The 555,801-nt window shown below is 38.1% G+C and overlaps 10 protein-coding genes and 4 long non-coding RNA genes across 42 annotated transcripts; 9 read left to right on the top strand and 5 right to left on the bottom strand.

The window, feature by feature from the left end:
• Positions 1 to 34,084: 34,084 nt before the first annotated feature.
• On the top strand, positions 34,085 to 46,075 carry APPR6 (Tetratricopeptide repeat (TPR)-like superfamily protein). Its single transcript, XM_088952898.1, has 3 exons — positions 34,085 to 34,619; positions 37,768 to 39,560; positions 45,643 to 46,075. Exon 2 carries the CDS (start codon positions 38,005 to 38,007, stop codon positions 39,445 to 39,447), a length of 1,443 nt encoding a protein of 480 aa, XP_088809024.1. The 5' UTR covers positions 34,085 to 34,619; positions 37,768 to 38,004; the 3' UTR covers positions 39,448 to 39,560; positions 45,643 to 46,075.
• An 11,685-nt stretch (positions 46,076 to 57,760) lies between these two features.
• On the bottom strand, positions 57,761 to 78,688 carry LOC148845959 (U1 snRNP-associated protein usp106-like). Of its 2 annotated transcripts, none has more exons than XM_088953630.1 (13): positions 78,320 to 78,688; positions 77,448 to 77,500; positions 73,569 to 73,737; positions 73,417 to 73,480; positions 65,356 to 65,435; positions 65,063 to 65,219; positions 63,981 to 64,042; positions 63,730 to 63,792; positions 62,752 to 62,810; positions 62,344 to 62,425; positions 61,293 to 61,339; positions 60,930 to 61,193; positions 57,761 to 58,066 (listed from the first exon to the last, which is right to left on the bottom strand). In XM_088953630.1, exons 1-13 carry the CDS (start codon positions 78,464 to 78,466, stop codon positions 58,048 to 58,050), a joined length of 1,266 nt encoding a protein of 421 aa, XP_088809756.1. In that variant the 5' UTR covers positions 78,467 to 78,688; the 3' UTR covers positions 57,761 to 58,047. The 2 variants fall into 2 exon arrangements, with proteins under 2 accessions (XP_088809756.1, XP_088809757.1); XM_088953631.1 differs by having other exon boundaries at positions 60,930 to 61,163; positions 78,320 to 78,593.
• Positions 78,689 to 79,369: 681 nt separating this feature from the next.
• LOC148845958 (RHOMBOID-like protein 13) lies at positions 79,370 to 80,866 on the top strand. Its single transcript, XM_088953254.1, has one exon. It carries the CDS (start codon positions 79,501 to 79,503, stop codon positions 80,314 to 80,316), a length of 816 nt encoding a protein of 271 aa, XP_088809380.1. The 5' UTR covers positions 79,370 to 79,500; the 3' UTR covers positions 80,317 to 80,866.
• A 27,464-nt stretch (positions 80,867 to 108,330) lies between these two features.
• On the top strand, positions 108,331 to 125,922 carry LOC148845957 (peroxisomal membrane protein 13-like). 2 transcript variants are annotated; one of them, XR_016101829.1, is made up of 6 exons: positions 108,331 to 108,751; positions 120,692 to 120,922; positions 121,002 to 121,288; positions 124,302 to 124,394; positions 124,621 to 125,038; positions 125,203 to 125,922. XR_016101829.1 is itself a non-coding variant. In XM_088953302.1 (5 exons), the coding sequence occupies exons 1-5, from the start codon at positions 108,727 to 108,729 to the stop codon at positions 124,834 to 124,836; spliced, it is 852 nt and encodes a 283-aa protein (XP_088809428.1). In that variant the 5' UTR covers positions 108,331 to 108,726; the 3' UTR covers positions 124,837 to 125,227. The 2 variants fall into 2 exon arrangements, 1 of the variants encoding a protein (XP_088809428.1); XM_088953302.1 differs by having other exon boundaries at positions 124,621 to 125,227.
• A 2,240-nt stretch (positions 125,923 to 128,162) lies between these two features.
• Positions 128,163 to 269,599, top strand: LOC148845956 (vacuolar sorting protein 39-like). Of its 2 annotated transcripts, XM_088955137.1 has the most exons (13): positions 128,163 to 128,736; positions 141,886 to 142,097; positions 164,329 to 164,460; positions 164,555 to 164,698; positions 203,091 to 203,203; positions 211,776 to 212,211; positions 226,223 to 226,552; positions 245,141 to 245,362; positions 245,769 to 246,011; positions 246,741 to 247,178; positions 267,953 to 268,051; positions 268,483 to 268,697; positions 269,223 to 269,599. In XM_088955137.1, exons 1-12 carry the CDS (start codon positions 128,295 to 128,297, stop codon positions 268,681 to 268,683), a joined length of 3,012 nt encoding a protein of 1,003 aa, XP_088811263.1. In that variant the 5' UTR covers positions 128,163 to 128,294; the 3' UTR covers positions 268,684 to 268,697; positions 269,223 to 269,599. The 2 variants fall into 2 exon arrangements, with proteins under 2 accessions (XP_088811263.1, XP_088811264.1); XM_088955138.1 differs by lacking the exon at positions 267,953 to 268,051.
• Positions 225,994 to 275,303, bottom strand: LOC148845955 (uncharacterized). Of its 2 annotated transcripts, none has more exons than XR_016102304.1 (4): positions 272,670 to 275,303; positions 245,114 to 245,339; positions 226,918 to 227,047; positions 225,994 to 226,381 (listed from the first exon to the last, which is right to left on the bottom strand). It is a non-coding gene; the product is annotated as an uncharacterized LOC148845955 (long non-coding RNA). The 2 variants fall into 2 exon arrangements; XR_016102303.1 differs by having other exon boundaries at positions 272,769 to 273,375.
• A 3,432-nt stretch (positions 275,304 to 278,735) lies between these two features.
• Positions 278,736 to 285,525, top strand: LOC148845954 (uncharacterized). Of its 2 annotated transcripts, XR_016101915.1 has the most exons (13): positions 278,782 to 279,155; positions 279,507 to 279,787; positions 279,898 to 280,202; positions 280,312 to 280,449; positions 282,693 to 282,759; positions 282,840 to 283,468; positions 283,566 to 283,662; positions 283,772 to 283,861; positions 283,942 to 284,022; positions 284,118 to 284,315; positions 284,409 to 284,560; positions 284,836 to 284,938; positions 285,031 to 285,525. XR_016101915.1 is itself a non-coding variant. In XM_088953440.1 (12 exons), the coding sequence occupies exons 2-4, from the start codon at positions 279,525 to 279,527 to the stop codon at positions 282,708 to 282,710; spliced, it is 834 nt and encodes a 277-aa protein (XP_088809566.1). In that variant the 5' UTR covers positions 278,736 to 279,155; positions 279,507 to 279,524; the 3' UTR covers positions 282,711 to 282,759; positions 282,840 to 283,468; positions 283,566 to 283,662; positions 283,772 to 283,861; positions 283,942 to 284,022; positions 284,118 to 284,315; positions 284,409 to 284,560; positions 284,836 to 284,938; positions 285,031 to 285,525. The 2 variants fall into 2 exon arrangements, 1 of the variants encoding a protein (XP_088809566.1); XM_088953440.1 differs by having other exon boundaries at positions 278,736 to 279,155; positions 279,507 to 280,202.
• A 15,409-nt stretch (positions 285,526 to 300,934) lies between these two features.
• LOC148845953 (uncharacterized) lies at positions 300,935 to 302,072 on the bottom strand. The gene is made up of 2 exons (XR_016102539.1): positions 301,888 to 302,072; positions 300,935 to 301,550 (listed from the first exon to the last, which is right to left on the bottom strand). It is a non-coding gene; the product is annotated as an uncharacterized LOC148845953 (long non-coding RNA).
• Positions 302,073 to 310,446: 8,374 nt separating this feature from the next.
• On the bottom strand, positions 310,447 to 425,697 carry LOC148845952 (C2 domain-containing protein / GRAM domain-containing protein). 2 transcript variants are annotated; one of them, XM_088956130.1, is made up of 18 exons: positions 425,080 to 425,697; positions 421,912 to 421,962; positions 421,591 to 421,688; positions 417,878 to 417,953; positions 411,915 to 412,043; positions 411,767 to 411,813; positions 411,159 to 411,282; positions 410,927 to 411,043; positions 385,527 to 385,556; positions 385,313 to 385,412; positions 351,759 to 351,865; positions 344,234 to 344,377; positions 344,056 to 344,160; positions 340,193 to 340,339; positions 339,984 to 340,037; positions 320,413 to 320,476; positions 310,935 to 310,996; positions 310,447 to 310,786 (listed from the first exon to the last, which is right to left on the bottom strand). In XM_088956130.1, exons 1-18 carry the CDS (start codon positions 425,347 to 425,349, stop codon positions 310,670 to 310,672), a joined length of 1,842 nt encoding a protein of 613 aa, XP_088812256.1. In that variant the 5' UTR covers positions 425,350 to 425,697; the 3' UTR covers positions 310,447 to 310,669. The 2 variants fall into 2 exon arrangements, with proteins under 2 accessions (XP_088812256.1, XP_088812257.1); XM_088956131.1 differs by lacking the exon at positions 320,413 to 320,476.
• A 10,043-nt stretch (positions 425,698 to 435,740) lies between these two features.
• Positions 435,741 to 444,556, top strand: LOC148845951 (uncharacterized). 18 transcript variants are annotated; one of them, XR_016102041.1, is made up of 11 exons: positions 435,741 to 436,050; positions 436,191 to 436,233; positions 436,438 to 436,509; positions 436,633 to 436,743; positions 437,140 to 437,188; positions 437,312 to 437,419; positions 438,101 to 438,185; positions 440,800 to 440,901; positions 441,802 to 441,900; positions 443,084 to 443,253; positions 443,858 to 444,556. It is a non-coding gene; the product is annotated as an uncharacterized LOC148845951 (long non-coding RNA). The 18 variants fall into 18 exon arrangements; XR_016102043.1 differs by having other exon boundaries at positions 443,068 to 443,253; XR_016102038.1 differs by having other exon boundaries at positions 435,743 to 436,050; positions 436,633 to 436,792.
• A 22,459-nt stretch (positions 444,557 to 467,015) lies between these two features.
• On the top strand, positions 467,016 to 468,603 carry LOC148845950 (uncharacterized). The gene is made up of 2 exons (XR_016102387.1): positions 467,016 to 467,543; positions 467,932 to 468,603. It is a non-coding gene; the product is annotated as an uncharacterized LOC148845950 (long non-coding RNA).
• A 40,917-nt stretch (positions 468,604 to 509,520) lies between these two features.
• Positions 509,521 to 519,998, top strand: LOC148845949 (protein IQ-DOMAIN 13-like). Of its 5 annotated transcripts, none has more exons than XM_088953449.1 (7): positions 509,521 to 509,783; positions 510,067 to 510,168; positions 511,195 to 511,273; positions 511,590 to 512,006; positions 516,972 to 517,199; positions 517,564 to 517,695; positions 519,164 to 519,998. In XM_088953449.1, exons 3-7 carry the CDS (start codon positions 511,199 to 511,201, stop codon positions 519,803 to 519,805), a joined length of 1,494 nt encoding a protein of 497 aa, XP_088809575.1. In that variant the 5' UTR covers positions 509,521 to 509,783; positions 510,067 to 510,168; positions 511,195 to 511,198; the 3' UTR covers positions 519,806 to 519,998. The 5 variants fall into 5 exon arrangements, with proteins under 5 accessions (XP_088809575.1, XP_088809577.1, XP_088809579.1 ...); XM_088953451.1 differs by having other exon boundaries at positions 509,532 to 509,783; positions 510,012 to 510,168; XM_088953453.1 differs by having other exon boundaries at positions 509,552 to 509,783; positions 510,074 to 510,168.
• A 14,314-nt stretch (positions 519,999 to 534,312) lies between these two features.
• On the top strand, positions 534,313 to 542,299 carry FAS1 (chromatin assembly factor-1 (FASCIATA1) (FAS1)). 2 transcript variants are annotated; one of them, XM_088955630.1, is made up of 14 exons: positions 534,313 to 534,442; positions 534,589 to 534,672; positions 534,778 to 535,277; positions 535,415 to 535,514; positions 536,448 to 536,595; positions 536,681 to 536,804; positions 537,608 to 537,972; positions 538,056 to 538,376; positions 538,772 to 538,853; positions 538,931 to 539,068; positions 539,527 to 539,940; positions 540,021 to 540,158; positions 541,041 to 541,086; positions 541,739 to 542,299. In XM_088955630.1, the coding sequence occupies exons 3-14, from the start codon at positions 534,807 to 534,809 to the stop codon at positions 541,894 to 541,896; spliced, it is 2,505 nt and encodes an 834-aa protein (XP_088811756.1). In that variant the 5' UTR covers positions 534,313 to 534,442; positions 534,589 to 534,672; positions 534,778 to 534,806; the 3' UTR covers positions 541,897 to 542,299. The 2 variants fall into 2 exon arrangements, with proteins under 2 accessions (XP_088811756.1, XP_088811758.1); XM_088955632.1 differs by lacking the exon at positions 534,589 to 534,672 and having other exon boundaries at positions 534,315 to 534,442.
• An 839-nt stretch (positions 542,300 to 543,138) lies between these two features.
• On the bottom strand, positions 543,139 to 554,844 carry LOC148845947 (stearoyl-[acyl-carrier-protein] 9-desaturase, chloroplastic-like). The gene is made up of 3 exons (XM_088955629.1): positions 554,333 to 554,844; positions 543,937 to 544,432; positions 543,139 to 543,851 (listed from the first exon to the last, which is right to left on the bottom strand). Exons 1-3 carry the CDS (start codon positions 554,467 to 554,469, stop codon positions 543,297 to 543,299), a joined length of 1,188 nt encoding a protein of 395 aa, XP_088811755.1. The 5' UTR covers positions 554,470 to 554,844; the 3' UTR covers positions 543,139 to 543,296.
• Between the last annotated feature and the right edge of the window lie 957 nt (positions 554,845 to 555,801).

Below are 555,801 nucleotides of genomic sequence, written 5' to 3'. Positions count from 1 at the left end.
TGTAACATGTTCAATCTGTCAATGTGAGGTGAATAGTCCCTCTTCTTTCCTTTTTTGTGGGATCGGTTGATCCCTGTAACAAACTGTGGGTCGGTGATGATCTTTATATGTAGTGACATCAGCCTTCTTGTGAAGTGTGTAGGTCGGAGATGAACTATGTAGGCTGTAATAGCAGTGCAATGGGTAATTTGTAGGTTGGTTATGATCTGTAGGTAATACAATAGTAGAGAAAAACTGTTTGATGGTGACTAAAGTACTATAGTTGATCTAGAAGGTGGTTGCCTGTGTTTTTTTCTCATTATTCTTGGTGTAGATGTTTTTCCCAAAATTAACACCATGTGTGAAAGGGAAATAAGTTCAGTTATTCAACCTCTTCTAGTGTGATCTAAACTAGCTATCATGAATAGTGACACATGTTAGGACCCTCATGGGAAACCGAAATGGGCTCAAGAATTGAGTAAGAAATAGGGGTCAAATCTGAATAAGAAGCTAAGCCAGCAAGGTCCAAGAAAATTCACTATAGTAACCATGGCCACTCAGGAGACCCAGCCTGCTACTACTACAGTTCAGACATACACAACTGGTTCTGACCCTAGGGAGGATATCATTAATTCCTACTGTGATCATTTAGAGCTTTATGGTAGGGCAATTCGCTAGATGGATGCCCCCTCCTTCAACTTCATATGCGTCTACATCATGTAATTTTTCCATAGCTCTCCATGTATCGTCTCATTCCTATAAATCTCCTTGGATAATTGATTTTGGAGAATCAAAACATATGACCGATAAGTCTACCTACTTTCATTCCTATCATCTTCTCTCTAGAAGAGACAAAGTCAGGCTAGGTGGTGGTTCATTCTCTACCATAGCTGGTCAAGGGACTATTTCTCTTCCCTTTGGTCCTACACTCTCTGATGTTTTACATGTTCCTCAATTCCCTATTAATTTGTTTTCTATTAGTAGTATAACCAATTCTTTAAACTATTCAGTAACATTCTTCCCTTCTCATTGTGTAACCCAAGATTTGGACTCGGGGAAGATGATTGGTAGAGGGCGTATGGTGGATGGTGTCTATTTGCTGGAGAATAAGGTTGGCCTTGCAGTCACAGAGTCTAAGAGTTAGTCTAGTAAGAGTCAAGCCTATTTATGGCACAATCATCTTGGTCATTTATCCTGTGATTTCTTAAAGATTGTGTTTCCAAAGCTGCTTTAAGTTAGTGTCAGTATCAGAGTTGGTATGTCAAATTTGTCAATTGAATAAATATTACAAAACTCATTTTTCTTCAACGAATAATAAATCTGAATTTCCCTTTCATATTGTTCAGTTTCGTGTTTGGGGCCTAGTCGCTCTACCATCTGAAAGTGGCTACAAGTATTTTATTGCCTTTATTGATGATTATTCCCGGTATACATGGGTATGCCCCATGCAAACTAGGGATGAAGAACCAAAAATTATCCAAGACTTCTAAAGAATGATTTTCACCCAATTTCAAACCGAAATCCAAATTTTTTAATCTGATAATGCCAAAGAATACTTCCATAATGATCTTACAGAGTTCTTTGCTTCACATGGATCACTCCACTGTAGCTCCTATGCTCGAACACTATAACAAAATGGTGTTATTGAAAGAAAGAACCGCCGTATTCTTGAAGTAGCTTGGGGACTATTGATTCATATGAATGTCCCCAAACATTTTTGGCTTGAAGATATCCTTTGTGCTGCCTATCTCATTAACCGTATGCCCTCTCGGTGGTTAGAAATCAAAGCCTCGCATCAGCTTTTGTTTCCCAAGTCTCTTCTTTTGTCTATTCGTCCATGTGTTTTTGGTTGTCGTTGCTTTGTCCAAAATCTGTCACCCACTCGTGGAAAATTAGATCCTTATGCTATTCCTTGCATATTCTTGGGATACCCTTCAAATCAGAAGAGGTATCGATGCTTTGATCTCGTTTCTTGGAAATATCATGTTTCCATGGATGTCACCTTTTTTGAGAATGAACATTTCTTTCTTGTTTCTCCTCAGGGGGAGTGTAGGCATGATGACAAACAAGTTTAGAATCCTCCTCTACCTCAAATTCAGCTCTGTCTTCTACCTGTTCCTCCTCCCTTCCATGCTTTGTACCGTCATCATACAGGCCAACCAAGTTTAAGAACTATGGAGCATCGAGAAGCTATACCACCAATGCCATCACATTCTCCAGGGACGGATCCTATCCATCTAGGTACCTTAGTTCCCATTGATATTTTTGACCCTATTGCTATTGATACCTCAAGAGCTATGGAGCATCGAGAAGTTGTACCACCAATGCCATCACATTCTCTAGGGATGGAACCTATCCATCTAGGTACCTTAGTTCCCATTGATATTTCTAACCCTATTGCTATTGATACCTCAAGTGTTGATGATCTTAATCTTCCTATTGCTCTTCGGCAAGGTGTTAGATCTTGCACCACCAAGCACCCCATTTCCAACTTTGTCTCCTATGAAAACATTTCACCTTCTTTTTGGGCATTCCTCTCTTCCATTAACAGTGTACCTATTCCTAAGAATGTGGTAGAAGCCCTCTCAGTGCCTGAATGGATAGATGCAATGAAGGAAGAGATTAATGCATTACATTAAAATGGTACATGGGAATTGGTGGATCTTCTTGAGGGAAAAGAACCAGTTGGATGTAAATGGGTATTTACAGTGAAACATAGGACTGATGGCATAGTGGAAAGGTACAAAGCTCATCCAATGGCAAAGGGTTCACTCAAGTGTATGGGATGGATTATGCAGAAACTTTTTCACCAGTTGTTAAGATGAACTCCATTAGGGTTCTCTTCTCTTTAGCTGCTAATTTCGATTGGGACCTTCACCAATTGGACATCAGGAATGCATTTCTAAATGGTGATCTAGAAGAAAAAGTGTACATGGTACAACCTCCTGGTTTCTAGGTTCAAGGTAATGAACAAAAGGTTTCCAGGTTAAAATGGTCTTTATATGGCCTGAAACAGTCACCAAGAGCCTGGTTCAACAGATTCCAAGTAGCTGTACAACAAAATGGTTATAAGCAATGCCAATCTGATCATACATTGTTTGTGAAAAGAGATGAAGGGAAAATTGCGGCCCTAAGATTGAAAGGATTTCTTGCTACTCAATTTGAGGTGAAAGATCTAGGCCCTTTGAAATACTTTCTTGGAATTGAAGTTACCCGCTCACAAAAGGGTATCTTCATTTCTCAGAGAAAGTATGTCCTAGATCTGTTACAGGATACAGGAAATTTGGGAGTGAAACCAATTGATTCTCCTATTGATCCTAATCACAAATTAAGTGATTACCCAAGCGAATCTATCAAAGATGTGAAGCAATTTCAGAGGCTTATAGGAAGATTGTTATATCTCTCCATGACTCGGTTAGGCATTGCTTATGATGTGGGTTTTCTTAGTCAATTCATGCATCCCCTTAAGACCTCCCACCTTGAAGTAGCCGAAAGAATTCTTAGATACCTTAAGAAATTCCCAGGTGTAGGTTTATTATTCCAAAAGCACGGACTTTTGAAGGTTGAAGTGTATACTGATGCAGATTGGGTAGGATCACTACACGATAGGAAGTCTACCAGTGGCTACTGTACCTTTATTGGAGGAAACCTAGTGACTTGAAGAAGCAAAAAGCAAAATGTGGTGGCTAGATCTAGTGTTGAAGCTGAATATAGAGCAATGTCTCATGGAGTGGATGAAACAATGTGGATAAAAAATCTATTGAGTGAACTGGGATTTACAGTTGATGGACCTATGACTTTATATTGCGACAACAAGGCAGCCATAAATATTGCTGCTAACCCAGTACTATATGATAGAACCAAGCATATTGAAGTAGACAAGCATTTTATCATAGAGAAGTTTGTCAAAGGGGAAGTGTGCACTCCCTATGTTAAGTCTAAAAATCAACTTGCTAACATCTTCACAAAAGGGCTGCATCATCTGCGGCACAATGATCTATGTGACAAGTTGGGCATGATTGACATCTATGTCCCAACTTGAGGGGGAGTGTTAAAAGATTGGTTAAAGAGTATTTTTTCTTATGTTTTTATTTCTGTTAGTGTCGCAAGGGTGCTATTTTAATTCCCCTTGTCTTTATGTTATGTTCAGTCGCCCTAATATAAATATTAAAAAGTTGGCGCCGCCAACATCTTTTGATGCTCTCAAATCTCTCTCCTCTCTTCTCTCTTTCTCTCCTCTATCTTCTCTTCACTTCAGTTCTAGACAAGACATTTCAACAATGGAAAGTTGGTCTCTTGGATTCTGAGTTCTATAGAGACCTATATTTTTGTTCCTATTAGAAGACTAAGGACTACATATGAAATGTATGATATTTTGAGAAGGTTTACTACCAACCAAACATGTTAAGGTAGTATCAAACTGAACCTGAATTTTTTTTCTTATTGCTAAGGGGATTGGAAAATACAAGAATACTATTTTGGATTTCAGGATTTATGGACTGAATATGAGTTAGTCCACATTAACCCCTCAGATTCAACCGAGTGTGTCAAATACCTTCAAAAACACTTTGAAAGAAAAAGGAAAATCAATTTCTAACGAGACTCAGACCTGAGTATGAAATAATTAAGTCTAACATCTTGAGTCGAGGGACTCTTCTAGACCTTGACTTAGTGATGGGTGAACTCTTTAAGAAGGATACTAGACTCTTGACTGTTGCGGGACTTGATGGAAAGTGAGATTATTTGGGGCTGATACTGCTTTCATTGCCCATGAAAATAAGAAACCAGCCAATAAAGATGCCTTAAGACTTAATGCTATGTGTGCACTTATTGCTTCACATTGTAAAAAGAAAAATGCGTGCACTTATTCTAAGCAACATTGTCATATTATTCCAGAATATCCTAGTTGACCAGCTATAAATGTTCAAAAAAAGAACCAACATCATGATTACCAAGTAACTGAGAGCCAGATTTCTGATATGACCTCTACTAAATCCGATCCTTCTGCTAAAGGTGAATCATCTACTTCTATGGATAGAGGAAATTCTGTAACTAATATCTTTTGTTATCTCTTTTGCTTTCTCTATTATTGGCTTATCTAGTTACTGTTCTTCCTCATCTCCTATTAGGATTATTGATTTTGGATCTACCAATTATGTGACTGAAGCCTACTCAAAACACTCGAATAACAACACTGAAACCTATCACAAACATATTGTTACTGCCAATGGTGAAAAATTGGACATCAATAGTAGTAATGATTTGTACCTTAGGCTTTCTCCCTCTTCTTTCCTCTCCCTTACCAAGACCTTTCTTGTTCCAAATTTCACTGCAAGCCTAATTTCAGTTGGACAACTTGTTGGTGAAGGCCATATTCTTACTTTTTCTTTTAATGATTGCTTGATTTAGGACCAGTGCACTGGGGAAGTGAAAGGGAAGGGCCATAAGCTAGGTTGACTATTTGCATTGAAGTTCAAGAAGCCACTCAAAACCAAGTTATCTACTTATTTCAACTCCTCATCTAATTCCTTTTTGGTCAAAGAAACAATGTCTATGACTTATGGCATAAGCCTTTGGGTCATCCACACTTTGAAAAATTAAAGTTTTCATTTGACTAGTTTTATAAGAAACAAAATTCCTTCTTTGCAAACTTCATGCGTTTTTTGTTGTTTGAGTAAGAGCCTTACTTTCACCTTTTCTCGTAAGTTTGAACATGTTACTTCTCCATTTGAAATTATACATATTGATGTTTGGACCTCTTCTATTACTTCTCAGTTCGAATACAAGTATTTTGTACTATTTATTGATGACTGAACCAGGTGCACATGAATTTATTTTCTTTGAAATAAATTAGAAGTATTTCAAACATTTTAGTTATTTCACACCATGGTGCGAGTTCGATTTTAGTCTTGTGTATGATTCCTCTGCTCATATTCAGGGGGAGAGTACACTAATGGATACTTCCCATCTTACTTGAAAACTAATGGGATACAAGTTCAACGAAGTTGTCTAGATACCCCCAACAAAATGGAGTGGTTGAGTGAAAGAATGGGCATGTCCTTAGTGTGGCGAGGACCTTATTACGAGAGTCGCATGCCCCCCTTCCTTTTGGGTGGAGGCATCTAGTACGACTATGTTCTTGATTAACTACATTCCTTCTTTTGTTCTTTCTAATGCCTTTCCTTTTTAGAAATTGTTTGCTTATCCACTCAACTTTTCTTCTCTTCACATGTTTGGTTGTCTATGTTTTGTACATCTTTCTTGTGAGTGCTCTAAATTATCTACTCAATCTTCTATATGGGCCTTTGTGGGCTATAGTTCTGACCATAAGGGATTTTTATGCTATGATCCATCTATCTGATGTATCTGTATCTCCCATAATGTTATTTTTTTAACATATTTCTTTCATTGTTGGTGTTGTTAAATTGCTTGCTCCTTTAATTTCTATCTTGTATGACTTTGATTCACAAGATAATTCCTCTTCGATGGTTGTTAAGGATCTTCTTGTCTTCTCTCGCAAGCGGTTGCACGCACTAGACCCTACTACTGCCCTCCTTCCTACCAGTTCAAATCATCCCTCTGTTTTGCCTGTAAGTGGTGCTCCTTTTGTTTCAGATACTCCTTTTACTTTTGTTCCTCTTTGTCACAGAAGCATTTCTAGACCTCCTAACCTATATGGTTTTCCTTCAGACCATAGTTCCTTTTCTATAGTTTTATCCTCTACAAGTATTCTTTGTACCTACCAACAAGCTAGTAACAACCCTCATTGGAAAGTAGCTATGGATGCAAAGATCAATGCCTTACATGAGAATGACACTTGGGATCTTGTTTGTGCACCCTCAAATGCTTTTGTTATTGGGAGTTGATGGGTCTATACTATCAAATTGAAATCTAATGGTTCTTTAGACCGATATAAGGATAAGGCTCACCTTGTTGTCCAGGGGTACACGCAAGAATATGGTATTGATTATGAAGAGACATTTGCCCTAGTTGCTAAGATTACTACAGTTCATGTTCTTCTAGCTCTATCAGATGTATACTCTTGGTCTATTCATCAGTTGAATGTAAAGAACGCATTTCTTCATGGCCATCTCAAGGAGATAGTGTATATGAAACCTTTCCTAGGTAATGTAGTGATCCCTCGCTTGTTTATAGATTGAAAATGTCTCTTTATGGACTGAAATAGGCTCATCGAGCTTGGTTTGAGAAGTTTTGTGATGTTGTTGTTATTGTTGGCTATAGCCAAAGTTGCTCTAATTATTCCCTATTCATTTGTATAAGATATCAAGGCATTATGATCCTCATTCTATATGTTGATAATATGTTGTTGATAGGGGATGATGATGAGGGAATTAGAGAACTTAAATCCCTACTTCATAGTTCATTCCATATAAAGGATTTGGGTGCTCTCACCTACTTGCTATTTCTTAGGACTTGAGGTTCAACAAAGTGATCGTTGATACTTCATTTGTCAACAAAAGTATGCATCTAATCTCCTTAAGTTGGCTAATCTCACTGATGACAAGCAAGTTAATACTCCCTTAGAATTGAATGTCAAGTTATTCAAAATAGAGGCTCCATTACTTCTTGATGCCACACTCTATCAACAACTTATGGGTTCTCTCATTTATCTTACTATGACTCGTCATAAGATCTCTCATGTGGTTCAAATTGTGAATCAGTTTATTTCTGCCCCTCATCAACCCCATTTAATTATTGTTCATCAGATTACTTGATATGTTCATGGCGCGTTATCCTAATACTTGTTCTTTTCATCCTCCTCTCCTATTCGGTTGTGGGCCTATGCTAATGGTGATTGGGCAGGTTGCCCTGACACCAGATGCTCTACTATAGGTTGGTACATCTTCCTAGGTGATTCCCTGATTTTCTAGAAACACAAGAATTAACAAATAGTCTCTAAGTCCTCTACGAAAACAGAGTACAGAGCTATGTCATCAGTTTGTGGTGAATTGTTTGGCTATAATCCCTCTTTGATGATCTCGGTGTTCATCTCCCTACTCCAATTCCTCTTTATGTTGACAACACTAGTCCAATTAAGATTGTCTCAAATCTTGTTTTTCATGAGAGGACTAAACACATTGAGGTAGATTGTCACTTTATCTGAGACACGTTTCTTATTGGATCTATTTCTCTTCCCCATATGGTCTCAGATATGTAAATTGCTAACATTTTTACCAAGACTATGACGAGGGCAAGACATCTATTTCTTGTGGACAAATTGATGCTTATGATTTCGCATCAGTTTGAAGGGGGAGTGTGGAGAGTATTGATGTATTCTAATATTGTAGCCCCTGATGCATTTTATCTTTTATTGCTTTATTTTTCTCTTTCATTCCCTATGAGGGATTTCTTGTAATCGTTTCAGCCTATAAGGCCCTTCTTGTAAATTCTTTAAGCCCATGTGGGCTTACTTGTAAATATTCATAATATAATAAAGGCTCTTTGGGAGTGGGGGTCAGATTCATTATTTAACACCCTTGTAACTTGGTTTTAAACTCTCTATTGTTCATCTTATTGATAGTATTAATAAAGAATATGATGAACCCATTGACCTAGTCACTATCATAGAAAGTGTTTAAGGAACATTCAGAAAGCATGGGTCTTTAGCTTCTATCTAATTGGATCTAAGTGCAAATGGATAATATATGCCTTCAAGATCCAAAAGGATATGTAAATTGATTTTATTACAAACAAAAGATACTTTCATATACAATCACATCTGTCATTAGGTGTATGTTTCTATGAATGACCATTGATTTTCATTTTAGAATTATGTTAATCATGAATAATGATAAAAAAACAATATAAACAATATGCGAACTAAAATTCTATCAACCAATGGCTAAGTTTAGGTTGTTTAATTTGACAAAATTGTGTGTTGATGGTCTAAATAGCTTAACCCAAGAAGGGGTGAGTTGGGTACGATCCAGGCAATCACCATGTTTAGCTTAGCATTAGTTTGTTTTTAAAAAAGAATCAAATATATTCTTAAAAATAAAAAAAAATAAAAAAGTTTTAGAATACAAAAAATTAAAAATTAAAATTCAAAAAAATAAGAGAATCCTAAAAACAGAAATTTTCATTCATGCATCTATTTTCAACAAAGAAGTTGAGATTTCATTATCTCTAGAAGTAAGGTTCGAGCAAAGGAATACATTGGCACTAAAGCACATTGAGAAGGATTCAGCCTATTGACATGACGAAGCTAAACTACCTACTCAAGATCAAATGAATCCTAGAATTGCTAAAGTTTATGTCTCTCTACCTAGAAAGATGACTAAACGTTGGAATCATAGCAAGAACTAAAGCACATCATCATCAATCACCATCAGCACATCCATCATCTTATCAACACTTGGCATATCATCAATCATCATTCTAGTCTACAGCATAGCAAGTCACTAGCATGACAAGGCACCTTGATCTACATCATGACAAGATATATGATCAGAATGACAGATCAACATCGTGTGATTCTCAACATGACAAGTCAGCCTATCAACTCTTAGTGCAACTCCTCAATAGATCACAACAGGGCCATATCCAATAAGTGTCAAGCATGTCATCAATTCAAGTATTAATGGACTTCTAAATCTCTAACTGCCTAGAAAATTGGGGAAAAAAAAAGAAAAAATGAGCAAAAAAAAATGGAAGATGTCCTTTCCATCTCTTCCCAAACTCTTCAGAGACTAGGGACAAAGTAGCTGATTAAGGCTCATCGAAAGAGAGGCCGCATTTAGTTGATTGTCACCCCACTGAACCACCTATATTCACACATTCACCACTTGCAACCCATGAATGGACATAAGCCCTTCCTCTATGAACCATGAAATTTAACCCCTAAACCCTTTCCTAAGTGAATATCTCACCTTTTCGATCTATTTAGGCAACAAAAAATAAAATAAAATAAATCAAGCAAGAGAACTCTTGGATTTAACCACCTATCTCTTAGGCAAGGGGTGACAAATTCCCTAGTGGATCCACAAAAGGAGAGGCCATCTTTGGCCCAACACATACTTGAGTCACCTATGTCACATTTTAATCCCTTATAAGCCACTTTGGGCCTAGCCTTTCCTTTCTAAAACCTCAAATTTTTTCAAAAAAAAAAAAGAAAAACCCCAAAAAAAATCCAAAAATATTTTCCTTTTACCTAAGGTTCTTTTGAGGAATACTCCCCATCTCCATCCAAACTAGGGGCAACATGGCCATGATAAAAAAAAAATAGTCAAGACAAAATCTCTTGAAGAATGCTAAAATAATCAAAGAAAGAGTAGAAAAATCCAAGAAAAATAAGTCAAAGTTGCAATCCATCATAACCCCAACTATCTAGTCACTCAAGTGAAGTGATAGATTGTACTCATAACCCCTCAATAGGCCCCCAGGTGACATTTCCAATTTGAGCCTTTTATCCTTTCCTTTCTTCACCCAAGCCCTAAGCACCACATTTCGTCCTAAGGAAAGGTCCTCGGGTTCTTAGGCAACAAAATTTTCAAGTCAAAGGAGATAGTTGGTATAGCTCTAAGAATTTTCCTTGCTCAAAGAAAAAAAAATAGCCCTACAATTCTCAACAAGAAGGTGACCCCTAAACACTTACATCTCATTGTCCTTTTCACCAACCCAAAAATCATCAAAGCAACCTTATATCCTCTATCTTTGAGTCTTTTTATTCCTTCCTTTTCTAACCTAACTGTCAAACCACATTTTGTCCCAAACAAAGTCCCGTTTGAATCTTAAGAAGTTTCCAAGCGCTTATTATCATAAACAACTTCTCCAAGAACTATGTTGGCTTGATTCCACATCGGGTACGTAGGCAGTCCAGACCATTGTTCTAGATGCAGCCATTCCAAAGGAAAGACATCTCCCTAACCTATTAAGTTGAAAACCTAAAAGGGAACTCAGGCAAAAGATAGGACACAAAAAAAAAGAGGAGTAAAAAATGAGAAATAAGCTTGCTAGATGAAAACCTGGAAGGGCATCTAGGTAAAAGATAAGGCATAAAAAAAAAAATAAACGGCATGAATAATGAAGTCAATATCCTTTCAAGAGGAGCTGGCAAAGGATAAATGATACAAGCTACACATATCTAAGGATAAAGGAAATTCAAGCTAATGGTATCATTTATATTGAGTTTTGCTATTTGATCCAAGATCGGGAAGTCATGAATGACAAATCTTGTGATAAGGCTCTAATCTGGGCAGCATTTGGTGACATTTATATCTTAAGGAAGTGGCTAAGGTCCCAAATTAGTAGTTCATATTAATTCTTTGTGTGCAACGTGCTGACAACATTTCAAAAACTCAAGCAATGCTTTTGAGGCAAGAAACTCTCAAGAAAAAGAAAATAAATTTTTTCAACAAGTAATGTGTCTACAATTCTCAAAAAACAAAGAAAAAAAAAGTGTTTTCAACAAGTTATGCATTCACATTTCTCTAAACAAAAAAAAAAAAAAAGTGTTCCCAGCATCTCATGTAATACATCACCACCATCTATTCCATCATACATCTCCAAGGCATATCAACTACAATCAACAACATCAACATCTCATGTAATACATCACCACCATCTATTCTATCATACATCTCCAAGGCATATCAACTACAATCAACAACATCAACATCTTTTCGTTACAACTACACAGTCTCATCTTCACATCAGCATCACCACAATCATTGCATTGCATCCATTACGAGAGCTCTAGCCTTTGGGTCCTATATGCCCCTAATCCTCATATTAGGTGCTTGACCCAACTCTCAACATCAAAGCATATTTTGGACTTCAAAACCAAATGCCCAAAGAGCCATGCATATTGACTTGCCCATGTCAAATATGCATGGCTTAGGTATAAGAATATATTGGATGTATTTTAGTTAAGCTTAACAAGGAAATACGTTGGAATGATTTTTTCACACTCAACAATTTCTTTTCAAAAAATATTTTCTCACTAACAAATGTCTTCTTTCATTTTTCATCAGTTATTTATCAAATCATGCATCCCGAAAAATTTAAAGCAATTGGTCAATGAGAGATTCTGTAATTCCTTTGATGCAAAGACGATAGTAGTCCTAAACAGCCACACAAACATTGTGGGTAAGAGATTTCATTTCAAAAATCCCTTTTGGGAAGATCCAAGGATTGGCTTGTGTACAACAACCCTTTTATCAATAGTCGAACTAGTGCTAGACAAATATGGGAGCATACCATAAGAGAAGATTCCAGGGGAATCAATTTCAACAAAAGAAAAATCATCTTCTTTCAATCATCAACACTTTTGTCAATGAAAAAGTTTTTCAAACAGCATTCTTTTGAAATGAGACAATCATTCCTTCGGATTTCTGTGCAAAAATGGCTTGTCTCCTCAACCTTTGTTGTACGAATCTCCAACAAAGAGGGGCAATCTATACACACCCCATTTTTGTGCCCTTTAGTCTTTTTGTAGCACTTCGAGCTTTAAGCATGCTTCAACTAACCTTTCAACCGACCCAGGGGCATTCTTGGATTTTTATAAAATTTTGGACCTCTAGAATTCGATATCATAGGTATATAGAGCCCAAAAATCCAAATCCAATGACACCAAGATCACCCAAATCTAATACATTTACCCATTCATTTTAACACCCAAGGCCAGAACCGATTATGATTGTCTGGTCGGGGTAATTTTGATCAAGAACCTCATCTCATGTCCAAGGTTCAAAGTACCAAAAATGTAAGGTGTATCGGAAAGATAATTTTAAGAGACGTATCGGGATACGCTTTGGATACAGATGAAAAATCAAGATACGCATAAAAATGCTAAAAAGCTTAAATAAATCCTAAAAATATATTAATAAAGATAGTTACAAGTTTCAGATGATTGTAAATAAGTTATTTAAAAGTAAAAAATTGTAATTTAATGGTCTATATAAAATTCAAGATATTGAGCTTGGTAATTATTGACAAATGATTACATAACTAAAACGCAAAAAAAAAATAAAAAACAAACTAAAATGTATATTGATATATATTAGTTTTAAAATAATCAATATAATTTATCTTAATATTTATTAATACATAAATTTTAATAATTAATTCTAACATTTATTGATAAGAATACACTAAGAAAAAGAGAAAAAAGTACTTAAAAATAAAAATGCGTAACCAAATAGCAAGCAATTGGGCGTGGCTTAGTGGCTAACCTCTAGTTCTTAAAACCTTATGTCTAGGGTTTGAATCTTGTTATTGTTAATTTTTAGTTTTATACTAACAAAATGATTTTAATGAGAAAGAAGGTTATTAATTAACAAAAGTAATGAGAAGAGAATTCCAATTAGGCGCTAATAGTGAAATTCAAATTTAAAATTATGCATATAGGAGTAATTAACTAATTAATGAGAGAGAAATTCATTTAAATATAGGAGTAAATATATAATTAATGAGAGGTAATTCAGCCTTAAATATAATTTAATGAAATTAATAAGAGAGAAAGGACTTGTATCAAGCTGTATTTCGGAACTATAACGACCGGTACAGTTCCGAAATAGTCCGATACAGATCGATACATACGAAAGGAACGCTATAGATAATTTTTATGTGTTCTGTGTATTGGACTTGTATCGTAACGATACTGGTCGATATGGTCCAATAAGTTGCAGAATTTTGAACCTTGCTCATGTCAAATAAAAAATCTGAGACCATAGGTAGATAGAGCCTAAAAATCCAAATCCGAAGACACCAAGATTACTCAAATCCAATACTATTTACCCATTCATCTTAAGATCCAAAGCCAAAACCGATTCTGATTGTACGATCGGGATCAAAAGAACCCCATCTCATGTCAAATAAAAAATCTGAGACCATAGGTAAATAGAGCCTAAAAATCCAAATCTAAAGACACCAAGACCACTCAATCCAACACCCTTTACTCCTTCATCTTAAGATCCAAAGCCGAAACCGATTCCAATCGTTTGATTGGAGTCATTTTGATCCTAAACCTTATTTCATGTAAAATCATAAATCTAAAACCATAGGTACGTAGAGACCAAAAATCCAAATCCAATGACACCAAGATCACCCAAATTCGGCATCGTTTACCCCTTCATCTTAAGATCCAAAGGCGGAATTGATTCCGATTGTTTGATCGGGATCATTTTTTATCTTGAACCATATCCCGCAAATGAGTGCTTTCATATAGATTTTTCACCCTTGGTTGAAGCTTAAAGGAGGTCTTCTTTTATGATCATTAATGGCTGAAGCTTGAAGAAGGGTTTCATCATTTGGAGTCCAGGGTCAGTTCCCACTCCTTTTTGTTCACTTTTACTCTTCTTTTTTAAGTTGAAAAAAAAATAAATAAATATATATATATATATATTAATTTGACAAAAAATTTACTGTTTGATCTCACTCCACACATGTGAGTGGGGTCAACACTCTGAACACAAGACATGTTCACTTGTTAATGAAAGTGCACCCTCACCCATATACTTCGAGTGTAAGAGATCTAGCTAAGGGAGAAAACTCTACCCCCATTAGCCTAGAGAATACCCTCCTTCACATCCCAAGCAGCCCCAATCTTCCCTAACCCATGTCCAAATTCTTTTCCCACCATGTTTTACGTCGTTAGAATCCCCTCATATCAGTATTACAGTCCAAAAACCCCTAAATCGTTCTAACAACCATGGAACTAAGCGACAAGCATGCTTGAATTCAAACGATTGCAGAAGAAAAGTTACCGGCATTCAGCAGTCATCCTCACCACCTGGGCAACATACCACATCAAAGAATGACTTAAAACCGACACATTATTCTTGGTTGGAGAGTACCAAAGCCAGAAGAGTTGTCTGAGTCAACCAATGCTTCCTTATAGAACTCGTAAAGCTACTTTCAAAAAAAAAAAAAAGGCAGAGAAGTTGCAAACATGATCAATAGAAGCTCTCTAAGAACACCCCAGCCATGCTCTTTGAAGTATATTAACCTCATTTGATCTCTCATCCCTTGAATCATGTATGGAAGCAAGCAACTGTTAGTATCATGTTAAAATTAATTTCATGCTTGGTATTTCTAGAGTTGAAATCAGCCCCCACATGATAGTTTCCTAAAGAACATATCCGCCGTGTATTGGGAACATCTTCCGATGATGCCTCATCATTTCTGGTACTTATCATCAGGAGATGTTCCCAATACACGGCAAGAATATGCTGTGGGATGTTGTGGGAAACTATCTTGTGGGGGGCTGATTTGAAGTCATATTTTTCTAATAGCAATAATAATGTTTTATTTGTTCGTATCAAGTTTATGTAGGTGCATGCAACCAAAACGGTTCAACTGTTTGTTTACTAATTGGTGATAAATACTCGTTGATAGGTTGCAATAGTGGTGGATTATCTACAATGTTTCAATTTTCACATTGGTTGAGTAGAATTTCTAGTCCAATAACAATCCTCTCAATCATATTTGACTAGTTCTATCAAATCACTTCACATTTAGTTTGTTCATCTTTTTAATTTGCTATTTGGCTTTTCCTTTTCTTTTGCCGTCATTTGCATTCAACTTGCATCCTTGCATCATTATATTTGGCACATCACCTCATTCACACACTTTCTATAATCCCATTATCCCTAAATTAGCCTCGCATTGTTAATTGTCTTGTTCATCCCATTATTCATCCATTTAATTCACTTATAATTTTAGGCTGCACTTAGAAAGTTAAGTATGGCACTGTCATTTAGTCAACTCTTCAAGAAAAATTCTTGACTACATCTTAGGAAATTCTTCTAGGCTTTCGGGTTGCATATAGTATTTGTTTAGGTGCATCAAGTTAATCAAATTGACTCCATTAACGATTAGACTTTTAAACTCTCTGTAAACACAAATTTCATGTATTTCAATTAGCACAAAATATAGAGATAAATTACAAAAATAAATTTGTAATAAAGAAAACAAACAAGGGAATGAACTCTCTTTAATTTCAGCTCAATGACATGAGCAACCTTTTATTGACGATTGAATTTGGTGAAGACAAGGACTATTGGCATGTTTCTCATACTTCTTGAAGTGTTGATGTAGATTTTCTTGATTTTGGTGCTTTGGGGGATTTGATGTAGATTTCTTCACTCTGGGCTTCGTGCTTGATCGGTTGTGAATGATGCTTCTCTAAGAAGGGCTCTTTTGTGGTGACTTAATCTTCTTTGGAGAGCTCGAATCCAAGTGAATTGTAGAGAACTAAGAAACTTTTCCCTTCTTTCTTTTCTCTTGATCTTGAAGTTGTTGAAGTTTGAAGGAGCTTGTAGGCTCTTTCTTCCTAGGCAAGACTATTTATAGCCAAGTATTAAGGCTGCCACCTCAACTAGGGCTGTTCACGGGTCGAGTTGGGTCAGTTTACTGGCATTTTTCCAACCAACCCGACCTGGTCGATTTACCTAGAAATGAAACCGAAACTGACCCAGTACTAAGTAAAACTGACGTGGTCGGTTTGAATCGGTTTGGGTCGGTTTGGGTCAGTTTTGTAAATGATTCTCTCGGTGTGAATGGTAAAGGATTCAAGTCTAAGAAAGTAAAGGTTGGATGCCTGGAAATTAAAAATGATTTGATGGATTAAAACTGATATTTATATATCAGAAATTTTATATATAATATGTATATTTCTGAAATAAAGTATATATATATATATATATATATATATTTCCACAAATATATATCTAAAATATATATTAAAATTGAGATATATCAGATATATATATATATATATATATATATATATATATATATATATCAGTTTTCATGTGTGAAAACCGAAACCAAACCGAACCATCGGTTATGTTTTTTTGTAACCCGAAACCAACTGGTGTTGAAGAAAAATCGGCCAACTTGGGTTGGTCGGTTTGGTTGGTTTGGGACTTATTATGAACAACCCTAACCTTAGCCCACTTAACTAACCAATCCATGTGAGTGGGGTGTTGGTTTAGGGTTAGGAGTTAGTGGTTTTGCCAATAGGACCACCCTATTACAATAGGAGATGGAATAGATTGGACTTAATACACTTGGATCCTTAGGCCACCAAGACATATTTATGTAGACTTGGGCCTTGAGCCCATGGAGGCCCATATTAATTCAGAGGTCGCCATGTAAATTAAGCCCATTTATTTGGCTTAAAAATTCACATGTCTACACTCTCATTAGTAAATCCTTCACTTGCTTATTAATCTTAATGTTAAACTATTTTGTTTGGTTCCTTGTTAAAATCCTTTTTAATCAATTCAGTTATCATCTTTTAATAGACTAGATGTTTCTACTATTCTTCAATCTTGGTGCCTAAATGATGGTTTGCAACTAGTTCCAAAAATCCCCTTGTTAGGATTACATTTAATCTCTTTCCTTGGTCATTTGATGTTTTCGTTAAGTTTGTTTGTAGTTGTTCATTAGTTGCATTCTCTGATATGTCAATTTTGTTAGTTAATCATTTCATGTATTTGTTAATTAATTGCTTAGTTATTTTAATTTCATTCTTTTACCCCAAAGTGTGTATTCATTTTTAAGCCCAAAAATTATAAAATTTTCCTTGAAACATTGGTAAAGTAGGGATCGGTTTAACCATGCGTGTGTGGGGTGCTTAATACCTTCCCACACAGCACCTTGGTCCTCGGACCCTAAGAATCTCATCCCCATTGGACTAATGACAAGTCACCAAGAAAATCCTTTGCTTTTCTTGAAAAATCTCAGGTTTCCTAAATTCCCGAATTCCCAAAAATTTATGTGGTGACTCCATACTTCATTTCGTCCCCCCTCCAGGTCGAGTAGCCATACACTGGTGCCAACAAAACTTTTCTTGGATAGACTTATCGGTGTTGTCCCAACCACTACGAAGTTCAATCATAGAACACCCAACTACAAACACAAATATAAATAGTGGAAGTTGTAGACATGTGAATTTTTTAAGCCAAATAATTGGGATTAATTTACATGATAGCCTTCACAAGTTAATATGGGCGTTCATGGGCCCAAGGCCCAAGTCTACATAAATATGACTTAGTGGCCCAAGGATCCAAGTGCATTAAGTGCAATATGACCCATGTTCTATTATATTAAGGTGGTCCCATTGGTAAGTCCGTTAACTCCTACATAATGGTGCATGTATGGTAGTCCTAATCCTTAGCTATAAATAGCCTTGCCAAGAAAGAAAGAGGCCCCTTTTTCACAAACACATTGCAAGAAGCTCTCAAACACCAACACCGAAAATTGCAAGTAACCACAAGCCCCTGCAAACTTTAGCAATTGCAAGATCAAGAGAGAAGAAAGAAGGGAAAATTTTCTTCATTTCTACAACACACTTGGATTTAAGATCTCCCAAGAGGATCAAGCCACCACAAAAGGGCCCTTCTTAGAGAAGCATCATTCATGGTTGGTCAAGCGCGAAGCCTAGGGTGAAGAAATCTACATCAAATCTTCGAAAGCACCAAGATTAAGGAAATCTACATCAGCACGTTAAGAAGTATGAGAAACATGCCAATGGTTCTCGTCTTCACCAAATTCGACCGTGATGTTGCTCATGTCTTCGAGCAAAAATAAGAGAGAGTTCAAATCCCTTCTTTTCTCCTTTATTACAAAATTTATTTTTGTAATTTGTCTCCATATTTTGTGTTAATTGAAATACACGAAATTTGTGTGAACAAATTTCTGGCACGCCTAGTGGGATGCTTTCTTCCTTTCATCTATCAAGTCGACAACTGCAACAATCATCCAATGGCTACCAAGAAGGCTGCAACCTCCTTCAAAAAGCCCTCTGGCGCTTTTAGTTCTTCCTACAACTGTTCTGTCACACGTGCCATGGCAAAATCCAGCAAAGTGCAACTAACGTCTCCAATGGAGCTTCCAACATGGAAAATCACCAAGGTAGTCACTTTGCAGAAGAAAGCCTTTTCAACTCTTTGCACTTTGATTCGAAGGAAAAAATCACTTTCTCTCAAATGATCAATCCAGCACTGCACAAAGGATGGAGTCTTACTCCTCTCCATCATACAACTATTGCTTCTAGTAGCGTCATACCAATGATGATGATAGAAGCCACGATGATGGAAGAACGACTCCAGAAGATGGCCAAAGCTATTGACAACCTCAAGAGCTCTAACACTAAGAAGGATCTCTAGATTGCCTTCCTGATGAACAAACTGGGGATACAAAACCGCCAAGAGTCCAGTCAAGGACCTTCTCACCCTCCAGGATTCACTCCTCCAATGACTCCTAACCTCCAAGAGCAGTAGAAACAGTAAAAACAAGAGCATGATCGTGTCATCGTGTAGAACATAATGCAAGACACCATCCAATTTTTTGTTGCTTTTTTAACAATGCAACAACTCCAATACATGATCGTTGACACCATAAGGGCTCAATATGGAGGATTCCCACAAACCTCTTTAATGTATGCCCAACCATACACTCACTGCATTAATGAGAGACGCATGCCAGTCGGCTACCAACCTCCTAAGTTCCAAAAATTCAACGGCAAGGGCAACCTGAAGCAGCACATAGCCCACTTCATCGAGACTTGCAATAATACGGGAACCTAAGATGACCAAATGGTGAAACAGTTTGTTCGCTCCCTCAAGTCTAGAGAATTTGATTGGTACACCGACCTCCAGCCAAGCTCCATTAATAGTTGGGACCAGCTTGAGAGAGAATTCCTCACTCGCTTTTATTGTACACATCGAATAGTTGGACTTCCAAAACTCTCCACTACAAGGAAAAGAAAGGATGTATCCATCATTGAGTACATTGAACGGTGGAGAAATCTTGCCCTTCAGTTTAAGTAATAAATCAGTTAATCTTTTGCTATAGACATGTGCATCCAAGGGATGCATTAAGGGGCTACTCTACAACTTCAAAGGGAACATGCATACAACCTTCGAAGAGTTAGCTACTCAAGCGCATGACTTGGAGATCTAGGTAGCCAAGCATGGGAATCCCCAACTAAGTGATCCTCGTGAGAAGATGGAAGGTAAGAAGAAAGTCAAGAAGGACCCTAAGTCCATAACACCTCCTCCTCATCCAAAGGAAAGGAAGTCATGAATACTACCACTGAACCAGTTAAGATCTCTGGTAAGAAGAAGAAGAAGGAGAATAAAGTGAAATCTTTTGCAAACCCAGGCCAAGAGAAGTCTAGGCCTACTTTGAAGAAACTAGAAGAGAAGGAGTATCCATTCCCTGACTCTTCCAGAAATGCTAAACCAGCTACTCCAAACAAAGTTGATTAAGCTTCCACTGCCCAAGTGACCTGATGTGTGACAGACCCCAAGTTTTGCCAATATCATCGGATGATAAGTCATCCAACTGAAAAGTGTTTTATCTTGAAGGACAAAATACATCATCTTGTAGAACAAGGAAAGATCAATTTAGATCTTGGTGACAATTTCATTGCTACTAATGTCACCATGGTGACTTTTGGGTTTTTTTTACCCAGAACCATTGCAACCCTACATGGTTTCTTCTTCATCTGCTCAAGCTATAGTGAGTGTCCAAACTGCAAGAAACTCTACACTCGCAAAAGGTAAGTCAACACCACAACACAACTTAGGAGATTCTCCTCAAATTATAGAGACTAGGGGTAAGGTAGCTAGACCCCCAAGAATGGTTTTTCTTACAATGTCTCTCCCAAAGGGGGCAATTCTTGTTCAATTTATTGTTGATCAAGAGGTGACCATGGTTTATGCCTATCCTAGCATGCTGAGGTTTGGGAATCCCAACACCCCAACTCTCTACGAATTGATGATTAATGACCCTGACTACTGGTTAAAGTCATTTGTTTCAAAAGATGAGATAGAAGATGGGTGGTCCACCTTCACCAGTAAGAAACCCAAGGAGAAAGTACGACACCAACCCTAAAGAATCATTTCAAATGGGGGCAAGACTATCTCCACCTACTCTAGTGACTTAGAAACATCACGTCAAGACGAGGTTAGATGGACCATCGTCTCTTGACATAAGAACAATGCTTCTCATTCCGTCGTCTCCATGTCAACCAAACCAAAGCAGATATTAGGCGATAAATACACAATGCCTCCAAGAAGAGGTGTCAAAGAAAAAAGCACCTTGGGTACCTCCAGCTAGTGATGAGGAAGTTTTTCAATAGTCTCATCCAACTCCAATGACCCTTTGCGAGTTCATGCCTAGAGAAATTTTCCTAGAGGAATATGTACCAGTATACATGGTGACAGTTGACGAAGAAGAGACATCACCATAAATAGAAGAAGCTTCATCCAATGAGAACAAACACTGAAGGAATGAGAGATCCATCGTATGGATGCCCAAATCTTGCGGAATAAAGGGCCGAATTTCAAAATTTTTCTCACCCTTCAACTAGGAATCGCATTCCCTATTTAAAAAACCATATTTTCAATGATCATTTTTGAACCATAAACTGAACCAGATCTAAACCAAAAGGAGTAGGAGAGGATTATACCTGATACGGAGAAATAATATCCCCCAACAAAGGTGTTCACGCCCAAAGAAGGATCCAAAAACAGCTCCCACAGAAGATGGCACAGTGAAAGATGGAGTAGAATCAACAGTATTCTTCTCCAAGAATTTTGTCCTTCGCAAGAAACAGCAAGATGACACGTGAGCACAACTTCCTATCAATTCTTTCTCAAAGAACTGATGTCAAGATCGAATCTTGACTTCCCTCACAACTAGAGATAGAATTGGATGTCTGGCGGCTGCAGGAAGGAGGCGGCAAGAAAGGTCTTTGTAGGGATTGCAGAAATCTTTCTTCTCTGATTTCAACTCTCAAGAAGATCTGATTATCTGATTCTACTAAAAGCTTACGCCTCCTCCTTTTGTAAACCCAAAGGATCAGCTCCTAATCCAATCAGGAGTTTCAAACCCAAATCATATTTGGATTAGACATCCCCTTATGTGATAAGGATCAACCCTTATCTTATCTGCAGATTAGATCAGTCTTCTCCTAATCTCATTAAGAGGTTTCTAGATCTGAATCATATTCAGATTTGGACTCTCTGAGTGGATAGAGTTAAGACCCTATCCTATCTGCTGATCCATCTCAGAATTTGCCCATATTTAACTTATTAAATAAGTCTAGTTCGAAATGGGCTTTAGGCCCATTAAGCTTATGTGCTCACTTAACCTTCCTAACTACTGCCCAGTTGGGCTTTCTTGTATGGCATGGGACCCAAGCATTGATCTACACATCAGCCACATGGGTTCGGCACAGCCTTTGTTACAAGGCCTGGCCGAATACACTGTTATGGACAGTGCACCCCCTAAAACCCATCAAATGGGCTCTATGGGCCCAACACTTACCCTAAGTGGTCCCTAGGCCAAGCCACCTTGTAACACCCATTAAGCTTATGTACTCACTTAACCTTCCTAACTACTACCCAGTTGGGCTTTCTTGTATGGCGTGGGACCCAAGCATTGATCTATACATCAGCCACATGGGTTTGGCACAGCCTTTGTTACAAGGCCTAGCCGAATACACTGTTATGGACAGTGCACCCCCTGAAACCCATCAAATGGGCTCTATGGGCCCAACACTTACCCTAAGTGGTCCCTAGGCCAAGCCACCTTGTAACACCCAGGGACTATGGGCAAATGCAAGATTAGCCCATCAGGTATTATCCTCAATGGTCTTACACTTAACCTCTCAGCCCATAATGATCATACACTGCTCAACAAGAGATGACCTCTCCCTTGGCTGCAAAGAACAGTGTTGCACTCTCTGCTTATATGGATCATGGGAATTAAAACCTTCTTGCAAACATTTTAGAAATCATAATATATATATACTTTTATATCTCATATAAAATATACTTTGCAAAACAAATCTCAACGATTGAAATCAGCTGCCGACAGTCTTGGTTTCCATCAGTGAGAATGCAACCCCGATCATTACCTTTGTCTGACAAAGGGGCTGATCTTGTCACTATGATCACCCACTCAGATGAATTCTCAGACTGTCCCAACATACCCAGGTTTTGACTCCCGCTAAGGATCTCACTGATTGGTAAATCAAATATAGCCCCTACGGCAGGAGCACTGGCATACATGATGCTCCCTACGGCAGAGGCATAGGGAACATCTTTCATGCCATCAATCTCCTCAGAAGTCTTGGGAGACATCTTCTTGGAGATAGTGACTCCATGCCTAAAAGGAACATTTCCTTTCTTGGAGTTTTTCATGCTGTATCTTTTGACTATTTTGTCAATGTAAGCAGATTGGGATAATCCTATTATCCGCTTCGATCTATCTCTATAGAGTTGAAGACCCAGTATATAGAAGGATTCTCCAAGATCTTTCATGGAGAATTGCTGTGAAAGTCATACTTTCATCGTAGTCAACATTCCTACATCATTCCCAATGAGTAGAATGTCATCTACATACAGAACCAAGAAAGTAACCTTATCTCCACTGTACTTCCTGTAGACACAGGATTCATCCGGATTCTGCTTAAAGTCAAACGATTTGACAGCAAAGTTAAAACAGATGTTCCAACTTCTAGAAGCTTGCTTAAGTCCATAAATGGATTTATTAAGTTTACATACCATGTTTTCCTGACCTGCACCAATGAAGCCTTGTGGCTGCTGCATATAAATATATTCAGTAAGATCTCCATTTAGGAATGCAATTTTGACATCCATCTGCCAAATCTCATAATCATGGTATACTGCTACAGCTAGCAGGATCCTAATGGATTTTAGCATGTCCACAGGCGAAAAGGTTTCCTCATAGTCGATGCCCTCTTTCTGAGTGTACCCTTTCGCCACCAGACGAGCTTTGAAGGTCTCAACCCTACCATCGGGGCCCTTCTTCCTCTTGTAAATCCATTTGCAACTGGTTGCTTTTACCCCGAAGGGCGGATTTACTAGAGTCCAGACTCTATTGGTCTCTATTGAGTCCATCTCTGCTCTCATGGCCTCCACCCACTTCTGGGAATCTATGTCCAACATAGCTTCTGTGTAAGTCACGGGATCCTCCTCATTAGTCAAGGTTTCCCACCAGGTAACCATGAACTTCTAGGTTGGTCACTACTTGGAACTTGTGGGACATCTCCCACTGCTCTTGAACTCTCCTCATCAAGAACAACTTCCTGACGATGGGTGTCCAAGATGTAATCGGTTTCTAAGAATTGTGCATTTCGACTGCAAAACACTTTCTGCTCACTTGGGTCATCGAATAGGTAGCCTACAGAGCCTTTTGGGTAGCCTACAAATAGGCAACGGCTGGTTTTGGATTCCAACTTGTCTGCACTCGTTCTTTTAACATGTGCTGGACAACACCAAATCTTCAAGTGTCTGACACTTTGTTTCTTTCCGGTCCAAAGTTCATATGGAGTATTCGGAACCGATTTGGTTGGAACCCAATAAAGCACGTAAATCGCAGTCTCTAATGCATAACCCCAAAAGGATGTGGGTAACTCTGAGTGTATGAGAAGTGACCAGACCACATCTAATAAGGTCATATTCCTCCTCTCTGAAACACCGTTAAGTTGTGGTGTAGCAGGAGGAGCTAACTGTGATACTATCTCATTGTCCTTTAAGTAGTCCCTGAATTCGTCAGAGAGATACTCACCACCTCGATCTAATCGAAGGACTTTAATTTCTCTCGCTAACTATTTATCGACCTCTCCTAAACTCTTTGAACTTTTCAAAGGATTCAGACTTGTGTCTCATTAGGTACACGTAACCATATTGTGAAAAATCATCTGTGAAGGTGATGAAATACGCGTGTTGATTCTGTGTCCTAACACTCAAGGGACCACATACATCAGTATGTATTAAGTCAAGTGTGCCTATACATCTTTTAGGCTTACCGTTAAATGGTCGTTTCGTCATCTTGCCTTGCAGGCAAGGCTCACAAGTGGGAGGATCTTCTACAGTTAGAAAATCCAAAGGACCACCATTTACCAACCTTGTGATTCGGTCAACACCGATGTGGCCAAGTCGGTAATGCCATAGACACGTGGGATTAACTGTATCATGGGCTCTCTTCTTGGGGATTTCAGCCGACGTAGTTTCGGTTATGTTAGTTTCAAGAGAGGGATGTAGAACATAGAGATCATTCTCCAGTTCCTTGTATGCGATGAATCTGTTATTTCTTTTAATAGTAATCATATTACTAAAGAAGACAGAATAACCATTTGTACACAGTTTTGAGATAGAAATCAAATTTCTCCTTAAATTCTATAAATAAAGACAATCTTTCAGTACAATTGTTCCTTCTCTAAAAAGTAACTCCACGGTTTCTATGGTCCCGGCTGCAACAGTTGCAGTAGTCCCCAAGTAGAGCATGACTTCTCCTTCACTCAGCCTTCTGCTTACCTTGAACCCCTGCAGTGAGTTACCCGCATGAGTTGAAGCCCCGGAATCAATACACCAGGATGCAGAAGCTACCAATAAATTGGTTTCTATAACACAAGTTTCAAAATTACCTTTCTTGGATTCCAGGTAGGCAGGACAGTTCCTTTTCCAGTGGTCGGTCTTCTTGCAGAAGTGACAGGTATCCGATGCTTTGTCTTTCTTCTGCTTCTTGCCCTTAGTGGCTTTCTTCTGAGGCTTCTTTGCCTTCCTCTTTCTCTTGCCTGTCTTGCTAGCTTCAACAAGCATAGCTACAAGCTCATCCTTTTTAATCAGTTCTTCAGCTCTTTGCAACATATTGTTGAGCTCTTGCAAGATGACATTCAGCTTGTTCGGATTAAAGGAAGGAGGCAAAGAATTAAGGATAGCATCTATCTGGGTCGCAAGGTCCAGCCCAGATCCAAGAGCCTCCAGTTTGTTGATGTATCCCATCATCCAAAGATAATGGTCGTGAACTTGTTGGTCCTTGGACATTTGTGCGGTCATGAACTGTTTCAGGACATTTTGTCGAGTAGAACGATTCTGCTCTTTATACATCGTCCTGAGATCGTCCAATATGTCCTTGGCAAGTTCGATCTGATCGAACTGCTTCTGTATTGGGTTGTCCAAGGAGGCAATGATGTAACACCGGACAATGGAGTTTTTCTCCTCTCATTCCTAATAGTCTCTCCTTCGGGCCTCAGAAGCCCTATCACCCGGACGCTCCGGGACAGGATTCTTTGCCACTTTATCTAACTTTTCAGAAGTTAGGACCAGCATAAGGTTCTTGTACCAGTTGGCATAATTTGGACCCTTCAACTTGTTGTCATCAAGAAACTTTGCAAATTGTCCGTTTGCCATTTTCTAATAAAATAGCAAACATCAGTCCACAACCTAATTTGATTCATGTTCATTACATAGATATGGATTTTAATCTATGTTCCATTTCTATTTATTCATCTTTGAGATTTCCCTCATTTCTCAGTGATGGAAACTACGGGTTGTCTCTGGAAATGTGGGAAATCACATAGGGTGCATGGAGCCAACTGTTTCAGTTGCATAACCCCACCACCTTTCTGTGAAGGATCATATCCACTCATCATATGAGTTTTCCCTTTGGCCTCTGTCAGACAAGGTTTAGAGCCGTTTTCAGGTAAACCTTTCTGTCTTACCCATCATATTCGTGAACGCCAAGGTACCGTGAGAGAGTTCCCATTTTCTAGTGAAGCCCCTCCCACATTGGTCTATGATGCCCCTATCATCTTATGAAACACTCAGACAAGCCCAACAGCAAATGGATAGCCCATTTTCTAGTGCGTTTCCTCATTACTGAAGGACCCATCCTCATGTTAATGATGGAAGGCCTTTAGAGAGTTCATCATATGAATCTCCCTATCACATGCACTCATATTAGCTAGAGGGATCAGTTAATTATGCCCTTGTTTGATCTAGATCAAACCAAAGTGGCTCCCACTGACTTTCATAAAGCCAGATTTCGGTGGGCCTAAATCGGCTAGGGTTCCGTACGTAACCTCTTGATGAGTGTGGAGCCCACCACTGAGGGAGGTCATCCAATGACCAAAAGGAACACCATGGCAATGATGTGCATTCAGCCATGGTGTGCGCAAGAGCCACTGTCGATTGAGCATGGGCCAAGCACTTATGGCCCATGTACGTAGCACATCACACATCCATACATCACATGCAAGGATAAAATGATCCAATCAATTAATTATCTGTAAAACCCATTTGAAGCCCATTTTAAATCCATAATATTAACCATTAATATTATCTAGTTATATGGGCCGAATTAGGGCTGATTGGTTTGGCCCATATAGCTTTAAGAGTTAAGTGGGCTTTTAGCAGTTTTAACTATTTAAAACTAGGCCTTTACAGGTTGGGCCGAATTAACCATTTAATTAAACATCAATCCTCAGGCCCATTAGTGGAAAAAAGATGGCTGACTTTCAACCTTGATTAAACCCTAAATTTGGTCCAAAAAATTTGAACCAATCTTGGTTCGAATGGGTCTAGGATTTGATCTTTAATTAAATCTTTAATTCAAGAAAATAATCTGAAATTAAATAATGATAAAAGAATAATCAAGAATCAATCTATCAAGGCTGTTTGCACAATCCTTCCTGCAAAACAGAGGTTAGATCACAGGTTGCAGTTTCACAAACTGCAAATCACAGATAATGATTCTCCCATCTGCGAAATCTCCTCCTCTACGAGTTCTCCTTTTTTGCACTGCCATCTTCGATCCAAAATAAAATAAATAGAAATCCTAATTTCTATTAATAATTACATCAGATCGAATACCTATACATTCAGTCTAAAAAATAAAAAAAAAAATATTTTATAGACCAAATGTAACAAAAAAACCCATAATCTGCAAAATCACAAGTTCCCTGTGCAAATCAAGATTTTGATCTCCTCTTGTACGAACAACCCATAAATCAAGAAAATCATAAAGAACAATTCTAAGCAATAATCAGATTTATATAAAATCAATTTCAGATTATTCGCCCATTAATTTTGGGAACAAATTTTCCAAAACCCATATCTGTGCAAATCAGGTAGAACGCCTTCTGCCCATTTGCCCAGGTTCAGATCTGAAACAAATTGGTTCAAGATTTGAACCTGGGTTCTAATGCCACTGAAGGAATGAGAGATCCATCGTATGGACGCCCAAATCTTGTGGAATAAAGGGGCGAATTTCAAAAATTTACTCTCCCTTTAACTGGGAATCGCATTCCCTATTTAAAAAAATCATATTTTCAAGGATCATTCTTGAACCATAAACTAGACCAGATCTGAACCAAAAGGAGTAGAAGAGGATTATACCTGATACGGAGAAATAGTATCCCCCAACGAAGGTGTTCATGCCCAAGGAAGGATCCAAAAACTGCTCCCACTGAAGATGGCACAGTGCAAGATGGAGCAGAATCAACAGTATTCTTCTCCAAGAATTCTGTCCTTCACAAGAAACAGCAGGATGACACGTGAGCACAGCTTCCTATCAATTCATTCTCAAAGAACTGATGTCAAGATCGAATCTTGACTTTGCCCACAACTAGAGATAGAATTGGATGTCTGGCGGTTGCAAGAAGGAGTCGGCAATAAAGGTCTTTGTAGGGATTGCAGAAATCTTTCTTCTCTGATTTCAGCTCTCAAGAGGATTTGATTATCTGATTCTACTAAAAGTTGTCGCCTCCTCCTTCTTTTGTAAACCCAAAGGATCAGCTCTTAATCCAATCAGGAGTTGCTAACCCAAATCATATCTGAATCAGATATCCCCTTATGTGATAAGGATCAACTCTTATCTTATCTGCAGATTAGATCAGCCTTCTCCTAATCTCATTACGAGGTTTCTAGATCTGAATCATATTTAGATCTGGACTCTCTGAGTGGATAGAGTTAAGACCCCTATCATATCTGTTGATCCATCTCAGAATTTGCCCATATTTAACTTATTAAATAAGTTCAGTTCGAAATGGGCTTTAGGCCCATTAAGCTCATGTATTCACTTAACCTTCCTAACTGTTGCCCAGTTGGGCTTCCTTGTATGGCATGGGACCCAAGCATTGATCTACACATCAACCACATGGGTTCGGCCTAGCCTTTGTTACAAGGCCTGGCCGAATACACTGTTATGGATAGTGCACCCCCTGAAACCCACCAAATGGGCTCTATGGGCCCAACACTTACTCTAAGTGGTCCCTGGGCCAAGCCACCTTGTAACACCCAGGGACTGTGGGCAGATGCAAGATTAGCCCACTAGGTATTATCCTCAATGGTCTTACACTTAACCTCTCAGCTCATAATGATCATACACTGCCTGGCAAGAGATGACCTCTCCCTTGGATACAAGGAACAGTATTGCACTCTCTACTTATATGGATCCCAGGAATTAAAACCTTCTTGCAAACATTTTAGAAACCATAATATATATACTTTTATATCTCATATAAAATATACTTTGCAAAACAAATCACAATGATTGAAATCGACTGCCGGCAGTCTTGGTTTCCATCAGTGAGAATGCAACCCCGATCATTATCTTTGTCCGACAAAGGGGCTGATCTTGTCACTATGATCACCCACTCAAATGAATTCTCAGACTGTCCCAACATACCCAGGTTTTGACCCCTGCTAAGGATCTCACTGATTGGTACATCAAAGACAGCCCAATCTGACACGTAGTGCAGTATCATAATCGAGTTTAGGGGTCGGGTTTAACTTTCCAGTTTTGCCCATCAATTTCCAAGGTCCAGTACAATACTAGAAATCTGATCCAGTTCATAGATTCAATTAATCCCACATTGTATGTGCCTAAGGTCTCACCTTGGCAGCTGAGACAGGCCACCCCAACCGACTTGGTGGCACCACAGTGTCAGCCTTATCAGGATAGGTCTCCCCAGACCGATCCACTGGTTGTGAACATTCTAAACTAACACGAGTCTCATTAAGTGTCCAGTTTAAGGGTTTTACACTGAAACATACCAAGGGAACATGAATCAAATATGCACTTTTTTATTTACAATAAACTCATAAAGTACATCATTCTGATTGAAGCTAAGGGCATACAAAACTGTCTAACAAAGACATGACAAGGCTTCTTCAAGAGCACCCCGTGTATGATGAAGAAGTAACAAAGCAACTAAAGGAAGTTTTATCCCACTTGAGCCTCACCCAAGCACTACAACTACCGTAGAAGGTTTGTTTCGCAATGGCGAGGACCCTGATTCTCCCCAACAAGTTCGAAAGCAAAGTACCAAAAGGGGATGACTGCATATATTGCATGGCAACAATTACCTTTACAGATGAGGGTTTACAACTTAGGTCACGTCCACATAATAAACCCTTGTATGTTGTTGGATATGTTTGTGAATAGAAGATGTCATGAATCCCCATTGATTGTGGATCTGTCGTCAATATCATGCCAATCTCTACTATGAAACAATTTGGGATTGACAAGGATGATTAACTAAAGAGAGTTAACAATGCAAGGCTTCAATCAAAATGGACAACATGTTGTGAGCATGGTGCATCTCGAGATAGAAATAGGGGGTTGGACATCTTTGGCCCTTCTACATGTCATCGACGTTAAGACATCCTACCAACTACTTTTGGGGTGCCCTTGGTTGCATGAGATAGAAGTGGTTCCTTCAACATATCACTAATGATTCAAACACTACCATAATGGAACACAAAGGAAAATAGTAATCGAGCTAAAGCCTTTTAAAAAAGTCGAAGCACATTTTGTCGATGCTAAGTTCTAGGCTAACAAGGTCATATCAGAAGCTCTTTTTGTCTCTATGCCAAAACCTTCCACAATGAAGGTCTAGAAATAAAAGGAAGACATAGTGCATGAAGAAGAAAATGCATCTTCAAGTGGTGACAAGAAGCTTCTGTAAAACCAATATTCATCTGCTACCTTGCCAACAACTCTACCATTGACTTCCTCCCTTTGTAACCAATCAGCCCCCGTGCTTCGTTACACACCAAAGTCGAGGAGAAGGGAAGGGCAATTTCCTTTTGAGGTAATAGCTACATTAAACACTACAACAATATCAAAGAGTGATGTTGAAGTTCTCAAGAAGGATCTTGTGCTTTCAATCTCCACAGCACTGAAGTCATTGGCCTCTAAACCACCACGGTGACAAGAGGTGACAAGAGCCTCAAAGGTGACAAGAGCCTCAGAGTGTGCTAGTTGGCTCAGTCAGATGATGCGATAATTCCAAGTAGAGCTAAGCTCAGCCTAGTTTACAACTCTAGTTTATATGGAAACATTATAACAAAAATAGAGTAGGCTACATGAGAAAGGTTCACTACACTAACTGGGTCAGTTAGGGAGCATCCCTGCACAACACCACACAGAGGGATCATGTGCTCAATCCAGACCAGTCATAGATGGAGGACCCGCTAGATAGGTCATTTGTTCAATTATGCAGTGCACATCATCCCTATATTGATCATTGTATGTAATTTTGTACGTCTTTAATCTAGAAATTGCTTATAAAAAGGGTCTATTCTGACCACAAGACAATGTCTTTGGGGCAGAAATTTTTTTGCCCATAGATAGAGGATGAGGAGACCCCAGAGCTCTAAACTAACCTGCCATGTAGAAGACTCCTAGGTCATTTACAAAAGCTCATTAAACAACAAAACTTTCCCTTGTGATTCCTTATATGAAGACAAATTTAAGACAGATATAGACCAGAATAGGCAAGAAGAATGACAAATAGCAAATACCTCAAATAGATCATCAAGAATCTTATTTCTGTACTCTGTCTCTAGAAGTCGGCTTCTCTGTTCTCTTGTTTCCTGAGTTTGAGCTGACATATTCGGAATTGATGTCTGTGATTCCAGAACCGGGTCCTGTCTATCTACATCTTCAAAACTTCAACTTCAGAATTTGGTATTTCTGGGATTCCAGAACCGGTTCTATGAACCCAGAACTTGGTCCACTCTAGATTGTCTGTATGCATTCAGAATTTGGTATTTCTTCCATGAGTTCTAACCTTACTGGTGCATAACTTTTGCATCCTATCAGCAATTGTGAACTCATTGTTCTGGGAAGCTTAACTGTTTTCTTCCATTATTCTTTTATTGACCTGCTACACACTCTGGATTTGGTATTTCTTGTATGTGTTCTGACTGTACTACCAACTATTTTAAGACATCCTCTTTTCTGGTTGGACTTGTTCTTCTGCATTATTGGAAGCATTGGTGAAGCACTGCAAGGAAAACATTTTTTTGTGTTCTTTTTTATCCTTTGGGGGGTTTGGGATGCCTTTACTGAAGTTTATTGATATGAAAGGTGAGTGGGGGTGGGGGGGGGGGGGAGGATCCAAAGTTTACTTTTACATTATCTCTTTTACAAATTCCAAATGGATATTAAACTCCAACAGTTTATTTATTGATTTGAAAGTTATAATAATTACCAGTTTGAAAAGCATTATAAATAAATTGCTTATATATCTTTTCTTTTAATGAATTATTTTTATTTTACTAAAAAAGCAATTTCCGAATCAGTAAGATTATGACAAATTTTCCCGTTGTAAGCTTGTAGTCAGGATCCCTGCCAATAAGCTTGTAAGTCCTAGAGTCCTAGAAAAGTCAATAAGCTTGTTGTAAGCTTGTACACTAATACATGGTTCTCACAGTCAATGGATTTATTCCTTTTTATTCATATTCCAAATATGCATCAATAACTCAAAGCAAATAAAATAACAATAAAACAATAAAAAGGCAAAAATCATTTGTGTGACCAATAACATAGATACTGATTTTACAATAACGCAGAACTAAATGTCCATTCAAACAAGGATGCTTGACATCCTCTGTAACAATCATTTGGGTGCATTACTTTCTGGGATTTCTGGGACTTCAACTTCAGGATTTTAAACACTAATATCCCAAGATCTCCTGGATGTATAAAACTCGGGCAATGCCTTCTTCCACTTTACTTACAGGAGTCTGGTAAGAACTCATGCCTTCTTCTACAGAAATATTCCAGTCAATGGCATCAGTTGCAAGATCCCCTGTCATAAGAGAAGCTGCATTACCTTTGAAAGATCTATTACAGAATAAAGGTCCTCAGGGAGACCAAGAATTTCATTGGTATTTCAGGAATTTCATTGGTATATATGATAAAATATTTAAGTTACATTTATCAAATTTAAGAACTGGCTTAAATCCTACTAATAGAAACAAAAACTCCATAGAGAATAGGCTTGAAGATCAAAGTCCTATGTCAATACCTAATTTTTGTTCGGTCCACCACTTGTACCCAATTCACCCCAAATTCTTAATCAAACCCTTCGGATCCCTCCAAAACACCCCAAAACCCAAAATTTACCCCGAAATCCCTCAAATCCACCGTTAAACCTACTCGATACCTATTCGATGGCCCCAATCGATCCTTACTTGCACCTCAACCATTAGATCAGACACAACCATCAGACCTAAAACCTCCCAAAGCACCTAGCCATAAAATTTTAGCTCAAGATTCCTCCATTTACCCTTCCATCAAACTAATGTTCTGTTTTGACAACTCTTGTTAGACTAATCACTCGGAACCTAGATTCCCTTGATCTTGACACATCTGAACCTATCAAACTACACCATTGAACTCCGGATACATCAAAACACCTATCCATCAAGTTTCAACCCCAAATTCCCCCATTTTCCCTTTCGTCAAACCAAGATTTTGTTTTAGAACATTCCATTGACCCAAATTCCTATGATCTTGACCCTCCAAGACTAATCAAACATCACCATCAGATCCCAAACACCTCCAAATACTCATTGTGAAATTTCATCCAAAACTACATTTGTTTTCCCCTCAATCACATAAAGATTCTATTTCGATGCCTAAGATTTACCAAATCAAACCCTTTCCAAATCTAACCAATAAGGGCCCATTTGGGCCAATATAAGCCCATCAATCAACTCGAAATGTCTGAAAACCCTACCCTATGAAATTGTATCCAAAAATACTTTCATTTACGCTTCCATCTAAAACGATTCCGTTTCGTCCAATCACATTAGCCCACACACAAAACCCTTCTCGGCGGTCAAACCCATCTCAACCTTTCATTTTTTTTAACCCGAAACCAGCCACCATTGGACCAAAACCTCGGTTCAACCCCTTTTACACGGCTTAACCCAGTTTGTCTAAAATGACCAAAATATCCTACATTTTCCCTGAAATTACAAAATTGCCCCTGCCTCCCATATAAATTTCCCCGGTTCACTCACTTCGTTTTTTCTTTTTGGGTACTCTTTGTCTCCTCCATCATCACCGAGCGAATAGACTGTTCATCTCCTCTTTCGTTCGAACAGAGGTGAACCAGAAGCGGCGGCGACCATTAAAACCTCTGACTCTCTTGGTCTTCGGAGGTGCTCTTCTCCTTCATCCCGACTGTGAACCAGAGACAACGATTTGGATTTGGATCAGTCTCCCTCTTACTCCCATCGAGCTAGAGTGTCATTCAGCGACGGTTTGTCGTCTCCTAGTTAAAGAGAACAGGGGAGCTGTATTAGAGACGACATTTGCTCCATAATCAACCCCTACCTGCAATTCCCAGAGGAGTTCCCCATCGTTAAGATTGTCATCTACGTCGAATTCAAGTCCAACTTCGAATAGAAAAGACCCAAACGTCCCTCCCTCACAGCTATCATCGTAAAGTCGGTTGCAAGCTCTTGCAATCACTACCGGAGAAACACTCCAAAGCGAGATAAGATACACAAACCCCTTGTTGCAGCAACGAACCCAGTCCAAAACCGAATCAGGTAAGCTTCATTTTTCTTCCCTTGCTTCTCGTTTTATTTTCTCTTTGTTTTTATTAATCATCGCTTCTTCCTCTGTGTTAATAGTCTTATAGTTTGATTATAGTGTGATCGGGATTTGAGGGGAGGGGAGAGATCCAACGGAACTGGTGAAACCAGTTCCTGTAGGTTCTCAGTCCCAACCCAATACCGTCGTTTATTTTTCGGTATTGTTATTCACATATGGACTCATTTTGAGAAGAAGACACATCCCAATTGTTGGGAGATCAGATTTGAGCGTCTCTATGTTTTCTATGCTATCCTCCTCTCTGATGGTTATAGTAGCTCTCATTTTTTTTTTGTGTGTGTGTGTTTTTTTTTTTTTATATTTCTTTCACTCTTCTGTGATGAATTGATTCTGATCGGATAAAAGGTTGCTGCAATCTCAATGTTAATGCTTTACATCTTTTGATTTAATTGTCTGATTGATTTTCTGCCGTGCTTTGATATGCTTTAAGATTAGTGATTATCATGCTTACTTTGTTTCATTGTCCGTGGTTTCACTATATGTGGTTGTTTAGAATGAATGTGTAGTTGTGATTCCTCCCACTCCCACGAATGCGTCTTTTTGGTTGGAATAGTGGTCTGATTTATTTCAGTCAAATTGTCGATATTGGACCTCCGATTACAGGAGCAATTGGACCATAAAAAAAATACTAACAATAAGATACACACACACACACACACACATATATATATATATATATATATATATATATATATATAATAAGATACACACACACATATATATATATGGAGGAATTCTCCTGTTATACTTATTTGTTTTGCTTTATTATGCTATTAGTGAATTAAATAATCCTTTATTATGTGTTTGTTTGTTTGGGATGCCATGTGGGCCCCACCTATTGGACCCGGGAGAGGGGTGCTTAACCCCTTCCCTCTCCCATCCGAGACCTACCCAGACTAGTTTAGCCGTGCCTTGGGCTGCTGGAGTCACTAATAAACCAAAACACTTTCCGATGTAAATCCCGGAGGTCCCATCACCTCCATTCCCATAACTGATGGATGGCGACTCCAAATCCAGCCCCAAGTGACCCGTTTTCCCTACGCTCACACCCTATGAACGCATTGCAGATTTGCAATTCCTATTTATCTTGCTTGGACCTCAACCATTTTCAGTAGTTCATCATGTTAACAATATGCCCAGTAAAGTGAAATCATAGCCAGAGGTGGGTCCATATGTTATCTGACATTACCCTAACCAATAAAGTTAAATAAATCCTTGTAGAATTCAATTCTATTTTTACTTTGATATTAATAGAAATTTCAGATCCATGAAGCATTTTATGAACCTACCCAAACCCATTCATTTAGGATATATTTCAACTCATGGACTTAGCAATATATATGGATTTGGATCAATATATGTGGGTGGGGGATGGGGGGTATTAGTACTACTTGGTAACTATTGATGTATGACTGAGTATTCATTTAATATATTCATCTTTAGAGGATGACTCCATGCTGATGTGTTCTATAGCTCAGACTCTTCTTGGAGTTCATGTTATCTAACATAACCCTTCTCTTAGTTAGGAGTATGTACTATGTTGTTTGTCAAGATTGTAAGATGTATTTGACTATGTTCACTCCACCCACTCAAATTCTATAGAAATATATGGCCACCCAAGCAAATACAATGCAAGAGGAAATAGCAAATGAATCTGCAACATGGTGTGAAGCCGAGGGAAGGACATTCATAGAGCTGATGGTTGAACAAGTAAAAGAACACAATAAGCCAACATCAACTTTTAATACGGAAGGTTGGAAAAATATTGTGGAGAAATTCAACCAGAGGCACCACAAGTCATATGGTCAAGATCAATTCAAGAATAAATTTCACCATCTAAAGAAAAAGTTCAATGATTATCAAAAAGTTTGCAACCATACGGGCGTCACCATAGATCCAATCACAAAGAAATCAAGTGCTAGTGAGAGTGTATGGGACTACCTTATTTTGGTAAGAATATTATGAACATATATATAGATTATTGTTTTTATAGATTTTAAATTATTAGTATGCTAACACCAAATATACTTCATGTAGAAGTATAAGTGTGCTAAACAAATAACGAAAAAGGGTTGTTCGTACTACGAGGAGTTGGAGATCATTTATTCTGGGACTAGTACAACCGGTTTCACATCTATGGGCAATGTGGAGACCCCTTCAGATGGAGAAAATGGTCAAATCCCGCTGACACAATAGTTAACTGGTAACAACTCCCCCAATGACATATAGACACCTTATGCCTCCACTCTAGACACCCCAAGAGTTGACATTGACATAAAGATTCAGCCACCTATAAACAAGTTAACAAGAAGGGGTTCCCTACCATCATCTCTTAAGAAAGGGAAGAGAGATAGGCAAGGAGGTGATCTTATGCCTGCTATGGAGATATGGTCTGAGATGTCCAAACGTAGGATGGACATGATTGAGTTTCAAATGGAGACGTAGATTAGAAATGATAAAGAAATGGAAGAACGGAGTAAGGAGAACCCAGTCTCTGAATGTACGAAAGTTGTGAATGAATTATGTAGGATGGACATGATTGAATTTCAAATGGAGAGGCAGATTAGAAAGGGTAGAGGAATGGAAGAACGGAGTAAGGAGAACCCAGTCTCTGAATGTACGGAAGTTGTGAATGAATTCTTGATGATGAGAGTCATTAATGTTAGGTAAGTCTTGAAGGCAGTTCAAGCCTTTAAGGATGAGTATTGGAGGCATGCATTCTTGACATTTACTACAAAATGCCAAATTGAGTGGTTGAAGAGCCTATAGACATAGAGTTATTAGCTTGTTTGTTTGTTTTTTGGGTATGTGATGTGGCATTTTGAAAATTTGAACATTAGGATGGATTGCAGGGTTATACTATTTTTTTTTTTTTGCTAAACACTATCTTTTTTTTTTTTGTTATGATTAGTTAAAGTATTATAATGAACGTGATTTTCAATTTGGTGATGAACTTTTAAGAATATGGATTATAATTTTGTAATGAATCTAGGTAGGGAATATAGTGAATTTTGGTGTGCAATTTATCATTTTATATTTGTATATACTAAATATTGGTGCTTAAATGTTATGTCTCGTTGACAGGAATTCAATGGATAGCTCAAGTGTAGTAGATACACTTTTATTTGGTGAATGGGATGAAGCATTTTCCCTCATTCATACTGGTCTTCTTGCGTCACAGAAGAAACCATCTTGGCAGTCCTCAATATGTCATGTTCTTAGTGCCGTGTTTTGATGCTCACAGTTCTGAAGAAATTGAGCTTCTTCTGGAATCTGTAAAATCTCCTAGAAAAAAAAAAGTATCCCTTTTCATAACAGGATATGAACAAGTTTTGTGTCACTTGCAGTAGATTTCCTGTAAAAATTTTGTTTTTCTCAAGAAAATTTTGTTCCCATGAAACCCCAAGAGAAATTTCCGACCCCAAGAAACGAATTTGTAAGATTATGATGTCTTGCCCCAAGGTAGGGCTTGAAACAGCACTCGATGAAACTGGGATTAGAGCTTCACCAGATTTAATAGATGATATACTTCAGAGATTCGAGAATGCTGGTATGCAAGCTTATCGGTTCTTTGAATGGGCAGGTAAGCAACGGAATTATACGCACAGTGTAAGAGCTTACCACATCATGATTGGTTCTCTGGCCAAGGTAAGACAGTATCAGATTATGTGGGATCTTGTTAATAACATGAGAAGCAAAGGAATTCTAAATGTTGAGACGTTCTGTGTGATTATCAGAAAGTATGCTCGAGCGCAGAAGGTGGATGAAGCGGTTTACACTTTCAATGTCATGGATAAGTATGGTGTTCTCCCAAATTTGGCAGCATTCAATAGTCTACTAAGTGCGTTTTGCAAATCCAAAAACGTGAGGAAGGCTCAGGAGATTTTTGATTGTATGAAGGACCGGTTTGTACCGGACTCAAAGACTTACAGTATACTTCTGGAGGGGTGGGGAAAGGACCCCAATCTACCTAAGGCAAGGGAGATTTTTGCTGAAATGGTTGACAGAGGTTGTGACCCTGATATTGTGACCTATGGGATAATGGTGGACGTTCTTTGCAAGGCGGGGAAGGTTGATGAAGCGATTGGAATTGTCAGAGACATGGATGCTAGGGGTTGTAGGCCGACTTCTTTCATTTACAGTGTATTGGTTCATACTTACGGGATTGAGAACCGAATTGGAGATGCAATTGACACGTTTTTGGAGATGGAGAGGAATGGGGTTATGGTTGATGTTGTTGTGTATAATGCTCTAATTGGTGCTTTTTGCAAAGTACAGAGGTTTAGGAATGTTTTTAGGGTTCTTGATGACATGGACCATAAGGGGGTATTGCCCAATGCAAGAACCTATAATATTATTTTGACAAGCTTGATAGACCGTGGAGAGAATGATGAGGCATTTAAGGTCTTCCTCAGGATGATCAAAGTGTGTGATCCTGATGTTGACACGTATACAATGATGATAAAAATGTTCTGTGAGAGTGGTAAGTTGGAGATGGCTCTGAAAGTGTGGAAGTACATGAAAATGAAGCACTTTGTTCCTAGCATGCATACATTTTCTGTTCTCATCAATGGGTTGTGTGAGAAAGGTGAAGTGTCCAAGGCTTGTATATTCTTTGAACAGATGATAGAGAAGGGGATCCGGCCATCAGGCTCAACATTCGGGAGGTTGCGTCAATTACTTATTAAGGAAGGGAGAGAAGATGTACTTGAATTTCTCAATGAGAAAATTAACCTTCTTGTTAAAGAGCCTTTATGTGATTGAGAAGTTGTGGCCAGGGAGTTCAATACATAAGTCATAAATTGTATGGGTTTGATGTATTGAGGCATTTTAAGTTAATTACTTGACTACTGCAAGAACATACGAAGCTTTTACTGGTCAGTTTTTTTCTATTGATTCATGATATTTTATTTTGAATTTCTATTTTTTGGTTTAATTAAATTGTTTATCTTTGTCATTTCTGATTTCTTGGCTTCAAATTCTAGTGTAGCAAATTATACTATTTATTTTTCTTTTGATAATTAAATTATACTATTTGTTTTCATGCCCACATTCCTTTTAAGGGTATCTTAAATCAATTCATTAAATAGGGAAAACCCAAAGGCTGCGTTTGGTTGGAGTGCAAATGCTGAACTGTTACAAATTTGTAATCCGGTTCAGATTTGCATCCGTTTGGTTAGACTTCAAAAAAGCATTGATTTTTTACGCAAAATTGTATATAGGCTTGGGTTTTTATCGAAAACAGGAGAAAATATTGTTTTCTCAAAATGAAAGAAAATTTTGCTCCTCTTGACCAACGAAGTAAATAGGTATTGTGGTTGCATCTATTTTGAGGGTTTTTCTCCAAAAACTTCGAAGAGAAGACAGAGGAGAACGACAAATAGAGAGAGAGAGAGAGAGAGAGAGAGAGAGAGAGAGAGAGAGAGAGAAGGAATGATTCTAGACTTTGAGCAGGAAAGGTAGCTCTTTTGATCTACCTCTTCAATCTCACTGAACTTGGAATTGAAGATATCCCCTAGAATTGAAGAGAGGAGAATGTTTTTTCTTTTTTTTTTTTATCAATAACTATGGATTGAATTAATTTTAAAAATATGAGAAAATTACAGGGCAAGGGGGCTAAACAATCTTAGCTCCTAAGAACAACCATTAAACATCAAAAGAATAAAAATTACAAGATAGCCCAAAAAATAAAATGTCTGTTCACCCCTTGTCTAGCTAGACCATCTGCCAAAGAGTTCACACTTCTTTTTACCCATTTGTATTGGATTTCCATGTCCTTAGTCAGCCACTTGAATTTACTCTTTTCATTATTGTAATTCCAAAGTCTAAGACTATCTTCTTTCAGCCAGTGTACCACCACTTCAAAATCTCCTTCTATGATCAGCTTGTTAATATGCATATCCTTGATTCTTTGTACCCCTTCAAGAGCTGCAAGAATCTTAGCTCTCAAAGAATCTCCCACTCCAAGTGGTCTAGAATACATAGCTAACAGATTCCCTTGTTCATCTCTTATTACTCCTATTCCGGATGACCCTGGATTGCCCAAGCTGCTGCCATCAAAGTTCAGTTTAACAAAGTCATGGGGTGGGGGGATCCAACAAACATTTGAGGCCTTCCTCATTGGAACAAGTTCTGCTATCTCCTTCCACTTTCTTTGCAGCTCATCAACTGAGAATTTTGCGAATGGAGCCAAGGTTTTCAGCCAGTAAATAACCCTAATGTGGATGACCTCCAGCATTGCTTCCAAACTTCTCTCCTTATCTGTAAATATTTGTGAATTTCTCTCCTCCCAAATGGTCCAACAGACCGCAGCTCTCATACACCTCCACATAAACTTGGCCCTTTTTGTTGGCCGAAACGGCATAAATGTGAATGGGCCTTGCACATTCGAAGGGGGGGTCCACCTGCACCCAAACAAAGAAGTACACCACTCCCAAATGATGTTAGTGAACTGACAGGAGATTAGTAAGTGATATCCAGACTCACCATCAGCTTTACAGAGGACACATTGGTGAGGACAAAAACAACTATTGGGTCTTTTTACTTGAAGTAAATCTGCTGTGTTAACTCTTTCCAGAAAGGCTTTCCAACAGAAACTCCCAACCTTAGGAGGTATAGGATGACACCACACCTCTTTAATAAGGAAAGACAAGCCAAAAGAAGAAGAATGTGTGAGAGCACTAAGAAAGAGGCACAAGTAAAAGAACCAGAGGGGGTGAGAGTCCAAATTCTACTATCTGCCTTTGTTGGCTCTAGGAACACCCCTTCAAGAATGGATAATAGTGATGAGATACCATCAAGCTCAGTGTCCCTGATATCTCTTTGCAGGCCCAAGTTCCAGCTGACCCCAGAAATAGAGTTAGAAGGAACAATGAATGAAGACATTGGTTCATTTTTATAAATGGAAAGGCCAAAAAGGCTTGGGAATTGGTCTTTTAAGGTGGAGTCCCCAATCCAAACATGTTCCCAAAAAGTAATGAGATTGCCTGAGTGCAAGTCATACTTGATCCATGGAAAAAACAAAGGTAGAATAGCTTGAATAGCTTTCCAAGGAGATGCTCTTGTACTCCTTGCCAGAATCCCAGTGTCCCATCCATTTGCTACAACCCCATGAATACTTTCCACTATCTTCACCCAAAGTTTGCCCTTCTCCAATGAGAACCTCCAAAGCCATTTCCCTAGAAGAGCCAAGTTCCTATTCCTTATGTTCCCGATACCCAAACCTCCCTCCCTTTTACTCCTACAAACCATCTCCCACCCCACCCTATGGTCCTCCTCCCCCGACTCTTAGAGAAAGTCTCTCATTAGTTTTTCTAATCTACTAGCCACCTTTTCAGAATCTTGAAGATTAGCAAAAAGTAAGCAAGAAGGTTAGCTAAAGTAGACCTGATTAGAGTGGTTATCCCTCCAAGAGACAAATAATTTTTCTTCCAAGTTGCTAATTTCTTTTCAAACCTCTCCATAACCGGAACCCAAAACTCACCTTTCTGAGGGTTATCACCCAATGGCAAACCGAGGTAATTAAGGGGCCAATTTGCTATTGCACATTCTAAGATATCTACAGCCTCAAAGATCTCCCCCTCGCCCATATTTACCCTAACTATACAACTCTTCTCAAAATTCACCTTAAGGTTTGACATTTGCTCAAGAAGTCGTGTAGTGAGCTTCAAATTTCTAATCTTGTTAGGGTCCCCTGCTTCACAAAAGAGTATGGTGTCATCTGCAAATTGCATATGTGTGAGTGGCACAAGCTCCCTCCCAACTCTCCAACCTCTGATTAAGCCCCTGGAATCTGCTCTATAAATTAGTCTCCCCAGAACTTCAGCTACCAAGTGTGTGAGGAGAATGTTTTTTCTTCTTTTTCTTTTTTTTTTTTGTTTAATTTCACTTAAACTACTTTTATTTGAATGGACTTTCAATTGACTAGGGAACTAAGCCAACAAATTTAACCTTCCCAAAATTTCTGTAGGTCAACATGCCCACTATCCTTCTCTCTGTGATTACCTACCTCACAACCAGCCCCAACAAATGTATCACTCAACAAGGGAGATTAAATTCAAACCTAAAAATGTACCTCACAACCAGCTCCAACAAAATTTCTATATACAAGCATTGAGAAAAGATGAACCATACTTGAGGATTATGCATTGTTATGTACTTCATTCTAGTTTGATGTTTTCTATTAAAAATTGATAACACATGAGGCTTAAGCCACGTGCTTTGAGGATTATGCCTTTTTTATAGGAAACAATAACTTTTACTAATCTAAATTAATACACTGTGTACACAGGTTCAGATCCCAAAGTTAAGGAAGGCCGATCCCCCAAATAACTGCTATTACAATTCAGACAAAAGAGTTCTCTGATGCTTATCCCTTGTTTGTCTAGTGCATCAGCTAAACCACTAGCTGACATCTTAACCTATCTAAAGCCTGCTCCGATCTCTTTTGAAGGCTTCTGATCTCCCTCATGGCCTGCCTGTGAGTTCAAACTCCCAGACTGGCTGAACTTAACCACCCTGTCACTAATTTCAAGTCCCCTTCCACTTCAACCTGTTGGAAGCCCAGTTGTTTTGTCAATCTCAAACCATGAAGGAGGGCCCGAATTTCAGCCCTCAATGAATCTCCCTCTCCTGTCCTAAAGGCCCTGATATATAGCACGCCAACCCTTCCTTCTCCATCTCTTATTGCTCCACATATGCCAGAAGGCCTTGGGTTACCAAATGAACTTCTATCAAAGTACAACTTATCATCATGATTCATGTATCATAAGGTCCTGACACGATGTTCCATGTCTCCACATTTTTAAATATTGAAGGATCCCTCCATAAGCACATTCTTTTATCATCACCTATTTTGTATTTGATAGCTTTAAGAAATGGTGTTGGTCTCTTCAATATCTTTCTCAATTTCTTATTGCTTTATCCATTTTAGGATTTGAATTACACATGATATTCTCTTCCTTTTCAATTTATGCAAGTCTTTTAGATTATCAACAAGATAAATTATGGAAGCGTTTCCACCCATCCCAAGACCCCAGATGGCTAGGACCAACATTGGGTAATGGCCTTTTAGTAAATTAGTGGAAGTTATAAGAGATTTTTGAGTTTCTTAAAAGTTGAAGCTAAATCAAAACTTTTTGGTGGTTTTACCAAGGCAAGCTCCTATGAGAAAGCACTCTATGAATGCTTATTAATGCGATTTGGAGTCCAAGATGAACAACTAGATGGACACCATGGCTGGTTAGGAGCTGAAAACAGAAACTACTTGACTTGTATTATGGTCTTTATGTGGGGTATGAGAGCTAAACGAATTCAAACTGATAAACAATATTAGTTATGTAACAGATGAAGATACATGCACCTGGTCATCATGGATAAACCTATCAATCAATCAAGTAATTAAAATATAAAATTAAGCGATCTGAATTAATGGTAAAATCAGGTTCTTAAGTTTGATGCATGGGAACAAACCAGAACAGTGCATGGCTCGATATGTCTCTGTAATGGCACTTGTTTAAATTGTGCATCTTCCATCTCATTATTTGCTTTCCCACAGAGAGACACACCTTCCTTTCTTCCATATCACATTATTTTGCATTACTTGGTCCCGGCCGCAAATGGGTTTGCCCAATATAATTTCTTTCTGTACTATATATTATTAGTGTATTAATAACTGCCACTGAGTACTTTGGAATTGCATGGATGAGATTGTAGCACTAGTTTGTGACTTCGTTCAAGATGGCACGCACTTGTTTAGTCTCTTGATTACAGATTGTATAACATAACAGACCCCATCAGCGCAAATTCGTATCAACAATTTGGACTATTTCTGCATGTGTAGATTGCATTTGACTTTGAGATTGTATACAACCCATGTTCTTTTTATCTAGTTATTGAGAGTTTCACTCTTCAATTATTTAATTGCAGAAGTTGTGTTGCACCCTAGCTACCAGCAGCCACGATCAAAGTCTTGCTTTCAGATATTTACAAGCTAGATGATAGATAGTATTGTAACTTATATACCTTGAAAACTGAAGAATGAGCACCCAATCCATGACCCTCTTGTGAACACCTCAAATTCTGGAAGAATGAGAACCCAATCCATGATCCTTTTCCTGCTAAGTAGAATGATATGGGTCATTCAATGGGGTTCTTCTCCTGTCTCTTCTCATAAGAAGGCCCAAATTGGAAGGGAAAATTAGAAAAACATTTTTTTGTTTCATATTTTTTTTATGATCGGTAACTAATAAAAGGAGAGATTAAAATGATGTTTGTATTAGACATTTATCATTAATTTGTTGAATGTTGAGCTGAAGGCGCCTGAAGACAGTACTAAATTAGTTCATCATCTGTCAAATATGGAAAAGAGCAACCTTCCGTGTTGCATCTGAACTAGGAAGTGATTGCCTTGGAGCATATGTGATTTCCATGGCCTCTAATGTATGTGTAAACCATTGGTGTTAAATTTTTGGTTGTGGCTGGGAGAAAACTGATAGCTACATGTAACAAGGATTTCTTCAATAAGTCGCTCAGTTCAGCCAGTTCAGCTCTGCTCAGTTTTTATTTTTTATAACTTATTAATGAATCTGTTATTTTTTTATATTTGTTTAATGGCAGGAGTAGTTGAAAAACCATTGGATGGCAAGACATAGTTGTATTTGCATTGATGAAAATGCCAAACATCCACAAAAATTGTATTCTTATTTGCATCTTTGAAAACAAATATGCTGAGTGCAAAGTGGGTGTGTAAATCTTGAATCACTTTACATTCACATGAACCAAACATTTTTTATTTGCACTCTACAAATTTGTATTCATACTCCTTCCAAAGAGAGCCAAAAGACAGACTTAAGTCATGTATGTACCAGTAGAATTACAAACTAGGCTATTCATAATCTTATTTGTGAATGTTATACTCATTAAATACAGTGAATCCCTTATGCCTTTGGTATTTTGCAGGGTTTCTTCTCTTTGCTTGGTTCCAGGTGGTTACAGCCAAGTAGCCAACTGGTGTAGAGAGCCTTTTTCAGACCTTTCTTCTTCCTAAAAAGCAAAGAGGTAGGGTCATGTGGAGATGTGGAGATGTGTCAATGGAACTTTGTGGTTAGTGCGAGAAGAGTAACTTATTGGGTACAAAACAAACCAAGGAGGAGTTTATAAGCTTCATCAGAGGGCGGCTGTCTTCTGCATAGGGTTGTTCAGCAAAAACCAAAAAACCGAATCAAACTGGGGAAACCAAACCAAAAAACTGGTTTGCAAAAAACGGTGGTACCAGTTTGGTTTTGGATAACCTAGGAGAAAAACTGGCAGTTAACTGAACCGACCAGTATATATTATTTATATAATATGTACACTTGTAGTATAAATATTGTTGCTAGATTGTGACAACAAATTCTCTTCAGCAACAGGACCGTCAACACTCACCTTGTCTTCTTGTTGTTCCTTCCTCAATTGGGAACCCGAAGCTTTAGCTTGCATCGTTGACCCCTTAAGATCAGATCCAGCAGGCCCAATGCCTTTCTTACCTTTTCTCCTATAGACCCATTTATAGTTCTTTGTTGGGCCTGTTCCAACCAAACCAAGCTTCAATCTAGAAAAGATTTTCGTCACATGCACGACATTATGATTTCTTAAACTATGCAGCTTTTTGACAGTTACCTCAAAAGGTGCCTCCTCCTTGATGTTGCTTCTTCGACCCAGATCTACACCCAGCCTCCCAATCATAGTTGTCAAGGCGATGCCTAGGCGATAAGGCGCCCTTTGAAGCTTGCCTCACCTAATCATGAAGCAGTTTTCTACTTCCTATTATAAAATGTTTTTTTATTCATTCTATTTTGAGATTATAATTATAAAATATACATTATTAAATTAAAATAATTATCTTATGTGTTTATATACTAATTCCTTTTTATTATTTTCTTATTTATTAGGGCTTAATCAACACAAACATTGTTGAATGTTGTATTGAACCCTCAAAGACTAAAAAACCTGAACCAATAAGGAAAAACTTAAAATTTTATCTAGTTAGCACATTTTCCTCTTCCATATATTCTTCTTCTTCTTCTACTACTACTACTACTACCACCAATACTTTTTATTTTCTTCTTTTCCTATAATAAAAATAAGGGTTCAGCCCCTATAATTTTTTACTTTTATTTTCCTTCTTCCTTCTCATGAATATGTTGATTTTTTATACTTCAATATGAAATTTATACTTTTCTTATGAAAATCATGAATAATTATTAAAGAAATATGGTTATGGTTCCTAGGGAACTACCCTGGGATCTATGTTTTTTAACATAAAAAAATTCATCGCCTAGGCGACAGGGCACCCCCCAGTCAATTAGTCTCGCCTTGCTCCCAACCTTCATTTCTTTAAAGCAAAAATTGTCTTTCAAATGACTTTCCTCCTCACTGCCAACATTGCCGCCACAATCTGTAATCTCTTCTCCGGTCATGTCAGCCTCAGAACCAGCGTCCGAATTGGTGAGTCCATTCCCATCCTTCAAAAGCTCCTCCAACTTCCCAAACCCCTTAGGAACAAACTCCTCGGTACCCAAAGAAACTGGGGTTCTGATTTCATAACCAGAATCTTGAGAAATCGCATCTCCAATCCTAGACTCGGTAGGGAAGCGAATCGCTACAGGCACACTATCAGCCTGTGAGCAGCAGCCGACTCTCCTTGAAAGAGAAAGGATCATCAATGATACTAAACCCTGTTCCTCCGACCAAACTCTTCTTACCACATTTATCATACCTAACGAGCACCCAAACCCATCTCTCCTCCCTTTTCTTTTCAGCTTTCGACACGATAAACCTTCCAAACGTCCTGCACCATTTAAATCTTGATCTGTTGGGGCCTAAGACGTCTTGTCCTTTTTACCTTTCCTAAATCAACTAACCTTCTCGCTATCTAAGCAAAACTTTCTCTTCATTCACTAGTAGACCATCACCAGAATCTTCAACCACTGCCTCTCCTTTGATCTTCCAGCCAAAGGACACATCCTGTGGCACCATGTTCATAGTCCCCTCTTCATTCACTAGTAGACCATCACCAGAATCTTCAACCACTGCCTCTCCTTTGATCTTCCAGCCAAAGGGCACATCCTGTGGCACCATGTTCATAGTCCCCTCTTCAGAATTTTGGACTTCTTCAAACCTAATCAACTGTTTCTACATTCCTCCCACACCAGTCTTACTACTTCTAGGATGGTGATGAACTTTGGTCTTGTTGATTCATTTTTGGAAGCAAAGAAAGTAATGGAAGTCAAGAGTTCAAATGGCAACCTGCAGAGTGCAACACCAACCAGAAAAGAAGTGACTGTTTGACCAGTCAAACTATGTTTGTTCTGGCTGAAACTTGGTGGCATTTAAGTAAACTTGTAGTACTCCAATACTCTAGAATTTCAGTTCAAACCAACATGTGGGGTGCCCCAACTAAAGACTTAGTTTAGCTGATTTTTAGGTTCTGCAAGTTCTGGTCAAAGTCCTAGTCAACAAGTTGACTAATATTTATAGTAATTCTCGTCATTACTATTTATAGTAGAGGAGAACTTACTATCTTAGTATTTTCTAGTTTGAACTAAGGAGTTAAAATGCCCTAGTTTGAAAAGTATATACTTTTTGTTTGAAATTTGAATACAAGTGGGAGTTAGAGGCTTGAGTCCAAATAGGAGTTGGAAGATAGGAGTAGAGAACAATCTTTTCCATTCAATTGAATACAGAATTCTTTTTCCTGTTTCTTCCATATCTAGCAACTACAGTAAAACTTTTTTTTGATAAGTAACAGGATAAAATTATATTCAAAGCCCAATTGGGGATGACATTTGGGTCATCAGAATGTACTTAATCCCACATGTTTTTAATTAATGAATTAATCTTTATTGCTGACCCAAATGAATCTTCACAGAAATGTGAGGGATTCTGAGCTGGGTTTGGTGTCTTCTTTTCTTTAGCTGGTTTAGGGTTTTTCTTGACACTTTTAAACAATATACTAGGCTATGGATCCCTCATCCCTTTGGAGATTTCAACTGTTCTTCTTTCTTTAAAACCTTGTACTCTCCTATTCAACCTAGGGTACATTTCCCAGTCCAAGAAGTTTGGTATCGCCCTATTCCCCCTAAAGTGGGTGCTTTTTGTTGGAAGGTCTACCATGGTACAATTAACACCAATGATCTGATACGGAGGAAGAGGCCTGACTGTGCCTTTCACCTAATTGGTGTTGTTTGTGCGAGTCAAGTGGCGATGTAACTTTTCATATTTTGTCTCTTGTCCTATTGCTAGTTGTATTTGGGATTGATTCTTTTCTCTCTTTGGATGCAGGTGGTGTTAGACAGTATATGCCCTTAATTCCAACAGATTGATGTACTTTTGACATTTATTGTAAATGAATAATAGTACATAATTGATTCATGTTATATTTGGTGTGTTTCTGTGTGTTACCCTTAAACTGGACACTTATGAGACTCATGTTAGTTTAGAATCTTCATAGTCGTTGGATAGACATGGGGAAGTTTATCCTATCAAAGCAAGAGGAGGGGATTTGTAGAAAGGGTTGGTTAATTCACCCAGGTAAGAAAGAAAGCTGATCTTGAGAAGTTCAATGATAGAGGAAGAGGATGACGCTTAGGCAAGATGAGGGGTTTTTACTTGCGGTTCGCCAACACCACTATTGTCACCTCTGGATTTGAATTCCAATCATTTTTTCTTTAGTTTTAGAATTACTTTTTATTCTTTAATTTCTAGTTCATTTTTCCTTCATACAAATTTTACTTTTATTAGATTTAATTTGTACTTTATTTCTTTTCTACAGATCTGAACTTTGGCCAAGTAAGATGGAAGGACTAGCTCGAGAAGTTCGAGGGTCGAAGAAGAGATCCGAAGAATGCTACTTCTGATCGGATTCTCAAACATTTTTTTTACGTTTCTTTTATTTATTTATTTGTGTTATTTATTTATTTTTATGAACTTGTTATTCTCAATACTGTTCGAATTTGGTTTTAATGAATTCTATTTTATTAATTAATTAATTTTATATTTCTGCAACTCTCCTTTGTGTTCTCTCTCCCGGATCTAAGTACGTAATTATATTTCCCTTGCTTCTTTGTAGATACGACCCGTTCTCATCACTTTACTGCGTTAGTAGTTGTTTCAGAATCAAAATAAAATTATAAATGTTTAAACCGATGTTCCGAAGTGGTTAACAACGCGCTTCCGGCTACACCATGTTTTTTGCACCGTTGTCGTGGAAGCACGGAGAAAATTTTTTATTTGCTTTATTCGGATTTGTTTCATTATTATTTTATTTTCGTTTTATTACTTGATTTGTTATCTCAGTTTAATTCTTCTTTCTTTTTGATTCTGTAGGACGGATCAGCAAAAGGTGGGGTACCAGAGCGTTGCGGGACTACGGGACGGAAGAGAAGAGAAGAGAAATTAGATTGTGTTTTAGGTGTAGTCGTTCCATCTTATTTTTGATTTTTTTAACTCTTTTTTTTTTCAATTGAATAGTGATTTTCTAATTTTTAATTATTTCTTTTAGATCCGATTTTTTTTAGTATTATTTTGCTTCCATTTTGTTTCTAGATCTATTCTTCTTTCTTTATTTTAATTTCTTCTACCTCATAGGGCAAGGCTCTATGAGGTCAGGAATAATATAGAGCCCGAGGCAAAAATGGACTTGAATGCCATTTCTAGAAAGTTGGATAGGGTAGATATTCTAGCCCAGAAACCATCCTAACTTTTCTTGGAGGACACATCAACCCAATGTACAGTCCCATTAGCATCTGTCCAACTTCATGGCCCAACAGTTTCAAAGGCCAGTAGTACAAAACCAATTCCAGTAAGTGTACCCTAGGAGTCAACCAGCCCAACCATATCAGAGCTACCCACAACCCCCTCAATCTTGATCAGTAGATGATCAATTTATGCAGCTGCAGATCAACAACAGTCCATTGCTAGGTTAGAAAGCCAAATAGGACAGCTAGCCAAAGCTAATGCAACAAGGGCAGTGGGGCAACTATCGAGTCAACCAGTTGCAAACCCTAAGAATCAACCACAGGGTTTTTCTCAGCAAATTCAACCACCTCAAAATCCCCAATTCGAAAATGCTAAAGCTATAACAACTTTAAGGGGTGGGATAATTTTGGAAGACTCGTATGAGAAAGAAAGTAAAGAATAAGAAAAGGAGTCAGAAAAACCTAAGTTCGGGGGGGAGGGGGAGAAGAAGAAAGGGAAAACTTAGAAAAAGAGTAAACCAATATGTAGTCTCCTTTCCTACTACACTCACAGCCAGGCCATCACGAAAAAAGAAAGAGATTTGCAATTAGGAGATCATGGAACTTTTCAAACAAGTATACATTAACATCCCACTCATCGATGCGATTCAACATGTCCCAACTTATGCAAAGTTTCTGAAAGAACAATGCACCCAAAAGAGGGAGCCACGATCGGCCCCACAAAAAGTGATGCTCTCAGCAAATGTAAGTGCGGTCCTCCTAAATCAACTTCTTCGAAAAATGAAAGACCCGTGTGTTCCTTTCATTAGCTGTATAATTTTTGGAATCACTTTTGATAGGGCCCTATTGGATCTAGGGGCTAGTGTGAACTTGCTTCTGTCCATTATTTTTGAAAGGTTCATGATTGGCGAGTTGAAACCTATCCCAGTAATTTTACAACTCATTGATCGGTCGGTCAAGACTCCTTGAGGTGTCATCGAGGATGTCATTGTCAAGATAGAAAATCGTTAACCCTGTAGATTTTGTTGTCCTAGACATGACCCTAATCGAAAAACTGAACCACAACCCGATAATCTTAGGACAATCGTTTTTAGCAATGGCTAATGCAAATATCAACTATAAATCGGGGGAAATGGACATCTCATTTGGGGAGCAGAAGGTCCAATTTAATGTTTTTAATGCCTCTAAGTATCCAAACATAGGGGAAGACGAAGGCAGTGTGGACATAGTGGACAATCTTGTGAATGACCTATCTACCCCTTGGTTAGTCCAATCTGGTCCTGGTTGGTATGAAAACGAAAGTGAGTATGAGATTTTGGATGAGAGAGATGAATAGTTGTTTCTAACTGAAGACGTTAAACTTAACGTTGATTGGGAGGCAACCCAACGTAATTTTTTTTTCAGTTAATTTTAGGATTAGAGTTTTTTTTTCCTTGATTCAAGACTAGGTGGCATACCTTGAACCCCTCAAGAAAATCCTACTCGTTGTTCCCTTTGGCCCAAATCTTCTTTGCATCATTCTATTCATGACATTAGGGGCAATTGTTGGGGGTGAGGAAAGAGAGAGAAAATTTGAAAAAAAATTGTGAAGCTAAGCCTTTAAAGATGGAGAATTAAAATTTCATTGAAAATTTTAAAATTTTCCACTAAAAGAGATTCCTAAACAGAAAAAGTTAAAGAAACTAATAAAAGAATATTAAATTCTGTAGAAATTGGTATCAAGTGATAGGAGTCAAAATCGGTCTTGTTTGAATATTGTTTAAACCATTTGAAAGTTGAAAAGTACTCCCAAGCTTGCCCCTGTCAAGATAGGAAGAGAAAGATTGAGAAATTAGACAAAATTCTTCAAATCGTTAAGAGACAGTGGACTACCCTAAATAGTGTTGCAAAAAAAAAAAACAAACAAACAAACAAACAAACAAATAAAACAAAAAGGTGATAAAAGGTCAATGGATACTTAGACTTAGTAACCGGGTCTATTCACCTAAGCCAAGTGTCGAGATTCGCGTCAAACGGAAAAGGGAATGCAAAAGACACTTACCTAACACTTAGTAATTGGGTCTCTTCACCTAAGGCAAGTATTGGGATTCGCATAAAACAGTAAAATGTAACAATAAAAATAAGTTCATAGGTAGAAATCCGCTATCAGAAATAATATGAAGAATACCTATCTAATTTTAAAATCAATCTCATCAAAACAGTTTGCAAATGAAAGGGTAAATAAGATTTTTTAAGCCAAATTTTTGTAATATTTAAAACAATACAGTTTTACCCCTAAAGTCCAATACCAATCTATGTAGAGTTTGTGAATGTTGGAATCAGGATGCTTGATTAATTCTGTTAGAGATGACTTTGTAATGGAAAAGATCTATATACTCAGTGTAATTTTAAGGCTACATTGCTAAGGAATTAGTAATGGTTAAGTTGGGGGGTATGATAACCCTGCATTTTGAGGCCTTAAGGGCATCAATTCAGGGGTATTTTCAGTCTTAAAATAGTCAAGATGTGTCTCTTTCCCAGTTAAATGCAATGTTGTGGCCTCTAAAGGTCTCTATGCAGATTCTGGGGAAAACTGTGAAGTTTTCATGGATGAAATGCAGATTTTGGGAAGCTGGTGTAAAGTCCAACTGAGAGAGGGGGGGTTTTGTGAAAAACTGAAAGCAGGAGGGCGCCTCCTAGCTGCTAAACCCAATTTGGCGCCCCTCCTACTATATTAGCATGCTTCCCATGCCTTAGCAAACCCTAGGGCGCCTTTTAACCCATTCTTTTCACTCTTAATAAACCCTAGCCACCCCTAACTGCTAAATCCTCACCTTCCATCCCTTCTAATCTCCATCATCCATTCTAGGGCACTCTTTTTATCATTCTAACCCTAAGAGCCACTAACTTCTAATATTCACCATTCAGCCTTTAGCCATTAAATCCCAACCTTACATAATATTAGGTGTTTTTTCCTTTTCTTCTCAGTCTTAGGATCACCCTAGAACCATCCTAACCCTTCATTCTAAACCCTAGGACATCCATATTTTTGCTAAAGCTCAGGTGTCGTCCCCCTCTTTCTCTCTATTCCCAGTTGTGTCCACCATTCTCTATAAAAAGGACCCCAGGGGCCTTGTAGAAGGGGTTGGTCAATTCACCCAAGTAAGAAAGAATGTTGATCTTGAGAAGTTCAAGGGTAGAGGAAGAGAATGACGCCCAAGTAAGATGAGGGGTTCCTACTTGCAGTTCACCAACACCACTACTGCCACCTTTGGATTTGAATCCCAACCATTTTTTTCTTCAATTTTAGAATTACTTTCTGTTCTTTAATTTCCAATTCATTTTTCCTTCCTACAAATTTTACTTTTATTAGATTTAATTTGTACTTTATTTCTTTTCTACAGATCTGAAATTCGGTCAGGTAAGACAAAAGGCCTAGCTTGAGAAGTTCGATGATCGAAAGAAAGATCCGGAGACTGTTACCTCTTATCAGATTTGGTTTTAATGAATTATATTTTTTTAATTAATTATTTTTATATTTCTGCAACTCCGCTTTGTGTTCTTTCTCCCGGATCTAAGTACCTAATTATATTTCCCCTGCTTCCCTATGGATACGACCCGTTCTCATCATTTTACTGCGTTAGTAGTTGTTTGAGAATTGGAATAAAATTATAAATGTTTAAATTGGTGTTCCGAAATGATTAATGACACGCTTCCGGCTACACCAGAGCCAAATGAACCTCTAAATCAATTCTACAATCAAGAGAAATGTAGTTTGGACTGATGAATCTAATTTTGTGTTTTGTGAAATTTTTGTAATTTTTTTTATATTTTTTGAGTTATTCATGTAATTTTTTAAAGTTTCATTTAGTTGAGATTGGATTGGACCCAATCCGGTCCATTTGCATTTCAATTGGACCAATTTGGACTCGATTTGTATGGGTTTAGACCAAATTGGTCCAATCCATTTTTAAATGGACCCATGTTGAATCGGATCAGATTGGACCAAATCCAGTCCAATTGACACTCTGGGTCAAAGTGGGTTGGGTGAGGATATCCATTGGGTCAGTCAGGGTTGAAGGTTTTTGAAGTTTTTATAATTTGGTTCGTTCACCATCTTCTTTCGACTCAGTTATGCCTCCTTCCGCTCTTCCTATGTTTATTTTTTTTTTTTACGCAACTCTATCTGCAAGTGTTTAATCTCTGTCTATTTTTTTTCTTTTTTCCATGTGCATTTATTTTTCCATAGAAGGAAAAGAATAGCAGCATGATTTTCTTCACTTTTCCTTGGTTTAGACAGAAACAGAGAAGGATGAAACAGGATAGAAATGGGGAAATAAGAGAAGAAAGCATTGATGGTCTCATTACGAAGGCTTAAAATAAGAGAAGAAAGCATTGATGGTCTCATTACCAAGTCTTAAAAAGCCGTATTGGCTTGTATTGATACTCACCCACCCTTTTTTTTGGAAACTGGTTAAGAGGGATTGGTTTAAGGCTTGTCTAACCGATTAACTAAGTCACACCTTACGACCTCTGTAGGGAAGTATCATTAAGCCAATGATGCAATACGATACGATACACCTAATACATAACGTATCGTATCAAAATTTTGAACCTTAATTCAAACATATAAAACTCATTCATCTTAACATGAGATCAAACGAGATTTTCTTTGACTAAAATCACCACAGTATTGATGGGTCATGGCTTGGCACTCTCGAAAGACATGCACTATAAATGGATCTGGGTTTGTTGCAGTGTTGGTATTTTATATTGTCTGCAAGAAGCACGAAGAGATAGAGATGGAGATGGAGATGGAGAGAGAAGTCGAAACTCAAAATCTGCTGTATCTGTTTCGTGAGCAAGAGAAGCTGAAAGATCGAATTTTTCCAACAAAAAAAGGATTGATTTTTGTAATTTTTGCTATATGCAAAATGTAAATCATTCTACCAACACACAGTCTATATCGGTCCATATCCATATTAATTGATAGCAAGGTTTTAAAAAACGATCGAAAATCAGAACAGGTCATCAGTTTCTGGGTCAATGGTTCCACTGTTCGGTTTGAATAAACAGCCTGTTCCAACGAAAAAAAAAACTAAAACCGCTGAACAGGTCAACAGTTCAACTGTTTGAGTCAATGAATTGTTGACTAATTCAACAGTTTTTTTGTCAATGATTAGGTTTGGGGTAAAACGAAACCAATTACATAGATGGTTCCTGGGCCAAACAATCCAACCATCCAGGTCAATGGCGGTTCAAGAACTTTGATTGATACAATACCATACAGAATATACCAATGGGCACGTGTGAAATGGGTTGGCAGTTGGTACTAACTTCATCCTATACGAGATGTCAGACTATAGAAAGTAGAAATCAATACACCCTTTGCTGGGCGTATGGAATCAATTAGGGTTGTTTATAAGAAGGCCCAACCCGACCAAACCGACCAACCCGGACCGACCCAACCCGAGTCAGTCAGGTTTTCATAAGCACAGGTCGGTTTCGGGTTGTGCAAATTCCTAAACCGATGATTCGGGTCGATTTCAATTTTCACACAAGAAAACCGAAACCAACCCGAACCAAACCGACTTAGTTCAAACATGAAGTTCCAAAGCCCATTAGGCCACTTAGTTTTTGAATGGTTGCAAGAAACATTGGATTAGTGAATAGTGATTAATGAACAACTTTTGTGATTAACTTTTCATTTATATTTTATCATATGAGATGGTTGAATCATTCAATTTATGACTGTTTTTTAAATTAGCAAGATTTTATCACAGGGATGAACTTAGAACCAAAACCGACCCAACCCGACTCAAATCGATCAGGTCGGTTTTGCTTAACACTGGGTCGGTTTTAGTTTCTATGTTAGGTAACCCAACTAAGTCAGGTCGGTTGAAAAAATCATAGTAAATCGACCCAACCCGACCCGTGAACAACTTTAGAATCAATAATTCAAATCTTTTAAACATTTTATTACACGGATTAAGTGGTTTCATGCCTAAAAGTCAGGCATGGGCTTGTTGATGAGCTCTAATCGATCACCATGGCGGATTTAATCCATCACCAGCTGCAGGAAGCTCTGCTCATTTTCTCACTCGACTTCTACTGTCATCAAAGACCCCAACAGCGTTGTTTTCTTCACTGTTCAAAATATTGATAATTTTGGAGAAATTCTTATAAATCATACAAATACATCAATAATATAAAATCTAAGATAAATATGATATAAATACATAAGAAATACACATTTTAAAGTCTTTAATAGTTTATCTGAAGAGATACATCTACAGGAAATCTAGAACATGTAAATATCATACATACCAATAATACATCGAGCAATGAGCTTCCTATCTACTAAAAATTCATTACAAGAATTGTTAAATCAATGAATTTGACAGATCATTGGTAAAACCAGCTTATATTGAAAATCATTTAAAATATATAAAAATATTTTTTGTATTTTTCAGAAGTTTCAAATTTGAGGAAATCTATATATACATGTTTGGACCACCATTGTGATAAGAATATAAGATATGTCAATGATCCACACTGATGCCAAACAATAACTTTTAGTGATGGTTTTAAAACTGTCACTGACCCTTGTGACAGATCCAGTCCAATTTGAGTTCATTATAAATGGGCCAGGTCCAATCCAATTCAATGAATGTTTTGGACCAATTTGGACCGGTCCAATTCTCTGTTTTCATCAGATATTGATTAAATCCAACCCAATCCAAATAAATTTGTTTCGGTCCAATCTAATATATATTTTAGACCGAATAGGTCCAAATCCAATGTCTTATTGGTCCATCCAAATTGATTTCGGAGTGGAGTCAATCCAAAATCAGTCCATTAACACCCTAAATTCAAAAAAAAAAACATAATTGAATTGGTCAACAAACCACCTACCTGACGATTGAAACATTATCCTTTCACCTGAACAACGATTTCAGTCATTTTCATTTTAATTATTTTTAATTTTTAAAAAAAGTCACAAGCGGTACGTTTGGACTGAACAGTGGAACCGTTCAACCTGAACACCGGTGGCCAAAGCAGTTTTGCTTCTGGGCGGATTTTCATAACCTTGTGGAGAGACAATTCCGCCCATGCCAGCACGTACCCATGTTTTTTGACATTCGGTACACCTTGTAAAATATTGGTCTCATTAACATTTTGAATTTTGCTTCCAGATAAAATACAAGATACCTAGCTTAGCTAGGCTTCTTTTTTTTTTTTTTTTTTGATGAATTTGGGCAAAAATTATGGACCCTTCAACTGATTGAGAGCAACAGTAGGTTTTGCCTTTATGGCTAGTCAGCTGTGAAAGCGAAAAGTACAGGCTGCACCAAGTAGGCTGAAAGAAAGCCAAGTGGCATTAGACTGCTGTGAGAAAACACGTCACAACAGCTGATACTTGAAGAATGTCAATAAGTACAATTCATCCTTTTAATTCCTCATAACCTATAATTTCTCATAGCAGCAAAACAAACACAAGTAAACAGATCATTGTCTTAGCACCTATGGAACCAATACTGGTTACTATTGGAACATATGAAATGGAAACAGAGGTATTATCTTTTGCTCCTAAAGCAGACTTGGATATAGCTAGAACTCTCAATCCCCATTCCTCGCCACTTTAGGATTAGTAGCGATCATAACGCCTGCATTGACAGATTAGAAAATAAATAGTTATGAACAAGGAAAGAATAGTGCAATTGAAATATTCTAAAGATCCTACCAGTATTGTTATGAATTAGATTGTCAAACTAAAAAACAACTGAGCATGCACAAACAGGCATACACGCAAGCCCAGTTCTTGCTTCGTCCCCCCATCCCCGAGGCCTCTCTCCTAGCAAAGGAGAGCTTCTTCCAAACGCGATGGGATTCCCTGCAAGCAAAACTCTGCACACTCTGAGAGCATAGGAATCCAACCACACAGGGAACACCTTCCCATGAATTTAACTTTACATGTACGAGAGATATTCCTGATGTACGACTGAATGATGTGTGCAGAATTTTTGCTTGCAGGAGATCCAAGCTCCCACAATTTCAAAGGTTCTACTTGCTACTGTACAGAATGAAAATTCCACAGAATCATTATAGCTCATGCATGTTCTGGATGCGACATTGGTGTAGGTTTAGACCACGGAGAATTGGTATTTAAGAATGAACAGACCAAAAATGGTTCATTGCTACCAACAGGAGCATTACAACAGTTTCACACCATGGTCAATGGTGCAGGTTTGGACATGTAAGTCCAATAGGCGGTGAAGAACTTTATAATTTTAGCTGCAATGGCTATTGTACCATCCACTTTCCTGATAAATATGCACGCACTCAGCATATTATTGCTGCAAAGACAATTTTCTCATGTATACAGTATACCTGCAATGCCAAATACTAATACAATCCCAGTAACCTAGGAAAAGAAAGCATGACCAGTAACTATTCCACTTATCAACATGGTTAAGATGTTCCAGAGACCTTGAACCTTCACCAACAAATCCAATATTCCAGTTCTCTGGATCTACCATTGACCAGGAGGTTGTGGAATTATAATTATGTATACAAATGGTCACAAGGAGACAGCTCTGCCACTACTTCTAATGGCCAGAAGACCACCATACATGTGGGTGTGGTGTGTCTGACTAACTACACGAATAAAATAGAATATGTTTGAGCCTGAGATTACAAAGCAAAAATAGATACATTACATACACAGATGCATGCGTTCGATGGGTCATGGGTCTGCTGTTAATCAGTGGCACAAAAATACAAAAAATGGTAAAAAATCAAAAAGAAAGTCTGAAAATTCAAAATAATAGCCAAAAAATTCAAAAAAAATAAGAAAACATATTAAACATAGTATTAATAGATAATATAAATTTAAACTTTAAAAAAAATGTTTTAAAAATCCATTATCTAAAATTAAAATACATAAACATAACATGTAAAGTGTATTCAAATGAGAACTTAAAAATAAAATCAAACATATAAAACATTTTCAAGCAAACAAAAACCCACAATCTCTTTTTTCCCTCAATTGCATTACTTCTAGTAGCTAATGTGATGTAAAACATATTACATTCCTGATTCTATGAGCTGCCTTTGATGCCCCTCAAAAGGGCTGCAGCTAGAACCTAGGCAAGGCGCATACCCTAAAATGTGCCTCTCCTATGCGCCTAGGTGTGCCCTTTTAAATCACTGAAACCAGCCCAGCCCAAGCCTTAGCACAATCAAAGTAGGGTTTGGTTAAAGCTCAGGTTGGGTCTGGTTGACCTTCAACCCACCTGAGTTGCACACCTAGTGGCAGAAATATGTTGTTTCATGCAGGGAAAATTTCCTACTTAGATCCAACTGGTGGGTTTGCTATTGGGTCATCCATTGTGAATTGTGAAGTAACTACAAAGCTTCCACAAGGCAACATAGTTTGGAGCTAAGAAGAATCACCCAGGCCCCAGATTCCTTTCTTCCATATTCGCGGAATATGACCAAAAGCACATTGCCACATGTTCAGAAAAAGTACTTTTATGGCATCTTTTAATTAAAAGATTGAAAACTTGAATGGTTATTATAAATTGTGCAGAACTCCAATACAAGGAGGGGAACAAGGATGATGTGAAAATGCAGTGCAGTAATGAATATGTAGCAAATCCAGAGGGTTCCCCATTTGCATCAGCTACGATTCCTCCATATGGCAGAATAGGCTTGAATAAGCAAGTAACAGGGTTAGTATTATGCTGCTTTCTCTAGTGAATGGCTAAGATGCATGGACAAATCAAAATAGATATACTGTATGTTGGGTATCCAACTTTTAGGGCCTGTTCGTTTGCTCTGAAGTCTAACACCTGAAAGTTCAATAATTACATTAAGAGGTATATTGGTATTGGTGAACTTTTCTTTCCTCTAAACTCTGAATGCAGAGAATGTTGTTCTGAACTCTTAATTCCGAATTCTGAAAATTATCAAATATCCATTTTGACCCTATATATTAGAGTTTTTATTTGTCTTTTTGGAGGTATCATTGAAAAACAAAAAATTGTATGATTGCACTTTAAGAGATGAGAGATAAGAGGAAACGAACAACCATTTTTCTCTTAAAGATAAAAGATTCCTCTTAAGAGATAAGAGTTAAGAGGAAACGAACAAGCCCTTAGTTTAAATACAATCAATGTGGATGGACACCTTGCCCTGCCATGTCCTTGTAACATGAGTCAATGGATCCCTTTCCCAGACAAGGCAAACTTCAACAAAGACACTACAGAATAGTATCCATTTAGGTAACTTGCAATGGATGTTGAAGCCCATCCATGGCATGGCCATTATCATCACCAAAATATGTTCATGCAATTACCGATTAACTCACCAACTATTAGTAGATATCATTTATTATTGGGATTACCCATTTAACATCCTATCTGAGTATCCAAGTCTTAAAAGTCAATCATAATGTGAAAAAAAAAAAAACTTAACAGTGAAAGTAGTAATTTCCATGTGAAACATTTAAAAGTTGAGAACCACTACCTATGGCGATCATAATCCCTTGAACGTTCCCGTGAACGTGAACGTGACCTTCTGCGACTTCTTGAATCATAACTGCGTGAGCGGTCTGCATCTCTATTATCCCGTTCCCGATCATACGCACGATCACGGTCATTATACCTATCCCGGTCTCTACTCCTTCGATCATAATCCTTCCCTCGTTCCCGGCTACCATTTCTATCCTCCCTATCACGGTCCCTGTCCCTGCTACCTGCCCTGTCATGATCACGACTTCTCTCTTTTGATCTAAATAAAAAGATTCAATTTTATAAGGGCGATGGCAGGAAATATTTATCAATTTAAAGATTGCTCTGTATAAGATCAATAAACGCAAGAAAGGAGCACCTTCTATCATCATCACGGTCTAATTTTCGACTCTTGTTTCTCTCCTCCTGACAAAATTCATTTACCAAGAATGTACTGTTCAATACAAAACTTTGAATTGCAGCAAATGATACTTTAAATGGGCACAAAGATGACTACAAACCATAAGCATGTAAGAAAAAAGACATAGCAAAAGGCCACTTGAACCAAATCAAGAACAGCAAAAACCACTTGAGCACAAGCTAACTAAAGAAGGAAATTCATAATATTTAATAGTTTAATGTAATCAATCTTTGTTTGTAATGATGTATGGATCTACATTTAAATGTTTTTCATTTTCAACAGTTATCCTACTATTTATATAGCATAAAGGACAAACTTAAAAATTGCTGTAACTTGAAACTAAAATACAAAAGAATAGTCTGCAAAGCCTATTTCTTTGGGCTATCCAAGTCAGACACCTCAGGCTCATACCTTCAGATTCCAACACTCAGTATCATCCATGTAATAAACTGTAAACTAAAATACAACAGTATAGTCTACAAAGCCAATTCTTTTGGGCTATCCAAGTTAGACACTTCAGGGTCATACTTATTTCAGATTCCAACACTTGGTATCCATGTAATATAGTGTAACTCGCAAGTAAAAAAAAAAAAAAAATGAAAGATGTCATAAACACAACAAAACTACAGACTCTTCTGGGTTTAGAAAAACTCACAGATGGCACACTAACTGAAACTGTACACAAGAATGTGAAATATTATACCAGCACCTGAATCAGCAAATTACAGAGTACTAACTCAAAATGTGCCCAATAACACAAGTAAAGCAACCAGGAGATCCAACCCATCAGAACATGCTTTGAGTGCATATCAACATCAAAATTGCACAACAGATGAACATATCAACATATCACTCATTAAGACAACAAGAACAAAAGAGATGAATCTCAATACATAGGCACCTTAGGCATCACGTTTAGAAACATATCCTTCTCTATAAACTTGTTAACCATAAGCAACTCCAACAGCAATCAAGAACACAGTTTACACAATAAATAGGATTAACTAACCTGAAGTTCTGCTAACTTGTCACGAATCTGCATATAACCCAAATGAAGCTTTCCACCAAAATGATCAGCCAAACGACGGTCACTGAGAATCACAAGGAAAATTAAAACAGCTCATTTATTACAAATTTATACAATCATTTCAGAGATCCTATATGTGTAATTTATATACTGTGGCCCCATTAGCTTCTAACATTTATATGTAACATAAAACAGAAAAACACGCACATTCTTTAGCTGCAAAAGTTATCCTCGTAAAACTGGGCCCAAAAGCCTGCTGGTGACATGGAGGTATAATACGCCTGGTCAAAAGCTGAAGTACTTGAAAGCCCAAATACTACTCTTTTGTTGCCCTCATAGAAGCTAGGAAACATAAAATAGTGACTACAAGACACAGGACAGGAGTTTTACCTGTCATATACACTCAAGAATGCTCCACAAATGTCACAGACACGTAGCTTCTGATCAGTCTGCAAATGGTGCCAATATTAACAATGAGATAATTGTTGGATAATATTCACAACAACTACATATGAAACACAAACCTGTCACAGAAGTGATCACAGATTATCAAGTAAAACCAGGAAAAAGAAATGGGCTGTCCACATTGGTTTACAAATTGCAGAAACCTAACCCAGGATGAGAATGAAGAGAAAATGCCTCAGATATACCTTTTTTTTGTCTTCTTAGAGAGAGAACAGTTCTATGGAAACTTTGGAAATGCAACCCTAACAAATCCAAAAACAAAGAGCACTGGGAAAGTTGATGAACAATAGCAATGTCCTAGGTTTACATAAACAGTCCGTTTGCCCCAAGGTGATGTTATAAACTGTAGATTACTTGATTTTTTTTTTATAAATTACTGTAGAGTACTTGATGACCAAGCAACCCAAGTCATCCAATTGAGAACATGTAAGAGATTTGCAGCCTAACACATCCAGAAGGCAAGTGCCACACAGAATTCTTTCCCTTTTCATGTCTTTCACTGGTGTACTTGCAGGTTTCTATGGAAACTAGAAAGAGACACCTAATCACTAAGGTCACAATTATGGTGCAATTGGATTTTGTGTAAATTGAACTGCCAATTCCACAAGTCACTGAATTTAGTAATTTGTGCCTTTTGGGTGCTAAAGAATACAACAAAAGGCAGAAATTTTAACCATGAAATCAGCATTCTAGCAGAATTTGGAATAAAGTGGGGCCTAGTCTTTAGTTTATCAGCAGGCCTAGTTTTAGACAGGAGCAAAATTTAAAGTCAATTGAAGCTTCCATGATCCAAACACAGCTTAAAGGGCATATGTACAAGTACACAGTGAAAACATTCAAGGAGAAAGAACTTGTCTTTCAGAATAATCAGGATATAATAAAATAACTGCTCTAGAAACTTACAATGCGAACATCAGCAGCAGTATACTTTGACGAGTCCAGAACTGGTTCCTGCCTTGCACCCAACTAAAGTAAAAATAGAAATGTAAGAAAACCAGTCATGTGCACAACTAAATGAATATTTTTAAAAATATAAGCAAACCTCTACAAGTTCTTGGCAAAACATCAACAGTAATTGGAAACACATGGCCATAGCCTGATCAATTTAAACACCCAGATAAAAAAAAAAAACATAAAATGAAAAAAGGAAAAACCTTCTTAAGTGCTTCAGCCTCTTCTAAGGCCTTTTGTGCCTCATCTACCATTCCTTGCTCACCTGCAGGACAGACACTAAAGGTAAATATGGACACAAGACAATTTCAATTATGACAACCACAACCTCGCGACTTATCTATCAGTTCTGCGCTTGTTGAGTCCCCAACTCCAATTGGGCCCAAGAATACAATTATTATCTTTCCCTGAACTGTTTTCCAAACACCCCACCAATCCCAGAGTTTCTTGGGCTTCCTAAGCTGCACCCATCAAAATTCATTTTGATACAATTCATGGGTGGAGGGACCCAACTAGATGTTGACACACTTGCGGGAGTTGAAGAATTAGCAATACATTGCCATCCTGAAAATTCCTGATAGAGAAATCTTCTCCCTTGAAATTTGCTTGTTGAAACCTATTTTTCTAATTACCCTGGGTTTATTGCTTCCCTGTTTTTTTTTTGATAAATCTTTGCTTCCCTGTTTTTCAAGGCTAGTCCTAAAGGAAGAAAGAGAGGTGCTTTCATCCCATAAATTACTCTACCATAAAGGTCCATAACTCATTCTTGAAACTCATCCAACACCCTAAAATAGTAATTTCTCCTGTATTAGGGCCATTATCATAACTCTACACTACCCTACACTGGTGTTAAAGCTTCAACAAATTATTAATTGAGACCCTTTAAGTTCTTTCATTAGAGATGGTATTGCAAGCCCCAAATCCCCCTTGGATTAGTTGCTGCAAACCAGGAGCAAACCAAGACTTCCCCAAATGCCCAACTTAAATCCCAAGAATTCTCCTTCCCTTTCTTTGCATCATTAACCACTCCTTATGTAATGAGCTCAATCATAGCATCTTTGGCCCATGATTTGTCAGGTAAGATTCTTGCTTTCCTTTTCACACATGAATGTTGCCATTTTCTTTCAAGGAGTAACTGTCATCTATCACAAAATAAATTTCACTACAATAATAACCAAGGAGAACATAATTTATACTGCAGAACCAGACAGAATCCCTTAGATGCAACAAGACAGTTTCTTCATAATAGGTATTATGATTCGAGGATGGCTAATAATAGACTCACCAAGATCTTCTGCCTTTTTCAACTTCTCATTTATCATTTCCTGAGTGCGAGGGTCTGGTGGTGCAAGTACGGGCAATGGAGCCAGTGCTGGAGGATTTGAAAGTGGCTGTGGTAAAGAGGCTCTGTCTTTGTTGAAGGCATCAAGAAGAAGCATGGACTGCCATTGGAAATAACAATGTTTTTTTTATAAATGTTGGAAATAACAATGTGTCACTCCACAGAGCTAAGAACATGAGCAGGAGTCATGAAACTCTACACTGAAAGCAGCAATACAACAGAAATGAACAATCTACCTGTTTGTCTGCTCTTTTGGTTCTAAGCTCTTCCACCACTTCCAAAGCTCTAATCTTATTATCAGTCTTGCCTTCAAGATCTGCAAATTTATATCATTCATGTGTCTCATTACTAAACTTCTGTTAGTCCAATTAAGACCTCTGTACATGTAAAAGGTTTCAATGATTCAAGAAACTGTCCTCACACCCCACATGAAATAATAGAAGAATCAGTAAACATAATTAAAGACCAATAAATATAAATGATAAGTATAAACAAAAGTTCATATTGATAACTACCATTAAATTTAAATAACACCCACTGCAAAAAAAAAAAAAAAAAAAAAAACAGAAATTAAATCAATTAAAATGTATTCTTAAAAAGCAATTAAAACTATAAAACCAGTATTTTTTGTGTGAAAACTAAGAATTTAAGACCTAACGTACACTTGTTTGGGCTTGCCTCGAGGGGCGTGGCACAAAGGCGGATCATAGAATCAGGAATGCAATATGTTTTACATTACATTAGCTATGTGAAGTACTGCAATTGAGTGAAAAAAGAGATTAAAGGTTTTACATGCTTGAAAATGTTTTATATGTTTGATTTTATTTTTAAATTCTCATTTGAATATGCTTTACATCTTATGTTTATGTATTTTAGTTTTAGATAATAGGTTTTTTAAAACATAATTTTAAAATTTAACTTTATATTTTTTTAGTAATAATATGTTTATTTTTTTTTTTGAATTTCCTGACATTTTTTTTTTATTTTTTAGCATTTTTTTTGTATTTTTGCGCCTTGCTTCAAAAGGCGCACACCTAGCCTTGCACCTTGCACCTCAAGCACAAATTGACCCCTACACCTTTTTTGCGCCTTGCGCTTTTAAAATACTGGCTTTGACCATTGAAGAGGTTGGGGAGCTGGAAAAGGTGTTCACAAAGAAAGAAGTGCTTCAAGCAAGGTTGCATCCAACCCCGCCCACACATTTAAAAAGAATTTATCAAACAAAAAAGTGCTTCAAGCAATAGGGGAAGTGGAGGGGACAAGACACCAGTGCCAGATGGGTTCACAGTGACTTTCTACAAAAGATCTTGGAGCCTCTTGAAAGAGGATTTGATTAAGTTTTTTTAGGAATTAACGGGGCCTAGAAAGCAAGGTTGCATCCAACCCCGCCCACACATTTAAAAAGAATTTATCAAACAAAAAAGTGCTTCAACCAATAGAGGAAGTGGAGGGGACAAGACACCAGTGCCAGATGGGTTCACAGTGACTTTCTACAAAAGATCTTGGAGCCTCTTGAAAGAGGATTTGATGAAGTTTTTTTAGGAATTAACGGGGCCTAGAAGAGGAGCCTCAAGTCCACTTTCATCACTATTGCTTTCTAAAAAAAGGAGTGTTGTGAAGTTTTAAGGATTTTGGGCCAATTAGCTTAATAGGCGGTGTTCAAAAAATCATATTCATAGACAAAGCATTAGCTAAAATAATGAATTAAGTAATGGACTTTTGTGATTGAGAGGCAAATTCATGATGGGGTGCTGATAACCAATGAGTTAATTGACTCTCAGAGTATGGATGGGATGCTGGTGTATCAAGGCAAGCTAACCTAGCAGCACCTTGGAAGGACATTCACAACACCCTTCCTCAATTCCTCAATTTTATCAGGTATGAAGTTTGTTTTGGCAACACTGTTCATTTTTGGGAGGATATTTGGGTAGAAGACGCACCTTCAAAGGATTTGTTCCCTTCGCTATTTTCTGTTTCTTTGTACAGAAAAGAGGTGGTCTCAAAATTTGTCTCTCCTTTGGGAACACCCTTAGATCCTACTTGGGATTTTGGGTTTCATAAAGGACTTAGGGATGATGAAATTGAATCTCCTTATGTCTCGCTTAGCTGTCTTAATCAGGTTTGGTTGGATCCTTCCAAGCCAGATAAGAGGGTATGGACTCCTAGACCCAATGGAACCTTCACTTGTGCTTCTTTCTTCAAGTCCATCTCTCAACTTTCTACTCACCAACCCTTTCCGTCAAAAGAAATTTGGTGCAGGCCAGTTCCCCAAAAAATTATGGCATTTTGTTGGGAAGTATTCCATGGGAAAGTAAACACTCAAGATAACCTACAAAAGAGAAGGCATTTCCTCTGTATTTCTCCTAATTGGTGTATCCTCTGTAGAGTCCCTTTTCTGCAGACCTTTGGGCCTACAACAATAAGGAGAATTATGTGGAGATGTGCTCGTGCTGCCTTGATTTGGACTCTTTGGGAAGAAAGGAATATTAGAATTTTTCAAGAAAAGGAAAGGAGTAGTCGGGAATTGAAAGACTGTGTTAAATAGGGCAATACCTTGGCTGAAGACCATGGAAATCTTTCATCAATTCTCCTTTAATGACCTTTGGAGAAATTGGTCAGCAGTAGCAAGGTGTTCATCTCTAAAGGAAAAATCAATTACAAGCTGGTCTCCTCCATCCGAAGGCTCACTGAAGTTGAACTTTGATGGAACTAGCATGGGTAACCCAGGATTATCCGGAATGAAGGGTGCTTTGAGAAATGAGAAGGGAGAGATTTTGTTGCTCTACTCAGGTCCCTTGGGAATTGGGGACTCCATCAGGGTAGAACTTTTTTTAGTTGTTGTACAAGGGGTGCAATTTGCAAACCAGCTGAGGGTACAACACCTAACAATCGAGGGGGATTCCAAAGTGGTGGTGGGTTGGTTGAAAAATCCTGAAGAGGCTATGTGACGTTACAAGAATGAAATGAAGAAATTTAGTTGGTTGACAAGGAATATGTTGGTCACTGTACAGTGGGTGGGGTGATAAGCAAATATTGTCAGATGTGTGAGCTAAGCAAAGGGTAAATAGGGAAGAATTGTTTTGGGCTCAGTTGTGGTTCTTGCTTTTCTTTCCTAGTTTACTTGTAAGATTCAAGGAGGGGATGCAACTCGCACCTCTCCCTGGGATGTTGTATGAACTCACTCTAAATCTGCTTCTGAATTAATAAATTTATTATCATTCATAAAAAAAAAATTGACTCTCAGAGTAGGGAGTCTGGTATGCTTTTCATGATGGACATGGAGAAAACCTATATGTTGAACAGACTAAACTTTGGACTCAGGTGGAGGAAATGGATGCTTTCAAGAGCAGCTTTCCTTTTGCAAGGCATCACAAAATCATATGGTGTATTTGAGTTTCATTTTAAAGTGGTTTGAAGCAGTCTCAGGGCTGAAATAATAACATGCCTAAACTTAATTACTGGCTTCCCTGTCAAAAAAAAAATGAAATGAAAAACCTAAATTACTGGTTGTGGGTGAAGAAGTTATTGCAGATAGAAGGCTAGCTGGTTGAAACAAGGTTCTAAATATCGATACAGGCCGATATGCTTTTTTTTAAGTTCTATTTTTTTTTCAAAACCAGTTCATAGGGGTCGGTTTAAGTCACGGCTACCCTCTGAACAATGGCCTGACCCAATACACCCCCTGCAGGGGCATATCGAGAAGGCCCTGATACGATACATATTAGCTGATACGGGCCGATACATAATAATATTTTGAACCTTGGGTTGAAAGGCCAAACATTCATCAAAAGGGTGAAAGTTAACCTTGATTAGGATCTAACCTATTAACCAATTAATGCATTCACTTTTTTCCCTCTACCAACTGGTGCAGCAGATATTTTGTAGGACCCTCACATGGACTTTTTTGGGCTTGCCTCAAGGGATTTGGTTGGGGCTATGAGGGTTCCCCAGCCACTCTGCTTGAAAAAACACAAAACTAAGCTGAAGCCCATGCCTGGGCTAAGGTACAAGGCACAAGGCACACACCTTTTCACAGGGGGAACACCTAGGTTTAGGCAAGGTGCATACCTTGAAAGGTGCCTTGTCTATGCTCTTAGCAGCGCCTTTTAAATCACCGAGCACATGTTGAAGGAGCTTTACCCATCTTTATTCAAGGTAGCTCAATAAAGAGGCTCTGGTTGCTCGTATATTTGTTTATCAAAGGGAATCAGTGGTGTGAAACCCAACCATTAGGAGAACCCTAAATGATTGTGAGGTAGAAACTTACATGGACCTTAAGTAGAAAATTGGCTTAATTAACCCAAGCAGGAGAGGTGCTATATAGGTGGGTTTGGGTGTGGAGCAGAGATGGGACTTCTTAGTGAACTCGTTTGATAAAAGCTAGCTTTGATGAAGTCCATTTCTCTTGGGCTAAGTGTAGCATACCATGCTTAACTCACAGCCCATACTTGCAGTCTACACTCAAGAAACCCAAGCCAGCCCATTTTAGTAGCCTTGGCCAGCTCAGTTGGAGCCTGTAATTGATAAAGATTGAGAAACTCTTTAAGATTTCAATTTCTTTCCTTTGTTAGCAAGTATTTCCTTGTTCAGTTACATTTGTTAAGAAGATAACTATAAAGTAGATCCCAAATAGATTTGATGTTAATCTATATATGTCATTGTGAAGACTCTTTTTCAGAACTAATGAATAAATGATACTTGAGCTGCCTTTTTCAGACAAAATCATCCTTGTTGCATGATGAAGACTCAAAGACATTATAAGGCCTAACCTTAGCCATCACATCTATAGAGTTTTCCACCAACATCAAAGAGGATGAGGATAGACCACCATTTGTGTCTATCAATCACCCAACTAAATTTGAACTCACGTGAGTATTTAGAATACCAAATGAAACATCCCCAATGGGCCTAGACATGTTAGATGGTCCACACTTCTCATTACAAAACTCCAAACCAGAATCTCCCCTACTAGGCCTAATTGTCGGCCCACCCAGTTGATCAACTAAACCCCCAATGGGTTTAGCCAATAAGCCATCCCAGAAAATTTAACCACCAAGCCCCATTCTCTACTCTTCACCTCCTTAAGCTTTAAATTCCTTTCCCATGCATTCTTCAAAACACCTGCCGAACTCAGCATCATTAATAATTCCTATTCCCGAGTTGCCCTTATCTTCAACCTCCAAACTTCCACCCGCGTGACCTTTCAACTCCCCACTATCCCCTTCTTGACTGCTCGCTTCTCAAATTCGGCCAAGCACCTCCAACAAGAACTCCTTGAGCCATCGCAGGAGAAGACATCCCCCTATCACTAGTCTTAAGTCAAACCACTCACTAATGAAAGTCAATGCCAAAGACAATGGGACCAAGTGGATCACCTCAACTTCTAACAAAATTCGCACCAGTATGAGGTTCTTCCATCTATTTCTGCAGAGATTGACTTTCCTGAAAATCCCACACGTATCCCCCACAGCACAAAATGTATGCAAGCTCCTGGAGAGGAATACCAAAAACATTAATCCACACAAGACTTTCAAGACCCACAAATTGCTCCAACTAAAGGATTCCATTTTCTGACTTGTATACTTTTCTTCGAATGCCATTCCACACGAACCCACTTCAAGACATCCTCTTCCCCAGGCTTAGAAACAGCCTAATATAAATATGAACCTAACCACCTTACTCTCTCAACAACATTGTCGTCTGTCTCCAAAAACCTCTCTAGGCTTCTACTGGCTTTTTGTTTCACTTAACATCTTAACCATCCTATAGGGCCTTGCTTGAAACCCCTTCTAAAAATTTACTGGTTCTATTTTAACTTGTTTTAGTCGGCTGCTTAAACTCTGAAGTTCTGTCCTACCACTTTTATTGGGTAAACATAAGCTAAATCTCAAAGTGACAAGCTCGGGCTTTCTGGCCTGACTCCAGCTTGCTTAGGCCCTTTTCATCCACCTAATTAGTTGCTTTTTGGGTGGGTTCTGCATCATCCAGAAAATCCATGAGGGCTAATAACTCATAGACAGGCATCTATGAAAAAAACACTTATAAAAACAGCCATTACCCATTTGGTCCCAGTTACCTGGGGTTTTGGGAGGGCCAATAACATATCATTCACAAAATTGATAAGGAAATAGACAATGACTTCAAATCACCACAGATTAAAAAAATAAAAAACGCATCCCCATTTCTTTTAGAGTGAATTATATAAATCCCAATCATCAGATTGATAGTTGTTTTCGATTAAAGGGAAATAAGTTGGAAAAATAGATGCATGTTCAATAAACTGGAGGTGGGGAAGGGAATGGTAAAGGTAAGGTCCATTATGCCCCCACTGAAGCCTTTAAAGCAGCTACTATTTTTTATCAGTAACAAAAACATTTCATTGATTAGATTTTACAAAAGTATAAAATTTTGAAGAAAACCCAACAAAAGAGATAGAAAGCCCAATGGAGCAAAGCACCAGCTACCTCCCCCAAAGAATATATTACAATTCAGCCCAGAAAACTCTAAAACAACCATAAGCATTGTTGAAACTTGAAAGTTAGCTTGCTCAGTTATTGTCAAAAAAGCGTTAACATGCTCAGCCTCAACTACTGCCAATCTGAAGACCGAAAGACAGAAGTGGATCTTGTCTTAAACCCTAAAAACCATAAGTATTGTTTCTTTCAAAAATTTAATTTCCAAATTCCACTTTTTTACCTATAAAATAACATAAGCATCTGAGTTCTATCCACTTATGATAATACGTTATTAAGATGGCCAATAACATCCAAAGCTATGATAGCCAAGATACCTGCACACGCCTGGTGCACTTGGACAATAAGACAACTAGTGGGCTATTTGAATAAAATAATGAAAGAACAAACTATCTGTGAATAGTAATTATCCCATATTCAGTTTCAGCCATTAAGGAACTCACAACCTCCTCAATAGCTTATTCACTGCATGGACATTTTGTAGTGTTAGCACTTCTAAGTATGGAAAATGGTATATTTAAACATACCATACCATAGAAAAATCTGTATACCTTATAAGCTTAATAAATTTTGGCAAGACATAAGTAATGGGAACTGATGCTTCACTTCAAAATTTTGATGAGATGCTTCCATACTGGAACCTGTATCAGTCTTGGATCTCAGCAAATGACAGATAATGTCTTATTTCCCATATTTGTATCCATATCGGGGAATTTTAGATTGGAAATATCAACTAAGCTTTATTCCAATTATTTTATCTGTTAAATGAATACTGCTCTATCGTTGCAGCACATGAGGCTATATCTCTTAAGAAAATAAAACAACTCCCTAGAAATAAACTATCTTGGCACATTGTATATGATATACCTTCTAATTTTCTGGACCAACGTAACAATACCCAGTAGACTTAAAGATCCTTGAGAATCACCTTTTCTATCAAAAAGACAGCCTCATGTATGTATAGTCCAAAACAATTCATTGGCCAGGTATATCTTTTATTTCCCAGATTGATTAGGCCAATTATGTAGGCAAGACTAGGCGACAGGGAGGGTGCCTTGTCGCCTAGGAATGCGCCTTGTAGCCTAGTCACGTAGGCAATGGAATTTTGAAAAAAAAAACATATATCCTAGGGTGGTTCCCTAGGTTCCATAGCCATATTTCCTTGATAAAAATCCATACTTTTCATAAGAAAATTATAAACTTCACATTAAAGTATAGAAAATCAACATATTCATGATAAGAAAAGGAAGAAGAAAAGAAATTTAAGAAAAAATATAGGGGCTGAACCCCTATTTTTTATAGGAAAAGAATAAAAGAAAAAGGTGGAAGAAGAAAAAGAAAAAGAAGAAGAAGAAGATGTGGAAGAAGAAAATGTGTTGATTAGAGATAATTTTAAGTTCTTCCTTATTCGTTCAGGTTTTGAAGTCTTTGAGGGTTCAATACCGAAGTTAGAAATGTCTATGTTGATTAAACCCTAACAAATAAGAAAATAATAAAAAGAAATTAGTAATTAACCACACAAAATGAATATTTTAGTTTAATAATGTCTATTTTATAATTATAATCTCAAAAATAAGAATATAAAAGTATTTTATAACACAATATACAAAACCGCTTGGCAATTAGGCGAGGCAAGCCTCCAAGGGTGCATTGTCGCCTAAGCGTTGCCTTGGCAACTATTGTAACAATACACATGAAGCATGCAAGATACAAGCAAAAACATATTGTTCTTTTAAACAAGGAAAATACACCGTATCTCAGTGGCAAAGCACTCATAATAAACAAAGAGTATTGGAATGTTATTCTGGTTTATCAGAGAATTACCAAACTGATCAGCTTCTTTCAATTTCTCCTTAATTTGCTTAGTCAACTCAAGAACCTCAGGTGACTGCAGTTTCAAAAGAGTGATTTAAATTTCCACCTGAAAAATAATAAATGCAATGATAGCTAAAAGCTATGGCCTGACAAACAAGTACCTGTGTAACCTCAGAGACAGATATAGCAATGGCAGCTTTGGCATCTTCATCCTCCAGACGCTTAAGAGCTCTTGTAATTTTCCTATCACACTCAACAATAAGCCTATCTATGACATCTTCCAGGTCCCTGTCATAATTATCATTGCCTTTTGCTTTGGCTTCCTCATATCTATAAAGAATTAAGGATGGATGCCATAATGACTACCAAAACAAACCCTAGGTGAGAGGGCATAATTCTAAAATTGGCCATATCTTGTAATGTTTGTTAAGACATGCATTAGAAAAGAAACAAAGTTCACATGTAACTGGGGAAAAAAGAAATATGTCCTCACATATTTGGGCATATGTTGTAATATTGTACAATGCCAGAAATGTAGAAATGAATGTAAAAAAGTTAATGTCAACCTGATGAGAAGGTATAAATACATATCCAAAGAAAATTGTGGAACAACTATTTAACAAGTTCATCAAAAAGCAAGTAGTGCAGGCTATAGTCTACAAGGAGGACATGGATGAAAAGAAACACCATTGCAAGACCATTTTCTAATACAGGAAAAAACTTAAGATGAATAAATGAAACTCACCAAACTTAATAATTAGAAGTCACTAGATATGATCCAAGTAAGATAAACAAGCTGAAGAGTTTTCTAGCATCTGAATTTGAAACTAAGGATCTAGGAAAACCTTATTGCTTCTTGGGTTTTGAGGTGGCAAGGTCAAGAAGTATATTTGTGTCACAAAGTACACAATAGATCTGTTGAAAGAAACATGGAAGCTAGGAGCAAAACCCCTAAAGATTTGTTCCAAAGGCCGGTGGGGAAACTTCTCTTCTTATGCTGACTAAACATAATATTGCATTATTGCATATGTTGTACGGGTAATCATCCTGTACATAAACCAACCAAGAAAACTACATCTAGAAGCTACAAAAAGAACTTTGGGTTACTTCATAGAAATCCTAAGAAAGGGATTTTGTATGTCAACCACAGAGGCATACAGTTGGAAGCATTTGGTAATGTTGATTCTGCTAGCTTTTTATTGACGAATGAAGATCTACCTCTAGCAAGTGTACCTTTATTGGAGGTAATCTTGTGTCATGGAGGAGTAAAAAGCAGTGTTTAGAAAACCGGAGACCTCTTTAATCATGTTAATTAATGAGTAGGGTTCAAGCCTTGATAGCTTGGAGGGACTATTTAAAGAAAATGTAAATTAAAAGGCTTGAACCCTAGTCATTTGTTAATTAATGACTCTATTTGGGAGTGGTTTTCTTCTCTTTTTGATTGCAGATGGCTCCTCTTGATAGCTTGGAGGGACTATTTAGCTCCTCTGTTTTTTGTGCTCAAAAAGAAGAGGCAGGATTTTGGGGAGAAGCACTAGAGCAACGGTGGTTTGGACACTTTGGGAAGAAAGGAATCTAAGAATCTTTGAAGACAGGGAAAGATGTAAGGAAGCTGTGATAGAAGTAATAACTTTAAAGGTGGCTCATTGGGTGAAAACTTTAAAGCTCTTTGCAGATTTTAAAGTTGATAACTTTTTCAATTCGTGGGGTTCAATTGTTGTTTCATCCTCCAGAAAACAAAGAATTATAGAGGCCTGGTCACCCCCATGCGCTGGGTGGAAGAAATTGAATTTTGATAGTAGCTGTATGGGCAATCCTGGCCCATTGGGTATTGGTGGGGTAATTAGAGAAGAAATGGAAACATCCTAGCATTGTATTCAGGTCCTATTCAGCATGGTGATGTGGTGAGATCAGAACTAATGGCAGCAGTTCATGGGGTGGAGAAGGCTAAAGAAATGGGGATTGAGAGACTAATCATTGAAGGGGATTAAAAAATAGTTGTGGGCTGGCTAAAAAAGGAGAAAGGGGTAATTTGGCAGCTAAGGAATGAGTTCAGGCGCTTCAAACAGCTATCTAGAGATATGCTCATCCAAATAAGGTGGCTTAGAAGATCTGCAAACAGCATGGCAGATGGCCTAGCTAAACAAGAACTTTGGAGATAATCCATCTTGTTGCATCTTTCTATTCTAAATTAATGAATAAATTATTCTGTTGCTGATAAAAAAATGACACTCTAACCCACTAAGCCAACAAAGTTTTATTTCTTTCAGAATTTAGATTTTAATATTGTTATATATTAAGTAATTCTAAATCTTTGCTTCATAGGTGGCACTTTGCTCGATTCAGGGCTTCAGGCACACTCCTCACAACTCAAGTTCTAGAAACCTCCTTGTCTTTTAGTTGCCCTTGTTAAATATTGATTGGGGCCTCTATAGGAGTCAAATAAAGATGTTCAAAGAGGTAGGGAAAATACCAATGTATTTAAAAGACATAAAAAAGATCAAGTTAGTTCCAACTAAGAATAACTGTCATGATCAAGTAACACCAAATGTCATAGTTTCAAATAAAAGAGCAGATTAGCCTCAATGTTACAAGAAAGAGAAGCATCATACTGCCAAAAGGAAACATAAGAAACAGCACCTTAAGCAAGCTTGGGTTTCAAAGGTACAAAATCAAGTGGTACATAATACCACTAACTAGAAAACGTTTTTCTCTAACCTTGGGATTAATGCAACCTATGACCCAGAAAAAACAGCAACAGAGGGAGTCATGTTCTACCATGTCAGTCTATGTAGACACAAAATGCACCAAATAAAAGTTCTAGTAAAGCATGGAAATCTGTGGATCTTGTACACAAGAAAAGTTCTAGTAGAACATAGAAATCTGTGGGTAAAAGAGTAAAGGTAAAGGAGTCAAATTTCTTAATGCAACAGGATTTTTGGAAATTTAAGATTGGTTAGAGACTTACAGGTCTTTTTTTTTAATGACTTACAGGACTTTTGAGAGACTGTTTTGAATTAAGAAGATAGCTTAGGAGTTAGGAAGTCTGAAAAGTCCTTTAGGGACTTTAAAATATAGTTCAGTCTTAGAGTTTATAGGAGCCTGGTTCAAGTTAGGCAATAAGGACTAGGAACAAGCATTTTAGCTTAGGTTGATAAAAAATAATCTCTGTAGCTTTATAATAGGGTTAATTGGGGTTAGCTAATGGACAAGTTTTCGAGTCTTCTTCTCTGCTTTCTGGTTTTGCCTAAGGCAATACCCTATGACTCCTGTTGTTATATGAGGTTTAGTTGGACATAAGCTTATAAGTTCTATTTATGGAGTTTGTAACCCTCTAATCAATGTCTCTCCTATTTCTCTTAATTAAACTTTGTTTTATATGTTTTTTGCAAGCTATATGTCTATCATTTTCATCTAGCAATCTGAGTCCTGCAGTCCCATGTCTGCATCGAGTGGTTAATCCAATGGTATGTAGTTTGGCTAAAGCAAGGGTTGCAAGGATCAATATTCATAACTCATACAAGAGCTCATATATTGTGAAACTTTGTACATAGTGTTGTCTATCATATTTTGTTTGTAATTGTGGCAGGGAAACAGGGAACTCCCTCTCTAGTTTGTATAAAATCACCTTGCTTGTATCTGTCTTCTTTCTTGTCTACTGGAAAGAATCTAAATGTATTAAATTTACTATTTGTCAAGATTTTTCTACCCTTGCTTCCACTTCAGATCTGAAACCTCACTCCAGCTAACTTGAATACAGAAAATTAACTCACACTTTTGACTTTCCTTCCCCACCTTCTAATCCTACTTTGAGCAACTTAGATACATATAGACTTTCCCATTGTCATTTTCTCAAAAAAGGACCAGTGAATATCCTTGTCTCCTGAAGGGCCATAACAACAGCCTTGTTTTTTGGTAGACCATAAATGTTAATATGTTTGGCCATAGGCCCATAGTGTGCATCATATGAATACATATCGGTTATTTTAAACAAATAGCAATCACAGATAACCATAATGAGGTATGACTAGAAAGGATACTCTTTTCTCAGCTGCAATGAGTGCACCTTTGGACATGGCCCCATATCCATTTTCTGGTACAAATCAATAAAAAATGGTAGATCAGTACAGAAACTGTAAACATGGAAAGAAATTACATTCTCATACCAAAAAATGCCATGATTCCAATGTACAACAGCAGGAATAGAAGCTGTCCAATAGCAGACTTCGTGCTAGTACTCAATGGCTTAAGCATGGTATGATAAAGATTCTTTTTTGTTAAGTGTATTAAATGATAAAGATCACATATTACTATTCCAATGGTCTGCAGGATACATATACACTTTGACTAATAAAATTAACTTGGCAGTATCAAAGTTGAACGGTTCCAATGGGAAGTCCAGCCAAAGACATTATGATGACACAGACCTAGTGTGAGTTTAAGTTACCCGTTTATAGCAAAAAGGAAATAAGATTGGAACAAAGTAACATTGAGGAACCAAAATTCGATTCCAATTAATAGAGCACCACAATAGTAAATATCTCAGAGTTCATAACATGAAACATAACTTGAAAATTATGAAATAACAATTGAAACGCTGAAAGACTATATGCAAATTTCAGTAAAAAACAGCACTTCTACATAATCATCTCTCTCGGGATATCAAACTCAGAAGAAGCTAAAGAGGGAGACCTTAATGGGATTCTTGCAACAATTAACAAAACAAAAAGTAAAATACAATGAGTCGGATTCCATCCGCACTAAGAATTATGAAGAACGCTTTTATAACAAAATTATGCAAGAACAGGAGCAGCTAATCGCCTCGAACAGTTGCAAAGCATAACAAAAAATAATATAAGGTAAATAAAATAACAAAAGGAAAAAAGTACTGCTAGGGTTTAGAAACATGTACCGTTAACTGGAACAGCTCGTGAGGGCAAAGCCCAGCCAAGAACAGGCGACAGACGTCTCGGTCGTAGTACTTGCGATTCACCTCCCTCACATCACCATTTCTGTTCGCTCCCATTAACACGTCGAGCTGCTTACGTATAGCATCCATTTTTAGGGTTAGGGCTTCCTTTTCCTCCTTTCTGCCACCGTAAACAAGTACGTGGATGGAAAGAGTTTCCTTCAGGGCGCTGGTTCCGAAAGTAGGGTTCGTCCGACCATATCAAAGTATTAGGGCGAGAAGGGGTAAAATACGGCAGACGAAGCATAAAAGTCCCTCGCCATTTGGTGAATTAACAACTTTGCCCCTCTCTGATCTCCTAACAGTAATGCCACCAATGATAGCAGCCAAAATTGAATATTTGAACGTCAGTGTTAACGGTTAGTGGAACAAAGCAGTTTGGACATTGGACAATCTACGGGATCCCAAAATCAGGGACGGTCAGGATTGACTACGGTGGGTTCCCTTGCTTACTTCAAGTTTTCCATTGCCATCTAGTAATTGTAATAAAAGGAAGGGGTATTTAAGTAATTAAACACAACTTCAGTTTTATACCCGAGATGAAGACATCTGGAATAGTGGTAACAGAGGACATCATCGTCTCCCTACTCCTATGTTCCCATCTTGCAGAAGTCAGAATTGAGCAAAATAAGAGCTCGAATCGGTTCATCCACAAAGGTATGAGAGACCCTTGAAACTTTTATTTGTTCAATTCCTTTGATCCAAGAAACCTAACTTGAGTTCTTTTTTTTTTACAAATCACGCTAGGAACGCTCGGCTTATCGTTTTGTTTGTTCAATCAATTGATATTTCGCATTATCTGCGGGAGGAATTTGTAATTTGGTTGGGACTTTCTTCACGGTTTCTTATCATTGAAATGGTGAAACGTGTGCAAGTTTAGATCAATCAGGGTTGTTCTAGGAGCTTAATTGCTATTGTTCAGGAAAGAATTGGTAAATCTGTATATTGGGTTCTGTGGAGTAAGTGAATCTGTATATAGGGATTCAAATTCTGGATGTCTTGAATAACTTCTAGGTTTTGAATTTCTGGTTGGGTTTGTATAGCTAATCTTTCAGCATCACTCTTAGTTAGGTTTGCTGAATTGGATTTTGGCAACTCGATTAACAAATCCGGGACGTCACAAGATGGGGAGACCACTATTCCACGAGATCCTGCAAAAGCCTGCAACAAGTTGTATAATAGGACTATGCAGTGTAGTTTGGTTTTACATACAGAAGAAAAATATTGGATATGCACATGTAGGTTTGAGTTATGAAACGGCTATTGAAGGCCACCATTGGAGGATAATCACTTCTGCTTTCTCCCACATAAGTGTGATTCATCTGGTTTTCAATATGAGTGCACTTTGGAGTCTTGGAGTGGTGGAGCAGCTAGGTCACATGGGTCTGGGCATTAAATTCTATCTCCATTATACTCTTGTTTTGGTAGTCTTATCAGGGATTCTGGTTCTGGGAACTTACCATGTTTTAATCCAAAAATATAAGCTAGACTATTTTCGAAGAGTGACAGCTGTTGGATACTCATGTGTTGTATTTGGTTGGATGACAATCCTTTCTGTGAAGCAGCCAGCTTCTAAGCTAGATTTGTTTGGGTTCCTTTCGCTTCCCATCAGTTTTGCACCGTTTGAATCCCTCATCTTTACTTCAATAATTGTTCCACAGGCAAGTTTTCTTGGCCATTTATCAGGAATTATCGTTGGTTACTCCATTGCTTGGGGTTTGATCCATGGAATGAATAATTACTGGGCTATTTCAATGCTTGGATGGATCATGCTTGTGTTTATCTTCAGTTTGAAGCGATCAGGTGCCTTTGACTTCACTTTTATTGAGATAGAACCTGTTACAGATCCTTCATTTCCTTCTGTTGGTTTTCTTGTATCCGGAGATGGTAGAACGCTACAGATGAGTACACTTCCATCTGGAGGTTCTGAACTTGTCTAGCTTCTGATTTAGTCCATGTCCTATCCCTTTTAGAAGAGGACTTGGAATCATCCCATATTAATACTGTATGAGGGGTTATTTTGGCAAGATAGCCTGGTCTTGAAATTGGAAGGAGGCTCATGGTTCCTGTTGAGGGAACTGAAATCTGTGGAATACAATAGAACTCGTATGTTGTGATATAAGTGATCTAGTAAAGCTCCTTTTAGTTGGCACTACAGAGACATTCAAGGTCCATCTATCCATCTACAAGCACTTTGAGTATTCCTGAAATGGTACAACTCCTCTATTGTAATCCAGTTGCTTTTCTTCATTTTTTTTACTCATTTGACAAGTAGATGGGTGTCATTACTGCCATATATGGTATTTATGCTTATAAATCATTTAACTTCTATGGTGCTCCATGTGATATTTGACGGTTGTACTCTTTTGGTTTGTTGGACATGACTGTAATCATTTTAGATGCTACTATTTTGATTATGATGCCTTTGAGGGAAATCCCCACCCCACAACGAAAAGAAAAAAAGAAATTCATGTTGATTTGTGACTGTTACATGTAAAATGCATGCCTGTGGAATTTTTTTAGTTGCTCGTTTGCTTTTTCTTCTCTAAAGAGTTTAAACTGGGAGATGTCGGCTTGAAATATAGCTAATTCCCTTCCCTGAGTTGCCTGCATCGCTTAGGTTGTTGAGGAGGATAAATGGTCTGGCACACCATGCACCAAATACTGGTTATAATAGTTTCTTGACGTCAAATTGTTTAATTAAAACCGTTTCTTTTAACCCATTGAAAATTGTTCATCATCTAAATTAGAATTAAGAAAGTAGATGGCTGAGTAAATATTTTATTTTTCAATTCTCTGATTGATATATACATATTGTTTCTTTAAGTACATAATATATCTGTATCTAGCATGAAATTGGCATCATCTAAGATGTAACAATTTAAACAAAATTAATGGCCATAATAAAAGCCACCTTTCATTATAAAATGTCTTATAAAGAAGTTCCCATTTTATTGGGATTTGAAAGTTATTCTAGCTATTCTTTGTTACTGATAGAGGGCATATTACAAGCAATAAAGTGCAATTTTTCTTTTTTTTTTTCTGCCTTTCTTTCCCAATATATAACAAGTTTTCCTTTTAGTTTATTACAATATTGAAGTACTGAGTGTAGAAGCAATCAGTATTTTATTGTCGGATATTCTATTCAACAGAAACACACTTTTCGGTGGTAGTATCACAAAATGCACCTCATTACATAATTGTTGTTACATGAGCACTATAATGTACAACACATTATGCAAAACCAGTGCTGTAATGTTGAACCTGTGGCAGGGTGCAACATCAAAATTGATCATGGAGCATTTTGTAATATTGGTACCCAAAAAATATGATTTTTTTTACCATAAAATTGCTTTTCTGCTATTATTTGTTTATAATTTGTTTATATTTCTGTTTTGATATTTCTCAACACTTTTTTCAAGTATTACTAGAATTGATCATAATGCATTTTGTAATACCCAAAAAATATGATTTTTTTACCTTAGAATTTCTTTTTTGTTATTATTTGTTTATGATTTGTCTATGTTTCTATTTTGGTATTTCTCAACACTTTTTTCAAGTATTACTGGAATTGATCATGATGCATTTTGTAATGCCAAAAAATATGATTTTTTTACCATAGAATTGCTTTTCTGTTATTATTTGTTTATAATTTGTCTATATTTCTGTTTTGATATTTCTCAACACTTTTTTCAAATATTACTGGTTTACTTAATGGCGTATACAAGTTATCCGCCTGGTTAGACCTTTCTTTTTATTGACACAACATAATACAACAAGAATTTGTGAGAAAGCAAACCCAATACATAATTAACCCCCAACTGAGATTACAAATGTGCCCAAAACATCTGTTGTCTTTGAACCCTCTGCTTGGTGAGGCTGTCTTCCAAGCTATTAATCCGCCTGGTTAAACCATTCAACCCAAGACTTGAGCAGTTGTTGTCATCCAAGTCAATTTTTTAAAACATTTCTTTCTTGTTGTGATTTCCTTTTGTGGGGTAGGTTGTCATGCTTGGTTTTATCCCTTTGCCTTGGGTTTATCCACTTGCGTTTGTGGGAAAAAATTGGATGTAATCAAATAATCAATTGGTAGGTTTTAAGCATTTTCCTCTTTTTCCTTTGGTAAAACAAGCATTTGCCCCGTATAAATCTATAAGTCTGGCCCCCTGTACATTCTTTGTGATGCTTAGCCCCTTCCACTTCCAAACTGTAACAAATGACCCTTTTTGTCACCATTTCTTTTCAATGAGTTATTATCTATATCTATATCTAGCATGTGGAACTTTTCTTGATTAAAATATTCCTATTTTTTGAATTTGGTCTCTCTCTAATTATGAGGGCAAAAAAATGTAGTTTCTTTTGGTAAATAGCCAAAAATATAGTTTGAACAACTGATCAAAAAAAATATATAGTTTGAACTACTACCTTTCACCTCTTTTAAGTCACATATTTAAGGTATTAATTCCCATTCTCTCTCATTAATCTCATATAAAGTATATTTTTCTCACCAATAAATTATATTAAGTGGATTCATACCCGTTTTAAATACAATTGATAGATGAAACATGATTTATGTTGCTGACCCCATATAGTTGGGATAAGGCACGGATGATGATTAATTAAATCCAAACCTTATTCCTGAGGGAGGGGTGGCCACCATCAATTTTATTAAAACAAAAAATAAGTCTATGAGGTAGCGACATAGAAGCCTATCCCTTAGAAAATCTATACAAGAGGAGATTCAACTCATAATAAATAAAAGAAAGGTCCAAAACTCTTTAAGAGATTCAGCTCATATCCAATACTTTTAATAATATAAAACCCATGTTTTTTGTTTTAAACCAATCCAAAAATGAAATGATTCTTCCCTTTTGTGGTGGCTAAGCAATTCAACCATTGGGTCAAATGGTTTAACCCATGATTTCATAAATAATAACTTTTTTAAAATATAAGTAATTCAAAAATAATATATATATATATATAGAAAAACTTAGGCACCTCTCTAATTTTTTATATTAATCATATTAAAGAAAAATAAGTGTGATAAACAATAATTTTTTTTGTTGATGATGAAAATTAAATACAAAATTTGAATTGATGCAAAAAATGAATTTGTTTTCTTGTTTGGTGGTGGCTAGGTCAAAATTTTCAAAAGCAAAGATAAAAGTACAGAAAATTATAAATAAAATAAAAGGGTCCAACTATGATATCAAAAAGACATGATATCCGAAAAAACTTGTGACCAATCAACCAGTGTCATAAACATGTTAATCAATCAGATGTTATTTATGAAAATTCACGGATGGGTACATCTCTTATATTATATATTCGCCATACTAAACAAAAATAAGTATGATAAATAAGAATTATTTTTATATACATAGAAATATGAAAATTTTGTAGAAAATTTTGGAACATATTATTACTATTACCATCATCAAAAATTGATACATACGAAGCATGTGTACATTTGCTCTAGCATATTCATGTGCATTATTAGACATTTATAAAATCTTAAAATACCCCTATCTTGCTTTAGAAGACAAGTTTGTTATTTATTTTTTTTATATTACTAAGTTGATATTTCTAATAATGATCTTTAAGCCAAAAATGCAAGCTATTGAATTCATGCCTTGAGATTATTCAACCAATCTTGAAAATCTATGTGATGTTCAATGGTTTTAAGTAGTCTAGGCCATGTAAGTAGTGATGAAGTAAAAGGCATATCAAATTACCCTAATTTCAGGAAAAAAAAATCAAGCTATGTAAATGATGGGCTAAATTAACACAAAGTTTTGGCCTTCAAAGTGGCCTCTTATGATTTTCTTTTTACATGGGAAGTAGTACACCAGGACAATGACACACCTCAATGATGTTCCTTAATCTCCACGAAGGGTTCATATTTTGAAGCAAAGAGTTGATGAAGAGCTTAGAATGTCCCTCAATGCTAATAGGCAGATCAAGAAATATGAGGGCAATGTTGTGGGTTTTCCCATGCAGCCCATGCTTCAGCATCGTTAATAGAAGTTACTAGGGCTGTTCATAAGAATGTCCAACCCCACCAAACCGACCAACCCGGACCGACCCAACCCGAGTCGGTTGGGTTTTCATCAATACTGGTCGGTTTCGGGTTGAGAAAATATACAAACCGATATATCGGGTCGGTTTCGGTTTTCTTGTGTGAAAACCGAAACCAATCCGACCCGAACCGAACTAGTCTTCTACTAGTTCGGTAGTTCCTAATTTGAGTAGTTTCCTACTTAACTATAACTAGTCTTCTACTAGAACTAGAAGGCCCATTAGGCAATTACAATTAGAATAGGCAATTTATCATAGTTTCTAACTTTCTATAATCTTTTACACCAAATAGGCAACCCATTAGGCAATTACAATTAGAATTCAATTAGGTGTCCTTTTGTATAGGAGCAAAACCGAAATCGACCCAAACCGACTCAAACCGATCAGGTCAGTTTGGCCTATCAGTGGGTCGGTTTCAGTTTCCACCTCAGGTAACCCGACTAGGTCGGGTCGGTTGGGAAAACCCCAATAAACCGACCCAGCCCGACTCATGAACACCCCTAAAAGTTACGACAATAGAATATGCTTTTACATTCAGGGCCCTACTAAAACAGTCCCTTGCGATGCATGCTACAGAGTAGAGCCCATTTAGCCCACAAGAGGCATCAAAATTCATTTTAATAGTCCTCTCCTTATGATTTTTCTACTAAATAGGCAACCATTCTTTAGCATAATCCTCAACCATTCTTTATTCACATAAACATGATCCTCAACCAACCAAAATTTACTATCCATAAGAAAATTAAGAGCTCTATCAATTAGTATAGGGGCCATTAGATAATTACTTTTTCATTTCGGTTTTCCAAATGAACCAAAAGATAACTACATATTTCTTTTTAACTGGAACAACCATCATTTGAACTGATGGTCATTCACACTTGTTTGGCATATAAGCATTTAAGGAAAATGTGGTCCACATCCTCATTCTCACTACAAATGGCACAAGAACCATCAATGTTACAACCCCTATGAATAAGAAGGTTTTTAGTGGGGAATTTATTGTTAAGAACAAGAAACAAGAAAACTTTAATCTTAGGGGGATAACAAATATGCCAAATGCTTTTAAAAAAAATTATCAGGCTCAAGATTCCCCAAGTTTGCCAAACATTCACTAGTGTAAGTAAATTTCATCGAGTACTTACCACTAGAAATAAGTCTCCAAGTCATTTTTTAGATTCCAACACCAAAGACTGAATAAGATGCTCATTCCAAATGTTTCTCTCATTAGAAATATAATCATTAACTAAAAGATTCAAATTCTCAATGTGATTTTGATCCACCTTATTGACAAGAGGGGTGTTACCGCCCCAAACATTAGTCCAAAATTTAGCCTTTTTACCATCACCAATGACCTAACCAATACCTCTCTTAATCACATCGCTTAAAGATGGGATACTTCTCCGAGCCCAAGAAAAACCTTTCCTAGCAGTGATATCCCAAAAATTTTGTCTTTCGAGATACTTATTTGATATTACCTTCATCCACAAATTCTCTTGGTTAGTCAAAATTTGCCACCCCAATTTTGTAGGATTGATATTGTTATCCATTTGAGATTTTTAATCCCAAATTACCCAATTTTTAGGTGTACAAACACAATTCCAATTAATAAGGTGGAATGGTTTTCTATTATTTGACTTTTACCAAATAAAGTTTCTCTGCATCTTATCAAGATACTCAATCACGTTGCTAGGAATGGTTTTCTATTATTCAACTTTGGCCATTCAGGTAAATAACCAAAATTTTAGAAAATCTAAACCAAATAGCATACATAACAAATGAAGAGAATAGCCTCCAAATCATTGAGATAATTCCAATCATAAAAAAAAAAAAAAAAAATTGCATCGAGATTTCAACTAATTTAGACTATCCAAACAAGCTACCAAGTCAACACAAAGATCAAAGCAAGGGAATGTAGCTAGGTTAGAAGGTACATGTCTTGCTTTTTTTGTTCTTTTTGTTCCTTTTGTTTTTTTTTTTTTTTTTTTTTCCATTAGGCTTTGGAGTTTGCTAACCACCTATTTCTGCACTCTCTTTGCACTACAAAGGTATGGAGCATGGTTCTTGATACTTTTGATATTTTTTTTGGATGGATAGGGTGCTATACTTCAGCATTTATGATGAAATAGCAACTTGAAGGGCTGCATAGAAGAAGGAAATATTGTACGGCACTTGATTTTTTTGTCTGTTTTATGATGTCTTTGGAAAAAGAGGAATGCTAGGATTTTTTAAAGCATTACATCAGATGTCCCTAGTAGTGATGGGAAGGCTCAATTCAAAGTTATATTATTAGCTCTTAGGCCCCATTTGTTTTTCAGTAAGTTACTTATCCGGGTTAATGCAATTATCTGGGTAAGCTTTTCTTAAGAAACACTTACCCAGGTAAGTGCATTTACCCATGTTCTTTTATTTCTTAGTAGACCTGTCCATGGGTCGAGTAGCTCGACGGGTCGACTGGTGTGTCCGGAAGCATGTCATTAACCACTTCGGAACACTAGTTTTAATATTTATAAATTTCTCTATTTCTCATAACAATTACAAACACAGTAAATGGTGAAATGGGCCATATCCACAAGGAAGAGAGGGAAAAACCGTTACGAACTTTAATCTGGATAAAAGAACATAAAGGGAAGTTGCTGAATCACAAAACTTTAATTAATTAAACTGGAAATCATTAAAAATAACATTCGAACACTGTTAAAAGTGAAAAGTGAATAAAAATAAATCAATAACAGAAATAAATAAATTAAATAAAAAAGTTTATCATCCGATCAGAGGTAGCAGTCTCCGAATCTCTCATTTGACCCTCGAACTTCTCGAGTTAGGCCTTTCGTCTTACTTGGCTGAATTCCAGATTGAATTAAAATGGTTGGGATCCGATTCCAGAGATAGCAGCAGTGGCTTTGGCGAACTGCAAGTAGAAACCCCTCCTCTTGCCTGGGTGTTCTCCTCTTCCTCTACCTCTAAACTTCTCAAGATCAGCCTTCCGTCTTACTTGGGACAGAATCCAACCCCTTCTCAGGAGCCCTTGAATCCTTTTTATAGAGAATGGTGGATAAAACTAGGATTAGAGAGAAAAAGGGGGCGGCAGTTGGGTTTTAGCAAAAATATGGGCACCCTAGGGTTTAGAATGAAAGGTTATGATGGTTTTAAGGTGATCCTAAGGCAGAGAAGAGAATGAGAAGGTGCCCAATATTATGTAGGGCTAAGATTTGGGCGCCCAGAATTGGATGGTGGAGATTTGAGCGCCTAGGGCTGAAATGTGGAGATTAAAATGAATGGGTGGTGCCCTAAAGTGAATGGCTGAGATAGAGAGTGGAATAGAGGGCTGAAATCTAGTGTCTAAAGGTTGAATGGTGATGATTAGAAGTTAGGTGGCGCCCTAGGGTTAGTATGCTAATAAGAGGGTGCCCTAGAATGAATGGTGGAGATTAGAAGGGATGGAATGTGAGGATTTAGTAGTTAGGGGCAACTAGGGTTTGTTAGAGATGAAAAGAATGAGTGGAGGGGCGCCCTACGATTTGATAGGGAGAGGGGGGGTATGCTAATACAGTAAAAGGGGCGTCATTCTGGGTTTAGCAGATAGGAGGTGCCCTCATGTGCTAAGTTTTTCACAAAAACACCCCCTCTCTCAGTTAGACTTCACACCAACTTCCCAAAAACTGCATTTCAGCCATGAAACTTTCCTTGTTTTTCACAAGATTTGCATAGAGATGCTCAGAGGTCACAATATTAAATTTAACTAGGAAAATGAGCATTTTGACTATTTTAAGGCCTAAAATACCCCTGAAATGATGCCCTTGAGGCATCAAACTACAGAGTTATCACACCCCCAACTTATCCATTGCAAATCCCTTAGCAATGCAGCCTTAAAATTACACTAATTATAGAGATCATTCTCATTGCAAGATCATCCCTAACAAAATTAGTCAAGTATCCTGATTCAAAATTTCTCAAACATTGTATAGATCGGTATTGGGCTTAAGGGGTAAAATTGTATTGCTTTTAATATTATAGAAACTTGGCTTAAAATCTTATATACCCTTTCATTCGCAAATTGTCTCAATAAGCTGAATTGATTTTTAAAATCAAACAGTTATTCTTCTTATCATTTCTGACAATCGATTTCTACCCTTGAACTTGATATGCACACTTATATATTTTTTTTGCTACCTTCCACCGTTTGACGTGAATCTCGACACTTGATTTAGGTGAAGATACCCGGTTACTAAGTGTTAGGTGATTGTCTTTGGCATTCCTTTTCCCGTTTGACGCGAATCTCGACACTTAACTTAGGTGAAGAGATTCAGTTACTAAGTATAGAGTGTCCATTAACCTTTTATTTATTTTTTTTTTTTTTTTGTAGAAACACTATTCAGGGTAGTCCACTGTCTTTAACAATTTGAAGAATTTCTGTCTTAATTTCTCAATCTTTCTCTTCTTATCTTTACAGGGGCAAACTTGGGAGTATTTTCAATTTCTAAATGATTTCGACAATATTCAAATAAGACCAATTTAACTCTTTTCACTTGCTACCAATTTATACAATATTCAATATTCTTTTATCAGTTTTTTTAACTTTTTCTATTCGGGAATCTCTTTTAATAGAAAGATTTTTTTAATTTTTTAGTAAAATTTTTAGTTTTGCATTTCTAAAGGCTTAGCTTTAATTTTTTTTGTTTTTTTTTTCAAAATTTCTCTCTTTCCTCACTCCCAACTTAACTGCCATTGTCCTTAATGGCATGACTAGAATGTTAAAAAGGGACTTGGGCCAAAGGGAACAATCAAGAGGGTTTTCCAAAGGGGTTCAAGATCTGCCAACTGGTTTCGAATCAAGAAAATAAAAACTCAAATCCTAACAGCAGAACGCTAACAACTATGTTGGGTTGCCTCCCAACCAACGCTAAGTTTAACGTCTTCAGCCAAACACATTCACTCACTTCTCTCTAGATCACTTAAGTCTATCTTGTCAATCTTTCTGCTCTCAGAGACTCATTCCACATATGGTTTAAGTCTTTGACTATTGACTTTGAATGTGCTTCCATTCTTTGAATCAACAATTTTAACTGCACCACACGGAAACACTTTTTCCACAACAAATGGCCCATCCCACCTAGACCTTAATTTACTAGGGAACAAACGCAGCCTAGAATTAAAAATCCAGACCTTTTGATTCGGTTCAAAAGTTTTCTTGAAATGTTTTTATCATGGAATACTTTTGTTTCGACTTTATAAATGTGCAAGCTTTCATAGGCCTCATTGTACAATTCCTCTAATTCACTTAATTGCAGGGCTCGATGGGATCTAGTTTGGCCTAAATCTATATTAAACTTTCTGATGACTCAATAAGCCCGATGTTCTAATTTGACGGAAATGTGACATGCTTACCAAAAACCAGCCTATAAGGAGACATTCCAATGGGAGTTTTGTAGACAGTCCGATAAGTCCAAAGTGCATTGTCTAGTCTGTAGGACCAATCTTTTCGGTCAGGCCTAATGGACTTTTGCAGAATACTTTTAATTTTCCTATCAGACACTTCCACTTGACCATTTGTTTGGGGATGGTAGGGAGTTGCTATCTTATGGGTGATTCCTTATTTGCGGGGTAAAGCACGGAATTGCGCATTAGTAAAGTGTGACCCCCCATCACTAATGATTGCTCGTGGACACTCAAACCTAGAGAAAATGTTCTTTTGAACAAATTTCATTAAAACTTTATGGTCATTGGTCCGGGTTGCTATCGCCTCAATCCATTTCAATACATAATCAATGGCCACCAAGATGTTATTCATGACCGGATGATGGCAGAAATGGTCCCATGAAATCAATACCCTAAACATCAAAGATTTCTATAGTTAGAATAGGGTTAAGTAGCATCATGTCTCTATAGGACATATTCCTGACAGATTGGCATTTTACGCAATTTTGGCTAGAGACATGGGCGTCCTTAAATAAATTTTGCCAATAAAAGCCACTTTGCAGAACTTTGGCTGCCATTTTCTTCCCCGAAAAGTGCCCCTCACAAACAAGAGTGTGACAAAAATTAATGATACTTTGGTGTTCAGACTCGGGGACACAACGCCGGATCACTTGAACCGAACAGATACGAAATAACTCAAAATCTTCACAGAAGTAGTATTTGAGTTGAGAAAAGAATCATTCTCATTCTTAGACCACCCCTTGGGAATTTTACCTACTGCTAAGTAATTACATAATGAGCGTACCACGGGGGTGTATTATGAGAAACAGCTAAGAGGTGCTCATCTAGGAAGGAACAATCATGGACGGGCTCGCACTTTGCAATTTGAATTCGGGATAAATGATCAGCTACCACATTTTCAGAGCCCTTTTTATCCTGAATCTCAAGGTCGAATTCTTGCAAAAGAATGATTCATCTGATGAGCCTAGGTTTAGCCACTTTCTTAGACAACAAATGTCTTAAGGCTAAGTGGTTAGAGTAGACAACCACTTTGGTGCCCAATAGGTACGGACGAAACTTTTCCAAAGCAAACACTACAGCTAACAATTCTTTGTCGGTAGTAGTGTAATTCAACTGAGCCTCAGATAGGGTGCGGCTAGAATAATATACTACCACAGGACATTTATTCACCATTTGTCCCAAAACTGCTCCGATGACGTAGTCAGAGGTATCACACATTATTTCAAAGGGCAACGACCAGTTGGGAGGTTGAAGAATTGGGGCTTTGGTTAGTGCCTCTTTCAGATAATCGAAAGCCTTAAGACAAGCCTTGTCGAAATTAAATGGGACATCCTTCACCAAAAGATTGCACAGAGGCCAAGAGATCTTGGAAAAATCCTTAGTGAACCTACGATAGAAACCAGCATATCCGAGAAGTGAACGGATTTGCTTGACAGAGATGGAAGGTGGGAGTTTAGATATTATGTCAACTTTTGCCTTATTTACCTCGATCCCTCATTTGGAAACTATGTGGCCTAAGACAATACCCTCTTGGACCATGAAGTGACTCTTCTCCCAACTGAGTATCAAGTTTGTCTAACGCATCATTGAAGAACTTTTCGTAAGTGTTTGAGACAAGCTTCAAAGGAATCCTTGAAGATAGAGAAATCATCCATAAATATTTCCAAAAAGTCACCTACCATTTCTGAAAAAAATTCCATCATACACCTCTGGAAGGTTGTTGGTGCATTACATAATCCAAACAACATTCTTTGGAAAGCAAATGTGCCATATGGATAGGTGAAAGTAGTTTTCTCTTGGTCTTCAAGGTAAATGGCTACTTGGTTATACCCAAAATACCCATCTAAGAAATAGAAATATTTCTGCCCTACAAGTTTTTCCGGAATCTGGTCAATAAAGGGCAGAGGGAAGTGGTCTTTTTTTGTGACAGCATTGAGTTTCTTGAAGTCGATGCATACTCTCCATCCTGTGGTAAGCTAGGTGAGGATCACCTCACCTTGATCATTGGTGACCACGGTGAGTCCACCCTTCTTAGGCACCACTTGCGTAAAACTTACCCAACTATCTGAAATTGGGTAGATAATACCCGCATCCAACCACTTGACTACTTCTTGCTTGACCACTTCTCTCATATTTGGGTTCAACCGCCTTTGCATTTCCCTACTTAGTTTGGCACCCTCCTCCGTATAAATATGGTGCATACAAATGGACGGACTAATCCCTTTCAGGTCAGCCACCGACCAACCACCATGACCGGTTCGGTTTCTCTAGGGTTTTTATTTACATTTATTGTACAACAATCTTGTTCTGGGTAGGCAGAAGGACTTCCAGACTCATACAGGTCTTCACACTTTTCCTCCCTTTGAAGATTAGAGATTTCTTCAGCATTTTCTAAGTATGGGACATTATAGGTTGTAAGATCTTGGTATTGGGGAAGACCTAGGGATTCGTTTCTAGGGTCTACAACCGGCTGACTAAGCATTGAATCATTTCCCCACTGCAAGTTAGCTTCCATAAGATGAATTACTTGGCTCTCTAATCTTATGGTTGACTGTTGCTGAGCCAATATCAACTGTTGGAGCTGCAGAAACCTATATCATTGAGTGAATCGGTTTGACATGGTTGAGCCAGTTGAGTCCTAAGTTAATCATTGTACTCACAGTGAGTATGGGCTTCAGACCATTGAGAGTGCACATCTGGCAATGTGGGTTCTTGGGCTTGGGCCCAATAAGCAAAATTGGATTGATTTTCCCACCCGGGGTTATATGGACTAAAGGATGAGTTAGCATTGGGTTGGAAAAATCCGTTAGTTGCATGTACTTCCTCTAGAATGACCGGTTGACATGGGCCTGCCGTAAGGCATTGACTAACATGATGGGCCGGACTTGCACAGATGGAACATGTTGGGTAGGATGACAAGGTTGGGAATGGGCTAAATTGTTGACGACATGCAAGGACTTGGTCAAGTCTTTGGGACATCCCATTAATCTTGTCCAATTGTTGAGACACATGGTTCCAATCTATCTGTGGCTTAGGTTGGAAGTAGCTTTTCATTCTATAAACTCCGGCCATTAAGTTCATTTTATTTTGTTTTTAAATTTGATTTTTTTTAATTTGAAATTTTAATTCAAATTTGAATTTTCTAAATTTAAAAAAATGCAAGCAATTCAAACACACGACCTACGAGCTAACCTAAGGTTTCCTAAACTAGTGGTTCAATCAATGTGAATCCTCTTAGAATCACTTGGAATTACACCACTTCCTTTGGTTAGCCAGGTAAGAGGTGGGGATGTGGGAGGCTCCCTTTGCTCCCGCAAGGACCTAATTATGTAACCACAAAACCCGCTAGGCTTAGCCGTTTAACCTCTTTCCTTAGACACCAATCGTCGGTTATGGAAAGTAATTACAAACTTCCCTAAAATTCAGTACACTTTTGAACCAAATGTGAGGCTCCTTAAAGGATCTTGCTATCCAAATTTTAAATTAGGGTTTAGGGTGAACAACACGTGAAAGGATGTGGTTTTTGGGCAAGGAAGGGTGATGAAATCCCCACCTTATCTTATTTAAATTGGATTGCCCAGAAAAACATAATAAACAAAATAAATACAACTAATTATAACGTATAAACAATTATTTCCAATATACAATCAATTTAACATAAAATAATAAAATAAAACTAATTCAACAAAAGAAACAATTAAAAAAAATAAAAAACCCTAGCCATTAACAACTACCGTGATAATTTCAACAATTAAATAATCCTATATGATGCATGCTCTAGAACATATCAAGCCCTAAATGTTGCAATGCAAGTGCAAAAATTTTAAAATATTAATTAAATTTTTTGAATTCTTTTTTATTTTTTTATATATAATTTTTTTTGAAAATCAAAATTTGAAGTTTAAATTTTGAAATTTAAATTCAAATTCAAATTCGAATTAAAATATAAATTTAAATTCAAAATTTTGAATAATTTCCTATTAGCAAATAATTATTCAATTAAATAACAAATTAAAGGGAAATTAAATAAAGCAACAAATAATTACAACAAACAGAAAATAAAAGGATTAATTATGCTAAAAAAATTAACAACTACAAAAATAAATTCTAACAAGAAAAATCGCTACTCAAAGGATTAAAAAAAATAAAAAAAGAAGATTATGCTTCAAAATAAAATAAACAAAGTGAATTAAAAAAATGAACCTAATAAAACAGAAATTTGCTCAAGAAATTAAAATAAAGAAAAAAAAAAGATCTAAGAACAAGACGAAAGAAAAATAATACTAAAAAAATAATAAAATAAATCGAGTCTATATAAAAAAATAACTAAAAATTCAAAAATCACTATTTTACCAACAAAAAAAAATTCGAAAATAAAAACAAAAATAAAATGGGACAACTACACCTAAAACACAATCAAATTTCTCTTATCTTCTCTTTTTCTTCCATAGTCCGACAATTCTCCGGTACCCCACCTTTCGCTATTATGTCCTACAAAATCAAAGAAAAACAAGAATTAAAATGAGATTACAAATCAAGTAATCAAACGAAAATTAAAAAATAATGAAACAAATCCAAACAAAGCAAATAAAAAATTTTCTCCGTTGCTTCATCGGCAACGGCGCCTAAAACTTGGTGTGTCCGGAAGCGTGTCGTTAACCACTTCGGAACACCGGTTTTAATATTTATAAATTTCATCGTTTCTCATAATAATTACAAACACTACAGTGGTGAGAAGGGGTCGTATCCACAATGAAGCGAGGGAAAAATTGTTACAAACTTTAATCCGAATAAAAGAATACAAAAGGAAGTTGCAGAATCATAAAGCTTTAATTAATTAAATTGGAATTCATTAAAATTAAGATTCGAACACTACTGAAAGTGAAAAGTGCATAAAAATAAAGAAATTAAATAAATTAAATAAAAAAGTTTGTAATCCGATCAGAGGTAGTAGTCTCCAGATCTCTCCTTTGACTCTCAAACTTCTCGAGCTAGGCCTTCCACCTTACTTGGCCAAATTCTAGATTGAATTAAAATGGTTGGGATCTGATTCTAGAAGTGGCAGTAGTGGCATTAGCGAACTTTTTTGGTGATCAAGTTTTCACTAAATTAAGCTAGCCAAATAATTTACTAAATCAGCCCAAAAATCAAGGCTATCAAAGTGGTGATCAACCCAAAAGTTAAGGCCATCCAAGTGGCACGTGAAACTGGATTTGGTTTTGTCAAAGTGCTATCATAAACTAAAATCAAACATCAACACTACCTCGATATTTGATTTTAAGTAATAAATATAATATATTATTATCAAATGTCTATACATTAAAACAAGGCTTGCCACATCAGCAGCCCTTTCCTTACTTTATTGCCTCAATCAAGCAATTCTAGAGGCTATAAGTTATTCCCATTCAAAGCATTAGAAATTGTCATATCAACAACTCCCTTTGCCCCACCCCAACTAAAATTTGGTAGTTAATCTCTATTATAATGCTCACGAGATTACGTATCCATTCTATGTTACCGATTTAGTTTCATTTTAGAGAGAAAAGCCTCTTAAAATTTGTAATTTTCACCAGAATGTTCTTGCTTGAAAGTTCAATACAAATGAATATCTGTTATGTTTTTGTATTTTTTTTTAACAAGTCCGCATATCTTCCAGTTGACACACTCCCTCCCTCCCTCCCCCCTCACTCTCTCTCTCTTAGTACACATTATTTTCTCTCTATTTTGTATTACAAAGCAGGGGCAAAACAAGTAAGCTTTGTTGGCTCACTTCTCAGTTTTCTCTCAACTCTCTTTGATTCTTAGTGTTTTTAATGTTATCAGTTATTTCTTCATTTAGCTTAAGGGGCACTATAACAATGTTCCCTTGAAATTTACATGGTCCAAATTATTAAGGTCTAACTTTGACCACCATAATATTCTATTTGGCATATGCATGCATAACACTACCTTATTATACCAATTGTGCATTTCATTTTCATTATTTTTAACCCAACGAGTATCTTGAAGTTGGATGAAAATGAGCATATTTTATCAAGATCAACATTTACGATGAGTAAGCACACATGCTACAACACGGCTTCAGAACGGACCATCTATATATCAACATTTACGATGAGTAAGCACACATGAAAATGAGCATATTTTATCAAGATCAACATTTACGATGAGCAGCTGTTTGTAAATAAAAAATAAATGCAAATTATATGAGCCTTTAGCACAGACTAAATCGTAGCTAAAAGATGTATATAGTTATAGTTTTTAGGTCATAGCTATATATTTAAATCTATAATCACGGATTGTCACAAAACCGTAGTTAAAGTCATTCATTTATAGACACGATTTGTTAAAAAACCATAGTTAAATGCACCAACCTATAACCACAATGTTTTGTTGTTAAAACCTAAGCTAAACACATCAACTTATAGCTACGATTTATTTGATAAATCGTGGCTCAAAAAGGCAATCTATAGTTATGTTTTATGCAAAACTAAATACATCAACATATAACTACGACTTTTGACAAACCATGGGTAAAAATAGAAATCTAAAACCATAGCTAATTGTTTCAATCTATAGCCACATTTTTTTGAAAAACTTTAACTACAATCCAATTAAAATACTATAATAATGATAATTAAGACCGCCACCTTAAAGTAATGCATGTTTCATTCATACATCACATGAGAATTATATAATAATTTCTAACAATGGTTATATTATTTTAATAATAAATTACATGCCATGTATAATTTGAATACATCCGTTGTTTTACAAAAAAGAAAAAAAAGTATTGTTTAAAATGTATTACAAATGTCAAATTTTCACTCATACATATTAAAGTCTATGTGACATTTAAAAAAAGTCTATTATTTAAAATGTATTACAAATGTCAAATTCCCAACCATTCTTTAAGAATTGCTTATTGCATGTTTAACCTATAAAGAAAAAACAAAAAAAAAAGCATTAAAATAAGGATTACTTTGTTGATTTAATTAAATATGTAATATACAATGAAAAAATTGTGAAGGAAATTAGGTAATAAAATCCATTAATTAGTGGTTTCTATTTAATCCATTAATTAGTAATTTCATGTTGCACTGTTGTCAATTCAGCTTTAACAATTCTCGTTGTTTCTTTTGCTTGATGGAGTTGCAACTTAAGCTCTTCAATCATTTTCATTGGTTTAAGGATGTTTTTCTGCTTCAACAATCTATAATGAATATGCAACATTTATTAATTACTATCTATATTTTTTATTGAATAATGACAATAAGAACAACAATATAAAAATGAAAGCTTGGAATTGAGTTTTTCCTTGTCTTTTTTTTTTCCTTTTCACAAATTAGTTATGAGATAAATCTATTTAAGTACAATAAATAGATTGCATAAAAGTTTTTTTGGTAATCAGATTGCATAAAAGTCTATCGTAATAAAGTTTTGGGTAAATCTCTTTAACTACCCCTACTATTCACGAAATTGGCAAACTATACCCTTACTGTTTACATATTGTCTTAAACCACCCTTAAGTTTTGTGACAATTGACACGCTGTTAAACACTAACAGAAAAAATGAAATATCAAATTTACCATTCACTATTTATCAAAATTTCAAAATAAACCCAACTGACTATGTAGACCAATTCATTTTGCCCTTGTTCTCTACTCGATGAACGATGAACACGATTCCATTCTCGGCAGCCTCTTCTCAGTGACCTTGAGTAAGGATATTATAAGTTGTAGGAATAATGGTCAACTAGGGCTCTTCTCGCCAAGCCTATTCTGTTTCTGAAACCTAACCTTATCATGAGTACAAGAGATTGGCCATGGTGACGATCATGGTGGATTGACTATGAGGGTCGTATAGTAGATATCCCCACTTCCATGCCTTGCCAATCTTCTTGTAATAATCTTTGCCTTTGCTGAAAGTGAGGAGGTCATCAATGATCTCTTGCTTCTTGACGGGGACCATTGTCAGTGTGTCGAAGGCATGTTGTTCGACCATGCCTCGCCCGCAAACATGTTGTAAGAGGGATCCATTGATTTCAAGCTCTTCAGCTGCCTTAACTCGAGCATAAGCCCCCCAGAAAGGCCATTCACATGAAGAAACAATGTGTCAAATTTCCAAAGCTTACCGAGCTCAAGAAGAATCTTATCGGACAATCCATAGTTGGCCATATCCATTCGAACCAATTCCGTGAGGTGAGTTGCTGAAGCTTGGTTAAGTTGTTGATTTTGGGCGGTATAGTACCCCCGAGCTTGTTACTAGAAAGCGCTAGATACTCGAGTAACTCCTAACGTTCGTACTCGGATGGGATTCGACTAGAGAAGAAATTGCCGTTGAGGTGGAGATGTTGCAGATTAGGCATCTCAGATACATTAACAGATAAGTCTCTAGTCATGTTATTGTTATACAAATCGAGAACTTCTAGCAACTTGAGACGAGAGAACTCGGAAGGAAAGGTGCCATTGAAGACATTATTGGAGAGGTTCAACAAATGGAGGTCAGTGATGTAAGAGATCTTTGAGGGGATGGGTCTAGAGAAGAAGTTAGTGGCAGTGGTTATGTTGATGAGGTTGCGAAGATGGCCGACATTAGGTGACAAAATGTTGAAGAGGTTCATGTTGGAGAGATCAAGAGAAACGACTCGCTTGAAGGAGTCACAGGAGACACCGGTGCATGTCCAATGGCTGGTGGAGAGATTCCAATTTGGAAGGGAAGCTTGGGGGCTGTCAGAAATTGAAGTTTTGATGGATAGTAAAGCACAGTATTCTGGTATGCGAAGTGGTCTACCGGCAACGCGGTGGTTGTTAAGGAGGTAGAGGAGAATCAGAAGAAGAAGAAGAAGATGGAACCGCATTTTTATCCCTTATTTTTGTTATTTTGTCAAGGGAGCTAAGAAGAAGAGAAGAAAGTAGATGGAAGAGTAAGGGGATGGAGTGATAGAGTAGAATGGGAGAGAGTCAGTGAGCAGGAAGTCTCATTTGAGTAAAAGGATAGACTAAGAGAGAGAGAGAGGGGGGGTAGGGGGCAGGGACGCGTTAGGCACTGAATAGGCAAGCATTAGGCTTGAAATCAATCAATGATCTCTGTTTGTTGGCAGTGACCTGTTGGATGGAAAGACATGTGAAGTGAGTTGCTATCTCAATACCAAGCCTATATCTCTGGTGATATTATCAGTTTCTACCGGGAAATCCAAATGGCGTAATTAATGTTTCTTTTAGCTGCCAGTTCCAACGATTAGTGGGGTGGTGGCATCATTAGCGTCGTCTTCGCTGGAGCTTCTACTTAAGAAGAGCAAAGCCCAGGAGCAACAGATGGGCTTGCATCCTTTTAGCCGAGTTATCGTGGACGTGCTTAGAAGCCCTAGTTAGAACTTAGAAATTAGAAAGTATGTTGCATAGTCTCTTTAGAGACATCAAGGTGGTTGTGGTGTTCCGTTCATCCGGGAGGTGGTCGTGGTGTTCCACTGTCATTGTAATTGCCACTGGTGACAGTGTTCCAATGCAATGATTTTAGGAGTTCAAACTAGATTGACCAATTAGACAAGAAAATTAATTAGGTAGCAATCATCCTTCTAATTCAACTTTGTGTCTATATTTCAAAATATGAGATTAATCTATTGAGTCTTAATATATGAAAAACTTTTAATTATAAGTTACTTCCCCATGGCTTGACTATCTTCTATGTCATAATCCAAATTATGTGGGAACCATTTACTTTCTTATGTTTGAATAATTGCATGTTTGCACCAAAGTCATTTCAACAAGATAACCTAAATAAAAATGATTTTTCTAACATCCTATGGATGCCAATAGCAAAAATAAAAAGATTCAAGCAACAACGTAAAATTTGTGATTACAAACAATATTAATGATGTTTGTGCAACTTTCCAACAGAACCAATGAATCAAATTATGTAGCATTCATATGAATTTTCTTGCCAATTTAGGCCATCTATTCATAAGGCTAAACATGACCATTAAACTTGAAAACTAAAGGAGAAAATGGACCATTGAAACTGCATGAACAAACCTGCAAATGAACTCATTAAAAGTTGAACTTTGATTATACTCAAACCTCAAGCGAGTAAAACTAAACTTAATCTAGGCACATGAATAATCAATCAAACTCATGATTTTCCTCATTGAAAGTCAAACTACAATATCATAACGAGAAATCAGCAATCAATTTGGGTTTTTAGGGGTGAGGGGGTGTGCAAACTTCCTCCCTAAACTACTAAATTGTGCAATGCTCAGAATTGAATGAATTCCTCCTTAACCTTCCTTGTCACATGACTATCATCATGCAAATTCACATGTCTTTCCATAAGTTCATCTTCCATGAGAATTTTTTGGATCCATTCCACCCTATAAAGTAAAGCTATTTTAGCTTGTGTGATTCAGGGACCCCTCATGCAATAGAAAGTTTTAGAACACACTAACTAAAATCAGATAAAACCAGAAAGAAATATGTAAATGAAGAAAAAATAAAATAAAATAATATAGGCATCAACAAATATAGGATCTACTAGGAATTAATGCATAGTAGAATTAATATAGGCACCGATTGCTCATGATCTAAATGAACACGCAACCCAGGGTGCAAAAGCTAATGTCAAGGAAAACACGATAATGAAGCTACTCCATCCATTTTCAGTGAATTGTAAAGAAAGATATTATAGATTTTATTAGAATGTGAACCAAATAATCAATAAAAAGAGTAGAGTTAAAAAAATATTATAAATGCTTTGTCATCTCCATGTTATGTTTTGGCACACAATGGTATGGAATTATCTTATATCTCCTTTTAAATTCTCCACTTCACTTTCACCTCAAGTAAAAATATGCAAACTAGTAATAAAATCCCTCATTTATTTATTTATTTATTATTACAAAAACCTAAAAGTTGATTATGAAATGTAAACAACTCATGAAAAGAGTTAGTGTTGTGATGACACATGGGTCAAAATTGTCAAAGTTATAATGATTTTGACCTAAGCATTTTGGATGCTTATAAAGGTTCTCAAACAAATAAAACAAGAAAATAGAATGCCATAATTAATGAAGGAGAGAACCAATAAATTTAAATGCAATTTCATTTGCACATGAATAAAACAATTCCAGAATACAAAGATGGTTACAATGGAAAAGGGTTAAGACATTACTAACCATTGTTGCACAAAAGAAAATTCTCATGCAAAAGATAATGAGAATGAAAATAAATAAATAAATCCATGTGTATACCCCTCCCCAATGGTGAAAATTGAAAGAAAGGGAAGTGTTAACATTTGGTTAAAATACAAAATTATACTAAGAAATTAAGAATGGATAAGATAAAAATAATTGAAATGCATAAACCGTAAATCATGAAACTAGTTAATTTTGATTACAAAACAAAATTATACTAAGAAATTAAAAATGGATAGAATAAGAATAACTATAGTCATAAACCATAAGACTGATTGATTATTGAAAAAGAAAGGGAGATTTCTAGCTTTTTAAGTGCCAATTTTTAGGTTCAATCAAAGTTGTTATCCTAAATACTTTGAGGATCTTAGGTATAATAACCAATTGTCCTTTAGAAAGTCAAAACCAACATGACCCAATTCATTATGGCACAATGACTATGAGAAGATATTTTTGGAAATAGGAAAATTTCCATCAAGACATATGCATTCATAAAAATGGTTATTACTATGATGCAAACAAAACTAACACTAAATGATAAAATAATTTAAAATTTACATGATACAAAACACAAACCCAATAGGAGGATCTTGAAAAGGTTTCCCTTAGGATCCTTTTATTAGTTACACTATAATAATAATGCTTGCATCCTTCAATTGATATATGCTCTATCTAGTTACATAATACAAGAACAACAAGTTATGCACTTATAGGAATAATAGAATTAACAAATGCATTTGGAGGTGCTACTATGACTTGAGAAGTTGGGGGAGTTCTAATGGCTGCCTATGGTATACCTCTAATCATTAATGTTGCAAAAGATACATATATTAGTCACAAAATTAATTTCATAGCATTTAGAACCATAGTTTTCAATGCGTCAAGGTAAGGCTAGGCGACAGGGGATCTTGTCACCTAGTCACATAAGCGGGTACCTAGACAATGGATTTTTTTATGTAGAAAAAATAAATCCTATGTAGTTTCCTAGGTACCATAACCATATTCCCTTAATGATTATTCATAATTTTCATAAGAATAATATAGAGTTCATGTTAAAGTATAGAAAATCAACATATTCATGAGAAAAAAGAAGAAGAAGAAGAAGAAAATGTGTTGATTAGACAAAATTTTAAGTTATTCCTTACTTATTGGTTTAGGTTTTGAAGTCTTTAAAGGTTCAATATAGCATTTTGCGATGTTTGTGTTGATTAAACCCTAATAAATAAGAAAATATTAAAAAGAAATTAGTATATAGTTTTCAATGCGCCAAGGTAAGGCTAGGCGACAGGGGATCTTGTCACCTAGTCACATAAGCGGGCACCTAGACAATGGATTTTTTTATGTAGAAAAAATAAATCCTATGTAGTTTCCTAGGTACCATAACCATATTCCCTTAATGATTATTCATAATTTTCATAAGAATAATATAGAGTTCATGTTAAAGTATAGAAAATCAACATATTCATGAGAAAAAAGAAGAAGAAGAAGAAGAAGATGTGTTGATTAGACAAAATTTTAAGTTATTCCTTACTTATTGATTTAGGTTTTGAAGTCTTTAAAGGTTCAATATAGCATTTTGCGATGTTTGTGTTGATTAAACCCTAATAAATAAGAAAATATTAAAAAGAAATTAGTATATAAACACACAAAATGAACATTTTAGTTTAACAATGTCTATTTTATAATTATAATGTCAAAAAATAAAGAATAAAAAGTATTTTACAATGTAAAGTATAAAACTGCTTGGCGATTGGGCGAGACAAGCCTCAAAGGACGTCTTATTGCCTAAGTGTCACCTTGACAATTATGTTAAGAACTATTTAAATAGAAATACATCTTGGAATGAAAAGTAATCTACAATTCATATCAAATAGTAGACCATAGATTAATAGATACTTGGGGCCCTTTGTCATGTGCCTCTATTAATGGGATAAGTTTCAACTTTAAATTCTTTCATGTCCAATTGGCTTCTTAATAAAGAAGTTTAAAAAGTAAAAGTAATAAAGTAAAAAACTTGAAATATCCAAATTAATTATTATTAGATTTTTAGCCCTTTAAGTAACAAGAAGAAAAGTTTCCTTTCATCCCTACCACATGAATCCAAAAATTACATGGTATGTGCAAATCCATAGAATCCTCAACATTGAAGTTCGGTGGTTAGTGTACACATATAGTTTGCCATTAGTACAAACCCAATTAAACTGAATCTAAGCATGGACTCCATTGGAACAAAAGTGCTTGTTTTCAAGACACATGGTACCTACCTTTAAGTACCACGTGAACACTAAAATGGAGAAATATATAAAACCCTCTTATATTCAAGATACCTCAAGTATATTTATTGTTTTACAAAGTTCAAGTTGGGATCAAAAGCATTCCTGTTAAAAATTTGGAATTTTTTGCTTAGGATACATCTACAAGGCATTATATAATTAAGATTATGCTATTTGATGAATATGGACATCAAGAAACAAAGTTTTTGAGCACTAGTTTAGACCAAATGGTTAGGCTAATTAACCCAGAATGACCCATTTGTAAGTTGGTCAAATAGACTTGAATACCATTTGAAGGAACTATTCAATCTAAAATCTTAAACTATTGAGTGAGCTTTCTAAATACGTTTTAATTCTTTAATTAACAAAGATAACATACAAAAAAGACCAACAAGTGTACATTGTACACCACATTATGAAAAATTGAAATGGATTTCAAGAATGTTCACTTGGACACCCAAAATGCCACCTATAAGATAATTTAGAGCCTTTTTTATTAGTTAAGATAATTTGGAATTGATGAATAGTTACATACTAGCAGGGACCCATGCGATGCACGAATTTTGTTAAGCGAAAGTTAGATAATAGAAATACATGAGAGTAGACAATTGTTTTATAATATAATTTTTAAATAATTAATAATTATCAAATTGATGAAATTGACCAAACTAATTACCCAACTCGCCCCAAGTTGGTCACTTTCTAGTATTTCCGATCGGCTTGTTCAACAATTTCCCAACCTGACCAAGTCATATTAGTTTTGATTTGGCCATTTCTAAACCGACCAAATTATAAATATATATATTAATATTTTATATTTCAAATATATTTTTTTACTACATGAAAGTGGGAAAATTTCAGTATTTCTTAGTCTAAAATACTTTATATTGTAAACTTAAAATTTTAAATTCATTCTTTTAAATGCAATTTGATTTTTAAGTTTAGATCTTTTGAATCGACCAACCAAACTGAAACCCAACCCAACCTTGATTATGGGTCTAGTTCTATTAAAACCCACCCTTCGGTAAAAAACTGTTGACTTGTAAAAAAAACACCCGACTTGGAGGGTTCAATTGTTGACCCATTCGACCAAGTCATTAGGTTATAGGTTGCATACTTTATGCATGTGCAAACCTTCGGAGGCTATAACTTTTGCACTTCGATATTCAATTGAGGTGATCTTTTTTTTTTTATATTGGGTAAGTTTTTAAGATCCATGCGTTCTAAGGTGTTGTGGGTGCCTTACCCTGCTATTTATGAAAAAAAAACCTTTTTTGTCTTCAAATCACAAATTTTAACATTTTTTGTAAATAAAAATATAATGAATTGAAAATTAAATAAAATATAAAATAATACATATATTATATGTAAAACATAATTATACACTATTTATTAATAATGAAGGGATGAGAGATCCATCATATGGATAGCAGAACCCTGCAGGAAGGTTGGGCGAAATTTCAAAAATTTCTCTCTCTTACGTGGGAATCACATTCCCTATTTTAGAAAACTGCATTTTCAATGATCAATCTTGAACCTAAACTATACCAAATCTAAAACCAAAAGGGAGTTGAAGGTTATACCTAATACGAAGTAACAATAACCTCCAATGAAGGTGTTCACGCCCAAGGAAAGATCCAAAGACTGCTTCCACCAAAAATGACATGGTGTAGGATGAAGCAGAATCAGCAGGATGGCTCTTCAGCAAGAACCTGATTCTTCAGCAAGAATCTGATAGCGGCCTGGTGAACACGACTTCTAATTACCTTTTCTGCCAAAAGGTAATATCAAGAACTCTTCTTGATCGCTCCCACAGGTGGAGATCGAACTGGTATGGCGGAAGGAGCAGGAGAGAGCAAGAGTAGAAGATAGAAGCAGTCAAACTGTATGTTATCCTCTCTCTTAAATTAGTAGACTGATTGATTAATTGGAGGTTCGCCCTGCTCCTCTATTTATAGCCTTAAAAAGAGGTTCTCCTAATCCCATTAGGAGTTTCCTAATCCAAATCTTGTATTTGGATCTAGACTCTCTTTAAGAGATAAGGATAGCCCATAATCTTATTTGCAAATAAAGATCAACCCTCCTAATCTAATTGGGAGTTTCCTATCCAAATCTCTATTTGGATCTGAACTCTCTAAGCGGATAGGGACAATCCCTTATCCTATATGCTGATCTAAATCCCAGAACCGCCCCTTTTTAATTAATCTCATTAAGCCAGTTCGAATTGGGCTTTAGGCCCATTAAGTCCATCTGCTTACTTACCCTCCAAACTACTACCCAGTTGGATATCCTTGTATGGTGTGGGACCCAAACATTGATCTACACATCAACCACATGGGTTCAACCCAGCCTCTGTTACAAGGCCTGGCAGAATTCACTGTAGGAAACAGTGAACCCCTGAGTCCATCACTATGGGCTCTTAATGGGCCCAACATTTATCCTAAATGGTCATTGGGTCAAGCCACTTTATAAAAACCCAAGGATTGTGGGCAGATGCAAGATTAGCCTATCAGGTATTACCCTGAATGATCTTACACTTAACCTCTTAGCTCATAATGATCAAACACTTCCCGACAAGAGATGACCTCTTCCTCAGCTACAAGGTACAGTGCTACACTCTCTACTCACAAGGATCCCGGGAATTAAAACATTTTGCAAATATTTTGAAACCATAATATATATGTATATCTCTATATAAATATATTTTTCAAAACAAATTTCAACGGTTGAAATCGAATGTCGGCAATTTTGGTTTCCATAAGAGAGAGTGCATCCCCGGTCATTCACTTTGTCTGACAAATAGGTTGATCCTGTCACTATGATCATCCACTCAGATGAATTCTCGGACTGTCCCAACATACCCAAGTTTTGACCCCCTCTAAGGATCTCACTGATTGGCATATCAAAGATAGTCCAATCCGTCACCTAGTGTAGTATCATAATCGAGTATAGGGGTCAGGTGTAACATTCCAATTTTGCCCATCTATATCCAATGTCCAGGGCAATACTGGAATTCTGGTCCAGTTCAGGGTTTTAAGAAAACCCACATTGCATGTACCTCAGTTCTCACCCTGACAGTTGAGACAAGCCACCCCAACCAACTTGGCAGAACATCAGTGTCAGCCTTGGCAGGATAAATCTCCCCAGGTCTACTCAATGGCTGTGAAGATTCTAAACTAACACGAGTCTCATATGCGTCCAATATAAGGGTATTACACAGAAACACACCATAATAACATGAATCAAATATGTATTTTATTCATTTACATTAAATGTCATAATGTACATCATTCTGATTGGAGTTAAAGGCATACACTATCTAACAGATAAAATATGAATTTGCACACATATACATATATGCACATTTATATATGTATATAAATATATAGAGTGATGATGTGGAATGGTCTAACTTGTTTGATCAAGATGGTTGAACCGTTGACTATGACCCAAAAGCAAAAGTGAGTCGGCATTTGGGTTGGTTTTAAAACATTGACTGATATAATTTGAGTTGGTTGGTTTTCATTAATGGTTGGTTAGTTTTGAGTGACCAACTCCCTAATCTGACCATATTGGCCTCATTGGCCATACAATTTGTAATTGAATTAAACCACATAGTGAACACTCTTAATTTTAGCTAAATCGATAGTCTAATCACTGACAAATAACAATAGTTTAATCTCTATTAACTATTAAAAATTATAGTGAAAATACAATAAATAATTAATAAAGCTTCAATACCTCCAAGTTACTTAATCTACTTTTACTATTTCAATAATTAATATCTCTAAGTTATTAAAACTATTATAATTAATTTTGTGTCCAATAATTAATACCTCTAGTTTCAATAATTAATAAATAATTATTATTTAAAATTAGGTATTTGTTTTTAAATAATATTTCAATAATTAATAAATCTATTAATCTCCAACACAATCCATAAAATTATGAATACAAAATTATTACTAATTTAAATATTATGAAATATATTTTACGATTTTCTACTTTTAATAAAATTTTTAAGTTTATCATAGATTTTTTTTTAACTATTTAAAATTTAGTTATGTTAAATATTTAAATAAAATGTAAAATATTTATTTCATTATTTAAATTTTATTTATTTTAAAGTTATTATATAATATTAAATATTTTGTTATATAATACTTAGCTATTTTTAATATTTTGTTATTTATAATATTCAGTTATTGAAATTCTGAAATAATATATTTTATTTAAATTGAACAATTCATAAAATTATAATTTATATTGTAGTACATAATTTCGTTATGAATTTCATAAAAGTATAAAATTATTAATAATATAAATATTATTAAATCTATGATAAGTTTTTGTGTTTTTAATAAATATTTTAAAGTTATTATATAATTTTATTATAATATTTAAATAATTATTACTTTTTTTTTAATTTAAACTTTCTTTTGATAGATATAAATAAAAAGTGGGGGATATGATAAATAGGAATTAGAGATAATTTATGAGCTATCTACTAAATTAAAGATAGTTTAGGAGATAATTAAGAATTGTATATAATTTCAGAAATAAATAGGAATTATAGATAATTTAGGAAAAGTAGGGGATTAGGGGATAATGGTGCCATTTAACTAGATTATATTAGATTTTAATAGGGAGAGATTTTAATAATAATTTTATGAAGAGATATTAAAGGGATAAATATAAAAGGAGGGATGGAAAGATGAAAGAGGAAAGAGGAAGAGGGATAAACATAAAGGAAAAAGCTAAAAACTCTTTTAATATACATATAGATTATTGATGCACATGCACATAGAAGCTATTGTTTAATCAAACTCTTTGTTAGTCTCCCAATTCTTCACATGTGCGAGATGGAAACTACAGGCCGTCAGGTCCTCTCTCCGAGTTCGGCTTTCGTCGTTATCACATTCGTTCTAAACAGCCGAACACCGACTTAAAGCACTTCATATAGGGCCCACCCCGGGCGCTGTTGCCGAGAGACATGATACCATAAAGACTTGTAACCAATCTACCGAAAGTGAAAAGCAATCAGGTGGATTTCATCAAAATTCACGGGGTTTGATCGGTCAAAGTTACTCCGGTATCATGTCGTTTCGGCGTAATAGATTTGTTCTTATTTTATCTCCGTATCAACCAACCATTACCAAAATTACGGCCGTCGGATCTGTGATCAGATGAGGAGACTACCGAACGAGCAGTCACATTTAAATCCTTTCCGATAACGAAAGCCGCAGGGGTATTTTAGTAGTTTAAGCATCGAGAGCTCAAGACAAATTCTCCGTGTGGGATAAAAGCTGGCCTCCGCCACTTCCGAGAGAGATCGAGAAAAGTCATCGGTTTCATGTCGCTCGTCTTGCATCCTTATGGAATCGAAACCACAGCAAGGAGGTCAGTCATCTTCTTTCCTTTTTATGTTCTTTCTTATTAATTAAATTTATTCCAATTCTTCTGCATCACCTACGATTGATCTCTTGCCGTTCTTTAGTTTGGTGTTTTTTTCGTTTCTTTTCTGGTGGGCTGGGTTGGTATTTATTGTGTTTTGGATTTACGGATTGCTTTTATTAGGGTTTTGATGCGCGATTGCAAGAATTTTCAGGGTTTCTGTGGTTCTGGAATGATGATAAAAGTTAGCTAGCTCTCTGTGGAAGTGTGTTAGGTTTTGGGTTCTGATCGAGTAATACAACCCAAAGCCTGACTAACTTAATTTGTTGTCTTTGATCCTTATGCGTTCTTAATCGTTGTACTGTATTTCGTCATCTGGTGTTTATGTTACGTCAAATTTAATGGTTTCTTGGTCTAGAAATAGTTCGCTGCAGGGCTTTAATGCATGATTGCCAGTAGTATTATGTTTCCTGATGCTGGATTGGTTTTTGGATAAAAATCGAGGTTTTGGTAGTTTGTTTTTCTCAAGCATTTTCAGCGATTTTGAAAATTTGTTTGTAATGCAATTCCGGCTTGTAGGCGATCATTTTCTGTAGTTTTTTCGTACTTAGTTGGTGTGTTATATTAGAGCTTCTTTTTTAGAATATATATTGGGTGTATTCTCATGATAGTAAAGGAGTAAACTCGGGCAATGTTTCGTAATGTTCAGATCAAACATTTTATGGTGTTTCCGAGAGCATAAATAGTTGATTTTTGTTCTTGGACCACCAGAAACGTTCTTCATGGGAGCAGTTAATCAGTGCATGGAGCTAGATGATGGGATAAATTACACTGTCCAGCCAGTTATTTGTTGGCTTTTCATTGTCCAATAACAATTTCATGCACGAGTTTTATGGGTGATTAACTGGGTATTTGATATGAGCATTTCTGGATATGAAACCTGGCGTTTGGACTTTCAACAGTGTAATTTTCTATAGTTGAACTATAAAACGTTGGAGCTTGTAATGTAAAGTTTAAAGATATTGTTTTCTTTTGCCTTTTGTAGTGAAAATTGTTAAGGTGCTCTCCAATTGTTGTTAGGATGATGATGGTTTGGTTCTTGTATTTAGTTTATACAGATAAATTAGCTGGCAAGAGATTTTTATCATCAAAGAGGGATAGAGGGAGACCAATATTATGGATCTTTTGACAGGGATTTGATACGTGGAATGCATGGAAATTGTGTTGTGTTCGGTGTTCCTTTTAGTCTATATCGGCCAATATGGACATGATGTGGGCTGATACTCTAAGGGTATCAATACATAATGAATTTAAACCTCTCCCTCCCTCTAATAACTCCTATATTTAAGACTTTTCAAATTTAACCCCACTTCGTCTATTTAATGACTCCTATATTTAGGACTTCTTAAATTTAAATTTGCATCATTTTAACGTTTCTCATTAATTACTCCCTCTTTCTCTCATTACTCTTTCTAGTTATCTACTACATTTAAAGCAAGTTTTCAAATTGGAATTTGGGGTGCCATTCTAGCACATATAATTTTGGGTATAAAAACTATAAGTAGATAATATGTAGGGGTGCAAATGGGTTGGATTATGATCCGATCCAGAACCCAATCCAATTTTGTTGGATTCGGAGATACTCATGTCGGATTGGATCAGATCGGATGATAGGATCCGATTGAAAATTGGATCGAATTCGAATCAGCCCCTATCTGATCCAAAAAAGATCCGGTCCAATCTGATATACATATATGCTGTTTATTTATTTATATATATGTTGTTTATTTATTTATAAATATGTTTATATTGAATTTTTTGTAATTTTTTATATTATTTATTTTTTTATAAAAATACATGACGAAAATAGTTGAAGAAAATACTTGTAATTTTTGTTTTTTTTTCTTTTATATAATTATATGTATATATTTTAAAATTTCCAGAAATTAAATTGGATTGGATCATATTCAGATATCTGACATTATCAACGAATTAGAATCTGTGCTTGTGAGTCCGAACGGATCAGATCATATGTTTGTAATGTCGGGTTGGATTTGGATATACCCTGATTTGAATTCGATCTGATTTGTTTGCATCCCTAGATAATAGAAAGGTTTTAACTTGGGTCACTAGTTCATAATGACCATAAGTCCACCAGTACACCCTATTCTATTTTCATGTTACGATCATATGCTTTTTTATTCGTAAGTGAAGATCTTCCTCTTGGTGGATGTTTGTCAATAAATACTAAAATTGACTATTAAAATTTGATGTAATCTTAATTATGTGCCACAAGGGCACTTTTGCCTTATTTTTATTTTTATTTCTTATGTTGTCGCTCTAACATATAAATACTAAGTCTGGCGCTGCCAGCTTTACCTTTTGATCTCAATCTTCTCTTGATCGAAATCATGGTATCAGAGCATGACAACCCTCTGTAAAAGGTGTTTCATCTGATCGAAGATCTTACCAATCACATACCTGGATTGAGAATGGGAAATCTAGTTTGACCTTGCATTGAGAACTGTTTCTGGACCCTATTCTATTGTTTTCTAAACAGAAACTGAAAAGAAAATCGCACTCAGAGATTGACGGATGATTGATTGAGTTTTTCTATAGGTCGGTGGTTGTTTTTTTCCTTCTTCTCTCCCATTCTTCTTTGGAATGTAACTTCCAAAATCAGTTCAACTGATCAGGAACCTAGACTGAAGTGATTTTTATCATTGGCTCTTGGTATTGTTACCAAGAACATCCTAAAATCTGCCCTAGACCAATGGTGTAGGCGTGTTTAATGACTTCTGTGGGTTGGTGATCCAAAACTGTGTGGGTGAAGAACCTGTGTAGGTCATGTGTGACCTGGTTTATATGAAGAAATACATCAGTAGAATTGTAGATGTTATGTGTGGCTTAAACTAGCCCTTGTGAGGTCAATTAGACCTGTAAATCTGTGACAACAGGTACTGTGTTACTGTGACTGAAACCCTTGTGAGGTTAGTTAGACTTGCAAATCTGTAACAGCAGGTGCTGTGTTACTGTGACTGCGAATTGACCTTAAATCTTACAGTGGGGGTTGTGTGTTTGTGAATGTGTGGACTGTGGGGGAAGGGTTGTAGGTCTGAAACTTCTGTTAGTAGCCTTTGTTCTGGCCTCTGAAGACTCTGCAACTTCCGGAACCTCTTTTTTTTTAAACCAAGGAGGCATGACCAACAGTCTTGGCTCTATGAACTTTCCAACGACCATTACTCCCCTAGATGGCAAGAGTTATTTGACATGGTCTAAGGAGATGCAGCTGTACATCACAGCCCGGGGTAAGGCAGGGTATATCAATGGAAAAGTGAAGGAACATAGGACTGGTATTGCTGAATATGATAAGTGGGACGAGGAAAACTGCATGATTATGTCATGGCTTTTGACTACTATGCTACCATTAGTTAAGTAGAATTTTATGTGGGACAACCAAGGAAATATGGAAGCAAGCAATGCCAACTTACTTCGAGTAGAGACACTATGCTAGAATCTATCAATTGCAAGCTGAGTTTGCAACATGTAAACAAGGGGGAAAGAAGCTTATCCACCTACTACTCTACCCTTACATCTATCTAGAAAAAGTTAGATTACTATCAGAACATTGACTGGGAGAGTGAAAAGGATGCCAAAGCTTACAAACATTTAGTGTCACAGCAGCGGGTTTTTTCTTTTTTGTTAGGGCTTAATCCTATGTATGAACCCATTCGAGTTCAAATTTTGGGCAGTGAGGACTTTCCTTTTGTCCAAGAGGTGTATGCTTTGGTTCAATCCAAAGAAAGTAGAAAATCTGCCATGACTCCCCCCAAGGGGGAGACCATTATTTTAGCTACAAGAAGTAATACCAATTCAACAAGAAAGGGAGATGGTCAGAAAAGGGTTGATGATAAAGATAAACTGTGGTGCACACTCATTGTCAGAGATCCTGACACACACGGGCGATAAGTTGGGAATTGCATGGAAAGCTGAAGTGGGCACAAAACCTAAATAAGAAATCAGCTCAAGAACAGAACAAGAAGCCAAATCAAAAGAGGTTCACCTAGGCTAACTTGGCCTCTCATGAGTCGTAGAGTGGAGGAACTACCTCAGGATTGCCCCTAGGTTTGATCTCAAGGAAAATATTATCTCTGCTTTCCGTGACCATTTCGACTCACACAAGCAGATTCTGGACCTACTCCTTCAACCTCGTTTGCTTCTACCTTATGTAACTTAGCTTTTACATTCCATGTGTCTTATGATACCTCCGGATCTCTATGGATTATTGATTATGGTGCTTCCAATCACATGATTGTTTAGTCAACTTTTTTCCAATCATACACCCTTCTTTCTGGCAAAGATAAAGTGAGGTTAGTCAATGGATCCTTCTCCTCCATTACTGGTCGAGGATTTATATATCTGTCATTTGGCTTACCTTTATCAAATGTTTTACATGTTCCAAAATTGCCTATTAATTTGCTATCTATTAGTAGCATTAAACACTCTTTGAACTTTTCAGTGACCTTTTTTCCTCAATCTTGTGTCTTTTAGGATTTGGCCTCTGGGAGGACGATTGGTAAAGGGAACATGGTGAATGGTCTCTATGTGTTGGAGAATAAAGTTGGTCTTGTGGCTTTAGAGTCTTTGAGTCAGTCAAATAAAAGCCAGGTTACTTTGTGGCACAATCATTTGTGTCATATATTCTTTGAGTCTTTAAAGTACTTGTTTCCAGAATTGTTTAAGTCCGTGTCAATTAATGATTTTCAGTGTCAAATGTACTAGTTAAGCAAACATTGTAGAACTTCATTTCTATTATGCAATAAAAGAACATGTTTTTTTTTTTTCTATTGTGTATTCTGATGTTTGGGGACTTGTAAATATTCCAACAGAGAATGGTTACAGATATTTCATATCTTTCATTTATGACTTCTCTTGATACACGTGGGTGTACCCTATGCACTCTCGAGAAGTTCCTAAACTTGTGAAAGCCTTCCAACGTATGGTATACACACAATTTCATATAGAGATTAAAACTTTCCAATCAGACAATGCCAAAGAGTATTTTCATGGTGACCTCACTGGATTTTTTGAAACTTGTGGCTCTTTTCATCGTAGCTCTTGTGCTAGAACCCCTCAACAGAACGGGATTGCAGAGAGAGAATCGTCATCTTTTAGAGGTTGTTGAGACACATGAATGTTTTCAAAAGGTTTTGGGTGAATGCTGTTGTGATTGCGGCTTATCTTATCAATTAGATGCCATATCGTCTCTTGGAATACAAGTCCCCTCATCACCTCATCTTCCCCACTACTCCATTGTTTCCTATCCCTATGCGCGTCTTTGGGTGTAAATGTTTTGTCCATGATTTGTCTCCTACTCGCGGTAAGCTAGACCCCAAAGCCATTTTTTGAGTTTTCCTTGGCTACCCCCTTTCCCAAAAGGGTTATCGTTGCTTTGATCCTATTTCCAAAAGGTACTTTGTATCCATGGATGTTTCTTTCTTTGAAGATGTGTCTTTCTTCCCTGCTTCTCCTCAGGGGGAGTGTCTAAGTGAGGAGAAACAGAGATAGGTTTTGTTGCTTTCTCCCTCCTAACCCTCCTCCATTTTGGGTCTTTTGTAGATAGTTGTATAAAAGTCAAGGTCAGGGTCAACAAATTTCAATAGACACAGAGCATCTCGAAGCTGTGCAACCTATGCCAACGGACTCTCAGGGGTTGAATCCATCACTAGGAATGGTAACAGGGCGGGGCAGGGACAGGGGGCCTCTCCCCATCCCCGTCCTCGCAAAAATCCCCATCCGTGTCCCTGTCCCCATCCTCACTAACGGGGACAAGGTTATTACCATCCCCATCCCCACGGGGATCCCTATCCTCGTGGGGATCCCCATTCCCCGTGATTCTTTGTAATGCTAACCATTTTGTTTTTGTTTTTTTTTATTTAAAATAATAAAAATAAAATAATTAACATTTATAATTGTATTAGAAAACATTCAGACATATTTTAAAAAATATTAATATATAGATGTATGTTTACATATTTACATATATAACGTATGCATACATATATACATATATATTAGTGGGGATCCCACGAAGCGGGGATCGGGGTCCCTGTGGGGCGGGGAGTGCTTACCTGGTCCCCGCGGGGGGAAATCATCCTCATCCTTGCCCCATTTGGGGCGGATCCCCACGAGGATCGGGGAAATGGGGAAAATTGCTATCCCTATCTGTTACCACATCCAGATACTATTTTTCCAATTAATCTTCTTGAACCCATTGATATTGATACTTCTAATTGTGATCTGAACCTTCCTATTGCTAAGAGGAAGGGTTTTCGATCATTCACCACACACCACCCAATGACTCACTCACTCCTTATCCTATGAGAATGTTTCACCCTCTTTCCGTGCTGTCCTCTCTGCTATTGACAGTGTTTCCCTTCCTAAGAGTGTTGTAGAAGCTTTACTTATTCCTGAGTGGACAAATGCAATGAAGGAGGAGATCAATGCCCTTCACAAAAATGGCACATGGGAGTTGGTAAATCTTCTCGAGGGAAAGGAACTTGTGGTGTGCAAATGGGTATTCTCTATGAAGCATAAGGTAGATGGCATAATGGAAAGGTACAAGGACTGACTAGTTGCAAAAGGTTTTTCATAGGTGTATGGAGTTGATTATGCAAAAACTTTTGCGCCTGTAGCAAAAATGAATTCTATTATTTTCTTTAGTAGCAAATCTAGATTGGGAGTTTAATCAACTGGACATTAAGAATGCCTTTTGAATGGTGCTAAGGGAAATGAGCAGAAAGCCTGCATACTGAAGAAACCTCTGTATGGCTTAAAATAGTCTCCAAGGGCCTAGTTCAATAGGTTCCACAAGGCAGTTCAATAGATGGGCTTTAAGAAGTGCTAGTCTAATCACGTACTCTTTATGAAGAGAGAACAAGGAAGAATGGTAGCTTTAATTGTGTATGTCGATGGCATTATTATCACCGGTGATCGGGACTCAGAGATATAGAGATTGAAGAGATTCTCAGCTACTTAGTTTGAAGTGAAGGATTTGGGGGCCTTTACGTTATTTCCTTGGAATTGAAGTTGCTCGCTCAAATTAGGGTATATTCATCTCCTAGAGGAAATATATTCTAGATCTCTTGAAAGATATGGGGAAGCTTGGAGCAAAACATGTTACACTCCTATAGATGTAAACCATAGGCTTGGGGATTGCAGTGATGATCCCATAGCAGACACAAAGCAGTATCAAAGATTGGTGGGTAGACTTCTCTACTTATCTATGACAAGACTTGATATTGTGTATGTAGTGGGAGTCCCTAGTCAGTTTATGCATGCTCCTAGGACCACACACTTGGAGGCAACATACAAAGTTTTTAGATATTTGAAAAAATCCCCTGGGACTAGACTCCTATTTGATAAACATGGGCATATGAAAGTTGAGGTTTACATTGATGTAGATTGGAATGGTTCTGTGGATGACAGAAAATCCACTAGTGGCTATTGTGCCTTTGTTTAGGGAAATCTTGTTACTTGGAGGATGTTGCAGTCATTTTTTTATTCAAATAATTTGTAATAATTGGGCTAGCTAGTCTACTGGCCAAATCATTAAAATTATAAAAAAGTATCCCGTATGGGAGTTCCCCCTCTTAAGTGTGGAGTTCTCTCTCTTTAAGTGGGGAGCTCCCTCTCTTTAAGTGGGAGGGACAGGTGTCCTTCACCTAGGAGGAGAGGGTAGTTACATAACCACCCCACTTCCTATTTAAGCTCCTTAAGGGGAAGCTAGAAACACATACACACGGAGAGACTCTTCGAAGAAAAGTTTCACAAGAAATTTTTAAGAAAAGCAAAGATAAGGAGAGAAGAAAAAAGAAGTGCTCAAGGGAAGGCAATGAAGGAAAAGTCTCACTAATATAGGTAGTAAAAAGGAAAGTCCTCTCTGTGAATACTTCCTATTTATGTGCTGCTGCGTATCCTTCTCTCTCTCTCTCTTTTGTTTCTACTTTTGATAAAGGAAAAAGAGAGAAATAAACCATCTACAACTAGGTGCCTTTACTTGGTTGATTATGGTCCTTCTTTCAAGACAAAGTTAGGGATTAAACCATCTACAATCTAAATCTCAAAGGCTGATTATGGTTCCCTTCAAATGAAAATGAAGAGTAGGGGGGAATAAACCATCTACAACCAGGTGCCTCTACTTGGTTGATTATGGTCCCTCTTTCAAGACAAAGTTAGGGAGTAAACCATCTGTAGTCTAAATCTCAAAGGTTGACTATGGTTCCCTTCAAATGAAAATGAAGAGCAGAGGGATGAAAAACGTCTACAATCAAATATTCAATTTGATTGACTACGGTTCCCTTTTTGTATGCAAAATTCCAAGGAGTAAGGCTGTCTACAATCAGAATTTCATCTGATTGACTACAAGTTATTATGAAGAAAGGAGTGAGAAGGAAATTTTCTTTGTATTAAAGAAAAGAGAAATGTATTGCTGTATGGTTTCTCAATTGTATTTTCTTTTTCTTTCTTCTCATTCTTGTACACCTGATGTAAAAGAAAAGCAAATGAAAAGTTCTTTTCAAGTATCCTATTGTTCTTTTCTTTTGTTCTATGCGTTCATTTCTCCAAGTCAGAATCAAAAGCTGTTCTCTACTTTCTTGTGGGGATGTAATTAAGGGGAACAATTAGTATGATTCCCTGAATGGGCCTTACCCAAAATAATAAAAACTCAATCACTCGATTGAGTGAATTGTGTTGCATGAGAATTTATTAAAATTTTCACACCAACAAAGGAGTAAGAAACAAAGTGTGGTCGCCAAATCGAGTGCAAAAGCTGAATACAGGGCCATGTCTCATGGTGTGGCAGAACTTCTATGGATAAAGGATCTCTTGGGTGAATTGAACTTTCTTTTCAGTGACCCTATGTCATTCGATTGTGACAATAAGGGAGCCATCAACATTGCAGTCAATCCTGTTCTCCATGATAGAACTAAACATATAGAGGTTGACTAACACTTCATCAGGGAAAAATTGGACAAATGAGAAGTTTGCATTCCCTACATCAGCTTTGAGGAATAACTTGCAGACATCCTTACCAAAGGATTAAACTCCATGCGGCATTATAATCTTTGTGACAAGTTGTGGATGGTTGATATCTACGCCCCAACTTGAGGGTGAGTGATGTAATCTTAGTTATGTGCCGCAAGGGCACTTTTGTCTTTTTTTTTATTTTTATTTCTTATGTTGTCGCCTTAACATATAAATACAAGGTCAGGCGCCGCCAACTATACCTTTTGATCTCAATCTTCTTTTCTCTTCTCTTCTTCTTCTTCTTCTTCTTCTTCTTCTTCTTCTTCTTCTCTCTTGATCGAAATCAAAATTTTTATATTAATAAATATGAAGACAAATTATACTGATTTTCTAAAGATTAAGGTGTACACATTTTAGTTCTTCCATCATTTTTCAACGGTTACCAATTGTTTCCCGATATTTCACACTTTATAGTTTATATAAATCATTGAAGTATGAATTTTTATGTTTAAATAACTTATTTTTAGTCATTTGAAGGTTATGTTTTTGTTTATAAGATTGAAGCTTGTGTTTACTGTTAGTAATATATTTTGTAGGATTTATTTGAGTTTCCTAGTGTATCCATGTGCATCTTGATATTTTGTTCATGTCCATGTGTACCCAAAGCGTGTCTTGATACATCTCTTAAAATTGCCTTTCCAATACACTTTGTGTTTCCAATACTGTACCTTGTATCTCCCATTGGAGGTTGAAGATTGGGGTCTTTTTTTGGATCTTTAATCACCCCCTCTCTGGGGGTGATTCTAGCATTTTAACATACACTGAAGTTGATTTTTTTGGTTAAAATTCAAAAACAGGGAGTCAAACCTGAGGATGCGAATAGGCTAGTTGATGATCTTGCCAAGGTGTTTGGATCTGCTGACTACAACACATTAGTGGCCACTCTTATCCAACTGCACATTGAGAGTATCGATGACTACAACACAATTGATGTTCCATATGTGTGGCTGGGTGATGTAGCCAGCAATATGTTGTGTTAAGCAGATCCGGACTCTTTGCTAAGTCGGGGGTTGAAGGGAATTTCTCATATGGTTTGTAGTACATATGACTTTGTAATGCTTGGTTTCATGGGGAACATGGGATACTAGGTCTTGTGTATGTCCAAGAAAGGAAAAGTCTGCTGGTTAACTATTCTAGTTGTGATTATGTTGGCCATCGGGTATGATTAGAGTCGGGATCTCCTGCCCATGAGAACTCTGCCCACGCCTACCCACAAAACACTACCCCCCATGAATTGGGAACATCTCCCCTGCATAATACTATGCAGAGGATGAGATGCTCTCCAAGTATGGCTGCGATAAATGTGGGCAGAGTTTTCGTGGGCAGGAGATCCGGACTCATATGATTAAAGGGATACCAGAATTGTTGAACAGAAACCAACCTCTAAAGAAGGTGTGATTAATTTGGTAGTAGAGGAACTTAGGATTTGGTTGTCTAAATACAACCAAAATGGAATGTATATGTACAGCATCTCATTGTACAAAGGACCTTTTTTTATTATACTGCAATATACTTTACCTTTTCCCAAAAGAAGAAGAATTTTATTTTTGGGCTGAGTGGCTGACATGTGTGAGAATGCAGGTTTGAGCCTGAGAGCAGCCACTTTGTGCAAATATGCCAAAGGTTAGGTCAGTTTGAAGCGCACCCCTAACAAGACCCTGGATGGTAGGGACTAAAATTCATTAATTGCCCATTTTATCTGGACTACTTGGAGACATGAAACTCAAGCAGGTTTCATGAAGCAACCCAAGTTCACACCCTGGATCAAGCGATTTAAATCTATAACCTGGCCTAGACTTAGAATTGATGAAGAGGCTATTCCAAGACCATGCCATGTAGATCTTGTCAAACCTGGCTCACAATTTTAGATAAGCGAGTAGTTTTTAATGAGTATCGTGAGACTTTTTTCTGACTTATTTTAAAGTTGATTTAACAAAAAGCTTTTGTGGTTTATATTTTTAATATGCCCATTGATAATCTGTATGATGTGGTTTGTTTACATATTATGTCATTTGGTAGAACTGCCCATGCACCTGTTAGACCTTTTTTTTTCAGTGGATGATAAGTCCAACTATGGCTGGGTTGTGATTTGGAATCCTGGGTAAAACCCAAGGTTTGTATATGATACCACAAAATGACTTACAGTTCTGTCTGATTGGTTGGGTTGGGTTCAGCTTAGTCCAAGTTGGATCCCTGATGGACCTCACTGTGACACATGGATAAGTTGCTATTTCTGAACTTTTCTTGGTTATTATTCTGATGGTTGTTTTATAAGACTATTGCTATTTCGCTCTAATATCAGAAGGGGATATAACTCATTTTCTGTTATTTGTAGATCTTGTCAAACCTGGCTCACAATTTTAGATAAGCGAGTAGTTTTTAATGAGTATCGTGAGACTTTTTTCTGACTTATTTTAAAGTTGATTTAACAAAAAGCTTTTGTGGTTTATATTTTTAATATGCCCATTGATAATCTGTATGATGTGGTTTGTTTACATATTATGTCATTTGGTAGAACTGCCCATGCACCTGTTAGACCTTTTTTTTTCAGTGGATGATAAGTCCAACTATGGCTGGGTTGTGATTTGGAATCCTGGGTAAAACCCAAGGTTTGTATATGATACCACAAAATGACTTACAGTTCTGTCTGATTGGTTGGGTTGGGTTCAGCTTAGTCCAAGTTGGATCCCTGATGGACCTCACTGTGACACATGGATAAGTTGCTATTTCTGAACTTTTCTTGGTTATTATTCTGATGGTTGTTTTATAAGACTATTGCTATTTCGCTCTAATATCAGAAGGGGATATAACTCATTTTCTGTTATTTGTATTTGGAACTTGGTTATGCAACTGCAGCTAACAGCCCTCCACCAAAACCTTGGGAGCGAGCTGGGACCTCATCTGGGCCTGCACCTTTTAAACCCCCATCACCTGGAAGTACAAGTGAAGTAGTTGAAGGTGCAGGAACTTCCAAACCTGGAGAAATTGTTTCAACTGCTGATAGAAATACAACTGTAAATAGAAATACTCTAGGTAGGCCTGTACCTACCAGGCCCTGGGAGCAGAACTATGGAAGCAACTATGGAGGTAATTGCTGGTTATAATCTTAGAGCAATAGATTATTTTCTTTTCATTATGAAGCTTATGGACTCAACTTTCCTTCCAGGTATGAATTATAACTCAGGCTCTGGATCTGGAATGTATGGTTCCTATGGTGGATATGGGGGAACCTATGGTGGTGGGATGTATGGCAACCCTATTTATAGAGGAGGATATGGTGGGCTATATGGTGGTTCTGGAATGTATGGAGGTGGAATGTACAATGGTGGCTTTGGGGGTCCGGTAGGTGGTTATGGGATGAGCATGGGAGGTCCATATGGTGAACAAGATCCAAATAATCCTTTTGGTGCTCCTCCATCACCGCCAGGATTTTGGATTTCATTTCTTCGTGTGGTAAGGCATATAATCCCTCCATTATCTTATTGTTATATTTGATCTTTCTTGTTGAACTGCATATTCTTCTTAATTGGCTTCAGAAATCAGAATTCCATAAAAATGTATCATCAAATGATCAAGTCAAAGACATTTTATATGCAGTTCATTGTAGACATATTATAGTTTTTCATTTTCCTTTGTTTGCAACATAGGTGTTCCTTTTTTACAGATTATGCAATATAGCTGTAATGTTAATCTAAGTCATGTTGTTGCTTTCTTGTGTTGGTCTTCCATATATTTTAAATGTTTTATTGTTTTGTGCATGGCAAACAGAGTACCAATTCATGGTTTTCTCTATTTGGACCTGTAGTGATCCATTTACCACTGCAATGTTTTGACTTTCTGACTGGGTGCTGATGATTGTGTGATTAAGGGCATCATCTGTCTTAAGGTTCTGTCAGGGAGAGGCATTTTTACAAGCATGCTTTTATGTGAATTACCCTACCATTTCTTGTTATGTTTTCCTTTTCCTTTTTTTTTCCTTTATTCTTATTCTCTTGTTGTAAGCTGTCTTTTGGACGCTTAGAGTTTCCTGTTGAATGCATTTTCTGGTTGTTTTTTTATGTTCATGTTGGCCTTGTCTGCATGCGTGCATGCGAATGATCACAAAGAGATAGGTATAGAGAGAAATTTTCTTTCTGTAGGTTTCCTTTCTAGTTCTTTTAACTCTCTTTCTCACTCTTATAAATGGACCTGATATTCTTTCATTGTGGTTGTCAAACACCTCTAAAATGTTGATGACTATCTTGACAAGATCCTGACCATTGATCATTGTTTCCTAGGATTAGGGGTGGATTCGAGCCAAGCAGAGCCGAATAGTACGAGGCTCGAGCTCAGTTCGAGCTAGAACCTTGAGCTTGAGCTCGGTTCAAACTAGAACCTTGAGCTCGAGCTCAACTCGAGTCAAAAACTTGTAAGCTCAAGCTTGGCTCGGCTCGAGCTCAACTTGAGAAAAATGTTTTATAAAAATAAAAAATTATATATAAAAAATATTTTTTATTTGATATTTAAAAAATTAAGAATTATAATAATTACTTATTAAATAAAAAATATTATATAATATTTTTATTATATAAAAATATTGTATATAATAATTAGTTATTATATATTATTATAGCTATTCGAGCTCGGCTTGCGAGCCTCATGAGCCGAGCTTTATTAGGCTCGAGCTCGACATAGAGATCATGGTTTGCAATATCAGCAATATTTAGCAAAATTTCCCCGAAATATCCCCATTTTTCTAGGGGGGGATACAAAATTTTACCAGAATTTTTTCCCCAAGTATCTTTGATATTTTGCTGATAGGTCAACAGTGCTTCAGATTTCATTGACAGACAATATTTAAGGTTTAAAATTTTAGAATATTATTAAAAGTATTCCGATATTTTTATTAAAATCATCATAACTTTTTAAAAATGTTTTCCTAAGGAACCAATGGGGGAATTAGTGACTGAATAATTGGCTTGCTATTTTGATATGATTCACTTACAAAGTCACTATAATTCAAAAGAAAAAGAAAAATGCATATAACTACAAAAGAGTATTTTCAATCCAATCAGAACATATAATACAAGATAGGACAAAGGTCAAAATGACAAATAAATGACATTTAATATTGAGAAGATATATGACTAAAAGACTAAAAGGGGGACAGAGAAAGATGCCCATTAAAGTCTCTCCTATTTAATTTATAAAGTTCTTTGCTATGCTTTTTTTAATGCCTTTTCAATTATATTTCTTTGTTTATCAACTAATTCCATGTTTCTAGGAAACTTTCTTGGTTCTTTAGGTTTTCCAAGTATCTTAGTGAAGTTAGTGAATTATATCCGAAATTTCTCCTTCTCTACATGGCTAAATGTTCATCGATATTGAAATTGCAAACCATCGTAGATATCCAAAATATATAGTATGCTTCCTTTTTGACATGAAAGATGAGTCATCAATTGCTCATCTCATCTATTACACTTTCACCCAAGAGATTTGGTTACACTTTGTTGTTCTATTTGGGAAAACAATGGGTTACCCCAGGTACAAATTTCTTGTAGCCTGCTAAGGGTCTCATTAAGAATTATGCTTGTGTGCATGGAAGGAAATGAATAAAAGAGAAAATTAAATCGTCATAGATGTTTGGTGAATGCTGTTACTTGTCTACTTTTGGTCTTCTAGCTAAAAAGTTTTTCGACAGCTAAACTTAAATCATTTTGCAATGACTGGGAATAGCATTACTTTTGAGTTCTCGAGGATTTCCATATATATATATATATACCAACATCAGATTTTTGATGGGTTGTATAGTGATAGCTTGCTTTCCATGTTATTTTTGGCTTTTTTATTTTTTCTTCCATACCATATGTTTTTTTGTGCCATCCTCTTTGGACACACTTCCCTCTATGGACCGATATTGTACATCAATTGATGATTGTTGATAAAAGTGATGGAAAAATGGGCAGGAAAGTTTCATCATCTTCTTGATGGTAGACCATACACCTATGAAATGTTCAGATCATTCAGTCACTTCTTGGCAGCTGTTGCTCAAACATACAGATTAGATCACATGAAATTGTCCGTTTAGATTTCTTGGCTGCTTTCATCTTTTGCATCTTTAAGGCTGTGTACATCTGTCCCCAGGCCCCACAGTGGTGGGAGCCTCGTGCACTGGGCTGCCCTTTTTTAAGTCACTTGAGTCAATGGTTTGTTGGCACTGCATCATAGAAATAGAACCACCCCTTAAATTGTCTGATACCTTGGTAAAATACATTTTTGATATCGAAGTTCATTCTACTACTGGGATATAGGTATAGCTTCAACATGACTCATGGTCATCAAATTCACCTAGTTGATCCATAATTGTTTAGTTTGTGTCGGATTGCTCTTACAACCCAATGAATGCCATATCATGATCTTCTTTTATCAGCATATCATGATATCCTTTTAATTATCAGCATATTTAACAACGATTTTCCTTTGGCAGATGCAAGGTGTGGTAACCTTTTTTGGTCGGATTTCAATTCTCGTAGATCAGAATACACAGGCCTTTCACATGTTTATCTCTGCACTTCTTCAGGTGCTTCCTTGTACTTTTAACTCTTGTATTTCCAATCTATTGCATGCAATAGAGTTGAGTTGGGGGGCATTCATCCCTGCTTGTAGAATGCACAAACCTCGTCAAGCTGGTGCAGTGACCTCTCTTCATCTTGATCATGCTCTATCATATCACATGTTTTTATTTTTTTTTCATTACATGCTCTGGAATATGTCGACTTTCATAATTCTTTTTAATGTTTTTGCAGCTGTTTGATCGTTCCGGAGTGCTATATGGGGAGCTTGCTAGGTTTGTATTGAGACTGCTGGGAATCAGAAGAAAGCCTAGGAAAGGTCATATTCCTGGTCCCGATGGACTCCCAGGCCCACACAATCCCCAAGGTGGTCAGAATTACATTGAGGGACCGAAAGCTGCTCCTAGTGGCTCATGGGACAGTGTTTGGGGCGATGATGCTAGCAAATGATTGTGATCTTGCCGTTGGTTGAGAAAGAGTAATCTACCTGTACAGAGGTGAGAAACAACTCTGCCGTTGCTTTGTATAGATTGAACCCATCCTGGTAGAGTTCGAATTTGCAAGAAAGAAAGAGATTGTTCTCACTTCTCAGTCTTCAGTATGAAGGAATGTGGACGGTGGAATACACTACAAGATGAAAGCTTCTTCAAATGTATGCCGTTGCTTTGTAATATGCTTTTTTTTTAATTACTGGATCATTTATTTCCAAAATCCTTTGGTTGAACCAACACGCCGTTCCATTAGATTAGAGAGGACTTTTCATTTTGAAATTGGACCAATTTTTAGAACGTTGGAAACTGATAATTGATTATTTAGGTTCACCGATGCCTCAAATCTCAAATCCGGCTTTGGATTTGGTAAACCTGAACATGCAATTTGTTGTGAATAGCGTGGCAATTCTCTCGGATCGCAGATGGAACTATGGAAAGATCTTTTAGAAGAATCTTATCCGTTTTAAATCAAGCTGTGAAATTGGAGCTTCATTAGCCTTCGTTGATAGAACCTCTGAGGTGGAACCGTGGAGATGGAAAGTAGCATTGAGGAGAATCAAGAAATCGAAGATTCAGAATATATACAAGTTTTACTTCGCCAAATGTCCCCAAGGTACTCTTTATGGTTTGCATTTGCCGAATAATCACTTGTCACGTCCAAGGGATCAAGGAATATGGTGAATTGTGGCATAACCAATCGCCAACAACAAAAGGTGAATTGTGACGGTGTATTTTTTACTAGAGCTTAATCTCGGTGGTAGATGATTTTTGAATGCAACTCTGCGAGTTTTTCGCTATTAATCAATTGTCCTCGAGATGGGTTTTTGATCCCTCTAGGGGTTAAAGGCATGGGATCCTCTCACCCCAAAGTTTTAAATATGGTACCTTAATGAAACGATACGTGACACAGGTACACTAGTGCTGCGAAATATCGATTGTATCAGCCTCGTATGGCATGTGCAGTGGTCTTTCTTGTGAAATTCAAATTGTATTAGTAATTGCACTAATAATTGTGTTTTACCAGCTTTTTAGTTTATTGATGCCATTTATTTCTCCTTTTAAATATAAATTAAAAAAATTAACTCAAGATTTGAAGCAAGTCACCAAAATAAGAGGTATGATCATAGGCCACTAGACCATCTTCCCAATGTCACATTAAATAGTTTAATACAAGGTTTAAAATATTGACACACATGATATCGAAAAACTGTATATCTCACAGTTTAAAACAAAACAAGACTTCGTTTCCTCTATAAATTTAAGGAAAACATTGTTGACCAATGAATATGTATGTGAAGTTCAGCAGGAGTAGTTATATCATCTTGATCCTGTATGATGATGATATATTACTTATTAGTAACAATCTTGGAATATTATACGAGACCAAAAGATTTTTATTAAATAATTTTGATATGAAAGATCTTAGTGAAGCCTCTTATAATTTAAGCATTTAGATTTATAGAGATCAACCCTTTTGTATTATGGTTTTTTCTTAAAAGGCATATCTAGAAAATGTGCTCAAAATATTTAGCATGCAAAATTCTTTTAGTACTATTCCCCTGTGGTAAAAGGAGATAAATTTAATTTATTTTAATGTTCTAAGAACTAATAGGATTTTAATGCTCTAAGAACTAATAGGAATATGACAAATGAACAACATTTACTATGCATCAGTAGTGATAAGTCTCATATATGGTGATGCATGCACTTATCCAAATATGGTAAATGTTGTTGAAATGCTTCTTAGACAAACTACATATACCCCTGCGGTAAAAGGAGATAAATTTAGTCTATTTTAATGCTCGAAAAACTAATTTGGAATAGGACAAATGAATCCTATGCATCAGTCATGAGAAATCTTATATATGCTGATGTATGCACTTATACATTCAGTTTATTTCAATGCTCTAAGAACTAATTGGAATAGGAACAAATGAATAACATTTCCTATGCATCATTAGTGATAAGTCGTTTATATGATTCACTTAATCCAAATATAGCGGATGTTGTTGACATGTTAGGAAGATATCAAAAGAATCTTAATATAGACCATTAGAAAGTAACCAAAAAAATTATATGGTATTTTCAAGAGATTAAAGATTTACATGCTTAATTAGAGGCAAAGAGAAGAATTGGAAGTAATATTGGTGGGAAATATGATACTAATTTTTCCTCTTGAATATTGGATCTTGTTTAACATACGACAATGTTCAAAATATCGATACAAGCCAATACTATTAGTGTATTGTAATGTATCGTGGCTCGTTTTTATTTTATTTTTAGTTTTTCTTTTACAATTAATTCAGAGGGATTGGTTTAAGGCCTTTCTACCCCCTGAACCAGTTTAAACCCTAAAACACCCTCTATAAAAATGTATCAGGAAACCCCCAAAACAATACATATTGAATACATGTTGAAATTTTGAACCTTGCTCACAACACCCACAAGGTCCAAGACTTCATATATATGGCAAACATGATTTAAGTACGGATAAACATTTTATTGAAAATTTGAAACACCAATAATACCGCCAAGATCGTGGTGGGTTAAAAAGGTGTGAACAGCCTCAATTATGGGTCATATAGGACTCCCATATAACTCATGAGCCATGGCGTCATATACTTGTTCATGGGTCAGGTTGGGCCTACCTTTGCCTCTACATTAATAGAATATGTTCAGGCCCAAGCCGATCTCGGCCCGACCATCGGGTCTAGGTCTTGAGCCCAAGCTCGATCCTCATATAAAGTCTGAAGCCCGGGCTCAAACCTGTGTCTAGTTAGAAATTTGGAAAAAATATTATTTTCCTTTTTAATTCAATTAAAAGTTGTTTTATTTATACTAAAATACCTTAAAACCTAAAAAAAATAATGAAAAAATCTCATTATTACTTGAAAAAGGAAAATAATTTTTTTATATAAAATATATTTTTATTAATATAATACATTATTAAGTCGGGCTTGGGCTCGGGTCGAGCTTTTTTGAGAAAGCCCAAACCCAAACAGCTGAACATGCAGGCCTGAAATCTTATCCAAGCCCGACTTAAATCGGGCTTGGTCCGAGCCGGCCCGTCGGGCTACTCGGCCCATGAACAGCATGACAGATGCACAGAAAGGCAACGTCGGTATGCATGTGTCCCTTTCCTATCGCTACTTGCTCTTTCAGCTTCTACTTACTGTTCTTACCTGAGTGGGACCCGTCCAATGGTTCGTCTTTTACCCGGCGTACAAATCAGATTCATTTCATTTCTTTCCTACGAGAAAGAAATCAAGAATGCAATCCAAAAAAAAAAAAAAAAAAAGAAGACCATGCGTACTTTAGCATTTTCCTGTTTCTTATTTCATCCTCTAATATGCTCCCTCCATTTTTTGGTTCAGACTTCACACTTCATAGAATGTAGAGAGGGAGGGAGGAGAGAGAATGGTGCACAACGCCTTCGATTCGTTTCAGTTACTTAGAAACTGCCCAGCGAAGATCGAATGCGCTGCGTCGTACGGTTCAAAGCTCCTCCTCAGCTGCACCGACGGCTCTATAAGAATCTATGCTCCAGAATCCTCAACTTCGTCCGACGGGCACTCTTCGCCGCCTGATCGTGGTAAAGCGGGAATTCGCCGTGAGCCCTACGTTCTGGAGAAGGCTGTTATGGGATTCTGGAAGAAGCATGTAATTTCAATGGAGGTGTCTGTGTCGAGAAACATTCTGATTTCGTTATCGGATTCTATAGCTATTCACAGGATTCCGAATCTAGAAGCAGTCATGGTGATACCGAAGTCGAAGGGGGCGACTGTTTTCGGATGGGACGATCGGAGGGGGTACCTGTGCTTCGGAAAGCAGAAGAGGGTGGGCATTTTCCGCCAGGAGGGTAAGTTTCGTAAATTCATCTCCTTTTTCGGGCAATTTAAGAACTGTTTTAATTGAGCTGGCGCCTTTTTTATTTGTTGGATTGGAATCTATAGTTTATTAATTTTCTATCCGTCGCATGTGGTACCAATTCAATGGTTTGATAGGAGTTCCCCGCCGTGTTGGGCGATATGGTAATTTATGGAAACACTTCAACGGTGTTGAACTGCCGTTTCGGGTCCACTAGACGCCACGTAGGCGATTCTACTTCAACGGTAAAAAACACAGTTGGCTAGACCGTTTTAAGGTAGAAACGGTCGGAAACGGCAACATCTTAGACGTTTAACTTGACAGTGGAGCCATCAGATGAGGTTGGGCTTTTATCCTTGGTAGAAAGTTTGATCTCATGGCGGGGACCCCGTAATTAAACGGACTCACTTGGCCTAAATATCATTTCAGATCCACCGCGTTTGAACTAGAAGGGATTTGTCTTTCGATCCACTATTAGTTGAACCGGATCTGCTCCCGACAAATACGTTCCAATACACGAATCTGGATCTCCTACCCACACCTACTCATAAGACACAATGGCTATACATTGGGAACATCTCCTCGTTAATGGTAAGATGTGAGTAGGAGATCCTAATATCAGGATTTTTTTAGAGGGCCTATTTAAATAAGAAAATGAGATTGGGAGTAGAAGAGGTAAGGTTTTGAGAAAAATGACTTGAAAAGGTTTAGATCTATTACATATATTTTTTTAAAGAAAAAAAAATATATATATTTTTTAATTTTAAAATTTGGGAGTTGAAGGAGTGTTAGAAAGTGATAGTTCAAGTTTTGGGGGGATAAAGGACCCACTTTATTACATTTTTTTACCTTGTCTCCACTTTAATCATATAAATAATGGTTTTAACAAAAAGTTTGGGGGAACAAAGGATCCCCCATCAATATACTTGGCTCTGCCCATGCTAGTACACTTACACGGCATCTCATGCATGGTGGTCATGGTGCGATATGCGGTGTTAAATTGATATCAACTTCTTCCCATAGCCCATAAAAAACTTTTTTCTGCCTTTGGGCCATGGTGGTTTTCTTTTTATTGGTAAAAATAGAAGGAGCTACACAAGACGGGGTAGGGCTGCAAGTCGCCCTAAGTTCTAAACCCCAACCCTAACCCAATCGGACCTTCAACCCGACCAATCCAACCCTAACCCTAACCCTAACTAAATTCCTTCAACCCTAACTAAATTCCTTTAAAACCTGATAGAATTTCTCGATTTTAGATCTTAACTCAGCTTTCACTACATATATTAATCTTGTATTTCATTAGTATTTGTTTGTTGACGCTATTTTTTTTGTTCTTTTAGTACAAAATTCAAAAAAACAAGTGTTAGAAATGACCATAGTTTATTATGAGTTATGACTTACGATAAGTCTTTCTTGGGCGGCAAACAACATAGAGGAGATGAAGTATAAAATTTTCAAAAAACATGAAATAATGTTATTAAGATTTTAGTCTTTCTGATTAGGATTAAGTGAAGTGATTATCTTAAAAGAAATACATGATACTATGTGGTGGGGGTTATACAAATATCATGCATCTCAACAAATCAATGTATGTACTATAGAGTCGGGTTGGCTAAGGGACCAACTCGAAGTAAAGTCAGGTTCATGAATTTCAACCCTAAACCTAACCCGAACATCAACCTGACCCAACCCAACCAACCCGGCCCAAGTTGTAGCCTTAAGATGGGGAAGCTCTGCCCCAAACATCACACAAACAAATGAAAACAAACTCACTAGGAAGGGCATGGGATAAAACGGGAGATGATTCCATCTATTTGACAAAGCTTCATGTGCTAACCAATCTGCACCTTGATTTGCTTCCCAAGGCTCTTTTGGTTTGTGGGATGGGAAGGAAAAATATGAAATATTCCTCACTTCCCATGTTTGATTTGTGGGATGTGATGAGATGGGATGTAAAAAAGGTAGGATTATAGATCCCAATTCTTGGGATGTGGAATCCCACCATTTTGGTGGAAAATAAGTAGTCGTAGGGGGAAACTTGTTTAACAAAAAAAAACATCTTCTTTGTAGTACTTCTAAGAGTTAATACTAGATCGATGACCCATAAATGAATTATTAATGATCTAATAATATATTAATAGAATAATTTAATTAAAACAATTAATAAATAACTTAAAATAAATAATTGATAAATATATTAATCAATGAAAATATAATTAAATAATTACTTACTTTTTCAGAATGAAATATTAAAATTACTAATTAAGTCATAAGTATTAATAAAACAAAATATTAATAATAAAATATAAATTAATAAAAATTAAAATATTAACTAATGCTAATAATTAATTAAATAATTATTATCAAATTAATAATGAACAATAAAATACTAAATCATAAAAATATTACTATTTAATTAATAATTGACAAAAATATTTAATAATTAATTAATCAACTAATTAATGAATAATTGAATATTATTTTTTAAGTAATAATTTAATTAAAATAAATAATTAACCAATGAAAAATAATTTAATAATTTATGAATAATTAATATTAAAAATATGAAAAGTATTAATAAAGTTATATGTATTAATAAAATATAATATTAATAATAACCTATAAACTAATAAAAAGAAAAATACTAATTAATGGTAATAATTAATTAATTAATTAATTAATTAATAAAAAATATGAATTTTATTATTAATTTGATAAATGGTAAAATAAAAATAAATAAAATAAATAAAATAAATAAAATAAAAATGAAAAATTATTGATTAATTCATAGTAAATATTAATAAAATAAAAATATAAAATATTAATTCTTAATTAATAATTAATTAAATAGTTATCAATATTAATCAATTAAAAATTATTTAATTAAAACATTAATAATTGATAGCAATAAAATATAAAGTGATAAAAATAACTAATTAATTAATAATTATTACTAGGGTTGATTTTCCCACTATTTTCCCCTTTTGCCACAAAACAATGGAACATAAAAAAGTTCTACCAATTTTCCCTTTTTCATCCCATCCCATCCCATCCTTTCCTATCCATTCTCATCTTGTACTCCACACCAAACTCCAAAGTCTCGACTAGCCTTTAACATTCCTCTAGAATGGTCTTCAATCTCCATGGGATCTGACATTGATTCTTGAGACACGAAATCATCAACTGAGATCTGACATTGATTTTTGAGACACAAGATTGTAAGATGGTTTTCAACGCTCAAAAAGGATGCAGATGATTAGGGTACGAAAATAGATTGTTCGTTCACTTGATGGTCAATAATGAGAGGTTAGATATTTAAAGTGAGGGCAGGTCGTTACAACGATATTCTCTTACTGTACCATACCCATGATTACAGTTACTGCCAAATAACTGTTGCATGCAATTCATATGCATCGATGACTCTCCTTGCATGCTGGAGTAAGGTATGAATGCAGGCTAGGGTGATGGGTTGGTGGGTATATGTATCATCCACCCTCCTCAGTTAAGGCCTTACACTCATGGTTTGCTTTAGGAAGTTTCTTCTGCAATTCCTCCCCGTCGTCCCAAATGGCATCTGTAGGAGAAGTTCCTTTCCATTGAATCAACATTTCTACAATTGCTTGGTTCCCCTGCCTAATTTCTTCCCGAGGCATGGGACATGGAATATTGGGCGTGGTCTACAAGTCTCCAGTAGGTCCAATTTGTAAGTAACAAGCTCTATTCTTTTCGTCACCCGACATGGCCCATAGATGTAAGCAACAAGAATAAATGAGGCGAGTTATATTGAATATAGTCATTACAAAAAGTGATTTGTAGAAGATTAATGGATTGAAGTATTTTCTTTATTAGAAGCTTCAAATCAAAGATTTGGGATGCTTGAAGTACTTTTTTGGAATTGAAGTGAAGAATCTTTTTATTACAAAGGAAATATGTTTTTGATCTATTGAAGGAGATATGATTACATATTGATGTCAATAAGTTGGGTTCGACATAGGTTTTCCTTAATCCTAACCTGACCCACAACACTTCAACCCAAAACCGACTAAATAACAATAATTTTTTGAACCCAACTTGACTCTCTCTATAGGGTTCAACTCAATACTAACCTGACCCGACTAATATATTTTTAAGCCCATAGTTATTAATTTAAGTTGAATTTTGGTTTATGTGTTTCAAGATGTCACTTCCTCCACAGTAAAAGAAGAAAAATAAAAACGAAATGTGTAAGTAAAACCTAAAATTTAAGGTTATGGGGTTAGGTGTGAAAAATTATAGGAATATGTAGGGGCCTCATGACTGCTAGGTTTGGACAGTTGGAGCCAAATTTGCTTATGGTGGAAGGATTGAAGCCCTAACCTTGTGGCTACCCAACCCGAAGGAATAAGGAATATGCCACCTAAATTTTTGGGAAATTGGAACTTTGAAAATCCCAAAATTTTCAGAAAAAATAAATTTTTTTTTTCTTGGTGACTCTTAGACCCAATGGGATAGAGATTTGTGGAGTTTGAGAACTAAGGTACAATGTGGGACGGTGTTAGACACCCCACATGTGACTGGTTGAACTAGCCTTTACTTCACTAATATTCTAAGGAAAATTCAATTTTTGGACTTAATAATAATTCAAATTAACACATACATTAAGCATAACAATTTATCAAAGAGAAGAACACAAAGTTGCAACTCTAACTATTCAAACAAAATTAAATATTAAAAACAAAATGATCAACTTTCTTAGTGACCAAGATATGTTATGGGAGAAGAAAAAGTGAATTTACTAGGGCAATGCACTATTTAACTCCTGAATGCAAGATGACAAGAAATGACTTATCATTATAAGGATTGAATCCGAAGGAAAATGCATGAATTGCTAAAGGGTAGTTAGAATAGGTGAAAATTGAAAAAAAAATTGACAAATGCAAAAAATTTCGGAGTTTGATTATATATAACTCAATACTTACGCATAGACAATGAAAAATCCCTAACTATCTAAATGATGAGATTCATGGGCTAATCGAAGTCCAAAGCAAAGGGAATTTTATGAAGTCAAACAGATTTCGTTTATCAAAATGATGTGCAGTCCAAATGATGCTAACCATACCTAATGTGTTAACTTAAGGAGCTATGTTTCCTATTTTCTAAAATAATGAAAGGGATTAAATAAGAAAATAGCATGGCCGAAGCATGAAACCTGAAATTAAAAGAGGTGAGAATGATATTTAATTATTAATAAAATGACAAGGATCAAGGATTGACAGGTTCCTATCCTATTTTGAATATCATTGTTCTTGTGATGAGAATGCATGTAATAGAAACTGATGCTGCCAAGGTTGGGCCGAGGGCAATAATGTATTGTCACTTCCTTAGTGGCGGGTTGATACGTCCTAAGGTTGATGAAGCCGAGAGTCTGTAAGTCTGACATGTGGAGGAGGAAGCACGTCAAAGGCCCCGGGTGTTATTCCAAGGGCGAAGACTCTAACGGTCAAGTTAGTAAGTGTATAACAAATTAAGGAGCGGACGAGGTCTGAGAGAGAGCTCAGACAAGGTCAACGGGATACTAGAGAGCTTGAGAGTAGAAAAGCCAAGATAGCTTACCTAGGGAGTGAAACCACTTATTTATACTTGAACCTGCCTGAAGTTCATTAACAACGAATGGCCAAGATGCTATCCATACAATGCCATGTGTCGCCGGAAATAAAAGAAGGAATTAAAAAGAAAGAAAACAACGAATCTAATTTCAACTAGTTGTCATTCTAAGCAAATAGAGGTAGGATGAGTTGTTAATAGACATGTTCATGGGTCGGGCCGGGCTGGGCTCGTGCCGAGCTTTCACTTTGTATTAACAAATTTTTCTAAGGCCCGAGCCCGAGCTCGGCCCAACCATCGGGCCTACAACTTGGGCCTGAGCCCGACCCGACCATCAGGCCTACAACTTGGGCCTGAGCCCAGCCCTTATAAAAAGCCCGAAGCCCGGGCCTGGGCTTGAGCCCGAAATTTAGCCCATGCTGTCACTATTGCTGAAGCGGCTGAATAGAGATAGATAGATATAATACATATTATGTATAATATATAAAGTACATATTATGTATTTTATAAAATATATAATTGAAGGGATGAGAGATCCATCCCATGGACGCCCAAAGATTGCGGAATAAGTGGCGAATTTCAAAAATTTTTCTCTCCTTTCAACTGGGAATCACATTCCCTATTTAGAAAATCATATTTTCAAGGATCATTCTTGAACCTTAAACTGAACCAGATCTGAACCAAAAGGAATAGAAGAGAATTATACCTGATATGGAGAAGTAATATCTCCCAACGAAGGTGTTCACGCCCAAGGAAGGATCCAAAGACTGCTCCCATTGAAGATGGCATAGTGCATGATGGAGCAGAATCAACAGTGTTCTTCCCCAAGAACTCTGTCCTTTGTAAGAATCAGTAGAATGGTACGTGAGCACAGCTTCCTTTCAATCCTTTCTCAAAGAACTGATGTCAAGATCCAATCTTGACTTCTCCCACAACTGGAGATCAAATTGGAAAACAGGGCGGCAAGAACAGGGAGACGGCAAGAGAGTATTCGCAGGGTGCAGAATTCTCTCTTCTTGATTTTCAGCATTAAAGAGGATCTGATGTATATCTCCTAAAGGCTGCCGCCCCCTCATTCTTTTGTTAACTTAAAAGATTAGCTTCTAATCCCATTAGGAGCTGCTTATCCAAATCATATTTGGATTAGCCTTCTCTTCTAGTGATAAGGATAAACCCTTATCTTATCTGCATATTAGATTAGCTTTCTCCTAATCCCATTAGGAGGTTTCTAGATCTGAATCACATTCAGATCTGGACTCTCTAAGTGGATAGGATTAAGACCCTATCCTATCTGCTAATCCATCTCAGAATTCGCCCCTTTAATTAACTAAATAAATAGCCCAGCTCGAAATGGGCTTTAGGCCTATTAAGCTTATGTGCTCACTTAACCTTCCTAACTGCTGCCCAGTTGGGCTTCCTTGTATGGCGTGGGACCCAAGCATTGATCTACACATCAGTCACATGGGTTCGGCCCAGTCTTTGTTACAAGGCCTGGTTGAATACACTGTTAAAGACAGTGCACCCCCTGAAACCCATCGAATGGGCTCTATGGGCTCAACACTTACCCTAAGTGGTCCCTAGGCCAATCCACCTTGTAACACCCAGGGACTGTGGGCAGATGCAAGATTAGCCCATCAGGTATTATCCTCAATGGCCTTACACTTAACCTCTCAGCCCATAATGATCATACACTGCCCGACAAGAGATGACCTCTCCCTCGGCTGCAAGAAACAGTGTTGCACTCTCTACTTTTATGGATCCCGGGAATTAAAACATTTTTGCAAATATTTTAGAAATCATAATACATATACTTTTATATCTCATATAAAATATACTTTGCAAAACAAATCTCAATGGTTGAAATTGGCTACCGGCAGTCTTGGTTTCCAATAATGAGAGTGCATCCCCGATCATTACCTTTGCCCGACAAATGGGCTGATCCTGTCACTATGATCACCCACTCAGATGAATTCTCGGATTGTCCCAACATACCCAGGTTTTGACCCCCGCTAAGGATCTCACTGATTGGTACATCAAAGACAGCCCGATCCGACACCTAGTGCAGTATCATAATCGAGTCTAGGGGTCGGGTGTAACTTTTCAGTTTTGCCCATCAATCTCTAAGGTCCAGGGCAATACTGGAAATCTGGTCCAGTTCAAAGATTCAATTAGTCTCACACTATATGTGCCTAGGGTCTCACCCCGGTAGCTGAGAAAAGCCACCCCAACCGACTTGGTGGCACCACAGTGTTAGCCTTGTCAGGATAGGTCTCCCTAGACCGACCCACTGGCTGTGAACATTCTAAATTAACACGAGTCTCATTAAGTGTCCAGTTTAAGGGTATTACATAGAAACATACCAAGGGAACATGAATCAAATATGCACTTTTATTCATTTACAATAAACTCATAAAGTACATCAATTTTGATTGAAGCTAAGGGCATACAAAATTGTCTAACAATAATATTGAGCCGGGTCGGCTCGGGCCGGACTTTTTTGACAAATCCCGAGCCCGACCCAAAACACAGTCGAGTTTACTATGTTAGGCCCAAGGTCAAGCCTGCGGGCCTAATTACATAACCAAGCCCGACTGAGGTGTGGGCTGGGCCATCGGGCTACCCGGCCCACAAACAGTTCCAGTTGTTAACAATTATCTTGTAACACTAGCACAAACAACATTCGTGGTCGGAGGGCTCGTTAGCCATTCCTACCAGACTACTTAGAACGAGAATTAATATTTGTTTAAAGAAAAGATTAAAACGAACAACAGACATGAATTTAAGAGAGGTTAGAGACTATCTTAACGTGTAGTTCAGCCGACTCCCATTAATATATGCACGTTCACAAAGTTGGCATGAAGCTAATAGAGACATCCTTTATTCGACTTCAAATCAGCTACCCACAAGATTGCCCCCACAACGTCCCACAGCACATTCCGGTCGTGTATTGAGTTTGTGGGGAGCAATTATGTGGGGGGCTGATTCGGTCTCCCTTTATTCTGGAGACTGTCCTCAGATGTTTATGTAACTATGGATATTGCCCAAGTGATGAGAGAAAGATTGCTAGTTGTTTATATGCTCTACTGCACCATTCTCAGTTTAAGAATGCTTTGGCTTTCTTACTTGATTTTTGGCCTTTTTACTTGATATTTTGTACGACTGGGGGGTTTCTTGGATTGTAATATTGATATGGGGGACTAGTGGTGTGACGGATGGTGGGGAGAGACTCTTGGATGTGTGCCCCCATGTTAGAATGTATTTAGGCTAGAACGTCTTTGTATGTGAGAACGGGTGGGTATTTATAGAGTTTTGGAGAGGATTCCATTTGAGATTGGAGAGATCAATAGATGAGATTTAAAATATTTTTGGAGGGATATTGATTGAGGGAAGGGATTGTCAAGACAGTTTTGGGAGAGATACTCTCAATCAATAAAGACAAAAGTGGAAAATTTCACTAATTTGCCTAAAGTGAATATTCCAAATTTAGGTGATTGGCTTAATTGATTGGAGTCTCCTTAGTTGGTTAATTTCAAATTTTAATATGGTTCTAGAGGTTGGGAGAAAGATCTGGTCGTGGGTCCTAAGGTTTGAAGTTGTAGTGAATAAGATTCCAAATGGAGGGTCTGGGTTGAGTTTAGCTTCGAGTCTCAAGATTAAGGGGTTAACGGTGTTGGAGTTGGATGATCTTAGTATCATTGGACTCATAATTTTGAATTCTATGCATGTATCGGGTTGAATTTTTGATTTCTTATGAGATATGGTTCAGGATAAAAATGATTTTGATTGGACCATCGAAATTGATTCTAGCTTCGGTCTTTAGATGAAGGGATAAACGGTGTTAGATGTGGGTGATCTTGGTGTTGTTGCATTTGGAATTGTAGGATCTATGTGCCTATGGTGTTGGATTTTTTATTTAATGTATGATAAGATTCAGGATCAAAACGATCCCGATCAGATGATCGTAATCGATTTCGGCTTTGGGTCTTAAGAAGAAGGGGTAAATGGAGTCAGATTTGGGTGATCTTAGTGTTGTCAGATTTGGAATTTTGGGCTCTACGTGCCTATGGTGTTAGATTTCTAACTTGATGTGAAATGACATTTAGGAGCAAAATGACCTGGATTGGACGATTGAAATCGATTCTGGCTTTGGGTCTTAAGATGAAGGGATAAACAATATTTGACTTAGGTGATCTAGGAGTCATCACGGATTTGGATTTTTAGAATGTACGTGCCTATGGTGTTGGGTTTATGATTTGACTTGAGTTTAGGTTCAGGATCAAAATGATCCCAATCAGGCGATTGAAATCGATTCCAAATTTGAGTCTTACGATGAAGGGGTAAACGATATCGGATTTGGGTGATATTGGTGTCATTGGATTTGGATTTTTGGGCTCTATGTACCTATGGTGTTGGATTTCTGATTTGACTGAGATAAGGTTTTGGATCAAAATGATCCTGATCGAACAACCAAAATCAATTTCATCTTCGGGTCTTAAGACGAATGGGTAAACGGTATTAGATTTGGGTGATATTGGTGTCATCAGATTTTGATTTTTTGGCTCTATGCACCTGTGGTGTTGGATTTCTGATTTGATTTGAGATAAGATTTAAGATCAAAATGGTCCTGATTGAATGATCGAAATTAGCTTCAGCTTCGAGTTTTAAGATGAAGGGATAAATGGTGTTGGATTTGGGTTATCTGGGTGTCATCAGATTTGGATTTTTTGTCTATATGTACCTATGGTCTTGGATCCTAGAGATCCAAACTTTTGTAAAAATCCAAGAATGCTCTCGGATCGTCTGAGAAGTTAGCTGAAGCATGCTTGAAGCTCAAAGTACTACAGAAAGGATTGGCCGAATCATGTTTTGAAGCTCATCAACTAGGTTGATGAGTAACATTAAGTAGTACATTGAATTTCTTATGAGGCTTGTTTTTACAAGATGGCAACTTGTCTCCTTAGTGAGATAGGATTAGCTGACATTAATGTGGGCTCATAGCCATTCAACCACTCAGTGTGGTCCCCATATATTTTATCATTGGCGTGGGGCATTTTTTTGCAATCCATGCACCATAGCTTATCTTTATCGTCATCTTGTTCATATCCATTTTCATTGCAGTCCGTTTACTTTCTTTAGACTATTCAAAGGAATATACTTCTTGTGTAGGAAGCTCCTTATTTCTTAAGATAATAGTAAGAAAATAGGCATTTTTCTCCTTAACCATATGAAGAATGTCCAACTTGTAGCTGATACAGGGCAAAACATTGTTGTTCAGCATAGGCAAACTGAATTTGATCCCAATCTCCTTAGTAGTTTCAATGCACATAGAATTTTTCCTCAAACTTGGTTGCATAGAAGATAGTAGCCATAACATTATTAAATAATTCTATTGTTCCAATCTCGCTTGATCTGGTTCATCATCAGTAGGTTTAGTAGTCTTTATTGTTAAATAACATAATTTTACACAACCACCCATAGACAATTGAACAAACTTGTCTCATTTTAGGTAGTTTACTCCATCTTGATGAGTAATGGAGATTTACATATATGTTTCAAGGCGCCAAGGCAAACCTAGGCGATAGGGAGCACTTAGTCACCTGGTCACCTAGGTGTCACTTAAAGCCTAAAAAACTAAATAGAACAAAAAGGGGATGGACCCCTATTTTCGCCATTAAAATAAAAGTAATAGAAGGGCAGAGTCCTATTCTTGTCTGAGAAGAAAGAAAACATGAAATAAAAACCTCGTAAATGATGGACAAGAAGGGGCAGAGCCCTGTTTTAGTTCAAAAAAATGATGAAGAAGATTGTAGCCAAGGGAAGGACTTACTCCCTACATTGTAAAACCAGTGTTATGTCTTCTATCATGATGAAATCCTGAGAAAAATGATTAGCAAACCCATTTAGAAAATAAATTATTTAGTAATATAATACATTTTACAAAACCAATTTCAAACCAATTTGAAATCCAATGCTGGCAGATTCAGATATCCATTAGAGAAGACAAATCTAGGGGTTATCTTTTTGTTTGATTGAGTGACAAATTCACAATTATCACTTGCCACAATCCCATCCTTATTTTCTCTAACATATAACATACCTAGATATGACCCCAAAAGGACCCCATTGGTTGGCACATCAAAGGTAAACAAGTTTAACATGTAATAGAGTACCATTATCAAGTTTGAGGACTATATGCAACTGTCCAGATATTCCACCAATTATATAGTCTAGAAATTATTTGGAATGGTCCAGTTCATTGTTTCACAAACACCCATACTTATACCTTAGGTCTCACCTAGTGGTTGAGACAAACCACTCTTTCTCATAAGATAAATATAAGTGTGTCAACATTGTTAGAATAAACTACTTAGTTTTATTCACTGGTTGAGAACCTTTAGTTTACATACCAATTATGATTTTCTTCAACCATTGTCATGATTATCATATTTCTATAAAGCAAATCAAGGGTTATTACATAGCAACATACTCAATAACACATGCAATTGTATAAGAAATTAAAGTTTTCTTCATAATAAAATTAGTTTACATCAACCATTGGATCTTGAGGGCATATATTGTCTTACACATAGATTAGTTCCACACTTTCACTACAAACCTTATCCTCACTATATGGGGTTGGATATATGAATCGCCATATCCACTGTTGAATTATGGGTGCTTAAGTCAACGTGAAATTTTACTGAAATTGGCATATTCCTTAATAAAAGCTACTAGTGCTATGTGGAATACAATAGATAGTTGGTGACAATAATTTTGATATGTGGAGTAGCAGTGTTATTGGCCATCTAATGGTCATGATTATCACTTTGAGCTAGCTCAAAACTCTTGATGATTTGGAACAAGATAATAATTTAAAAGGGTCTATTCATGCATCTTTTATCATAACATGAAATAACATTCTATGTTTTTGCATATTCACAATGTTTCCACCATGTCTATAATTTTAATAATATTTTCATGTGGCATTTCCTACATTTCTGACATGTTTCATGTATTTGGTTGATTGACATTTCTACTGACACCAACATTTTAAACCTTGTCCATGGTGGCCCCACCCTGGGTTATATTAAAATGTTTAAAACCATGTAAAAAATAGAACTACCCCTGTGCTCCATTCTCTTTAGATTTACAATTTACAACAACCTGGACCAACTAGTAAGAGCTACACCCACAAACAATTTGGGTCCTTAATTTAAATCCACCAGGAAACATGGGTAAGTCAACTTTCTTTCCCTCTTGTTTTAAATGCATGCATAGGAAAACTTTAGTTGATACTCCTTTTGCATAAGAAATTGTCAATTTTCATGGACCAATTAGTAACATTTATTTGGTTGGCTAGGCCTGAAACCCTTGCACTACCTGGATCCATCAAGGCCCAAATCTGATGCATGTATTTGGGGTTTGCATGGACCCAACCCGTTGAAACCTTGGGAGGGTTTTTGGAACTTGATTTGGTTTTGAGTAATTGGATTTAGGTTGATCATGCTTGGTATTGTATGTGCCCCTAACAAATTGACCTTGGTTGCCTGTTTGTTAGCGGCAAGGGACTTTGTGGAGTTGAAGGAGTTTGGAGTTCCTGATTCAGTGAAGTCAATTTCTTGGTGTGGTGAGAATATATGCTTGGGGATTAGAAGGGCATATATGATACTGAACACCACGAATGGGATGGTGTCTGAGGTATTCCCTTCAGGGCGGATTGCAGCACCTTTGGTTGTCCTTCTTCCTTCAGGGGAGCTTGTTTTGGGAAAGGTTAGATGTCCAAATATCTTTTAATGTAGACTTCCCTTTTCACTATTGTTACCTGTTTGACATTTGGAAACTATTAGTTCTGTGTGCATGCTTCTAATAAACTTTTTAGTAACTAGAAAGGAAGAGAATTACTGCCAATTCCTTGCTAAAGAATACCGAATAGATAATAGACATGGTGAGCATTCAGTTTCTTAACCAAACGGTTGTGGGTGATATGGTGAGATTAAATAGGCTCTGGATCTCTGCCCACGAGAACTCTGCCCATGTTTACGCACAACAAACTACTCCTGTGAATTGGGAACATCTTCCCCTGCATAACATTATTTAGGAGGATGAGATATTCTCCATGTGTGACTGCGATGTTATGTGGGTAGACATGAATAGCGTTTATGTGGACAGGAGATCCGGATTCGATTAAATAGCCCTATATTTAACTTTATATTTTAAAAATTAAAAAAAAACACAAAATTCTGAAAAGGGTTGAGAAGCAAAATCACCTCTGACGTGGAAAACTGCATTTTAGAACATATAGATATCTGCTATTCTTCAAATTAGAGTCTCACCCAGATCTGCATCTAGACCATGAGTTATTATGGTTGCAAACGAAGCATGACTGCTTCACCTGCTCTTCATCAGCCTACAGGACCTTGATCTCTGACCAGACTTCTTCCAGCCAACTATATGCTACTACTAATATTGGTTGGGACCTGTTATGGATTTTGAACATTCCTTCGCCTCGAGCGTATATAGTTTGCTTGGAGATACTTGGTAGGAGCATTGTCTGTTCTTGGCTCCCTCAATAAATGATTGCCTTGTCTTGATGCTTGTTGTCTATTATGCCTTTCCGCAAATGAAGCAGTGGTTCATCTCTTCTTTCATTGTTTAACCACCCAACCCGTGTGGTTTGCATTTGTGTAGATAGAACAACAAATTACATGCATCTCTTTAAGTGTACAACAATAAGCACAAGAGATACTAAGTTGAAAATAATAAAACAAGTTGGATTTTTAGGGACATAGACCTAAACCCATAGAACTCCTTCTGGAATAGTTTCACTATAGTAATAATGGCATCGAGTGTTATAGGCCCGCGAATAGGATCTCATCATGGGTCGGTCCACGGGGAAAACCTCATGTTTTCCCTTGTTCCTCCATTTTCTTGAGGAACCTATCTTGGTGCCTTAATGGTGATTTGTTCAAGAGATCACCAACTCTCCTCTACTCTGTCTTGACTGAGAATTTTGATGCTTTTATTGAATATTATCAGCTCCTTAAATAGGAGATTACAAGAGATAAGAGTCCTACTTTTAGGGAGACTCCCTACTAATCTATACTACTGAACAGATAAGATAAGAACACTGAATAGATAGGACTCCCTACTAATCCTACTACTGAAAACAGATAAGATAAGAATGCTGAATAGATAAGATAGAACTGTATCTAGCTGGAAGTAGATAAGATGAGAACTGAGAACACCCAATTATTGCTGCTGCTGGCGGCGATACTTCTTCCTAATAAATGCGTCCACATCATTACTCCCCTCTTGCACTAAGAGCTTGTCCTCAAGCTCGAAACCAGGATATGTGTCTTGGAACTCAGTCAAAGGAATCTAGGATAGGTGGAATGATTTTGCCCTCCTGGATCGGATTCCAATGAAGAGGGTTCATCCTTATCTTCCTCTTGTTCCACCAGGAGGCAGAAAAGTCTCTTGCACTTGTGTCTTGCTGAGTAAGGTTCATTACAATTAAAACACTATCCCCTCGCCTTGCGTTTTGCCATCTCAGCCCTGGACAAGTGCTTAATAGGGGGTGCAACAACGCTGCTCCCCACCCTAGATGCTGAGCTGGAATTGTTGCTCGTTTATGGTTTCTGTTCTTGGGTGGCTGTAGAAGATGGGGCCGTATCAAGTGTTTTCGGGGATGCCCATGTTGTCGGAGGCCGCCCTATGCTCAAGGTTCCGCAGCTGAGTTGCAGCTTGTGCTCATAAGCGCGAGCCAGATTCATAGTTGTAACCAGGTTGGGGGGATTTTGCATCTCCACATCCACCCTCAAGGTTTTGGCTAACCCTGCGGTGAACATGTCAACTTGCTGGTCTGGTCGTACCGATGATGCTCTTGCAAGGAGGGTCTGAAACTGGTGCTGGTATTCAGCCACCGTTCCCGTCTGTTTGAGGTTGATTAATTCACCTAATGGGTTGCTTGTTAATGGGGGCCCGGATCTGAGTAGGCAGTAAGATTTGAATTGGGTCCAACTGAGCCCGGGTTCCTCATGCTCTAATCTATAAAACTAGAGTTGTGCCTCCTCCGTCATGTAGAATGCGGCCAAGCTTACCTTGTCTCTATCCTCTGTTCGTTGGTTGCGGAAGAACTGCTCATATCTATACAACCATCCCAATGGATCTCTAACACTGTTATAGTAAGGGAACTCCAGCCTACTGTATTTGGGAACGATCGTGGCTCCCTGGGTGACGACCTGCCGCTCGTCGGATGATTCTGCCATGTCTGGTCGGCGGCCGTTTGTGGTTGCAGCCCCTTCTGGATTCCTCTCCTTGCTAGAGAAATAGATCTCCATCATGCGCCTTAATTCTCGGACGTCTTCCTTGATCATGCGCACCTCCATGCTGTTTTCCATGAGCTTGTGTTCCAGTTCATGAACCCCAGTCGTCAACTGCTCAAGGTCACCCATGATGCCTTGCTTTGATACCAAATTGTTACAGGCCCGTGAAAAGGATCTTGTCACGGGTCGGTCCACGGGGAAAACCTCATGTTTTTCCCTTGTTCCTCCCTTTTCTTGAGGAACCTATCTTGGCGCCTTAATGGTGATTTGTTCAAGAGATCACTAACTCTCCTCTACTCCGTCTTGACTGAGAATTTTGATGCCTTTATTGAATATTATCAGTTCCTTAAATAGGAGATTACAAGAGATAAGAGTCCTACTTTTAGGGAGACTCCCTACTAATCTATACTACTGAATAGATAAGATAAGAACACTGAATAGATAAGACTCCCTATTAATCCTACTATTGAAAACAGATAAGATAAGAATGCTGAATAGATAAGATAGAACTGTATCTAGCTGGAATTAGATAGATAAGACTCCCTACTAATCCTACTACTGAAAACATATAAGATAAGAATGCTGAATAGATAAGATAGAATTGTATCTAGCTGGAGTTAGATAAGATGAGAACTGAGAACACCCAATTACTACTGTTGCTGGCGACGATACTTCTTCCCAATAAATGCGTCCACATCATCAAGCTGGTCTCACACACCGATATACAACGATAGAGGGATTAGAAGGTGCCAAAATGGATCGACTCCTCAAAACCCAAGCTCTCAATACTTGAAAACCCTAACTGGGGCTGAACTACAACTCAAATAAGAGAGAAAGAACAAAAAAAGACCATTACAAAAATAACCCCCTTCTCTTTTATAAGATTCAATGGCTTGCTGGAGAAGCCAATTACAAAATTTATAGATGAACCCTTAGAATGTTTCCCTTTCACAAGCAACTCCTTAGGTTGTGTTTGGTTATAGTGCAATTTCATTTGCATTAGTACAAATGCATGGGAGTGCAAATGAAAAGAATGCAAATTGTGGTTTGATTTTGGTTTGGGTTTTACTTTCTTCTGCTTCATGTCTTATTTTACTTCATTTATATTGCAATGAAACAAAATAAGGTAAAATTTGAAACACAAAATAAATCAAAATTTGCACCCAAATGATTTGCATTACCATAATTTTGCATTAGTACAAATAACTTTGCATTGCAACCAAATGCAACCTTAAGAACAAAGCTAACTTCAAACAAACCCCCCAAAAATAACTTTTTGTTACAAAAGACCTAAGAGATCAAAACCTAATAGATGTGCATCCAATTGCCTCTGACTAGAATCTAAATTATAAAATGACAAAAATACCCCTGAACCCAAATTATCAACAAAGATACCTAAAAACAACAATTTGGGATCCTATTACAAAAAAATGCAAAATAGAACACATTCACATTTTTTTCCTTTTTTTCTTTTTATTTCTTTCATTTTTGGATTTTTTTGGCTTCATCATTTCCACCAGATTAAAGAGATCGGCCCTGGTTCTAGATTGTTGGCTTCATCATTTTATAAACTCCTCTTCATTATTTCTCCATCTAGTTCCATAAACTCCTCTTCACTAATACAAGAGTTCTCAATTGTTGGTTTTCCTTTCCACTTGACCAAGAACCTAAAATAGGCCCCACTTCGAGTGTTGGTGAGTCAAACATTTTCTACACCTTCTACTTATTCAAACTCACTAGAATTACTAGCCCTTTGTGCTTGTCCTTGCTCGACCTTTGCTGCTGGTTCTAGATCTCCATGGTAATCAAAGAGGTTTACTACATTAAAAATGGGTGAGATGGACAAATTATCTAGTAGCTCAATTTCATATGCATTGCCCCTAAGCTGTCTTAGCACTTGACACGTGAAGGGATGAGAGATCCATCATATGGATGGCCGAACCTTGTAGGAAGTTTGGGCGAAATTTCAAAAATTTCTCTCTCTCCCACGTGGGAATCACATTCCCTATTTTAGAAAACTGCATTTTCAAGGATCAACCTTGAACCTAAACGAGGCCAGATCTGAAACCAAAAAGGGAGTGGAGGGTTATACCTGATACGAAGTAACAATAACCTCCAATGAAGGTGTTCATGCCTAAGGATAGATCCAAAGACTGCTTCCACTGAAGATGACACGGTGCAAGATGAAGTAGAATCAGTAGGATGACTCTTCAGCAAGAACCTGATTCTTCAGCAATAATCTGATGGAGGGCTAGTGAACACGACTTCTGATTACTTTTTCTGCCAAAAGGTAATATTAAGAAAACTTCTTGATCGTTCCCACAGGCAGAGATCGAACTGGTATGGCGGCAGGAGCAGGAGAAAGCAAGAGCAGAAGACAGAAGCAGTCAAACCGATGCTGTCCTCTCTCTTAAATCAATAGACTGATGGATGAACTAGAGGCTCGCCCTGCTCCTCTATTTATAGCCTTAAATCAGAAACAGTCAATTGGTCTACTACATTTTCCATTGATGCTACCTTCTGAATTAGGGCGTCCCCTCTTCCAACTATCTCCCGTAGTACATGGTACTATCTCTCGATGTGCTTCGAGTTCGAGTGGGCTCGTGGCTCCTTAGCCTGAGCAATGGCTCCAGTGTTTTCACACAACAATGGAATGGGTGATGTGCTGGATGGAACTACTCCCAATTTGTGAATGAACTTCTTCATCCATACGGCTTCTTTGGCAGCTTCATTTGCGACAATGTATTCGGCTTCGGTTGTGGAATCCACCGTGGACCCCTGTTTGTTGCTTTTCCAGCAAACAACACACGATCCTATTATGAAAACATAACCAGGTGTAGACTTTCTATCATCTGGATCTGACTAAAAGTCGGCATCAGTATACCCCTGGATTTGTAGTGAACTACCATCGAATACTAGACAAAACTCTTTTATCTTTCGAAGGTATTTTAGTATGTTTTTCACAACAATCCAATTCTCCTGCCCTGGGTTTGACTGGAATCTGCTTACCACACTCACTACCTCAGAGATGTTAGGATGAGTGCACAACATGGCGCTCCCTATGGCTGAGGCATAGGGAACGTCCTTCATTCCCTCAATCTCTTTGGAGTCTTGGGAGACATACCTTGGAGAGAGTGACTCTATGCTTGAAAGGGACATTTCATTTTTTGGAGTTCTCCATGTTGTATCTTTTGACTATTTTGTCAATGTAAGCTGATTGGGATAATCCTATTATCCTCTTCGATCTATGTCTATAGAGCCTAAGACCCAATATGTAGGAGGCTTCTCCAAGATCTTTCATGGAAAATTGCTGTGAAAGCCACACTTTCACCATAGTCAACATTCCTACATCATTCCCAATGAGTAGAATGTCATCTACATACAGAACCAGGAATGCAACCTTATCCCCACTGGATTTTCTAACACAGGGCTCATCTGGATTTTGCTCAAAGTCAAATTGTTTGACGGTAGAGTCAAACCGATGTTCCAACTCCTAGAAGTTTGCTTAAGTCCATATATGGATCGGTTAAGTTTACATACCATGTGCTCCTGACCCGCAACTATGAAACCTTGCGGTTGCTGCATATAGATATCTTCACTAAGATCTCCATTCAGGAACACAGTTTTGACATCCATTTGCCAAATCTCATAATCATGGTACGCTGCTACAACTAGCAGGATCCTAATGGATTTAAGCATGGCCATTGCTTTCTGAGTGTACCCTTTTGCCACAAGATGAGCTTTGTAGGTCTCAACCCTACCATCGGGGCCCTTCTTCTTCTTATATATTCATTTGCAACCAATTGCTTTTACCCCAGGGGGCGGATCTACTAGAGTCCAGACTTCATTGGTCTCCATTGAGTCCATCTCAGCTCTCATGGCATCTACCAACTTCAAGGATTTTATGTCCAACATAGCTTCCGTTAAGTCATGAGATCCTCCTCACTGGTCGTGGCTTCCACCAAGTAACTTTCTTGGTCATAGCCGAAATGAACTAGAGGACTGGAAATTCGGGTAGATCTTCTAGGTTGGTCATTAACTGGAGCTTGTGGGACATCTCCCTGTTAGACAGTTTATGTATGCCCTTAGCTTCAATCTGATTTGATGTACTTTTGTTATTTAGTGGAAATAAATAAAGTGCATGTTTGATTCATGTTGTTTGGTATAATTCTGTGTAAAACCCAAAAATTGGACATTTATAGAGATTCATGTTAGTTTTAAATGTTCACAGCCGTTGGATAAGTCTGGGGAGATTTATCCTACCAAGGCTGATGCTGGTGTGCCACCAAGTGTTGGGATGGCCTGCCTCAGCCATCAGGGTAAGACCCGAGGCACATGCAGTATGGGATTACTTGAATCCTTGAACCGGACCAGATTTCCAGTCTTGCCTTGGACCTTGGAGATAGATGGGCAAAACTGGAAAGTTACACCTGACCCCTAGACTCGATTATGACACTTCACTAGGTGTTGGATCAGGCTGCCTTTGATATGCCAATCAGTGAGATCCTTAGCGGGGATCAAAACCTGGGTATGTTGGGGTAGTTTGAGAATTCATCTGAGTGGGTGATCATAGTGACAGAATCAGCCACTTTGTCGGACAAAGGGTAATGATCGGGAATGCCCTCTCTCTGATGGAAACCAAACTGCCGGCAGTTGATTTCAATCGTTGGAATTTTGTTTTGCAAAATTAATATATTTATATATATATGTACGGTTTCAAAATGTTTGCAAATGGTTTTAATTCCCGGGATCCATGTGAGAGGAGAGTGCGGCACTGTTCCTTGCAGCCGAGGGAGAGGTCCTCTCTTGTCGGGCAGTGCTTAATCATTATGGGCTGAGAGGTTAAGTGTAAGACCATTTAGGATAATACCTGATGGGCTAATCTTGCACCTGCCCACAGTCCCTGGGTTTTTATAAGATGGCTTGGCCTAGGGACCACTTAATGTAAGTGTTGGGCCCATAGGGTCCATATGATGGACTAAAGGGGTTCATTGAGTTTTTCAGTGAATTCAGCTGGGCCTTGTATTAAAGGCTGGGCCGAACCCATGTGGCTGGTGTGTAGATCAATGCTTGGGTCCCACGCCATACAAAGAAGCCCAACTGGGCAGCAGATTGGAAAATAATTAGACACTAAACACTTAATGGGCCAGAAGCCCATTTCGAGGTGGGCTGATATGATCACCCATCCTTGGGGCGAATCTGAGTTTAATGTTAGTAAAAGGATTGGGCCTTTAGCCTTATCCACTCTTGGAGACCAAATTCAAATTAGATTTGAATCTGGTAACCTCCTGATAAGATCAGGAGTAAGCTAACATTATCTGCAGATAGGATTAAGGTTATCACCTATCCAAATACTGATTTGGATTGGGATAACTCCTAATTAGGAGGTTTCTTAATCAAGAAGAAAGGAGGAGAAACCCTAACAAAAAGAAGGAGAGAAATACAACAGATTTCGAACCAAGAAAAATCGCAAGAAAGGTTCCTGCGAATTGAGATCAGATCTCATACTCCAGAAAAAGAAAGAAGAAGCAGTTCAGCTTTTTCGCCTTTGGAGTTCTCCTCCTGCCGCCGCCATCTGTTTTTGCAAGATTAGATCTTTGCAGAAAAAGAAAGTCAAGAAATCTGTTCTTGACATCAGTCTTGCAAGAAAGACTGAAAAAGATTCAGTGTTTAGTACTTCCAGAGGATTCTTGTGAAGGTTCCAGTGTGTAGGACGCACCCTACTGGTTCTGTTCCATCCACAGCTGTGTCATCTTCAGCAGGAACGGATCTTGGAGCATTTTTTGGGCGTGAACACCAACTTTGGGAGATAGTGCTTCTCTGGATTAGGTATATTCCTCCCATTTGTCTTTTGGTACAGATCTGGTTTGATTATGGTTCAAGTAGGATCCTTGAATATTGTATTCTAAATTTAGGGAATATGATTCCCAGTTGGGAGAAGGTAGGAAAATTTTTGAAATTCGCCCACCCATTCCGCAACCTTTATGGCGTCCATTAGATGGATCCTACCATTCTTTCACTCCCACTACCCCTAAGCTCTCCTCATCAAGAACAACTTCTTGATGATGATTATTCAGGATGTAATCATCTTCCAAGAAATGGGCATTTCGACTACAGAATACTTTCTATTCTTTTGGGTCATAGAATAAGTAACCCATAGAGCCTTTGGGGTAGCCTATAAATAGGCAATGACTGGTCTTGGATTCCAATTTGTCCGCACTCGTTCTTTTAACATGTGCTGGACAACCCCAAATCTTCAAGTGTCTCACACTTGGTTTCTTACCGGTCCAAAGCTCATAGGTAGTCTTCGGAACTGATTTGGTTGGAACCCGGTTCAACACGTATATCGTAGTCTCTAATGTGTAACCCCAAAAGGATGTGTGTAATTTTGAGTGTACGAGAAGTGATCGGGCCATATCCAATAAAGTCTGGTTCCTCCTCTCTGACACACCGTTTAGCTGTGGTGTAACAAGAGGAGCTAGTTGTGGTACTATCCCATTGACCTTTAAGTAGTCTCTGAATTCGTAAGAGAGATACTCGCCTTGATCTGATTGAAGGGTCTTAATTTTTCTCCTTAACTATTTCTCAAATTCTTGTCTGAATTCTTTGAACTTTTTAAAAGATTCACTTATGTCTCATTAGGTACATGTAACCATACTGTAAGTAATCATTGGTAAATGTTATGAAATAAACGTGCTGGTTGTGTTTTAACACTCATGGGACCACATACATCAGTATGTATAAGGTCATGTGTGCCTGTACATCTTTCAGGCTTATCGTTAAATGACCATTTCGTCATCTTGCCGAGGCAAGATGTTGCCTGTACATCTTTCAGCAAGATCGTATCATGTGTGCCTGTACATCTTTCAGGCTTATCGTTAAATGGCCATTTCGTCATCTTGCCCTGAAGGCAAGGTTCACAGGTTGAAAGATCTTCTACAGTTAAAAAATCGGAAGGACCATCCTTTACCAACCTTGTGACACGATCTATGTTGATGTGGCCAAGTCGGTAATGCCACAGGCATGTGGGATTAATTATATCACGGGTTCTTTTCTTGGCGATGTCATCCGACGTAGTTTCGGTTATGTTAGTTTCCAGAGAGGGATGGAGAGCATAAAGACCATTTTCAAGTTCTTTGTACGTGAGGAATTTGTTATTTCTTTTGATAGTAATCATATTACTAATGAGAATAGAATATCCATCCGCACATAGTTTTGAAATAGAAATCAAATTTCTTCTCAAATTAGGTACATAAAGACAATCTTTTAGTACAAAATTCATTCTCTGAAAATTAACTCTACAGTTCCTATGGCTATAGTTGCAACACTTGCAGAAGTCCCCAAGTAAAGAGTCACCTCTCCGTCACTCAGTCTTCTGCTTGTCCTGAACCCCTGCAGTGAGTTACGTGCATGAGTCGAAGTCCCAGAGTCAATACACCAGGAAGAAGAAGTTACCAACAAATTGGTTTCTATGACAAAAGATTCGAAATTACCTTGTTTCTTGGACTCCAGGTACTGAGGACAATTCCTCTTTCAGTGGAGTCAATACACCGGAGTCAATACATCTGATGCTTTGTCCTTTCTATGCCTTTTGGACTTAATAGCTTTCTCCTGAGGCTTTTTCTTTGCCTTCCTCTTCTTCTTGCTCGATTTACCAATTTCAACAAGCATGGCAATGGGCTCATCCTTATTGATCAGTTCCTCGGCCCTCTGCAACATATTGCTGAGTTCCTAAATGCTAATATTTAGCTTATTCATGTTATAGTTATTGATGAACTGATTGAAGGAAGGAGGCAAAGAATTTAGGATGGTGTCAACCTTAGTGACATGATCAAGCCCGGATCCAAGAGCCTCAAATTCATTGATGTATCCCATCATCTTAAGACAATGGTCATGAACTTGTTGGTTCTTGGACATTTGCGCTGTCATGAACTGTTTCAAGACCTTTTGACGAGTCGAATGTTTTTGCTCTTCATGCATCATCCTCAGACTGTCCAAGATATCCTTGGACAATTCGATCTGATCGAACTGTCGCTGTATCGGATTGTCTAAGGATGCAATGATGTCAGCGAGCAAGGGAATTTTTCTCTTCCCATTCTTGATAATCCCTCCTATGGGTCTCAGAAGCCCTATCACTCGGATGATCCGGAGTAGGGTTTTTAGCTACTTTGTCCAATTTTTTGGATGTCAGGGCCAACATAAGGTTATGATACCAGTCAGCGTAGTTTGGGCCCTTAAGTTTGTTGTCATCCAACAATTTAGCGAATTATCTGTTTGCCATTTCTGATAAAAAGCAAATATTAGTCCACAACCTTATTCGATTCATGTTATCCACCTAGATATGGCTTTTAATCCATGTTCCATTTCCATTTATTCATCTCCGAGACTTCCCTCCTATCTTAGTGACGGAGACTGCGAATTATATCTCTGGAAATGTGGAAAATCACATAGGGTGCATGGAGCCAACTGTTTTAGCTGCATAACCCCACCACCTTTCTGTGAAGGATCAGATCCACTCATCTTATGAGCTTTCCCTTTGGCCTCTGTCAGACAAGGTTCATTGCCATTTTAGGTTAAACCTTTCTGTCCAGTGAGTGTTTGCCCATCTTATTCGTGAATGCCAAGGTACCATGAGAGAGTCTTCCATTTTAGGATAGGCCCCTCCCACATCGGTCTATGACACCCCTATTATCTTATGAAACAATTCAATAGATCCGACAGTAAATGGATAGCCCAATTTTATGGTGTGTTTCCTCATTACTGAAGGACCCATGTTCATGCTAATGATGGAAGGCCTTTAGAGAGTTCATCATATGAATCTCCCTATCACATGCACTCATATTTCTGTGGAAGGAACAAAATATTACGCCCTAGTTTAATTTAGGTCATACCTAAGTGGCTCCCTCTGACTTTCATAAAGCCAGATTTAGGTGGGCCCTAAACGGCTAGGGTTCCACATGGTTCTCTTGAGGAGGAAGCTGGTGTGGGGCCCACCATGAAGGGAGATCATCCAATGATCTTAAGGACACCATGGCAATGATGTGCATTTAGCCATGGTGTGCGCAAGAGTCACTATCATTTCCGCATGGGCCAAACACTTATGGCCCATGAACGTTGCACATCACACATCCATACATCACATGTGGGAACAACATAATTGATCCAATCAATTAATAACTGTAAAGCCCATAATTATCCATAATATTACTGATTAATATTATCTAGGTATATGGGCTGAATTGCAATGAGTAGTTCAGCCCATATAGCTTTTATGTTGAAATTGGGCTAAAGCAATTTTAACACATTAAAACTGGGTTTTACTGGTATGAGCTGAATTGCATCTTGCAATTAACCATCAACTCCTGGACCCATATTTGAAAAATTAGGGCTGAGAACAACCCCCATCGAACCACAGATTTGGTCCAACCAGTTTGGTCTAGTCTGGTTCGAATGGGTCTAGGGTTTGATTTTTAATTCAAGAACATGATTTGAAATTAAATTACTGAAACAAGACATTCAAGAATCAGTAGGAAGGCTGTTCGTAGGACTGCTACCCTACAAAACAAAAGTTAGATCACAACATGCAGTTTCCAAAACTACAAATCGCAAATGGCCGAACCCTAATCAGCGAAAATCTCCTCCTTGTGTTTTCTACTTCAATTTCGAATGAAATAAAATAGAAAACCTAATTTCTATTAATATTACATTAAAAAAGAATTCCTATACATTCTGTCTAAGAAATAAAAAAAAATTTACAGACCAAGAATGTAAAAGAACAACAAAACCGTAGATTTCTTACACCATTAAAGATTTCGATCTCCACTGTACAAACAACCCAAAAATCAAGAAAAATATGTATAACAATTCTAAATATAATTCAGATTTATAAATATTTAATTTCAGATTAATCGCTCAAAATCTGGGAACCGATTTCCCATAAAAACGCTAATCTACGCAAATCGGGTGGAACGCTTTCTGCCCATTTGCACAGTTCCAAATCTGGTTAATTTTGGTTCAAGATTTGAACTTGGCTTTGATACCACTGAAGGGATGAGAGATCCATCATATGGATGGCCGAACCCTGTAGGAAGGTTGGGCGAAATTTCAAAAATTTCTCTCCCACGTGGGAATCACATTCCCTATTTTAGAAAACTACATTTTCAAGGATCAATCTTGAACCTAAACCAGACTAGATCTGAAACCAAAAAGGGAGTTGAGGGTTATACCTGATACGAAGTAACAATAACCTCCAATGAAGGTGTTCACACCCAAGGATAGATCTAAAGACTTCTTCCACCGAAGATGACATGGTGCAGGATAAAGCAAAATCAGCAGGATGGCTCTTCAGCAAGAACCTGATTCTTCAGAAAGAATCTGATGGAGGGCTAGTGAGTATGACTTCTGATTACCTTTTCTACCAAAAGGTAATATCAAGAACACTTCTTGATCGCTCCCACAGGTGGAGATCAAACTGGTATGGTGGCAGGAGCAGGAGAGAGCAAGAGCAAAATACAGAAGCAGTCAAAATGTATGCTGTCCTATCTCTTAAATCAGTAAACTGATGGATGAACTAGAGGTTTGCCCTGCTTCTCTATTTATAGCCTTAAAGAGAGGTTCTCCTAATCCCATTAGGAGTTTCCAAATCTTGTATTTGGATCTGGACTCTCTTTAAGAGATAAGGATAATCCCTTATCTTATTTGCAGATAAAGATCAACCCTCCTAATCTAATTAGGAGTTTATTGATCCAAATCTCTATTTGGATCTAGACTCTGAGTGGATAGGGACAATCCCTTATCCTATCTGCTGATCTAAATCCCAGAACCGCCCCTCTTTAATTAATCTAATTATGCCAGTTCAAATTGGGCTTTAGGCCCATTAAGTCCATATGCTCACTTACCCTCCAAATTGCTGCCCAGATGGATATCCTTGTATTGCGTGGAACCCAAACATTGATCTACACATCAGCCACATGGGTTCAGTCCAGCCTCTGTTACATGGCCTGGCCAAATTCACTGTAGGAGACACTGAACCCCTGAGTCCATCACCATGGGCTCTTAATGGGCCCAACATTTACACTAATTGGTCCTTGGGTCAAACCACCTTATTAAAATCCAAGAACTATGGGCAGATGCAAGGTTAGCCCATCAGGTATTACCCTCAAGGGTCTTACACTTAACCTCTCAGCCCATAATGATCAAACACTGCCTGACAAGAGAGGACCTCTCCCTTGACTGCAAGGTACAGTCCTGCACTCTCTACTCACATGGATTCCGGGAATTAAAACCTTTTGCAAATATTTTGAAACCATAATATATATATATATATATATATATATATATATATATATATATATATATATATATATATATATATATATATATATGTATGTATGTATATCTCTATATAAATATATTTTACAAAAACAAATTTCAACAGTTGAAATCGACTGTTGGGAGTTTTGGTTTCCATCAGAGAGAGTGCATCCCTGATCATTCACTTTGTTCGACAAAGGGGCTAATCCTGTAACTATGATTATCCACTCATATGAATTCTCAGACTGTCTCAACATACCTAGGTTTTGACCCCCTCTAAGGATCTCATTGATTGGCATATCAAAGATAACACAATCCGACACCTAGTGCAGTATCATAATCGAGTATAGGGGTTAGGTGTAACATTTTAGTTTTGCCCATCTATCTCCAAGGTACAGGGCAATATTGAAATTCTGGTCCAGTTCAGAGTTTCAAGAAAACCCACACTGCATGTAGCTCAGGTCTCAACCTGGCAGCTGAGACAAGCCACCCCAACCAACTTGGCAGCACATCGGTGTCAGCCTTGGCAGGATAAATCTCCCCAGATCTATCCAATAGCTGTGAAGATTCTAAACTAACACGAGTCTCATATGTGTCCAGTTTAAGGGTATTACATAGAAACACACCATAATAACATGAATCAAATATGTACTTTATTCGTTTACATTAAATGTCATAATGTACATCATTCTGATTGGAGCTAAGGGCATACACTGTCTAACAATACGACCCAATCTTTTTATGATTTAACTTTTGGTAAGTCCCAATAGGAAACCTCTTAAGCCACAAATAAACCATGACTAGATCACCCTCATAAAACTCTTTCATCTAACAATGCTTATCCTTAGCTTCTTTATATCTTTGGTTGCTTTCTTTTTGTTTTTGTCATACATTTTCTTGAATATTTAGAATGGCTTAGCTAAAGCCTCGAAATTATCACTCACTTGCTGCAATTTTGTTGTAGGAACTAGATCAACAACACCTTTAGGCAATTGACCATACATAACAACAAAATGAGTCTTCCTTGTGGATCTATTAATTGAGTCATTGAAGGAAAACTTAGCTTGTGATAGGATAAGATCTCATTGCATCAAGTAATCCCTAACTAAACTTCTTAACAAGTTCCCCAAGCTTTGGCAAACCACTTCATTTTGTCCATCTGTTTGTGGCTGAAATGTAGGACAATATCCATACACTTCCATAAAGTTCTCAGAACGTGGCTAGGGAATCTTGTGTCATGATCTAATGTGATAGATCTTGGCAAACCATACAACTGAACAACTTCTTTAAAAGACAAGTTAGCTACATGAGAAACATCAAAAGTCTTTTGGAAACCAATAAAGTGGGCCATTTAGGGAAACAATCAACCACAACAAAAATAGAGTCATTACCCTAACTGTTCTTGGCAACCCTAACACAAAATCCATAGTAATATTAGTACATGGTGCTTTTGGTATGGGTAAGAGAAGGTACAAACCTGTATTTTGATGTTTCCCTTTAGATGTTTGGCACTTGTAACACCTATCAACATAGTAAAACACATCCTATTGTAGTCTTGGCTAAAAATATCCTTTGGAGACCATTTCAAGTGTCTTCTTGTGACCAAAATGTCCCTTGCAATGTAAATCAGCAATGAGTAACACTCTCAAAGATCTTAATGGAATCATAACCTATTGTCCATGAATAAGTAACCATCATTCCACACAAATTTGGCTTGAATATTCTTTTCACCTATTGCTTAGCTTTTACAAATAGGGTCAAAATAAGGGTCATCTTTGTATTGGTCTTTGATGGAGCTGAATTCCACAACATTAGTAGACATTGTGGTCACCAAGTGAACTCTCCTACTAAATGCATTCGGTACCCAATTTTTCTGTCCAGCCTTATGCTTCAAAACAAACTTATATTCTTGTAGAAAATCAATCCATTTAGATTGTCTTCCCTTTATCTTCTACTGGGAGTTAAGGTGCTTCAATGCTTCATAGTCTAAATACAACACAAACTTCCGTTGGATAAGGTAATGCCTCCAAAACCTCAAGGACTATAAAATGGCATAAAACTTAACATTATAAGTGGAATACCTCCTTCTAGCATCATTGAGTTTCTCACTAAAGTAAGATATTGGATGGCATGCTTGGCTAAGGATAGCTCCAATCCCAACATGGGATGCATCGCATTCAACTTGAAAGAGCTTGTTAAAATCAGGTAAAGCTAGTACCAGAGCCTTAGTCATCCTCATCTTTATCTCTTGGAAGCTTTTATTAGCTATGAGAGTCCAAGTAAACTCACCTCCTTTTAGGCATTTAGTAATGGGTGCTACAGTAGTGCTAAAATTCTTTAAAAACCGACGATAAAATGTTGCTAGCCCATGGAAACTACGAATTTTAGTTAAAGTCATTGGTGTTGGCCTCTCTTGAATAGCTTGAACATTTTCTTGATCCACTTAAATCTCCTTGGTTGAAATAATATACCCCCCAAAAAACCAATTAATCTATCATAAAGTTACACTTTTTCAAATTTATATATAGTTGATTTTGTCTCTAAACTTGTAAGACTGCACTCAAATTTTCAAAGTGGTTGTTATGATCTTTGTTGTGAATGAGTATTGCCATTAAAATAAACTACCACAAACTTCCCCATAGACGGTCATAAGACTTGTCTCATGAACCTCATAAAGATGCTAGGAGCGTTAGACAACCCAAATGGCATAACCAACCATTAAAGACCTTCCTTAGTCTTGAATGCAGTCTTCCATTCATCACCCTCTTGGATATGAATTTGAAGACACCTATTCTTCAAATCTATCTTTGAAAAGACCTATGAGATAGCCGATGTGTCTCATATGTCATTAAGGCGATGTATGAAAAACTTGTAATTAACTGCAATCTTGTTAATAGCACGCCTGTCAATACACATACACCAACTACCATCCTTCTTTGGTGTGAGTAAAGATGGTACAACATATGGGCTTAAGCTCGCACGGATCATCCCCTTCTTCAATGACTTTGTTACTTGTCTTTGGAGCTCCTCAAGCTCCTTAGGACTCATTCTATAGTGGGGTAAATTAGGTAATGTTGCACTTGACATTAAATCTATATGATGTTATACATCTTTTTGGGGAGGAAGGCCATTGGATAATTCCTTAGGTATCACATCAGCATATTTATGAAGTAGCTTCTTCACCATCTTGGGAACAAGTGTGTTTTTGCTAGATTCCTTTGTAACCAACACAAATGACATCCAAATCCGCATATTTTTGAGCCAATATATTTGAGATGAAAAGAGTAGTGGTTGGCTTAACTTCCTTCTTTGAAAATGAATCAAGTTGCATTGGTTTAATAGTTATCTTCTTATTGTCTTTCAAAAGCTATACGTGTTCATGTCTCCAAAATAAATTGTTTTACGGTCATATTGCCTTGGGTGTCCCAAAAGAATATGTCATATATCAATTAAGACAACATTACACTATATTGATTCTTCAAATGTATTACCAATAGATAAATTATCTAAGCATTTATAAGAAACTCTCACCTCATTTCCTTTGTTGAACCACAAAATGTGATATGATTGGGGGTGTTGAATAGTCTTGAGCTGTAACTTATCCACCACCTCTTGGGAAACAAGATTCTCACTACTCTCACTGTTAATAATCAAGTTACAAAACTTCCCACCAGCTTACAACGTGTTTTAAAGATATTATTTCTCAACAAGTCCCCTAGTAGTGGTTCTTGAGGTGCAACCATGGAGTGCCATATCACTAGAGCTTTGCCCTCAATGTCTCCATCCAAATTTTCTTCCTCTAAAGCATTAACTTTAGTGGTTTCAACAACTTGTCCATCCTCAACATGGCCTATATCATCTTGTTGTTCATTAATGACTTCATCAATTAGATGCATTCTTTCTTCAATCTTTCTCTTACGAAATTCATTAAAATGGTGTCCTAACTCCATACACTTGAAACATCTAACAATAGGCTACCCTTGATTGCTCTTTGTTGCACTTGAGGTCCTTTGGATTGTATGTTGTGTTTGGTTCACCAGACAACCCTTACCAGCCCCAACACTTCGATTTAATGATGAAGATGTACCTTGGACGACACTTAGTTTCTGCCCTAAGTTATGACTTAATTGAACTTCAACATTTAGAGTTAGTTGATATGCATCCTTTACCTTATACGAGCAATGTAGGCTGAGTTGATCTTGTATTGGCAACCTCAAACCATTGATATATACTAACTTTTTTTTTGTTCAATTTTTGTCATATTACTCTAATCTATTAAACTCTATTTCTTTACTTCTTTATACTCTTTTCCCGTTGCCTTAAAGTTTGCACCTTTGTAAAGAGTTTGCTTATAATTTAGTGGTAAGAATTGTGATTTCTGTTTTTCTTTCATTCTTTCCCAAGAACTAACTTTTCTTTTTCTCATCCTTTCTTTGTCCCTTTGATAACTTTTCCACCAATCCAAGGTTGTCCCACACATCTTTGCTTTTACAAGCTTCACTTTTATTTCTTCACTCATTTTCTTCCAACCAAAATAATTTTCAATGCTGTCTAACCAATCTGGAAACTCTTTAGGTTCCAACTCACCATTAAACTCGTTAATATGAAGTTGAACACCATTATTGATTGCTGATCACCTGCTTGCTGACCACCTGCTACACAGTCTCCTCAGTGCTCTTAACTTTGTTGCTGAAGACTCTTATGTTCCTTTCCGACCAAGTTACCCACATCACTGCCGCAGGAATAATTCTCCAAATTAAATTTCCTTTTTTCTTCAAACCTTGAGGATTCCAACAAAGTTGCAAATCTTTAATTGAACTTGGCATGATCCAATCAAGACCAGCCGCACCTATAAAGTGGTACCAAACTCTTAAAGAGATAGGACAATGTAAACATAGATGGTCTGCGGACTCAGGTAATAAGCCACACAAACCACACATTAGAGAAGGGAGCTGAATACCTTTTTTGTCCAGGTTGAGTCTTGAGAGACATTTGTTCAGCACCATAGTCCATACAAGGAAGATAGCCTTCTAGGGAGCACAAGACTTCCATATTTGCTGGTAGGGGAACTCTGTAACCCCCTTACTACTAAGCTTCAAAGTTAGGGATTTGACTGAGAAACATCCATCCATACTCCAGGACCAGCTTCATTCATCTTCACTAGCAATGTCTATCATCTGCTCCTGTAAAATCTACAGTAGATGCATCACTCCTTCTATTTCTCAATCAAATAACTTTCTTCTGAACTGAGGATTCTAGGTCAAGACTCTACCACTGATATTTCTTGGTTAACTACACATTGGAACAGAAGAGGAAACACCTTAGCTAAAGGTCTGTCCAAACACCAGGGGCCTTTCCAAAATTTCAGCCTGTTCCCATTTCCCACCTTAAACCTCACACCTTCATACATCACGGGAAGATATTTAAGAATCCCTTTCCAAATTGAACAACCCCGAGTTGGGGTATGGGTCTTGAGACTTCCAATTTCCCCAATTCACACCAAATTTTGTGGCAATTAGGGACCTCCACCAAGAAGATCTTTCTGTAGCAAACCTCCAACACCATTTACTCAATAAAGCCGAATTTACCACATTTAATCTTCTAAGGCCTAAACCACCCTCTACCTTAGGAAGACAAGCTTGGTCCTAATTCACAAGGTGCATCTTCTTCCCACCCTCTCCAGAGAAAATCTCTCTAAATCTTCTCAAGTTTCTTTGCAATTTTAGATGGCAAAGGAAACATGGACATTTAGTAAGTAGGGAGGTTGGCAAGGGTACTCTTGGTAAGGGTCACTCTCCCTCCTATAGATAGATATTTTGCCTCCAGGAGGCTAATTTTTTCCCAACTCTCTCAATTACTGGATCCCATAAAGCTGAAGAATAACATTTGGCACCTAGTGGGAGGCCAAGGTACTTAATTGGAAGATAATCCACCTGGCAAGTCATCAACCTAGCAAAAGAATACAGGTCAGGAATGGGGCCCATTGGGATTATCTTACTTTTATGGAAATTAACTTTAAGGCCCGGGACTACTTTGAACCAGCAAAGTATACCAAGTAATATATCCACCTGATCAGAAGAGGCATCAAGAAAATAGAGAGTATCATTAGCAAACTACAATAGATTGACTTTTTCTGCTTCTAGAGCAATTGCAAAACCATTCCACAAACCATTGGTTGCTGCCTTAAGGGAGAATTGGGTCAGGAGCTCTGATATACAAATAAAGAGTAGAGGAGAGAGTGGGTCCCCCTGTCTAAGACCCCTCGAACTATCAAAAAACCCCATAGACTAGCCATTGATCAACACAGAGAATTTGGGAAAAGAAACACATACTTTTATCCAATTTCTCCATTTTTGTCCAAAGTTCATTTTCTCAAGCACCTGATCCAGACACCTCCACCATTGTTGGTTGTTATTCTTTTCATGATGAACACCTTCAGGTTACCCAATGTCTTCTTCACTTGATTCATCACTAATAATGTCAGTGGGATGTTCATCAACTCTAGGAGTCTATCTTCTTCTTCCTACCCCCAAATTACTTGCTTCATCACCATCCCTAGTAGTATTTTGAGCTACAAGTTGAGCAATATGCTCAATCTTTTCTTGCAACCCTCTTATAGCCTCTTGGAAAACGTCTACAGTGACATGTTGTGGCCTTCTACCACCCCTTGTAGCAATAATAATATAGAAAAACAGAATAAGGAGATGAACTATGAAGCAATCCTAAGGAAAGAACTTGCTCTGATACCACTTGATGTGGATAAAAAAACAAATTACATGCAACTCTTTAAGTGTACAACAATAACCACAAGAGATACCAAGATGAAAACAACAAATAAGTTAGATTTTTAGGGACTTCAGACCTGAACCCAAAGTAGAACTCCTCTTGGAACACTTTCACTGCAGTAACAATGGCATCAAGTTGGCCACCTGCATGGACATGCTGTGATAGAGGTATTGGAAGGTGCCAAAATAGGTTGACTCCTCAAAACCCATGCTCCCAATACTTGAAAACCTTAGTTGGGGCTAAGAGCAACAACTCAAACAAGAGAGAAAGAACAAAAAAACTGCAGTAGAAATATCCCCTTCTCTTTTATAAGACTTAATGGCTCATTGGAAAAGCCAATTAAAATATTTACAAATGAGCCCCTATAATGTTTGCCTTTCATAAGCAACTCCTTAAGAACAAAGCTAATTTCAAACAAACCTGCAAAACATAACATTTTGTTACAAAAAGACCCAAGAGACCAAAACCCAATAGATGTGCACCAAACTGCCTCTGACCAAAATACGGATTATAAAATGATGAAAATACCCCTGGACCCAAACTGTCAACAAAGCTACCAAAAACAAAACACATTCACTTTTTTCTTTTTTTTTTCCTTCTTTTTTTTCTTTTCCTTTCTTTTTTTCTATCTCTTTTTTTTGCCTCATCATTCTTACCAGTTTAAAAAGAACTCGAGTCTATGCAAGTAGAAATTTTAGCAACCTTGCACATGTTCTTATGATGACTAGTGATCATCTTACTACAATTACTGGTATTAATCGAAACAAGCACTCTACTCTCATCACATAGGTTGCTTGCACTATAGCTCATTCTGACCCTCGTCAGGTTTCCTTAAGCTGAACATTGATGCTAATTTCACAAAAGACAAAGGGGGGTGTTGGTGTAGTTGTTTAGAACCATCACAATTGTTTACTCTTTACTTGAGATGTTCCTACTTCAGCTACGTCGCCTCTTGAGGATGAGGTAAAAGCTTTCCTTGAAGCATTTCACTTTGCCAGAGATCTATCTCTTAGTTATTTAATTTTCAAGGGTAATTCACAAACATTTGTCAATGTCCTATTAGGGGCTGTTGAGAACCCTTATTGGAGTTTACACTATATTGTGTCCGAGTGTAGGAATATCTTGAATGCCCCTAAGCATTGTTTAGTTATCTACTATCCCAGATCATGCAATTTGGCTGCTTATTGCATAGCTAGAAAACTTGGTTCTCTCATGTACAATAGATTTACTTGGACAGTTGTACCTACTGTTATCTCTCATATTATTGAGACTGAACAATGTATTTAGTTGATGTTGTTGAATGAATTGCCTCATGCTTTAAAATAAAAAAAAATGATATCTATTGGTCAAATACAAGAAATATAAAGTAAAAAATAGGAAATTTAGCAACCGAATGCAGTTCTTTCTCTCCATGTTCATATCATTTGTTGGGACATGGGAAGCTATGTACACACACAAATACATATTCAATTTTTCATAATAAAGGCACAACATTTTTGAGTTTCTTATGTGTAAACTCTTGCATCTCTTTTGGTTGAAAATTGCTAATCCCATAATATGCTTATTTCCTTAATTAGGATAATATTGGAGTTTTTGTTGACCAAAATGGAAAGCTTCTTCAAGAAGGCAAGATATGTTGGTCTGAAGCCCCTACATCCATGGTCATCCACATACCGTATGCAATTGCTCAGTTACCAAGACATATTGAGGTGACTAATATTCCAAATTTTATTTTCCTTACATAAAATTGACCCAAAGATCATATAATTCAATAAATTTATCTCTTACACTTCAATGATTTAGATACGATCTGTTGGAGCTCCACATCCATTGGTACAAATAATTTCTCTCCATGATGTTCGTTTCCTTACTCGAAGCAACAATGGTATTTTAGTTGTATTGGATAGTTCCATATATGAGCTTCTACCTGTTCCTCTTGGTGCGCAGGTATATCTTGATCTTGTCACATTATGGAATTTTTCCTGTGTATCTCTCTTTGATTTAATGTTCATTAGTTACCACCTTTATTAGTCATATGATAAACAAAGTGGTGATTGTCACTATCTATCATACATGAGATTTATATATGACATTATATATGCAAAATGTTTAAGTTTGTTACAACATGAGAATAAAGAGAAAAGAGAAGAAAAAGAAGGGAATAAGGTAGAAAAGGATGTTTTGTACATTAGAGAACAAAAAGGAAAGAAAGTGAGAAAAGAGGTTTAAAGGGTGAAGATACCAACTAGTGTCTTCTCCTTGTTGACCTGAACTGTTATTCTTTTCTTTAGAATATGCAAAATTACAAAAATACAATGCCATATTGCATCCAATCTAATCTTTCATGAAAGGACCAAATATATAGAAGTTAATTGTTATTTTGTAAAATAAAATGTGATGAATGGTGATATTGCTATTATTTATGTAAAATTATGTTTCAGTCATATCAACACACAAGTGGTGTGGGCTATTACTTTGTACTCAACCTCAACAGTACTCCTAAAAATACTTCTTACTTTTATAAGTAATGAGATTGCCACACAAAAAAGTGGAATACCCTATAATAGACCTCCAGTCGATTATGGTACTTGCCCAATCTACATTGTATTATCCCTATAAGGTTAGTTATCCTCTTTCTTGTATAGTAATCCTCAGCTGGGAGCAGTTAGATATCTCAACACTCTTACAACACCTTCCTAGGGAATGATTGTGGGATTTTGCGTGAACTGACTCAGAATCCTTACACTAAAGGAGATATCAAGACGGGTGATTATGAGGTAAATGAATTTTCCAACTAATATTTTGTACCTTTTAGGATCACTAAATGGCTCCCCTTGACTATTAGCCATTTTCACATTAGGATCAATTACAATGATTAAAGAGAAAAAGAAGAAGAGAAGAGGGTAAAAGAGAGATTTTGTCTGAATAATAGGATGATGAACTTACAATTTATCTATATTTTATGAGGTTTTTGCATGAAATTTTATAATGGTTTAATTAAATTTTTGCCGAATTTTAGCTTGATTGCAAGAAAGATTTCAGGGGGAGCCAAATCAACAAAAAGAAGGCAAAAGCAAGAAAAGAAAACCCAAAAATTTATCAAGTTCAGCCCGGCCCAGCCATGAGAGCAAGAGAATTTCATTCGGCCCAAGAAGAGCAAGTGAAACTCTTTGGAAAATCCAAGGGAAGAAGCCTAGCTATGAGGAGAATTCGGCCCAGCAAGGAAGGCCCATTTTTAGCCCAAATAACAGCCTAGAGTGTAGCCCACATGAGCTCAAAAGCAAGCTAAGTTGTAGCCCAAATAGCAGCCCAAAGGGAGCTAGGGGCGGCAACTTCTAGGAGTTTCTTGAAGAGAAGGAGGGAGCACTCTAGAAGGTTCATGAGGGGTGTAATACACCCCATTCTAGAGGCTTCAAGAAGGGGCAAGAGCCCCCTTGAAAAACTATATAAGGAGGCCTCTAGGAGGGGAGAAAGTTGTTCAATTGCTTGAGAGAAAGGCTCTCCCACTCTTAGAGGTTCAGCCACCTTGAGAGAAGAGAAGAGAAGAAGGCTAGGCGCAAGGAAGAAGAAGAAGAAGGGCTGAAGGAAGTTCAAGACAAGCAAGCTAGAAGAAGAAGGTGAGTTCGAATTGAGGGATTGTGATTCAAAGATTTTTTGTAATAAATCATTTGTAGTTTCATTCTCTTTTGATTTGAATTCAGTTTCTTAGTTATATGTTCTTTCTTCTTTCTCCTTGTTTCCATTCTTCCTTGATGTATTTCAGCTTGTAAAATTTCAGTTCAGCAATCTAATTCTTTTTTATTCATTCAAATGATCATGCATTGTACTTGAAGTTTCTTGAATAAGGGTGTGATTGCAGATCAATTCGGCCAACTAACCTTCAAAACTCAGATCTGAATTCTCAGATCTGAGATTGCAAGATCTGAATTGCTTGAAAGAGAATTCAGATCTGCAAATTTCAGATTGGGCGAATTAATCTACAGCTTGGAATTCCTAGAGTGCTTGAGAGAGACTCTAGGAATTCAGATCTACTATTCAAGAACTGAATTGAGTGCAAGGTTAGAGATAACTTGCACAATTCAGTTGGTGATCAATTCAGATTTGAATTGATGCCTTAGAAGTGTTTGAAGAAATGCATGCATGGGGATTAGATTCTTGCTAGAGATAGAAGAACCGTCACTCATGCATAGGATGAACATGCGCTTGAGAGAGGCTGTTCATGACCTTGGGGTTTCACCAAACCAAGGCTCAATCATGATTCATTCGAATGATCCAAATTGATAGATTGCTGAATTCTGAGATTGACATTTACTGCTTACTCTTCTAACCTGAATTGAAGGCAATTGGACCAATGATTTAGATAGATTTTAATTTAGGATTTCTTAGCTTTCATTAGAGTTTTGATTTATTTGTTGATCAGATAAGAAATGTTCAATTTAGTATTGGTAATTGTTTCCTAAATCCTCGTGGGAACGATACTTCACTCACTACTTTATTACTTGAACGGCTAGTGCACTTGCTAGTGTCACAATGAGCCACACATCAAGTTTTTGGCGCCGTTGCCGGGGATTTAGAGAAGCAATATTAGGAAACATTGAGCATTCTTAATCTGATCTCATTCAGCATTGCATTCATAGTTGGGTTAATTTGCTAACTTTTTCATTTCAGCTTGGACTGCAACTGCTGTACTCATGTAGTTATGTTTCTTCTTTCTTAAGTAGATTACTCTCTTTTTCTGGTTTCAGTTTCATTTTAATAAAGGCATATTTGATTTCTATTCAATCTTGATGTTGTTCCCTTCAAAAATAAAAAAAAAAAAGAAAAAAAATTTCACAAAAAACATGAGTGTTGCAGATCTGAGTTGCATTCGGCACTCAGATCAGCAGATTTCAGATCTGCAGCACTCAGCCGAAAAGAGTTGCTTGTGTTTCAGACTTTATTTTTTTTTTCTTTCTTTCATTACAAAAAGAAAAAAACAAATTAAAAAAAACAAAGGGGTGATCTTTTGAACAATAAGAGGAGCAATTGAGAATTCGGATCAGAACTCAGATCTGAGTTCAGATCTGAATTCTGCTACAGCAGATCTGCAACAGTTCAGATCTGAGTTCCTCTGAACTCAGACCTGAACTGATGCAATTTTGAGGGGAATTGGGTGTCATCACCACCCCAATTCACCCTAGGGCACTTCTGCTATTCCCCAAAAACAATTTGGTAGCAATAACTGAAGGTAAGGCAATTGAGAATTCAGATCCAAACTCAGACTTGAGTTCAGATCTGAATTCTGCTGTTACAGATCTGCTCAGTTCAGATCTGAATTCCTCTGAACTCAGATCTGAACCGATGCAAGTTTGAGGTGAATTGGGTGCCATCACTACCCCAATCCACCCTATGATACATCCAACCTGCCTCAAGGGTGAATGGATAGCAAGGAATGAGAGAAATTCAAATCTGAAATGCAGTTGATATAATGTGAGGACTGAACTGATACAGAGCATTCTATGAATTCTGGGTGGACTGAATTCTTGGCTTTACCCACTTGTACCCAATCTAAATTTGGTGAGGATGTGTGTTTGGATTGAATAATTGTGATGCCTCACATATTCAATAAAAGCAGCAGTGCATTCCACTAGCATTCAGAGCTGTAGCAGGGCTGCTACAGTACAGCAATTAGCATGAAACTCCACTGCTGATCTAGTTAGCTCTCTTTCCCATTGTTGACCTACTTCATATTTGATTGTTGATTTAGTGTAGCTGGTAGATGTAGTTCTTCAGCATTGCATTCATAGTTGGTTTAATTTGCTTAATTTTTCATTTTTGCTTTGAATGCAACTGCTGTATTACTGTAGTTATGCTTCTTATCTCTTTAGTAGATTACTTTATTTTCCTTGTTTCAGTTTAATTTTAATAAAAGGAGACCTGTTTTGCTTTCTATCTTGAAGTTATTACCCTCTAAAAAAAAAAAAAAATCACAAAATCATGAGTGTTGCAGATCTGAGTTGCATTCGGCACTCAGATCTGCTATAGCAGAACTGCAGCACTCAACCGAAAAAAAAAAAAAAATTTAAAATGAGTTCAGATCTGAATTGCATTCATCAATCAGACCTGCACTCATCCAAAAAGATTTTGGTTGCATTGCTGTATTTTGTTTTAGATTTATAAAAAAAAAAAAAAAGAAAAAAAAAGATAAAGAAAATAAAAAGAAAACAATGAAAAAATAGCATGTGAGTTTTCAAATCTGAAACTCAGATTTGAAGTTCAGATCTGAGTTCAGCCGGTTGCAGGACTGCATTCTGCTTGGTTCAGATTTGAGTTCATCTGAACTCAGACCTGAACCCACTCTATTTTGATGTGAATTCGGGTAGTGACAGCACCCAATTCACAATTTGATGCATCAGACTTGCCTCATTGATGAAAATTTAAGCCATGAATGGTAAAATCAGTTATGAAGTGCAAGAGAATCAGAGGCAGTATGAGTATATGATCTGAAATTTCTTTGAACTTGATGTTTTGTTATCTTTTAAATCACTTGCACCCAATCTGAATTGGTTGTATTGGATTAGGACTAATGTTTGTGAGGTCCAAAAAGAGCTTCATATTTTTGATGTAATGGTATTCAGATCTGAATCAAGGCTGCTTTCATTATAAAATTGCAGATCTGATTTCAGGTCTGAGGCATACAAGACATTTAAGTTGGGACTTGAAAGAGAAGTCTTAAGCTCTTGGGATCAAACTTATTTCAGACCTAACTGCAACAGATTTTAGACCTACTTATTGATATTAGGTTTGGAGTTTTTGTAAGTGACTGTTCTCAAAAGTCAAGTTCTAACCAAAAAAAAAAAAAAAAAAAAATCAAATAACTTTGGTAGTGTGCTGATTTCAAGAACTCTTAGACTTTTAGGCTAGTTTCAATCTTGTAAATGACTTGTTTATCACTTGCATATCAGATTCCAAGAGATATTTATATTGGCTTTTGATCTTGTTTTTTAAATTTATTTATTTATTTATTTATTTATTTATTTTGTTAGATAGAATTCAAACTTCTTGGCCTTGTAAGTTTCTGTTGTGTATTACAAACTGGTTAAATTATTTACATTGTTTGGAATTGTGTATAGTAGTCTTTTTATTATTTGGTTTAAATTATTTTTAGTTAGAACAAAGCTACTGATCTCCTCTTCTAGTTTGCAAGTGATTTCTAGCAGAAGAAGTTATCCACCGACAACATATTGCAGAATTTAAGAATGATCTTCAGGGAAGTCCTCTAAATACCTCCTATTACTTGATGATGCGCTTGCTAGTTTTATTGTTACTGCCTAACACTACGAACATTGAGGACAATGTTCATCTTAAGTGTGGGGGAGTGAGCCCGAGGCTAGGGTATGGGGGCTGAAACCATGCACCCCAACACACATATGCAGGCAATGACATCACAAAAAAAAAAAAAGATTGGAACCCCTCAAGTTCATTACTATTTATTTGATGATTTTTTTTTTTTAAGAAGGAACTCAATGAGTTGAGGGAGACTGATGTACTTGTTAAGTTTTTATTCTTGTGAATGACCCAATTTGATATATGCATGAGAAAAGGGGAGTTGAATATGCCTTTCAGCATGACTAGCCCTAACTTCCTTCATGTGTATGGAAGCCCTTGATTTCATTGTTAATGGTCAAGAGAGCTAGTGCACATCTGAAGTGCTAATTCTTGAGGTTCAATAATTGCAAAGAAGGACAAAAGCCCAAATTGACTCCGCTATTTTGAGTTGAATAGTAAAACTAGCAGCTCAGAACATGAGTCCTACCTCAAGTAAGTGACCAGTGTGAGATGGAGCATAAGATGCACTCACACCAAAAAAAAAAAAAAAAAAAAAAAAAAAGAGATAGAAAAGTGTGTGAGATGGAGCATAAAATGCACTCACACCGAAAAAAAAAAAAAAAAAAAAAAAAAAGAAAAGAAAAGGGTGAGATGGAGCGTAAGATGCACTCACCCCTAGAATTAAGAAATTGTGGTGATAGCTGAGGTTCAAAGGGGCACTCTAAAGTTGAACTCTCATTGATATTCAGTTACAGATGTGAAACTTAGTGAAATTTGATTATTAACCTTGACAATTAAGGAGCTGATTTATATATGAATTAGGAGTGAAGGCTAGATTATGATGAAATTCATATTCTCCTTTCCTCGGATCTGATACATATCTTAAATGGTAATTTACAAGAATAAGAGTTAAGCACTTACAAAAGTTCCCCGACTACTCAATGCATTTCTATCTTAAAAAGTTCACCAGGTAAATGGTGAGAATAGAAGGGGGGAATGTTAAGTTTATGGTTGATGTCTTTGCTTGAGGACAAGCAAAAGCTTAAGTGTGGGGGTATTTGATGAACTTACAATTTATCTATATTTTATGAGGTTTTTGCATGAAATTTTATAATGGTTTAATTAAATTTTTGCCGAATTTTAGCTTGATTGCAAGAAAGATTTCAGGGGGAGCCAAATCAACAAAAAGAAGGCAAAAGCAAGAAAAGAAAACCCAAAAATTTATCAAGTTCAGCCCGGCCCAGCCATGAGAGCAAGAGAATTTCATTCGGCCCAAGAAGAGCAAGTGAAACTCTTTGGAAAATCCAAGGGAAGAAGCCTAGCTATGAGGAGAATTCGGCCCAGCAAGGAAGGCCCATTTTTAGCCCAAATAACAGCCTAGAGTGTAGCCCACATGAGCTCAAAAGCAAGCTAAGTTGTAGCCCAAATAGCAGCCCAAAGGGAGCTAGGGGCGGCAACTTCTAGGAGTTTCTTGAAGAGAAGGAGGGAGCACTCTAGAAGGTTCATGAGGGGTGTAATACACCCCATTCTAGAGGCTTCAAGAAGGGGCAAGAGCCCCCTTGAAAAACTATATAAGGAGGCCTCTAGGAGGGGAGAAAGTTGTTCAATTGCTTGAGAGAAAGGCTCTCCCACTCTTAGAGGTTCAGCCACCTTGAGAGAAGAGAAGAGAAGAAGGCTAGGCGCAAGGAAGAAGAAGAAGAAGGGCTGAAGGAAGTTCAAGACAAGCAAGCTAGAAGAAGAAGGTGAGTTCGAATTGAGGGATTGTGATTCAAAGATTTTTTGTAATAAATCATTTGTAGTTTCATTCTCTTTTGATTTGAATTCAGTTTCTTAGTTATATGTTCTTTCTTCTTTCTCCTTGTTTCCATTCTTCCTTGATGTATTTCAGCTTGTAAAATTTCAGTTCAGCAATCTAATTCTTTTTTATTCATTCAAATGATCATGCATTGTACTTGAAGTTTCTTGAATAAGGGTGTGATTGCAGATCAATTCGGCCAACTAACCTTCAAAACTCAGATCTGAATTCTCAGATCTGAGATTGCAAGATCTGAATTGCTTGAAAGAGAATTCAGATCTGCAAATTTCAGATTGGGCGAATTAATCTACAGCTTGGAATTCCTAGAGTGCTTGAGAGAGACTCTAGGAATTCAGATCTACTATTCAAGAACTGAATTGAGTGCAAGGTTAGAGATAACTTGCACAATTCAGTTGGTGATCAATTCAGATTTGAATTGATGCCTTAGAAGTGTTTGAAGAAATGCATGCATGGGGATTAGATTCTTGCTAGAGATAGAAGAACCGTCACTCATGCATAGGATGAACATGCGCTTGAGAGAGGCTGTTCATGACCTTGGGGTTTCACCAAACCAAGGCTCAATCATGATTCATTCGAATGATCCAAATTGATAGATTGCTGAATTCTGAGATTGACATTTACTGCTTACTCTTCTAACCTGAATTGAAGGCAATTGGACCAATGATTTAGATAGATTTTAATTTAGGATTTCTTAGCTTTCATTAGAGTTTTGATTTATTTGTTGATCAGATAAGAAATGTTCAATTTAGTATTGGTAATTGTTTCCTAAATCCTCGTGGGAACGATACTTCACTCACTACTTTATTACTTGAACGGCTAGTGCACTTGCTAGTGTCACAATGAGCCACACATCATAGGATAAGCTATTCTTCATGCCTATAAACTTAGCATTTTCATAGGATGAAGAAATTACAACAGTACTCTTAACTAGGTGCCCTAATACAAAATGCATATACAAAGAAAAAAATACCCTTACTATCTCAACACTTCCTCTCAAGTCAAGCATAGATTATCCTGCCCAACTTACCCAAATTGTTGCCAGGTTTTGACTTGGGAACACATTTTGTAAATTAATCCGCCGGTTGATCTTCAAACTTCATAAAAGGTAAACAAATCTCTTGGCTTATAACTTTTTTTCTAATGAAAGTTCTTATCAACCTCCATATTCTTTGTATGATCATGTTGAACAGAATTATGAGTTATGTTTATGGCAACTTGGTGGTCATAATATAATATCATAGGAGTATCAATCTATACTCCTATCATTGTCAACAAATTATTTAATCATAGTAGTTCAAGAACTTCATGGGCCATAGCTCTATACTCTACCTTTGCTCTAAATCGGGCCACAACAATTTACTTTTTACTTCTTCATGATACAACATTACCACCACCAAGGTGCAATAACTAGAAGTAGAGCACATAAAATCAATAGAACTTTCCCAATCAACATTAGTGTAGGCCTCAACCTTATGATGCCCATCATCGAAATACAACATTCCTTTCCTTAGACATCCCTTCAAATAGGCAAGTATTATGTTCACTGCTTGCATATGAGAAGTTCCAAGCTTATTCATATATTGGTTGACCACACTCACATCATATGATATGTTAGGTCTAGTTAAACATAGGTAGAGAAGGCGACCAACAAGTCTTTGATACACACCTTTGTCAGTTAGAAGACTCCCATTATCAACTCCCAACTTATGATTGGGATTAATTGGAATTTCATTTGATTTACAATCTAAATTTTTTACTTACTAGAGAAAGTCAAGAACATACTTTGTTTGAGAAATATAAATGCTCTTTTTTGACCTTGTAACCTCAATCCCAAGGAAGTATTGATGATTTCTAGATTTTCAAATTTAATAACAAGGAAATTTTTAAATTCATTAATATTTGTGATGGAGGGTGATTTGGCCTGACCTCATCATAAGAGGACACGTGAATGTGACTCAGCATAAATGACAACTCAGCATGACTAGTCCGCCAAGATCCAACGTGGCAGCTCGCTACAAGATGACACTTCGATTACCCCGAGCTAAGGTTATCCCAAGTAAGAGGTGTCCAAACTAAGATTCTCCCAAGACAGGAATCTCCCGAGCTCAAGGCACTTCGGGTTGAGCTCGGCAGCCTCCTAAGAATAAACTCGCCCGACCAAACTCAAGTAGGCCACCTCGGGTAGAAGTAGCTCGGCACAAGGTAGCTTAGGGCAGAGTAGCTCGACATATCACAGGAAGATCTCTTGCCTGACAACCGTACCTGCCAAATCTGGAGACTGCGCCCACGTCTCTCGCCAAGCGGTGTTGTGCCTGCCAACCCTGAGAGGCGTCTCTTGTCTAGTAGGGCCGTACTCTACAACGGTTCCTGCGTCCACCAGCTCAGCCCTGGCAAGAGCAAAGGTAACTTGCGTGATCTGCACTCTAGCTTCTTCATTCTTGCTTTGCAACTCTCTTCCTGCTACTAACTTAAGCATTGGAGTATTCCCGTCAGGAGAGCTCCCCGGTGATCCTTCTTCCTCACAGGTATCTCGTTTGTCGCCAGGTAGGAGCGCAGTCGCTGCCAGCTAGGAGTGACCAGATCACGCACCATCAATTAGCGCCGTTTATGGGAAACACTTCAAAAAGCCTTTTCCACCAAACTTTGCAACTTCAATTTCCATGGCTTCCTCTAGCAATGCCAGACGCAACGCAGAAATGAGTGCCGCCGGTGAGCAACTTCAGGTCCCAACAGTATGCATTGGATAGTTCACCATCCCCCTCTCTTCGGATGGAGTTCCTACTCTGAACGTGCTTCAGATAATGGCACCTGAGAACGCTCCACTCCCCTCCACGGTAGGAGCAACTTTCGTCGAACCCTCCATTGTTCCTCTGGTGACCGGCCAAAGCCAACTTGAAGACCTGGTGCACTATATGCGGGCTATGCAGGCTCAAATGCAACAATTTCAACAATTTCAGCTGTATCAACAGCAAGTGTTGCACCAAGTCTACCAGCAACAGTTTCCACCACTGCCCCAAAACCAGCAACAAGTTCCTCCTCGATACCCCACTGCGCAGCAGGCCAAGCCCTGCCGTCGCAACATGCAACCCCCTCGCCGGGGAGAGACCTCCCAAACTTAGAACCCTCTTGGGAGTTAGGCCTCATCCCACGGGAGGGAAAGACAAGCCACTCCACCCACCTCGTAGCATGTAATCAGGTCGGGGGACTCTCAGCCATCCAGGCCCGCATCACCTCGACCTTCACAGTTCAAAATTTCGCTCGTTGAGAACCAGTTTGAGGTCCTGGCTACGGATTATAGACAAGGCCCTTTAGTCCACAACCATCGGCAGCAGTCTGAGCCCCTCCTTGGGCTTACTGTGCCCGACAACACAGAAGCCAGCAGCACCAACACAGAACCAGTAAAGAAGCAGCGAAGATGCTGCCGAGCTCGCCGAGCTACAACCTAGCACCTGCTTGAGCTCCCCAAAGAAGAGGTGAGCTTGGGAGTAGTGAAAGACACTCCACTCCTCTCTGTACCATCTCCTTTAGCTCCTGAACTCCTGGCTATCCCAATGCCCAAAGACTTCAAGGTACCTCCCCTGGACAAGTATGATGGATCATTCGACCCGAATGATCACATAGATGCCTTTCAATCGTAGATGCACTTAGCTGGGGCAAGTGAGTCCTGCATGTGTGTAGCCTTCTCCACCACATTCAAGGGAGTAGCTTGCACGTGGTACAGGAACCTTGTGCCTAGAATGATCAAGAGTTGGGCACAGTTCGTGCAAGTTTTCACCTCCCACTTTGTCTCTAGCAAGAGATGTCCGAGGACCCAAGAAAGCCTCCTCGGCATAGTCCAGAGGGAAGGGGAGTCCATCCGTAGCTACATCAAGAGATTCAATGATGCATCCTTGTAGATACCCGACCTAGACCCTGTGGTGAGGCTCACAGCAGCTAAGAGAGGCATAACACACAAGGAGTTTAAGTGGCACGTGGTTGTCAACAGACCTAAGGACGTAACTGAATTCCTCAAGCTTGTGGACCAATTCATCGGAACAGAGGAGGAAATGAACCAGAAGAATGAGAACCCGCCTGAGAAGAGGAAAAGAGAAGGTGAGTCCTCGACCCACGAGGACAACAAGAAGAAGAAAGAGCCATCTTGGGGAGGAAGGCCAGATCAGTCTTTCTGAGCTCCTCCAGCCGAAAGGCCGAACTACATGCCATTGAGCGCGAAGCGAGCTGAGATCCTCATGACGATCAAGGACGCACTGTACGTGAAGTGGCCACCCTGACTGAGAGGAGATCCGAATGTTAGAAATAAAAACTTGTATTGTCATTTTCATAAAGATCACAATCATAATACCAAAAGTTTTAAAAACCTCCACGATGAGATAGAAGAACTCATCTGTCGCAGATATTTAAGAAATTTTGTACAAAATGATAATAAAACAGGGCGGCAGGGAGAGCAAGGTAGAGATGCTCCCGAGTCTAGCAACATGCATGGTGACCAACTGCAGAGGCAGCCACCTGAAGAAAGGCTAGTTCGGGGAACGATCCAAATGATCATCGATGGATCAATTGTTACGGGCTGCACCTCGGCCGCGGTAAGGACCTCGGCTCGTGAGATCGAAAGAGAAGAGTGGAATCCTCCGAAGTGGCCAAAGACAGAGGAACCGATCTTCTTCACCGAGGATGACGCACGCAGAATCCAGTACCCCCACGATGATGCGCTCGTTGTAAAGATAAGAATCAGTGATTTCGAGGTGAAGCGTGTCCTCGTTGACTTTGGCAGTTCGACAAACATACTCTTCAAGCCCACTTTCGACAAGCTTCAGCTTTAGGAGAGCGATCTCAAGCCCGTGAACACTCCCTTGGTGGGCTTCAGCGGAGAGAAAGTTAGGCCCTAAGGAGAGTCCTCATATCAGTGGAGGTCGGCACCTGGCCTAGCATAGTGAGGCTCGAGCACAACTTTTTGGAGGTCGCAACTCCCTCCCCGTACAACGCCATAATAGGTCGACCCATCACCCTTGCTTTACGAGCGGTGGTCTCCACCTATTATTTGGCCATGAAGTTCCCCACGAACTTCGGAGTTGGGGTAGCACGAGGCGATCAACTCGAGTCTTGCAAGTGCTATGTTGCCGCCCTCAGAGAAAAAGCCAAGGTGGCAGATGACCTCGAGCTGGAGCGACCTACGGAGCACTGTGAAGAGCGAGCTGCACGTATGGAAGAGACGACTTCTGTGCCTGTTTCCACAGAGAACCCAGCTCGGACCCTGCAGATTGGTGCTTCAATCAAGGAGCCTCTACGATATCAATTGGTAAGCTTTCTACTTAAAAATTTAGATGTTTTTGCATGGTCCATGGCAGAGATGCCTGGCATAGACCCCGAAGTCATCACTTACAAACTAAATATTGATCTTGTAGTTAGACCCGTTAGACAGAAAAAACACAACCTAGCCCCAGAGCGTTGGAGAGCAGTTGACGAGGAGGTCGGGAAGCTCCTCGCAGCCAATTTTATCAGGGAAGTCCATTACCCGAGCTGGGTAGCCAACCCCGTTCTAGTAAAACAGACTAACGGTAAATGGCGCATGTGCATCGATTATACCAACCTGAACCGAGCTTGCCTGAAAGAATGCTTCCCACTCCCCAAGATTGATCGTTTGGTGGACACGACCTCAGGGCATGTGTTGCTGTGCTTTTTGGACGCCTATTCGGGCTACAACCATATCAGAATGGACCCTACTGACGAAGAAAAAATGGCCTTCATAACCGGGCTCAACCTGTACTGCTACAAGGTCATGCCCTTTGTACTGAAAAATGCCGAGGCAACATTTCAGAGACTTGTAAACCGACTGTTTGAGCCGTTGATCGACAAAAAAGTAGAGTGTTATGTAGACGACATGGTCGTCAAAACCCAATTTTCAAATGATTTAATAAAAGTTTTGCATTATGTTTTTGAAATTTTTTGCAAGTTTAATATGAAATTAAACCCGAACAAGTGCGTTTTCGGTGTCACCTCGGGTAAATTCCTAGGTTACATCATTAATCGATGTGGCATTGGGGCCAACCCTGACAAAATTAAGGCCATCCTAAATATGAGACCATCCCGAAAATTGAAGGAGGTTCAGAGGTTGAATGGTCATATAGCCGCTTTGAGTCGCTTCATATCTAAATCGGCAGATTGCTGCCTGCCTTTCTTTAAGGCAATTAAGAGAAGCAAAGACTTTGAATGGACCGAAGAGTGCTAACTTGCTTTTGATGAGCTCAAAAAGTACCTCGCTAGCATCCGGTGTTAACCCGACCCGAGGAGGGAGATATTTTGGAGTTGTACCTCTCTGCGAGTGACGAGGTAATCAGCTCGGTACTGACAAAAGTAGTAGATCGGGTCGAATGACCCATCTACTATGTTAGCAAAGTGTTGTAGGAAGCAGAGATGAGGTATCCGAAGATTGAAAAGTTGGCGTACGCGCTAGTTGTTGCAGCTCAAAAACTGCGACCGTACTTCCAAGCTCATACAATCGTCGTCCTCACCAATAAACCTCTGAGGCAAGTCTTGCTCAAGCCCGAGGTCTCCGGTAGATTGACGAAGTGGGCCATCGAACTCAGCGAGTACGACATCTAGTACAAGCCGCGAACTGCCATTAAGGCCCTAGCCTTAGCTGACTTTGTTGCGGAATGCACTTTCAGCACCGAGGTCCCTGAGTTAGTCGAGCCCGAGCACAGCGAGGAAGTTCCAACCAGCGCGGCTTCTCTTCTGGTTAGACCAAAACTGACCTGGGATGAGGAGCCCTGGATCCTTCATGTGGATGGCTCATCAAATCAGTAGGGTAGCGGGGCTGGAATCATTTTGTATGGGCCAAGCGATGTGAAATTGGAGTATGCGCTACGCTTTGAGTTCGCTGCGTCCAACAATGAAGTGGAGTACGAGGCGGTGATAGCCGGGCTGGCCTTAGCAAGTGAAGTGAAAGCTAAGCATATCATTATCTGTAGCGACTCCCTGCTCGTGGTCAACCAGGTCATTGGCGAGTACGAAGTTCGCGAGCCAACCATGGTCGCCTACTTATCCAAAGTCAGAGAGACCCTGCTTAACTTCCAGTCCTACTTCATCAAGCAGATCCTGAGATCCGAGAACGCTGAGGCTGATGCCCTATTCCGATTAGCCAGCACAAGCGACAACACCATGAGAACTATGTACATAGAGAACTTGCCTCAGCCTAGCATTCTCAGGGGGGCAGAGGAGGTCGCTCTTGACCCACTCGTGAGCTTCCTGCTACACGGGACCCTCCCTACAGATCGTAATGCTACCAGAAGGGTAGAGTGCCAGGCATCCAAATACGTCATAATAGACGGATGACTGTACCGAAAATCTTACATGCTCCCTTATTTGTGCTGCTTACGACCCTCTGAAGGTGAGCTCGTGCTCCGCGACACTCATGAGGGCTTGTGTGGCGGACACTTGGGGGGTAGGGCCCTCGCCCAAAAAGTGGTACGACAGGGATATTATTGGCCAACATTGAAGGAAGATGCGATTGAGTTCATCAGAAAGTGTGACAAATGTTAGAAGCACGCCAACATCCACCACCAGCCCGCTATCGACCTAAAGTACCTCACCAACCCATGGCCCTTCGCATAATGGGGGATCGATATAATCGGACCATTTCCACCAGCGACAGGACAAAGGAGGTTCTTAGTGGTAGCAGTTGATTATTTCACTAAGTGGGTGGAGGCTGAACCTCTCGCAACGATCACAGCACGGAATGTGCAGAACTTCTTCTAGAAGAATATAGTTTTCCATTTCGAACTACCCCGAATACTCATCTCTGATAACGACAACCAGTTCGAGGACATTAAATTTCAGAACTGGTGCAAAGATATGGGAATACAACAAAATTTTACCTCGGTGGCGCACCCTCAAGCGAATGGCCAAGAGGAGGTCACAAATAGAGCCATTCTCCGTGGACTGAAGGCACGCCTAGACCGAGCTAAGGGACTGTGGGTAGATGAGCTGCCCAGTGTACTATGGGTTTATCGAACCACGGTGAAGACCGCAACAGGCGAGACCCCCTTCAACCTTACTTACGGCACCGGGGCAGTCATCCCAGCCGAGGTTGAGGTTCCCACGCTACGTCTGGAAGTGTACGATGACGAAGCAAACGAAGATGAGATACGCACCAACCTAGACCTACATGATGAGGAACGGGTCCTCGCATACATTAGAACCGCGGCCTACCAGCAGAGAGTAGCTTGGTACTATAACGCTAGGGTCAAGAAGCGGAACCTCCGCGTCGGAGACCTGGTTTTTCGAAAAGTCATGGTACCTGAGCCTAGTGTTGGTAAGCTCAGGCCAAATTGGGAAGGACCTTATCGAGTAAAGCGGGTCCTTGCGGAAGGAACATATGAGCTCGAAACCCTAGAAGGGAAGCAAATACCTCAAGCATGGAATATTATTAAGGCAATATTACCTGTAATTACCGAGCTAAGTGGACTATAAGTCGCTCCCCTAGCCTAAGGGCTAAAACACCGAGCTAAAGACCTCGACACTCAGTCGCCTCTTCGGCATGGGCGAACTCTAGGAGAGTGGACTATAAGTTGCTCCCCCAGCCTAAGGGCCAAAATGCTGAGCTAACAAAGGACCTCGGCACTATAAGACCCCGTCGCCTCTCTGGCATGAGTGAACTCTAGGAGAGTGGACTATAAGTCGCTCCCCCAGCCTAAGGGCTAAAACGCTGAGCTAACGAAAGACCTCGACACCGTATAAGACCTAGTCACCTCATCGGCATAGGTTAAGTACTTGTAATGCCTAAGGCACAGATAGCTCGGGTACGAACCTTATTATGCATAGCCCGCCCCGGCATACAACAGGTTGAACCCGTTAGAGACAACCGATGTCAACTTAAGTAACCCGGGTGTAGACAAGTCGGGCACATACCCTAGTATGTTGCTCACCTCGGTGTACTTCATAAAATTACCCCTACTAAGTACTGGGAGACAGTTTGGGGTGACGACATTCGAGAAACCCCCACTTCGGGTACTTAGCTTGATAGCTTAACAGTTCGGGGTAAAATAATCACTTTGGCAAATAAAGTAAATTGCACAACACTTGGAAAAAGTGTATTTTTTTTACAAAGATATATTTCATTACAAAAAGTTTGTTACAAAAGGGGGAAGAAAAGAAAGAAAAAACTGAGCTCGTAGGCTCAAAGTACAAGGACCACCTGAACTAATTAAGGGACTTATCATTCTTGCTCGGAGTCCCCGCAGAAGTGCTGGCCTAGTCAGCAGCCTGGTCGGTAGCGTCAGCCTCCCTGATGTCTTCGTCGCCCTCCTCCTCAGAGTCCGGGTCTTTAGTGGCTTGCTATACCTCTCCCGTGATTTGCGAGGTGGTGATGGCACTTACATCAAGATGCAGGAACTCGCCCTTTATCAGCCACCTACTGAGCTTGAAGCCCTTGCAGTAGGCCTCCACCAACACACCATCGAACTCCTCTGATTTGACGTAGTCCTGGACAGCCTTGACTTTGGCCTCCTCCATGGTGCCAAGGAGAATCTCAGTTCGCTCCTTGATGTTGGCTTCGAGGTTCTCTACCTCGCACTTCAGAGCCCCCTTATCTGCCTCAAGGTTTTCCACCTTGCGCAGTAGCTCCTCCTTCTCGCGCAACCACCCCTCCTTCTCCGACATCAATGCCTCAATGTAGTTTTTCTGAGCTATGGCATCGCTCTTCAACCGGTGGATTTGACTGTGAGCTAGCTTTAGATCGGCGTGAGCCACGCGAGTTGAGTCTTTGGCAGCCAGAGCTCGCTTCAAGTGCTGCTCAGACTGGTAGGTCAGGGCGTGCACAACATTGTTCACCTTCCAAGAATGCCAGTTAGCACCAGTAAGGCTACAAATGCAAAAAATGAAGTTTAAACAAGATTTACCACCATGCAGTGGGTAGCTGCTCGAGCTCCGAGCTAAGCAGGCGATAGCTCGGCCCATTCAGAGACCTCCTTGGCACACGCAACCCCTTTGCTCTTTCGAAGGCTGTACTGTGGGTTCAGGATGCTCTGAGTTGTTCCTTCGCTCCCTGAGGTAGTCTTGGGCATGGGAGCGGGCTCTGTAGTGGTCTTGGGAGCGGGCTCCGCAGTTGTCTCGGGAATGGGCTTCGCAATCGTCTCAGGCTCTCGAGGTGGGAGGTTCTCCGACTCCTCCAAGTCAATCACCGGAGGAGCATCAACAGGCTGTTCGAGCTCAGGAGTAGGAGCCCGTGGAGGTTCAATGCGAGCTCTCTTAGCAGCTCGCTTCTTCCTTCCTTTCATCTTTCCGAAGAGCCTTTCTGCGCTAAGTTGCTCCATGGGTCTTGCAACAAAGCTCGACATCAGTGATGCTACCAAAAAGTGCCAGCTACTGAGGTAAAGTACTAACTCTAAAACAAGGCAACCTACCAGGATTCATTCCAGCCGGAATGAGCTTGTCCTTGGCAAGGTAGTCCTTGTAGTCGAAGTCGAGCTCCGCCCAAGACTGGAGCGTCTCCCTTGTATCCCGTTCCAACATAATGCCAGAGTCTTGAACGACCACCCTCCACTACTTAGGGAAAGGCCACCCCGTAGGGTTGCGAACTACAAAGTAATCCCGTTTCTAGGCCGGGATTTTGTTGGGAAGCTCGTGTAACAACTTGAAGCTCGGGTGGGGGGGGGACAGGTAGTAGGTCCGCCTATGCTCAGGGAGAATGCTAGAGGCATTCTTCTTTATGGAGAGGATGGAGGAGAAAATGTCGAGGTCAAGAGGAAGGGCATAGCCAAAGCAGAGGGAAATGGTACTGACCACGTTTCGGTTAGGGTTTGGGTGGAGTTGATCTATAGTGACATCGAAGTGATTTAACACTTCAATAATTAGGGGGTGCAGTGGAAGGCGGAGTCTGGCCACGAGCTATTCCCCCAAAATCACGATCTCGTCGTGACCGTGATCCCAAGGGAAGTCGCCCGCAGGAAGGTGGTAGGTATACACCCTAGGAAGGTTATACCGAACTATTAGGGCCCTAAGTCTATCTATGGTCATAGTAGAAGGGCCAAACTTGTCCGGTATCCGACCTCAATGAGAGGTGGATGCCAGGTTATCCGAGGTCTCCTGCACCTCATAGACTGACTGTCTCGGAGGCACCTACTTGAGTCGGGGCACCCACCTTGGGCTCATCTAAGAGATTGTCGAAGCTATGGTTTGACATAGCTACGAGCTGAAAATGAATAAAGAAGAGAAGCGAACTACGAACTGAAAAGGAGAGACTAAGGATACTCACCAAGGGAAAACGACCGAGCTAGGAAGACTGACGAACTAGAAAACCCGAGCTGAGGAACTTAGCCGCGACTTCAAGACGAACGATGATGAACTTATGGCGGAGGAAATGATTGGGGTCCCCCCTATTTATAGCCGCTATGTCCGAGATTCTAAAAGGGATGGTAGAATCCATCGTATGGACGCCAAAACAGTTGCGGAATGGGTGGGCAAATTTCAAAAATTTTCTACCTACCTTTCAACTTGGAATCGCATTCCCTAATTTTAGAATCAAGATTCAAGGATACTACTTGAACCAGAACCGACTCAGATCTGAACCAAAAGTGAAGGGAGTAATTATACCTGAAGATGACACATCAACTGTGGAACAGAACCAGTAGGGTGCATCCTACACACTGAGTCCTTCACAAGAATCCTTTGGATGACAATGAACCAAAAATGAAGGGAGTAATCATACCTGAAGATGACACAACAACTGTGGAACAGAACCAGTAGGGTGCATCCTACACACTGAATCCTTCACAAGAATCCTTTGGATGACAATGAGCACCAAACCAAATCAGCCTTTCAACAAAGACTAATATCAAGCACTATTCTTGATCTTTCTCTGGTAGAGAAAACGAACTGTAATAGAAGGATGGCAGCTACAACTAGAGGAAGCTAGAAAAATAGATGGCGAACTACTTTTCTTTTCTCTAGGGTTTCTGGGGTCCTATCTCACAAAACTGCAGATTCTATTTTGTCTCCCTAGGGTTCGAACTCATGTAATTCGATTAGGGTTTCTTCCAGTTGCTTAATGATTAAGAAAAGGATTTCCTGATCATATCAGGAGTTGCCCCTCATCCAAATCAGTATTTGGATTAGGACTCTTCTTAATCCTATCTACAGATTAGATAAGCTTTTGGGCTCATCCTAATCTCAGATTCACCCCTTAATAATGACTGATCAAATCAGTCCAGTTTGAAATGGGCTTTAGGCCCAATAAGGTTATGTGCTCAAAAGGTCTTCCAAACTGCTATCCAGTTGGGATTCTTTGTATGGCGTGGGACCCAAGCATTGATCTACACACCAGCCACATGGGTTCGGCCCAGCCTCTATTACAAGGCCTAGCCGAATTCACTAGAGAGCCTAGTAAACCCCCTGAGCCCATCATATGGACCCTATGGGCCCAACACTTACATTAAGTGGTCCCTGGGCCAAGCCATCTTATAAAAACCCAGGTACTATGGGCAGGTGCAAGATTAGCCCATTAGGTATCATCTCAAATGGCCTTACACTTAACTTCTCAACCCATAATGATCAAGCACTGCCCGACAAGAGAGGACCTCTCCCTCGACTGCAAGGAACAGTGCTGCACTCTCCACCTACATGGATCCCGGGAATTAAAACCATTTGTAAACATTTTGAAACCATACTTAAATATATATCTTATACATAAATTTTGCAAAACAAAATTCCAACGGTTGAAATCAACTGCTGGCAGTTTGGTTTCCATCAGAGAGAGTGCACCCCTGATCATTACCTTTGTCCGACAAAGGGGCTGATCCCGTCACTATGATCACCCACTCAGATGAATTCTCAGACTGTCCCAACATGCCCAGGTTTTGACTCCCGCTAAGGATCTCACTGATTGGCATATCAAAGACAGCCCAATCCGACACCTAGTGCAGTACCATAATCAGGTCTAGGGGTCACCCACTCAGATGAATTCTCAGATTGTCCCAACATGCCCAGGTTTTGACCCCCGCTAAGGATCTCACTGATTGGCATATCAAAGACAGCCCAATCCGACACCTAGTGTAGTAACATAATCGGGTCTAGGGGTTAGGTGTAACTTTCCAATTTTTCCCATCAATCTCCAAGGTCCAGGGCAATACTGGAAATCTGGTCCGGTTCAAGGGTTCAATTAATCCTACACTGCATGTGCCTTGGGTCTCACCATGGCGTCTGAGACAAGCCACCCCTACACTTGGCAACACACCAGTGTCAGCCTTGGTAGGATAAATCTCCCCAGACTTATCCAACGGCTGTGAACATTCAAAACCAACACAAGTCTCATTAAGTGTCTAGTTTTAGGGTCCTACACAGAAGTATACCACACAACATGAATCAAACATGTACTTCATTTATTTAAATTAAATATAAAAAATACATCAAAATTGATTGAAGCTAAGGGCATACAAAAACTGTCCAACAGATTCAATGGTTGAGATCAAGATGATCAAATGGCTCTCAAGAAAATCGGCTGCGTGGCCCCCGAGGTGAAATCAATTTAGCATGTTTTTTGACGTCCGCGAAGTCTATAGATCGTGTGACGTCCGCGGGTGAAGAGTACATGACTCGGGTTACCCTTGATTGAGCCGAGTTGCGAACTGGTCCGACTGACGAACTATCTGATAGGGCGGCCTAGACTTCAAGCCAAATCCACCTGCCACATCGTGAACTCCCCACACTAGGTCAGGACCCTTGGCTCGGGGAGTGGGGGGCAATTGATGGAGGGTGATTTGGCCCGACCTCATCATAATTGGACACATGAACGTGACTTAGCATAAGTGACAACTCAACGCGACCAGTCCGCCAAGATCCAGCGTGTCAGCTTGCTACAAGGTGATACTCCGATTACCCCGAGCTAAGGTTCTCCCAAGTAGGAGGCGCCTGAACTAAGATTCTCCCCGGACGGGAATCTCCCGAGCTCAAGGCACTTTGGGTCGAGCTCGGTAGCCTCCTAAGAATAAACTCGCCCGACCAAACTCAAGTAGGCCACCTCGGGTAGAAGTAGCTCAACACAAGGTAGCTCGGGGCAGAGCAGCTCGACATATCACAGGAAGATCTCTTGCCTGACAACCATACCTTCCAAATCTGGAGACTGCACCCACGTCTCTTGCCAGGCGGCGTTGTGCTTGCCAACCTTGAGAGGCGTTCCTTGTCTGGCAGGGCCGTACTCTGCAATGGTTCTTGCGCCCACCAGCTCAGCCCTGACAAGTAACGGCTACGGCAGAGCCTCAGAGGCTCTTATACCTGATTTGTCAAGACATCTGTATATAAGAGCTCTGACCCCCAAGAGCAAAGGTAACTTGCATGATCTGCACTCTAGCTTCTTCATTCTTGCTCTGCAACTCTCTTCTTGCTACTAACTTAAGCATCAGAGTATTCCCGTCGGGAGAGCTCCCTGGGGATCCTTCTTCTTCCTCACAGGTATCTCGTCCGTCGCCAACTAGAAGCGTAGCCGCTGCCAGCTAGGAGTGACCAGATTGTGCATCATCAATTTGAGACATCATCACCAACAATATTATCAACAGAGTCACAAGGACATTGATTCTTCTTTATAAACATGGTATGGTCAAGTTGAGATTGCGTGAAGCCAACATTCAATACTACGTTTCTAAATTCATCAAACCAAGATTTAGGTGATTGCTTAAGGCCATAAAGGGATTCCTTCAAGTGGAAAACATTTTTCATACTTATTGGAATGACCACTCCTAGAGGAAGATCCATGTATACCTCTTATTGATGGTTGCCATTAAGGAAAGCATTCTTAACATCCATTTGTTACAAGGGCCAAGAATAGTGGGCAGCTAAAGACATAATGACTGGTATTGAGTTCATCTTGGCTATAGGTGCGAAATTTTCTTAGTAATCAATACCGTAGGATTAAGTGTACCCCCTTTTCCACAAGGTGAGCTTTATGCCTTTCAATTAAGCCACTAGTTTATGCTTCATAGTGCATACCCACTTACATCCAATAGGAACTTTACCTTTTGGGAGAGGGATAATTTGCCATATTTGGTTTTGTATAAAAGCTTTTATCTCCTGATTTATAGCATCCTTTGAATGTGGGAACTGTACTACCTCAATAACATTGTGTAGGATAGAAACAAAAGAAATGACATGGATATATGCACAATAGGATGGTGATAAGGTATCATAAGAGACATAATTTGAGATAAGATATTTATCAAATGTTCTTTTCACTTTATGAACTGTAATAGGGAGGTTAGGGTCAAAATTCACATTAGGAGTCTTGGTAACAAATTTAACACAGGCATAAGAAATAGGGAGAGGATGAAGTTTAGAGTTACTTAGGTTTGAAAAGTCGGATTGCAATGAACACTGAATCTCTAGAGTTGTCATCTTTTTTTGTCTAATGAACCATTAGTGCCAAGACCACGGGATAGGAGGAGCACTACTACCACCACATGTAGGAGGAGAAGAAGAAGAGAGAGATTCGGAATATCAATTGTAATCAACATAGGAATGAGCATGTAAAAGGGAGTCTGATCTTCACTAACATTCTTCCCCTTAAGAGAAGGATGAGATGGTGAGAAGAATAGAGTAGACTCAAAGAAGGTGACATCTTTGGACACATATTTCTTAATAGAGAAAGAATCATAGCAATGGTACTTTTCAATTGATGAATATCCCAAGAAGACACACTTGATAGACTTTGCATCAAATTTTAGTTTAGGACTCATGTCATAGATGAAGTGGACATACCCAAAGACCTTGAGAGGAAGGTGAAAGGCATCCTTATCGGAAATAAAGGAGTTGATGAGGAGACTAGAGATAAGGGGTCCCCGTGGGAAGTTTGTTAAAAAGATTTACAACTATTTGAATAACATCCCCTTAGAAACAAGTTGGAACATGCATCTGGAATTACTCTGGCCACTTTAACCAAATGGCTATGCTTCCTTTTTGATACTCCATTCTATTGGGGGTTTGAGAACAAGAGCTCTGGTGAATTACCTCTTTTTCCTTCGAGGAAAGCTTGAAAGTTCTTCTCAAAGTACTCATTGGCATTGTTAGATCTAATAATTTATATCTTTTTCTTAAATTAAGTCTCTACCATATTAAAGAAGTTTTTTTTTTTTTGTTTTTGTTTTTTTTACAATTGAAGGTGCTTTATCTTTGACTCTTCATTAAATACAACCAAGTGTACTGTGAGTAGTCATTAATAAAAAAATAAAACATTTGTAGCCACCCATACATGGAATAGAATAAGGTCCCCCCAAACATCAATATGTATAAAATGAGAAGGAATACTATTTCTTTTATTACTTGCAAAATATGTGGTTTTACATTTATTTGATAATTGACAAACCTCATATTGTAGGCTCGAACCAGACATAGACTCAGACAAATTAGGAAACAAAAACTTTAGTGAACTAAAACATACATGCCCAAGATGGTGATGCCACAATTTCAATTGACTTAGTTTTATCATGGCAGGACTCAGACTTACACATTAACTCTAACTTTGGAGACTGATAAATAAGATGAACTCCATCGGCTTCATGTCCACTACCAATCATCTTCCTTATACTCGGGTCTCGAAATAATAATGAGAAGAAAATAAGGTTGTAGAACAATTATGAATTTTGGTAAGGGAATTAACAGATAGAAGATATCTATGCAATTGTGGAACATGTAGTACACAGTTTAGAGAAAGGTTATCAATAAGTTTGACTTTGCCCAAACATGAGATTGGAGTTTGTGATCCATCAATAATAGTAATATACTTTTCCTTGAAAATAACTTTAAGTGGTGAAATAGGAATGCATACTTGCCATATGATCACGGGCTCCTGTGTCTATTATCCAAGAGCTAGGGTATGAAGTATGAAAAGCAAGTGTAGTATCTGATTTTGCAAAGGCATTGGAAGGTGTGTGAGAACCAACAAACATAGACAACACACTTTTTTCAAGTTGAAGATGCCCCTTAATTTGTTCATCACATCATAGGTGTCATAAGTAGGTGTCCGAGGAAAAGGATTTCCCTTAGGCACATAAGTCAAAACATCATGGTTGCTTGTAGCAACTTGGGCATTTCCCTTTTTAGTTTTAAACTTCTCAGGGTTCAAGTATGGAATTCCTAACACTTATCCTTCGTGTGTTTCAACCAATTGCAATATTCACAAATAATCTCTTTAGGTTTTTGAAACAAAGTAGGTTTACTAGAACTCCTTTTAGGCTTAGTGGACACAAGGGTAGTGTGTTCACCTATAGCAACCTACACCATAGCATTCCTCCTACTCTCCTCATTCTACAAAATGGGATTTGCTATGGAGAGTGGTAAGATATTAACACTAAGAATATCCTGCCTAGTGAAGTCATATTTAGCATTTAGTCCAACAAGCAAATCAAATACCTGATTCTTTTCAATGTACTTTATTGTTCAACATCTACAGGATTATTCCACTCCAAAGCCTCTAAGGCTATGTTTGGTTTGAAGGAAAAAGTAGGGAAATGAAAGAAAAGGCAAGGAAACCTTTACAAACTTTGTATAGGTTTTTATACCTTTCCCTTCCTTTCCCTACCTTTTCTTTCAAACTAAACATAATCTAAATGATCAATTTCTTCCCAAATTGACTGTATAGAAGAGAAATACATATCCGCTAGCTTACATGCTTCTCTCCACAATTGATAAATTCTAGTAGTATTTTTAGCTTGAGAACAAGTAGCAATTAACTGGTCCTAAATGTCCTCGGCCATTGAAAGGAACATATAGTTGTGAGCAATGTGTGGCTGACAGCATACAAGCCATGCCATGATCAATAGATTATCCTCCTCCCATTTGGAATAATTTGGGTCTTCAAGTTTTGGTTTAGCTTCCTTACCAGTAATAAACCCTAGCTTACCTCTCCCATTGATTATGAGCTTAGCTAATTGGGACCACTCAAGGAAGTTTGTTCCATCAAATTTTAACAATAGTAATTTGTCCATTGGTATTGTCATTGCCTCCTGGCAAGACATAGGTAGACACACAAATAACCTTGGGTGAATCCTCCATGGAATTTTCTCACCAACACTATATTACCCTAATACTAGCTAAAAACCTAGAACCCCTTTTCGCCAAGTTTGAATTAGGGTTACAACAATGAAAAGGGAAGAAGAAGGTGCTAGCGGCGTAACACAAGAAAAGATAAATTCCCCAAATTTTTGTAGTGTTTAAAAAATCGGGGATTACTTCTTGCGTACTCTAAATTTGTCATGATCCAAAAACAAGTTTTAAGGGCAACCAATCCTCTGCATGAGCACACAAGCCCTAAACTCTAGATCTAGATTTTTCATCAATTTTCATTTGAATATTCCAAAAAAATGTCAAGCAGATTCACTCTATCATAAAAAATATGCCAAAACTCTTTTATAAACAAGGCACATCAGCTTGCATAAAAAACACATAGGGTTGCTATTGATCATACGGATTGCTGATGTCAACTAGTGGCGTGTTAATGTTAGCAGGCCTTTCTTATGAGTTACAACTAGCAGTAGAAGAAGAATAAGAGGAGAGGAGGGATTTTGTCTCGGTAATGGGCTTAGCTACTATTCACACCCAGAAACTTAGTATTTGAATAGTAACTTGAGGAAGATTAAGAAATGGTAATTTGTATAAAAGATTTTTTTACAAATTTTTTATGATGCAATTCATGAATTTTCAAGTGTTTATTACTCAAGCAGTTATCTTTTAGTTAATCAATTATTTTTAATTAGTGAATTTTTGCAAAATATAGGAAAAATCCACAATTTCAAAGTATTGTTAAAATAATGAAAAATAAATTTAAAAAATATTGGGGAAAATTTCTCTCCTTTATTGCTTAGATATAATATTACATCTTACGATTAGGAAAGATGGTTTAGAAATTTTACTTGAATCACACTATTAAAATATGAATATTAAAATTGGAAATAAAATAGAAGTTAATAGTTTATTATTTGAAATGGGGCCATTCTAAATCCCCCCAAATGGGGCCTAAATCCAATGAAAGGTTTATAGACTAGTGGGTGAGAATATCCAAAGTCTAGAGGGCAATAGAATCAGGAGAAAAATTGGCATATATTATTTGGAATATTTGAAGCAAAGAAATAATGTGGTCTTTAATTCTCAAATCCCCTCCCCAGCAAATGTATTAGAAAACGCTACTCATGACCTTAGAGACTTCAAGGATGTATCTCCACTCTCCATCTCAAGAGAGAATAGGAGAGATGCTATTTATGTAAGATGGAAATCTCTCGAGATGAATCATGTTAAGATCAATTTTGATGCTTCTATTAGAAGCACCGATTTGGCTAGTATAACTTGGGTAGCTAGAGACTGTTTTGGAGCTGTTCTTTCATTCGACTTCCATTCCATTGGCTTCAACAACATTATAGTGGTGGAGGCATGGGTGTTGTGGGAGGCTCTTCAATGCGTGATGGAGTTACCGTTTGAAGATTTCACTATCGAAGGAGGCCCTACCCTTACCATTGCATGCCTCAATTCAAAGTATAAGCACCCTCGTCTAGCATCATTAAAGACATTCAAGCGTTATGCAGAAGTAGTCGGAAGAGGTTCAGGTTCACTCATGTCCATAGAGAGGCAAACTTTCTGGCAGATGTTTTGGCAAACTTAGGTCATAATTACTCTTCGGATTCCACTTCTACTCAAGACAAGAGAGAAATCAAGAAAATTAGATGGGAAGATATTTTGGGTTGCACTACTCCTCGTCTCTGTTAGTGCCCCTCTTTTCTGTACCAAAAAACAATTTAGCTTGGATCAACCTAGGCCCAAGGCCTGGCTTGTAGCCTAGCTTGACATGGGCCAGGTGCATGGCACGACCTGCAGCCTGCTCAGCCCAAGTCCGACACGGGCCTGTACGGGCTCGGGCCGTTGTTCACGTCAGGCTGACCCCCCGAAGTATCCCAGGGGAGGGAAGAACAGCTTGGCCCGCACTTTATACAGGCCGCACGCAGGCCATATCGTGTCGGCCCAGTATGACCCGATTTACACCTCTATGCATAAGGGTAGAATGATGTTATTGGCTAACTCAACCTAGATTCTTGCCCTCTTGGAGCTTTTTCATGCTCCTCCCATAGGGGGACATTTAGGTATTTTTACGAACTTATCGTAGGATGTCATCTCATTTTTACTGGATGGGCATGAAGAAACAAATTTGAGAGTATGTTGTCACTTGCACAATATGTCAACGATGAGGCAACTATGGATTTCATTACAGGTCTGGTTATTCACTCCTCCCCGATTCAACCATTAGCCCATCCATATACTACAACACAAGTAGGGTTGTTCACGGGTCAGGTTGGGTCAGTTTATTGAGGTTTTTCCAATCAACCCGACCTGATCGGGTTACTTGAGATGGAAACCGAAACCGACCCAATGTTAAGCAAAACCGACCTAGTCGGTTTGAGTCGAGTTGGGTCGGTTTGGGTTGGTTTTGGCTCCAAGTTCATCCATGCCCCCCATGGCCCATGTGCCTGTATGGTGCAAGTTTGGGCTGTCAGATATTTCAGTTTTTATGTAAAACTGAAATATCTTTATTTAACAGTTATAAATATAAAATATATTTAAATTAAAATCAATATATATATTTAAATAGATTATATTTAAATAGTTAAGTAGGAATTAAGTCGGTTCAGTTTGGGTCGGTTTCGATTTTCACACAAGAAAACCAAAACCAACCTGAACCATTAGTTTATGAATTTTTACAACTCGAAACCGACCGGTGCTGATAAAAACCCGGCCAACTTGGGTTAGGTCGGTCCGGGTTGATCAGTTTGTTTGGGTTGGGCCTTCTTATCAACAGCCCTAAACACAAGTGGCCAAAATTATTATTTAGGAGGTTTCCCATTTACATGGCATGCCCAAAACTATTATTTCTGGTCGTGACTCAGCTTTCATGAGTTGGTTCTAGTTAGAATATTTTCGGGTACAGGGAGCGAAACCCCACCATTCTACAACCTATCATCCGCAAATCGACCACAGACAAAGGTTGTAAATTGTTCCCTTGAGACCTACCTTTAGTGTTTTACTAGTGATTATCCCATGTAGTGGATCAAGTGGCTCCTATGGGCAGAATACTGGTATAACACTTCTTTTCATGCTTTTTTCACGCATTGTACAGAAGGGAACCTCCTTAAATACTACCATAAGAAAGGGGATCCACTACTATTTCTGAAGTGGATGCGCATCTGACAGATAGAGATGCAGTCCTTAAGGACTTAAAGGCCAACTTGCTAAAGGCTCAACAGCAAATGAAGACTCACTATGATAAGAAAAATCGAGATGTCTAGTTTGAGGTGGGGAACTGGGTTTACTTGAAACTGAGGACTTACTGACAAGGTAGCCTAGCTAAACGATCCTCCCAAAAGTTGGACCCCAGATTTTATGGTCCATTCTGTGTTGTAGCAAGAGTGGGTAAGGTGACTTACAAGCTAGACCTTCCTAGCTCTTCCAAAATACACCCTACATTTCTTGTATCTCTATTGAAGAAACATTTGGGGCCTGTACCTTTTGCTTCAACTAGCTTATCAGATTTTTCCGAGGACGGAGTTTTATAATTGGAACTAGACCACGTTGCTGATTTCAAGTGGATCAAAGATGGTAATAAGTTGGTTTAACAAGCCTTGCTGGTCTGGAAATTCATAACACCCGAAGATGCCACATGGGAAGACTAGTATCATCTGCAACAATGCTACCCAAGCATTAACCTTGAAGACAAGTTTGTTATAAAGGGGGCAGGAGTTGACGGAGATATTAATAAAAACAATACTGTGATTCTGTGAACGACCCATTTAGGCCCATTAAACAAGTGTACGTCAAGGGACCTCGCAAGATAGCCCATTATGTTTGACATGGGTAACCAACATCGTAATAAGAAAGGCATTGGGACATTCTCCAAGATTCTCTCTCTCTCTACATTTTTATTTCAGGAGGCAGAGTCTCCCTCGAAGAAGACTCCTGTGGTGATCTGGCTCTCATTAGCACCCCATACAGCGCACCTCACGGGCGCCCCACAAGCACATCTCATTGCACCCCACAGAGCGCACCCCCGCATCTCCATCTTTTTATCCCCCTGGGGGTCTTGGTTTAATTTGCTTGTTTGATTCATGGGGTCGTGCTACCCCGTCTTGTGTAGCACCTCCTTTGTTTTATCAAAAAAAAAAATGCATTGGGAACATCTCTCGTACTTGTCATTGGGAGATGTTCCCAACACATGGTTCGGATGTGTTGTGGGGCGTGCCTCGTGCAGCACCAATGTGAACTCTTCTAATCAATCTCCCATCCAATTCAGACAATTTTGTTTCTTGCAACATTACAATGTTGGGTTTTTCCCTCTTAAATAAATTCTTTATCACCCTTCACTTCCTTGCACTCCCTAACCCTCTCACATTGCAGCTTATAATTTTCATATTCATTGTTCACACAAAAAAGCTTCTTAAAACCTAGATTTTATCTAGGGTTCATTCTCCTCTCTCCCCTCCCACTAAACTCTAGGCCGCTCTCAATGTCAGAGACTAATCTCTCCATTTCATTTTTTTATTGCTTTTCATTTTCTTTTTTTCCTCCACCTTCCCATGAGAAGATTTTACTTTTCCTTGTCTAGTACTAATTTCACCTCTCTATTTTCCTTTTGATTTTTGGAGTTGAACCTAACCCCTTACTCTCTACCTTTTCGAGTTCCTTCTTATTCTCACTTAACAACCCCTCCCTCTGACAATTCTCTTCTACATACCCTTCCCCCCTCCTAAGCTCCTCGAACTTTGAACAAATCAAATTCCAAAATCTCTCCACCTCCTCTTTCTATTCCTTATCAAGTCTTGATACATCATTCTCCTCTAACAACACTTCATTCCCCCTGACTATGCCCTTAAAACCATCACCTTCCCTTCCGAGATGGGGTGCTGAAGTATTTGCACCAAACTCAAGACACAAGTTAGTAGCAAAAACCAAAGGAACAATCATACCTAGTGACACAAGATCTGAGTGAGGTGAACAAGAGAGACTGCAGCCTTCCCTTTGGCCGGAATTTGATAAGAAGTGGGAATGGGAAAATAACCTTCCTTAACTAGTCTATTTATTGGAAGATGAGAAGTGGGTATGAGAAGTGTTTAGAGTGTTCTATCTCTACTTGACCACTAACATACTTAAGGCTTCTTTTAAAAGCAAACCCTCAAGAGAGTAGTTTCTGGTGCCTAGTTGTAACAAAATTCAAGAAGAGATTGGCTTCGTAGAAAAATAATTACATCTTGTTGGTGATAGAATCACCTTAATAAAAGCTACACTTGTGAACCTACCAACCTATTTCCTTTTTGTCTTTAGGATCCCAACTAGTGAAGCTAAGAAATTGGAAAAGTTAACGAGGGACTTTTTTGGGAATTAGGGGAAAGTAGAGAGGATCACCTAATTAAGTGGGAAGTGGTGTGTAGTAGTAAAGAGGAAGAAGGCCTAGGCTTACGGAATATAATTCAAAAAAATACAACGTTGCTAGGAAAATGGCTTTGGCGGTGGTCATAGGAAAGAGAGAGGTTGTGGCATGAGGTGGTAGGAAGCATTCATGGTTGATCAGAGAATGGGTGGGATGTTGGTGTATATTGATGGGCAAAGCTAGCAACTCCTTGGAAGGCAATTCACAGTAGTCTACCTCAGTTCCTCTCTATTTTTTTTCCTAAGAGGATATTTGGGTTGGAGATGTCCCCTTGAAAGACCTCTTCCCTTCCAATTTTTTTTTCCTTGAAAACTCCTCGGGCCCCTAATTGGGATTTTGGATTTTGTAGAGGTTTAAAGGAGGAGATTGGGTGTTTTAAGCATACTTGAGAGAGTTTGTTTGAACCCCTTTGAACCAAATAAAAGAGTTTGGACTCCTAGATCAAAAGGATCTTTTTCTTGTGCATATTTCTTCAAGGTCATTTGTCAATTTCACTCTCAATAGGTGCTCCTTGTTAAGAAGTTTGGTGCTATTCCCCTAAATGTTTCGACTTGTTGTTAGGAAGTGTTTGCATGGGAAACTAAATACCTTGGATAATCTACAAAAATGACCTCACCTTTGTATCTCTCCTAATTGGTGTATCCTTTGTAAATTTCATGGTGAGGACTGTTACCATCTACTAATTTCCTATTCTTTCACTGTAGATGTTTGGGATTGGTTATTCTTGTTGTTTGGGTTAGGCAGAATTTGCTAACATAAATAAGTGTGTTGTTTGATCCTTCCACCTTTTCTTGACAACAAAAAAGAGGTAAAATTATGTGGAGGTGTACAAGAGCAGCACTGATTTGGACAATATGGGAAGAAAGAAATACTAGAATATTCCAAGATATGGAAAGAAATCAGGAGGAAATTAAGGATTGTCTTGAATAGGGTTATTCACTGGTTGAATTATTTGGATTTGTTCCACCAATTTCCCTATAACGATATTTGGAAGAATTGGTTAGCAGTGGCAAGTTGTCCCTCTTCATCCTCCAAGTTTATAGTAAGGTCAGGCTAGACACCTCTTGAAGGATTTTTGAAGCTGAATTTTGATGGTAGTAGTCAAGGTAACCCAAGGCCTTCTGGGTTGGGAAGGGGCTTTAAGGAATAAGGTCGGAAATGTGGTTTTCTTCTTCTCAGGCCCCCTAGGAGTGGGAAACTCTACCAGAGTGTAACTATTAGCTGCCCTACAAAGTGTACAGTCTGCAACTCAAACTAGGGGTGGAGAGGCTAATAGTGGAAGGGTACTCCAAGGTGGTCATAAGCTAGTTGCAAAACTCAAAATCGGTAGTGTGGTTCTTCAGAAATGAAGTTAAGAAGTTCAAGTTTCTGACAAGGAATATGTGCATACAAATACAATGGGTGGGGAGATCAGAAAATGCTTTAGCTGATTGTCTAACCAAACAAGGGGCAGCTAGGAAACTGTTGTTTTGGGCACAACTGTAGCTTGAATTCTGTTTTTCCATTTGATAGGAGAGGTCGCAACTCGCGCCTTTACAAGGGTTGTTTGTACTAACTCTTATCCTTCTTCTAATAAAAGAAGTTATTAACTTATTATTTATCAAAAAAATGGAGTAGTTAATCAAGAGAAAATTGACAGAGATCTAAGGAGGTAGTGAGACTTGGTAGTCCAAAAAGTTAACAACATTTTAATGAGTACTCAAGGTTTAAGTTTCCAAGGTGAATCGTGTAATCTGAAGAACTATACTCGAAGTAGCAAAGAAGAGAAGAGAACCACAGAACTGAAGAGAATGTCGAACTATACTATCCAGTCGACCAATCCTTTATTTATAGATGAATATAGTACAAGGTACAAGAAATTACTGGGATGCCCCTGATTAGTGATGGGACACCCAGATGACTTAAATCATTAAACAGGATTAAGCCCATTAACACAAGCCCAGTTACAAGATAAGTTAAACATAAGAATGGGCTAATAAGAACTCTTATCAACCGAACATCCCTCTAACATTCTAACACTCCCCCTCAAGCTAAGCATGAATATCAATCATGTTTAACTTGCCAAGTATGTCCTTGAACTTCGTTGATGCCAGTCCTTTAGTTAATACATCTGCAATCTGCATCTCTGATGGAGTATAAGGAGAGGACCCTCAGTCTTGATACCAAGCTCATTAAAGAGTTCAGCAACCCCGTGTGCCATAGCCCGGTATTTTGCTTCTGCACTTGATCTAGCCACAACATTCTGCTTCTTACTACACCATGTGACTAGGTTTCCTCCCAAGAATGTACAGTAACCTGAGGTTGATTTTCTGTCTCCAACGGACCCAGCCCAATCAGCATCAGTGTAGGCTTCAATTTCAAGTCTGCTGTTTTTTCTGAATAGAATTCCTTTCCCTGGGCAAATCTTCAAGTATCTGAGGATTCTTTCCACTGCTCTCATATGATGGGGCCTTTGGTGAGTGCATGAATTGACTGACAACATGCACTGCATAGGCAATGTCTGGCTGAGTAAGGGATAAGTATATCAGTTTTCCTACCAACTTTTGGTACCTTTCCTTATCACAGTATTCCTCACCCATTGATTCTTGTAATCCATGGCTTTGTTCTATTGGAGTGTCTGCTGGCCTGCACCCCATCATGCCTGTTTCCTCTAGGAGATCTAGCACATACTTTCTTTGACATATGTAGATTCCTTCTCTTGATCTAGCAACTTCAATTCCAAGAAAGTATCTCAGATTTCTCAGGTCTTTGATCTCAAATTCTGAAGCTAAGAACTCCTTCAGCCTCTTCATCTCTTTCACATAATTTCCAGTAATCACCATATCATCCACATACACAATGAGTGTTGTAAGTTTGTCATCCTGTCTCCTTGTAAACAATGTATGATCTGCACTGCTCTGAGTGTACCCTACTTTCTTCATGGCCAAACAAAGTCTCTCAAACCATGCCCGGGGAGATTGCTTCAAACAATATAATGCTTTCCTTAGTTTACATACCTTCTTTCCAACATCATATCCAGGTGGGGGTTCCATGAATACCTCTTCATGAAGATCACCATTTAGAAAGGCATTCTTCACATCCAGCTGATGAAGTTCCCAAGAGAATTTTGCTGCTAGTGACAGTAGAACCCTGATTGTGTTGAGCTTTGCTACTGGGGCAAAGGTTTCCTTGTAGTCAATTCCTTCCTTTTGTGTAAATCCCTTTGCCACAAGTCTAGCCTTATACCTCTTAATTGACCCATCTTCCCTGTGCTTTACTGTGAATACCCACTTGCAACCAACAATGCCTTTCCCTTCTGGCAGGTCCACCAATTCTCATGTTCTTGCTTTCATTAGGGCTTTCATCTCCTCATTCATGGCTTCTTTCCACCTTGGATCAGATGCCGCCTCTGAATACTTGGAAGGGACACATACAGAGGAAAGAACAGACACAAAGGAATGATAGGCAAGGGATAAGTGTGAGTAAGAAACATAATCGGCTATGGGATGCCGAGTGGTACAAGAACGAACAGGCTTACGGAGAGCAATAGGAAGATCCAAATCTGAATTGAGTGAATCAGAATTACCTTGGATTGCAGAGATAGATTGATCTGAGTTCAACTAGTTGCAATCATGAGGTTGTGGGGCCTTCTTCCTTCTACTGTATGTAATTTCTCTTTCTCTTGTTTACTGGAACCTTCAGAAGCATCAGCCAAATTTGGAGAAGCAACTGACATAGTGGAAGTCTCACTAGGATGACTCGGAATGTTACAGCTAGTAGTAGTGGAAGGTGATGAAATGGGAACAAAAAAGAAGGGAGAATGAGAATCCTCTTCCAACCCACTACTCTCCCCCTGAAGAGGATTCTGAGAAGACTGGAAATAGGGTTGAGACTCAAAAAAGACTACATCCCTAGTGACATATTTTTTCTTTGAGACAGGATCATAACACTTATACCCCTTCTGCGTAGGAGAGTACCCCAAAAATATTCCCTTTGTAGCCTTAGGATCCAGCTTGGTCTTCTTTGGATCTTTCACATGTATGAAGCATATACAACCTAAAACCCACAGGGGAAGAGGAAATTCTGGAAGAGTGGGACACAAAACAGAGAAAGGGGTCTTCATACCTAGTACCTTAGATGGCATCCGATTTATCAGGTATGATGCAGTGAGAATAGCTTGAGACCAATATTGCTTGGGCACATTGTGTTGGAAAAGAAGGGCTCGAGCTGTCTCCAATAGATGCCTGTTCTTGCACTCAGCAACCCCATTTTGCTGAGGGGTGTAAACACATGATGATTGATGTAACATGCCAGCATCTTCCATGAATGAGTTCAGGGATCTTTCAAAGTATTCAGCTGCATTGTCTGAACGGAATTGCTTGATCTTTTTATCAAATTGTGTTTCAACCATCTTGCAAAGCATCATAGTTATCCGGGGAACTTCTTCACGTCCTTTCAACAGATAAATCCAAGTGCACCGAGAATAATGGTCAATAAAACTGATAAAGTAACGAAAGCCATCAATGGAAACAATGGGTGAAGGATGAACCAAATCAAAAGGGGCTTGAATTTCATTACTAGAAATTGGATACATTGATATACATTGTTTTGACATTTGACACACATCACAAATTAAACTCTGACTCGGAATGCCCTTACATAATTCGGGAAACAATATTGCTAAGGAAGAAAATGACAAATGACCTAGCCTAGCATGCCACAAGTGCAGCCTAACTATTGACTCGACACTTTCCGGACTAGTAGTAGAAGCTTGCAAGGTTGAACTGACATCTTCATCAAAATAATTGAGGCCCCCATACTCATGACCACTCCCAATCGTTCTCCTCGTCAATCTGTCCTGGAAGACACAATGAGAAGGAAAGAAAGTTATACTGTAGTTCATGTTTTTTGTAAGTTTTGAAACAGACAACAGATTTGAGGTAAGACTAGGAACATGTATGACTGATTTAAGAGAGAGATCCTTGCTTAGGTCAACCACCCCCTTTCTAGAGATGGTGGAGAGAGACCCATCAGCTACTCTCATCTTATCCTGGCCAGACAACAAATGATATGTGGAGAATAAGGAGAACATATGTGTCATATGGCTAGTGGCTCCGGAATCAATCACCCAAGAGGTAGAATTAATGGAACTAGATGCACTAAATGCAGAGGTTGTACCTCATTTGGCAAGAGAGGTGGAAGCTAAAGAATTGTTTTTCAAACGGGCTAATGCCCGACTGAGAACTTCTACCTCACTAGCTGTGAAGCCCAAAGTACTTGGTCCAGAGGAGTCGGCAGCCTGCCTTGCGGTGGAAGATGACACTGTCTGAATACTTGTGAGTTGCCACTTGCTGTGTGGCCCTTATGTTGCTTTTTGTCCTTTCTCAGAGCAGCTGGCTTCAGATGAGGGTACAGGACCCAACATTTCTCCTTTGTGTGTTTCTCACCACCACAATGTGTACACTTGAGGAACTTCTTGTCTGAAAATCTATTCCCCTTAGTGGAGAATAAGGCTGAATGTTCTCCAGGTAGTTCTGTTGACTGTGTCTGGGAGTCAACTTGCATCTCATTTCTCCTTACTTCTTCATTCCTCACCAGGTAGTAGACATGGTGAAGCTCAGGTAATTCATCTCTCCCTAGAATCTGTGACCTTATACCTTCATATACAAGGTCAAGACCCGCCAGAAACTTGAAGGCTCTGCCCTCCTCAATCTACTTATCATGCCTTCCCTTATCATTAGCATTTTCCCAATCCAAAATCAAATGGTGGTCAAGATCTTCCCAGAGGCCTTCCAGTGTTGCAAAGTAGGTTGCCACGGACATGTCTCCTTGCCTTAAGGCTACAATGTCTTGGTTCAGCCTATAGATTCTAGCATTGTTCTTTTTCTGGCAATATGTCTTAGATACTTTCTCCCAAATTTTAGCAGCTGTGGGGAAGTGATGAACAGTTCTGGCCACCCTAGGAGTCATAGAGGCCAGCAACCAAGACATGACTGTGGCATTTTCCTTGCGCCACACGGTGTATTCAGGACTGTCAATTTCTGGTTGTTTCTTGTCTCCATCCAAATAGCTTGTGAGCTCACGAGAGGTAATGAACAGCATTGCTGAGACAGACCACTCTCTGAAGTTATACTCATCTAACAACACACTTGTAATCTGCAAGTTGTGCAGATTAGGGTTTTTCAGGTTTGAGGACCTTGTAACAGGTCTGTTATCTCTAGAGGAAACTTCACCGGATAGTGAGGACATCTTGACTTCAATCCAAGAGTTGTTCACAGTGCTGTAGGTGGTTCTGTTTAGGACTGGCCGAAGTGGTCACAGTGTTCATAGTGCTGGTAGAAGTGTTCACAGTTCGGGTATTGTGCAGTGCTGTTTAGGATTGGTCGAAGTAACTGAACCAGTTCACTGTGCTAGTAACTGAAGTTACTTCAGTTAGGGCTTGTTTTGCAACCTGAAGTAACTATGTAGTGCTGTAACTGAAGTTCACAAAGTAGGACTGATAACCGACCTGAAGAGAATCTGTAACTGAAGTTACCATAGTTCTGCCCAAGTCTTGCTGGGGCACGAAGCTGCAACTGTAGAGAAGGCTAAGTCTTTACCACTTGTTTTGCGCAAGTCTTGCTGGAGCACGAAGCTGCAACTGTAGAGGAAGCTCTCCCCCTTTCGGCTAGTGCTAGGACTGCTACAATCAGTCCTCAACTAGGTCTGTCCTATACAGACCTGTCTTAGTAGCCCAATAGCTACTATTTGCTGGAGATAATTTAGTAGGACATCTACTTCTGGGTCTTACTTCCCTTGAGTCCTACAACCAAGAGAAACCCTAGGTTCGAACTTGCTTTACTCTCTTACACTCCTAGGTCTTCACTGCAGCAACCCAGAAAAGGAAGAGAGAAGATGAAAAGACAGCAAGAGAAAAGAGTGCGCCTACTGAAACCAGGAAGGAGCTAATGCTCTGATACCATGTAATCTGAAGAGCTATACTCGAAGTAGCAAGGAAGAGAAGAGAACCACAGAACTAAAGAGAATGTCGAACTGTACTACCCAGTCGACCAGTCCTTTGTTTATAGATGAATATAATACAAGGTACAAGAAATTACTGGGATGCCCCTGATTAGTGATGGGACACCCAGATGACTTAAATCATTAAACAGGATTAGGCCTATTAACACAAGCCCAGTTACAAGATAAGTTAAACATAAGAATGGGCTAATAAGAACTCTTATCAGCCGAATATCCCTCTGACATTCTAACAAATGGGATAATTCTAATCTTGTCATGGGATTTTTATTTTTAAATAAACAAAAAATTTGACAATTTTGAGAGGGTCTTGAGGCACAACAGCGAGAGAGAAGCTGCTGATGTGAACCCTATCCTTTTAAAAGTACAATATAGATAGTGGATACTGACAATGCACTTGATATATGGTATGAATGGAACTCTTCACTATGATACTTAAGAATTATCCATTCATATTTATGTATTTTTTATGTCAATAAATGCGGAATTTTTCAATAGTCTTGCTTCATCTTGTCTACCTAGGTCATGTGGTTAAATTGGTGGTTGGTTTTCAACTTCTTAAATATGCTTGGCTCAGCAATTAGAAGCATGTGATCATTTTATGTGTTCGTATTAAGAGTTTATAAATCTTATTTCTCTTAAGATTGAGTGTACTTGTTACCTCTGGTTATATCTAGTAAGATATACATGTTTTCACTCTCTTAACTTTGTAGATATTCCAGATTGTACACTGGTGATGATGCTCTCTTGTTCATTTTGTGTTTTTCTTCATGCAGATAATACAATTAACTGCATCTGGCAACTTTGAGGAGGCCTTGGCTTTGTGTAAGTCACTTCCACCAGAGGACTCAACTCTTCGAGCTACAAAGGAAGGCTCTATACACATCCGGTAATTATTATTTTTTTCTAATTTTTATCCATTTTATATTCAGTTATAAAATATTCTATATTTAAGTGGAAAATTTCCTTCTTGAATTGAACCAGTGTATACAGTGTCTGTTCACACTACCTCAACTCTCAAACAAACAAGTGTCTTAAAAGGTCTGTCTAGCTTAGGCATTGAGACTCATTTTATGTGAGGCTTAGAGAAAATTCCCTGAGGTTCATGCCCAGAGGCCCATGTCAATGATCGAGATGCCTTGCATAAAAAACACGTTTTTCATGCATCTAGTAAAATAAGGTTTTCATCACAACATAGAATTGCTTATCGATTAAAAAGTCCCTACTACATGTGTTTATCTGTTTTAAATATTTATGTAGTTTTGAATGAAAAGTAATTGTATTAGACTTTGTATGAAGCATGAAGTATGAACCAATGAAAAATGTTGGTAGGCCTAACATATAGTATATCTTGACCTACAATCATGATCCACGGTGCTAGTTTCCCCCATGGTGTCAAAATAGAAGTATTCGAATAAGGAATGCTTACTTTAGAGTTCCCAGAACTCTATCAAATTAAGATTGATTTCAACAGGAATTCAAAATACATTAGTTTGTACCTGAATGACACACTCAATTCTATTCATTAAGCATCAAAAAAGCAAAAAAATCTGAAACTTTGATTTTGGGCAAATTCTCTAGGGGTCAATGCTTGGTGTAATGGGAAAAGCAAAATGCATTAGTTTGTACCTGAACGCCGCACTGAATTCTATCAAAGTAAGATTGGTTTCAACAGAAATTCAAAATATATTAGTTTGTACCTGAACGCCACACTCAATTCTATTCATTAAACTTCAACAAAGCAAAAAATGTGAAACTTAGATTTTTTCTTGATTTTGGGAAAATTCTCTAGGGGCCATTGCTTGGTGTAATGGTAAAACCTGGGGATGACAAGCATGAGAACGAGGTTACAAGTCTGAGAGAGGCCATTTTGTGCAAAAGAGTGCCAAAGATTAGGTCTATATCCAGTCCACCACTCCCAAGACCAATACCCCAGATAAATTGAACTAACATTGGGTAATGACCTTCTGTTGAGCAAATTATCTAGGACTTCATTTGTGCATCAAAACACTTATTTTATTTCTGATGAGATTTTATGTATGATTATTAATCAGAAAGTGTATAGAATGAGAAAAAGAAGAGAAGAAAAGAACAAGATTTGGAACAAGACCAAAAGTGTGGGACATGTACCTCTATTGCATTTGCATATCAACCTTTATTTATAAGGAAAATGACCATTTTCCCCCGGCCTCCAACCAGTACCATGTATCAGTGTAAAAATTAATAAAAACAAAATATAAGCAGTCAAATATATGGAGAAAGTTAGGATAATGAATTCATCAATAAACAGGAAACCAAAAAACAATTCCTGTACAACAGGTTGTACTTGGGGAATATCCAAATCTGTTCACTATATGTTTAAGCAAATAGACCCTGACTGTTTACAACAATTTTCAAAATAAAATAAAAAAAGTATTTGTATTCTTTCCTCTAAACATCCTATGACTTGTTAACCATGATATCATCTTCCCCAAATTTTTGTCTGTAACTACTTCAGGCAGTCATAAGGCAGACAAAGTCTGCCTGTATTCTTTGCCACCCCTCTATTGAGAACATCAGCCAGCTGCAACTCTGAAGAGACATAAGGCAAACAGACTTCTCCGATTGTTACCCTTTTCTCTTATAAAGTGTCTATCAACTTCAATGTGTTTTGTCCTGTCATGCTGAATTGGATTGTGGGCAATATTGATTGCAGCCTGTTGTCACAGTATAACATCATAGGTTCCTCTGCTTTCACCCCAATCTCACTCAAAAGAGATCTAACCCAAAGAAGTTCTGAGACACCATGAGCCATGAATCTATACTTAGCCTCTGCACTTGACCTTGCCACAAACGCTTGTTTCTTACTCTTCCAGGAGATCAAGTTTCCACCTACAAAGGTAGACACTCCAGATGTAGACCTTCTGTCATCTATGCATCCTGCCCAGTTTGCATCTGTATAGGGCTCTAGCTTCAGATTTTCATGATTTGAGAAAAGAATGTCTCTGCTAGGGTGCTTTTTTCAGATATGCAAGTATCTTCTCAATAACTTCCCAATGTTGAACCCGAGGTGCATGCATGTACTGACTCACAACACTGACAACATAAGAAATATTTTGTCGTGTCATACACAAATACAGCAGTTGGCCCACCATTCTTTGATATCTACCCACATCCTTTACCAACTCACCATCCACACTATTAATTCTGTGATTTGGATCAAGGTGTTTGTTGGTTTGGTCCCCAACTTCTCAGTCTCCCGCAATAGGTCAAGTACATACTTGCTCTGTGAAATGAAGATCCCATGCTTGGGTCTTGCAACTTCAATCCCCAAGAAGTATTTGATCTTACCAAGATCTTTGATATCAAATTCTTGCTGCAATGATTTTTTGAGATCATCAATCTCCTCCAGATCATTTCCTGTAACCACTATATCATCCACATACACAATCAGAATTGACACCAGAGCATATCTCCGCTTTACAAAGAGTGTGATCAGACTGTCTATGTGTGTATCCAAAACGGATGAGTGCCCCTCTGAACCTGTCAAACCAAGCCCTAGGTGACTGTTTCAGTCCATACAAAGATTTTCTGAGTCTGTACACCTTTCCTTTGCCAACATTCTCATAAAAGCCTGTTGGAATGTCCATATATACCTCCTCCTATAAATCACCATTGAGGAAGGCATTTTTGACATCAAGCTGAAACAAAGGCCATGAATAGGTGGTTGCTAGAGATAAAAGGATATGAACTGAACTCATCTTAGCTACCAATGCATAGGTTTCCAGATAATCAACACCATATGTTTGAGTATACCCTTTTGCTACCAACCTTGCCTTGTATCTCTCTATCTTGCCATCAACCCTATACTTCACTGTGAATACCCATCTACATCCATCTGTCTCATTGTTTGGGGGGAGATTAACTATTTCCCAAGTTTTGTTTTTAACCAAAGCATTCATCTCATCTTGCATGGCTGTTCCACTCAGGTTTGGAGAGAGCATCAGTAACATTATTGGGTATAGACATAATCTAGGGAAGAAAGAAAAGCATGGTAGGAGGGTGACAAGGCACTGAAGGAAAGATGGTGTGAAATGCAATGGGCTGTACATTTTCTCTTCCCCTTACAAAGTGTAATGGGAAGATCAATGTCAGTGGAATTAGCTCCAACAATGGTGTTAGGGACATGAACATTATCATCAGAAAACATAATAGACTCAAGCTCAAGAGGAATACCCAGAACTGTATCTGCCAAATATGGAGTTTCAAAAGGATTGATAGAGGGTGGTGTGGGTTGAGGATGTGTGGAGTCAACCATCATTTGTTGGCGCGCCGGTGCTGATATTTCTGTGAGGCTGCCTGTAGTGGCTCAGGTAATGAAACTGGAAGTGCAGGTGCTGGCTGAACTGATGGAGGTGTTGGCTAAACTGATGAAGGTGCTGGTTGAACTAATGAAGGCACCAAAGAAACTGGAATAGGAACAAATTGTGAGTTCTCCCTAAAACTCTCCCCCTGAGGAGAACCACTCGAGAAGAAGAAGGTGGATTCAAAGAAGGTAACATCCATTGTGACAAATCTACTTCTCGACACTGGGTCATAACAGTAATACCCCTTTTGGTTCTAAGAATACCCACGGAAAACACATTTCTTTCCTTATGATCCAATTTCTTGTGATGAGGGCCAAGAATGTGAACAAAGAAAACACACCCAAAACCCTTAGAGATATATGAAATATCTCCCCATCTGGAAAAAACAGACTAAATGGCACCCTAAACCCCAAAGTCCGTGAAGGAACATTGTTAATCAAATGCATGGCTGTAAGAACTACATCTCCCCAGAAATGCATAGGAAGTGAAGCACACATCATATGACTCCTTGCCACCTCCACAATGTGTTTGTTTTTTCTCTCAGCAACTCCATTCTGTTGTGGTGTATATGCATAACTACACTAATGAATTACCCAATGTTTTAGGAGATGCGTGGTCAGGTCCTTCTCAAAGTACTCTCTAGATTATCTGATCTAAAAACCTTAGTTCTCACTCCAAATTGTGTGAGAACCATATGGTGAAACTGTCGTACCAAGTTAGGAATCTCATCACGTGATCTTATCAAATATATCCAAGAATATTGTGTATAATCATCCACAAACAAGAAAAAGTAATGAAATCCTCCCATGGAAGGGATATGATATGGCCCCCATACATCAATGTGAACAATATTAAAGCAAAAGTACTTCTTTTATTACTTGGTTTAAAAGACTGTCTATAATGCTTTCCTAACTGACAACTCTCACACTCCAAAGTAGATAATTGAACAGACTCAAACAACTTTGCGAAAAGACATTTCAAAAAACTAAAAGAAAGGTGTCCCAAGCGATTGTGCTAGAGCAAAATCTGGTTCATTGACTCTGACCCACTACTACTGCAACTACTAACATGATGGCCCTGATGTCTCGGAACCTCATCCAGAAGGTAGATTCCATTTACCTCACAACCACTCCCAATCATCTTCTTTGACTCCAGATCCTGCAAAACACAATTACTAGGAAGAAAGGTCATAGAACAATTCAAATTCTTTGTCAAAGAACTAATAGACAGTAGGTTGGTATGAAGTCTAGGGACATGTAAAATAGAAGATAGAGTTATATTATTGGTCACTCTAATTGTTCCTTTCCCAGCAATGGGAATATGTGAACCATCTTCTGTAAAGACTTTGTCTCTACCAGAACACAACTTATAGAAACTGAAAAGGGTAGGGGCATTAGTCATGTGGTCAGATGCTCCTGAATCTATAATCAAGGAGGTCCCTCCTTACCTAAAGTGCATGCAAGATTTACAGTTGCATATGAACTACCTGTATGTGCAAAGGAAGAGGTGTAACTGGCTCCTGCATTTTGCTGTCCATCCAGAAGGCTAGTGCTAGGTAAATCTTTTTTACTCATAAACTGTTCAAACCTTTCCAATTCTGTCATCACTACTATTACTGCAATGGATTCCCAATCAGTTTGGGAAAGAGGGATCGAAGAGTCTCCTGTAGTGGCTACATTTGCATTTCCCTTCTTATTCCTTATCCGGGTAGGCATAAGATTTGGATGAAGCTTCCAGCAAATGTCCCTAATATGCTTAGGCTTCTTGCAAGAATCACAAACCAAGTCCTTACCTTCCCTTCTAGTCTCACTAGTCCCCCTATCTCCATTCGGCTTATGTTTTGTTGTACCAACCATAATTGATTGGTCAATCCCAGGTTGTCTCAGCATTACATTCCTCCTACTCTCCTCTCCAGAGACAAAGGCATAGGCTTAAGAGAGTGTCACACCCTCCCTAAAAGGAATATGTTGTTTAGCAATGTCAAATTCAGGGTTCAGCCCTACCAAGAACTCAAAAACCCTATTCCTCTCTACCAGCCTGTGATAGGTTGCTGCATCATTTACACTTTACCATACCATAGTTTCTAAGTGATCTATTTCCTGCCATAGGGTTTTCAGCATGGAAAAATACACAGCAAGAGATTTTTCTCCCCGTTTCATACTTATCACCTGATTCCTTAACTGATAGGCTATGGCTTTATTTTGTTTCTGAGAGTAGGTTTCAGTCACTCCCTCCCAAATCTCCTTAGTAGTATTAGCCCATAGGATTTTTTTTGTAATATGAGGTAACATAGAATTACACAGCTAGGACATTACCATGTAATTCTCCTGCACCCATTGGGAAGAGTCTGTATTAGGTTTCTTCTCCCAGTGAGATACCCTAATTTTCCACGGGCACCAATAGCCATCTTAGCTGATTGTGCCCATTCCAAATAATTTGTACTATCAAGTTTTACTGTAGTAATGATCCCAGACCAAAAAATATCATTACTACCTCCAACACCTAGTCCCACAGTACCGGTAAATTTCATCTTGATATTGCAACTCTCCATCTTACTTCAAACAGTTCAATAGTAATAAAAAATAGATTGAAAACCTTCCAAAAACAATTTAATATCACACAAAGAAACAAACCCTTCTAGAAGAAGAAAACCCTAGCTGGAGAGAAATCTCTCTCCTCCCCACGCCTCCCAACAGAGAGAAGAGTGAATCGATCACTCCAAGAGGATCAGAAAAATCCAGAAACCAAACCACACTCTTTAGAAAATCAAAAGAAAGCTAACAATACCTATCCGCCCAAGATCAGATAAAAAACAAAGAGTCCAACTTTTCTAGAACTCTTCCCTGTACTCCAGTTCTTCCTGATTTTGATGCCGAATGGTAGATCACCTTTCTGATGACTAGATCCCACCAAAAAATCAAAAAACTGGGCAATCTACAGCAGATCGATCAACCCTTTATTATTTCATGCAATCGATTGATTTAGGGCTGCATGAGAATGCTTCTAGAAACCCTAGCCACCGCTATGATACCAAGTAGAAAGCTTGCTGAATTAAAAAAATATGAAATAAAAGGAGTTTCTTGAAGAAAGAAGGAAGAGAGAAGGAGAAGAAGAGAATAAGAGAAATTGAAAAGAAAAGAGAGCAATAATCTGGCTGCCCCCTTCACTTATTATTTATACTAAAAATAATAGAATAGTACAAAGACAACTATGCCCTTATAGTGGCAAGACATAAAACAACATATATAAGACACAAAAACATAATAAAATTTGGACTCACATAACTACTATGGTCCCCACCTCCTATCTAACAACTACTACTCATAAAAAATATCATAAAACTGATTAATCTTCAACAATTATTAAGAAAATATGGTTATGGTACTTAGGGAACTACCCTAGAATCTATGTTTTTACATTAAAAAAAAATCCATCTCCTAGGCAACTAGGCGACAAGGTGCCCCCCTGTCACCTAGCCTTGCCCTGGCGCCTTCAAAACTATGGTAAATCCTCATCTCAGTTATTTGCTTCTGAACTTATACCCCTTTCCCGGTTTCATCTCACTCAGGATTCAACAAATGATCTCCTAGGTCTACATTGTCCTGAATGGTTTTTTTGTCTTTATTTTTCTCTTTTGACCCTTCTTATTTATTTTCCATCTCATTAAATGCCTTCCTTGAAAAATTGTTTCCCTAGGAAGAGTAAACCCAAAAATTTGTTTATCTCAACCTCCTCTACCACTTTTTCACAGCATTTCTCTTCTCAATTTTGTGAGTTTCATTCACCATTACCTGTGCTATCTGATCCTCTTATTGCTTTCCTCTGCACCATTTCCTGATTGGGCATCTACTAGCACATTCAGTTCCTCCTCTTTCTGTTGTTAACCTGTGTATATGCATGCATCAGACCATCAGCTACAGAAATCTCTTCATCTCTCTCTTCGGTCACCTCCCTCATCATCTCCACAGCTTCTGGATTCCTTTTGTTATACTTTCCATTAGAAGATGGGAGGAGTGATGTAGAAGGAAAGAGAAATAGAAGAAGAAATATAGAGAGTATGCAGTTTTGAAAGAGTGGTTATATCTAATTTGCCCTCTCTATCAGTCTTATTAGGTTAAATACAAAAAGTCGTTGTATAGAGGAAATTGCAGAATTGCTCTCATGCTTATTGCATTGAGTTTCTTTACAGAGTCTACCCTTGGTAACTATTTTTTCTTCCATGGGTTTATACATCAAATGGCATTTATATATGCACCTCAACAAAATGAGATTGTTGAGAGGAGATGGACTTGAAATAGCTTGGGGTGTCTTGTTCAGTATGCATGTTCTAAAAGTTCTTTTGTCTGAGGTTGCATTGACTGTTGCATCTCTCTTTAATAGAATGCCTTCATGGTTTTTAGATTTCAAAGTCTCATTTCAAGTTTTACATCCTGATTGTCTTGTCTTTTGTGTTTCTCCCAAGTCCCAAAATCTTCGGGCTGTGTTTGTTTTATTCATGTCAATGGATCCCTTTGTTCCAAACATGATACTAAAGCTGTTCAGTGTTTCTTTCTCGGTTACTCTACTACTAAAGGTGTATTAAATATTATCATATTTATTAAGTATAATAATTGATTTCTCTTATAAAATTGTTTTACAAAGATGCCCTAAAAGTAAATAGCGCATTAAATGCTATTATTTATAACATTTTTCTATTTCGTGTCTATTCAGATGGTAAAATTCCATTTTTTCTTAACCTTTTATATTGGTTAACTATGATTCAGTGTACATGTTTTCAATAAATGGCCTAGATAAGGGTGGTATGTGGTCTTTATACACCTATTTTCAGTTGAACACATCTTTATATGTGAGTGTAAGCATGCATCCGCTCTTCATGTTGCATAATCATTCCAAATACCTATCTTAGGAATTTCGGAAGTAGTAGCTTATGTGCAAGCAAAGGGAAATATTTGATCAGTCTCACAGTACAAGTGTTGTCTAATGATGTTTGCTGCATTTGTTAATTTTTAGATCTTTCTGTCCTCCAGATTTCTATTATTTTCCATACATTTAGGTTTCTAAAAATGTATTTGTGGGAAAGTTTAGTACAAGCTAACTTATATGTACCTTAGTCAGGTATGGACACTATTTGTTTGATAATGGGAATTATGAGGAGGCTATGGAACAATTTTTGGCATCATCAGTGGATGTTACCTATGTGCTGGCTCTCTATCCATATATGGCTCTTCCCAAGACACTTTCTATAGCTGATACAAATAAAGTGGTTTATTTTGCATCAGATACATTAGATCACTGTCGAATTTCCTCAAATGTTTCAGATATAATGGAGTCATCATCCCCATCTCACCTGTGTGAATCTAATGAAAAAGAAGTGCTTGAGTCGAAGAAAATGAGCCACAATGCTCTTATTGCTCTTGTTAAGCTTTTGCAGAAAAAGAGATTTTGCATAATTGAGAGGGCCACTGCTGAGGGAACAGATGAGGCTGTATCTGATGCTGTTGATGACAGTATTAAATCGTACAAGTCCAGTAGATTAAAGAATTCAGGAAAGGTAAAAACTGTTTACTTGGCTAGATGTTATGGTTAGCTTGGGTACACCTATCTGGGTTTCTCAAATGTAATTTTGTGAAGGAACAAGAGGACGATATTTTACCTAAAGTTTTTCTTTATGGGAAGACTTTCACATTAACCATATTCATGCATTATAGCAAGGTCAAGATCTTCTTTCCTTTTTCCTTGATTTACTTTATTGCATTCATATATTTCACATAGATACAGCTAAACACAAGTCTGCATGTACTATCCAAATACCTTATCAAAATGTTTGTTGATGCAACTAATTATTCTATGATAATAGTATTACTGATGCAGGACCTAAAAGCCCTAAAGATTCCCATTTTGTCTAATCTATCAAAACAGAATCAAAAGGAGATTGAATTCTTTCAAATTGTTTTTCACTTATCCTCAAGGGGTTAGGGAAGGGAGACAGACCCCACGTGTCCAAGAGGAGTTGGCTAATTTAAGGTCATAGTCCATGGAACAGACAGACTTTTTCATTGATATGAAAATTTCTTGGTAGAAGGTGGAGGATGATTGAAACCTTCTTGGTATTGCAAGTCAGTCATCAGCGTTGTGCATAATCCTGTCAGCTATTGATAGGACCAAATACATAGAAATTGGACACTTAATCAAGGATCAAATTGTTTCTCAAGACACTTGACGCCTTTTTGTGTAGTCGCATTATCAAGTTGCCAGCATCCTTGCTAGAGTAACTCAAAAGAATCTACATACCATCACCTAGTTGTTTCTAATTTCTTTTTAGTAGTTTCTAATTTCTATTATTAGAAGTTTCTAATTTCTATTAAGTTGGGCAGGCTGGCCTTATTGTTTCTAATTTTTGTTCATTTCCAATTCTTGTAAGGATCCTAAAAGCTATAAATAAAGGAGTGTATGGGAGCAGCAGATTATTCGCTACTGAACCCCTTCTTTTAGGGATATTCACGGGTCGGGTTGGGTCGGTTTAGTAGTGTTTTTCAACCGACCCGACCTGGTCAGGTTACCTATAGACCAAACCGAAACCGACCCTCTATTAAGTAAAACCGACCTGGTCGGTTTGGGTTTCAACCAACTCCAAGCTTGCACAATGCACATGAAGTCAAAGTGCTAATATTATATATAATATTTTAGAATATATTTTCTAGAAATATATATTTAAAACCAAAACATATATACAAATATATCGATATATATATATTTTCTAATTTATGGAAATATATATCTGATATATTTCAGAATATATAATTTTTCAGATATATATTTATTATTTAAAACTAAAACATCTATATTTAATAGATATTCTTTCAAAATATATTTTTTCACATATCGGTTTATTCATTTTTGCTACCCGAAACCGATCGATAGTGAAGAAAAACCAGCCAACTCGGGTTGGTCGGTTTGGATTTTTTTGTGAACAACCCTACCTTCTTTCTTTTCTCCTCTCTTCACTCTCTCTCTCTCTTTTCTTCTCTTCAAACCTGTAATACAGTAAATAGTTCTTCTTCTTCTTTCAACTTGGTATCAAAGCTTTAGATCTAGGGTTTCTCATGTGGACTTAATTCAGCCAACCACATGAGAATTGTTTAGGGCTGAAAGTTCAGAAAGATCCTTATTTCGGCTGATTCTTGGAGGTTGCAAGAAGGCTTTAGCAGCTGTCCTAAGATTGGAGAGAACTTCTTGTAATCAAGAAGAATCAGGCAGGAATTGAGTGATCAAGATCGATTCTTGATCAAGATTGGAGGTGCCGATCAGTTTTTTTTTTTCTTGATTCTTTGATCAAGATTCAAGGTGCTGACAGCAATCGATTGATCAAGTTTGAAGACTGAAGGTAGCAATCGGTTTTTCTGGGCTTTTTTCTTCATAAAGTAAGTACCTTTTCTTGAGATTGATACTCAAAAGGACTTGGTTATTCATTTAGAGAGGTACAAATAGAAAATCTCAAGACTGATATCAATCAGTCCAAGACTAATATCAATCCCAGGACAGTAGTAACTGTTATCTAACTGCAAAATCATTGTCATAGGTCAGCTGTTATCAGCCTTGAAATACAGTTTTTTCTTGTCACAGTAGTTTAAAGCCTCTTCTTAACTTAGAATGGAGTACAAGAACCAAGGGGAAGGTGCTTTTGGGACTGGTGGTTCAGGTAACATGACTGAAGCTAAATACAACTGTTAAGTTTGATGTACTACAGATTCCTTAGTACTTCCTTCTGCTCTTCATGTACCCAAGCTAAATACAAATGTGTTATCTGTAAGCAGCCTAACTAAGTCTTTGAATTGTTGTGTAACATTTTTTTCTTCCTATGTGTTTTTTAGGATCTGGAGTCTCAGAAAGTGATTGGGATTGGCCATGAGGCGAATGGAATATATCTGTTGGACACTCCTGGACAGAGCCATGGACAACTTGGAAAAGTTGGTTTTGGATGTACATCTTTAGAGTCTATCAGTCAAGTCATGTTATGTCATTTTCGTTTGGGTCATCTTTCTTTTTCTGCATTAAGTCATTTATTCCCAAAACTATTTAAGGGAATTAGTCTATCCAATCTTCATTATGAGTCTTGTGAGTTGTCAAATCATTGTAGAAGCAGTTATCCTTTGAGTAATAAAAGATCTTCTTCTCCATTCCATATTATGCACTCTGATGTGTGGGGGCCTTACCACTTACCTTCTATGGATGGCTACAAATATTTTATCTTGTTCATTGATGATTTTTCACGGTTCACTTGGATATTTTTTATGAAGTCCTATGATGAAGTTCCTAGACTTGTGAAGCAGTTCCATGAATTTGTTCTAACCCAGTTTGATACCAGAATTAAAATTTTCAGATCCGACAATGCAAAAGAATATTTTGAGAAAAATCTAACATGCTATCTCACTGATTTGGGGGTTATTCACCAAAGTTCCTACGCTAGGACCATAGAACAAAATGAAGTTACTAAAAGAAAAAATTGGCATATTGTTGAAGTTGCAAGAAGTATCCTATTTGCCTCACATGTCCCTACAAAATTTTGGGGTGATGTTGTTCTCACTCTCACTGTAACCTACCTAATCAACCGTATGCCATCCAGGTTTTTGGGGTTTAAGTCTCCCTTTAGTCTTTCATCCGAGCAAGGACATTTTTCCTATTCCACTCCATGTCTTTGGTTGCACTTGTTATGCACATATCCCAAGTGTCCAGAGACATAAATTCGAACCAAAAGCCCACAAGTGTATTTTCCTTGGTTATTCCCCCACACAAAAGGGTTATTGTTGTTTTGATCCGAAGACTAGAACTCAGTATGTCTCAATGGATGTCACCTTTGATGAGCTTTCTTCCTTTTATGATTCTTCTCAGGAGAGGCATTATCCAAAGGGGGAGAATTTGTCACTGTTGTTTGATCTCCCCCTTCCTGTCCCAGTTGAATCTTCTTTTGAGATTATTCCACCTTCAAATGAGTCAAGGGAGGATCAGTCATCTCATTCTCAATTCAGTGCTCCTATCCCTTCTCTGTTACCTCCTCATCCTCTCTTTAATCCCAGGTTGTACCAACGACAGAGAACTAGAAGTGAGCAGATTGCTTCCCCTACACCACATGAGCCTCCTACACTTCCAATCATAGAAGAGACAATAGGTACTGATACAACCCCTTTGGAGTCATCCTTTCAAGACCTTGATATCCCTATTGCTATTAGGAAAGGAAAAATGAAGTATATTGCACATTGCATTTCCAAACACCTTTCTTATAGTTTGCTCTCTCCTTCATATTTTGGCTATCTTTCTTTTGTTGTTTCTAACCCAATTCCCAGGTCTGTGTTAGAAGCTCTTATTATTCCAGAATGGAGGGATACTATGAGAACAGAAGTTGATGCCCTGCACAAGAATGACACTTGGGAAGTTGTTGATTTACCTTAAGGGAAAGACTCAGTAGGTTGTAAGTGGGATTTTACCATCAAATATCATGCTGATGGCACCATTGAAAGGTACAAGGCTAGGCTGGTTGCAAAAGGCTATACACAAACATATGGATTGACTATCTGGAGACCTTTGCTCTTGTTGCCAAGATGACTTCTGTGAGATCTGCTATCTCTGTCTGCACGCTCAAACTGGCCACTTTACCAGCTGGATGTAAAGAATGCATTTCTGAATAGAGAGTTACATGAGGTCTATATGTCTCTTCCTCTAGGGATGTATGAAACAAATATGAAAGGGAAAGTCTGCAAGCTGAAGAAATCTCTTTATGGACTTAAACAGTCCCCTAGGGCATGGTTTGAAAGGTTTAGGGCTGCCCTTGTTAACTTTGGCTATGTACAGACTTAGTCTGATCATACCCTCTTTGTGAAGAGGAGAGGATCATTGGCAGTTTATCTGATTGTGTATGTTGATGATATTGTTGTACTGGTAATGATATATCAGGGATTAATGATCTCAAATCTTTCCTTTATATAGAGGTTGAGATCAAAGATCTAGGGGAATTGAGATACTTTCTTGGCATATAAGTTGCTCGATCTAAGGATGAAATCCTTATCTCTCAGCAAAAGTATATACTTGACTTGCTCTCTAAAACAGGAAAGATGGGTGCTAGACCAGTTGCTACTCCTATTGATATGAGTCATAAACTCTCTGCCTCAGATGGAGTATTGTTGAAAGATAAGGGAGTCTTCCAGAGGCTACTTGGGAAACTTCTCTATCTATGCATGACTAGGCCAAACATTGCATATGTTGTCAATTGCATTAGTCAATTCATGCATGCTCCCAGGGACACTTACATGGCAACAGCAGAGCGGATTCTATGTTATTTGAAGGGTTCTCCTGGAAAGGGAATTCTATTTGCTAAGCATGGTCATATGAAACTTGAAGCCTAAACAGATGCTGATTGGGCCGGAAATATTGATGACAGAAGATCTACCTCTGGATACTGCAGCTTGGTGGTAGGAAATATTGTCTCTTGGAGAAGCAAGAAACAATCAATTGTTGCCAGATCTTCAGCCAAAGCTGAATATAGAACCATGGCTCATGGAGTTTCTGAACTAGTGTGGCTTAGATCCTTGATGAAGGAATTGGGTATTGAGCATGATAAGCTATTGATGTTATACTGTGATAATCAAGCTACCATCAACATTGCTCACAATCCAGTGCAACATGACAAAACCAAACATATTGAAGTAGATAGACACTTCATTCGAGAAATAGTGGCTTCTGGAGAAGTGTGTCTACCTTTCATCACTTCTGAAGGACAATTAGCTGATTTCCTCACCAAGGGCATTCCCAAGGCTAAACTTCAGCATGATACTAACAAGCTTGGCATGATTGACATCTATGCTCAGCTTGCGGGGGAGTGTAGAGAAGATGGGCTGAATGGCCCATAGGATGTTTGTCCTTTTTATCATTTTATGTTCTTTGTTGTAATGGGCCTTAATCTAGGCCCTTATTTTTCTTATGTTATGTTTTTAATTTTTTGCCCAACTAGGGGCCTATTTGTAAATTACTAAAGTTTAAGTTAATGAAATGGGATTAGGGGTGTAAGAGGAGATTATGTTTGAAAATCTATCTCTGAACCCTAGTTGGCGCCATCTTCTTCCTCTTCTCTCTTCTTGAAACCTGATTTCTACTTCTTTCTATCGATTCTCTGCAATATTTTAAATAGTCCTTTCATTTTAAAAGGCTGTTTTTCTTTTGAGTCTAATACCATCAAATTTCTGCCAAATTGGCAAAGATTTGACTGCTCAAAATAGTCGCTTCTTTTCTTGTTGATAATACATTCTATAGGTTTACCATCTGACCCCTTTTCAATTTCTTTCTTTGGGACATGACGGTAACCTTCTTGTAACCACTTATATCAATCCTTCCTTGGGAAACACTTGTCCTTGAGTGGATTGAGTCAAATACTTCAAGAGAATAAGGATCAATTGCACATTGTACTTCCTTTGACACCCAAAGACCATCTTCTAAGTCATTTCTCTTTGCCATCAAAGTGTAGAATTTGGCAAACTAGGATGTGTCAACTTCAGCTTCTTCATCCTCTCCACCATACACATAGGAATCAGCAACTCTAAAAGTTGAGTTGATTCCTAAATTAATAGGAAAATCAATCTCGTAGACATTGTCATTAATTTTCTTAAGAATCTTGAAAGGTCCTATTTTCTTCTTACTAATCTTTTGAACAAGTCCCAGCTGGAAATCTTTCATTTCTTTAATAAACCATCACTGAGTTTCCTTCCATAAAAGTCTTAAGTCTTCTTTTTTGATCTACATATACCTTGCTCCTTGCATTAGATTCCTCTATCTTCAACCAAATGGCTTCATGAAGTTTTGACATCTGATCTGCTATCTTTTCTGCTTTTAACATTGTGTTTTCTAGAGTTGAAAAGAGAAACCCTATCTAGAAAATGTGTAGGCTGCTTTCCATAAACAACCTCAAAAAGAGTTTTAACTTCGGTATGATTCCTTGAGTAGTTAAAAGCAAATTCAGCCTTAGCAATAAGCCAATAACTGCTCCCATTGTTTTGAGTGCTCTCCTACCAAACATTTCAAGAGTTTTTCCAAACTCCTATTTATGACTTCTGTTTGCATCAGTTTGGAGATGGTGAGAAGAACCACTTGCACTTCAGTCTCAAATTTCTTTCACAAATTATGCCAAAAATGGTAAAGAAACTCGGAATCCCTATTGGAAGCAATTAACTTAGGAACCCCTTGAAAACGAAAAGTCCTAAACTTCTTTCCATGGTACAGCCGGGATTGGTAAGGGGGTATATAAAGCTATATTTTGCTTGTGTCCTTTATTTGTTTGATATAAATAAAAGATGGTTGATTTTGTTTGGCCATCAGTTTGGAGTGAGAAGAACTATTTTGTGATAGTCCTAAACTTCTTTCTGAAAGTACGCAAAAATGGGAAAGAAACTTGGAATCCCTATTGGAAGTTGTCAACTTAGGAACCCCAGCATCATCTGTCTTCTTACAGCTGATGAATTGAGTCAGTTTAGAATCTACTAATCATAACAAGAATGGAATCTCTACCATTTTGAGATCTTGGCAATCCAAGCACAAATTCCATGCTTATATCTTCCCATGGTGCTGTTGGGATTGGTAAGGGGGTATATAAACCTGTATTTGCATGTGCCCTTTATTTGTTTGACATATATTATACACTTGTTCAAGAGCTTATTCATGCCCCTTTTTACATTTGACCAAAAATACTTGTCTTCTACAAGTGCATAGGCTTTGTCTTTCCCAAAGTGTCCTCCTAATCCACCTCCATGTAGATCTAATAAGATAAGATTCTTTAAGAGGTTGGGGAACACCTAAGTGATTTCCCTTACCGATAACCATTATCAAACATACATTCACCTTGCACTCTATTAGTACAAGTCTTCTATGTTTCAGTAGGCCAGAGTCTATAGGGTATAGTTCTTTAAGAAATTCAAACCCAACCTGAGTTTTCATGGTAGATAGCAACATTGATTTTCTACTAAGTGCATCTACCACCTTATTATTAGTTCTTGTAATTTAACACAAAAGTATAATTTTGTATAAAATCCTTATCCCTTAAGGTCTTGAAAATAGGGATAGAATGTTGCTATCCTCATCTCTTAAGATCCCTCCTATACCCGAAGGTCCTAGGTTACCTTGACTGCTGCTGTCAAAATTTAGCTTTACTACACCCTCTGTAGGAGGTCTCCAACCTACTTGTTGTCTAATCTTTTTAGAGGTTGTGGAGGCCACCTCTGCCCAACTTTTTTGAAGATCATCAAAGGAGTAATTCCTAAACAAATCTGAAGTTTTAAGCCAAAGAATTGTCCTTGTCAAAATACTTCACTTCATCGATGCTTCTTTCCTTTTCTTGGAATATTCTAGTATTTCTTTCCTCTCAAATAGTCCAAAAAATAGCTGCTTTGATGTACTTCCACATTAGTTTCCCTCTCTTAGTTGGCCACCCAAAAGTAGATGAATCAAAAAGAAAATTTACTTTAGAGGGCAAGTTCCACCTGCACCCAAACAACATAAAGACCAAATTCCAAATATTAACAACAAAGGAACAATATAACAAGTGGTGGCAGTCCTCATTATGCACTTTACACAAAACACACCAGTTTGGGGACAAATAAAGATAATGTCTTCTTTTGCAGGTTAGCCATAGTGTTGATCTAACAATAAAAGGTTTCCCAGTAGAAAACTACTATTTTAGGGGGAATGGACCTTGACCAAATTTCTTTGGTAGGGAACTCAGAAGAGGAAGGGGCAGAACAAAGGGACTTGAAGAAAGAAGCACAAGTGAAGGAACCATTTGGAGTTAGAGTCCAAATTCTTCTATCAGGTTTAGAGAGGTCCAAACAGAGTCTAGAAGAAGTGAATGCTCAAACACACAAGCATATTCATCATCCCTTAAAACTCTATAAAACCCAAAGTCCCAATTTAGAGTCAAAGAGAGAACTAGGGGTGAAAGAACCTTGAAATAGGCTCCTTTTTAAGAAGGGAGATAGAGTAGAAAGGGGAAACGATCTTTTAGAGGTTAAGTGCCCACCCAAATATCTTCCCAAAAAAGAACAGAATTACTAGAGCATACATCATACCTTACAAAACTGAGGAATTTAAGGAGAGTGCCAGAAATTCCCTTCCAAGGTGTTGTGAGCAACGCCCGTCGAGATACCCAACGTCCCAACCAGTCTTAGAGCAGCCATAAATACTAGCCACCACCTCATGCCATAATCTCTCTCTTTACAATGGCCACCTCCATAGTTACTTGTATAGAAGAGCTTCATTCTTATTGACGAACTTTCCTAGCCCTAAACCCCCTTCTTTTTATTTCAAACCACCATTTCCTATTTGATCAAATGATCCTTTCTTTCTTCCCCTGGCTCCCACAAGGAATCCCTCATTAATTTTTCAATCCACTTAACCTCCCTGTTAGGTATCCTAAAGACTAACATAAAGTAGATTGGTAGGTTGGCAATTGTTGTTTAATTAAAGTTACTCTGCCCCCTAAAGAGATGTAGCTACTCTAGGCCGCCGACCTTTCCTCAAACTTTTCCACCATTGGCTTCCAAAACTGACTTTCATTTGGGTTAACACCTAGGAGAAGCCCTAAATAGGTCAAAGGCCACTCAAAACAGGTGCAATCTAAGAAGGCAACAATTATCTCCAATTTCTCCCCATCCAAATTTAGTCCAACCACACAATTCTTCTCAAAGTCAAATTAGAGACACTCTCAAAGAGAATAATCAAATTCTTCAAATTTCTCACTTTCACCAAGTAACAACCCTCACAAAAGATTATAATGTTGTCTACAAACTGAAGGTGAGTTATCGGAACTCTATTTCTACCAATTCTCCACCCTCTTATTGACCCAACCCTATTTGCTTCTAATAAAAGACTGCTAAAAACATCAGCAACCAAAGTGAATAAGAAAGGGGACAATGGATCACCTTGTTTTAGGCCCCTACAGGTTGAGGAAAATATCATTGACTATCCCATTGACTAGAATAGAATAATGGCAGGAAATAAGGCAGCCACTAATCCATTTACACTATCTATCCCCAAAAAGAAACTTTCTAAGTACATCTAACAAGAAACTCCAATCCACTATATCATAGACCTTTTCAACATCCAATTTACATAAGAAGCCTTGATTACTTGATCTTCTCATCTCCTCCACACATTCATTTTCTATTAAAATCTAATCAATTATTTGTCTCCCCTGAATAAAAGCACCTTGAGCTTGACTGATCTGGTGGCGCCAGATCTTCTATTTATATTAGGGTGACCTAACTAATAAGATAAAAATTAAGTACAAAGACAAAAATGCCCCTGTGGCATAAGTATAACTACTGATAACAGAAAAGATTAAAAAAAAAACTATGATGATTTTAATGAAATATTAGATAGTTTCTAATAATATTCTAAAATTTTAAACCTTAGATTTAAAAGTTCTTCAGTGGAATCTGTAATTTTTTTTGAAGGATCAAGAAAAAATTCATTCAATTGAAAAATAAAGGAATTACATCTCAACACCATTAGTTGTCAAGTTGACAAACCAAATACACACTGGAAGTCAAATTGAAAAGGATTGTTCATTACAAGGCTGTAAATCAAGGGTACTCCAGAATCTTTCCAACAAAACAGCTTTGGACACTTGATCAAAATCTGGAAGTCTAAGGACCCAATCTGAAATCAGATTGCTCACTGAAGTTACCAGGTATCCAATGCTTTTTGACCTGTTCTCAAGAACCCTTCTGTTTCTCTCCTTCCAGTTAAACCAACAAACTGCAAAAGGAACACAGCTCCAGATAATCCTAGCTTTCTTGCTGCCTCAGAGATTTGACCATTTGGAGAAGATCTCTACTGGACTCACTGGTGACACTCATCCCAAATAAAAAGGAGAAAAACTTCCAAATGAGGCTTGCTACACTGCATGAGAAGAACAACTGAATCATTGTTTCTTCCTCCTGATTACACAAATAACACTAGCTGGCTAGATGCAATCCCCAAGACTTCTAGCCTTCGGGGTACTAGGTTACCCCACTCCTTTTATCTGGTCCGAACCCATTCCTTCTTTTACTAGTGCCTTGTAGAATGAATTAATAGTGAATCTTCCTTCCTTACATTCTCTCCACCATAAACCATCTTTTGTAGATCTAGTAAAGCTGGTCCCTTCTAATTTTCCCAAAAGCATGATGTACTCTTCCACTTCTTGGTCCAAAAGAGGCCTTCTGAATTTTGGGTTCCAAACCAATTGCTCCCCTCTCCACTCATAACAGTTTTCAAGGCGCCAAGGCAAGGCTAGGAGACAAGGGGGCACCTTGACACCTAGGCGGTGGAATTTTTTCAAGTAAAACCATGTATCCTAGGGTAGTTCCCTAGGTTCCATAACCATATTTCCTTAATAATTATCCATAATTTTCATAAGAGAAGTATAAATTTCATGTTTAAGTCAAGAGAATCAACATTTTATGAGAAGAACAAGAACAAAATGTGTTGATTAGACAAATTTTAAGTTCTTCCCTTGCTTATTGGTTCAAGTTTTTAAATCTTTGAGGATTCAATCAAGGATCAAAATTCCAATACGATACACCCCGTATCGGGTGCATTGTTTTGTACCTTTACGATACACTTGTTTACAGGTGTTTTCGGGGAACCGCTTTTTAAAAAAGTGTGTGTGTGTGTGTGTATATATATATAAATGAAAATGAAAACCAAAGAAATAAAAAATAGGGGGAGCATTGTTACATGTACTGAAACACCTATGTCAATACACAAAGGTGTATTGATACTTTAATCCATGGGTTCAATACAACCATTAACAATGTTTGTGTTGATTAAACCCTAACAAATAAGAAAATAATAAAAAGAAATTAGTATATAAACACATAAAATGAATATTCTAGTTTAATAATGTCTATTTCATAATTATAATGTCTAAAAATTAAAAATTTAAAAGCATTTTATAACACGGTGCACGAAACTGCTTGGCGACTGAGCAGGGTGAGCCTCCAAGGGTGCCTTGTCACCTAGGCACCCACCTAGGCATCGCCTAGACAACTATGCTCATAACACTGGTCTATTGAAACTTGTTGGTCTGTCAACTTGTATAATCTTGGGAAAACCTCACTCAGCTTACCTACCCCAAGTCACTCATCTTCCCAAAACCTCAATCTAGAGCCATCCCCCACTTTAAACTTGACCAAACTTCTGGAACTCTTGATTGAACCTCATGATTCCTTTCCAAACACTCACCCTATAAGAACTTACTTCCCTTGATTCCCACCCAAATCTGACCATACCATGGTGAAATCTGAAATATTGCTGAAATTTTGAGGAAATTTGTCCAAATCTCGCCAATATTGTGAACCATGGTTGCAAGTTGAATTGCTACTGCCAATGTCTAGTCGAGCAGGGTTGCAACTCAACAAAGTTATGGATGCTTATTTTCAGCCTCATAAGATGCCTTCGGATGGATTGCATTTTAGACACACTAAGGATTACTCTAGGCTTCATCTTAAAATGTCATTAGTATAATCTTGAACTGACCTGTTTCATTGGTGCAAATTTTGATATTTTTGAATTAGCAAAACTTCATAATTCAATGGCAGAATTTGACCCCTCATGACCTTTGCATTTTGCTGCCAGCAAGCTAAAGCATATCGCTTCAATCGTATGGCCACAAACTTAACGTACTAGTCTTTTGAAGGTTAAAAATAATGAAACATTCTCTGCATGGCACCAAACCAATCTAGCACCTCTTTGGTGTTTCTTCACTACAAAATGTAGGGATTTTCACTTTTACATGTGGATTTATTTTCCTAGGCTGGTTCTGAGTTTGGTGAGTTCAATACCTAACTTCCTCATAGATTTCTTCTTCATCACAAGTCTCCCACAGGTTGGTGATAGGTCTCTATTGCTTGTTTGCACCTATTCCTCCCCATTGGTACATACTTGAAGTTGTTGCCGGTTCCTTTGGCCTCCAATATTAGCATTGGTAGGCCCTAAAATCCCTGATTGATCCAAATATGCACAAAGATTGGCAATTTGTTGTTGTATGTCATGCCTAATCTGTTGTCTCATCACTTCTAAGTTTTCTTTAGTCACTGTTTTCCTTGTCTCCTGCAACCTTTGGTGTTAATCTTCCTGCCTAGCCATGGATCTACCAAAATATAGATCCTCTAGTAAGTACTCTGATACAAGGTTCAAAGTATCGATACATATCGGCCCGTATCGCCCGATGCGTATCGTGCCAATGGCTTCACGATACACCCCTCCAGGGGTTGTATCGGGTCAGACCCTGGTTCAGAGGGTAGCTGGGCCTTAACCGACCCCTTTGAACCAGTTTCGAAAAAAATTAAATATAACCTAGAAAAACCACCCATTATAAGCAAAAATTTCTGAACCTTGCTCTGATACCAATCATAAGCAAAAATTTCTAATACACAATAATAAGTTTCATCAACAGGTATTAACAAGCAAATAAAGAAGAGAAAATAGAAGAGAAAACACAAATAACTCAGGCTGTGTTTGGTTTGAAGGAAAAAGTAGGGAAAGGAAGGAAAAGGTTGGGAAACCTTTACAAACCTTGTATAGGTTTCCTTACCTTTCCCTATCTTTTCCTTCAAGCCAAACATAGCTTCATACTATAGCTGTTGGCTATAGTAAAAACAGAAAACGAATTATTTATTCAGTCCATAATAGGAAAAAAAAACAATAGAATAGAATAGATTGTGTTCCCTACAAGACCTGTTTGTTACTCTTTTATTAGTAGGACACTATAACTCTCTAAATCTGCCAAATATAAGAAATCAGAAGTTAGTAAGATAAGTCAGCCTTTTACTGTAAATAGTAAATATAGGAATTATAATAAATGCCAATTGGGCCCATTGCTCAACGTATTGACTAGAGCCTTGACCATGATTTGCAGATCCCCAAAACCAGTGAACTTGAAGCCATCAGTTATGGCACTTCCATGTCAGATAAATCTACAATATTTTAGTACTATAAGTGTACTTTATACCCCCAAATTTCAGCCAAATCAACCAAGATTTGATTGGTCAAAGAGTTGATTCTTCTCTTGTTGATGATGCATTCTGCAGGTCTACCATCTTACTCCTTTTTAATTTATTCCTTTTGGGACTTTCTTAGTTCAATAGATGCATCTATTGGAATTGGCATGTGATCCAAGGGGATGTGGAAATATATGGAGAATGTGTATCAATAATCTAATCTTACACAGTAGTTTCAAATAGAGTATGATATTGTGCATTAATTAATTAGAATAAAAAAGGCTACCATTCAACAGATATGAAGAACCATATCCTGAAGTAGTAGTTGCCTCCAACATTTATCATTATTGTAATAATTTGTTAGAAAATTGGTTCTGATGCTCCTCTTCCTCTGGTAACAACTTAATAATCTGATAAATGTGTGGCATTATATTACCTTGTATGCATTTGGAAATTACTAAGTAGATGCAGATGTATATTTTATTACTTATTTAAGTTCTAGATGGGGTTCCATGCTCTAACAAAGAATTTATGCTTCATCAGAGCCATGGTCACATTCATATCAGCTCAGGTGCTAGGGATATGGCAGCTGTACTTGATACTGCACTCCTCCAAGCTCTTCTTCTTACTGGGCAGTCCTCAGTTGCATTAGATCTTCTGAAAGGCCCCAACTATTGTGATGTAAAAATATGTGAAGAATTCCTACAGAAGAGAAACTATAATTCAGAATTGTTAGAACTATACAAAGGCAACAACTTGCACCGTGAAGCTCTCAAGTTTCTTAACCAACTGGTTGAGGAATTAAGCCTATGCCAACCACAGTCTAGACCTACCCAGACATTTACTCCTGAAATGATTATCAAGTACCTCAAGGTGACTTCTAAATAAACATGTTCTTTTGATGTTTTGCAATCCTCAATAACTATAATTAATTTGAATCTTATAATATTATTGCTTTGATTTTTCATATGCTCAATTACCATGGAAAGGGTAATTCTTTATTATTATTTTGATTATTTTATCCTTGCGCAGTTAAAAGCATGCTAAGACTTTCAAAACTTCTTGGTTGCCTATTAGTTTGTTTCCTCACTCTCCAATTTCCTTGGACCAATGGTGCTTCCTATGACTAAAGGAACTGATGATGTTTCTTGTACTGACATGACTCACATTCTAAATATGAAAAGCGACTTAATGATGGAAGAAGTAACTTAAGTGCTTTGAGAGATTGATGACCAAACCTGTAATACCATTGTAGAGGAGTAAGGTAGGACTAAAGTGTTATGTTTGAGTCACCACCATCAAGATAATACAATTCACCGGCTTCACATCCTGCACCAATCTTCATCCTTGTCTCGAGATCCTAAAGATCTAAGAAGAAGAACAAAAAGTGATAGAGCAATTAAACAACTTAGTTAATCTATTAACAAACAACGTTAAATAGAAATTTAGGAACATACAAAATAGATGATAAAACCAAGGACTGAAGGTCGAAATTACCAACACCATAAATAGGAGAGGTAGAAACATTGGATAGGGTAATTGTTTGTGATGTGGAGGACTAAGAAAGAAACAACAACACACTTGTAGTCTCAATCTTATGATCAAAAGCTTTAGAATTGATAATCTAATGGGATGGTTTGGATGCCAGACAAGTCATACCTGAATATGAGAGTAGTAGTGTTCTATTGTGAGGTAGCCTGAAGGAATCTCTCATATTCATCACATGGAACACTCATCATCTCCTTCCCAAAAGCATGTGTGGAGGGTGTTTGATTAGCCTGTTGACTATCACCTACTTTATCATTACTAGTCACAACATGGTTAGCCTATACATATCATAGCTGTTTTTCACTGTAGCTACTGTAGCTACTGTAGCCACAGTAGTCCGAACCAGTAAGGAGAAGAAGAAAGAGAAGAGAAGAAGAGGAAGAAGAGGAAGATGAAAGAACTGTCGAACTTGATAGCTAAACCCTATCAGTCGACCTCTTAATAGTGATTAGGCTTCTAATTAAATGTACAAGGACTAAACTGCCCCTACTTAAGTATGGGACAGAGAACCTCTAATAAGACTGCCACATAAGCTCATAACTTAACCAAGGTGAGATGACTAATCTACTCTTATTCGGCTAACTCTAACACTCACCCTCAAGCTGGAGAATATATATCATATAATCCCAGCTTGTTACATATATAGTTCACTCTCCCTGAGTTTAAGGCTTTTGTAAACAAATCTGCCCACTGATCACCTGAGCTTACATGTTCTGTGCTTATCTCTCTAGTAAGAACCTTCTCCCTCACAAAGTGGCAATCAATCTCTATGTGCTTTGTTCTCTCATGAAAAACAGGGTTGGATGAGATATGGAGCGCAGTTTGATTGTCACAGTACAACTTCATAGGTTTATCCATGTGGAACCCGATTTCTTGTAGGAGATTCCTCAACCACACTAATTCACATGTAGTGTGTGCCATGGCTCTGTACTCGGCTTCAACACTGCTTCTAGCCACAACCGTCTGCTTTTTACTCTTCCACGTCACAAGATTTCCTCCAAGAAATGTGCAGTAACCTGTAGTAGATCTTCTATCAGACACAGAGCTCGCCCAATCTGCATCCGTGTACCCAACTACTTCAAGTTTTCCTCCTGGTTTATACAATAGCCCACGACCTGGAGCTCCCTTCAAATATCTTACAATTCTAAGAACTGCATCCCAGTGAGATATACGAGGGTTCTGCATAAATTGGCTCACCACACTGACTGCAAAGGAGATGTCTGGTCTCGTGATAGTCAAATAGTTCAGCTTCCCCACTAGTCGTCTATACCTTCCAGGATCATCAAATATTCCCCCTGTATCACCGCTCAACTTAACATTTGGTTCTATAGGAGTCTCAGTCGGTTTTGCACCTAACAGTCTTGTTTCGTCCAATAGATCGAGAACATATTTTCTTTGGCATAGGTTTACACCTTGTCTTGATCTAGCAACTTCTATACCCAAGAAATACTTCAATGTCTCAAGGTCTTTTGTTTGAAAATGATTTTGCAGAAAGACCTTGAGTTTGTCGATCCCCAATTTGTCACTGCCAGTTATGACAATATCATCCACATAGACCACTAATAAAATCTTTCCAGCTTCTGAGTCATAGCTGAACATTGAGTGATCAACCTGGCATTGTTTCATTCCAAAATTCTTCACCACTTCACTAAACTTCCCGAACCAAGCACGAGGCGATTGTTTCAACCCATAAATTTCCTTTTTCAGTCTGCACACCTTACCAGCCTCCCCCCGAGCAACAAACCTAGGTGGTTGCTCCATATATACCTCCTCTATAAGGTCACCATGAAGGAAGGCATTTTTTATGTCAAGTTGAAATAAGGGCCAATCATACATAACTGCCAGGGAAATTAACACACAGACAGAACTAATCTTAGCCACTGGAGAGAAGGTCTCCATATAGTCCACTCCATACAACTGTGAATACCCTTTAGCAACAAGTCTGGCTTTCAGAAGCTCCACACTACCATCTGGCAAGTATTTAACAGTATACACCCATTTACAACCCACAACATGCTTACCAGGGAGAAGAGTAGTGAGCTCCCACGTGTGAGTATGTTGAAGAGCAGAGAGTTCCTCCTCCATTGCCTGCCTCCACCCAGGTGAACTAAGAGCCTCTTGGACATTGTTAGGTATGGAAATAGATGACAATAGTGAAACAAACTGGCGATGTGAGGCGGAAAGGCGAGATACTGAAACAAAATTGGAAATGGGATGGAGAGTAGAACTACGTTTACCTTTCCGTAAGGTAATGGGTAGGTCAAGTCCTGAAGGTTCAGCAACAGGAGCAACGACAGGATCCGTGGACAAGGTAGAAGCTAGAGGAGGGGCCGGTGTCGTTCGACGTGTATACACTTGCCGAATTGGTGGTCGTTCAGTATGGATCTGCACTGGATGAGATGAGGAATCAACTCCAACAGGAACACCCGGAACGGGATCACTGCCGAATTGGTGGTCGTTCAGAAGGGAACAGACTCAAAAAATGTGACATCAGGACAAACATAGCACTTCCGAGTAATGGGATTGTAACACTTGTACCCTTTTTTAGTCCAAGAGTAGCCAAGAAAGACACACTTAATGGAGCGTGCATCTAACTTGTCTATTCCAGGACTCAGATTGTGAACAAAGCGCATAGCCAAAGATACGAGGTGTTAATGGAAAGGGAGACAAGGTGGGAAACAAGATAGAGAAGGGAGACCGACCATGAAGAATAAAGGAGGGCATCCGATTAATGAGGAAACATGCAGTAAGTACAACATCACTCCAAAACCGTTTAGGAACACTCATATGATGAAGAATAGACCGAGTTGTTTCAAGGAGACGACAGTTCTTCCATTCAGCCACCCCATTTTGTTGAGGAGTGGATGCACAAGAAGTTTGATGAATGATGCCATGCTGTTCTAAATACTGTTGAAAGGAAGTTAGAAAATATTCACGACCATTATCTGAACGAAGAACTTTGATTGGAACACCAAATTGTGTACGTATTTCAGCATGGAATTTTTGAAAAATGGAAAATAATTCACTCATTTCTTTAATTAAATAAATCCATGTCATTCTTGAACAATCATCAATAAAAGTGACAAAATACTTGTAACCATTATAAGACTATTTTGATCGGCCCCCAAACATCTGAATGAACCAAAGCAAAAGGACTCAACATACGACTTTCAACTCTAGGACTGAAGGAAACACGACAATGTTTCCCAAACTGACACGACTCACACTGTAACACTGAAAAATGACTCAAAGACGGAACTAGTATCTTGAGTGCCTTGAGAGAAGGATGTCCCAGTCGACAATGCCACTGTGGAGGAGTGAGTGAAGTCTGAAGTGCAACTGACGATCCACCACCGTCAAGGTAATACAATCCACCAGCTTCATGCCCCCCACCAATTTTCTTCCCCGTCTTGAGATCCTAAAAAACACAAGAGGAAGGGAAAAAAGTAACAGAGCAGTTAAGAGTCTTGGTTAATTTACTAACAGACCTGCTAAGATTTGGGAAAAGGTATCTAAGACCTAAGGCTAGAAGAAGAACAATGCTAGAATCTATAGATTGAACCAAGACATTGCAGCTCTAAGGCAAGAAGATATGACAGTTGCAACATACTTTGCAACTCTGGAAGGCCTTTGGGAAGAGCTTGATCATCACTTGATATTGGACTGGGAAAATGCCAGGGACAAGGAGAGACATGATAAGCAAATTGAAGAGAGCAGAGCCTTCAAGTTTCTGGCTGGCCTAAACCCAGTGTATGAGGGTATAAGGTCACAAATTCTAGGGAGAGATGAATTGTCGGAGCTACACCATGTCTATTGCCTGGTGAGAAATGAAGAAGTCAGGAGAAAGGAGATGCAAGTTGACTCTCAGACAAAGTCAAATGAACTATCTGGAAAACATTCAGCCCTAGTCTCCACTGAGGGAAACAGATATCCAGACATGAAATCCCTCAAGTGCTCCCATTGTGGTGGTGAGAAACATACAAAAGAAAAATGTTGGGTCCTGTATCCTCATCTGAAGGCAGCTGCATTGAGGAAGGACAAGAGACAACATAAGGGTCATATGGCAAGTGGGAATCTTCCCACCAACAACAACAGTGGTGACAACTCACAAAGTACTCCAACACTGTCTTCTTCCTCCATAGGGCAGGTTGTTGACTCCTCTGGAACTGGTACTCTAGGCTTCACGGCTAGTGAGGTAGAGGTTCTCAGCCGGGCATTAGCCCGTCTAAAGAACAATTCTTTTGCTTCCACCTCTCTTGCCAGATCAGGTATAGTCTCTGCCTTTAGTGTAACTAGCTCCATTGATTCCACTTCTTGGGTGATTGATTCCGAAGCAACTGACCATATGACACATATGCCCTCCTTATTCTCTTCATATCATTTGTTGTCTGGCTAGGATAAGATGAGAGTGGTTGATGGATCTTTCTCCACCATCTCTGGAAAGGGGGTGGTTGACCTAAGCAATGACCTCTCTCTTAAATCAGTCCTACATGTTCCTAGTCTTATCTCAAATCTTTTGTCTATTTCAAAGCTTACAAAAAATTTGAACTGCAGTATAATTTTTTCCCTACTCATTGTGTCTTCCAAGACAGATTGACGAGGAGAACGATTGGGAGTGGTCATGAGTATGGAGGCCTCTACTATTTTGATGCAGACATCGGCTCAGCCCTACAAGCTTCAACTGCTACTAGTTCGGAAAATGTGGAGTCAATAGCTAGGCTGCACCTGTGGCATGCTAGGCTAGGTCATGTGGCTTTTTCTTCATTAGCAATGTTGTTTCCGAATTGTTCAATGGCATTTCAAGTCGGAGTTTAATTTTTGATGTGTGTCAAATGTCAAAACAATGTAGAACAGTGTATCCAACTTCCAGTAATGAAATTCAAGCTCCTTTTGATTTGGTTCATTATGATGTTTGGGGACCTTCACCCATTGTTTCCATTGATGGCTTTTGTTACTTTATCAGTTTTATTAACCATTATTCTCGATACACATGGATTTATCTGTTAAAAGGACGAGATGAAGTACCACGGATTACTATGGCTTTTTGCAAGATGATTGAAATACAATTTGATAAGAAGATTAAACAATTCCGGTCAGACAATGTTGCTGAATACTTTGAAAAATCCCTAAACTCATTCATGGAAGATGCTAACATGTTACACCAATCATCCTGTGCTAATACCCCTCAGCAAAATGGAGTGGTTGAGTGCAAGAACAAACATCTATTAGAGACAACTCGAGCCCTACTATTTCAGCACAAAGTGCCCAAGCAATACTGGTCTCAAGTTGTACTCACTGCATCATACCTGATAAATCGGATGCCATCTAAGGTATTGGGTATGAAAACCCCCTTCTCTGTTTTGTATCCCACTCTTCCAGAATTTTCTCTTCCCCCACGGGTTTTTGGCTGTATATGTTTCATACATGTGAAGTGTTATCTTGAGAGCTGTACATGAAGTAGAGGAGAGGAGAACACCACTAATATGCTATGAATGTCGAACTGAATAGCTCAGTCGACAGTACTATTATTTATATTATGATGTAGTACAATGATACAGGAAGTTATTGGAATGCCCCTGATTAGTGATGGAACACCCAGACAACTTAAAACAATAAACAAGATTAGGCCCATTAACATAGGCCCAGGACAGGACAACTTAAGCTTAAGTATAGGCTAATAATAACTCTTATCAGCCGAATACTCATGCATACAAAGACTACAATCCAACACTCCCCCTCAAGCTAAGCATGGATATCAATCATGTTTAGCTTGCCAAGCATGTCCCTAAACTTTGTTGCTGCCAGCCCTTTAGTCAGTACATCTGCAATTTGCATCTCAGATGGAGTATAAGGCACACAGAGTTCACCCGACACAATTCTTTTTCTAACAAAGTGTCGATCAATCTCAATATGTTTTGTCCTGTTATGCTGCACAGGATTGTTGGCAATGTTGATGGCAGCTTTATTGTCACAATACAGCCTGAGAGGACCTTCAGCCTTAATGCCAAGTTCATTAAGAAGAGTTCTGAGCCATAAGAGTTCAGCAACCCCATGGGCCATAATTCGATATTCTGCTTCTGCACGTGATCTAGCCACTATATTATGCTTCTTACTGCGCCATGCGACCAGGTTTCCTCCCACAAATGTACAGTAACCCGAGGTTGACTTCCTGTCTCCAACAGACCCAACCCAATCTGCATCAGTGTAGGCTTCAATTTCAATTCTATTGTTTTTCTTGAAGAGAATTCCCTTTCCTGGGCAAGTCTTCAAGTACCTGAGAATCCTTTCAACTGGTTTCATGTAAGGGATCTTTGGAGAGTGCATAAATTGACTAACAACATGCACAACATAAGCAATATCTGGCCGAGTGAGGGATAAGTATATCAGCTTCCCTACCAATTTTTGGTATCTCTCTCTATCACAATAGTCCTCCCCCATTGATTCCAGCAGGCCATGGTTCTGTTCTATTGGAGTATCTGCTGGCCTACACCCCATCATGCCTGTTTCCTCTAGGAGGTCAAGGACATACTTCCGTTGACATATGTAGATTCCCTCTCGACCTGGAAACTTCAATCCCAAGAAAATATCTCAAATGACCCAAGTCTTTGATCTCAAATTCCGAAGCTAGAAACTCCTTCAGTCTTTTTATCTCTTCCAAGTCATTCCCGGTTATTACCATATCATCTACATAAACAATGAGTGCAGTAAGTTTGCTATCGTATCTCCTTATGAACAAGGTATGGTCTGCACCACTCTGAGTGTACCCCACTTTCTCCATGGCCCCACAAAGCCTCTCAAACAATGCACAGGGAGATTGCTTCAACCCATATAATGCTTTCCTTAGTTTACACACCTTTCTACCAAAATCATAGCCTGGTGGAGATTCCATAAATACCTCTTCATGAAGATCACCATTTAAGAAAGCATTCTTCACATCCAGCTGATGAAGTTCCCATGAAAAATTTGCTGTAAGTGACAAAAGAACCCGAATTATGTTGAGCTTTGCTACTAGGGCAAAGGTTTCTTTGTAGTCAATCCCTTCTTTTTGACTGAACCCCTTTGCCACAAGTCTGGCCTTGTACCTTTCAATGGGCCAATCCTCCCTGTGTTTTATAGTAAACACCCACTTGCACCCAACAGTGCTTTTCCCCTCTGGCAGATCCACTAATTCCCAAGTTCATGCTTTCATTAGGGCTTTCATCTCTTCATTCATAGCTTCTTTCCACCTTTGATCAGAAGGAACACGCACAGAGGAAAGAGCAGACACAAAGGAGTGATAGGCAGGAGATAAATGTGAGTAAGAAACAAAATCAGCAATGGGGTTTCGGGTGGTGCAAGAGCGAATAGGCGTACGGAGAGCAATAGGAAGATCAAAATCAGAAGTATGTGAGTTGGAATTACCTTGGATTGAAGAGACAGATTGATCTGAGTCCAACTGGTTGTTGTCATGAGATTGAGGGCCCCTTTTTCTTCTGTTGTATGTAAGTATCTCTTTTTGTTGCCTACTGGAGCCTTCAGGAACATCTGCAGCATCAGGAGAGGTAACCGGCACAGTGGGAACCTCGTTGGGTTGACCTGGAATGCCACAACAAGGAGTAGGAGGAGAGGATGGAAGACCTGAGGTAGACAGAGGAACAAAAAAGGAGGGAGAATGAGAATCCTCTTCCATCCCACTAGTCTCCCCCTGAAGAGGATTTTGAGAAGACTGAAAATAGAGTTGAAACTCAAAGAAGACCACATCCCTGGTGACATACTTTCTCTTGGAGACTGGGTCATAACACTTGTAACCCTTTTGTGTAGAAGAATACCCCAGGAATATTCCCTTTGTAGCCTTAGGATCCAGCTTGGTCTTCTTTGGATCCTTCACATGTATGAAACATAGATAGCCAAAGACCCGAGGAGGAAGGGAAAAATCTGGAAGAGTGGGACACAAAACAGAGAAAGGGGTTTTCATACCCAACACCTTAGATGGCATCATTATCAGATATGATGCAGTAAGTACCGCTTGAGACCAGTATTGCTAAGGGACTTTGTGCTGGAATAGTAAGGCTCGAGCTGTCTCCAATAGATGTCTATTATTGCGCTTAGCAACCCCATTCTACTGAGGGGTATTAGCACAGGATGACTGATGTAGTATGCTAGCATCTTCCATGAAAAAGTTCAAGGATTTTTCAAAGTATTCAGCAGCATTGTCTAACCTGAATTGCTTAAATCTTCTTATTAAAATGCGTTTCAATCATCTTGCAAAATGCCATAGTTATCCATGGTACTTCATCCCGTCCTTTTAACAGGTAGATCCATGTGCATCGAGAGTAGTGGTCAATAAAACTGATGAAGTACCGGAAGCCATCAAAAGAAACAATGGGTGAAGGGCCCCAAACATCAGAATGAACCAAATCAAAAGGAGCACAAATTTCATTACTGGAAATTGGATACACAGTTCTACATTGTTTTGACACTTGACATACTTCACAGGTTAAATTCTGACTTGAAATGCCCTTAAACAGTTCGGGAAACAACATTTCTAATGAAGAGAAAGACACAAGACCTAGCCTAGCATGCCAAAGATGCAACTTAGCTTTTGACTCCACACTCTCCGAACTACTACCAGCAAATGCGTGTAAGGCTGAACCGATGTTTGCATCAAGATAGTAAAGTCCTCCATACTCATGACCGCACTCAATCGTTCTCCTAGTCAATCTGTCCTAGAAGACACAATGAGTAGGAAAAAAGGTTATACTACAGTTCAAATTTTTAGTAAGTTTTGAAACATACAAAAGATTTGAGGTGAGACTGGGAACATGTAAAACTGATTTAAGAGAGAGGTCCTTGCTTAGGTCAACCATTCCCTTTCCAGAGATAGTGGAGAAAGACCCGTCAGCAACTCTAATCTTATCCTGACCAGATAACAAATGATATGAGGAGAATAGGGAAGACATATATGTCATGTGGTCAGTAGCACCGGAATCAATAACCCAAGAAGTAGAGTCAATAGAGCTAGTGGCACTGAAGGCAGAGGCTGTACCTGATCTGGCAAGAGATGTAGAAGCAAAAGAATTATTCCTTAGACGGGCTAATGCCCTGCTAAGGACCTCTACCTCACTAGCAGTGAAGCCCAAAGCACCAGTTCCAGAGGAATCAGCAACCAGTCCCATAGGAGAAGAAGACACTGTTGGAGTATTCTGTGAGTTGTCACCATTGTTGCTGGTGACAAGATTCCCACTTGCCGCAGGCCTGTTATCCCTAGAAGAAACTTCTTTGGATATTGGAGACATCTTGACTGCAGCCGCTGTGTAGGTGACACTGATTAAGACTAGCCGAAGCAGTTCTGAAGGTTCTGAACCAATTCTGGAGCAGATTCTGATTGGCCGAAGTGATCACAGCAGGTTCTGAAGCAGTTCTGAAGTAGGTTCTGATTTGCCGAAGTGATTACAGCAGGTTCTGACAGCACTCGACACAGTTTCAGACTTGCCGAGACTGTCACAGTTCTGAAGCAGTTCAGTTACAGCAGCAAGCAAGGAATTCTGGGCTGGTAACCGACCTGAAACTAAGGGTTCTCAACTATTATGCTATTCAAACTCCACTTGAACTTCGAGTACTGCAACTGTAAGGAGAGTGTCCCTCCTTCCAGCCAATACTAGGACTGCTGACATCGGTCCTCAACTAGGGTTCACAGTGCTGGACAATCTGGAGCTGGCAGCTCCCTAACTAATCTTCACTTGAGCTGAAGCAGTTCGAGTACAGTAGTGGTGAGAGGTTTCGGACTGATAACCAACCTGAACATGGAGCTGTTTACCACTGTGTTATGCTGGTTTTGCTGGGGCTTCGAAGCTGCAGTTGTGGAGAAGCTCTCCCCCTTTCGGCTAGGGCTAGGACTGCTGAAATCAGTCATCAACTAGGTCTGCCCTATACAGACCTCTCTTAGTAGCCAAATAGCTACCATTTGCTGAAAGAAGAACCTGGTAGGACATCCACTTCTTGGCCTTACCTCCCTTGAGCCCTACAACCAAGGGAAACCCTAGGTTCGAATCTGATTTGTTCTCTTAGAACCCTAGCTTTTTTCAGCAACCCAGAAAAGAAGAAAGAAGATGGAAAGAACAGCAAGAAAAGAGAGAGTAGTGCGCCGGCTGAAACCAAAGAGAAGCTAGTGCTCTGATACCATGTTATCTTGAGAGTTGTACTTGAAGTAGAGGAGAGGAGAAGAACACCACTAATATGCTGTGAATGTCGAACTGAATAGCTCAGTCGACAGTACTACTATTTATATTATGATATAGTACAATGATACAGGAAGTTACTGGAATGCCCCTGATTAGTGATGGGACACCCAGACAACTTAAAACATTAAACAGGATTAGGCCCATTAACATAGGCCCAATACAGGACAACTTAAGCTTAAGTATAGGCTAATAAGAACTCTTATCAGCCGAATACTCATACATACAAAGACTTCAATCCAACATGAAGGATCCAAAGAAAACCAAGCTAGACCCCAAGGCTACAAAGGGAATATTTTTGGGGTACTCTCCTACACAAAAGGGGTACAAGTGTTATGATCCTGTCTCCAAGAAAAAGTATGTCACTAGAGATGTAGTCTTTTTTGAGTCTCAACCCTATTTCCAGTCTTCTTAGAATCCTCTTCAGGGGGAGACTAGTGGATTGGAAGAGGATTCTCATTCTCCCTCCTTTTTTATTCCCCTATCTTACTTAGGTCTTCCATCACCCACTACTCCTGGCTGTGACATTCCGGGTCAACCTAGTAAGGCTCCAAATGTGCCAGTTACTCCTCCTGATGCAATAGATGCTCCTGAAGATTCCAGTAGGCAACAGAAGGAGATACTTACATACAATAGAAGGAAAAAGGGCTCTCAACCTCATGACTGCAACTGGTTGGACTCAGATCAATCTGTCTCTGCAATTCAAGGTAATTCTGACTCACATACTTTGGATTTGGATCTTCCTATTGCTCTTCGTAAGTCTATCCGTTCTTGTACCACCCGGCATCCCATAGCTGATTTTGTTTCTTACTCACATTTATCTCCTGCCTATCACTCCTTTGTGTTTGCTCTTTTCTCTGTACGTGTTCCTTCTAGGTACTCAGAGGCAACATATGATCCAAGGTGGAAAGAAGCTATGAATGAAAAGATGAAAGCCCTAATGAAAGCAAGAACTTGGGAATTAGTGGACCTGCTAGAGGGGAAGGGCACTGTTGGGTGCAAGTGGGTATTTACAGTAAAGCACAGGGAGGATGGGTCAATCGAGAGGTACAAGGCTAGACTTGTGGCAAAGGGATTTACTCAAAAGGAAGGAATTGACTATAAAGAAACCTTTGCCCCGGTAGCAAAGCTCAACACAATCCGGGTTCTATTGTCACTAGCAGCAAATTTCTCATGGGAACTTCGTCAATTGGATGTGAAGAATGCCTTCCTAAATGGTGATCTTCATGAAGAGGTGTTCATGGAACCTCCACCAGGCTATGATGTTGGCAAGAAGGTGTGTAAACTAAGGAAAGCATTATATGGCTTGAAGCAGTCTCCCCGGGCATGGTTCGAGAGACTTTGTATGGCCATGAAGAAAGTAGAGTACACTCCAAGTGGTGCAGATCATACCTTGTTTACAAGGAGATAGGATAGCAAGCTTACGGCATTCATTGTTTATGTGGATGATATGGTGACTACCGGGAATGACCTGAAAGAGATAAAGAGACTGAAGGAGTTCCTAGCTTCAGAATTTGAGATCAAAGACTTGGGAAATCTAAGAGATTTCAGAATTTAAGGCTAACACAACCAAAGAGATTTGGGATGGAGTTGTAGAAACCTATTCACAGAATGAGAATGTTGCTAGAGCCTACTAGTTGAGAAACCAAGTTATTGCAAACAGGCAAGGAGATAAATTTGTTGCTATTTACTTTTCTGCCCTCAAAACCTTATGGCAGGAGATAGATGATTTGGAGATTGTGGTTTGGGAAAGTAGCAAGGATATAGAAACTTATTAGAAGTTGGTAGAGAAGAATAGGGTTTTTGAGTTTCTAGTTGAACTTAACCCTGAATATGACATTGCGCAGCAATATATTCTTTCCAAAGACAGTGTAACTCTCTCTTAAGCATATGTGATGATGAGGAATGTGAAGCTAAGCCTTGAGTAGTTAGCTATGGCTAGCACAGTGAAGCCTAAGCCAAGTGGAGACAAGGGTGGAAATGAACCTAGGAAGGAGGACAAGAAGGATCTGATCTGTGACTACTGTAAGAAGTCTAAACATACCAAAGATACCTACTGGAAGCTTTATCCACACCTTGTGCCTAGCCGACTCAGAAACAATAAGGGAAATGTGAATATGGCAGTGACTGGTGACTTACCAGGACCCCCTACTACAGCTTTCCTAGAGTCTGTTGCAGCAGCTGCAGTGAGGGCTGAATTGGAGAGATATAGGCAATTTCTGAATCAGAGGGATATAGTCAGTTTCAACCCATTATCAAGCAGACAGCAGGGTACAAGTGGATTAGGAGGTAGCCATTTTACTTCATTTGCACATACAAGTAGTTCACATGCCACTACAAACTATGTTTCCACTACAAGTAAGGAGGTACCTCCTTGGATTATAGACTCAGGAGCCTCAAAACACATGACCAACATTTCCACCATTTTCTCCTCATACCACCTCTGCTCTGGTAGAGATAGAGTCTCCACGGCTAATGGATCACATGTTCCCATTGCTGGAAAAGGGTCTGTCAAGATAACCGATACCATTACCCTACCTTCTGTCCTTCATGTCTCTAGACTGAGTACTAACCTTTTATCTGTTAGTAGCTTGACAAAGAATTTGAATTGTTTAGTGATTCTTTCTCCTAGTCATTGTGTTTTGCAGGATCTGGAATCAAGAGGACGATTGGGAGTGGTCATGAGGTGAATGGAATCTATCTTCTTGATGCGCTTCCTAGTCATCAGAATCATCATGTCAGCAAGGGTATTGAGTCAAAGTCAATGGGTCAGCATTTCTTGTTTCCGTAGTTGTTTAAGTCTATCAGTATGTCTAGTTTGAAGTGTGAAGGTTGAGAGCTTGGAATGCATTGTAGACATTTCCTTTAAAGAAAGTAATAAAAGATGTTCTTTTGCTTTTGACATTGTCCATAATAATGTGTGGAGACCATATCATGTTTCCTCTATGGGTGGATATTAGTATTTTCTTCTGTTGTGGATGATTATTCTCGATATTCTTGGCTATATTTGATGAGATCCCATAATGAGGTATCATCTTTGGTTCAACAGTTTGATTTGATGGTGCTGACGTAGTTTGGGGTGCGAGTGAAAGTGTTTAGATCAAACAATGCCAAGGAATATTTTGAAAAAAAATGTCATACCTATTAGAGCATGGAGTAATCCATCAAAACAGTTGTTCATTACACTCCACAACAGAATGGTGTAGCAAAAAGGAAGAACGGACATGTTGTGGAAGTTGCAAGAAGCATGATGTTGAGCTCTACTGTTCTAGTTCGTTTTTGGGGTGATGCAGTTCTTACAGCAATTTTCTTGATTAATTGGGTACTTTCCCGTGTTCTTGGATATAGCACTTTGTTCAGCCTTCTTTTTCCCGAGGGGGAGATGTTCCATATTCATCTAAGGGTGTTTGGAAGTGTATTCTTTGTCCATGTTCTTGGTCTTCACCGCTCAAAGTTGGACCCTAAGGCGAAGAAGTGTGTCTTCCTTGGGTATGCAGGAAATTAGAAGGGGTATTGTTGCTATGACCCAGTCTTCGAGAGTCAGTATGTTACTATGGATGTCACATTTTTTAAGTCCACATCTTTTTTTGTAGAGGGTTTCTCAGGGGGCATGTTTTGGGGAAGGAAGTGATCAATCTATACCACTTTCGGTTCCAACCCCCTTATCCACTCTAGTGTCCGACCCACCTATTTCACCCACTTTACAACCTCCCTTACGTCATGTTTCTTAGTGTTTTACACGATAGCACCTACGATTGCACAAGGAGGTTGATTCCACAGTAGCACCTAAACCATTGGAGATTCTAGGTTCGACTAACACTAACCCAGGTATGCCCCTTGCTTCCTCTAATGGTTTAGTTCCTATTGATACTACTACCCTTGCTCCTAACCCCATTGCAGATGACCTTGACCTTCCTATTGCATTCAAAAAAGGGAATAGAAAGTGTAATGCTCATTGCATCTCACACTATCTTTCCTGCAATGGATTATTTGCTTCCTACCAAGCCTTCCTTTCCTCCCTCGACTCTATGTCTATAGATTCTATGCCCAAGGGTGTTAGTAAGGCTCTCTCCAAACCTGAGTGGAAGGCATCTATGTAGGAGGACATGAAAGCTTTGATTAAGAATCGGACATGGGAGATTGTGGATCTACCAAAAGGCAAGGAGACATGGGACATGAAAGCTTTGGTTGCGAAAGGGTACACTCAGACTTATGGCATAGATTACTTGGAAACTTTTGCACCAGTGGCAAAGATGAACTCATTTCGGATTCTTCTATCTCTAGCAGGTACATACTCTTGATCACTCTTCCAACTTGATGTGAAGAATGCTTTTCTCAATGGGGATTTGCAAGAGGAGGTGTATATGGATCTTCTAGCTGATTTCTACAATGATGTGGTAAAGGGAAAGGTATGCAGGTTGAAGAAGTCTCTATATGGTTTGAAGCAATCACCCAGAACTTAGTTTGATAGGTTTAAATGTGCATTGGTTGTATTTGGCTATACTCAAACTCAATCTGATCACACTCTGTTTGTGAAGAGGAGGGGTCACAAGTGTTAGTTTTGATAGTATGTGGATGGCATTGTAGTTACAAGAAATGATTTGAGTGAGATTGATACCTTGAAGAAGAATCTGCACAAAGAGTTTGAAATTAAGGATCTTGGGGAGCTAAAGTACTTTCTAGGCATTGAGGTAGCAAGGTCCAAGCATTGGATCTTCATCTCACAAACAAAGTATGTTCTAGATTTACTATAAGAAATAGGGAAACTTGGGGCAAAGGTAGCTGATACACCTATTGATCAAAACCACAAGATAAATGCTTCAGAAGGTGAACTAGTGAAGGATGTCGGGAGGAATCAAAGATTAGTGGAGCAGTTGCTACTTGTGTATGACACAACCGGACATCTCTTATGCAGTGAGCGTGGTGAGTCAATACATGCATGCCCCACGAGTTCAACATTAGGAGGCTATTGATAGGATACTTTCCTATTTGAAGGGACACCCAGGTGGAGGCATATTGTTTGCTGACCATGGACAATTGAAGTTAAGGGCTTACACAGATGTTGATTGGGCAAGATGTCTAAATGATAGGAGATCTACATCAAGAGTTTGCACTCTTGTTGTGGCAAGGTCAAGTGTAGAAGTTGAACACAGAGCCATGGCACATGGTATTTCAGAGCTCCTCTGGATCCGTTCCTTGTTAGAGAGATTGGGATTGAGGTAGAAAAACCTATGATGTTATACTATGACAATCAAGTAGCAATTAACATTGCCTACAACCCAATTCAGCATGATAGGACAAAGCACATTGAAGTGAACAGACATTTTATAAGGGAAAGGGTGACCTCCGAAGAAGTTTGCTTTCCATATGTTGCATCTGACTTGCAGCTTGTTGATGTTCTTACAAAAGGTGTTGCAAGAAACAAACTGGAGCATGATTTATGCAAATTGATAATGTGTGACATTTATTCCCAACTTGAGGGGGAGTGTTGAGTTGTGGGCTGATTTTATTTGTTTTTATTTACATTAGTTAGGTAGTTGTTGGGCCTTAGGCCTATTAGTTTATAAGTTAAGTGTGACTTTTCAGCTTCTTACAAGTAGCCGACTTACCAAGGGCATACTTGTACTTGTACACTCTTTATTTATGAGTATATAATCTAATGAAAGGGGCAGCCAGATTCTTTTTAGGCTTCTCCTCCATTCTCTTCTATCTCTCTTCTCTTTTTTTCTAGCAGAAACCTTTTCTTGTCTTCTTTCTCTTCTTTCTTTTACAGATTTTATATCAAAACTTTTCTATAATATAAGACTTGATGAGAGGGAATTGAATGAGGAGAAATGTAGTAGTTCAAATTGCATTTTGTACACTCACAATTAAAGAGAGACCAAATTCAAAAATAGGGGTTTTCTAGTGAAGAATATGATTGAATGAATGTTAATGGAAATTAATACCTTAAATGTAAGACTTAATGAGAGGAATTTGAATGAAGAGAAAAGTGGTTGTTCAAATTGCAATTCTGTCCTTACAATTATAGAGGAACCAAATTTAAAAATTGGGGTATTTTAGTCAAACAAAAGTTACACACCCTCATTCACACTTTTAATAGTATATATAGATAGATGTCATTTGCACATTCAAATAATTAGGGGAGATCATAACAATTGGTTTTTTATTACTACCACTCTCTCTTGCCGTTGCCATAATGTGACCCACTCAGAACTGTCGACACTATACACTTATACAACCACTAATTCACAAAAACAAACACCCACAAATGAAATCTGCTATTTACTGGGCATTACAAGAGTCTACTTACCACCTATGCAGCACTATTCAATCCACATAGCAAAAAGAAATATGTAAGAGAGAAACCTAATCACATTCAGCCATCATCTTCACCATGAAAACTCTAATACAGCTTCAGTAAACATCTACACTGTCAATCATCATAAAAACCATCTTGATAACTGCTTAATAGAGGACTCACACCACCAAATGAACACTAGGGTTGTCACTCATAGTGAGAACAGTTGACTGGGTAGAAGAAAATAGGTCGTCGTAGCCTCCTATTGATCTATTCTTTACACTGCAACCCAGAAATTAAAAAATAAAATAAAATAAAACAAATATGAACCAATCGCAATCTCCTAGAGAGTAGAAAATCACAGCTTACTTTGCACTTTTTAGTGCTCTGGTACCATGTTATAATGATTTGGTTTCTCTGTAATTGTAGCGCTAGGTCAAGAAGAAGGGAGAAAAAGATTATAGAAAGAATGATCGAACTGGAGAGAATGAGTTCTCAGCCCAGCTGATCAATTTATTATACAGGTTTTCAAGACATGTACAAAGACTATCATGCCCCTACTTAAGGGACATGTAACTTAAAGCAAGACTAAAAGGTCTAATTATATCTCATAAATAAGAAGCATAAAGACAAAAATAACCCTAACCAGTTGATCTAACAAACACAATACCTGGCATGATGATTAATGATGAGGTAATCACCAATCAAGAGGATATAAAATAAATTTTTGTTAATCACTACAAGGACCTTATGATTTCACCACCATCAATCAGAATGGATATAGGGGGGCTAGCCTTTCAATCTTAGGGAAAACTAAGGAAGTCCTCCAGAATGCTAATCCAAGAAATTCTAAGATCTCTAGGAGAAACTATAACATTTTAATTTATCAACAAAAGTCTATTATACATAGACAACTAAAGACTTGAGTTGTCAGTCTCAACCATTCTTCTAGTGACTCATCAAAAAAAAAAAAAAGTTTGGTTCAAGTAAAAACATATAAAATGATCAAAGTACTCCTGAAAATCATAGTAATAACTTTAAATTTTCAATAACCTAAAAATCATGGTAGCACCACATCCTGTCAGTGAATTGGCTACAACCAATTCAAATCATGTCCACTCTACATATTTTGAAATTATTATCTAATCAAATAGGCATTCCCAACAGTTCCACAAACATGTTTGTAAATATTTTCAAGTACCAAATGATGCCAAAAGTCTTGAAATTATGAGCTGCTCAACATATTTTGATTTCGCTTCCTAGTTCATACCTATTATTAATCATTTATTTTGCTGAGTAACTTCTTGAGGAGTTTGCATTTTTCAATCTAACAATAATAGAAAATGAATATGAGAAGCTGGATCTAACTCGATTTTGATGGATTTTCTTCTGCAGCCTCTTTGTTCAACTGATCCAATGCTTGTTTTGGAATATTCAACATTTGTTCTTCAAAGCTGTCAAGCACAAACAATTGATCTCTTTTTGTCTGGAAACCTCTCAGCAGACTTGGTCAATTCATACTTAAAGCAGAATGCACCAAGGATGCAAGCCACATATTTAGAGCTTATGCTGTCAATGAATGACAATAGAATCTCTGCAAATTTGCAAAATGAACTGGTTACAAACTTCTTAACTATGATAATTTCCATTTCTAGGAGCAAAAAAAAAAAAACGAGGACTAGATTTAGAATTGGTGAGCCTGTGTAACAATTGGTTGATGTCCTACAGAGTAACCAAGATTCCCAGGTTAAATTCTTGGTTGCTTATCAAAATAAAAAGTATAGACAATGTGAAAGAGGGAGAAACAATGTAAGCAAAAATCGCACAATTAAAATGGAAAAGAAAAGAAAAAACCTACCCCAGGAGGACAAAGTGCCACAACAGAGGTAGTAAAGAAATAGAAAGACAGGCTAAATGCAAACCGAGTCCAAATTGGACAGCGGAGAAGTTTAAATAGCTAACTTTTGTTTTCTTTTTCCTTTCAATTTCATGGAATGTTGGTTGAAGTTTTGAATATCTACAGGTGCTAATCTATCTTTCCGAAGTACTTGACTGGCATGCGGAACTAACTATTGAACATATATGGGATGAGAAAGCCTATTCCCCCATCAGAAAGAAGCTATTATCTGCTTTAGAGGGCATATCTGGATACAACCCAGAGGTGGTGTTGAAGCGCCTACCAGCAGATGCTTTATACGAGGAGCGTGCAATTTTATTGGGGAAGATGAATCAACATCAGCTTGCTTTGGCTTTGTATGTTCATAAGGTAAATTTTCAATACCAGAGATGTAAGTCTTCCTGCTACTCTGATGAAGAAAGATCCTGCGTTTTTCTTTTGCTTTGCAGGTTATTAACAGGAGGTGTGGTTATATTATTGTTATATTTCTTTTCTTCCGTACACATGGAGAGATGTGAGTGATTTGGACTGCAAGTCCAACTGACCTCATAAAAAAGTCTCCTAGGCAAAAGAAGTTATGCAACCTGATGATGGGGGTCATTAGATCAGTTTGACTATAGGTTCAATGGCCTCTTTAAGGGGGTTCCGTTAGTTGGTGGTTTAGGGACCATTTTATATATTTATATCCATGATGTGTACAGTAGAGATTCATGGTTTTACTATAATACCATCTTTCTTCCTAATGTACTGTTTTCCCTCATATTTTCCTACAACATATGTTTTTTTCTTATCCTTTTGTTCCTTGTATAGCAATGCTGCTCTGTCAAATATTACCATGAAATTTTAAGAAAATAGTTTTTTTACACTTTACAGTTCTCACAGACACAATGTATACATATACAAGTGTAATAATATACACATGTAACAACAAAGGAAAAAATCTATGCTTCTGGAAAGACATGATACCGCAAGAGCTTTGAAATACCACCACATTAGTTATCACTTCTATGATAATGATTGATTTGTTACAAGTTTTTTCGGTATCATAGTCGAATTGGCACTTGGTAACATGAAGTTTTATGGTAATGAATTTTGCAGCTTCAATGTCCTGAATTGGCACTTGCATATTGCGACCGAGTTTATGATGTTGGACAACATCAACCTTCAAAACCATGTGGTAACATATATTTGACACTTCTGCAAATATATCTAAATCCTTGGAGAACAACAAAGGAATTTGAACGACAAACCATGAATCTAGTGTCTGCTCAGAGTACTGGCAGCCAGAAGGTTGGATCAGCCAAACCTAAAGTTGGCCGTGGAGCTAAAAAAATTGCTGAGATAGAAGGTGCAGAGGACTTACGATTCAGTCCCAGTGGCACTGATAGTGGGCGAAGTGATGGTGATGGAGATGAACTAAGCCAAGAAGGAGCTTTCATTATGCTTGAAGAAGCCCTAGATCTTTTGGGACGAAGGTGGGATAGGGTCAATGGAGGTCAAGCCCTCAAACTCTTGCCAAGGGAGATAAAGTTGCAGGTATGTGATAAATAGTTAAAAGTTTTAGGGTTCTCTTTCCATTAGCATAAATATATAGTTATATATTGTACATATAGAATAAATATTTTAATGCGTCAAACATCTAACAATGAATAATCTTACCCCATCAAATGCTCCATACCAGACAAGATCAGCTTTTAATGCCATACACTGTCTCTCCCTTCCCCTTTCCCTACATCCTTGAACTTGCTTGCCTGGACCCCTCTACTGACATCTTGTCTCAATTAAACCAAAGAGAGTTATTTACAAACTCCGGAGCATTGCTATAATCTTTGCTAGTGGTGACAATCTCCTTGCCAGCAACTGTGTGAGTGATCAGATCATCCTTGGTCAATAATCTATGTTAACTGGGTAAAAAAATTCATTGCTTGAGCATTCCTTCTCACGGAAGGAAAACAATTTTCTTCCTGGCCTTTCTTTGCTTTTCAATAGGTACAATTTTATAAATGAAAAGATGAAAGTTGCAGATACAAGTATAGCCCATGTATGATATGCCTTAACTGTTCCCAGCTAATTGGGTGAAGAATGCCACCTCTTGAGTTGAGAATCCTCCCATTCAAAGGAATTCAACTCTATGATGTAGAATTTCCCGGAGAGGGTGATAGATTGACAGTTTAGAACTAAGGGGGTTCATATTTGGGGAAATTCATTAAAAATAGAAAGACATGATTAATTTTTTGATAGTACTATTTGAACCTACAACCTTCAGATGGCCAAAGAAAAGAGGTAGAGTCTTGTGGAGGTGTGCTAGGGCTGCACTGGTTTGGGCTGTTTGGGAGGAAAGAAATGCCAGGATTTTTTATGAGAAGGAGAGGAATGAGGTATTTGTAATGGGAATGCTTAATTAATAGAGCAATCAATTGGGTGAAAACCTTGGAACTATTTTCTCCTTTCTCAGTTTCTCCTTTGATCATTTATGGAGAAATTGGGAAGTGGTTGCCAAAAGTTCAAGCATGAGACCTAAACAGTCAATAGAGTGGAAACCTCCTCAAGAGGGTATCATTAAGCTCAACTTTGATGGTAGCAGCTTAGGCAATCCAGGTCCTTCTGGTGTTGGGGGAGTGTTCAGAAATACAGACGGGCAAATCATTGCTTTATATTCTGGACCTATAGGAGTAGGGGATTCAGTTAATGCAGAAATTAAAGCAGTGGTACAAGAAGCTGAATTTGCCAAAGAACTGAATTGTGAACGGCTGTTAATCGAAGGTTATTCCAAGCTGGTGATCCAGTGGTTAAAAGAACCAGAAACAGCAGCCTTGTCCTATAAAGGGGCTTTACAAAGGTTCAAATGGATAACTACAAACATGTCAGTTCAATTCCAATAGGAAAGAAGATCAGCAAACGGGTTAGCAGATTCACTAGCTAAACAACGGGTGCATAGGAATCAGATATTTTGGGCTAAACTGTAATTCTGTGTTTTATTCTGAGGCTGCATCTCGTACCTCATCTTGGTAACTTTCTCTATGTATCTTTTGGTTCTAACCTATTAATAAAATCAATCAGTATTCATCAAAAAAAAAATTTGATAGTACTATTTTCTTCCTTCCTGGTAATGGGTAAGAAATTTAATCAGTTAGGTCAAATAGGTTAACCAATGGTACCATAATTAAATAATAAAAATTAAAAAATAGTTATAGATAAAATATAAAAATACAGAAAATAAAAGAAAGAATACGAACGAATACAAAAGAAGGATGATAAGATATCACCCGAGAGAAAAACAGACACTAAAGGCTGAAAAAAACAAACAACAAAACTTTCAGAAAACTCAGAATAGGACTTGAGAAACCAAAAAGTCATCAAACTCATCCAAGGACTACTGAAACATCTCCCTTTCCCTCAAACTCGAAAACTCCCCCAAACCTCCATCTGAACCAAAGCCAAACAGCACCTTGCAAAAGCCAACTCCCTAGTCATCTTCCTCAAACATTTCCTCCTGTCCTTCATCATCCTCATTCCAAATCTCGCCACCTTCCCCAACAACAGCTTTCTTCAGCCTTTCTTCTTTCCTCGACCTCTCAAACTCCTCAAAGGTTCTTCTAGAAAAACCCTCACAACCCTAGAAAAGCAGGCCAAACCTCTTGCCAACCACTACTTCTATATCAACAATTTTCTCAACAGGCAAACTTCCTAACCTTTCCACACATTTTTTTTTCTGATCTTGTATCAAACACACCTTCAACAGACTCAAGACCTTCTGCATTTTCTTTTTTCTTTTTTTTTTTTTTCCTCTTGCTGTAAATGCCTCCAGCTGAGAAACTGATTTGATGCAAAACCAAGGGTCTTCCCCAATAACCTTGTCAGTATTCGATGCAGACGTCTTCAGTCTTCACACCTTTTCTCTTATACACTTTTTTAAAATTTTTTGTAGGCCCTGCCCCCACCAGACTAAGCTTCACATGAGAAAAAGACTCTTCCGTGATGTGAACATTGAACAATTTGAAGATTTCTTGACCCCCACCCAACTCCACACCTATCCTTCCAACCACCACGTCCTCAAAAACAAGGTGGCCATCAACTGACCTCTCAACCTGGAACCTGCAGCATCAGCCAAGCTTCACTCTTCACCCTCTCCAAAATCACTCCCCACTTCAACATTGTTGCACCCTTCCATGACTTTATTTTCCCCATCCCCTGACTCATTTTTCGCTTCTTTGATAACCTCCCCTGAATCACTTGACGAGGTCTCAAGAGAAGCACAAATGCTTTCCTAAGGCAAAACAACATCAACCTCCTCATGGTTCCCCACTTCTAAATCCAACACCAGATAACCAGCCTCTCCATTGTGAGCAGTAACTGTAGCACAGTTGGCATTTGAGGCGATTTGAACATTCGCAGGACCAACAAGCTCCTTCCCCGATATTGCAGCATTCTTCTCAAAATTTTTGTTGCAATTGGAAATCACCCACCCCCAATTTTCCTCCTATCCCCTTCATTCCTTGCCCGATAGTCTTCCATTCAAATTCCCAAACCTATTAGACTTTAGGCATTTAAAATGATGCAAATTCCTTTTATCAACTTTTAGTTTTGCCAAGTGGAAAAGCTTGCACTCATCTTTGAACTTAATTTTCAAAGAATAAGCCCCATTCAATCCTTCAGCATGTCACCCATCCTGAACCATTGACTCCTAGGTTCGGAATCTGCTTCACCATTTCTTTATCATGTTGGAAATATTATAAAAATTATAAACATGGTGGAAACATTGTAAAATATGCATATAGAATGATATTTTATGAAATGACAAAAGAAGCATAGGCACACCTTTTTAAATTATTATTTTGTTCCAAATCATTACATAAAGCTAAGAAACTAAGGTTATAGACAAAAGAATACGTAATAAACTCATAGAAAATGTAAATGGTTGTAATAAATCAATCAAATAATCTATTGTATAGACAAAAACTAATATTTAACTTCATGTTTGAAATGAATATTGAGCTCGTTCAAAGTGGTAATCATGTAAATTGGGCAGACAATAACATTGTTACTCCACATATCTACAATATTGTCACCAACTTATGTTATAATACTATCTCTTGTACCCTTTATAGTGCTGGTAGTGTTCACTGGAGAATTTCCTGATTCTAGTAAAATTTGATGTTGCTACCCATGGAAGTGGAAATGGAAATATGTCATGGAAACTATCTCTTGTACTCCACATAGTGTCAGTAATGTTCATTGGGGGAATATGTCAAGTCTGCTAAAATTTTGTGTTGCTACCCTGTAAATGGAAATATGCTGCGGAAATATTAGGGAAATTAGGGACAATTTAAACCATTCTCCATGTGTCCCACAACTATGACCTTTTTGAACACTCGGCAACCTTCGTCTGCACATCAACTTGACCTCCTACATGGAGTAGAGTTCCCATGTTATCCCTATTAAGTCTTGCTTTATCTAAGGTCTTCTTTCTTTTATACATCCTCTTATACTTGATGGCTTGATGCACGGACCAGCTCCAAAAAGCCCCTCTTTGATCCATGAAAATACTTTTGCCACATGTACCAACTGGCCAAAACTAGAACCCCTTAATCTTCTCGGTAACTCAGATATTCCACCAATGTCTGTTGTCTCTTTTCTTCTACACTTTTAACCGCATCGACCTTCCTTCTCCCCAAATCTTTTCCAAGCTTACCTACTACAGTTTCAACACAACACCTTCTTCAGCTAGGCTCTCATATGTAGCTTGTAAGGAATGTATATCAAATCCAACTCTGATGAAGCCAAATCAGAAGAACCATGTTCTACACTCAACTCCTGTTGGCGAAAAAGTGTTCCACTCAACTCCCTCTTCAGTTAATAAAGTGTTTTGAATCGTACTTGTTTTCTCACAACCTCCCTCTGTTGCTACTCCGCCCAAGGCCCACAACAACCTTCAACTTGAACCTCCTCTGTAACACTCTCCTTACCAATAGTAGTAACTTCCCTTTAGACATCAAGAGCAACTCTCCACAAACAAGCATCTATCTAAGAATAAGTTACTTCCACCTGTAATGCTATCAGTTGAAACAAACCACACCAGAAGCTTTGAATTAGGTTCAAGACAAACCTTGTAACCCTTCTCTTCACTCGATGTCTGTTGCAAAGCTGGTTTTTCCTTTAAAACAACTTGGCCAACACTCTCCTTTGACGAAATAGGATCCTCTTCTCAAACAGTTTTAGTAACCACCCACTCCCACTTCTCTTTTTCCTTTTTTCTAGGCTGACTCTTTCCTGAAAGAAATTTCTTGAAACAAATTTTAGTAACTAAGCAACCCCTTAGTTATTGCAATGATTCTAAGATGGTATGTTGTCTTAAGAAATCATTGTATGAACTCAAGCAAGTCGCCTATGCCCAAAATGCCACAAATTATTTCTACAAACAACTTCAAAACTAGGGTTAGTAGTAAGAAAACAAGATGTGGAAGAACTGACGAAGACTCTAGTGTCTTTTCGAATTCCAAGGCAAATAACTGACCCAGTCTACAACCCTTCCCCTTCACTGTCCCATAGTATCGGTCCTGTATCAAACAACCATCATGGGAAAATGAAACAATGTACCATCCTCAACTAATTGGCCAACTGAAATCAAAGACAAATGATAGCATCCAAATAAAGTCTTAAGAAGATGAAAACAGGAATTAACAGATGTAGACAAAGACAAATGATTGCATCCAACAATATCCAATTTTTCACCATTAGCAGTAACAATATGTTTATTCAAAAACTTGGGTTTAACAAACTGACCAATGTATGACCCTGTCATATGATTAGTGGCATTGGAATCAATGATCCACAAGTGACTGGGAGAGGAACAATAATAGGATGACTCACCAAAGAAGCCGATGGCTAAAAATGCGGAGGAAATGGTTGAGGATACTAGCTAACACATTCTTTCTTCTGTAAGAGCTCCAAAAATCTCATTATTTCCTGCTGAAGAAGTGGTATTCCCCATATATGCACCTCTAATTGCTGTCAGCAAGGCCTTATGTTGATTCTTCTTAGGACCTGAAACATTTCCCTTAGCTAGCCAAGTAGGACATTCAGGTATTATATGCCAATGTTTCTTAAAATAAGTACAAAAATTTTTCTTCCAACAATGTGAGATGACATGCCCATACTCCTTAAATTCATAGCACTGTACTCAAGACAAGTCCTTCTTGGGCTTAGACTTGTTCACCAAAAAAGCTACCTCTAATCTAGAACCAGATTTTGAACCCATTGTCGATTTGTAATGAGTCTAATTTCTTCTCTGAGAAGTGCTCCCAAAACTATGTCAAGTATGGATGGAATACCCCTACTAAGAATGTTCGAACTCATAACTTCATACTCAAGTCTCAAATGCATTAGGAAGTGCATGATCCTTCTCCTATCGAAATGTTCTTTCAAAGTTTTAATGCAACATGAAGAAGTAGATTCAACATTTCTCCTATCGAAATGTTGGACTGTTAATACACCTTTTCCATATAGGTGAACATTTCATTAGTAGTCTAGAAACTTCTCATTAGAATAGCAATATTAGTTTCAATGGAACCAAGAATCCAAGACACAATTGTGGCATTATCAATCTTCCATTGTTTCATCCCTTTGGAATCAAAATCACCAGGTTGCTTTGTAGAACCATCTACAAATCCCCATAGACCATTTCCCTCGACAAAGAATTGGAAAAGGAACTTCTAGAAAGCATAGTTGGTCTCATTGAACTTCACTGGGAGAATATCCCTTTTCTCCATAGCCACTTCAGCAAAGGAAATCAAGAAACTCGAGAAAAATAGGGTAGCTGAAAGTCCAAATAAACCAAAACTTGATATTAGATGTGTGCCCAATCATACACCACAATGACAGATCAAAACCCAATTACAGATTAGCCAGAATAAGGTTGAAAACTGATGACAGTCCAAAAAAGGTAAATTTCCTGGAGTGTCGAACAAGGAAGAGAGCAAAGCACCCCTCAAATGCAATCCAAACCAGAAATAAATTGTAGAACTAATTAAAACTGACTTGGGCAACTTCAAATCTTAAGTTTCACGGTGATTGAAGTAGTCGATCAAGAGAAAGAGAGAAAACTCTAGGGTTGATGGTGATTTTCCAGAAAAAAGATGAGAAACTTGTGTTGATCAGTACAACATCCAGAGAGTTCCCAAGCTGATGTAGATATGTCGATTTGGTAGACCTTCAGTCAACCTCACAAATCAAACAACAGATATTTTTTTAATCAATAACCAAACAACAGATTTCAATCAAAGACAAGTTTGAAAGACCTGCTCTAATACCATCTCAACTCAGTCCGAAAAAGAGAGAACCAGAATGAAAGGGTGTGAACCCATCTCGCTACTCTCTTCCTGAGAAGAAACTCCATGATAGTAGGGAACATCCTCAAATAAGGTGACATCCATAGAAACAAACTGTTTCCCAAAAGTAGGTTCGTAGCAACAATATCCCTTTTGATTTTGTGCATAACCAAGAAATATGCATTTCGAAGCTTTATGATCAAACTTGGAATGATGAGGTCCAAGAATCTAAACAAAACAAGTACATCCAAAGGTTTTAAGAGGAATGGTGAAAAAGTCCTTATTGGGATATAAAAGATTGAATAGAATTTTCATACGTAGAACTTGTGAGAGTAGCGAGATGGGTTAAGAGAAAACCTCAAAGAAAACTGATTTAGGATTCACCCAAAAACTGATATCCATCAGATTTGATTGTAGGGTTAAGAGAAAACCTCAAAGAAAACTCTGAGAAAACAGGAAAACTCTCAGCCACACCGTCTAAATAGGTCAGTCAGGTCTGATCATAGGGTTAAGGACAAACCCTGGAGAAAACTCTGAGAAAACTCTGAGAAAACAGAGAAAACCTCAACCGCAGACAGGTCTAATTTATCTATCACTAGTACCGATCTCAAGAAAAAATAGAAACTTACTAGACACTCTCCAAGCCTTCTACAAACTCTTGGACAATTGTTGAACCCTTCCGGTAACCTCCAAGAATCAGTCAATGGACAGATCTTGCTAGACTGATACCAAGTTGGCAAATCAGGACTGTAATCAATCCAATTCTTGATGTAAATTCAAAGAAGAAAGAAAACAGAAAAGAGGAAGAAAGAGAGAATAGAGAGAAGAGAGAAGAGTGTGGGTTGGCTTGAGTTGCCGCCCCACTCACAACTATTTATATTAACATTAAAATATAAGACTGCAATTACACTAATGCCCCTACTGCTTACATAAGCAAATAACTAACATTGCTAACAGCAAACATAAAGTAGGAAATAACTAACAACAGCAGTTAACTGACAGCAATATAACAGCACTAATTATTGCTCTACATCTCTACAATTTATTCTTATATATGTGTTGTATACAAAGATGAGAAAGGACAGTTATGTCCCCTACCTACAAGAAACAATAAAACAGAAAATTATAATGTACATAAGATACAACATAAATATGTGCTCCCAAGAGCCAAAAGAAGAAAGAAGATGTAAGAGATGTAAATCAGTCTCTACAAAAATGACCACCTAAAAGCCCTTCCACCTCCAAGTTGTGGAAACCAAATTGCTTAGCAAATTTTAACCTGTGGGATGATCCACACAGCTCTGTTGTCAATGCATTACCATCTGTTAATGGCCTTGAATATAGTGCCAAGACCTTTCCTTCCGTGTCTTTGAACACCCCTCCTAGCCCCGCCACAACCTGACTACCAATATAACTCCCATCAAAATTGAGATTAACAAAGTTGGTTGTTGGGGGTCTTCATTCTATATTTACCCTTTCCTTGGCTTGAGCCAATAAGGCCACTTCCTTCCAAGTTCTCAAAATGTCATTTGTTGAGAAACCTTGGAAATCCTCCAAGGCCTTCACCCAATATGCCACTTTAATTTTCACCAAATTAAAGTTTCCCATTTCTGTTCCACTCTTTTCACTAAAAATCCTCTGATTCCTTTCTTCCTGTTGGTTCGGCTGTCTTAGTTTGTATGTTTATCTTTGTTGGGTCTTAAGTCATTAGTTATTGGGCCTTAGATACTGGGCCTAATCTTATTTAGTGTTTATTTTGACTAGGTGTCCCATCACTAATCAGGGGCATTCTTGTCCATTTATGTAACATTATGTAATGTCCTTATATATAATAGATTAGGGCTGGCCGAGCACATTACTGCCGTCCATTTCATTTCTGTTCTTCTTCTTCCTTTTCTTCTCTCATTCGACAGCCCTATTTCAGCAAACATGGTATCAGAGCACTAATCTTTCGACTGGTTACAGCAGCCGCATCTTCTTCTACTCGTAGGTAACTCTCCCATCTTTCTTGTTGTTTGCTGCAAAGAAACCCTAGGGTTGGTCGTAGAACACAGCTAGACCTACATCTAGGGTTTCCCTTGGTTGTAGGGCCCAAGGGGAATTAGACCCAGAGGCTGATGCCCTAATAGACGCAGTACAGCAGATTGTAGCCATTCGGCTAAGATAGATCTGTGTAGAACAGATCTAGGCGGAAGGACTGATCTCAGCAGTCCTAGAACTGTTCGTGGGTGAGGTTATAACCTGCGATAGCAGTGCTTAGCACACAATAGAAGCCAACACAGCAAGTTGCAGTGTAGTACCCGGTGACAACAGTAATTTGGGCACAGTGTGCAGTGTTTCATCTCTGTGTCTGGTTCTCAGGACTGAGTTTACACTGTAGCAAGTTCTGTAAGTGTGAAACAGTTCTCTATACATTGCGGTTACAGTCTTGACACTTACAAGTGAAAATGTCTTCCATATCCGGGGAAGTGTCTTCTAGAGATGTTAGGGCTTGAGGGAGGTCTCCTAATCTGGAGAATCCAAATATGCACAGCCTACAGATCACAAGTGTGTTGTTGGATGAGTACAACTTCAGAGAATGGTCTGTCTCAGCCATGTTTTTCATCACATCCCGTGAACTCACTGGTTACTTAGACGGGCAGAAGAAAGAACCAGAAGTGGGAAGTGCTGAATATGGAACTTGGCGCAAAGAGAATGCTACAGTTATGTCCTTGCTACTTGCCTCAATGACTCCAAGAGTAGCCAGGACTGTTCAACATTTTTCCACGGCTGCCAAGAGATGGGAAAAGGTTTCTAAAACCTATGGGCAGAAAAAGAATAATGCCAGAGTTTACAGACTGAATCAAGATATTGCTGCCTTGAGGCAAGGAGATATGAGTGTTGCAACATATTTTGCTACACTAAAAGGACTATGGGAAGAGTTAGATCACCACCTTATCATTGATTGGAAGAGTGTCGGAGACAAAGAAAAGCATGACAAACAAATTGAAGAGGGTAGAGCATTTAAGTTTCTGGCTGGCCTAGATCCTATATATGAGAGCATAAGATCCCAAATTCTGGAAAGGGATGAAATGCCAGACTTAAATCATGTTTACTACCTCGTGAGGAATGAAGAGGTGAGAAGAAAAGAGATGCAGGTTGATACTCAAACAAAGCTAGCTGAACAGTCTGTGGAGCATTCGGCCCTAATTTCTACAAATCAAAGGGGAAACAGGTACTCTGACAAGAGACATCTGAAGTGCACCCACTGTGGAGGGGAAAGGCATGTGAAAGAGACCTGTTGGGTTCTCCATCCGCATCTAAAGCCAGCTGCATTAAGGAAAGATAAGAAGCATCAGAAGGGTCAATCTGCAAGTGTGAATTTGGCTATGGGTCAAAGTGATGATGGTTCAAAACACACATCTACAGTTACTTCCTCTTCCATGGGACAGACTTCTAATTCCCCTCGAATCGGGTCCTTGGGTTTTACTGCCGATGAGGTAGAGGTACTTAGCCGGGCCCTAGCCCATCTAAGGACCAATTCTCTTCCATCCTCCTCCCTTGCCAGATTAGGTATTGTCTCTGCCTTTAGTGCAACTAGTTCTATTGATCCTGCCTCTTGGATTATTGATTCTGGTGCAACTGACCACATGACACACATCTTCTCTATTTTCTTCCTATCATCTAATGTTTGGCCAAGATAAAATGAGGGCTGCTGATGGTTCTCTCTCTACCATCTCTAGGAAGGGAGTGGTTGACCTAAGCAATGACCTCTCACTAAAATCTATCTTGCATGTTCCCAATCTTTCTTCAAATCTCTTATCTGTTTCAAAGCTTACCAAAAATTTGAATTGTAGCATAACATTTTTTCCTACTCATTGTGTCTTTCAGGACAGATTGACAAAGAGAACGATTGGGAGCGGTCATGAGTGTGGAGGTCTCTACTACCTTGATGCAGACATCAGTTCGGCCTTGCAAACATCTACTACTTGTAGTCAGTCCAATGTGGAGTCAATAGCTAGGTTACATCTATGGCATGCTATGCTAGGTCATTTACCTTTTTCATCATTGGAAGTGTTGCTTCCAGAATTATTCAAAGGTGTTTTAAGTCAAGAGTTAGTTTGTGAAGTTTGTCAACTATCAAAGCAATGTAGAACTGTTTATTCAACTTCAAGTAATAAAATTCGAGCTTCTTTTGACTTAGTCCACTCTGATGTTTGGGGTCCTCCCATTATTTCTGTTGATGGCTTTCAATACTTTATCAGTTTTATTGATCACTATTCTCGATGCACATGGATCTACTTATTAAAAGCACGAGAAGAAGTGTTGCTGGTAACCATGACATTTTTCAAAATGATTGAAACACGATTTGGTACGAAGGTCAAACAATTCAGGTCAGATAATGTTGCAGAATACTTTGAAAAGTCCTTGAATCTGTTTATGGAGGATGCTGGAATGATTCATCAGTCATCTTGTGCTAGTACCCCCCAACAGAATGGGGTTGCTGAGCGCAAGAATAGGCACCTATTGGAGACTGCTCGAGCCTTACTATTTCAGCACAAAGTTCCAAAAAGCTATTGGTCTCAAGAAATCCTTACTGCATCATATCTGATAAATCGAATGCCATCCAAGGTATTGGGGATGAAAACTCCTTTCTCTGTTCTTTGCCCTCATCTTCTTGACTTTTCTCTTCCACCGAGAGTCTTTGGTTGTGTATGCTTTATACATGTCAAAGATCCGAAGAAGACCAAATTGGATCCTAGGGCTACAAAGGGAATCTTTTTGGGGTACTCCCCTACTCAGAAGGGATACAAGTGTTATGATCCAGTCACCAAGAAAAAATATGTCACAAAGGATGTGGTATTCTTTGAGTCTCAATCCTATTTTCACTCTTCCCAAAATCCTCTTCAGGGGGAGACTAGTGGGATGGAAGAGGATTCTTCTGTTCTCCTGATCCACCTAGTTGTGGTATCCCGGGTGAATCTAGTGAGGCTCCCATTGTACCAGCTACTACTAGTGATGTTGCAAATATTACTTAAGACTCCAGCAGGCTGCAAAGAGATATCAGAATCACCTACAACAGAAGGAAGAAGGGTCATCTAACTCATGACAGCGACCAATTGGACTCGGATCAACCTGTCTCAGAAACTCAAGGTAATCCTATCAGTTCCTCTGACTTAGATCTTCCTATTGCCCTTCGTAAGTCTACTCGTTCTTGTACTATCAAATACCCCATTGCTGATTTTGTGTCTCACTCACAGTTGTCTCCTCGTTATTGTTCTTTTGTGTTTGCTCTATCTTCTGTGCATGTTCCTACCAGGTATACTGAGGCAGTATCTGACCCAAAATGGAAAGAGGCTATGGATGAAGAAATGAAAGCCTTAATGAAAGCAAGGACTTGAGAATTAATGGATCTACCAGAGGGGAAAGGCACTGTTGGATGCAAGTGGGTGTTCACTGTGAACCACAGGGAGGACGGGTCCATTGAGAGGTACAAGGCTAGACTGGTAGCAAAAGGATTTAGTCAAAAAGAAGGGATTGACTACAAAGAAACCTTTGCTCCGGTGGCAAAACTCAACACAATCCGAGTTCTATTATCATTAGCTGCAAATTTCTCATGGGAGCTACATCAGTTGGACATGAAGAATGCTTTTTTGAATGGCGACCTGCATGAAGAGGTGTTCATGGATCCTCCACCAGGTTATGTTTTTGGCAAGAAGGTATGTAGACTGAGAAAGGCCCTATATGACCTTAAGCAGTCCCCTCGAGCTTGGTTTGATAAGTTGTGTGGAGTCATGAAGAAAGGGGGTTACACTCAAAGTGGAGCAAATCATACCCTATTCATAAGGAAGAGAAATGGCAAACTTACGGCACTTATTGTCTATGTGGATAATATGGTAATTACAGGGGATGATCAGGAAGAGATTAAAAGACTAAAGGAGTTTTTGGTTGCTGAATTTGAGATCAAAGATCTGAGCCAACTGAGATACTTTCTTGGGATTGAAGTTGCAAGATCCAAAGAGGGCATCTATATATGTCAGCGGAAATACATCATTGATCTTCTTCAAGAGACGGGCATGATGGGGTGTAGGCCAGCCGATACTCCAATAGAACAGAATCATGGTCTACAAGTGTCAGTAGGAGATGACTACCTTGATAAGGAAAGATACCAAAAGCTGGTGGAGAAGTTGATTTACCTGTCCCTTACTCGCCCTGACATTGCTTATGCTATACATGTTGTCAGTCAGTTCATGCACACTCCTAAAATCCCTCACATGAAAGTTGTGGAAAGGATCCTCAGATATTTGAAGTCTTGCCCGGGGAAAGGGATTCTGTTCAGAAAAAACAGTAAAATTGAAGTTGAAGGATATACTGATGCAGATTGGGCAGGCTCTGTTGGGGACAGGAAGTCTACTTCTAGGTACTGTACCTTTGTTGGAGGAAATTTAGTTATATGGAAGAGTAAAAAACAGAATGTGGTTGCAAGATCTAGTGCAGAGGCTGAGTACCGAGCTATGGCTCATGTTGTTGCTAAACTCTTATGGCTGAAGATCCTGCTTGGTAAACTTGGAATAAAGATTGAGTGCCCTCTCAGGTTGTACTGTGACAACAAGGCAGCCATCAACATTGCAAATAACCCAATGCAACATGATAGAACAAAACATATTGAGATAGACCGTCACTTTGTTAGAGAAAGAATTGTCTCAGGAGAACTCTGCATTCCTTATACTCCCTCCGAGATGCAAATTATAGATGTTCTGACTAAAGGGCTAGCTACAGTGAAATTCGTGGACTTACTTGGCAAGCTAAACATGATTGACATCCATGCTTAGTTTGAGGGGGAGTGTTGGTTCGGCTGTCTTAGTTTGTATGTTTATCTTTGTTGGGTCTTAAGTCATTAGTTATTGGGCCTTAGATACTGGGCCTAATCTTATTTAGTGTTTATTTTGACTAGGTGTCCCATCACTAATCAGGGGCATTCTTGTCCATTTATGTAACATTATGTAATGTCCTTATATATAATAGATTAGGGCTGGCCGAGCACATTACTGCCGCCCATTTCATTTCTGTTCTTCTTCTTCCTTTTCTTCTCTCATTCGACAGCCCTATTTCAGCAAACACTTCCCATACGGTCTATATCATGGAAGCTCTCACTGCTTTCCACATAATCCCTCCCCTTTTATTCAGTTGTCTCAAGAAGTTTGGGTCAAAGAGACTATCACATCCTGAAGAGTCCACCTACAGCCAAAGAGAGGACAAAGATGCTCCCAAATACACATAACTAAAGGACAGGATAAAAAGATATGAGAGATGGTTTCACCATTGTTTTTGCACAGAGAGCACATGTGAGGAGATAGGCACTTATTTGGCCTTTTCTTCTGCAGAATATTACAAGTGTTAAATTTTTCTTAGAGATAATCACAAGTGTTGATCTTTCCAAGGAAAACTTCCCAACAAAGTACTTGGATTTTAGGAGGGATTGGCTTACTCTAAATTTTTTTCACCAGGAAATTTACCCCCAAATTTGAAGGAAGTGAAAAGACCATCTGAGGTGATGGACCAAACCTTGTTGTCCTCTTCATTTTGAGCCAAAAAATAAAAAAGGCCAAAAGATGAATGAGAGATTCACATTCTGTTTCCCTAATGCCCCTTCTGAATCCAATATCCCAATTTAGGCCCAATGCAGAGAAGTTCACAAACTTAGAATCTGTAGCTTGATACTTGATAGTGCATATAAAGTGTAGGAAATTGCACCTTTAGTGGTTGTGCACCTATCCAAAAGTCCTCCCAAAACAAGACTCAACTTGTTTCCCACATCATCCGGATGAGATTCACAAAAAAGGATATACCTCATAAATTGTTTTTCAGGGGGAAATGAAGTTTCCTTGGAATGGAAGCTACCTTTGCATTCCCAGTCATTGTCCATCTGACCATGTATGCTTATAATCACCTTGTGCCAAAGTCTATCACTTTCCAAAGGAAACCTCCACAACCATTTTCCAAGAGAGCTAAATTCTTTTCGGTTAAATTTCCTATTCCTAGCTCACCCGTTTCTTTAGGCTTACTAACCTGTTCCCATTTCACCAAGTGGTCCTTCTTCCCATCCCCCTAGTTCCCACAAGAAGTCCCTCATCAACTTTTCTAGTTGCCCATCAATTTTTGTACGGATACGGAATGTGGACAAAAAGTAAATGAGAAGATTAGCTAAGGTGGCTTTGATCAAGGTTATCCTTCCACCCAAAGAAATGTAGTTTCTTTCCCAAAGTGCCAATTTTTTAGTAAACTTGATTAGACAAATTTTACCTATCAGGATAGGTACTTTCTATAGATCTTCTTATGAATCTTTCACATGTTTGATATGTCTTGATAGTTTAACCGGCCAAAGATAAGCGGAAGAGTAGAGAAGAGAAGAGAAGAAGAAGAGAAGAGAAGAGAGGAGAGAAGAGAGAAGGTTTGCAATGTAACAGTACTAGCGGCGCCAGTGTTTATTTTACTATATATAGGACGACAGAAATAACAAGGGAAAAGACCCTTGTGCCCCTGAGTACAATAACAGACATAACAGAAATAAAAAAAAACGAAATAAAAAACACTTTAATTAGCCAAACAGGCCCTAACATCTGCAACTAATTTATTTTAACATTATTCCAACACTCCCCCCTCAAGTTGGAGCATAGATGTCAATCATGCCCAACTTGTCACGCAAATCTTTGTGTCGCACATGATGAAGACCTTTGGTGAAGATATCTACAAGTTGCTCTTCCGAGCTGACATATGGTGTGCACTCTTCTTCACTTTCAAGTTTCTCTCTGACAAAATGCTTGTCCACTTCAACGTGTTTTGTCCTATCATGCAGAACTGGATTAGCAGCAATATTGATGGCAGCTTTATTGTCACAGTAGAGTGACGTAGGATTGCTTACTGCAAAACCCAGTTCACCTAACAGATTTCTTATCCACATGATTTCCGCAACCCCATGAGCCATGGCTCTATACTCTGCTTCAGCACTGGATCTAGCCACCACACTTTGTTTTTTGCTTCTCCATGTGACAAGGTTTCCTCCTACAAAGGCACAATAACCACTGGTAGACTTTCGGTCATTGACTGCTCCTACCCAATCTGCATCAGTATATACTTCCACTTTTAAGTGACTGTGTTTCTGGAACAACAAACCAGCTCCAGGAAACTTCTTGAGATATCTCAAGATCCTCTCTGCAGCCTCAAAGTGAGTTGTCCTCGGGCTGTTCATGAATTGACTAAGGACACCCACTACATAGGCAATATCAGGCCTGGTCATAGACAAATACAGAAGTCTCCCCACGAGTCTCTGGAACATCTTTACATCTTTCAAAAACTCTCCCTGACTGTCTCCCCTATGGTGATTAGGTTCAATAGGTGAATCAGATGGTTTTACCCCCAACTTGCTTGTATCTTCTAATAGATCTAATACATACTTCCGTTGGGAAATAAAGATGCCCTTGTGAGAGCGGGCAACTTCAATTCCAAGAAAGTATCGTAAGGGGCCAAGATCCTTCACCTCAAATTTAGTGGCTAAGAATTTTTTTAGTCTCTGGATTTCAGCCTCCCAATCTCCTGTGATCACTATGTCATCCACATACACAACACGAGCTGCAATTTTACCTTCACCTCTTTTTACAAACAGGGTATGATCTGACTGACATTGTTTGAATCCCATCTGTTGGACTGATAAATGGAACTTACTGAACCAAGCCCAAGGTGATTGTTTCAACCCATATAGAGACTTTTTTAACCTGCACACCTTTTGTTCACTACCTTTGGCACAAAACCCTGGGGGTTGGGTCATGTACACCTCCTCTTCCAAGTCACCATTCAAGAAGGCATTCTTGATGTCCAATTGGTGAAGATCCCAGTCAAGATTTGCTACCAAGGAAAGGAGAATCCAGATAGAGTTCATCTTCGCTACTGGAGCAAAAGTCTCTGCATAGTCCACTCCATATACCTGTGTGAAGCCTCTTGCTACCAGTCTAGCCTTGTACCTTTCAATAGTTCCATCAGCTTTGTGTTTCACTGTGAACACCCACTTGCACCCCACTGGTTCCTTCCCCTCAGGAAGATCTACCAACTCCCACGTACCATTTTTGTGTAAGGCATCAATTTCTTCCTGCATTGCATCTATCCATTCAGGTTTTGACAAAGCTTCTGCCACGGTCTTAGGGATGGGGACACTATCCATAGAAGAGAGAAAGGCACGGTACGAAGGTGAAACATGCTCATAGGACACAAAGTTAGAGATAGGATGATTAGTGGTACAAGATCTAACACCATTTCTCTTAGCAATAGGAATATTAAGATCATTGGGGACAGGTGAATCAAAGGAGTAATGGGAGCAAGTGTACCTGGCTGATGAGACGGATCTGCCTCGGGTGAATCCGATGATGTTGGTTGCATAGTGTCCGACTCCACGGCTCTTGAACTCTGTTGGCTCTTATGGCGACGATGAAAAACCCAGAATGGAGGAGGATCGGGTAAAGGAGGTAGTTGAATCTGAGTCGCCGCCTATTTCTCCTCAACCCTACTCTCGCCCGGAGGAGAAACCGAGAAGAACGGTTGACTCTCAAAGAATGAGACATCAATGGAAACATAGTACTTGCGGGCAATGGGATCATAGCAACGATACCCCTTTTGAGATGAAGGATAACCAAGAAAAACACAAGAAATAGCCCGAGGGTCAAGTTTACCACGAGTAGGTGACGGGTTGTGGACAAAACAACGACACCCAAAAACACGCATTGGAATGGTGGACAGCGGGGCTGTAGGGAACAAGAGCTAATGTGGGGCCTTATACTTTAGTAGCCGAGAGGGCATGCGATTAATGATATATGTCGCACACAATACTGCATCCATCCAGAACTGTTTCGGCACATTCATATGAATCAACAAGCCACGAGCAACTTCGAGAGGGTGACGGTTTCTTCGTTCAGCCACACCATTTTATTGGGGTGTCCTGGCACAAGAGCTTCGCTGAAGTGACCCACTTGAAGCAAAGAACCTCGTGAGATCACTATGGAAATATTCCTTTGCATGGTCCGATTGGAAAATATGAATTTCCGTTTGGAACTGAGGGAACACCATGCGTTGAAAATCTTTCACAATTTATGGCACTTCATCTCGATATCGCATAGGGTAAACCCAAGTGTATCGAGAATAATCAACAATCAAAGTAACAAAATACTTATAACCAGCCGCAGTATGTAGAGTAACAGAGCCCCAAACATCAGAATAAACAATATGAAATGGAAATTCATATCTTTTATTTCTTAAAGGTAAAGAACTTCTACAATGCTTACTCAACTGACAAGTTTGACACTGTAACTGACTCACTGACAATGACTCAAACAACTTTGGGAACATAACTTTTAACGACTCAAAAGAAAGATGACCTAAACGACTATGCCATAAATAAGCCTAACTCTCACTCGACGAACTTGTGGACTCAGTCGCCACTAGACCAGCATTATTCTCCAACACATAGAGACCATCCACCATGCTTCCTCTATCAATCGTCTTCCCCGATGTCAAATCCTGAAACACACATGAAGACGGAAAAAAGGTGACTGAGCAGTTCAAAGAGTGAGTAATACTACTAATGGACAGCAAATTAATAGGTAATTTCGGAACATGCAAGACATTAGGAAGAGTAAGGCCAAGTGGGAGAGATATGGTGCCTCGGCCAGCTATGGTAGAAAAAGAACCATCAGCCAGTCTTACCTTATCTCTCCCAGAGAGAAGGTTATATGTCTGGAACAAATTTGACTTACCGGCATGTGATTTGAGGCTCCGGAGTCAATAATCCAAGGTGAATCAATAGTATGAGATGACACATGGAAGGTTGTGGCATTACCTGATGTAGACGCAAATGAGGTAGGAGTAGGCCCAGAATCCACCTGGTGAAGAGTCCTACCATACAATTCCAAATGTTCACGGAAGGAGTTGATAATATCTTCCTTAGGGTCAGAACCGGGATGTCTCTCCTGAGTTACAGAAGGACTAGTCTCTGTTGATGCCATATTAGCTGAGTTATACCTTTTTTTATTCTGCTGGCCTAGTTTCTTGCCCTGATTCGATGCTGACTTCTTACCCAAATCCTATGCCCATTTAGGTTTTCCATGGAGATCCCAGCATGTATCTTTAGTGTGTCATGTCTTCTGGCAGTGAGTGCACCAAAGCTTGCTTTTATCTTTTAATTTTTTCTGAGTGTCACCCCTTTTAAAGCCACCTCCGACATTTGTATCTAAATTTCCCCGGACCGCTAGGGCAACTGACTCCCCTTCTACACCATTCATCACACTTCTTCTGCATTCTTCTGACTGCACCAAGGCATACACCTCCTGAACTGATGGCAAGTCTTTACTACCCAAGATCTGTACCCTGATGGACTCATATGACAAATTCAGCCCTAGGAGGAAGGCAAACACGCGTTGCTGTGATACAAGTGACTTATAGGCCTTTGCATCTTCATCACACTTCCAATTCACATTCTGATAGTGATCAAGTTCTTTCCATATTGATGTCAAATCAAAATAGTACATCGAGAGACTCCTCTCCCCCTGCTTGCAAGTAGAAGATTCAGCTTGTAATTGATATATCTTGGCATAGTGTATCTGTTTTGAATAAGTGGACTTCGCTTGTTCCCATATCTCACAAGTAGTTTCAGCCCACATAAAAGTCTTCCTTATTCGTGGCAGCATTGAAACCAAGAGCCAAGACATCACCATACTGTTCTCTTGGTTCCACCTATCATGCTCAGCACTTCCATACTTCAGTTCCCTTACTCTCCCATTGATGTATCCTATTCGCCCCCTATCAGTGATGTAGAGTTTTATCCCCTTAGACCACTCAAGGTAATTCAGACCATCAAAGGGAATGACAGCCATGGGAAAGCTCATATCCATTCCCCCACTCACTCCATTGTGGCTCCCTGAGATCTTAGAAGTAGCAAAATTCTCAGTCGACATGGTCAAGCAGTTAATCAGTCCCAAACACCGGACTTAGGACCCCTCCTTACTCCACAAAACAATGCTCCACTCAGTTCACACCCACACACTCGAGTTTACCAACTAGATTGAGCACAAACAGTACCAAATTCCGGACAAAAACTGAGGTAATATTCGGCAGATTTCAGACCTGTATAGTTTTACCAGTCCCCACCTACCAGAATTCTAGAATCTAACAGCCACTAATCAGCAGGAGAGATCCTTCTCACTTATAGTCAACTCAAACCATTGAGAAGACAGGTCAGCATTGACCTACAATTGTCCTAACACATGAACAGGATCACACGATCCAAGAAAACTAGGGTTACACTGGTTCGACAGCATTCAGCCGCCCCAGATTCATAGGGTTTTCACTCAGCACATGACCAAGGAGAGTAAAGAAGAGAAGAAATAGGGAGAACTGTACCAGTTGTAGCTATTCTGTAGTCCAGAATCAGATTTCTTTTCTGCTAGTCTATTCAATCTGTTCTTTGGGTTGGTCGATCTTCTCTTGACAATAGGGTTGATCGATCTGCTCTCTTTTAATCAGCATTCCCGCTCTGATACCATCTTGACAGTTTAGTCGGCCAGAGATAAGCAGAAGAGGAGAGAAGAGAAGAGAAGAAGAAGAGAAGAGAAGAGAGGAGAGAAGAGAGAAGGTTTGCAATGTAACAGTACTAGCGGCGCCAGTGTTTATTTTACTATATATAGGGCGACAAAAATAACAAAGGAAAAGACCCTTGTGCCCCTGAGTACAATAACAGACAACGAAAATAAAAAAACGAAGTAAAAAAACACTTTAATTAGCCAAACAGGCCCTAACATCTACAACTAAGTTATTTTAACATTATTCCAACAATATGCAAGTAGTTGAAATATAATTTTCCAAATGTAGCTGAAAGATGGTTCAATGAAGTAATGTTTTATGTTATGGAAAAGGTTATGTAATTAAACTTTGCATGGTTTTGAAGATTTTTCTTGAACACAGGACTTGGCTCCATTTCTTGAGCCACTTCTGAAGAAGTCTAGTGAGAGTCACCGTAACTTCTCAGTTATCAATAGCTTAAGACACAGCCAGAACTTGCAGGTAAATATTTGAATGTTCAAGTCAATTTTTAACATGAGATTTAACATTGATTTGTATTGGACATTTATCAAGGTTTGGAACAAGTGATGGTTGACTTGGATGCTAATTTTTTAATCCATATACATGTAGAAATTAATCATGTTTTGGGTTTTAAATAATTTGAATTGTAGTACTTAATTTCTTTTATATTGTCATCTAATATGCTTCATAGGAATCAATTTTTCTATTTGACTTAAGCATTGACTAATTCAAAAATTATAATTACAATCCATGATTGATATTGATTGCTTCAAAAGTCTTTATTGATAAAACTTCTTTCATATTTAATGGAAATTTTCTACCTTTTTATATGAGCTTCATTGTGAAATTATTTCAGGCTCAAAAAAGTTGTACAATGAAATATTTCTCTAAATATCACTTTTGTGGAACAGGTGAAGGAAGAGCTTTATAAGCAACGGAGAACATTCATAATGATTTCTAGTGATAGCATGTGCTCTCTTTGCAACAAAAGAATAGGGACTAGTGTTTTTGCTGTATACCCAAATGGGAAAGCGCTTGTGCACTTTGTTTGTTTCAGAGACTCACAGATTATCAAGGCAGTTCGAAGCTTGCCAATTCAGAAGTGTGGGTAGTCCAACCACCCATGGTAAGCTGAATACCATCTTTATCTTTTATATATATAAATAATACCATCTTTATCTGGGTGTAGTTCTTGTTGACATAATGGACTTGTAAGTAGTTTGGTTTTGTCTTCTTACTGGGCCTTAATTTTTTTAAATACTTTTGCCTCACCAGGGTATATACATACATACATACATATTATATAAGACAGTGGGACAGCATAGGTGCTCCCACAATTCTACCTTCGTCTATTCTAATTTTTCTCCTCTTCTTCTCTATTCTCTTCTACATTTGCTACTTTATTTCTGTTTATTGTTGATATTTAAGTCAGAATTTTGGAAACTTTTTACTAGTTTGTTCAAAAAAATTCCCATTTTAATCCAGCTCACTTGGCAACTGGCTGGTTTTACAAACATAATATTTTGAAGCAGGATAACTTTAAGTGAAGCATTAGTTTAACAGTATTTCAACTAGCTACACAAAGATGTTATTTTGAAGTGTGCAGGCTGTCCATGTGATCTCCTTAATAACTGGTATTTGAAATGTGCAGACTGTCCCTAACACACCTGATGTGGGCTAGGAATTTGCTGAGCCAGGATCAGAGGGCAGAGCTTGAGGTGTCTCTATTAATGCTTTTTCTGGGAGCTGAAAGGTGCCAATCAAAGTATTCTGTCATTGATGGAGAGGAGAGGAGAAACTCAAAAGATTTCAAAGAATGAAATATGTATGGTGGTGCCCACTATCTAGTGTCCTAAGACTATTGAAAATACATTATAAAGAAACTAGACCTGCATCAGCTTTGCATCCTATGGTATGAGAACTACAGTACTCCCCCTTAAGTTGGGTTATTATGTTGTACATACCTATGAATTGTAATTGTTATCAGGCCTGTATTTAATTAAATAAATGAAAAGAAGGCTTTTGGTATGAGCCTAGAAGGAGAAGGGATGAAGAAGAGGAGAAGAAGGGTCGAAACAGAATAGGGCTCTGCAGTTTCTATCAAAGAAGAGAACTGCCGAGTAGAGGGAGTCTAAACCACCACTAAACAATTGACCAACGATGCAGGTTGAGGCATAGAAGCCTCTAAACCTTCTGGTGATCAGTCCTTTTAGGTTCTTCCCCTTCCTTTCTTCTTGTATTGGTATAAAAACTCAGTTGAACCAGAGTTGCAAGCATCCTTCACTGATGCAGTCAGGAAGCTTGATCATCCAGGCTCTGATACCATGCGAATGATTAATTCATAATAAAAGGTAAAATTACACTATTACCCCTATATACAAATGCTTGAAAATAGAGAGAAAAAAACACTGATTTAAAGAAGGGAAAAGACTAAAATAACCCTAAAAACAATGATGCATTTTAACACTCCCCCTCAAGTTGGAGCATATATATCATACAACTCCAACTTGTTACAAATGTATTTCATCCGAGCACCACTCAAGTCTTTGGTAAACAAATCAGCTAGTTGATCTTCAGACTTCATGTATGGGGTAATGATTTCTCCACTGACCACCTTTTCTCTAACAAAGTGGCAATCCACCTCTATGTGTTTGATCCTCTCATGATACACTGGATTGGAAGAGATATGAATAGCAGCCTGGTTGTCACAAAATAGCTTCATGGGGGTTGTGACTGATATTCCCATCTCTTGTAACAATTGTCTCAACCACACCAACTCACATGTAGTGTGGGCCATGGCTCTGTACTCGGCCTCAGCACTACTCCTAACCATCACATTCTGCTTCTTGCTTTTCCAAGCAATCAAATTCCCTGCCAAAAAGGTGCAGTAACCAGTTGTTGATTTCCTGTCAGTAACCGACCCTACCCAATCAGCATCTATGTATCCTTCCAAGGAAAGTTCTCCCTCTTTCTTATACAACAACCCTTTACCTGGAGCCCCCTTCAAATAGCGTAGAACTCTAACAATACCTTCCCAATGGGTTGTCCTTGGGTTCTACATGAATTGGCTCAATAATCCAACACTGAAGGAAATGCCAAGTCTTCTAATGGTTAAATAAATCAGTTTTCCAACTACTCTCCCGTACTATCTAGGATCATGTAGAGGCTCCCCCTCACTATCAGACATCTTCACATTTGGATCTATAGGGGTATCCACTAGCTTTGCCCCTAAAAGACCAGTTTCTTCCAACAGGTCAAGCACATACTCCCTTTGTGAGAGAGAGATACCCAACTTTGACCTTGCTACTTCTATGCCCAAAAAATATTTCAAGTTCCCCAAGTCCTTAGTCTAGAACTAGTTTTGTAAAAATCGTTTGAGCTTTTCAATGTCATGCTCATCACTTCCTGTGATAATGATGTCATCAACATAGACTTCCGAGAGGTAGTGTCTCTACTGAACACTGAATGATCAACCCTACATTGTGTCATCCCAAACTGTTGTACTACACTACTGAATCACCCAAACCAGGCCCTTGGAAATTGCTTCAACCCATAAATTGTTTTCTTCAACCGACACACCTTGCCTTTCTCCCCCTGAGCAACGTACTCTAGAGGTTGCTCCATATACACCTCTTCCTCTAGGTCACCGTGAAGAAATGCATTTTTAATATCCAACTAGAACAACGGCTAATCAAAGTGTGCAGTCAGGGAGATAAGCACTCGAACCAAACCCAATTTAGCTACAGGTGAAAAGGTATCAGTATAATCGACACCATAGGTCTGTGTATACCCTTTAGCTACTAAGCGTGCTTTGTATCTCTCCATACTACCATCGGCAAGATGCTTAACAGTGTAAACCCGCTGACAACCAACTGCTTTCTTTCATGGAGGCAGAGAAGTGAGGTCCCAAGTATGATTAGATTGAAGAGCATAAAATTCTTCATCCATCGCCATTTTCCATTCTAGAGAGAAAAGAGCATCTTGAAGAGATCTAGGAACAAACACAAACGATAAAAGGGATACAAAATTCCGACAGGATGGAGATAAATGGGCAAATGAAACATAACGAGATATAGGATGTTCAGTACAAACACACTTACCTTTGTGAAGCGCAATGGGAAGATCAAAATGAAATGGATTCGTTGACGAAGGGGTCGTTGATGGCGGAGATAGGGATGGAGAAGACTGAAACACAATACTACGAGGGTCGTGAGCATACACTCGATGGATCGGTGGTCACATTGACTCTTGAATAGCAAGAGTAGGCACAAACACCTCCTCTATTGGTAAGGGAAGAGGAGGTGGGGATAGAGTATCAAGGGAAGTAGGTTCAGGACCTTCAGGTGAGGGAAAAAAATGAACATTTTCAAAGAAAGTCACATCAGAAATAACAAAGGAGCGCCGAAGGGAAGACACATTTAAGAGCACAAGCGTCCAACTTATCCAACACCTGCCCCAAGTGATGAACAAAACAAACGCAACCAAAGTCACGCGGAGGTAAAGGGAATGGAGATTGAGAAGGAAAGACAATAGAAAAAGGAGATGAGTCACTTAACACGGAAGATGGCATACGAATAATGAGAAAGCAAGAAATAAAAACAGCATCACTCCAATATTTTTTTGGAACTAACATTTGAATCAAAAGTGCCCGAGCAGTGTCAAGTAAATGTCTATTCTTCCGCTCAGCTACTCCATATTGTTGTGGAGTAAAGGAACAGGAAGATTGATGTATTATGCCATGAGATTCAAAGAACATACGGAATGGGCGTTGAAGATATTCTTTTGCATTGTCAGATCGAAAGTATTTAATGGAAATAGCAAATTGATTCTTAATTTCAGCATAAAATGAGAGAAATATATCAAACACCTTTATACAAGATTTCATTAAATAAATCCAAGTCATTTTTGAAAAATCATCAACAAAGGAAATAAAATATTTAAAACCATTGTAAGATTCAACTGGACAAGGACCCCAAACATATGAATGAACAAGTTCAAAAAGACTCGATACTCTGGTAGGTTCCCTTGGAACAAAAGAGATGCGATGATGTTTACTAAGCTGACAAGGTTTACACTGTAACTCACGAACAAACACAACCTTTGGAAAAACTCTTGAGAGCTAAAAGAGAAGGGTGACCCATCCGATAGTGCCACTACAACGGTGTAATAGAGAAATGAAGAGTTGTTTATGACCCACCACCATCAAGATAATACAGTCCTCCAGCTTCATGCCCACCACCAATTGTCTTCCCCGTCTTGAGATCCTGAAAAATGCAATAGGACAAAAAGAATGAGACGGAGCAATTCAAAGATTTTGTCAACTTACTGACAGACATAAGACTAAAAGGAAATTTAGGAACATATAGGACCCACAGTAAAGTAAAATCAGAATGTAACGAAACATCACCAGTACCAGAAACACGGGATGTAGTACCATCAGTCAAAGTAACCGATTGGGCGGTAGAGGGAGGGAATAAAGATGAAAACAAGTCTGAGGACCCAATTATATGATCTGAGGCCCTAGAATCTGGGCCTAAAATCTGGGCACATCCAACTTTGCCCAAGGAAATGGGCACGCACTGGTTCAAATTCAGACCTCAACCTGGAAAGGAAACGTGCCACATCCAACTGATCTCTCTGTTGTTTTTGCACTTTGAGATCAATCGAAAGAGGCTGATAGGAATCCAATTCATTCCGCAAGCTCTTCAAGGAAGCATAGTACTCTTCCACACTCCTATCACCTTGTTGTAATTGAAAATACTTCTGATACAATTGATAGATTCTACTTACATTGTCTTGTCCAGAACACAATTGCTTAGCATGTCCCAAATTTCTTTCACAGTGTCAAAGAACATCAGGTTCACACTGATACGAGGTTCCATACTATTCCAAAGACATGTTCTCCTGGATCCAATCATCATACCCTGCAACTCCTGGGTCTAGTTTGTTTTCTTTAATATATTTTAACTTTCCTCTCGCCGTCAAATTTACCTCCACCGACTTTGCCCAAGGTACGTAGTTGGTACCATTAAGTTTGACCGACATCATTTGTACAGCCATGAAATCAGGTTGTACCATCACACTAGTTTTGTATTCACTGCCAGAAGTAGCCATCAGTTACTTCTGCAACACTCTCCCTAGACAAACACCTTCCGACTCAACAACAGCATTCAACCGACTTGACTATTGTTTTTGAAACTTCAACATCATAGCCGCAACCCCTAAACCTGGAACATCAGCATAAAAACTTCTTCTACAAGTCAACCAACCTCCCAATTCCTAGAAAATAACCCACCAAACACATCAACCACAACCAACAATCAGTCAAACTTCACATTCACAGTCCCTCTTTGAACTGCCACCCAAAATGATTAATTCATAATAAAAGGTAAAATTACACTATTACACCTGTATACAAATGCTTGAGAATAGAGACAAAAAAAAACACTGATTTAAAGAAGGGAAAAGACTAAAATAACCCTAAAAACAAAGCTGTATTTTAACGGTAATGTTTATGTATGTTATACATATCTATGATATGAAGTAAATACATCTGCTATTTATTCAATATTTTACAAATGGAAGTTAGATTTTACACTATTCAACCTTCACACAAATAACATGTTCATCAATTTCAATATATTTTGCTCTGTTGTATTGAATTAGATTGTGAGCAATATTAATTGCTGCCGTTGTTGCAATAAAAAGACATTGAGTCAAAAACAAAAAATCCCAATTCAGTTAGCAAGTTTTCTATCCACAATAGATTTAAGTCGCTCCATGTATTGTAGCATGATACTCTGCCTCAACACTTTGATCATCCCTGATGCCACTATAAACTTTTTCTTTTTTTTTTTCTTTTTGGGTTAATTGTTTGAATATATCCTGTGATATCAATAAACTACTTAAATATACCCTGCTGTTTCCAGAATTACATAAATATCCATTACTAAAGCATTTAACGTTAAGGTTAGATGTTAAAAACTAAGGCTCAGTTTGGAAGGAGTACAAATACAAATATGTAGAGTGCAAAACCTTACATTTTGTATTATTTTGCATGTATTTGTACTGTACATATTTGTATTTGTGCTCTTCCCAAACTAAACCTAAAAACAAAAATACACTTGACTGTTTATTAAATTTTCAAAACTTGCACGCTGAAATCAATAATCCCATAATCCAATAGAATAAAAATCAAAGGAAAAGAATGTTTCTTGTTGTTTGAAGTTTCAGATAAACCAAGATCTGTTCAAGAAAATTGCAAATTGAACTAATAAATAATAATTAAACCAGAAACCGAAAGCAAATATTTTAGGGAGCAGCAGAACTAATTAAAAAGTCATTTCATTGAAGTCTTCAGATTACAATCAATTGGCTGTCGAGGCATAAAGATGTGGTCAAGGTACAACCTATTGAAGAAACCAACCAGAAGAAATACGTAGTAGTGTTATATAAATTAAATAAGAACAAAGTTCTGCTTCCTTATTCTTCTTGAACGCCTGACTGGAAATGAATTGATCTGCTTCCTAATTCTGCTTTCCACTTCCTGGATCTCTTCATGCAAAGAGACTCTACTTCCAAATCTGAAAAATGGAATGTCCAATTGCCTCCCGCTCATCTCTGGAGTTTTTCTCAGTCTGTAGAGCAGAAACATTTCTCAAGTGGTCCGCAAGACTGCAACACGAACACGACGTCTTTGGAAACTGGAATTTAGGGCATGTAAAACGGCCCCGTTTCCTGGTTGGCTTTTTTTTATTCCCCTAACAATCAGCAAAACAAATATAATTCAAGGCTCCAAAACCTATACAATAAAGCACGAAACACAGTTGCGACTTGCGACTGCGTCGAGCGTTTTATGTTTTGGATGAGTCTCGTGTCGTGTGGGTTGTGATGTCGATAACAAATACATTGTCTGTATTGTATCTCTCTACCCCCATTTTATATTTTATTTTATTTTATATAATATAGTTATAATATATTTATTATTTATATCTATATCTATATTTTATATCTATATATTAAAACATTTGGAAGGTATACGGATGCTTCTTATCAAATGGAATCTTTCGTTTCATAAAATGGAATCTATACGAGCGTGAGAGAAAAAATTGGGTGGACTGCGGAGTTTCGAGCGTGCAACGGGGTCTCGCCAGCAAATACCCATTTCTTTGCGTCCCTAAGCTCGCCGGCAAGGACTTCGATGGCTTCAGGTTTCGGCGATGCGAGGGCACCCTCTCCACACCGTCAAGTCCGTCCACCCGTGGAGCACCATGTTGTGCTCCTTGTACCTCTCCAATGGCAGCTTGAACTCCATGTCCGTGAACGCGTCCGAGTCCACTCGCCTCGCAAAGGCAGTGTTCTCCTACAGTGATCTCCGGCGAGGAAAATGAGCAGTGGTCGAGAAAGATACAGGCTGTTGCCGTGAACGAACGATGGTGGGTCGATTGCAATGGCGGTGTGATATGATGTTGCAACGGACAATACGAGGGAGAGGGAGAAGAGAGAAGGAAAATGGAGAAACTTGGAAAGTTGCAGCTTGAACTCTATGTTCGTGAACGCGTCCGAGTCCACTCGACATAACGAAAGATGGTACTTGGCTCGCAAAGGCAGTGTTCTCCTACAGTGATCTCCGGCGAGGAAAATGAACAGTGGTCGAAAAAGATATAGGCTGTTTCCGTGAATGAACGACGGTGGGTCGATTGCAATGGCGGTGTGAGGACGATGCGAGGGAGAGGGAGAAGAGAGGAGGAAAATGGAGAAACTTGGAAAGTAGAATTCGAAAGGACGATTAAACCAAATTTGATAGATTTTGGGGGTAATAGCATATAAGGGCAATTTTTGGGGTTTAATATCAATAAAAGTAATATATTAAAAAAAATAAAAATGGGTTAATTTTTAAAAAATAATAAAATAAAAGGCAAAAACATTGTTCTTCATCTTCTTGCCATTTGTTCATTAGAGCTGTCGTCCACTACCGCCTCCACTCACCTCCGCCTCCGCTTTCGGCAACATTGCTGGAGGTGGCCAGAGGCAGAGGTGGCGGCAGTTGCGTCGGTGGTTTCTCTGTCTAACGCCGCCACCTTCGCCCATCTCCGCCTCCAGCAATGTTGCCGGAGATGAATGGAGATAGAGGTGGCGGTTGTTGTATGATTTCTGCAAGTATACAGATCGTGGGCAAGTAATAGTGTGTGAATAAAGTGTCGATTCCACAGGGAAAGTGTTGTCAAGTACCAAATTTTAAGATTTCTCTATTATTTAGAAATTAGAAATTCAATTCTCAAACCAAATTAAAGAAATGATAACGCAAGTAAGTAGGTTTAATTCAGAATATTATAAAAAGCCTAGGATTCGGGTTTCATCAAATGATTACCTATGACATACTTATGTTTTCTTATATTGGTTTATTGTTGTAGGAATTTATGATCAGATTTCTCCAAATTATATAAAGTTCTCTCTCAAGATACAACACATGTGTTTATACTAACCGCATGTCTACTCTCGTGATCACGGGAAATAAATACAAACCCATTAAGATCAATGAAAATTAGTTTAACAATCATAAAATGAGTGTTTTTATCTCTAAGCAACACATACCCTAGGTCAATTATCTCAATGAACTAGTATTATGCTTCCACTCTCGCTACTTCACACAATACCTTAATTCAAGTAATTAATGGCCAATTAATTATTAGCATTAAGCCCTAAGATAAAAGATAAATCCCAACAATCAACGACCAAATCAATTAAACAAAATCTACCATAGGCAAATCTAAAGACTACATCCAAATCCTAGATCAAGAAATTTAGCTACTCATTTTATTAATGAAAAGAATCATTCCAACGATAAAATTTAGATTAAACATAAGTGAAATTGAATAATAACAGAGAGTAAAGTTTGGAGAAAAAAACTCTATAATAGAAGTTGATTGAGGGAAATTCCTCACCCTTGAATCTTCAATTCTCCTCTTCGCCGCCTTTCTTCTCCTCCTTGGTTGCTAACTGCTTCCTTGGAGGCTGAAGCTCTCTTAGAGGATTTCTCCTTGCTCCCTTGATTGATTGATGCCTGGTGCCCCCCCCCCCCCCCCCCCCTTTATATAGCTTTAGGAGGAGGGACTGTTTCCAACTCCTTTTTGGAGTTATTTCTCAAAAAATAGAAAGTCCTAATTCCTAATGATTAGTTTAGATCTAATCCTATCCTATCTCTTATCTCGTAATCTCAATCTTCTTTATCTTTCTAGAATTACATCAGAAAATTAAATCTGATAGGACTCTTTGTAGTTTGTTTATTCTTGTATTCGTATTGGGCTTCTTCAATGAATTGGGCTGCTGCAAGGCTTCTTTGTGAATTGGGCTTCTACTGCGAGTTGGGCTTTTCTACAAATTTGCTTAGACTTCGGGCTCAATTTTGACTTTGATGCAGTCCAAATCTATCAAAACTCAAAACATGAAAGTTGTAGAGTTTTTCCTTATATTTCCAATGCATCTTGAATCATCTCAATTGAAGTCCGGATGGGAGAATTATGCCCAGATTACTACGCGACGCTGAAATTGTGTAAAATTACCCGATTAGCCTTGTTTTTCTCTTAACGCCTTCTATCATGCCCTAAATCAAAATACAATCATAATGAATCAAATTAAGTACTAATTACGTATAAAAGACTAAATGTTTAGGGATAAAAATATGATAATTTTTATTCTTATCAGCGGTGGTGACGGATAGAGGAATGACCACCAACGCTACCTCCTGCCACCTTCGACAATGTTGCCGGAGGCAGAGGTAGAGGTGGCTGAAGGCAGTGGCGGGCAGCGGTGGACTATGGCTCTAATGAACAAATGGCAATAAGATGATGAATAGTATTTTTGCTTATTTTAAAAAAGGGGGAATGACAGCGAGGGGCATAAAAACTTACCTCCAACATCACTATACTCCTTTATAATTTCGATTTTTTATACCCTGCAACGTGATATTTCCGTCAACTTGGCCCACACCCACGTCAGCCCAACGTCCTGTCATATTATAAAAATACCCGAAATACCCCTGACATCCAATTGACTATCGACCCTTCATGGAAAACCCAGAAATGCCCATCATTTAATATCCCGCCACGGTTAATCTCTCTCCTCCCAACGTCCTTCGTTTGAAAAAGACAACAGTTTCCGTAAGTGGGGGCTGCCACTGGCGTTCGTTTGAAGAGAACCCAGGAATACACATAACATCCCACCGCGGTTAATCTTATCTCTCCCAACGGCGTTTGTCTTCTCTCCCCTCCCAACTTCCGTCTTCCTTTCTTCCGTTCACCGACGTTTGTTTGACCCAGAAATGCCCCACTTTAAGTTTTCTCCCGCGTTTTCTCTTTCCTGACGTATTTACCACACAACCAACCCAACTACCCAAATAGTTATTCGGTAAATAGTCCCTATTCACTTTCGTTCCTCCCACCGACGAACCTAAAGTTCTTCATTTATTCTGATCACCGGCGATCGTCATCTCGGATTTTTTGGTAGTTCGTCAACATTCACTCGTTGCACAGACGGAGAGGTGAAGGTGAACTTCGTGTTCTTCCCCGAACTACAGTGAAAGAAGGTATTTAAATCAAACTTGCTACTTAAAGTTCGTCTTTGAATGTTAAACAAATGGGTAATATCTTGTTCTTGGATGAAAGAGTTGATGCTTTAACATATTTTGTTGCTGGACGAAATTGCTCTTACTCGCTTGTAACTTTAAATCGGAAAAATTAGTTGTTGTAACCATTGCTTTTTGTCTGAATTATTGTATCTGATACAACCAACCCAACATTCCATTGAGTATCCTGTAACCACACTCGCATTCAAACCCCATCCACTCTGACTCCATGTTTCTTACATTTATGCATGTTTTTTTTTTTTTTTGTTTTCTGATGACAAATTTTTTGTTTATATTTACAATTTGTTGAAGGTAAACAATTTGAAACCAATGGCAGAAAAAGGAGTTTGCACCAGATGCTCACCAAAACGCTTCAGTGAATTTATTTTAGAATTACCGTTAAGGATAGAGCACTACGAAACTCTTAATGGCACCCGATTTGGACAGCTACTTTCCATCCCACCAAGCACCTTTGACAAGGCAGTTATCATGGAGATGGTACAACAGTGGGACTCAGAGACCACTACATTCAACCTAAGTGGTGTGTATGTACCATCCACTGATCGGGACATTGTGCTAATATTGGGACTAAGGTTAGTTGGGCGTCCTGTGATCGTGAATACCTCCCTACCAGTTCCAGAGTTTATTAATCGTTTGTTTGGACTGACTGATGATTCATCCTCACAACTGCTCTTGAGTACAGTAGAAGAAAAGGTCTTTAGTATAGTGCATGAGAAGTCAAATGAGTCGATTGAAGATGTGGCGAAGTTGGTTCTCTTGCACCTATTTGGCTCGATGTTATTTCCACAGGGGAGGCCTCATATGAGCCTTGTGTGGGCTAGTTACATCAATGATCTGGCACACATATTTCACTATTCATGTGCACGGTGTGTGCATCAATTCATTGTACATGGCCTTAATCGCATTGTTGATTGCGCGAGCATTCCTATGAACGATGGCCAAAGGTCCTTTTCAAGCACAATATTTGGTTGTTTTGCTGCTACGATGGTGTGTACATGTGACTCAACAATTTCTTGATTGTTATTTATTGGTTCTGGTTTAGTGGAAGAAAATAATTTACTATTGGTATCTCTAATGGAATGTAATTCTTTTGCAGCCACGGTTGTTTGAGCATAATATAGTGTTTAGACCATCAAAACCCATTTCTAGATCACAGCTGATGAGGTGGGGCAAAATGGGGCACAACGACAACTTCAATAGGATAGAGTTAATTTGGAAAATAACTATTGGAACGGTTAGTATATGATTTATTCTCTCACTTCACATCATTTCATTATTAATAATCTAGCTATTTACATCATTTATGCTGGAGCAACAGAAGTGTGGTGGTAAAAATAAAAAAGAAGAAGAGAAGAATATGAAAACTCCACTTTAAGTTCTGGTTTAGTTCATAATTAGCTTATTGAGGTCTGTTACCAAATGTATCAGAGTTCAAGTCACATAAAGGAGTCTTTTTGATAGGAAAAGGCAACTTTCATTAGAGCTAAGAAGGAGGCTACAAATATCACCACCCATAGAATGGGTGAATTTTACAAACAATCCTAAAACATGCTTCGTAGAAATAAAGAATCACTAAATAAGGCAACCTTGTGAGCAGTAGCTTTAGTGTTAAACTCCCTAAATATCCATCCCACCTATGAACACCAGCTTCAATGTTGAATTCCCTGAGAAGGTGGGTACAGATATCACCAACAAAGAATGGGTGGATTCTAAAACAATCTCCCTAGAAATAAAGTAGGAAGGGAGTTATCCCTGTGAACAACAGGTTCAGTGTTAAACTCCCTTAGTATCCACCTTACCTGTGAACACCAGCTTCTGTATTGAACATCCTAAGAAGGAGGGTACAAATATCACTACCAAAGAATGGGTGGATCCTAAAACAATCTCCCTAGAAATAAAGTAGGAAGGGAGTTATCCCTATGAACAACAAGTCCAGTGTTAAACTTCCTTAGTATCCACCCCACCTGTGAACACCAGTTTCTATGTTGAACTCCCTAAGAAAGAGGGTACATATATCACCACCAAAGAATGGATGGATCTTAAAACAGTCTCCCCATAAATAAATTATGAAGGGAGTTATCCCCGTGAATAGCAGCTTCAGTGTTAAACTCCCTAAGTATCCACCCTACTTGTGAACACCAGCTGCAGTGTTAACCTCCCCAAGTATCTACACCAGTTTCAGTGTTGAACTCCCTATGAAGGAGACTACAGATATCACCACCAAAGAATGGGTGGATCCTAAAATAGTCTCCCTAGAAATAAAGTAGGAAAGGAGTTATTACTTTGAACTCCAGCAGTTTCACTGTTAAACTCCCTAAGTATCCACTCCATCTTTAGTGTTAAACTCCCTAAGTATCCACCCCACTTGTGAACTCCATCTTCAGTGTTAAACTACCCAAGTATCCACCTCAGCTTCAGTGTTGAACTCTCTAAGAAGGAGACTACAAATATTACCACCGAAAGAATGGGTGAATCCTAAAATAGTCTCCCTAGAAATAAAGTAGGAAGGGAACTATCACTAAAAAAGGCATCCCTGTGAACAGGAGATTCAGTGCTAAACTCCCTAAGTATCCACTCCACTTATGAACACCAGCTTCAATGTTGAACTCCCTAAGAAGGTTGGTACAGATATCACCACCAAAGAATGGGTGGATCCTAAAACACTCTCCCTAGAAATAAAGTAGGAAGGGAGTTATCCCTGTGAACAGGAGGTTCAATGTTAAACTCCCTTAGTATCCACCCACCTGTGAACACCAGCTTCTGTGTTGAACTCTCTAAGGAGGGTACATATATCACCACCAAAGAATGGGTGGATCCAAAACAATCTCCCTATAAATAAATTAGGAAGGGAGTTATCCTCGTGAACAACAGTTTTAGTGTTAAACTCCCTAAGTATCTACCCACCTGTGAACACCAGCTGTAGTGTTAACCTCCCCAAGTATCTACACCTGCTTCAGTGTTGAACTTCCTATGAAAGAGGCTACCGATATCACCACCAAAGAATGGATGGATCCTAAAATAGTCTCTTTATAAATAGAATAGGGAGGGAGCTATCACTAAATAAGGCATTCCTGTTAACAACACTTGTGCATTTAGGTTGAGAAGGATATCCTTTGCTCCAATCAAAAAGTGTGATATCGCCCATGGCCCACTGCCATGATCAGTGCTAGCCACCTAATTGAATTATCCGAATCTCCTTTTATAAGTCCAGATCTCTTGCTACAGCCATTTAATCAGAATACATTTGATTTTTTTCTCCATTGACATATTCCGAAACCAGCTTCCTCCTCCAAGGGGCATTCCAAGATATTAGAAAGGGATCCCTCAGATTCCAACTCCCAAAGACAACCCACCTAATATAAAAGACAAAAACATAAAGGAAAGTTACAAAACTACCACTTAGCTTTTCAACAACTTATATATGTAGGTGTTTGATTCCCTATCCCCTGCTAATTATGAGTTGGATCTACTTGCTAGTGCTCCGACATTACCTGACGACGACGATGGAGAGATGCAAACTTCATTTTGTGATCCATACAACCGTGTAAGTATGCATCATTCATTTTGATTATATAATTCACATTTTCATTGAAATTAAATATTACTAAATATGTTGGAATGTAGGCCCCACTCCTCATTGTTGTTGTGCCCGCCGAAGATGAGCGAATCTCAGGGCACAGTGCCGACACTATTTCATATCGTTCCAGGACGTTGTACATGGAATTTAATAGGATTTTGTTTGAAATTAGTATTTTTGCTTTAAATGTCTAAGTCGGTGCTGTGATGTTGTTGTGATCTTGATGATGTAAGGTGTGTGTGCACGCTGTGTCGAATTGATTGAGTTTGAGCAGCTTAGTTTGAAAGCATCCCGAGCAGATTACTATGAAGCTGAAGTTGGTCAACTACGGGCAGAGGTTGAACAACTACGTGGGATATTGATAGCAAGTGGCATCAATCCTGATGGCTTGCCTGTGCACACATCTCCAGTTGTACCTGGTAAAAATGTGTGTGTCGGAGAGGCATCAATACTGGAGGATGATTCCTTTACCTCACCTGATACTATAGATAGCATTCCTCCTTCGTGTGAGATAGTTTCACCTCGGTCATGGGTGAAGAATGTTTATAGAAGGGGCCACAACGTGGGAAAGCGTGAACGCTTTCCTGGTAGTGTTGTTGTTTCCCCTTTCTGGCCCCCTGGTGATGTTGGTAAGGTGGCTAAGGAATTTGCCATTGCAGCTCGCACCAATGAGTTGGTATGGATTATGACGTGACTATGTAATGTATGTTTCATTCAACCTTAAATATTTATTGGTTACTCATGATCTTCTGCATTCTCATATGTGGTGGAAGGTGGGCCATCAACATGGGCAACATTTGCTCAAAAAGACAGAATGGCGGCAGATGATTTGCAATTGGTGCATAGTTTCTTGCACAAGGAGATTCGGAAGTAAGAATGTTTTATTGGTTCACATAACATAACAACATTTATGCATCGAGTCCACTGACCATCCTTTGTAAGAATGTTGAACATCTTTTTGTATTTTTTTTTTTTGTAGGGACGCGAATGTGCTTAAGAACGAAAATTGTTTATTAAGTGAAGCAAACCTCCTCTCCCTTTTAAGATGAATGGTTGGTTGTCTGATGAGGTAATTACCATTTTTTCTGAATTATGCATTTGTAATTGGTTATTGATTGTTTGTTTATACATTATCATTATCGTGTGTAGGTTATAGATGTGTACGACAACCTATTGCAGACACGGAGTCACAATTCCGTGAAAGTTTTGTACGTGCCTGAAGTGTCTTAGGTGAAATACCCTTTTTGCAAATGCAACACTGCTTGCATGAAATAGTCTTATTGAATTGACTTGATTCCTATCATTTTTTGGTTTCCTCTATTCAGGGATTTGCAATGAATGGGATGCTCGAGAAGCTGAAACCATGGTTAGAACCATGTGCAAAGAAGCGCGTGCAGAAAATCTTCATGCCCATTAATGATCAATATCACTGGCAACTACTTGTCATTGATCTGATACAGAAGAGGTTTCTCTCGTATAGCTCTATCCATGGGGCGGTCTACAAGGCGTTTGCAGACAAAATGGTATGCATCCTTAACGTTAGATAAGTCTCGTAATGTTGCATCTCTAAATTGGTATCCTAACAATGTTTTTTTTTTTTTTTTACCACAACATAGCATCAAATTTACAAGACGATTCTCAGCGATGCTATTAGTGGCATTGGTGGGTGGCCTTATGAACCTGCCAGGAAGGTAGAGACGATTATGGTGTTCTTGTTATCAAGTATATGGATTGTCTGTCTATGCCAAAGACGTTTGATTTCTCATCGGTGCGTATAATCATTATTATGTATACGATCTAATGTTTTTGTTTTCCATTAATCCAAACTCATGCACATTTCGTGTGCTCCATGTGATCCATTTTCTTTGTTGGTCGGTGTTCAACTACTTCAGGGTAAACTAAGGTAGAATACCCATACATCAAGTGCGGGAATGCTACTCACTATATATCTTGTTTATCGTCAATTCACCTATTCTTATTATATAGTTCATGTGATCCATTTTCTTTATTTGATCTCATCCATCGGTGTATTTGTTGGTCTAGGACGAGTAATTGATCAGAGACATTAATAACCAAAAGTCTTTGCATCCCATGAAAGCTTGATGCAGATGGTATAGAAGCATTTACTATGCATTTTTTTTTCTTGGTGTGTATTTCTCTCTCCCCAACTTCTATCAGTTTATCATATCCCCACTTTGCAAAGCATAACCATAAATTTATCTTCTTCTTTTTGATTAGCATCTTCATCAAAAACCTAATCAATATGGAATAAATCCAATCATCAATTACTGATTTGCCCGGAAGGAGGGAAGATGATGGAGAGTAGACAGATGTTGGAACACTTTCGACTTGCAATAAATTCCAAGGAGTAGTCCAAGTTTGAGGGTTAATCATTTATGCTTCAAAAAGTATGGGTTGATGGAGGAGCATTGCTAACAGTCAGAGAAACAACGAAACCAATGTGATGTTGCCAAAAGAGCTTCCAAGCCGCTCTACGCATGTCTGCCCATTAAACTGAATATAGTTTCAGTTAAAGTGCATAGCATTAGGTAGACAGAAATTTGAGCAGCTTTACAAGGAATAAGGATGTCAACCGTGTAAACTTCATAAACGTTCTCGTTTAAGTGTATTTTTGTTTTTTTTTTTAAGGTGCTTTATATTAGAACTCAAGCCAACATAACATATTCTTCCATTTTTGGTTTCCCATAGTGATCAAAAATAAATATGGTAGACAATGGAATTTATTTAGTTGGGATACCTCCAACACTGAACTGTTAAACTTTCTATTCACATAAACAAAAGAGATGTCACCGTATTTTGAAACCAACAATATTGCTCCTACACAAAATAAAAAATAAAAAAAATCCATTTGCATGAATAGGGAAACATGGCATATTCTTATTGCATTTTATGTTGGAGTGCTTGAACAACTTTATCATTGGGAGATTTCTGATAAGGCCTGAAATAATGGCATATAACTCAGCTTGTATTATAGATGAAATAAAATCCGCATTTTGGAAAGAAATACAACACCATAAGAATACATGGAGTTTGAGATTTTTCCAGCCTCATCTAATGGCAATAAGATCCACATTTTGGAGTATGTTAAGGGTAACTTTGTACAATACACCTAATAGTTTGATAATAGTTCCCAACTTGGCCGACGTCCTTTCACATCAACATTCCAAGATATTAGCCTTCCAAACATATAGGCACTAAATTGATCCACTTCACTATTTTTGTTTTGTGAAATTATGTTATTCCTTTCAACACAAATTGTACTTAACACCGCATCTGGGTGGAAGACCATACACTCACTCTCCTTGTGACATTAGACTGTCCCTTAAGTTCCCAACACCACAAAAGATCACAAACAATCTCTGGCATTACCTGGTGAATCTCCCCTTCAACTTGATTACGAAGGACACAATAATTCGATTGTTTTAAAGAATTTACAAGCCTAGTGCAGTTCACCTTTGTGGATTGCTCTATGCATGTACTGAGACGGACTGACTCAATGTTCATTATAGTGCATGTGTCGTAGGTCTCACATACTGGATCAACCTATATCCGGCCTCGATGACCTTCGAATGTGGGTGGACGCGTCCGATAGGTTTGGAATTATGGTTCGCATGACAACAATATTGTTGTGTTTCAGCCTAGTGTGGTTCACATCAGATGGATTATTTTGTGCACATATTGAGATGCTCTGGCCTAACATTCCTTATAGTGCATGTCCCGAAGTCCTTGGGGTCCTGACCATGTGAACCCCGGGCCCATTTTTAGTAGGATGCGGGCAGACGCAACCAATAGGTGTGGAAGCATGGTTTAGTATTGTTGTGTTTTTTAGCTTAGTGTAGTCCACATTTAGTGGATTATTTTGTGCACTTAACGAGATGAAATGACCTAGTGGTCATTATAGTGCTCGGGTCAGGGGCCTCAGGCACCCGGCCATTCGAAGCCTAGGCATATTTGCCTTCGGATGTGGATAGACGTGGCCGATAGGTGTGGATGGGTGGTTTGCATGGAATCAGTATTGTTGTGTGTTTCAACCTAGTGTAGTGCACATTTGGTGGATTATTTTGTGCACACACTGAGATGGAATCAACCAATGGTCATTATAGAGCATGTGTTGGGGGGGCTCAAGGTCGGACCACCCGAACCCTGGGCCCATTTGCCTTTAGACACGATCTGACGCATCCATTAGTTGTGGATGTGTGGTTTGCATGGGATCAATACCGTTGTGTGTTTCAGCTTGGTGTGGATGCACATACTGAGATGGAATGAGCCAATTGTTAGTATAGTGCTTGTGTCAGGGGCCTCGGGCACCAGACAATCCATAGCCCGGGTCCATTTGTCTTCGGACGTGCACGGACGCGGTCAATAGGTGTCGAAGTGTGGTTTGCGTGACACCAATACCGATTTGTGTTTCATCCTAGTGTGGATGCACATACTAGAATGGAATGACCCAATGGTCAGTGTAGTAGTGCCTGTGTTCGGGGCCTCGGGCACCATGCCATCTGAAGCCCGAGCCCATTCGCCTTCGGATGCAGGCGAACTTGGACGATAGGTGTGGAAGTGTGGTTTGCATTACAACAGTATTGTTGTGTGTTTCAGTCTAGTGTAGTCCACACTTGGTGGATTATTTTTTTGCACATACCAGAATAGAATGACCCAATGGTCAGTGTAGTGCATGTGTCGGGGGCCTCGGGCACCTGGCCATCCCAGGCCCATTTGCCTTCGGACGCTAGTGGACACGTCAGATAGGTGTTGAAGTGTGGTTTGCGTTATACCAATACCGATTTGTGTTTCATCCTATTGTGGATGCACATACTAGAACGGAATGACCCAATGATCAACGCAATGCTTGTGTCGAGGGCATCGGCCACCTGGCCATCCAAAGCCCGAGCCCATTTCCCTCCAGATGCGGGTGGACCCAGTCGATAGATGTGGAAGTGTGTTTTTCATTATAGCAACATTATTGTGTGTTTTAGCCTAGTGTGGATGCACATATCGGAATGGAATGACCCAATGGTCAATGTAGTGCCTGTGTCTAGGGCCTCAACCACCCAACCATCCAAATCCCAGGCCCATTCACCTTTGGATGCAGGTAGGGTGCCTGAGGCCTATCATTTCATTATGGTATGTGGAAAAAATAGTCCACCAAGTATGGACTACACTAGGCTGAAACACACAACAATACTGATGTCATACAAACCACACTTTGACATTTATCAGCCGCGTCGACAGTGTCCTAAGGTAAATGGGCCTGGATTTAAATGGTCGGGTAGCTGATGCCCCTGACACAAGCACTGCGCTGACTATTGAGTCATTCCATTCTAGTATGTACAAAAAATAGTCCACCAAGTGTAGACTACACTAGGCTGAAACACACAATAATATTAATGTCACACAAACCACAGTACGACACATATCAGCCACGTTCGCCCACGTCCAAAGGCAAATGGGCCCAGGCTTTGGATGGCCGGGTGGCTGATGTCCCGGACACAAGCACTACGCTAACCATTGGGTCATTCCACTCTGGTATGTGCATAAAATAATCCACCAAGTGTGGACTACACTAGGTTGAAACACACAAAAATAATGTTGTAATGCAAACCACACTTTCACACCTATCAGTCGTGTCCGACCGCGTCCGAAGGCAAATGGGCCCGAGCTTCAGATGACCAGGTGCCCAAGGCCCCTGACATAGGCAATATGCTGACTATTGGGTCATTCCATTCTAGTGTATGCATACACACTAGGCTAAAACACACAACAATATTGTTGTAATGCAAACCAAACTTCCACATCTATCGGCCATGCCTGCTCACGTCTGAAGGAAAATGGGCCCAGGCTTTAGATGGCCAAGTGCCCAAGGCCCCCGATACAAGCATTACGCTAACTACTGTGTCATTCCACTCTGGTATGTGCAAAAAATAATCCACTAAATGTGGACTACACTAGGTTGAAACACACAACAATAATGTGGTAATGAAAACCATACTTCCACACCTATCGGTCGCATCCTCTTGCGTCTGAAGGCAAATGGACCTGGGCTTTGGATGGTCGGGTGCCCGAGTTCCCTGAAACAAGAAATAGACTGACCATTGGGTTATTCGAATCCGGTATGCGCATCCACACTAGGATGAAACACAAATCGGTATTGATATCTCGCAAACCACATTTCGACAACTATCGGCTGCATCTGACCGCGTCCAAAGGCAAATTGGCCCGGGCTTCTAATGGTTGGGTGCCCAAGGCCCCTGACACAAGCACTAGGTAGACCATTGGGTCATTTAATTCTGTATGTGCAAAAAATAGTCCACCAAGTGTGGACTACAATAGGCTGAAACACACAAAAATACTGATGTCATGCAAACCACACTTCGACACCTATCGGCCGCATCCAACAACGTCCTAAGGCAAATGGGCCTGGGCTTCAGATGGCTGGGTGGCCCACTCCTCCAACAATGTGCTAACCATTGGGTAATTCCATTCCGGTATGTTAATCCACACTAGGATGAAACACACACAATACTATTATAATGCAAACCACACTTCCACACCTATCGGCCTTGTCCGCCTGGGTCTGAAGGCTAATGGGCTCGGGCTTCAGATGGCCAGTGGCCGATGCCCTTGACACAAGTAGTACGTTAATCATTTGGTCATTCCATTTTGGTATGTATATCCACACTTGGCTGAAACACAACAATACTGCTGCAATGCAAACCACACTTTGACACTTATCAACCGCGTCTGTCCGCGTCCAAAGGCAAATGGGCCCGGGTTTCGGATGGCTGGGTGCTCGAGGCCCTAACACAAGCACTACACTGACCATTAGGGCATTCCATTCTAGTATGTGCAAACAATAGTCCACTAAGTGTGGTCTACACTAGGCTGAATCACACAAACAATACTATTGTCATGCAAACCACACTTCCACACATATCGGTCGCGTCCGATCGCATTTGAAGGCAAATGGGCCTGGGATTCGGATGGTCGGGTGCCCAAGGCTCCCAACACAAGCACTACGTTGATCATTAGGTCATTCCATTCTGATATGTGCAAAAAATAGTCCACCAAGTGTGGACTACACTACGATGAAACACATAACAATACTAATGTCAAGCAAACTACACTTTGACACCTATCGGCCGCGCTCGAATGTAAATGGGCCCGGGCTTCAGAAGATCAGGTGGACGACTTCCCTGACACAAGCACTACACTGACCATTCGGTCATTCCATTTCGGTATTTGCATCCACACTAGGTTGAAACACACTGAAGGGATAGGATATCCATTAGATGGATGCCCAAAAATTGCGGAATAAGGGGGCGAATTTCAAAAATTTTTCTCTCCCTTTAACTGGGAATCGCATTCCCTATTTAGAAAATCATATTTTTATGGATTATTCTAGAACCATAAACTGAACCAGATCTGAACCAAAAGGAGTAGGGAGGGATAATACCCGATACAGAGAAACAGTATCTCCCAATGGTGGTGTTCACGCCCAAGGAAGGATCCAAAATCTACTCCCACTGAAAATGGCACAATGCAGGGTGGAGCAAAATCAACAGTGTTCTTCTAAAAGAACTTGACCCTTTGCAAGAATCAACTGGATGGCTTGTGAATACAACTCCAACCAATCTTTTCTCCAAAAGATTGGTATCAAGATCAAATCTTGATTTCTCCCAAGAACTGGAGATTGAACTGCTAGAGGTGACGGTTGCAAGAAGGAGGCGGCAAGAGAGTGTTTGCAGGGTACAAAATTCTCTCTTCTTGTAAGTGATAAGGGATAACCCTTATCTTATCTACAGATTAGATCAGCCATCTCCTAATCTAATAAGGAGGCTTCCAGATCTAAATCTTATTTAGATCTTGGACTCTTTAAGTGGATAGGGTCTGGGCCCAATCCTATCAGCTGATCCATATCAGAATTCGCCCCTTTAAGTGACTAATCAAATTAGCCCAGTTCGAAATGGGCTTAAGGCCCATTTAAGGTTATATATTCACTTAGCCTTTCAAACTGCTACCCAGTTGGGCTTCCTTGTATGCCGTGGGACCCAAACATTGATCTACACATCAGCCACATGGGTTCGACCCAGCCTTTATTACAAGGCCTAGCCGAATACACTGTTATGGACAGTGCACCCTTGAAAACCATCTCATGGCCTCTATGGGCCCAACACTTACCCTAAGTGGTCCCTGGGCCAAGCCACCTTGTAACACCCAGGGACTGTGGACAGATGCAAGATTAGCCCATCAGGTAATATCCTCAATGGTCTTACACTTAGCCTCTCAGTCCATAATGATCATACACTGCCCGACAAGAGATGACCTCTCCCTCGGCTGCAAGGAACAGTGTTGCACTCTCTGTTTATATGGATCCCGGGAATTAAAACCTTTTGCAAACATTTTAAAAACCATAATATATATACTTTTATATCTCATATAAAATATATTTTGCAAAACAAATCTCAACGATTGAAATCGGCTGCCGGTAGTCTTGGTTTCCATTAGTGAGAGTGAATCCCCGATCATTACCTTTGTTTGACAAAGGGGCTGATCTTGTCACTACGATCACCCACTCATATGAATTATCAGACTGTCCCAACATACCCAGGTTTTGACCCCTGCTAAGGCTCTCACTGAGTGGTATATCAAAGACAGGCCAATCCGACACCTAGTGCAGTATCATAATCGAGTCTAGGGATCAGGTGTAACATTCTAGTTTTGCCCATCAATCTCCAAGGTCCAAGGCAACACTGAAAATCTGGTCCAGTTCAAAGATTCAATTAATCCAACACTATATGTGCCTAGGGTGTCACCCTGGCAGCTGAGACAGGCCACCCCAACCGACTTGGTGGCACCACAGTGTCAGCCTTGTCAGGATAGGTCTCCCCAGACTGACCCACTGGCTGTGAACATTCTAAACTAACACGAGTCTCATTAAGTGTCTAGTTTAAGGGTATTACACAAAAACATGCCAAGGGAACATGAATCAAATATGCACTTTTATTCATTTACAATAAACTCATAAAGCACATCATCTTGATTGAAGCTAAGGGCATACAAAACTGTCCAACTGCTCCCACTTGCACTTAGGTCCAATCAGGTACTAGCCGGAGTCCCATGCTTTCCCGTGTTTCTCAAACACTTTCTGTGATAGTGGCTTTGTCAATGGGTTTTCTACATTTTCCGCTGATGCTACCCTCTGAATCAGGATGTCCCCTCTACCAACAATCTCCCTTAGTACATGGTATTTCCTCTCGATGTGCTTCGACTTCGAGTGGGCTCGTGGCTCCTTAGCCTGAGCAATGGCTCCATTGTTGTCACACAACAATGGGATGGGTGATGTGCTAGACAAAACTACTCCCAACTCGTGAACGAACTTTTTCATCCACACGGCTTCTTTGGCAGCCTCACTTGTGGCAATGTACTCGGCCTTGGTCGAGGAGTCTGCAGTGGACCCCTGTTTGTTGCTTTTCCAACAAACAGCACACGATCCTATCGTGAAAACATATTCAGATGTAGACTCTCTATCATCTGGATCCGACTGGAAATAGGCATCTGTATACCCTTGGATCTGTAGTGAGTTACCATCGAATACTAGACAAAACTCTTTTGTCTTTCGAATGTACTTAAGTATGTTTTTCACAGCAGTCCAGTGCTCCTGCCCTGGGTTGGCCTGAAATCTGCTTACTACACTCACTGCTTGAGTAATGTCAGGACGAGGGCACAACATAGCATACATGATGCTCCCTACGGTAGAGGCATAGGGAACGTCTTTCATGCCATCAATCTCCTCAGAAGTCTTGGGAGACATCTTCTTAGAGAGAGTGACTACGTGCCTAAAAGAAACATTTCCTTTCTTGGAGTTTTCCATTCTGTATCTTTTGACTATTTTGTCAATGTAGGCAGATTGGTATAATCCTATTATCCGCTTCGACCTATCTCTATAGAGTCGAAGACCCAGTATATAAGAGGCTTCTCCAAGATCTTTCATGGAGAATTGCTGTGAGAGCCATACTTTCACCGTATTTAACATTCCTACATCATTCCCAATGAGTAGAATGTCATCTACATACAGAACCAAGAAGGTAACCTTATCTCCACTGTACTTCTTGTAAACACAGGGTTCATCCGGATTCTGCTCGAAGTCAAATGATTTGACAATAGAGTCAAAATGGATGTTCCAACTTCTAAAGCTTGCTTAAGTCCATAAATGGATCTAATGAGTTTACATACCATGTTTTCCTGACCCACAGCAATAAAGCCTTGCAGTTGCTGCATATAGATATCTTCAGTAAGATCTCAATTCAGGAATGCAATTTTGACATCCATCTGCCAAATCTCATAATCATGATATGCTGCTACAGCTAGCAGGGTCCTAATGGATTTAAGCATTGCCACAGGCAAAAAGGTTTCCTCATAATCGATGCCCTCTTTCTGAATGTGCCCTTTTGCCACCAGACGAGCTTTGAAGGTCTCAATCCTACCATCGGGGCCCTTCTTCCTCTTGTAAATCCATTTGCAGCCGATTGCTTTTACCCCAGAGGGTGGATTTACTAGAGTCCAGACTCCATTGGTCTCCATGGAGTCCATCTCTGCTCTCATGGCCTCCACCCACTTCTGGGAATTTATGTCCAACATAACTTCCGCGTAAGTCACGAGATCCTCCTCACTAGTCAAGGTTTCCACCAGGTAACTATCCTGGTCATAACCATAACGAACTGGTGGCCTGGATACCCGAGTGGATCTTCTAGGTTGGTCACTACTTGGAACTTGTGGGACATCTCCCATTGCTCCTGAGCTCTCCTCATCAAGAACAATTTCCTGACGATGGGTGTCCAGGATGTAATCGGTCTCCAAGAATTGTGCATTTCGACTGCAGAACACTTTCTGCTCACTTAGGTCATAGAATAGGTAACCTACAGAGCCTTTTGGGTAGCCTACAAACAGGCAACGACTGGTTTTGGATTCCAACTTGTCTACACTCGTTCTTTTAACGTGTGCTGGACAACCCCAAATCTTCAAGTGTTTGACACTTGGTTTCTTTCCGGTCCAAAGTTCATATGGAGTATTCGGAACCGATTTGGTTGGAACTCAATTTAGCACGTAAGTCGTAGTCTCAAATGCGTAACCCCAAAAGGATCTGGGTAACTCTTAGTGTATGAGAAGCGACTGGACCATATCCAATAAGATCCAATTCCTCCTCTCTGAAACACCGTTAAGTTGTGGTGTAGCAGGAGGCGCTAATTGTGATACTATCCCATTGTCCTTTAAGTAGTCCCTGAATTCGTCAGAGAGATACTCTCCACCTCGATCTGATCGAAGGGCCTTAATTTCTCTCCCTAACTGTTTCTCGACCTCTTATCTAAACTCTTTGAACTTTTCAAAGGATTCAGACTTGTGTTTCATTAGATACACATAACCATATCGTGAGAAATCATCTATGAAGGTGATGAAATACACGTGTTGATTTCGTGTCCTAACACTCAGGGGACCACATACATCAGTATGTATTAGGTCAAATGTGCCTATACATCTTTCAGGTTTATCGTTAAATGGCCGTTTCATCATCTTGCCTTGTAGGCAAGGCTCACAGGTGGGAAGATCTTCTACAGTTAGAAAATCTAGAGGACCATCCTTTACCAACCTTGTGATTCGGTCAACACCGATGTGGCAAAGTCGGTAATGCCACAGACACGTGGGATTAACTATATCACGGGCTCTCTTCTTGGGAATTTCAGCCGACGTAGTTTCTGTTATGTTAGTTTCTAGAGAAGGATGTAGAACATAGAGACCCTTTTCTAGTTCCCCGTATGCGATGAATCTATTATTTCTTTTAATAATAATCGTATTAGTAAAGAAGACAGAATAACCATCTGCACACAGTTTTGAGACAGAAATCAAATTTCTCCTTAAATTTTGTACATAAAGACAATCTTTCAATACAATTATTCATTCTCTAAAAATTAACTCCACGGTTCCTATGGCCACGGCTGCAACAGTTGTAGTAGTCCCCAAGTACAGTGTGACTTCTCCATCACTCAGCCTTCTGCTTACCTTGAACCCCTGCAGTGAGTTACACGGATGAGTTGAAGCCCCGGAGTCAATACACCAGGACGCAGAAGCTACCAATAAATTGGTTTCTATAACGAAAGTTTTGAAATTACCTTTCTTGGATTCCAGGTAGGCAGGACAGTTCCTTTTCTAGTGGCCTGTCTTCTTGCAGAAGTGACTGGCATATGATGCTTTGTCTTTCTTCTGCTTCTTACCCTTAGTGGCTTTCTTCTGAGGCTTCTTTGCCTTCCTCTTTCTCTTGCCTGTCTTGCTGGTTTCAACAAGCATAGCTACAGGCTCATCCTTTCTAATCAGTTCTTCAGCTCTTTGCAACATATTGTTGAGCTCTTGCAAGCTAACATTCAGCTTGTTCATGTTATAGTTCATGATGAACGGATTAAAGGAAGGAGGCAAAGAATTAAGGATGGCATCTATCTGGGTGGCAAGGTCTAGCCCAGATCCAAGAGCTTCCAGTTCGTTGATGTATCCCATCATCCGAAGACAATGGTCGTGAACTTGTTGGCCCTTGGTCGAGTAGAACGATTCTGCTCTTCATACATTGTCCTGAAATTGTCCAATATGTCCTTGGCAAGTTCGATCTGATTGACCTGCCTCTGTATTGGGTTGTCCAAGGAGGCAATGATGTAACACCGGGCAATGGAGTTGTTCATCTCCCATTCCTGATAGTCTCTCTTTCGGGCCTCAAAAGCCCTATCGCCCGGACGGTCCGACGCAGGATTCTTTGCCACTTTGTCCAACTTTTCAAAAGCTAGGACCAACATAAGGTTTCTGTACAAGTCAGCATAGTTTGGGCCCTTAAGCTTGTTGTCATCAAGAAGCTTTGCAAATGATCCGTTTTACCATTTTCTGATAAAAGAGCAAACATCAGTCCACAACCTAATTTGATTCATGTTCATTTCATAGATATGGATTTTAATCTATGATCCATTTCCATTTATTCATCTCTGAGATTTCCCCCATTTCTCAGGGATGGAGACTACGGGTTGTCTCTGGAAATGTGGAAAATCACATAGGGTGCATGGAGCCAACTGTTTCAGCTGCATAACCCCACCACCTTTCTGTGAAGGATCACATTCACTCATCATATGAGTTTTCCTTTGGCCTCTGTCAGACAAGATTCATAGTCATTTTCAGGTAAACCTTTCTGTCCAGTGAATGCTTACCCATCATATTCATGAACGCCAAGGTACCGTGAGAGAGTTCCCATTTTCTGGTGAAGCCTTCCCACATCGGTCTATGACGCCCCTATCATCTTATGAAACACTTAGACAAGCCCAACAGCAAATGGATAGCCCATTTTTTGGTGTTTCCTCATTACTGAAGGATCCATCCTTATGCTAATAATGGAAGGCCTTTAGAGAGTTCATCATATGAATTTCCCTATCACTTGCACTCATATTAGCTGGAGGGAACAATTATTACGCCCTAGGTTGATTTAGGTCAAACCAAAGTGGCTCCCACTGACTTTTATAAAGTCAGATTTCGGTGGGCCTTAAATCGGCTAGGGTTCCGCACGTAACCTCTTGATGAGGTGTGGGGCCTACCACTGAGGGAGGTCATCCAATGATCAAAAGGGACACCATGGCAATGATGTGCATTCAACCATGGTGTGCGTAAGAGCCACTATCGAATGAGCATGGACCAAGCACTTATGCCCCATGTACGCAGCACATCACACATCCATACATCTCATGCAGGGATAAACTGATCCAATCAATTAATTATCTATAAGGCCCATTGGAAGTCCGTTATAAATCCATAATATTAACCATTAATATTATCTAGGTATATGGGCTGAATTAGGGTTACCCAATTCGGCCCATATAGCTTTATCCTTTGAAGTGAGCTTTTGGTAGTTTTACCTATTTAAAATTGGGCCTTTACAGGTTGGGCCGAATTAACCATTTAATTAAATATCAATCCTCAGGCCCATTAGTGGGAAAAATAGGGTTGACTTTCAGCCTTGACTAAACCCTAGATTTGGTCCAAACAGTTTGAACCAATCTTGGTTCGAATGGGTCTAGGGTTTGATCTTTAATTCAAAAAAATAATCTAAAATTAAATAACTGATAAAAGAAAATCAAGAATCAGTTAAACAGGGCTATTCGCACAATCCATCTTGCAAAACAGAGGTTAGACAACAACTTGCAGTTTCATAAACTGCAAATCGCAGATAGCGAATGTCCCATCTGCGAAATCTCCCTTTTTGCATTGCCATCTTTGATCCAAAAATAAAAATAAATAGAAATCCTATTTCTATTAATAATTACATCAGATAAAATGCCTATACATTGAGTCTAAAAAAATTATTTATAGACCAAATGTAATAAATAAATTCAAGAAACTGCAAATCTTGCAGTTCTCCCTACGCAAAGAATTCGATCTCCTCTTGTACGAACAACCCATAAACCAAAAAAATCATAAAGAACTATTCTAAACAATAATCAGATTTATATAAAATTAATTTCAGATTATTGCCCATCAATTTTGGGAACAAATTTCCCAAAACCCATATCTGCGCAAATTGGGTACAACGCCTTCTGCCTATTTGCACAAGTTCAGATCTGAAACAGAATGGTTCAAGATTTGAACATGGCTCTGATACCATTGAAGGGGTAGGATATCCATTAGATGGACGCCCAAAGATTGCGGAATAAGGTGGCGAATTTCAAAAAATCTTCTCTCCCTTCAACTGGGAATCGCATTCCCTATTTAGAAAATCATATTTTCAATGATCATTCTTGAACCATAAACTGAATCAGATCTGAACCAAAAGGAGTAAGGAGGGATAATACCTGATACAGAGAAGCAGTATCTCCCAATGGAGGTGTTCACGCCCAAGGAAGGATCCAAAATCTGCTCCCACTGAAGATGGCGCAGTGCAGGGTGGAGCAAAATCAACAGTATTCTTCCAAAAGAACTTGACCCTTCGCAAGAATCAACTGGTTGGCTTGTGAATACAACTCCAACCAATCTTTTCTCCAAAAGATTGGTATGAAGATCAAATCTTAATTTCTCCCAAGAACTGGAGATCGAACTGCTTGAGGCGGCGGCTACAGGAAGGAGGGGGCAAGAGAGTGTTTGCAGGGTGCAGAATTCTCTCTTCTTGTAATCTCAGCTCTGAAGACAAGAGTGTGTTGGTTGCATGTCTAAAGGCTGCCGCCCCCTCCTCCTTTTATAATCTCAAAAGGATCCGTTCCTAATCCCATTAGGAGTTGCGAACCCAAATCATATCTAGATTAGAAGTCCCTTTAAGTGATAAGGGATAACCCTTATCTTATCTACAGATTAGATCAGGCATCTCCTAATCTAATAAGGAGGCTTCCAGATCTAAATCTTATTTAGATCTTGGACTCTCTAAGTGGATAGGGTCTGGGCCCAATCCTATCACCTGATCCATCTCAGAATTCGCCCCTTTAAGTGACTAATCAAATTAGCCCAGTTCGAGCTTAAGGCCCATTTAAGGTTATGTATTCACTTAGCCTTCCAAACTGCTGCCCAGTTGGGCTTCCTTGTATGCGTGGGACCCAAACATTGATCTACACATCAACCACATGGGTTCGGCCCAGCCTTTGTCACAAGGCCTGGCCGAATACACTGTTATGGACAGTGCACCCCTTGAAAACCATCTCATGGTCTCTATGGGCCCAACACTTACCCTAAGTGGTCCCTGCGCCAATCCACCTTGTAACACCCAGGGACTGTGGGCAGATGCAAAATTAGCACATCAGGTATTATCCTCAATGGTCTTACACTTAACCTCTCAACCCATAATGATTATACACTGCCCGACAAGAGAGGACCTCTCCCTCGACTGTAAGGAACAGTGTTGCACTTTCTGCTTATATGGATCCCAGGAATTAAAACCTTTTGCAAATCTTTTAGAAAGCATATATATATATATATATATACTTTTATATCTCATATAAAATATATTTTGCAAAACAAATATCAACGATTGAAATCGGTTGCCGGTAGTCTTGGTTTCCATTAGTGAGAGTGCATCCCCGATCATTACCTTTGTCCGAAAAAGGGGCTGATCCTGTCACTATGATCACCCACTCAGATGAATTCTCAGACTGTCCCAACATACCCAGGTTTTGACCCCCACTAAGGATCTCACTGAGTGGTATATCAAAGACAGGCCAATCTGACACCTAGTGTAGTATCATAATCGAGTCTAGGGGTCAGGTGTAACATTCCAGTTTTGCCCATCAATCTCCAAGGTTTAGGGCAATACGAAAAATCTGGTCTAGTTCAAAGATTCAATTAATCCTACACTGTATGTGCCTAGGGTCTCACCTTGGTAGCTGAGATAGGCCACCCCAACCGACTTGGTGGCATCATAGTGTCAGCCTTGTCAGGATAGGTCTCCTCAGACCAACCCACTGGCTGTGAACATTCTAAGCTAACATGAGTCTCATTAAGTGTCCAGTTTAAGGGTATTACACAGAAACATAACAAGAGAACATGAATCAAATATGCACTTTTATTCATTTACAATAAACTCATAAAGCATATCATCTTGATTGAAGCTAAGGGCATACAAAACTGTCCAACACACACAACAAATTATTGCCATGCAAACCATAATTCTTCACCTATCAGCCGCTCTGTCCGCGTTCGAAGGCAAATGGGCTCGAGCTTCGGATGGCTAGTGGCTGACACCCCGACACAAGCACTACACTAACCATTTGGTCATTCCATTCCGATATGTGCATCGACACTTGGATGAAACACAAATCGGTATTGGTATCACGCAGACCACACTTTGACACCTATCGGCCATGTCCACACGTGTCCGAAGACAAATGGGCCCGGGCTTCAGATGGTTGGGTGCCCGAGGCCCCCAACACAATAGCTACATTGACCATTGGGTCATTCCATTCCGGTATGTGCAAAAAATAATCCACCAAGTATGGACTATAGACTGAAGCACATGACAATACTACTGCCATGCAAACCAAAATTCAACATCTATTAGCCTCGTCTGCCTACGTCCAAAGGCAAATGGCGCTGGCTTTTGAATGGTCGGGTGCCCGAGGTCCTCGACACAAGCACTACGTTGATCATTGGGTCTTTCCATTCTGGTATGTGCATCCGCACTAGGATAAAACATACATCAATGCTGCTATAATGCAAACCACACTTCCACACCTATCGGCCATGTCTGGCTGAGTCCGAAGGCCAATGGGCCCGATCTTCGGATGGCCGAGTGTGCGATTCCCTCGAAACAAGCACTACATTGACCATTGGGTCATTCCATTCCAATACGTGCATCCACACTAGGATGAAACACAAATCGGTACTAGTATCACGCGAACCACACTTTGACACCTATCGGCCGCGGTGGCGTGCGTCCGAAGATAAATGGGCTTGGGCTTTGGATGGTTGGGTCGCTGATGCCCCTGGCACAAGCACTATGCTGACTATTGGGTCATTCCTTCCCAGTATGTGCATTCACACTAGGTTGAAACACACAACGGTACTGATCCCATGCAAACCACACATCCATACCTAATGGTCGTGTCAGCCCGTGTCCAAAGGCAAATGGACCCGGGGTTCGGGTGGTCCGATCCCTGAGGCCCCCTGACACATACTCTATAAGGTACTAATCCCATGCAAACCACTCATCCACACCTATCAGCCGCGTCCTTCCACATCCAAAGGCAAATGGACCCGAGCTTCGAATGATCGGGTACTCGAGGCCCCTGACACAAAAACTGTAATGACCACTAGTCATTTCATCTCGTTAAGTGCACAAAATAATCCACCAAATGTGGACTACACTAAGCTGAAAAATGCAACAGTACTAAACCACATATTCACACCTATCATACGCGTCCACCCGCATCCAAAACCAAATGGGCCCAAGGTTTGGGTGGTCCGGTCCCTGAGGCCCTCGGCACATGCATTATAACGAACATTGAGTCAATCCATCTCGGTATGTGCATTAAATAATCCACCAAACACTAATTTTGATTTCGTTGTTGTTGACTTGTTGTTAAGTCGTGGGAAGACAAATCATTTATGGTAGAAGTGGATAAACGTATTAACATGACAAATAAAGATTAATCAAATAAAAATATGGTAAATGCGGACATGGGAGATTTATGAAAGGAGTTTATGAAAGAAAGTACTTTTACAAAAACAAGTTTACATAAACAGATTACAGGCAAAATGTTTGATCCGGCATAAACATCCGGTCATTTAGACACAGCCCGATCTCATTAATGGTGACCGCTTCCATCATTTCGTGTACTGATACTCTACAAGCGTTCCGCCTCGTCGCGCAATTGCAAAAACTCACGTCTCAATGCTAGATATGCTGTCCTCACGTCCTCTAGTTCAGCCTCCCGTTCAAGGCAAATACGTTGGTACTCTTTCATGGCATCAAAGTTTGCATCCCTTATGTTGATCCGGCGGTGTGATCGTAGATATTGGATGATGACTCAGGCAGCCATTTCAATGGATACATCGGGAGCATCGGTTGTGTCCCCATAGAAGCTTCTTACATCGCCCCACGCAGTCACAATAACCACTTTATAAAATTTGTTGCTCAAAGTATTTAGGGTAAATCTTGGAGGTGGGAGGTGGTAAGTAGCCACAGTTTGCCTCAAGATATCAAGTAAGGATACTTGGACCTCATAGGGTTCCTCAATTTGAAACTACAAAACAAAACAATAAAAAAAAAAAAAATTCTAAGAACATGTAAAAAGTGATAACAAAAATGATATTAGTTTCATTAATAACTTGGAAAACTGGGGAAAAAGTTCTTGCCGTTTCTCAGTTACATGGAATAATAAAGATAACAAAAGGGAGAAAATGGAAAGAATGACAGCGAAGGAAGAAACAAAGAGAGTTAGAATCTTATATTGTGTGAACAACTTGGTTGTTCGAATGCTTCAAACGAGATCAAAATAAAGATAAAAAAATGAAGGGAAATGCGGGATTTACAGATAAAAATGACATAGTGCGAGGAAAGAAATCATGTTAGAATCTTACCTTCTCTTCCACTGCCCGAATGAAAAGGTTTGGTCTTCGGATATTGGGTATAAAATAGTGAGTAAAAGTAGATTTTCGTCAACTTCAAACAAACACGCCGGTGAACAGAAGAAAGGAAGAAGGAAGTTGGGAGGGGAAAGAAGACTAACACCGTTGGGAAACTGTCGTCTTTTTCAAACGAAGGACGTTGGGAGGAGAGAGATTAATCGCGGCGGGATATTAAATGAGGGGCATTTCTGGGTTTTCTATGGAGGGCCGATAGACAATTGGGTGTCAGGGGTATTTCGGATATTTTCATAATATGACAGGACGTTGGGCTAATGTGGGTGTGGGCCAGTGGAGTTGACAGAAATATCATTTTGCAGGGTATAAAAAATCGAAATTTATAAAAGAGTACAGTGCCGTTGGAGGTAAATTTTTATGTTCCTGACTGGGCGGTAAATTTTTTATTTTTTTAAATTAACCTATTTTTTATTTTTTTTTTAATATATTATTTTTATTGATATTAAAACCTAAAAAGTTGTTCTTCTATCCTATTACCCCTGATTTTGTTAAGTTCACACTGCCGTTAAAGCCCGGGACTCCGTTAATTTTGAACTTTAGAAAAAAGGGGCAGTCCAAAAACCCATAGAAAAAAAGAAAATTAGTTGATTATTATTGGGAGGGACAGGGGACTGACGATGTGACCTCCCGTAGCTCCAACTTGTAGGGAATAGAAATCTTCCGAACTCATTTGTTTTACTTACCCGTCTTTTTCTTTATTATTTGATCTTATTATTTCGTTTTTCTGTGGATTCCTGAAAGTCGTTAGTGGCTTTCGACTTTCTCCGGAATGCCGTTTACGTTTCGTTTTTTCATCTATATCGGTCGGTTCAGTTAATCATCGATTTTTTTTTTTTATTGATTAATCGAAACTGAACTGATACTTTCAATTTTTTTAAAACATCCATCCCATTGATTCGATTAATCATTTTTTTTGTTTAATTTCGGTCAACTCGATTTTTCAACTTTTTTTACTCACTCCTACGTCACACCTTTTGGCACCACCAATGTTCTCCATAGAACAGAAAGGGCATATCAGTCATTTAAATTCCTAGAATCTAAGAGATACGTTGGCATAAGTTCTCCACCTAGGATGGTCTCCATCTTTGATCAATATGTAATCAATTTTCCTAAATTTTCTAAAATCTTCTAATAATTTTTAATAATTTTTTAATGTATTTTAAATAAATTTTTAAATACTTTATATCTTTTAATTTGAAAAATGTTATTTTATGAAAATGTAGTTTTAAGAAAATTTTAATTTCAAAAATGTTATTTGACCAGATCAATTTGGTTGGCAAAACAACATGCAACTGAACTGAAGCAATCATTGAGCACTCCTAATTTCAACTAAATTTATAGTATAATCTCTAAAAATAATAATAGTTTAATCTCCAATAATTATCGATAATTTATAACAAACATACACAATCATTGAAAATAAGTTTATAATGAAAATATAATAGATATATCATAAAAATACAATAATTACAAAATATAATAAATACTAAAAATATACTAAATTAGTCAATAAATAGTGTAATCTCAAACAATAGTTTAATCTCTAATAAGTATTAATCTATAAATTATAAAAAATATATAATTACTCAATAATTATTGATCATTTTTTATTAAATAACAAAATAAAAATATATTTATAAATAATTATTGAAAGAATATTTATAAAAACAATAAATAATTACTAAATATAAAATAAATATTAATTATATTATATATGTATATATAATGAAGATACACTATTATTGTAAAGTTGTTACTAATAAATATACTTTTGTTGATAGTTATTTTCTATAGTTATTAATTTATATAACTAATTAGTTATTTACAATATTATTTAGTTATTTAAAAAACATTGTTATATAAATTCTTGAAATATTAATTATTTATAGAATTTAATAATCCATAAAATTATAATTGTACTATTATTGCATAATTCATTATTAATTTTGTAAAATATTAAATTATTATTAATATGAATGTTATGAATAATGTTATAATTATTTTCTACTTTTAATATATTTTTTTTTCAAGTTTATTACATAACCTTAATAATTATCATAAATTTAATAATATTTGATAATAAGAAAATAAAATATAAACAATTTGAATCTCTTTAAATATTATTGGAATAAATAAAAATAGATTAAATAATTTAGAGGTATTGAAGCTTTCAAATAACAAAAATAGGTAATAACTTTCAAAAAAATGTTTTTAATAGATATTAAAAAACATAATAATAATTGAAATTATTAATGTAATAATAATAATAATAATACATTATTTCACTTATATCAATTAATAATTCGAGAAAGTAACTTTCAAAAAATTGATATTTATTAATAATAATTTTAAAATTTTAATATATATTTATATTCACTAAAAATTTATATTTATTGTATTTTTAGTAATTATTTATTGTACTTTTGTGATAGATATATCTTCAATAATTAGGTATAGATCTTTTTTTGTTTTGTTATTTAATAGAAAATTTTCAATAAGTATTGGAGATTAAACTATTGTTATTTATTAGAGACTAAACTATTAGTTTAGCTAAAATTAGGAATGTTCACAGGTTGGTACGGTTTAGTTGTATGTTGTTTGGCCAACCAAATTGACCTGGATGGAGTTGGTCACCCGAAACTAACCAAGCAACTTGGGCTATATTGGTTTGGGTCAATTTTTGGTTTGGTTGGTTGGTTGGTTCAAAAGATTTAAACTTAAAAAGTTAAACTTAAAAAATATAGTGGTATTATTTAAAAATAAATTAAAATTTTTAAATTTATAATATAAAATATTTCAAATTAAGGAGTATAGGATTTTTTCCACTTTTCCATACTAAAAATTATTTTTAAAAAATATATAAAATATATGGTTGGTTTGGTTTTTGTCGATTTACAAATGGCCAAGCTAAAATTGACCCGACCTGGTTAGGTTGGGAAATTATTGAATTGTAACCCACCCATAAATACTAGAAAACCGACCAACTTGAGTTGAGTTGGGTCGTGCTAGTCGATTTCACCAATTTGTTGAACACCATAGCTAAAATTAATTATTGTTATTTTTGTATTGTAAAAAATTATTAAAAGTAGTATATAAAATATAACTAATTATTAATTATTCAAAAGGTTAAAATATAAAACAATTGTATACTCATATGCTTTCATTATTTAGCTTTCTCTTAACAAGGTTCATGCATCACATAGGTCCCGACTAGGTGCAACTTGAGTGGGTTAGGTTGGGTTGAGCGCCAACCCAATCCTAAGCCTCAAACTTCAAGCTCAAGCTTGGTCCAATTCAAGGTTAAGCTTGAGTTTACCAACCTATCCCAACTCAACCTTAGTTCTGCATCTCGGGCTTAGGGGTGACAATTTCTACCCTCTCCAATTGGTACCCATCTTGACGGGGCAGTTTTTTTGTTTGAAGGATTGGTTTTGGGATTCTACAACCTGTACGTTATGAGTAAGGTATGGTATTAGGCTAAACCCGATCCCCTCAACCTGCATATTATTGGAAAGCATGTAAACTTTATGTACTAGGTGTTGTGATTTAATAATATTTTGAAATAGATGTAAAGGATAATTGATATCTTATGTGTTCTTTTACATTTTAATCAAATAATTGGAAATTTTTGTTGTTTATTTATGTTATTTTACTTATTTATTGCTTTTATATAACAAGAAATAATAGGAAATTAGAAGTGGGTTTTAAATTCAATCCACCCCTTATGTTGATTACGAGAAGGGTTTTGCATTTTCATGTGCAAGGAGGGTTTGGATTCTCAAAATCCAAGAGTAGAGTCTGGAATTTGCAAAACCCTCCCCTAACCCACTCTATTTCCATCCCTACTCGAGCTAAGCTTGGGCATATTGAGCACACACACACACACACACACACACACCACACACACACACATTTTATATATATATGTATATATAATGAGGATGGTGACAATGTTTCATCAAAGAGCTTGATTTTTCACTTGCCATTTTACCTTTTATTCTTTTTTTCCAAATTTATTTAATTAACGGTTAACACTTGTAATTGGATAAAATAAATAAAATAATAATAAAACCATTGTGGAACCTATTCCTTTCTCCCTTTAGGTCTCATCTAATCTTCTCCCGAAGCACCTACCTGACAAATGTGTCAAGTATTAGATGGTTTTCCCAATCCATGAATTTGAATTGAAGGGATGAATGAATTTTTTTAACCTCTCTATTTTCAACGTCGAACAATCAATTAGATGATTAAATGAAGTTTTTTTTTATTATTTTCTCCCTGTTTTTTCAAGTATTTTTTCCCATTCCCCTCTATTTCAATTATCTCTGTAAACATAATAAGTTGTATTTGATTGGGAAATTCTTTCAAATTAATTATATGGATTTGTTTTAGGATGTTTTTTTTCTCAATGATCATTGGGCCAGCTTGGTAATCTGACACCCTACCAACGTATCGTAGGGTTTTGGTGCTTGGTAGGGTCTTAGGGGATTTGGAATGTGTTTTGTTAGCAGGAGATTCAAACTCTTCCATATAAATCAAATTGATGTTTGATTCAAATCTGAATATAAACAAATCATGATCAACCTATATCTAGACACTAGCCATTAGATATGCAAATAATGGCCCTACCATTAACAAGGAGAATGGTAGGAGGCAAAAGGCCGAATGCCATCAATCACACATGAAGCGAAGACATAAACTCTAAAACCCCAGTTCTCTCCTTTCAACCCCTCTATGTATAGTGTATATATCTTTTCCGTTCCCCCTACTTCACAGTAGAAAGGAGAAAGTAGAAATAGTGTCTCTCTTATTCTATGCACCTTTCTCCTGAAAATGAAAAAAAAATGATATAAATTACAAAAAAAAAAAACAAAGAAATACACAAAAAATTTACAAAAAATAAAAAAAATCATAAAAAATTCTATAGTATATATACTCAACTAAAAAACGAGAATGTTGCAATTGGTTTGGTCAAAACACATCGATTTTACTTTCCAACTTTGCCCTCAACTTTCTATTTTTTCCCATTGTATATATTGTCATTGAAAAATAATTATGAAAAACATAAAATGAAGAAAATAATATAAATTCAAAAAACAATGAAATACATAGAAAATTTACAAAAAAACATAAAAAATCATAGAAATTTCTATACCATACTAAAAAATTGAGAATGTTGCAATTGGTTTGGTCATAACACCCTGATTTTGCTTGCCAACTTTACCCTCAATTTTTCTATTTTTTCCCATTGTATATATGTCATTGAAAAATAATTATGAAGAAACACAAAAAATGAAGAAAATAATATAAACTACAAAAACAATGAAATACATACAAAATTTATAAAAAATATAGAAAATAATAAAAATTGAAGAGAAATAACATAACTTACAAATCTATACCATACTAAAAAATGAGAATGTTGCAATTGGTTTGGTCAAAAGACCCCAAATTTACTTTCCAACTTTACCTTCAACTTTCTATTTTTTCCATTGTATGCATTGTAATTACAAAATAATTGTGAAAAAACACATAAAATTAAGAAAATAATATAAATTAAAAAACAAAGAAGCATAAAGAAAATTTACAAAAAATAATATAGGAAATCATAAAAATTAAAGAAAAAAAAACATAAATTACAAAAAACAAAGAAAACCCATAAATTACAAAAAATGAACAAAAATTGTAGAATAAAATAAAAATTTATATCTACTACCATTAGGGGTGAGCAAAAAAAAAAACTGAAAAATTGGTTAACCGAACCGATTGATTCGGTTTTGGTTAACCATTTTAAAAAATCGACGGTTAACCGAACCGATCGATATATACAGTAATATATATATTATCTTTTTTATTTCTTTTGAAAATCTAATTGAGGCTTTTAGCCTTTTGAAGGCAGACTGGCAACCGGCGAATAGGTGGACTTAGGCTTTTTCAGCCTTTCTCTTCAAAAGGTTGGCAAACTGGCGAATAGGTGAACTTAGGCATAAAATCATAATTTATACTATTATTACATAATTTCATTATTAGTTTTGTAATATATTAAATTATTATTAATTTCAATATTATGTTATAATTATTTTTCTACGTTGATCTTTTTTAAATTTATTACATAATTTCGTTATTTTAACTACTGGAAATATAGTTATGATAAATATTTAGTTATTTAAATATTTAAGTAATCTATAAAATATTTAAAATTTTTTGTTATTTATTTATTGCTATTACATATTATTAATTATTTAAAAAATATTTAAATTGATAATCCAAAAAATATATAATTTAAATTGTTAGTACAAAATTTCGTGTTATATTTTGTAAAAATATAAAAATAGTTTTGTGTTTTTAATAAATAATTTAAAGTTATTATATAATTTTGTTAGAATATTTAAATGATTCTTAAATTTTTTAATTCAATTTTTCTTTAGATAGATATAGATAAAAAGTATGAGAGAGGATAAATAGGAATTAGAGATAATTTATGAGATAAATAGGAACTCGAGATAATTTTGGAGAAAGTGGAGGAGGTAGTTTAGGAGAAGAGATTATTTAGCTTATTAAGAAAATGCATCTCATTAGTTGTTCAAATTGACTTTTGATCCTTTGACTTTTGTACAGACACGCCCCTACTAGGGGTGTATTGGGTCAAACCATGATTCAAAAGGTAGGTAGGACTTAAATCGACTCCTTTGAACCAATTTTGAAAAAAAAATTAATAATTAAAACACAAAAATATAAATAAAACACAAGAACATACCGACAAATCGACCTATATCGATATTTAGAACTTTGCATGGAGGTACATCGAAATACATACCTATATACAAATAAGGGAAAAAATGTGATTTGAACTATAATTTACTTCATTCAATTCCTTCTCATTAACTCTTATATTTAAGGTATTAATTTCATTCTCTATCGTTAAGTCCTATATTTAAGTTATTTTTTCTCACTAATAAATTTTAATTTTTTTTGTAGAACTATTTCTAATACTTTTAACAATATAAAATCCATGTTTAAAGCCAAAAATGGCACATTCTTCTATCTTGGTGATAGGTAAGTAATTCAACCATCTAAGTAAAATGGATGAACTGATGATATCATAGGTAAAAATAATAAAACTTTTAAAATAAAAATAAATACAAAATATTTAAGAATAAGAAATTGAAAAAAAATGAACATATTTCTAATATTTTATATTAATCACATTAAAGAAATATATGCATGATAAACAATAATTGCTTTTATTGATGTGAAAAATGAAATACATAATCTAAAACTAGCCCAAAAATGAAATTGTTCAGGCATTTGGTGGTAGGTCAAAAGTCCAAACTTTTGGGTCAAATTTGTCAACCATTAATGCCAGAATTAAATAATATTTTTTTAAATAAAGACAAGAAATAAAAATACAAAAATTCACCAATATTTTATACTAATATTAAATAAAAACAAGTGTAATAAATGGGAATTGTTTTTACAATTGATGGAAATGAAACACAAAATATAAAATAACCCAATTGGGTAGAGGGTCGACAATTTAACCTTTTTGATCAAATTTGCAATCCCTTTGATAGAATAATTAAAAAATAAAAAGTATGAAAAAAGATAAAAAACAAAAAATATTATGAAAAATGAAAAAAAAAATTGTAGAAAACAATTGGGTACATTTCAAATATTATATATTCACCATACCAAACAAAACAAATGTAGAAAAATTTAGGCACACCTCTAATATTTTATTGATGATAATATTTTATTAATCATATTAAAGAAAAAAGTGTGATAAGAAATAATTGTTTTTATTGATGATTGTAACAAAATACAAAATTCAAAACTAATTGAAAAGTGAAGTTGCTCTCATGTTTTGTGGTAGGTCAATAGTTCAACCTTTTAGGCCAAATGTGTCAACCTTTGATGTCATAATTAAATAATAAAACTTAAACAAAGATAAAAACACAAAAATGTTACAAAAATAAATAAATTTCATAGAAATCATTTGGGCACATTTGTGATATCATATATTCATTAAACAAAAATAAACTTTATACATAATAATTATTTTTACACAGATATACACAATATATACACAAATTTTCACCATATCCAAAGTGTATCTTAAAATTGCCTTTCATATACTCTTTGCATTTCCGATATTTTGAACTTGACACAACCCCAACCAACATAAAGCCAACTAAATATTCCTAATTATCTAATCAATCTGCATATTCTTGTTGATACAAGAACACCATAATCAAAGTGTGTTGTTTTACAGGCGTAATATTTACTATTTCAACAGTTCAACCATTGGGTCATCCCCAAAGAAAGTTTAACTAATAAGGCCTCGCAAGGCTAAATCAGTAAATTCATCCTTTAAACACATACAATACAAGCTCTAAGTTATCTGTGCCATGATCAAATGGTTCAGTGGTAAATGCATTTCACAAAGCACCCTACTGCTAAAATATGAAACAAACTTTCACCTTTGTCCATATATCATGTTGCAGAAAACTCCCATTGGCATTACACATAGGAGTATTACAAGGGTAACACGCCACTGGTTCTTTTCCAAGAATACAGGGCAGCGATACATAAGATGTACAAAACCAAAAACAAGCATTGTTTTGGGACAACAAATCAGATTGTAATACTGATACAAGAAAAGAATTACAGGGATATCTGTTGGGCCAACATACACCCGCTAATTTGATATTTGGCAATATCACCTGTCTTGTGATATGGAGGGAGGAATCACCACTTCATTGATTTCAATACCGGCAGCCTTTGACTTGAGATATGAACGGGCTAAATCCAACATCAACTCCACTTCTTTCTTATACTGCAATATAAAGTAATGAACTTTCAGACGTGCATAATCACTTCATCTTCAGGGAAAATAGATGTCAAAATCTGAGATCTGTTATGTAGAGCATTTAAAGTCCATATAATCAAAATCAGAAAGTTGCAGTTTTGCCAGATGTACAGACCTCGTTGATAGCTCCTGCTTTAATCTTGGATTGCATCACACACCATTTTTTGAAATGTGCACCTGTAAAGATAGAGACATATCCCATTAAATGATATAGTTTGAGGATTTGATGTGTTTCTTTTTACCAAAAGCATGAAAAACCATGGCTTGAGTCTGAGAACAACCACTTTATACAGAAAAAAAAAAAACAAATCCAAAGGTTAGGTCCTTATCCAGTCTACCCCTCCCAACACCCCAGACAGCCAGGACCACCATTAGGTAATGGCCCATTTCTATTATTATTGTTATTGTTGGCTGAAAAATGTGCAACAATATCAAAAAGCATTTTATTAAGATTTCAAATACAACAAACACACACACACACACACATATATATATATATAGATATAGATATATATATATATATATATATATATATATATATATAGATACAGAGGAGAGGAGAAGAAAAGAAGGTGAGAGAAATTGAAAAGTGGTTCAAGAGAATGGAATGAACTTCCTGCCAGTTGACTGGTTCACTATTTGTATGTTTAAATGCATAGAAAAAAAAACTATTTTGCCCTTAATGAAGTGGGACAGAATTTAAGCTACTCTTATAATGTAAAAGTAAAGAGATCAAACTGCACCTGGTCTCACATCTTTCAACACTCTCCCTCAATCTGGAACACAAATATCATACAGCCCCAGATTGAATGTGATTCAATCTTATCCGGTTCATAGTTCTACTAAATACATCCTACCCATTGACTTTCAGACCTAAAAAAGGTAGTAGAAATAGCTTATCAAGTAGCTTTTCCCTCACAATGTGACAGTTGACTACTATATGCTTGTTCTTTTACGATTGATTGGGTTGGAAGCAATGTGAATAACATCCTAATTGTCACAATACAACTTTAGATGTGTTGGAAACAAGATAATTTATTCAAGGAGATGTTAGAGCTAAATCAACACTACTAACAACCACATCTTGCTTCTTGTTTTTTCAATAACAAAATTCCCTCTAACGAAGGAAATATATCCTGTAGGCTGTAGTAGATATCCTTTCAGTGATATACCCTATGCAGTATGCATCTTTCTAACCCTCAACTACTAGGTGACCATTTGCCTTGTACAATAAGCCATGTCCAGGAGTACCCTTATTGGATTATCCTGATCACAACCTAGTAATATTGAACCTAAGGGATTCACATAAACTAGTTTACTACACTCACTACAAACAAGATACATGGTTTCGTGATTACCGGATAATTTAGTTTGCCAACAAGTCTTCTATATCTTCTAGGATCATCATAGAGCTTATCCTAATTATTACTCAACTTGGGGATCCTTGGGAGACTGTTGGCATGGTACTCAACAAACTATCCTCTTCAAATATATTTAAGACATAGTTTGATGCATGTGCATGCAAAGATGGTATTATAGGAATTGCTTAAGCCTCTCTATCCCATAAGAGACTCACTCTTTGTAATAATGATATCTTCAAACATAGACCACTGATATGGACTTCCTATCCATTGTGTTAGGTGCTGCCTAACTCAGGATTCGTTTGAGGGAACCAACTGAGAGAGAGAGAGAGAGAGAGAGAGAGAGAGAGAGAGAGAGAGAGAGAGAGAAGAGAGGTGTTGAGGGAACACCTCATACTTGCACTGCTGACAAACTTCTTTTTTTTTGACAAGTAAAATGGAAATTTATTATAAAGGAAAAAGCAAATACAACCTAGAGAGGTGTTGAGGGAACACCTCCATACAGTGCTAAGATACAGTAGGCACACTGTTGACAAACATGACACATGGAGATGTATTTACTTATGGAATTTAGCATACCCCTCCAATAAAATTGCGAAGACACCCTCTTATATGTGTGCAGAACTCCTGAATAGCTGCCCAAAGGTGTCGCATGAAAGTAATCCAGTGATGGGCCCAAGAGGGCTGAATCCGTTGGCATTTGGAAACAGCACTATACCTTTATAGTACAGAACAGACTGAACATCCAGGTTTGGAATCTGGGTTCCGAAGTAATTGCTCCTTGATTAACTGAAGTTCCTTACTATTGGCCACCTCATCTCGTAATTGGTACCACAACACTGTCTGTAGTGGGTTGCTGGAACATGTGCAACTGAAGTAGGCTAGTGTTAGTGAAGGGGTATTTCGGTCTTTGTACCTGTTGAGATTGCTGAGTTGTTTTATTATGTTAGTTCGAGTGCCTCTTACTTAAATAAGGGCACTGATGTCTTTTCCTATCACATTAATAATATAATAACAGGTCTGGCCGAAAGTAGGGTTCGATTTTTTCCTAATTTCGAACCAGACCTTTTCTCTCTTTCTTCCTCTTTCTTCCTTCTTCTTGCTTGCTTGCTTTACTTAACTGCTAACCGACAAACAGACTTCTAGGGCAGGCCGAACTTTAACATGGTATCATAGCCAAATTAAACAAATCGGACTTGCCTAGAATTCTGTCTTCTGCGCATTCGACCTAGGTTTGTCGTGTGTGGTCGGTTGCTGTGTTTTCTCAGCCCTCCCCTAATTAATGTAGGGCTGGTACGTGTGGTGCAGTGGGTGTTTTCTTTCTTCGTGTGGTTGTCCTTCAGGCGATGAGGTAAGGAGTTTCTTTTATGCATAATTTCTGTTATGAAGCGCATAAGCGGTATGGTACAGATCGTATGGAGGGGTTTCAGGTTGTAGTGTGCTAGGGTTTATGCTGGTTTGTGTGTGATTCGAAGGGCAGTGGTGTTCACATAGTGGTGAAACTTCAGGTAGCTGTAGAGTAGGATCTGTGGTGTTGCAAGTGCAACTTTCAGCACTTATTATTGCTGAAATCAGTGTGCAGAATTCAGTGAAGTGTCCGTGTGCAGTGTGCAGTGTGTAGTGTGCAGAATTCGGTGATAAAAGAATTCAGCAATGGGAGATAACAGTGATAGTAAACCTAATGTGATGATATCTACGGACTACCTGAATGTCCAAATGACCTCCATTAAACTGAATGGGGAGAATTATGTCCCTTGGGCTAAGTCTGTAGAGGTTTTTCTGAAGGCAAAGAAGAAGGTGAAGCACATAAGAGAGGAGAAACCCTCAACTACTTCTCATGAATACGAAGACTAGGAACAAAAAGACGCACAAATCATCACGTGGTTATGGAACAGTAGGGAACCCAGAATTAGTGTGAACTTCATGTTTCTTGACACGGCCAAAGAGGTGTGGGATCATGCTAAGAAATTGTATTCTGGTCAGGACAATACAACCAGGGCATATTAACTGTATCAGGAATAATTCAATCTGCAATAGGGCAATCAGAGTCTTGAGGAGTACTATGCTGGTATGAGAAACATCCGTAATGAGTTGAATGTCTATCATCCTCTCACTCTTGATGTCAAGATTCAACAACAACAGAGGGAGCAACTTGATGTGACTCGGTTTCTGGTGGGGCTGAAATCCGAGTATGAACCAGTACGAGCCCAAATACTAGGAGGATCAGCCCTTCCATTCTTAGAGGAGGTGTTTGCTCGACTTCGGAGGACTTCCATTGGATCTATGGAAATACCCCTTCACTAACAGCTAGCAACTACTGGTTTGGGCTGATGTGACAGAGCATTTGTGACCTGATTTGTTGCGCCTGGTTGATATTCAATAGCGTAGTTGAAGCCCATTAGCTTTGAAACCCAATGCTGCTGGTCCTGAGAGAGGACATGTTGTTCCAAAAGGAACTTCAAGCTTTGGTGGTCAGTCCTGATCACGAACTTATGGCCCAATAGGTAAGAATGCCAATGCTGAACAGATAACACTACCACCATCAATTCCCGGTTGTAGACGGAAGAGTAATCTTGAGTGAGAGACAAGGCCTTTCTAAAGAAAGCAAGGGGCTGTCCTTGCACCAACACTGCCCCCACTCCCAGGCCCAAAGTGTCACACTCAACCACAAAGGGCTTGTTGAAATCAGGTAAAGTCAAGGTTGGTGGGGATGACACAAATGCTCTTAAGGCTTCAAATGCGGCCTGGGCCTTGTCAGTCCAAAGAAAGGAGTCCTTCTTCAGTAGAGCTGTCAGTGGGGCTGCGATTAAACCATAGTTTTTAATGAAATGACAGTAGTAACCCGTCAGTCCTAGGAAAGCCCGGAGCTCCTTGATGTTACTTGGGGCTGGCCACTGTCGAATAGTAGATACTTTGTCTGGATCTGCTAATACCATTCTGTCTTCCACTACATGGCCCAAATAGAGTACATGGGTTTGCCCAAAAGAACATTTCGATTCTTTGGCATAAAACTGATTTTAAAAGAGAATATCTGGAGTAATCTGCAAATCCACTAGATGTTGGACTGTACACTAAAATGTCAAAAAAAAAAAAAAAAGACTAGTAGAAAACGACATAGATGGGGCCTGAACAAGTCATTCGTTAAGGCCTGAAAAGTTGTTGGGGCATTAGTGAGGCCAAATGGCATAACCCGGAATTCATAATGGCCATCATGAGTCCAGAAAGCTGTTTTTGGTATGTCAATTTCATGAATGCTAATTTGGTATGTCACTTTCATAATGGCCATCTTTCATCTTGACAAGGACAGGGGAAGAATGGAAGAGAATGGGCTATGACTGGAGTGAAGAAAACTTTTATCCAACAATTCTTGAACCTGTTTTTCAGTCTTTTGTTTTTGAATATAGGGGTAACGGTAGGACCTTACATTGGTTGGAGGCACATCCGGCACTAGAGGAATTCTGTGATCATGACTCCTTATTGGGGGCAGATTGGTTGGCTCCTTGAAAATTATGGCATACCACTGGAGAAGATCACTTTGCTACTGCTTATAATCTGTTTGATCCACTGTATCATGGGCCTTGGATAAGACCTGCTTGATTTAATCCCCAAATAATTGGCTAACTTGGGTCCTGTGCCTCTTTCAACATAGATGCTAAATTCATTGGGCAAGACATGCTAGCTGGATGCCCTTGCAAATGTACCTTTGTTCCCCCTACCATAAAATCCATAGACAAGCAAGCCCAATTGCATAGAACTGGCCTGAGTCGTTGCAACCATTGAATTCCCAAAACAATACCAGCTCCACTTAACTCCAGTGAGTATAGATCGACAACAAACTGCTGATCTTGGATATGCAACCCAATCCTGGTGCAGATCCCATCACATTGTAGTGAGGTCCCATTTGCTACATGGAACTTGAATGTGGCGGTGCACTAAACTGGTAATCTCAACGGTCTAACCAGCACTGTAGTCATGATGTTTAGAGTGCGCTACCACTGTCAATGGGAAATTACATGTGGCGTCTCCAAACAGATGTAAATCAGTCCTCTAATGTCAAGATTAAACTTAGTGATTAGCAGAATGGAACAGATCTGAATAACTGTATAAGAGAGGAAGATGACGAAGAGAAGAGGTAAGAGAAGAAGAAGTCGAATCAATCACCCTTCTCCTCTAACCCTATTTTTATTAATCTCTGAAAAATTGATGATGACAAGTATACCCTTAAGTGGGCGGCCAGCTTGCCAGTTACATAAAGAAAATAAAGTAAGAACAAATAACAGGCCCATTAAGTGAGGCCCATCAACATAAAATAAAAGATAAAATAAAGGATATCACACGAAAGGCTGTTAGGGCCCATTCGGCCCAGTCTCTTTACACAAACAAGACCTTCCACCCTCATAATTTGAGGCAAAGAAAGGCCAACTAAGGCCTGCAATGAAATTTCAGGTTGTATGGCCTCAGCCCAACTTTGTTCTTCTTGTGTTGCCGATCTGTCCTCTTGTAGCATCCCACCTCCTTCCTCATCGACCTGGAGGATAAAAGCCTGTTGAGACTTGCATTTGTGGCTGGGACGGAACCTCTCTTTGCAGTTGTAGCAAAGATCTTTGCCTCTGCAGTTTTGCATCTCAGCCCATGAATGGAATAACAGGGCTTGGGCCTAAGTTACTTGGTGGTTTGCCCAAGATGCTTTCTTCTTTGTTGGACGCTGGTCCATCTGGCCTTACAACAATGAAAGGCTTGTTCATTTACTACCATGGGCTATTCACATGCCTTGCCCAAGTTATCTTCTCTTCTTGGATATAGGTAAGGGCTACTGCATCCATAACAGTGGAGGTCTGCATTGCCTTGATCTCCAACTATGTCTCCTCTTGGAGTCCTCCCACAAACACCCCAACTAGTGCCTTTTCTGGCCACCCCTGTACCCTTATTTCAAGCCATTCAAACTCTAATTGATAATTGCGGACAATTCCTACTTGTTTTTATCTTCGTGAGGATTTCATAAAAAATCTTCATAGCCTAAAGCCACAAATCGAACACATAGGGCATCAGTGAAGTCTAATCACAAGAGATGGGGGTGCCCTTGGAGGTACAACTGGCGATAATGTATTGCCACCAACGACACTCTATCTGGACTAGAGATTTCATTATACTCATAGAATCTTTCCCCTTGTATATCCAAGGGATTGGGTCTCCCCTAGAGAAGATCAGAAATATTACTTTGTATTCCTTTCCAATGCCAAATTGCCTCTTTGACTACTTCCTTGGTTACCCCCTTCTTGGTCGATTTCTTTGTCTTCGAAAGGTTGGTTCTGTTCCAATATAGGCAAGATAGCAGCCATGTTGTCCTTGATTTCTCGCACATTACCAGAAACTTGATGAAGCTCAACCTCCACCTAATCAATGTATGCCTCCATTGACGTAGCTCTGGTGTTGGGCATCTGGCTCTGATACTAAACTGTTAGGTGCTGCCTAACTTGAGGTTCGTCTGAGGGAACCAACCTCCGGAGGTATGAGAGAGAGAGAGAGAGAGAGAGGGATATTTGAATGAATCCAGTCCCTTTCTTCTTCCTTCTTCTAGTATTTATTGCTCAGGTAAACTGTTAAAAATTGTTATAAGTTTGTCACATTGTTCTAACGACACTCCCGCTTGGTCAAATTGCATGCTGACGTGTCTTTCTTCTGTTGTAAACCTGATACATGGGCTGGCTATTCTCATACATGGATCTTGGCTCACCACCGATCTTTGTCTTAACACATTTTATCCCAACTAAAGACAAAGTGACCAATCCTACATTGCCTCAAGCCAAAGTTCCTTACTACCCTACTAAAGCAACCAAACCAGGCCTTGGACGTTTATTTCAGACCATATGCAACATTTATAGTCTACACACCCTTTTCTCCTTCCCGTTAGTAACAAAACCATGAAGTTTCTCTAAATATACCTCTTCATGCATATCACCATGGAGAAAGGTATTTTTAATTGATGCTAGAACAATGGTCAAGGGAAATTAGCAACAAAGAAAAATAATAACTCATAGATATGCAATTTTTTTGATAGATAACAAAAAAAAAACTGTTATTAAAAGAACAAAAAGAAATGTACAAAATTAAAAGGCCAAGCTATAATCAGTAACAATATGGGCCTATAAACCCTTTTAAGTTGTACCTAAATATGACTCTCTGATGCAGGACCCAAAGAGTCAATGCTTGAATTTCCAAGCTTTTAATGTATTTCTATATTTTGGACAGTAAGGGTATTTCAGTCATTTTAACTAGCGTTTAGGAAACCAGACTGGACTAGTTGGTTGGACCAGTTAAACTGTAACCTAGGGCCCTAGCCAGTAGGTCACACCCCAATAATGCCATTTGTTAAAAAAATGGTGAAAACCAGCTGATCAGCCACTTTAACCAGAAAAAGGTGACCCAATCCCGGTTTCATGAAATCGTTCAGGCCATTAAATAATTGAAATTTTAAAACGTGTTTGACAAGACTTGAACCCATGACCTCTTATTTTCATATATTGCTTAATTACCACTAATCCACCTCTTTACTTGTGTTATTTAATGACTCTTTATTGTAAATATTGCTTTATTACACATATTTTAGAGAAAATGTAAATTAAGAGACTTGAACCCTAGTAATTTTCTTTAAAAATTAAGAAATTTTCCATTCATCCACCATATTTTAGTATATAAAAACTTGTAGAATATATTATATAGTATTTATATGACCCATAGTATATATACATATATGCCACATCATCACGCTTTGACCTCCGCTCAACCCAGTCTGAACCTCTGATCCATGAACCTCTCCCTTCTCCAGTTCGATGCCTTATCTGGTTGTTTGAACAGTGATTTTAACATGCGTCTTTGGAGTCCAGACACATATATAGGATATATTGTTCCCTACTAACCTAAGACAAAATATATCCTAGACAGACCCATATCCCCCCTTTTTCTAGACCCCTCAATGCCAAACCTTGGGCTTAAGCCATCATCACATGAAAAGATTGGATTATACACAAACTCTGAAAGGATATATTAAATCAGAATTTTTGTCTTCAACATTCATATAGCTCCATGTCATCAATGTGGGGGAAATGAAAAGAGATTCTACGTCGAAATCAGTTTGTCCTATTGTTTAGGCTTATAAGAAATGGTTTCACAATTTTTTTCTTGCCATAGAAAAACAATTCATAAGCCATCTGATTTGGATTTCAGAGATATTCCAATTTATGATTTGAATTATGAACCCGAAGGGTTTCAATTTGAATCTTTTTTTCTTTTTTTTTTTTTCGCAAAAGTCTTGATGAATTTTATTTGAATCCTATGATTTGATTCATGACTTATATGATACATGCAATTCATGCAATTTGAATCAATTCAATTAAAAATTAGCTCTCGGATTTGTCATTTCTTTGTTTATTTTAGGGTTCATTTGGGAAGGATGGAGCTTTGATTGATGTGCTTTCACTAATTTGGGCTTTCCAGGTGGGGCCCATCTGTAAAGTTAGAAGCCCCTACATGAATGCCGTCCCAAACAGGCACTAATTTTTGTCAAGGGAGACTTGTTTTAAATCCCTTAATAGAAAATGATTTATTTAGGTTATTTATAGATTCCTTAGAAACCATATTGAGTTTTTTTTTTCATCATATATATTTAAAAGAGACATTTTTATGCCCAACATTTGACTTCAAGAGCAAACTTGATAACATCATCTTAGGCTTCTAATGTAAAAGTGGTAAATTGTATTGTTTTAGGTGAATATATGATAGATATGAACTACAAATAGGGTAAATTCACTTCTCTATATAGAGTTAGATTTTGAGAAAATCACAAGTTCATAAAAAACAGAAAATATCTTATGATTTACTACATGATTCATGATTTGATTCAATTCAACTTTCTCCATGATTACGATACCATCATAATTTTGAAAACATTGGGCATCGGCACTAATATATTTTCCTGATAATGTCTGCAGGAGTTCCATTTAACAGAATATAAACAAAAACAAAATTACCTAATCAAAGATACACATGGAAAAATCATTTTAGAAATTTTGGTTGATAGAGAAGATCATAACAAGCAAAATTCATTGATACCATCCCAGCACATGGAGTTGAGAGAGCATCAAATGATAGCAGAGGAGTTAAAAGAAACAATCCAAGGATCAGAAGCTTAGCCAGGCACAAAGAATAAGGGAAAGTTAAGGATTAGAAGCTTACCAACTTTTATATCTAGATTACAGGAGGTTTCAGAGTTGGTCTGCAAGGACCACTTGCAGTGGACCTGAAACAAGAATAACATTTTCTAGTCATTTTTATATTAGAAGGGGAAAAGAAACAATCCAAGTAAAGAATCATTTATCTTGCAGAGAATATGTCATCATGCTACCTAAATAATGAGATATTATTGTATCAGATTAAAGACAAATCCTCTCCAAAGCGTGCCTTTACATTTTATCCAAGAAGCAGGCATGGTAAGCACCATTTTATGAATTTCTAAGAAAGATTGTGTAAGTAGCCCCAAAGTTACATTAGGGAGACAATCTCCATTCCCCATGAAACCCACTTTTTATTGCACAAAGTTCTCTTGCTTCTTATGGCAGACCCCCAATACATTTGATCCCTGTTGGCTCCTTGTCTTTCTAGGGCATCTGCCATACCATTGACTGTTCTCTGTATGATTAGAAAGTGGCTCTCAGTCTCAGCTTCCTTTCTAGAAATGTTACCATTCTCATAGCGTGCCTGTATCACCAAGGTCGTTGGGTATAGTTTTCTATCCACCCAATGATAGTTTGTGTATCACCCACCACAATCATGTCAGTATAGTTCAGTCTCTTCCCTAGATTTAGCCAATGGATCACTGCCATCAGCTCCATCTTAATCGAATAACCTTGACCTGTAGGGCCTCAATAGTTAGTCACTAATACATTATCATTCTGGAATGGAAGAAGGGAGAGAAGAGAAGAGAGTTTGCAAGATATTAGCGGCAGTACCCTACTTGGCTTATATATTAGGGTGCCCAAATATAATGGGGATATTACAGGAATACCCCTGATTACAACTTAACAGAAAAGAAAATAAAACAGGCCCACTAATGATCCATTACAAACTAATAACAGTCCAGGCCCTTCAGGAATAGGAGGGATGCTGAGAGATAAAGACAGCAGTATCTTAGCTTTATTCTCTGGCTCTGTGGGTATAGGAGACTCAGATTGCAGATCAGTTAGGGGGTTCAGAATTTGCTTATTGAAGGAGATTCCAAAGTTGTTGTGGGAGGGTTAAAGAATCCAGATTCAGTTATTTGGTGCTACAGGGACAGTATGAGAAAAGTTAAGTGGTATTCAAGGAACATGATTGTTAATTCTCAGTGGGTGAGTAGAACAGCTAATGCCATAGCGGATGGATTAGCTAAGCAAGGGGTATCAAGGGAACGTCTATTCTGGGCAGCTCTGTAATTTCTTTTCTGAGCTCAACATAATACTTTGCTGTTGGTAAGGAGAGGTAGCAGCTCGTGCCTCTCCTCGGGTATCTGTTTTTGTAACATCATCTTATTATATCTGAATAATTTACCATTCATTTATCAAAAAAAAAAACAGTTCAACACTCCCCCTTAAGCTGGGCTGTATATATCTGTCATTCCCAACTTGGTACAGATGTCCAAATGTTGGGTACCTAAAACACCCTTGGTGAAGATGTCACCCAACTTATCCATAGAATTTACATAAGGAATCCAGACTTCACCAGCTTCAAGATTCTCACTAATGAAATGTTTATTGACTTCGATATGCTTTGTTCATTCATGCATCACAAAATCGTGGGCTATATTGATTGCTGCCTTGTTGTCACAATACAATGATATTGGACTGTGAACTTCAACACCCAACTCCTTTAACATATTCTTTAACCACAAAATTTCTGCAATTCCATGTGCCAAGGCCTATATTCTGCTTCTGCAGTTGACCTAGCAACCACCGTATGTTTTTCACTTCTCTAAGTTACCAAAAACAAAGGTGCAATAACCTATAGTAGATCTCCTATCATCAACTGCGCTGACCCAATCAGCATTAGTGAAGGCTTCTACCTTTGAATGGCCATGCTTGGAAAAGAGGATACTTTTACAAGGAAACCTTTTCAAGTACTTCAGAACATGCTCTCTGGTTGCAAGATGAGTAGCCCTAAAGGCATGCGTATACTGACTCAATACCCCAACAGCATAAGCAATGTCGGGCCTAGTCATGGATAAATACAACAATCTCCCAATAAGCGAACTGCCTTACATCAGAGAGAGGTTCACTACCTTCTTCACCAAGCTTATGATTACTATCAATTGGAGTATTTGTAGGCTTGACTCCAAGCTTACCAATGTCCTGTAGAAGATCTAGGATGTACTTCTGAGAAATAAAGATGCCTTTGTCTGATCTCGCAACTTCAATTCCAAGAGAGTACGTTAAAGGACCTAGATCTTTGACATCAAACTGAGCCCCCAAGAATCTCTTCAACTCTTAAATCTCTTACTCCCATTTTCCCGTAATGACAATGCCATCCACATAAACTAAAAGAACAGCCAAATGATCTTGATCCCCTTTTCTCTTAACAAAGTATGTTCACTCTGACACTGTTTGAAACAAACACGCTTGACTTCATTATTAAATCTACCGAACCAGGCCCTTGGATGCTGTTTTAGACAGCATAACAACTTCTTGAGAAGACAAACTTTGCCTTTTGTTTCCTCTTAAGTAAAACTTGGAGGTTGAACCATATAAACCTCCCCCTCAAGGTCACCATTTAGGAAAGCACTTTTCAACATCTAACTAGTGCAATCCCCAATCAAATATTGTAGCAAGGGAAAGGACACAATGAAAACAAGAGCAAAAGTTTCTGTGTAGTCAACTCCATATGTTTGGGAGAAACCCTTGGCCACCAACCTTGTCTTATATCTTTCCATTGAGCCATCAACACAATAGTTAACAGCAAACACCCACTTGCATCCCACAGGTTTTTTACCCTTAGGAAGGTCCACCAAATACCACATGCAATTCTTATGAAGAGCATCAAGCTCCTCTAGCATTGCATTTTTCCACTTAAGAGCATCAAGCTCCTCTAGCATTCTCATGAAGAGCATCAAGGCCTCTGCAGCAAACTTAGGAACAGGTACAGTAGAGATGGAAGATAGAAAAGAATGATAAGAAGATAAGTTGCTATAAGTGGTAAAATGACTAATGGGATGCTTAGTTGTGCATGAATGGTTACCTTTTCCACTTAAGAGCATCAAGCTCACATGCAATTCTTATGAAGAGCATCAAGCTCCTCTAGCATTGCATTTTTCCACTTAAGAGCATCAAGCTCCTCTAGCATTCTCATGAAGAGCATCAAGACCTCTGCAACAAACTTAGGAACAGATACAGTAGAGATGGAAGATAGAAAAGAATGATAAGGAGATAAGTTGCTATAAGTGGTAAAATGACTAATCGGATGCTTAGTTGTGCATGAACGGATACCTTTTCGAACAACCATAGGGAGATCAAGGTCACAAGTAGGATCAAAAGAAGCGGCATTACCTAGTTTTGAAGGAAATGCACTACTCTTCAGGTTTTTCTCCTGAGAATCTGCCAGTACAAGGGGAGTAGCCTCAAGTTCCACTTTATCTAGTCACACATGCTGATCCAAAGAACAAGAATGAAATCAAGATAGAGTACACACGATAGACTAGAGCACGGACAAGAGAATGAGAACGACATGAAGCAAGGGAATCGAAGATTGGGGTGTGGAGGTGGGAATAAGAATTCACTTCTCCAAACTACTATTCTCCCCTTGAGGAGAAGCAAGAAAGAATGGTTAACACATATCCCTTTTGAGTGGTGGGATATCCTAGAAAATACAATAGAATGTGGATCAAGTTCAGCATGAGACGGAGACAAATCTTAAACAAAACACCAATGTCCTAAAGTACAAATCGGGATGGAAAACAATGGGGGCTTAGGAAACAAGAGTTGGTGTGGGGCCTTGAACTTGAGAACACAAGTAGGCATACAATTTGATAAGAAATGCAGCTATCAACACAACATCAACCCAGAATCTCCTAGGTACATGCATATTGTTAAGCCTAGTGGAGGAGAAGACCCAGGCGAAGCAAGTCAGACCCAACGGGCCCATGCGTTAGTCCAGAACACCACACGAATCATGCGGGTGGCACCACCCATTACGTTCATATATACCCGACACCCACGTATCGAAAAGTAATCATAGACTGTGAAAATGCTCAGAATCGAGTACAGGTTGTTAGCTAACCATTTACAATATAGGCCAATGAACGAATGCATGAAGGATAGTGATGAATCATTGAGATTTCTCTTCCTCTCCCTCTATCTCTATCTCTCTCACACACTCTCTCTCTTTCTTCTCTCTCTCGTCTTCTACCTCTAGTCCATTTTAGGAGGGTGAGCTCCCTCGAACCAACTCATCGGTGATAGAATAGCAGCGGGACTTATCAATTGGTATCAGAGCCTTGCTACGATGCCAACCACCAGGGCCTCGTTTGTATAAGAGAGGATTGAGCGCTTAGAAGGAGAAGTTTGACAGACCACCAATGAGCCGAGAGAAATCAAGGAGACCCTCTCAGCACTAGTAGGCCAGTTTGAACGAATGTATCAGCTCCTAGATCCACAGAGGTTGAAGAGCAGCGGCATTGGGCGAGGAGGAGCATTTCCAGTCAAGGCTGCCAACATCGATTTTTCTCTGTACTTAGGTGATGATCCCATTCCCTGGATTTATCGAGCTGAATGCTACTTTGAATTCCATGAGACCACGGCAGATCAGAGGGTCTCCATTGACGCAATACACATGGATGGTGAAGCTATCATGTGGTACCAATGGTACCGTAAAACCCACCCTCAGACCACCTAGTTAGACCTTACCGAAGCCTTACGTGTGAGGTTCGGTCCTTCTGGTTATGAAAATTTCAATGAGTTACTCTCCCAGGTGAGGAAAACAGGGACAATGAGGGAGTATCAGAATGAATTTGAATGGTTGGCCACTCGGGTTCACGATTGGCTGGAGGCTGCACTGGTGGAATGCTTTATAGGGGGCTTAAGGGAAGGCATCTACATAGAGGTGAATACCATGCAGCCGACCACCCTGATAGCAACAGTGGGATTGGCCAAACTTCAAGAGGAGAGACTGGACCATCTTAAGAAATTAGGGAGGCCTAATGGACCTCGGGCGGGCCTGACTCAGAAAGGACCCTATCCCAAGACGGATTCAAAACCTGGGCCTCTACTTCCAACCCCTACTACTCCCAAGCCGGTTCCCTTACCAGCTCCATCTAACAGAAAGACTCGAGCTATGACCCTCCCTTACTAGAAACTATCTTGGACAAAAAATGCAGGCTGGTAGGGAGAAAGGCCTCTGCTATAATTGCGACGAAAAATTCATTCCAGGCCACAAATGCAAGGCCTAGCAGGTATATCTTCTACAAGTAGGAGAAGATGATTATGAAACCCAAACTGGTGATCTGGGGGTTCAGTAGATGGAGGTGATACCAGGGAGAGAATATTGTGTTATATCCCTTCAGGCCCTAGCTAGCTACTAGGCCCCAAGGACCATGCTAGTACAAGGGCTGATCTCAGGGAAGAGAGTGGCTGTCTTGATTGATAGTGGAACCTCTCTGAATTTTATTACTCCCCGGCTAGCCAAACAACTTGGGTTAATGATAGAACCCGTCTCTTCGTTTGCAGTTAGTGTGGCCAATGGCCACCAAATCTCTTATGATGGTAGGTGCAAGTCAGTGGAATTGAAGATTTAGGGGTACCAATTTAAGGTGGATCTACATCCGTTAGAATTCACTGGGGCAGATGTTGTCTTGGGCATACAATGGCTACAGTTGTTGTGCCCTGTAGTGCGTAACTGGGTTGACTTGACCATATAGTTAAACTATGAGGGTAATTCCTACACGTTAAAAGGGATTAAGGCCCAACCCCGTAACCGCTGACAGTTTGGAGGTGGTTCTCAAGAGCTGTCAACAAGACTCTATTCCATTGCTGATGAGCATGGGTTCCATGCCCCCAATGGGCCCACTCCACTCACAGGAAACACTAGCCCATCCCCAAGCCAAGCCCAACAACTCCAATTATTGCTTCAGTCCTACTCTGCATCTTCCAAGAACCTACTTCATTACCACCCACTCGAGCCCATGATAACCGGAATACTATCCAACCCGAAGCCCCACCCGCCAATGTCAGACCCTACCGCTACCCCCATTACCAAAGAGTAAAGGTGGAGCGTATGGTGACAGAGCTGTTAGACAAAGGTTTTATCTGGTCCAGCAGCAGCCCCTTTTCCTCCCTAGTGATTCTGGTAAGAAAGAAGGATGGAAGTTGGAGATTCTACGTGGACTATAGAGCCTTGAACCGCATCATGGTCAAGGACAGATATCCCATACCTTTGATTGAAGAACTATTTGATGAGTTGGGCCAAGCTACATACTTCTCTAAGATGGACCTACAATCAGGATACCATCAGATCCAGGTCCACCCTGAGAACGTCCACAAAACTGCATTCAGAACCTCAGATGGGCATTTTGAGTTCCTAGTGATGCCCTTTGGGCTGACCAATGCCCCCCTTCATTCCAGAGACTCATGAACGAGATTTTCAAGCCTTATCTGCGCCTACTTGTCCTGGTGTTCTTCGATGATATACTTGTTTACAGTTCAAGTTCGGCCTCCCATTTGGAACACTTGCAGTGTGTGTTAAACCTACTACGACAACACCAATTGTTCACCAAACCCTCAAAGTGCTCGTTTGGACAGACCCAAATCATCTACTTGGGGCATACCATTTCTGGAGGACAGGTATACACAGACCCAGAGAAGATTAATTGCATGGTCTCATGGGCCCAACCCATCTCTCCACGGGCCCTCAGTGGGTTCCTTGGGATGACTGGTTACTACCGCTGATTCATTAAAGGATATGGGGTTCTTGCCGCTCCCCTCACACGACTGTTGGAGAAGTCATTTGTGTGGGACCAACAAGCTGAAGAAGCCTTTCAGGCACTCAAAGAAGCCACCACCATTCCACCGACACTGGCCCTCCCTAATTTTGATCCAGAGTTTATAGTGGAGGCTGATGCCTCAGGTAAAGGAATCGGTGCAGTTCTGATACAGCAAGGCCAGCCCTTGGCCAACTTCAGCAAGGCTCTTTCTCTATAGGCTCAAGCTAAGTCTACTTATGAGAAGGAGCTCATGGCCATTGCTTTGGCAGTTCAAAGATGGAGAGCATATCTTTTGGGCCGAAGGTTTATTGTCAGGACGGACCACTGCAGCATTAAGCACCTGTTGGAGCAGCGAGTTTTGGGCCCGGATCAACATAAGTGGGCCTACAAGTTAATGGTGTTCGACTTTGCTATTGAATACACGCCTAGGGCCTCTAATGCTGTGGCAGATGCACTCTCCAAAGCTGATGACTTTCACTGATGGTATTGTCATGGCTAAATTATCCACTATCTACACAATTGAAGCAAGAAGCCCAGGATGATCCCCATTTAACCCAAATTCGGGCCTGGATCCTTGAGGATTCTGCACAGGCCTCGGGATACACAGTCCAGAACAGGATTCTCTACTACAAGGGTCGTATGGTGGTGTCGGGAGAATCCAAATATCATCAAGAGCTTCTTCAACTCTTCCATAACTCGGCCCAAGGGGAACACTCTGGAGCTCTCCGCACCTATAAACGCCTGGTAACCCACTATTACTGGAAAGGCATGAAACAGATGGTGCAAGAGTTTGTGGCCCGATGTACTATCTGACAGCAGCAGAAATATAGCACCCAAACTCCATCCGGGTTGCTGCAACCTCTACCCATTCCGGAGAGGGTGTGGGAAGAAGTCACTATGGACTTTATAACTGGGTTACCCACGTTCCATCGGAAATCAGTAGTGCTGGTGATGGTGGACCGACTGAGTAAATATGCTCACTTTATAAGCCTCTCCCGACCCTACTCAGCAATTACAGTGGCCCAAGCTTACATCCGGGAGGTAGCCAAACTCCACGGGATACCAGTCCATTTTAACAGATTGGGATCCCCTCTTCATGAGTGCTTTTTGGAAGGCATGCTTCACTGCTCAAGGGGTCCGAATGTTGCATTCTACCAGCTACCATCCTCAGTTGCTTGGAGACATACTTGCGATGTTTTGTGGGTGATAGGCCCAAACAGTAGAACCAGTGGCTACCCTGGGCTGATTATTGGTGTAATACCACGTTCCAGGTTTCAGCTGGAAGGGCTCCCTTTAAGGTGTTGCATTACGGACCTCCTTCCATCCTGCCTTATGAGTCGGGCACTTCGCTGGTAGCCGAGGTGGAGACACAATTACAGGCAAGAGACAGTACACTCAAGCTCCTCAAATTCCACTTACAACAAGCCCAACAACGAATGAAATTAGCCTATGACAAGAAGCATCGGGAATTAGAGTTCTTGGTTGGGGACTGGGTTTATCTATGGCTCCAACCGTATAGACAGGCCTCTCTGGTGAAGAGGGCACCCCAGAAACTATCTCCAAGATACTTCGGCCCATTTCAGGTGGCAAAGCAAATTGGGCTTGTGGCCTACCATCTTCACTTGCCCACCGAGCATAGTTGTCAAGACGATGCCTAGGCAACTAGGCGGTTTTACAGTGTCACCTCACCCAAACGCCTATGTTTTGTATACTAGGCAACCGCCTAGAGACTTAGGCGGGTGCCCAAACACAAGGCGTTCAGTTCTCTTTTTCTCGAAAAAGCAGTGGCTTTTTTTCTAAAAAGCAGGGGCTTCTTCTTCTTCTTCTTCTTCTTCTTCTTCTTCTTCTTCATCTTCCTCCCTTCCTAATTACTGGCTTCCTACACTTATTATTTTTAACAGTCGAACCTACTCTACTCCCTTCCTAGTTCCCAAACTTATAAAATAGTTTAGGTCAGATTCCATCGCCTAGGCGCCCCATGGTTGCCTAGCCTTGCCTAGTTGCCTTGACAACTATGCTACCGAGTGCTAGTTGTACCCCGTCTTCCATGTCAGCCTTCTGAAGCCGTGCTTGGCTTCCACCGATGTTATCAGCCCCACTTTTCCACAATTCACAAAGGCATGGGAAGTGGTGTTCGAGCCACTGGTGATCAAAGATTTGCATTGGGTTCGCAAGGGCAGTAAGGTCCTTAAGCAGGCTCTAGTCATATGGTGTGGTTTGCCTCAAGAGGATGCCACGTGGGAGGATAATAACCAACTTCAGAAGCAGTTCCCCACCCTCAACCTTGAGGACAAGGTCATTCTCGAAGGAGACGGGAATGTTAAGCCCAGTGGAGAAGACCCAGGCGAAGCAAGTCAGGCCCAACAGGCCCATGATCAATCCAGAACACCAAACGAATCACGCAGGTGGCACCACCCATTACGTTCGTTATATACCCGATGCCCACATATTGAAAAGTAATCATAGACTGTGAAAATGATCAGAATCGGTTACAGGTTGTTAGCTGGCCATTTACTATATAGGCCAACGAACGAATGCATGAAGGGTAGTGAATGAATCATTGAAATTTCTCTTCCTCTCCCTCTATCTCTCTCTTTCTCTCTCTTTCTTCTCTCTCGTCTTCTACCTTTAGTCCATTTCAGGAGGGCAAGCTCCCTCGAACCAGCTTATCAGTGACAGAATAGCAGCAGGACTTATCACATATGCAACATCAAACTTTGAGCCACTTCTAGGAGATGCATGTTCTCAGCAATACCATTTTGTTGTGGGGTCCTGGGGCAAGAACTCAAATGAATATAGTACCATGCTAGGAGAAAACATATCCCAATCATCTTGGAAGTATTCTCAAGCAATGTTAGCATGAAAGTTTTGCCCTTCCACATGAAACTGAACGAATACCATTTTTGGAAATCTTGTATTATTTTTGGAACTTCATCTCATGAATGAAATAAATAAATTCACGTGCATCTTGAGAAGTCATTAATGAAACTAATGAAGTATCTGGAACCTCCTTCAGCAACAATAGTAGTAAGGCCCCACACATCAAAGTGAACAATTTGAAAAGGAAATTCAACAATTTTATTTCTTGGAGGAAAACTTGTTCTATAATGTTAACTTAAAGGACAAGTTGGACACTAAAGTGAAGACATAGACACTAACTTAAATAATGTTGGAAACAAGACTCTCAAAGACGAAAAAGACAAATGTCCCAAAAGGTAATGCCACAACAAATATGGGCTTTATAACCGAGACTTTCAGACTGACTCACAAAACTTGTTGTATTACTTAACTCTAGAGCAACAACATTATCTAGAATGTAGAGACCATCAACCACACAACCCTTACCAATCGTTCTCCCAAAAGTCAAATCTTGGAAAAACATAGAAATCAGATAAAAAGATTACACTGCAATTCAAGAATCTTGTGATGCAACCAACAGATAAAAGACTAGTAGGAAATTTGGGAACATGATAGACTGAATGAAGAACCCTATTTTGTAAGGGCACTGGACCTTGGCCAGCAATGGTGGTGTATGAACCATCAGCCAGCCTAAGTTTGTCTCTAATAGATTAGGCTTACCAGTCATATGGTTGGTTGTCCTAGAATCAATGATCCAAGGTTTTGAGGATGAAGTAGACACATGAAATGCAGAGGCCTAGTTACCTGAAGTGGATATATGAGAGGTACGAGGAGTGATAGATGTAGAGAACTCTAATGTGGACCCCACTGCTGTGGTCCCCACTGTGTTCGTATGGCAGCATAGCATATATTTTTTGTTAATTATGTCAGTGTTAGTTGGTAGTTATTTCAGTTTGTTATTACAGCTTGTTATTTCAGCTTTATTATTAGTTTATTTTCCATGTAAGCAATAAGGGCAATTCATCCCTTTTACAATTAGTCAACATATATAAATATTAAGAGTGGGTCGGCAAATCATTAAGATTGATCCTCTCTCTCTTTTCTAAAACCCTTAGTGTGCTGCTGCTTTTCTCCCTCTCTTCTTTTCTTCCTCTTTTCTTCTTCTGAAATCTTTTCCTTGACTTTCGAATTCAAGACTGATTGTAGTCTTGATCGACTACTTGATATCAGAGCCAGATTTAGGGTTTCTCATGTGAGTCTGATCCAGCCAACCACATGAGAGTTGCCTAGGGCTGGAAGACTAAGAAGGAGGATCGGCTGATTCTTGGAGGCTACTGGTAGTGTGCGGCTACTACTAAGAAGATTGTAGAAGGCTGGGAGAGTTCCAGTAGTTAGGAAGAATTAGAAAAGGCTTCGGATCCCCAAGATTAGGGTTCTGCATCAGACAGAAGGTGGCGGCCAGAGATTTTCTTTCATAAAGTAAGTTTTTGCTTAAGAATAACCTTGAAAGAACCATCTTGGTCTATTCTGAGAGGTGCGACTAGAAAATCTTTTTTTTCCTCTTTAGGGTTTTGAGAGAAAACCCTAAATTTCAGAACTGTCATTGGCTTCAGATCAGATCAGAACTGGGTTCATACAGAACTTTGTTTTTCTCTTGTTTGTGGAAGACCTAGGCCGGCTGTTATCAGTTGTCTAGGTGCTGTTTTCTATTACAATAGCTTCAAAAGGTTTTATTGCTAATTCTTAACCAAGAATGGAGTTCAAGAATCAGGGGGAAGGTGCTTTTGGGACTAGCAATTCTGGTAACATGTCTGAGAATGCATTTCAGATTACAACTGTGAAGTTTGATGGATCCAACTACTTAGAATGGGCCCAATCGGCCATGATGGCTATTGGGGGTAGAGGAAAACTTAGACACCTGTTGGGAGATGTGAAAGAACCATCTAAGGAGGACCAAATGTAAACGAAATGGGTTCAGGAGAACTATTTGGTTATGACATGGCTGTGCAACTCTATGCAGCCACATATCAGCCGAAACTATTTGTGGGAGAAACCAGTCTCCGTTGCTAGGGCCTATGAAAGAGACCTACTCCCAACCCCTTAATGTCGCTAGGGCCTATGAATTGAAGTGTGAGGTTAATAACCTTAAGCAAGGAGAGAAACCAGTCTCCGTTTACTTCTCTACTTTGAAATCTTTGTGGCATGAAATTGACCACCTAGAAACACTTGAGTGGGAAAGTCAGGAGGATGCACAGACAATAGAAAGCAAGTTGAAACTAATAGGGTTTTTGAATTCCTAGCTGGTCTGAATCCTGACTATGATATTGTGAGACAGCAACTAGTAACAAGGGACAATGTGACCTTATCTCAAGCCTACTCATTGGTGCATAGTGAAGAGACAAGGAGAAAGGTTATTGATGTAACCGTTTCTGGTCACGTACCAATTTTTGTGATGTATCAATTTTTTTTGGCTAAGTACCTCGTCATTTGACCTACTGCCAGGTGGCCTGTGACTCAGAGGATGATGGAGCCCCTTGGTGGCGAACTGCCTGGTGATGAGCTACTTGGTGACGAGCTCCCTGGTGGAGAACTGCCTGGTGACGAGTTCCCTGGTGGAGAACTGCCTGGTGACGAGCTCCCTGGTGGAGAGCTACCTGGTGACGAGCTCCCTGGTGGAGAGCTACTTGGTGACGAGCTCCTTGGTGGAGAGCTGCCTGGTGACGAGCTCGTCACTTGACCTACTCCTAGGAGGCCTGTAACTCAGAGGGTGGTGGAGCTCCTTGGTGTAGCGCAACCCGATTGCCCTCTGCATGAGGTGATCTCCTCAACTTTGTAGGTGGCGGGAGCTGAGGGATCGGCGATAACTCCATCCTTTTCTCCTATTTGTAAGCGGCGGGAGCTGAGGAACCTACGAGAACTTAATCAAAGGACCCAGGGGTGTTTACCCAGCGGGGACTCTCCGATGCCTAAGTTAGCATTCTGATTGCAGAGAGCTTGGAGAGAAATGAGAGAGCTAGAGAGCTAGAGAGCAGGGATTTCCTCCATTTTTCCATTCCCTCCCCACTTGGCTTTGGGGGTCGGAGTCCTTATATAGTGGTGCCCAGTCACATCAGGCGTAACCGCCACTGCCCAAGCCATTACTGCTAGGACTGAGGTGACAGGTGCAGGTTGCTGCTGCAGGGTACGGACTCGTCAGGCGTGCCATGCTTTTTAGAGATGGTAGGCACGACGCCGCCTGGCAAGAGTTGTGGGCGCTGCCACTAGATCTGTTAGGTACGGTTGTCAGGCAGGAGATCTTCCTACGATACGCCAAACTACTCTTCTGTACCGAGCTACCCTACAAGTGGCGAGCTGCCCGGGGGAGCTATGTCGAGCTCCTTGGGCTATGCCGAGCTGCTTGTGGCGAGCTCTGCCGAGCTGCTTGGCTCCTTGGTGGTGACCTCCTTGGAAAGTTGCCTAGCTCCTTGGCGAGCTCTTTGGTGAGCTACCGAGCTCCTTGGTGAGCTACCGAGCTCGTGGGGTATGCATGCCATTATCGGTGGGCGTCTTATGGGTTGCCAGGTCAGCCAGGTCGGGTCGGTCGGATCATGTGTCGGGCTGATCAAGGTCGACCAGGTCGCGCAGGCCGCACCAGGCCGTGCGCAGGCAGCGTAGGCTGCGCCAGGCAGCGCGCAGGCCGATTCAGGCCACGCCAGGCCGGCCAGGCCGGTGCCCAGGTGGGACAACAACTTGGTAAGTTGTTGCCAGGGTGTCGCCTAGTTGTCACGAGGTGCCACGTGTTGCAATTTCACTGGAGGGCCAAATCTGCCCTCATCAGTTATGATGCAGCATCAGCCCTTCCCACCAGCCTTGGCAACAATTAAACCTAAGTCTGAGGGTGATACAGAAAGGGATATAAAGAAGGAAGATAAGCGGGATCTAGTGTGTGAACATTGCAAGAAACCTAAGCATACAAAAAACACATGTTGAAAGCTGCACCCTCATCTAGTCACAGCAAAACTGAAGAACAAAAGGGGTAATGCCCATATGGCTGTTAATATCGATTTTGCATCCTCATCAGGCACAAAAGGCACGCCTCTAGACACCTTAGTTGCTGTTCGGGCTGCCCTAACACAATTGGAAAAAGAAGTTGGGAATTCAGCTCAACCATCTCAATCATCATCGGACTGCCCTAACATTGGCCTCTTATCTACTTGATCATGAGATTATTCATTAGAGTACTTGTTCTTATACACCACAACAGAATGGGGTTGCCGAGAGGAAGAATAGGCACATATTGGAGGTGGCTAGAAGCATTATGTTTAACTCCAATGTGCCTATCCGTTTCTGGGGCGATGCTATTCTTACAGCAATGTATCTCATTAATCAAGTTCCTTCACGGGTTCTTGACATGAAGCCTCCCTTTACCCTTCTAAACCCCGATGAAGAATTATTTACTGTTCCCCTTAAAACATTTGGTTGCACTTGCTTTGTTCAGATCCTTGGACCTCATCGTTCCAAATTTGATCCTAAGGCCTCCAAATAACTTTTTCTCGGTTATGCACAAACTCAAAAGAGTTATTGCTGCTATGAACCTATTTTCGGGAGGAGATTCGTCTCAATGGATGTTACTTTCTTTGAGGAGGTACCATATTACCCTAGGGTTTTTCCTCAGAGGGAGAGTAGTGATAATGGGGTTAACTCATCAAAAGTTCCTTTACCTATTCCATTGAGTGATGAGGGATGTAATGGGGAGGATTGTCAGAGGTGTCAGTATTTGAGAGTCTATCACAGGCGGTGGAGGCAGGTTGATTTCGGTCATCAGCAGTCCAGGCCAGCCCCAGTTCCTTCTACGGATCCAGATCCAGGTACCACAGTCCCTTTATCAGATCCAGGTTCCCCTGAGATACCTTCCACTGTTGCTACTGATGACCTTGACCTCCCTATTGCAGTCCGTAAAGGCAAACGGCGTTGCACCACATCCACAACTCACTGCATTTCCCAGTTTCTATCCTATGATCGCTTGTCTCCCTCTTACAGGTCCTTTCTCACATCCATTGCTGATATTCCTATTCCCAGAACAGTGCAAGAAGCCTTGTCAGTTTCTAAGTGGAAAGATGCAATGAAGGTTGAAATGGAAGCCCTTCTGAGGAATAATACTTGGGAGCTAGTTGACTAGCCTAAAGGAAAGAAACTGGTTGGATGTAGATGGGTATTTACTGTGAAACATAATGTTGATGGTTCCATTGAAAGGTATAAGGCCCAGTTAGTTGCAAAGGGATTTACTCTGACTTATGGTATAGATTACTTGGAGACTTTTGCTCAAGTGGCAAAAATGACCACTATTCAAGTTCTGCTATCCCTTGCAGCTAGTTATTCTTGGCCCTTGTTCCAGATGGATGTTAAAAATGCCTTCCTCAAAGGAGACTTACAAGAAGAAGTCTAGATGCAGTTACCTCCTGGATTTTATGATGCAGAGACAGGTAAGAAAGTTTGCCGGCTGAATAAAGCCTTGTATGAACTAAAGCAGTCCCCTAGAGCTTGGTTTGATAGATTCAGACAAGCCCTTGAAAATTTTGGCTATGTACAGGCCTAGTCAGACCATACATTGTTCATTAAAAGAGTGGACTTTTCCTTGACCTTGCTTGCTGTATATGTGGATGATATTGTGGTGACAGAGAATGATAATAGTGAGATTGAGTCTCTTAAACAACTCCTTCATCAAGAGTTTGAGGTGAAAGATCTGGGAGAGCTACGATACTTCTTGGGTATTGAGGTTGCTAGATCTAAACACGGGATCTTTATTTCTCAAAGGAAGTATGTTCTAGATCTATTAGCAGAAACTGGAAAGTTGGGTGTTAAGCCTGCAAATACACCTATTGAACAAAATCACAAGATCAATGCAGAGGGTGGAGAGCCTCTTGAAGAAAAAGCTATGTTCCAACGGTTGGTTGGAAAACTCCTCTATCTTTGTCTCACACGACCGGACATCAATTATGTAGTCAACGTTGTCAATCAATATATGCACTCTCCTAGAACTACTCACCTCCTTGCAGTTGAGAGAATATTAGCATACTTGAAGAGATGTCCAGGTAGAGGTATATTATTCAAGAATAATGATCACATGAAGATAGAGGTCTATACAGATGCTGATTGGGCTGGGAGTGCTGATGACAGAAGGTCTACCTTTGGATATTGTGCCTTTGTAGGAGGTAACCTTGTCTCCTGGAGGAGTAAGAAACAAAGTGTTGTTTCTCGTTCTAGTGCTGAAGCTGAATATAGATCTATGGCTAATGTTGTGGCTGCAATCCTATGGCTGAAGTCGTTATTTGAAGAGTTGGGTATTGATTATGAGAAGCCCTTAATGTTGTATTGTGATAATCAGGCTACTATTAATATAGCTCATAATCCGGTACAACATGATAGAACTAAGCATATCGAAGTCGATCGACATTTTGTCAGAGAAAGGGTTTCGTCTCAAGAAGTGTGTCTCCCGTATATCACCTCCAGCATGCAGCTCGCAGATCTTCTCACCAAGGCTGTTCCAAGGAAGAAATTAGAGGTAGACCTATGCAAGTTGGGAATGACAAATATCTATTCCCAACTTGAGGGGGAGTGTAGAGAACACTGATGTGGACCCCACTGCTGTGGTCCCCACTGTGTTCGTATGGCAGCATAGCATATATTTTTTGTTAATTATGTCAGTGTTAGTTGGTAGTTATTTCAGTTTGTTGTTACAGCTTGTTATTTCAGCTTTATTATTAGTTTATTTTCCATGTAAGCAATAAGGGCAATTCAGCCCTTTTACAATTAGTCAACATATATAAATATTAAGAGTGGGCCGGCAGATCATTAAGATTGACCCTCTCTCTCTTTTCTAAAACCTTCGTGTGCTTTTGCTTTTCTCCCTCTCTTCTTCTTTTCTTCCTCTTTTCTTCTTCCGGAATCTTTTCCTTGACTTTCGAATTCAAGACTGATTGTCGTCTTGATCGACTACTATAGAAGTCTCCTCAAGTTGATGGAGACTCTTACCATATTCTTCCAACTGATCACGTAAGGTATTCAGTAACCCCTTCTTGGGGTTAGAACCTGTAGAGACTCCCTCTTGAGATGAACCACCAAAAACAACATTAGCCGAGCTAGAATTCTTCCCAGTGTATTGTGGTTGCTTCTTCTGGAAAGATTGAAAATTCTTAGGCTTCCCAATAAGATCCCAACATGCTTCTTTAATCTGTATGGGTTTATCATAGTGAGTACATCTTAACTTATCTTTATCAACTTCTTTTGTCTTCTTCATCCCTACACCACCTTTTTTATTTCCAGTGCCTCCCTTGGCAAAGAGAGCAACCTGTTGCTCCCCCTCTAGAGGATTCATGGCTATCCTCCTACTTTCGTCAGACTGATCCAAAGAGTACACTTCCTAAAGTGATGGGAGTTGCTTACTCCTTAATATTTGAACCCAAATGGGCTCATAAGTAGGGTTAAGACCAGCTATAAAGGTAAATACTCATTGCTGATTCAAAAGCTTCTTGTAATCTCTTGCATCTGACTCATTCTTCCAGTTAACAGTTTGAAAATAGTCAAGTTCTTCGTACATAGAGGTAAGGGAAGAGTAGTAGCATGACAAGCTTCGTACATAGAGGTAAGGGAAGAGTAGTAGCATCGTGCCTCTGTTCAAAGAAAGTGGCCTTAGCTTGGTCCCAAATCTCCTTTGCTGTTTCAGCCCACATGAAAGTTATTCTTAGGCTAGGGTGAATGGAGGTTACAAGCCAAGACATAATTAAATAATTGTCTTGATCCCCCCTGTCACGGGCTGTACCAGCCTCTTTGGTGAATTCGGATTAGCTGAACGCGATGGCTGTTCAGAAGGCTGTGGAACCAATGATGAGGTCCATGCCAGTAATAAATTCATGGGACCCACTGTGAAAGGTGCGGGTCCCATTTATTTAAATACTGGCATGGAACCTTATCATTGGTTCCACAGCCTGCTGAACAGCCATTGTGTTCAGCCAAACCTTGTTCCTCTTTGGTGACACTTTTGGACCACTCCAAATAGTTTAGTCCATCAAGGTCAGTAGTAAGAACAGGGGAAACCTTGCTTTCAGCCCATGGACTGAACATATTTTGACCTCTAGTGACTTCAGACATGGCTAAATCATCAGTTGACATTGTCTACAACAGTAAATATAACAACCCACAAGCAACTTGTACCAGAAAAAAGGAACAAGACTAACAATAAAAGAAACCAGGTCTGTTTTCCAGTTTACAGTCCACTGTAAGCAGATAAAAATGAACCAAATTCCTTCTGCAAGAAGTAAATAACAAAATCAAAATAGAACACTTTTAAATACCCCCAAGACAGAAACAAGAGAAAGAACCCTTCAGCTGAACTTCACAGGTCTGCAACTGCCTCGAACTTCCAAGTAAAACAAAAAAACTTCCAGTACAGCTGAAGAAAAAACAGACCTGGATATGAGGGTTGAGAAATCCAAAAAAAAAGGTTTACCACTCAGCCGACTGGACCTCAGACCACACAACAATGAGAGTCACCTCTCCTCACACTCAAACCTCCATCACAGGATACAAGGGGGACACCAAAACAATGACCCTTTTGATCCTACGGCCATAAAGGAAAAAAAATAGTAGAGAAGCCCTTACGTGATCAGTTCCTTCTCAGATTTGAAGTGCTACAATATTTTTCAGAGAAAACTGAGAGACAGAAGAGGAAGAGAAAGGTCCACTAGAGCACCAAACTACTGTCAAACCTGCTCTGATACCATCTGAAATGGAAGGAGAGAAGAGAGAAATAGAGCAGAGAAGAGAAGAGAGATTACCAAAACGATATTAGGGGTGGCACCCTACTTGGCTTTTATATATTAGGGTGTTCAAATATAAAGGGGTTATAACAGGAATACCCCTGATTACAACTTAACAGAAAGGAAAAATAAAACAGGCCCACTAACAGCCCAAGACAGACTAATAGCAGTCCTAACAACAATCATTATTCCTAAAAACACCCCCTACACCTGCGATTTGAGGTTGCCCAAGCTGCAACCATCAAACTTCAGTTTTATGCAGTTCAAAGGTGGATACCATATGCAAACTGTTTTTGGAAGAGGGTGAGTTTGCAATCTGTTGGCAGACCCTTAAGATGCCACTAACTAAGAAGGGTTCAAACAGAGTATGACTTTGACCTAGTGGGCCACTTTCACAGCAATATTCTCAACCAAAGGCTTCTTTTGAATGGTTATCCTCTCTAAATGTCTGCATTTCTTTCTCCAAATTGACCAATGGATGGTGGCTATGTTAAATCTTCATAACATTTCCCCCCTTAATCTTGCAAGAGAAGAAATATTGTTAAAAACGACTTACTGTATCACTAGGAGGGGACCACCTGCAACCTAAAAGATTAAGAAACTATTCCCAAATACTAAAATACCATAAGAAAAGGGGTAGAAGACTAACAAGTATAGAGTAGTTTCACCAATTGACAAACATATTTTCCATATCCATGGAAAATATGTTTGTCAAGTGGAACATCAGTATTATTAACTGCATAAAAGTGATGATGGCCACTATGAGCCAACTTGAAATTTCCTTTGGATGTGACACTGAATCTTAGTTTTTATTTGTCTAATAAAATAGACCGAAGAATAGAGTTGGTATTAGCTATTAGCAGCTCTATTCTTTGGGTATGGTGGTGAACCCATCTGTTTTTCTGCAGAAAGGCATTGATTAATATCATATAGGGACCTGACTGAGAGTATTAGACAGACCAAACTCAGTCCTCGGTATTAGAATATTATAGCTTCTTAGTACTTAAGATTTCTTACATTTCATCTTCACACTTAACACAAGTCAAACATAGGTTTGGAAAAACTAATTAAACAGAAACATGACCTATGAAATGATGAAAGAGAATATAGTTCTCATAAATCCTAACTTAAACTTGCAAAGTATTAGATACCTCAAAATAAGATCCAAATGGAACATCATGTGCCTGTTGCACAGTCTCAAACACCTGAAACAGGAGGGTAGAACAAATCAATAATTTTAAGGTCAATAAAGGACAAAAAATGTATGCCAAGGAAACCAAATGAAAAATTCTCTAAGAACACTAAGGAACAAATTGTAATAAAGAAAAGAAAAGAATTTGCATATGGCTAAAAATCACACCAATGCTTTCTTATCCACCGACAAAACAGCATGCTGCCACTCAGTCATGGCTGTGTCTGGAGGACACATGGGGCTGTGACAAAGAGATCTGAACGTTATTTCTCTGACTTGACCATCATACTCATCTGCGGCATGCCACTGACCCAACTAGAAAGAGAACATGGATGACAAAATACCAAACTGGAAATGTCAGTGGTGAGCAAGAAATTAAAAGTCAAATTCCATAACATTATTTAATGATAGTATTGAGTGTAGAAACTGAACCCACTTAAATTGATGTAACAAAGAAATAGAAAAAAAAATTAGATTGATCATAATCTTAAATCATCACTTCCATAGACTGTATAATAGTGTTGCTGAATATAGGAAATATAGCTGCCTAAACTGTATAATAGTGTTGCTGAATAGAGATTTCAGAATCAAGAAATCAGAACAAAAGCTAAGAGAGGACTCTAATGATGCAGTTGTGATGCTAGGAGTAGGCCTGAGGAAGGGGGATGAGGAATTGTGATGGTTTGTCAAAGGTTATATGATTGCGTCATGTTTAAGAAGCTAGTTTAGTGCTGAAATTCCTGCAATATGCAGAAAGTTCTAGAGAGAGAAATCAAGGAAATTTCAATATGACAAGATTGGAATGAAATTTCTTTAAAAGTGGTTTACTTAGACACCCCCTATACTTTACTATATTTACTAAAATCTACCCTCTAGTTTGTGTTTTACTAAAACACCCCCTGTAGTTTGCAGCCATTTTACTTAAAACTCTGTCCATCAACAACCATTTGTATTTTCATCAATGAATAGTCAATCAACCTCATAAAGTAGTGAAAGGACAGTGTCCTAGAATTTTTGTCCTGAAAATATTAACAGTTAAAAGAAGAATCTGAGTGACATCTACTTGTCTGGGTGTGACCCACTTCTCACCACAGCTACCTACTTGTCTCTCCTCTATCCTAACCGGAAACCCAACTTCATCTTTGACGTTAAATAAAAAATATAAACTAGCTCAAAATCATTCTCCATTGCCAGCACAGTCCGGAACTTCTGCAGAACACCGGTTTACATCAAGGGGGAGAGAACCAAGAGGCCCTGCCTAAATCAATTTTCATCTGTGCATGTGTGGATCCTGCTATGAGCTACCAGGAACACAGCCAGGTCTTCCTAGTGTTAGAACAACACCTTGAAGATCATTCTTAAGATCAAGAGCCCCAGAAAAGGTGATCTGATTTTAACGGAAGAAAATGGTTGAATTGGATTTGGACGATGGCTTGGTTCTGGCATCATAAATTACATCAGTTGATGAGGTCTAGCATATTGGATTTATTAGACATGAAACTTCAACTTGAGTGTGGTTGGGAAGCAGCAATTGGATTTATTAGACATGTCAGATTCTGGGGAGGAACAGCTACTCTTGAGGCAACCCCAGGTCCCTGATTTACCAAATTGAAATTAGTAACATCAACAAAAGACCTTAAATATGATAAACAATTATTTAGAACAATGTTTTGGGCTTCTATTCTTGAATACCCATTTCTCATTAAAAACATACAGGAGAACATAGCACCCCTCTCAAGATTTTGTCATTGACATTTGCCATCATTAAGTATCCTGTTTCAAAAGCTCTATTAAATGTACCTCTAATCTTTGTTCCAATCTGTTGAAGGAAAAACTCAGATGGGCAACCTATAAGACTAACTAGAACTGGTTCAATAAAGGCTTTGTAGCAGATATTGTACTCGTAAGAACCTTCCTGTAAATGCTCAACAAGGAATGAACTGCCCCTGGGAGCTTCTGTCCAGCTGTTAAGTAATGTATTTCTTGCCTTCCATTACAGGAAAAGTGAAGAAAATGTTCTGAACCTGCTGAAGTTAGATACCTTTGATGTTCACCAATGATATAAAAATTCTGGGCACTGTGGATGTAATTTCTCTGAACCATATCATTGTCTCCAGAATTATTAGACTGACAGTTTATTGGCCTCTGACTAGTTTCTTAAACAAACCAAAGGGATATGGTTTCACACAGGAGTTGGTAGCTAAGAAGTGAATTTCTGAGCTAGGGTCTGCTCTTGATCAGATTGCGACGCAATGAGTGCTGAGATTGTGAAAGAGATGTTCTTCCTGTTCTGATTCAACATCCCATGTTTTTGAATCTCCACGTCTGTTCAGATGCAAGTTATCTGAAAATGAAAATGAAAGCAGTCATGCTCTTGTACTTGCACAGCACAAGAAGCAGATGCACTCTATATGCCTTCCATAGTTTTCAAGGTGCCTAGGCAATTTTGGGTGACACTGGGGTGCTTAGTCACCTAGGTGATAAAAATTTCATAATATAAAATTCTAACTTTTGGATAGTTCCCTAGTTTTGTATACCATTCAGCATGTATAATAATTGAAAAAAATAGCAATTCTCTTTATTAAGAACATTAAATTTCCTCTAAAAATGTGGCAACTCATCACATCTAAAAGATAAAAAATCTTGTACAAATATTAATTTAATTATTTTCAAAAATAATACTGCTGTAATAAGAATTTAATAGAGAATTTCATATCAAGGTTCAAAATATCGATATGCCCGATACGCCAGTAGAGGCATATCAGGCAATATCAATACTCTTTTTTCACTTTTTTTTTATTTTTTTTCTCAAAACCGGTTCAGGGGGGCTGGTTTAAGGCTCCTCCACCCCCTGAACCGATCAGAACCCTGATACACCCACTGTAGGGGCGTATCAGGGAGCTCCCAGAACGATTTGTATCGGCTGATACGGGCCGATACGTGTTGATACTTTGAACCTTGTTTCATATCAATTAACAGCTAAAGATGGTCAACTTTATATGATAAATATTCAAGATGGAAAGTAAAATAGAAAAAATAAGGATGGAGTTTCTGTTTTATTTAATTAGAGAGAGATAATAGAAAAAAAGAACCTCTTTATAATTCTATTCTTTCTTTCCTCTTTCTTTCTTTCTTTTTTTCTTTCTTTTTCTCTCCTCAAAACCCTTTGATCTTTTAAATTTCAATAGTAAAACATTAAAACAAAGTATTGATATATATAGCATATAATAAAATGTATTAACACATATTATAAAAGGCACCCGCCTTGTCATTTTTGTCGCCTAGGCAACTAGTTGCTAAAAATCAAGGTGTTTGGGCGAGGCGCCTAGGCGATGCCTTGACAACTATATTGTCTTCGAACAGGGAGAACTGTCCCTTGCCCGTATTCTTACAGGGCAAAAGAGACACTTTCCTTCTTTATTTTCTTTCAATGTTTGTGGTCCAACGGAAATTAGGGTTAAACAGGTAATTTTACACTTCCATCAAAGAGGAATAGATTTAAATAAGACATGTGCAAACTACTGGGGGTGTTTTACTAATACCCAAACTAGAGGATGGGTTTTAGTAAAAGACAGAAGTATGTAGGGTGTCTAAGTATACCACCCATTCTTTAGGTAAGCAATCTAAGGCAGGAGATTGAATTTAAAGAGGTTTTATGAGGTTGGACACAAAAAGATGAGAGTTGTCAAAATTAGAAACTTTAGAGAACTAGGTTTTTTAGTGCGAAATTTTGAAAACTGTTTTAATGGAATAACAGGATGAAAAAGAACCTTGGATATGGGAGATGGCTGAATCAGATCTGGCTTTCATCATGGTTTGGTAGGGAAACTTTAGAGAGAGAAGTTTCTCTCTCTAGAAAGCTGTCTGGAATTACTTGATTGTGACATGTAAAGTTGTAAATGTCTCTTGCACATCATATTGGAACATAGGCATTGATGTATAAAGTTGTAAATGGAGAAAATGGTCAATTCCTCAAGCTTAGAAATAGTATCATCTTCCAATATAAGGATCATAGGTTAGAAGAAACTTACATTAAGATTAGTATCCTTTCGTGCTAACCGGTATTCATTTGTAAAATCTGAATCATCAGCCAATAACACATTAAAGAACTGCTCTGCTGTGCAGGGGAAAGCATTCTGGGAGAAAACAAATGGATCAAGTTAGAAGCAAGCAGAAACCCTTGTCATTGTCATCGTAGGTTGTACTTACATTGTAAATACCAACTAGAACTTCATCTTTGATAAAAGCTTGGAATTTTCCAGCCTTAGGAACTTCGTCTTCTGGAACTTTTGTCTGTCTCCTATTGCTTCTGACAGAGCTGCTTTGAGCACGCAATGCAGACTCTTCCTTCTCCTATGTTACAATAAAAACAGAAACATTGTGAGTTGGTGACAGAACTTCATTCAGTTAAATATAACCAAGAATTAGATCACCAAAAAAATGGAATAGACTAATTTGGAGTTAAAAGTACTAATAGAAAGTGCAATGCAAAACCAATAGAAACAAGAAGAGTTCTAGTGCAGAGATAAAAAGACCCTGTAAGAATTATATTGAGCATATCCAAGTATTTTAACAACTCCATGAACATGAGGCAGTTCTAGCTTTTCACTAACCTAAGGCATTTGGAAAAGATAATGAGTCAGTCAATGACAGGCTCTCCCATGTAAAGCCCAAAATGAATAACTCCCTTTAGTTTGGATATGAAACAGAACAAAAGAGCTATTGATCAGACAATGCAAAATTTTGACTTTAGAAGACTAATCAATGTTTTAAAAGGCCTGGGAGGCATATACTTGGAGGAACACCTCCAGGCAAGGCGCCCTCAAAATACACTGAGGCGTATACTGGAGGTGTTGATGCCTGTGAGGTGTACATCTCAGGTGCACACCTCATGCACCTCCGGTGCCTTGTACTAAAAGAAGGAATAAAGAAAGGAAAAAGAAAAAAGGAAAGAAAAGAAAAGAAAAGGAAAAGAAAATGAAATGAAAGGGAAGGGAAGGGGAAGGAAAGAAAAAGAAAGAAAGAAAGAAAGGAGAGAAGAAAGAAGAAAGAAAGGTAAGAAAAGGAAAGAATAGGGATTCCTGAACACCACTGAGATAGCACTTCTAGATATGGTCCTTCAACATAGATCAATTCCCAGCCTCCCTATTTGATACTCCAGATCTATTGTCCTCAAAGATATTACCCTACATTTTCCATTTCAGCCACATGTCTTTTAAAGGGTCAGATTTACAGCTAACATAACCTACTAATTCAGCATCTGGCACTCCATGAACCATCATACAACCAGAATCTCTCCGTTCCACCACACTGCTCTTGATTATCCACATAATTCATCCCTTCAGATGGACCATCATCTGGAATCCTAAAATCAGACACTTCCAAGATGATGCCCCCTTATCCCACTTTAATAGAAAACTGGCTAGTTGGTCTCAGGTTACTGCTGAACAAGTCCTCTTGCAGATGAACTAGCATCATGAAAAGACCTTGTTGAATCATTATCCACTACAGTTTCTCGCATCTTTTCAAATCAGCCCCATCACTAGAAACACTAGCTTCCAAATGAAAAGCAACATCCACCCCACTCTAATCTTCTCAATTGTCCTTACTCCTTCCCCCAACCTTTTCGTCCTCTCTTCTGAAGCCGCTAGGAACATGAGTAAAGACTGTAAAGACAGAATCCTCAGGGACATTTCCATCTATTGCAGCCAGATTCTCTCAGGGAACCCAAACACTTCTCTTTATTTCAAGATTTAGCACCCTCTGTATTCCAAACATATCTACTACCTCCACTTCTTTTTCACCACCTGATTGTGGGCATCAGGTAATGATCCAAACCCACTTATTGTCACTTGCCCTCACCATTTTCTCACCTGATCCATGTTACACTTCAAATCATGCCAGCCACCAAGCAATGTCAAACATAAATTAGCATTCCCAGAGCTTTCCAGATTTTCCCTTGTTTTGAGGGAGTAACCCTCTTTTTCCCCACCCAAAATCCCACAAACATCTCTCTCATTGCATCCTTAGATTTCTTCCGCATCAAACTGCCACTAAAAGATCTGCCTTCAAATCCCCTCCAATCCTTCCTCTCACCATCATTATCTTTCATCTACATCTGATAAAAGTGAAGACACAAGACTACCCATTTAACCTGCCACGTGTTGATCTATGAACTTTGTGAGTCTCCAGATTCCTCATGCATCTCACTTAGATTGGCAGCCTGCTTAAAGTTTTTCTTTACTCTGATGGTTCAATTTCCTTTTCAGTATTAGCCCAACCACAGTTCAATTTAACCAGGGGGAAGACAAAAAAGCCCTGCTATCACCATGGATAAGAATACTTTGAAAAGCATCTTAATATTTTTCTAAAACAACAAGGAATATTTATAAGATTTCTTGTGTTTATACACCTCAACGGAATGGCTGGTGAAAGGAAGAATTGGCATCTCATGGAAATCACTCAAGAATTGTTGTTTTATATAAATGTTCCTGGTTGGTATTGGGCAGAAAGAAGATTCTCAATCTAACCAAAATGTATAGTAACAACAAAGAAAAAAGTCAAAATGGAAAGTAAATGACATATAACGAAGATAAGATGGCCAAAATACTAAAATGGAGACAGAGAGAAGGATGGCTATTTTTTTTTATATAGGAAATGGTAACTTTCATTAGATAAATCCATAAGAAAAAACTGTCACCTTCCAAAGTAAAAGGTGACCCCTGAATAACAAAAATCTTACAACACTGCACAAAACAAGAACTCCCGATTCACCCCTTGTTTTGCTAGGTTGTCAGCTAAAGCATTTGCTGACCTCCTAGACCAATACACTTTTGCATCCAGCTCCCTTGTGAGGCTCAATAATTCCCTTACCTATTGTCTAAAGGACCACGTTCCCAAACTATTTGATTGCAGCCAACCTACTACTAATTTTGAATCCCCCTCCACTTCCAACTGTTGAAAACCCAATTGCTTGGCCCATCTGAGCCCCTGGAGGAGCACCAAAACTTCAGCTCTAAGCAAGTCTCCCACACCTATTGGACCACAATACAAAGCTAGGATTTTTCCTTCTGCATCTCTAAACACACCCCCCTATTCCAGAAGGTCCAGGGTTCCCAATAGAGCTGCCATCAAAGTTCAGTTTGACATGACACTGCAAAGGGGACCAAACTGCTTGTATGGTAGGTGATGAAGTAGATCTTGCTAAAATACTCCAGCCTCTAATCAAATCATCTGTAGAGACATCCTTGAACAGGTCAAAAGTTTTCGGCCAATGTACTGCCTTGATGGTGATCCCTTCAATAACTTCAGGAGCTGATTAATCTTTCCCTTGGAAAATCCTATTGTTTCTCTCTTCCCATACTGCCCACAAGATAGCTGCCCTTGTTGTTCTCCACATCACCCTTCCTTTCTTCTTTGGTTGTCGGAAAAAACTAGGGTCAAATAAATCCAGAGAAGGATAGCTATGTAAGTCTCTTAATTTTCTCTTATTTGATTTATACAGTTGCATGCTATTGTTTCTTGAGCAATAAATGTGCAGTTATACTTTTTCTAACAATTCTTTGAAGGTTAATTAATTCAATGTTTCTAGAAGATTTCCTTATTTTTTAGATCTTCTATATATCTTAGCAAAATTAGTGAAATATCACAAAAGTTTCCTTTTCATATTGTCCACTCTAATGTTTGGGACCCTACTTCTGTTATTGCTGAGAGAGGATACAAATATCTTATTAGCTTCGTTGATAATTTTTCCCAATATACTTGGATCTACATGCTTAGATCACATGATTAAGTGCCAAAAGTAATATAACATTTCCAGAGGATGGCATTCAGTGTTCACACAATTGAGGTACAAATTTTCCATTTTGATAATGCTCATGAGTATTTCTGAGAAGATGTAAATCAGTTCTTTACTCAAAATTGCACCATTCATCAAAATTCATGTCCAAGAACACTTCAACATAATGGTGTTATTGAGAGAAAAAACAAGTACCTACTTGAAGTTGCTAGAGGCCTGATGCTACATATGCATGTACGGAAGCATTTTGGGGTGGATGTTCTTCTCGCAACTGCATATTTGATCAATTGCATGCCAACACATATTCTCCAATTCAAGGCCCCACACCATCTCTTTTTTCCTCTCCAGTGTTTTGTCCATGACCTGTCTTCATCATGAGGCAAACTTGACTGTTGTTCTTTTCCTTGTATTTTCTTTAGATACCCTACTGCTCAAAAGGGGTATAAGTACTATGTATGACTCTTCTCAACATGTCTACATATCCATGGATGTGTCCTTTGTTGAGTATCAATTTTCTTCCCTGCCCCTCAAGGGTAGAATAGTAACACTAAGGAGAGGCAAGTTCAGCTTCCTCTTCCTATGTCTGAACCCCCTATGTCTCCTTGTCATGCTCATGCTCTTTTTCAGTGTTTGTATTGTCGTTCTCATTCTCGTTCCTGTCCTCATAGCCAGAAGGACCAGCATACTCTACCATATGCAAATTCACCTGAAGCAGCACATCTTGATCTAACGGACTCTCAAGAAGCAAACCTAAAAAGCAGTACACGTCTTGTTAAGCAATGTACTAATCCTTCTAGTGAACCTATATGTGATCTGATGTTCCCATTGCTATCCATTAGGTACTCATTCATGCACTACTAACATCCTATTAGTCAGTTTACCACTTGTGATAACCTTTCTTCTTCATATCCCTGTTGGAAAGAAAGGTTTGTCAGAGGCTATGAAATCTCCTATTATTCGCTATCTCTAGTGTTCCTATCCTTGTTGCATAGGCTCTGGACTCTCCTGAAGAATGACATGTTGGAGGAAATCAGTGTTCTCCAATAAGAATAACACATGGGATTTAGTAGGCCTTCCTGAAGGTAAAGAACCAATAGGTATAAGTGGGTTTTTTCTATGAAGCATTGGGCTGACAGTTCAATAGAGAGATATAAGCTAGGAGGTTGCCAAGGGTTTCTCTTAAACATATAGAGTTGATTCTATAGAGTTATTTTCCCCTGTTGAAAAGAAGGATTTTATCCGTGTCCTTTACCTTGATGTGAAAAACGCTTCTCTGCACACTTGAAGAGGTGTATATGGTTCATCCCTGAGGTCTCTGCACCACGGAGACAAAAAGAAAGGTCTGTTAGTTCAAGAAGTCCCTGTATGACTTAAAACAATCTCCCAGGGCATGGTTTGGTAGGTTCAATAATGTGGTGAAGTAGGTCGCCTTTAAGCAGTGTCACAGTGATAAAGCTCTCCTTGTTAAGAGAGATGGAAATATAATGGCAAGTCTGATAGCAAACGTGGATGATATTGTCATTACTAGGAACTGAGAGTCAGAACTACAAAAGTTGAAGAAGTTCTTGGGATCATAGTTTGAAGTCAACGATCATGGACCTCTAAAATACTTCCTTGGAGTTGAGGTTGCAAGGTCAAATAAGGGCATCATCATTTCATAGAGGAAGTACATACTAGATCTTCTTAACAATGCTAGCAAACTGGTTGTCAAACCAACTGACTCCCATTGATAACAATTACAGACCTGGGGAAAGTGATGGTGAACCACTCTGATGTGCAGATGTTCCATAGACTTGTCGGTAGACTGTTATAATAGCTATAAATAGATCAAATATAGTTTATGCAGTTAGGTTGTTAAGCCAGTACACTCATTTTCCCAGGACTACTCATCTTGTTGCAACTGAACGGATTCTTAAGATTCTTGAAGAAACACCCCAGCAGAGATATTCTTTTTTCCAAGCATGACCACTTGAGGGTGGAAGCTTAAATTGATGCTGACTAGGCTGGATCGATAGATGGCAGGAGATCTCCTACAGGTTATCGTACATTTGTTGGAGACAATTTATTGACTTGGAGGGGTAAAAAGCGCAGATAGTAGTTGCAAGATCTAGTGCTGAGGCTGAATATAGAGCCATGGAACATGGTGTGGCATAATATTTATGGCTAAAGAACATTTTAATAAAGTTGGGGTTTGAAGTTCCTAGATCAATGTTTCTCCATTGTGGCAACAAGGAGGCAATTAACATTGCTCACAATCCAATGAAGAATGAGAGGACAGGGCATATTGAAGTGGACAAGCACTTCATATCTTAGAAGCTTGAAAGTGAAGAGATCTGTGTTCCTTATGTTAACTGTTAAATCCAACGATCAGCTCAGTGATATCTTCACCAAGGGTGCACTTGGCTATCGGCATGTTGATCTTTGTAACAAATTGAGGATGATAGATATATATAACCCAACTTGAGAGGGGGTGTTTTTAGGAGTTTGGATTATTGTATCAAGTGTTCTGTTATGATTGTCAGGGGTATACTTATAATTTGATTCTCTTTTATGACATCCTAATATACAAGTTAGAGTCAGGGAGCCATCACTCACTTGTTGATAGCTTGAAACCACTGCATTCTATTCTCTTTTCAACCAAAGTACAATGACTGTTCTGACCCCTATTAAATGAGTGGACAGAACTTAAAACGTGACTTGAACATAACTCAAGGCAAAGTGAGATAACTCTTTTGGATATTCTCAGATGAGATAGTGTGATCTTGGTCAGAAGTGGCACGGACCGATATAAGGAAAGACAATGTGACTGTGGACTGGAAATCTCCAGCTGAAAACGCATTGAAACTGAACTTTGACAGCAATTTTATGGATAATCCAGGGAGGCAAAGTATTGGAGGTGTATTCAGGAACCACTTGGGCATGGTGGTGGCTATGTATTGAGGACCAACTGGCATTGGCAACTTGGTTAGAGCTGAAAATATTGGCTATGTTACAAGGACTAAGACTAGAAAAATCACTAGGCTTACGAGAGATACATGTGGAAGGAGACTAAAAATTGGTCATTTCATGGACAAGACAAATGAATTCAGGACCTTGGAGTTACAGGCATGCTTTTAGGGAGATAGGTCACCTATCAACGTAACTCCACCGATTTTACCTGGGTTAGAAGAATTGCAAATGGGATGGTCGATGTATTACCAAAACAAGGAGTGAGCAGACATCAATTCTTCTGGGAAAAATGTAAACCATGGTACTTCAGTTTGGTTGGAGTTTTCCAACATTGTACTAAACTCATAACTCTTTTCTGATATAATAATTTATATTACTGATCAAAACAAAAGGGGACATAGATGCCCCTACATACACCTACTTCTTGACATCAAGCATAGTTGGGATTACTTATCTCAAGCTCTTCAATACTATCCTCCTTTTGTCCTCTTGTTTCCTTACCTCCAGCAGTCAGGAATACTCCTAACTATTTTCCTAGTTAAGCTCAATATTCAACCTAATGTAACACCTCATCATTTAGTTAAAAGATAGGAGAATAAAGAAGTCACAATCTCACCAACAACAGCAAATTCAAGCAACTAATATGGAAGCTAAATCCAATGAGATATAGAATTATTCTATTGGCCTAGTACCAGAGTTTCAATGAGATATTATAGGAAGAAGACAATGCTCTTGGTGATACAATTATTGAACACTCTTAAAGGAGATGGTGATATCTTTTGATAATTACACTAATCTGGGATGTCAACGAGGATTGAAAGATATGCCTTCACTGTATAAATAGTATACCCTTTTCTCATGCAATGATACAACCGGCTTATGAAAAGGTTTCAGTTCACAGATATTGTGAAAGGCAAATAACTTTCTTTAAACGAAGAAAGACATCCACCACCCATTATGCAGGTAATACAAGTTTGTAGAACAAACCTTCTTTTCAGCTGCTAACATAGCATCAAAGTTCTTTGCTGCACGTTGCAAAGCTTTAATTGCATGATTTCTGTTCCAAAATGATGCAAATTTGTATCTGACTCTACCTGAACAATGAAAAAATGGAATTCAAGCAGATGGAAATACATATCAAGCAAAAGGAAATTCATAGGTCCTCTATTCAACTTATGTTAATAAGGGTTTGGCAAAAACATATATGCTGGATAACAACATGGCAGTATGACACAACCCTCACTAGGACATAAACGATGCTGTTGAATTACCCATATATCAAGTCATAATGTTGGGGCTTTTTAGGTGCCCTACTTCCCTCCTAGAATGAATAGCACAAATTCAATATCTCTAGGTATTATTGTGTGTTGGACATATTTCATCCACTGCATGATCTGGTTTGTGGTTTGATTGAGTAAAAAAATATTGATTGTTCTTCATGGACTTGCATTCCTCAGTTCCTCTATAGTGTATCTATCTCAACAAGATCTTCAAGTTGAACAACCGAAATCTGGTCTAATCTCTATTTCCTTATGTTCTTTCTTTTCCGGTATGTTTTTTTAATTTTAAACTATACAAGATAAATATGATACCCAAGACATAAACAGATTCTGAGGTGTTAGATTTCTCCTACCAATTATGCTATGAGAGTGTTGTAATCAATGTTTTAAAATGTGGAGGCATGACGTGAGGCTTTCCACTACCTAGAGGTGTGACGTGTAGCTCAGAACATAAGAGGCGTAAGCACTAGTCCCGACCTCCTTAAGAGGAGGCGTAAGCACAAGGAGGCAGAAGCCTCCTTAAAAGGAGGGGGATGAGGAGGCAGAAACCTCTAGCATGCCTCATGAAAAAAGTGTATTAGGCATACGCCTCAGAGGTGTCAATGCCTCTGGCCTACACCTCAGGGCGTTTTAGGGGCACCTCACCTAGAGGCGCGCTTCTAGGTGTACTCTCACGCCTTTTAAAACACTGGTTGTAATTGATTGAAACTCAGTTAAAACACCAAGAGATAATATTAGTAGAAATTGTTGACAGCAGTTTTAGATGAATTCCTTGTAAAGAATAGTAGAAGAAGTTGAAAGGTCTTAGTAGTAGAGAAGAAGAGAGGAGAAGAAAGAGAGTGGGATGTCACCCAGAATTGAATTAGTTCTGGCCGCCAACCCCTCATTGAATTATATACTTGAATTAAAATAATGAGAGATTACAAGAATGCCCTTAGTGTGGTGACTACTTAAGTAGTTGAACAATCACAACTAAAAAACATAAAGTAATGGGCCTAAATCCCAATAACTTCCTAACTTAACAACTTAAAAATAAAAGATAAATAATTGGGCCAAATAACTTGAAATCGGCCCAACTCAACATTCCCAACTTGCATAGATCATGCTCCATCTTGTTCCTTGCAACACCTTTTGTGAGAATATCAACAAGTTGCAAATCAGAAGCAATGTATGGAAGACACACCTCCCTTGAAGTCACCCTTTCTCTTATGAAATGTCTATCCACTTCAATGTGCTTTGTCCTATCATGCTGAACTGGGTTGTGGGCAATGTTAATTGTTGCCTGATTATCATAGTACAACATTATAGGTTCTTCTGTCTCAACACCAATCTCTCCTAACAAGGAGCGGACCCATAGAAGTTCTGAAACTCCATGTGCCATGGCTCTGCATTTAGCTTTTGCAGTTGATCTTGCCACCGCTGTCTATTTCTTACTTTTCCACAAGACTAGATTATCCCCAACAAGGGTGCAGACTCCTGAAGTAGATCTCCAGTCATTATGGCAACCTGCCCAATCAGCATCTGTATAAGCCTCTAGCTTCAACTATGCATGGTCAACAAATAATATGCCTCTACTTGGGTGTCCCTTCAGATAAGCAAGAATTCTGTCAACAGCCTCCCATGCTGGACTCTTGGGGCATGCATGTATTGACTCACCACACTCACTGCATAGAAGATATCTAATCTTGTCATACACAAATATAGAAATCGCCCCACAAGTCTCTGGTATCTCCCAGTGTCCTTTACCAGCTCACTTTCTGATGCATTAATTTTGTGATTCTAATCAATAGGAGTACTAGCAGCCTTTGTTCCAAGCTTCCATGTTTCTTGTAGAAGATCCAAAACATACTCCATGTTTTGATCTTGCAACTTCAATGCCCAAGAAGTACCTCAGCTCCCCAAGATCCTTAATTTCAAATTATCTATGTAGATTCTTCTTCAAACTGTCAATCTCACTTAGGTCATTTCCTATGACAACAATATCATCCACATAAACAATCAGGACTGACACCAAGGATCCCTTCCTCTTCACAAACAAGGTATGGTCTGATTGAGTCTGAGTGTAGCCAAAAGCAATCAAGGCCTTCATGAATCTGTCAAACCATGCTCTGCAGACTACTTTAAACCATAAAGTGACTTCTTTAGTCTGCATACCTTCCCCTTTTCAGCATCATTGTAAAAACCACCAGGAAGAACCATATAAACTTCTTCTTGCAAATCTCCATTCAGAAAAGCATTTTTTACATCAAGTTGAAATAGGGGCCAAGAGTATGTGGCAGCAAGAGAGAGAAGGATCCGAACAGAAGTCATCTTTGCAATTGGTGCAAAGGTCTCTAAGTAATCAATGCCATAGGTTTGTGTGTATCCTTTGGCAACTAGTTTGGCCTTATACATTTCAATTCCTTCATCTGCCTTATATTTAACTGTGTAAACCAATTTGCATCCAACTGTCTCCTTGTCCTCTAGTAGATCCACAATTTCCCATGTCGGATTCTTAATTAAGGGTTCCATCTCTTCCTAGACAGCTATCTTCCACTCTAGTTTGGAAAGAGCCTCGCTGACACCCTTGGGTATAGACACTGAGTCAAGAGAAGAAAGGAAAGCACAATAGGAAGGAGAAAGTCCACTATAGGATAGATATTGTGAAATACAATATGAAGGACTATGTCATCTGTAATGGGATTAGTAGAATCATAAGGAACTGAAACATTAGGTGTAATCTGAAGAGCTATACTCGAAGTAGCAAGGAGGAGAAGAGAACCACAGAACTGAAGAGAATGTCGAAATGTTCTATCCAGTCGACCAGTCCTTTATTTATAGATGAATATGGTACAAGGTACAAGAAATTACTGGGATGCCTCTGATTAGTGATGGGACACCCAGATGACTTAAATCATTAAACAGGATTAGGCCCAAGCCCGTTAACACAAGCCCAGTTACAAGATAAGTTAAACATAAGAATGGGCTAATAAGAACTCTTATCAGTCGAACATCACTCTAACATTCTAACACTCCCCCTCAAGCTAAGCATGAATATCAATCATGTTTAGCTTGCCAAGTATGTCCCTGAACTTCGTTGATGCCAGCCCTTTAGTTAATACATCTGCAATCTGCATCTCTGATGGAGTATAAGGCACACAAAGTTCTCCTGAAATAATTCTCTCTCTGACAAAGTGTCGATCAATTTCAATATGTTTTGTCCTGTCATGCTGCACAGGATTGTTGGCAATGTTGATAGCAGCTTTATTATCACAATACAGCTTGAGAGGACCCTCAGTCTTGATACCAAGCTCATTAAGGAGAGTCCTGAGCCATAAGAGTTCAGTAACCCCGTGTGCCATAGCCCGGTATTCTGCTTCTGCACTTGATCTAGCCACAACATTCTACTTCTTACTACGCCATGTGACTAGGTTTCCTCCCAAGAATGTACAGTAACCTGAGGTTGATTTTCTGTCTCCAACAGACCCAGCCCAATTAGCATCAGTGTAGGCTTCAATTTCAAGTCTGTTGTTTTTTCTGAATAGAATTCCTTTCCCTGGGCAAGTTTTCAAGTATCTGAGGATTCTTTCCACTGCTCTCATATGAGGGGCCTTTGGTGAGTGCATGAATTGACTGACAACATGCACTGCATAGGCAATATCTGGCCGAGTAATGGATAAGTATATCAATTTTCCTACGAACTTTTGGTACCTTTCCTTATCACAGTATTCCTCACCCATTGATTCTTGTAATCCATGGCTTGGTTCTATTGGAGTGTCTGCTGGCCTGCACCCCATCATGCCTGTTTCTTCTAGGAGATCTAGCACATACTTTCTTTGACATATGTAGATTCCTTCTCTTGATCTAGCAACTTCAATTCCAAGAAAGTATCTCAGAATTCCCAGGTTTTTGATCTCAAATTCAGAAGCTAAGAACTCCTTCAGCCTATTCATCTCTTTCACATCATTTCCAGTAATCACCATATCATCCACATACACAATGAGTGTTGTAAGTTTGTCATCCTGTCTCCTTGTAAACAATGTATGATCTGCACTGCTCTGAGTGTACCCTACTTTCTTCATGGCCAAACAAAGTCTCTCAAACCATGCCCGGGGAGATTGCTTCAAACCATATAATGCTTTCCTTAGTTTACATACCTTCTTTCCAACATCATATCCAAGTGGGGGTTCCATGAATACCTCTTCATGAAGATCACCATTTAGGAAGGCATTCTTCACATCCAGCTGATGAAGTTCCCAAGAGAATTTTGCTGCTAGTGACAGTAGAACCCTGATTGTGTTGAGCTTTGCTACTGGGGCAAAGGTTTCCTTGTAGTCAATTCCTTCCTTTTGTGTAAATCCCTTTGCCACAAGTCTGGCCTTGTACCTCTCAATTGACCCATCTTCCCTGTGCTTTACTGTGAATACCCACTTGCACCCAACAGTGCCTTTCCCTTCTGGCAGGTCCACCAATTCCCATGTCCTTGCTTTCATTAGGGCTTTCATCTCCTCATTCATGGCTTCTTTCCACCTCGGATCAGATGACGCCTCTGAATACCTGGAAGGGACACATACAGAGGAAAGGGCATACACAAAGGAATGATAGGCAGGGGATAAGTGTGAGTAAGAAACATAATCGGCTATGGGATGCCGAGTGGTACAAGAACGAATAGGCTTACGGAGAGCAATAGGAAGATCCAAATCTGAACTGAGTGAATCAGAATTACCTTGGATTGCAGAGACAGATTGATCTGAGTTCAACTGGTTGCAATCATGAGGTTGAGGGGCCTTCTTCCTTCTACTGTATGTAAGTATCTCTTTTTCTTGTTTACTGGAACCTTCAGGAGCATCAGCCGAATCTGGAGAAGCAACTGGCACAGTGGAAGTCTCACTAGGTTGACCCGGAATGTTACAGTTAGTAGTAGTGGAAGGTGATGAAAAGGGAACAAAAAAGAAGGGAGAATGAGAATCCTCTTCCAACCCACTACTCTCCCCCTGAAGAGGATTCTGAGAAGACTGGAAATAGGGTTGAGACTCAAAAAAGACTACATCCCTAGTGACATATTTTTTCTTGGAGACAGGATCATAACACTTATACCCCTTCTGCGTAGGAGAGTACCCCAAAAATATTCCCTTTGTAGCCTTAGGATCCAACTTGGTCTTCTTTGGATCTTTCACATGTATGAAGCATGTACAACCAAAAACCCGCGGGGGAAGAGGAAATTCTGGAAGAGTGGGACACAAAACAGAGAAAGGGGTCTTCATACCCAGTACCTTAGATGGCATCCGATTTATCAGGTAGGATGCAGTAAGAACAGCTTGAGACCAATATTGCTTGGGCACATTGTGCTGGAAAAGAAGGGCTCGAGCTGTCTCCAATAGATTCCTGTTCTTGCGCTCAGCAACCCCATTTTGCTGAGGGGTGTAAGCACATGATGATTGATGTAACATGCCTGCATCTTCCATGAATGAGTTCAGGGATCTTTCAAAGTATTCAGCTGCATTGTCTGAACGGAATTGCTTGATCTTTTTATCAAATTGTGTTTCAACCATCTTGCAAAACATCATAGTTATCCGGGGAACTTCTTCACGTCCTTTCAACAGATAAATCCAAGTGCACCGAGAATAATGGTCAATAAAACTGATAAAGTAACGGAAGCCATCAATGGAAACAATGGGTGAAGGACCCCAAACATCAGAATGAACCAAATCAAAAGGGGCTTGAATTTCATTACTAGAAATTGGATACATTGATCTACATTGTTTTGACATTTGACACACATCACAAATTAAACTCTAACTCAAAATGCCCTTACATAATTCGGGAAACAACATTGCTAAGGAAGAAAAAGACAAATGACCTAGCCTAGCATGCCACAAGTGCAGCCTAACTATTGACTCCACACTTTCCGGACTAGTAGTAGAAACTTGCAAGGTTGAGCTGACATCTTCATCAAAATAGTAGAGGCCCCCATACTCATGACCACTCCCAATCGTTCACCTCGTCAATCTGTCCTGGAAGACACAATGAGAAGGAAAGAAAGTTATACTACAGTTCAAGTTTTTTGTAAGCTTTGAAACAGACAACGGATTTGATGTAAGACTAGGAACATGTAGGACTGATTTAAGAGAGAGATCCTTGCTTAGGTCAACCACCCCCTTCCCAGAGATGGTGAAGAGGGACCCATCAGCTACTCTCATCTTATCCTGGCCAGACAACAGATGATATGTGGAGAATAAGGAGGACATATGTGTCATATGGTCAGTGGCTCCTGAATCAATCACCCAAGAGGTAGAATTAATGGAACTAGATGCACTAAATGCAGAGGTTGTACCTGATTTGGCAAGAGAGGTGGAAGCTAAAGAATTGTTCTTCAGACGGGCTAATGCCCGGCTGAGAACCTCTACCTCACTAGCTGTGAAGCCCAAAGTACTTGGTCCAGAGGAGTCGGCAGCCTGCCTTGCGGTGGAAGATGACACTGTCTGAATACTCTGTGAGTTGTCACTACCGTTGTTGGTGGCAAGATTCCCACTTGCTGTGTGGCCCTTATGTTGCCTTTTGTCCTTTCTCAGAGCAGCTGGCTTCAGATGAGGGTACAGGACCCAACATTTCTCCTTTGCGTGTTTCTCACCACCACAATGTGTACACTTGAGGGACTTCTTGTCTAAAAATCCATTCCCCTTAGTGGAGACTAAGGCTGAATGTTCTCCAGGTAGTTCTGTTGACTGTGTCTGGAAGTCAACTTGCATCTCCTTTCTCCTTGCTTCTTCATTCCTCACCAGGTAGTAGACATGGTGAAGCTCAGGTAATTCATCTCTCCCTAGAATCTGTAACCTTATACCTTCATATACAGGGTCAAGACCCGCCAGAAACTTGAAGGCTCTGCCCTTCCTCAATCTGCTTATCATGCCTCCCCTTATCATTAGCATTTTCCCAATCCAAGATCAAATGGTGGTCAAGCTCTTCCCAGAGGCCTTCCAGTGTTGCAAAGTAGGTTGCCACGGACATGTCTCCTTGCCTTAGGGCTGCAATGTCTTGGTTCAGCCTGTAGATTCTAGCATTGTTCTTTTTCTGGCCATATGTCTTAGATACTTTCTCCCAAATTTTAGCAGCTGTGGGGAAGTGATGAACAGTTCTGGCTACCCTAGGAGTCATAGAGGCCAGCAACCAAGACATGACTGTGGCATTTTCCTTGCGCCACACGGTGTATTCAGGACTGCCAATTTCTGGTTGTTTCTTGTCTCCATCCAAATAGCCTGTGAGGTCACGAGAGGTAATGAACAGCATTGCTGAGACAGACCACTCTTTGAAGTTATACTCATCTAGCAGCACACTTGTATTCTGCAAGCTGTGCAGATTAGGGTTTTCCAGGTTTGAGGACCTTGTAACAGGTCTGTTATCTCTAGAGGAAACTTCACCGGATAGTGAGGACATCCTGACTTCAGTCCAAGAGTTGTTCACAGTACTATAGGTGATTCTGTTAAGGACTGGCCAAATTGGTCACTGTGTACACAGTACGGGTACAGTAGCAAGTAGAGGTCTGTAACTGAACCAGTTCACAGTGTTGGTAAAAGTTTAAGGCTGCAACTGTGTGGTGCAAAAGTTGCCGCAGTTCTGGTAAAAGGTAAAGATCTGTAACTGAACCAGTTCAGTCCAAGAGTAGGGCTGATAACCGACCTGAAGAAAATCTGTAACTGAAGTTGAAGGAGCTAAGTCTTTACCACTTGTTCTGATGCACCAAGACTGCAACTGAAGTTGAAGGAGCTAAGTCTTTACCACTTGTTCTGCACAAGTCTTGCTGGAGCACGAAGCTGCAACTGTAGAGGAAGTTCTCCCCCTCTCGGCTAGTGCTAGGATTGCTGAATCAGCCCTCAACCAGGTCTGTCCTATACAGACCTCTCTTAGTAGCCCAATAGCTACTACTTGCTGGTGTAATCTAGTAGGACATCTACTTCTGGGTCTTACTTCCCTTGAGTCCTACAACCAAGAGAAACCCTAGGTTCGAATTTGCTTTACTCTCTTACACTCCTAGGTCTTCACTGCAGCAACCCAGAAAAGGAAGAGAGAAGATGAAAGGACAGCAAGAGAAAAGAGTGCGCCTGCTGAAACCAGGAAGGAGCTAAGGCTCTGATACCATGTAATCTGAAGAGCTATACTCGAAGTAGCAAGGAGGAGAAGAGAACCACAGAACTGAAGAGAATGTCGAACTGTTCTATCCAGTCGACCAGTCCTTTATTTATAGATGAATATGGTACAAGGTACAAGAAATTACTGGGATGCCCCTGATTAGTGATGGGACATCCAGATGACTTAAATCATTAAACAGGATTAGGCCCAGGCCCGTTAACACAAGCCCAGTTACAAGATAAGTTAAACATAAGAATGGGCTAATAAGAACTCTTATCAGCCGAACATCACTCTAACATTCTAACAGAAGGATCAAGAGGAATACATGAATCCGTGTCATCTAAATCTGGAGTCTCCAAGGAACCAATAGGAAGTGATATGAGATCTTCTGCAGTGCAATCAACTTCCCTGTGAAGTCGCTGTCGTGAGTAACACTAAGAAGCAAGACGCAAGGAGGTGGTAAGATAGGTGAGATAGGAGGATCAGACATAGGAACTAGAACTGGAAGAGGAATAGACTGCCCACTCACTTCCCCAAAACACTCCCCCTGAGAAGGATCCTTTAAGAAAAAGGATGTGGACTCAAAAAATGTGACATCCATAGTAACATACCGACTGCTAGAGACAGGATCATAGCAACAATACCCTTTCTGATTTTCTGCATACCCAAGGAAAACGCACTTCTTTGCCTTTGGATCGAGCTTCGAACAATGAGGACCAAGAACATGTGCAAAGCAAACACACCCAAACACCCTGAGAGGAATGTGGAACATCTCCCCCTCAAGAAAAAGGAGGCTAGATGGGGTGTTGAATCCAAGTATACGAGAGGGCATCCTATTAATCAGGAAGATTGTTGTGAGAACCGCATCACCCCACAACCGAACTAGAACAGTGGATGTGATCATCATGCTTCTTGCAATCTCAACAATGTGTCTGTTCTTCCTCTCTGCAACACCATTCTACTGTGGACTGTAAGAACAACTGCTATGATGGATAACTCCATGCTTTAACAGATACGAGGCAAGGTTCTTTTCAAAATATTCCTTGGCATTTTCTAATCTGAACACCTTCACTCGTACCCCAAACTGTGTTAGCACCATTTGATGAAATTTCCGAACTAAGGATGGTACCTCGTCACGAGATCTCATTAAGTAAATCCAAGAATAACGAGAAAAATCATCCGCAAATAAAAGAAAATATCAATCGCCACCCATAGAAGGAACATGGTATGGTCCCCACACATCAGAATGAATAACATCAAATGTAGATGAACATCTTTTATTAGTAGCTTTAAAGGAATGTCTACAATGTTTTCCAAGCTAACAACCTTCACACTCTAGACTAGGCAAATTAACATACTCAAAAAGCTTTGGAAATAAGAAACGCAAAGAAGAAATGGACAAATGACCCAAACGATTATGCCAAAGCATAATCTGACTCACAGACCCTGACTCACTATCCCTACTGACATGATACTCACTATCCCTACTGACATGATGACCCTGATGATGAGGAAGCGCATCCAGGAGGTAGATTCCATTCACTACACGACCACTCTCAATCGCCCTCTTGAAATCCAGATCCTGCAAAACACAATGACTAGGAGAAAATATTACTGAGCAATTCAAGTTCTTAGCCAAACTACTAACAGCTAACAAACTAGTACTCAATCTGGAAACATGAAGGATAGAGGGTAGGGAAATGGAATCAGTAATCTTAACAAACCCCTTCCCAACAATGGGAACATGAGATCCATCAGCTGTGGAGACTTTGTCTCTGCAAAAACAGAGTTGGTAAGAAGAAAAAATAGTGGAACTATGAGTTATGTGCTCTGAGGCTCCAGAATCTATAATCCAAGGAGGTCCCTCCTTACCTATAGTAGAAACATAGTTTGCAATGGCATGTGAACTACCTATGTGAGCAAAGGAAGTAGAGTGTGCTCCACCAAAACCACATGTACCTAGTTGTCCACCTGTTACTGAATTAGGCTGACTATATCTCGTTGATTCAGGAACTGCCCACATCTCTCAAGTTCGGCCCTTACTGCAACAGCTGCAACAGACTCCAGAGTAGTTGTAGTAGGAGGGCCAGGTATGTCACCAGTGATTACCATGTGAGCATTTCCCTTCTTGTTTTTGATTCTATTCGGCACAAGATGAGGATGAAGCTTCCAGCAGGTATCTCTTGTGTGTTTAGGCTTCATATAGTAATCACAAATCAAATCCTTCTTTTCTTCCTTCTTGTTCACTACCACCCCGGTCTCTACTCTATTTAGGTTTCACAGTACTGGCCATGGCTGATTGTTCAAAACCAGAATTCTTCATCATCACATTTCTCCTACTCTCTTCCATTGATACGAAGGCCTATGCCTGAGAGAGAGGAACACTATCCCTGGAAAGGATATGCTGCCTTGAAATATCATATTCGGGAATAAGTCTAAGAAGAAATTCAAAAACCATATACTTCTCTAGGAGCTTCTAGTAGGTAGCTGCATCCTTAGTGGTTTCCCAAACAACTGTCTCCATATGGTCAATCTCTTGCCACAAAGTTTTAATGGCTGAAAAATAAACATCAATAGGTCTATCTCCCTACCTGGTAGCAATAATTTGATTCCTCAACTGATAGGTCCTAGCAACATTTTCACTTAGTGAGTAGGTTTCTACAACCCCATCCCATATTTCCTTAGTTGTATTTGCCCATAAAAAATTTTTACTTATATAGGGCAGCATCGAATTACATAGCCAAGTCATTACCATATAGTTTTCTTGTACCCACTGGGAGCTGTTAGTCTCAGGTTTCACTTCCTCACCAGTGATATACCCCAACTTTCCACGAGCACCAATTGCCATCTTTGCAAATTGTGACCATTCTAAGTAATTTGAACCATCTAACTTAATTGTAGTAATGGTCCCAGCCTCGAAAAGGTCTTCGACACCTCCTCCCGCTGCTCTCATTTCACCCCCGGGTTTGTTTTCAACTCCGTTGCCCTCCATAATTCTCAAAAAAGGGTTAGAAAGCTACTTCAAGATGATAGAATATGAAATAACTCCCTTCAGGTATCACAGACTCCCTTATGGTACCCTAGATGACCCTCACACAAAATATTCCTTTTCTACGGGATGGGAGAAAAGAGAGAAGAGGCAGTCGCTCTCTCTAGAAACCTCCAAAAAGGTAGGACTTGAACCGCCCTCTTCAGAAAACTCCAAGGAACTCTAAAAAATTCGGGCGTCACTTCCTAGGTCAAAATTGAAGAGTCCTACAAACACAGGACTCTCTCCCTTTCTCCAGTTTCTCCAGAATTTGATCGGAAACCCTAGACCAGATACAAGGCAAAACAGATACACCAAAAAAATCCAAAAACCGGGCTTACCTGAGATCTTCAATCAGCTTCTCAAATCATCATGCAGTCGATCGATCTAGGTCTACATGATAGAGCAACACAAGGAACCTTCGGCCTACTCTGATACCAAGTAGGAGTTGCTGATAGCAGGTTTAGATGAATTCCTTGTCAAGAACAGTAGAAGTTGAAAGGTTTCAGCAATAGAAAAGAGAGGAGAAGAAAGAGTAGTCGATCAAGACAACAATTAGTCTTGAATTCAAAAGAAAAGAGAATAAATTTCAGAAGAGAAGAAGAAGAGAGGGAGAAAAGAAGAAGCATGTGAAGAGATTTTGAAAAGAGAGAGAGAGGGTTAATCAGTTGATCTGCTGACCCACTCTTAATATTTATATAAGTTGACTAATTGTAAAAGGGCTGAATTGCCCTTATTGCTTACATGGAAAATAAACTAATAATAAAGCTGAATAAACAAGTTGTAATAAAAAACCGAAATAACTACCAACTAACACTAACGTAACTAACAAAAAGTATGCTTCCATACAAACACAGTGGGGGCCACAGCAGTGGGGGTCAACATCAGTGTTCTCTACACTCCCCCTCAAGTTGGGAATAGATATTTGTCATTCCCAACTTGCATAGGTCTGCCTCTAACTTCTTCATTGGAACAGCCTTGGTGAGAAGATTTGCGAGTTGTATGCTGGAGGTGATATACGGAAGACACACTTCTTGAGACGAAACCCTTTCTCTGACAAAATGTCAGTCGACTTCGATATGCTTAGTTCTGTCATGTTGTACCAGATTATGAGCTATATTAATAGCAGCCTGATTATCACAATACAACATTAAGGGCTTCTCATATGCAATACCCAACTCGTCAAAAAATGACTTCAGCCATAGGATTTTAGCCACACCATTAGCCATAGATCTATATTCAGCTTCAGCACTAGAACGAGAAATAACACTTTGTTTCTTACTCCTCCAAGAGACAACGTTACCTCCTACAAAGGCACAATATCCAGAGGTAGACATTCTGTCATCAACACTCCCAGCCCAATCAGCATATGTATAAAGGTCTATCTTCATGTGATCATTATTCTTGAATAATATACCTCTGCCTGGACATCTCTTCAAGTATGCTAATATCCTCTCAACTGCAAGGAGGTGAGTAGTTCTAGGATAGTGCATATATTGACTGACAACGTTGACTATATAACTGATGCCCGGTCGTGTGAGACAAAGACAGAGGAGTTTTCCAACTAACCGTTGTACATAGCTTTGTCGTCAAGTGGCTCTCCACCCTCAACATTGGTCTTGTGATTCTGTTCATTAGGTGTATCTACAGGCTTAACACCCAAATTTCTGGTTCCTTCCAATAGATCTAGAACATACTTCCTTTCAGAATAAAAATCCCATGTTTAGATCTAGCAACCTCAATACCCAAGAAATATTGTAGCTCTCCCAGATCTTTCACCTCAAACTCTTGATGAAGGAGTTGTTTAAGAGACTCAATCTCATTGTTATCATTCCCTGTCACCACAATATCATCCACATATACAGCAAGCAAGGTCAAGGAAGAGTCCACTCTTTTAATGAACAATGTATGGTCTGACCGGGCCTGTACATAGCCGAATTTTTCAAGGGCTTGTCTGAATCTATCAAACCAAGCTTTGGGGGACTACTTTAGTCCATACAAAGCTTTATTCAACAGGAAAACCTTCTTTCCTGCTTTTGCATCATAAAATCCAAGAGGCAATTGCATGTAGACTTCCTCCTGTAAGTCTCCATTGAGGAAGGCATTTTTATCATCCATCAGGAACAAGGGCTAAGTGTAATTGGTTGCAAGGGATAACAAAACTCTAATAGTGGTCATCTATGCTACTGGAGCAAAAGTCTCCAAGTAGTCTATACCATAAGTCTGAATAAATCCCTTTGCAACTAACCGGGCCTTATACCTTTCAATGCAACCATTAGCATTATGTTTCACAGTAAATACCCATCTACATCCAACTGGCTTCTTTCCATTAGGCTGGTCAACTAGCTCCCAAGTATTATTCCTCAGAAGAGCATCCATTTCAACCTTCATTGCATTTTTCCACTCAGAAACTGACAAGGCTTCCTGCACTGTTCTGGGAATAGGAATATCAGTAATGGATGTGAGAAAGGACCTGTAAGAGGGAGACAGGCGACCATAGGACAGGAATTGGGAAATGCAGTGAGTTATGGATGTGGTGCAATGCCGTTTGCCTTTATGGATTGCAATGGGGAGATCAAGGTCATCCAAAGGAGGTAAAGTAGCAAGAGTGAAAGGTATCTCAGTGGGACCTGGATCTGATATAGGGACTGTGGTACCTGGATTTGGATCCGCATAAAAAATTGGGGTTGGCCTAGACTGCTGATGACTGAAATCAACCTGCCTCCACCGCCTGTGATAAACTCTCAAATCCTGACACCTCTGATAACCCTCCCCATTACATCCCTCATCACTCAATGGAACAGGTAAAGGAAATCTGATGAGTTAACCCCACTCTCACTACTCTCCCGCTGAGGAGAAACCCTAGGGTAATAGGGTACCTCCTCAAAGAAAATAGCATCCATTAAGACAAATCTCTTCCCAGAAGTAGGTTCATAGCAGCAATAACCATTTTGAGTTTGTGCATAACCGAGAAAAATACATTTTGAGGCCTTAGGATCAAGTTTGGAATGATGAGGTTCAAGAATCTGAACAAAGCAAGTGCAACCAAAGGTTTTAAGGGAAACAGTAAACAATTCTTTATCAGGATATAAAAGGGTAAATGGAGGCTTCATGTCAAGAACCCGTGAAGGAACTCGATTAATGAGATACACTATTGTAAGAATAGCATCTCTCCATAAACAAATAGGCACATTGGAGTTAAACATAATGCTTCTAGCCACCTCCAATATGTGTGTATTCTTCCTCTCAGCAACTCCATTCTGCTGTGGTGTATAAGGACAAGTACTCTGGTGAATAAACCCATGATCAAGCAAATAAGAGGCTAATGGGTTGGTAAAGTATTCTTTCGCATTATCGGATCTGAAGATTTTGACTTTGACCCCAAACTGAGTTAAAATCATATGATGAAAGATCTGGGTCAAAGCAGGAACCTCATCTCGAGAACGCAAATGGTAAAGCCAAGAAAAACGGGTATAGTCATCAACAAACAACAAGAAATATCTGTATTCCCCCCATAGAAATGATGTGATATGGGCCCCAAACATCGGTATGCACAATATCAAAAGAATTACTACTTCTTTTATTACTCAAGGAATAAGATGTTCTACAATGCTTTGCAAGCTCACAACTCTCACATCTCAAATTTGACATCTAAACAGACTCAAACAAATTTGGAAACAAACTCTTCAAAGATCAAAAGGATAAATGACCCAACCGATTATGCCAAAGCATAACCTGGCTAACAAGCTGAGAAACAAAAGGCTTCCTATCTTCACGATCTTCCCAATGAGAACTCTCCCCAAGTAGATAGATCACATTCGTCTCATGGCCAGTCCCAATCACCTTCCTTGTCTCCAACTCCTAAAAAACGCATCAGTCAGGGAAAAAAGTTACTGAACAATTCTGATGTTTTGTAATACTACTGACTGAAAGCAAGTTAGTATCAAGTTTAGGAACATGCAGAACTGAAAATAAGAAAATGGTATTAGACAACTTGATGTCTCCCTTGCTAGAAATGGGAATAAGGGAACCATCAACAATGGACATTTTATCTCTACCAAAAGATAAGTGATAGGTAGTGAACAGTAATGGCAAGCTAGTCAAATGGTCAGATGCACCTGAGTCTATTTCTCAACAACGTTCAGTGTTACCTGGAGCTTAAGCATGGTAAGCTGAGGCCCGAGTACCTGAATGAGCAAAGGCTGATGTGGGAGGAGTTGATGGTGGCTGAGATGATTGAGTTGAATTCCCAAATTCATTTTCCAACTAACTTAGGGCAGCCCGAACAGCAGCTAGGGTGTCTAGAGGTGTGCCTTTTGTGCCCGATGAGGATGCAGAATCAATATTAGCAGCCATATGAGCATTACCCCTTTTGTTCCTCAGTTTTGCTGGAACTAGATGAGGGTGCATCTTCCAACATGTGTTTTTAGTATGCTTAGGTTTCTTGCAATGTTCATACACTAGATCCCGCTTATCTTCCTTCTTTATATCCCTCTCCGTATCACCCCCAGACTTAGGTTTAACTGCTACCAAGGCTAGTGGGAAGGGCTAAAGCTGCATCATAACCTTTCTCCTAGTCTCTTCACTATGCACCAATGAGTAGGCTTGAGATAAGGTCGCACTGTCCCTTGTTAGTATTTGTTGTCTCACAATATCATAGTCAGGATTCAGACCAATTAGGAATTCAAAAACCCTATTAGTTTCAACCTGCTTTCTATGAGTCTGTGCATCCTTCTAACTTTCCCACTCAAGTGTTTCTAGGTGGTCAATTTCATGCTACAAAGATTTCAAGGTCGAGAAATAAACCGAGACTGGTTTCTCTCCTTGCTTAAGGTTGTTAACCTCACACTTCAATTCATAAGCCCTAGCAACAATAAGGGATTGGAAGTAAGTCTCTTGCATGACACCCCTGATTTCCTTGGCTGTTTTTGCCCACAAATAGTTATGGCCGATAAGTGGTTGCATAGAGTTGCACAGCTATGTCATAACCAAATAGTTCTCCTGAACCCATTTGGTATAAGTTTGGTCCTCCTTAGTTGGTTCTTTCACATCTCCCAACAAGTAGTTGAGTTTTCCCATACCCCCAATGGCCATCATGGCCGATTGAGCCCATTCTATGTAGTTTGATCCATCAAACTTCACAGTTGTAATCTGAAAGGCATTCTCAGACATGTTACCAGAATTGCTAATCCCAAAAACTCCTTCCCCCTGATTCTTGAACTCCATTCTTGGTCAAGAATTAATAATAAAAAACCTTTTAAACTACTATAATAGAAAACAGCACCCAAACAACTAACAAAAGCCAGCCTAGGTCTTCCAAAGAACAAAGTAAACAGAATTTTGTATGAAACCAGTTCAAAATCTGATCTGAAACCAACAGTTCAGAATTTTAGGGTTTTCTCGCAAAACCATAAAGAAAAAAAAAAAAAAAAGATTTTCCAGTCGCACCTCTCAGAATAGACCAAGATGATTTTTTCCAAGGTTATTCCCAAGAAAAAACTTACTTTGTGAAAGAAAATCTCTGGCCGCCACCTTCTGTCTGATGCAAAACCCTAATCTTGAGGATCCGAAGCCTTTTCTAATTCTCCTGACTACTGGAACTCTCCCAGCCTTCTACAATCTTCTTAGTAGTAGTCGCACACTACCAGTAACCTCCAAGAATCAGTCGATCCTCCTTCTTAGTCTTCTTGCCCTAGGCAACTCTCATGTGGTTGGCTGGATCAGACTCATGTAGTCAATGTAATTAGACTAACATAAGAGCTCCTAGGTCGGCTCTGATACCAAGTAGTCGATCAAGACTACAATCAGTCTTGAATTCAAAAGAATAGAAAGAAGAAATTTCAGAAGAGAAGAAGAGAGGGAGAAAAGAAGAAGCACACAAAGAGATTTTGAAAAGAGAGAGAGGGTTGATCAGTTGATCTGCCAATCCACTCTTTATATTTATATATGTTGACTAATTGTAAAAGGGCTGAATTGCCCTTATTGCTTACATGGCAAATAAACTAACAATAAAGCTGAAATAACAAGCTGTAATAACTAACTGAAATAACTACCAACTAACACTGACATAACTAACAAAAAATATGCTGCCATACGAACACAGTGGGGACCACAGCAAAGGGGTCCACATCAGTGTTCTCTACAGAAAGAGAGTAGGATGTTGCCCAGAATTGAATTAGTTCTGGCCGCCAACCCCTCATTGAATTATATACTTGAATTAAAAAAATGAGAGATTACAAGAATGCCCTTAGTAGGGTGGCTACTTAAGTAGCTGAACAATCGCAACTAAAAAACAAACTAATGGGCCTAAAGCCCAATAACTTCCTAACTTAACAACTTAAAAATAAAAGATAAATAACTAGGCCCAATAACTTGAAATCGGCCCAACTCAACAATATTCAATGGAGTTCTAGTCTGACTGAAAGAGCTAGCATGGTTCTTATTTCTTAGAATCTTGATAGAGCACATGCATATGAAGACAATAATTCAAGAGGGTAACATCCTACGGAATTCTGGTCTGATTGAAGAGTTTCACAATTCACATACTCAATCTCAGAAAAGCACATATGTATGCAGTACAAAATCCTCTTAATTGGAAATGGATCTGTGTACACTTACATCTCTTACAAAAGAGGATATTCTAAGGTGGAATATGCTTTTTGAATTTTCTCAGGGTTTTTATGGATATTGAGAGTTTCAAGTTCTCCAACATTTTTTTGACAATCAACCAAGTGAGCTTCACTTTCTACCATGGATTTTTAATAGTTTCATCTTGAACCATAGATTGTGAGTCACCCCAGGTGTCCTAAAATAGGCCCAATCTGATATCAACATTCAGTCAATACGTTAACAGTTCAGTAACCTATATATTCAGTCATCCCATCTTTTTCTTGTGTTTTAAGATGCATAAACAACCTGCTTCTCTTACACTATTTTGAGAGAAAAGAATATTATGAGACTGGTGAATTTCTTAAATGGATTTCAAACAAGATCCAAGGATTTTTTTAATTAGTCCTCGATTTGGATATTTAAAAAAATTTCCTGGATGCAGAAAGAGTGCCCACCAGTGTTCTTCCTGAAGAGTTTGTATGCTACCATTTTTAAAGAAAAAATAAAAATAAAATTCATTAGAAAAAGGAAAAAGAATACAATAGAAAGTTGGTAAGACATCACCCAAAGAACCCAACAAAGACCTCAAAAAATAAAACCCAATAGTCACATAACTACAAAACTTAAGGTTCATCTAATCAAACTCAAGCAAAGACCAGGGAAAAAACCCAAGAGAAATCCCCATGAAAACATAGACAGCCAATCTGACCTGTGATCAGAAACGCAAGCCCTTCTTGCACAAAAATCAAGGCCTCAATCTTCCTCCACAAGCTCATCCTCCTAGCTTGGATCATCTTCGTCCCAAACCTTGTCTCCTTCCCAGCGAACCATTTTGTTCAACTTCTCGTCCCATCTCCTCCTTTCAAACTCCTCAAAGGCCCTTCTAACAAACTCCTCACCACCCCAGAAAAACAAGCCCAGGCTCTTACCAATCGTGACTGTAGAGAAGATGGGCCAAATGGCCCATAGGCTGTTTATCCTTTTTTATCTTTTATGTTCTTTGCTGTAAGGGCCTTAATCTGGGCTTATTCTTTTTTATGTTATGCCTTTTTAATTTTCTGCCCAACTAGGGGCTTCACTATAAATTACCGAAGTTTAACTTAATGAAATAGAATTAAGGGTGTAAGAGAAGACATTATGTTCGAAAATCTCTCTCTCTGAACCCAAATTGCCGCCACCTTCTTCTTCTTCTTCTCTCCTCTTGAACTCTGATTTCTGCTACTTTCTTTTGAACTTTTGCATGTTTCTAAATAGTCCTTTCTTCTCAAAAGGCTGTTTTTCATCTTAGTATCAGAGCAGGCTCGTTTTTCCCTTTTTTTCACCTTCTTTTTCCCATACATAGTGTGTATGGAGAACTGAATCATATGAATAGTTAAAGACACCTATTTCAGCCTACTTGTTAGTGGTTTCTGGAGAGAAGAGGACTGGCTTTTGTCGTCCTCTTGACAGATTCAAGTGTGTTGCCCGAAACCCTAATTTTCTGGAGAAATCTGATTGTGGGCCCCACAGGGAGTTTGACCAGGGCGCTCAGTGACTGAAGGCTTTCTCATTCTCTTTCTTGAAGATCGAAGCAAGTGGATTGGTGTTCTGTGAAGTCTACAAGGAGCAGCTGAATTTTCTCCGTTTCTCCCAGCTTCCGGGTGTGACACGGGTTACTGGTACGGCTGCATAGAGGTTGGCTCACAACATAGTTTTTGTTCTGTCTTCATGTGTTGTTATTCGAAGTTGTTTGAAGTCATCTTTGAAGTATTTAAGAAGATGAACTTCTCAAACTTTGAAAACAAGCATGTTGCTGAATCCGAACAGGTTATAGGAGCCTCTGTAGACTATCTACTGGCTGTGACCACAGTCAAGCTGGATGGAACTAATTATCTGGCTTGATCACAATCAGTAAAGATTCATATTTGTAGTAGAGGAAAGTGGGTTTTATCTCCGGGAGCAAAAAGGCTCCTTTGGAAGATGATCCATCATATGAAAAGTGGATGCAAGAAAATTATACCATTATTGGGTGGCTTGTGAACTCAATGCAACCACAGATTAGTCAGCACTATTTGTGGATGAATTCAGCAAAGGAAATTTGGGATAGTGTTGCTGAAACCTATTCCCAAAAATTAAATGTGGCCAGGGCATACAAGTTGAGAAGTGATGTGAAGAATTTGAGACAGGGGGAGAAACCATTAGCTGTATATTTCTCAACACTGAAGTCTTTATGGCAAGAAAATAGACTTGATAGAAATTGTAACCTGGGACACCATTAATGATGCTGAGACCTACAGAAAACTGGTTGAGAGAAACAGGGTGTTTGAGTTCTTGACAGGGCTAAATTTGGGGTATGACATTACAAAGCAAAATATTTTATCAAAGGATAGTGTCTCACTGTCTCAAGCATATGCCTTGGTAAGTAGTGAAGAAAGCAGAAGACTTGTCCAGTTCCAAGTGGCTGGTCTAAATGATCACTTTGCTAATATGGGAGTGAAACCCAAGGGGGTTGCAAAGACTCCAAGTAGCTCAGGGAAGAAAGAAATTATCTGTGAGTACTGTAAAAAGCCAAAACACACTAAAGAAAAGTGTTGGAAATTGCATCTTGAGCTCCTACCACTTCGGTTTTAGAAGAAGTCTAATAATATAAAGGCAGGGAGTGCTAATGTTGCTGCTGGTCCAGATAGTGACAGATACCAAACTGAAGAGATGACGGCTAGTGTGCAGTTAGCAGCTATGAAGACAGAATAATGAGAAGTTTGGGAGGATGATCAGTCACCTAGAGGGTGTGACCTCTTCTTCCAACCCTTCAGGAAATTCAACCTCTTTTGCATTTGCTCATTCAGGTATACGGGCTTCTGCCAATCATGCAACCATTTCATGGATTATTGATTTTGGTGCTTCTGATCATATGACCAGCCTTTCTACTTTGTTTGTTTCATATGATTTACTTCTTGGACATGACAAAATCACCCTAGCCGATGGCTCTCTTGCCCCTATCTCCGACAAGGGAACCATCAAAGCTACAGACTCCTTGGTTCTTCCTTCTACTCTTCATGTACCCAGACTAAATACAAATTTGTTATCTGTAAGTAGCCTAACTAAATCATTAAACTGTTGTGTAACCTTCTTCCCTTCCTACTGTGTTTTTCAAGATCTGGACACTCAGAAGGTGATTGGGAGTGATCGTGAGGCGAATGGAATATATCTGCTGGATACTCCTGGAAAATGCCATGAACAACCTGGAAAAGTTGCTTTTGGGTCTACATTTACAGAGTCCATCAGTCGAGTCAAGTTATGTCATTTTCGTTTGGGTCATCTTTCTTTTTCTGCATTAAGTCATTTATTCCCAGAACTGTTTAAGGGAATTAGTTTGTTCAGTCTTCATTGTGAGTCTTGTGAGTTGTCAAAACATTGTAGAAATAGTTATCCTTGAGTAATAAAAGATCTTCTCCTTTTAATATTGTGCACTCTGATGTGTGGGGGCCTTACCACTTACCCTCTATGGGTGGCTACAAATATTTTATCTTGTTCATTGATGAATTTTCTCGGTTCACTTGGATATTTTTGATGGAGTCCCGTGATGAAGTTCCCAGACTTGTGAGGCAATTCCATGAATTTGTCCTAACCCAGTTTGATACCAGAATTAAAATTTTAAAGTCGACAATGCAAAAGAATATTTTAAGAAAAATCTAACCTATTATCTCACTGATTTAGGGGTTATTCATCAAAGCTCCTGTGTTAAGACCATAGAACAGAATGGAATTGCTAAAAGAAAATATAGATATTAGTTGCAAGAAGTATTCTATTTTCCTCACATGTCCTTACAAAATTTTAAGGCGATGCTGTCCTCACTGCTACCTACCTTATAAACCATATGCCATTCAAGGTTTTAGGGTTTAAGTCTCCCTTCAGTCTCCTTCATCCGAACAAGGGTCTTTTTCCTATTCCTCTTCATGTCTTTGGCTGCACTTGTTATGTACATATCCCAAGTGTCCAAAGACATAAATTTGAACCAAAAGCCCACAAGTGTATCTTCCAAGGATGGGATCCTTATCTCTCAGAGAAAGTATGCTCTTAATTTTCTCTCTGAAACAGGGAAGATGGGCGCTAGACCAGTTGCTACTCCTATCGATATGAGAGCTTCCGATGGAATATTGTTAGAATATAAGGGAATCATCCAGAGACTACTTGGAAAACTTCTTTATCTATGCATGACTTAGCCAAACATTGCGTATGTTGCCAGTTGCATCAGTCAGTTCATGCATGCTCCCAGGGATACTCACATGGCAGTAGCAGAATGGATTCTGTGTTATTTGAAGGGCTCCCCTAGAAAGAGAATTCTATTTGCTAAGCATGGAAATATGAAACTTGAAGCCTACACAGATGTTGACTGGGCCGGAAACAATGATGACAGAAGATCTACCTCTGGGTACTGTAGCTTGGTGGCAGGTAATATTGTCTCTTGGAGAAGCAAGAAACAATCAGTTGTTGCTCGATCTTCAACCGAAGCAGAATACAAAGCCATGGCTAATGGAGTTTCTGAACTATTGTGGCTTAAATCCTTGATGGAGGAACTAGGTATTAAGCACGGTAAGCCAATGATGTTATACTGTGATAATCAGGCCGCCATCAACATTGCTCACAACCGAGTGCAACATGACAGAACTAAGCATATTGAAGTTGACAGACACTTCATTCGAGAAAGAGTGGCTTCTGGAGAAGTGTGTCTACCTTTATCACCTCTGAAGGACAGTTAGCAAATTAACTTCAACATGATATTGGTGTGGTGACTCATGGGGATTGGGAGAGAGAGAGAGAGAGAAAGAGAGAGAGAGGGAGAGAGGTACGCTTGAGAGGAAAAAAGTCACTACTGGCAGCCACCATTTTTCTAATTATATTAACTTCATAAAAGAGTGAAATTACAAGTATGCCCCTGGCGGCATATCCTAGAAATAAAATAATAAGAAAAAAGGAAAGAAGAAAAAAAAACAAGTAACTGCAACTGTAACTGTAGCTAATAAATAAGCCTTACAACACTCCCCCTCAAGTTGGGCTGAAGATGTCTATCATGCCCAGCTTGTCACATAACTCATTGTGTCGCGAGCATGGAAGCCCCTTTGTAAGGACATCAGCAAGTTGTTCCTTGGAGTTGACATAAGGGATGCAAATTTCGCTTTTTTCCAGTTTCTCCCTTATGAAGTGTTTGTCCACCTCAATATGCTTGGTCCTCTCATGTAGGACTGGATTGCTGGCGATGTTTATTGCAGCCTTGTTGTCACAGTAAAGGGACATAGGGCTGTGAACAACTCCAAGCTCCCCTAGAAGGCTCTTTAGCCAAAGGACTTCAGCCACCCCATGTGCCATAGCTCTATATTCAGCTTCAACACTTGACCTTGCTACCACACTTTGCTTCTTGCTCTTCCAGGTCACCAAATTTCTTCCTACAAATGTGCAATACCCACTAGTGGACTTTCTACCATCCACAACTCCTACCCAATCAGCATCTGTAAAGACTTCCGCCTTTAGGTGATTGTGTTTACTGAATAGTAGGCATGTTCCTGGATATTTCTTCAAGTATCTAAGAACTCTCTCTGCTGCCTCCATGTGTGACTTCTTAGGAGAGTGCATAAGCTGGCTCAGGACCCCAACGGAGTAGGCAACGTCTGGACGGGTCATGGACAGATAAATCAGCTTTCCCACTAACTTTTGTAACTGCTTCACATCTTTTAGAGGTTCACCAACATAGTCACCTAGCTTGTGGTCCACATCCATAGGAGTATCTGCCGGCCTTATACCAAATTTGCCTGTATCCCGTAACAGATCAAGGGTGTATTTCCTTTGGGAGACAAAGATACCCTTTTCTGAGCGGCAACTTCAATCCCAAGGAAATACTTCAGGAGTCCTAGATCTTTCACTTCAAATTTTGATGCAAGGAATTGTTTCAAGTTCTGTATCTCTGAGCTCCAACTTCTTGTAATGATGATATCGTCTACATACACTATCAATACAACAACCTGCTCCTGACATCTCTTCACAAAGAGTGTATGATCTAACTGACATTGTTTGAATCCCATCTCTTGAACTGCCATGTGAAACTTACTAAACCAGGCTCTGGGAGACAGTTTTAAGCCATAGAGAGACTTTCGTAGCTTGCATGCCTTATTTTCACTCCCCTTGGCACAGAATCCAGGAGGTTGAACCATTTATACCTCTTCTTTTAAGTCACCATTCAAGAAAGCATTCTTTATATCCAGTTGATGCAGTTCCCAGTCAAAATTAGCAACTAAGGACAGGAGAACCCTAATCGAGTTCATCTTAGCCACCGGGGCAAAAGTCTCATCATAGTCAACCCCATGTACTTGTGTGTACCCTTTGGCTACTAGTCTTGCTTTATACCTTTCAACTTTTCCATCTGCCTTGTGCTTAACTGTGAACACCCATTTGCACCCCACGGGGTCTTTTCCCTCTGGAGGATCCACCAATTCCCAAGTCTGATTTTTGTGGAGGGCATTAATCTCCTCCTTCATGGCATCTACCCATTCAGAGCATTTTAAGGCTTCTGTAACATTTTTGGGAACATGGATGCAATCAACTGCCGATAAGAAGGCTCGGTACGAGGGAGAAATGTGGTCATAGGAGACAAAGTGGGTAATAAGGTGTTTGGTAGTGCAGGACCCGACTCCCTTTTGTTGGGCAATAGGGATGTCAAGGTCATCCACAGTAGGAGTAGGGTGAGGAGATGGACTTACCTCCTGGGAGTCTAATGATGTCGGTTGCTCTGGTTGCTCTGGTTGCTCAACATTTCTATCACCCCGCTAATCTCTCTGACGTGTACGTTGGAAGACACGAAAGGGAGTGAGGTTCGGAATAGAAGGAAGAGATAATTGAACCTGCTTCTCCTCTTCCACACTATGACTCTCCCCCTGAGGAGAAAGAGGGAAGAATGGCTCACACTCAAAGAAGGACACGTCCATAGACACAAAGACTTTACGACTAACTGGGTCAAAGCACCGATACCCTTTTTGAGAGGAGGGGTACCCCAGAAAAACACAAGGAATGGACCGAGGGTCTAACTTACCTCGGGATGGAGACAAATCATGGACAAAGGCCCGACAACCAAAGACTCTCATGGGGATGGAAAATAAAGGAGACTGGGGGTATAACAATTGATGAGGGGCCATGTAGTTCAGTACTCTGGAGGGCATGTGGTTGATGACATACGTAGCTACAAGTATAGCATCCACCCAAAACCTCTTTGGGACATTCATGTGTAACATCATCCCGTGAGCTACCTCAAGAAGATGTCTGTTTTTCCTTTCTGCAACACCATTTTGTTGTGGTGTTCTGGCGCATGAACTCCTATGAATAGATCCATGGGAGGCGAAGAACTCATTGAGCTCCACATGGAAGTACTCCTTCGCATTATCAAATTAGAAGATTTGTATTTCAACATGGAACTGCGTAAACACCATCCTCTAGAAGTCTTTCACTATCTTCGGAACCTCGTCTCTGCTACGCATAGGAATTACCCATGTATAGCGAGAGTAATCATCGATCAATGTAGTAAAGTACTTATATCCACCCTCAGAGATTACATTGGTAGGCCCCCATACATCAGAATACACAACATGAAAAGGAACATTTGATCTTTTATTGCTTGAGTGAAAAGTTGTTCTACATTGTTTGCTCAACTGACACATTTGACACATGAACTCTGACACTGAACATGACTTAAATAAAACTGGAAACAAACATTTTATTATGTCGAAAGAAACATGACCTAAACGACTATGCCACAAGAAGATTTGACTCTTATTTGACTGACTATGCGACTCTGAAGATGAAACCAAGAGACCAGCTTTGCTGTCAAGAATGTAGAGAACATCCACTTGGCTTCCTCTACCAATCGTCCTCCCAGAAGTTAGATCCTGAAAAACACAAGAGTCAGCAAAAAAGGTCACACTACAATTCAAGGAGCTTGTAATGCTACTAGTTGAAAGCAAGTTTATGGGAAGCTGAGGAACATGCAATACACAATTCAGGTTAAGGCCATGGGGAAGGGATATGGATCCTTGGCCTGCAATGGAAGAAAAAGAACCATCTGCAAGTCTCACGCTATCCCTTCCTAACAAAAGGCTATAAGACTGGAATAAGTTAGGCTTACTGGTCATGTGGTTGGAAGCCCATGAGTCAATGATCCAAGGGAAATCTGTGGGAATGACATGGAATGTAGAAGCCATATTACCTGAAGTAGATGCAAATGAAGTAGAGGAAGTACCAGTGACTGAGTTGTCCATTTGACTCAAGGCCCTACCATAAGATTCCAGGTGCTCTCTGAATGAATTCATTATATCCTCCTTGGGGTCAGACTTATTAGGGTGGTCATGGGTGCTACCGGCAGCTTGAGTGTCTTGGGTTGCCACATGTGTTGTGCTCATTTTCTTCAAATGACCTTTACCCTATTCTTGATTCTTTGCTGCCCACTTGGGTTTCCCGTGGATGTCCCGACAAGTGTCACGAGTATGTTGAGAACGCCTACAGTGGGTACAGAATAGCTTATCTTTATCATCTGCCTTCTTAGGGTCACTTTTCTTTCTTGTTGAGCTATTATTCATTGCAGCCAAGGCAACTTGTTGCTCCCCCTCAGCTGTAACCATCACATTTCGCCTGCTTTCTTCAAATTGGACAAGGGAGTATACCTCGTGAACCGTAGGCAACTCTTTGCTTCCTAGGATCTGCACCCTCAACGGTTCATAGGCAGGGCTCAGACCCAACAAAAAATCAAACACCCGTTGCTGAGAGACCAGCTTCCTGTAGGCCTTAGCATCATCATCGTACTTCTACTCTATGGCCTGATAATGGTCCAACTCCTTCCATATGGAGGTAAGGGCTGAATAGTATGAGGACAAGCTACAGTTTCCCTGTTTACATGTTGAGGATTCAGCTTGCAACTGGTAAACCTTGGCGTAATGCCTTTGCTCAGAATAGGTAGTTTTGGCCTGTTCCCAGATCTCACTGGCGGTGTCTACCCACATGAAATTCTTTTTCACATCAGGTTCCATGGCTGCGAGGAGCCAAGACATCACCATACTGTTTTCTTGGTCCCACCTATCATGTTCAGCCGTCTCACCCTTGGGTTCCTTCACCCTTCCAATGATGTAACCAGCTTTACCCCTTGCCGTTACATAGAGTTTTACACTCTTAGCCCACTCCAGGTAGTTCAGCCCGTTTAAAGGGGTATATGGCATGGGAAAACCATTCTTTCACATTCCAACCCCGCTGTGCTGCGAGTTGGTGTAGCCCCTGATGAGGTTAATTCATGACTTTCCATTGAATACTACTGAAAAACAGTCCAAATATCACCCAACAACACAGCCGCTACAATCAGAATGTGAACAACTCAGGTTTTACTCCTAGAAAGTGAGCAAAAGAACACTAAATATTGCTGAGACCACAGGGAATACTGCTGAGAACAAGGGGCTCAGTCAACACAATGTCCAAACAGAACAATAAACCAGTCCGGTAATCGGTTCAGCACAATCAATACAGACATTGCAATCAGTCTGACTGTAGTTCACACACTCTAACCATCCAACATCCAAACAAATAGCTATATAATCAAGGCATGAACCCTACACACCATTGCCAAAGAAGGCTGAAACACACTGAAACAAAAAACACACCTGTTCAGCACTTGTACGATGGTGCTAATCTTAACTTGACTTCACAGCATCGAACAGCGAAGTTTGCACCAGCATCACCCTTCTCCGACTAGGGCTTTCTTGCTGTTACAGCCAGGAAGAAGGAATCACAAAGCTGCCGCCAGAAAATGCTAGGATTTCTGCAGAACCAGCCGCCAGAAACTGCTAGGGTTTCTGCAGAACCAGCCGCCAGAAACCTGCTAGGGTTTCTGCAGAAACAGCCACGTTCAAACACTTTTAAGAACAGGGCAGGAGGGATCGTATGTCTTTTTCAACCCAGAGAACCTGCTCTGATACCATGTGGTGATTCGTGGGGATTGGGAGAGAGAGAGAGAGAGAGGTACGGTTGAGAGGAAAAAGGTCACTACTGGCAGCCGCCAGTTTTCTATTTATATTAACTTCATAAAAGAGTTTGAAATTACAAGTATGCCCCTGGCGGCATATCCTAGAAATAAAATAATAAGAAAAAATGAAAGAAGAAAAAAAACAAGTAACTGTAACTGTAACTGTAGCTATTAAATAAGCCTTACAACAGCTGGCAAGCTTGGCATGATTGACATCTATGCTCAGCTTGAGGGGGAGTGTAGAGAAGATGAGCCGGATGGCCCATAGGCTCTTTAGCCTTTTTTATCTTTTATGTTCTTTGCTGTAATGAGCCTTAATCTGGGCTTAGTCTTTTTTATGTTATGTCTTTTTAATTTTCTGCCCAACTAGGGGGCTTCTCTGTAAATTACCAAAGTTTAACTTAATGAAATAGAATTAAGGGTGTAAGATAAGAGATTGTGTTCGAAAATCTCTCTCTGAACCCAAGTTGCCGCCACCTTCTTCTTCTTCTTCTCTCCTCTTGAACTCTGATTTCTGCTACATTCTTTTGAACTTTTGCATGTTTCTAAACAGTCCTTTCTTCTCAAAAGGCTATTTTTCTTCTGTGACCTCTCTATCCACTAATTTTTGGAGAGTCACACATCCTAAGCTACCATCATCACCATCGTTATTTTGCAGTGTCCTGCTCGCACCAGGATTAGAGTCAATGCCACCCATTTTGTTTTCTTGTTGCTCCTTCACCGAATGAGAGACCATGACTGAACTTGCACCATTGTCCCCCTATGGTCAATGCCAGATGTATCATTGCCTCTTGTTCTTTTCCTCCTATAAACCCATTTGTAGTCTTTAGCAGGTCCTAGGTCCTACCCCTACCAGACCAAGTTTTAGCCTAGAGAAGATCTTTGTCACGTGCACTAGAATATGATTTCTCGAACTACACAATTTCTTACTAAACACCACGTTAATCTGATCATCTTCCTTTTCTTCAGACTTGCTCTTTCGGCCCAAGTCAACACCCAACCTTCTAGCCTTCACCTCCTTGAAGTGAAAATAATCCTCATCGTAGCACTCCTGACACCCAATGATTTCGCCATCACCTATAGCCCCTTCCCCAACTTCCTCCTCCCCCACCTCCCTTTCCAGCCTCTCTAAATCCACAGAGAAATCCACTACCAAGGTCAATGGAGCTGGTTTTCCAGAATCATACCTGATCTCTAGGGGTTCTGCATCTATAACCCCAGGCTCAGCAGAGATGCAAATCACCTCAGCTCATTTTCCAACCTGAAAACAGTATCCAGTATCACCATTGGATGAAGAATATGGACAATCATCAAGGTTCACACCTGTTCCACCAATAATCCTCTTCTTACCACTCTTATCATACTTGGCAATCACCCAAATCCACCTTTCTCCCTTTCTCCTTCTAATTCCAAACAAGACACTTCTACTCCGTATCCCACTTTCTCTTGTTAACTCTATCCTTCCTGCTCTGATTTATTAAACAAATAAGAGTTGCAAGCTTGAGCTTCATTCAAAACTCCAATTGGACAAGATGAAAATTTCAGGTGAGTATACTGAACTGAGGAAGACGATGATAAACATGAATCACAGTCCTTAATGAGACCCATGTGACTAAGGGTGTCAATGGACCGGTTTTGGGTTGGACTGATTGGATGGACCAATAAGACATATTGAATTTGGACGGACTGGACGGACCAATAAGACATTATGGATTGGACCTGGTCCGTCCATAATGAATTTATATTGGATTGAGCCAATATCTGGTCCATTGATAGAAGGTTAGAACATAGGTGTCAATGGACCAGGTTTGAGTTGAAACCAATCTAAATTAACAGGAATTTGAACAGATTGAACAGTCTCTAGACCGATCCAAAATGGTCCAAAATATTCATTGGATTGGATTGGACCAGGTCCATTTGTAATGGACTCACATTGGACTGGACCGGATTGGACCAAATCCAGTCCAATTGACACCCCTACATGTGACCATGTAATACTACTTCACATGAAACCACATGCTCAGAACCTCGAGACATCCTGCCTTTGTTGATAGATGAGGCAAATCATCTCCTGTCGGGTCACTTAAAGGCCTTTCCACTCGAGTCACGTGATTATTTAAATAATCACCTAACCTGCTTTTGCTAACCCGACCAGGCCCTAAAGCCAGTTCCATCTCTTGAACTCAAACCAGTCCAGACCACCTCTGACTAGACTTGAAGTTATCTTGTGGTCCCATCGCTTTAGATGATTCAAGTGGTGCTAATTCTGAATCTGCTGCAAGACAGTTGCCACAAAATAATAACGGTATTGATGGCGAATCAGGTGGGGTGACCCTCCAAAAAATAGTGGATAGAAAGGTTACAATAAAGCTTGGGTCTGTTCTTTTGGAGTGGTGAGGAGTTTGCTAGAAGGGCTTTCAAGGATTTTGGAAGGAGAAGAAAGGAAGAGAAATTGAACAAAAATGTTCGTCTGAAAGAGGACAAGATATGGGATAAGGACGACTCGATCCAGGATGACACGGTCACAGACGAAGACTGAAGTCATGGCCGCAGCAAGGAGGGGTTTTTGTTTTCTGGTTAGTTGACGGGCTGTTGGTCTATGTATTAATAGGGATTCGTATGGGGTCTTTCCTTGTTCTTTTACTATTGATAAATTTTATCTTTATTCTTCAAAAATAATGGCAGCTTCCTTTAAAATCTGCTTCTCAAAGTTACTTTCTACACTATCTTTTCCAAATTTTCAGATATATACAAAATAGATGCAGCTTGAATCTTGTCTTTCTAACAGATCCTTTAACAAGGGCAGCAGAGTGGTCCTTGTCATCGTTATTCCACTCCACCACTCCCTCGTTTGTGTTCTCACCCTTACTATTTGTTAATAGTTCGTCTTGTACCACTCCATTTAGTACAATTTTGTGTTCATCAAAGCTCTCTTTAGGTGTTTCTTCACTGTTTTCAAGTTCCTTATAGACCTGTAGTATGCTGTCCTATTTGGCTTCCTCAACCACTTTATTTGATGTGAAGAGTTTAGTGGTTAGCTTAGTTTCTTTCTTTAAAATGGAATCAACCTGCATTGATTTAAGAGTTATGTTCTTGTTGTCTTTCACAAAGTTGCAAGTATTCTTGTCTCAATAATGAAGTCTCATGGTCATACTACCATGGGCATCCCAAGGTATATGGCATGCATCCATTGGGACAACACCACGCCAAATAGATTCCTCAAGAGTATTACTAATAGAGAAAATAACAAGGCACTTAGGAGACATTTCCTTTGTTGAACCACAAAATGTAATACGGTCGAGGGTGTTCAATAGTCTTTAGCTACAACTTATCCACCATCTCCTGAGACACAAGATTTTCACTACTCCCACTACCAATCATCAAGTTACACAACTTCCCACCAACTATACAATGTATTCTAAAGTTATTCATTCTCAACCAATCCCCTAGTAGTTGTTCTTAAGGCGCAATCATTGAGTGTCTAATTACTAATACTTTACCTTCAGGTTGCTCAATATCTTCTTCACTTGATTCTTCATTAACAATGTTAGTTGGCTGTTCATCAACAGTAAGAGCTTGCCTTCTACTTCCAAACCACAAATCACTTCCTACATCATCATCTCTAGCAGTATTGTGGGCTACAAGTTGAGCAAGACATTCAATCTGTTCCTACAGCCTGCTTATAGCTTCTTGGAATACCTCTATAGTGGCATATGTTGTGGTCTTCTACCACATGCACCCTTTACAACTATAACAATATACACAAGAAACAGCAAGAAGGTGAACTTTAAAGCAAAACCAAGGAAAGAAACTAGCTTTGATACCTTGTGGTCAAATAAGAAGATACATGCAATACTTTAAATGAACAGCAATACAAAGCTGGAAACAACAAAACTGGATTTTTATAGATTCCAAAATTGAACCTAATGTAGAACTCCTCCTAGAACTACTATTCTATAGTAATGATGGCGTCAAGATGGCCTCTCGCATGAACATGCAGTGATAGAGGGATTGAAAAGTGCCTAATGGGTTGACTCAAAACCCAAGTTCCCAGTTATCAAAAACCCTAGCTAGGGCTGAGATACAACTCAAATTAAAGAGAGAGAATGAAAAGACCTCCATAAAAACAGCCCCCAAAGCCAACAAAAATATTTACACATAATCCCCTTGGATGTCCACAATCGGAAAGTCCTTGAGAACAAAAGTAACTTCAACCAACCCCCAAAAGAAAAACTTTTGTTACAAAAACACCCAAGAGATCAAAACCCAACAGAAAGATACCCAACTGCACCTCACCGGAATCTAAATTATAAAATGACAAAAATGCTCTGACTCAAACTGATACAAAACTATCCAAAAACAACTATTTGGGACCCTACTTTTTTCTCTTTGGTTCTTCTTTGTGGTCCTCACCACTCACCATATTGGTTGATGATAACAAGAGGGTTGCTGGATCCATTTTTAGCAAATAGGACCCAATGCATTGGTGATTAATCACAAGAAACCCCCAAATAGTAGTTGACTGGTAGAAAGGGAAAATTGATCTAGACTAGGAACGGTTGCCAGCCTAGTCCGAAATCTGGCACGCATTTGAACATATTGAATAGAAACAACCTGACCTTGAAGGCTTCGTGCAACCATACTTTGTAATAATCAGCCTCTCAAGAATTGGATCAAAATATGTTTGCAATCCAAGGTTGTAAACCAAACATCATTCAACAGATTAAAAGACCTAACAATGAAATCTTTTATCTTAGGTAATGAAGGCTGTGCACACATGCATTTGCCAACTAGGGCAATTTGAAAAGCCTCATAAGAACATTGTAAAACCTCTTTAGGAAAGTAAATCAATAGTTCGGCATTGCAAAGGTTCAGAGGAATCACAAAAACAGAGATCGATAGGGCTCACTGGGGAGAAAGCTTAGAGAGGATTGTAGGTTTAGAGGGTGGATCACCATCTTGAGAAGCCATGATCACAAAGACAGGTGCAGGTGGCTAGGGTTTCAGGCCATCGTTTCCCCTTAGACATAGTTTTCTTCTTCTATTCACCAAGTCCCAATTTAGCAGTTTCACTACTAAATTCAGAAGAAAACCAGTCTTTACAATTAAGAGAACAAAGAACAATAATGTGTAACATATTCTAAGGTTTCACTCTGATCACCCTGATAAAACCTTTAATAAACCAACTGAAATTGAACTATGAGATCCTATCTTGAATTAAAAGCTATAAAAAAACGCATGTTAGCATAGGGTCACCAATATTAGCTTTAAGTTACACCTTTTGGCATCAAGGTTTAATTTAGGAAAGCTCATACTAACAATTAAGTCCATAAAACAAGAGTACATAAGGCATGTACAAAGATGCCAAATGCTACCAAGGCAGAAGATATGGATATTTCAAACCCCATGAAAAAAAAAAACAAGCTGGAAACCAAGCTCTAACAAAATAAAAAGAAAACTCAAAAGGATTCTACTTCTATTAATTACTAACCATCTGGACTTCCCAATGGAGGCACACCATGTCCACCAGCACCCATACGGAGAATAATTGTAATAGCAGGATTAATAAATGCATGTTGACTCCTCTTTATCTGTGCCAATAATAATGATGTTTGAGCATTTATGCATTCATACTTAGAAGTTTGTATCATTTAACCTAAAGACCAATGGAAAGGCCAAACAGAAGAAGAATTGAAGCCACATACCTCATCTATATCTTCAAATGGAATAATCACCTAGAAAAAAAGTAGAATTCTTTAAAAGAAGAAATTTTGTATAAAAGATATTCAATCTATATTGGTGTTGAAACCATAAGGTCAGAATAGAAGTAATGTGGATATGAACTTAAAAGGGAATAAACTAAGAAAGCAGAAAAGTTAAATCATGCTTGATCAATGATTGCTTCCTTAAGAAATAATGCACCACCACTGTTAACTTTCACGACCATAACACCAATATGGTTCAACTTCAAATAGGAAAACAAAATAGAGAAACTAAAGAAGGATCTAAGGGATGTCTAGAATAGTTATGCCCAAGAATAGTCTTATATTAAAAAGAAGCAACAGATTGCAATTATAAAAATGTCCCTCTGGGCCACAAGATAAAATAAAGCGTGAAATAATGCTACTGCTATCACATACAGTAGAATAAACTATGTAGAGCTAAAGAAATTGGTCTCCAAGTATGCTTATTTAAGTTAAGCGATAACTTCAAATGATGTTAGGCAACAAAAGTAAAGATCTTATACTATCAATAGAAGATCTAAACAATAGATGTGCCTTCTATCAGTCATTCCATCAGCAATTTCTTATATGAAAAATCATGCAAGAAACTTCAATAAAACAAAGGCCATTTAAAGGAGACTAGCCAAATCTCTTCTGTTAAAGTGTGCCGAATAGGGGTAGTTTAGTCTTCTTATGCTTGTTAAGTAGCTTGCTTATGTGGCAGTTTTATTAGAGTCACTCTGCCCCACACTTAAATAAAGGCATTTTTGTCTTTGTAAAGATCATTAGAATCTAATGAAGATTAAGGGGGTCGACTGTAGGGGTAATCCAACAGATTTCGATAGACCCTTATTTTCTTTCTTCTTCTTCTCTTCTTCTTTCTCTTCTCCTTCCTTCTCTTCCTGGTTCGGACTACTGTAGCAGCATTCGAAACATGGTATCAGAGCAATGCTCCTGACCTACTTCAGTTGGTAAAGCACCTCAGCAGTGTTGTGACTCTCCTCCTTCGATTCTAGTCAATCTATGGAGAGAACTGGTTCGCCCTAGGTCTGAAACATCACAGGTCGTCTCTCTCTGCTGCGCATAACCTTCTTCATCAAGAAAAGTAACTTCAGAAGTGAATGGTTGGTTGATATTCTCGAAGGAAGGTCGGTTATCTCTTCTTCTTGTATTACTGATATTTCTGGGTAGAAACCCTACAAGAAGCTACTAGTATCGATCAGAACCTAGAGAACTAGGTTCATTGCTGCCCTAGAAAGGGCTGTGTGTGCAGTAGCCGAATGGTGTAGGGGCTGCTGTGAGTTGTTGAGTGGTGTTAGGGCTGCTGTGAGTGGCCGAGTGATGTAAGGTGTAATGCTGTGACCTAGCCAAGTTTTTTTTTGTGGTGTGTAATGCCCTCTTAAAACTGTTAAACTAGTCTGAACTGGGTGTAACCGGTTTAACTATGTTGTGGTGCTTATGTTGCACAATCCCTATTGAGTGGATGTAAGAGGGCTTACATGTGATTAGTGAGTGTTAAATTGATGCCTATGTGGTCAGTGGTGTTGTGAAATCAGCAGTAGTGTGAATAAGAACAAGGCGTGTGTACCCACTGTTGTGTTTAGGTGCTGGAACATCAATTTTTTGGATAACAACAGTCAGCTTGTTGCTGAGAATTCAGGTTAGAGGCAACTGTGAAAGAGTTCAGTAGCAGCAATAGGATATGGGTATAATGATCAGAAACCTAGTGTGGTGGTTTCCTCTGACTACCTAGGTGTACAGATGACCTCAATTAAACTGAATGGGGAGAACTATGTTCCATGGGCTAAATCTGTGGAAGTTTTTCTCAAGGCAAAGAGGAAAGTGAAGCACATAAAAGATGAGAAACCATCGACTGACTCCACAAGGTTTGATGATTGGGAAGAAGAAGATGCTCAAATCATGACTTGGCTATGGAACAGTATGGAACCCAAAATCAGTGCCAACTTCATGTTCCTTGATACAGCTAAGGATATATGGGAACATGCTAAGAAGTTGTATTCCGGACAAGATAATACAACAAGAGTATATCAACTTTATCAAGAGTACTTTGATTTGCAACAAGGAAACAAAATGTTAGAAGAGTACTATGCCTGCATGAAGAATATAAGGAATGAACTCAATGTCTATCATCCCCTCACTCCAGATATTAAAGTTCAGCAACAGCAAAGGGAACAACTAGATGTTACAAGATTCTTGGTGGGGCTGAAATCAGAGTATGAACCAGTTAGAGCCCAAATATTAGGAAGCTCCACCCTTCCTACACTTGAGGAAGTATTCTCACGACTTCGCAAAATTTCTTTGGGACATACAGAGAATTCCACACAGTCTGATAGATCAGCACTTGTGACAGCTAGAGGAGGTGTGGAAAGGATGTGGCAGAGGGAAGAATAACTCTGCAAGGAAGTGTACTCATTGTGGTAGGAAAGGGCACACAATGAATTTCTGTTATGACCTACATGGCCCTCCCTCCAAATGGGCTAATCATGCTATAGCAGGTGAGATTGACATCAGTGACAGTAAACAGGCAGATCGTACTCCTCTCCCATCTACATCTACCTCTAGGAGGGAGATGGTGAGTGTACCGCGTAATGAGTATGAACGGTTCCTTCAAACTACTTCACAGCATACCACTACCACACTTGCCCATCCAGGTATTGCTTGCATGTCATCTAAAACCTCTCCCTAGATTATTGACTCTAGAGCCTTAGATCATATGACCGGGACTCCGGTGTGTTCTCTTCTCTTTCTGAAACCTCCACATCACAAACTGTTACACTTGCCAATGGGTCCTCATCTCCCATCTATGGTGTTGGTAATGTTGACATGGCTTCTGTGCCATTATCATTTGTTTTATATGTACCTAAGTTTCCATTCAATCTTATGTCTGTTAGTAAAATAACCAAAGCTCTTAATTGTTCTGTTACCTTCTTTCCTTCCACTTGTGTTTTCAAGGATCTCAAAATGGGGAAGAAGATTGGTAGGGGGCATGAAGCTGGTGGATTGTATTACCTTGACGGTGGTGGATCTTCAATTGCTCTTCAGACTTCACTTACTCCTCTACAATGGCATTGCCGACTGGGACATCCATCTCTCAAGGCTCTCAAGATGTTGGTTCCGTCATTGAGTCAGTTGTCAATTTTGCAATGTGAGTCATGTCAGTTTGGTAAACATCGTCGTGTGTCCTTCAGTCCAAGAGTTGAGAGTCGTATGTTGAGTCCTTTTTCTTTGGTTCATTCAGATATTTGGGGTCCAATCAAAATAGAGTCTTATAATGGGTACAAGTATTTTGTCCCTTTTATTGATGATTGTTCAAGAATGACATGGATTTATTTAATGAAAGAAAGAAGTGAATTATTTTCCATTTTTCAAAAATTCCATGCTGAAATACGCACACAATTTGGTGTTCCCATCAAAGTTCTCTATTCAGATAATGGTCGTGAATACTTTCTTACTTCATTTCAACAGTATTTAGAGCAACATGGAATTATTCATCAGACCTCATGTGCATTCACCCCTCAACAAAATGGGGTAGTTGAACGGAAGAATCGTCATCTTCTTGAAACTGCTCGGTCTATGCTTCATCACATGAATGCTCCTAAACGGTTTTGGAGTTATGCTATACTCACTGCATGTTTTCTCATTAATCGGATGCCCTCTTTTATTCTTCATGGTCGGTCCCCCTTCTCTATCTTGTTTCCCACTTTACCTCCGTTTCCATTAACTCCTCGTGTCTTTGGTTGTGTGCTTTGTCCACAAACTGAGTCCTGGAATAGACAAGCTAGATGCACGCTCAATTAAATGTGTCTTCCTTGGCCACTTCGGACTCAAAAAGGGTACAAGTGTTATAATCCCATTACCCGAAAGTGCTATGTCTACCCTGATGTCACCTTTTTTGAGTCTGTATCCTTCTTCTCAAGTCCTGATGCATCCTTGTCTTCACCCTCACTTCCTCTTCCTCTTCCTGTCAGTGATTCAGTTCCAGATGCTGTTGTGGAAGTAGACTCATCACCTCATCCAGTGCAGATCACCATCGAACAACCACTAATCCGACAAGTGTATACACGTCAACAACACCGGCCCCTCCTCCAGCTTCTACCTCATCTGCGGATCCTCTCATGGCTCCTATTGCTGAACCTTCAGACCTTGACCAACCCATTGCCTTACGGAAAGGTAAACGCAGTTCTACCCTCCATTCCATTTCCAATTTTGTTTCATTATCTCGTCTTTCTACCTCACATCGCTAGTTTGTTTCACTTTTGTCCTCTATTTCCATACCTAACAATGTTCAAGAAGCTCTTAGTTCACCTGGATGGCGGCAGGCAATGGAGGAGGAACTCTCTGCTCTTCAACATAATCAAACGTGGGAACTTACTATTCTCCCACCTGGTAAGCATGTTGTGGGCTGTAAATGGGTGTATACTGTGAAATACTTGCCAGATGGTAGTGTAGAGCGTCTGAAGGCCAGATTCGTTGCTAAAGGTTACTCACAGTTGTATGCAGTAGACTACATGGAGACATTCTCTCTGGTGGCTAAGATTGGTTTTGTTCGTGTACTAATCTCCCTGGCAGTTATGTATGATTGGCCTCTCTTTCAGCTTGACATAAAGAATGCCTTCCTCCATGGTGATCTGGTGGAGGAGGTATATATGGAGCAACCACCTGGGTTTGTTGCTCAGGGGGAAGATGGTACGGTGTGCAAACTGAAGAAGGCAATTTATGGGTTGAAACAATCTCCAAGTGCTTGGTTTGGAAAGTTCAACGAAGTGGTGAAGAGTTTTGGAATGAAGCAATGCCAGGTTGATCAATCAGTGTTCAGCTATGACTCAGAAGTTGAGAAGATTTTATTAGTAGTCTATGTGGATGATATTGTCATTACTGGTAGTGATAAATTGGGGATTGGCAAACTAAAGGTATTTCTGCAAAATCATTTTCAAACAAAAGACCTTAGAACATTAAAGTATTTCTTGGGAATAGAAGTTGCTAGGTCAAAACAAGGTGTAAATCTGTGCCAGAGAAAATATGTTCTTGATCTATTGGAAGAAACAGGACTGTTAGGTGCAAAACCGGCAGACCCCTATGGAACCAAATGTTAAGTTGAGTAATGATACAGGAGAAGTATTTGAAGATCCTAGAAGGTATAGACGACTAGTGGGAAAGCTGAACTATCTGACTATCACAAGACCCGACATCTCCTTTGTAGTCAGTGTGGTGAGCCAATTCATGCAAAACCCTCGTATACCTCACTGGGATGCAGTCCTTAGAATTGTGAGGTATCTGAAAGGAGCTCCAGGTCATGGGCTATTGTATAGATCAGGAGGAAAACTTGAAGTAGTTGGGTATACCGATGCAGACTGGGCAGGCTCAATGACTGACAAAAGATCTACTACAGGCTATTGCACATTTCTTGGAGGAAATCTTGTGACATGGAGGAGTAAAAAGCAAGCGGTTGTGGCCAGAAGCAGTGAAGCAGTGTTGAAGCCGAGTATAGGCCATGGCGCACACTACCTATGAATTAGTGTGGTTGAGGAAACTCCTACAAGAAATTGGATGTCACATGGATAAACCTATGAGATTGTACTGTGACAACCAAGCTACACTCCATATCTCATCCAACCCTGTCTTTCATGAGAGAACAAAGCACATAGAGGTTGATTGCCACTTTGTGAGGGAGAAAGTCCTTGCTGGAGAGATAAATATAGAACATGTGGGCTCTAATGACCAGTGGACAGATTTGTTTACAAAAGCTCTAAGCTCAGGGAAAGTGAACTATCTATCTAACAAGCTGGGATTATATGACATATATTCTCCAGCTTGAGGGGGAGTGTTAAAGTGTGTCGAATAGGGGTAGTTTAGTCTTCTTATGCTTGTTAAGTAGCTTGCTCATGTGGCAGTGTTATTAGAGTCACTGCCCCACACTTAAGTAAGGGCATTTTTGTCTTTGTAAAGATCATTAGAATCTAATGAAGATTAAGGGGGTCAACTGTAGGGGTAATCCAACAGATTTCGATAAACCTTTATTTTCTTTCTTCTTCTCTTCTTTCTCTTCTCCTTCCTTCTCTTCCGGGTTCGGACTACTGTAGCAGCATTCGAAACATCTTCCATAATCCAAGAAAAAAAATTGTGATATTAAAGGAGACCAATCAGTGATTTTCAGATAAGTGAAAATTTGAGGTTGCCTATGCCAGGGTTTTGGAAAGTTGCAATATGGTTGAGGTTTTTTATTGTTTTTTTTATCAATAAAAGATACTTTATTAAATAAAAAAGGCAGAAGAAGTACATCAAAAATACATCCCATCAAGAGGTGTGAGATGCTGCATCCACCTCAAACATAAATTACAACTGAACCCACAAGAGCTGGTTCCTATTCACCCCTTGCTTAATTAAGCCATCAGCTACCCGTATAGAAGTCCGCCATTTAAAATCTCTTGAGAGCCTCTCCAAGCATCCACAAAGCTGTTCTGGGATTCTTCGACCATCCCACCACTACTTTAGAATCCCCTGCAATAATTAATGGAATTCTGTACAGATTTGTAGCAATCTGTACACCTTGTAGCACAGCTTGGAATTCTGCAATAATGGAATCACCAATCCCTGCTGGTCCTGAATATAAGGCAGTAATAAGTCCATCCCTATCTCAGAATACTCCCCTTATACCTGATGGTCCTGGGTTCCTCGGCAACTCCCATCAAAATTCAGTTTCATGAAACCCTTTGCTCGTGGTCTCTAATCTGAATGAGCTTTGACCTTGTATCTTAAACTTTTAGCCACTTCTTTCCAATATCTCCATATGAAAGGGAAAAGGATGTCAATAGTTTTAGCCTCTGTATAACCCTATGCATAATTCAACCTATTACTGTTGCCTCATCCCTTTCCTTTTTAGTGAATCTTGCATTCCTCACCACCCAAATTGTCCATATCACTGCAGCTCTAGCACATCCCCAGAGAATCCTTCCTCTCTTCTCGGGCCATACAAAGGTAGCAGGACTGAATAAATTACTTATCTGCAAAGGCAGGTTCCACCCATAACCAGATAACAAAGCCTTTCTCAAATGCTTGCAGAAAAAGGACAGGATAGAATGTGGTAACAATTCTTACAACTGCCTTTGCAGAGGGTACACCAATTAGGGGACAAACACTGAGAGGGGCTTATTTTTTGCAATAAGTCCAACGTATTCATCTCCCCATGATACACTAACAAAAGGCCTAAAACTTAAGAAGGAAAGATTTACACCAAATTTCTTTCTAAGGGAAAGGTTGATGGGAGAAGAGGACAAAGAGGAGAAGAGGCACAAGAAAAGAAGCCATTAAGACTACTAAGGCTCCAACAGCTGTGATGGGGAGATTTAAAGATTTCAACGGGAGTTTCTGTGGAATGTGAGGGCTGGAAAAGTAAAAAAAAAAGAAAAAAAGAAAATTCAATTGGTCAAGTGGGAGGTGGTGTGTAAGTCTAAAATGGAGGGGGTCCGATGCAGTAGGGCTGGAACAAACTAACACAAGACAGAAAGAGAGAGGAAGAGAGAGTAGAAATGGTAGAGAAAGAGAAAAGAGAGAAATCCCAAGGAATCACTCCAAGGGGTCCTAGAATCTCTCTAGGGTTTGTAGGAGCCACTCCATACAACAAGAGAGCTCTTAAGAAATCTTCATTCATTCATTAGCCTCAAAAAGAAGAGAATACATCTATTTATAAAGCGACTTGTGTGGCCCGGAATACTGTTCACCAAAATTACAAAATATGCCACTCTGTCTTGTGCATCAAAAAACACAATAACTTTCTATCTACTAATGCAAATAAACTAAAAATTGAAAGATAAGCCCTACTCAACTAGATGAACAAGATGTTATAGCCTAGGCCCCACACTAGACTAGTTAAAATGACAAAAACACCCATACTGTCCAAATATACAAAAATACAGAAATTTTAAGAAAATTCTAAATTTGATTCTTTAGCTCCTGCATTAGGGTCTTGGGGTGAGAAGGGTGGAGGTTGTCAACAAAGCTTTGTTGGGGAAGTGGGTGTAGAGGTTTGGAAGAGAGAGGGAAGCACTTTGGAGGAGAGTGGTGGCATGTAAGTATGGAGTGGTGAATTTTGGGCGGGTTTCAAAGGAAGTGAGACACTCTTACGGAGTTTGTGTATGGAAAGGGATAATGAGTTTCAACTCTCTGGTGGTTCCTCAATATTCTTGGAACGTGGGGAGTGTGTCTAGCATTAGGTTGTGGGAGGATGATTGGTCGGGAACTGAGAATTTTTGTGAGATATGTCCAATGATATACAGTTTGGGTCGGAAGGGAGTGCATTTCTGAATTTTATGAAATAATTAATGGATCTGTGGTTTGGACTCCAAACTTTAGAGGGCCTTTTCTCTATGGGGAGATGGAAGAATGTTTGGATCTGCTGTCAAAACTACAACCATTAGAAATTAATCCGCCAGTTGCAGACATCAGGTGGTGGAAGGAAAGAAGACTTTGGAGCTGATACTGCCAGAATTTCAAGGCGGTGGCACAAATCAGTTCTTCAGTCATTGGTTGGGTGTTGATACTGCCAAAATTTCAAGGTTTATAGAAAGAAGACTTCAGGGATGATTTTCGGTGTTCTCTGAATTCTTAAGAAGTCCTAATGTATTTCCTTGTTTTCTTTGAAGTCTGTTTTGTTTTATTTTCTCTTGTATTATTGCAGCGTGATGGGGGTGACCTCTTGTCACCACATTTAAGTTGTAGTTATCTTTTATTTTTAGCAATAAAGTCTTTTCATTATTTATCTTCAAAAAAAGGGAAGAAATCAAATTCAATTCGTGATCTCTCAACCCTCTCCTGAATCTCAGGTCCCAACTTATACCCAACCAAGTTCCTTTTTAAGAAGGGAAACAGAATACAATGTGGGAAAGAGATACCTTAAGGAGGAAGAACCAACCCAAACATCCTCCTAGAAAAGAAATTTGTCTCCAATACAAGCATCATACCTAATGTGACTTCAGAACTGAGGAAGGATTCCATGAATAGGCTTCAAGGTGAGGCCGAAGTTGTCCGAACCGACACTCTGCATCCCAACCATTGCAAGTCTGTCCATGTATTCTCTCTATTACCTGATGCCACAATCTCTCCCTTTTTAGAAACCACCTCCACAACCACTTGCCCAACAAAGCTAAGTTCTTCTTTCCTAAGTTGCCTATACCTAGCTGCCCTTGTCTTTCGTTTTACAAACAATTCCCCAATTGACCAAGTGATCCCTTCTATCTTCTCTTGGTTCCAACAAGAAGTTTCTCATGATCTTTTCAACCTTGAGTACTTCCTTTTGGGGCATTCTAAAGACAGAGGGAGTAAATTTTATTAGAACTATTCTATTTCCCAAAGAAAAATAGTTCCTTCTCCAGGCAGTCAACCTCTTAGCACACTTCTCAACAATAGGGTTCCAAAACCTACTATCCCAAGGGTTGCCTCCTAAGGGCACAATATATGAATGGTCACACAACAATGGTATAGCCTACATCTCTTGCCACGACTCACGACCTCTTCTTTGTTGGGGGCTGTTTGTGATGGCACTCTATGGGTTGGGCATTCATGTGATCAGGGTCAATGCTTCTATTAATTAAAGCAGTTGCTTCAATTTTTTTTGTGTTGTGATGGCACTCTACGGGTTGGGGATTCATGTGATCAGGGTCTATGCTTCTATTGATTAAAGCAGTTGCTCTACAGGTTGGGCTGTTTGTGATGGCACTCGTTATGTGCAATCACCATAACGAGTGAGTTGTATCTCTGATTTGTTTGTTAGGTGTTAAGAAAGAATAGTCTTTCTGGGTGTATTGGGTGGCAGGATAGAGAAGTCTTTTTATGTTATTTTATGGACACTCCAGTCCACTATTTATCATAAACAGGGGTGTATTTGTAATTCAGATTTCTTTTATTATTAATATAAAGCCGGGCCGACTTCTTAGACAGGATTAAGACAGTTTAATCCTTCTCTAAACAGATTGGCAGCTTCTCTCTTCTCTCTTCTCTCTTCTCTCTTCTTATTGAAATAATTTAGTTATTTGTGTTAGGGTCTGTTTGGATAGTTAAAGCCTTTTTTTTATTTTCTGTTATTGTACTTAGTTACAGAAGCGGCGCCGCCAGTACAAGAGTCCTTACCCTTCTTATTTCTGCCGCCCTATATAATAATAATAGAAGCTGGCGCCGCCAGTACTGTTCCATTGCTCTGAACATTTTCTTCTTCCTTTCTTTCTTCTTCTCTTCTCTCTTCTTCCCTTCTCTTCTCTACTTCCTCATATTTCAATCGGATTTATTGCCAAGATGGTATCAAAGCAAGGTTGTTGAATCTGGGCAACCAAGTTTTCTCTTCAAGTTGCTGAATCTGGGCAGAACAGAGGATTGAATCTGGGTTGATCAAATCAGATCGGCAACTGGTACAACCCTAAAGTTTTCTTTCTTCTTTTATTTCTTTCCTCGGTCGTGTACCAAGTGGAGAACAAATGAATCCAAACCACTAAATGTCGGCAGACTTTTGAGAGGGTTATTCCTCTTTTATTTGTTGGATCGTGTGATCCTAAACACGTGAAAAGGTGACTGTGGGTCACAGATGACCTGTTTTCTCTGCTCGTTAGTCTGATTTCATGTGTGTTAAGATCTCTCTTATTGATTAATGCTGTGGTGGAACTTACTGGAAAACCAGTAGGTTGGGACTGTTCCTCATGCAGATCTGAAAATCAGTCTCGTCATAGTTCTTCTTTGGAAATTGGTGCTGTTTTTTGTGCTCAGATTAAGTCCAGAACTGAATTGTTCTGTGTGGAGCTTTTGTTGATATAAGGAGGGACCCTAAGTTGACAGTTTAGAGCAAAAAAACTTTGTGTTTACCATGTTGTCTGAGAATTCTGCTACTTCAGAGATTTCAGGGAGCCACAATGGAGTGAGTGGGGGAATGGATATGAATTTTCCCATGGCTGTTATTCCCTTTGATGGTCTGAACTACCTTGAATGGTCTAGGGGAATAAAACTCTACATCACTGCTAGGGGGAAAATAGGATACATCAATGGGAGAGTGAAGGAACCGAAGAACGGAAGTGCTGAATATGATAGGTGGAACCAAGAGAATAATAATGGGGATGTCATGACTCTTGGTTTCCATGCTGCCATAGGTAAGGAAGACTTTTATGTGGGCTGAAACTGCTTGTGAGATATGGGAACAAGCAAAGTCCACATATTCAAAGCAAAGAGACTATGCCAAGATATACCAACTGCAAGTTGAATCCTCTACTTGCAAATAGGGGAGAGAGTCTCTCGATGTACTATTCTGATTTGACATCGATATGGAAAGAACTTGATCACTACCAGAATGTGAATTGGAAGTGTGATGAAGATGCAAAGGCATACAAGTCACTTGTATCTCAGCAACGGGTCTTTGCCTTCCTCCTAGGGCTGAATCCTTCATATCGTCCATCAGGGTGCAGATCTTGGGTAGCAAAGACTTGCCATCAGTTCAGGAGGTGTATGCCTTAGTGCAGTCAGAAGAGAGTAGAAGAAATGTGAGGAATTGTGTAGAAGGGGAGTCATTTGCCCTAACTGTCCAAGGAAATTTAGATACAAATGTTGGAGGTGCTTTTAAGAAAGCTAACTCTCAGAAGAGAACAGATGATAAGAGTAAACTTTGGTGCACTCACTGCTAGAAGACAAGACACACCAGAGATACATGTTGGGATCTCCATGGAAAACCTAAATGGGCACAGGATTTGGGTAAGAAGTCAACACCTGACCAGAGCAAGAAACCAAGTCAGTAGAATCAGAAAAAGTATAACTCAGCTAATATGGCATCTCCAGAGACTAGTCCATTGGTAACTCAGGAGAGGCATCCCAATTTTGACCCTAAGGAAAAAATTATCAACTCCTTTCGTGACCATTTGGAATTGTATGGTAGGACTCTTCGCCAGATGGATTCTGGTCCTACTCCCCCTACCTCTTTCGCGTCTACATCAAGTAACGCTGCCACTGATTCTCCTTGGGTTATTGACTCCGGAGCCTCAAACCACATGACCGGTAAATCAAATTTATTTCAGACATATAACCTTCTCTCTGGAGAGATAAGGTGAGACTAGCTTATGGATCTTTCTCTACCATAGCTAGCCAAGGTACCATACCTCTCCCACTCGGCCTTACCCTTTCTAATGTACTGCATGTTCCGAAATTACCTATAAATTTGTTGTCCATTAGTAGTATAACTCACTCCTTGAATTGTTCAGTCACTTTCTTTCCGTCTTCATGTGTGTTTCAGGATTTGGCCTCGAGGAAGACGATTGGTAAATGGTGGATGGTCTCTACGTGTTGGAGAATAAAGCTGGTCTTGTGGCTACAAAGTCCATGAGTTTGTCCAGTGAGAGTCAAGCCTATTTATGGCAGTCATCTTGGTCATCTTTCTTTTGAGTCATTAAAAGTTACGTTCCCTGTAGAGAAGATGGGCCGAAAGGCCCATAGGCTGTTATTCTATGTTATATATATGTTCTTTTCTGTAATGGGCCTTATTCTGGGCCCATCATCTTCTATGTTGTGTTTTTGTAATTTCTTGCCCAACCAAGGGCCTATCTTGTAATTATTCAAGAATTAACTTAATAAAATTGTATTAGTGTTAGAGGGGGAGATTAGTTCGAACCTCTCATCCTCTAACCCTCCTTGTCGCCAGCTCTCTCTCTCCATCTTCACCAATCTTTTCAGTTGTTTGCCTTTTCTGGTTTCTCATCTAGTCTTACATATCCCATACTTCGAAGGGCTGTTTTTCAACCTGGTATCCGAGCAGGCCTGAGCTTGGCGTGGCTCTCATGTGGGTATAGTCCAGCCGACTGCATGAGGGTGTTCTAGGGCTGGAAGTTTAGACTCATTAGCCTGATTCTTGGAGGTCATTGGAGGGTGCCCAAGACTCTAATCGCTTGGAAAATAGTTCAGTGACCAGGAAGAATCAGAGAGAAGGATTGTTCAACCTGATTTGGAGCTCGAATCAGAGATTGATAAAATTGTAAGTTGCTTCAGTTATTTCTGGGTTATATTTATGATTTGGGGGGACTGTTAGAGTGTTCGAAACCCCTCTAAATCTGTTCAGCTGTTCAGATGTGGTCAACCTGATTTGTTGGACTGTCAAGTGGCCGAAACCTTTTTGGACTCAATGGCGCGAGTTCCTACTTCAGTTCAGTTGCTTCTTGGACCTATACGGACTGCTCCTGAAGTGGTTCTTACTTGGTGACAGTGGGGTGTTCACTGCTGCATACATAGTGTTCGTAAAAAGGCCCCTCTACTTTGGATTGTGTTTTGCTCTCTTTAAGGCACCTATTGTTGGGAACCTGGAATTCCTAACTAGTAAGCTACTCCAATCGGGTACACAGTGTTTGGAGGTCTGCTACTTATCTCTTGAAGGCTGAATCAGGCCTTCTTCTTCTTGAAAGAGTTGTCACCGAGCTTGGTTCTCACGGCTGTCAGGTCTGAACTGGCCTTGTGAGTTGCTGTGTTTTGTTGCCAATTTAACCCAATCGGAGTTCATCAACAATCAGTGCACTAGTAGAAGTTGACCGAAACCCTAATTGAAGTTTTTACATGATGGACTCATCAGATATTGAGAGTAAGAATGTTGCTGAATATGTATATGCTTTGGGAACCCCAGCAGATACTTTGTTGAATGTGACCATAGTTAAATTGGATGGAACCAACTATCTGGCATGGTCACAATCTGTGAAAATTTGTATTTGTAGTAGAGGAAAGTGGGGCTTTATCTCCGGGAGCAAGAAGGCTCCCCTAGAAGATGATCCCTCTTATGATAAATGGATGCAAGAGAATTACACCGTTGTTGGGTGGCTCGTGAATTCAAAGCAGCCACAGATTAGTCAACATTATCTATGGATGAACTCAGCTAAGGAGATCTAGGATAGTGTTGCAGAAACCTACTCCCATAAACTAAATGTAGCCAAAGCCTATAAATTGAGGAGTGATGTGAAGAATTTAAGACAGGGGGAGAAATCCCTTGCGGTATACTTCTCAACCTTGAAATCTCTGTGGCAAGAAATTGATCTAATAGAGGTTGTGACTTGGGACACTTCCAATGATGCAGAAACCAATAGGAAATTAGTTGAAAGAAACAGGGTTTTTGAGTTCCTAATTAGACTAAACCCTGAATATGACATCACAAAACAAAATATTTTATCCAAGGAAAGTGTCTCATTGTCACAAGCATATGCTTTGGTTAGTAGTGAAGAAAGCAAAAGACAGGTACAGGTTCAAGGGGTTGGCACTAGTGATCACTTTGCAAAAATGGAGGTTAAACCCAAAGGAGTTGTAGGGGCTCCTAGTGGCTCTGGAAAGAAGGAGGTTGTATGTGATGGTAGAGTGCTGGAAAGAAAGGGGTTAAACCCAAAGCACACCAAAGACAAGTGCTGGAAATTACATCTCGGTCTTGTTCCTGTTCGATTCCAGAAGAAACATGATAGTAGAAAGACAAGGAGTGCAAATGTAGCCACTGGTACAGATACTGAAGTTGAGTCAGCTTGTGCACAGTTGGCGGCCATGAAAGTTGAGTATGAAAAATTTGGAAAGATGATCAGTCATCTCGAAGGTGTAACTTCATCTTCCAACCCTTCGGGAAGTCTAGCCACCTTGCATTTGCTCACTCAGGTATAAGAGCCTCTCCTAATCATGCAACCACCTCAGGTAATCTTAAGACCCCTTGGATCATGACTCAGGTGCTTCTGATCACATGACCAACCTTTTTACTTTGTTTGTTTCATATGATTTGCTCCCTGGTATTGATAAAATCACCTTAGCCGATGGCTCTCTTGCCTCTATTTCTGGCAAGGGAACCGTCAAGGCAACAGACTCCTTACTCCTACCTTCCACTCTTCATGTAACTAGATTAAATACAAATTTGTTATCTGTAAGTAGCTTAACCAAGTCATTAAATTGTTGTGTAACCTTCTTTCCTTCCCACTGTGTTTTTCAGAATCTGGAGTCTCGGAAAGTGATTGGGAGTGGCCATGAAGCGAATGGAATATACTTGTTCGATACTCCTAGACAATGCCTTGATCAGCCTAGGAATGCTGCTTTTGGTTCTACCTCTTCAAAGCCTGCCAGTCGAATTATGTTGAGTCACTGTCGTTTGGGTCATTTGCCTTTTTCTGCTTTAAGTCATCTATTCCCCGAATTGTTCAAGGGAATCAGTGTGTCCAGTCTTAATTGTGAATCATGCCAGTTATCAAAACATTGTAGAAACAACTACCCTTTGAGCAATAAAAGATCTTCTTTTCCTTTTAATATTGTGCACTCTGATGTGTGGGGGCCTTACCACTTATCCTCTATGGGGGGCTATAGATACATCATCATGTTTATTGATGATTTTTCTCGATTCACTTGGATATTCCTAATGAAATCTCGTGAAGTTCCAAGACTTGTGAAGCAATTTCATGAATATGTTTTAACCCAGTTTTATACCAGGATTAAAATTTTCAGATTTGACAAAGCAAAAGAATACTTTGAGAAGAACTTATCCTCGTATCTCTCTAACATGGGGGTTATTCATCAAAGTTCCTGTGTTAGAACCCCTGAATAGAATGGAGTTGCTGAAAAGAAAAATAGACATATTATTGAAGTTGCAAGGAGCCTTTTGTTTGCCTCAATGTTCCTACAAGATTTTGGGGTGATGTTGTTCTCACTGCGACCTACCTCATAAACCGTATGCCATCCAGGGTTCTAGGGTTTAAATCCCCCTTCAGTCTTCTTCATCCAGACAACGACCTCTTTCCTATTCCTCTTCGTGTGTTTGGCTGCACCTGTTATGTACACATTCCAAGTGCCCAGAGACATAAATTTGAACCAAAAGCCCACAAGTTTATCTTCCTTGGTTATTCCCCCACACAAAAGGGTTACTGTTGTTTTGATCCAAAGACTGGCACTCGATATATCTCAATGGATGTTACCTTTGATGAATTTTCTCCTTTTTATGGTTCCTCTCAGAAAGGACATTGTCCACAAGGGGAGAGTTTGTCACAAGTGTTTGTTCTTCCTCTCCCTGTCCCAGTTGAGTCTCATGATGAGCTTGTGTCCTCTCCAAATGAATCAAGGGAGGATCAGTCACTCCATTCTCCTTGTCCTAGTGTTCCTATCTCTTTACCTCCTCGTCCTACCCACAATCCTAAGGCGTATCAAAGGCAAAGATCCAGGAATGAGCAGGTTTTTTCCCCTCCAACAAGTGAGCCTCATGCACTTCCAATCACAGATGAGACAACACGTGTTGTTTCAACCCCTTTGGAACCATCTTTCCCGGATCTTGATGTTCCCATTGCTGTTAGGAAAGGAAAACAAAAGTACACTGCACACTGCATTTCAAAACACCTTTCTTATGGTCTGCCTTCTCCTTCAAACTTTTCTTATCTCTCTTCAATTGCTTCTAATCCTATTCCCAGGTCTGTGTCAGAAGCTCTTGAGATTCCAGAATGGAGAGATGCCATGAAATCTGAAATGGATGCCCTACACAAGAATGATACTTGGGAAGTGGTGGATTTGCCTGAAGGGAAGGATCCGGTTGGTTGCAAGTGGGTCTTTACCATTAAATATTGGGCAGATGGGACTATTGAGAGGTACAAGGCCAGGCTAGTTGCAAAAGGCTACACAAAGATGTATGGGATTGACTATCTGGAGACCTTTGCACATGTTACTAAGATGACATCTGTCAGGATTCTCTTATCTCTGGCAGCTCACTTTGACTGGCCCCTATATCAGTTGGATGTAAAGAATGCATTTCTGAATGGTGACTTACATGAGGAGGTTTATATGTCTCTCCCTCCAGGAATGTACGGAAGTGATATGCAAGGAAAGGTATGCAAATTGAAGAAGTCCCTTTATGGCCTCAAACAATCTACTAGAGCATGGTTTGAGAGATTTAGAGCAGCTCTTGTTAACTTCGGCTATGCTCAGACACAGTCTGATCATACTATTTTTGTGAAGAGAAGTGAATCTCTGGCAGTATATCTCATTGTGTATGTTGATGATATTGTTGTGACTGGTAATGATGCTTCAGGAATTCGTGCTCTTAAGTCTTTCCTTCGTACAGAATTTGAGATTAAGGACCTGGGGGAGTTGAGATACTTCCTTGGCATAGAAGTTGCTAGATCCAAGGATGGAATCCTTATCTCCCAAAGGAAGTATGTCCTTGACTTGCTTTCTGAAACTAGGAAGATGGGTGCTAGACCAACCGCAACTCCTATTGATATGAGTAACAAATTTTCTGCTTCAGATGGAACATTGTTGGAAGACAAAGGGGTCTTTCAGAGACTTCTTGGGAAACTCTTGTACCTATGCATGACTCGGTCAGATATTGCATATGCTGTCAGTTGTATTAGCCAGTTCATGCATGCTCCCGAGATACTCATATGGTGGTCGCAAAACGAATTCTGTGTATTTTGAAAGGCTCTCCAAAAAAAGGAATTTTGTTTACCAAGCATGGTCATATGAAACTTGAAGCCTATACTGATGCTGACTGGGCTAGAAATATTGATGACAGAAGATCTACTTCAAGGTATTACAGTGTGGTGGCTGGTAATGTTGTCTTTTGGAGGAGCAAGAAACAATCAGTTGTGGGTCGATCCTCAGCAAAAGTAGAATACAGGGCCATGGCACATGGAGTCTCTGAACCGTTGTGGCTAAGGTCATTGATGGAGGAACTTGGGATTGAGTATGACAAGCCAATGATGTTGTACTGTGATAATCAGGCCGCCATTAACATTGCCCACAACCCAGTACAACATGATAGAACTAAGCATATTGAGGTTGATAGACACTTTATTCGAGAAAGAGTCTCTTCGGGTGAAGTGTGTCTTCCCTTCATCACTTTTGAAGGACAATTGGCAGATTTTCTCACCAAGGGCATTCCCAAGGCAAGGCTTCAGCATGACACTAGCAAGCTGGGCATGATTAACATCTATGCTCAGCTTGAGGGGGAGTGTAGAGAAGATGGGCCGAAAGGCCCATAGGCTATTATTCTATGTTATATTTATGTTCTTTTCTATAATGGGCCCATCCTCTTCTATGTTGTGTTTTTGTAATTTCTTGCCCAACCAAGGGCCTCTCGTAATTATTCAAGAATTAACTTAATAAAATTGTATTAGAGTGTTAGAGGGGGAGATTAGTTCGAACCTCTCATCCTCTAACCCTCCTTGTCGCCAGCTCTCTCTCTCCATCTTCACCAATCTTTTCAGTTGTTTGCCTTTTCTAGTTTCTCATCTAATCTTACACAGTCCTATACTTCGAAGGGTTGTTTTTCAACTTTCCCAAAGTTGTTTGAGTCCTTGTCAGTGAGTCAATTACAATGTCAGACATGTCAGATGAGTAAACATTGTAGAAGTTCTTTTCCTTTGAGAAATAAAAGATCTGAATTTCCATTTTATATTGTTTATTCTGATGCTTGGGGCCCTGTTACTCTACTCAATAAGGTTGAATATAAGTACCTCACTACCTTGATTGATGATTACTCTAGATACACTTGGGTTTACCTTATGCGATCTAGAGATGAATGTGCCAAAACATTTTTGGATGGATAAAGTTTTGTGTGCTACATACATCATCAACCGTATGCCATCTCGGTTACTAGAGTATAAAGCCCCACATCAGCTTTTGTTTCCTACAGCTCCGTTATCCACCATTCCGATGCGTGTTTTTGGGTGTCGTTGCTTTGTCCATAACTTGTCCCCTACTTGAGGTAAGCTTGATCCTCGGGTTATTCCTTGTGTTTTCCTTGGTTACCCTTTATATCAAAAGGGGTATCGTTGCTATGATCCTACCTCTCGCAAGTACTATGTCTCCATTGATATATCCTTCTTTGAGAATCAATCTTTCTTTTTGGTTTCTCCTCAGGGGGAGAGTAGGGTTGAGGAGAAACAGGCGGCTCAAACTCAACTACTTCCTTTACCCGATCCTCCTCCATTCTGTGTCTTTCATCGTCGCCATAAAATCCAGCAGAGTTCAAGAGCCACGGAACCTGACACTATGCAACCAACATCATTGGATCCGCCAGAGACAGATCCTTCTCATCAACCAAGTACACTTGCTCCTATTGATATGACTGTTCCTCTCAATGTTGATTTCCCTGTCATCAATGATCTTGATGTTCCTATTGCTAAGAGAAAGGGTGTTAGATCTTGTACCACTAATCATCCTATCTCTAATTTTGTGTCCTATGATCACATTTCACCTTCATTCCATGCATTCCTCTCTTCTGTGGACAGTGTCCCCGTTCCTAAGAATGTGGCAGAATCTTTATCTAAACCTGAATGGACAGATGCAATGCAGGAAGAAATTGATGCATTACACCAAAATGGCACTTGGGAGTTGGTGGATCTTCCTGAAGGGAAGGAAACCAGTGGGTTGCAAGTGGGTGTTCACAGTGAAACACAAGGCTGATGGAACTATTGAAAGGTACAAGGCTAGACTGGTAGCAAGAGGTTTTACACAAGTATATGGAGTGGACTATGCTAAGACTTTTGCTCCAATAGCCAAGATAAACTCTACTAGGATTCTTCTTTCATTGGTAGCAAATCTTGACTGGGAACTTCACCAATTGGACATCAAAAATGCTTTCTTGAATAGTGACTTGGAAGAGGAAGTGTACATGACCCAACCTCTAGGTTTTTGTGCCAAAGGTAGTGAACAAAAAGTGTGCAGGTTAAAAAAAATCTTTATATGGGTTGAAACAATCACCCCGGGCTTGGTTTAGTAAGTTCCACTTAGTAGTTAAAAAGATGGGGTTCAAACAATGCTAGTCAGATCACACTCTATTTGTGAAAAAAGGTGAAGGGAAAATTGCAGCTTTAATTGTGTATGTAGATGACATAGTGATCACAGGAGATTGGGAGGCTAAAATACGGAGACTAAAAAAATTCTTAGCCACTCAATTTGAAGTGAAAGATCTAGGCCCCTTACGTTATTTCCTTGGAATTGAAGTTGCCCGCTCTCACAAGGGCATCTTTATTTCCTAATGGAAATATGTACTAGATCTACTAGAAGATACAGGCAAGTTGGGGGTAAAACCAATTGACTCACTAATTGAATCTAATCATTAGCTGGGAGACAGTCAGGGAGAGTTTTTGAAAGATGTGAAAAAGTTCCAGAGACTCATAGGAAGACTCTTGTATTTGTCTATGACCAGGCCTGGTATTGCTTATGCAGTGGGTGTCCTTAGTCAGTTCATGCACAATCCTAGGACAACTCACTTTGAAGCTGCAGAGAAGATCCTTAGATACCTCAAGAAGTTTCCCGGAGTTGGTTTGTTGTTCCAAAAACAGGGACACTTAAAGGTGGAAGTATATACCGATGTTGATTGGGCAGGAGCAGTTGATGACCCAAAGTCTACCATTGGGTATTGTGCCTTTGTAGGAGGAAACCTGGTCACATGGAGAAGTAAAAAACAAAGTGTGGTGGCTAGATCTAGTGCTGAAGCAAAATATAGAGAAATGTCTCATGGGGTTGCTGAAATCATGTGGATAAGAAATCTGTTAGGTGAACTAGATTTTGTAGTGAGCAACCCTATGTCACTCTACTGTGACAATAAAGTTGCCATCAATATTGTTGTTAATCTTGTCCTGCATGATAGGACGAAACACATTAAGTGGACAAGCATTTTATTAGAGAGAAACTTGTAAATGGAGAAGTGTGTACTCCATATGTCAGCTCAGAAGAACAAATTGCAGATATCTTCACCAAAGGTCTTCATCATGTGTGGCACAACGACTTGTGTGACAAGTTGGGCATGATTGACATCCATGCTCCAACTTGAGGGGGAGTGTTGAAATAATTTAGTTATTTGTGTTAGGGTATGTTTGGCTAGTTAAAGCCTTTTATTTATTTTCTATTATTGTACTCACTTACAGCAGGGGCACAAGAGTCTTTTCCCTTCTTATTTCTGCTGCCCTATATAATATAATAGAATCTGGCGCCACCAGTACTGTTCCATTGCTCTGAACCTTTTCTTCTTCCTTTCTTTCTTCTTCTCTTCTCTCTTCTTCTCTACTCTTCTCTACTTCCTCATATTTCAATCGGATTTATTGCCAAGACTCTCCTCTCCTCCCTTCTCCTCTCTTCTCTCCTTTCTACCTTTCTTTTCTGGTTCAAACTACATTATAGCTCTGCTGCATCATATCACATAGTATCAGAGCACGTAACAAGAGGGAGACCAGATTAGGGCCCATTTTTACCATCAATCTGATTAGGCTTTCTTCTAGAAGGTTGTCACTACAGGGGATCAAACTGAGTCCAGTGGAGATTCTGGGTGATTAGTGATGGTTATGGTTTAAAATGTCCCTAATTTTCCTAATATTTCCATGACATATTTCCATTTCCATGGGTAGCGACACAAAACATAACCGAAATCGACATTTCCCCAATGAACACTACTAGCACCATGTGGAGTACAAGAGATAGTTTTCATATTTCTATTTCCACTTCCATGGGTAGCGACATGAAATTTTACTAGAATTGACATATTCCCCAATGAACACTACCAGTACTATGTGGAGTAGAAGAGATGGTATTTTAACAAAAGTTGGTGAAAATATTGTAGATATGTAAAGTAACAATGTTATTGTCCACCTAACTTACATGATTACCACTTTGAGCTAGCTCAATATTCATTCCAAACATTAAGTTAAATATTAGTTGTTGTTTGTGTAATTGATTATTTGGTTGATCTATTACAACCATTTACATTTTCTATGAGTTTAAATTTTGCTTACTCATTCTATCATGAAGCTTTGAATTTTAAGGTTTATAGGGCAATTTCAAAACATATTCTTTTGTTCATAACCTTAGTTTCTTAGCTTTGTTTAATGATTTGGAACAAGACAATAATTTTAAGAAATGTGTTTGCATATTTTACAATGTTTCCCTATTCTATAATTTTTACAATATTTACATACGATAGTTAGAAAACATGGAAATATTGTAGAAAACACGGCTGCATGGAAGGAGTGGAGAAATACCTCAGTATCGACTGGTTCGAAGTTGAGGAAGTCGGTCGGGCTCCAAACAGAAGTAGAGCCAGAGATTAAAAGTGATGGCATTTTTGGAATAAACATTGCTAATAATAAGAGTGGGGTCAATGGGTTGGGGCTGTTTGAGTTTTGAGACATTGGGAAGGCAAAGAGGGCCGACTCGGTGGAGATTTCGATAGAGTTATTGAGTAGTGGGGACCACTCAGAGTTGGCTAAAGAAGTAATTAAAGTGGCACATGTGCCTTAGAAGTTAATGTAGCAGGAGGGAGCAAGAGTCTGAAGGACACATGGTAGATCAAATTCAAAAGGGGTCGGGGCCAGATGGAGTTGGAATGGCTTTGTTGCTTTCTATTGAGGAGCTGACTTCTGGATTAACTAGGGCCCACTTTCGAAAATCAAAAGAAAAGAAGCGGGTAGGTGCATCAGGCCTAAAGTGGAATAGGTGGAGTTCAGCTTCGATTAAACATCCAAAACGATGGACAAAAACTTCGTGCAAGCCCTTTTCAACTGCAACCCAAAGGGAAAAGGAAGACTGCTGGGAATTGTCTTTTAGGTTCAAAAAAAGGGAAAAGAAAGTTTCGACGAGGGCAGTGGAGGGGAACTCAGGAAGCGATTGTGTCAGGAAATTGAAGGAAGTTTAGACAAGATTGCACCTCTTTGCTGCAAGAAACCTGTGGCAGAAATTGAAGGAGCGGATCTAATAGAGGTTGCTGGCACTCAATCTTCAACTTCTCAGGGGTTTAAAGCTCTGTCCAGTAGCCCAAATGAGGATAGTAGAGAAGAGATGGTCAGGATGGAGAAAATTGATAAGGAGGTCTGGAAAGGGGCTGTCGTGGCCGACTCAGGAAACTTTTCAGGAGTTGCCAAAGAAGGTAATGTCGGTTCGGACACAGTTTGTTGCTCACCTACCTAAGACAATAAAAATGATACTGTCTGACAGCAATATAAGGAAGAGATGACTGGTAGTTTTTGCATGGATTTGGGAAGGAAGGAAGGAGGAGATTGAGAAAGTTTTAGGTGTGGTAGAAGCAGTGACCGTCTTTGAAGAGGTGGTGGTAGGATAGGTGTGGACCTAGGGAGAAGGAAGGCAACAGAGTTAGACCAGTTACTCCTTTTGAGGAAGTTCCCAATAAACCATACGAGGCTAGGAATTCTCGCGTTGTCCATATAACCAAGGTACTCCCTCGGTTAAAACGCGGTTTGGTTGGTGTCGGACCGACAAAAAAATTTAAAAAGGTTTATAAAAGAAGGGGGGAAGGTTTTAGCATCATCTTTTGAAGAGCTTGGGGAGGTGGATTCCCAGGTGCTCAGCAGGTGGAAGAAGAAAACAATTCAGCTATCAATTCTGAAGTGAGATTGGCTGAAAGCAGTCTCGAGTAGGAGAGATCTAGTAGAGTTCCTATCAAGAAAATTGTTTGAGAGAGAACAGAGAAGTCAAGATTGGTAAAAGTCTCAACTTATTTTTTGGGGTGGCGAGGAGTTCGCTAAGAAGGCTTTTAAGGTGTTTGAGAAAAAGAGGTTGGAAGAGAGGCTGAAGAAACTAGGATTCAAGAATAGGGGTGAGTGCTGGGATGAATAAATTGACGGAGAAGAGGAAAGTATTGAGGAGGAAATGTAAGGAGATTGGGTGTACGGTTTCTGATTAGGGTTTTTGAGTTTGGAGCTGTCTGACGTCGACTAATGTGAAGTCTTTTGTCTTGTTTATTTTATGTTTAGGCAGCCATGGGTGTAAGTTTATTAGTGTTTGTTTTCTCTCGTGTGATCTCTTGTCACCTTTCTCATGTAATCTCTTTTTTTAATAAATTTATCTTTTATCCTTCAAAAAAAAATACTAGATTTTGTACATTATGGGTTGGAAGGACATATTATTGGCTATTGTAGAGAATTCTATAGACTTTGGTTCTGCTCACATTGTTATCGTGAGGGGCATACTGTGGAGTATTGTCGTCTATTGAAGAAACTAGGAAGTTATGCCAACCAGGTCACCTATTCAAATGATGTATCACAATCCCAACCACAGATAGTTGCTACAGTCAACCAGGCATATGGGGAGACAATGACTATTTTCAAGGAAGAATATAATCGGTTAATTGCAGCCTCACCCTCCACTGTTACTCTTGCCCATGCATTAGGTATTAGCTCCACCTGTCTTCTCTACCTCATCATCATCTCTATGGGTCATTGACTCAAAGAGCTACTGATCACGCATTAGGTACTTCATCTACCTTTTCTAAATTAACTTCTTGCTGATAGGTATAAATCCCTGGTATCTAGCATAGGACATGTCAACCCAACATCCCAATTGTCTTTCTCATTCACTTTCCTTTTAATCTTATGTCTATGAGTAAGCCTACAAAATCACTAAATTGTTCTATTACCTTTTTTTCCTTCTCATTGTGTGTTTGAGGACTTAAAGAAGAAGAGGCAGATTGGTGGAGTTGAACACTAGTTTTGAGTCATCCTTCATTGCAAAGTCTTCATGTCATGGTTTCTTTGATTCTGTCCAACACTAGTTTTGAGTGTGATACATGTCAGCTTAGCAAGCATCATCAACTTATTTTTCCTCCTTGAGCCATGAGTCATGTGTCTAAACCTTTTCAATTAGTTCATTCAGATGTTTGGGGTTCATGTCCTGTAGTGTCTTATTTGGGGTTCAAGTATTTTGTTACTTTTGTTGATGATTTTTCAAGAATTACCTAGTTAGATTTGTTAAAGGAGAGGTCCAAAATATTTCCTGTGTTCAAGTCTTTCTTTATGGAAATAAAAACCCTGTTTGACTCTACTATTTGTGTTATTCAATCTGACAATGCTAAGAATACATGTCTTCACCATTTACTGATTTTATAATGATCATGGAATCATACATCAAACTTCGTGTGTTGATGCACCACAGCAAAATGGTGTGGTTGAACGCAAAAACTGCCATCTACCAGAAGTAACATAGCCCCCCTTATCCAGATGAATGTGCCAAAGATTTATTGGAGTGATGTTGTTATTATCGCTTGTTATTTCAGTAATAGAATGCCCTCATCAATTCTTAGATAACTCATTCTGTCTTGTTTCCTAACATTGTATTTCTTATCTATACCACTTGTATGCTTCTCTTTCAGCTTATAGTTTCACCTGTGTGTGAGCACGTGTTTGTGCATGCTGCCCATGTATATTGTACAAGATCAACTTTAGTATTTGAAAGCTTTAGTTGTAAATGTTAGAAGTCATAGCGCTACAATTTTCAAACCCATTGTCAGCATGTGCTTGCAAATGCAACATATCTGGAGTAAAGCTACCAGGTCCAATCTTCTTTATCAATAATGGATCAATGAAAATGTATTAATCACCAGATTTAAGAAAGAAAGATGAGCTAACCTTCATTTGCTTAGAAAACACATTAGAATGGAAGCAAATGTGCCATGTAGAGATATACATACGACCGTGATACAAGAATGATCTCTCAAGTGCACATGAATAGCTATGTTCAACAACCTGAATGAATAATAACTCATTAAAGCACTCAGTGGTCTCACACCTATGGGATAAGATTAAACTTAACTAACCAACAATAAAGCACTGATTTAAAATAATAATTTTATTAACTTGCCTCATCAGGAAGTAAATTAAATATAGTTTGTAAAGGCCCAGGTTTCTGATGAACCACAGTAGGACCTTGTTTATCAATAGAAATCCTTCTTCGAGCATTGGCTCCAGCAAAGCCATTCAAAACCCTGTTTATAAGTCCATAGTTTCATACTTTCATTTATCAGCAAAAGTCAGAAGGAATGCTCAGTTAAAACAGACATGTTAAAAGAAAATAAATGGAACAGCATAACTAGATCCAGTTCATCAGTAAACTAAAGATGGTCAGTTGTATATTTTTTCTTGCACATATGTACTCATGCATATTTTTATATTATCACTCATGCTTTTGATTGAGGCATTACTTCATCTTATTAAAGGAATTATGGCTACTTTATGGCAAGAAAAAAAGAAGTAAACTAAGGCAACTTATCAAAAAGACAAAATTGCATTCTAAAGTAGACATGCCAGAAGAGAGTTTAGTGACCCAAGGGATAAATACTACAAATGTTCAGTTTCTTGAGATAGAAAAAGATTATTCAACTTGGAATAAAAAAGAACAGATGGTAAAACTCCAGAACATCATTCATCTTGAGAGAGAATAAAATCTCCAGAATTCAACAAATCAGTTACCTGGAAGAATTCACAGGAAGTTTACATGTTTTGATATGGAGACAAACCTGAAAGAGAAAACTATATGTTTAGCCAGAGAAAAAGAGATCCTCATGAATTTAACAAAGATAATCAAATGTACAAAGCAAACAATATTATCATTAATCACCTGCCCAGATGTGCTATCTAGTGTATGCCAGACTGCTCCAGTTTGAACTTCACCTTCAATAGGAACAGTAACAGAACCAAGAACTGTGCTTTTCCAAATGATATCCCAATCATATATAGTCACATTAATCTACAAAAATAATTAAAAAATAACTTGGTTAAAACATACCTGGAAAAAGCATTGAAGACAATATGGCACAAAAAGTATCAGTAATATCTAAAGATATTTACACAGACACACAAATAATATATCATACTGTGGTGCTTGGATTTTTTTTTTTTTTATAACAGGCTTACAGCAGTGCTTTCATATACACAGCTATTTATCCTGACTATAGATCAAGATTCACAATTCAACAATGATGTCCTATAAACTTTTTAAGAGTCAAAACTACATGACAGGGTGAGTTCAAGCAAAACTTAAACTTACACAATGTGCAAATGATTCTAATAGGTCAATCAACTAATCCATTACAAAAACAAAAATTAAGGTTTAACTTCAAGTTTAAAAAGAATTTCAAGCTGGTTCAAAGTGGTATTCATGTGCATTTGGTGACCAATAATACTACCATTCCACATATATACAATATTATTGCCAACTTATGTTATAATACAATTTCTTGTGCTTCACATAGCACCAGCAGTCTTCACTAGGAGTATGTTTACACCAGAAATATTCCATATTGGTCATAGTTGTCAAGGTAATGCCTAGGCGACTAAGCAGTTTTCAAACTTCATCTTGCCCAGATGCCATATAATATTTGTATAAGGCACACGCCTAGGTGATTAGGTGCTTAACTCCAAGGCAGGTGCCTAGATGCAAAACACATTAAAACATTTGATCACTTAATATCTTTTATATTGTTTTTTTGCTGCAAATATTTTTTTATTGGTTAGTTTTAGTTGTTATAACAGAACCTATCACATATTGTCACCTTTTTTATTAGAAGAATACTAGCAAACATTTTATCTTCTAGGGTTTTAATGGCAGAATCGAATTGAAGAGCAAGAAGTGTCCAGTCAGGTTTGTTTCACACACAGTCCAACTCCAACTTGTAGCTGCATAACTAATAAGGAAATCTATACCACTTATTCTTGTTCTCATTTTTCAGTCTGCCCTAGACCACTTATTCTTCTTCTTACCCTCTTCGTTTTCTGCTTTTTTCTCTTTCTTTTTGTTGGTGTTTTTTCTGTCTTTTCCCATCTTTTCTGGAATGAAACAGGGGTTCCGCCCCCTTCTTTGCTTCTTCATTTTCCTGCAATCTCTTCACCTTTTGCATCTTCAAAAGTGGTCTGAAAGAGGGACTCTGCCTCCTTTTTTCTTATTCATTTACCTGAAAAGTTTTCACCTTTTTCTCTCATTGAAGGTGGTCTGAAACAGGGGGTCGACCCCCTTCTTTTCTACTACCTACTTTTATTCCCCTTCTTTTTTTCGTCTAAAACCGGGGCTCCTCCTCCCTGTTTTCTTCTCAGTTATTTTTCTTTTCTTGGTTTAAAACAGGGGCTATCCCTCTGTTTTGCATGCTTAAGCAAGACTGCAAGAATTACAAGCACAAAAGTTAGTTTAGAGGTTTGTAGGTTAATGTATAAAACCAAAATACTAGCTCATGAGGGGTAGAAATATGTAGGCTTCCTATTTATAGATTTCATCGCTAGGTGACTACTGACTAGGCACCTGGGTGCCCCATAGTCACTTAGCCTCACCTTGGCACCTTGAAAATTATGGTATTGGTATCCATAGAAATGGAAATATTACAAAATATATGGACACTTATGCTTCCACTATGAGTTTATTTTTTCTCTCTGTAACGTTATTCTACTAAGGTATACTAATACACGAAGTTTGATGAAGAGCACATTTCTCTAGTAGAAAGGACTATATCTGGAGTTCAAGGTATTCCCTGGCATTAAAAGACCATAGAATTTTTATTCTTCTTCCTTATTGAGTCTCCACCAAGTTGTAAAAATTCTTATAATCTGTAGTATTTTTTCCCTGTTCTTCATAAAATACAGCCATATATACCTTGAAAAAATCATCCACAAATAAAATAAAATATTTGTTAATACTGAAACAATGAGTAAAATAAGGTTCCCAACCATTAGTGTGCACAAAATGAAAAGGAATAGTTATTTTATTACTCAAAATAAAAGTTCTAAAATGTTTGGATAAATGACACACTTCACACTGAATATCTTATCTAGAACAAGACTGAAACAAACTAGGAAACAAGGAACTCAATCACACAAAAGATGCATGGCCAAGACAACAATGTCATAACTTTATTGGACTAAAGAAACTATAAGGAGTAATGCTCCTACCAAAATCTACTGAGTAGGCTGAAACAGAAGATAGACACCATTAACTTCACCTCCACTTCCAATCATCTTCCCTATGCTCAAGTCCAATAAACGCAATGATTTGAAATGAAAGTAAAAACAGTTTAGATTTTTTGAGAAAGAACTAACAGAACAAAACAAAGTTAGTTTGAAGCTAGGGAACATGAGGAACAAAACTAAGAGAGACACCATCAGTTACTTGGACTTCACCCACACCTAATATTGGAGTCTGAGATCTGTATGCTGTAGTGATTTTGTCCCTACCAGAGCATAACTTAAAACAAAGTAGAAAGCCATACCAAGTGTATGGTTAAATAGACCAGAATTAATTATCTAGGATCTAGGAGTAGAGGCATGACACCCAAAAATATTACCTAACTTAGCAAATTAGTAAAAGGAACACTAGGACCCCAACACTTCCCCAATAAGTCTGAATTCCCAGAAGATACACCACTAGTATTAACAATAAGAATAGAAGGCAAAGATGTATCTGGTGTCAAGGTAACACCAGGAAACTATAGCTCAAAACATCAGAATTACAAGCTTGTAACTCAAACACATCCCAAAATCTATCCCCCAAATCTGTTATGCTAACTTGTACAAATTCAGGAAGGATTTGCACCCAGTCCGCCACTGTCTTGCCAATGAGCACCACCAGCAATTTCAATGTTCCAGAATTTGTTCTCAAACAGCCTTTTATTCCTTTCTTTCCAAATGATCCAACAAACAGCAAAGGGAATGCATTTCCAAACTACTCAGGGTTCGGGCCTTCTTGCAACCTCTGAACTTTTGCCATGAGGAGAAAATTTCTGCAGGGGATCTTGGCTTAAAATTTCTGCAGGGGACCTTGGCCTTATGTGATCATACTACTCCACTGCAAATTGAAGTTTTATTCCAACCACACCATTAATCTCAACATGTCCAATTTATCCCAAGTTTTATTTCTATAGTGCACCTTAAAAATCACCCACAACAATTCCCAATTTCCTCAGAAGATAAAAATACTCCAGGCATGCATAGGAATACCCACCACCCCTAACCACAATGCATGCCTTCTTTTCCATTCACCAATAGTCCTTGCCGTTGGAAACCATTGGCTTAGATGAAGACCAAGTTCTCTTGCCTTTGATCTTTCTATATCCAAAACCCATTCAGCCCCCACTCTTCTGTAGAGCATAAATATAAATAGGCCATCATTAAGCTTCCTTACACTCACCACTCTCTCTTTTGCCCACTCCAACACAGCTCAACCTTCTCTGCCTCCAACTCTACCCTAACTACCTACCAGCCTTGCCTACAATGTCTTCATCCTCTCATCCATCTTCCCCACTTTTCTCACATCAATGTGAACTGTGGTCATCTTGGATTCCCATAGCACAAATTCGAGTTCTATCTAGTGTGGCACCAACATTATAATTACCCTTCTTTCCATTCTTGAATCATTTTGTCTTTAAATGAGGGAAGAATTTCCAGGTTCTAGCAATGACACTTCACCTCCGATACTCAGCTTGGATCTAGAAGTAGCAAAAGCCAAATCATCTCCCTTAATAATCTGACTCAAGGTAGCCCACCAAGTTTCCTCCCCCTAAACCAAAGAATAGGTTGTAGGAAAACTAAGGATGTCAGCACTCAATATTGTCTAACAAAATCAAGTTCTAGATCAAGCCTAGCTAAGAACTAGAATACTCAGTACTCTTTAATATTAATCAGCACATACAGGGTCTACCCATTCAAGAGTCTTCAAATGGTCCATCTCCTCCCACAAAGCTTCTAAGGAATATTAGTACATACTTACAGACTTCTCCTGCCTCATACTACTAGCTCCCTCCTTAACTGATAAATCTAGGCAATGCTATGACTCTGAGATAGGTAGCATTAACCCTATCCCAGATATTTTTGGCTGTAAATAGGAACATATAATTTCTCACAACCAGTAAGTTTTACTACTCCTGTTGAGAGTATGCTAGATCATCCACCTAACCTTGGGTTTAGTTTCCTTCCTGATTAGATACCTTAACATCCCCCAACCTCCAATAGATAACTTCGCTGCCTGTACGCATTCCTAAAAAATACTACAATCCAACTTCACAATTTAGCAATTTGAAAAGTGGAACTCTCATGGTCTCAATAGTTTTCGCATAGCTGTTGCTCCCAAACTTCACATCTCTTGAGGCAACCATCACAAGAAAACCTTACTTGATGTAATAATGGAAGGCACACACTAGATGCTCTCCACCAACACTAGTAGATAATAGAAACAATCACAGCACCAGCACTAACAGTAGGGACCAACCAGACTCCACAAAACAATCTCATACACCCTAGAACACTAAAAAATAGGGCAGACAACAACTATAGTGGAGAGAAAACACTACCATTCACTTCACACATCTTCAGTGACATGAGACCACCCCTGGTCTCTCCCAAAAAAGCAAAGAAACAAAACAGTGAGAGCTAACTCTTCAAAAGAAAACCACAGATCAAGTTGAACAAACCAGAAACTCAAACCTACATTTTTCTTAAATTTCCACTTGGAAAATGGATAAAAATATCAAATCACCATCAAACCACTTTGAGATTGAAACTAAAGTTCATCTAAAATCTATCAGACTATATGGCCTCTAACATCAGATGCCATTGATGATGACATCAGCAGTAGACAAGATCCTTGGACACTAAAATATAATGCACAGATACCAAGTTGTATTTGTATTTCAAGGCAATAAAATAGAAATTTAAGAGGAAGAATGGAAGAGGAAGACAAAAGAAGAAGGAAGAGAGAAAGGAAGAAGAATAAGGAATGGCATGAATTTATCTTGGATCACACGTCCATCTAATTGCTTACATAAAAATTATTAAAAATTACATCGGTACCCCCATCACTCCAACATAATTACATTTGTTTAAATAATACTTGATTGACTAAATTACCCCTAAATGCCTCAACAACTTTGATCTTCCCCTTGCCCCTTTTAGAGCCTTCTACTTGCCCCAACTCACACCTCAGTGGTGCAATCATTGGTATGCAGACGTTGTCATTAATTGAAGCTACTCCCAAGTATTTTGTAATAGCCCATTTTTTATTCTATCCCTTCTAATTTTTCCACTTATCCACCTCAACATCCTAATCTCGGCTAATACTCACAAATTTTAGTAAAAATATTGGTAATAGTAGCGGTGCAATTGATATTGATGATCATGAGATATACTAAACTAACCACTTCCAATACCTTGGATTAATCATCCAAAATGAGGGAGAAACTAAAAAGGGCATTGCCTATAGAATTAGAACATGGTAGTTAAAGTAGAGGTGCATCAAGCGTGTTGTGTGAACAGCATATACCAATGAGACTAAAAGAAGATTCTAAAGAATGACAACATTTTAATGGAAATGATATATTCTTACATGAACATTTCCTACAATGAGACCACAAATGTCAAACCCATACATAAATTTAAAAAAAAAAAAAGTACATGAACCAACATATCAAGAAACTATAATGTTTCAATTTCAAACAAAGCATATTAAATAAAAACTTTGGTTCTGAATACAATTTTCAAAGCCTTCAGATTTGTATACCAAACACAGACCTGCTAATTCATGTGATCAGATTCAATACACTCTACCTGGACAGGAAGTTCATCAACAAAAAAATTGAACTCTTCTCCCCACATCGGATTTCTTGAGCCAGGAACCATGGAACTGCATCAGGATAAAGACATATAAAAAGTTGCAAACAGAGTGGAAATAGCAAATAAGTTACATGATGAATGCAATCAAAAACCACCAAGGCATTTCACCACAAGAAATCTCAAATGATTTGGCACAATTTTCTACTGATTATATAAATGGACGGGTTTTACTTCTCTTTCTTCTTTCTTTTTTCTTTCTATTTTTAATAACAAAGAGGAATTTGCTAGAAAGAGTAAAATAAGACTATAACAGATGAAGAAGTTTACAGAAGAAAAGTGGAAATCCAGCAAATAAGAAGATGACTACAAGTAGGAAAAAGGATGAAAAAGGAGAAAAATCAAGAGAAAATAAATAAATAGCAAGCACATTCCCAATGGTGCACTCCTAACAAAACTATAAGCTGCCAAGTTAGTGATCCCTAAAACCCATCTGAAAAAGGAACTAGTCCTAATAAAGTGTCCCAATTTCAATGGTCCACTGAAGCCATATCCCATCTGTGAAAAGATGGACTGTACTTGATTTGTTTATTGAAAGTCTTATGGTACTGTTATAATCCTAATGTATGCTACCGATACCGTTGCTCTTGAGATCTGCAACAAGGGAGAGGATTGGAAGACTAGAGCTCTGCCAACCTGAGCTCTGCCAACCTGCAAGCACAGAAATTGGTCAGAGGCCCCAGAGTTGTTCCCAGGGAAAATTTTCCGACGCAGAAGTCAGACAAGGAAGAGGAAGACAGCAGTGCAGGGCTGAGCACCTTTATATAGAGGGAGAGTCCTGGCCAAAGGGGGACTAGGTTTCTTTGTTCGGCTCAGTTTCCTTATTCGATATGGTTTCCTTGCATGGCTTGGTTTCCTTGTCGGCCAAACCTTCCAACTTAGGGCTCCATCTTCCCTTTTCTTTCTCGTCATTGATTCTTCAATTTGCCCTTCGCTTGGGCCATGTGTTGCCTCCTGATTGGCAGTTGATCGTGCTGTATCAGCAACCATTTTCATATATAGCCGTATTTATTTTTCTATGTAGCCCTAAAAGAATAGTTTGGTATACATATGTGTTGCTCCTCTTAAGAAGATATGCCTCCATGGGGCAAGTGGTTATAAGAAGATTCTCAGCAAATCTTAAAGAAAGAATTGAAGGAAAGGGGTCAGGTGGCAGAGCTGCAGAATGCACTGTCAACTAATCAAGAAGCAATTGCTTAATTAATTAAACCTTGATCAATTTGGATGAAGTTTGGTGGAAGTAGGAATAGTTTGGTATACATAAGTGTTGCTCCTCTTAAGAAGATATGCCTCTATGGGGCAAGTGGTTATAAGAAGATTATCGGCAAATCTTAAAGAAACAATTGAAGAAAAGGGATCAGGCTGCAGAGCTGAAAGGAATAAAAAGGAATTTTATTAATAATTCCTAGACTCTAACTTTTGTTTTTTGATAGGTAATAGAAAGGAATTTTATTAATAATCAGAAATATATACAATAATTACTGCCTCCCTTGGAGAGGTGTTAGATGCTACCTCTCACAAGAAAGTAAAAAAATTAAAAACACGAAGTAGATTATAACCAACCCCAATATAAAATGATACTTTGCTTGGCCAAAGTGTTATGCAATCCATTAGAAGATCTTCTAACCAATTGGAATCACATAATCACCTTGTTAGTTAACCACTTAAACTTCTTTTCTTCCCTACAAGTCTAAATTATAGACTCTAGTTTCATCAACCATCCCACCACCAACTTAGAATCTCCTTCTACAATCAGCTTGTTCATGTTCCAATCTTTTGCTAGTTACAGTCCTTGAATTACAGGAAGGAATTCTGCTCTAATCGAATCCCCCTTTCCCACCAGACCTGAACACATACAACAATGTCACCATCTTTATCTCTGAACAACCCCCCCAATGCCAAAGGGACACAAAAAAGACCTCTCCAAGATTCAGGCTTTAGGCTCGGTTTTACACTGTTTCATGCTCGGGCTTTGGGCTGGACCCATTCAAATATTGGCCAGCCCATGAACAAATCTAGACCCAGATTCCCATGGTTGTTTCCATCAAAATTCAGTTTAATAAAATCTTCAGTAGGAGGTACTCAAACAGAGGGAACAGGTCTAGTTTTTGAAGAGTTGTTTTCCACTGATGCCCAATTCCTCCGAAAGTCAGCAAAGGAAAAAGGGGAAAAGATATCCAACATTTTAACTCAATGTATCACCCACTTCGCACATTCTTTCACCAATTCCACACTTCTCTCTCTTTCTAGAAAAATCCCCATGTTCATTTCTTCCCAAACCAACCACAATGAAGCTGCCCAAATGCATCTCCACAAGATTCTGCCCCTTTTTCTAGGCCCAAGAAAAAATATCTGGGTTGAACAAACAGCTTATCTCAGTTGGAAAGTTCCACCTACACCCAAACAAGGAAAAAAAAAAGCATTCCCAAATGGACAGGATATTGGTAGGTGGCATGGTTCACAATATTGGCAATTTTTTTTAGCAGCAAGAAGTTACATTCATTATGTAAGATAAGTTAAGATTACAAAGCACAGCTGGTACCACAAGCAACACATCCACTACTTTCCATTATTACAGTTTTGTTTTTTCACATAAAACCAGTCCCATTAAAGTTTTTCCCAGAAAAATTACTCTCTAGCATTGAGAATCGACCCCTGCTTCTGTTGTTCATCGCGGGCTATCGCTACATCCCTGTTGGACTCTGAGCTCTCCGTTTCTGCAGGGTGATCAACTTCCGTGAAATTCTCCCACATCTTCTCTTTCAGAGGTTCTGAAGTGGTGAAACAGAGGTGCTTTTGCATTTCTTCAGAAATCCTCAACCAGCCACTGCTTCCCTTCCCTTCCAGTAGGCAAACCATTTGCTCACAATCTTCTTCAGAGAATTCTGTTACAGATACATACCAACCTTTCCTATTCCACTGCAACACTGTCTCATACCGTCTATCTGTGACCTCATGAAACTTCTCCACCCTACTGTTTTAACAGAGAACAGCGGCCCATCCACAAAACCCTTCAGCCACCGTATTGCTCCTTCGGTTAGAAAATCTGTAGCTATCCTCTCCTCTTTTAACTTCAGATACCTTTGATCCTGACATCTGCAATCCTCTAAAATCAGATTTTTTGCTTCAATATATAAGGGCCTCTTCCAAATAGTTGTCTCCATTGGAGGAAGAGGAACTGTAATGATCAATTATTGTTGAAGCAGTCTAAACCCTTTAGATGATAGCCAACTGATAGCCAACTTACCAAATGAATCCCCTTCAGATGATGTTTACAATAACAAAGAGGACAAATCTAGAATTACTCCTTGGTATCCCCAGGCCCCAGCTCCAAATCTTTCAAAGCTTGAACAGTAATAATCCCTATAACTTACTACAGGTTCATAGATGATAAAAGAATTATCCAACAAAGCAACTAATAGTGAAAACAATGAATAATTTCAATACATGCCAAAAACAAGCGATCACCTCTTCCTCTACTATAGCAATAGCATCATAAGAGTAACAAGTAGTGACTTCCAAAGAATTTCTAATGAGATCCCTTCAACATAGAGTAACAGGGTCACAAAAGTTGCAAAGAGAAAAGAAAAGAAAAAGCATGAACCATATCAAATACAACAGAAAGAACCGAAAATTTTGGGTCAAGTCACCTAAATCGTTTTTGTTCACCACAAGTAATGATAGCATATGGATCTGATGTGCCATTCAAGTTTGCACCAATTAGATTCTTAGCTGCTAACAGTTCCAACTGAAACAAAGAAGAGACACGATCTCCTTGTTAAAATGGAACATCCATTACAGCATGATATCAAATAAATAAATCTATATATAAAAAGAATACTCCTTATTTATCCCATAATATGCAAACATAAAAAGTATTAAAATCAGAAAAACACCAGGAATAATTTAAAACAGAACTTCTGAATTCAAAGAAAAGACCCTTACTCCATGATTTAGAAGAAGGGAAATACCTTGATTTCATATGCAGAATTGCTTTGAGAATCTCCATTCAACTGGTCTATCTACAAAATAAGTGCAGAACTGCATGTCAAACAAAGGGAAAATTACTCCATGAAAAATAAAGCAGGTAAAGAGTTGGATTTAAGTGCAACACAACATGAAAATCAACATTCATGAAAATGAATAAACTATTTGCAATCAGCTTCAGCAGCAAAGTCATACTTAACTTTATTTCTTTCGTTTAGTAGAAAGTCAAAACATTAAGCACACACACACACGAGATGACCATGTACCAAAAGGCTAGAAGTACAATGAGAATGTCCAACAGGAAATAAAACCAACACAGATAAGATCCAACCAGTAAAACTGTTATGGACGCCTTCCTCGAGAAGACGTACCATCGCCGCCGACAGCAACAGGCACCTGACCCACCGCCAGCAGCAGCAATGATTCAGTGATACTCATCCTACCCAGTTCGGCAACAGCAGCCTTATCTAGATTAGATTAGCTCATTTGCTTGTTCTTATCTTATTGTTCTTATCTCTTATCTTATCTTCTTAGTAGCTTATCAGATTAGGATTAGCTTATCTTATTCTTAGCAAGATAGCACTGGAAGTCTCCCTATTCAGCAAGGAGACTCCCGTGATTAGGACTCTTGTAATCTCCTATTTAAGGAGACCCCATTATTGAATGAGATATCGAATATTCAGTTTAAGGAGTGAGTTAGGAGAGTTGGTGATCTCTTGAACAAATCACCAGAGGCGCCAAGATAGGTTCATCAAGAGCAGGAAGGAACAAGGGAAAACAGGAGGTTTTCCCCGTGGACCGACCCGTGACGAGATCCTATTCCCGGGCCCTCAACAAAAACCCAATAAAAAAGATAACCAATGACAGCTTGCAATCTGAGCCAATTAGGAAATGATAGGGCAAATAATATAAACACCTAGTCAATGAAGTTAAACGAAATCAACAAATTAAACCTAACTATAAAAAATGAACTACTTCAAAGTAAAGATAATAATGATACAATCAAAAATATGACAGCCTCAAAATAAATAAGAAGCAAGAAGTAATGAGGGAGACCAAACAGCAATAGAAGTCAATTCCAGTTAAAACAAGAAAAGAAGATGCCAAGTTATGAAGCATAAACTAGAAATTAAATACATGAAAGGGTTTGACAAGAACTGAGAAACCATTTGTATACCATGTACCATAGTTGTCAAGGAAACACCTAGGGTTCTATTAGATTATATTAAACCTTGCCAAAGTTTCATATGTTTCTTATATTTTTATATTTTAAGTATATAATATTATGATGGGCATGATACATTGTATCATTCTTTTTATTTCTTTTAGCCAAATAACAATGTTTTATTAATTTCTTCTTCTCCTTCTCCTCCTCCCCCTCCTTTTGGAACCAAAAACAGGGGTTCTACCCCTTCTTTTTCTATTTTTGGAACAAAAACAGGGGGTCATCCCCTTTCTTCTTCTTTTAGAATAAAAAACAGGGGCTCCGCCCCTTCTTCCTTTTCCTTATTTTTGGAACTAAAAACAGGGGCTCCGCCCCCTTCTCCTTTTTCCTTTTGAATTTGAAAACTTCTTTGATGCCAGAAAATTCCAAACTAGGAGAAAAGAAACTTGCTAAAAGAGAAGCCCAAAAACTTTTGTGTATTCTCGAAATAGTATCATCATAATCCTCTATACCAATAGGAAAGATTGTGTGGAAATTAAACTTTAGATCAGATGCTAATTCAAAACACTTCAAATAGCCCTTAAATTATCTATATCAATTGTTGTAATGTTTAAAAAGAAGTGTCATCAGTATACTGTAGGTCAGTATGTGGGATATAACCGGGCCTTCCAATCATCTTGAGGCCTTAAATGATAGCCCTTCCCAAGCATCACAAAAAGATCCCAATCATTTAAGAAAAAGAATCAACCTAACCAATCTGGTATCTGTTATGACCAAAACTCACCAACCAAGTCAGCACAGCAGCACAATTTGCCACTGTAAAAACATGCACATAAGAGATATTGAAGACCATATTTAAATATGTATAACTCCAATCAAATCAGCAAAGCCTTATATGGGGTTGGTGGCTACATAATTCCTGTTTCGCTGTTCCACTCCACCAAAGTTCTTATCCATTTTTAAATTGTGAACCCTCAACTTGCAATATATCACTTCTTACTGGTGTAGAAGTAAGCCCTCAATCATTTCTAACTACCTTCACCTAAGTCCTTTTTGACCTACCCCTAGCTCTTGTAGACCCAGTCTTCAGTTTGCAACATACCACTTATTCCTGGTGTAGAAGGTAGTCTTTTATGCACATATCTAAGCCATCTTAGCCTACTTTCTCTCGTTCTCTTTCCTATCATCCTTTCTGGTTTAGCACTCATCCATCTCAATATTTGCATGTCCACACTTATTTTTTAGACATGTTGCTTATTGACTATCCAACACTCTGCTCCATAAAAAATTGCAGGCTTTATGGATGTCTTATGAAAGTTTCCTATTATGCATATACACATTGATAGATAAAGAGAGAGATATTTATGTATATTCCTGTGTTTATTAACTCATATGATAGTTAAATACCATATTCACCCAAAAAGAAAGTTGTGTAGTTTTAAGTGTAAAGAAGGAAAAAATCAAAGACCTAGCACAAAGATTAGAAAAATATATATGTTTGCACAATTGATATTTAATGATGTTCAAGCAAAGTAACAAGGTTAACTCAATAACAATAAAATGCCACTTTGAACCAAGACAAGTTTTTTTTTCAATTTTCCGTGCAATCAAAATGGTATAAAATGGAGTAGAATACCAGTTTTCATAAAAGAATTTGTTTTTGCTATTTTACGTGCAAACATACTATACCAAAATGAAAAGCTTTAATGTTAGTAATAACACACCTTCACAGTAACACAAATAAACAAACTCGAGTTCCCCGTCAAGTTAAAAAGATAAGACCAAAAAAACAAAACTAGTTCTACAAAGTTGAAACTAAAAGTCACCACTTCTCCATCTCGGAGAGGTTACAAGGAATCCAAACTGAATTCCTATAAAAATTGATAAATTTAAAAATGGCATATCCATTAACAATTCACACAACCGTGAGAACAATTCAAACAGAGAAAAAACATGAACACTGCAACAAAAGAATAATTTAACTCACCGGTTCCGGCTCCTCGTCAAGAGGGGGGCGCTCATCATCAACTCCTTCTCCTCCAAAAGAGAAAAAAGAATAAGCAGCGATAATGAAAATTGCCGCCACAACAGTGATCTTAATCTCCCACCACGAAGGCAAGAGAAAATCGAAGGCGATTTCGGTCATTTTAATGGTGATCATTTCCAGCCGGAGCGATGAGAAAGATTGAAGCTCTAGGGTTTTGGTTCCGAAAATGCAAAGAACTTGAGAGGTCTGAAGAGGAAGAACGGCAACCATGAGAGAAGGCGAGAAGAAGAAGCGACCATTTTGAGAGGAGAGAGAGAAAGTCAGACGAGATCAGTTGGACTTTGGTTTAGAAATTTCACAGAAATTAAGGTGAGAACCGGGAAGAGAGACAATGTGGCCGTTTACAAAATGTCTACTTTACGAAATTGCCCTTATATTTTTGGGATAACATCGGCAGTACGTACTTTTGTTGGATCAAGTAAACCCAAGAAGCAGGGGTATTTTAATAAATAAATTTCTTTAGGAAAATAAAATGCTTGAAAAGGGCTTATGGGTCGTGTCATTGGCGTTAGAACTTGAAATTAATCGGAGACATGTTTAGAGTTTCGACTGAGAAGCAAGGCTGCTAAGAGACGAGGGGCCCAAACAAAGTTCTACTTATCTCCACAGGAGCTCTCAACCGTCTGATCTATTCACAGTTGGGGCTCAGATGTTAGGTGGGCCTCACGCTCAATGCATCGTATCTGATCTGTTCATAGTTTGAAGCTGATGCGGTCACACAGTATCATACTTTTCATGAGATCCCTCCCTTTCATCCGTTGAACTCTTGCGTTCTTATTGACCTATGAGACAAAACAAAAAATGACTCTTCAAAAGGTGCTGTCGAGCCGAGCCCAGTTTCTTTTCGACTAAGATATTTCTAAACTATTAGCAGAAAAGCACGTGCGTAGCATGTGTATTAATATAAAAATATATAATAGTAAAAATTATTTAATATGAAAAATAATTTCTTAAAATGGAATCAAGAAAAAAATCATATTATGAAAAATTAGAATTTTTTGTAATCACAATGTACAAAGATTATTATAACTTTGAAAAATAATTATTAATTACATGATAATTATTCTAATCATAATTATGAATAACATAAAAAAAAGAATTTAGAAAGTGGATAATAACTTTAGCTAGTTGGGTAAGTATTATTTGTCTTTTATTTTTTTACTTTTTTGTAAAGCTTTCCCTTGGCAGCTATAAAGGTACAAATGAGATCGGTTAAGAATAAATAAGAATAACAATATATACATGAAGAAATAAAAGTATTGTTTCTTTAAGAAATTAACAATATAGCAACGATAATTAGGGATGGCAACTTTGCTTGGGGCCCCTAATCCCTGCCCCTTGGAGATACCTGCTTATATATGTATATATGTATGCATATATCTACATATGTATATATATTATATTAATATTTTTAAAAATATGGTTGAATATATTTGAATATATTTAGATCTTTTTTACAGGAGATTATAAATTTTAAATATTTTAATTTAATTTTGTATAAAATTTAACTATTGTATTTTTATTTTTATGAAATAAAAAATAAAAAACAAAATAGTTGACATCATAAAAAAAGCATGAGGAATGGGGATCCTCATGGGGACAAGAATGGGGATAACCTTGTCCTTGCCAGTGGGGATGGGGATAGTGTAATAATTTGTTAGTAAATTATTTCTAAACAAATAAATAATTTAGTAAGTTAAGTAAAAAAATTATAGATAGCAATGTATTTAATTTAATAAAATAAATAAATGAATACATAAAAGTTTATTAGAACATAACTAGTACATGCCTGAACCAGACCCAACCCATTTATAGTCCTAAATATTGGGCTAATAATAATTTGCTAATAAATTATTTCTAAATAAACAAATAATTTAGTAATTAATTAAATAAAACTTTATAGATAATAATCTATTTAGTTTAATAAAATAAATAAATGAATAAATAAAATTTATTGGGATGGGACAGGTATAGGTGATCCTAAAGGATTTGAAATGACCATTTTAGGTTAAGTTTAGGAATTTCTACTTGACAGGCCTTGCATCTGGATAGGTAGGGGTTTTGTGGACCACCAAATTTGTAACCAAACCAGACATATCTTTGTAGGACTAGGCGAAGATATCATTGTATTCATGCAATAATTGTATCAAAGATGTGATCTGCTCATGAGATAAGTCTCCTCCAATTAATACTTCTTTTGATTCGTCCTTAGTACCTAAGTTTACTGTCACAAATTTGGCCTTCGGCTTATTCTCTTCGAGTCTCTCAACTTGATCAAGAAGTTCCTTCAGAATTTCCTCATTAGGATCCTCTTGTTCAATAACCATGAGAGCAAAATCTAACTCAACATTGAAATTGTAAGGCTCAAGGGTGGTTTCTTGGGAGAATAAAGGTAAAGCGGTGAGTATTGGGGGAAATAAAAATTTTATTTATTATAAGGGATGGGTCCGTGATATGGGTTGCGCTATGTACCATTTTTAGAAGGACTAAGCCCGATGTAGTTCCATAAGTGTCCTTGAATGACACAAAACACCATAAGATTTTGAACTATTTACATTAATGCCAAAAACTCTCAATATATACAAAGGTGGGGTAGAGAGCATTGATTCCCCGCTCCAGGTTTACATTCAAACTTGAGGGGAAGAATCAAAATTAGCGTTGATTCCCACTTCTATGGGGTAGGCACTCTAATTTCCAACTTCTTCCCAACAAGGATGGATGAGACAAGCTGGATAAGCATGGTCACCTTGATCAATCACACAAACATCGTTGTCTAAAGATTCCCAGATAAGCTGGGAATGGGGTTCGTCCATCTCTTCTAGTGTAACTACCTTGGGAACCTTGACAATGGACTAATCAATTATGAAAACCACACCTTGGTTTTTGTTATTTCTACTGCTAGCCTCACCGACTAGGATGGATACTAGACCCTTTACCATATAGTGATTAGCCTCATCTTCAATAAAGAGGTCGAGAGGTCTGGGATTGAATAGGCTTAGGTTTGGTAGGAAGGTCATGGGGTTCGGGGGGGGGGGGGGGGGGGGGGTTGGTCTTTAGTAAAGGTGTAAATCGGGCCCTGCACGACACGACTTGAATTTGGACCGGCTCAGCACGACACGACACGATGGCATGCGGGCCATGCTAGGCCCAACACGACGGCCTGGGCCCTGTTGGGCATGGGGTTCCAAGTCCACGGGCTGGCACGATAGCCCATGGCCCACGTGTCGGCACGGTCCGTTGGCCCATAGCTATATAGGGGTTTTTTTATAGAAATACCCGCCAACAAGTATAAACAACTATATAGAGGGTATTTATGTATTTTGGTTTTTGGGGAGAAAGAATGACACAAATGCCCCCCAATAGCTATATAATAGCTAGTTTTGGGGGCATTTTAGATAAAGTGATAAATAAATTTACTATAACCAAAATACTCCTCCTAACAACTAAAAAATGACTAGTTTTTAGGGTATTTTGGGCAATTAAATTATTTTCAATTCCTATAAATAGCCCTATCCTCAACCATTTTTAATTCCTACAATGATCAAAGTCAAGAACAATAGAAGAAAATGATGAAGTAAATATTTCTTGTATACTCAATAGTTGTAAATTTTGTTTTAATTTTATTTAATTTATTTGATGTTTTTTAATAACGTAATTTTTTATATTCAATTTTTAACTATATCATATTTTTATATTTTTTAATTTATTCCATTTTCCAATTTTCATATTTCATTTATCCAACCATTGTAAGCTTTGTATCATTCAAAATTAAATGAATTAAAATTCCTATTTTCTTCTAATTTGTTATTCACTTTGAGTCTTTGTCTCTTTGACTTCTTATTTGGTTAAGTATTTTTTTTTTCATTTCTTTGTTAGATTTCTTATTTTTTTCAAATAGTTCCCAAAGGAAAGTTAAATATTTTAACTTTACTTAGTAAAAAACTAGTCTAACCTAGTTCGGTTAACGCCCAAGGACCGGCATATGGCCTAGCTCGGTACGTCTTGCAGCTCGCCCAACCTAAGCTCCAGGCTCGTGGCACGGCACAGGCCCACACAGGCTTGGGTTATGGGCTATGCCGGTCAACCCCCCAAATTATCCCTAGAGAGGGCAGCATGACCCAAGATGGTCCAAGGCCAGCACGACATGACCCACACTTTGTGCAGGCTGCAAGCACAGGTCATTTTACACCTCTAGTCTTTGGGTAAGGTTATGACTTTTAACAAAGTGGATTGAGGTAGAAAGGGAAGATATTTTCTTCTTCCTTCTACCAAACAGATCATGTTCATCTAGCCTGTATCCGAGGCCAAACCTGAATAATGATTTTCTAGCCTTGAACTAACACTTTTGCCCCTACTGCTTCTTTCTTAAACCTATAGTAAGGTTAAACCTCATTTTGTCCATCATCCTTAGGTGTGGGACCAGCTCCTTGCTTGCTTCTTGCACTCTCCTTTATATGTTGCACTAAGGATTTTCTTGTTGGTGTACATAAAATGGTAATTAGCTCATTTTCAGACACAAATTTCAATCTTTGACGTAGTGATGATGAAGAGACGAGGGAATTGTCCTGACCATATGCATCCAAAGTTACCCTAGCAACAAAGTAAATGAAGCTTTGGTGTCAAGCACCTGAAAGTTGATATGGTAAGTGGTTTTCCCTATGGTAATGTCCAGACTGATATTACCCAAGTTTGATTGGACAGAATTCTCAAACACCATGATGGTCATTGGTGTCTTTACCACATCGCTCTCTCCAAGGTCTAATGCATGCAATGTGCCCATGGTGCACACATTCAACCTGGATCCATTATTAACTAGCACTGTGGGAATCCACATTCCTCTACATGTCACCCTAATGTAGGGATTTCATCATCAGCGAAAGCAATAGTCCTCGAGGCCAAAATCACGCTGACCATTTATGCTAGTTGATCTTGTTGGATGTTGGGAAGGACATTGGCCTTTTTAAATACCTCCATAATTTGGAAATGATGATGCTTAGAGGTCAACAAAAGGCCTAGGATAGATATCTGACCAAGCACTTTTGCTAGCTGATCCATCACATTGTACTTGGACTTCTCAATTGCCCTTGGGAATTCTTCTACTTCCTTAGCTTCTTCTTCTCTCAAATTGGGATCTTCTGATGCCTCTCTTATCTCCACCTTCCCTTTGTCAACCCTTGAAGGTATGATCCTCCCCGACCTTAGCAAGACCCTACATGCTACAATGTAATTCCAGGAGATCCAATCAATAGTTTTCTTGGTTAGTTCAAGGAAAGGAAATGACAAAGGGCCTTCTAGATGGAAAATTGTTGGGTTTAAGAGGTGGTCAATTGGGTACCACTGGGGTATGACTGGCTTCTAGGTAAAGGAAAGGTAATGAAAAATGGTGGCTACTTGAGCTCGATAGTGAGGATAAAGGGATCTGATTGGATTGGAGGTTGGCTCAAAGCAGGTAAACCCCCAACAAGGGTAATGACAAAGGCAGGATGATCCATGTCTGACTGTGGAGGGGGGTCTTGTGTCAAATTAAAGGCAATCAGATGTTGGTTAATCAGGTCCTGAATGACAAACTTTATAGGGAAACATTGGTCAATGGTATGACTAGGTCCTTGGTGGAAAGCACAATATGCATTCTCGTCATAGTTTCACAGCTTGGGCTCTAGGGGTGGCTTCCACTTCAATAATTGCAAATAACTCTCTTGAACCAAGGTGAGTAATAGTTGGGAATAGGGTTAAGGTATCGAGTAAGTTGACACCTCTCCCTTCGAGGCCGGGGAGGGGTAGTTGGGGGGTAAGGTGTTGGTGGAATATTTTGATATATGGGAGGAGGATATTGTAGAGTTGCTAGAGGTGTAGGTTGATAAGGTGTTGGGGATGATATGGTTGTTGCTGTGGCAGAGGATTTACTATGAGAGGTGGTCTAATTGGTGGGGAATTGGGCTAAACTGTTGCCACAAAGTTGGTATGGGGGAAGGTGGCAGGTGGAGGGACTCCATGGGTGGAGATTGCATGTATTTCATCCTCTACTGTTGGTTTGGGTGGAGGTCTCCTTGGTCCAAAGTTAAGACTTGGTGTTCTTCTTGCTCTAACTATCACTGAGTTTATGTGTCTATACCACACTCTCTTATATTCTCATGGCACCCTTCACTACATCACTAAAGTCCCTCAAAGGTTAAGCCACTAGCAATGTATGATATGGGTCATTTAGCATTTTGATGAAGGCCTAGACCATCTCTTCCTTCAATAGGGGCACCATCACTATGCATAGCCCAAGAAGGATTCTCCATATTTCTGACAAATAGATTCCAAATATGCTCAATCTAGAACCAACTCCATATTGTAAGAGAAATGGTCCAAAAAAGTTTCAGACACTTTCTATCATGACTTTTTCTTGTCTTCCTTCAAATTGGCGAATCATGTCCTAGCACTTTTCCATTAGACTCTTTTGGAACATCTGGATTAACAAACTCTTGTCCAATCCGTGCTAAAACATATTTCCATAGAATATCTTTAAATGAACCTATGACACCCCTTCCCATCATACTTCTCAAAATCTGGAATCTTAAATTTCTCTAGTAATTTGACATCTGAGTAGAGATACAACTCCTTAAATTTTGTAACTCTCAAGTTATGCATCCCTCTCACCTATTTCATTTCTTCCTTTAATTTCTCCACATCATTCCTCAAAATGGTTTAGAACAAAGGAGGGGAAGGTACAGTAAATTTAGGATCCTCCTCATTAAATAGCGTAGGAAGAGGTTGGTAGGAAGATTGCTCTCGAAAGTTAAATGTTGGTTGGGTGTAGGTTGGTGAGTTAAAGCAGTAAATACAAAAGCATGAGATGCAAAGGTGGTGTTGGGTGTAGTATAGACATCAGGAATGAAGAGGACATAAAGGCTAGGAAAAATGTTGGTGCGATCGGAGGTGAAAGTAGGAAAGGGCATTGGTGTAGGTGGTTAGATAGATATGGTTGTAGGAGGAGGAAATGATGGTTCAGATCGAGTGTGTTTTGCACGAAAGGTTGCAAATTGAGTCGTTATTTCCTCTAGCCTCTTTTGTAGTTTGAGGTACTCACTATATGGGACTAAGACTAGTATCATGTGATTTAATGAAGAAGCAGCCAAACTCATAGATGAGGAGGTGAATGTGACCGATTTGATTATTATATGACAAGTTGTAGGCACTTGGGGTTCCTAATGGTATTCTCTTGTTCACAAAACTTGGTTAGTAATTGTCTTTATTCTTCTTTCTTCCTTATTTTCTTCTTCTTTTTCTTTTTTTTTTCTTGTTTTTTATTTTTATTTTGTTTTGTTTTTCTTGTTTTCACCTTCTTTATGATTTCTTTTACTTTTACTTTTATTTTTTATTTCCTCTTGTTTTTTATTCCAAATTGTTTCAAAATCATTTTTGTTTATTATATGAAGAAGATTCATTATGCCTCCGTCGTAGGGAGCATAATGTATGTCATGTTGTCCACTTGACTTGATATTGCACAAGTTGTCAGTGTAATGCGTATATACTAGTATAACCCAGGACAAGATGATTGTATTATAGTAAAGTACATACTTAAATACCTAAGAAAAATTAAAGACTATTGTCTAGTCTTTGATGATAGTTCACAATAGGTTGTCGGGTATATAAATGCCAGTTTTTAATTAAATCTAAATGATAAAAAGTCTACATCTAGATATTTTTCTATTGGGATCCTATGCAGTTAGTTGGAGAATAAGCAAACAAGGTCCCATAATTGATTCTGCAACTGAGGCTAAATACATTGCTGCAAGTAAAACTACCAAAAAGTAGTTTGAATGAAAAAATTTATCGAATAATTTGTGTCGTATTTATTAGCACATCACCCATTCCATTGTTGTGTGGCAACACTGAAGCCATTGCTCAAGCCAATGAGCCAAGAGCACACTTGAAGTTTAAGCATATCAAGAATAAATATCATATTTTATTGGAGATAGTTAGGAGATGTGGCATTCAAATACAAAAGGTAGCATTAACAGAGAATGTGATAAACCCATTAACTAAGAGAATATCTTGATTTACACCCTCTTTGATGGAAACACAAAACTGCCGGTGGTGGATTTTAACTTGTTTTGAATTGAGATCTAAATAGTGTATTTATATTCATATATGGTTTATTTTCTAGTAAGAGTTTGCAAAATGGATTTAATCCCAAGATCCACCTAAGTGGAGAGTGTGACACTACATTTTGAAGTCAAGGAAGAGGTTTTTCCATGTTAGTAGTATTTTGATGTTATTGGCTAAGATTTTACATGCAAATGTCTAGTTGGATTCGCCATATTCTTTCTTTGAACCATTTGGTTTGGTCTCATAGGATGGATAAAGCCCAAAACCCCATATATTAATCAAATGTTAAGCCAAATAAAAGCCTAATACATGTTAGAATAGTTCACTAAAAGAACCTTAGTGAATTTGGCCGAACCTATGTGGTTTAGGCTTGAGCCCGAACTCGACCTGATAATATTTTATGTATATACTATTTTTCTTTGTTCATCATCTCTTCTCAAGCCAAAGTGAGATCTTTTAGTATTTTTTGCCTTTTTGTGGTTGTTTAATATAAATAAATAAGTTGTGTTGTTGAATAAAAATAAAAAATCTTCCCATCCAAATTTTGGTTAGGCTTTAGACTTGACTTGAGCTTCATGCTTCATATGTAGGGGTGTAAACGGATCGAATTCGAATCGAGTCAGGAAACATCCAAATTCGAATCCGATATCCAAATTTTATTCGAGATCCAATAGATATTGAAAATTAATATTAAAATTCAAATCTGATTAAATATTTGAATATTCAATTCGATTTGAATTCAATTAACTAATTATTTTAGATAATTAATAAATATATAAAATAAAATTTTTATTGATATAAAGTATATAAATATATATAAATTATTTATATAACTTAATTATTATATATAATATTTTATGTTATATATATTAAATATAAGAATTAAATAATCAGTCAAATTCGGGTATTTATTGAATCAAATCATGTCATATCCGAATTCGACCGTTAGATATTCAAATTATTCGAATTCAATTCGATTATGTCGATTATCAAATTCAAAATCAAAATTTTGAATACCGTTTACACTCCTATTCATATGAGGGCTAGGCTCGGGCTCAAGGTCTAAGCGCAATGGTGAAGCCAAGTTCGGGCTTGGCCCTAACCTAGCTTGGCTTGGCCCATGAACAAGTATAGTTGAAAAGCAACAAAACAACCACTAAACCATGCTTCAATTACTTGTCTTTTATCATATAGGTTTTTATAAAGACAACAAGATTATTATTATTTTTTTATTATTATTATTATTATTATTATTATTATTATTATTATTATTATTATTATTATTATTATTATTATCTGTAACATGCAATGTAACGCACGTTTACAAATAAACTAACAAACTTCTATATGATATAGTTTAGATGTTTTGGTGATACAACAAATGGAGATAAAATTAACAAGTGCTTAATTAAAATAAATTAAAATCAGCTTCTAGATGGTAGTTGTTTTTCCTTTAGCATGCATTTGGCTTAGGATGGATTTTGATTTGGTGGCAGATTGGAATGATGTGTTCCATGAACTTATATTCAATTTCTTTGGCGGATTTGGAATCATCTATTCCATGAACAACCACTGCTAATTTTAATCAATCCTTCCCTAATGCAGATATTTACAAGTAGGGATCTAGGTGGTATGGAAAAGATTTGAATATGTTATGAGGTAAATTAATCAAAGACAATTGAACAAGTAGTGTTGCATGAAGGAATCCAGAAGAGAATATTTAATTATATGTTTGGAAGTGTGGACGTTTTTCTGAAAAACGGTGCCACGTCAGGTCCGCGTAGGTGATTCCACAAACAACCGCCTACCGGATTGTTTGGTTCAAGCATTTTTTTTGAAAAAAATGCTGAAAAATGGGCATGCATCGTAAATCACATCCCAATTGTTGCATGAATTGGTGTTTCATGCATCGGTGAACTGTTTCCCTCAACAGTTGAATGATGCAGCATTTACATGTATGTGCACATACATGACAAATGCATAGTGATGAAAATTACCTTACCAAATAACATTAGTGCTGTTCACTGCCCATGTGACAAAAATACTTCCAAACATATAAAGATGTTTTTTTTGTGAAAAACTGGTCTGGACGTTTTTTTTGAAAATCGGTCCAAAAAAATGCACACGCTTACCTAACGTCTTCCAAATAAAATCAATTATATAAAGATAGACAAAAACAAGTGGACATAGTGCATAATCATTAAGGTCGTCCGGAATATCTTTTCCCAAGAAATATTATAAGTTCCACCTTCTACGCTTTCGTTGTTTAATTTTGTCTTTCATGTTTAATTACTGGTTGGGTTTTCAAACCCGAACTCATCAACAGAATACTTACAAGAAAATTTATTAAGTAAAACGAATAGATAAGTACCTCTTCTTTAAATGATTTATTGGTCTTCTCAGTAACTTAAGTCTTTTCTCAAATCTTATATATATATATTAATACGACTCCGTACGCTAAATGGAATTACTCGTGTTGTTATATTTATATATATATTAATAACACGTGTTTCACTTTTCTCCGCTCTCTTCCTTGTCCATTTTCCCACTGCCCTCTCCCTCTTTCTCCGCTTCCTCTTCCCACTCTATCTCTCTTCATGTTTCGTCACTTCCCTCACTTTCCTCCTCTATCTTTCCTAGCTTTTTTCTGCGATTTCTTATTTGCATGCTTGAGTAGCCTTCTCCATCGAAGGAACCCTAAGTCTAGCAGTTCGGGTTTCTTATTTTTTGTCCTAAATGAAACCCTCTTTTCCCCTGATTTTAGCTCAGTTGATAAAGTGAAGGACTGCGAATGGGTTCGTCGCTACTTTGAATCTGGTAGATCTGGTTTTTTATTTTTGTTCCGAGGATTTGGGCTTATGGTGCCATGAAGAGTATTGCTGTATGCTTTTTTTATTGTAGAGGTTTCTTTGGCTTTTCCATTAATCTTGCCGGTTCTCTTTGTTTTCCGATTGCAGGGGTTTTTGCTGACGCTATTTCCTCTATTCTAGAGGTGGAAAGGTTGATTTCCATTGTAATGGATAGTAATACTATTTGCTTTTGTATTGTAGGGGTTTGGTTGGATTTTCTCACATAATTTGTTGCATTTGTGTTCTTAGTATTATTATTTGTTTTCTCAATCTGGTTACGTTCTTTTGAAACTTTTCCTTTTCACGTTTGTTTATTTTTTTCAAATTTTCTTGACTTGAATTTTTGGTTTTGTAGCTGGTTCTGGGTTTTGTTTCTTGTACTAGCACTAGTGCTCGACGATGACCTTCTTGCTAACAAATGTCTTTGGTAACTTATGATTTAACTTCTACTATCTTTATAATTTCTGATTTAATTTCCATTTCCATTTTTGTTTGTTGATTTAATTTGTTATCCATTTTTATAAAGTGTCTCTTTTGGTTTGTATTGCAGGCTACGCTTATTGTAGAGTTGTTGCTGGTTCCAGTTGGTGTTTCAACTTTTCTTTTGTAGTTTGCACTCTGATTTGGCAGTTGTTTAGTTTTTTCCTAGGGTTCCTACATGGTACATCTATGTTCCGTGGTTTTATTCGTATTGATCTATTACTAAATAGGTACAGGAAAAAATTTTTTGACCATTATTTTCATTTGGTTCACCTCTGTTTTTTGTATTTTGGAACGTTTGGAAATTTAAGAAATTTTGCTATTGTATATTCATTTCACATGTCATTGCTTTAACCCTTGTTTATGCAATTTCTACATATTTAACATGTTGGGGTTTCTGTTCCTCAAGTTAACTCCATGGATCATGATTAGGTCTATGCTTCAGAAATGGCTTCTTATTTCTGTATAGTTCATGTTTTCCCTTAATTTGTTGTCTATTTAATTATTTGTTGCTTATTTGATTCCGGTTTATTAAATTGTTTCTTGCTTGCTTGGTTATTTGATTTGTGTTTTGTAGGGTATTTTATTTAATTATATGTTGCTTATTTGATTTGTGCTTTTGCAAGGTATTTTTATTTCTTGGCATTTATATTTGGCTTTTATTTTCTTTGATATTTCTTAGTTTTCTTTATTCCCACTACCTTTGTAATTTATGATTTCATTTAGTTGGATCTATGTATTTCCATTAGGGGTAGCCAATGGAAGCATTAGGTTGGTTTGTGTTGGAGAGGGAGGTTGAAGGCTAACTAATCCATCCACTAGTCGCCCATGTCAAATTGTCAATTATGTGATTGATGGTATGTTAAATTAATTACGGGTTAGTGTCTATTTGTGATTTAATTCCACTGCATTTCTCATATAAAGACGTAGGTTTCAATTACTCCTCCCCCCTTATGCAATTTGTCTCTTTTAAGTGATAATTTTGCATTGTACATTTCTATATTAGTTTGTAATAATAATAATTTCACTATTTTCTTTTAAATGTTTTTAGCTCCCCTCCACAAAAGCTTATTAAAAGACAAAAGCAATAAACTTTTTAATAGTTTGATCATTTCATCGTCGATTTTGATTTTTGTTCCTTTTTTGATGTTTTGGATGATTTGTTGTTTAAAATAGGGCTTTGCGGTATTTATTTTTAGTTCAATTGAATAGGGTTTTAGTTCTCATTTGTTTTATATTCAGATGAAATCATGATTTTAGGGTTTCTTTGTTTAAGTCGGGTTGGGGTGTATATAGGGGCTTCAGCGATGTAGGGCCGAAACGTGATTTCATCTTTTGTTGTCTCTCTGTATCTTCCTTTTTGTTAAAATTTCTGATGCTTTTGTTTGTGGAAGTTTGGATTTTGGGTTTTCAGCAATATAGTATTTTCAGAGTTTAATGTCAAATTACTGGTTTTGTTATTTTAATCCAAATTGATATAATTTGGACTTTGATGCTTTTGTTTGTTATATTAATCTATTTGCTTTGTGATCTTTCAGATTTAAGTTGAGGAGAAAGAGGGAACATCTCCATCTTTGGGCTTAGAGGTAGGTTCGTGGTTGGTGTGTTGAAGTCTTGCATAAGGTAAGAAAGCTATATCCGTTTTCTTGATATAAATTTATGCAATGTACATGAGTAGCTTGCTAATTAGGCAATGAAGTTATATATGTAAACATGGCAAACATTATTTCCATTTTCTTAAGAATGAAAAATATAATTAGAGCTATACATTTCTTATGGAATTCTGAGTTCTTGGGTGTTTTTATTTCATACTTTGACAACTAACAGACCCACAAACTGTGTTCAACCTCATTTCTTTGTATATGTCTTTATTTTCATGCTTTGAGACCTAACAGACCCAGAAATTGTGTTTTTAACTTTTTATTTTATGCTTTGGAAACTTACAGACCCAGAAATTGTAACATGAATCAATGGTGAATGACTGTTGGTACCCATGTTTCATGTTGGTTATTGTTAAGATTGGAGATAGGGAAGTTAAGGTCAAATGGTACTAATTGGAAATTTCCTAGCTGCCTTCTTTTCTTTTCTACCTTTTTTTTTCTTTGATTGGGATGGTGGTGGTGTGCAATGACTCTGTGCTACAATTGATTTTAAGAGATCTTATGGGATAGATGTGGGAGTCCTTGAATGCCTAAGTTCTAAATATATTTCAAGGTGATACCTTTATTAGTCTAAGGTGATTCAGAAAATGCTAAGGCATGGGCATTGGGAGATGTGGAATATCCTTGGGAAGATGCCACTGAAAGAAATTGTCCTTGGAGACATTCTGCATATTCATACTTTTTAAGTGCCAGTATGGATGTCAGAGGGTCAAAGGGTCTCATATATGCAGTCTTTGTGGTTTCATCTAAGTTATGGCTTTCTTTCAATGGAAGCACTTTTTTTATTTTTTCCCTATCTTTCTTACTTTTCTTTTTTTGCTTGCACAACAAATCTTGCATATTTTATTACCTTGTTGCATTTGATAGTTGTCTAAATCCTGAATATTTAGATTCAAAATTTAATACTGACATGTATTTTTATTTGCCTATTAAGAAGTTTGTGAATCTAGAGATCTATTCCACTTGGCAGTTCCAATAATTTTTCATGTTTGGGTTTTAACTATATTTCACACTGTGCCATATTTGTGAATCTAGAGATTTATTAATCTGATTTCAACTAATTCACAAATATGGCATAGTGCAAATGAAAATGCAAGACACTTAACATCACACTTGTTACTTGAGGTGATGCAAGTAGGAGATACAAATACATTGAGAGTTTCACACTACTTGATTATTATTAAAAAGTTAATAATTTAAAAAAATTATATAAAATTAAATAAATATTTGCTTGTTTAATAAATGGGATTTTTGGCTCTAACAACCCTTGAACTTTGCCAAATTATCGCTTTAGACCATAAATAGTTAAAAAGGTCATTTTCACCCTTAAAATATGATGAAAATACCACTTTAAGGTAAAAATGGACAATGTTAGAAATGTAATTGATAAATTTGTTAGACAATGAATAAAATTATAAAAGCATGCTTATGTTGCACTACTCAAGTATGAAAAGGCCACTTTGGCTATTAAAAAACTAGTGGTCTAAGCTAGGGGTGAGCAAATGGGTAGGTTATACCTAGAACCAAATGAAATTGACCTTGAACCAGCCTTGAACTGACCCTACCAAATCAGTTATAAGGTAGGGTCTGGTTCCAAATTCTTGTAACCGACTCCCACCCAAGTCAGTTCCAAGGTCTAGGGGTTTACCCTACTCGAACTGACTTGATGAATCGAACTTGGTTGGCCTTGGTGGAACCGACCTTGGTGAAAGTTGCCTTGGAACCAAACTTGCCTTGAATAAACCCCAAAATACTTTTGGGGATGTGAAGATTTGAATCCAAGCACTCATGGTCTCACTTGACCATTGAGTTAAAAAGGGAAAATTCCCGATTAGTATCTTGTACTTTGGGCCTAGTGCCATTTTGGTCCCCGAACTTTAAAATGCGACAAATTAGTACTCGAACTTTCAAAGCATGACAATCCAGTACCTGCTATTAACTAGTTGTTAACCAGACATTAAGTGGCATTTGAAAAGGACATAAATGCCCTTTGAGTGTCATTTAATTTTCTTTATCAACCATCTAAACGTTGACAAAAAATTAACAGTCCCAAATCTCTACCTTTTCTATTCAAGAAAGTTGTGGTCATGTTTGAGTGGGCATTTTGGTGACCCCAACTTTCTTGAATGGAAAAGACAAGGATTTGGGACTGTTAATTTTTTGTCAATGTTTAGATGGTTGATAAAGAAAATTAGATGACACTCGTAGGGCATTTGTGTCTTTTTCAAATGCCACTCAAGGGCTGGTTAACAAATAGTTAACAACAGGTATTGGACTGTCATGTTTTGAAAGTTCGGGTACTAAATTGTCGCATTTTAAAGTTTGGGGACCAAAGTGGCACAAGGCCCAAAGTACAAGGTACTAATCGGGATTTTCCCTTACTTAAATTATTTGTCCTCTCAGCTTCAATGCCATTGTTTCTCAGAGTTCTCAAATCTCAAGTCACGTGTTCATCAGGGTTTTGTTTGAAGAATTAATTATTTCGAACTTTTGAGATTTTAAATTCGTAATTTCCATTGTTGAGCTTCATGGATGATATTAATGCTGTCCTTTTGTCTTTTAATTTGGTTGAACAGTGTAGCATTGATGCTCTACTTGAACGCACGGTTAAGCACATGCTTTTCTTGCAAAGTGTGACAAAGCATGCAGACAAGCTAAAGCAAACTGGGAAGTCCAAGGTGTGTACAGTATTTTATGATTATTTGCTAGATTTATCATTTTCTAAGCCAAATTTGTATTTTAATTTGTCTTAAAGCAGAAATTACATTTTCTATTAGAAGTATGGTAACATCAAGTTACATTTCAAGCCTGTGGATAATAGGTTTCAGACTGAAGGGTGGTATATATTATATGTAAAATGAAGAGTTATTTTCTTAAAAGTTTCTAATCAGAGAACAAAATATAAAATCAGTAAACTTTGAAATATTAAAGGATAAGCCTTGGCTTAACTTAACACGTGTTAAGTTTTGGGAACCATGGAAGAATTTACAGCAATTTCTAATTAATTGAAAGAGGGGCAGAAACCTAAACCTGGCCCTCCTGGTGGTGATATAGATTTATCAATCCCATCAAGCACCCCAATGGTGCATATGTATGTTTCTGAACTTGGCAGTAGCTTTTATCTCAAATTAGTTTGATTGAATTATGTGCTGATTAAATAGACTTCATAAGGGGATTGAAGGTAGGAATCTACTAAATATTGTGTCGGAGTAGCTTTGATCGAATTGTGTCAGAGTAGTCTTGGTGACAATAGACTTTATTTTTGGAATCTACTGAATACTGCAGGATAATAGAAATTTTATCATTCAATTAAATTATGGCTTAAGGTAGGAATCTAGTTCGTTAGTATCTCAACCATCTATGTCAGCAGCGGGGACTGAATATAGGCCAAACCTGTGGATATCTACATGAACATGAGTTAAACTTAGTGAATTTAGACTTTAGTGTTTGTCCTTATATTTTATAGAAGTCATTTCTTATATTAAAGAAATTGGTTGGTTTGGATTTTACAATTTCTGATCAAAATTATGCGGTTTTTCTGCAAGGAAATGATGAATTTTAAAATGGTGTTGTTGCAGACACCAAATTCACCCATAGCAGCAGGGAGTTCTTGAGGTAGAAAAACCAGCAAACGGATCATACTAGTCTGTCATGGTTCTACACAGAGCAATGTGGAGGTAAGAAACATGTGACTTTTCTTATTGGTAACAATAAAAAAATTGTTAGATAATGGAAAAAGAATGGTATACACAAATGATGTGCAAACACTGCATTAGTTGGCTTACCACCACTAGCCACCCATCTTTCTACATTAGTGCTTGATATTGATATTTGTAAGGAAAATCCCAGGCCATGAGGTAAGAAACTTCTCTTATTGAAATTCCTTGTGAGTGGTTTGACGTGAGAATTGAACTTCTTTGTCTTCTCTTCAATTCCCTGTAGAAATGATTTGAAATGCACTTTAGAATTACTAAAATGGTAACTTTAGGATTTCTTTTTATCTACCAACCTAGTAAGCTACCCAGCTAGCTTAAGTTAACAAGAGTGGTTTAGACTTAGATCAGTGCCATTATCCATCACGATCATCAACTCATGGCAGGAATGTGGCTTATGCGGTTGAGCTTTGGTGGGATTTTTTTTACTTTGTATTTTCATGAGGGAGAGATGTCCCATCTTATGATTAGGAGCTGATAGAGAGGTTGTGGGATTTTGGAGTTTTTAAGTGTTTGTTTGACAAGTCTCGGTATTTGTTGAATGATCTTTAGAGGCGAATGCAAGTGCCTCTAAATAAGAGCAATCAACACTTTTAGTGGCAAGTAGAAGTGCTACTATAAAGCAGAAATCGGATTCTTAAAATTACTTTTTGAGGCAAATAAATTTGTTTCAAATTTAACTAAATGCCTCTAAAAATTCACATTTGATGGCATTCATACATGCCTCTATATAATGCCTTTTAGGGACAATGCTTTGGAGGCATGATTATGTGCCTCAATATCTTATTTTTGGAGGCATTTATAAGATGTGCCTCTAATTATCAGTCAAGTGCCTTTATAACATTCAGAAGCTAGACATTTAGAGGCAATCACTTGAGTGCCTCTAATTCTTTTTAGGGGCTTTTTTTTTATGTCTTTAGAAGCATTTTTTATAGCCTCTATAGGTGATTTTTCTAGTAGTGTCTGCCCAGGTAATTTCCTTTGCTGAGTTCATTTTTGACAAGCCACTTTTAGAATGTATGAGCAATTTTAACCATTTCCCCATTGCTCCAAGTAGAGATGTTTCATACCATAAATAATTAGATAATGTGAGTGGTATCTTTAAATAAATGGTTATAAGTGGTTTTCCAGTGTGTTATTTTTTCAGATCAATAGTTGTCCATTCCAATAAAATTCCCCCCAAGGATCAAACAAGTTTGACTTCTTTGAGAGAGAGACAAATCCAAGAAGAGGCCTATAATAAAAGCTCCAAAAATATGGAGGGAGTTTCTGGAAGTATTCTTAGGACTTTGCAAGCACCACATAAGATTCCATTGGGTAGGAGTTCTCTCTCTCTCTCTCTCTCATGTGCACATGATTTCCTGCTATTCAACTGTTCATATTGGAACCATTATTGTTCATCACAAATTCAATAACAATCATTATCTGGGTCTGCTGCTTGCTGCGACCATAATACAGTACAAGGTGCAAGTGTGAAAATTTAAATGCTAATGTACCACTCTAGATATGAGAAAAAGGTTAATCTAATTCTTTGGATGATTTATCCTATGGAGCCCTTGACTTGGATTCGTGAAATGCTGGTGCTCCTGTGAACACATGTGGCCTACTATTTCTTTCCTATGGAGATTCTCCATAATGGCAACCATCAAAATTTTTAGATCTTCAGTTGAAGGAGGTCCAGGAGAAAATACTTTCTTTCCTTCAATGATTGATGAGTAAAAAGTATCTATTTAGTGGGTACAACCAAGGATAGTTAATGCCAAGGGATTTACTCCGACTCGATCTAAAACTTGGCCCAATTCTACCATAGCTTGTATTTTGTTAGTACAAACATGCTGCACATTTTGTCTTCAATTCTTTTGCCAGCGGTTTGTATTGTACGCTAATATGGATGTGTGAATTATGTTGGCCTTCTGTTCAGCTAAACCCAGAAAAGTTGTGGAACCAGTTATGCCATACGAAGGTGCAATTAGCATTAAAAATGCCTATGACCCAAGGATGATCACCTCAGGCTGTCCCACCTCCATATTCTTTCCGCAGGACTAGCACAAAGCAAGAAAGAAGTTCTGGCGCAGAGGCTGAGAGGGACTCGTTGCAGGCCAAACCACAGCCGGCACAATGCAGCATGGTAGTCAAGATGACCCTAGAAATTGCCATTGACATCAACGCTTCACTATATTGTCTCGAGAAGTTTCCAAAGCAGAACAAGTAGGAGCTGATCGAATTGCTGTTGATGTGAACCTTTTACAGGCAAAATCACAGTTTGGTGGGATTGGTGCTTCCACTACTATACCAACTGTACATAGAAAGGTGGGCACAGTTCAGATTGGCATGTCAAGGATGTACTAGGGAAATGGAAGAAAGAAAGAGGTTGCTTCTAGTCCAATGAATTTGAGGGGAAGAGTCCATGTAGAAATTAGAAGCTATTTTTAGTCTCTTGGAGAAGATCTAAATTTTACATTGGTATTACATATTGGGGTTATGCCAAAGGGCGTTTTCAAAAAAAAAAAAACATTAGGACTAAGAGGGTGAGAAGAAAGCGGACTTCATATGTGAAATGTATTGATTTTTTTTTTGTGTAGAAAAATATTTCTAATGGAGAATAAACTTTTAAATTGCATTTGTATTGTTTTTTTATATTTCATTTTAATTTAGATGAATGTAGACAAAACATGTTATTTGAAGCAAAGCAGGAACAAATTTAAAAAGAAATTTGAAAAAAAAAAGATTTAGCGGCTGTGGCAGCTGCCGCTAAATATGTCCATGGCTGCCGCTAAAAAACAAGTGCACCAAACTTATAGCGGCAGTTGTTTGCTTTAAAACCAACGCTAAAGATGGTTTCAGCAGCAGTTTTTGCATTTGTACTAGCATCTGTAAGACTGCCACTAGAACTTCTAGAGACAGTTCTTTTAGCGGCAGTTTTCTGGCTACCGGAAAAGTTTTTAGCGGCAGTCAAAACTGTTGCTAAAAGCTATTTTTCTTCTTGTAGTTAGTATGCAATATATAAAAATGGAACGGATTGGGTCATGGTGGATTTGCCTGAGATATCAAGTTTTCTGATTCGATCTGATTTGTTAGGATCAAGGGAGGTATCAGAACCCAACTCTTATCGGATCAAATTTCAATTCAAGTTGAAACTGATCTGATTTATTTTTGCATCCATACTTGGGGGGGATCGTGTTGCCAATTTAGATGAATTGGACTTCGACGTGGCTATATATGTAGTTCATCTTTCCTCATTACCCCCATCTTGTACCGGTATTTTCTCTAATCACGTGTTTAGATTGCTAAAAAATAAGAGAAACAAAAAGTTGAGTGAAAGTTCATAAGATCTTTTACGGAACTCAATAACTATCTAACTTTATGTTTCTTTCTTATTTTCCTTCAAGACAAGCATAGTTTAAATGGAATCACTAGTTTTTTTTTTGGGTAAACAATGAAATCACTAGTTTAAGGTTGCACATTTTAACTTAAATCTATCCACATGATGGACTTATTTTGGGTGGGACCTTGGATCGTATTGATTCATTTACGATTCGTTTGCGATTCCTTAGGCAATGCTTAGGAGTGCTTAAAAATAAGTGCTTATTTGGGTTATTAAGCACTTATTGCTATTTAAGGAATAAGTCCAAAATAAATGCTTATTTTAAAAATAAGGGATTATTGTTTAAGCCCAAATTTTTAGCTTTTTTTAAGTGCTTATACAATAAGCACTTATTCAAAAATTTTCTGCCAAAATTATCCCTAGTTGAGTTTTAAAATACGACTTATAAAATTATGCCTAGTTGAAAATTATAAAAGTACTTTCATAAAATCCACCCAATTAATGATTAAAGTAGTGCTTTTACAAAAATATTTTCATAAAAGTACTTTCATAAAAGTGATTTCATAAAAGTAATTTCATAAAAGTGTTTTTGTAAAACTACTTTTATAAAAGTACTTTTGTAAAAATGTTTTCATAAAAGTACTTTCACAAAAGTGCTTTTATAAAAGTAATTTAGTAAAATTACTTTCATAAGGGTATACTTTGATAATTTTAAGAAAATGAAAAACAAAATAATTACAAATACTTATCTTTAATAAGGGTATATTTTGATAATTTTATAAGGGTATATTTTGATAATTTTAAGAAAATGTAAATAAGTGTTTATTTGAATAAGCATTTATTCAATAAACACTTATTTTTAACCTAAGCACTCCCAAACATGGCTTAGGAACATAAACCATCATTTGAGGTCCAACCAAAGAGATCAGGTATATTATTACTTTTGGATAGAGAAAAGGGGAAAAGAAATTAGATCTCTGGGACATGCATTGACTCGGGTTGATCATTTTTTCTTGTGGGTCATAGATAATGGTAGCAAGCATATTCCCCACACCTAGGGATGTCAGTGGGTCGGGTCCACACTGACCCAACCTATCAGATTACAGGGTTAACCTTAATCATTGATTGGGTTTTGGGTCAATTTTTAATTGGAGTGGACCCGAGCTAAACCTGATCTGTTGAAATTACATCATTGAAATATCTATATATCTATATCTATATGTCTATAAATCTATCTATACAGGCTTGGTTGACCCGTGCTAAACCTGATCCGTATGCATAGAAGAAAATAAAATCATTCAAAACCTTAATAGAATAGTAAATGTACACATGCTTTGCATGTAATAATTTTAGATGATGATGAAAATAATATGTCCAAAATTAATGAGACTTAATAGCTCAAGTATAAGACTTAATTAAAAGGAATTAAATGAGATGAAATTATTAAAATTAATAGTTTAAATTACATTTTCAGCCCTTACAAATAGAAATGGATTAAATTCAAAAATAGGGATAATTTATTTAAGAAGAAAAGCTTCGTACCCTCATTCATACTTTTAATAATAGTATAGATATATATAATATAAATAATGGTACCGACTGATTCAATTGATAAGGTTTCTCGTTGGTTGTAGAAGAGACTTTGGATCAAATATCGTTGTCGTCAGGACCAGGTATGGGGACAGGATAGACCCCCACTTTGCCACCCCCAGGTTAACAGGAGCTTGATTGGATCTGCTGCTCACACCACTGTTTATCATGAACCATGTAGCCAATTATAGTGAACATGCCAATGGTGCAAGCAAAATCCCAAGTGGTTATATAACCCCATGGATCCAAATAAATAATAATAATAATAATAATAATAATAATAATAATAATAATAATAAAAGTTCTATTCATATAAACCTATAATGTGGAAAAGATATGGTATGGAAAGAGTTTTGACCAATCAAAACCCACCATGAATTTTGATAAATAACACCTTATTCGCTGCCATGTTTATGATTCCAGGTTATTGCTCAGTTGTTTTTCAGATATCATATATTTTTCATATCATAGTTGAACCCTATATATGTTTCAAAACTAGTTATCATACTGGTATCTAGGGGTGTCAATTGGACTGGATTTGGTCTAATCCGATCCAGTCCAATGTGAATTGCCCTTATAAATGGACCAGGTCCAATCCAATCCAATGAATGTTTTGGACCAATATGGACCGGTCTAATTCAATGTCTGGATCGTCCAATCTATTCAAATTCATTTTGATTTAGATTGGTTTCAACCCAAACCTGGTCCATTGACACATATGCTTATCTTATATCAATGGACCAGACATTGACTTAATCCAATCCAATCCAATATAAACTTGTTATGGACGGACCAAGTCCAATCCAATCTAATAAATATTTTAGACTAAATTGGTCTAACCCAATATATCTTGTTGGTCCGTCCAATCCATCCAAATTGATTTTGGACTGAACGGAGTCCAATCCAAAAAGGTATATTGACACCCTTACTCATAACCAATCAAGTGACAGTTATCAAAATTCATGGGGTTTTGATTTGACCAAATTCTTTCTGCAAAATAGATTTTTCCATGAATTGATTTGAACAAAGGTGAGTTCATATTTGGTGAGATATGAAGAATACAAATTAGTGGTTAATCAGTATTTGAAGGGCTGCTCGTTTCAGCCTCTTTAAATAGTTTATCCGTAGAGTTTCAGAACCACAGAATTCAACTTAACTGAATTTTCAGTTCAGCCCTCCCAAACGAATCCCTAATCAGAACCTACATCCATCACACATTCATAATTCTTTATTGCTAAATTCACATAATGAATGGTGGAAAGGTGCACGTGTAGACTTGCAATGGAGCTTCTATAGATCTGACTCAACGTGATGTAATTAATGAAGAAAGGAGGATTTTTTATTCTTCAGCTATGGTGGGAGCCCTCAAAGTGGACAAAATGATTCCCATGGGCCATGAGCTACGAGGAAAAAAAGGAAAAGTTTTCTCAAAACCCTATTTTTTTTTTCCTGTGCTTTTCTTTTCTTTTGACCAATGTATTTGTTAGCTTTTTATCGTCTCACTTGTGCATACAGCACATCCGACTCGGCATCAATGGACTTTCGCTTTCAACCAAAATAATTATAATTCTCAATTTCTCATGAGATCATGAACAAATTTTCCTGACAAGCATGTTAATCTAAGTTTTATTCTTGGTTCAGTCAAATTAATCCATTTTTACTGCTCAATGATTTTGGGAGAATGACGGTAAAGCATAGGATTAGAATTTTTAGACCCAAAGTACAGTGGGGCGGGTGTCATTTCGGAATTGATACTAATCTAAGGGCGGGCATTGGTGTATAGAGTGGGAATTTTTGACATTTTGAATGTTTATAGCTCTACAGTGGAATTCAGAAATCTGCATTGGGCCTGTCTGTACTTCTCTGAATAATTTTTGGGAAAATATATGATGAAGGAAAGATATGGTTAGTCCAAAAGCCCAGCTATGTGAATAAAGATAGTCTCATTTTATTTGGAGGTACGGGTGTCAATTGGACTGGATTTGGTCCAATCCGATCCAGTCCAATGTGAATCCATTACTAATGGACTGGGTCCAATCCAATCTAATGAATAATCTGGACCATTTTGGACCGGTCCAATTTGTTCAAATTCATTTTAATTTAGATTGGTTGCAACCCAAGCCCAGTCTATTGACACCTATATTCTTATCTTATATCAATGGATCGGATATTAGTTTAATCCAACCATATCCAATATAAATTTATTACGGACGGACCAGGTCCAGTTCAATCTAATAAATATTTTAGACCGAATTGGTCCAATCCACTGTCTTTTTGGTCCATCTAATCTGTCCAAATTGATTTTGGATTGGATGGGGTTAGTCCAAAACCAGTCCATTGACACCCTTATTTGGAGGGAAGTCATCTAAAATCTTCCTTTCCCTTTATCGCTGCAAATGGATAGGATTTTATAGAATTCAAAATTGCTTATGTCGAACTGGGATATCTGTTTGGGCGTAAAGTAGAATATGGAATCGGATCTGAATATGATTTGTTTAGTAATGAGATTGAATTCTCTATTTGGTAAGAGTTTTAAGAATGAATTCAGATATATATTGCTAAATCCAATCTCCTAATATCTGATATTTTAGTATTAAAAATCTTAATTTAGAATTAAATTGGATTTAATAATTATATAAATCTGCTTTCTTATTTATAAATATAGTTTTTTTTTGTTTTATATTTTGCTTTCATAAACTTATGCTAATTTTACGTAGATTTATTAGTATTTTAATCAAGTTGGTTTCCAATCGAATATCCAAATAGTAAATGAATTAAATTTGGTATAAATTAGATATTAGATTGAATGAAATTTGATTTGATGCATTTGCAGTCCTACTCCCCTTCTAAGACTTCCTCTAATTTATAGAAGCCTCCAAGGATGCCCTGTCCAAAGGTTTTGTAACATTAAGGGCCCATTCATATACCGGTAAATTTGCAAGGGGTGGGGACTCTAAGGCTGTGTTTGGTTTGAAGGAAAGAGTAGGGAAAGGAAGGGAAAGTTAAGAAAGCCTTCACAAACCTTGTATAGGTTTCCCTACCTTTCCCTTCTTTTCCCTATCTTTTTCCTTCAAACCAAGCATAGCCTAAAGGAGGCTGTTGGACAATGGTACTCAGCACTACCACCCCACTCCAAACCTGTTCATTGCTCACTTTATCAACAACTGGTGATATAAGAAGATAGCCAATACTTTAATGACTGTGAGATAGAGAGAGGATGAGCCACTTTGGGAGTTCTTGACGAGGTTCAGTGCTGAAACCATCTAGGTGGAGGGCCTGAACCAATTTGTTTTAGTTGCTGCCCTAATGCATGGCTTGAGGAGATGTTGTTTCAGCCAAGGTTCAAAGTATTGATATACCTGATACACTGGTAGAGGCTTTTTTTTTTAATTTTTTTTTATCAAATCTGGTTTAGATGGGTCAGTTTAAGGTCTGTCCACCCCTCCAAACCAACTTGAACCCTAAAACAACCCTTGTAGGAGAGTATCGGGAAGCCCCCGATACGATACGTATCGGCCAACGTATCGATACTTTGAACCTTGGCTCTAGCTTCTACCTTGAAAAGTAGCCCCCCAAAGACATGCTATAGCTACTCGTCTGCATCGAAAAGTACATCAATGCCAAGGAGGTATAGGCGAATGGGAGGGGGGCAAAGGAAGATTAGTAGGAGAGGAAATACAAGGATACATCGCGATCAACAATCTAGCAACTGAGATAGCTCTAACCGAAATAAACCACCTAATGACAATGATCCACCCACTCTCAATCTCATTATAGTTATCTCCATCGAATAAGCAATAGGAAGAGAGAACTCCTCAGGCCAAAAGGCTTATGCTTGACTCATCCAGGTGGACAACTTAGCCAAGAGAAGGATGAGGGTAGATGACCCCATCACCTTCTTCGATAACGAGATGGAGTTATAGACCTCTTCTGGTGAAGCTCTAGTGGTGATGATGACCATTGTCAATTGCCAAGTGCACAAAATCCTTGTTGACATAAGCAATTTAGTAGATGTCATCTTTGAGAAGGCCTTCCAAAAGATGAAAATCAGCCTTGATTGCTTGCCTCATCGAGTTCTTTGGTGATGCTCTATGAAGATCACCTTACTAATCACGGTAGGAGAAGGGGCTCAAAAGGTGACCTTGTTGGTGGGCTTTCTGGTGGTCAAGGTCCCCTTACCACATAACGCCATCATTAGCCGATTGGCCTTGAACATACTTTGAGCCTCAATCTCCACCTACCACTTTGCTTAGTTCCCAACTGAGTATAGCATGGGAGTAGTCTGAGGAGATCAAGCAACAACTTGACAATGCCATGTGGCAACCTTGAAAAGGAAGACAATCTCTTGGGAAGCCCTTGCCATGGATGGCCTTAGCCTCTAGAATGAGATCAAGACATGACACGACAAACCTATCAAGGATTTTCTTTAGGTATAATCATTTGACAATAATTTAGAGAAAATCACCCAAGTAGTCTTTGTACTAGAGGTCTGCTTCTGGAACAACATCATTTAGTTCCTTAAGGTTAATACTAAAAAGTTTGCTTGGTTTCCTACAAATATGCCCGAGATCAATCTCTAGGTCATAACCCATTGACTAAGCATCAATCTACATTACCTTGTTCGATAGAAGAAGAATTTGTTGACCCCTACTAATCCAATTAGGATGGTCATAACCCATCGACTAAGCATCAATTTGCACAAAATCCTCATTCACATTTCCAACACCATCTCCAATCTTTCCAATTAGGATGCTTTAAGGAATTCAAGCATGAAAAGGCCACAAAATGGTTTCAAAGGCTTTGAAGCTGCTTAAAGCGATTTATGCTAGGCCAACTCAACAAGGAGGAAACCTACATTAAGCTTTGGTTCAAGAGTCATATTTTTAGCTTCTTGATGTAATCAGTTGCTTAAGATAAACTTCTTATAATGCTCAACAAGACCATACTCGGTTAAGTCAACCTTAGAGATCAATGGCTATAATAAGTTTGATTCCCATGCTTTCCAAGACTTAAACAAGTTTAGATTCTTGAAAAACAATATTGAAAGCCAAAGGGAGATTATGTAAAGTAGTTGAATACCCAAAATTGTATAGTCGACTAAATCTTTCAAGCCAAGTTAAAATATGTATCAGTGGATGGAATGAGAGGATTCAGTTGACCAATGGTGGAAAAAGATTCATCCTTTCATATAGTAGATGACTACTAAGATAATGTAGATAACTACTTTAATGAAATTTGATTGTTTGATTGCTTTAACAACTATTACTATCTTAGCAAGTCATCTATTGTGTTGGAGACTCTTTGAATCATTACTATGCTTAGTAAGAGATCAACAACTAGAAAATGATCACTTGCTCTCCAAACCTGGCATAGTACGAAAAGAAACCATGTTCAAAAAAAAAAAAAGAGCAAAAGTCAAAATAAATAGGAAGAATTCTTTATTGGGGGCGTTTGGCGTGTCTTTTGGCTATTTACAAGCTGAGTAGACTGAAATTTGGTCTATTTTCATTTGGCGCATGGAAGATCTAGCCGCCAAAAGATGGAACACCGAAAAGACGTGAAAAGCCCATTTTGGGCTGATTTCAGGAAGTTCCAAATGGAGCTTTTCACATCTTTTGTATTTTATGCTTGCGTAGGAAGACACAAAAAGATGCATGGAAAGACATGCATATGCCAAACGGTCTTTGGGATTCCCAGATCTTATGTCAAAAGCTCAATGTGTCTTTTGACTTTCAAAGCTACAAGAAGATTTTCTCAAAAAGACTTGCCAAACAAGCCCTGAATAATTAAGAGAAAAACATTTCTTATTGTAATCCTACTAAGGTGGCGTTTGATAAATCTGAAAATTCAGATCTAAAAAGTTAAAAAGATATTAAATGTGTCTGAAATCTAAAAAGAGGCTTAGATGCTTTCCTACTTTTTAGAGGATCTGAATCCATAAGTTTGTTTGTGTTGGATCAATCCTTTACCATCTAAAATTTACTGGTTTTATTATTTTACCCCTAAAGCATACTATTTGGAAATGTTAAATTCAATTTGCATTATCTCATAAAAAATAATTTTCAACCTCAAAATAATATTGAGACAATACAAATAAAAATAATAAATTAATAATTACTACTTAATAAATAAAATGATTAAAATTTAAAAATAATTAATGGCTATAAAAAATTTAAAATAATTAATAATTTACACAAATAAAAATTAATGAAATAATTAAAAATTACTAGTTAATAAAAAAAATTAATAATTAATAAATAACATAAGTAAATTTAATAAAAAATAATTAATAATTAATAAAAATAATTTATAATTAACAATTAATGAAAATATTATTATTATTCACCGAACCACCGTTGTTACATGTTATAGCGGCGGTGGCAGTGGTGGGAAGACAAGGGAGGGAGAGAGGGAGGGGGAAGCGAGAGAGAGAGTCACCGCTGCAAGTTGCAACGACGAGAGAGAGAGAGAGAGAGAGAGAGAGAGAGAGAGAGAGAGAGAGAGAGAGAGAGAGAGAGAGAGAATGTTTAGATTTTCTAGGTTTGGGGTTATTAGGGGTAACTCGCATCATTTCTAAAATATTATAAGGATATTTTGGACTATTCACTGGCTCTGAAATGCATCTGAGCGCGTTAAGAGCCGGTCCAATGTTTATTATTTTCATATCTGAAAATAAGATTCAGACCAATTTTAAGAGGTAAAATCAAACAAGGGGTGAGGTCTGAAAAGTAGCATTTTTAAATTCAGACCTCTGAAAAGTGTAATCAAATGCCACCTAAACCTCTTCAAAAAAAGAAAGCCATAATTAAATACAACCTCTATAAATAGAGGTCTCAAGCTTGATTTAAAGCAAGAGAACAAGAAAGCAAAAGAAAATAACCTATACCATCATTGTAAATAATCTTTTGTTCTTTTTAGAGAGCAAATTAGCAAGAGTCTTTATCTTCTTTGAAGAGATTTTTGAGCTTCAATAGTTTTAGAGGTGATAAAAGCTGAGAAGCACTAGAGCTTGTATAGTTTCACCCATCTATTTTGAGTTTCTTCATTGAGCCAAGCATCTTGATTTTATACTCTTGCAATTGAATAGGTTGAGCTATAATTTGTTATACCTGCCTATTTGAGAGGTTTTGTATCTTTCTATCTATGCTTTATTTGTAATATCTTTGTATGTAAGAGGTGGTCTATTTTTGAACACTATTGAGGGTTTGATTAAGACCTTGAAGGCCAATCAGGGTTTGGTAGAGACCATGGAGTTCTACAAAGTTAGGTTTGGTAGGAACCCATGAGGTTCTCTTGAGTTTGGGTAGCAATTGGAAGTCTATCCAAGGTTGTAAGATCCTTAAAAACCTTATGGATGTAAGGCTTTGTTGCACCCAAGTAGTCCAACTGGTTTAGTTAGTGGAAAAACTCAAAAGGTGTCTGAAGTAAAGGATGTGGGAAGGGGTTTCTGCTAAACTACTAACATTTATTAACCTTTCTTGTTTTATCTTTCTTTAGTTTCAAGTTTCTACAATTTCTCTACTATTAACATTTATTAACCTTTCACCTAATTGCTTAAATTTGAACATTTGCTGATCTTGGAGTTATTGCACTTTATTTATTTTCTTTTAAACTACAAGATACAAATTTCTTGGTGCAATTATTGAGCTACTAACTCTACTAACCCTACTAACTACACTAACATTTGCTTTTAGTAGTTTTAATGCCTTATTGTCCACTAACTTCCACTGATTACTAATTGTTAATTGCTAACATTTAATTATTTTGCTTTTACATTTCTACAATCGTTTAGTTTTATTGCTTTATTTACTATTCATCTGCATGATTTACTTTCAATGGTTAAATTGCTAATGAGATTCTTGTAGCAGTTCTTTTTATTTTCTTTATCATTCAACTACTTGAATCTTAAGTTTATACTTTCTAGTAGCTGGTCCTTTCACAACCACCATCTTGTGGTTGTAAAACATGACACACATATTTTGTGTTGTTTTTGCTTACTCTTTAGTTCATTTACTTTTAGTTGCTTTTACATTTTAGCTGTTATTTGAGTTTATTATTGATTCTTTATACTTTTATAGTAGGTGTTCAATTCATTTTTAGTTTCCATTTACTTTCTAGTAGTTATGTTATTTATTGTTCTATCTTTATTTAATTGGTAACCTCTCTAGCTATTGAGATTATATTGTTTATTTATTTAAAGTTGTAGTTTATTTTTCAATAGTTAGTTGATTGTATTGATCAATTAATTGATTAATTGCTAAACATTTTGACTAAGCCTTTATTTTTCTACATTTTATATTGAATCTTCAAGAATGCTTAGTTTCAGATTTAGGGGAAGGTTTTAAGCTTGAATTAATCAATTTATTCTCAGTGCTTTTCTATCAGTTGCAAGGTAGGAGAGGATCTTGCACATTGCCACTAATTACTTCACCAAGTAAGACTCTCCTAGTTATAATCTAAGTAAACACATCATAATGAATAAAGTGGAAGATTTACACGAGAGTAGTTGAACATCATCACCACATCTCCAAAAGATGAAGAGTGCACCAAGGAAGATGAAGAACAAGTAAGAATACAAGGAAAGGAGCATGCTTTGAAGGTGTCTTACATCAACTCAACCAAGGGATTTAAAGCATCAAGTCCATAAGTCTAAGTGTTATAATTTTTAGGATTTTGATATAATCATTTACTTGATATACACAATACATTGATCTCTACAAGACTAAACTTAGTTGAACTAATCTTAGAGACCAGTGGTTCGAATAGGTTTGGTTCCTAGGCTTTTGTGGACTTAAACAAGTTTTAAAATATTGAAAATCATTTCTGGAAGTAAAGCAAAAGTCCTCTGGACTAAAATTCCAAGGTTTCTAAGTGTTGGATCTATCATTAGTCAACTATTGAAAAGCCTATAGTCGACTACCCTTGATAATAGAGAGCAGTGTTAGCTAATAGTGAAGGGAAGGTTCAGGTTAGGGCATATACCAACACAAGCAAAGTTGAATGCAAACTAGTTAAGGGAACTGATGCCAATGGCACCTTACAAGTTGAACCAAATTGACTATTTCATTAAGGTTGGGTAAAAACTAATTGACCTTCCAACCCCTAAGTTAGACCCCAAGACTATAGCCATTGGGTGGGAAGAAGAAAGATTTAAAGAAGAGTTTGACTATTACAAGCGCAAAATCGACTTGGCTGAGTGTGCAAAGGGGGGTTTCCTTAGACCAATTCTCAAGATGATCAAAATAGTCTATGACCCCTTTCAGCCTAATGATTCTAACCTCCTCAGTCTAGCCGATCTGTTCAATGAACTAAGTAATGAAGCATTGCCTGATGTAGCTTGATTGCTGGCTACATGGGACCTCAAACTCTTTCAACCAGCCAAAGTTGACCGATAGCCAAATACATTGGCCACCTTTACAATTGAGTCCTTTCAACAATGGTATCGAGTTTGAAGGCTTGGAGAAATGAGGAAGCATATTTCACTGCCATCCCTCCAAGCAATTGGGTTAGTCCGAGCCTCCGATAGTCATTAATGTATGACTCAACACAGGACAATGAATAATGAATTGGTGTGGATCCAATGGATGAAATTGTGGAGGATCTTGGGTTGAGTGGTCAATCCTACTAGCTTATGTAAAGCATGTGACGTGTTAGTTATCTCATTAAGTTGTGGGTCCCATACCATACAAGATGGAATCTCCCAATTAGAAAATGTAATTTCTAGAATTTATAATGTGCTAATGGTTAATTAAAAGTTTCATGTAAGAGTCCTAGTTAAACTATCAACTAGATAGTCTAGTGTAACTAGGATTTTACTAGAAAATCTAGCTAGAAAGGTTATAGTTTTTGGGCTAGATTAGGAGAGAAAGATTCTCTCAAACTTAATCCTAATTATGTTAAGAATCATAAATAGAAAAGGAGAGGTATTGGAAATTCTAGAAAAGTTTTTCTAAGGCTACAAGATCATTGTTGCATCATCTTCAGCTGCTTGTAATGTTTTGGGAAGACCAATGCTTGGTTATGAACACCACTTAGATTTATTTAGTTATAGACATAATAATCAAGTACTACACTCGTTCTTGATTCAAAGATTTGATTTTCTTGGTTGAATAATCCCAAATGATCCAAGGAGAAAAAGCGATTTTCTCACCATGTGCGATTTCACCATTAAGGTTTTAAGATTTTTTTGAATTTCAACCTCTCTAATTGCTGGAATTTTTGCACGTAATGATCACTAGATATAGGTAAAGGTTGGTTGCATTATAATCATGCCTAAATCTCTTGATATAGGTAAAGGTTTTACCATCAAGAGGCATAGTCATGATGTCAGCTAATTGATGCTTTAAGTCAATAAACACTAGTTTAATGTTCTCAATTTGAATATGATCCCTTATGAAATGATGCCTAATCTCAATGTGTTTAGTTCATAAGTGCTGCATAGGATTTTTGAAGAGATTTATTACACCAATGTTGTCAGAGTGAATTAGAAGCTTTGCAAATTTTAGGTCATTGTTTTCTAGGGTTTGCATCATCCATAGCAAATGGGTTGTACAACTTCCTATAGCCATTAATTCGACTTTAGTTGAAGTCATTATTCTTTCCATACCATAACCCTAAATTTGGAGTTCCCTTAACATATCTAAGTATTCTCTTGACTACTTTTATGTGAGTTTCTTTAGGATCACTTTGGTACTTGGCACATAGGCAAATTGAAAGATGATATCTGGTCTACCGGCTATGAGATATGGTAGAATCCCTATCATTCCCCTATACATCTTTTCATTCATTGATTTGCCTTTTGGGTCTTGATCAAGTTTGGATGAAGTACTCATTAGAGTACAATCTGGTTTAGCTTGATTCATTCCATTTTTTATTCAAAATTTTCATTATATATTTTGACTGACAAACGGATGTTTCATCTTCTTGTTGTTTTATTTGCAGTTGAAGTTTAATTCCCCTAGTATACTCATCTCAAATCATATTCCATGATCCTAGAGAAATCTTTACATAGGTTTTCATTTATGGGCTTAAAGATAATATCATCTACATATATCTGAATGATAATCATATCTTTTTAACAATTTTTATAAAGAGTGTGAGATCAATTTTCCTCTAGTGAAACCTTTGTCTAATCGGAACCTACTTAATCTCTCATGCATACCAAGCTCTAGGAGCGTGTTTTAATCCATACAAGGCCTTTGTCAAATTAAATACATGATTAGGAAATTCTTGATTTTCAAACCTTGTGTTTTGCTCAACGTAAACCTCTTCACTTATGAATCCGATTAAGAATGATTTTTACATCCATTTGATAAAGTTTGAAATTATTATAACTGGCATAGGCTTGACTCTAACCAAGCTATAGGGGTATAGGTTTCATCATAATCAATTCCTTCTTGACTGTATCCTTTTGGATATAAACTAAATTGCTTTCTTCTATTGTGTCTCTACTCCTATAGATTTCATGTAGAGGTTACATGTATTGATTCCTCAACCACTAATGTTCTTTTGTTGTACACTTTGTATGCTTTACTGGTTGAGAATAACCAAGGAAGATGCTTATATCTGATTTTACATCAAATTTTTCAAGTCACCCTTGATGTTTAGGATGAAAGATTTGCACCCAAAGATTTTGAAGTAACCAATCCTTAGTTTCCTTCCATTATATTGTTCACACAATGTTTTTCCTGAGGAAGACCTAATAATTACTCTATTCATAATATAGCAAGCCAAATTAATAGCTTCTTCCCAAAGTGTTTAGGTACTTTGTGTTCATTAAAAATAGTTCTGGCCATTCTTGAAGTGTTATATTTTTTTCTCTCTACAACACCATTTTGTTGTGGTGTCCTAGGTGTAGAGAAGTTATCATTTTCAATTCTTTTTATAAGGGATTTAAGTCACTTTGTTCTTTCACTTTTGTGTGTTAAAAAGAAAGTGTAGGTGTATCTAGAGTAGTCATCTACAATAACTAGAACTAAAGGTGTCAATGGACCCGGCTTAGGATTGGACCCCGTCCAGTCCAAAATCAATTTGGATGGATTGGAAGGACCAACAAGACATATTGGAGTGGCCCAATCCAGTCCAAAATATTTATTAGATTGGATTGGACCTGGTCCATCTGTAACAAATTTATATTGGATTTGGTTGCATTAAGCCAATATCTGGTCCATTGATATAAGATATGAATATACGTTTCAATGGACCGGGTTTGGGTTGAAACCAATCTAAATCAAAATGAATTTGAATAGATTGGATGGTCCAGACATTGAATTGGTCTTGTCCAAATTGGTCCAAAACATTCAGTGGATTGGATTGGACCTGGTCCATTTATAATGGACTCACATTGGATTGGACCAAATCCAGTCCAATTGACATCCCTAACTAGAACAAATGATCTTCCTCCTAAATTGATTGTTCTCATAGGCCTAAATAAATCTAAGTGAAGCAGCTGAAGGGGTCTAGATGTAGACAAATTTATTTTAGTTTTGAAGGATGTCTTTGATTGTTTTCATAGTTAACATGTTTCATAGATTTTGTCTTTTGAATATTTTAGTGTAGGGAGACCATCAACCAAGTTGTTTTTGACAAGGTTATTCAATAGATCCATACTTACATGTCCTAATCTTTTGTGTCTTCATGAGGAATTTTTGTCCATTACTACTAAGCACCTTAAACTATCATGATATTTTTAACAAAATCAACTATGTACACATTATTTAATCTAGACCCTACAAGAATATACTTATCTAAGTTATTGTCTTGAATAAAACACCTGATTAGATTGAAAAGAAACTCTATAATCTTTACCACAAAATTGGCTAACACTAAATAAATTCCGTTGTCTATAATAGAGGTAAAAGAGTTATGTACTGAGATGAAAAGGTCCAAATTTCCTATCATGTGCCTTAAGCATTCACTTTCATGGACCAATTTTCCCACCCTTGGAGATTTTAAATCCTTGTAATCTTTGGCCATTAAGCAATTGATGGATACTTGCTCCTAAACCTTGTTACATTCCCTTTCAGCTATTAATTCTTCTTGTAGACTTTCCACACCTTCTTTGAACAAATAGTTGAGCGGAGTATGAACTTTCTCATATTCTGCTTGTAGTGTTTTCCATATTTCATAGGTTGAATTACAAGAATCAACTTTTTTTGCATCATGATAATTAAGATCTTTCTTCAGGAGGTTCACTGTTCTATCATTTTCTTTCTTCTCAATTGATGGATCTTTGTCTATAACTTCCTAGAGATCATATTCTAGGGAGATGAAGTAGATCTTTATTCTAGCCTCCAAATAGGTAAAATCAATGATATAAAAACCAAGAGGCAAGAAGATTGAGTATCCTTAAGCAAATGGAGCACTTCCTTGGGTACCCATTATTCACCAAGCTATTAAGATTTTAAACCGGTGAAATTGCTCTTATTCCAATTGTTGGGATTTGTGGCTTTACTTAAGAGAGAGGGAGGGTGAATTGGGTATAGCTTAAAATTCTCCCCCAAAAACTAAAATTAAGCCTTATTAGGTAAAGAAGGCTTAGAGTGTGTCGACAGTGGTTGAATAAAAAAATAACAACTAAAAGTATTAACAGTTAAATAAATAACAAAAAATGAACATAAATAGCTGTTGAATGTAAATAGCAGGTAGAAGTAAATCAATAAGAAATGAACACAACTGCAAGAAGTGTGTGTGTGTGCAGTTTTTGCATCTACAAAGTAAATAAAAAAAGAATGTAAAAATATAGTTTTGCATCTAGAAAGTAAATAAACAAAGAATATAAACAATAGTTGCATGAGTATGTGCAAACTGAAGATTCAAGCAATCAAGTAACAAGCAAGGTAAATGACTATTGAGAGGAATCTCAAGAATAACAAATATTTTCTTATAAAGAACTAAATAACAAAAAAATTGAAATTTAACAATAAATGTGAACAATAAAGACAATAAACTATAGAAATGTAAATGTAAAACAATTAGATGTTAGTGGTTAGTAGTCAGTAGAAGTTAGTAAACAATAAAATACAATGACTGTTGAAAGTAGAGCTAGTGCAGTTAGTAAATGTTAGTAAATGAAGCAAAATAACTGTTGAAAGTAAATGTTAGTACAATTAGTAGAATACTAGTAAAGTTAGTAGATTACCAACTGCACTGTAATATTTTTATCCTATAGTCAAAAAGAAAATAAAAAAAATAAAGAACAAGAACTACAAGATACCGATATATTCAAATTTAGGAAGTTAGCAAGATGTTAGTGAACAGTTGATGGAAAATAATTGTGAAAACTTGAAATGAACCAAATAAATTACAAAAAGAAAGAAAAGCAAATAGAAAGTGCAAGCACAATTTTTATAGTGGTTCAACAACAATAAGTTTTTTTAAGGCTTCTATAAGCTTGAATATACTTATGAGTGCTAACCTCACTCAATAGAACTTCATGGCTGCCTACCAAACCTTAAGTGGTAGATCTTTAAGGTCTTTACCAAACCTTGATTGGACTTGCAAGTTCCAATTAAATCTCTAATGGTGCTCAACCCTATAACACCTCCTGCACTCTAATGATACTACAATTAAGCACAAATACAATAGGAACAATGGCTCTTAGTAGGTAGATAAAGCAAAATACAACACAAACTATTTAGTTGCAAGAGATTAAACAAACTCAAATACATAGCTTAATAAAGAGATTCCCAATAGCTTGGTGGGATTGTACAAGCACAAAGGTTTCTCATCTTTTCTCACTCTTAAAACTATTAAAGCTTACAAATCTCTTAAAAAAGAAACCCATGCAAACTTGCTCTCACAAAAAAAAAAAAACTATACACTATTTACAATCTATGCACAAGTTGCTTTATTGATTGTTGTTTGTTTCAAGACAAAGCCTCTTATTTATAGAGGATGGAAAGGAAGTAACCATTTTCTAGATGTTGGCAGACTTTTATCATTCTGGGAAATGATTCAAAATGTCCTTAGATAAAAGACATGCTAAAACTAGAAGTAGTCATTTATGCCTTCAAATAGTTAAAAATCTATCAAAGTAGTCGACTAGATGAAGGGAGGACTCTTTATTCTCTTCTGGTTGCCTAGTTCCTCCAATCAATCGACTGATATGAGATTTTAACTTTGACTGTCAAAGGTAATCAACTATGCATTTTTGGGTAGACGACTACAGCATAGTGTCGAGGCTTTACATGTCTTCATTGTCAAAGCTAATCAACTATGCCTTTCTAGGTAGTTGACTATAGTATAGTGCTAGGGAATTTCTTGCCTTAGCTATCAATGGTTTTTTAGGTAGTCTATTATCACTTAGAAGTAGCCTTTGCTATAAAGGGTAGTCAACTATATGATTTAAGGTAATCAACTATTTGTAAACCTAAAAGATATGACACTTAGACCAAAGACTTGATGCATCTTTCTACTTATTGAGTTATTATAGCAAAAATGTTGTTGAACTGCTTTAAAGCCTTCTTAGTCTTTGTAGCACATTGTGGTTATTTTATTCTTTGAGATCCTAGGAGAAATCTTTAAATTTGGAGAGAGAAGTGATGATGTTGATGATATTTACCTCATTTACTTAAATCAAGAAATGATTCCACTTCTTCTACTTTAGCAAGGTGCCAGCGAGCAAGCCATCCAAGCCCCACTCGCTTTGAATAGTCTTTAGTGAAGAAGACCTTTGTCGTGGAAATGAGGACCTCATTAGCCTCTCCCAGTCGGGATCGACCAGTGCCACATTGCTCTCTTTATTGATTGGAGCATGACTACAGCTTACAACTTGCCTTTAGCACCTCTTTGAGGGCCGAAGTTAACCTTCTTCTTGGCTATGGACTCTTGGAATGTCCTTACTCCTCATCCTCAAAAGCCATGTTAGAATCTACAAAATGAACCAAAGTTAGTACTTGAACAAATTATCAAAGAAAAAGGAACCAAGAAGAGCTTAATGCCTTGATGACTCAATTACCAAGTTGAGTCATACTCCTTAGTGTTGGTCTAACTTTCAAGGTCTCTATTCTCCTTGTTAGACAATATGTTTGGCATGGATGCCTTAACCTTGGTCTTTGGGGTGGTGAGCTCAATGTTCGAGGGTCGCACCCATCCCAAGAGGAGACGAAGAATAACCTCCCCTTCCAATCATGGATAGAGGATGTCACCCCATAAATAAATTTCAAGTTGGGAAGGGATAAGAAGTAATAATAGCCCTTATATTGGGGATGCTTCTTTAAGAAAAGAAGAGTATGGAATAATGGGAAGGTCAAGTCGACTCCCCTAAGGTTGGCAACATGGATGAGCCCAACAAGGTACTAGTTGGAAGACTGCAACTATTCTCACTAAAGACCACCATGTAGTTAAGGGATCAAATAACGGGATGAGCCAAGGAGTAGTGTTGTTGCACCCATCCATACAATTATCAGGCTAGTGATAGAGGATACCATAAGTCCTAGGTGAGATGGGATGTGAATGTTGGCAAAGCCTCCATCAGCCATCGAGGTCGGTGAAATTTCCCCTACTCTCCTCATCCCACTCTTGGTGGACCATATTGCCTACATCTCCTAATGGCCTAGGTGGTTACTAAATTGGAAGTTGATACATGTTCCATGAATGAGGAGCACAATGACACTCCCCAACACCTAAATAAGGGCATGTCACCAAAGGTGAGGGCTTATTTTCACTTTTGCTACTAAAAACTCTCTCCTAAGTTTACTTGTTCTCTTTGTTGACCCTATGTGTTTTGATGATAACAAACCCATTGAGAATATTAATTGTGTGTGACTAAGTATGCAACTATCTTATGGAAAAAATATTTTACCCTAATTAGAATAAAAGGTAGAAATCTAACAAAGATGAAAACGTAGAAGCTTTGCTGAGTTTAATGCCAAAGCATATTGATTTCATCACCATCATCAAATCTCTTCAACTGAGGAATCTCTAGCAAATAAATCATTATAAAGGCTATTTATTAAGAACTAAAAATTTTGGAGTTTCTCAAATTGATCGTCTACTACAACTACTCATTAAGGAGAAGAATACATCAATCTATGCCTTAATTGTGCCAATCTTTACAAAATCGATGTAATCAGTTGTTTAGATGCACTCTTTTGATACTCAACAAAATTGAACTTGGGTTTGGGAACCTTAAAGATCAAATGACTAGAATAGGTTTCGTTCTTAGGATTTTCTCAACTTAAAAAGTGTTTTACAATCTCAAAAAATCACTATGAAATCCAATGGAAGTGATTCCAAGCCTTTGAATGAAAAATTTCAGAGTCTTCAAGTGTTGGCTTGTCTGACAAGCAAGATTGCCTAAGCTCTATGTTATAGTTAACTACCCAAAAAAATCATAGTCAACTAAATGTGACAGTTGAGTCATGAATTTCTAGGACTATAAAACATAATCGACTACCCCAAAAGGCATAGTTGACTACTGATTACAACTGAGGCATAAGAATGCCATGTCTAAGAGACATAAGCGATCACCTAAAAAATGCATAGTTGACCAACCCAAACAGACCTAGTTCGTAATTAGTCTCAATCAACTGATAAGAAGGAACCAATTTACTGGGAGAGAAAAAGATTCCTTCATTTGTCAAGTAGCCAACTTGCAATTTTGGTAGTTGACTACTTTGCAAAACTTTGACCATTTAAAAGCCCTAACAGGTACAATCATCTTTGGAATGCCAGCTATCAAGTTGGAGAAATTTTGAAGCATTACTAAGAATCGAAAAAAAATCCTCCAATAGCTAGAAATTGGTCATTTGCTCTCAAATCCTCTATAAATAGAGGAATTTTGCTTGATTTAAACAAGCAAGAGAAATAAAGAGAAAGACAACCTATCTTTTCCTTGTACATAGTGTATAGTTATTTTTTAGAGAGAACAAGTTAGCTAAATTCATTTTTGTTGAAGAATCCCTTGAGCTTGTACTCACCCATCTATTCTAGATTTCTTCACTAGGCTAAGCATCTTTAAAAACTCTAACAACTAATTAAGTTTGAGTTTATATTGTTATATCTACCAAATAAAGAGGTCTCTAGATGTAAACCTGTTTGTGCTAAAGCATATACTTGCCTTGGTTTTAGTGCAGGTAAAAAAAAATTAAATTTGATCATATACTTGTATCTTTCTTTACTTGCACACGTGCATACTTGTGCCCTCACATTAGTCAAATAATACATGAAGGAACCACTAACCGTCACCAGCATATCTATTGGTGTTTTGACAAACCACTTTAATTTACTAATTAAAGAGTTAGAAATTCAAGTTTCTTACAAGTTATTTTCTGTTCTCTTTGTTCATGATTTATATTATCAGATTCATTTTATTAATAATATATAATATTTTGATAATTTATATTATAAATTATTAGTGCTATTGAATATCCCACCATAATCCATATAATATAAATCCAAAGGATAAGAATTTGATTCAAATCAGAATATTAAGGCTGTGGTTGGTTGCAGTGCAATTTTATTTGCACTAGTACAAATGTATGAGATCAGTGCAAATGAAAAAAAAATGCAAATTTTGGTTTAATTTTGTTTTGGATTTTACTTTATTCTACTTTGTGTCTTATTTTGCTTCATTTTTATTGCAACCAAACAATGTAAGGTAAAATTTGAAACAAAAATAAATCAAAACTTATACCCAAATAATTTGCACTACCATAATTTTGCATCAGTGCAAAAGAATTTGTACTGCAATTAACCAAACATAGCCTAAGGAATAAAATTTAGATTTAGGCATATCCAACCACATCCGACCCATTTACTACACTAGAAGTGCTTTTAAATAAAAATGCTTTTGATCCACAAAACAGCTAGTTTGGGAGAAAAGTCCCTTACTTTTTTTTTTTTTTTCTTTTTCTTGTATTTTAGACGTACGACATAATTTTGTATTTTCTAGTTTGCTTATATGTTTATCTTCAATACGTTTCTTATCTTATATTTTTTAATAGATACAAAAAAAAAGCACTACAGGGAAATAATAGTTTCTTTCGATGGGAATTTGATTTTTTTTCCCTGAATATGTTTTGTAATAAGCCTCGTTTTCAAAGATCCACCATTGACTTTGCAATAATTCACCCTTCCAAAAAATTATCAAAATAATTCTTTATTTCAAAATTAAGGCTTTGTTTGGAAAAGCTTTTACTTTTGAGCTTTGTTCTGTGGGAAGTAGAAATGAAACAAAATGTATTTTAATAAGCATCTGGTAAGAGTGATCTCTTTAAAAACATAACAATCTAAGCGAAAATGTTTTTAAGCCCCAAATCACAAAAAACCCTTTTAGTCTTTAGAAGCACAAATTGTAAAGCTTACCCAAACACAACCTAAATTTCTATATTTTATGGTGGAGAAGCCGAATGGTAAATTGAATGGAAGATTAGAAATAAACCATCATCTCATAGATTATATCTCAATTTCTCAACTTTCTTTGACAAACCCAATAGGCTTTTCCCTTTAATTAATGCTATTTATTTATTTGATCCTCTAAACCCAAGCTCTATTCATCATAGCTCTTTTTTTTTCTTATCTTGGACCAGCTTTTTGAGCTTGTGGACGTTATCCCACTCACAGAGGAATCATGATGCCATCCATTCACAAATAATATTGACACATAGAATTGAATCATAAAAAGCTCACGACCACGCTTTATCTTCCTTGTGATCGAGATGCCTTTCACCTTCTTTGATATTTCCACTTGGACAAATAAAAGTGCCCTTGACCTAAATTATAAATGATGACAATGACATAATGTTCTCTTTTGATGTAACCTTTGAAAATTCCTTCTCTTCAATTCCAAAACTGTATGTTTACTTGTTCTATATGTACACCATCTCCTGCTGACTTTCTTTCCTTTTTCTTTTTCCTTTAGATTTTTGCCTTCTTTAATTTCTCGATTCTTCCATCTATTGAGATGACTAACGCACTCTCTGATCCATTTGATTCTTCCATCTCTTGAGATGACTAATGCATTCTGATCCATTTCCAACAAGTTTATAAATAATCTAAATGATTCCTTGAAGAATGTGTCAACTGGGATTTGATTGAAAGTTTTAAACAAAGGGAGAAGGATTTAAAAAGGTTTTGACGATTAACCACTGTATTAAATCTACGTACTCCCTGTAAATTACTCCATGCAGTACAATCTCCACCCATCTTTGCAAGGCTCAATGGTCATTTAAAGGGCTCCAACTGATGAAGTCATTGGTCCTTACTGAATCATGACTTGAAACAAACTGTCATCAATCTCTTAAAGGACTGACCGATCATGATCCGGGATCCAATTTCGTGTTTGCCAAATCACAGCTGGTTAAATTTTGGAAAAGATAATAGACATACGTGAATAATTGATTTTTAAAGTATATTCAGTTGAGTAACTAGGGGGTAATTATATATTGTTTTTATTTAATTACTTTTTTATAACTTTAGTATTTGCCTGAAAAGCAACGATTTTACTTTCTAATTCAAATCTCTCTCTCTCTCTCTCTGTGTGTGCCAAAGCAAAAGGAAGCTGTAATAAAGAAAGAGAAAAAGAGAGAACCCAACTCATCTGCCATCTTTCCTTCATGATCGATTCAAGCAAAAGGCTCATCCGTCTCTCTGATCAGATGAACTTCCTCCCTCCCACTCGCCAGCTCTCACACTCTTCATTCCCCCACTAGTTCATGCAAGATCCAAGGAACTCACAGTCACAGACAAGGTATGTGAGAGAACCTCTCTCTCTCTCTTTCTCTCTCTCACTCACTCATTATAACACACAATCTTCTGCAAGCAAGCTTGATTAAAATCCATGTTTAGTAGACAACCACACATGTCGTGGCAAGCACTATAACCGAGTCTTACTCATATCTCATCTATTATGCATATATACAGAAGCACCAACAATTAACTTGCTTGTTCAGTCAGCTTCTCTCTCTCTCTCTCTCTCTCTCTCTCTCTCTCTCTAACTCGGCCATTTTACAGAGTCCAGACAGTGCGGCCCTATACTTGGACATTATATTAATATCTCTTGATCCATGTAAATATAAGATTATATTTAAACCCATTAACTCGTTGTCCTTCTTGACAAATACATGCTTGTGCTGTAGGAAGCCCTGGTATCAGAGAGCAATGGAGGCAGCAAATTTATGGAAACCCATATCAAAACCCACTGAGGTTTCCACGAATCCCAACAGATCTAAGCTAAGGAAGTGTTCTTCTCTTAAGGTTGCAACTTCATTCACTCGGGTATGTCTTTGTGCACCCATCTCTTCTTATACTGAAGTTTTTCGAGCCGATCTTCCACCAAGGAGGAGCAACAACTATCCTAGATCAAAGCCATTGGTGATACCACCTCCCGAAACATTTCCCAGTTATAGAATCAGTACAGAAGGCAGCAGGAGGGTTTTCCGGGGGAAGTCATTAACTGATGACGTTCTCATGAGAAAATTTGTTGTGGAAGAAGAAGCAATGATGCAGGTTAGGAGAAGGAACGAAATGGATGTTGTAAGGAGGAGGAGCTCCATGAGAAGAAAGAAACTGGGTCCTAGTCGGCTTAGTAGAATGGTTATGGCCGGAGATGATTAATTTTATTGATATATATATTTTTTGAACTTTTCGATCCTATACGAAATGATCAGTAACTTTTGATTTTTTCTCTTCATGCTCATTTTGTTTTAATTTTCTTGTCTAATCAGTTTAATTCCCTGGTTGGCATATCTTAATTTTAATCATGGAATTGCAATGGTTACTCATGTTAATTTTGAAAATTTCTTGTTTAATTTGTTGTTATATATAGTTATATTGATTCTATTACTAAATCAACATAAGTTGCTTTCGCACGTTACAAAATCAGTAGTCTTTTGGTGTATTTAAAAGGACACTGATTTTAGTTGGACAGCTCAGATTTGTGGAAGTTTGAATTGGAAGTAGTGCTGTATATATGACTCAGACCGGACCAGATGGTTGAACCGCTGACCTTGTGACCATTTTAAATCAAAATAAAATTACATGTGGAGTGATGTGTGGTCCCTGCAGTTTGCAGTTCTATTGTCACAAACTTAATGGTCCAAGCCAACTGAGGAGCTTCTCAGTTGGTATGTTAGCTGGTTCTTTTTAACAGATCTAGATGGGGATTTGAATCTTGGGAGAATGATGGTTCAGCGCAGGGTTAGAAGATGTTCCCAATGCATGGAGGTAGTGTTTTGTGGGTAGAATTCTTGTGGATAGGAGATCTGGAGTCACCCAGAAAGGCCCTTGTGGGGATTCAGGCATATCACCAAATTAAAAAAAAAAAAAAACTCAATGGTCATTTACCAAAAAAACATACGGGTTTGAATTAAAATTCAATATTCGATTTTGATCCTGTTAAGGGCGATCTGAATTCAATCCATTTATAATTGGATGAAATTTGAATTCATCTCTATTTGATCCGATATAATCTGATTTGATTTGATTTGAACAAATATTCAGGACCTATAATATATACACATGGATTTTATTTAGTAAAATTGAACTAAAAGAAGCCCTATGACATGTAATTAATTTTATATAGAATTTAATGAATTTCATATGGATGGCCAAACCCTACAGGAAGGTTGGATGAAATTTCAAAAATTTCTCTCTCCCATGTGGGAATCACATTCCCTATTTTAGAAAACTACATTTTCAAGGATCAATCTTGAACCTAAACTAGACCAGATCTGAAACCAAAAGGGAGTGAAGGGTTATACCTGATACGAAGTAACAATAACCTTCAATGAAGGTATTCACACCCAAGGAAAGATCCAAAGATTGCTTCCACCGAAGATGACACAATATAGGATGAAGCAGAATCAACATGATGGATTTTCAACAAGAACCTGATTCTTCATCAAGAATCTAATGGAGGGCTAGTGAGCACGACTTCTGATTACATTTTCTGCCAAAAGGTAATATCAAGAACACTTCTTGATCGCTCCCATAGGTGGAGATTGAACTGGTATGGCGGCAAGAGCAGAAGACAGGAGCATTTGAACAACAAATTCTTCTCTCCTTGTAATCTCTGAACTGAGAATTGTGTCCTAGAGTTAACATTCCTACATCATTCCTAATGAGTAGAATGTCATCTACATACAGAACTAGGAATGTAACCTTATCACCACTGGTTTTCCTGTAGACACAGGGTTCATCCGGATTTTGCTCAAAGTTAAACTGTTTGACAGTAGAGTCAAACCGGATGTTCCAACTCCTAGAAGTTTGCTTAAGTCCATATATGGATTGATTTAGTTTACATACCATGTGTTCTTGACCTGCAACTATGAAACCTTGCAGTTGTTGCATATAGATATCTTCACTAAGATCTCCATTCAGGAATGCAATTTTGATATCCATTTGCCAATTCTCGTAATTATGGTACGCTGCTACAGCATGGCCACTAGTGAAAATGTTTCCTCATAATCGATTCCTTCTTTCTGAGTGTACTCTTTTACCACAAAACGAGCCTTGTAGGTCTCAACCTTACCATCAGAGCCCTTCTTTCTCTTATAGATTCATTTGCAACCAATTGCTTTTACCCCAGGGGGCAGATCTACCAGAGTCTAGACTTCATTGGTCTCCATTGAGTCCATCTCAGCTCTTATGGCATCTACCCACTTCAAGGAGTCTATGTCCAACATAGCTTCTATATAAGTCATGGGATCCTCCTCACTGGTCGTGGCTTCCACCAAGTAAGTGTCCTAGTCATGGCCGAAACGAACTAGAGGCCTGGAAACCCGGGTAGATCTTCTAGGTTGGTCATTTATTGGAGCTTGTGGGACATCTCCCACTACCCCCGAGCTTTCCTCATCAAAACAACTTCTTGACGATGATTGTTCAGGATATAATCATCTTCTAAGAAATGGACATTTCGACTACAAAACACTTTCTATTCTCCTGAGTCATAGAATAAGTAACCCACAGAGCCCTTGGGGTAGCTTATGAATAGGTAATGGTTGGTCTCTGATTCCAATTTGTCCGCATTCGTTCTTTTAACATGTGTTGGACAACCCCAAATCTTCAAGTGTCTCACACTTGGTTTCTTACCGATCCAAAGCTCATAGGGAGTCTTTGGAACTGATTTGGTTGGAACTAGGTTTAACATGTATATCACAGTCTCTAATGCGTAACCCCAAAATGATCTGGGTAACTCTGAGTATACGAGAAGTGATCGGACCATATCCAATAAAGTTTGGTTCCTCCCCTCTAACACACCGTTTAGCTGTGGTGTAGTAGGAGGAGCTAGTTGTGGTATTATCCCATTGTCCTTTAAGTAGTCCCTGAATTCATTAGAGAGATACTCGCCACCTCGATCCGATCAAAGGGTCTTAATTTCTCTCCCTAACTGCTTCTCGACCTCTTGTCTGATTAGGTACACGTAACCATACCATGAGTAATCATCGGTAAATGTTATGAAATAAACATGTTGGTTACATGTCCTAACACTCATGGGACCACATACATCAGAATGTCTAAGGTCAAGCATGCCTATACATCTTTCAAGCTTACCGTTAAATGACCATTTTGTTGTCTTACCTTGAAGGCAAGGTTCATAGGTTGGAAGATCTTTTACAGTTAGAAAATCCAAAGGACCATCTTTTACCAACCTTGTGATACGATCTGTGTTAATGTGGCCAAGTTGGTAATGCCACAAGCACGTGCAATTAAATGTATCACGGGTTCTTTTCTTGGGGATATCATCCGACGTAGTTTCAATTATGTTTATTTCCAGAGAAGGATGGAGAACATAAAGACCATTCTTAAGTTCTCCGTATGTGAGGAATTTGTTATTTCTATTAATAGTAATCGTATTACTAAAGAGAACAGAATATTCATCTACACATAGTTTTGAAACAGAAATCAAATTTCTTTTCAAATTCGATACATAAAGACAATCTTTTAATGTAATTAATCATTCTTTGAAATACAAATCTACAGTCTCTATGGCTGTATCTACAACACTTGTAGAAGTTCCCAATTAAAGAATCACCTCTCCATCACTCAGTCTTCTACTTGTCCTGAACCCCTGCAGTGAGTTACACGTATGAGTTGAAGCCCAAGAGTCAATACACCAGGAAGCAAAAGTTACCAACAAATTGGTTTCTATGACAAAGGATTCAAAATTACCTTGTTTCTTGGTCTCCAGGTACTGAGGACAGTTCCTCTTCTAGTGGTCGCCCTGCTTGCAGAAGTGACAAGCATCTGATGCTTTGTCCTTTTTCTACCTTTTGGACTTAGTAGCTTTTTTCTGAGGCTTTTTCTTTGCCTCCTCTTCTTCTTGCCCAATTTTCCAGCTTCAACAAGCATGACAATGGGTTCATCTTTCTTTATCAGTTCTTCGGCCCTTTGTAACATATTGCTGAGTTCTTGGATGTTAACATTTAACTTATTCATTTTGTAGTTCATGATGAACTGATTGAAGGAATGATGCAAAAAATTTAGGATGGCATCAACCTTGGTGACATGATCAAGCCCGGATCCAAGGGCCTCAAGTTCATTGATGTATCACATCATCTTAAGACAATGGTCATGAACTTGCTGGTTCTTGGACATCTGCGCGGTCATGACCTGTTTCAAGACCTTCTGACGAGTAGAATGATTCTGCTCCTCATACGTCGTCCTTAGGCTATCCAAGATATCCTTGGACAATTCGATCTGATCGAACTGTGGTTGTACCAGATTATCTAAGAAGGCTATGATGTAGCAGTGGGCAAGGGAATTTTTCTCTTCCCATTCTTGATAGTCCCTCTTACAGGCCTTAGAAGCCCTATCACTTGGACATTCTGGAGTAGGGATTTTAGCTATCTTGTCCAATTTCTTGGATGTCAGGACCAGCATAAGGTTATAGAACTAGTTAGTGTAATTTGGGCCCTTAAGTTTGTTGTCGTCCAACAATTTTGAGAATTGTCTGTTTGCCATTTTTGATAAAGGACAAAGCAAATATTAGTCCACACCCTTATTTGATTCATGCTATATACATAGATATGGCTTTTAATCTATGTTCCATTTCCATTTATTCATGCTATCTACATAGACTACAAGCTATGTCTTGGGAAATGAGGGAAATTACATAGGGTGCATGGAGCCAACTGTTTCAGTTGCATAACCCCACCACCTTTCTGTGAAGGATCATATCCACTCATCTTATGAGCTTTCCCTTTGGCCTCTGTTAGACAATGTTCATTGCCATTTTAGGTTAAACCTTTTTGTATGGGTGAATGCTCACCCATCATGTTCATGAATGCTAAGGTACCATGAGAGATTCTTTCATTTTAGGATAGGCCTCTCCCACATCGGTCTATGACGCCCCGATCATCTCATGAAATAATCCACAGATCCAACAACAAATGCATAACCCAATTTTATGGTGCGTTTCCTCATTACTGAAGGACCCATCTTCATGTTAATGATGGAAGGCCTTTAGAGAGTTCATCATATAAATCTCCCTATCACATGCACTCATATTTCAGAGGAGGCAACGAAATATTATGCCCTAGTTTAATTTAGGTCAAACCAGAGTGGTTCCCATTGACTTTCATAAAGTTAGATTTAGATGAGACCTAAACGGCTAAGGTTCCACATGATTCCTTCTTGGAAGGAAGTTGGTGTGGGTCCCACCATGAAGGGAGATCATCCAATGATCTTAAGGACACAATGACAATGATGGGCATTCAACCATGGTATGCACAAGAGCCACTATCGTTTCAACATGAGCCAAACACATATGGCCCATGAACATTGTACATCACACATACATACATCACATGCAGAAACAACATAATTGATGCAATCAATTAAATAGCTGTAAGGCCCATAATTAAAGCCCATATAAATTCATAATGTTACCGATTAGTATTATCTAGGTATATGAGCTGAATTGCAAAGAGCAGTTCGGCCCATATAGCTTTTATGTTGAATTAGGCCAGAGTAGTTTTAGCACATTAAAACTAGGTTTTACAGGTATGGGCTGAATTGCATCTTGCAATTAACCATCAACTCTTGGACCCATATATGAAAAATTAGGGATGAGAACAGCCCCCATCGAACCACAGATTTGGTCCAACCAGTTTGGTCAAATCTGTTTCGAATGGGTCTAGAGTTTGATTTTTAATTCAAGATTTAATTCAAGAACATGATCTGAAATTAAATTACTGAAACAAGACATTCAAGAATCAATAGGAGGGTTGCTTGTAGGACTGCTACCCTACAAAACAAATGTTAGATCGCAACATGCAGTTTCCAAAATTGTAAATCACAGATGACCGAACCCTAATCTGCGAAATTCTCCTCCTTGCACTTTCTGCTTCAACTTTGAATGGAATAAAACAAAAAACCTAATTTCTATTAATATTACATCAAAATTGAATTCCTATAGATTCCATCTAAAAATTAAAATAATTAATTATAGACCAAGAATGAAAAAGAACAGCAGATGCGCAGATTTCTTGTGCCATTAAAGATTTCGATCTCCACCGTACGAATAGCCCAAAAATCAAGAAAAATATGTAGAACAATTCTAATTATGATTCAGATTTATAAATATTTAATTTTAGATCAATTGCCCAAAATCTAGGAACAAATTTCCTAGAAAATGCTAATATGCGCAAATTGGGTAGAATGCCTTCTGCCCGTTTGCGTAGTTCCAGATATGGTTAATTTTGGTTCAAGATTTAGACCTAGGCTCTAATACCACTGAAGGGATGAGAGATCCATCATATGGATGGCTGAATGCTGCAGGAAGGTAGGGCAAAATTTCAAAATTTTCTCTCTCTATCTCTCTCTCTCATGTGGGAATCACATTCCCTATTTTAGAAAACTGCATTTTCAAGGATCAATCTTTAACCTAAACCAGACCAGATCTGAAACCAAAAGGGAGTGGAGGGTTATACCTGATACGAAGTAACAATAATCTCCAATGAAGGTGTTCACACCCAAGGAAAGATCCAAAGACTGCTTCCACCGAAGATGGCATGGTGCAGGATGAAGAAGAATCAACAGGATAACTCTTCAGCAAGAACCTGATTCTTCAGCAAGAATCTGATGGAGGGATAGTGAGCACGACTTCTGATTACCTTTTTTTCCAAAAAGTAATATAAAAAACACATATTGATCGCTCCCACAGATGGAGATCGAACTGGTATGGCGGCAAGAGTAGGAAAGAGTAGAAGATAGGAGCAGTCGAACTGCAGAATCTTCTCTCTTTGTAATTTCTGAACTGAGAATCGTGTCATGGAGGTTCGCCCTACTCCTCTATTTATAGCCTTTAAAGAGAGCATTTCCTAGTCCCATTAAGAGTTTCATAATCCAAATCTTGTATTTGAATCTGAACTTTTTTTAAGATATAAGGATAATCCCTTATCTTATCTGCAGATTAAGATCAACCTTCCTAATCAAATTAGGAGTTACCTAATCCAAATTTTTATTTGGATCTTGACTCTCTGAGTGGATAGGGATAATCCCTTATCCTATCTGCTGATTTAAATCCTAGAACCGCCCCCTTTTAATTAATCTCATTAAGCCAGTTCGAATTGTGCTTTAGGTCCATTAAGTCTATGTGCTCACTTAACCTCCAAACTGTTGCCTAGTCGGTTATCCTTGTATGGCATGGGACCCAAACATTGATCTACACATCAGCCACACGGGTTCAACCCAGCCTCTGTTACAAGGCCTGGCTGAATTCAATGTAGGAGACAGTAAACCCCTAAGTCCATCACCATGGGCTTTAGGCCCATTAATTAATCTCATTAAGCCAGGCCTTGTAACATTTACACTAAGTCATTGGGTCGAGCCACTTTATAAAAAACCAAGTACTATGGGCAGATGCAAGAATAACCCATCAGGTATTACCCTCAATGGTCTTACACTTAACCTCTCAGCCCATAATAATCAAACACTGCCCGACAAGAGAGGACCTCTCCCTCGGCTGCAAGGTACTGTTGTATACTCTCTACTCACATGGATCCTGGGAATTAAAACCTTTTGCAAATACTTTGAAACCATAATATATATATATATGTATGTATATCTCTATATGAATATATTTTATAAAACAAATTTCAACGATTGAAATCAACTACTGATAGTTTTGGATTCCATCAAAGAGATTGCATCCCCGATCATTCACTTTGTCCAATAAAGGGGCTGATCCTGTCACTATGATCACCCACTCAGATGAATTCTCGGACTGTCCCAACATACCCAGGTTTTGACCCTCTCTAAGGATCTCACTGATTAGCATATCAAAGATAGTCTAATCTGACACCTAGTGCAGTATCATAATCGAGTCTAGGGGTCAGCTGTAGTAATCCGGTTTTGCCCATCTATATCCAAGGTCAAGGGAAATACTGGAATTCTGGTCCGATTCATGGTTTCAAGAAAACCCATACTGCATGTACCTCAGGTCTCACCCTAGCAGTTGAGATGAGCCCCCCCCAACCAACTTGGGGGCACATCAGTGTTAGCCTTTGTAGGATAAATCTCCATAGATCTATCCAACGGTTGTGAAGATTCTAAACTAACATGAATCTCATATGTGTTCAGTTTAAGGGTATTACACAGAAGCGCACCATAATAACATGAATCAAATATGTACTTTATTCATTTACGTTAAATGTCATAATGCACATCATTCTGATTGGAGCTAAGGGCATACTCAATGGTCCTTTACCAAAAAAACAAACGGGTTTGAATTCAAATTCAATATTCGATTTTGATCCTATTAAGGGCGATCTGAATTCAATCCATTTATAATTGGATGAAATTTGAATTCATCTCTATTTGATCAAATATAATCTGATTCGATTTGATTTGAACAAATATTTAGGACCTATAATATATGTGCATGGGTTTTATTCAGAAAAATTGAACTAAAAGAAGCCCTATGACATGTAATTAATTTTATATAGAGTTTAATGAATTTTAAATTATATTTTTTCTTAATAATTTATTTGTATATATAAATATATATAATATATTATATTAAAACAAAGAAAACCAACAGGCCAGAATATTTAATGTTTGTACTCTTTTATATCTAATATGACTTAATAAATTATTCACTTATTAAAAAATTGCCCAGAATATTTAAGAAGTTGGGATCAAATTACAGGCATTGTTAGCTCCGGCAGTCCTGATACTCCTTTAATTTATCATATATTGAACAAGAAATGATAAAGTTCTAACATTTGACAAAAACTGAAACTCTGTAAGAAACTGTTAACAAGGGATCCAAATTAAGTTGGTTTTCATGGGCTCTCAAGCCTCAATATTCTCAGCCCAATGCAGTTTGTTTTGGTATCCATGGGGTCATGGCATTCTCAAATTAATGACTGATAGAATAGTAGTCCAGCTGTACAAACTTAAGGTATCTAAAAGGTACTGCGTTGGGATATAATGGTTTGAATTGGTTACCTAGTTCAGGATTGCTCATTTTTCTCACTGCCTATAATTGAGATCAGGTTGATGGTTGGAATCATATAATTTGGTTGATTCATCCATCTTAATACAACCAAATCATGCACCCTTAATATAATAACACATTCTACCGTCTTTGATATATGTCTAATTTGGTTGATTCCTTCATCAATACAAAGCTTTCCAATTTGGAAATAGAAGATTTAATAGTGAAATATATTTTATAAATAACAGAGAGAGAGAGAGAGAGAGAGAGAGAGAGAGAGAGAGAAATGGAGGAAGAAAGAGAGTGGGTGAAAAATAAAAAGAAAGAACAATAGAGATAAAAAGATAACAAGAAAGAGAGATTTGGTGTTTTGTTTTGGTCTTTTCTTTGTTTTTCCTTTTTTATTTTTGAATATATGATTTCTTTGAATGTGTTTTACTCCACCCACTCCTATTTCCATACATGGACACTCACGAAGACCCTTCACAAGAGGATATAGTCACTTGGAGTGAGGCCAAAGAGGACATTTATATAGTTGATGGTTAAGCAGGTTCGTTTGGTCCGCAAAAGGACTATAATCAGAATCAAAATCCCCAAAAATCAGAAGCAGAATCACCTATATCTAACACCTGTTTGGTCAACCAAGAATCGGAAACGGATTCTGATGGTTGTTGTTTGGTACATTGGGAGTTGGAATTAAAATCAACTGAAAATATTACTTTATTAATCTTTTATGAATATATATTATAATTTTTTAGTACATTGTTGTTACTATTTTATTAGTATTTAATAATTAATATCTTAGTATTTATGATTAATTTATTTTTATTTTACTGATATATTTTTATTTTATTATTACATGACTAGTTTTTAATTATTAATGTTGTGTTATTATTATTTTCTTATTACTTTAGTTATATTGTATTAATATTTTATTATTTTATTAATATTAGGATTAAGGGTCTTTTTGTTAGGAGTGTTGTACTTCTTAGTAGACTCTAGAATGGGAATCCCATTCCCTGGGGGGGGGGGGGCAGAGTGGGCATTCCCCCATATGGAGAAATCCCACTCCCCCAAGAATGGAAATCAGAATTCCATTCCTACCAAAACAAAAAGGTAGGAATCAAAATGGGTCATTATGATTCCGATTGCAAGCACCTATTCCTGGAAACCAAATGGACCCTAAGTGCTAGTAAATGTGTGTGAGACTATCCTATTTTGGTAAGAATGTTATACAAGTATTGAGATGATTATCAGGGGGTTTACTTTACTAAGATACTAACTTCAAGTACACTTCATACAGAAGTATAAGTGTGGAAAACAAATAAGGAAGAAAGGTTGTCCAGATCTCGAGGAGTTGGAGTTCATCTATTTGGGGACTAATGCCACCAGTTTCACATAAATGGGTAATGTTGAGACCCCTTTAAGCGAGGATATTGACCACATCCCAATGACATAGGACCATGTTGCTAACAACTCTTCTAATGACATATTCACACCATATGCATCTAATCCTGAAACTCTAGAGTTGACACCGATACAGAAGTTTATTCACAAACAAATAGATTAACAAGGAGGGTTCCCTACCATTATCCCTCATGAAAGGTAAGAGAGTCAGGCAAGCAATAGATCTTTTACCTACAATGGAAGCATGCTCTAAAATGAGAAAGAGAAAGATTAAGATTCTTGAAATTAAAATGTAAATGGGGCAAGAAAGGATAGAAAAATGAAACAACAACAAAAGAAGGTCCCATTGGATGCATGCATAATTTTAGATTGAGTGGATGAAAGGCCTTTAGACATGGATAGACATTTGTCTCTTTTTTTACGTCTTTTGACATATGCCCAATTTAACTTATATTGCACGAATTGTCATATCTTGTCATCTCTTTTTTTTTTTTTTTTTTGTTCTTACCCAACATACTTGTTATGTTAAAACTTTATGAATGGTGTTTTGTTTTAATTACTCACCATAATTTAGTTTATTTTGGTGAATTTTGGAATGCCATTTTTGTGTTTTTCACAAATTCAATTCAACAGATAACAACAATGTAGTTAGTATAGTTTTGTTTGAATCATGGAATGACTATGACAATGAGTTCTTTAAACTATTATTTATGAACGAATTAATGAATTACTATAACACATACTTCATCAAGCAATTATGTTGCACTTTAAAGATGAGGAGACATGCATTCATTCATGAATGATTACATAACTAAATGACTTAGAACACCCAAACAAAGCTTATGATGCATTTTGAATGAAGAGGCATGTATTTAAGAACTTTGCAAATCTTTTAAGAGAGCGGAGGCTTATGGAAATATTCAAAATATCATGGTTGAATAATCTCTTGCTATTTTAACAAGTCTTTTTGCTTCAATGTATTATACATATCCATTAACATTATGTATGCCCAAATAAGATTGTATTAATAAAATTGAAAGTACCTATATAAGTGTATGGGTTTTATAAGAAAACCAAATACCATATAAAAGACGCAAGTCACAATACACCACAAATGTATTAGTTGTGTGCTCCTTTTATGTGTGGGTATGTGAAGGATCCAAACATGACTCTAGGGTGTTTGCAAAAACCATCTTCCATTTTGTGTAGGAAAATGCTATGTTATGGATTCTGGATTTCCAAGTGGACTTGGACATGTAACCCATTATGCTAGTGAGCAATACAACTTGAATGATTTCAAAGGACATCGTAGGTTTCGACTAAAGGAGTTGCTCAATTATAGGCATTCATCATTGAGGAATATCATAATACAAAGATATTTTGGTATAATGAAAGGGAAAATTCCCATCTTGGTGAATATACAACCGTTTGGGAATGCAATGTTACATTGTGTTGACATGTCTCATCACCTATAAATTTATTAAGAGGGAATCTATTCATAATAGAGACATTGAAAGATGGTTAAGCGAGGATATGGCGAGTGAGGATGGTACAGATGACGATGAGGATGAACATGTGGACATAGCAACAACCAATATTAGGGATAATACAGGAGATGTAATGTGGGAGTAATATTAGTCTCTCGAGAATCATTCTGAAATGATGTTGTAGTATGGTTGATTTTATTAGACATTTGTATATCTTTGATGTGTGTTTCTAAATTGAATATCGTGTTTAACTATACACTAGACATTGTTGTAATATTATAATATTATGCATTGTTAGACCTTTTATGCATTATTTATAGTCAGTATTTTGTGTTATACTGTAAATTTGATACAAAAATGGTTGGTCATATATGAATACCCATGTGCTCATGTGGTAAAGAGTTGATGGAACGATGCAAATGACTATTTTTTTTAAGGCACGAGGGAATGAAATAGATGAGGTTTCAACTTTGGGTTGGTGTAGTGCCTAACCCCTTCCACACTCATGCCTTAATCCTAGACCTAGAGTAATTAGACTAAGAAGTGCCTAACCCCTTCGAGTCACTTAGAGGGATTTTTTAGACCAAAAATTCCTATTTTCTTTGACTAAGAAGTTCTAAAATTCTCCCTCATTTTTCATTTCTTCATCCTCCATTTTTCTAACTTTTTTGTGCAAAAAATAGGTGGCGACTCTCACTTTCCCTAGCCCCCGTCCTTCTTCCATTATGGCCTCATGCCCATAAATCAACCACCACAAACTGGCAAATCCACTAGGAAGGCACCCAAGGCCAAGATATTCATCTAAACAAAGCCCACATCTACATGGTTGATTCCATTAGCCACGTAACACATGGATCAACCACACAACTAATCCTAACCACTACACTTGAAGGAACAAAATGTAGAAGCCATGTCTGGTATTGAGACAAGGGAGACGAATTCATTTTATTGCAACAAGGAAGAAGAAGATGAAGAAGAAGAAGAAGAAAAACAGAGAGAGAGAGAGAGAGAGAGAGAGAGAGAGAGAGAGAACAATACATGTGGAAGGTCGATGGTGATTGGGGAGGTCGAGTCTGATTACTTTGATGGTGATAATAGAGGAATAAAAAGAAGTAAAAGAAGAATAAGAAGGATAAGAAGAAAGTAGAGAGACAAAGTGGACCGGTGGTAGATTAGGAACTCCATTCACCACCATTTAGGTTTAATGGTGTGGAGAGCTAGAAGATTATGAATAGTCCTTTTTATTCAAGACTATAGGATGTTTAAATATGTAGGGAAAATGGTGTTTTGGTGATTTTTAGATCTCTTACGAGGTATTTTAGTAATGTCAAGGAAAGGTGTCTGAGTTTATTCTTGTGAATGATCCAAACTTATCACAATTCATGAGGTTAAGGGAGCTGAATATGACTTTCAGCATGACCGACCCTAGCTACCTTCATGTGTAGAATGCACTTGATTGAATAATTGATGATCTTTTGAGCTAGTTCACATTTGAACTGTTAATGCATGAGGTTCAATAACTGAAAAAGAAGAAAGAAGAAAAAGAAAAATAAGAAAATACCCCGTTTGAGATGGAGCATAAAATGCACTCACACCAAAAGAAAAAGAAGAAAGAAGAAAATATCCCGTGTGAGATGGAGCATAAAATGCACTCACACCGAAAGAAAAGAGAGAAAATGCCCCATGTGAGATGGAGAATAAAATGCATTCTAGGATACTATTTGGATGGTTAGGATATTAAGATTGTTTTTGGATAGAGGATGGAACTTGAGGGTGTAGTGTGGTTTCAAAGGATTAGGTCAATAAAATTTTTCAAAATGGAACCTTTTCTGTTTAAAGAGAAAATATGGATGTTTTCTAGTAAAGTTTGGCATTGTCAGGTTTTATAGAGTGCCTAGAACATTTAGTGGAGGCAGAAACATGCTTGGATCAAGGGAATTTAAGGGTGTTAATCCTATGTGTTTTGATAATAACAAACTCAATGAGAGTACTAATGTTCTAAAAGACAAGTGTGCAATTGTATCATACGGTTTCTTAGATGAACCTAAAAGACTAAATTGAAGCAATGTTTTTTTTTTTATGAATGAATATAATTTATTAATTCAGAAAAGGCAGTACAGGGATCTCAAAAGAGGCACAAGTTGTTACCTCTTCAGGGCAGTATTACATCAAATAAAAAACATGATTAGTCATAGATACAATTACAAAGCAGCCCAAAATAAATGTTCCCTAGTAGCCCCCTGCTTAGCTAATCCATCCACTAAGGTGTTTGCTAATCTTCCCTCCCAACAAAAGGTAATTGTCATATTTCTTGTAAACCAATTGACTTTCCTTAATAAATCTTTGTGTCGTCACGTGGCTGAAGTTGGACCTGTCAGCCATCGCACAACAATTTGAGAGTCTCCTTCAACTACCAAATGTTGAAGTCTTAATTGTTCTACAATCTGAATACCTTGTATTGCTGACAAAATCTCAGCTCTATTAGAGTCACATAATCCCATAGGACCTGAAAACAAGGCTAATATATTGCTCTCCGTATCTCTTAGCACCCCTCCTATTCCCGATGGGCCTGGATTTCCTTGGCTACTGCCATCAAAATTCAGCATTACCCAACCTTCAGGCAGAGGGGTCCACACTACAAAAACCCTATCCTTCCTTGCATGGCTGCTAATCAACACTAACCAATTTCTCCAAAAATCATCAAAGGAAAAAGTATGAAAGAGGTTCATAGTTCTCAACCAATGAATGATCCTAGTTAAGATGCAATCCTCAATAGCCTGAATGCTTCTTTCCTTTTCCTCGAATATTCTTGCATTCCTTTCTTCCCAAATTGTCCACAATGTGGTTGCTCTAATACATCTCCACATCATTTTTCCATTTTTTGTAGGCCACACAAAAGAAGAAGGATCGAATAGCTAATTTAAATCTGTGGACAAATTCCACCTGCACCCAAACAAAGAAAAAATCCAACTCCAAATGGTTCTAGAAAAGGAAAAAGATACAAGTAGATGGGAGCAATCCTCTCCATTAGCCTTGCAAAGTACACACCAATTAAGGGATAAACACATTAAATGCCTTTTCTTTTGCAAGCAGTCCAAGGTATTAATCTTTCTATAAAGCACCTCCCAACAGAAAATAACAATTTTTGGTGAAACAAGTCTAAACCAAATCTCCTTGGTCGAAAATCCCCACTAACTCGGGGAAGAGGAAAGGGACTTAAAAAAAGAAGCACAGGAGAAGTACCCTTTTGGATTTGGGGACCATGCCTGCCAAAGGTATGGACCAATCCAATGCAAGCCGGCTTTCGAGTTATACCCTATTATCAGGCCTTGGCCATTTCGATGTTGAGCCATGGATATCATCGGAAAGATCTATCCCAGATCTTAAAGCGGTCATGCTTTTATCCTTGCAGCTACAGCCCAGCCTTCTCCACCTTCTGCCCTGGGTAGAAGCTGAGCCTCCCCAGAATGTTACTTCTACGGAGTTAATAAGGGTCTGGTATATCTTACTGTTATTCGTCCAAATATTGTTTATGCAGTTCATGTAGTGAGTCAATTTATCCTCAATATCCTGAATGCTTCTTTCCTTTTCCTCGAATATTCTTGCATTCCTTTCTTCCCAAATTGTCCACAATGCGGCTGCTCTAATACATCTCCACATCATTTTTCCATTTTTTGTAGGCCACACAAAAAAAAGAAGGAACGAATAGCTAATTTAAATCTATGGACAAATTCCACATGCACCCAAATGGCTCTAGAAAAAGAACAAGATACAAGTAGATGGGAGCAATCCTCTCCATTATCCCATCAAAGTACACACCAATTAGGGGATAAACACATGAAATGCCTTTTCTTTTGCAAGCAGTCCAAGGTATTAATCTTTCTATAAAGCACCTCCCAGTAGAAAATAACAATTTTTAGTGGAACAAGTCTAAACCAAATCTCCTTGGTCAAAAAACCCCACTAACTCGGGGAAGAGGAAAGGGATTTAAAAAAAGAAGTACAGGAGAAGTACCCTTTTGGATTAGGGGACCATAATCTCACATCCAAACTAAGAGGGTCCAAAAAGGCACTGCCAAGAAGAGACAACAGAGACACTGCTAAGTTCATCATCCCTCAAACCTCTTCGAAATCCAAAATCCCAAGTTGAGGATGGACTATATCAAATGATGGACTAAATTCTCTTCAAGCAAAGAAACTATGCTATTATGGACAAGTAGAAGAAGACATCAAGCTCTAGAGTTTCTAACTTGTACTTTTTTTAGGACTTGATGAAATCAATTACAAGATGCACTACAAGGGCTATACTTAGACCATTCTTAGTATTCTAAAACCTTAAAGACCAATGATTAAGTTAGAAAAAAAAAGTTTTTAGGCACCTCCTAGATTCATCACTAGACTTAATTATGAAAATACTAAGTTTGGAAGGCTAAGGAATCAACTTTCATACCGTAGGAGTCATCTACTCAATGATTTAAGGTTTAGTAGTTGATTGCCCTTGAGGCAATAGTAAACTACCTATGATAATCAAGATTGGTGTCGCCCAGTAGTTGACTACCTAAACGATAGTAGTCGACTACCTATGACAACTGAACCTGGTGTCACATTGGTCCTAACCAGTAGTTGGCTTTCTAAAGCTTAATAGTTAACTATCTAAAACAATTGAAACTAAGTAATTTGTAGTAATTGGCTACCAAGATGTAATTAAGTACCAAAGACAAAAGATTCTTTCTTGTGAGTAAAATACTACTTAGCCCATTGATAGTCAACTACTTGCTTTTGATAGAATGAAGAAGTTGGCTACTTGGTCATTCTAGTCAAGTACCTCACAAAGAAAATTGTGATTTTTTACCATTTGAAGGCTCAACAGCTCTTTCCACTTCTGGTAATCCTTTAAGAATGTTGGGAACAAGCTTTAAACATTTTTTTAGAGTGATTTAATCCCTTCTCAATGGCTTTTTAATGGTCACAAGCTCTCTAAGTTTGATTCTTACCATATATGCATGAGTTTGAACTAAAGAATGAATCAACGAAAGGAAGTAAATAATGCGAAAGTGTTCAAAGTAGAAAGAGAGAAAAAGAGAATGAAGAGATTTTGAGCTAAAAGAAATTCAATTTTGTGAGAAAAGTGAAACAACACTTGTGCTATATTGAATCTCACAAGAAACTTAAAATTAGGGGTGTAAATCAGGTTGTGTCAGGCCAACATAGTACGACTTTCCAGGCCACCCATGCTAGGGGTGGTCACGAGTTTGAACTCAATTTATAGGCTCATTTAATAATTGAGCCGAGATCGAATAACTGTATATATATATACATACATACATACATACATACATACATATAATAATAATAATAATAATAATAATAATATTATTATTATTATTATTATTATTATATATAATATTTTTATTTTTATATATAATAATTACTAATTATTATAATTCTTCATTTTTAAATATCAAATAAAAAATATTTTATATATAATTTTATATTTTTATAAAACATTTTTTCAAATCAAGCTCGAGCTCAAGGTTCTAGCTCAAACCAAGCTCGAGCTCGAGGCTTGTACTACCTTAGTGAGCCGAGCTCAAGCCTCATACTATTCGAATCAGCTTGGCTCGAATCCACCCTTAGCCCATGCTTTAGCAAGCCATGCTTGCCTCCTCTAGAATCCTTAATAGGTTAGGCCTAGCATTGCCCATGGCACAACCCAAGTAGGCTCGGGTTGGGCTATGCCATGCTGCTGGCCAAGCCTTTGGCTAGGCTAGGCCACAAGCCATAAGAGGCATATTTTTTAAAAAATATGAAAAAAATAATGCAAAATAAATTAACAAAATAGACAAAAAATGAAAGAAAGTCTTAAAATTTTATTTTCTATGAAGATGTATACAATTGTTTATAGATGAAATAATAAAATGAAATAAAAAATACAATATAATAGGAATAAAATAGTATAATAAAATAAAAAATATATATTATACTATATATTATTTATATAATTATTATTACATCTACATATGCATATTATATGTATATTATTATATAATATATATGGGTCATGCCAAACTACGGGCCCGTGCCAAAATGGCCTGCCTTGTCATGTTGTGTTGTGACATGACACAACCCATGTACTATAGTGACAAGTCAGGCTTGGCATGACCCGATTTACAACTCTACTTAAAACTCTTCAAGAGGCCCATCATTATCATGCATTCTTTTGCATTTATTTGGTTTTGATTTGTAATTGCATGTCTTCCTTGCAGAGGTTTTACGTTATGCTTTACTTGTATATCTTATTATACTTGATTGTATTTGTTCAACTAGTAGTTCTCTAGCTAAAGTTGTTTAGTGTTAAGGGATTGAACATTGTAAGCTTCAGATCGTCGAGATTGAGAATACAGAGAGGAAGACATAATGGCTTGACCTTTTCTTTGATTACGTTAGAATTACAACTAATTACAAGGGATTACAACTGATTACAGAATATATGAAAATATATAGAAAACATTTAATGAGATCTTTCCTCTAATATGCCCCATCAAGATGGAGCTCCGGAGGAGACACCAATCTTGACCCAAAGCATATGGAAGCGCTTACGAGCAAGCAGTTTTGTAAGGGGGTGTCAACAAGTTGATCTTCAGAGGAGACATGAGCAACTCGAAGGACACCTGATTGTACCTAATCTTGAATGAAATGATAGTCAATTGCTACATGCTTCATTCGTGAGTGAAAGACTGGATTGGAGCAGAGGTAAGTAGCTCCCACATTGTCACAATAGATGACCGGGGAGGTGGGAAGAGTAACACCAAGTTCCGTAAGAAGTGAACAAATCCAATTGATTTCAGAAGCAGTAGCAGCAACTGATCGATATTCAGCTTCGGTTGACAATCAGGCAACTGTATGCTATTTCTTGGATGACCAAGAAATGGGGTGACGACCAAGATAAACAATGTAAGCACTTGTGGAAGTATAGTCATCTTTGTTACCAGCCTAGTCAGCATCGGAGAAGGCATACAGAGATAGTGGATTTTCCTTAGGAAGAAATAATCCATGAGCCAATGGACCACACAAATACCGAAGCAATCGCTTTGCAGCATTCCAATGTTCAGATGTTGGACGATGCATAAATTGGGAGAGCTTGTTGATAGCATAGGCAATGTCCAGGCACGTTAGACAAAGGTATTGGAGATTGCCAACAATATTCCTATATTCGGTGGGATCAGTGAGAGTTGTACCAGAGTATAGAGATAGAGTACCATCTGTAGCAAGAGGTGTAGCCACAGGTTTTGCACCGGACATATTTTTCCTAGCAAGAAGGTCAATGATGTAGTGATGTTGAGTAAGAACCATACTAGAAGAAGTAGTGAGAACCTCAATACCCAGAAAATATGATAAGGCACAAAGATCCTTCATCGAAAATTGTTGTGCTAGTAGATCAATGAAGCATTGAATAGAATGATGATTGTTACTTGTGACAATAATGTCATCCACATAAACAAGGAGAAATATAGTAGTGTCACCGGAATGGAGAACAAACAGAGAGTTGTCAGCATATGAATTTATGAACCCAGACTGAAGGAGAAACTGACGAAGTTCATAGTACCATGCCTGTGGAGCTTGCTTAAGTCCATAGATGGCCTTCTTTAATTTGAGCCATGTAGACATCTTCCAAAAGATGACCTTGAAGAAAGGCATTATTAACATCCAACTGTCGTAATGACTAGCCACGATTGACAGCTAGGCTTAGGACTAGATGGATTGTAGTAGGTTTGACAACTAGACTTAAGGTGTCATGATAATCTACTCCAACGTACTGATGAAATCCTTTGGCAACTAATTTGGCTTTGTACCTGTCAACATAACCATCTGGAAGTCGTTTAGTACAAAAAACCCACTTACATCCTAGAAGATTCTACATAGAAGTAGGAGGAACAAGCTCCCAGGTGCCATTATGAACAAGAGCATCAAACTCATCATACACAGCCTGTTGCCATTTAGGATATTTAAGGGCTTGGGTAATGGTACGAGGTTCAAGGTCAGAGGATTGATGAAGAACAGCAGAAAGGTTCATTTTAGTGAGGGGTTTTTGAATGTTGTTTTTGGCTCTAGTAATCATGTGATGTGTGTTTTGGTGGGCGGGTTGAGAGGGAAGGGTAGTAGAAGAAGGAGAAGGCGGAATGGTGTTTGGTTCAGGGGAAGAGCAATCAATTGGTACAAGTGAGTGGGACGGTTGACTGTTCTGGTGTGGGAAGATGGGTTGTTGCACGAGGAATCCGTAGGGTATGGCACAATAAGTGAGAGGCCTGTCGTGGGAAAAATTGTGACCGGTGGAAGCCATTATGATAGATCATCTTGTGTGGGACATGGGAAATGGGATTGATGAGAGGCAAAGGGAAAGGATTGTTCAATGAACTTGACATGATGAGAAATGTTTATTTTAGAGGTAGACAAATCGTGACAGATATAGGCACTTTGTGTGAGAGAGTAGCCAAGAAAAACACACGGAGTGGAACGAGAATCAAGTTTATGTTGAGAGTAAGGGCGAAGCTAGGGATAACACAAACAACCAAATACTCGAAGTTTGGTGTAGTTGGGTGGAGAGCCGAAAAGTGTCTCAAAGGGAGAAGAGAGATTTAAAGTGGGTGTGGGCATACAATTGATGAGGTAAACAACAGTGGAAAAGGCATAGGTACAGTAAGACAGAGGCATGGATGCATGAGTGAGGAGAGATAGGCCGGTTTCAACAATGTGACGATGACGACGTTCAGAGATACCATTGTGTTTCGGTGTATGTGGTGGCGTGGTGAGATGTGAGATGCCGTTGGTGGAGAGAGTTTTTAAGAGCTTGATATTCACCACCATTATCGGAGTAGAGGGTGACAATCCGATGTTTGAATTGGTTTTTGACTAATGCTTGGAAGCGTATGTACACATCATCCACATCTGATTTTCGTTTGAGTAGATAATACCACGTGTATCGTGTATAATGGTCAACAAAAATAACATAGTATTTGAAATCATCAACAAAGTAAATAGGGGAAGTCCTTACATCAGAGAAGATAATTTCAAGAGGATGAGAAGAAGTCAAGGTTGAAGAATGAAATGGGAATTTATGACTTTTATTGCATAAACAAGCATTACAATTGCTTGGAGAGGAAAATGATTTAGACAATGGTAGAGAAAACTTGGAAACAATGTTTTTCATAATATCAAACGATGGATGTCCTAATCTAGAGTGCCACTCGGACAAAGTGGACTTGACACTGGAGAATGCAAGTAATGGTGAGGAAGAGGAAGATGAAGCCGGCCACTCATATACGCCATCTTTTGGTTGACCCGTCTGTAGGATTGCCCCCGTGCTGAGATCCTTCACATGAAAAGTAGAGAGTGAGAATTCAATGGAAACATGATTACTGATACAAATTTGATAAATATAAATTAAGTTCTTTTTCATGGAGGGAACACAAAGGACATTATGTAATGTAAAAGTACGAGAGGAAGTAGGTATAGTGGTGCAACTGTGTGGGTGATTTGAAGACCCGAGCCATCGCCGACCATGATGTCATCGGTGCCTTGGTATGGGCTGTGTAGAGAGGGATTACTCAAGTTGAAAGTCACATGGTGAGATGCTCCACTATCTAGCAGCCAGGTAGGAGTAGGGTCAGTGCCAAGAACAACATGATTGGCACGTGGTTGCCATGGAGTGGATGGGTGAGGTCCTTGGTGGTCTTGTGGATGGGGAGCCGGTGATGGTTGATGAGATACAAGCCCAAACATGGGGCAACGCTTGGCAGTGTGTGCTTGAACACCACTGGCTTGACAACGACCAAGATAAGGCTTGGCTTGGCGTTGATCAGTGATGGTGGAATGTTGTGGGGAACCAAAAGATGACGAGTTGGGGCACCAATTGTGACGATTCCTCTGTGCCGTTGGATTTGCCGTTATCAGAAGGGAAAAAGAAGTAGATTGCTGGGACTGAAGAGAGGCTTCCTTATTGAGTAGTTTTTCATGGAGTTCGGCAAAGGAGATAGGAGTCTCATGTGCATTGACAACACCTGTAATGGACTTGTATTCATCACCAAGTCCTTCAAGAACCTGATCAATAAGGTCCTCCTCATCAAGCGGTTCACCGAGTAAAGCAAGTTCATCGGATTGAGTCTTGATAGCCTGCATATATTCATTAATGGATTTGGAGCCCTTGGTGCATCTTTTCAATTGTTCCTTTAATTGTTTGATGTGGCCACAAGATGGTGTTGCATATGTGGTGGCCAAGGTAGTCCATGCTTTACATGATGTAGTGGTTCGGGCAATGAGTGGATGTAGGGGAACATAAATAGCACCAAGGAGAGCACTAAAGATTAATCGATCTTGAAATTTCCAAGTGGTATGTGCTGGATTTGGGATTGAAACACCACTGATGGTGATGGTTGGTGGTGGAATCGGTTGCGAGCCATCGATAAAGTGATGAAGATCATACCCCTGTAGAAGGGATTGAATTTGAAGACTTCATGTGAGGTAATTTGTAGAAGAAAGTTTGGTGATGTTGGAAAGATTGATGGTGATCAAGGGACGTTAGGATCTTGAGTGTTTTGGATGGTGATGGGATCAGTGGTGAAGGAGGAAGACATGTCGGATGCCATTAAAGAAAAAAAGGATGAAGGCAAGGTTTTCTGAAAAAAGAAGGGAGACGGCCCAAGGATGAAGTTAGGCTCTTGATACCATGTTGAGATTGAGAATACAGAGAGGAAGAAATAATGGCTTGACCTTTTCTTTGATTACGTTAGAAATATATACATGGGAGTGGGTATTGGTTAGTTACCCAAATTACAATGATAATGGGAGGATTACCTAAAGTTAAGGGATTGCAACTAATTACAAGGGGTTACAACTGATTACAGAATATATGAAAATATATAGAAAATATTTACTGAGATCTTTCCTCTAATACGGATAGCACCCATACGTCTATCCACCTCTATAGCTCTTTCCTCTTCTAGTAAGCCTTTAAAAATGTTGGGAATAAGTTCTAAACATTTCTTAGAGTTGTTTAATCCCTTCCCAATGGCTCTATAATGGTCACAAGCTATCTAAGCTTGACTCTTACTATATATGCATGAATTTGAATTGAAGAATGAATCAAGAAAAAAAGAGAATGAAGAGATTTTGAACTAAAAGAGTTTCAACTTTGTAAGAAAATTGAAACAACAGTTATGCTATATTGAATCTCACAAGAAACTTAAATCTTTTCAAGAGGCTCATTGTTATCATTCTTTTCCATCTATTTAGTTTTGATTTGTAACTGTATATTTGTCTTGTAGAGGTCTTACATTATGCTTTACTTTTATTTCTTGTTATACTTGATTGCATTTGTGGTTCCTTTTAGCTGAGGTTATTTTAGCATTCAGGAATTGAACACTATAAGGTTGGGATAGTATTCATAATTCTATTTAGTTTAAGCTTTTATTGGCACCTATAAATCCAACTATATATTATAAAGGTCTTGTTAGTACCCATAACTCCAACTAGTGTATATGTTTTATTGGCATCTAGAAGTCTAACTGGTTTGTGGAATTCTTAGGTGGTGTATTTGAGGAAAGGACGTAGGCCTAGTTTGACTGAACTATTATAGATCTTTTGTGTTCTTTGTGAGTCTTTGTAGTTGATTTGATTTCTCTTGTTGATATTACTCTTTACATTTCTTATCTTTATTATTTTGCAAAACAAATATTCTTGCTCTCTATCTTAATTATACTACATTCATTATTTAAGACATTAATTGGAGAGAAAAGTTTATACAACACAATTTACCCCTTTTTGGTTAGGCTACTTGGGAAACAAGGGGATGAGTGAACTAGTCAAAAGGTTAGAATAGAATCTTGGCCTGATAAATGGATAAATAGATGAGTTTTGGGCTGAAATTTGGTGTGTCAGTATTTTGAAATGTCTATAGGTCATTAATTGTGTTTGACAAGCCCATAATTGGATTAGAGATATAGATTTAGCCCTTGAAGGTTTTAATAAATGAGGTTTGCTACAATAGAATTTAGGTTTGATGGCCAATCAAACAATGGAGATTTAAAAGTGAAACATTATGTATAGGTGCATGAAAGTATTTGCGATTTGATAGAAAAAATGGATTTTCAATCTAGTTTGTAGGATGGGAGATTTAATGACTTAAAGTATCTTAAATTGAGTCAAATTAGTCAATCAAAGGCCATGGAATGGACTCTAAGTTTATTTAGGATTCAAATGGATGAGTTTTCCTATTAAATTTGATAAGAAGATAAAGGTTCATTTTCTAAGCTCAAAGGCAAGGTTTGATCAAATCAATGATGTGTTAACAGAATGTTTTAAGCTTTTGAAACGGAATATTTAGTTTACAAGTGGTGAGATATTGGAGTTTGATGTATGAATTTGGTTTGTTTTAGTATTTTAGGATTATAGTTTGGGTCATTGAGCTTTATTATGTGGCAAGAATCTCAATAAGGGGTGATCAGAACCATTGAAATAGAATCTTGTAAGTTAATGGTGAATTAAGAGAATGTTGGGCTAGGAATCTTGGTGTTTTGGGGTAAATGGTGGTTTTTTTTCTATTTTATTTTTTTTCTTTTTGTTAAACCTTGGATTTTTCAAGAATTTGGAAAAATTTTGGTACATTTTCTAGTTTGTAGGGGTTCTGGCAAGGTGGAGAGGAATGACCATTCAAAAATTGGATGCTAATAGTGGCGTAGTACGAAAAGAAACCATATTCAGAAAAGCTTCAAAGAAAAGAGAAAAAGCCGAAATAAGCAAGAAGAGAATTCTTCACGAAATAATTAAGAGAAAATCAACATAAAACTCCCCTAGCTTTGCCCTAGCTACTCTTTATATAGTTTTACACCCCTTATGGCTCCTATAAGAAAGTTTCATAATCTATGAAAACATTCCATAATAGAATCATATTAAAACTCCTAAAAAATAAAGTCCTAATTGAACAAATTTGGAGATCACGATCTAATGCTAACTTGGTAATTTATAACTAAGAAGTTCTGTGCTAATGCTAACTTGGTAAATTCGAACTAAGATAGAAGTTTTGTGTTGGCTCCAACTTGGTAATTGTTTACTCGATTGGATCAATAACATCATCCTAGCTTCTTATGTGTCTTGGAGCGGTCTCAACATGCATATAACTTATTATCTTTCTTCTGTATCGTATCATCCTCTCTGGGTTGGAGAGAATCTGACCCCGGATTTAAATCATCATCCAAGTGATTGCCAACATATGGTACACAGTGTTTGATATTGAGGACATCATAGGTATGTATATGGTTGGGTAGCTTAAACATATAGGCATTGTCATTAATGACTTCAACCATTTCACACAGTCCAACCTTCCTTGGTGCCAGTTTTCCACGTTGCCCAATCGATAGATAGTCATCTATTGGACATAGTCCACTACATCAAATACTCTCCTCCTCCTTTTATCAACATGTTGTTTGTATTTGGCATTAATTGCTTCTAAACTATCTTGGGTCTTTACACAAAGGTTTCTTAGTTTCACACTTGAACTTGTCATGTCCTTAAATTGAGGGTCTTTTTTAACTATTGCATACACATTATTAGTCTCCTTCAAGGAACTTTAGAATTCAATCATGGTAAAAGGACTAGCACTCTTTCCAAGTTTTAGCTTAGGTACTATCTCTCTTGAAGAACAAAGAGTCAGTCTTTTCCCCTTAAACTCAAAAGAATAGGTACTCTTCCATCCATCATGTATGACGTGGCAATCAAATTGCCATGGTCACCCAAGTAGTAGATGGAATGCATCCATGCACACAATATCACACCATGCCTGATCACTATAGTGTTGGCCAATATAAAAGCTCACCAAACTTCGTTGTATAACTATTACCTCATTTTCCTTTTGCAACCAGCAAGCTTGTATGGGTGAAGATGTTGTTGGGTTTTCAGATTTAGTTTATTGATAGTTTATTCTGACACAACATTCTCACAGCTCCCGTTATCAATTATTTGGTTTGCTATCTTCCCCCTATAGTACATATGGTGTAAAAGATGCTATTTCTAAATCAATACTTTGATTCCTCCTTTGGTGTTAAAAATGATCATTGCATCATTAAGGTTTCACCTACATCGCCATACACCAATTCACCTTCTAAAGTTTCATCATCATAGGAGTCAAACAAAGGTGAGTCTGAAAAGTCACATGCATCTCCTTGGTATTCTCTCTCATTTTCTACAAACAACACTCATTTATGTTATCATTCCTTGCACATTCAATAGCCTTATGACCCATTTCACCACACTTATAGCATTTCAACCCAGATGAACTAATCTAATTTAGGTTTGGTCCACTAACTTGGGTTCAACCCAATTGATTAGGCCTATTGTTTGACCTTTCTATGATTAAAGCATGTTGATGAGCCATAGAGACTTCACAATAGTCAAATAAATCCAATACATCTTACTTATTTGGTCTTAGGCCACCAATGTACCTTGCCACTAATTTGTCATCAATTTCAGTTGATGCCATCATGCTACTGCTCGCCCTCTGAACCGAATGGTTATTAAGGACACGATCTTATTTTCTGGAACTTCCATGAACTCAATGACTTTTTTTACCACGAAGAGTCAGTCCATGAATTCATATGGAGTCCATAAAATTTTGAGATTTCAATCTTGAGACTCATTTCCCATCGTCTCTGGCCATCACCCGCAACTACAACCAGTCTGGTTGCTTGCCTTGATGATGAAAAGGAACGAGCAAATACACTTGCATCGGAGTTGCTGTCCCCTTGCAATAATTTCAACACTTGAGCAAGTGCATCGACTTGTCTTCTCAACTTTAACACATCTTCTTGTGTTTTCTTGTTGAATTCATGCTCCATTATGTAATCCAATTATTTCTTCTTAGGAGTCATAATCCAAAGAATAATCAAATTTGAGCTCTGATACTAAATGGCACTGTATGGAAACAAACCACGTTTAAAGAATCTTCAAAGAAAAGAGCAAAAGCAGAAATAAACAAGAAGAGAATTCTTTACTAAAAAATTAGAGAAAATAAGCATAAAACTCCCCTTTCTACTCTTTATATAGACTTACACCCTTATGGCTCCCACAAGAAAGTTTTCTAATCTATGTAAATACTCCATAATAGAATTCTACTAAAACTCCTAAAAAGAAAGTCCTAATTGAACAAAAATTCAGAGATCATGATCTAATGCTAACTTGATAATTACGAACTAAGATAGATGTCCTGTATTGACACTAACTTGGTAAATTTGAACTAAGATAGAAATTCCATGTTGGCACTAACTTGGCAATTGTTTACTCAGTTGGACCAATAGCATCATCCTAGCTTCTTATGTGTCTTAGAGTGGTCCCAACATGCATAGAACTTACTATCTTCTTTCTGTACTGCATCAAATATCCTCTTGTTATTCTTTATAATTTCTCCCCTTGAAATGAAGAAACAAATTAGTTTTCCTCTTTTATTGCAATTTTCATTTGATATAAGTTTGTAAAGGATATTCTATATATTGGGCTCTCCAAATGTAGTAAAATAGGAAAGTAGAGATAGGCTTGTAAGCCTCTTTATGTATATTTTTTGGATTAATTTCTTGCCTTTTTAGTTGTAGTTGTCAGGTATATCTGAACCATTTAAGTTATCTTCCCTTTTTAATTGTTGAAAAAGAAAAACCATCACCTTTTATAGATAGATTAACTTTAGCTTTATAGTTGTTGTTGGTATTTCTATGGTACTACTATAAAGCAAAAAAAAAAAAAAAGGATAAAAAGTGAAAAGCCTGAGTGAGAAAACTTCCAAATTTGAACAACCAACCCAAGAGTAACCAAATCCATTCAAGCCCATCACAAGTTGTGTTAGGTTTAACTTAGGTGAGCTCTGGTTGGCAAATTTGGGCTTTAACCTTGGTATACAGGTCTGAGGTCTATTCTTAGAGAATACAAACAATGACAATTGAGGGGAGTAAAAAAATGAGTCTATTAGAGAAAGTTATGTTGATTTTTATTAAATAAAATTAAGATTAAAGAGAATTTTGTGATTTTTATTTTTAGAATAAATAAACCACATATATGAGAAAGAAGAAAAGAAGACTCGTGTGAGCATTACGGTGAGAATATCAGAATAATACCCCTCACCTTATTCCCTTTCCTCTATATTTACAGAAACTAAAAAGACAACAGTTTTGATACACAATCTTTACATTTCCAGAGTACCAGTAATTTGTATCTTGCTTCAGAATTAGCAAATTCGTAATTTTACCAATAAAATCAGTGTCTCTCAATTCATTCTAAATCTGATGTAAAAAAGAATTATCATCATCATCATCACCACCATCTCAATCCAACCAAATGGTGGGTTTTGCTTATACGCCACTCAATGACAATGTGAGAGAAGGGAGTTAAGCACCAAGACTAGTGGTTAAGTCATCTGTATCAACTTATTTAGGTCGTTTTGTAACTACTTATGTCATCTATGAGTTTCTTACGTTTGTCAATTACCATCCATTTGGGAGGGCACTCATTAGGTGGCAGCTTTTTGGCGCCTTTACAAGTTGGGCTCTACCCCAACAATCTTGGTGAAACATTTTTTAAGCGGTGTTTGGAACTAATGCCATTTTCTCAGAGGCATTTTTTGAGAAAATGGTTCTGATTGGCATGCCATTTTTTGAGAAAAATGCTTTTTCGTTTTTTCTATTTTGTACCGTTGTTGTTGCCTTGTTGCTATCACATAGGCGTTTTTCAATACCATGCCAGCATAAGATGTTTTCTCAAACCACACATTTCCGATTTTCAAGGCCTAGTTGGAGGAAACATTTTTCGGAAAAACACATAACCAAACATCAAGTGTTTTCTGAAAAAAATGGATGCAGCATCGTTTTTTTAAAAGAAACAGCGTTGGTTCCAAATACCTACTTCTTAACTTCCTAAATCTGGTTGAATCAAAGTTTTAGCCCCTCAAAAACGGTGACATTGTGCTTGGGAGGACTAAAGAGCAGCTCTGGATTTTTGAGGTGGCCCCGTTTGGTGTGTCTTTCCATGCGGTCTGTCAGTTACTTAGAAGCCCAACAAATTACGTCATTTTTTTTTTCTGTTTGGTTGGGAGGAAATCTAACCGCCAAAAGACATTGCATCGAAAGACGTGTGATGTCCATTTTGGGCTATTTTTGGAAAGATCCAAATGGAGCTTTTCAGGTTTTTTTTCAATTAGTCTTCGCACAAAAAAAGACGTCTTAACCAAACAGTCTTCAAGCTATCAAGATCTTGATAAAAAAGCTCATTACATCTTTTGACTATAGAACTTATAGAAAATCTTTCAAAAAAAAACTTGCCAATATACAACCCCCTAAAACCTGACGACTCAGCCACCAATCAATCATTTTAAGCGCTGTCTGCTCAGCCTTTTTGAATAGTTTATCCAGGGCACTTGAAGGCAACTGAACCAACTTAATTAGCTTCTTAAACAGCATAAGCCATTTCTTCGCTTTTAGCTTATAGTCCATTCAAATTTGCAATGGTAGATCAACTTTAAGAGCGTACATGCCAGTAATATCCACAAAATCATTAAAGTAAATGATCATTAACCCTTAAAATTTTTCTAAAATACTTAAATTGACTATCCAATAATTTGCTAATTTTATGTTTAGCGTATGATGTCTTTATATGTTAAAATTACTGAAATATCTCTCAAACACTTCAATAACCCATCCGAATTTCTACATTTTTCTCATTTTTATTTATTTACAGCAAAAAGTTATGAAGATTTTTGAATAATTTTTGTGGCCCATTTGGAAGGACAGAAGTGAAGATTCAGTTAAACTGGTTCAGCTGATTTGAAGTGCTCTCTGGATAAGCCATTCAAAGAGGCTGAAGCAAGCAGCCCCTTCAAATGACTGACTGAGAACTGATTTGGATTCTCTGAATATTTTACTAAACGTAGCTTTTAGGGCTGCCCATAGAGCCTACTTTGAAAGCCAGAAGCCGCTGCTCTTCAACCTTCCCAAATCCCATTGCGCTTCAAATGACTGATTACAGCCTACCTTAAGCTCGTTTGGGAAGGCATTAGCATTGATTGAGTTGTATTGAGGTAGCCACTTTAATTTGGAGAAGATAGTCCCCATGAAAAAGTCAAATTTGTGGTTCATGCAAAAATATTATCAACTTTCTAGGCCTTTTGCCAAACACGATTTCATGGTTTTCTCTATAAACCTACCTTCCAACGCAAAAGCCACTGTGGATGGATCTATTAAACATGACTTCACTCAAAATTATACCGATGGAAAGTGTGAACCAGTTTAGTTGTCGATGGAAACTTGGACCGTTAGATTTTAAAAATTTACACCGATTATGTTTGGTTGTCAAGGTGTAAATTTGGTGAGATGAGAGCTACTCTAGTCGATACAAAAGGAGGAGGAAAGAAGAGGAAGAAGAAGAAAAAAGAGGAGGAGAAGAGAGAAAGAGAGACAGATGGAGAGAGAAAGGTCGGAGGTGGGTTCACAGATTTGTCGCTGCAACTGGTTGCAGCAGCGGTGATGGAACAAAGAAATAAAAAAAGGGGGGGGGGGGGGGAAGAAGAAGAAGAGAGAGAGAAGGAGAAGAGAACAAGAGAGAGAGAGAGAAATCTCATACTGCCGCTGCAACTAAGTTTTGCAGCTGCTGCCCTGTGTTCAGATCCGCCGCAGGAGAGAAATCTCATACTGCCGTTGCAACTGGGTTTTGCTGCTGCCGCCCTGGGTTCAGATCCGCCCTAAGAGAGAGAAATCTCATACTGCCACTACAACTGGGTTTTGTCAATGCCGCCCTAGGAAAGAGAAATCTCATACTGCTGCTGCAATTGGGTTTTGTCACTGCTGCCCTGGGTTCAGATCTGCCCTGTGAGAGAGAAATCTCATACACTGATGGGTTTTGCCTCTACTGCCCTGGGAGAGAGAAATCTCATACTACCGCTGCCGCCCTAGGTTCAGATCCGCTTTGGAGAGAGAGAAATCTCATACTGTCGCTGCTAGGTTTTGCCACTATTGCCCTGGGTTCAGATCTGCCCTGGGAGAGAGAAATCCCATAATCACTGCAATTGGGTTTTGTCGCTGCCGCCCTGAGAGAGGGAAATCTCATACTGCCGCTGATGGGTTTTGCCGCTATCACCCTAGGAGAGAGAAATCTCATACTGCCACTGCCGTTGCTGGGTTTTCTTTCTGGATGTTTGACGGAGATGCATCAGCGCCAATGAGAGAAAAAACGACAAGAAAGAGACATTAATTTTACACCAACAATTTTGATGTATATTTTACATCGATTATCTGTGTAAAAAAATTCAAAAATGAGTTTTACACTGATTTGCAGTGTAAAATTACATTCTTACCAAACATGTGTAAAATCAAATTGGGGTAAAGGTTTCCCTAATTCAATTTTCCACCCCAAACAAACATAGCCTTAGGAAAATTTATGATGCTAGAAAAATAAGGTAAAACGGAACCGGTCAGGTAACCAGTTCCCAATTTTTTCTATCGAATTCTGAAAACCATGCTTATAGCTTCAATGCTTCTTCTAGAGTACAAACTGTGAGACATTAGTAGAAAATCTGAGCCAATGGGTTCACATTCCTGTAGAGGTATCTTGCTAATATGATCAACTATAAAAGGATCAAAATTCTCTATAATTTCGGTTGATCCCATCTTCAGAGCTAAATAGAGAGTTGACTATTTTTTATAAGCTATGATCATGTTGTTGTTGGGAGCAAAAAGCCTTGAATAGTGGAAACCCAAGGGTCATGAAACAATTAAACCTTCACCCCATCTACTAAAATCCAACAAGCCAAAACTTGTACCCATAGGTTGCTTGGCTATATATTGCCAACCAAGTTTGGTTATGAAAGGTTGATTGACCAAAGTCTCTCACACCAAGGCCTCCAAGAGACTTAGGAAGCATATAATTAGCCTATGAGTTAAAGCAAATATGAGGCCCATCACCTTTGAATCCCCACCAAAAGTCCCTTAGTAGAGAATTGAGAGCAATACAAAAAAACTTTTTGATAGAAGCTAAGAGATGTAGATAAATAATAAGTTGGAATATTGTCCATAGTCGATTTGTTATATCTCCTTACCGATACCGATATGATACGGCCGTATATATTTAAATCCTCGCTAATTATGATTTGCCTCTACACATGCATCATGCATGGATAGGAAGTATTTTGGGTAATCCCTAAGTAACTATTAAGCCATTAGTTGAAAATTGGCGTAACTCACATAGGATCATCTCATTGAGATGAGGCGTCATGGTGATGAACATGTACCATAGAATCGAAGAGGTGAGCATTACTGGTTTTGGATGCAGACAAATCCTGGTGATCATAGCTAAGAAATGAGAGTCTGAGTCTGTAAGATGGTGAGACACCTCACTATGTAAAGAAGAAGAGACCGACTCATCTGCAACAGGTTGGCCTTTATAGGTTGCTAAAGCTTTAGCAGCAAACTGAATCAATTCTATCTGCCCGCACAACACATATCCTAAGTCATGACCCAAAAGGCCACAAAGGGAGCTTCCCATAACTCACATCAATATCAATAGTTTTTCCACTAAGGGCCTGTTGATGCTCAGGATGGGCTGAGGACAATACTATAAATTCGCTTCCGAGGTGAGCTGGCTGATGGAGGGGTCCGAGGTCAGCTGAGGCCGAGAACCTGTGAGTGTCCATGGTCACCTAGAGCCGAGCACCTATGGAGTAGCGGGGACTTCGACGATCAAATTAATAGGAGCGTGGCGAAGAGGGCAGATTAGGCCAGAGTGAAGTAGCTCAGACGAGGTCGCCAAGAAGCTAGAGAACTTGGAGTAGCGGGTGTCCAGATTCCGGTCCCTTACCTTGAGGTAAAGTAAGGGACTGGACTACCTAAAGCGCCTACATCGTTCCCCCCCCCCCTCTCGAGGCCGCGGTGGAGGTCTTAGCTAAGGACCTCGGCTTCGGCCTAAGAGAGTGTGTCATCCTTGCTAGGAGGCATTGAGTGGCCTTCTATGAAGAGAGCCTCGGCTACGACTGAGCTGGTGAGAGCAGTCGCCGGGTGTGGGGGTGTTGGCCTCGGTTTCAGAGAGCTCAGTACCGTGTTTTGAGTGGGTACAAGGTGCGCATGCCCCCCAGTCGTGTGCTTCAGATTAGTTGATGAGTTCATGTTTGGGCCAGGCATCGGCTTCTGGCCGATCACCACCGTGTGAGGTACAAATGGTGAACGGGCATTTCGTGTTCATGCATGAGATGAGTTTTGGCGTCAGGTATTGTCCGCACGTGCGATGGGTCTCAACGTTGAAGGTTCGGGACCGTTCCCAAAGCGGGCATCGGGTCATAACCGTACGTGAGATAGAAGTGGTATTTCTTTGCATCCAGTGCAAAGGGCTAATCGTTCAAGTCAAATTGGCGGGGAGTCGGGCTTGATGGCCGAGAGGGTCTCGCCTTACATCCGAAATGAGGAGGTTGTGACATTTTCCCATATTCAGGTGCCGAGGAAGATCTAAGATGAGTCCCTGGTGGTGGAATAAACTTTGATGCAGGATGGCCTCGGCTTCACTCACCTCAGTAGGAGGATTCCTGCTATCAGCTTGACATGTCGGCTCACTTTCTCGTTGGCAAGCATTGACTAAATCGTGCTTGCGTAAGGATGTTGCTGAACGCTAGGGACATGCTGCTCGAGAAGGCCAGGTTGCTTGGAGAGAGCGCCTTGGCCAGGAGTGCATCTCGACCAGGTTAGTCAGGAGGGCACCTCGGCCGGGAAGGCACCTCGGCTAGGAGGGAACCTCAGTCAAGAGGGCACCTCGGCCAGGCTGCCCGTAGGGGTGGCCCGAGGTGTGTACTTGCTCTATTACTTAAAGGGTTCCTTGGTTGACGATTGTGCTTACGTTGCAGGTTACATGTTATGCCATCAGCCTATGGCCTTTGCGTGAGGAACGTGAGCTAAGGTCCTTGAGGCTGAGGTTCATGGAGGGTGGCAAACAAAAAGCTGCAGGCATCCAGGGTGATGATGCCCTGAGTCGAGGAGCTGAGGTCTCCGGTGAGGAGGGGCGCGCGTTTGCCAAGAGGCAGGCATATGGGGCTGTTGAGGTGTGGCCGATGTCCGAGGTGATGAAGTGAAGTGAGCCTGAAGAGTCATCGGCAAGTAGCTGCAAAAGAGACATGTTCAAGGTCTTGGTTGCCTTCATGAAAGGTTGAAGTGCTCATGCCCACTAAGGGGGTGTAACCGCCTAAGGATCAGTTCGTCGGGGTGCAGCATGTGGCAGCTGAAGAGGTCACTGAGATCTGAAGCCCATTCTGAGTTGCCCGACATGGAATACAATTTTTGCGTATCTTGTGCCTTTTTGTAGTTGCATTTTTACTGTGTAGGGGCCCATGCCCCCTTCCGAGAGATCGCAAGATGCAAAAGTCCGTTGCTCAATAAGCCATCCACTCAAACACCCAAGTGAGTCAGGCCAAGGCCTAGCTTTGCCGCCAAGGACACGGGGATCCTTTTCCTTAGTGAGAAGGAAGGGGAGGCACACACCTTAGCTCTCCTAGCTGACCTTCCCTTGGGGACAGAGCGCATGGACCCATGCGTGGCCGAGGCTTAGTGTGGTGCCCAGTCAGCGTCGCAGAGCACCCTTGTCCTAGTGAGGTGGCATTGTTCCCTTCAGCATGTCTATTCTACCATGATTTGTGATAAGCAGAGGGTCGATGTCGGCTCTTCAACCTGGATAAGGACTTGCACGCTGGGAGGGTCTTCCAAGGCTGAGGCCAATATCAAGGGCCACCCCATTAATTGTGACCGAGGTCCCTTAGATCCCTTGCAAAAAAAAGGGGTGAGCAGGCATGTGACCTCCAGAGGGTCGTATGCCTTGGGTCGATGTCCAGTCTAGGCATATAACCTAGGTTAAGGTTTCAGACCGCGACCATTCGACCAAGAGGGACCTAGCAACTAGGCATATAACCTCCAAGGGTCGTGTGCCTTGGACTTAGGGCTGTTCATAAGAATGCCCAACCCGACCAAACCGGACGACCCAACCCGAGTCGGCCGGGTTTTCATCAGTACCGGTCGGTTTCGGGTTGGGAAAATATATAAACCATTATATCGGGTCGATTTTGGTTTTCTTGTGTGAAAACCGAAACCAACCCGACCCGAACCGAACTAGTCTTCTACTAGTTCGGTAGTTCCTAGTTTGAGTAGTTTCCTACTTAACTATAACTAGTCTTCTACTAGAACTAGAAGGACCATTAGGCAATTACAATTAGAATAGGCAATATATCCTAGTTTCTAACTTTCTATAATCTTTTTCACCAAATAAGCAACCCATTAGGCAATTACAATTAGAATTCAATTAGGTGTCCTTTTGTACAGGAGCAAAACCGAAACCGACCCAAACCGACCCAGCCCGACTCAAACCGACCAGGTCAGTTTGGTCTATCAGTGGGTCAGTTTCAGTTTCCACCTCAGGTAACCCGACCAAGTTGGATCGGGTGGGAAAACCCCAATAAACTGACCCAATCCGACCCATGAACACCCCTACTTGGACTGACGTCCAGTCTGAACATGTAAACCTGGTGAATGTTGTATGCTACAGTCGGCCACTCGATTGAAACGAGAACGTATACACTAACGACACCAATTATTGATGCTCAGGATAGGCTAGGGACAACTCTATAAATTTGCTTCCGAGACGAGCTGGTTGATGGAGGGGTTCAAGGTCAACTAAGGCCGAGCACTTGCGAGTGTCCGAGGTCGGCTGGAGTCGAGCACCTGTGGTGTCCGACCTGTAGAGGAAGTAAAAGTCAGAGGCTCCAGATCGATGCCCGAGGCATGGACTTCAACGGGCAAGTTAGTAGGGACGTGGCGAAGAGGGCAGACAAGGCCTGAGTGAAGTAGCTCATACGAGGTTGCCAAGAAACTAGAGAGCTCGGAGTAGCGGGTGTCCAGATTCCAATCCCTTACCTTAAGGGGGTTGTCCCCTATTTATACTTGGTCCCGTGCTGCGCACCACCCTCAGCCACGTGTCGTTGTGCTACTGGCCTACCTAAAGCTCCTACATTAGGGCCCATTTGTTTTTTGGATTTTCAGAAGGGGATGTCGGTAAATGGGATTTTGGTTCTTATTGACCAAGATACCCACGTTCTTTTTTCAAATTTATGTGGGGTTCATGGAAATTTTATTTTTCTAGTTATATCCATCTCTCAAGTAGGTAAATGACTTTTCCACTTGGAGGGGAAGTTGCCAATACTTGGATGTGACAAACTTACTCCTTTTGATAATAGCTTTCTATGGCTAAAACGGCCACTATCTTATTTACCTGGAAAATAAAAGAACATGGGTGAATGCACTTACCAGGTAAATGTTTCCCATTTAAGTAAATTCCTGAAAAACATGTAGTAGTTCTAAGGAAACCATGTGTATCAGAGGCTACCTGGCATCCACATTCACCCGCACCTAAGCATATTTAGTCCACTTCAAAGCATCATCAAAAGAAATAGGAAAAGGGATTCCAAACTTCATGGCTAGAGCACCTGCCAGCCATTGGTGTTGTCAAATAACCTACGAGTAAGCACGAAAAGTGAACCTAGAAGTCGGCTCGATCAACATGGTGTTTAGAAGCATGGACGCTTTTTGGGACCAATTTTCAAGAAAAAACACCCATGCTTCCAAGATCCGTTTTTCACAAAAAAACGCTTTTGCCATGTAGGCAATGAGCAACACTATACTGTTTGGTAAGGTGATTTTCATTACCATTTTTCTTGTATGTGCTTACAGATAAACACCACATAGGATACACATCAATCAACCATTGGGTGATACGATTCACCGATGCTAATCAGCTGAAGCAAACAATGAGACACACGGACATTTGTTGAAATGCCTATGTATATCCAACGTGGCACCGTTTGCCACAGTTCTAAACATCCCCCAAGTAAGTAGCTTGAAGGCGCTCGATCACATTCACATTGTTGACTGATAATTAAATCATTTTGAAGCAGCATGGGCTATGTTGAAAGATAAAATCCATTAGTGGGCCCATCTATCTAGGAATTAGAAGGAGAAAAAGAAAGGCTGCTACTTGAAATCTTTAGGCACAAGTATGTACTATCTAATTGAATCGGTAAGAGTCTTTGTAAATGCCCGTGTGTCTTTTGAATTGAGAGTTACGTCTTTCAAGGTCTCCGTCTCCCTCCAAGTAGACAGAATTCACATTACGTCATATTTGGGATAGTAACATTTACCAAGGAGTCTTTCCCAAAATCACCAATGGTTTTGGCTTTCTCTTTCCTAATCTTCAAGATACTCTCCTTTGAGCCTTGGACACTGATCTGTCTATCAATAATCACCTTAATAAAGAGATTCTTCTTCCATTCATCCCTATCTAAAACATCCAAAGATTTTGATTTTCAATGAAGACGTTGAGCCCAGAACCAACGAGTTGGCAAAACTACTGAACGGCTGAGGAAATTGAGGAGAGATTGGAGATGTAGAAATGGCCTAAGAGAAGTTCAAAGAAGGATCATCTGAAAGATTTAGAAGTCAACCAATGTAGGCATAAATTCTGCAGATCGCTAGAGAACACGATTAAGGTGGTGTTTGGTAACACTTTTCAGACTTCAAAAGATTGTTTTTCAGATATTATGGACGTTTGGAATCTGGTCTGAATATGTGTCTGAAACTCCATTTCATATCTGAAATCGAAAGACAACCCCTTAATGCGGTCAGATGCATTTTCAGACCGTGTTAAAAGACAAAAAATAGGTCTCAACTTTGAACGTCCTCCCTTGCAGGTGCAATTCCGGGAATAGCTGGGATCGACCGATAGAAGAAAACTGACTGGAGCTACCGCTGCAGTTCCCCACAACCATCTGTTCGGTGATAAGAGGAAGAAGACGAACAACAAGTCTGGGCATTTAGAAGAAGAAGAAGAATAAGAAGAAGAAGGGGAGAGAGGGGAAATAAAGAGAGAGTTTAGAGGGAGAATAACCGGAGAGAGGACAGGGGGAATTCCACCACCCCTGTTCGGCCTTTGCAACGAGAATGATGATCAACAGTCCCCAAAACCGATCCGCTTCAGCTTCGAATGTCCTCCTCTTCCAGGTTCGATTCCGGGAAGAGCAAACTGGTGTTGCTGGGATCGGTCGATGGAAGTAAACTGGCTGGAACTACTGCCGCAATTCCCCGCCGCTCTCTGTTCGGTGATAAGAGGAAGAAGATGAACAACAGATCTGGGCGTTTGGAGGAAGAAGAAGAAGAAGAAGGGGAGAGAGGGGAAATAGAGAGAGAGAGAGAGAGTTTAGAGGGAAAATAACCAGAGAGTTTAGAGGGGGAATAGGAATACCGCAACCCCTGTTCGTCCTTTGCAACAAGAACGATGATGAACAGTGCCCAAAAGGCCGAAACCGATTAATTATTTTTTATTATTCATTCGTTATCTTTATTAAATTTAATTGTGTTATTTTATAATTATTAATTTTTAATTAGTAATTATTTTAAATTTTATTTGTGTAAATTACTAACTATTAATTATTTTTATTACTTAATAATTATTTTTTTAATTTTAATTGTGTTATTTTTTAATTATTAATTATTTTAATTTTTTCTAAGTATTAATTACCTTAATATTTTTTATTAGTCATCAGTTATTTTTAATAATTTTAAATGTGTTATTTATTATTTTTTCTTTATATTATTTTGAATTTCATAAATTATTTAATATAAAATAGTAGAAATTGAACTCAAAATTATCAAATAGTCTGCTTTAGGGGTAAAATGGTAAAATTATCAAATTTCAGATGCCGAATGACTATCCAACACAAACAACATTATCTATTCAGAACATCTAAAAAATAGAAAAGCATCATAGCTCTTTTCAGATTTTAAACACTTTTAATATATTTTTAACTTTTCAGATTTATCAAACGCCACCTAAGAGCAGTATAAGTTTATACCTTTGTAGTCCTAACCTCTTTGAGAAATTTATGATCTATTCTCCCTTACAAATTTTTATTGGTTTTCTAAATGTATCATCTAAAATCTTCCTTCTACTACAACACTATCCCTTTGAATTGTAATAAATTCCCTCACTTATCATTGTTTCCAGTTGTACAAACTCATACAAATTTATAAGATGGAATGCATAATAAAACCCCAGATTCTAATTTCAATGGCTGAATTTGGCGGTTCGAATCAAGAATTTCCAATAGTCTCGACCATTTAGGGGAATGCCCTTGAATTGATAAGCGCCAACTTCACAACCTACTAACCCCTGTAGTTAACCTGGACCGTCCAATTAATTATCCACTACGTGACAACCCACTACATTTGGGCTTTCCAAGGTTAATCTGAGCCATCCAATGAATAACATGTGACAACCCACTTCCACTTGTGTCCTGTATGTGATGGAGCATGGGCCCTCCTCAAGAGTGTAGATTAATTTATGCACCATGTGACAACTCACTTATTCCTTGAATGAGGTGGAGCATGGACCCTCAGCAAGTTAATCTGGACCGTTCAATTGATTATGCATTGTGTGAACCCACTTATTCCCTGTGTATGCGGTGGAGTATGGGCCCTCCACAAGTCAATATAAACCTTCCAATTGATCAGTCAGAGTTTGATAAAGGCAGAAAAAGAACAAGGTACCCTGCATTTTGGGGATAGTGATAGGTATCCTGAATTTTCAATTGCAACACTTGAATATCCTGAAATTTTAAAAATTGACACTTAGGTCCATTTCTTAGTATTCCGTTAATTAAACATTACATAATGTCAAAAACACCCTTCTCGTATATTTTTAAGATCATTTTTAGGTAATCGAACGTCTCACCATGATGACGTTCTCACATGGATAGTAAATTATATATTCAAATTTTCTGACGATGATATTCTTTGGTGATGATTTTACTTCGTATAATGGTCTCAAAAATACACGAGAAGGGTACTTTGAACAATATATAATGTTTAATTGACGGAATACTAACTGATGGACCCAAGTGTTTATTTTTGAGAGTTTAAAATACTCAAGTGATAGGTATCCTGAATTTTCAATTGCAACACTTGAATATCTTGAAATTTCAAAAATTGACACTTAGGTCCATTTCTTAGTATTCCGTTAGTTAAACATTACATAATGTCAAAAACACCCTTCTCGTATATTTTTAAGATCATTTTTAGGTAATCGAACATCTCACCATGACGACGTTCTCACATGGATAGTAAATTACATATTCAAATTTTCTGATGATGATATTCTTTGGTGATGATTTTACTTCGTATAATGGTCTCAAAAATACACGAGAAGGGTACTTTGAACAATATATAATGTTTAATTGACGGAATACTAACTGATGGACCCAAGTGTTTATTTTTGAGAGTTCAAGGTACTCAAGTGATAGGTATCCTGAATTTTCAATTGCAACACTTGAATATCTTGAAATTTCAAAATTTGACACTTAGGTCCATTTCTTAGTATTCCGTTAGTTAAACATTACATAATGTCAAAAACACCCTTCTCGTATATTTCTAAGATCATTTTTAGGTAATCGAACATCTCACCATGATGACATTCTCACATGGATAGTAAATTACATATTCAAATTTTCTGATGATGATATTCTTTGGTGATGATTTTACTTCGTATAATGGTCTCAAAAATATACGAGAAGGGTACTTTGAACAATATATAATGTTTAATTGACGGAATACTAACTGATGGACCCAAGTGTTTATTTTTGAGAGTTCAAGGTACTCAAATGTTGCAATTGAAAGTTCAAGATACTTATCTATCACTGTCCCCGAAGTACAGATACCTATCTATCACTATCCCCAATGTACAGATACCTATCTATAATTTACCCAAAGAACAAATATATTACATCTTTTATTTATCTATTAATCTACACTTTTTTCGGACTCTTGATTCATCAAAAATGCATAAGTAAGGATTCAACAGCCTGGAACAATGTAGAACCACCTACCTCTCTCTCTCTCTCTCTCTCTTTATTACTGAATACTACTAGTATATATACAACATATACTTTACACCCAGCTTAAGTTTTTAGAATTAATTTGATCCAAAGGCTGAGAACACATGGCTCCAATTGAGTGCCATGGCCCGACAGACACACATCCATCAATTGGGTTCAGCCTAAGTAACCAGTTTTCTTGGTAGTTGCCCAAAAGTTCCCAACAATGGTTTAAATATCAATATCCTCCTAACATTAGAATGCTATTTTAATCAAAAGAGAGCGACCTAACTGTTTTTTAAACTGGCATTCCTGTTTGGAAGCAGGCTTTCTGCTCAAGTAAAGTTGGTTGGGGGTCATGGAGTGAAAAAGCGGCCACCACCCCATCATCAAAATAAAAGAAAACTTGTAAATTTACCCTCATAAAAATGTCAGGAAGGAGGATTCAAAACTAAATTTGATTGTTGCAGAGAGGAAGAAGATTCAAAGCTCCAGAGACTAGAGACTAGAGTCTAGAGAGAAGGAAAAGGAAGAAAAACTAATGTTAAAAGGAAATGAAGGAAAAATGCAGTTGGTATAGGAAGGGAGACTGGGCAGAGAAAGAAGACTAGTAACATCTTTCCTTTCTCTCCTTTTTGCACAACAACAGCTTTTGAAAGAACTGAAGCTTTGAAGGTCGGCCCAGGTATTAATTCTCCCTTTTAATTCCATCTTTTTGTTCTTTCTTAATTTTATCAGATGAGATATCTTGAGAGTTCTCTCCTTAGAATTTGCTTTTTATGGTTCTTATCTTAGAAAGGAAAAGAAAAAAAAAAAACTCTTAGCATGCAAAGTTTGGAGAAATAATAAACTTCTTTTCTTGCTTCACCAATTGTGGAAATCTTACTAACTCTTATCCTGATCAAAATTTCAGATTTTTTATAAGCTGAATAATATATACTCATCCCTCTTCCTCTTCTATAAGGAAGGACTCAGATTGTGACAGGTTAAAGAGCCAAGTTCATCACCTTTCTCTCCTTCAGTTCAAGAATTCCAAGATGAAAGGACCTGAAGCCTGAATTTTAGTCAAGGTACTAATTCTTTCAGAAAATACGATACTCATTTCTTAATTGTGCCTATATTCATCCCTTCATTGTGTGGAGACACTCATTAATGGTGTTCAATACAGAGCTGAAAAGCAATAACTGATTGATTTATCAAGTTTTTTCAACCCCCCTCCCCCCCCAATTGGAAACCCATAGCCGCAGATGGGCAGAATTTTAACGGACACTGTCGAAAACTCGAAATAGAGAAGGCTATCTCATAAGTCTTTAACCCCTTTTTAGTGGTTGAAATGGGAGAAACCTTCGATCCCATGATTGTAGTTTAGTTCATCAACTGATTTGTCCACAAGTTGTGAAATTTGGTCCAATTCGGTCCAATACGAGTCCATTACAAATGGACTAGGCCCAATCCAATCATGAATAATTTGAACCCAATTCAATGTCTGGTTTATCCAATCTGTTGAAATTGGCTTTAATTTAGATTTGTTGCAATCGGAGCCTGGTACATTGACACCTGTATTTTTATATATCTTCTATGATGGAACGGATATCAGTTCAATGATTCAACTTGACCCAATCCAATATAAATACATTATGGATGGACCAGGTTTAATCCAATCCAATAAATATTTTGGACCATTGAGTCTGGACTGGTCCAATTTAACATTGTTTTGGTCCATCCAATCCTGTCTAAATTGATTTTGATTTGGACGGGGTCCAGCCCCATTAACACCCCTAATTGTACGCATGGAAGTTGCATGGATATTCTATTTTAGATTTATCAGCTTTAAATTTATACCAATAGATGTGATGAAAGGTGTCTTGTACTGAAGGGACAAATTACAAGCAAAAGTTGAGGCAAAAGGAAGAAACAAATAATTAATGGATCTTTATTCTTACAGGAATTTTCTTTTATACAAAAAAAAAAAAACCCAAACAAGTTAAAGTTTGTGTGTTTTCTGTTTGTTCTTTTCTTCTTGGTTTTTGTGAAGCCATAACTAGGTAATGTATTTTTTTTTTTTTTTTTGGTTTCTAATTTTTATCTAATGATAGGAGCATGGGGAAGAAAGGAAGTTGGTTTTCTGCAATCAAGAGAGCTCTATTACCACACCCTAAAGAGAAGGTAGCCAATGTAAGTAGTTACCTCATTCAATTATTAGGGCTTTGAGTTCAAATCAGCCCTTCACAAGACTACGCCCCACACCCCTGCCGTGTATTGGAAACATCTCTAGATGATGACATTATCATTTCTGGTATTATCATTGAGAAATGTTTCTAATACAGGAAGGAATACTGTGGGACGTTATGGGGCACAGTCTTGTGGGGGCTGATTTGATCTCTAGGGCTTTGGTTCATCTATTTCCTTTTAATCACCTTAAGGCTAAACCTGCATGAGTTATTGCATTCAATTTGGGGACTAATATTTTCATTATGATGATTGAGCACAGGGATCAGAGAAACTAAGTGTGAAGGAAAAGAAGAAGTGGGGAATACGGAAGTTAAAGCATGGAGATGGCAGTTCATTCATTCCTCTCCATAGAAAACCTAGCAGCATTGAGAAAATACTGGGAGATGCCGAAAGAGAAAAGAAAAAGATGCATCCAGTGTCTTCCCATCAACAACAAAAGGTTCAACCTTCCATGCACGGAATGTCTTCCAACCAACAGCAAAAGGTTCAACCTTCTATACCTCTCATGCATCCAACATCTTCCCATCAACAGCAGAAACTTCTCTCTTCCATGCCTCCTATGGCTTCCAGGGTTGCAGTTAATCACCATAAAGAAGTTCAACGCAAAGCAGCACGCCCTCCAAACAATTTCAACACTTCAGCTATAAAGATCCAAGCAGCCTTTAGAGGTTACATGGTAATCTAATGCCCCCATATTTTAAGGATTACTTGAATTAACTCACCTGGGAAGGTGAATATATGATTTCCATAAAAATTGTGCATACTACATGTATATATCATGGTTTTTGAACCGTCGTTGACCCGGACAGTCGGACCGTTTGGCCCGGGAATCGTCTAGGCAATCGGTTCCATTTTACCCCAAACCTGATCCCTATCCAAAAACTATTGAATCCGTTAACGATCCATTGACTTGGATGATCAAACTGCCGACCGTTCAATGGTTTTTGGCCATTTTTTATTTTTATCTTTTTATTTTTGTTATCAAAACGGGCCATCCGTTCGAACTGGACGACCGAACCGTCGACCAGAAAATCAGTGGCCAGAATGGTTCTATTTTTAAAACCATGGTATATATAACCATTCCTTTCTGTTTTATGCCATAACCATTGTTAAATTATCTACACCTAAATCATTTTTTACTACTTTGACCCATAGCCCTTCTAACCCCCTTCAACTTGCAAATAGATCAATTTTTCTCACGGACACTATTGGTGGTCTTCTATGCACATGACCAAAACATCTTAGTCTACTTTCTTTCATTTTATCACTTATTAGAGTTATTCTTAAGTTTTCTCCAATATCTTGGTTTTTTATCATTTCTTTTCTAATTTTTTCACTCATACATTTCAACATATGCATTTATGCTATAGATATATTGTGTCTCGACTGTCCAACATTTTATTCCACACAAAACATATTTGGCCTTTTAACTAGTTTTATAAAAATTTCCTTTCAACTTAAGTGGCACCCATATATTACATAAGACTCTAAATGCACCTCTCCATTTTGACCATCCCACTCTAATTCTATGGGCAACATCTTCCTTAGTCTCTACCTTGCCATCAATTATTGAACCAAGGTACCAAAAAAGATCACCTTGCATTATCTTTTGATAATTTAATCTCCAACCCCAAGTGTATCCTCATTTACATTCCAATTATTATTAAAATTACATATCATATATCCTATTTTAGTCATACTTATTTTAAAAGTGATTATGTCTAGAGTATTTGTCTATAAACTTAATTTTGCATTTAATCCTTCAATTTCATCAAAAACAATATCATTAACAATAACATGCACCATGGAACCTCATCTTGGATGTGTTTTACAAATACAAGATTTAAAATATGGATACAAAATGCTTCATATTAGGTGTATCAAGCATATCGTACCCATATTGGTTTACACAAGGATTAAAATATTGATATGCCTAATACCCAAAATTAGGGTATTCGTGTGTCTCTATATGATTGACATCCACTTTTTATTTCTTTTTTATTTTACTTTATTAAAGTTAAAGGGGTTCCATTTGTCATCCCAAAGTTTCAAAACTCTTGTGTATCTATGTATCCATGTGTATATAGGTGCATCAATATAGATACGATATGCCTAATGCAAGGGTATATCACATTGATATTTTAATCTTTTGGTGCATCAAGATATGCATGGATACACCGATAAATAGATTCAAAAGTTTTACAACTCTAGGACAATAGATGGCATCCCTCTAATGTTAATAAAATAAAAAAAGGAATGCCGATCATATTAATATGATCACCAATACCCAACTTTAGGTATTGGGCATATCAATATTCTAGCCCTTGTGGAAATAAATAAGGGTAAGTGCTAATTTTTTGCGAAGATCCATCATAATTGCAAAATTTGATGTCTCTCCCACAAGTATTCCAACCAATGTTTTGAGAACCAAACCGGTCATAGACCTAGAGAAGGGAGAGGTTCAACCAAGGTCAAACTATGATGATATATATAGGTCAAATAAATACTATATTTAATATATATTATAACTTTAATATACTTAAATATGGTGTATGGATGGTAAGTTCTTTAATTTGTAAAGCAAATAACTAGAGTTCAAGTTTCTTAATTTATATTTTCTTTAAAATACATGCATAATAAAGTAATATGTACAACAAAGAGTCATTAATTAAACAATATATGAAGATAAGAGGTCATGGGTTCAAATCTTATTAAACACATTTTAAAATTTCAATTGATTAAAGATCCAGGCGTTTCATAAAACCAAGACTGTTTCATTGGTTTTCCAATTAAACTGGTTAATCAGTTGGTTTTCATCGGTTTTTTAGTGAAAGTGGTTATTGGGGTAAGACTAAACCAGCCAAGGTCCTAGGTCATGACTCAATCAATCTAACGAACTGGTCCTATATGATTTTCCAATTACTAGTTCTAACATTGGTTATTGCAGCCTCATACATATCCTTAATTAGATCTATATACCTATTAGGAAATCCTTTCTTTTCTAAGGCTCATCAAATTATTTCTCTAGTGACCATATCATATGCTTTCTCTAGATCAATAAGAACCATATGGAGATCTCTCTTCTTCTCTCTAAGCTTTTCTATCAATTGTCTCAAAATATAAATAGCTTCCATGGTTGATCTCGTTGGCATAAACCCAAAATGGTTTTCTAATATATTTGTTTCATGGCATAACCTTTGCTCAATTATTCTCTCACAAAATTTCGTAGTGTAGCTCATAAGTTTAAACCCCCCCCCCCAATAGTTATTACAATTTTATATATCACCTTTGTTCTTTAATATTAGCACCATGCTCTTTCTTCAATCCTATTAAATACCTTAATTAGTCATAATAAACCTCCCCCTTCCATACCTTTCCATTCATCTATTAGAATACGATTTAGTTCTAATGTCTTTTCCTTCTTTATCTTATTTAGCACCTTTTCACTTTAGTAATTTACAAAGGTACATGTTATTTCTAACACCATTAGTAATTACTACAACTAATATCTCCTCTACAAATGCCCTTTACATGTTTATTTAATAATTTTGCAAATTGTTTTTCTATATTTCCTTGATTTCCTCGTCTTTTACTAAGACTTATTTTATCTTCCCCTTTAATACACAATATGGTTTAAATCTTTACCTATCCTTTCTCTCATTTTTACTAGTTTTTATCTTTTTTTCCTTTAGTGTCTAGTTTTTTTTAACCTAGTGCTCATTGTATGTCTTAAATCTAAGTTCACTTACATTCTCTTTAACTTCCTCTCGTGAGGTTCGACATTTTCCCAAAATTTCCTTATTTTTAAATGTTTGTCAATCTTTATAACTTACTCTTTTTAATCTAATTATATTTTGAACATCTTCATTGAAATTGGATTTGGTACTCACAACGTTCGCACAGTCCCTTGCAACTGTGCATAATATTTTCCCATGAAAATAAACATACAACTATGGAGATGTATTCCCAATGCACGGTTGTAAAAGACTGTGAGCACAATGTAAGAACGGTTCTATGAGGACCGAATCCGAACTCATCTTCATTCCACCACCAATTTTTTAACACTTTTTCATTTCCTTCTAAATCTTTCTAAAACATCCTTTGCTACCTTTTTTATACAATTTTCCATTTTAAGCCATATATCATTAGTCTTTTCATCTAAATCCCATTTTCTGTTTATTATGAACCTATCTCTAAATTGTGTTAATTTTTCTCTTTTTAGATTCTCCCACCTAACTTTCCGACACTTATTGTACCCCTATTTCTCTTTAATTGACTAATGCACACATCTACCACCACTAATCTATGTTGTATGGTTAAGCTTGCCCTTGTGATAACTTTGAAATCCTTAAACATCATTCACTTTATTCTCCTAGTAAGAAAAATATCTATTTAATTTCATTTAAATTTGATCCACTTTTAAATTGTATTAAGTATTCATCCTTCTTTTGGAAAAATGTGTTTACAATTTCCATGTCAAAAGCTACTTTAAATTCTAGGATTGTATTCCTATTTCGTTCCTCTCCCTAAACCCAAATCCTCCATGCATATATCATGCCATGCACTTCTTTTTCCAACATGTCTATTTAAGTGTCCACTTATAAATACCCTCTTTTCATTTGGAATTTCTTGGATTAATCCTTTCAATGTTTTTTAAAATTATTTTAATGTTTTCTTCTAAGGACTAACTATGTTAATGATTCTTAACCTAAATCAAGTCTAACTAAAATTATTCTATTGTTAATTGTTTTAATATTTACAATTTCATTTTTAGATCTTACCTACTTTTATCTCTACTTAATTTCTATTATTTACTTCTTTAATTTGTCATAATGCATAGCCATTCCATAGTCTTTCATATTAGTGTTTCTAAAATTCAAGTGGCTACATGAAATCATGTTTCTTCAACTTGCTTCTTTACACACCCTTTCAAGAAGAATTTAGGAACTCATGTGAATTTAACACCACAAGGGAGTATTATTGTAGCAAGTCGCTTCTGGAGACCGTCCTAGCATACTCTTGCCCATTTGACACTATACTCAAGTAAAGGTGTAATGGGTAGCTTCTAGTGAATGCCCTAGCATTAGCATGAGAATACATAACATGAGAGTTTGACAAGTTTAGTGTATGTTGCCAATTTGATGCAACCCTCCTTTGTTCGAGCTTAGGACCAATAGTGTAAGACATGATACTAGGACTTTAACTAATAACCCCCCCCCCTTTCTGAATTTTGATAAACGCCACTTCATTGATTATCACTTTTATGATATAAGTTGATTGGTTACAAGTTTTTACAATATCATGTCTTTCCGGTATCATAGTCAAGCCCATATATATGAGTATACCATAACATAACATGTGTGTATGTGCACGTGCGTACAATGCCAGGTCCCCAAATTAAATGGGGGTTTGATATTTGAAGTTGAAGGAGCACATACCTTAATATTGTGTTTATAGGTAGTATATATTTCTATTCAAATAGAAAGATGTGTTGAACAATGACATTTACATATGGGTGTATATGTATGATATATTGATGCATGGTCATGTTTTAATAATGTGAAGAGTCATAATGCGCTAGGGCATGAACCATGGACTATACATCACCATTTCAAACTGAACTTCGCTCATTGTAATATAGGCTAGGAGGAGCTACCGTGCTCTAAAGGGTCTAGTGAGGCTACAGAGAGTGATGCAAGGGCAAAGCGTGAGGCGGCAGACCATAAACGCCATGAAGTTCATGCAACTCCTAGTGAGAATCCAAACACAAATACAGTCACGGAGGATTCAGATGCTGGAAATCCAAAAGCAAAATTTTGACAAGAGTGATAAAGAAGTAGAGAGCATCTTGGGCAAGTGGACTCAACCAGTAAGTTCTTAAGATTGACTGATTGTCTTGGTGCCTGTTTGGGAGGGATGAGTTGAACATTCAGCTAAGCTAGATCAGTTGCATTGAGGTGAATCGGGTAAGCTATCTAGAGAAACTAAAACAGATAGCCCAAAAACATGACTGACTGACAGCTGATTTAGGTTTTCCAGATTTTTCACCAAAAATAGCTTAAAGGTTGTCTGTGTAGGCCCACCTCGAAAAGCTGGAAAATGCTACGCTTCATCCCTCCCAAACAGGCAATTATTTTTATGAGATTCCTTCAACCATCTTCCAATGTTGGCTAATTTTTACACTACAAACATCAATCAGTTAAATTTCTAATTTAGCCATTTTTTTACTATAGTCTGAGATAGGACACCAAGAGGAATGGGATGATAGCTTGCTCACAAAGGAGGAAATAGAAGCAAGGTTGCAAAGAAAGGTGGAGGCTGTCATAAAAAGAGAGAGGGCTTTGGCCTATGCATATTCACACCAGGTAACAATCTCATGCACATAGTTCTATCCATAAAAACATGGTACTATTGAGGACAAAATTCTGAACATGAACTTTTGGTTTAGGACTAGCCCACTATAGACCTTTTTTTATTGTTTGGTCTTCTGATATAAATTCCAAATTAGGTTGGAGATTAGACATATTTCATTGATGGATCTGTTGTGTATTTGAAGTGTAAACACAGATGTGGTCTAGAAAAAGGATCTAAGAACCTACAGCTGCAAATAATATCCATTTATCCAAATTCAAATTTCAATATAATTCAATCCGGTTAAGGGTAATCTGATTTGATCCCTTTATAATTGGATAAAAAATAGATCCACCTACCCAATCTGATATAATCCTATTTTGTTTCAATAGAATATATATGTGTATATGTATACTTAAATTTATATTCTATCTATTAGTAAAATTGATTTGAATGTTTTCGTGCATTTTTACTAAAGAGTCATTGATTCATGTTTCATAAAATTATTATTCATGACATATATACAATATGAGTCATTTTTAGATCCTTTTATTAATATATAATTTTTTGATTTTTTTAGTTTAATTTAGAGTCATTTAGTAGAACAACCCCTATACTTTCACAAATTCACATGATTGTTTATTCTAAAAGTACCCATAACACTTCTTCATATAGAAAATAAAATTGACCAAATAGAGTGATTGCTCGTGTTTTATTAGGGGCAAAATGGTGTTTTGAATTTATTTTATTTTGATTAAATTTATTCAAATGAACATTAGAGTCAAAACTACCATTTTTCACTATTATATAATGGAAGGTCCATTAATTAAGTTGATTGCAAACTATAGGGGGTGTTCTAGTAAATTAAAAACTATGAAGTAGGTTATAGTAAATACATGAAAACTATAGGGGGTGTTTTAGTAAACGACCCTTTTATTTTATTAGTATTGTTCAATATCTGATAAAAATCCAAACTCATTTTGAATAATCTGACAGATAAGATTTGATTCAAACCTGAATATAAACAAAACAAATTTGGATATATACCTCTCCTCGTATCCCTTTGGATCCATTAATTTGCAGCCCTACCTACCATGACTTGTGGGTCTTGTGTCAAAATCTCAAGGCCTCAACTCAATAGTTTTTTTTATCTATGATATAGTCCTGGACTCATTGGTGGAATATAATAATGTACATTATTTTCAAACTGCCATTGACCTGGACGGTCAGACCATTCGACCCGGGAACCATCTAGGTAACTCGTTCCATTTTACCCCAAACCTAGTCCCTGGCCAAAAATCATTGAATCGGTCAACGACCCATTGACCCGGGCGGTCAAATCATCGACCCATTCAACGATTTTTTGCCTTTTTTATTTTTAATTATTTTTTCTTGTTATGACCCATTAACCCGGTGGCCAAAATGGTTCCGCTTCTTGGTCATTTTTTAAAACCATGATAATGTATGTTTTTCATTGAACAGTTATGGAAGGCTACTCCTAAATCAGCTCAAACAGCATTTATGGAGATTAGATCAGGAGGATACCCTTGGTGGTGGAACTGGCTAGAACGACAACTTCAAGGTCGTCACTCAGAAAGACAGGCCATTCATGCAAAGAATGAACTAACTCCATCCAATCCCATTATGGAGCTCAATCCACAGCCTCCATCCCATACACCAGCTCTGTCAAGCCGAGCAGCATACACAAACAGCTCCACCCTAGTAAAGCATGCAAAACCAATAAGAAACAGTACTACAGCTGAGTTGCCAAAGGATGTTCCATTAATGAGGGATGATGAGAGCCTAACAAGCTGCCCTCCATTTTCCATGCCAAATTACATGGCACCAACAGCTTCTGCCAAAGCTAAAGTCAGATCTCAGAGCACTCCCAAGGGACGACCACTAGTGAATACTCCAAGTCAAGAGCTAAAGAAAAGGTTCTCTTTTCCTTTAAACCAAAGCATCGGGTCTTTGAGGTGGAACAAGGGCTCTATATTCTCCAGCAAGGATTCCAGCTCCCAGAGGATAACAGGGAAGCATATGTCTATGCAGTCAATAAGTAATTTAAGTGTGGAATCCTCCATTTCTTTGCCTATTGGAATAGGAAGGAAGTCATTCGAGTGAACAAACTGTGTGATTTTTTTTCTTTGGTTTTCTTTGTTCTTCTTTATAACTGGATGGGGTGTTTGATTAATATGTTTTAACTGAACCCTTATATTCTTATTATTACTTAAACTAGAAAAAAAAAATAAAGCAACCATATAGGAAATGATAATTGGATATGAAGATCATCATATGACACATATGTATTGATGTATTTCCCTTGTTTTATTGCTTGTAGAGCTTGATCACATTGTCTCCCTAAGCATTAACAGTTTGGCAATGGACTAGGTGATTTTAAGCTGTGGTTCCTAGCTATTCCACCTAAAATTTGAATAACAACACCAAATGGTTGAAGCCCAAGACTTCCCTCGGGAAGGTTTTCGGATGGTTGAGCTGCTGATTAGGTGCCCGATCGGGCCTTAGCCCATCAGGAAGGCTTTTGATTTGAATGAGTTGTAGATTTTCTAAGTTTAAAAGAGTTTCAATCTTTCAAGGCAAACCCATTTCAGTAGGACATATCACTTTAAGTTTGACACTACCAAGATAGTTAATAAGTCAAGCCTTGAAAAGCTACTTGCATTAATTACTTTTTTGTTAACTACAATTTGTTTTTAGAATTTTAGAATTGGCATAGAAAAGATTATACTTCGGAAAAAAAAGAATTAAGGCCTCATTCGCTTTTCGGTAAGTTATTTACCCAGGTAAATGCAATTTCCTATGTAAGTTTTTCTTGGAAAACACTTACCCGAGTAAGTGCATTTACCCATGTTCTTTTATTTTCTAGGTAAATATGGTAATGACCATTTTAGTCATAAAAATCCATTATTAAAAGGGCATTTTTGTCCCATTCATGTGCTAGCAACTTTCCCCCTAGGTGAGAAAGTTATTTACCCACCTAGGAGATGGGTATCACTTACCCGGGTAAGTAATACCCAAAAAAATAAACTCTCTCTGGTCCCCACATAAATCTGAAAAATGAACATGGAATTCTTGGTCAATGGGAACCAAAATCCCATTGACCAATTTTCCCCATCTCAAAATCCAAAAAAAAAGAACACCCCCTAAACTTCAAGTTTTGGAATACCTCCTAGTTCTCTTGTATTAATAAATTACCGTTTTCTTATGAGCTTAGAAAAACCCATCATCCTATACTTGTTACTTTAGCTTAATGTGGTTTATGCAAACTATAACTTGCTACATAAGAAGCATTGTAAGCCTTTAAGAATATTGATCCAAAGAATTGTGCTAGATTATTTTAAACAAACAAATGGCCACATGAAAAGATGGTAACTCCTAGGCATTATAAATTACATTGAAGAAAAAGTTCTATCTTTAGATCAAACAATTCTACAATAATAACTTGATCAAATACCATTGTAACAATAAATTAACCAATTTGCCTTTACACATATACAACAACCAACATCGTAGGTCATGTACAACCCCAGCAATGAATTAGCAAAAATGACCTATACATGAGTTAACCAGAATGCTTCTATAATTTGACATAAATAATTTAAACAATACATGACAAGTTACACAAAGAATACAGTAAGATTAAGTTAAATAACACATTTCAAACCATAACAGACAATACCATACAAATATTATCCATAACTTACATAGACTTGAAACACTACAACAAGTTAAGTTTATATATAGGGGGGATTTCTTAGTGCACAAGGAATATCCATCACTATATGACAATTTTAAGCTGAAATTCACATAAACTGTTGGTGTCTATATCTATATATTAAAATGGAATGGTATGATGTGGAATCTTTTTTTTTCTCCTTTTTTTGATTTTTGATATTTTTAATTCCACATCATCTTTAAGATTTCACCTTTCATCATTAATTATCTTTCTATTTCCTCATTAACTCCTTGTGATTATCTCTTCATTAATCATGGCGTTAACTCTCTCTCATCTCAATAATTCCCATTAAATTGCTTAAAATCCATTAACTATTTCTTCTTTTTATTTTGAATTTCTTTTTTTCCTTTGATAAAATGGATAATAAACTAAACAAACTTTGCTTAGGGATGATCATTTTAACCTGGCTCAAGCCTAGGCCTACATCATGCCCACAAATTTCATGGTTGAGGTTGGGCCTAATATTTCAAGCCTAGCTTAAGCCCAACCCAGCTTGCAAACAAAAAAAGTTTAAATTTAAATTAATAAAAAATATCATAAATAGTTAAATCACCAAAAATTAATGCTTGGGTTGGACACAGAGGCTTCTTTTGCTTTAATTTCACCTAACAAAGCCTATGCATCACACAATTCCCAACTTCCCAATTAGAAATTTATATAGATACGCACATACTCATTGTTGTTCCATGCCATATAAAAAAACAATTATCATTGAGTGCCACCAATTGTTGATATTCCAACAATTTAAATGCCAAGAGTTCTCACCCTCCTATACGTTTGTTAGGAGAGAGAGAGAGAGAGAGAGAGAGAGAGAGAGAGGGGCAAGAGAATTCTAAGACCTAGGTAGAGATGTCAATCTAACCTGCCCCCACCCCCAGTTGGAGTGGGGTTTTTAACTGTTGACCAGCTTTGGGGAAACCTAAAGTTATGGTGATTAGGGGTGGGGTGGGGTGGGGTGGTATGTGTCCACCCTAGCCCCAACCCTAAACCACCCCTATTGCAAGGCATAAAAATATTAGATGAATTTACCAAAAAAAAAAGAACATAGTCAAGTTTCAACCCTTTATGACAATAACTCATCAAAACAACATAATATACTTTATAATATATATTATATTAAGAAAAATTGAAGTAGAAGCCAGAACTCAAAAGGTGGGGATAGGGCAAATTCGAAAATCCCCATTCCATGAAGGGGTAAGGATGGGATTAGGATTTATATCCCCATCAAGGTATACAGTGGGGACAGGGTGGGATAGATAAGTTTGAGGTTGGTATCAACTTGACCCATGTTCATTTATGCTCCTACTTCAATTTTATGGACTCCTTATGTTTCAATTTTTATTAAATCATGTGCATCACATAGGTCCTGGCTATTAGAATATGATGGTTATCGTCTAGCAATATATTATATATAGATAACCAAACTCTTCCCTCTCTTGCTCTAGCTTGAAGTCTAAACCCTTTACAATTTTTTTCCACTTCTCTATTATGCTTGTTGAAAGGATGAGAGATCCATCATATGGATGGCCAATCCCTATAGGTAGGTTGGGCAAAATTTCAAAAATTTCTCTCTTCCATCTGAAAATCACATTCTCAGTTTTAGAAAAACTACATTTTTCAATGATCAATCTTGAACCAAGAACCGAACCAGATCTGAAACCAAAAGGTAGGAGAGGGATATGCCTGATACGAAAAAATAGTATCCTCCAACAAAGGTGTTCACGCCCAAAGAATTCTCCAAAGACTGCTCCCACTGAAGATGACACAGTGTAGGGTGGAGCAGAATTAGTAGTGTTCTTCCCAAGAACTGATCCCTTCATTAAGAATTCGATGGAGACTGTGAGCATGATTTCAGATCAACCTTTCTCCAAAGGCTGATATCAAGACCCTTCTTGATTGCTCCTACAATGGAGATCGAACTGGCAGTTGGCGGCAACAGGAGGAGAATGCAGGGAGAAGATGGCGTAGTCACAATGTTTGTTGTCTTCTCTCTGTATGATCTAAGATCTGATATCTAGGGTTTTGGATGTCATGTAATGAATGATTCGCCCCCTCCTCTTTTTATAGACTTAAAAAGATCAGCTCCTAATCCCATTAGAAGTTTCCTGATTCAAATAAGGGAATCTAGACTCTCTTTAAGTGATAAGGATAAATCCTTATCTTATCTACAGATTAAATCAGCTCTCTCCTAATCTCATTAAGAGGTTTCCAAATCCAAATCTCTATTTGGATCTAAACTCTCTAAGTGGATAAGGATAAGACCCTATCCTATCTGCTGATCCAAATCCCAAATTCGCCCCTCTTTAATTAGTCTAACTAAACCGGCTTAAAATGGGCTTTAGGCCCAATAAGTCTTATGTGCTCAATGACCTTTCAAACTACTGCCCAGTTGGGCTTCTTTGTATGGCGTGGGACCCAAACATTGATCTACACATTAGCCACATGGGTTCAACCCAACCTCTGTTACAAGACCTGGTCGAATACACTGTTATGGACAGTGAACCCCTTGAGCCCATCACATGGGCTCTTAATGGGCCCAACACTTACAGTAAGTGGTCCATGGGCCAAACCACCTTATAAAAACCCAGGGACTATGCGTAGATGCAAGATTAGCCCATCATGTATTACCCTCAATGGTCTTACACTCAACCTCTCAGCCCATAATGATCAAACACTGCCCGACAAGAGAGGACATCTCCCTTGGCTGCACGGAACAGTGTTGCACTCTCTACTCACATGGATCCTGGGAATTAAAACCTTTTGCAAACAATTTGAAACCATAATATAGATGTATATCCGTATATAAATATATTTTGCAAAACAAAATCCAACGATTGAAATCGGATACCGACATTCTTGGTCTCCATTAAAGAGAGTGCATCCCTGATCATTACCTTTGTCCGACAAAGGGGCTGATCATGTCTTTATGATCACCCACTCATATGAATTCTCAGACTATCCCAACATACCCAGGTTTTGACCCCCCTAAGGATCTCACTGATTGGCATATCAAAGACCGCCCAATCCGATACCTAGTGTAGTATCATAATTGAGTTTAGGGGTCAGGTGTAACTTTCCAGTTTTGCCCATCAACCTCCAAGGTCCAGGGCAATATTGGAAATCTGGTCTTGTTCAAGGTTTCAAGTAACCTACACTGCATGTGCCTCGGATCTCACCCTGGCGGTTGAGACAAGCCACCGTAACCAACTTGGCGGCACACCAGTGTCAGCCTTAGCAGAATAAATCTCCCCAGATTTATCCAATGGCTGTGAACATTCTAAACTAACACGAGTCTCATATGTGTCCAGTTTAAGGGTATTACACAAAAACACAACATAAGAACATGAATCAAATATGTACTTTATTCATTTACAATAAATGTCATAATGTACATCATTCTGATTGAAACTAAGGGCATATACTATCTAACAGCTCCCACTTGCAATTAGGTCCAATCTGGTATAAGCCAAAGTCTCATACTTTCCATGTGTTTCTCAAACACTTTGCGTCAGTGGCTTTGTCAATGGGTTTGCTACATTCTCCGTTGATGCTTCATTCTGAATCAGGATGTCCCATCTTCCAACTATCTCCCACAGTACATTGTACTTCTTCTCGATATGCTTCGACTTTGAATGGGATCGTGGCTCCTTAGCCTGAGCAATAGCTCCATTGTTGTCACACAACAACGGGATGGGTGATGTGTTGGATGGAACTACTCCCAATTCATGAATGAACTTCTTCATCCATACGGCTTCTTTGACAGCTTCACTTGTGGCAATGTATTCGGCTTCAGTTGTGGAATCTTTAGTGGAACCCTATTTGTTGCTTTTTCAATAAACACTTATGTGAGCATTAACAATAGAACAACCAAACAAAGCAACCTTTCTCCTATCATCTTCTTCTTCTAATACTCTATTGTATTGTAGGGCATCACCATGCATCTATTAGAAAGAGGTTCAACAACACTATAAACTATTATTGATTGTTAACTTACAACTAATTAAAGGAAGTTTGACCACCATTTATTGGAAGAAAGATTGCCATATATACAATGCTAAGTGCCTTGTTATTCTTCAATTTGCGTCTTAGGTTTGGTGGTTTCTATTGCCTTACAGAGATCTAGTTTCAATTCACGTGTGTTGAATATAAATCAACATCTTTTTCTTTTGAAATAGGGATTCCATCCCCTTTGCCAGTTTTTGCTACTATTCCTCCATCTTAATTTTTCTAGCTAATTTTTATAATAGTCTCAAGGGTTTGTCCCCAACGTGTACGACTATCCATAGGCCAATGGGAATAACCACACGATCGATGAGGTATTTGCTCTATGTGGACTAGCTAGCATGCACTTACTATCAAAACCTTTTTTTTCAATTATTATATATTATTATTTTCTTATAAAAATAAAATCAGTTTTGTCTTATCTCTCTTTGAACTTGATCCACTAGAGCAATTATTTGGTTGAGAAAAAAGTCAAATACAGGGACAAGTGTCTCATCCTAAGTAAGAATAATCCCCTAACATTCTAGGAGGAAGAATAGGGCTGCTCCCTATTTTAAGAGTACCCAACATTCACTAGGGATTCTATAATAGAACTCCAAAAGTGGCGTACAAGATACACCACATTGGCATACAATATTACTCTTATTATCCATTTTAAGCAAGAGAAGAAGTTGGGTATGAAAAGTCTCCACCTGGGCTATTGAAAGAGTTTGAGCCTAGTGTCCAAACTTGGCACAAGTTCCTGGGACATCACCACCACAAAAGTCTTTCATATTGATGAGAACTTGAAAGAAGCAATTTCTTTAGGTTATCAAAAGTTCAATCTTTGAATAGCTGAGTTGCTTAAGTTTCTTTTCAAGAATCCTAGTGAGAAAAAAGATGTGACATGTCTACAACGTGGCGAGTAAGTTGTGTTTTTGTTTTTCTTTACCATTTATGACAATGATATGGTTAAATGGAAGAAAAATATCTAGTAATTTCAATGCTTAGTTGTTTACATTTAAGCTGCTAATATAATAAACATTTATAATGTTTTTTCATTGTTAACTAAAAGCACATTTGCATTATGTGTGAGGCCTTGTGTTATGCACGTGTAGAAGTAAAGGGTAAAGATATAGTTTAAGGTTATATAGTCAAATTTAACTTTTATGACTTACACCAAAACCTAGGCAAGCATCCACTTTATAATATTATAGATATAAATATCCCATCTTATATACTTATAGGCAAATCATATGCCTCTATGTCTAAATCACAACTATCTAGGAAATGAATAAAGTAATTAGAAATTTGTTCAATGTGATAACATGTTAACAAGAAAATTGGGATCTGTTTTAATAAGGAAAAAAGTTTTATATACGTGTTCCACAACAAATAAGAGGACATGAATCTAAAGTTGATCTTGCATTTAGATGTAGTCAAAAGATTTTAACAAAGTATTCTTTTGCAAGTTTGCTATGAAAATAAACCTAGACTGATCCATATTTCATAATTATAACCCAAATTTTAAGCTACATGTTTTAGGGAAATTACTTTTTTTAACAGCATAAAAATGGATTTATAAAATAGTTTAAGAAAACTATGTTAAAGATTATAAGATAAAAAAAAATGTAGTGAATTAATATAAGTACTCTAGCTTATGTGGTAAAGGGAGTGGATGTAGTTCTCACTGACATGGAATCAAATCCTTCTTCTCTCATGTTATATTTGTATTTTAGAAAACCAATAAAGTTATTTTTGAGCCACACCACTAGTAGTCCAACCCTTGTAGAAGATCCAATTAAAATAGCCAAAATATTTTTGTGACCATTTTTGAAAACATCACTAATGCTTAAAGGGCCTTGGTTACCCAAGTTACATCTCTCAAAATTTATTTTGATATATAACCAACAATTGGAAATGTTTGAAAAAGAGTAACTTGATGATATATAATCAATAATTGGAAACGTCTAAAAAAGAGTAACTTGATGAGCCTTTTTTCCCTCTTCTCAATGAGTTTTTTTTTTTTTTTCTTATAGGAGTTGTTGCTTACCCTAGGTGTTGCCCTAAGATGAGACTCTCTATTCCAGTAAATGGTTATCCTAGTAAGGTCAAAAGGTATTCCAAATTCTTTAAAAGTTTAAATCGTTTTCAAGGAAGATAGAGGATGAAGTATAATAGGAAAGGCATAGGCTAACAAGTTTCACAAAACTAAGTTTATGAAAGCTTCAATCTCCAACTAGTCAAGGCCTAAAAACTCATACTACTACAAACAAGTCATATTAGTTATTATTGTTGTTTTAGGAAAAGTCATATTAGTTATTATTGTTGTTTTAGGAAAAATCCTTCTAACCTAACAATAAATAAAGTAGAACCTAAATTATTCAAATCAGTAGACCTTACAAGTCATCATCACAACAACCAAGAGTCGACACATGTTTGTGATGATAAACAATAAATCGACTAGAAGACCAAAGTCGTTGACCAATATGAGCTATTAGTCAATTAATATAGTCCTCATAATAAGGTCAACTATAGCTTAAACATTCAACCACTTAAGATCTCAATGGGCTGGCAATCAAGTAGTCAACCAACAATTTCATAATTAAACATCAACTACTTTGGAGGAATAGTATAAGAAGAGAATTTATGTGATCAAGTTAGACCATAACAAGAAGCTAGGAAGAAGATATCAATCAACAAGTTGAATTATAGATAAAAATAGATTACATGTCCATATGGAACAAGTCCATGTTATCAAGGAACTGATTCCATAAGTAGAAAGTTCATCGCATGCCCTGGTTGGTTAAGTATACATAGTGAATGCATATTAATTCTTTCGTTGAATCGAGGATTTCAAGATATGTCCTTGTGGGAAGGGACCCTATATAGTATGGATGTCTAAACATCTAAACTCAAAAGGGAAGAAATTTTGAATGTGTGATAAACCTAAGTGGGACTATGGATGCACATTTTTGAATGGTTGCTAAAGCCCTTACCATGCCATAGCAAATTCCAAAATTACTGCTTAATGTGGACTTTCCAACCAAAGGTTTTGAATGAAGAAATAAAGCATGAGATAAATCTTCACACCATCAAAGAAATATATCTCACTTAGAGTGACTATAGATTGGAAATTAGCAATAATCATTTAACCGTTACTTTCTCCAATTCCTCAAGCAAACATGAAGCATAGAAATTAAGGGATGTGTTCGTCAAGTGAGCCTTATTTCACCTACTAGTAGGAATGGCTATGAGATGAGGCGAGGCTAGGTTTTGCTAGCCCCGAACCCCATCAGGGCTAGAAATCCAAACCCCATCCCCATCCCCATATTTTTTCCTTGAATTTTCCCTGCCCTGCCCTAATCATTCCTACTTGCATATTTGAAAATTTAATCTTTGTTTTTTTTTTTCAAATCAACATAGAACTATATGATATTATATACTTGAAAATTGTGTGTATATATATCAAGGGGAGACAAGAAAAAGAATATCCCCACATTGAATCAAGGAGAGTTGTGACCCAAATGAAGAATATGTTTAAGGGGAGAATACTCATGGAATCCCCTCTATGATTCAAGGGGAATTAAATGGTTTATGTGATAAAATTGTGATATGTACTATGATTTAAAACCATTTAGTTATTGAGCATAGTGTTATATCATTTGAAAAAAATGCTATCACAAATATTCCTATGCTGATTACTATTATTTATGATTGAATAGCCATTGATTGTGGATTGTGGAGAATCATGTGCTTATTAGTTATTATAAACCCATAAAAGCCATACCCATTTGTCTTATTGACTAAACTATTAATTTTTGTGCATTATTAAACTTAAATGTCTATGTAGCATGGTCTAAGAGAGTGGTGCTCGTATTATGCTTAATTGGTTTTATTATTTTTTATCAATGGTTTGTCATCATAAAAAGGGAAAATTATTGATTTTAATGTTTTGATGATAACAAACTCATTGAGAGTAGTAGTGGTGTATCTAAGTGTACAACAATCTTTAATAAACTTCTTTGTATTAAGCAAGTATTAAATCTAGAATGCTACTAAAGATTTTGATGCCTTTGAAAATGCTCCAAGATAATTTTCTACAAATCCCATCAAGTTGTATTCAATTATTATTATTTTTTTATCTTTTTAGGATCTTAGTGTAACAAATTGTGTGATGCACTCTAAAGACACTCAATAAGATTAAGCTTAGTAAATCTACCTGAGAAAACATAAGCTATAATTGGATTGATTCCCTGGCTTTCCTCAGCATGGACAAGAGATAAAAAATCAATAAAATATTTATTGAAAGCCAATGGAAGGGTTTCTAGAACTTTAACATAATCTTTAAAGATTTCTAAGTGTTAGGCTGTCTATCAGCCAAATTTGCCCTAATTGTAAATACTAATTGACCACCCAAAACAATGTGTTGACTGATTGTGACAGCCAAGGGATGCATTGCCAAATCGGTAAAGATTAGTTGAGTAACCTAAAAGGATACGTTGATTTAATTGTGACAACCAAGGCATGCAAAATGTATAGTCTGAGAAGATATGTTAACTACCTAGAAAAGTAGAGTCAACTACCTCAGATAAATTGAATTCAAAACTTATTAATTGATTGATAAAGAGGAATTAGTTACCCGGGACTAGAGAGCAAAGATTCTTCCCTTTGTATTGTGGTCTACTAACAAATTAAACAATCGATTACTATGAAGAAAAATTGACTATTTGAAGGCTCTAATGATTATTGCTATATTTGGAAAGTCCTCTATCATGTTGGTGGAAACTTGAATCATTACCAAAGAGAGTAAAATCTCTCTAACATTTTTAAAAAATTATCATTTGCTCTTAAATCCTCTATAAAAAAAGTTCAACTTGATCTAAAACATAAGACAACATGAGTTTTGAATAAAGTCTTGTGAAAACAACTTGTGCATTGTTTGTATATATTGTATATAGTTGTTTTTAGAAGTGAGCTTGTTTGAGAAGCCACTGAGCTTGTGTTATAGAACTTTAGCTTGTGCTTGTATTGTGTATATCTACCTATTTAGTTGTTCTTGCATGTAAACCTACTATAATGTTAAAAAAGTAAAATTTATTTGAATAAATATATTAAAGGTATTGTACAACAGGAAGTCCTATTGTGGGCACCCATGAGATCTTTCTAATTGTAAAGGCTTGATTACCCATGAAATCTAATTAGTTAGTGAAAATCCTTAGTAGTGGTTTAAGGTAGAGGACATAGGTAGGGTTGGCCGAAATCCTCTATAAAAAATATTGTATGCTTTCTATTGTTTCTTTTCTTTTGAAATTTTGTAATTTAAGTTTATTTACTAACGCTCTCACATAACTATATTAACTTGAATCCTTGAGCAAGATATAGGAAATATAGTGCAATTATTAAGCTTTAACATTACTAACACTAATAATTGCATTAAACTCTGACTAACTACTTTACATTTATCATTATTGCTATCTATCTTCATTGTTAATTTATTATTCAATGTTATCGATATTTTTGTAGTTAGATCTATCCTTAATATTTCGGTAGCAATTGATCACAACTTGAATCTCAAGTTGATTGTAATTGGATAGCTGGTCATGTTTTAAGATATCACTTTGTAGCAAGTCCATTTCTCTACTATAGTTTTGTGACCAATCATCTCTCTCTAGCTACTAAGGCACACACCACTAAGTGCAACTACCATTTGAATTATTTGTTCATTTACTTTCAGTTGTTCCTTTACTTTTCTAGTGTTATTTACTTTTTGTATTTATATTCTTCTGTTAACTGTAGAACCACTAACTAGATAGTTGTAGTTTTTAACTATTGTATTTATTTTTCAACCGTTACCAACTTGTTAGCAGTCTTCTTCATTATTGTTATTACTTATTGACTGGTAAACCCTGTAGCTCCAACTACTATATTGTTTGTTTAATTTTGCAGCTACAAGTTTCTAGTTTAGTAGTTAGATTAATCAAAGAGTAACATCATGATTAACTACTAAACCAATTTGACTAAGCCTAAACTTCCTATGCATCTTGATATTTATTATAAAAAAGGCTTAGGCTTAATTTGAGGGGATGGGTTTCTGATCTTGACTTGGAGTTCATATTAAAATTCAATTGTTTGAATTGAAATTCAAATTCAACCCGATTAAGGCTTGCTTGGTTTTTGGGATGGAAGGGGGTAATAGGAATATTCCCAAATATTCTTCCCTTCCTATTAGGGGTGTTCATGGTTTGGTTAATTGAACTGTGGGCCTTTTCTTCAAATTGAATCTGTGGCATCGGTTTTTAGAAAATCGGTAACCAAAACTGAACCAAAGCCTTAATCGGTTTAGTTCATTGTTGGTTCAATTCATCATTTTTGGTTTTCATAATATTATATATAATAACTATAAAATATTATATTATAAATAATAAACAATTTATCATATATAATATATAACATACATAAATATATATGGTATATATAAATATATGTATATCGGTTGGTCCAATTAATTGCTACTTTTTATATTCATTAACTGAAACCAAATTGGTACATTCGGTTTTCCAAAATATTGAACCAAAATCGAACCGGTTAATTGGAATTTTTGGTTTGGTTTCATCATTTTGGTTCAGTTTTTCAGTTTTCTTGCTCACCTCTACTTTTTATGTTTGATTGTGAGATATAATTTGAAACCTAATAAAAATTACTAAAGTTAATAAAAATATTAAAATTTAGTAAGTTTTTTATCTAACAACTATTAAAAATTAATAAATTAATATTGTTAGAATAATTAAAAATAATAATAAAAAGTAACAAAATATTAAAAGTAATAAAATACACCATTTTGCATTCCATATACAAATTTTAGAAAATAATTAAAATAATAAAACTAGTAATGGCCCAATTAGAAATGTCATAAGAGTTCTTTTACTTAGAGATTATCATTTATAACTTAGACTAAGCTGGCAATACCTATAAATTTTTAGGCCCAAACAACTATTTTCTATAAAGATAGGTCTAGCTTAGATTTGCACCAAGCCTACACATAATGAAGGCAGAAAATGATTCCAATTTTGATCGGATCTAGGTGCATCCACATCAATATCTGACTATGAAATCTCTAGATTCACATCCACATCTAATTATTATGTTGGATTTCAAATTTAATTTACAACCATCTTATTGTGTTTAAAATGACCAAAAGATTAAAAAAGTTTTAGATAAACTAATTATTTTTAATGTATATATGTATAGTAAATGCATATGAATATAACATATTAAAATTATTAATTAAAAACTTTATATAATTATACATAATATCTATATGTATACAAAATTATACGACATATATACATAAAATAATAATTTTAATAGACTTAATTTTAATAAGATCTAATGGGGTTAAATTTGCATCCAAATTGATTATTAATCAGATGAAGTTCTAACATCCAAATATGTGATAATTAGATTTGAAGTATAATTAAGTATTGGACTTTTGGTGTCCAATGATGACCTTAGCCAATAGGGCCCAAGCTAAGAAACCCTAATATCAACATGGAAGTTATATGCATATATGGTAAATATTATTATATAATATTTAGATAACAAATATTATATCCATATATAGATAAAAATTTATATATTTTCTTATAATAGACTAAAATTAAATAAAATTTTTAATTTGTAAAAAAAAACCATAGTTTTATAATTAAATCGGTAAGCCCACCCATTTCCTAGGCCCAGACAAGTATTATTACACTTGAGGTTTAAGTTGAGCTACACTAGGCAACCTTAAAATCTGTTAAAACACTACCAAAATTTGGCTCGAGACCTATTATTATTATTATTATTCATTCATTCATTTATTTATTTATTCATTGGGCTACACAATGGGGTAATCCATCTTCCATAGCTCATTGGCTTCAATATTTTCTAAAAATAGTTAAAAAACCAAAAAATAATGCATGCATGGGTTGTACTCAGTTTGGTTCAACCCAATTACAAATGTCACATTGCTCTTAGTGGTGCAACCTAGGTGGGTTTCGGTTAGGTTGAAAATCAACTTAAGTCCAACCAGAAGTCTTAAACCTTGAGCTTGGGATTAGATTAATTTAGTTATGACTACAACCTAATTTTATATATTTATTGACATTTAATTATTTTAAATATTTAAGTAATATTTATAGAAATTGTAATGTTTAGTCATTAATATAAAGTAAAATAAATAAAATAGAACATTAATAGATAATATAGAAAAAATAATTATCTTATTCAATAATTAACAATAATTTATTATTTTTGTTAAAAAATATTAACATAACTAATCAAAATTACTAAATTATTTTCATAACAAATTATTAAAATAAAGATTAATTATTTTAAACAACATTACGTTTTTGTTTGGATTGTTTAACCTTATCTTGAGATCCCCCACTAGTGATCTAAAATATAATAGGATTGCTCCTCATAAAGGGCTCCTTACATTGACCTCACAGCCACATATTAGAAACATCTCCCATCAATAATAACATAGAAATACAAAGATATTCCCAATGTACAGCTGATAGATGTTTTGAGGTCGGTGTTAGAAGCGTAAGGAATTACTAGTCTGGATCTGCTCCTTATACAACCCTCATCACACTGACCTCACACTGGCTCTGCTCGTAGTACTCGAGGTTCTCTTCGCGCTCTTTTCTTTCGGGCATTTTTTCACATTTGGAGGCAAACAGGAAATTGGCGGGAGACTTTTAAGTCAAACGCGAAATACGGGGAAAACCAATCGACGATCACCAACTCTCTTGGCACTTTAGGCTCTTTGTAACCGTCCGATTAGGACCTAAAGTGTTCGACTTTTAGTTTCTTGATATACAAGCGTTCGAACTTTAACTGCTTTTGTTTAAAACACTCCTCCATTTTCTTGCAATCAAAGCCGCAAAAGTAAACGCAGGGAAACGTCGTGACGATTAAAATTTCGTCGAGTCTCATCGGGTCACTGTTTTCACCAATCGGAGAGGTGGGCATTCACGGTAAGCTTCCAATTCATTGTTCTTGAAGTGTTTAGTCGTTTAAATCGTGTAAAGTTGATGAAGATGAGATAAGAAATGATCAATTTGGTTGGCTCTGAAAAGAATCGGATTATTTATTTATTTTTTTTTCGTTTTCTATATTTCAGGAATCCTAGATTTGGAGCAAAACTTTATTAGTCTCTTGTTTGGATTGTATTTGCTTTGGGGTTTAGATCTGCTGCTTTGTTCTGGTGGATTTTCTTTTTCTTTTTTTTTTTCTCGGTCGGCATTTTGATGGTGGATTCTGTGAGATAGCTTGAGCGGAAATCTTCTTGGGTTTTGGTCTTTGCCTGTAGGTTTTGACTTTTGAATTGCTTCATCTGAAATGGTCGATACGGTGATGGTTGATGCTTTTTCTGTTGATGGATCCAAGGAGTTGGAAATGAAAGAGGGAGAAGGTGAAAAGAAAGTGAAGAAGCAGTTGAAACGGAAGAGGGCTTCTGTTCTCGAAAATGTGAGCTTAGAGGAGAGGGAGTCTATAATCGATGCTCTGCGACGAGAGCTTGATGGGTTGTTTAGTTATTTCAAGGAAGTTTCGATGCAAAAGGTCCATTTGGAAGATAGTAGTAGCTGTGTGAGTAATTCTGTGATTGCTTGTTTGCTTGAAGAGAGGGATATTCCGTTCTCTAAGCTGGTGGAGGAGATTTATGAGAAGCTGAAGACGAGAGAGGGGGTTACTTTGGCGTCTGTGCGTAGTATGGTGCTTTTTGTTGGGCAGAGAGTGATGTATGGTGTTGCTAAAGCTGATGCTGACGTTTTAGAAGACAATACAGAATCGTGCCTCTGGTGTTGGGAGGTAATAATCAACTGGATCTTTTCCTACTCACTTGTGTATGACATTTCTTTTGCGGTGCTACGTGTATTCCATCTTCATTTGCAAGTTTGTTATTGTTTCCGTTATTTATATAACTATGTTGATGTCTGGTTGATTAGACTAGAGATATGAAGATAATACCCAAGATCTATCGTGGAATTTTGAGCATTAGACGTACTTTTCGAAAGAAAATCCACGAGAGGATTTCTGCTGTTTCAGGTAAGTAAATGACTTTCTTTAAATATATGAGCTGGTTTTAATTGTATAGTTTCTGGAGTAACTATATATTTAAGACTGAAAATTTGTAAACTCCACTATACTAATTGTATTTTAGTTTATGGGACCATTTTTTTTTGAATATTTGAAGCCATAGTGTTCTGTATTCCCCTTTGAACAATGCTGGTCAAATCTACCTTGATCTCATTTAAAATAATAGAAAACTTAACTCAACTTGTAAGTTCCTTTGGGGGCTTAATTGCTTGCCTCTTGATAGTCTGTATTGGGTTTTGAAAGTTTTACATGTTCAAATTGTTGAATGCTTGAAGCACCTTGGTATGATTCACATGTGTTTGCTTTCATTACCACATTTTCATTTTGAATATGTTTTATATGTTGTACTTATAAATTTTAATTTGAGCCGATAGACTTTATAAAACATCTAGTTTTCTTTTAAGATTCAGGTTTGAATTTTTATGTATTATTGTTTTTTTTATATTTTTTAAACAGTGTTTTTCTTTGAAAAGGTGCACAGCTCACCTTGCGTCTTGTGCTTTGGCTGCTAGAAGGCCCTCATCCATTTTTTGTGTCTTGTGCTTTTAAAACACTAAATCAGCATATCCCACATTGAGAGAGTTCAAAAGTTATTCTGATTGGATAGCACTCATTATTTTGGACTTTTAGATGAAATGTGTTCTTCAATGGAAAAACCTGTCAATGGGCTATAGTTGTGGGTTATTAATAGGAGATTAATGACTGTCATTGTTTGGAAGGGCCTCAAAGTTGGAACATTTGAATTGGTTGGCCCTGTTCAATCAACATATGTTGCATATTTAAAACATCTGGGCAACTGGTCTCCTGTTCCAATGCATCTCTTTCTGCCTAGTGAGTTCATTCCCATACAAAGTGGTTACTAACCTTTATGGTGTGTTTCAGCTATGATCTCTGCACTTCAAATGCCAGAAAGCCATCAGAACTACAGAAATGAATTATCAAAAGCATCAGATAAGCTTGGTAAAGCGTTAAATGAAGGAGAAATTCGTTCATTTGTGTATAATATGGTGCAAAAGAACAACTCAGATCTGTATGTACACGATATAGCACTGCAGTTTGTTCATAATTATTTTCTTGTAGATTTGTTATTCAAAGTTCAGCAATATTTATTGTAGGGCCGAGAAGGAGGCCAAATTAAAAGAGAAAGAGCTTATCAAGGAACTGGAAAGAAACAAACGTGAAGCTGAGAAGGAGAAAAAAAGAATAGATCGTGAAATCCAGAAGGAGAAATGGCAAAGTGTAAGTTAATCTTCCTAATGCTTTATACAGTTTTTAATAAATGAAACCTATTCACATAGATTTGTTTTGATTGGTACCTATTTTCATAGATTTCAAATTAAACAGGATTTTTCTAGAAGTTCTTGCTTGTCATGATCAAGTTCTATGCAAAATGCACCTCTACAGCTAAAATGCTAAATGCCAAGGAAACCTGTTGTGTTATTAATTAACTAGGGCCTAGTGATTCTACCATTATCTAGGTTAGGCTGCATGTCACTTGCATTAGGGAATATTAAGGGGACTAGAGGGCCACAATTTGGCTGCACCTTTCAAATATTTGACATCCAAGAAATGCTTTCTTGTGCAGTTGTTAAACTAAATTGTCCTGGAAGATGGCTTTTATTCTGATAACTATTATTGATAATTGTTGGTTGATTCTTTTCACATAAAATAATCTTTAATTAAATTAAAAATTTCAATCAATTGCTAAAATTGAAACTAACTACAATTGTTTGCTGCTGAGGAAGTTTCATAAACCCTACAAATATCTGGTAGGTATTTTTTGACAGTTAGCATCATTTGAACTAGGTAATTGTTTCTTGTTCCATTTTAATTATATAAAATGGACTCCCCAGATGTTGATCCTGCTAACACTCAATTTTCTTGGGTGTCATGCATGCTTTACCAAGATTAAATAGGACTTTTCAAATGAATCATGAAAAAGTATCCTAGATTTTCTCTCTTTCCTAGTCAATGTTGTTTCTTTTCACATGTCATTTTATCTTGCATCATTCCCTTTTACTGAGCTGGTTATTCTATTGCAGGAAAAAGAGCTTAAGCGGTTGCAAGATGAAGCAGAGAAAGAAGAAAGGCGTCATGAGAAAGAGGAAGCTGAAATGAAGAAACAACTTAGGCGGCAGCAAGAGGAAGCTGAAAAAGATCAACGGCGGCGGCAAAGGCAAGAATCTGAACTGAAAAGGCAACTTGCCTTGCAAAAGCAAGCTACAATCATGGAACGCTTTCTGAACAGCAAAAAGAACACTTCACCTAACCAGGATCAATCTTCAACAAAGGTGATAGTTTCTGATTCTTTAAGCAAAAGAGATGAAGTGATGCCTAATGCAGTTACATTATCAATGGACCATGCACTATCTCTGCACGAGAAGATGAATGCTGATGACCTTCGCAAGTATGTTTAAGGACCTGTATTTTTCAGTTCTTGCAGCATCTAGTCTATTTCACTCTCCATAACTATGATTTTATTCTTTGCAGGTTGCACCTGAACTCTTGGCATCAGTTGGGTCATTCTATTCGTTCCAACAGATCCCAACATTGGGGCATTAGGCATAAGCCTAAGACTGTATTATTCAAAGAACTTAAACTAACATCTAGTAAAGGAGTTGTCCGTGGTGATGATTTGAGCCTAGAGAAAATTGTAGATGGTTGGGAAGAAACTGCTCCTGATGATAGACCATGCCAAAACAATGCAGATGCTTCTTCAAGTGGCATCTGGAAATCTAGGAGGTCTAGGCAACTCTTGCAGTTTGACAAGAGCTACAGGCCAGCATTTTATGGTATTTGGCCAAGGAAAAGGTATCTGTCCTATTTCTTGGATTGGTTGTTTAGTACATAATAGCATTTTTGAAAAGCTAGATCTTCATTAACACTTATAGAGAGAGTTGTATCCCTGCCTAGAATGCATTGGGAGGTGGGATCCACTAATTGTTTCACCTGTGATGTTGTGTATTGGCAATGGGGTTGTCCAGTGCTTTTTGTCTTATTTTTTTCCGATTCTATGTCTTCAAGTTGTTTAACGCATCTTGGTTGGCCTCCTGAACTGGCGATTTTTGCCTCCTGGCTTATTATTTGCTTTCTACATCTGGGAATCTCTCTTTCTGTGTGTGTGTGCCTCTTCCCTCCCTTCACATGGATATGTGAATGTCTTTTGACTTACATGTTTTCTATTTTACTTTCTGTCTGCTTGTTAGCCATGTTGTTGGGCCACACCAACCCTTTAAGAAGGATCCAGATTTGGACTATGAAGTTGATAGTGATGAAGAATGGGAGGAGGTATAATTTTTTATTTCTGTATGCAAAGAAAATTACTAGCAACCAAGATATCAGATGTTGATGTTCTAGTTATGCAGGAGGACCCTGGTGAAAGCCTCTCAGATTGTGACAAAGATGATGAAGAGGATTGTTTAGAAGGGACTCTAAAAACTGATGAAGAAGATGGAAGTGAAGATGGTTTCCTTGTACCTGATGGCTATCTTTCAGAAAATGAGGTGCTTATTTAATGTTTTTCCTCTTTGATGTCTTGGAGCTACATGGTATCTTAACTTGATTTTTGTTTAGATTTAATGGAGATAATTAGTTCTTTAAACTTGCCATCAACATATGAGCTAGCCCCGTGTCAGAGAATTATAACAAGAGATTTTTTTAACAGGATACTGCCTTTATATATTGACATGCTTTTATAGAGGGCTAAAATAGTTGAGTGGTTCTCGTTATGTTAAAATTCTTTTTCAATGGGTTTTTATTTATTTTTTGTTCTGCTATTGGATAAATATATGGTTCCTGGACATGGCTTCCAAGTTTGTAAACTGTGATTGTATTTTCTTTGTAATCGTTTTCTTTTGATTACTGAGAAGACAATGACAAGGGAAACCCATTAACATTATTTGTTTTCTATTGGGTCAATATAATGATGAGGTCTGTTTGGTACTTTCGTTTTGATGTGCAGGGAGTGCAAGTTGACAGAATGGAATCTAATCTTGTAGATGATGAAGCCAGAAGTCTCCCTAGTAAGCATGATGCTGAAAATGAGGAATTTCGAGAATTGTTTTGGCAGCAGAAGTATCTGAACAATTTGACTGAACATGCTCTTCGGAAGAATCAACCCTTAATTATATCAAATCTGATGCATGAAAAGACTTCATTGCTGATGGCTGAAGATACTAGTGGTGCTCTTAAGCTTGAAAACATGTGTTTGCAAGCTCTGAGTATAAAGGCATTTCCTGTGGTGCCACCTATAGAGATATCGTGTGACAATAACACACTGAATGTGGATCAAGAAATTTGCCATATGCAAAGTAATGGCAGTAGTGCAGCATCAGCAGATGCAGCAGATATTCTTGAAGCAGAATTGTCCAAACTTGTAAGTACATTTAGTTTGTTAAGCCATGATAAAGTGCCTGTGAACTGAGAATGATGAAAACCTTTGAACTGGGCTTCCAGGTATCTGCCATCCAGTCATCTCCACATAGGATCAGTAAACTAGTAGAGTCCTTGCAGCAGAAATTCCCAACCGTCCCAAAGTCCCAATTAAAGAATAAAGTTCGTGAAATATCAGAATTTGTGGATAATCGCTGGAAGGTCAGTGAGGCAGTTGTGTTTGGCTATTGCCTGTTAAGTTTTCTATAGCTTTGTGTTCTTACTTAATAGATGCAGCTTGTGTCAGGTTGCCTTGGGTTGATGTCAACCCTAGTCCAACCTGATGTGTCAAAACCTCAACCCTGAGCCTAACCCAGTGTTATCTTCAACACAAGATTCTTAACCAAAATCTCATCCAATCATGAGATAAGATTAGTTTGGTTGGATTCAGGTTGGAATCTTACCTATCCATTTTACAAACACTTGCACAATTACACAATCATATTCATTCAAGTAACATATTGCATATGAAAATGATACACATGCATGACACTAAAGTATATTTTACAATAAAGCATTCATTCACGACTATCACCATCATCCTCTCTCCCTTTAGATTGAATTGAGCCTGCCCAAGCCATCAAGCCTAACCCAACTGACTTTGTATTGGGCTGGCATTTTCAAACCCCAGTCCTAATCCAATCTGCAACTCAACTGAACTAGTGTTGCTGTGTCAGTTATGTTGGGTTGGGTTGTGTTGGTCCAATATATATATATATATATTTGAGTTGGGTTGTGTTGGTCCAATATCTAGTGTTGCTGTGTCAGTTATGTAGTTGTGACAGGGGGAGTAGCAGGTGCAAAAGTGGAAATGCCAATGGTAGTGGTGCTTGTGCTAATTTAGGATTTTGGCCTGGTTGATTTAAAAACAAAAAACCCATTCCTCCTAATCTAGGACAAAAGGAGATGCCAAAAGGAATTTTAATTTATTAGAACCAGTGCAAAATTGACACTGAAGTTGTTTCAATATGTTTATTGGTCTCTTGCTGATGATGTATTTCACGAAAATGCTAAGAGGCCAACTTGTCTTTATGATGCATGCAGGTTAAAAAAGAGGTTTTGGGCAAGCTTGGCTTATTTATATCCCCAGGTATGCCCGTTTTCTACAACTAGGAACTAGCCATATCAAGAAGGGTTATTTATTAAGACACCCCTATGGTTCATGTAGATACCAAGGCCTATGCTATAGTTTGCATATTACTAAGATACCCCCACTACTTTGCAGCCAATTAATGCACCTTCCATTAGGAACCACTGTATATCCATTTGGGAATATTTATTTTTCTGAGAATACCCATAAAAAGTCTCATCGCTGCCAGCAATAAGTTGTTGCCAAGTAGATGGGGTGGGTCTTAGTAATTACATTTTAACCATAGGGGGGGGGGGTCATAGTAAATGAACTATTAAGAAAACAATGTTATGACAATAGGGGAATGAACTTTCACCCTCCCGGGTTTTAAAAAGACTAGGGGTGCATGTTGGGCTGGCTTGGGTTGAGGACTTGATAAAATTTAAATATGTTGCATAAATTCTTCAAATCGAGTGCCCAACTTACATTCCCAAAAAGACAAAAATGCAAGCAACTGTACAAATTCTACATAGCCCATGTCGTGTATGCTAGAAATGCATCAGAAGTAAAATCCCAATGTATTATGGTCTAGTCCACCTTATTGAACATCACCAAATTTGCTCTGTTTGTTGCATGCTCTTTCTCCAAGCTAATGGTTTCTTTAAATTTGCAGAGAAGAGTAGTGGGAAGACAAGGGGTATTGCCTCCTTTTTTTCGAAAAGATGTCTGCCGCCCGCTAGTGAAACTATCAACCATGAAACTTCGCCTCAGCCTTGCAATAAAACAGAGGTTCACCCTGGACAGCAAAGATGCAAAGAAGCCATTTTGTAACCTCTTCGAGGATAGGAAATTATATTTTCTTTTTGGTCAGTCTCTTTGTGATAGCATACGAGTCATACACGACGAAATTCATGCTCATATTTGATTGATGTAACGAGGGTCTCTGTAAGTATTGCTAATTTACCATGCCTCCAGGGGGTCTGCACTAATTTACGGTGCCTGAGTTAAGGTCTCAAGTGGCTGTGTATTTCATCCTACAGGCTTTGGTTCTTATAAAATTGGGAGAATTTTTGTAGCTTGGATTAATTTGTATGGCAAAATGTCAGTTATTAATTTTCTGATCATCTAGGTGTTATTTCTAATGATGTTACTCCAAAGTGTTGTAATTATGCTTGGCAAAATCGACATTGTACACAATGAATGTCAAGGTTTAAAGCATTGGAAACTCTGTAAATGGGTACATCTTTTTATGTGATAAATAACCTTGTAAGTTGTAACAACTTTGTTTTTATTTTTATGAAAGCGACTTAAGTGTTAAGACCGACTTGTTTTAATAATTTGGTTGACATGGTCCAAAGAAAAGAATGCTTGTCTTGTACATTCTGTTTTATGTGTATATCACATCACTTGCACATGGTTTTATGGGGAATTGAGATCAGTTTGTGGGCCATTAAACCATTCGCCCTGGTTGGTTAGAGATAATTTGGTTCAACTATAGGTTGAACCGTATTTATCCAACAAGGTTCAAATTATCATTACTTATTGCCCTGTATCGGTCGTATCATTCTGGGACCCTTTTGATATACCTTTACAGTGGATATATCAGGGGTCTGACCGGGGGATGGAGAGGTCCTAGACGTCTCCCCTGAACCAGTTTTGAAAAAAAAAATTAAAAAAACTAAGTATCGATATGCCCTTACCGGCATATCAATATTTTGAACCTTGGTATCCAATGCAACCCTCTACCACCCCTACTCGGATTAGGGATCAAGTTAATAGTTAGGGTGAGGTTTTTGACAATCATAAATCCTCCATGAGTTTTCACTTTTACAAAACCTCCCCTATGGTTATGAAAAAATTTGCAGCCATTTCCCTTTTGTTATTGATGTAAAACGTTGGCTACTTGGCTTAAAACTTTTGTTCCTTTTAAAAAAGAGGAAAGGGTCCAATTCACGGTGGATGACAGGGCCACGCCTCGTTTATGAAAAAAATTGTACTTTTAGAATGAGAGGCTGAAATTCCAACGCAGTATAGGCTCCAATTTGGAGCTTCTAATCAACAGTGATGGTGCCCTTTATTGGAATTATTTTTCATTGGTTATTAGGTTATAAGTTTCATTGTCTCTACAATCTATACGTGTAGTTCGTTGCATACGCAAGCCATATATTTAAATAAAGATGTTTAAAATTACATAAACTGACCTTACTCCTATGTTGTAGACTGGTGGAGATTTATACTTGCCTATAGAAAATCCAACTCAAAGGAATGGTGGGTGCTCGCTTGGCTCTCATGGCAATTTTTTCCTCCAATTTTCTGAACTTTGGAACCAAACCACAGACATAGTCTTGTGCTCTTCTCCCTTCACTAGAGAGGCCTGTTAACTTCTCCACATTCCATTTACTCACCTTGCATTCCAGTATATCATTATAGTCCTTTGCTGTGTAAACACCAAGCCGCTGTGCAACTGTGGAATAGTGCTGAAAAAGGTTCTCATCTTGTCCATCAAACATCATGTGGGCTGGCATTATGATCTTCTTCTTCATCATATCTGCAAAAGCCAAGATGGTACCATCTGGGTCGATCTCAAAAAGCTTCTCTATGATCTTTGTATAGGCAATCTCATGGCGCTTCTCATCAGCAGCAATGGTTCCACATAGTTTTGCTAGCTCCTTGTCTCCATACTTCATGGCAAGGTTGGCTGTATTCCCATGGGAGATGAAGGTAGCCCTCTCTTGGAATGATGTGTAGATGAATAGAAGGTAGGGGTTATTCTCAGTCATTGGATCCTATACAAATATTGAAAATGGAAAGTCAGATTCAGAATCAATAGCAAGGTAACAAATATGTTTGGTTATTGAGAAAAGAAGCTACCATTCCTGAACCAATAAGATACTGAGTTGTCTTTTCAATTTTCTTCATGTCTACCCTTCCAGAAAGATAGAGGTACTTGTTTAGAAGGTCTCCATGTCTGTTTTCCTCAGCAGTCCATGCCCTTATCCACACTGCCCATGAAGTAGGACTGGCTCCTGTTTCATCCCGCACTCCATCTCCAGTGTTCAGCATTGTTTGGTAAGTTGGAAGAGCTTCCTCTGTGATCATATCTCCGACTAAGGCGACGAAATAGTCGTCGGGGATCTCCTTTGCTTTCTCTCTTATTTCCTTAATTTTCATATAGAATTCTTCAGAGTTGGAATCTGGTAGAAGGTCCTGTGGTTGCCAGCACTTCTCAACAGGCTTGAGGTAGATCAAGACATTCTTTTGCACCCAGTCTTCCATGGATTTGAATATTGCCTTCTTATGTGGTGGCAAGGAGTGGGCCGCTTGATTATGTACTTGGCAGGGATAGCTGAAGGGATTCCTTAACCTCCTAATTAAACAGAAGAATTCTAGCTTAAAAGCCTATATACATTTCAGAACTGCAAATTGTTACAAGCTACAATTTTTTTTTTTGGGTCACACCAGCAAAATTTTTTACAGTAATCACAGGATTGAGTTATTTCTTCAAAATGTTTTTTTTTTTTTTAAATTAGGAATTACTAGTTGATATTTGATCACATAGAATGCTTTTTCAATTATAAGGCTGCTACTGCATCAGAACATATTGGTTGGGATTATTTTCTGCACCATTGGAGGTCTAAATGGCCAAATGATCACCAACTCAAGAACTCTGTACATACTTTACATGTAAACTCATATTTTCAACAAACCAGGCGCTTGGTCTTTTGTCAGGCTTTTTTTTTTTTTGTGTGTGTGTGGTTATTCCTAACTCATGAATTGCATTCTTGTATGGCAAAATCTTGGATCTGGGCTATATGATTCATAGAACATTATGGAACTGTGACATTAAGATGAATCCTAGTATGTACTATGAACAATATTGGCCCAAAAATCAATTTGAAACAAAATGGCATCTTACCATTGTGTAAGGCTGCGTTTGTTCGCACTACAAAACTGAACTGGATACAAATTTTGTACCTGGTTCCATTGTGCATCTGTTTGTATGTGACTATGATTGAACTCTTACCTGATGCAAAATTGCACTTTTGCATCATTTGCATCCATTAACAGTGCAGTTTTTGCATATGAAAAATTGATACAAAATTTTGCACCATTCCCTCCTACCTTAATTCTCTCTATACTGTTGGAACCACATCAATTTGTTTCCTACCCACCTGCTTCATTTCTCTTTCATATAAATTGAGGACCACATCATTTTACTTCTTGCAAACAAACAAAACAGGACCAAATCTGAAGCAAAAGTAAATCAGGACTTACACTCAGTCCATTTGCACTCCTATGCATTTACACCAATGCAAATGGAATTGACATTGCAACCAAACGGAACCTAAGGAATTGGCATTGTAATCTATGCATTTACACTAATGCAAATGGAATTCGCATTGTAGCCCAGGATTTATACTCAATCCGTTTGCACTCCTATGCATTTACACCAATTGAAATGGAATTGGCATTGTAACTAAATGAAGCCTAAAGAAGAAGCCACATTGTTTAAAATCATTATACTATATGATGACTTTTTGGTATAGTGCCACTATTAGGGTATGTTTGGTTTGAAGGAAAAAGGTAGGGAAAGGTGGGGAAACCTTTACAAACCTTGTATAGGTTTCCCCACCTTTCCCTTCCTTTCCCTACTTTTCCCTACCTTTTTCTTCAAACCAAACATAACCATAGTGAGACAAATACATTGGTGGGCTCTAATTCTGTGCAACATGTGGTAAAAGTATGTGCTAAATCAAATTGATTTTACAGAAATCATGAACATATGCTTAAATTGCACAATGTTTCAGTAGTGCTATGTTTGGTTGGTTGGAATTTGAAAAGAAAGTGGAAGAAAGAAAAAAATATTTGAAGAACGGAAAATGACATTTTCTTCTTTTTTTTTTTTTTTTTTTTTTTTTTTTTTTTTTCTGGTGGGCAAATGGAAAAGAAAGTTTTGCACGATTGTTTTTCTTTTCTGAGAGTTGGGTGTTTGATATCATGTAGACCTGTTCATGGGCTAGGCTTCGAGCCTAAATTTACACTGTGTAGGACTCAGGTTTCAGGCCGGGCCCATTCAAAATTTGGCAAAAGCCAAGTTTGAGTCCGACCCATTCAAAATTTGGGCGTTTGAGTACTTTTCGATTGTTTTTCATCTTTAATACAAGTTAAAAATAGTATTTTGAAAACTGAAATAAATAATAAAAATGATATATTTCATCTACCTTAGATGATTTATATATTTTATTTTACACATAATTATATGTTAAAAATGAAAACATAGTTATTATTTGAAAAAATAGTTATTACACAAAAATACTAAATAAATAAAATTTCCTAACAAAATTAACGGAAAACAAAAAATTATAATTATAAAAACTGAAATGAATAATTTAAGATTTAATTTTCCCAAAAGATTTAATAAAAATATTAAATATAATTTATTTTATATACCTTAAATGATTTATTTGTTTTATTTTACAATTATGTGTAAAATAAAAACATTATATATTAAAAAAGAAAACATATTTATTATTTAGAAATAGTTGTTATTTAACTAAAATACTTAATTAATAAATATTCCCAAAAATTAATAAAAATTTAAAATTATAATTATAAAATTGAAGAATGATAATTATTGTACAATATTTGAATGTTCTAGAGTCCTGGTATTGTTTATTGTAATATTTCTCTTCCTATAACCTATTGAAGTATGCATTTCTCATGTCTTTATATCTTATTCATAGATAATTCAGCTTTTGGTTTAGTATTATTAATGTATTTATGTAATTTGTATGCATTTCACTAGCATATCCAAGCGTTTCTAGAGTGTATCCGTATCCGTATCCAACTTATCCAATACGATACCTGATACCGATACTTTAACCCTTGGTATGAGGCACCTTGTCCCTCTACTACGAGGCTACCACCTTTATTTTTGAGAGGTGTACACCTCACTGCCTTACAACCTCAAATTGGTGAAGCATAAGCCTAAAAAAAAACTAAAAAAAGAAAAAACACTTATACATTAGTTATAATACTTCTTAAAATTTAAAAATCAATTATTTAATTATTTATAAATAAAATGAACCAATTTATACTAAAAAATTTCCCATAATACTTCTTTTAAACAAAAAAATGTGATTAATTTTTCTCTCACTAAATGTATATTTTAGAATAGGGTTTCTTTCTCTCAAATCTAATTACAATGGACAAAAATATCTTTGTACAAACAGATTTTGCTTCTTGACAGAACCCCCCTTTTACTAGGTTTAATTCTTCATCATTTATAAATTAGGTTATATATATACACACACACACACAGATGTTATAAATGTCAAATAAAAGTTTAAAACATATCACATTAAAAGAACATAATCTAATAAAAAAATATAAATTAACTATGAAAGAAAAAATATATAAGGAAATTAAAAATAATTTTGATTTGTTGTGTGTGTGTGTGTCCATCAAGCATGGTTCAAAGTATTTAACTACGAATTGCACCTCCTAGTATTTCTTTCCCTTTTTTGGGTAATCATGTATACCAAGCATGGTTCAAAGTATTTTGTATCGATAGAGGTGTATTGGTACTTTAATCGATATATCTTTATTTTTTTCTTTTTTTAAATTTTAATTTTAAGTATAATTATATAATATATATTATTTAATATAAAAAGAAATTTGTAGAAACACCTGCAAACATGTCTTTCAAGGTCCAAAGATATGATATACCAAGCATGGTCCAAAGTATTTATATGCCTCTTTGTATCAGTAGAGGTGTATTGGTACTTTAATCGATATACTTTTATTTTTTTCTTTTTCAAATTTTAATTTTAAGTATAATTATATAATATATATTACTTAATATAAAAAGGAATTTGTAAAAACACCTGTAAACATGTCTATCAGGGTCCAAAGTTATGATACAATACATCCCGTATTGAGTATGTTGTGTCAATACTTTAAACCTTGATACCAAGATGGTAAGAATCGGCATCATCTTTATATTGTAATGTGAGATCTCCAATATTTATTTTAATTTTTTTGTCATCTAAATGAGAGTATAAAGCACAATATTAGGCTGATTCTACCTTTTGGCATAACATAGGGTTCATCTCTTATTTGGAGACTTTTTCATGCCCTAAGGCATTTCCATTCAACAAACACAATAAATTGTGACTAGATAAAGCCCACTTAGATTGGGACCAAAAAAACTAGACATGACCCAAAAAATAATACTTTAATTAAATTTAGATGGGCATAGGCCTACCAATGGTACCTGAAAACCCAAGGCCTGATCCAATATATGATCCGATTGGGATGATGTATTTATGTAATCAGACTGGAGTCGGATGCTACAATTTACATCTGATTAATAATTGGATTATATCATATTATTTATTAATTTTAATAATCTCTAATTCCTATTTATCTCTAAAATTATCTCTAATTAGGTATAGAGTTTCTCTCCTAAATTATCTCTAATTCCTATTTATCTTCTCCCACTTTTGATATATATATATATATAAAGAAAGTTTGAATTAGAAATTTAAGAATTATTTAAATCTTATAATGAAATTACGTAGTTACTTTAAAATATGTACTATAATATTTTTATGGATTATTCAATTTAATAACTAAATAATATTTTAAAAATTTAAATGACAAAATTATTTAAACATGATTCACATAATAAAAATTTAAAACTAAAAATATTACTTAAGTATTTCAATAATTACTTTAAATAACAAAACAAAATAGCTAAATAATTATATAACATAATATTGAATATTACATAATAACTTTTAAGTAAATAAAATTGAAATAGAAAACTAAATATTTTACATATTATTTAAACATTTAAATACATAAATATTTTAAATAACAAGATATTTAACATAACTAAATTTTAAATAGTTAAAATAACAAAATTATGTAATAAATTTAAAAAAAGTTTTTACAAGGAGAAAAGTAATTATAATAGATCTCATAATATTTCAATTATTAATAATTTTATATTTCATAAAAGTAATAACAAAATTATATAATAATAGTATACATTATAATTTTATAGATGACTAAATTCAATAAATAATAAATATTTTAAAAATATAAATAATGACATTATTTGAATAACTAGATAATATTGTAAATAACTAATTTTTAAGTATGTTAAATATAAAAATTAATAACTAAATCATATTTTGAATATTAATTAAAAATAGAAGAATATAAGGAAATTATGTAATAGCTTTCAAAACATAATAATTATTAATAATTTTAAATATTTATCTATCTTTATTATATATTTGTGTATACTAAAATTAATATTTAGTGTATTTTTAGTAATTATTTATTGTATTTGTGATAAATATATTTTTAGATGTAAATCTATTTTTGTTTTGTTATTTAACAAAAGAATTTCAATAATTATTGAAGATGAATATTTTATTATTGGACTTCTAAATTTAATTTATTGTAATTATTGGATTTATTGTATTTTTGTTATGATTTATTGATTAATATTTGTTAGCAATTAAATTATTATTGGATATTACACTATATTGACTAAATTAGTATATTTGTAGTATTTATTGTATTTTCATAATTATTGTATTCATTGCATATTTATTAGTGGTTTGTTGTATTTTCATTATAAATTTATTTTCAATAATTGTGTATTTTCACTATAAAGTCTCAATAATTATCAGAGATTAAACTATTGTTATTTATTAGAGATTAGACTATTAATTTAGCTAAAATTAGGGGTGTTCATGGGTAATTTTGGTTTGGTTGAAGGTTATTTGGCTAACTAAACTAACTTGGTTGGGTTGGGGAGTTGGTCACCCGAAAACTAGACTTGTTCTTGGGTCGAGTAGCCAAACGGGTTGGCCCGGCTTTGCCCATTCTAAATTTGGCTTGGGCAATGTTTTAAGCGTATAGACTTAGGCTTGGGCTTTCCCAAATAAGCCCATCCCGAGCCTAACCCAATAATATTATATATTGTAAATTATAATATATAGAATATTATAATATATAATATATTATTAATAATATTATAATTACTATAATATAAACTATTTATCTAGATTAGGCTTCGGGCTTGGGCTCAAGATCTAGGCCTGATGGTTGGGCCAGGCTTGGGCTCAAGCCTGGTCATTTTCCCAAAACTGAATGACCATTAGTAAAAATCGGCCAACTCCGGTTGTATCCAAGGTTCAAAGTATCGATACGTATCGTGCCGATGGCTTCCAGATACGCCCTTCCAAGGGTTGTATTGGGTCAGACCATGGTTCAGAGGGTAGTTGGGCCTTAAACCGACCCCTCTGAACTAGTTAAAAAATAAAAATAAAACCTAAAAAAAGTACCAATACATGTCGATACGCTGATATCGGCCTGTGTTGATACTTTGAACCTTGGTTGTATTAGTTTGGTCGGTTGGTTCAAAAGATATAAACTTAAAAATTAAATTTAAGTTTAAGAAATTATAACAATATTATTAAAAACTAAATAAATAATTTAAATTTATAATATAAAATATTTTAGAGTAAGAAATTTGGGAGTTTTCCCACTTTTCTGTATTAAAAATTATATTAAATTATAAAATATTAATATATATCTATAGTCAGGATGACTCAATTTTGGTCGGTTTACAAATGGCCAAACCAAAATTGACCAGACCTGGTCGAGTTGGGAAATTGCTGAATTGAAGCTGATTGGAAAATACTAGAAAACTGATTAGTTCAAGTCAAGTTAGGTTGGGTTTGTCAATTTCATCGGTTTCTTCCGTTTGATGAACAATCCTAGCTGAAATTAATTGTTATTATTTTTGTATTGCAAAATATTATTAAAAATATCATTATAAAATATAAATAATTATTAGTTATATAAAAAATTAAAATATAAAACAATTGTATACTCTTATGTGTTTGTATTGATTAGTTTTTGTTTAACAAAACTTGTGCATCGCATGGGTCCCAACTAGTAACAATATATAAGTATGATTGAGACGTTGTGAAATTGGTGTGAGGAGTAGATCCGGTATTGTTATACTTGAAGAAAAGAAGATAAAATGGTGTGGGCAATGGACCCCAAGGGCAGATTTACTGCGACTTATTGTGAATCCAGAGTAATGACTTAGGCCGCGTTTGGCAAGTCCTTCCGCACGGGCTTCAGGCTGTTTAGAAGCCCAGAAGCCAGAATTCTGGGCTTTTCCCGTTTGGCAATAAAAGACGTTAGCAACATGAATTTGGGCTTTTTTCAGGAAGCTTCAAATGAAGATTTTAATCTTTTAGCGCCCTATCTTCTTCGAACGCATGGGACGATGCACATGCTTGGGAGAAAATGGGTTATCTTTCCACAAAAAAACTATTTGAACGTGTAAGTGGGACGTACCAATGGTGTGTGAGACCCACCTTAGAAAAATGTGTGGGGCCTACCTTGAAAAAATGTATGTGCCACATGCATGTCCACACATGGGCCCACATGCATGTCCACCAATGGCATGCGGGGCCTACCTTATAAAATATATGTGGGCCCCACATACATGTCCACACATGGACCCCACATACATGTTCACCAATAGTATGTGGAACCCACCTTGAAAAATGTATATGAGCCCCACATACATGTTTACACATGGATCCCACATGCATGTCCAATGGTACGTCAGACCCACCTTATAAAATGTATATGGGCCCCACATACATGTCCACACATGGACCCCACATGCATGTCTACCAATGATATGTGGAGCTCACCTTAAAAAATGTATGTGAGCCCCACATACATGTCCACACATGTACCCCAAATGCATATCCATCAATGGTATGTCGTGCCCACCTTGTAAAATGTACATGGGCCCCACATACATGTACACACATGGACCCCACATACATGTCCACCAATGGTATGTGGAGCCCACATTGAAAAATGTAAGTGGGCTCCACATACATATCCACACATGGACCCCACATGCATATCCACCAATAGTATGTTAGGCCCACCTTATAAAATGTATGTGGACCCCACATACATGTCCACCAATGGTGTGGGGCCTACTTTGAAAAGTGTATGTGGGATCCATATACATGTCAACGCATGGACTCCACATGCATGCACATCAATGGTATGTTGGGCCCACATTATAAAATGTATGTGGGCCCTACATACATGTCCACCAATGCTATGTGAGGCCTACTTTAGAAAATGTATCTGGGTCCTATGTGTTAAATGAAAAGTTTATTGCCTCACACACAAGACATTCATATATACATAACACACATAGTTTTGTCACATTATCAAATAGTTTTTTCATTTTATCTTTTGACTGTCAAATCTTATAACAGATTTTCTGAAAAAGACTTGTCAAACAAGCTTATTTATACAAAAGACCTGCGAGTGGACCCCTGAAGTTAGAGAGTTAGAAATGGATTATCCCCCGTCTGTAGCCCAGAAAAAGGAAAGAAATAAAACAAAGGTACCAGAGAGAATTAAAGAGAATTTGAGGAATTAATGTGGACCCAGATTTCCCTTTCTGTAGAGGAAAGCAAAGAGTGAGAGGAATGAATGGAGACCCAGATTCCTTTCCTTGGATGGTTTCGGAGCCAACCATCCAAACCCATCAAGTAACAATTCGTCTTCATGGAATGGTGGATATGCCTAACATCATCAATGTTTGAAGATAGCAATTCAAACCTAATTTGTGATAACTCCAATGAACTGGACACGATGGGTGTGCAGTGGGCTGTGTAACCAATAACAACATCCCATGTCAAGATCTAAAGCTAATCAAATCATGGATCCATATAGGGGTGTCAATTGGACTGAATTTGGTCCAATCCGGTCCAGTCCAATGTGAGTCCATTACAAATGGACTCGGTCCAATCTACAGTTCAATGAATATTTTGAACCATTTTGGACTGGTCCTGAGACTATTCAATCTGTTCAAATTTTTGTTAGTTTAGATTGGTTTCAATTCAAACCTGGTCCATTGACAACTATGTTTTTATCTTTTATCGATGGACTGGATATTTGGTTTAATGCAATATAAATTTATTATGGACGGACCAGGTCTAATCCAATGCCATATTGATCCATCCAGTCCATCCAAATTCAATATGTCTTATTGGTTCATCCAATCCATCCAAATGTATTTTGATTTGGATGGAGTCCAATCCAAAATCAGTCCATTGACACCCCTAGATCCATGTTAAGTAAATCATCCAGAAATTAAGATCAAATTTGATAACTCGAGAAAATTTGATAGTAATTGTTGGATTGAATACCTTGAGGCTTGGACAGCATGGAAAGCACACAAAACTGAAGAACACTAAATCCCCTTGTAAAAGGAAAAACTGATTATTGAATATTTTCATGTAAAAGCAAATCAACCAACGGATTGGCTGATAAATGATGATTATAATTTATAAACCTCTCGCTGAAGCCGACCTAGACTCAAGGGTCAATATTTTCCTGCCCCAAGTGAGAGAATACATCAGTAGTTCCTCTGCAGCTGGTCTGTTGTAGACTTGTAGTGCTTGATTTTGTTATTCATGAGAAGATGTTCTCAATGGACGGCTGTAATGCGATGTGAGGTTGGTGTGAGGTATGTTCTAAGAAGAGCAAATCCCATGTTCTAGACAACAGTAAAATCGGACGTATTTAATTTGACTTGTATTTTTTGGCGTTTTTCATCGATTTTTGATGGTTTTTTTTTTAAATAAAAATTAAATATAATTATATTTAAATTAGTAAAAAAGCCGAACAAATCACCAGATGAGCACGGAATACTAACTAACACAACCCTTTGTAGAAATCCTTGAAAAAAATAATTAACTATATATGGTATATCCGTCAAATAAACCACGTAAGTTACAATTAAAACCTTGGCGTATTCACTCATGATTAGTTAAACAACAAAAGACTACAGCTGAACATATTCCCATGAATATATAACAAATGATCGAGATATTCCGGCGGATGTGCAGCTATAGAGTCCTGTTGGTAGGCTTCTGAGATGGGGGAGCGATTCTCTTAGGCGGTCTATATATATATTTTCTACTGACAAACAGTTTACTATTCTGAATTCGGATTTGATGTTCACAAAATGTATAAATACAGAAGATATTCTCAATATATGGTTGCGATGTAGTATTGTGAAGAACAAGTTGACCGATTTCTGCCATTCTTTGCAATTTTTCTATTTACGGAACAACCAAGTTGGGTATTTCTATAAAAAGAAGAGAATTAAAAGTTAAGGAGAGCTTACTTGGGGCAGGAGGGGAGGGAGGAAGCAGCCATGAAAGCTTTAGGAGATCCGAAACTGGTAGCAAATGAAGGACCCAGATGTCGGGGCCGTAGAGAATGGAGGAAGCTGAGGGGATTTGCTGCTATTACTACGACCATTTTCTCTATGCCTTTTTCCTTCGATTTTCTAGAGAGATCACACAAGTCTGTGGACTCGTAGAGTCAGAGAGATACAGACGTTGGAATGTCTATCTCTATGCCTTTTTATAATCGAGAGGAGGGCCTGAGGTAATAAATGTAGCACATAAAGTTGGAACCAACCTCTGTGCGCGTCGTTATGGCCGTGACAATTTGTGGTAGGGGCCTCTTTGGAGGGTTGGGTTGATTCAGAAGGTCCACTATCTTGAAATGAATTCAACAGCTGTTTTCCTTTTATTATTTTGTATTTAATTGTATGCTTGAATCCTTGTAAGTAGGGTTCAATTTTGAATTCGAGATTCGATACAATCAGATCTAATTTAGATAATTTGAATATTGTAATGGTCAAATTCAGATATCTTATTCTTGTCTGTGAGTTAATTGGATTTGAATTTGGATGTGACATGATTTGATTCGATAAATTTTTGAATTCGACCGATTATTTAATTATTATATATAATATATAAAATATTTAAATATTTTATATAATTTATATATATAATAATTAAATTATATAAATAATTTATATATTTATATACTTTATATAAATAGCATATTTATAAATTATCTACCCTTAAGGGGGTATATTATTATTATTTTTTTGTTTTTTTAGAATATCACAACACACTAATAACTTTCCTCCAAAGTTTGTAGTAGCAGGAATCAAATTCACATGTCCATTAGAACAGTCCAGCTAATCTACCAACTTGGCCACCCCTTAGTTCGCTACTTGATATGACTTTTTAATATTTCACCAAAATAGCTTAAAGCTGTCTCTGGGCTCACCTTGGAAACTGAGAGGCTGCAGTTCTTCAACTCTCCTAATTAGGGATGAAAATTTTTCCCATTTTTCCCAATCCTTGCAGAGACCCGTCCCATTATGGTGTGTTTACTTGTTGTGACTGGGATGAGAAAATGAGAATATTCCCATAAGATTCCCACTTTAACGTTGGGGAAATTTTATCCCTATTGGTGGGGGTGGTGGGGATCCCCACTTATATATGCATGTATGTATATTAATACTTTAAAAATATGATCGAATATGTTTGTATATATTTGAGTCTTTTTTAATATGATAGTAAATTCTAAATATTTTATTTTTAAATTTTAAATGAAAAAAAAGCAAAAACAAAATGATCGACATCATAAAAAAAATTATAGGTTTGGAGATCCCCATGGGGATGGAGAGTGGCCCCCCATCCTCATCCACTCTGTTGCCATTCTTAATCGTAATTGGGAGGGCTTTCATGCAACAACTCCTGGCTTTGGAAGGTGGACCACACACAAAGCCTA

Source organism: Nelumbo lutea, chromosome 7, assembly GCF_056320005.1.
Source record: "Nelumbo lutea isolate HS-2025 chromosome 7, American lotus-T2T, whole genome shotgun sequence".
Lineage (NCBI taxonomy): Eukaryota > Viridiplantae > Streptophyta > Magnoliopsida > Proteales > Nelumbonaceae > Nelumbo > Nelumbo lutea.
This window is presented reverse-complemented; position numbering and strand designations above follow the sequence as displayed.

Bases quoted from the DNA above. Each gene is read 5' to 3' on its own strand.
- LOC148845959 (XM_088953630.1), bottom strand. From the start codon at position 78,466: ATGGATGCTATACGTAAGCAGCTCGACGTGTTAATGGGAGCGAACAGA. The intron at 73,738-77,447 runs GTATCCTTTCTA...AATTCTTTATAG, and splicing joins TCATTGCAGCTGAGAAAAGA to ATATGAGGAAGCCAAAGCAA. The intron at 65,436-73,416 runs GTAATTCTCTGA...ATAAATTTGCAG, and splicing joins GAAAGAAGCTGATCAGTTTG to ATCTTGAAGGCAAGACTGAT.
- LOC148845947 (XM_088955629.1), bottom strand. From the start codon at position 554,469: ATGGTCGTAGTAATAGCAGCAAATCCCCTCAGCTTCCTCCATTCTCTA. The intron at 544,433-554,332 runs GTAAGCTCTCCT...CTGTTTAATTAG, and splicing joins TCCCTCCCCTCCTGCCCCAA to GAGGTTAAGGAATCCCTTCA. The intron at 543,852-543,936 runs GTAGCTTCTTTT...ATATTTGTATAG, and splicing joins ATCTTATTGGTTCAGGAATG to GATCCAATGACTGAGAATAA.
- LOC148845957 (XM_088953302.1), top strand. From the start codon at position 108,727: ATGGAATCGAAACCACAGCAAGGAG. The intron at 120,923-121,001 runs GTAATTGCTGGT...CTTTCCTTCCAG, and splicing joins CTATGGAAGCAACTATGGAG to GTATGAATTATAACTCAGGC. The intron at 121,289-124,301 runs GTAAGGCATATA...TTCCTTTGGCAG, and splicing joins GGATTTCATTTCTTCGTGTG to ATGCAAGGTGTGGTAACCTT.
- LOC148845958 (XM_088953254.1), top strand. From the start codon at position 79,501: ATGGGGAGACCACTATTCCACGAGATCCTGCAAAAGCCTGCAACAAGT.
- APPR6 (XM_088952898.1), top strand. From the start codon at position 38,005: ATGAACAAGTTTTGTGTCACTTGCAGTAGATTTCCTGTAAAAATTTTG.
- LOC148845949 (XM_088953449.1), top strand. From the start codon at position 511,199: ATGGGGAAGAAAGGAAGTTGGTTTTCTGCAATCAAGAGAGCTCTATTA. The intron at 512,007-516,971 runs GTAATCTAATGC...ATTGTAATATAG, and splicing joins CAGCCTTTAGAGGTTACATG to GCTAGGAGGAGCTACCGTGC. The intron at 517,696-519,163 runs GTAACAATCTCA...TTCATTGAACAG, and splicing joins CCTATGCATATTCACACCAG to TTATGGAAGGCTACTCCTAA.
- LOC148845956 (XM_088955137.1), top strand. From the start codon at position 128,295: ATGGTGCACAACGCCTTCGATTCGTTTCAGTTACTTAGAAACTGCCCA. The intron at 212,212-226,222 runs GTAAAAACTGTT...ATGCTTCATCAG, and splicing joins GATTAAAGAATTCAGGAAAG to AGCCATGGTCACATTCATAT. The intron at 245,363-245,768 runs GTTACAAACTTC...GAATATCTACAG, and splicing joins CAAATTTGCAAAATGAACTG to GTGCTAATCTATCTTTCCGA.
- FAS1 (XM_088955630.1), top strand. From the start codon at position 534,807: ATGGTCGATACGGTGATGGTTGATGCTTTTTCTGTTGATGGATCCAAG. The intron at 536,805-537,607 runs GTAAGTTAATCT...ATTCTATTGCAG, and splicing joins AGAAGGAGAAATGGCAAAGT to GAAAAAGAGCTTAAGCGGTT. The intron at 541,087-541,738 runs GTATGCCCGTTT...TTAAATTTGCAG, and splicing joins TGGCTTATTTATATCCCCAG to AGAAGAGTAGTGGGAAGACA.
- LOC148845952 (XM_088956130.1), bottom strand. From the start codon at position 425,349: ATGGTTGCCGTTCTTCCTCTTCAGACCTCTCAAGTTCTTTGCATTTTC. The intron at 385,413-385,526 runs GTATGTGGCTTC...TTATTGGCACAG, and splicing joins CATTTGAAGATATAGATGAG to ATAAAGAGGAGTCAACATGC. The intron at 351,866-385,312 runs GTTAGTAATTAA...TTCATTGTTCAG, and splicing joins TCCATTGGGAAGTCCAGATG to GTAGAGTCAGATACAAATTT.
- LOC148845954 (XM_088953440.1), top strand. From the start codon at position 279,525: ATGGCAGAAAAAGGAGTTTGCACCAGATGCTCACCAAAACGCTTCAGT. The intron at 280,203-280,311 runs GTGTGTACATGT...ATTCTTTTGCAG, and splicing joins GTTGTTTTGCTGCTACGATG to CCACGGTTGTTTGAGCATAA.